General features: G+C 39.9%; 1 protein-coding gene across 9 annotated transcripts; it reads left to right on the top strand.

Annotated features, from left to right (window-relative positions):
* The first annotated feature begins 225,706 nt into the window (after window positions 1-225,706).
* Window positions 225,707-477,373, top strand: MITF (melanocyte inducing transcription factor). Of its 9 annotated transcripts, XM_056108015.1 has the most exons (11): window positions 225,707-225,940; window positions 383,170-383,419; window positions 440,876-440,935; window positions 441,011-441,103; window positions 442,304-442,387; window positions 444,665-444,760; window positions 454,637-454,754; window positions 457,382-457,456; window positions 464,599-464,674; window positions 468,098-468,245; window positions 473,814-477,373. In XM_056108015.1, exons 1-11 carry the CDS (start codon window positions 225,837-225,839, stop codon window positions 474,213-474,215), a joined length of 1,506 nt encoding a protein of 501 aa, XP_055963990.1. In that variant the 5' UTR covers window positions 225,707-225,836; the 3' UTR covers window positions 474,216-477,373. The 9 variants fall into 9 exon arrangements, with proteins under 9 accessions (XP_055963990.1, XP_055963987.1, XP_055963985.1 ...); XM_056108012.1 differs by having other exon boundaries at window positions 383,173-383,419; window positions 440,876-441,103; window positions 457,400-457,456; XM_056108010.1 differs by having other exon boundaries at window positions 383,173-383,419; window positions 440,876-441,103.
* The last annotated feature ends 99,343 nt before the right edge of the window (window positions 477,374-576,716 follow it).

The following is a 576,716-nucleotide window of genomic DNA, read 5'->3' as shown; positions in this document are numbered from 1 at the left end:
ACCAGGGCTCCGGCAGCCGAAGACCTCCAGGACCAGCCACCACCATGCCGAGACCACTCTCCGCACACATGAAGGTACTGGCAGAGGGACAAAGCCACGCGGGTTCCGGGGCCGAGACCTCCAAGCCTACTCGGATTGGAGTCGAGCATCCTCCACCCAGATCCTCCAAATTCCAGTAGGCGGGGGTCACACCCACCACCTGGCCCCCTGGCGCCGTGTAATCCCATCAGCGGCCAAGACTCAGAGACTACAAAATCCAGATCCCGGACGAGAACAGTGCAGTCTTCTGCCCCCGCGCCTGGGTGTTCCTTCCCGGGGCCCCTTGGAGGGGAGCGGGTTGAGCTTTCCTCCCCGCCCCGATCAGGGCTCCGGCAACAGAAGACATCCAGGACCAGCCGCCACCATGCCGAGACCACTCTCCGCACACATGAAGGTACTGGCAGAGGGACAAAGCCACGCGGGTTCCGGGGCCAAGATCTCCAAGCCTACTCGGATTGGAGTCGAGCATCCTCCACCCAGATCCTCCAAATTCCAGTAGGCGGGGGTCACACCCACCACCTGGCCCCCTGGCGCCGTGTAATCCCATCAGCGGCCAAGACTCAGAGACTATAAAATCCAGCTCCTGGAACCGCGCAGCCACATTTGCGGCCGTGCGACGTCTTATCAGGACATCTTTTTATGACATCTTATTATCTCATTCCTACTTTGGACAAACTTGCAGGCTATCGAATGTAGCCTCTCCACAGGGCAGAGACTGGCAAACTCCCCGTGGCATACCAAATATGCCAAATATCAGTAACAATGATGGGTCTCATTCTCCTAAAGAGCCTTGAATATAATCTCAGGGCTAGGATGAAAGAGACGTTACTGGGGCCTGCTCGAGGCAATCGACAAATAACCATCAGGAATGTGGGGAAAAAAAGTAGGTTATAATCCTGGAATTCAAAATATGTATAATTGTTCTAAAATTGATAAATGAAGCAATTATCAGGCAAAGAGCAAAGTGAAACATGCCTATTAGGTTTCTGCTAGCATTTGTTTATTGCATCTTACATAGCCACTCACTGGTGGAAGAAACATTTATGAAATTGATTCTCTCTCTACAGTAATCACCACACCACATATTTCCTTGCTCTGGCTGGTAAATCGGTGAAGAAAAGTGTGCTGTTAATGACGTGTTAGCATGACACTTTTTATATGTTACAAAATGTTGCCTGAAACAGCAAAATATTCCTCATCAAGGGGAAAGTTAAACAAAATTCTTTCACTAAGTACATATAAATTTCTTCAAGTTGATAGAAATAGTACAAATGCATTATGGAAAAATGCATCTGTGACTATATAATCACTGATGAACTTTAAAATATTCATATTGAGAAAGAAAAAGAAATAAAACTGTCAACATTTTTACTAAAGATTGAATTAGATATAAATTATCTTATAAAATTTTAAAAAATCCCTTTACACTACTATAAAAATTTTAGTGCTCTGAGGCCTGGGGTAATAGTACAGCAGGTAGGGCCTTAGTACAGCACATTGCACATGACTAACCTGGATTTGATCCCCAGAACCCCATATGGTTCCCTGAGCACTGTCAGGAGTAATTCCTGAGTGCAGAGCCAGGAGTAACTCTGGACCATTGCTGAGTGTGCACTCCCCCAAAAGAAACATTTGTAGTATTGTTAGCTCTCTAACCATCATTTTAAAAATATGCCCCCCTGCTCTATTATTTTCTAGAGTAACTTCCTGAGACAATTTATTTGTCTAAGTGTCAGTTTTCTCACCCATTGAAGGCTATCTTAATTAGATCACATTCTAAAAAATTGTTTCAAGGACTCAGATACTCTATTTAAAGCACCTAACACAATTCCTCACACTTAATACAAGTCAGCATTCAAGTAAAGATAGTTCTTATCCATAGAATTTCATAACAACTCTTCAAAATCAAAGCTTCTATATGCTTACTGAACTGAGAGTGGTTTGGGCATACTACTCAATATCTGGAGATAGGTACACAAAGAAATACAAATCCTATTGTTTCTGCATTCAAATAATTTATAGCATGTGGGGGAGAGCACATTACTAAATAAAATTAAATATCTATCAGGAAGAAAGTCTTTAATTGGTGACTTTTTCCACCCTTGAAGATGTATCCTTCTCTTTCTCTCCCCTCACATTTCTCTAAGTAGCACTGTAGCACTATCCTCCTGTTGTTCATCAATTTGCTGGAGTGGGCCCAGAAACATTGTTGTTACTGTGTTTGGCATATCGAATGCATCACGAGGAGCTTGCCAGGCTTTGCTGTGCGGGCGAGATACTTTCGGTAGCTTGCCGGACTCTCTGAGAGGGACGGAGGAATCGAACCCGGGTAGGCCACATGGAAGGCAAATGCCCTACCCACTGTGCTATCACTCCATGGAGCCATTTCTTGATGAAGAACACAGCTAGCTTTGAGAATTAATTTCTCTAAGTAAATTTCTTTAAATCGCTCTATTTTGTGTCACTGGGGAAAATGATGGTCTACATCAAAATATTCAGAAATTTAATGCCTTTTTAAAAATTATATCTTTAAATTTCTATGCTTAATTTGAATGATTTTTACTACAATGCCACTTATAAATGTAAAAGTATATATATAAGTATATCATTTTATATTTCTTGTTCTTAGATAACTGTAAAACAAACATGCATATTGAATTCAAAGTACAAAGTCAATAAAATACAAAATGAACAGCATGTAATGTATCCAAAAATGTTTGCTGAAAAAACAAACTGCTTTCAAACTCTTGGAGAGGTGCAGGGAGCAGTTGTTGAAAAATGCTTCTGTTAAAGATAGGTTCACTGTATCATTGTCATCCTGTTGTTCATTGATTTGCTTGAGTGGGCACCGGTAACATCTCCATTCATCCCAGCCCTGAGATTTTAGCAGCCTCTCCTTTACTCGTCCTTCCCAACGGTGCCATATTGGAGGCTCTTTCAGGGTCAGGGGAATGAGACCTGTTATTGTTACTGTTTTTGGCATATCGAATATGCCACAGGTAGCTTGCCAGGCTCTACCGTATAAAGATAGATTAGAGATACAAAAGAATATGAAGAGAAATAATAAGCGCAAGTTTCATTAAGAACTAAGTCAGTAGCTTGGGAACCTCAACAGATGGGTTAGCAGAGAATTTTGATGAAATGGAAAATACACATGAAAACTGAGCAATGATGATTACAACCTTAAGAAAAAATTCTTTCAGGTTAGAAGATATCTGTACTTACTTGAACCAGTTACAATGGGGACACTGATGAAAGAATCAGACAACTGGGAAAAAGCCAGGAGGGGAGAACGTGTCATTAACTTTCATTTTTTGAGATGTTTCTTCTCCCATTTTCTCCAATAATAGACCTCTATCTTTATATCCCCATGGAGGAGATTTTCAGCTAAGTTTAGTCAAACAGGTGGCTTCTTCAAGATTTTAAAACTTGAGACAAGACTGGTAATATTAAAAGAGTCTGTTACTTCCCTTTCCACTTGGAGCATTTTTTCCAAAAGAAAGAACCACAGTCTCCACTGTCAAGGCCATTATAGATCTTTTTGTTTTGTTCTTTAACATTATTTTATTTTTTTTATTTTGACTATGTCTGGCAGTGCTCAGGTCTTACTCATGGCTATGTGCTCAGGGGTCACTTCTGATGGGTTTGGGGGATCATATGGGTGCCATGGATTGAACCTGGGTTGACCATGTGCAAGGTGATTCCTTTATCCATTGTACTATCACCCTGACTCTAATTTTTAAAACACTTTTGAATAAATGGGGCTTTCTTTTTTTGCTTAATAACAATGAAATTAATCAGAATTACATTTAAGTTAAATACATTTACGAGAATGTTTAATAGAGACATCCATGTTGACAGAGAGATGTACTATACTTCCTTTACGTTTCCTAAAAAAAGCATAAGGGAGAGATGTTAATGTATGTTGACAGGTGAAAGGATTCTGTTAAAAGGACCTTAAGCTGCTTACAAAAAAACGTTGTGCTGTCCACCTAGTGTAGTGTGGTGGAATATGATGGATGATAAAAAGAGCTTAATATCTGGAAGCTTTTTATTATTTATTTTTTTATTTTACTTTGTGACCACAACCAGCAATAATCAGGGCTTACTCCTAACTCTGTTATCAGGGGTCAGAGTTTTTAAATTGAGGCATAGAATACAACTATTAATATTTGTGTGTCAGACATACAGTATTATTTCTGATACCTTGCACCAAAGTGCCAACATCCTTCTACTACTATCTTTTGCTCCCTGCTCATCCTTCCTTCCCTTCCCTTTAGCACTCTACCCACATTCCCTGTTGGCAAACTCAATTCTGTTGCCTGAGTCTTAGGGTGTTTTCATTGACTATAGTTCATTGCTTCATTTTGTTTTTATATACTCCATATATGACTAATATCGTCCAGTATTTTCCCTTCTTCTTCTTTACTTCACTTAGTATGATACCCTTCAGTTTCATCCAAACTATGAAAGGAAATGTTTCCCCTTTCTCATAGTAGTGCAGTATTCACAATTTTTTTCATTAAGAAATTAATTTGAGGGGGTTCGAGAGATCATACAGTGGGTAAGTCACTTGCATTGTAGGTGCCTGACCAGAATTCAATCTGTGGCATCCCATATGGTTCCCCAAGTGCCACCAGAAGAAATTCCTGAATCCAGAGCCAGTAATAACCCCTAAGAATTTCTTGGTATGGCCCAAAAATTAAAAAAGGAAAAGGAAAATTTATTTGCAGCATCATACTCTTAATGAAAGGGCTTCATCAATATCCACAATTTCTTTATCTATTCATTTATTATTGGTGCTTGGATTATTTCCAAATCTTGATTATTGTTAATATTACTGCAACAAACATTAGTATGTATATGTTATTTGAACTAGTGATTTTGTGTTCTTGGCATAGATGTCAAGTAATGAAATTACCAGATCATATGGTCGCATTATTTTCATTTTTTGAGACATGTATGTACTGTTTTACATAAAGTTTAAAGCAAATTACATCACTACCAAGCATAAATGAAGTTTTTACTTGTTGTTGTTGTTTTCACTACATCTCCACCAGCATTGGTTATTTTCCTGCCTTTTTTGGGATTCTCATTGGCATTTTGGTTTATATTTCCTAATAATCAATGATTATGAGTACCTTTTCAAAACCAATTGGCCATCTGTATATCTTCTTTGAAGAAGTATATATTCAACTCTTGTCTCCATTTTATTTTTATTTGATGGGGCCATTTGCATTTCTGTTGTTGAGTTTTGTGAATGATTTATATGACTTGGATATTAACCTGTCACATACATGTACAAATATTTTCATCCATTTTCTGGGGTATCTGTTTATTTTGGTCATAATTTCTTTTTCAGTGCAGAAGGCTTTTAGTTTGATATAGTCCCATTTGTTTATTTTTATTTGTACTTTCTCTACCAATGGAGTCAAATCATACAGGACAACTTTGATATCAATATTATGGTGAGTTCTGCCCATTTTTCTCAATGTTTTCCATTGATTCGGGTAGAGATTATTTTATCTTCTTAGCTTATGGTACAAAACCACTGTAGAGACATTTGACATTTATTTGGAAGTTTTTGTATTATAATAAAGAAACTTTAAGTTTTTGAAATTTTGGTTAAAAGTTCTAGCGTAGATTCCACAAGGAAAGGGAAGTTAGTTTGCATAATCAAATAAAGGAATAAATCGGGTCTGGGGTATGTTGGAGGTTAGGTAAAGAGAATATTAAGCTGAATACTATTTATATAAAAGATAAGGGCACCAGGCCTCCCAGAAGTCTCTCAATAAAGGAATTTATTGAGGTTAAGACAACTAGTCAAGGGGGACTTATTATATTACTGTTGCTGTTCTTTTTTTTTTCTAGAAGTAAGTGATTAGAAAATTCTTTTCTACAATCTTCCTGTAGAAGCTCCCATAAATGCTTGTTACTATTTTGTGCTTTCGGTGTAGTAGGTGTTTGTGCTGGGAAAGTAGGAAAGCTAAGACTAAAGAAATTCCACTAGAGGTAGATTTTACTTAGATTAAACTACTGGTTTCTTGGAAATCAACAAGAGACAATAAAATATTTTCAAACAAGAACAGGCACTAGAAAAAACTTGGTGTTTGACAATGTTATGTTTGAAAAAGCCTAGAAGAAAACCAAAAAGCATATGAAGATGGGGGTAATGTGGATTCTGGTTATGAAGGACTAAAGAAGTCAAATAATCATCTTTATAAAAAATAAAATATAAAATCAGACAGAATTATCAAAAACAATAATTTTATTGCATTATTGTTTAATAATACAAAAACATGAATACAGAAACTCCACTAAAACCTTCTGAACTTGGATGCAATAGTAAAGTCTGTGACTTTCTTATCTATGACTGATCTTACCCAACCCCAACCTGGGCAACACAGCAGTAGTCCTGTCAGACAGGACTGATCTCAAAAACTAGGAACTTAATTGCCAAAGGAGGAGTAACTTGATTTAGAGCAGAGTGGAGAATCTGTGACCAATGATAAAGGGGAAAAGCATGAAGCTATCTTAGCCCAAGGTTTCAGTACTTTGGGTAGTAAGTGACAGATCAAAAAAAAAAAACAGTAAAAATTTTAATGGTGAAATAAATAAGCAGTTGAAAGACTTATAATCGTCCCATAGGTCCTAACATTTGGGAGTCTACACACATGCAAAATGCAGAATTTAGACAGTTCAGAGGAAAGAAAATACCATGAAGATTTGAAACTTCCCATACACTGACTGCTTTCTTCAACCAATCATAGATTCTAGAAATCTTTGAGGCTGAAGGGATTTCTACCCAACCACTGACCAATCACTGGATGGTCACTAAACTAGGAAGATGCAGGCTTAAAAAAAAACAGAAAAGAAGGAAAAACTAAGCAGAGATACAAGAAGTTTGGGGTGGTGATCTGATTTTGCAGATTAAGTACAGCAAGTTTCTGAAAGCAACAGCAAATCAAATCAGAAAAAATTGGATACAAGAAACCAATGCTGAAAAAAAAGAGAATGATAGTTCATAGGCCTGATGGCTATATGTGTGATCTGTCATTGACTAAAAACAAGTGAAAAATATTTGTATATTATTGAAAACATACAGTTTATAGAAAAATGACTGTTTTATGTTCAAAAATAAGAGGAGTAGAAATTCTGGACATAGGTCAGATTGTTGTTTGTGAAATCAAATGGTACTGCCACTTGGGGAACACAGGAATGATCCAGGGGTGGTAGTAGCCAAAGGTGCAACTGGAGACATTTCCTGTTTTTCTGCTTAAGAACGGAATATTTCCAGGGTTGTGCTGAGTGATTGTTTTCGGAAAAGAGGGTGGTTGGATAAATTTGGGAACCTCTGGCCCAGATGTTGGATTCAACAGGAAAAAAAAAGTACAAAGAAGCTATACAAATATTTTCAAATAGTGGAAAGAAAACATTTAAGTAACAAAGTAAAACACATTTCTAATTATAGTTAAAAAAAAGGAAGAAAAATCTGAGTACAGTCTTGCACATAGCCAGCTGACCTGAATTCAGTCCCTGGCACTACATATTGTCCCCCAAGAACCACTAGGAGTGATCCCTGAGCACAACCAGTTGTGGTTTAAAATGTGAGGAAAAAAAGAAGGAAGAATAAAGGTGAAGGAGAAGGAGGAGAGGTAGGATGGAAGGAAGGAAGGAAGGAAGGAAGGAAGGAAGGAAGGAAGGAAGGAAGGAAGGAAGGGAGGGAGGGGGAAAGGAAGAAGAGGAGGAGGAGTAGAAGGAAGAAGAAGAAGAAGAAGAAGAAGAAGAAGAAGAAGAAGAAGAAGAAGAAGAAGAAGAAGAAGAAGAAGAAGAAGAAGTAGAAGAAGAAGAAGAAGAAGAAGAAGAAGAAGAAGAAGAAGAAGAAGAAGAAGAAGAAGAAGAGAAGAAGGAGAAGGAGAAAACAAAGAAGAAGTAGGAGGAGGAGAAACTATAAAATAGAAATAAAATTTTAAAAAATAAATTGAAAAATACATTAAAAGATTCTGATAGACTTCATAACAAAACATGAAAAAACATTGAAGAAAATTTAAAATTTCAGAGATATATGGAATAACATAGGGTTATATGTGTCATATTTATGAAGGGGTGTGTGTGAGGAAGTCTAGGAGCAGAAGAGACTAATAAAACATGACAAATAATGGGAAAACTGTAATAAATGAGTTGAAAAGTATTACTTCAATAAATTCAAAAATTTCCAAGAACTTACTAAAGTTGATAAACACAGTGATTCTGACCACAGACATATTGTTGAGTCAAAATATCTTAAAGGAAGTAAGAATAAAATGGATTTATACATATATTGAAACAAATATACATTTGTTGATTTCTTATCAGAGACCATGAAGACTAGGAGGCCTCAAAAATAAGTAAATAAAAGAAAATTACTATTATCCAAGAATAGTGCGCCACCAAACTATCTTTAACTATGAAGATAAAATAGAAACATTCAGATAAACAAAGGAAAAGTAAACTCATTGTTAGAAGCCTACCTCATACAATATAAAAATAGAACAAAATTATCTCTAAGCAGAAACTCAAATTCATGAGAAGAAAAGAAGAGTGCAAGTCATGATATCAGTAAAAACTATACAGGGAAGGAAAAATTGACTGCATGTGTGCCTTTGTCTTTTCTATTTATTTGTTGTCTTGGTTTATTTTGATTTGTGCTCAGGGCTCTCTCCTGGCTCTGGAATCAATCCTGGTGGAGAGGAGAGACCATATAGGATGATGGGATCAAACCTGGTCAACTATGTAAGTGCCTTTCCCTCTGTGTACCTCTCCAGCCTCTTGTTTTTTCTGTTTGTAATTTATTACACTATACAAAATTGAGTAAAACATTAATTATAAAATTTTATGCAAATAATTATAAGAGATTTGAAGCGACAATGAGACAAAATAAATTTTAAGCCAAGAGATATTACTAGAGGGCCAAAGAGAGCACAGGGAGTAAGGCACAGGCCTTGCACACAACCAACTTGGGCTTGGTCCCTGGCACCACATGTGGTCCACTGAACCAGGCCAAGAGTGATCCTTGAGCACTCGCAGGTGTGACCCACAAACAAACAAAGATTCTCAGAACAATAAATAAACCTCACAGGAGGAGGATGAGGGGGAGCATCTTCAATGACGCAATGTCATTAATTAAGTAAACAGAAGCCAAAAATGAACAAACGGGATTACATCAAACTGAGAAGCTTCTGCCCAGCAAAAGAAATGATGACTAGAATAAAAAGACACCCCATGGATTGGGAGAAAATATTTGCTTATCAGACACATGACAAATGATGAATATTAAGGCAGAGAAGGCACTTTCAAAACTGAACAAAGAATACCATTTTTTGCTAAGTTTTTCATTAAAATGAAGAGCTGGACATTTATTTCCATTTCCTCAAAGAAGACATATAGGGCCTGGAGAAATAGCACAGGGGAAGGGACCTTGAGACATTTGCAGAGGATTCCGGCACTCTAGTAGTAGGTGTGGTATTAGAATATCATATACCTAAAACTTTATTATTAAGACTATTGTAAATCTCGGTGCCTTAATAAAAAAAATCTTGCAGAGAAACTAAGGCCAAAAGCTTTTATTGTTAAGTTCTATAATATATTTAAAGAAAAGTACCAATCATCCAAAAATTTTTTCAGATAACAGAGATAAGGAGAATTCTTTCCAACTCATTTTAAGAAATCATATTACTCTGATAGCAAATCTAGAAAAAACATCATAAAAGGGAACTAAAGAGTGGATGTGGCAAGAAAGGGACCCTCCTTCACTGCTGGTGGGAATGCCGACTGGTTCAGCCCTTTTGGAAAACAGTATAGATAATTCTCAAAAAATTAGATATTGGAGCTCCTATTTGATCCAACAATAATACCACTCCTGGGAATATATCCCAGAGAGGCAAAAAAGTATAGTCGAAATGACATCTGCACTTGTATGTTCATTGCTGCACAATAGCCAAAATCTGGGGAAAAAAACCCGAGTGCCCGAGAACAGATGACTGGTTAAAGAAACTTTGGTACATCTACACAATGGAATACTATGCAGCAGTTAGAAAGGATACAGTCATGAAATTTGAAAACAAGTGGTTCTACATAGAAAGTATCATGCTAAGTGAAATGAGTCAGAAAGAGAGGGGCGGACATAGAAAGATTGCACTCATCTGGGGAATATAAAGTAACAGAATGGGAGATGAACGCCCAAGAATAGTTGAGATAAGTACCAGGAGGTCAGCTTCACGGCTTGGAAGCTGGCAGCACATGCCGGGAGAAAAGGCAGCTCAAATATAGAAGGGAACACTAAGTAAAGGGTGTTTGGAGGACTCGCTTGGGATGCGAGATGTGTGCTGAAAGTAGACTATAGACCAAACATGACGGACACTCAATAGCTCTAGTGCAAACTACAACACCCTAAAGGAAAGAGAGAGCAAAAGGGAATGCCCTGCCACAGAGGTGGGGTGAGGTGGGGTGGGAATGGGAGGGCAATTTGTGGTGGTGAATGGGCACTGGTTGAGGGATGGGTACTTGATCATTGTATAACTGAAATCCAAACATGAAAGTTTGTAAGTCTACAACTGTACTTCATGGTGTCTCAGTAGTGAAAAAAAAAAGAAAGAAAGAAAAGAAAAGAAAAAGAATGTGCTGGGGGACAGAAAAAGGGAACTAAAGACTAATCATTTATTTCTTATAAGCACAGACATTAAAATCCCAAAAAAAATATTAAAAATCCAAATCCAGAAACAACAATAAATATTTGCACATCAAATGATATTTATTCCAGGAAAGCAAGATTAGTTTAACTATAGTGCAATATGGAGCTTCCATTAGCTCAACTTAATCTGATTTTCTTAGCATAGAATAATTTCACCTAAGATATACATAGTTCTTGAATACGTAAGAGTCACTTCCCAAAAATACAGTCTTAAAACCCCAATTAATGGAGTAACCTGAACAACAATTAAAATTTGACCTCAGCATTCACTTGGTTAATGTTGTTTATGTCACTATTGTTGTTCAAATTGACCCTGCTCTCTAACTCTGGATTCTGCTGCTGCTCTCATCAAGATCAATAATAAAGATCAAGGTACTGACTTCAGAATCAAGAGCCATGAGGGAGCATTAGATTGACTTACACTAGTTTGTGACCCGTGCTTCCACTACAAAACAGTAAGAAGAAAGGCTGTGATCTTTGTTCTGAAGTCATTTAGGCAATAGAAATAATGTTTTGAACTTTATATGATACAAAAGAAAGGATGTTCTGTCCCCAATTCCACACATTTGTTCAGATTTCTCTGGAGACACAAACTGAGTAGAATAGGATGGAATAGGATAGATGGATAGATAGGCGATCTGGGTCTATATAAAGAATATAGAGAATGTATGTGTTATATCCTCGATCTGGTGGTGTAATTCAAAGTTTGAAGTGATTCCAAGTCAAAAGTGAAAACCAGGAGTATCAGTGTTCCATGCTAAAAGAGATTAATATCTCATCCTGGCAAAAGTCCTCCTTGCTTTTGTTCAATTTGTGGCAAAAAGAAATCGGATATTATCCACCTTTTTCTGGGAGGCCATCCTTACTCTAAATAAATTCCTGCCATTTTTCAATAACCTGGTTGAAGCTAGGAAGCACTGTGTTAAGTGAAATAACTCAGACAAATGCAAATACTACATGATTTCATTCATACGTGAAACACAAAAAATGAGCAAATAAAAACAACACAAACTCTTAGGTTATTAAATTAAAATTGTAGTTACAGGAAGGAAAGGTGCAAGTTGATTGGTAATGCTGATTGCTTGGTGGTGGACTGAAATTAGATTATTGGTGATACAATGGGATATATACAGATCTTGGAATATAATAGCATACATATAAAATCTATATATTATTACAAACCAGAATTATGGCTGAGAATACCTGCGCTAAACCAGTTCCTAACATAGAGCTTCGAGGGACGGGAAACGGGAATGCAAACAGCCACGGGAACTGCCCTTTGTCCTCCTCCCATTCAATCCAGGTATGGGCCGACCCAAGGGGCCTTTTTGGGGCCGCGGCCACTAATGCGGCCATGAATTATTCTCCCTGTCAATACCCCATAAGAACCATAAGTTAGCCTCTTAGGTGGAACCTTCACTAGGGCATCTTAATCAACAGAAACACATCAAATGAATAACTCATTACCCACATCTCAATTAATATTACACCAAAAACATAATAGTAACAGTGTGCATGAAGGTGTAAACCACACAGGTCACAATGGTAAAGCAACACAGATGCCCACCAAGCTTACTTAGTGAAGAGACTAGCTCAGATGATCCCAACAGTAATGAAGTGCTAGACAACCTCTCTGACAAGGAATTTAGAAGGGAATTACTGAGGCTGCATAGGGAGTTAAAAGAAGCAGTGGAATGCAATGCCAAGAAAATACAAGAGGATTTTAAAGTAGAAAGGGGAAAATGCAAACAAAACTACAAACAGAAATAACAGATATGAAAAACCTGGTAAGTCAATTGAAAAGCTCTATGGAAGGCCTTAGCAGCAAAGTAACAGCTGCTGAGGACAGAATCAGTGAACTCAAAGATCAAGTGCAGAGACTCCCCAGAAAAGAGTAGAAAATAAAAAAGAGACTCACAATCAGAGAACAGATGTCAAGAGAAGATAGGGATGAAGCCAACAGGAATAGCATAAGAATTACTGGAGTTCCAGAAGGACAAGAAGAAAACCCTGACGAAGAAGAAACTGTCAAAGACATCATTGCTACAACATTCCCAGAGCTGAAGAAGACATGCGACCACATTCAGGAGGCCTGAAGGGTATCAGCTAGAAGAAACCCAAATGAAAATACCCCAAGACACATCCTGATCAAAATGACAAAAAACTTAGACAGAGACAAAATTCTGAAAGCAGCAAGATCAAAGAAAGAAATTGCCTATAGAGGAGCATCCTTAAGATTCACAGCCGACCTGTCTGATGAAACCCTCAGGGCCTGAAAACAGTGGTGTGATATAGTGAAAAAACTCAGCAAAATAAGTGCCTCACCAAAAATACTTTACCCAGCTAGACAAGCATTCATATCAGAAGGAACAACACACAGTTTCACAGACAAACGACAGCTCAGGGACTTCATAGACTCAAACCATGGTTACAAGAACTAAACGGGCTACTTTAAGACAAGGCAAGCCCATAAAATGTACCAAATTTTGGCAGAAAGATGGGACAAATCCTCATAATAATAATCTCTCTCAACATCAATGGGCTAAACGCACCAATTAAAAGACACAGAGTGGCAGGATGGATTAGAAAAATTGAACCCAACATTCTGCTGCCTGCAAAAAAAAAACCACATATGAACAGTCAGAGCAAACATAGACTCAGAGTCAAAGAGTCAAAGGCTGTAAAAAATTCTACAGGCAAACAAATCCAATAAAAAAGCTGGGGTGGCCATTCTGGTATCAAACCACATTAATTTCAGGCTGAAGAAGGTCACAAGAGACAGTGAAGGTCATTTTTTATTGATCAAGGGAACTGTACAGAAGGATGAACTTACACTCCTAAATATATACGCACCTAATGAGGGAACAGCAAAGTACTTAAAGCAACTACTCATAGACTTGAAGGAAGACATTGACAGCAACACAATACCAGTGGGAGATTTCAACATTGCTTTATCACCTCTTGATAGATCAACCAGACTCAAGCTTAGCAAGGACATACTTCATCTAAGGGAAACAATGAAAGAAAGGGACTTAGTAGATATATACAGGACACTCCATCCTCAAAACGCTGAATATACATTCTTCTCAAGTGTGCATGAGACATTCTCCAAGATAGACCACATGCTGAGCCACAAAACCTCCATAAAATTATGAAGATAGAGTTTGTAACAACAATCTTCTCAGACCACGATGCACTGAAAATAGAAGTAAATCACACACACAAACAGAAAATTAAATCAAACACCTGGAAATTAAGCAACTCACTATTGAACAACGAGTGGCTTAGAAAGGAAATCAAAGAGCAAATCAAAAGATTCCTGGAAATGAACGAAAATGAGGACACGAGTTACCAAAACTTATGGGACATGGCAAAAACTGTCTGTCTGTCTGTCTGTCCTCCCGTTGTTCATCGATTTGCTCAAGCGGGCCCAGTAACGTCTCCATTGTGAAACTTCTTGTTACTGTGTTTGGCATATTAAATACTCTCGGTAGCTTGCCAGGCTCTCCGAGAGGGGCGGAGGAATCGAACCCGGCTCAGCCGGGCTGGCTGTGCACAAGGCAAACGCCCTACCACTCTGCTATCACTCCAACTGTGTTAAGAGGAAAGTTTAGAGCTCTACAAGCGTTCCTCAGGAAGGAAGGGTGAGCCCACATAAATAACCTAACCTCACAGCTCAAGAGCTTGGAGAAGGACCAACAAAAGGATCCCAACCTGGGCAGGAGGAAGGAAATAATAAAACTCAGAGCAGAAATAAACAAGACAGAAACCAAAAAAGCAATCCAAAACATCAATGAAAGCAAGACCTGGTTCTTTGAGAAAATAAACAAGATCAATAAACCTCTAGCAAGACTCACAAAGAAAGGGAGAGAGAAAACCGAAATAAACCGAATCAGAAATGAAAAGGGGGACATTACAACAGAAACTACAGAAATTCAAAGGATCCTCAGAGATTACTTTGAGAAGCTTTATGCCATCAAACACAAAAACCTTGAGGAAATGGATAAATTCCTAGATTCCTATAGCCTCCCAAGGCTGAACTAAGAAGACCTGGAATACCTGAACAGACCTACAACCATCAAGGAAATTGAAACAGTGATATAAAGTCTCCCCAAGCACAAAAGTCCTGGCCCAGATGGATTCACTAGTGAATTCTTCCAAATCATTAAAGAGGACTTACTCCCAATCCTCTTAAAGCTTTTACACAAAATTGAAGTATCAAAAACACTTCCGAACAGTTTCTATGAAGCAAATATCAACCTGACACCAAAAGTAGACAGAGATACCACAAAGAAAGAGAATTACAGACTGATGTCTTTGATGAACACAGACGCAAATATCCTCAACAAACTATTAACAAATAGAATCCAATGACTCATCTAAAAGATCATACACCATGACCAAGTAGGGTTCATCCAGGGATGTAAGGATGGTTTAACATTCGCAAGTCAATCAACATATTTCATCTTATCAATAAAAGAAATAATAAAAATATGATCATATCAATTGATGCAGAGAAAGAATTTGACAAGATCCAGCATCTGTTTATGATGAAATCTCTCAGCAAAATGGGCATGGAAGGAACTTTCCTCAAAATAGTCAAAGCCATCTACCACAAGCCCACAGCAAGTATCATTCTCAATGGGGAGAACCTAAAATCCTTCCCTTTAAGATCAGCACAAGACAAGGTTGCTCACTTTTGCCACTCCTATTCAATATAGTACTGAAAGCCCTGGCCATAGAAGTTAGGCAAGTAAAAGCTATCAAGGGCATACAGATAGGAAAGAAAGAGGTCAAGCTATCACTATTTGCAGATGATATAATACTGTACTTAGAAAACCCTAAAGACTCTATAGAAGACCTCCTAGAAACAATAGGTCAGTTTAGTAAAGTCGCAGGCAACAAAATCAACACCCAAAAGTCTATGGCTTTCTTATATACAAATAACGAAAGAGAAGAAAGAGACATTTTAAAAAATCCTGTTCACAATAGTGCCTCAGAAAATAAAGTACCTTGGAATCAGCTTAAATGGGTGAAAGAACTATACAAAGAAAGTTATAAAACACTACTTCAAGAAATAAAAAAGGACACCAGGAAGTAGAGACACATCCCCTGCTCATGGATAGGTAGGATTAACATTATCAAAATGGCAATACTGCCCAAAGCACTATACAAATTTAATGTGGTCCCTATCAGGATACCCATGACATTTTTCAAAGAAATAGACAAACAGTTCTGAAATTCATATGGAACAATAAACCCACACGAATAGCTAAATCAATCTTTGGGAAAAAGAAAATGGGCAGCATCACCTTCCCCAACTTCAAACTCTACTACAAAGCAGTGGTGATTAAAACGGCATGGTATTGGGCTAGAAATAGACATGCAGACCAATGGAAGAGTTGAATATACTGCCACAGACCCCCCAAATATATGGCCCCTTAATCTTTGACAAGGAGCAAGAAATGTGAAGTGGAACAAGGAAAGCCTCTTCAACAAGTGGTTCTGGGAAAACTGAGTAGCTACCTGCAAAAAAAATGAACGCTGACCTCTGTCTAATGCCAGGCACAAAAGTCAGATCGAAGTGGATTAAAGACTTCAATATCAGATATGAATCCATAAGGTACATAGACGAAAATGTCGGCAGAAATCTCCATGACGTTGAAGCTAAAAGTATCTTTAAGTATGAAACAGGACTGACCATGAAAGTGGAAGCTAACATAAGCAAATGGGGCTACATCAAACTAAGAAACTTCTGCATTTCAAAAGAAACAGTGACCAAAATACAGAAAGAGCCCACAGAATGGGAAATAATATTTACCCAGTACCCATCTGATGAGGGATGAATATCCCAGATATACAAGACACTAGAAGAACTATACAAGAAAAAACCTCCAACCCCATCAAAAAAATGGGGAGAAGAAATCAACAGAAGCTTCCTCAAAAAAGAAATACAAATGGCCAAAAGGCACATGAAAAAAATGCTCCATCTCGGTAGCCTTCAGGGAAATGCAAATCAAAACAACAATGAGATATCATCTCACACCACAGAGACTGACACACATTCAAAAGAACAAAAGCAAACAGTGCTGGCATGGATGTGGGGAAAAAGGGATGCTCTTTCACTGTTGGTAGGAATGCCCACTAGTCCATCCTTTTGGGAAAACAATATGGACAGTCCTTCAAAAACTAGAAATTGAGCTTCCATATGACCCCGCAATAACATTTTTGGGAATATATCCCGAGGATGCAAAATATCACAGTAGAAATGACATCTGTACATATATGTTCTTGCAGCACTGTTCACAACAGCCCAAATCTGGAAACAAACCAAATGTCCTAGAACAGAAAAAGAAACTTTGGTACATCTACACAATGGAATACTATGCAGCTAATAGGAGAGATGAAGTCATGAAATTTGCTTTTAAGTGGATAGACATGGAGAGTATCATGCTAAGTGAAATGAGTCAGAAAGAGAAGGACAGACATAGAAGACATTGCACTCATTTATGGAGTATAGAATAACATAACAGGCCGACACCCAAGGACAGTAGATACAAGGGCCAGGAGAATTGCCCCATAGCTGGAAGCCTGCCTCATGAGCAGAGGGGACAAGGAAGATGGAATAGAGAAGGGATCACTAAGAAAATGATGGCTACAGGAATCAGTCGGGATGGGAGATGTGTGCTGAAAGTAGATAATGGACCAAGCATGATGACCTTTCAGTGTCTGTATTGCAAACCATAATTCCCAAAAGTAGAGAGAGTATGGGGAATATTATCTGACATGGAGGCAGGGGGAGGGTGGGTAAGAGAGGTATATTGGGGAGATTGGTAGTGGGGAATGTGCACTGGTGGACAATGGGTGTTTGATCCTTGTGTGATTTTAATCCAAACATGAAATCTTGTAACTTTCTCACAGTGATTCAGCAAAATTAAAAAAACAAAGAAACAAACAAAAAAAAATCCAGAATTACAAAAATTTAAGTCTTCCAAGATATTCTATTTTTCACTGATTAGTTTTAATAAGGAAAACTGTTACAACTAAATATATAACAGGTATTCGTATTTTGTGTGTACTTGTTTCTGGTACAAAAGATACACTACATTAACTAACACAACATTACTTCTGTTTAAAACCATCTGGATTTCCTCAGAAGTTCTTATTAATAATTACATTTAATCTTCATTGCAAATTTATTGAATTATCTTATTGCTTTTGTCCTTTGCTTCTGGATCTTGATGAGCACCTTAACTTCATTCTCAATAGAAAAGTAATTTTTAATAGTGACTATTTGTCTTATTTTTAATTCCATATAAAGTTTTAAAATTTCCATTGAAATTCTATTTTTATTGTCTTTCCTTAGCCTATTAATCTCATTTTCATTGAATTTTATTTCAGCTTGATTTATTTATACTAGCCTTCTTGCTAGGTAGAAGACATATTTTCTTACACTTAATTAAGGACACAAATTTTCTATTCCCTCCTGTCCTGCAGCAAACCTGTCTCCAAGTTTAATTATTTGAAATCTTCAGAATAGTGATCTCTTCATAATTTTTTCTATGTTATTTATAGATTCTTGAGGGGTTTTCCCTGTTTATTTATCTAGAAGAGAGACAGAAAAGATAGTTCAGGGCACTTGCCTTGCATATGATCAACTGGGATTCTTTCTCAAGTACCCCACATTGTTCCCTGAACAACACTAGGAATGATTCATGAGCATAGAGTCAGGAATAGTCCCCAAACAACACTGGCTGTGGCCCCAAAATACTTTTTTATACATACACATAAATGGTTATCTATAAGAATGACAGTTTATTTTTTTTCCCTTTATTTTATTTTATTTTATTTTACAGTTGTAGATTTACAATTTTTTGTGCTTTGGTTTCAATTATACAATGATCAGATACCCATCCCTCCACCAGTGCCCATTTTCCACCACCATGGATAATATCCCTCCCACCCCCATCCCCCCATCCCCCCTGTCTCTGTGGCAGGGCAATCCCCTGTGTTCTCTCTCTCCTTTTGGGTGTTGTGGTCTGCAAAAGAGGCATTGAGTGGCAAACATGTTCAGTCCATAGTCTACTTTCGACATGCATCTCCCCTCCTGGGAGGATCCTCCAAACACCCTTTATTTGGTGCTCCCTTCTCTCTCTGAACTGCCCTTTCCTCTAGGATACCCGGCTGGCCTCTAAGTTATGGAGTAATCCTCCTGGTGCTGATCTCAGCTATTCTTGGGTATTAATCTCATATTTTGTTACTTTATATCCCCCAGATGAATGCAATCTTTCTATGTCTATCCCTCTCTTTCTGACTCATTTCGCTTAGCATGATACTTTCCATATTGTACCACTTGTATGTAAATTTCATGACTTCATCTTTTCTAACAGCTACATAGTACTCCATTGTGTAGATGTACCAAAGTTTCTTTAACCAGTCATCTGTTCTTGGGCATTCAGGTTTCTTCCAGTTTCTGGCTATTGTAAAGAGTGCTGCAATGAACAAACAAGTGCAGATGAATGACAGTTTATTTGATCTCTTCTTTGTTAATCAACAGGGTACTGGATTGCCAAAGAATATTTTGTTCTCCTGGTTGTGTAAGCTAGTCAATACAACCATATGCTAGTCAGTAAATTGTATATACTATCAGTGTCCTAAAGGTGAATCCTATTTAGTGCAAAGTACGTGAAAGGACTAAGACATAGCACTAGGAAATAAATTCATGTGAAAATAAGTTCAGGTATTTCACTCTAGTCTCTATTCTCACTGTCTTGCATGGATTCATCTAGTGCAGTTTTAATGACCTCATATAATTTTTTTTTAATTTTTTATTTTTTTTTATTTTTTTTATTAGTGAAAAACCATGAGGTACAGTTATAGGCTTACAAATTTTGTGCTTGGGTTTCAGTTATACAATGATCAAGTCCCCATACCTCCACCAGTGCCCGTCATCCATCCCCATGGGTCCCAGCATCCCCCCCACCCTCATCCCCCCCCCCCCGTCCCATCCTGCCTCTGTGGCAGGGTATTCCCCCTTGTTCTCTCTCTCTTCTTTTGGGTACTGTGTTTTGCAAGAGAGGCTTTGAGTGGCAATCATGTTTGGTCTATCGACTACTTTTAGCATGCTTCTCCCACCCTGGGAGGGCCCTCACAACACCCTTCATTTGGTACTCTCTTCTCTATCTGAGCTTCCTTTTCACCTAGAGCCTGTGGCTGGCCTTCCATTCATGGAGCAAAATTCCTGGTACTAATCTCAGCCATTCCTGTGTGTCACTCTCCCTTTTTGTTGCTTTATGTTCCCCAGATGAATGCAATCTTTCTATGTCTATCCCGCTCTTTCTGACTCATTTCGCTTAACATGATACTTTCCATGTAGTACCACTTGTATGTAAATTTCATAACTTCATCTTTTCTAACAGCTACATAGTACTCCATTGTGTAAATGTACCAAAGTTTCTTTAACCAGTCATCTGTTCTTGGGCACTCAGGTTTTTTCCAGATTCTGGCTATTGTAAAGAGTGCTGCAATGAACAAACAATTGCAGATGTCACTTCGACTATACCTTTTTGCCTCTCTGGGATATATTCCCAGGAGTGCTATAGCTGGGTCAAATGGCAGATCAAATTCTAATTTTTTGAGAGTCGTCCATACTGTTTTCCAAAAGGGTTGGACCAGCCGGCATTCCCACCAGCAGTGAAGGAGGGTCACTTTCTCGCCACATCCGCGCCAGCACCGGTTGCTTTTGTTCTTGTGGATGTGGGCCAGTCTCTGTGGTGTGAAATGATATCTCATTGTGGTTTTGATCTGCATCTCTCTGATGATTAGTGATGTAGAGCATTTTCTCATGTGCCTTTTTGCCATTCGAATTTCTTCTTTGCGAAAGTTTCTGTTCATTTCCTCACCCCATTTTTTGATGGGGTTGGGTGATTTCTTCTTGTGGAGTTTAACCAGTACCTTGTATATCCTTGATATCAACCCCTTGTTGGATGTGTACTTGGTGAATATCCTTTCCCATTCTGTAGGCTGTCTTTGTATTTTGGTCACTGTTTCTTTGGAGGTGCAGAAGCTTCTTAGTTTAAGATAGTCCCATTTGTCTATCTCTGTTTTCACTTGCTCGGCCAGTGGCGTGACATCTTTGAAGATACCATTAGCTTCAATATCATGGAGAGTTTTGCCGACTTTGTCTTCAATAAACATTATGGATTCTGGTCTGATGTTGAGGTCATAAATCCATTTTGATCTTACTTTTGTGCATGGTGTTAGGCAGAGATCTGAGCCCACTTTTTTGCATGTAGCCGTCCAATTTTGCCAGCACAGTTTGTTGAAGAGGCTTTCCCTGCTCCATTTCACTTTTCTTGCCCCCTTATCAAAAATTAGATCATTATATGTTTGGGAGGAAATGTCAGTATATTCAACTCTGTTCCATTGGTCTGCAGCTCTGCTTTTGTTCCAGTACCATGCTGTTTTAATTATTACTGCCTTGTAGTAGAGTTTGAAGTTAGGGAGGTTGATTCCTCCCATTTTCTTTTTCCCAAGAATTGCTTTAGCTATTCGTGGGGGCTTATTGTTCCATATAAATTTCAGGAGTGTTTGCTCCATTTCTTTGAAGAATGTCATGGGTATCCTTATAGGGATTGCATTGAATTTGTACAGTGCTTTGGGAAGTATTGCCATTTTGATGATGTTGATTCTCCCCATCCATGAACAGGGGATATTTTTCCATTTCCTCGTGTCCTCTTTTATTTCCTGAAGTAGCGTTTTGTAGTTTTCCTTGTACAGGTCCTTTACTTCCTTAGTTAAGCTGATTCCTAGATACTTGATTTTCTGGGGCACAATTGTGAATGGGATTGTTTTCTTGATGTCACTTGCTTCTCTTTCACTATTTGCGTATAGGAATGCCATGGATTTTTGGGTATTGATTTTATAGCCTGCCACTTTACTATACAAGCCTATTGTTTCTAGGAGTTTCTTGGTAGAGGTTTTAGGGTTCTCTAAGTATAGTATCATGTCATCTGCGAATAGTGAGAGCTTAATTTCTTCTTTCCCTATCTGGATGCCCTTAATATCTTTTTCTTGCCTAATCGCTATTGCAAGTACTTCCAGTACTATATTGAACAGTAGTGGAGAGAGTGGGCATCCTTGTCTCGTCCCTGACCTTAGGGGGAAGGGTCTCAGTTTTTCCCCATTGAGGATGATGTTTGCTGTAGGTTTGTGGTAGATGGCTTTAACTATATTGAGGAAAGTCCCCTCTATCCCCATTTTGGCAAGGGTTTTCATCATGAATGGGTGCTGGATCTTGTCAAAAGCTTTCTCTGCGTCTATTGACCTCATATAATTTTATTATATACGCACTAATTAGGATTGAGAGAAAGAGAGAGAGATAGAGAGAGAGAAAAAGAGAGAGAGAGAGAGAGAGAGCTTGGCTTTGGCAGGGAGCTTGGCTTTGGCAGGGAGGGAGTAAGGTTGCAAAGAGAATACTGATATGACTATCTCAAAAAGATCAACTATGGGTGGGTATATGGTTTATGAACTAATAAATCCAATCTGGTATTTTAGAGAACTCTAATAGATGAATGTTTTTCTGTTTCCTATTAGTTATTATAGTAAGTGGAAATTTTTGCAATATACTGGCTCTAGATTGACCATCAGTTCTAGTTTGGGTTACTACTCTGATTTTTTACCTCACACCATGTCTTCATATGTATTTTAACGGGAATATGTGAGAGTTAGATTCAGGGGTTGCTAATCAAATGCTATTCTAAATTGAAACCCCACGGGAAAACTGAGCTTTTATCCAAATGATGATGAATGTCAAGTTGGCAGTACCTGAAATAAGACACTCTCTTACTGTATGGAACCAAAATAAAAAAATTATATTTTCTAATTAAACAATGGAGTTCTGCTTCACTGCACTTATTATTTTCCTTTCGTTAGAGAAAAATGATTATCTATACTAGATCCAGTAGCAACGTTAAAATGAAAGAAGCCTCATTTTTATTTAGTATTTCATTACACTGCATCTCTTCTATAAATTAGAGATGATCTCAACATGAGAATTTACTGACACTACAGATATGATGAGGTTATTTTATAATAGTGTATCTTATTTCTTATCTATAAATATCTAACTTTCACTTGATTCTTGAGAGGAGACAAAATTTGACTCTCAAAACTCATATTTTAATGAGTTTATTAATAAATCCTTCAAGAAATACGGTCAGCATTTCTTAAGAAAATATATAATAAACAAATATAGATATTCCTAATTACAGAATGTCTTTCTCTCTTAAGTGTTGCACTTTTCAGAAGAGTCCAATCTGATTTGAATCCTTATGATTTTAATGAAAATAATTGTTAAAATATACATTTTGTAGTTAGGATCAAACAAATACACATCTGAGAGGCAAAACTGGCTTTTGTTGAAATTGCCTGAAAGAAGATTGGATCATACATGCTATTAACATGGGTTTATTAAAGGAGGCTTTTAAAAATGTAAAGAGCCGTCTCACAAAAGTATTTAGTGCCATTGTTAAAATAAAGCATTTATCCTTGTCAAGAAGGAATAAAGTGCATCAAGCTACTGTTTTTCAAATTATGCAACACTAATTTAGTATAGACTGCCATGGAACATTCTTCAAAATGTAAATTCTTGATTCAATATTTTTTCCAGGATCTTCCCTCTCTTGCTTTGTCTTCATTTTCCAATTCTTTGTAGGAAATTGGGGCACTCATTATTCATGGGTCGGGAGGAACTCAGCAAGTCATGGAGAAAAGATAATTTACGAAGGCAAATCACTCTCTCATCTTCAATGTGCATAAATAGTAACAGTTTATTGTCATGACACAATGATCTGTTTTCCATGCATATTTTTGGTCCTGAGAAAAATTAAGTGCAACATAATTTCCATGTAAAAAGATCAATTTATAAGCTGTTCTCATGTATACCAGTGAATTGTATTGTTTCTTTCTTTTGGAAATGAAACAAGTTCAAAGTTTTGACATGTATTTCTGATCTTTGTGAAAGAAAATTATTTCGAGTGAACACAAAATAACATATTTCAAAGCTGAGTTGCTTCTGGTCACTATATATTGGTTTGACACTATAATGTTCCTCAAAAGACATATGTATGTATACCATTGTTATATAACATGATTACATATTATGTAGAAAGTATATGCCAAACACAGTAACAATAAATCTCACAATGGAGATGTTACTGGGCCTGCTTGAGCAAATATTATATATAACTGTATATAAAACTTTCAAGGTATTATCTAAATTAAGCGATGCATAAACTTTTTTTGTCAAATACCCTTTCACCAATTCAGCTAAAAAAAAGGTTTTGTTTTTGTTTCATATTTTAATTGAAGGGCACTATGCTTGCTGCAAGCACGGGAAATATTAAGCATATAGCTTGATTTTCCCCATAGTATGTACCTAAATTATGTGATACTAAACTTTTTAAATCAAATATTATTTGCAACTTAGCTAAAATTTTTTAAGGGTTACCATGCATGCTTCAGTGTAGATTCTTAATATATAATTCAGTGAATATTTACATATCTGTTCCTGTAGGACCACTATCATGATAAAAATACACAGCACTTTTTTCCAGTCAGAAGGCGATCTGACTGGATTTGTAAGCAATAGTTTCACCTATTTTTACCATACATCACTTTTTCCTGACTCAATATATGTGTTTATATATTATAAAAATATAGAACAATTTATATTATGATCACTTTTGTCTATCTTGTCAAAAGATCTAGACATGACTGCGTCCTCCTCCAGGCCCCTTATCCCCCACTCAATTATTCTTTGACTAGATTGAACCAAGTTGCTAGTTTCATGATTTCTTTGTTTGGGGACCACAACTGGCAGTTTTCAGGGTTTACTCCTGACTTTGTGCTCAAGAATCACTCCCCAGGTGCTCAGGAGACCATATGGGATGCTGGTGGTTGAACCCGGGTCAACTGTGAGCAAAACAAACACATACTCTACCATTACTCCAGCTCCTACTTTCATAATTTTTAAAAGAAATTCAAGAATACTCTATTTAGTTTCATTTGGGGACAAGGAGGTAAAGGGAAGACAATTCTAATGGTGTTCAGGTAGCTCATCTGGTAGTGTCAAGGGCTGCTTTTCATGGGGTACTTAGAATGGCACCCCGGACTTCACGCTGCAAAGCTTATCTTTACCACTTGAGCCATATCCCCACCCCAAGAGGAGTTTAGCACTGTAGCAATATCTTCCCGTTGTTCATTGATTTGCTAGAGTGGGCCCAGTAACAAGTCTACATTGTGAGACTTGTTGTTACTGTTTTTGACCTATTGAATACGTCACAGGTAGCTTGCCAGGCTTTGCTGTGCGGGGGAGATACTCTACGTAGCCTGCCAGGCTCCCCGAGAGCAGAGGAATCAAACCTGGGCCAGCCGGGTGGGCCGCGTGCAAGGCAAATGCCTTACCCGCTGTGCTATCGCTCCAGCCCAAGAGGAGTTTAATTTTTAAAAATAAAAACGTGCCTCTTCCTCATATGGTTTTGCATTGAGATTTATCATGACTAGAAACATGTATTTATTCACTCATTTTTCTATCCATTACCACTAGATTATTAAGTACAGGAACAGTGCTCCAGGGAGATGGGAAAATAAAGAATAAAATGGATGTGGTGACCAAATTCAGGTGCTCACAGACCAGTGGGGGCACTAGATAAATATCAAGTACACACACAAGCTTGGTGATAAGTGATGGGACATTAAAGTAAAGGAAATATGAAGCAGGTTGATCAGAGACCTCAGCCAGAGAGAGCATCTGATGACACGATGTTTAGGCTGATGCCTGGACATCTATTACTTTTCCCCCCTACCTATTACTTTTTATCTTCCTGGAGAAAAAGCCAGGAAAGTAAAGAGTAATAGATGGAAAGGTAATCTAGGACAAAGGAAAAGGGTGTGTGAAGTTCAGAGGTGGAGACCAGGGGCTTGGAGAAAGAGAAAGATCAGTGTGCCCATGTGGTACTGAGAGAGGAAAGGGCTGCAATGAGATTGCGGGGTGAGAAAAGTCAATGAACAAAGGGATTCTCTGCAACTTGAGCCTACAAACTTGACACTGGTTTCGATTCTGAAGATCTTGAGATCTGATTAGATTTTTTATTATACATCAATATATTAAAGGGATCTTGGGGCTATGAAGTAAGGGTGGCTCTGCAAGGAATACCCAAGTCCCTAGTTTGAACGTTGAAATAGAAATGCAAGGCAAATGTTGAGTGACTATTGATTGCCTTCATTTAGCGTTATCTAGGAAAAAATTGGAAGGAAGTGATTTTATACTCAAGGAGAAAGTATCATAATGAGATGGGATTCAGAAATTCTGAACACCAGGTCAAATTCTAGGATACCCAAGTATGCAAGTATTTCTTATTTTGAAATAGAAACCAGAAAGGTATTTTATCATTAAAATTATATAGGACTATCACAGTCTGATCCCAATAAAAAGTAGATAGATTTCTGGTTGATTTTATGTTCTTTGAAAATTCTCTACAGAAAATTTGCCCTTTATGACGTATGTTCAGGATTAATGGCCCTACCATTTTTGCATTTAATTTTTTATCTTTTTCAAAGCATTTTTATTGAGATATTGGTATTTATAATACTGTTAACCATAGTTTTCATGGGTACATTATTTCAAAACCACCACACCAAACACCAGAAACCCCACTTCCCTTAAGTAGTGTCCCAAGGACCCCTTCCATCTCTGCCCCCTGCTCATTTCTATAGATGAAATCATCAGTTCTGATGACTTCAACCAATTAAGGAATTGTGGATCTGGGCTCACTGAAATGATGGACGTGATCATTTTCTATATTATTTTGTGTGTATGTTCAGTTTTAAAGTTTTTCCCCTATACTTTATTGAAGAAACATCATAGCATATTATTACATACATTTCATTGTTATAAATCAGGATTTACATATATACTACATTAAGTTCCCTACTAAAAGATCAATTATATTCTTCCCTACACAATTCATCCATTTTTATATGACTTAACCCCACCACTTCTGTCTTCTCTTCTGGTAACAACTGATTTGGTTTTATAATTTAACTTTGTTTTTATATTATTTAATTTGTTATTTGGTTTCTCTAAATAGCATATGGGATTGGAGCAATAGCACAGCGGGTGGGGTGTTTGCCTTGCATGCGGCCGACTTGGCTGACCCAGGTTCGATTCCTCCGCCCTCAGAGAGCCTGGCAAGCTACCAAAAGTATCTCGCCTGAACGGCAAAGCCTGGCAAGCTACCCGTCACAGATTCGATATGCCAAACACAGTAATAAATGTCACAAAGGAGAAATTACGGGACCCGCTTGAGCAAATTGATGAACAATGGGAGGACAGTAGCAGGTGAAATAGCATATATAAATGAAATTATATGTTGTTTGACTTTCTTCATTTGGACATAATTGACTAGGCATAATTTCCTCTAGGCCCATGCATTTTCTTGCAAGTGGCAAAAAATAAAGTCCTCTTTTTTTTTATAGTTGAGTATTTACAGTGCATTTATATCTCACCTCTGCCTTATCTACCAATCTATTGACTGGTACTTGCATTTTCTCAAGTTATTGGCTATTTTAAATAATGCTGCTGCTAACATGTGCACACATCTCTTTCAAATTTTGTATTTTTCAGGTAAATTCCCAGAAATGGGATAGGATCATCATAAAGAGTTTCTTCTTGTAATACTTCAAGGAATCTTCATGCTACTCTCCATAATAACTGTACCACTTTGCATTTCACTAACTGTGCACAATGGTTCTCTTTTATCTGCATCCTCTCCAACATTTGCTGGTTCTTGTCTTTTTCATAATAGTCATTGTCACAGAAAGAGGTTATAGCTCGAAACTGTTCTGATCTGTTGACCTGCTCAGCTTGATAAGTTTGCTATACTATTATTAAAGCATTGGCCTTAGATAGAAAATATTTATTTCTGTTGTAAGAGTGGTTTACAAGTCTGAGCCTAAAGAGTAGTTAGGAAGAATTCTGTCTTCTCCAGAATTCACAAGTTCAGGAATGACAGATGAAAATATTATATTTAAACATGAAGTATAATAGAAGGAAAAATTATAAAATCCAAGAGAATGTTTTCATTTTTCACTCTCAATGAAGTGATGCTTGATTTATTTCAAATTTATTTTTAAAATATTTGTTGGATTAAATGGATCTAGCTAAGAATAATTAAATCAAATAGTAGAGCTTGGAGCACTGGTTCATAATTTTTTAATCTCAAGTTTCCTTCTTACTCTAATATGAACCGAACATGATTGCCACTCAATGCCTCTTTTGTAGACCACAACACCCAAAAGGAGAGAGAGATCAAAAGGGAATGCCCTGCCACAGAGGCAGGGTAGGATGGAGGGATGGGGTTGGGAGGGATACTGGGATCCATGGTGGTGGAAAATGGGCACTGGTGGAGGAATGGGTATTTGATCACTGTATAATTGAAACCCAAGCACAAAAATTTGTAAGTCTACAACTGTACCTCATGGTGTTTCACGAATAAAAATTTTAAAAAATAATAATCCTAAAGAGTTTGTTTTAGATAATTTTTGAAAACAGCAGAGCATATTCCACTAGATATGAAAGAAATAAAATCATCACAAGTAACAAGACATCTGGAAAACTTCATGTATTCCATAAGAGAATGAGGGTAGGAAAAAAAGTATTGTTTTAGTATTATAATTAAAAAGTCTTTGACTTTTCTGATCCTTAAAATGAGTGTTGCGGACTTCTTAAGGGTTTATACATTAAAAGTTACATAATTATTGAGAGTGGCAATCTATGGAGGCAAACTTTCTTGCAAGTTTGGTTGAACCTGCTCTTTCCCTCATGACTGTCATGCACAGTTATATGGTCAGAGAGTTTTCGTGCTATTCACCAGTACAAAATAAAATTAATAAAATTTTCACATATAAAATAAAATAATTTACTTACAAATTAATATAATGCAAGCACCAATCAACAGATTAGTATAAAAAGCAGAGGTAGGATATAAATTCAGTGGAATACACTGAACTATAAAAATGAGGACTTTTCAAATATTTGCCACTTTGTAAGAACATGGATGAGCCTAGAAAAAATTATGCTCAATCCAATTAATCATATGGAGAAAGTAAGATACTATATTTGATAATAGATGTATGACTGTTATAGATTAATAAATGCTAGTATAGAGGATAATATGGACCCTAAAGACAACTTAACATTACCGCCATCCACCTGCCAGAACCATCATGGATTCTCTCTCTGAGAGTTGATCATCTTCAGCTGGAGAAACAGAAACATTAATACTGATTTCTCAAGCTTATAGCAAATTATATAGTATATCAGGCATAAATCTTTTGTATATAAGCAATAGACCTCAACTCAACTTAGCTTTAAAGAACGTGGGGAGAGGGAGAGAGAGAGAGAGAGAGAGAGAGAGAGAGAGAGAGAGAGAGAGAGAGAGAGAGAGAGAGAAGTTCCTGCCAGAGAGGCAGGTGGGGGGTGGGGAGGTGATTGGAGGGAAACTGAGAACACTGGTTCTGAGAAATATACACTGGTGGAAAGATGAGTGTTGGAACACTGTATGATTGAAGTCTAATGATGGATAGCTTTGTAAATATCTATCTCACAGTGATTCAATAATAAAAAAATAAAAGAAAATGGGCATGTTTAATGGTTCACTTATCTTAAAATGCTGAGAGGACATTTTGGCTCCAGTTAGTAGTTAGCCTAGAGTCTTTAGCATTGTAAGAGATTTAGCTTTGTGCATCAGCCTTCTCTGTGTGCTGATTTCGAATGCAGAATGACTCACCTCATTGTGCAACAGAGACTACAGAGATTGTAGGTTGCATGTCTTCAAATTATGCTCCCCAATGAAGGGAGGCTATGTCTCTTCTGATGGCATCTATGAAACAGAGACAGTTTCTTTGGCCAGTTTCTGGAATCAGAGTGCTTTATTTGCACACCTCTTTTCAAATAACTCATGATTGTCAGAGAAAAGATAAACATCCATTTGGAAGCAATAGAATTCATTCTTAGAAAGAGAAGTCCATTATACTAAATCTCATGTCTACAAATATGGATGCTAATTCCTCCAAAGAAAATTGAATCCTTTCAGTGATTCAATCCTTTCAGTGAAAGGAGAGGTAGATTCTGGAGAAAAACAATCAAATGGCCACATGAAGTATGTAAAGTCTAACAGAAAAGCTAGCCAGAAGAATCTATCTCTTATTTGTTCAAATTCCAGAAACCCTTTGGTCCTTATTTCTGGGATCACCACACTATTGGACAGCATGAAATCTTTCTGACTATGTGACTGTGTATGGTGATAGTCATGAGGGTGATATCTGGTTCAGTCAAACCTGCATGAAAGTTTGCCTTCATAGACTGTCAATCTCAATAAGCATCATTATGGGATTTGAGGGTTTTTAATTTAGAATAAGTTGAAATAGACAAAGAGAATGTGTCTAAAGGGAATTGAATACCATACTGACAAAGAACCAATAGGTTGTTGAGAGGAAGAACGTGAGTTCAGGTGCTTTTGACTGAGATTCTGACAATCAAATGCTGAAGGTGAAAATATTACAGTCCAACTTTTATAAATAAGCAGTGACTTCAGGGAAGTTTGGATGCTTAACTCAAAGGCTAGTTGTCACTGGTCTCACACAAATACTCTTGTTGAGTTTCTTTCTATAAAGTGGTATTTATTTGGGACCAAAACGTTGAGCATTTGAAAAGAAAAAATCTTTAAGTGACACTATTTTGAGCATGTTTAGTGATTTGGTGTGTGAACCAGTCAAATTCAGTGTGTGAAAGAATTAAATTATGACATGCCACAGTACTTGAATAATAGCATCAGTTATAAAAACAGCATCAAGTGTTCCTCTTATATCTCTAAATGCAAGTATGAAGAAGAGCACACAAGTCTTTTCACCTGATGAATTTTTCTTTCCGCAATCTTAGCATTTTATGGTAGTAACCCTTAACATTTTCTTCATCACAACAGCTGTTTAATAGTCCTAGATAATTTCACCTCTTAAAAACGTTAAGACCTAAAAAACAGAAAAAATGGTTTAACTCTGAAAACTTAAAAGCTCATCCAACTGATTTTTGTTGTTGTTGGGCCATACCCAGTGGTGCTCAGGGCTTACCAATGCTCTCTGTGTTCAGGGATCATTCACTCCTGGAAGGCTTGGAGGACCATATAGGTTGCTGGGATCACCCCCGGATCTGCTGCTTGCAAGGTAAACACCCTACCCACTATACTAATTCTCCAGACCCAGAGCTGATCCAATTGAAATTTTACCTTCTCTCCCCACAAGTCATGCACATGCCCCAAAGCTTAAACATTTAACTGTATCACCCCATGAAAACATTTGGACTTCCTGTAGCACATGGCTGCATTCACAACTGTGCAACATCTCAAACTCTAGAACACTGATGAATAGCACACCAGATCGGATGGGATATAATGTAGAAGGCTACCAATCTTGATTAACAAAATATAGCCACAGAAGACTTTCCCTGTAACAATATCTTAGCAGTCTCTTATATAAGAACTTAATAACTCCTTGGTGAGATACAACAATCTTCACTACCTTTCTTCTAAAGAACACAATTTTTATCATTCTTTTGCAAATAATTGATAACAAGAAATATAAAATAAATTATTGAGGGCCTGTCATAGGAGAAAGTTTAAGAGGTGGTTGGTAAAATTGGAGACAATGGTGGAGGGAAGGTGTAATGGTGATAGGACTGGTGTTGGAATATTGAATGTCTATAATAAATCATAATGAACAACTTAATAAACCACAGTAATTATATGAAGTGTAAAAGGAAAATTTTAAAAAAGAAATTCTACCTTCTCTCTGGAGTATGCCTCCTATACTTCTTTGCAATATGTACCATAGATGTTTAAACAAGAAGCTGGAAGAGAATAAATCTAGCTATCCTTTTTAATAGAAATAATTAATGATTCATTCTACTCATAATATTCTTGTCTAGAAGAATCAAATAGGCATAGTGAATGTATAAACTAAATATCCACAATGAACATGTAAAAGTTGTTATTTATTATTTATTAAAAGTATAAAAGTTGGAAAGTTAGGGGTTGGAGTGATAGCACAGTGGGTAGAGCATTTGCCTTGCACACAGCTGACTCAGGTTAAATTCCCAGAATCCCATACGGTCCCCTGAGCACCACCAGAAGTAATTCCTGAGGGCAGAGACAGGAGTGACTCCTGAGCATCGCCGGGCGTCACCCAAAAATTAAAAAAAAAAAAGTTGGAAAGTTGAAAGTTGGAAAGCTAGCGTAAAAATGTTGGAAAGGTAGGGAGAGTGAAGGGATTGTGGACTGTCTTCATAAGAAAATAATTGACTCAGTCAATTCCCACAATAGATAAAACAATTGAAGAAAGATTGAAAGCATCAGGTTTTCACCATCTGAATTTACTAATCAGCTTTTATAGGTATGAAATATTGCTTGGTGACAAAAGCAATATTGGGCTTTAGGGAGGAAGGAGTGTCAGAGATGAGGTGGAAGCATAGTATTTAAACAATACATAGCACCAATTTCACATTTACAAAGATCAAATTATTTAAAATCTCAAGATCTATTCATGAGTAGCACCATCTATGCATGAATGCTTACGACATTCATTACAATGTTTCCTTAAGTGACTTGTGTATGTATCTTTAGTTGCAGATTTTCAACTTGAAATAATCTTGAGAAAAGGTATTTACTTACTCTTCAAATTTTCACATACATACCAATTTAATTTTCATTTTCCCGTGGAAGAAGTTATCTGCCCTGCCCATAGCCTTTGGCACTGACCATTTCTGGATCTGTTAGCTGGATTTCCAAATGCCAATGCCTAACCCTCTCTGCCTGTGTTTGTTCTTGGGAACATGAGCCCATACTTTTGACATTCACAGCAGATCAGAAATACTGGAGTACTACTATACCCTTTAAATGCAATCATCAACAAATGAATATTCAGAGTTAAGGGATAGAGGCTGAGTGTGATCCCATAAACACAGGGATCATTCCTGATGTTACTTGGAGAATCATGTGCGGTATCAGATATTGAATTGGGTTTGGCCACTTGCAAGGCAAGAGCCTTAACCCTCATACTATCTTTCTAGACTCTTCTTCTACTTCTAGTATTTCCTCACATTCTAAAATATTCTATGCCTGGTTTCAGGACAGTCTTGGGAGATGTTCCAATGCTCAGAAGCATCTCTCTTTTGTAAAAGTGATTTCAATCTTGCAGGTGAGGTTACTGTTTTCTGATGTTATTTGTGGAGCTTAGTTAAGACTATGAGACAGGATCTATGTTTGCAATAGAAATTGTTTACTTCCCTATGCCCCCAAATGAACCCATACTAAAATATTGAACTTGGAGAAACTCTGTTGTCAAATCTACATATACCTGGGCTTGCAGACACTGAAAGACAGGCAGATTGGCTAGAGACTTCTTTGCATACTAAGTATTGCTGAACAGAGACCACATGCAAGTACTTATACATACCAGAAGGAAAAAGCCTGTTGCAAACTCATGTTGTTATTTATGATTCTCCTTTATATTTACTAAATCACAAACCAGTACAGTCTTGCAGCAGACATGCTTGAAGTCATAGGTCCCAATTATGCTAGCCATGAAAATGTCTTCCTCCCCCTATATAAATAAAGCCTGATGCTAAGGCCATCAGTAAAAATGATGATAGTGGATGAAATTGGATGTTTAGTGTGGAAATATATACATGGTATATGTTGCACAGTGAGATGGAATTTAGTTATCAATATACTGATAAATATTTAACAACTAGTGCTCCAAATTAAACAGCCAAACAATCATTATTTGTAGTTTGACAAATAATGAGTGACACAAATACTCCCATAATAGTAAGTTTTATTCTTTATTTTTTATGTTTTTGGCCATACCCAGCAGTGTTCTGGGCTTACTCCTGGTTCTGGACTTAATGATCACTTCTGGCAGGGCTCAGGGGAACACATGGGGTGCCAGGAATTGAACTCTGGTAAGCAGCATGCAAGACAAGCACCCTACCCACCATACTATCTCCAGCCTCCACAGCAATCAGTCAATTTAAAACTAACCTAAAGTATCAAATATGAAGTTTGGAAAAAGACTTACACAATTTTCTTTCAGAAGCTGTTACAAGTCAGCACAACATAAATGCAGTTATTTTTTTCAGCCAAATATTTAGTGAGTTTCTACTTTCTACTCTGTGTCAGATCTTGTGCTCAGTTCTAGAACTCAATAGTGACCCAAAAAACATAGATATTTTCTACTCATCTGTACCCGTGGAATCTAGTGGAGAAGATAGACATACAAATGTTCATAGAAATAAAATGGAAACTAATGCAATAGTGAGCCATGAATACAGATAAGAAGTTGTTTGTTTGGGAGTCGTAAAACTTAACTTAGTTCTCTCTGTGTTATTTTCAGTGGTTCTGTGTAGGCTGTTGATTTCAAGCCAAAAGCAAAAGCACTTTCTTGTATCTGGACATTATACTTTCTGTATGTGATAAAGTCATTGTATTAAATACCCTGTGTTTGAAATACCTGGGTAGAGCATCTTCCTGACTAGACTCTGGTTGATATAAGTGAACCTGAACTAAAATCAGAGTCTTCGTTTGAGGTTTCCCCGGAAAAGGCCTCAAGACAAATGAATATTTCAATACCAGTAGTGAAACAGAAAAGTAGGATTAAGTAGCTAATCATCTAATGAAGGCTTGTATCAAACAAGTTAACACTATGGGCATCTCAAGATTAATTCTGCCTGGGATTCTGGGATTCTGTGTTGAAAATGTCTCTCATGCTTAGTTCATCCAAGGGGAGAGTGCATTAATGGATTATATGTCCCCCAACTCTTTCTTTTGGTTTGGGTGTCACACCATAGTAATCCCAAGGCACTGCTGGGTGTAGCCCCCAACAAAAGCAAATCAAAAAGTAATAGAAGGAAAGTGGTGGAAGGTCGGAGGAACCAGTGGTGGTGAAAGTACAGTAACTATACATTAAAACCAAAAATATTAGCACTATTGCGACCATGCTAAAAATAAAAAATGACTAAGCAGCATTACATATTTAAAATATCATTCGAAACAAAATATCTTTTAAAAGTTCTAATCTGTGAACAAACTGAGAGATTACATGCAAATATTTTCTCACGTGAGCTCTTATGTGTAAGCAGTACACGTTTCATCTTCAATTTTATGATTCTATATTAGCATTACAATCACACAGAGTAGCATTGTACTGTAGCACTGGCTCCCATTGTTCATTAATTTGCTCGAGCGAGCTCAGTAGCATCTCCATTGTGAGAGTTGTTCTTACTGTGTTTGGCATATCGAATACATCGCGGTAGCTTGCCAGGCTTTGCAGTTCGGGCGATATACTTTCGGCAGCTTGCGGGCTCTCCAAGAGGGGCAGAGGAATTAAACCCAGGTTGCCCAGGGTCGGCTGTGTGCAAGGCAAACGCCCTACCTGCTCCAGCCCAACACAAAGTATATCATTAATTAAAAGACAGGTAAAGCTTTCTTGTTTCATTCTCTAAAATGAGAGCAAGCATCTGTGCAGTCTACTCTCTGCATTTATTTATTTATTCATATATTTTATTTATTTATTTTTAATTTTTATCTATTTATTTATTTTTCTAGCGATAGCACACTGGTAGGGCGTTTGTCTTGCATGCCGCCAACATGGCTGACCCGACTTCGATTCCTCCACCCCTCTCAGAGAGCCCGGCTACCGAGAGTATCCCGCCCGCACGGCAGAGCCTGGCAAGCTCCCCGTGACGTATTCGATATGCCAAACACAGTAACAACAAGTCTCATGATGGAGACATTACTGGGCCAGCTCGAGAAAATCAATGAACAACCGGAGGACAGTGACAGTGACAGTGACAGCCCTCACTAGGACTTCAGGCTCACCAGGACTGATTCCATACATGCAAGGCACTGGAGAACTTTATTTATTTTTTAGTATTGAATCACTGTGAGGTACAATTACAGATTTACAAACTTCAGTGGTTACATTTCAGTCACAGGATGGTCGAGTATCCATCCTTCCATCAGTGCCCATTTTCCACCACCAATGGTCCCAGCATTCCTCCCACCTTCCCAACTCCATCCCCCCTCCCCCCCACCCGTGTCTGTGGCAGGGAATTCCCTTTTGCTCTCTCTCTCCTTCTGGGTGTTGTGGTTTACAATGGAGGTATTAAGTGGCCAACATGTTCTGCCTATAGTCCACTTTCAGGGGGTGTCTCCCATCCTGAGTGGATCCTCCTAGCACCTTTTACTTGGTGATCCCTTCTCTAACTGAGCTGCCTTTTCCCCTAGTATGTGAGTTCAGCTTCTAAACTGTGGATTAATCCTCCAAGTACTTATCTTTAATAATAGTGGGTGTTAGTCTCCCATTCTGATACTTTATATTCCACAAATGAGTGCAAGTTCTCTATGTTGGTCCCTCTCTTTCTGACTCATTTCACTTAACATGATACTTACATGATACTTTCCATGTTGATTCATCTATATGCAAATTTTATGACTTCATCTTTTTTAACAGATGCATAGTGTTCCATTGTGTAGATATACCAGGGTTTCTTTTTCTTTTTCTTTTTTAAAAATTTTTATTAGTGAAACACCATGAGGTACAGTTGTAGACTTACAACTTTTTGTGCTTGGGTTTCAGTTATACAATGATCAAGTACCCATCCCTCCACCAGTGCCCATTCTCCACCACCAATGATCCCAGTATCCCTCCCACCACCTCATCCCCCCATCCCACCCCGCCTCTGTGGCAGGGCATTCCCTTTTGTTCTCTTTCTCCTTTTGGGTGCTGTGGTTTGCAAAAGAGGCATTAAGTGGCAATCATGTTTGGCTTATAGCCTACTTTCAGCATGCAATTCTCATTCTGGGAGGATCCTCCCAACACCATTTACTTGGTCATCCCTTCTCTATCTGAGCCTCGTTTTCCTCCAGCATGTGTGGCTGGCTTCCAAGCCATGGCGTGAAACTTGTGGTACTAATCTCGGCCATTCTTTGGTGTTAGTCTCCTATTTTGTTACTTTATATTGCCCAGATGAATGCAATCTTTCTATGTCTGTCCCTCTCTTTCTGACTCATTTTGCTTAGCATGATACTTTCCACGTAGGACCACTTGTATGTAAATTTCATGACTTCATCTTTTCTAACAGCTGCATAGTATCCCATTGTCTATATGTACCAAAGTTTCTTTAACCAGTCATCTGTTCTCGGGCACTCAGGTTTTTTTTTTCCAGATTCTGGCTATTGTAAAGAGTGCTTCAATGAACAAACAAGTGCAGATGTCACTTTGACTGTACTTTTTTTACCTCTCTAGGATATATTCCCAGGAGTGGTATTGCTGGGTCAAATGGTAGCACAATTTCTAATTTTTTGACAATCGTCCATATTGTTTTCCAAAAGGGCTGAACCAGTCGGCATTCCCACCAGCAGTGAAGGAGGGTCCCTTTCTTGCCACATCTGCGCCAACACCGGTTGCTTTTATACTTTTGGATGTGGGCCATTCTCTGTGGTGTGAGGTGATATCTCGTTGTTTTGATTTGCATCTCCCTGATGATTAGTGATAAAGCGCATTTTTTTCTTGTGCCTTCTGGTCATTCAGATTTCTTCTTTGATAAAGTTTCTGTTCATTTCATCGCTTCATTTTTTGATGGAGTTGGATGTTTTCTTTTTGTAGAGTTCAACCAGTGCCTTGTATATCCTTGATATCAACCCCTTATGAGATGGTTATTGGGTGAATATCCTTTCCCTTTCTCTTGATTGTCTTTGAATTCCATTCACTGTGTCTTTTGAAGTACAGAAGCTTCTCAGTTTGAGGTAGTCCCATCTGTTTATCTCTGTTTCCACTTGGTTGGCCAGTGGAGTGTCCTCTTTAAAGATACCTTTAGCCTCAGTGTCATGGAGGGTGTTGCCGACCAGGTTTTCAGTGTACCTGATGGACTCTAGTCTGATGTTGAAGTCTTTAATCCATTTTGATCTGACTTTTGTACATGGTGTTAGGTAGGGGTCTGAACCCATTTTTTTTTTGCATGTAGCTGTCCAGTTATGCGAGCACCATTTGTTAAAGAGGCGTTCCTTGCTCCACTTCACATTTCTTGCTCCCTTATCAAAGATTAGGTGACCCTATATTTGAGGGTGTTTATAAGGATTTTCCACCTGTTCCATTGGTCTGCAGCTCTGTTTTTGTGGAGCACTTTCTAGGTGCCTGAGCCATAATGTGGGCCTTTCCCACCAGGATCTCTAGAAGCAGATGATCCCAGAGACACAAGATGCTGACAGGGTTTTCGCTACTGTTTTAACTCATAATCTTGTGTTTGCCAGGCTCAAGCATTAAACCAAGGAGACATCTTCTGCATGCTCTCCCCATGCCTTTAAAGGAGAATGGGGGGATGGGCATAAAGTTTGGTGACAGAGGTAGAACATGGACTTCGCCTGTGTGAGTACATGTGAATCCCTGGCATCAATCAATCAAAATAAATATGCAGACATTCAAATCTAGGTGAATCATAAGATCTTGTGCTCCTACTTAGTGATTGGTCCATATGTGCTCTGTAAACAACCAATAAAAGTTCTTCCACATGACGACAGATGGGTGTTAGATGAGAGGGGCTTGTCTCTTCCTTTAAATTAGGAATTGTGGGGAGATAGATGTAGGCCTAAGGTTGTGTTTTCTGGCTTGTGTTAGGAATCATTGTCTGGAAATAAAACCCAAATACCATTAGAAGAGAAATTATAATTAAATAGGGGCAATGTCTGTAACTGATTTCCTGAATCTACATACTCCTGAGATAAAAACCTTTTACTGGACTGACAGTTACTTGAGTCAATGAAGTCTCTCTCAGTTTAAGCTAGTTTTAATTGGTATCCTGTCACTGGTAATTAGAGCCAATTTTACTGAAACCAAAGATGGAACTGGATAAATTCAGGTTGTACCATACATTATGCAGGGGGAACAGTTATTTTAAAAGAGCCCTTATTTTCATCTCAGCATTTAGAAAATTTTTTATTATCAAATATTGAATACAATAAAATGAGCCACTATTTGACTATCACGAATCACTACGACCATCCTGTTATTCATCGATTGCCTCGAGCAGGCCCCAGTAACGTCTCCTTCATCCTAGCCCTGAGATTTTTAAGAAAGTGTTATATTCAAGGCTCTTTAGGAGAATGAGACCCATCATTGTTACTGGTATTTGGCATATTGGGTACGACACGGGGAGTTTGCCAGACTCTGCCATGTAGGCAGGTTACATTCGGTAGTCTGCCAGTTTGTACAAAGTAGGAACGAGATAATAAGATGTCATAATAAGATGTCGCGCGGCCGCGAATGCCAGTTGGTGGGTTGACCCCCGCCTACTGAGATTCAGAGGATCTGGGTGGAGGATGCTCAGCCCTGATCCGAGCAGGCTTGGAGATCTCAGCCCCAGGGCCCGCTTACCTTTGTTCCTTTGCCAGTACCTTCAGGTGTGCGGAGAGTGGTCTCAGCATGGTAGTGGCTGGTCCTGGAGGTCTTCAGCTGCTGGAGCCCATTTGGGGCGGGGAGGAAAGCTCAACCAGCTCCCCTCCAAGGGGCCCTGGCGAGGACAGCCAGGCGCGGGGGCAGGAGACTGCACTGTTCTAATTAGTGAATGATGTATTTATACAGAAGCATAGGACGGTTTCTATATTTAAGGAACTTGTAGAAGTAGACAAGAAGGCTGAAGATAAGGGAAGGCATGAGGATGGGAGGGAGGGGGAGAGGAAGAGAGAGAGAAAAGAAAAAATTCTTTAGTAGGGGAAAGCAGGAGAGCTGCTTGCTAATTCCCTTTATTCTGCTCATGAGTTGGAAGGATTAACATTGTCAAAATATCAATACTCCCCAAAGCATTATACAGATTCAATGTAGTTCTTATAGGGATACCCATAACATTTTTCCAAAGAAATAAACAAAATGCTCCTGAAATTCATACGGAATAAACCTCCATGAATAGCTAAAGCAATACGTTGGAAAAGGAAGATGGGTGGCATCACCTTCCCCAACTTCAAACTGTACAACAAAGCAGTAGTAATTAAAACAGCATGGTATTGTAATAGAAACATATGTGCAGACCAATGGAATAGTTGAATATTCTGACACAGACTCTTAAATATATGATTACCTCTTTGATAAAGGAGCAAGAAATGTGAACTGAAGCAAGGAAAGCCTCTTCAGTGGTGCTGGGAAAACTAGACAGCTACATGTGAAAAAAAATGAACTCAGTTCTCTCTCTAATGCCAGGCACAAAAGTCGATCAAAATAAATTAAAGACCTGAATATTAGATCTGAATCCATAAGGTACATGGGGGAAAATGTAGGTAGCACCCTTCATGACATTGAAGCTAAAGACATCTTTAAGGATGAAAGCAAGTGGAAACAAGGATAAACAAATGAGACAATACTAAACTAAGAAGCTCTGCCCCTCAAAAGAAATAGTGACCAAAATACAGAGAGAGCCCACGGAATGGAAAAAATTATTTACCTAATATTTATCAGATAAGGGGTTGATATCCAGCATATATAAGGCACTGGTAGAACTTTACAAAAAAAAAAAAAAAAAAAACCTCCAACCCAATCAAAAAATGGGGAAAAGACATGAACAGAAACTTCCTCAAAAAAAAAAAAATACATATGGCCAAAAGGCACATAAAACATGCTCTACATTGCTAATCATTAGGGAGATACAAATCAAAACAACAATGAGATATTATCTTATACAACAGAGACTGGTACACATCAAAAAGAACAAGAACAACTAGTGCTGGGGAGAATGGAACTCATTCATTGTTGGTGGGAATGCCCTCTGATCCAGTCTTTTTGAAAAACAATATAAACATTCCTCAAAAAACTAGAGATTGAGCTTCCATACAACCTTGCAATACCACCTCTGGGAATATATTCTGGGGGTGCAAAAAAGGACAGTAAAAATGACATCTGCAATTGTATGTTTATTGCAGCACTGTTTACAATAGCCAGAATCTGGAAACAACCCGAGTGCCTAAGAACAGATGACTGGTTAAAGAAAGCATGGCCCATCTACACAATGGAATACTATGCAGCTGTTAGAAAAGATGAAGACATGAAATTTGCTTCTAAGTGGATGGACATGGAGAGTATTATGCTAAGTGAAATGAGTTAGGAAGAGAGGAACAGATATAGAATGCACTCATCTATGGAATATAAAATAACGTAGTACAAAACTAACACCCAAGAAGAGTAGAATCAAGAGCTAAGAGGATTGCTTCATGGTTGGAAGCCTTCCTCATGTGCTGGAGGAGAAGGAATTTGGGAGAGAGTAGGGACCAGTAGGTCAATGATGGTTGGAGGGATCATTCGGGATGGGAGATGTATGCTTAAAATAAACAAAAGATCAAACATGATAGTGTCTCAGTATCCATATTGAGAAGCATCATTCCCAAAAGTAGATAGAGAATTAAAAAGAAAAGTGCTTGCCATAAAGGCAATGGGTAGGGTGGCATGGGGATGGTGGGAGGGATATTGGGAACATTGGTGGTGGAAAATGTACACTGGTGGAGGAATGGGTTTTTGATCATTGTATGACTGAAACTCAGTCATGAAAGCTTTGTTACTGTATCTCATGGTGATTCAATAAAATAAATAAATAAATAAAAGTTCTAAGCCAAGAAAATAGATCAAAGGGCTAAAGCACACGACTTGCATGCATGAAGTCCTGAATTCATTTCCCAATATGACATGACTCTTCAAGTTCCATGCTGCTGGTAATGGGTTTCCCACACCCCTCAATCTACCAACACAAACTTGCAGAAGAAAAATTCCCAAGTGGCGAATGAGTACAGCTGCTCGACTCATCTCCTTCCCTAATGTTCAGCTCAGTAATCAATGAACTGAAGTAGAGGCTCTGTCAAGGGACCAGACAGCCAGAGGAGGAGCTGTGCCTGCATGCGGGGAAGCCTGGGAAGATGTCAGAGAGCATAGACATAATTGCAAATAAGATCACGCAGAAGCTACCAGGATCCTGGAACTCGAAGGAGGGAGGGAGAGAGGGAGGGAGGGATGCTGTGACTTGGAGCCTGGCCAGGTACAAAACAGAGAGGTTTTCCTGCAGAGAGCATGGAGTTTCCTCCTCCCCCCCCCCCCCCCACCCCCGAAGCAGAATTCTGGGGAAGCTAACAGGTGCTGGTAATAACAGATAACAGAAAACAGACAAGCAACCCGGAAGCCAGGACTAAAGGATGCATCATCCCACACTCCTGCTGCTGCGCTACCTGAGACCATCAGATAGTCCCTTGGGCTGCCTGCAAGACTCTTGTGCAGTAGGTAGGTTGTATCAACTGGGCCTGTGAGGGTTCCAGGGCGGGCAGCGAGATTTCCAAGCCAGGTGGCTACTGGAATCAGGCTCGGCTTTGAGGTGTGTCTTGAGAACTGAACAAGCTTTACCTCTGTCTTCCTCCTAATAGGAGCTCCTGTCAGCATCTGACCTCCCTCAGGTTACGCAATGCCTGTTCTTTTAAAAAATAATAATAATTATTATTTATTTAATTAAAGAATTAATTTACAAAGCTATTGATAGTTGAGTTTTAGGCATGTAAAATTTCAATGGGCTGGAGTGACAGCACAGTGGGTAGGGCGTTTGCCTTGCACGCAGCTGACCCGGGCGACCCAGGTTCGATTCTTCCACCCCTCTCGGAGAGCCCGGCAAGCTACTGAGAGTATCTTGCCCACATGGCAAAGTCTGGCAAGCTACCCATGACGAATTCGATATGCCAAACACAGTAACAAAGTCTCACAATGGAGACAATACTGGGCCCTCTCGAGCAAATCGATGAACAACAGGAGTACAGTGCTACAGTGCAGTGCTAATATTTCAATACTAATCCCACCACCAATGTCAACTTCCCTCCACGAGTGTTCCCATATTCCCTCCCCACCCCCGAGCCCTGTCCTATCCTGTCTGTCAACTTGACGGGCACATTACAGAGTTCCAGTGGTTGCAGCTTAGGTGGCATGTACCTAATATCATTGAATTGCACAGGCCATGTTCTATCCAGGTCAGAGGCCATCACTGGGACTGTGTTCATTGGCCATGCTTCCTGCCTCCAGGAACTCTGGGGTAGGGAGTTGAGTAATGACACCTGTAAACACTGAGAATCATTCTTACTGAATCCACCTATCATTACTACTGAGGTAGCAGCTTGACCAGAATCCAAACCAGCAGATTCTAGATTGTTCTCCTCCTGTAGACCTCTGAAAGAGTTTGCTGATATATGAGTACTAGAACCGTGGAGGGACAAGTGACAACCTGAAGTACCCTGGAGAGTACTGACTGGACCTTGCCTAGAGCTGAGGGGGTTGTGGTGTAGGCTTGCCCTCCCCGTGGCTCCCAGCTTAAATACAAAGAGCTCCTTGGGGTGTCTGAATTGTGCTATCCTCCCACAGTCTACTCTTCGTTCTTAGCTGCTTTAGTTTCTACTTGGTGTTGCTGCTAGACCTTCAATTATCTAACTAGGTGCAGGAGTATCAGTTTATAAAATAATAGACATGGGAAGAATGCTGGGTAAATGTCCTAGAATTACAAACCAGATGTAAGACCTACAGACAAACAAGGGGAAGACTCAACTCAACACACAGTAGTTAACACAGTATTTTAAAAGATGATGAAACAGAGAAATTTCCACAAATGATAGAACAAAGAAAACACCCGGAGGAAAGTTTAACTGGTGGAACTGACTAGCCACCTAAAGAAGAGTTTAAAAGAGACCAATAACATGTTAAGTACCATCAGAAAACAATAGACAAAGAGAATGATACTTATAACCAGAGCAGAGAAACTTCTTAAAGACTTCAAATAGAAATAATGGGCATGAGAATATAATCCGGTATTAAATAGTAAGCAGTTAAGAGCCATAGAGATAGTACAGGATTAAGGGGCTTGCTTTCCATAGGGCTGACATAGCTTTGGTCCCTGCCACCACATAAGGTAGCCTGAGCACTGCCAGCTGTAAGCCCTGAACAGAGTCAAGTGTGACCCAAAAACCAAAACTAAATAAGCAATTAAGCTGGGAAGTATGGCAGTAGAATATACAAACAAAATAGTAAATAGAGAAGAGAATTTTAAAATATGAAAACAGTGCAAGAACTGTAGGACTTATCAAGAAAAACAATACCTGTGTCATATTACAGAGTCCCAGGGAAAGAGAAAGAGAGAGGGACCATTCGAATTTGAAAAAGCTAATAATGCTCTAATTTCGGACAGGAGCTAAATATCCAAATCCAAATCAAGGACTCAGAGTCACAAACAAACAAGCAAGGCCCAGACTTGTCCCAAGGCATTTTATAATAAAAATTTCAAAACCTCAATATAAACATTTAGAGGAAAACAGACTATATATGAGAGCCACCATTTCCACAGAAACCACATATGATAGAAGGAACTGGTAGGAGATATTCAAAGTTATGAAGGAAATAGGCTTTCAGGACAGAAAATGTTTTGTTTAGTGTTGTTTTAATTTGGGGGGAGGTGAGGGTGGGTTAGGGTGCGGCTGTTAGTGATCAGGGGCTACTGCAAGCTCTGTACTTAGGGGTTACTTTCTGTGGTGTTTGGGGGACTGTGAGGTTCTAGGAATCAAAACTGGACCTCCTGCATGGAAAGTAGATACTCAGTTCATTGAAGTGCCTTTGCTAGCTCTGTATTTAGGGATGAAGGAAGGACAAAATTTTAACAAAGAGCAAAAATTGAACTAATTCAACACCACCAACTCAGTCTTGAAAAAAACAAAGGTTTGCAGTAGTACAGCAGGTAGGGCATTTGCCTTGCATATGACCGACCTGGTCGACCCTGGTTCGATACCTCCACCCCTCTGGGAGAGCCCGGCAGGCTGCCAAGAGTATCTCGCCCACACGGCAAAACCTGGCAAGCTACCTGTGACATATTCAACATGCCAAACACAGTAACAACAAGTCTCACAATGGAGATGTTACTGGGCCTGCTCAAGCAAATCGATGAACAATGGGAGGACAGTGGAGGAATCAAACCCTGGTCAGCCGTGTGAAAGGCAAACACCCTACCCGCTGTACTATCGCTCCAGCCCAGAAGTAGTAAGACACTAAAATAATTCAATGCAGGGAAACTGGGAGAGAGGAGAGAATAAAGCAAAGTCTCCCCGAAATGACTGTGAAATCAGTCTTTCCAATCCAAACTTCAATTTGCAGAGCAATCAATCAGAGACTGGGTCTGGGTGTTGGAAAGAGTCTTGGCTATAGTCTATCCTGAGGGACCACTGCTCTGTGGGGAACAGAATAGTGAAAGGTTTAAATAGATTGTGTTATGATGTAAATCAAGGTGCTTTGTAAACTATAGAACAGTCAGCAAATACAAAGTTTCATTAGCATTTGTAAGGATTTTTGCCCTGTTGCCTGTTTTTCTTATATTAACTTGTGCTTTCATACTGAAAATATATCTTGCTTTTGGAAAATATGTTAGAATTTTACATTATTTAAATGAGGTGTTTGTTTCAAGCACTTATTCTTGTCCAGGTGTAGAGTGTATTCTCCAGTGACACAAGAGAATATTTTGGGGTGTGTCAATGTCTACCATCAACATATCCTTTTCTTTTCTTTTCTTTTCTTTTCTTTTCTTTTCTTTTCTTTTTTCCTTTCCTTCTTTTTCAGAAATTTTTGGGCCACACCCAGCAATGCTCTGGGTTTACTCCTGTCTCTGCACTCAGGGATCACTTCTTGTGGTGCTTGGGGGACCTTAATGGGTGCTGGGGATTGAATCTGGGTCAGCCATGTGCAAGGCAAATGTTCTACTTTATGTACTATCACTTCAGCCTCATTCTTATATTCTGTTGCAGCTGCCAAGATAAATCTTGAAATATTTAAACTTTTGCAAAACTATCTCTTTGTAATAATGATAGAGGTAAACAGACTTCTATTCCAAAAGCATCTTTAACAATGAAAGTGCTGTTTTGTGGGACCACAGTGATAGTACAGTGGATAGGGTATTTGCCTTGAATGCAGGTGTCCCACCTTGATTAGGTCCCCAGCACCACATATGGTGGGGGTTGGAGGAAGCTGGCATAGAGCCAGGTGTAAGCCCTGAGCACCTTTGGGCGTGGCCTCCCAACAAAAAAAGAACAACAACTGGAGCAATAGTACAGCAGGTAGCGTGGTTGCCTTGCACACAGGCATCCCAAATGGTCCCTCGAGCACTGCCAGGAGTAATTCCTGAGTGAAGATCTGGGAAGAACCCCTGAGCATCACTAGATGTGACCAAAAAGCCAAAAATAATAACAATAATAAAGTTACCATTAAAAAAGTGCTGCTGTGTTTTCACAGGGGTGTTTGGTGAGACAAATCTACCTAAAAGCCATAAGTATATAACAACATGTAAATCCCAGGACATCCTTTAAAACAAAATCTGTGGAAGAAAAAAATTAAGAAAATAGAGAAGAAACAAAAATACAAAAGAAACTTGTTATAATGCAAGAGAAAAAAGTGTGTGAAAAATAAAATTATAAATCAAAGAAATACCTAAAAAACAAATAATAAAATTGCAATAAATACTTCTGCTTTGGGCTGGAGCGATAGCACAGCAGTAGGGTATTTGCTTTGCACATGTCTGACCCTGGTTCCATTCCTCTGTCTCTCTCGGAGAGCCCAGCAAGATACCAAGGGTATCCTTCCTGATATCCTTGTATCCTTCCTGGTATCCTTGCCAGCAGAGTCTGGCAAGCTCCCCATAGCATATTCGATATGCCAAAAAACAGTAACAAGTCTCACAATGGAGACATTACTGGTGCCCACTCCAGCATCCAGCAAATTGGTGAACAACCGAAGGACAGTGCTACAGTGCTACTCCTGCCTCAATGATTACCTTAAATGTTAATGCATTAAATTCACTAACTGAAATAAGTGGCAGAACAAGTCAATAAATAAAATCCAACTTCTTGCTACCAGCAGTTTTCAAGGTTAAAATTAAAATTTAAAATTGAATTTAATGGCTTAAAATGAAAGATTGTGAAGCGTTTCTAACAGTAAAATGATAGATGCAATACTTACAGCAGGTAACAGATTGATAATGGTTAAAATGGTAAAAATGGTAATGAGATAAAGATGGATGTTATAGAATGATTAAGGGGTTAATATAAGAAAAAGATTGGGGGAAGCAGAGTGATAGGGCAGCAGTTAGGGCTCTTGCCTTGCATGTGGCTAATCTGGGTTCAAACTCCAGCATCCCATATGGTTCCCTGAGTCCTGCTAGGTCCCTCAGCACAAAACCAAGAATAAGTCTGTGCACTACCAGGTATGGTGGCAAAACAAAAACAAACAAACAAAAGATTTGGTATTGGTAATATATATGCACCAAATGAGGAGGGGCACCAAAATATATATATTAAGCAAGAATTAATAGAAAAAGTGACACATAGTAATACAATAATGTGGAAATTTTAGCACACCATTTACAACTATGGACAGATTAATTAAACAGACTAAATAAGGAAATAACAATTTAAAGAATGAAGACCTGATGGACTTAATAGACATGTATAGAAAAGATCATCCCCTAACAGTGGGGTTTACATACTTTTCAGGTGCATGAGGAAGTTTCTTAAAAATAGGCCTGTGGAGTGTGACTACAGGCACTGGAGCAGATAAGACCCGACCTTGCAAAGCAGCCCAGAAGCAAGGCCCCACAGAAAGGAGTATCTGGACAAAATTGGCAAGAACAGCGTGTCAGCACCAGGTGTTTGTCCTTGAACCTCACTCGACCTCCTAGTCACATGCGTCCAAGACACAGACACTGTCACGTATGCTTCGCAAGCCATCCTAGACTGCTAAGAATGGCAGAATCAAGCCTTGAATGGGATTATGTGGGGCAAATAAGAGTAGGAAAGGTAAAAATAGGCCAATAATGCTAAACTTTATGTGATTGGATCTTCCTGTAAGCCAAGACTTCCTATAAAACCTGTGTGTATTTGGCAATAAAGTGAACAGTCATCAGCTGCTCCAGAGGGTGTTTCTCCATGCTCCGGTCCTTTGCCCCATGTCTGCTCGGACCTGGTGTGCAACGTGTCCAGACACCTTGGGGGAGAAACATTCCTCAACATAGACCATATGCTGGGTCATAAAACATGTATTAATAAAATTTTAGAGATTAAAATCCTAACAATTATTTTACTAGTCATAAAGCTATAATAGTATAACTCAACTACGTAAAGTAATTTAGAAAAACCTCAACTATGTGGAGTATAAAAAGTATACTTCTCAGTAATCACTGGGCCAATGAGGAAAATAGATCAGATTTGTTTTTAAATACCTGCAGACAACTCAAAGCAAAAGATAAGTAGTCAGAATCTGTGGAATGCAGCAAAGGTAGAACTAGGAGGGAATGTAATTGAAATACAGGCTTTCATTAAGAAACTGGAAAAGGTTACTGGTCAGGTAGAGAGAAAAACAAAAGGAACTTGAAACAATAACAAGTTAACCTTATAGCTAAAATAGAGAAAGAAAAACAAATGAAAACAATACTTAATAGAAGAATTGAATGGGGGTATGGTGCCGTCAGCAGGTCAATCTGTACCTCTGAGGTGAGTGCATCAGCAGCCTGATGGCAACGTCAGACTTTCAGATACCCCAAAATTGCTGCTGTGCCTTTGGCAAGACCCCCAAAACTTGGGGCAAAGTTTACCAAGAAAGTAAACTGTCAAAAGTTAGGTATGTGGAAGACACACCCACAAACCACCTCCAGCTCAGCTATATAATTGGAGGCATGGCCTCTCTGGTTCCTGATCAAACTGCTTAATGGCCATGATCCTAGAGTCTCAGAAACAAATCTCGGAACCCAAAGGCTTTTGGCAGAAATGCATCCTGTTCCTGCAGTAGGTTACTGGCACTGGGCCACTCCAGGTGGGAATAGGTTTCGTGCCTTGGCCTGTTCCCTCTGGTGGCCCGGTGACCACCATCCTCCAGAGGCCTCTGGATAGTCAGGTTTGGGCCTGCAGTGATGAGACACACAGGGCCTCACCACGTGGGGGTGGAGCCGACTCTTTCTCCCCATCCCAACGAGACCCTGAGTCGCCGCCTACAAATGGCCTCTCTGGCTCCTAATCAAGCTGATTAATAGCCATGATACCGGAGACTCAGAAACAAATCTTGAAACTCAGAGGCTTTTGGCAGAAATGCATCTGGACCGCATACAAAGTGGCAGCTGCCTCAGAGCTTATTGGAAAACCAGGTATGAGCCAGCGGTGATGGGGCAACTGCAGTCTCATGGGAAGGGGGGCAGTACCGGCTCATCCTTTACGCCCTACCGAGGTCACGAGTTGCCCCCCACCAGCGGCTCTCTGGCACGGCCATGGCTCCAGAGGCAAAAGGACTTAGTCCAGAGCCCAGCAGCTTGCAGAAGAAAAGTGAATGGACCATGTGTTAAAACTACGGCACCATGCCTCCCCAGGAGGGAAAGGGTGTTGCTCCCTTCTGCCTTTTTCCCCCCTGGCAGCAGGGTGGCCGCTGCCTCAGAGCTTATAGGAAAGCCAGGTATGAGCCGGCGGTGACGGGGCAACTGCAGTCTCAAGGGGGGCGGTACCAGCACGTTCTTCACACCCTACTGAGGTCACGAGTTACCCCCCACGAGCATCTCTCTGGCACGGTCATAACACCAGACACACAGAAACCAATCTCGTAATTATCTGGCTCTTTGCAGAAATCCAAAATCGTGGCCACGTGACATTATATGATTCTTATAACCAGCTATAGAAATCAAAGTGTTTCACAATGTCTTTTCAGCAATTCTGATTGTTTGGGGGGAAATTCTAAACAATAATGGTGCATCTTTTGTCGAAATAATGAATGTAATCAATGTAGAGAAGAGCTAAGTAGAAATCACCTGCCTCAGGCATTTGGAGGGATGGGGTGGGGGGTATACTGGGGTTCTTGGTGGTAAAAAATGAGTACTGGTGAAGGGAAAGGTGTTTGATCATTGTATGACCGAGACTTAAACTGAAAGCTTAGTAACTTTTCCCACAGTGATTCAATAAATAAATATAAAAAGAAAAAAATAAAGAATAAAAAAAAATTAAGGTGGAGTTTATGCCCAATTCAATCAGCTAATCAGTGGCTGAATAAATAGCAGTACTCCTACAAAATAAAATAAAATAAAATTTTAAAAAAATTGTTGAAAAAAGAATAATCGAAGAGAGTACAAATCAAGAGTAGAAATAAAATGAGTAGAAGTAAAAAATACAAAAGATCAGTGAATCTAAGAGGTGTTTTAAAGATAAATAAAATCCACACCTTTTTTTTCTTGCTAGGCTTATAAAAAAGAGAGAAAACACCAATGACCATAATCAAAAACAAAAGAGAAGAAATTATAGAAGCTGCCTTAGAAATACAAAGAATTGTAAAAGGCTACTGAGAGCAATCACGTACATTTAATAACTTATAAGACATGAATTATTTTTTTAGATAAATATAACCTCTAGACAAGATGAAATAGAAAACCTTGTGGGGCTGGAGACATAGTACGGGGGTTAAGGTACTTGCCTTGTACATAATTGACCTAGGTTAGATTCCAGGACAGAATGTGGCCTCCTGAGCAATACCAGGATCTCTGAACACAGAGCCAAGATCAAGCTCTGAGCACCATAAAAGAAAGAAATAGAAAACCTGAATTGACCAATCACAAGTACAGAAATTGAAACAAGGGTCAGAAAACTCCCCCAAACAAAGATCCCAGACCAGATGGCATCACCAGTGCATTATAATAAATTTAAAGGAACTTCAGCCTATTCTCTCCAGACTTTTCAAAAAAACTCAAAGAAGAAATTCTTTCAAATACATTTTAAGGCCAGCATTGCCCTGGTGCTGAAATCAGTTAAGGACACTAAAAAAGAGAAAAAGCTACAGAACAATATCCCTGGTGAATATAGATACAAAAGTTCTGAATAAAATATGAGCAAATAGAATTCAACAATGCACCAGCAGGATCATAAATCATAAACCTAGTAGGATTTATTCTACGCATGCTAGCACTTTTCAACATACACAAATTAATCAATGCAATAGACTCAACAAAAGGAAAGACAAAAACTCATTTGATAATATCAACAGATGTGGAGAAAGCATTTGACAAGTTTAAGAACCCACTTATAATCTAAAAGACTTCTCAACTAGATAGGGATTAAAGTAAGAATGTACCTTACAGGTGTGAACCCCAGGGTTCAAAATTAAAGCAAAATAATAAAAAGAAATTTAAAAGAGACAGAAGAAACATATCTTTTTGTTTGTTTGTTCTGAGTTTGGGAGCCACACCTGGCAGTTTTCAGGACTTACTCCTGGCTCTGTGCTCAGGGATCACTACTGGTGGTACTTAGGTGACCATACGCAGTGGTGGGGTCAAACAAGGGTCAGTCATGTGCATGGCAAGTTCCTATCTCCTGTACTATCTATCTGGTCCCAGGAACTTATCTTAGCCTAATATAGGCTATATACTATAAACCCACATCTGATATTCTCAATTGTGAAAACAGAAAACTTTCTCTTTAAAATTAGAAACAAGATGAAACTTTATACTATCACCAGTTCTATTTAATTTAGTTAGAAGTCTTAGCCAGAACAAATAGATAACAAGAAATAAAGAGATCCATATCATTAAAGAAGTGATATTATTATTTACAGATGGTACAATTATGTATTGTGTTTATATGGACTTATGTTTATATATGTACATATAAACACATACCTATATCTCTACTCTACTTAAAATTAGAAACAATTAAGGAGTTCAATTACAGTATCTGTTGCAAGATCAATAAACAAATGTATGGCATTTCTATATGCAAATAAATAACAATAAACTATGAAAGAATTCCATTTATAACTGCATAAAAATCAAATACCCAGGAAAGAAAAGATCTGGATAACAAACACCTAAAGTTTCTACCTAAAACTACTGAACAGGCATTATGATACAGAAAGTCATGCTATGAACATAGATGGGAAGAATAAATATAGCCCAAATGTCGATTCTATTAAATTTAATTTACATATATAGTGAGTTCCCAATAAAATTTTGTTGTATTTTTAAGGAAAGAAAACTAAACAATTCAAAAATTTATGCTGAATAATAAAAGAACTTTAATTACCATAACAGTCCTTAGTAAAAAGTGAGAGGTATCAAATCATCTGACTTCAAAGCACACTACAAACAAACACTGTCCTCCCGTTGTTCATCGATTTGCTCGAGCAGGCCCAGTATCGTCTCCATTTCGAGACTTGTTGTTAACTGTAGTGACAGTAATTTTAATGGCATTGGCATTGGAATAAAACAGACACATGAATTAATGGAATAAAGTGAAACACCCCAAAATATCCTACATATCTTACCTATATTTAATTTATGAGAAAGGTCAAACACAAATTCAAAATGTATTAAGGATCTTGATATAAATAATATCCAAAACCATAAATTACATAGAAGATAATAGACAAAACATTTCCTGATATTAGTGTTATAAATACATTTGGAAATTTGACCCAGAGATCAAAGAACTAAAAGTAAAGACAAATATTTAGAACTATATTAAACTGAACAGTTTATGGGCTGTAAACAGAAAATAAACCAAAAGATGCCTACAGAAAGAAAACAATATATAAGCACATCTTACTTCTGATAAGGGGTTAATTTGAAAGTAAAGAATTTAGACAACTTGAGAACAAACAAAAGCCTAAGCAGATGGCCCAATCAAAAAAGAGTGGAGAAGGTGCTGGACCAATGGGTTTGCCTTGCACACAGTCAGTCGGGTTCAATCTCCAGCATCCCACACAATCCCCAGAGCACCTCCAGTAGAAGTTCCTGAGTACAGAGCCTGGAGTAACAACTGAGTATCACTGAGTGTGACCCAAGAAAACAAAAAGCCAAAAATAAAAAACTAGAGATTGAATGCACACTATGCAAAGAAAGTATACAAGTGGCTATCAAGCATGTGAAAGAAAAGCTCATCATTACTGATCACTAGGGAAATGCAATAAAGAATACAATGAGATATCATCTCACTCCATCGAGGATGATTCACATCAATTGCAACAATGACAAGTTTTCAAAGGAGTATGGAGAAAAACAAGTATCTTACACTGTTTGTGGGAATGTAAATGTGACCATTTAAAAACACCGTGGAGCTTTGTTAAGAAATTAAAGATAGAATTATAGGATTCAGCAATTCCACTTTGGGGAATTTCTTCAAAGAATAAAGAAACATTTTGATATTCAAAATGTTTGTGTTAACAAAAATTTGCATTCAATGTTTACTGTACTGTTATTTAACAGTAAGTAACTAAAATATAGAAGCAACGAATTCCCATGAATAGTGAATTGGATAAAGGACATGTAATACATTTATCCAATGAAGTTCTGCTTCCCGTGTAAAGATACAAAAAAATTCCACTAACAAAATGGAAGAAACTCATGGGAATTATATAAAGCAATATAATTCATAAGGAAATGACAACAAAAACACTAATTTGATAAGCACAGCTGTGTTCCCTGCAGTGTAGCTTACAATATCCAAGGTACAAAAACAACCTGTGTCCAATTGTATACACTGTGGAATATTACACAGTTGTAAGAAAAGATTCACTTTTACAACAACATGGTTGGAACTGGAGAGGATCAGGATGAGTGAAATAAATTAGAAGGAGAAAGAAAAAAATATGTGATGAAAACATTTGCAAGTGGTTGATAAATAAGGGGAAAGTCCGAAACCAAATTTTAAGAAATCTTTACAGAGATGGGAGGACATGGAGAGATTGAACAGTGGATAGGGTGCTTGCCCTGCACACAATCGACTGGGATTCAATCTCTGGTACTACATGTAGTCCCTTGAGCACTGCCAGGATAATTGATGAGTACAGTGGTTACACTGCCAGAGCATTGCTTGTTTGGCCCAAAATCCCCTCCCCCTCCCAAGAAAATCCTTGTGGGACTGGGAAGATGGCTCACATTGCTAGAGCACATGCTTTGCATGTGGGAAGCCTGGGTTTGATCCCAGGCACTGTATGGTGCTCAGAGCCCCACAGAAGAGTAGCCCTCAAGCAACAATCCCAGAGTAGCCCCTGGGCACTACTAGGTATCAAATAGCAACAAGTGAGCAAAACCTTAAACCTAGACCACAGAACTGAGGTTGGGCAGGCAGGGGGCAGGGAGTGGTGGTGATAGTAGGTGAGGATTAAAGAGAGGAGAGGTTGTAACAGAATGCGGTAGAGGGATATTGATATTCTGGTATTGGGTGCAGCGTGATGACACATGAAGCTTTGTAAACTTTTTCCCATAAAACTTATGTCAGAAAAATTATTACATAGTTAAAATATTTTTAAATTTAGACATACAAAGACACAAACAAATGAAAAGATACTCTATGCTCGTGGGCTAGAAGAATGAACATTGTTTCAGTGACAATCCTACTTGAAAATTATGCATATATAATACAATCTCTATAAAAATTCAGACATAGTTCTTCAAGAGAACTGAGTAAATGTTTCTGAAATTTATATGAGACCACAAAAGACCGTAGTTAAAGCAAAGCAGTAGCAAAATAAGAATTGGAAACATCATGCTCCCTTACTTCCATCTGTACTTTAAAACTTTAATTATCATAACGGTGATGGTATTAGAATAAAAGTAGACAGACCAATAGGGTATAATTCATACACATTCTCAGTTATGGATAGTTAATTTATAACAAAGATCAAGCACATAATATGGATAAAGGAAATTCTTTTCAATAAATGGTACTGGAAAAATTGGATAGCTACTAGTAAAAGAATTGGGGGACCAAAGAAATAGTACAGCAAGTAGGATGTTTGCCTTGAACATAGCTGATTTGGTTCAGTATCTGGCACCACATATAGTTCCCTGAACACAGAGCCAGGAGTAAGTCCTGAACACCACCGCTGTAGTTAGAAAATGATAATAATAAATAGTCTTACACCATGCACAAAAGTGAACTCAAATGCTAAATACTTGGTTGTTAGATCTGAGAACCATGGAATACATTGAAATTGCATTAATTTTTGTTTTTGTTTTTGTTACGGCGCCATGATTTACAAAGTTTTTCATACTTGAATTTCAGACATACACAAAGTTCCACAAATCCCACTGCCAGTGCCAAGTTTCCTCCACAGATGTTCCCAGGTTGTCTCCCAACCCCAGCCTGCATCCTTGACAGGCACATTTTTAAGTTGGATTGTTGTGGTTTGAGTTTCATACTTATGGGGTTGTTGGTTTTGGTTTAGATATATATGTATACCACACCTCTATACCACCAGTGTGCCTGAGGTCCCTGACCTCTGCCCATTACTCCTCTTCACCTCTACTTCTTACTTCTGCTTTTGATTTATTTCATTCCCTGTTGGAACTGTATTTTTATGAAAGCAGCCTATGCAAATCATTCCATATTTGACTTTTGTGGTCTCTTTCTGGATTTGAATCTAATGGCAGAGAAACAAAAGCAAAAATTAAAAAAGTAAAATTACATCAAAAGGCATTTGGACAGCAAAATAAATCATCAATAAAACAAAATATAGTCTACTGAATGTATTTGTATTGTTCTACTAGCACTGTCCTCCCTGTTGTTCATCAATTTGCTGGAGCAGGCACCAGTAACATTTCTATTGTGAGACATTTTTTCACTGTTTTTGGCATATCAACTCTGCCACCAGGAGCTTGCCAGGCTCTGCCGTATGGGAGGGATACTCTCTGTAGCTTGCCAGGTTCTCCGAGAGGGACGGAGAAATCGAACCCGGGTTGGCTGCATGCAAGGCAAACACCCTACACGCTGTGCTATCGCTCCAGTCCATTGTTCTAGTAAATATTCAAAAGTGGGTAACTGGATAATGTATAATTTCTGCTGTTTTGGAGGACTTTCCACTCTACTTTCCATAATGTTTATACCAATCTACATTCTCATTAACTGAGAATGAAGTTTTTCTTCTCTCCACATGCTCTCCAACATTTGTTTCATATGTTTTGAATAATAGCTGTACTGCAGCAAGGTGATATCTTGCTTTTTTAAAAATTTCAAGTTGATAAGTTAAATTGCTACATCATTGGAAAATGTTTCTTTCTGTTGCTATTCCTTTTTCTGACTTTTCAAGTAGCAATGTCAACTCTACAGGCTTTATTTCTCTGCTGTTGTGTGTGCTCCTCCAACTAAAGAAATGCCCTATAAGATGCTTCACTGGCTATTTTACTGCCTATTTGAAAATCTGAACACATTTTGACTTTAGAAGATCTCTTTAGACACATTAAGTGATGGTCTTGATTGATCATAAAGTGAAAACCTGAAAGAAGATAGGTCCCTACCACAGAGGCCTGCTCACAATTCCCATGGACAGTGGTATAGCGCAGTGACTTATCATTAGCTTTGCATGTGTGAGGATCTAGAATTGATTCTCTGAACTACCTAAAATAATTAAGTAACTGTAAAAGCAAAACATAAAATACCCTGGAGGCTCTTATTGGCTTGGCTTAGATCATATTTGGATGCCCGAAGAGGCTCCTAAAGTCAACTGAACTGGGAACTACTGAACTGGATTCTCTCTAAGGACCATTTGGTTATAAGATTACTCTTTTATGATTTTCTCTATCCTGGTTGGATTTTAATATATTTTACATTAGAAGTATCAGGATTTGAATTATTACAGTACATTTTATTAATCACCCAGAGAGCAGGCGTATGTATATTAAATATCCAAGACATTTGGAGAAGACCAATTTCATAACTTTTAATCTTATCATTCTTATATAAAATAAAGAGCAAAACTGAAATATCTACTGAGTAATAAAAATTTTTTAACAGTAGAATTCTGTGTAGAAAATTTTAACTCACCAATTCTTCTTGCCATATGCACTTAGTTTCTAATTTCTAGCTTAAAGTGAGTAAATATATTTATCCTTTATGCCAAATCCAGTGATTGACAGGCTGTGAAGATCTTGAAGCCAGAGAAAACTCTGTGTTGACTAGTCATATCTGTCAAATATCCAAGGAAGTATTGTTGTATGTGTATCGTTTATAATTTATTATCTGTTTTTGTCTTCAGGATCTAATAAAAAATCAGGTATCTTTTAGATACATTTAAGAAAGATTACTGGAAAAGTACAAATATTTTATAAGTAAAACAGAAACAACAATTCAAATATAAGTTAAGAAGAATGAAGAATCACCTATTGAACTACGGGGCAAGAGTAACAGTACAGTGGGGAAGGTGTTTTCCTTGCACACAGTCAACCTGGGTCTGATCCTCAGCATCCCATATGGTGCCCTAAGCCCTCCATGAGTGATCCATGATTGCATAGCTAGGTGTAAGCCTTAAGCAGTGCTGGTGTGTCCCCCACACCCAAAACAACAACAACAAAAAGAAACATCTATTGCACTAACTTTGTGAATAAAAATCAATCACACACATTTCTTCATTCATTCCATAAACATCAAAAACCTACCCTGACCAAGGTTCTAGGAAAATCAAGAAATAAAATTCATTCCACGTCCCCAGAAACTGCACAGTCTAATCTCAAAAAGTCTAAAACTTTTGTTTTCAGTGTTGTGTTGTATATTATTAGTATTTAGCAATGACTGTTGACCCAATAGAATTAGTATTAGTGAATTATGTAAGTTAAAAGCACGATTTTAACACCCACAATAGGTTTCAATTGCAAGTCTGCATTCTTTTAGCTTGGGCTGTGAAGGAAATTGTATGCACACATTCAATTACCTTTGTAGGTACAAATTATCCATTGCTTTCTCTAATGAGAATATGACTTGCATTTACTTTTTGAAATGAGACCAGTGATACACTGCAGCAGATGTGTAGCTAGATGGGTTAACATCAGCTCTTAAGCTCTGATGGCTTCTATTCTGTTTTGACATGTCTCCCAGCTGCACATTACAAACAGAAGGAATACCCATAGCACTTTTCATGCTGTGTGTACAATATGTGATGGGGGATTTCTACACTGTAATTAATATTTTGGATCCTTACTCATTTATTTGGCAAAGGAAAAATAGAAGCTCATATTTGACTGCTGTGGAAGGAACTGACCAAGATAATTATTTTGGAAGGGAATACTTGCTCCCTAGACTGTCCTGTGGAGTCTTTATACATCCTCAGTTATATTTGTCACATGGCTTGTGTTATCTCACCTTTGCAGTGGTCTAGAAGAAGTCAGTGTAAAGTAGTGAACAAACACAATAAAATGCGTCTAGAATGTTCTCAAAGGAGCCAGCTGTGTTTGTATACAGAGTACTGTTTAGCAATCCTGGGGACAGGAATATAAGTAAATAGTAGAAAAGATAGCAATCCATCTCAATGACAAATCACCTTGACTCTTCAACTCTTGAATTGCAATTTCTGTTCAAATTTCCCTAATGGGCCAGAGGGCTGCTCAGTGAACTGGAGAGTGCACGCTTTACATACTGGAGACCTGGGTTAAATACCCTCCCTCCCCCACTCACTATCTAATGCCTCAAGCACCACCAGGACTAACCCTCAAGCACTGCCAGTGTGGGCCCCCATACAAAACAGAACAGAACAAAAATATTTTTATTTCCTAGTGTTCTGTGAAATATTTTTATTTCATAGTGTTCTCATGCTTAGAGAAAAGATCATAGGCTCTGTGTGATCAAGCAAACACATATATTTATATTCTAGCTCCCCATTAAGTGTGTGTGTGTGTGTGTGTACGTGTGTGCGTGTGTGTAGTATTTTTAACCTGTAGAAACCTTGTTTCTCATCTGCAAATTTGTGATACTGATACGTACCTCACAGGATTGTTGTAAAAGTTGATTGAAAAGCAGATATACTGTGACTGGCATTAAAAGCTAGTATCCGATAAATGTTTTCCACCATCCTTTTGAAACTATATCACTTTATGAAACTTTCGGTTAAGGAGCATTTTTGTTGGTTCACCAAACAACATGTAGTAACAATCCTGTTGGATCATTAAATTCTGAAGGAAGACAATGCATCTTTCCCAGTAGACTTAATTTTATAGCTTTTCTACTACATTGAATAGCAGGTCAGTTTTTTTCAGCACACATGTATGTATTATTTTTTAATATTATCAAAATATTAATTTATTTTTAACATTACAATGTAATTTTAACATTGGGTCCATGGTAATTATTTCTCTTCTTCCTTGCTACTTTCTAGTCTTTTAAGTAGACAAACACTAAAGCCAGAGTTATTTCTTTTCCCTTTTGTTGCCAAGGGTGGCTTCTTCTGCACAGTCCAGGCTACAAAGAATAATTATTTGTCATTCCTTTCACCAGCTTAGAAGGCTCATCTGTCTTTGGAAAACTGACTCCAGCTGCAGCTTACAAGTCATTGCCTGGCAAAGTGGGTGTGATTTTAGAAGCCATTAAGGACAAAGGAACATTTCATTCTTTACTTTTAGTTTGTAGACTCAGAGCCATTTTTATTCTGGCAAAAATGCAGTATTGTTGAGCTAAGCCATGTGTGTCTCTCCAGGGCCGCACTTAACCACCAACTGTCAGCTCTGGCCTGTGCTCATTCCTCAGAAGATTCCAAAAGCATGGAGAATCTGTTTCTCTTAGTCTAAGCAGAAGAGCTTTCCTCTCCTTGGCAAATCGTCAGACAAACAAGGATTGAAAGTACCTCAGTACTTATGCCTTGGTATAGCCAATGGCTGCTCTGAGAGCAGGGCTGAAAGAGGTAGTTTCTGAAGCATCAAGAGCCACTGAGGGGTTGGAGCAGTAGCACAGCAGGTAGGGCGTTTGCCTTGCACTCGGCAGACCCGGGTTCGATCCCCAGCATCCCATATGGCCCCCTGAGCAATGACAGGAGTAATTCCTGAGTGCATAAGCCAGGAGTAACCCCTGTGCATTGCTGGGTACGACCTAAAAAGCAAAAAAAGAAAAAAGAAAAAAGAAAGAAAGATAGAAAGAAAAAGAGCCACTGGGAAAGTGAGGTGATACAGACGCATCAATGGCGATTTGTTCTCAGTCTCTGTCACTTTTCAGGATGAGGTTGAACAAGGCAGAGAAAATTTTTCTTCTGAACAAATTACAAAACACGGCCCTTTAAATTTTCTGACCTAGTTCTCATAGTTCGACCAAAGAATTCTTGATTTGCAGGGCTGGAGCTATAGCACAGCGAGTAGGGCGTTTGCCTTGTACACGGCGGACCCAGCTTTGGTTCCCAGCATCCCACGTGGTCCCCCAAGCACTGCCAGGGGTAATTCCTGAGTGCAGAGCCAGAAATAACCCCTGAGTATCGCCTGGGTGTGACCCAAAAAGGCAAAAAAAAAAAATTCTTGATTTGCCCCATAAATTGTTAATTTTTGCTAAAAAGATAACAAATCTTTGGACTTTGACTACAGAGCTGCAGTGAGGGGAGGTGACTTGGGGCAGAGGAAGAGGGAAACCAAAATTGACACGACAGTGATGGAGGGTTGTGGGCAATTAGGTGGCGTTGAAAGTGCAGGAAAAAACAAAAACACAAATAATAGTATTTTATAACCATGTTGCTTAACCTACAACTTTTTTGAGGTGTCTTGGGGATAAATTCCGTACAAGTGGTCTTTGTTTCTGTGTTTTACCCCCAATGAATTGCATGATGGGTTATTTATTTCAGCTCATGGTTCAAGCCCTGGCTTAGCTCCCTTCTCTGTTATGTGACCAATATTCACCAAAAGTCTCAAGAATTTTATGTTTAGATTTAATTTTTCATTTGTTAACTGGGAATAACAGTACTAAAATAACATGTTGCTTGTCTTTCCTTAATTAATTCCTATAAATATCCAACTCTTCAGGATGAGTAGATCCCACAAAAGATTGGAAAGCGACTAATCTTGACCAGAAGCTACATATTCCTCACTGTGATGATCAGTTTGGGAATAGACAAATGAGTCAGATAAGAAACAACCAGGGTGGTGGAAAATGGGCATTGGTGGAGGGATGGGTATTTGATCATTGTATAATTGAAACCCAAGCACAAAAATTTGTAAGTCTACAACTGTACCTCATGTTGTCTCACTGATAAAAATTAAAATTAAAAAAAAAGAAACAACCAGGGTCCATTAAGGAATTTTTATGTCTAGCCGATTCAAAAATGCCCTTTCTTCCTCTGGTAGTGCAAGTGATCAGTTAGTTCCTCTGGATTTACCTGGATCTAATATTGTATGGCCATATCCCCAGAAACATTACAGTGCTAGACATATCAGAATGGTTGATCACTTTACTTGAGAGATGAGGTGTAGATTTAAACTTTCAATTAATCAAGGAATTTCTTGGACAGATTGTCTACATAGTTAGCCCAACACACAGAGAAAAACTATTGATAGGAAGAGAGAAGCAGAACATCAAATCCTGCCTTGCCATAGTTCTGTGGTGAATAACCTGGACTAGTTTACTTCTCAGTTAAATATACTTTTGCTTAAAATGGTTCATGGTAAACACTCTGTCACTTGTGAACAAGAATCTTTATTATCGTGGTAATGGACTATTATCAAGAGTGATTTATGCACAAGAAAAGCAAGACCTTAGGAGCTTCATCTAGTTCTGATTACGGCAAACAAGGCACTGACTTATTATCCTTCCTATCCTAATGCCCTCTTCCTGCCCTTCTCTTTTTTTCCCCTCCGCCATGGGGATGTCCACAGTGACACCCCCTTCTGCCTTGTCATTTCCTTTAGAAAATGGGATGTTAGCGACTATAATGCCAAAGCAGATAAATGCCTAAGTTCCCTCTCTTTCGCCACTATTCAAAGAATATGTTCATGCTCTTCAACTAAAGGATCAGACACAACAGCTACCAACTGAACCCCAACAGACTCATGAATAAATTGATACATTTATCATATAATAAATTTGCCTTAGAGTTTGGGGATGATTTATGTAGCACTGCGGTGACCACAGACCATTGAAAAAGAGTTTAGCATTTATGGAATGTTTCTGTGTATGGAGACTGTTCCAGGGCCTTTTCATATACAGTTGCCTCTTTAAAAGAAATGTGGAATTAATGAGAAGAGACTCCTGTGCAGTTGAAATGCCACCGATACCTTTGGACTTCTGCCAAATTTGATCAATAATAGCTTGTTGTCGACTGGCGCCTTATCAATGACATATGAACACAGGTTCAGCATGTTTCATGTGTTTTGTGCTGTATTCTTATTCTAAAATAACCTAGATAAAATAAAATGTGAAAAAGAAAAATCAAAAATAAGAGAAAATGCATTTACACAACAGTACTATGTTGGTTGTCACTGTTACCAAGTTTGACATTCTATTTACTATAAAGTTTACATGTAAGGGGTTCTATATAATTCAAAGCCATGCTGTTTAGGGTCAGTCATACTATATAACTTAATTGTAACTTTCTGAAATATTATTGATTCTACTGAAGCATAGCAAAGTTAAGGATTTTGATATACAGAAGAACCATGATGAAAACATAGGCAACCTGACTGCAATGAACTATAACCTATTCCTCGGCTCTCACTATCAATCAGTATTTGAGTGACCAGAGAATAAATCACTAATGAGTCATGGTAGCAATTGATTGGACCAAACCAACTACTTTGAAAACAAAATAGAATAGGAATTATTATATTGTTCTTTCATTAAACTTCACCTTGTCATTTCTACTCATATTTATCTTTGTACATACTGAGATGACTTGGAAAGTGTATTGCTCATTGTGAATCAGTGTCAAAAAGAAGTTTTAAAAACCATCATCATAAATTTTAGCTTTTCCTTATTGCCATTTTTAAATACTATTAGCTAGCTAAATATTGTTTCTGCCAAGTTTGTTCTTATCCTACTCTCTGCTTGATCTTCAGAAATTAAATAGCAGTTATCTAGCCTTGCTAGAAAACAGGTGAGGTTCTCAGAATCCTTTCAGTGTTGTCTTATATCAGATGTAGCCATTGAGCCCAACTTTCCTCCTGTAAAGCAATAGGAACTCCCGCTACTGTTAAACTCAGAGCATTTCTTTGTGCTGAATAAACACTCTGCAATGGCCCTGTTGAACCCACAATCAGAAAACAGGCAGAATAACTCCACCCCAAAAGACTACATCGGCTGAAAACATGTCGTTTTAAATTAAACTAAAGTGTCAGGTCGCCAATTTTCCTGAGTTCTCTGGTGGCTTAAATATGTTAATTACTCTTGAGAGCCCTGTAACTAAAATTTATATCAAGTTGTCCACAAGCTAAGGATTTGTTAAATTTAATGCTGCAATTGGTAGGTAGTGAAGGGGCATTTCTGGCACATAATTTTGTGTTTGTTTACTTAGGATTCACTAGTGCCAACTAAACAGAAAAGATAGGAAAGACATGAAAGGGAAAACATTTTGACATAAATAATTCTTCTCCACAGTCAATGTCTGCAGTACTTAGGATCCAAAGGGCTAGTGTTGCCCTTTTCCTCTTGTTAGACACTAAATCCTCCAGGATGAATGGTCCTGGTTGACAACTACATTTTGAGGTTCCATTTTTTTTAATTCCATTTAGACCAGTATAATGAGTACATGATAAAACTGTAGAATACTGTCAGGATTACATCTGCATATTGCGTCTTCAGGAGGAAAGCAATTAGGGAGTTAAATTAAAGTGAATTGACTTTGCATTCTATGAGAAGCTGTTTTGAGATCACATTGACTGGTATGTAATAGAATGCTGGTAATTTGGTGATGATCAGAGTAGCACTCTGCACCCCAGGCACTTAGTTTTCATAACCTAGGAGAATTGTTTCTCCAACTTTCTCTGTATCGTAACAAGGTTGTTTTCATTCAGACACACACCTCCAACAGGTTTCTTACCTTTCACAAGAGATTGCTGAAGGGACTAACAACCAACAGGATTTCCCCTGAGTCATTCCAGTCTGAGTTTATCAAGGAACGAAAAAACTGCTTTCCATGTCAGTTGTTAAGATTTCATTTTATATTCTCTGTTTGCTTTCTAGCATGGATTCACAGTATGTAGAGGGTTCAAAAATTGTGTGAAGTCAAAATTCCTGTGGGGGAGAAAAAAAATGCCTTATCCATAAGGTGCAGTATTATTCTTTCTATTGTGGAGGTGAACAGTTTTTCTCCCAGTCCTGGAACAGATGGCTAATTCTATGATTGACACCAGATGAAGTAGTTGGCTTGCACTGAGGAACCATGTTGTTTGAGAAATATATAATTTTATATGCCAAATCACACCTCAGGACAAGAAGATTCTCACTCTATAAGGAGCAAAAGGAACTCCAAACTAACTGAAGCATATCATTTTAGGCCAACTGCCTTCAATCTGCCATTGATTGCTTGTCCATTTAGTGACTTGCTCACTGTTTTTAAAATGATTTTTTCTCTTGTTCAATGGAACAATGAGACTTCATTGATACAGAAATTTGGGGTGTCTACTTCAAGGGGATTAGAAGACAAACCTCTCACGAAACAATACATGACTAAAAAACTGTCACCCCTACAACATAACTTCATAGTACAGTGTGTAGAAGGACACACAGTTATAGCAGTCATCCTCTCTTCCATCTGTGTTCTACTGCAACTTCAGTGAAACTGTCTTAATGACTGGTATACATGCACTTTTATATATTAAAAATTTTTTTTCTTTACTCAGCTTTTATTCAGTCTAGCCTTCATTCTAAGGTAGATTCTATGGTATGTTGGTAAATTGGCTCTATGAGGGTGAATCATAACCCCTTTTTTGTAGTGTTTGTTGATTTCTATAGGGTAAATATTCCTACTAGTATTAAGCTACCAACGTGAAGGCATGAGCATAAACTTGGTGCTCAGAGATTACTCTTGGCTCTCTGCTCAGGGATCACTCCTGGCAAGGCTTAGGGGACTGTATGCTGTGCCAGGGATTGTACCCAGGTGGTGGTGTGCAAGGCAAACACTGTACCCACCATACTATTTCTCTGACCTCAACATTATGTGTATTAGTCATACTCAGTAGCTTCTGCTTGTCTATTTCCTGGTGTGTAGTTAATAAAAATTAATTTCTAATCAAACACCTATTATTAAAGTTATAAAACATTCCACCCAAGGTTGAAAAGACTTTGTTTTGTACTTGCTGTTAATAACAAGTTGTACAATTGGGTTTTCCAAATCAGCCTTATCCTTAAAATTGCATGTGTGTAGTTTATCATCCTCTGTTAGAAGTGTTAACATTTCCCAAGAATTTTTACATTTATAATTATGTCAGTTGTTCCTTTCTATGCTTCTGAACGTACATTATTAAGTACCTATACATCTTTGATAATATCTAACTTGTGACTTGTTTCCTTTTGATTATATAACGACTTTATTCATTCCTCTTACTATGTTTGTATTAAGCCCTTTTTTGACATACAAAATGCTGTACCAGCTCTTTTGAAAACTTGCTTGAGTTTGTAGAGGGAATAATGTTCCCTCCTCAGTATATTGATGTTCTCATCTCTGAAACATGTGTAGGTTACTTTACATGGCAAAAGGGACATTGCAGGTATGATTCAGTAAATGATTTTAAGATGAGAAGGTTGCCTTGGATTATCACAATGGCCAATGTAACCACAGGGTTTTACGAGGGAATCAGAGAACATGTGACAACCTAGAAAGGTTGGACTGCTATAATTGCTGGAAGATGGAACATGAGCTAGAGAATGTGGCCCGACTCTAAAGGCCACAAAAAGTAAAGATACAGTTTGATTCTTCAAAGGAATTCAGTTCTGCCAACACCCCCGACCCCACCCCCTGCCCCTGTTTGCCTCTATGGCAGGTGCTTTTCTTCTCTCTCTGTCTCTGTCTCTCTCTGTCTCTGCCTCTCTCTCTCTCTCTTTCTCTCTCTCCTTTTGAGCATTGTGGTTTGCAATATTGATACTGAAAGGTTATCAAGAATATCCCTTACCTACTTTTAACTCTCAGATCTTCTCCAGCCTGATCATTCCCAGCTATTATTGTCATGCAGAGAGCTTGACACTTAACACTTCTTCTCTATTCTACCTACCCTCAGCCCCCCCCCCCACACACTTGTGGTTAGTTTCAACCATTGACCAGTCGTCCTAACCTGTTTTCTCTGGCCATGGATATTATTCTTCTAAAAAAAAAATATATATATATATATATATTACATGCCACAAACGAATGTAGTCATTCTATATCTGTCCCTTTCCTTCTGACTTATTTCACTCAGCATGATACTCTCCATGTCCATTCATTTATAGGCAAATTTCATGACTTCATTTTTCCTGATAGCTGCATAGTATTCCATTGTGCAGATGTGCCATAGTTTCTTTATCCATTCATCTGTTCTTGGGCACTCAGTTTGTTTCCAGATTCTGGCTATCAAGCACCTACTTCTTTTGTTTGTTTGTTTGTTTTTGTTTTTGTTTTCAGCCAAAGCCTGCTCTGGAGTCCATACGGAATGTCAGAGATTTGACACAAATTAGCTTCACGCAAGGCCTTACCTCCTGTACTATCATTCCAGCCCCCTTCCTGTTATTTATGCCATTAATTGGTGGTAATTTATTACCACAGCAGTGGGAAACAAGTACATGTTATTATATCCTTTTTTTCAATATTTCCTTATATCATTTAGGTATGCTCTAACAAAGACCGTATAAGTGTAGCTTACATTCAGTCTTCTTATGAGTGAAATTAAATTATCTATATTTAGTTCAAATTCTTGGAGTTTCACTATTTTTTGTAATTGTTATGATTTGTTTTTCCCATGCTTTATTTTTGCTATTGTTCAATTTTTTCTTCATTTTTGTTTTCTTTTTTTAGATGCATTTTAGGGCCAAGGAAGTAGACTAGTGTGTGACTGGTATGCTAGAGGATTGGTTGCAATCCCTGGCACTGCATAGTTCCTCAAAAAGCCTGAACAACATGCTAAGAGTTGCTTGCCACTGAGCATGTAGGTATAACCCCCAAAAAACAATAATGAAAGTTTTAAAATGTAGTTTACTTTTAAAAATAATTTTTAATGCAATGCAACATGTATTCTAAAGAGTGAAGTATAAGGCAACATATAGGGCAAAAATTAAATATTGAGCATAAAGATAATACAGTGTTAAGTCACTGCATGCAGCAGACCTGGGTTTGATTCCTAGTATCCCATATAGTCCCTTGAGCATTCCAGCAGTGATTTATGATGACGTTATTTCCATTTCTAAGGGCTACATTTGCTCGAGCCGGCCCACTAGGGAGTTCCTAGTTATTTTTACTCATACTTATTATTTTGAATTCAATATGCCAAACACAGTAACAAGTCTCATGATGGACACATTACTGGGCCGGTCCAGCAAATCTATGAACAACAGGGAGGACAGTGCTACAGTGTTTCCAGGACAGTGCTACAGTGCTTATTTTTTTGAAAGCAAGCTTTTCAAGGTCAATAAATCCATCATCAGTTGTATAAGATTTCTGCATGTTTTATGGTTTAATGCAGACTCTTTTTCCCTAGACTTGAAAACTTTCTTCAGGAAGCTCACCTAACCCAGTGGGTCTTTCAGTGTAGTCATGTAAATCTTCTGCTTTTTAATCTAATACATAGACTCACTTTTGCTTATTTTAAAAGTTAACTGAATATAGGATCCTAGGAGAACAATTATTTCTCTTAGTTCTGTGGAGAAATTCTTCATTGACTTCTAGAACTTACTGTTAAAGAGAAATTAATCATCCTAATTAGAATTCCTTCCTAGGTAACTGGACTTTTTTCGTGCTACTTTTAAGATGTTCTCTTTATTGTACTTTTCCAACATTATTAGTATTCATTTACAAGTGTTGCTAGTATAGAGACAGTTTTACTTAACTTTTTCATGATCCATTTTTAGTCTCAGGTCTCAGTTCTAAGCTTTCTTTTAAAAATATGGCCTATTTATTCTTTCTTCTGAAAAGTTTATTAGACATATATTGCTTTTTCAATCTACTCTCTGTATATCAATTTCTCATTCAAGCATTTGTGTCTTGATCTCTCTATTCTATACTTCCTGTGTAATCTTTACACTGTCTTTTAATTTACATATGTTCTCGTTGACCCTAGAGTCACAGGTTATTTTTTTTTTTATTATTTTTTTTTTTATTTATTTATTGAATCACTGTGGGAAAGGTTACAAAGCTTTCAGGTTTATGTCTCAGTCATGCAAATATCAAACACATTTCCCTTTACCAATACTTATTTTTTACCATGAAGAACCCCAATAAAGCCCCACCCCCCACCCCTCCCCGTCCCTGTGAGGCAGATGAATTCTAGTTAATACTCTATCTGCTTTGATTAGATTCATTGTTTCAATAAAAGATTCACCACTATTATTTAGAGTTTACCCCCCCCCCCCAAATCAGACATGCTGAAAAAGCATTGTGAAGTGATTTGCTTTCTACGGCTGGGTTCAAGAATTAAATGTTGGTTTTGGATTTCTGCTCTTTTACCTATTGACCCTGGAAGTATTTCTACTGAAAGTCAGATAGTTAAGAAATTGGTTTCTGTGTTCTGGAGTCCTGGCCGTGCTGGAGAGCCGCTCGCGGGGGGCAACCGGTGGCCTCGGTAGGGCGTGAAGGGCGGAGCGAAACGCCCCCCTTCCCATGAGGTTTTAGTCGCCCCCACACTCCCGGCTCATACCTGCTGTCCACAAGGCTCCCATGTGGCCGCCATCTTTCTTTCCAGAGAGGAGAGGGCGAATGGGGCAACACCCTTTCCCCTCCGGCAGACTTGATGGGCTGGATCAATGCATAGTCCGTTCACTTTTCTGCTCCAAGCTGCTGGGTTCTGCATTAAGCCCTTGTGCTTCTGGGGCTGTGGCCATGCTGGAGAGCCGCTCGTGGGGGGCAACTGGTGACCTCGGTAGGGCGTGAAGGACGGACCGGAACGCCCCCCTTCACATGAGGTTTTAGTCGCCCCCACCCTCCCGGCTCATACCTGCTGTCCACAAGGCTCCCATGTGGCCGCCATCTTTCTTTCCAGAGAGGAGAGGGCGAATGGGGCAACACCCTTTCCCCTCCGGCAGACTCGATGGGCTGGATCAATGCATAGTCCGTTCACTTTTCTGCTCCAAGCTGCTGGGTTCTGCTTTAAGTCCTTCTGCTTCTGGGGCCGTGGCCGTGCTGGAGAGCCGCTCGTGAGGGGTGACTGGTGACCTCGGTAGGGCATGAAGGACGGACCAGAACGCCCCTCTTCCCATGAGGTTTTAGTCGCCCCCACACCCCCGGCTCATACCTGCTGTCCACAAGGCTCCCATGTGGCCGCCATCTTTCTTTCCAGAGGGAGGAGGGCGGAAGGGAGCAACACCCTTTCCCCTCTGGGCAGAAATGATTGCCTGGATTAATGCATAGTCCTTTCACTTTTCTGCTCCAAGCTGCTGGGTTCTGCATTAAGCCCTTGTGCTTCTGGGGCTGTGGCCGTGCTGGAGAGCCACTCGTGGGGGGCAACTGGTGACCTCGGTAGGGCGTGAAGGACGGACCGGAACGCCCCCCTTCCCATGAGGTTTTAGTCGCCCCCACACCCCCGGCTCATACCTGCTGTCCACAAGGCTCCCATGCGGCCGCCATCCTTCTTTTCAGAGAAGAGAGGGCGAATGGGGCAACACCCTTTCCCCTCCGGCAGACTCGATGGGCTGGATCAATGCATAGTCCTTTCACTTTTCTGCTCCAAGCTGCCGGGTTCTGCATTAAGTCCTTGTGCTTCTGGGACTGTGGCCGTGCTGGGGAGCCTCTCGTGGGGGGCAACTGGTGACCTTGGTAGGGCGTGAAGGACGGACCAGAACGCCCCTCTTCCCATGAGGTTTTAGTCGCCCCCACACCCCCGGCTCATACCTGCTGTCCACAAGGCTCCCATGTGGCCGCCATCTTTCTTTCCAGAGGGAGGAGGGCGGAAGGGAGCAACACCCTTTCCCCTCTGGGCAGAAGTGATTGCCTGGATTAACGCATAGTCCTTTCACTTTTCTGCTCCAAGCTGCTGGGTTCTGCATTAAGCCCTTGTGCTTCTGGGGCTGTGGCCGTGCTGGAGAGCCGCTCGTGGGGGGCAACTGGTGACCTCGGTAGGGCGTGAAGGACGGACCGGAACGCCCCCCTTCCCATGAGGTTTTAGTCGCCCCCACACCCCCGGCTCATACCTGCTGTCCACAAGGCTCCCATGCGGCCGCCATCCTTCTTTCCAGAGAAGAGAGGGCGAATGGGGCAACACCCTTTCCCCTCTGGGCAGAAATGATGGCCTGGGTTAACTCATCGTCCGTTCACTTTTCTGCTCTAAGCTGCTGGTTTCTGCATTAAGTCCTTGTGTTTCTGGGGCTGTGGCCGTGCTGGGGAGCCTCTCGTGGGGGGCAACTGGTGACCTTGGTAGGGCGTGAAGGACGGACCAGAACGCCCCTCTTCCCATGAGGTTTTAGTCGCCCCCACACCCCCGGCTCATACCTGCTGTCCACAAGGCTCCCATGTGGCCGCCATCTTTCTTTCCAGAGGGAGGAGGGCGGAAGGGAGCAACACCCTTTCCCCTCTGGGCAGAAGTGATTGCCTGGATTAACGCATAGTCCTTTCACTTTTCTGCTCCAAGCTGCTGGGTTCTGCATTAAGCCCTTGTGCTTCTGGGGCTGTGGCCGTGCTGGAGAGCCGCTCGTGGGGGGCAACTGGTGACCTCGGTAGGGCGTGAAGGACGGACCGGAACGCCCCCCTTCCCATGAGGTTTTAGTCGCCCCCACACCCCCGGCTCATACCTGCTGTCCACATGGCTCCCATGCGGCCGCCATCCTTCTTTCCAGAGAAGAGAGGGCGAATGGGGCAACACCCTTTCCCCTCTGGGCAGAAATGATGGCCTGGGTTAACTCATCGCCCGTTCACTTTTCTGCTCTAAGCTGCTGGTTTCTGCATTAAGTCCTTGTGTTTCTGGGGCTGTGGCCATGCTCCAAACTTAACTCTGATTTTCAGGGAGAAAGATTGGGTGGTTTACTTCTCATTGATCACTTTGTATATAGAGAAAAAGTCCTCGTTCCCGCATACTCGAGCTGTGTTTGTAGAGGCTTCTGGTCACCAGGGTTCCATCTGGGGGAGGCGGGATGCGGCGCCTACTCCATCTGGAACTTGCCGGTGCTCTCGGCTCTTTTTGGAACCTGTTTTTTCTTTTTTCTTTTCCTCCGGGATCCCGCACCCTCCATGTGTTCCTTCTCTTATTCTGAACGCTTCAAAGATGGCGCTGGGGGGCGGGCTGTGGGCGTGACTTCCAGAATCAGAGGTTACCTGGGAGGTGTAGTCCGGCAGATTTGAGAAAAAGTCCTCGTTCCCGCATACTCGAGCTGTGTTTGTAGAGGCTTCTGGTCACCGGGGTTCCATCTGGGGGAGGCGGAATGCGGCGCCTACTCCATCTGGAACTTGCCGGTGCTCTCGGCTCTTTTTGGAACCTGTTTATTCTTTTTTCTTTTCCTCCGGGATCCCGCACCCTCCATGTGTTCCTTCTCTTATTCTGAACGCTTCAAAGATGGCGCTGGGGGGCGGGCTGTGGGCGTGACTTCCGGAATCAGAGGTTACCTGGGAGGTGTAGTCCGGCAGATTTGAGAAAAAGTCCTCGTTCCCGCATACTCGAGCTGTGTTTGTAGAGGCTTCTGGTCACCGGGGTTCCATCTGGGGGAGGCGGGATGCGGTGCCTACTCCATCTGGAACTTGCCGGTGCTCTCGGCTCTTTTTGGAACCTGTTTTTTCTTTTTTCTTTTCCTCCGGGATCCCGCACCCTCCATGTGTTCCTTCTCTTATTCTGAACGCTTCCGGTTATTTTTAATTTTAATTTCAATATTTTGTTTACACTATTCCATTCCTGATTCATCCCTGATTTAATTGCTTTCCAAGGTTTTTTTTCCAGATTCTATATTCTTAGATAATTCTCAATATTTATTTTAAAGCAGGTTTTGAATTTTACATCATTTATTTTAATATGGAATGAATTTTTCTCCCAGTGGTTGATTTTGTGGGATGTCATGTACTTACTCCTCCTGTGTTATGTAATTTGGGGTTTCAAGGCGAATCTCAAGAGGGAGACTTTCTCCCCTCCTCCCATTTTCTATTGTCTGTATGTAGAAATTCATACAGTTGCCTGTATGTCTTTCTTCTAACCTAGGTCATCTTTATACTGTTATCTCATGTTCCTTTATCCTTCAAAGATAAGGGATATCATGCATTGCATCTCCAACAGTATCTCAAGGCTGTTCAACTTTCTTCTACTTCTTGGACTCTCATTTTCATCTAATAAAAGACCATACCCAGTGTTTTTCCATGAAGACTTTCAGTCCAGAACAAATAGCCTAGCTGAACTTCATCTGTACTCTGACATCACACTATTACATGCCACATCATTTTAAGCATAATGTATTCATATTTTTACATTGCTATAATTTAGGTTGCATGTTTACAATATTATGAACATTCATGGTTTTGATGTACATAGTTACTACATCTCACCACCCTCCAACTGCTCAAGAACCTCCACCAATGGTCTTATGTTAGACGGGTACTTTACTGCAGAACTACATTCCAGCCCTTGTATCAGATTTTGAAGACAGTATTGCAACATACTTCAAAGCAAATTGGTGTTAGCTTTTCATTATTTCATAATATTTCTAAATGTAATAGGGTCAAATTATGGCAGTTAGTTAAATGTTGCCAATGCAATTGAAGTCCAGAGTTAAGCTCAATTTTGTCAGATAAATAAATAGCAGATTAGTTGTGGAGAAAAGCTCAGAATTCTACATCAGAGTTATTGAGCAGAACTTAACTCTAAAATTTCAGCTTCATTTAGAGAGAAGAGCAAAGTTCTATTATCCAGCCAAACTCATCAGAACTGGCAGAAACCAAAGAATTTTAAGTGCTTTTGACAAAATTCACAGAAAGACATGTTCTTTAATCTTCCCAGAAATCATGTATATGAATAATATCATAGCCATATCTGTAAATGAGACACATAAAATTCCTGCACTAAAGAAATCTGGGGTAAGAAATGTCTTCCCCCCTTTTAATCGTTTCTTTAAATAGAGCCACTAAGAACTTCTATACCATCAGGGCAAACAGTTCAGTTAACAAAATAATAAATACTGAGGTTCATTTTGCTATTTATTTACTTTATCCTGTGCTTCTTGGTGGAATTTGACAATAATAATAAGTTCACTTTTTGAAGTTTAGGGAAAACATTGCAGAAAATAAAAGCACAGAATATGGAACCTTCTACAAAATAACTTGCTTGGTCTCTTTAAAAGAAAGTCGTTCCAGAAAGTAGTGGAAGGAACTGGTATAGAATAGAAAAACAGAACAACTAAATGCAAAGTATGAACCTTGGTTCATGCTTGGAAAATGTGGCCATAAGAAGCATTGAAAGGATGTCAGGCAATTTTCATATAAACTGAGTATGAGCTATGAAATTATTGATAATCACCTTGGGTTGATAGTGGAATTGCATAGGAGAATATCCTTCTTAGGAGATAGATGTAAGCTGGAGTATTTATGGGTAAAGAGTATGCTTGCTGCTCTCAATTTGCTTTTTTTTCATCCATAACAAAATCTTTTTATTTGTTGAGTCACCGTGAGAACAGTTACAAAGCTTTCAGGTTTAAGTCTCAGTCATACAAGATCAAACACCCATCCCCTCACCAGTGCATATTTTCCACCACCAAGAACCCCAGTATTCTGCCCAACCCAGCCCTCCCTGTGCCTGTGAGGCAGATGATTTCCACTTAACTCTCTCTCTACTTTAATTACATCCATTATTTTGACAAAAGATGCACCATTATTATTTGGAATTTTACCCCAACAATCAGATCTGTTGAAAAGGCATTGTAAAATAATTTGTTTTCTATTGCTCATTATGAAGACCATATGATGTTGTATGGCCGTGATCGCAGCCTCGTGATTTTGGATTTCTGATATTTTACTGATTAAGTCTGGAGGGATTTCTGCCAATAGCTGCATAGTTCTGAGATTTGTTTGTGTGCCTCTGGGTCCATGGCCGTGCCAGAGAGCCACTCGTGGGGGGCAACTCGTGGTCTCGGCAGGGCGGGGAGGACGTGCTGGTCGCAATTTGCTTTTTAAACAGTCCAGCTTGAGATACAAAGAAAGGTAGGGAAGGAAATGAGAGAAAGGAGAGAGGAAATTTTTTCAATGAATGTTGTAACCCTTTATAATGAGCAAATAAGTCTTCATTATGTTGGGCATTTTTCCAATGTGTATGTGTGTGGCACTGGAGATGGTATCCAAGCAATACATACAAGGTAAGTGCTGTACTTATACCCCCAGTTCAATTTTTTAATGTTTGAAAATAAATAATAAGTTTAGAACAAAAAGAGCAGGAACTTTAGAGTTAAACTATCTCTGAGCTTAGCTACATTTTAGACTGATAGATTACTTGTTTTCTGAATGTTGACTTTTTTATCTGTAGAGATTTATTTATTTATTTATTTCTGTTTTTAGTTTTTATTTTTTTTTTCATTTTTATCATTTTTTATTTTATAAAGTAGTTCACAATATTTGATTACATGTAATATTCAAGCATCAATACCACCACCATTACACCTTCCCACCCCATATTTCAGGTGTTTCCATCCCAAACCCCAATCCCTGCCCCAAAGCAGAACTGAAATAATATGATTTGTATTGTTTGCTTTGAAAATCTGCTGAAAATGCTACAAAAAAGTATCCTTTGAGGAAAGAGTGTGAAGATTGTTGCATTTCACCCAGGGACCAGTAAGCCATTCTATAAGAGATCACTAACATGCTGTTAAAGGTTGAGCCTTGTGTGATTTTTATATATGTATCTTTTAATAAATAATGTATATTTTCCCTCTAAGATTGGTTGTCTCTACTTTGAGCTCTATCAAATGTGGTGCCGTAATCTTGGAGTATGGGTAGGGTGTGTGATTTAAAGTATTGTATGGCCAAATTTGAGGCCGCATAGTCCAGGAATAGATTCACTCATGGGTGATGCTCTGTCCAAGTGTGTGGAGAGCCATGATCATGGTGGTGGCTGGATATTGAAGGTTTTCGGCTTCTGGGGCTGGGTTCCTTGGGGCAAGGAGAGGTCTCACCTTCTCCCCTCTGGAGAGCACCAGGTAAAACAGCGTGGTTTGGGCTTCTGCAGCATGGTTATGGTGAGTGTCATGTTATGCTCCCTTCCAGGAGAGAAGGACATGCAACCTGGATGATGGCCAATGACAAGATTAGTTGGCACCAGCCAGAAGTCGCTTATGGGCGTGACTGCTGAGTTGCCAGAAACAGGGGGGCATGGGCATAGGATCTCCGTTCCCCATCCCATTGAACCCAGAGTTCTCAGTCACAAAGTCCCGCATACCTGTTATCTGTAGAGATTTAGACTAGATCTTATTCCCTAGAAATATTATTTGATTAAACATGTATAGCATATAGACCATATTGGCTGCATGCAAGGCAAACGCCCTACCTGCTGTGCTATAGCTCCAGCCCATAGCACAGCAGTAGGGCGTTTGCCTTGCGCACAGCCGGTCCAGTGGAGTTGGGTTTGATTCCTCTGCCCCTGTCAGAGAGCCCAGCAAGCTACCGAGAGTATCTCTCCCACATGGCAAAGCCTGGCAAGCTACCTGTGACATATTCACTATGCCAAACACAGTAACAACAAGTCTCAAAATGGAGAAGTTACTGGGCCCGCTCGAGCAAATCGATGAACAATGGGAGGACAGTGACAGTGACAGCATATAGACATGTTCATGCTAACAAAAGATAACTATTGCCAATACCTAACACTAAGTAATTAATATCTCTTATAGCTATCATCTTTCACTATTGTTTTTAGTTTGGATTTGGGCTTACACCTGGCAGTTCTCAGAGATTACTCCTGTTTTAGCACATGGAGATCACCTCTTGTGGTACCTGGGATTGAACTTGGGTCTGTCACATGCAAAGTAAGTTTATTAATACCCACTGTATTATCACTACAGTTCCAAAATAGGAAAACATTTATCACACTCTTATACGTAACATTATATAAAATGTTCTATATATTACTCTTATTGTAAAAAATGATCAAAAATAAATATGCTCTAAAATGAAAGGAAAACTATTAAATAATGTTTGTTCAAGACTAAACACCTGTGGACATAAAAGATAGTACAGGGGTAAAGAACTTAATTTTCACAGTAGCCCACACTGATTCAATCCCTAGCACCACATATGGTCGATCCCCTGAGCAATGCCAGGGACTGTGCCTATGCACAGAGCCAGGAGTAAGCCCTGAGCACTGCCACACAAAGCCAGCTCCTCTTTCCCCCCAAAATCCCCTGTATTTCACCACTTATGAACTTGTTATTTAATTTAATAAAGAAAGTCATTCCACTCTCTTTTTCTTTAAAATAGCAAAAACTAGGCAGTGTCTATGATTTATTAGAAACAATTCCATTGTATCCTGTTTACAATAGGACTTGAACATCAGACATAGGGTAGAGTATAAATCAGGATAACACTGAATCTCTAGAATGTCCCCTGATTTTCAGTATCTCTCTTAGTGATGCAATCAAAATTACAATCAAAGTTATGAATGAGAAAATAATTAGAAATATTTGAAAGTCAGCTCTTACTTTAGTCCTCTTGATATCACTGTGATAGTAGTAATAACAATCAAAATAATAATAGCAAATCCCATTGAAGACTTACTATGTGTGAAACATTTAAATAAAATTTATCATTTTGTTTGGGACATGTGTTTTTAATATGCTTTTTCTTTCCTGATGAAACTATTAATAACCTATTAATAATAATCTTCCACTTGTTCCTTTCTAATGTGCAGACCAAAAAGCATAAGTGAATATGCTTTTAAAAATATGAAGTGCTCTAGAATTGCAGTGTCATTAGCTTTCGTTGAAATATCAAGTTGGGAGGAAGAAGAGGAAAGGATGTTTTCTTTCCTGCTTCCAAGCCTTTGCTGTGGCACCCCGTGAACTCACAAGTGCTGGGAACTGTGTTTGGAAGACCAATGTATTTTTCAGGTGAAATTGAAAGGGACAGATTCCTTATTGCTTCCAGCCTTCCAGAATTTGAATTTTATTCACCTTTATTTTTTCTGGTATGTGTTCATCATTTGCAATTTTATTGAAGGATCTTTCCTGGAAAAAAAGCTCAGGGTATAAATCTAACTACCTAGAACTGGCCAGAAATGAACATTTCTAAATAACAAAAATGCTGTATTTAAATAGTGAAATGCATTTCTCTCCAATATCAAATTTTACTGCTTGTTATAGGATGTCAAATCACTGAATTGCTCTCCCAGGAAAACACATGATTTGGAGATTACACTTTTTTCAGCTTGTCAGCTTTTGGAGCATTTTAAATGCCATTTACATTCATCTCATGCCCAGACCCCAAAGGGTGAATGTAATTAAAATGCAATGAGACTGTGAGTGTCAAATAGAGAATGTTCTGCACCAGGCCCTCCTAGTATATATGTGTGTTATATGTCATCATAGAGGGAAGAATCACCGAGAATTTCACCTCTTATATGATACTGAGTTCATAAAGCAAAGACGACTTTCAAGTAAAAGTTTATTCATTCTGAAATTTACGGCATCTGTGAGGTTCTGGAGTACAATACCTTTCCCTGTTTATAATAGAGCAATCATGCTTGTCTGTAGACTTGAAATTGCTGAATTTCTTGGATTCCATAGAGAATTTGTATCTATCCCAGTTGTCACCGTGAACAGTTTGAGATTAACTGTCTGGTCATTGTAAAACAAAGAGGACAATGCAAATACCTAAGACACTTTCACAGCAACTATCTAAAAAAAATTTATTAGTTTTAAATATTATCAATCAGTAAGGGATAGTTTTTGCCTTAGACTGCAGGAAATTCATCACTAGTCCTGAATCCTAGTGTGAATCTGGGCACAGGCTAGGAACAATATTTCAGATTTAAGCCATTGAATTAATACACACTGCAAGCAGATATTCCCTTAGGAGGTATGAACTGGGAGACAAGCAGGACAAATAGGAACTCGCTAAACCTCAAGTCTGTTGGGATTTGTGCCCTCTGACCTTGTTTACTTAGGAAAACATAATAGAGTGTTTCACAGCTTTGTTAAAGTCCCAGCTGCCTGCGACAAATTGGAAAGGATTGGAAGTTCTGCTACACTCTTTGGGAAATCCAGTAATGCAGATATTAATACTTTCTAAGATTCAAAACTTAAAATGTATATATCCTTTGATTAATTCAATGTCTAAGCATACACCATGAAGAAATAATCAGAAGAGTTTTGCAAAATGTTCATCAAATTTTTTATGATCTCAGAGAAAAATAGCATAATGTCAACTTTAGGTCAACAAGTTAGGGTTAACCATTTAGACATTTTTAAAAAATGATATAAATCAATATGTAATTAATAATTTAGTATTAATTTGTGTTAACATTAATATTTATGAATTAATATTGTTGAATGAAACACATGTCACAGAACTGTAGAGTTCCACATCAGCAAAAGATATGTTTGAATGTGTTTAACTATACAGCTAACTAGCAAATCTCCATAATGTTATCAACCTTCTCTCTTGGTTTACAGAGAACAGATTTTGTTTCTATATTTATGCCTCACCGGTTTCTTGGGCAATTTATGTATCTATGGATCATTTTCATCACTGAAAGTCATTTTATTTAGAAAAATTATTCTCTGCTGAATCCACACATTTTAATTATTTGTAAGAAATAATTAAGCATTCTTTGGGTACTCATGCGTGTAGCTTGATTTCCTTCACTTTGAAAAGGATTTATTGATTTGTGAAGGAGAGGAGCCAATGAAATTTGACAGTGTCTATTAGACAGAAACATACCAGGCCTTGGAAATCACGGGGCAAAAGTGTAAGCTGCAACTATGTTTTCTCTATGTCAGACATGTCTTGATTTTTTTTTCCCCCTACAAGATGAAAGTCAATCATTGCCTAACTTGTGTGTGTCATGAAATGTTAACAATAAAGTGTTCTTCCTGCATTAACATATGCCTCAGAGACCTGGGCCCTACGAAACAGGATGAGAACTCTATTCAGGTCTCCCAAAGAGGAATCGAAAGAGCTATGCTTGGAGTATCACGCTTCACTCAAATGAGAGAAAGAATCCGTAATCCCGACCTCCATCAATGGTCAAGAATCAGGGACGCTGTCTCGTTTGCCAAGGCATCAAAAATGATGGTGGACATGCGATGAGATTTGGAGATGACTGCTGGACTAGAGGCATTACTGACTGGATTCCACGGGACGTCAAAAGACCACGTGGCCGCCCACCTACAAGATGGCCAGACTTCTTCGTCAAGACCCTGAACAATCGGTTTGAGGCTCTTCATGCTCCTAGAACAAACATATGCTATTGGGCTACACTAGCATGTGACAGGGACGAATGGAGACTTTACTGGCGCCCACTCAAGCAAACTGATGATTAACGGAAAGTCAAGTGATCAAATGACCGTAGGATTTTTGCATTTCATTTTCTTTTTTTCTTTCCTTTTTATTTATTTATTTATTTATTTATTTATTTACTATACTTTGGGCTTACTCCTGACTCTGTACTCAGGGAACACTCATGGTGAGGCTCAGAGGCTCCATGGAATGCTGATGACTAAAGTCAGATTTGCAACATGCAAGGTGAGTTCTCTACCTGTGGTACTATCGCTCTGGCCCCTGCATATTTTTTTTTTCATTCTACCTATAGTGATCACCAATAGATGGTAACGCATCGCTTTTACAGATGAGAAATTGTATCTATTTCTTCATCTGTTAAATGCACATAATTAGCATGCTTACCAACAGGTTCCTGGGCAAAGTAAGTAAGTTCATACATGTGAAGTATTTAAAAGAGGGTTTGTGGCAAGGTTGGAGTAATAGCACAGCGGGTAGAGTGTTTACCTTGCACGAGGCCGATCCAGGTTCGATTCCCAGCATCCCATATGGTCCCCTGAGCACCGCCAGGAGTAATTCCTGAGTACAGAGCCAGGAGTAACCCCTGTGCATCGCCAGGCGTGACCCAAAAAGCACAATCATTTCTCCTTTACCAATATCTTCATGATTAAGCAGCTTAAGTAGAGTCACAGCGCTCAGAGGATTTTCATCTTTCAAATCAACCGGTGAGACTCTGTAATGGCAAAGCTGTTTTCACTCTTAACTGTGAAGCTGAGGTGAGAGCCCTGTGGCAGGGCCAGTTCAGGTGAAATCATTTATTAAAAGGTTCACTTGATAATTAGAGGAGTAATACTCTTTGAGAGGTGTTAAAATCTGATCTTTTATTTTGAATCTGTACATGTAGTGCCATATAGGGGAAAGTAATTTAGCCAAAAATAATGTTTGCTTCATCTAATTGAAATGAAAGGAAGATTCTGATGTTAGGTGTTTGTAACTAAGCATTTAATAACATTTCTTCTTGGTTACAGAAAAACAATAGGACTAAGACAATAAATCATATAATTAATTCTATACTCTGGACCAACTGGCTTTCAGCTTCACCATTTAGTCTCATATTGTAGAGTATTACAGATATGAGAAAATGTTCACAGTACTAATTATAATTAAACACTAGCAGGTTATAGAACAATATATAATTTTAATTAAAACAGTCACACTGTCCTCCCATTGTTCATCAATTTCCTCAAGCAGGCCCAGTAACATCTGCATTTTGAGACTTGTTGTTACTGTGTTTGGCATATTGAGTATGTCACAGGGAGCTTGCCAGGCTCTGCCGTGCCGGCGAGATACTCTCGGTAGCTTGCCGGGCTCTCTGAGAGGGGCGGAGGAATCGAACCTGGCTCGGCCAGGCTGGCTGCGTACAAGGCAAAAGCCCTACCGCTGTGCTATGGGGTCTGGAGCGATTAAAATAGTAGGAATAAATAAAGATAGCATTTGTTAGGTGTTTTTCCTCTCATATGCACAGTGCTAAACATAGAATGTGAATTTTCTTATTTACAACCCCCCAAAATCCCCTCAAAAGTAGGAACTGCTATTGCCTTCCCCATACTATGGCCAAGAGAAATGAGGGAAGGTGTGCCCAAATCCAAGCTTCATTATGCAAACCGGTCTGGGGTGTGAGCGCAGGGGTAGAAAAGAGGAAAAAACATTTGGATATGTGCTGGGGGTTTCAAGGAGAGAAGAGAAGAAACACGAGAGGAAGAAACCCAGGGAAACCAGGATATATATATATATATATATATATATATATATATATATATATCGCGATATATATATATATATATAGCATAGTATTTTTTCCTCCATCAGTGTCCCCAGCTTCCCTCCCCCCACATCCCACCCCTCCCCCTGCTTCTATGGCAGATAATTTCCCTCATACTCTCCCTCTGCTTTTGGGCATTATGGTTTGCAATACTGAAAGACCATCGTGGTTGGAGGTATTGCTCAGGATGGGAGGTATGTGCTAAAAGCAGATAAAGGGCGAAGATATATATATATATATATATATATATATATATATATATTGTTTTATTAGTGAAACACCATGAGGTACAGTTGTAGACTTACAAGTTGTTGTGCTTGGGTTTCAGTTATACAATGATCGAGTACCCATCCCACCACCAGTGCCCATTCTCCACCCCCACCAATCCCAGTATCCATCCCACCCTGCCTCTGAGGCAGGGCACTCCCTTTTGTTCTACGAAGACATATTTTTTGAAGTGTGCACCAGTCTTCCCAGGGGCAATGGGTCTCCTGTGGCAAGCCACAATCTGCCCTTTATAACAGGAATTACAGTGAAAGGCAAGAACACTTTTCATTACAGTCTCTCCAAGTTGGCTTGGGTCATTGTTGTACAGAAATTCACATGAAACCAAGTCGGTCTACATTTCTGGAAGCCATCCCCCCAGTTCCCGCCCACCCACCCCCACTACCCCTCCCCCATACCCCCAGTCAAAGTAAAAGTAAAGTAAAGGCCCTCCCGTTGATCATCGATTTGCTCGAGCAGGCTCAATAACGTCTCCATTGGAGACTTGGTTGTTACTGTGTTGGCATATCGAATACATCACGGGGAGCTTGCCAGGCTCTGCTGTGCGGGTGAGATACTCTCGGTAGCTTGCCGGGCTCTCTGAGAGGGGCGGAGGAATCGAACTTGGGTCGGCCATGTTGGCTGCGTGCAAGGCAAACGCCCTACCGCTGTGCTATCACTCCACCCCCAGTCAAATTGGAGCAAAACTTCCAAAGACTATGCTGCAGGGCAGGCCTCCTACAGCTGATAGCAGAGATCCATCTCCCCTACTGTCTCTGGGTAACCCTCAACCACCTGTCATCAGCACAGTTGGAAGGCCCAGGGACATGGGTGGGGCCTCCAGAGGGTGACACATACAAAATTTAAATGGAAAGGTTGCTGTTGACCTAGTGTTATATGGAGCCCCATATCAGCAGTGGCGAATTTTCTATTAGCCCTTCCTTGCATCTGCCCTTCTGGGAAGGCTTTAGACCAACTCACAGTCACCACTTGTTTTCAAGTGACACACTGCAGAACATGTGACAAATGCTCAAATTCAGACATTAGTTGGTGGATTTACCCCTGCTTTGTTTGAATTGCAAAAAGTATTTTAAGGAAAGAATTAAGGTGTATATTAATCTCAAATTTCTTTCCTATTGATCTTTCAGTGATTCCAGTTACTTATAATAAAATATCTTAAAGATCTTCTAAATTATATAAACCTTTATATATATGTATGTATGTTTATATATGTTTTGGGGTCACACTCAGGAATGCTTGGGGGTTACTCCTGTTCTACACTCAGGAATCACTTCTGGCAGTGCTCAGGGATCTATAAGGGATGCTGGGGATCCAGCCAGTGTCAGCCACGTGCAAGACAAATGCCCTTCCTGCTGTACTATTGCTCCAGCCCCTAAATTATATTTTAAATAATATATATTTGCTACTTTTTTTCGGTGGCACTGATCTGACATTCATATTATGCATGCAAATTTAAGTATACAGCTACATTTTAATCCATACCCTTTAGAAATCTTACTATGTCCAGCCTATGTTTATAATTAACACACCCAAGTCTAGACTGTTAGCATGTACTCTTCTTCGTGAATAGTTTAATGCATTTCCAAGGGCATTTTAACTTTACCCATTTTTTTTCTTTAGACATCTCCATTCCACCACCCATCATCACAACTATCATTTTGAGATGAAATTCTACTGCTTATAAGATGTTACTTTATATCATTGTCAATGCTGGTCAAGAATCCACAAGTGCTATAGGCCACTGTTTAAAACAAACAAAAAAAAAAAACAGCAACAAAAAATATGACTAGGTAGCAGCTGTTTTTTCTCAGTTTGAAATTGTGAAACTCCTGTCATCATCTGTTAATATTGCATGTCTATTCCACTGGGTACCAGATAGCACATTACTCTAAAAATACACTTTCTTGTCTACTGGGCTTTTTGAATAAATTGAAAGATGATTTACTGCATCCTTTTATTTTGTGTGTCTCTAGCAACGGAAACTTGAGTATGATAACAGCTCACTCACATCAGGGAACCTTGAGTTTATTTTTCCTATAAAAATCCTTAGGATCGGGGCTGGAGAAATAGCACAGCGGGTAGGGCGTTTGCCGTGCACGCAGCCAACATGGCCAACCCGAGTTCGATTCCTCCGCCCCTCTTGGAGAGCCCTGCAAGCTACTGAGAGTGTCTCGCCCGCACGGCAAAGCCTGGCAAGCTCCCCGTGAGGTATTCGATATGCCAAACACAGTAACAAGTTTCACGATGGAGATGTTACTGGGCCAGCTCGAGAAAATTGATGAACAACGGGAAGACTGTGACTGTCGCCGACCGGGTTCAATTCCCATCATAGCATATGGTCCCCTGAGCACCGCCAGGAGTAACTCCTGAGTGCAGAGCCAGGAGTAACTTTACCCCTGTGCATCGCCAGGTGTGACCCAAAAAGCAAAAAAAAAAAAAATCCTTAGGATCACTTAATCATTTAATCACTTCCCGTTAGTCGTCAATTTGCTCGAGCGGGCGCCAGTAACGTCTCCATTTGTCCCTGTCTCGTGCTAGTGTAGCCCAATGGCATCTGTTCGCTCCGGGAACATGAAGGGCCTCAAACCGATCGTTCATGATCTTGACGAAGAAGTCTGACCATCTGGTAGGTGGGCGGCCACGCGGTCTCTTGACATCCCGTGGAATCCAATCAGTAACAGCTCTAGTCCAACGGTCGTCTTTAAATCTCATTACGTGACCAGCCCATCTGATTTTTGACACCTTGGCAAATGAGACAGCGTCCCTGATCCTTGATCGTCGACGGATGTCAGAACTCCGGATTCATTCTCTCATTTGAGTGAAACGTGATATTCCAAGCATAGCTCTTTCTATTCTTCTTTGGGAGACCTGAATGGCGTTCTCATCTTGTTTGCGTAGGGCCCAGGTCTCTGAGGCATATGTTAATGCAGGAAGAACAGTGGAATCAAAGAGATGTGCCCGGAGCCGGAGGTTCTTCATCCTCTTAGCTATTTCTTCGACGTTCTTGAAGGCGTTCCAAGCCGCTCTCTTCCTCCTGCGCAGCTCGGGTGCCAGGTCATTTGTCATGTTGACCTCTCCACCTAGGTACACATAGCTGTTGCATTCGGAGATGGTCATTCCATTGAGAGCGAATGGGGCATCAGGAACAAGGCTGTTTCTCATAAACATTGTCTTTGTAAGATTCAGCTGTAGTCCTACCTTTCCACACTCACGGTCAAAGTCGGCCAGCATGTGTGCCGCTTGGCTGATGTTTGGTGTTATTAAAACAATGTCATCAGCAAAGCGGAGGTGGTGTAGTTGCCGACCATCTATCTTCACTCCCATTCCTTCCCATTCCAGTTGTCGCATGATGTTCTCGAGGGTGGCACTGAAGAGTTTCGGTGAAATGGTATCACCCTGCCGCACCCCCCTCCTTACATCAACGATCACTTCTTTGTAGAATGGTGAGATCCTGGTAGTGAATCCACAATACAGCTCATGGAGGATCCTGATGTATTGGGCTTGAATGCCCTGATTGGCTAGGGCTTCAATGACCGCTTCCGTCTCAGCAGAATCAAAGGCCTTCTTTAAATCAATGAACGTTAAGCAGAGCGGCATCTTGAACTCCCGAGAAACCTCAATGAGCTTGGTTATGGTGTGGATATGGTCGATGGTGCTGAATCCTTTGTGGAACCCTGCTTGCTCGCATGGTTGTCCTTCATCTAGTGTTCTGCCAATCCTATTCAGGATGACTCGAGTGAACAACTATGTTGTAAAACATAGACTTGGCTCATTACTCTCCACACTAAAAATCCTTCAGGCACTCCCACAGCATGAAGTTCAAACTTCAGGCGAGCGGGACTCGCAACATCTGCTTGCTGTTTGTTTCCTCTTTCAACATTTCTCTCCCTTTTCTACTCTGTGTTCTACTCAACGAGACTCTCAGTGTTGCTCAGTCATGCCATTTTTTTTCTCACGTGTCCAAACTGGTGTTTCTGTCAGGAATGCCTGTCACCACCTTCTCCCCCCTGGTGGTCTATGAACACCTCTAGAACATTGGGCTCGAAGAACACACCTCAGTCACATCTTCCTGAAAATCTTGAACCTTACTTAATTGCACCATCTTTTCCTTAAGTTAGCATAGTTTTATAGTTCAATTGAAGGAGTTTTCACACATTATCACCCTTTATTGGCCCATGAATCTCTCAAAAGCAAAGGAAATGTTTTATTTATCTTTGTAATCCCCAAACCAGTGGTTTCATAAGTGTTGAATGAATGAATGAATGAATGAATAAATGAATGAGGAAATTAGTGTCAGATGGAGAAACAGTATCAGAAATTGAGTGACGAACAGATAATTGCTTTGCATACAGCCAACCCAGCTCAACCCCCAGCATCCCCACATGGTCCCTGAGCATGGACAGGAGTGATCCCTAAGCACAGGGCCAGGAATAAGCCCTGAGTATCTCAAGATATGACTCAAAAAAACAGAAAAAAAGAAAAAATCAGTTGGAATAGGTGTTTTTGACTAGGGGACCTCATATAAATTGTAGGAGTTCATGAAGTTCCTCTAACATTAGGAAGTGCTAAATGATGCACCATAGAGATATTACCACAGGCTGGGTGCCTGCCTTGATTGTGACCAACCCAGGTTTGATTGCAGCACCCCATATGGTTCTCTGGGCCCACCAGGAGTGGGCCTGAGCGCAGAGCCAGGAGTGAACCTTGAGTACCACTGGGCGTGGCCCCAAAACATAACAACAGAAAGAAGTGCTAAGTTGTGATTGATTTTATGTGTGTTTATTTGTACATACATTTATCTGAGTCAGCTCTCCATGGCATCCATAATATTACTAACAACATATATGATGTAATAACAATTACAAATGACTGAATCAATGTATTTGTAGAGATGATTGGCCATCCTTTCTCTGCTGCTAGACACACACACACACACACACACAAGCAACAAAGCAAAAAAGAATTGTGGGAGCATTTGAGAGAACGAGTGGACAAGAGTATCCCTAAAGAACAGGTAACAGGATTTTCTTTTTTTTTTATTTAGAAGGGAATAAGAAAAGGATGCTCAAAATATCAGGTCTGGGAAGGATTTGAACTGAAGAAGCATGCAATGTAAGCCCAGTTAGTTCATTTGCTTTCTTGTCTATTGTGACATTATCAAATGAAAGGGAATGTAGGTAAAGTAAAGTAAAGTGACAAGAAAAATAGATTCTTCTTCCTTCCCGTTGAGTCATTCCCCCTAAACAAGCTTTCTATGAAGTTCAGAGTGCTAGGAAAATTAGTTCCTTGGTTACTTATTATTTGAAATCTGTGGCTAAAATGCATCCCCACTCCTTGTGGCTTTTTCTTTTCTTTCCTTCCCTTGCATTTTAAACTCGATGAGCTATTTGCTATTTGCTTTTATGATCTGGTGTTTCTGCAGTGTCATTCGCAAATGCTAATATGTACTTCTTGATGCCCCAGGGGTTCCTGTAGCTCTATAACTATGGAGTTAATCTATAAATGTGGTCTCTGAAAGCACCTCTGAGCCTGAATCTTTGAATGAAAGACAATGGAATTGGAAGGGGTCTGTTGGCCTCATCATCATTATCTAAATGGAAGCAAATGTAGCAGATTGAAAATGTTCCTCCTTACCAGAAATGATAAAAATCAAAGTTGTGCTATTTGCATGCTTAATTGTAATGGTGCCTTGAGACCAAATTACTGAGTGGGACTGATGGGCACTTTATGAAAGGTAATTGGACCCCACATTAATTTGTCCATGTGATGGATATTAAAAGACATTGAGGCTTTCTTAACATTTGTGCACATCCGTTGGGAGAACACGGAGACACTTTAGGAAGTTATGGTGTGAGTTCAAATGTGCCGAGTTGCATCACCATCTTTCCAGTTAGTGCTGGTCAAATAGTAGCCTACTCACTGTATCATGAATAACTTCTTTTGAGCACAGATTATGTTTCAGGCAAAATGGTAAAGCTCTTTTTGTTTATCGTCTCACTTAATTCTCACATCATTATGATGTTGACTCCATTATCATTCTCATTTTGCAAATAGGGTAATTTGAGATGAATGAAGTGACTTTACTAAGTTCACGTGGTCGATGTAACAGATTTGTCTAACTCCTAAAGCAGAGTTGCTGATATTTGAAACAACTTTTCTCTATCCCCAAAGTGTTCATTTATCATCTCACTGATTGATATGCTAGTCCTAGTTACAGAGCCCAAAATAAAGGCAAACCAAATGCAGACTCCACCTTCAGAGTTCCTCCAGAATCAACTGAACATGGCAGAAATAGCTATGAAATTCTGCTTTTCTCTTACTCATGAAATGAAATATTATTGAAATATTATTCTTGCGATCTCTCTCCTCATAAATATTGCTACTATCATTACTATTGAGTCTTTATTATATGCTGCTGCTATATTTACCTTTAACAGTCTTTCAAGATGATTGTGACCATCCCCACAGCCTGATTGAAGAAGCTGCCCATCACTGCCCCTGAAGGACTATCCATGTTGCCCAGCTAACAAGTGGGGAAACAAGCATGTAAATCTAGGGATCTTCTAAAGTCCTATCTAGAATGCCACCTAAGGACTTCGGATCACTCTAGCAAACAATGTCATCTGAGGATTGTTTAGGGGCTACTATGAAATGCATGGAGATAAAACCTTAATAAAGAGTAAAATCTCCAGGTTGTTGGAATCTCCCTCTGTCCGGCATTCTGCCAGAAACTTTTTGAACCTGTACTCCTTTAAGCATTTCAGCACCCTACTTATGGGCTTATGAGCCCTGTTTCTGTTTTTCAGATGAAAAAATTGAGACTCAGGAGAATGAAGTGACTACTTAGGCTCACACTCAAATACCTATTGAATGTGTGCCTAGGTCGTCTTGGGTTCTCGTGGAAGAGTGTTCAGGGTAGCTCAAGAGGTAGTTCGGGGGCCCAGAGTTTACCTGGGGGGTTTCCGCCAACTACAAGTGGTTCTATGTGAGGGCTCCAGAATGCAGTGCTGCCCTGTGGTGGTGGGGATTACTGAAGTTCCTCTTGCAGTACTCAGGAGTCTCCAGGTGAGTTGGGGAAAACACATGGTGTCAGATGAAACTGGTGTCAGTCATACGCAAACAAGTGCTTTAACTTATATTATCTCTCTTGCCCCTAGATGTGATATTTAAGCCTAGATCTGATCAATTCTAATGGCCCATATTTCATAATACTGCCACCCAGGGCATTTCTAAGGAAATGCATGTTTTCTGATGGAGTCCAGGTAAAACTCCCTACGGAGCACCCACCCTCAGCCCCTCAAGTTGCCTGAATACATACTAGACTGCCAATCACCAATCAGAATCCCTCTTAACAAGAGCCTTTTCTCCCCAAGACTCAAGTGACACTTTGTCCCTATTTGAAAATTCCTTGTGGTTTTTCCTTCAGACTTGGTGGTGGGGATGGAGTGGGACAATGATGGGGGTGGGGGCAAGAAGCGGGAAGGGGAAGATGGAACAATAAAAAAGAAAAGGAAGATGCTTAGCAATGAGGGAATTTCAGGGAACAGTGGCAATCCACATAGATCTAAGATTCTGAGGTCTTGCTTCCTTAAATCTCCACTTATCTGCTAGTTAGTGCTTGAAGATCAGGGAAACAAGATCACTGTATCACTGTAACACTGTCATCCTGTTGTTCATCGATTGACTTGAGCGGGCACCAGTAACGTCTCCATTCGTCCCAGCCCTGAGATTTTAACAGCCTCTCCTTACTCGTCTTTCCCAGCACTGCCATATTGGAGGCTCTTTCAGGGTCAGGGGAACGAGACACATTATTGGTAAGGAAACAAGATAGTATTTTTATTTATCTTTACATTTTAAATGTTTTATCTCATTTGTATACTTATTTTCTTTTAAAAAATATTTTACTTTAGGCACCATGATAATACAGTATTATTAATGGCAGAGTTTCTTGCATAAGTAGTCCAGTACTCCCCCCCACCAGAGTATTCATTTCCCTTCACCGTTGTCCCAGTGTCCCATCCCACCATACCCCACCTATGCTAAACTTTCTATTGAAGACAGTTCTCAGCTTCTGTTACCTTTGGGCATTTATTATTTCTTTAATATGTTTCTTTATGTCTTGGATATAAAGAAAAAGATGATTCCGTATCTGTCCCTCTCCTTCTTCCTGATTTCACTCAACACAATACTCTCCACATCCCTCCATGGAGCAGAAAATTGGATGATTTCATCTTTCCTTCCTTCCTTCCTTCCTTCCTTCCTTCCTTCCTTCCTTCCTTCCTTGTGAAAGTACAGTTTTCTCAAAACCAGTTGTTCAAAAGTCTTCCTCATACAACCATCTTCACACACTTTCCTCTAAGGAAACTTTTTTTGAGCATTCTCAGCGGTTTACTCCCAACAAACAATGCAAAATAAAGTATTTTGGTTCTGCTTTGGGGCAGGGGTTGAAGTTCAGGATGGAAACATTCAAAAAATTTGAATGTTTCAAAGGTGAAGTGGTGATGGGATTGGTGTTTGAATATTAAATGCAATCAAATATTGTCAACTACTTTATAAAAATTTTTAAAAATTTATAAAAAAGGAAAGCATTTCTCCTTCTCATGGACCTGGCTCTTTTCTCATAGATTAGATGTCCATACATGTGTAGCTTGACCTCTGGACTCCCGCTAGATAATTTAAACAAACCAATCATAGTACAGTAAGCAAAACAATAACTTAAAAAATCTAAGAAGAAAAACCCAGGGTTTTAAAATCATATTAGAAATAAAAATAGATCAACTTGGATTATAATTTTGTTTAATAGCAATAGAGTGGTAAAACATAAATTATTATTTTTTGATAGAGGGTGAGACTCATGAAGGTCACAGTACTCAGACTCCCTGCATGCTACATGTGCCTGCAATTGCAGTTTAAAACAATCTGGAGTAATGAAGTATGCCTTGGTAAAGACACATACAAGCTACATTCAGTAATATTTCCATAAATCTGGATTATATATGGCCTCACTCAGGACAGATTGCATTAAGATCTACTGCAAGAGGAAAATTGTGTTATACTGACTTCATGAAGTTGAAATGATTAGCCACTCTGTGCGGAAAAAAATCAGTCTATGGGGAGAAGATATTAAAGTCATATCTCAAAGCAGCAACAAGATAAAGGCAAGACCCGACCTGTGATCGGGCAGATGGTTTTTCATTGTGCGTTTGGTGTCATGAACTATTTTTCTCCAGATCATTCAGACTTTAGTGTGTGACAATATCATGTTAATGTCAAAATTTTATATATTACTCTACTAGCCAGCATCTAAACCACCATTTGGCGACATGAAAGGTGTGGGTGAATATTCTTTTCTCTATTTAGTTGTGTAGTATTCTCTGTTAGGAAGAATCTATTTTATCCTTGAGCGAAGTATATTTTATTTGTCAGTATAAAAGCCTATAACTGTACCTCATGGTGTTTCACTAATAAAAAAAAAATGAAAAAAAAAGAAAAAAAATTGTAAGTCTACAACTGTATCTCATGGTGTTTCACTAATAAAAATTAAAAAAAAAAAAAACCCTCAAAAAACCTCCTAAAGGTACATGGTAGCACTGTCTGTAGCACTGTCATCTTGTTGTTCATCGATTTGCTCTAGTGGACACCAGTAGCATCTCCATTGTGAGACTTGTTGTTACTCTTTTTGGCATATCGAATACACCACAGGGAGCTTGCCAGGCTCTGCTGTGAGGGTGGGATACTCTCGGTAGCTTTCCGGGCTCTCCAAGAGGAACGGAGGAATCGAACCGGGTTGGCCCCGTGCAAAGCAAATGCCCTACCCGCTATGCTATCGCTCCAGCCCAAGGTAAATGGTATGTTGAATAATATATAATATTGAATATTGAAAAATATAAAAGACCGAAAATAAAACCAGGGAGACGACTCAGAGTTGGAATGCAGGTTTTGCATGTTGGAGGTCTGGGTTCGTTTCCTGGCACAACACGGTCCACCGAGCCTGAAGTAGCCTCCAGTGCTGCTAAATTGGATCCCTCGAATAAAACCAATGCAACAACAATCGGGGCCAGGGAAGTAACAGCAGGCAGGTTGCTTGTCTTCGACACAGCTGACCTGGATTTGATCCCCAGCATCCCATACGGCCCCCTGAGTACCACCAAGAGTGATTCCTGAGGTCAGAGCCAGGAGTAACCCCTGAGTATCACAAAAACAAAAACAAGAAACAACTCACACGTACACACACAAACAAGGATAGTATGTTTTAGGTATCGTTTGGTTTGTTCAGGGTTTAAATGAATTAGCTGGGCTCTATTTCCTTTCTACCTCACAGCCTGGCTCAGCTGTTTATCAGTGTGTTACTTTCTTTACCCTCTACATGAGGTGCCAGATAGAGAGAGACAGCAATTCAAATGCAGAGAAAAGATTTTCCCAACATTTCCACAAACCTACTATGATTGGCAGTATGGACCAGCTTAAATGATATGCTTGCCCTGATCACAATATATAGTGCTCACTGGCTGCCGCCTGGGTTGTAAATTTTGACAGACTAAGACTGAGAGGAAATTGAATCCCTCAAAGAAAAGTCGGGATAATTGAGGACAAAGAGATAGTCCAGGGGGCAGAGTGTTTTCCTTGCATGCTTCTGACCTGGACTCGATTCCCACTGCCCCACATGGTCCCCAAGGACTGCCAGGAATGATCCCTGAGCACAGCAATGATTGGTCCAAAAACTAAGAAGAAAAAGAAAAAATATAGGTAAATCGAGACTGTCAGTAACAAAAACAACAACAAACCAGAAGTCTGTACTAGCCTCCAGAGTTTTGACTTCAATCTCTAGTGACAAAATCCCAGAAAAATAGAGGAGTCTGGTTTAATATCTAGGTCTCTAGGCCCCAAATTAGAAGATGTAGGATACCCTTACTTGGTATAACTATTTTTCTTGGTTTTTTATGAAATTTAGAAGAGCAGCATTTTTCTCATTTGAGTCTAAATAAAATAAGTACCTGGCATAGAATCAACACTCAGTAAAAGGTAAATTAGGTTGCAGCTATTCTTAATCCCAAGGCACAGCATGAATTTGCAAATCATTACTATGATTATTAAAATAGATGAAATTTTTGTAATCATAAAAAAGCATTAAAGTTGTTTCCATTATACTCAGAGTGAAAAGAGATCTGGTTCTTTAATAAATACATTGCAATACATTGCAATAGGGGAAATACGGGGCAAACCCAAAGATCTTTTAAATTTTATACTTATTAACTAATCTTATAATGTGCATTGCATTTGGATTCTGATTCTGAAAATGATAAACAAATGATTGCATTTATTGTAGTTTATAGTCACTTAAAAGGCACTATTTTTAATAGTCATTTAAAGTATAAAATATGTAGCATCAACATTCCTATTTTTAAGTAAAATTACCTGACACCATTATAAGTTTCAGATGTGTTTTATTTAAAATAACCAGCTGCATATACTCTACGGAATGTGTCACTTCAGGTTCAATTTTATCCTTCATCATACAATGCACACCTCTTCTCCTATTTACCTAACCTCCTTCCCCCTTCACTTCTGGTAACAATGAATCAGTCTTACAGTCTGGATGCTATTCGTGTCCTTCTTTGTTCATCCATTTGTTGGTTTCTCTCTATACAATAGGAAGTACTTTCTCCATCTGACTCATTTCATCAACACAATTTCTCTGAGTCCATTTATGTTGTTGCAAATGGCAGAATTCCTTCTTTACATATAGCCGAGTAACATTCCCTTTACTCAAATACGCTACATATTCTTTGGCCACTTATATTGTTCCTAGCTCTTGACTACAGTTGTAATAAAATAAAAGTTCTTATCTCACTTAGTGTTTTTGTATTATTCGGGTAAATATCCAAGAAGTTCAATAACTGATAATAAGTAAATGTCTACTTTTAATTTTTAATTATTATTAAGGTATCTCGGAGAGCCCGGCAAGCTACCGAGAGTATTCGATATGCCAGACACAGTAACAACAAAGTCTCCAATGGAGACGTTACTGGGCCCGCTCGAGCAAATCGACGATCAACGGGAGGGCCTTTACCTTTACCTTATTAAGGTATCAATTAGTGTATGAGTACAGAAGTGAAATATGTGTTTCATATATTTTAAGGGTACAAAGGTACTATACCATGATCATTATCCCTTTGTCATAAAACAAAGTACCAGTCCCTTCCACTACCTCACATCAGCCTCTCCTTAGGTAATTTCATTTCTGATGTAATAATTTAAGGGTTTGTTTTCCCTTGAACAAAATCTATTATTTTGTTTGTTTCTTTATACAGAGTCTTTGAGAGGGGCTAATTTGGCTTTTATCTTTCTCTTTCTGATTTGGTTACTTAGAATTAATTACCTTAGTTTCATCCACATTGTAGAAAAAAAAAACTAGACTTACCTTTACTTACATCCAAGACATATTGCACTGTGTATACGTATTAATAACTTTTTAAAACTAAGACTAAAAATAGGTAGCATGATTTCCAATACTGTTAATAGTAGGGTTTCCTACATAAAATATTCCAGCACCAAATATAAAGAAACACAATAGGGGAATATCTACATGCCCAAAAACAACAGAAACCTTAACTTCTTTATCTACTCATCTATCTTAGGGCACTTGGGTTGTTTTCAGATCTTGGCTATTATAAATAGTACTACAATGAACATGGGTGTGCATGTATATCTTATAATTTTTTAGCGTTTCCTTGCTAGGGCTAGATGTCCAGGAGTACAATCTCTGCTTCATAAAGTAGTTTTATTTTTAATTTTTCTGAGAAATATATATTATTTTCATCCTTACCAATTGTCAATAAGGGTTCCTTTTACTCTATCTTTCAGGCAACTCTTGTTTCTTGTTTTTTTGGGTGCAGGTCTTTTTCACTGATGGGAGGGAATAGCTCATTGTTTTAATGTGCTTTTCGCAAATAGTCAGTGATAATGAGCATTTTTTCATGTGCTTATTGACTATCTGTATGTCTTCTTGGCAGAAGTGTCTGTTCAGCTCTTCTCCCCTGTTTTTGATGATGTCTGTAATTTTTGTTGTGAGTTTTGTGAGTGTTTTATTTATCTTGGATATTAGTCTTTTGTCAGATTTTTGGTGTGAGACTATTTTCTTCTATTCATTAGGATTTCCTTTTGTTTAATAACTTCTTTTGCAGTGCAGAAGCTATTTTGTTGGAAATAATCCCTTTTTCTCTTTTTTTTTTTCTTGCCAGTGAAGTTGAGTTACTGAAGCCAGTATTGTGGAGTGCTCTGTCTAAAATAAAGAGGTACTGGAAGGATTTATAGGAACCCAAAGACTGAACTTCCAGCCTTAATCTGTTTCCAGTAATCTTAATCCCCAGCCCCTTAATCTAATTATGGTGCAACTATGCAAAAATCAATTCAGACTATGGAGATATGGAAAAAACTTTCAAGTGGAAACTGCTCAATCAGGTAAAACAAATTGTAGCTTTGCTAAGAAAGGGGACTCAATTGCTCTTCATGCCCTTCATCCCTTCATTTACAATACCAGGGAATTAACTGGGACTTGTGGTTTTCCAAACTTTAGCAGTTTTAGATCAGAAAGTACTTTTTTTTCAAATGCACTTTTCTACAGATACATATTAGAAATGGACACTGGCAGAACTGCATGTTTTAAGAGCGTGTATTAAAAGACACTAGCAATTCCAGGGCTGGAGTGATAGCACAGCGGGTAGGGTGTTTGTCTTGCACATGGATGACCTAGGTTCAATTCCCAGCAGGCCATATGGTTCCCCAAGCACTGCCAGGACTAATCCTGAGAGCATGAGCCAGGAGCAACCCCTGTGCATTGCCGGGTGTGACCCAAACAAGCTAAAAAAAAAAAAAAGACACTAGTAATTCCTTCCCAAGAGAGGAGCAGAAGGCAGCGTCAATGGTCCCCTCTGGAACCTCCGTATCCTTTCGTATAGTCTTCAGAATCCAGAATAATATACACTGAAGAACATAAAGAGCAGGAAGAGGATGTTATTAAAAGCAATTTATGGAATGCTTACTATTATTAGGTAGGCCATTCGTATGTAACATCACTTGAGTTTGTTCATCAAAAGAACACTGGACAGGAACTTGATTTGAACTTGTACCTATGTGATGCTGGAAAACCAGCAGGACTGTACTACTATACAAGAAGGGAGACATCCACAACATTGGCAACTATCGCCCAATCTGCCTATTGTCTGTCATCTACAAGTTGTTCACTCGAGTCATCCTAAATAGGATTGGCAGAACACTAGATGAAGGACAACCATGCGAGCAAGCCGGGTTCCGTAAAGGATTCAGCACCATCGACCATATCCACACGATAACCAAGCTCAGTGAGGTTTCTCGGGAGTTCAAGATGCCGCTCTGTCTAACGTTCATTGATTTAAAGAAGGCCTTTGATTCTGTTGAGACCGAAGTGGTCATTGAAGCCCTAGCCAATCAGGGCATTCAAGCCCAATACATCAAGATCCTCCACGAGCTGTATTACAATTCACTACCAGGATCTCACCATTCTACAAAGAAGTAATCATCCATGTCAAGAGAGGGGTTCGGCAGGGTGATACCATTTCACCAAAACTCTTCAGTGCCATCCTCGAGAACATCATGTGACGACTGAAATGGGAAGGAATGGGAGTGAAGATAGATGGTCGGCAACTACACCACCTCTGCTTTGCTGATGACATTGTTCTAATAACACCAAACATCAGCCAAGTGGCACAAATGCTGGCTGACTTTGACCATGAGTGTGGAAAGATCGGACTACAGCTGAATCTTACGAAGACAATGTTTATGAGAAACAGCCTCGTTCCTGACGCCCCATTCGCTCTCAACGGAATGACCATCTCCAAATGCAACAGCTATGTGTACCTAGGTCGAGAGGTCAACATGACAAATGACCTGGCACCCGAGCTGCGCAGGAGGAAGAGAGAGGCTTGGAACGCCTTCAAGAGCATCGAAGAAATAGCTAAGAGAATGAAGAACCTCTAGCTCCGAGCACATCTCTTTGATTCCACTGTTCTTCCTGCATTAACATACGCCTCAGAGACCTGAGCCCTACGAAAACAGAATGAGAACGCTATTTGGGTCTCCCAAAGAGGAACTGAAAGAGCTATGCTTGGAATATCACGTTTCACTCAAATGAGAGAAAGAATTCGTAGTTCCGACCTCCATTGACGTACAAGAATCAGGGACGCTGTCTCGTTTACCAAGGCATCAAAAATCAGATGGGCTGGTCACGTAATGAGATTTAAAGACGACCGCTGGACTAGAGCTGTTACCTACTGGAATCCACAGGATGTCAAAAGACCGCGTGGCCGCCCACCTACCAGATGGTCAGACTTCTTCATCAAGACCATGAACGATTGGTTTGAGGCTCTTCGTGTTCCTAGAACGAACAGATGCCATTGGGCCACACTAACACACGACAGGGAGAAATGAAGACGTTACTGGCGCCCGCTCGAGCAAATAGATAATTAACGGGAAGTCAAGTGATCAAGTGACCTATGTGATAGATAAATTAAGGTCCAGATAGTCTGTGTATAATATCATCCAGTTGACATCTATGCCACAGAACCACAGAATCAAACTCAGTGCATAATAGCACACTAGTTCACAAAAATACTCTCTCCAACTTCTCTTACTTTGCCTAACTTCACAGTTTACATTTGCATTTTTTCTGGTTTAGTAACTATATTGCTTGATCCATACACAAGGATACTAATACATTTTGTAATTTGGTGTTAACTCCTTACCTCTAAGTGCTTGAACTTGTAAAATCTACTTTCAGAGAATCCTTAGATCAAAAGAACAGAAACCATTATTTCCCCCAGTTCTCCTTATTGACAGACACTCTGATTAGAGTTAAAAAAAAACCTGGAATAAACTCCAGTATCTGTTTGATAGAAACTGGGAATATCTGAGTCTCCCATGAATGTTTCCAAGTAGGTACAATAAGTTGCCTTATGCCACAGTATTCCCATTATTTCCCAAGCATCATTGCTACTTGAATGTGGATGCAGGAAAGTTGAATTGAATTCAAACAAAACATTCTCTATGTATTTAAATATATTGCAATTAAATTTTTTCTTGCCTAATGGAAGCTTCTCCAATGATTTTTTTAATTTTTTTATTGAATAATTGTGAGCTACACTTACAAAACTTTCATGTTTGAGTTTCAGTCATACAATGATTGAACACCCATCCCTCCACCAGTGTACATTTTCCACCATCAATGTCCCCAGTATCCCTAACCCCCTGTTCCTCCCCTCCCCCTGCCTCTCTGGCAAACAGTTTCTCTCTTACTCTCTCTCTACTTATGTGCATTATGGTTCGCAATACAGATAATGAGAGGCCAATGATGCTTAATTGGTGTTACAAATGGCATCTGGTTCACTATTTTGGAGAACAGTATGGTGATTTCTCAAAAAAGAAAAAAAAAATAGAACCTCCCCCTCTCCCCATCTGGAGAGAAGCGGATACTCTGGGGGAGGGCATGGTGCTAGAATGTCTGATGCATGAAACACTACCATTATCAATATTGTAAACCACAGTGCCTAAAATAAAGTTTAAACATTTTTTCAAATAGGTTACTTGTAAAACACAGACAAAACAAACATAAAAGAAAATAATAACTAGATGTAATCCCAATCCAAAAGTAATGTTCATAACATTTTGAATGTATTTTAAAATATTTCTTAAACACCTAACACTTTTTAAATGAAATACTTTGTGAACTATTTTATAGAATTTTAATACATTGAATACATTTCAACATCACTCAAAAAATGTGCATTATGTTAAACAACAACAACAAAAACTAGACCTCCCATAAGATCACATGATTCCACTTCTTGGAATCTATCCCAAGAACACAGAAACATTAATTCAAAACCAATGCTATTTGTTGTAGTGTTTCTACAGTAGCCAAGATCTGAATACAGCCCAAATGAATAATGATAGATAAGTGGATAAAATGATTGTGGTGTAATAATACATACACAATGTATTGCTACTCAGCTATAAGGAAGGATAAAATTTTTTTGCTACAACTTGAATGGAACTAGAAGATGTCTTAGAAATAAACAGATGGTGGACAAACCCCCAATGATCTCACTCAAATGTGGCATGAAAGAAACAAAGAAGCAGAATGGGATCAGTGGTGATGGTGAATAAAGTCTTATTAGTTCTTAAGTCTGACAATAGAACTGAACTCTGGATGCCAAGCTGGGGGGTGGGCATAGGGGGGTGGGGAGGATGGGTTGAGCTTGAAGGTCAGTGATGATGGGGGAATTGGTCCTTTGGTGGTGATGAAGGTGCTGTCAGTTTGTATACTAAAATTATAAACATGAATACTTTTGTAATCATGTTGCTTCTGTAACAAAAATATTAGAAATAACCAGATAGATGAGTTTACTTGGAATTAGCTGGCTGCTGATGTTGGATTAAGTCACTAGTCTCTTCTGGAATGCATAGAAGTCACCCTTCTTGCCATTGGTAGCCCCTCATGTCATCCTGGGTAAGTGATTCCCAGATGCCTGTATGTTTGGACCAGCCATGATGTTTTCCATAGATGGGGGCAGACATGAGGCTGCCGAGATTAAACACACCCATCCAGGCTGTTTATTATCACTATTATATTACAAAAGTAAGGGGAGCCTAGTATTAAAAATACAGAAATAAGTGGGGGGGCCAGAGTGCTAGTGTAGTGGGTAGGGTGTTTACGTTGCACGTGGCCAACCCAGGTTTAATTCTGGCCCCCGGAGCTGGCCTGAGTGATCCCTGAGTGCAGAGCCAGGAGAAAACCGTGAGCACTGCTGGCTATGACCCAAAGCCAACCAAACAAACACAATGAACAAACAAACAAACGAAGCAGTAACAAGTGGCAATATTTTTAGTCTTTATTATTTTTTATTTCTGGCTTTTTAGTTTTCCAATCTTTACTGGGGTACTGTAATTTACAATAGCATTAAGTCTTGCTTTGTGCCTACATCACTTTAACATCACTCCTGCCACCAGAGTCCCCATTTCCCTCCAGTTAGGTCCCAAAGGTCCCCTCCTGTTTAGCGCCCACACCACCTCCTCCTGTCAAGTAAACTCAGTCCAGTGGATCAACTCTTCCGTTCTGGCAATGAGTGTAATGCAATAAATTTTGAGTCAGGGAAAATTACATTTTGCTTTGGGGTTGTTTTATTTGTTTTGTTTTGTTTTCCTCCTCCCAATTCATTGGCAAGTAACAGAAATTCTCCTACCAATCTCTGCCTGGAAACCACTGGGTCATCTTTGTAAGGGCTCTCAGTGTGTAAAGAGCTTATTTGTGTTATGTCTAAGGAAGACAGTGAGTGGTGGCAGCTGTCGGGATATTAATCAAGACTGAGCACTCAAGGGAGCTTTTTGTCTCCTCTTCAGAGCTAGCAAGCATAAGGCTACATGCCTCTGGCTCCTGGGAAACGAGGACTCATGGCAGGAAGGAGGTGAGACTGGTTGTCACCTGCTAGTGGTACGCCTGCAGGAAGTTGGTTGGGTGTGGAGAGGAAATAGAGTGAATTGCAGGAAAGGATAAATCCTGATAATGCCCCAGGGTGGAGTTATAAGCTCCGGGCGCCCTCACACATTAACACAGACTTCTCTTGTGTTTCTGGGCGGCAGAATTAGCCAAGAGAACACAGTAAGATTCTAGATACCTCACAACTATAAATCGATACTTCATGCATCAATCACTATTGTTTGGGCGTGACTAGATGCTAAGGTGAAAGATCGGTTCAGTGGGGTGTGGACTTGTGGCAGAGACTCAGAATGCCACTTTTTGTGTATGTCTGCTAGACCTTTTGGAAGATTTCTGCTTCAAAGTTTTCTCACACATAGGCTACACCACGAGATCAGGATATTCAGGTAGCATACATAGAATCTAAATCAGAAAGCGGGGCTATTCTTTCCACGTTTTTTAAACTGCTGACTAGCAGTTGAGAGGAATAGTCAGATTACAGGTTGGAGTTGGTGGATGCCATGCCTGTGCATGAAAGACAAAATCAGTTTACAAAGCAGCATGCCGTGCAACAGAAATAAATGTGAACCACACGTCCTTATAAGTGTTTTAATAGCAATAGTAAACAAAGGAAGAAGAAACATGAAAAAATTAATAAGGTAAAGTAAAGGTAAAGTTCCCTCCCGTTGATCGTCGATTTGCTCGAGCGGGCCCAGTAACGTCTCCATTGGAGACTTCGTTGTTACTGTGTCTGGCATATCGAATACTCTCAGTAGCTTGCCGGGCTCTCCGAAAAAATTAATATTGGTAAGAAATGAATAATATGTGATTATATGTTATTGAGCCCAGAAAAAGGGTTTTTTTAAATATCATTTAACCTGATGTAACAAAAATATTCTTTTACCATGTAATAAGCATAAAAGCTGTTAATGAGATCTTTTACATCTATTTTTGTGTGGAGTCTTTGAAATGCAAACTATGTCTGATACTTAAAATGCATCTCAATTCAACTGACGGCATTTTAGGACCTCAAGAGCCACTTGTGATTTGGGGTCCTATACTGAGCAGTGAGGGTCTAGAAGTTATACATATCCAATTCTTATTTTAAAAACATTTTTCCTTTAATACCTAAGCAAAAATGTGTTCAAATTTTAAGGTTTTAAAAATAGGTTATTGAAAAACAAAATAAAAAAATAAAAAATAGTTTATAAAACAATATTAGATTATTGCTTTCATAAAAAATTATTTTCTTTTCTTTATTTATTTCCACCAATATTTTTGAAATTCTTTCTTGGGGACTGTACCTGTGATAGGATGTTTTTGCTTTTAATACGTGGATATAAAAATAGAAAAAAATTAGGAAGTTTATATGTCATAGTAAAAACAATGGTGCCCTATGAGAAATGTGATTAAAATGTTTTTACTTTTTTTTTCTTTTTGGGTCACACCTGGCGATGCTCAGGGATTACTCCTGGCTCTATACTCAGAAATGACTCCTGGCGGTGCCTGGAGGATCATATGGGATGCTGGGAATCGAACCTGGGTCAGCCGCTTGCAAGGCAAACGCTCTACCCGCTGTGCTATCACTCCAGCCCCTACTTTTACTTTTGATCATTCAATTTTCCTTTTTTTTAATAAGAAACTATGTTATGTTTATAAGATGGAGAAATACTAGATGTATTAGTTCTAACAAAGACTAAAGATATGTGTTCATTCTGCATGTACACTATTTATTTTTCCTAATACAAAACGTTTAATGTTTCTTTTAAAATCAGTGTAGCACTGTCCTGTAGCACTGTCTTCCCGTTGTTGAGCAGGCACCAGTAACATCTCCATTGTGAGAATTGTTGTTACTGCTTTTGGGATATCGAATAAGTCACGGGTAGCTTGCCAGGCTTTGCCGTGTGGGCGAGATACTCTCGGTAGCTTGCCGGGCTCTCTGAGAGGGGCAGAGGAATCGAACTCGGGTCGGCCATGTTGGCCGCTTGTAAGGCAAACGCCCTACCCGCTGTGCTATCGCTCCAGTCCAAAATATCAGTGTGTTATCAAACACAAATTTAGAAAGTATACGAAGAAACAAAAGTCATAAATACATTAATGCACATGTAATGTACATATATCTGTATTATATGTCTTTATTTTTAAATAAAATAGACTCAAATAGGGTTCGTTCTCATTTTTTCCACTTTGTTCTTTCGCAGTTGCTGGGAGTTGACACTTTCTACAAATAGAACATGAACTCAATGGCCTTATAGGTGATCGCGAACCCTGATAATAGGGGCCTCAAGGTTTTATTCCTGGACTACATAGGCAGGAATCTCAGGTTTGTCTCCTTCAGGTGTGTGAACATAGGGAACTCTACATAAGCACCTCAGCTGCTGTGTCGCTATTGCTGTGTTTTGATATGTAAGGTGGGGACAACTGAAATTCTTTAGTATGTTGTAAGCTCTGTGCAAGTATCTGATAAGTACTCATAGAATGAGATTTCGATGGAGCTGAACCTACCTTACATCAAAACCTTTTTTTGGGGGGGGGGGGTCACACTTGGTAATGCTCAGGAGTCACTCCTGGTGCTACACTCAGGAATTCTCCTGGCAGTGCTCCAGGCAACATATGGGATGGGGGGGATCGAGTCCAAGTCCGTGCAAGGCAAATGCCCTACCACTGTACTATCACTCCGGGGCCCCAAACCAACTTATTATCATAACACTATGTATCCCAAGGGCACAGAAACAGACCACATTTATTGCATGTATGAGGTCCTGGGTTCAATTCCTAAACTTCAGAAAAACTCACACTCACTTAATAGCCCAGTGTTTGGCCATTTGAGGAAGTTCAAAGAATCATTCAGCACAATTACATATTCCATCCACTTCATGGAGGTGCTTGTTTTGAACCAAATATTATTCCATGTGCCCCATCCATGCCTATCATTACAATTTCCCATTAAGTTCCATGGGATTAGTTCACGGGACAATATTAAATAAGTGAGGAGGAAAATGTTCCACTTGAGCTGGGAAATTCTTTTTTTTTTTAATTTTATTGAATCACCGTGAGAAAGTTACAAGCTTTCATTCTTGGGTTATAATCACACAATGATCAAACACCCATCCCTCCACAAGTGCACATTTCCCACCACCAATATCCCCATTATATCCCCCCTTTCCCACACTCCCCCTGTCCCCATGGCAGACATGATTCCCCATAATCTCTCTCTACTTTTGAGCATCATGGTTTGCAATACAGACACTGAGAGGTTATCATGTTTGGTCCTTTATCCACTTTCTGCACATACCTCCCATCCCGACCGATTCCTCCAGACATCTTTTTCTTAGCAATCCCTTCTCTATTCCAGCTGCCTTCTCCCCTTTCCTCATGAGGCAAGCTTCCAGCTCTGGAGCAATCTATCCGTCCCCTGTATCTAATATACTTAGGTGTCGGCCTCATGTTATGTTGTTTTATACTTCACAAATGAGTGCAGTCCTTCTATGTCTGTCCCTCTCTTTCTGACTCATTTCACTTAGCGTGATACTCTCCTTGTATATCCATTTATAAGCAACGTTCCTGACTTCATCTCTCCTGACAGCTGCATAGTATTCCCTTGTGTAGATGTACCAAAGTTTCTTTAACCAGTCATCTGTTCTAGGGCACTTGGGTTGTTTCCAGATTTTGGCTATTATGAACAGTGCTGCAATGAACATATAGGTACAGATGTCATTTCTACTGTGCTTTTTTGCATCCTCAGGATATATTCCCAGAAGTGGTATTGCTGGATCATATGGAAGCTCATCTTATTATCTATGTCCTACTCTGGAGAACCTGGCACGCTACCAAAAGTATCCTGCCCACATGGCAGAGTCTGGCAAACTCCTCGTGGCATATTCAATATGCCAAAAACCAGTAACAATGATGGGTCTCATTCTCCTGACCCTGATAGAGTCTCGAATGTGGCACTTTTCAAAATCTCAGGGCTAGGATGAAGGCGACGTCACTGGAGCCTGCTCGAGGCAATCGATGACAACAGAGATGGAAGCTCAATTCTAGTTTTTGAAGGACTCTCAATATTGTTTTCCAGAAACACTGGACTAGTGGGCATTCCCACCAACAGTGAAAGGGCTTTTCATTTCCAGCAGAAATTCCTATATATCTGCTAATATAGACTCTTTTCTCAAGAAATACAATCACCAGTGGCATTGCATCACCATTGTCATAGTGTAAAACTTTGTAGCAAGTCCTGGATTTGCTTAGGAGTGGGGAAGTGGAGTTGTGAGGCGGGGAGGAGGGGGGCTAAATGGACCATTTTTTTTTGGTACAGCCCAAATCATCTGTTTCATCCTGATGAATTCAATTATTCCTTTATGTTATTTATAGTAAGTGATATATACTAGTTGTTATTTAAAATGCGGCCTCAGTTTGGAAGTAAAGCAGTTGCTTAGCATGGGGCTAACACAAGTTTGATTCCCAGCACAGTATATGGTCCCCCAAGTACCACCAGCAGTGGCCCCCGAGCACAGAGCCGGGAGTAAACCCTGAGCACAGGTGGGTATGCCCAGCCACAAGCAAAGACAAGGAAAGAAGGAAGGAAGGAAGGAAGGAAGGAAGGAAGGAAGGAAGGAAAGAAGGAAGGAGAGAGTTAATTAGTTAGTCTGGTATTCTTATGAAACTTTTTCATTTATTCAATTAGATTTTAAAACTAAAGGATATATAACATTTTTTTTGCATTCTCCCTGGCTGTTAGTGTAGAGATCAAAGTAGGTGAAAGCGCATATGTAAAAGAAATTCTTGGACACAGTATGGTCATTCCTACTAAGCTTCGTGACCTTTAGAAAATGACTTAATCATTCCAAACATGAAACTTTCAACGAAAGAGGGGAAAGGAGATAATAAAGCCTCATGGAAAAAGTCTTGTAAAAGGGTAATTCAGACCCTATTATTCCAGTATTCCTGTGCATTAAACCTTCAATGACTCTCCCCCCTCCACCCCTCTCACCCTCCCCCCGCCACCCCCCCCCCCACCACTGTGCACTTAGAACCAAATTCAAATCCCTTGACCTTGGTCTCAGGGCTCTATCTAGCCCCTGCCTCCCACTCCATCCACATGTCCTATCACTCCCTCTCACTCAATTTTGCTGAGCCACAGGACTTGATTACAGCTGTTAATGGTCCATTTCCTGGCTTAGTGCCCTTACAGTTGCAGTTCCTCCACCAGGAATGTTCTTCCCCATATCATCAGTTTTTCTTCTCTTCGATTTAGAAGCCAAACTAAAAGCCAACACTTTTAAGAGATCCTACCTAACAACATTCTGTTGCCAAACATTTCTTTGTCCTATTCTGTTTTCTCCGCACCAAAGATCACTTCTGAATCTCATATATGGTTCATATACATATTTATCAGATGCATCTGCTCACCACAATGCAACCTTTACAAAGGATCAAATTTGGCTTATTGAACTCAGACTCCTCAGTATGCAAAATAGAAATCTCTGACATATTTGTTGAGTAAAAAGTACTCGTTTATGGCAAATAACATTTTCTAAGATGCATAAAGCTTAAGACATTATAAAACATTTATGATGTTTTATAAAGTATTTGTTATTGAAACATTTGTATCTTTACAAGTAGTGAAGATACATGGGGCTGGAGCAATAGAACAGTGGGTAGGGTGTGTTGCCTTGAGGACAGAGCCAGGAGTGACCCCTGAGAGCAGAACCAGGATTAAACCCAGAGCAACGGTGGGTGTGGCCTAATAAACAAATGAAAGAGGTAAAAATTGTAAAATGAGCCTAACTGGGCTCTAACCTAAATTGAAAAACACTAAGTTACAAATAACTTCCTCTTAACCCTAATTCTACTTTTCTCTATATTATCTTCATGCCTACAGAGAAAGGGAATGTCTAATGACAGATGAATTGTTACTTAGTTCCTGGCACGCATTAATAATGAATTGAAATTGTAATAAAATCTAATAATAATGTTATTGAAAATGCATGAAACAAAAAAGGAAATGATGAAAAACTCCTGTTAAATAAATAATTATTTTAAAAAATAATTCACATAGCTGCAAATTATTTGCAATAAATTAATTTTATAATTTAGCACTGATTTATTGAGATAAATCAAATTCATAATTTGGGATATCTAGAGAAATAATTACAAAGAACAATTTATTTTTCCAAAGGATTGAAACAATTGACTTCAGCTGCAAAGTGCACTTTTGAGGTATGAGAATATCGTCTATACATATTTTGCATACACTTGTTACATAGGTTTTAAAAACTTTTTTGCAAAGTTCTCGATGAGAAATGAGCGAAAAATATGAAACAATCTGGCAGACACTGCCATCTACTGGTAAAACTTCAAAATGCATTTTGTGCACGTTGCTCCTCTCCATGTCCTCCAAATTCCTGTAACTAAAATATCTCTAAAACATGGATCCAAATAAGAGTGGTTTGAATATTAATATAGGGAAAGTAATTTTGTTTGCTTTTTGGGTCACACCCGGCAATGCATAGGGGTTACTCCTGGCTCTGCACTCAGGAACTACGCCTGGCGGTGCTCAGGGGACCATATGGGATGCTGGGAATCGAACCTGGGTCAGCCGCATGCAAGGCAAACACCCTACCCGCTGTGCTATCTCTCCAGCCCCATAAATTTTAAGCTATCAAAACACTGGGTCTGAGGTGAGGGCACTTGTCTTGGACACGGTCGACATGGGTTCGATCCCTAGCACCACATGTGAACCACTGAGATCCTATCAGGAGTGATCCCTGAGCACAGAGCCAGGAGTATCCCCTGAGCACCACGGGGTCTGGACCCCAAACAAACAAAAACTATCAAGAGTATATCGTTTTCCTATCATACTGAAGAAATGCCCATCTCAGATCAGTTTTTAAATTTCCGTTAAAAATGAAAATGATCCTCATTATTATTTTGTCATCTTCATGGGGGCTAAATCAGCAAATGAAAGAATGCAGAGTCCCAGCCCCTCTACAATTTATTTGATGAAAGCAAATTTAGTTTAATTTTCCCGGTCAAGTGCCCATCACAGCACTCCTTTCATACTCTGTGTGGAGATGATATAAATTGACAATCTGTAATAAAAGGCTTGCCTTTACTTTGTCAAATCTGGAGCCCATGGGTAACTACTGTCATTAACATATTCTATTCTGCAGAAACTTCACACCTGGTGAGCAGTGGCTCAGCTCTTTGCTGATGTTCAGGCCATATAAAATTAAGGCAACAGACAGCGCTGTTCTGGAGCAGGCCCTGTAGCACAGGCAAAGCCAGCAGGTGCCCAGTGGCCAGCAGACTGTCCTCCCATTTAGGCTTCCACCTTTCCTGAACTAAAAGGAAAATGCACTTTCCCCACGGTTAATTGTTGTACTAATAGTTCCAATGCTCTTTCTTGGAGTTAATATTGTGCTCTCCTGATAGCAGCTGCCTTCCTAGTTTCTTCTAAATGTGTGTGTGTTGAATATGACTATTTCTTGAGAAATGACACAGTGCTCACTTTGTAGCAATCTCTGGAGGCTAAACAAATGTGTGTTTTATCTTATGACAGTGCTGAGCAATTCAGTGACCTTGCAAATTATTGATGCTTGGGGGTTTCTGGACTTGAGTTTCTTAATCAGAATTTGATAGCTTTGAGAATATATGTCCTTAATGTTTGGGCATTTGGGGTTCCATGAGCATCCCCTTGATTAGGTATATGGTGTTGAGTGTGTGTGTGTGTGTGTGTGTGAAAGTGTGAAAGAGAAAGATATATATATGTATATATATATATATATATAGAGAGAGAGAGAGAGAGAGAGAGAGGGAGGGAGAGAACTATGTTTATTCCCAAAGCATCCCTAAACTTTCATCAGATTTTCAGAATGGCCCCTAATATGCACGATCATCAAACAGTTTCTGTAATTCTGTAATTAAATGAGAATTTTTGCAGTATAAGAGATTGCTATGGGGATAGCATAAGGGGCAGTAAAAGTCACAAGCAGAGTGCCAAATGCCTGAAAATTTTAACTTTGATGAGAAACTCGGTAATAAAAACTATTACTAACTCAGGGACAGAGATACAGTACAGTAGTTAAGGCATTTGCCTTGATACAGCTGAACCAGGTTCAATTCACAGCTCCCCGTAAGTTCCCCAAGCCTTGCCAAGAATGTTTCCTTTTCCCAAGCCTTGCCAAAAATGTTCCCTGAGCAAAGAATTAGGAAGAGGCCCTGAGCACTGCTGGGTGTGGCCAAAAACAAAGCAACACATACCAGAAAGCTATTATTCAAAATGAGATCTCGGTAAATAAAATTTGGATTTACCAATTTATGTTGAAGTACTTAATGGCTGGCATTCTCCTCTATCTCTAGCACAGAGCACCCACTGTAACTGGTCTGCCAGTGCAATCTTACTGCCACCAGAACCGGGTGTATTTGGCTGAAGAAAACTGAGATGTGACATTCGCTGACATTTCTTTCTCTGTCTCTGTTTCTTTGTCTCTGTCTCTTTCTCTCTCTCTCTCTCTCTTTAAGAAATTCTAAATTTCCAGTAGAAGAAGGTGTTTCTGTGTTGAATCAAGAAATTACTATTACTATGAAAAATGTTAGAATCCAACTTTCATTATGTGATTAGTTCCCACCTAGAAAACAAATCCAGTTTAATAAAAGAAATTCCACTTCTGCTAATTTAACCAGGTTTTTCTTGATGGCCAATGGTTTCCAGGGTTCTTTTTCTCAGTGAAAATAAGTATGTTCACTGGAAAAAAAAAACACTGGCACGTGAATTTGAATTATTTGAAATTTTCCTTCGAGCGGGCCCAGTAACGTCTCCATTGGAGACTTTGTTGTTACTGTGTCTGGCATATCGAATACTCTCGGTAGCTTGCCGGGCTCTCCGAGAAATTTTCCTTCAGACATTAGCAAACTGCTCACCCCTCTATTCCTGCTTGTAAACAGGAATTGCATCCTTGGATTATGAAGGGTCATTGAAATAACCACAGTCCTTAGGAGTCACTCAATAGTTGATTACTGGTCATATGAAATAAGAAAAAGCCTCTTAGCTACTGGTACATATATTTTTCTGATATGTGATAGAAAAGCATCTTTAGGGTACAGTTTGCTTTTCTGAGAGGCAGGTGGCTCATACTGGGACTGGCAGGAGGAACTGAATTCATGTTGATGCTGCTCCAGGCAGAAGGGCCACTTCTACAGCAACTTTGACAGGAACAATAAGTGAATGAATATAAGAAAGTGCCTTCTCCAGGGCTTCCTTCTTTCTTCTCTGTTCCTCCTGACTTCTAGGCTCCTTCTGTTAAGAGAATCCAGTAGGGTGCTACCATGCAAAGACATCTGGGAAATGTGATTTGTGCATCAACAGAGAACAGACTAGAGAGAGAAGGATTTGGAGCTCAGAGTTATGACTTTGGTGATCATGTGCCTTTGGAGTAGGCATCAAAACAAATAAGAATTATTCACAGCCCTATGGAAATATGTCATTTTTAAACTAATCATAGGTATTATATTTGTTTCATAGTGTCTTTCTTACCAGACTCCAAACTCCATAAAGGAATCTATTGTCTATTCTCTTGGGTGATGATCATTGTTGTGTTGGCATTAATTATCTGACTTGAATTTCTAAGTATTTATTTTACTAGATCTACTTTATCTTGATGATGCTATCCTTTGTGTTAGAAGCAAAAGCCTCTTTCACTGTACAAAAAATGACACCTCCTTCATTCTTTAGTGCGATTATCCCAGAGGCAGGGTAGTGTGTGAAGGGGAAAGTTAACAGGAAGCCACTTTGAAATCCAAATTACCTCATTGAGCTGTCTTCATCAGACTGATTATTGTCAAATCTCCAACATCTTCATCTGTTTGTTTCTCATCAACATCACCATGGACTTTTTCAAACTGGCTTTGTTTGGGAAATTCCTTTACAGTCTGTCTTTATCTTAAGAACTCAAGAGTCATCATTCTCTCCTTAAATAAGATTAAGCACATGCTCCTTCAACAGGAATGATTTTACCCCTCATGGGACTTTGGCAATGTCTAAAAACATTTTGATTATGGTAATTAGGTGATGATATAGCATTTAATAGGCAGAGGCCAAGGAAACCACAAAATGTGCACAGGACAGTCCATAACAAAAAACTATCTCGTCCCAAATGTCAATAACATCAATCAAGACATCCCTATTTAGTTTTAAATAAATACTTTAGCCATTACCCCATGAAAGGAAGCATAAACAATTGAAAGAAAAACATTAGCTTGGAATGAAAAAAAAAGTTTAAAAGTTGATTTGAATTTTTAAGCAATTAAGTTACTGAAAACTGCAATTTCTCATCTATGAAATGGGAAGATTTTGTTTTGTTGCGTTATTATGAAGGTTACATGAGTTAATCATTGCACAACACTTGGCATAGAAAACTCCCTCATTAAATAATGGCAGGATATCAGAAGAACACTGATGCATTCATATGTATTTATGTTATGATAGACTACCCCAAAGTATTTAAACTTCTTAATTGCTTCCCTCCTCTCCCCAAAGATAGACATTTGAGAAATTACATAAAGCACATATTTCCCTGAACAAACTTTTCATTAATGGTGTTTACTATATTAAGACTTTGTTATTCTAATAAGACTAATTCTAAGGGTTTTGATTGGCAAGACCACATTTTTTCAATAGTAGCACTGTAGCACTGTCATCCCATTTGTCATTGACTTGCTCAAGTGGGTGCCAGTAACATCTCCATTCGTCCTAACCCTGAGATTTTAACAGCCTCTCCTCTCACCCTTCCCAACTCCGCCGTTTTGGAGGCTCTTTCAGGGTCAGGAGGAACAAGACCTGTTGTTGTTACTGTTTTTGGCATATCAAATATGCCACAGGTGCCTTGTCAGGCTCTACCGTGCTGGCGGGATACTCTTAGTAGCTTGCTGGGCTCTTCGAGAGGGACTTCAGTAATAATCTCATATTAAACGGAAGAGGGGTCCTATGAGACACTGCATGTGTGAGGCTGATGGGTATGACCTGGGCAGAGTCCAGCACCCCTGAGCCCATACAATGAATCACCAGCATCCACAGAGCTAAGTACCACTCTAGTTGGTTCATGTTAAAAAATAAAAATTAGAGAAGGTCAAATATAAATAGATGGGAACAACAAAACAAATATTTGAACCCGAGACTTAGCTATGCCATAGCTGGGATACACTGTCAAGGATTTTTCAAAGTTAAAAGAGTGATAAAGCAATCAGGGACTGGAGCCATAGCACAGCAGGTAGGGCCTTTGCCTTGTACGCGGCCAACCCAGGTTCGAATCCCAGCATCCCATATAGTCCCCCAGCATTGCCGGGAGTAATTCCTGAGTACAGAGCCAGGAATAACCCCTGTGCATGGCCAGGTGTGACCCCAAAAAAGGCAAAAAAAAGTGCTAAAGCAATCAGATTAGGCAGAACAAAACAAAAACACCTAAACAATTTTTAAACAATTCACTCTTAATAATAGACAAAATATCTAACAATGCCACAAGTCTCCTCTAAGAACAGAAATTTTAGAAGTGAATTTTTCTATGAAAGCAGGGCAAGTTCATTCTAGAAAAGTTAGGGTAAAAAAAAGAGTTAAAATAAAAAGAACTATGTGAGATTATTCCCTCACCAATAATTTGCTGCTCCTGTGGATAGGTGTGCAGAGTATCTTGCTGAGTGAAATTAGACAGAAGGAGAGGGGCACATGCAGAATGATTTCTCTTATATGTGAGATATAAACAAACATAGTAAGGAAACACAAATGGCCAAAGGCAACAGAACCTGAGAATTGTCTACAGAATCCAGCTTAGCATGATGGGATTGGGGGGTGTATCTTGAGGCGGGGGACACTCTGGTGGAGGATTTGGTGTTGGAAGATTGTACTTCTGAAACACTTTTATTAACAGTATTGTAAACCACAGTGCCTAAAATTTAAAAATTAAATTAAATTTTAAAATAACAAGAATGTCTGCCTTTAAATTTTATAGACTGCATACTTAAATTCTGTATTACTTTGCAGATGCAGTTGATTTTATTTTCATAAATAATTTTATTTTCATAAATAATAGCTTAGTGGTTAATGAGAATTAGAAGGTTAATAAGAAAAAAATTTAAAAATTACTAAGTTCTTGAACATGCCACTGAGAACATGAATCTATAGACCAAAGTCTTAAATACCAGCCATTCTGAAAATAATTATTACTTAAGTAAAAGTGCCATAAATTTAGGAATTCTGTGGCATATAAAATCCTAAAAAGATATATATATATATAGGGTATAAGATATAAGATCCTAAGGCTCTGGGATCTTGTTATTTGTTTTCTCACATTGCTTGAATCCGGAGTTCCGACATCCGTCAACGATCAAGAATCAGGGACACTGTCTCATTTGCCAAGGTGTCGAAAATCAGATGGGCTGGTCACGTAATGAGATTTAAAGATGACTGCTGGACTAGAGCTGTTACCGACTGGATTCCACGGGATGTCAAAAGACCGCGTGGCTGCCCACCTACTAGATGGTCAGACTTCTTCGTCAAGATCATGAATGATCGGTTTGAGGCTCTTCATGTTCCCAGAGCGAACAGATGCCATTGGGCTACACTAGCACGCGACAGGGACAAATGGAGACGTTACTAGCGCCCGCTAGAGCAAATCGACGACTAACGGGAAGTTAAGTGATTTTTTAAGTGACATTGCTTGAATAAATTTTAGACACCTCATACAAGAGTGACATGAGATATTTAAAATATAGTGTACATTATTAGAAATTTAAACTCATCACCTGACCGTATGTAACCTGCCCACATGGCAGAGTCTGGCAAACTCCCCGTGGCGTACCCAATATGCCAAATACCAGTAACAATGATGGGTCTCATTCTCCTAAAGAGCCTTGAATATAGCACTTTCTTAAAAATCTCAGTGCTAGGATGAAGGAGTCGTTACTGGGGCCTGCTCGAGGCAATCGACGAATAACAAGATGGTCGTGATTCGTCGTGATTCACCTGACTGTAAAGTTGTTTGATTTCTGTCTTCTTACTTGTATTTTCATGAATTGAAATACAAATATATTTGCAGAACAGAAAAGAGGAGAATGAAAACAAAGATCCATAATCTAATAGCCAAAAGACTCTTGATTGTTATTTTCGTTCTGGCTCCAGATGGTTACCTTGGGAGTGGAAGGGTGAAGCGAAGTAGTTAATTGCTCACTTTAAATCTCCCCCATAGAAAAGGCAGTCAACCGAAATAGACAACGGATGGCTGAGGGTGGGAGATGGCAGATCACAGGAAGCCCCCAGTCTCTCTTCCTCTCTTACTTCCTCTGCCCCATCTCTCCTTCGTTCTCTCCCTCTTCCTCTCTCTGTCCCTCTCTCTCTCTTCCTCTGTGCAGGCTGCAGGAGCAGATGCGGTTCTTGTGCTGGGATAGATGGCAGATTCAGGTAGGGCTGGCATGCCCAAACAAGGTCCTGAGCATAGTAGTCTCACCCCTGAGCACGTGGCCTTGGCCAAAGACGAGGAAAGTCAGGACAGGACAAGAGGAATTCACTGGAGCACAGTTAAGGCCGGCTGACAGGTAGAGTGCAGAAACCTTACCCATGCTCACATGTTGGTGACCGGAGACATAAGGAACAGTGGGAACAGGACTGTGTATTCACAAAATAAATAAGCGAAGGGCACAGGCTCTCTCTCCGCCACGTGCATTTGATGGCCAGGAGCTGCTTCCCCACCCCGGACTGCCGACTTGGCCACCAGCAGATGCGTAAAGGAGGGAACAGGGCCGCCAGGCTGGTTGGTGATCAGTTGCAGTTTATTCCAATCTAGTCTTCCTCTGCCTCCTTCTAGTCTCACCCACTCCCGTATTTCTGCTCTTCCCATGCTACTCTCTCTTCTCTTTGTGCTCTTGAGGCCTTAGTCTAGGCCCAACCTCTAAGCTTTGGGAGTAGCAACTACACCTCAGTCAGGTAGTACAATCAACATATGAACACCCTTCCTTCCAGGGAAGCTCCTCTAAGACAAAGATCTCCTGATAGGAGATCCATCCGCTCAAGGACATGTTTTTATCTAAGGACATACTTCTCCTTTCCTTAGTCCATAAATAATCATCTTGGATTTACTTACTTCTTAATAATATTTCTAGTTATTTTTTATGGACAACAGTAAGAAATATATTAATCTTATATGGTGGCTCTTCTGGGGACATCTCACTATAGATCCCAGACTACAGTGCTTAGGTAAGATCATTCCGAACCGTAGCAGGTTCCTTGTCCAGATGTATCTCTTTGGATCATGACAGAATTTGTCCATGACTGTGCTCTTAACTTATACTTAAGTATTGTGGTGCTTGGCCTGTCCCTCACAGGGTAGCTTGCCCTGGATTTGTCCAGTCCCTTCATTGGGACCTTGCTTTTGAAGTGCTAGGAGCTAAGGGCAACTGAGGCTTACGTCAAGTACATATGACAGATGCCCAGGAGTAAATATTGTTCGGAGTCAATTAACTCCCAGGTTACAAAAGCATAGTATTAACTGTCTTTCTCTGTCTATACAAAAAGGGCATTGCTCTGAAGCAAACTATGCAAAGGACATAGAGAAGGAGAAAAGCAGTATTTCACTTACAAATACAGAATTCAGAATCCTTAGAAGAATCTGACTTTACAAGTGACAGGGTCTGGTCTGGGATAAAGGCAATTAACCAGTTGGGAAAGCAGAGCACAGAGAAGAGATTAAGGATAAACACAGAGGAAAGGGAGTGCTTGGGAGCAGTGTGATAGGTATAACCCAATAAACCTAACCTCCTTGCAGCAATGGTAAAAGGACGAACCAATGTTATCCTACCCAGGAACAATAGGAGACTTAAGGAACAGTGGGGACAGTTCAACAGGAGACTTAAGGAACAGCGGGGACAGGAACAACAGGCACAGCCTGAGAGAGACCCAACAGCACAGTTTCAGACGAAGAAAGCATACACTGCATAGAGAATGCCTTAAGGACAAGACCAGGCCACTGTACATGGGAGGTGGGCGGCCAGTGAGGGACAGGACAAGTGATGTTGTACATGGATTACAACAAAAGAGGCCTGGATATTTTGGGAAAAAACAAGACTCCTCTGCTTGAACTTCATAATAAATTCTAACTTCTTGACCTTCTTAGTTTTGTTTGCAAATCTTTCATACAATTCTCAAGAACCCACCAGCTCAGGAAAAATCTACTCTTGCAGTAACAAAGTCCCACAGTGCCAGGGGGCCACTCCTGACTTTGTGCTGGCTCCCACTTTCAGGGTGCTTGGTCCTGCCAGATGCTGAGTGAAGGACCCCCACATGCACAGACGTGCTCCAGCCCAGAGAGAACCATGCTTTTCAGCATACGTCCCTTGTCTTCTTGTCACTAAGCGAGGTAATTCTGGTTTGTATATTTAGGACTTTATGTCATAGTTATCACATTTGGGTGTTTATATAAGATTATTTCCCCCAGATATTTGTGGACTTCAAAGTGAGTGGCTGGGAGGCTGGGTTTTACTACATCACAAATCCACAAGACCAAGGGTAGAGAATTCAGGTAATGAAGTCAGCGTACATCCCCTGTCCTGGTGTCCCTCTCTGTATCTCTGTCATTCTCTCTCTCTCTCTCTCTCTTTCTCTCTATCTCTCTCTCTCCTCTGCCCTCTCTTTCCTCTTTCCTCCTTTCTGCCTCTTTCCCTCACTTCTCTGAATGTTGTCTTCAGTCAGTGCTCTACCTCTGCGTGTCAGGAGAGAGGCAGCCAGCACTAATGTGTGTGTGTGTGTGTGTATGTAGGGGTGGGGGTAGGGTGGGGGTGGGGGTGAGGGTGAAGGTGTGCAGGCTCCTTGTCAGTTGAGGAAACTCAAATTAAAAGGAAAGTCTCACAAGTTGGTAAAGGCAAGAAGACACCCTAGCCACTCTGACTTTAACACTATGTGATCTTGAGCAAGTGACCACTTTGATATATAGTTTTCTTTTGTGTAAAAATGGGAATGACTGTTTCTCTTCTCAGGGTATACTGAGGCTTAAATGAGGTAACACAGATAAAGGGCAAAGAACTGGGCCTCCCACATATGAAATGTTTCTTACTCATGTTAGCTCTCAGAACCACCACTGCCATCATCCTTATCATAGCATCTATTCATAAAATGCAGCTGCGGAGACACTTCATTGGCCAGATATGGATCTGTGTTCAGGGTGCTGGAGTGGGCAGGCCCACCAGAGACAATTTTCACAGAAAATGAAGTTATTTCCAGGAAACTAGTGTTGCTGGGGATGGAGAGACATAAACACCCAATGTCTTCCCAGTAGTTACCCTCATTGCAGGAAATTGTAAACCCTCAATGTCTGAAGAATAAATACATCCACACACATACTGGCAGTTCGCACTTGTCATTTCACTGTGCCAAGCTCAGTTTTGAGTCACTCATAGTTAATGGTCATTTGTTTCTCTAAAGACTGGTTGTGATAAAACATTACTATTCTGAATGAGACCATCAACCATAGTTGGGAGAGGGAACCCATCTTGCCCAAAGCTGATAGCCTGAATTCTCAACAACCATTCAGTTCTTCTGCCTTTTGCTTAGCAGCATTAAAACATCGGTTGAAAGCAGGCCAGAGCAACAGTACAGTGGATAGGCTCTATCCTTGCATGTCACTGGCCCGCCTTTGATTTCTAACATCCCATATGGTTCCCCCAGCCTGCCAGGAGTGATTCCTGAGCACAGAACCAGAAGTAACATCTGAGCACCACTGGTCATGTCCCCCAAACAAGCAAGCAAACAAATAAAATCTTAGAAGAAAAACAAAAAAGAATTGGGCAATTTGTATAGGTGGCATTTGTGCTGAGTGAAAAGAAAAAAAAAAAGATTTGTTCTTCTAAGAAAGCAGTTTGCCACAGGCTCTACCTTCCAGCTAATATATGAAATTGCAAACTCATGAAATAAAGTTCTGTTTATCTCATTATGAAAAACACATATTTGCCAGTTTGAATAAAATAACTATCCTTTCCCCAAATATATATCCTCTCATTGCCACTGAGAGAGAGAGAGAGAGAGAGAGAGAGAGAGAGAGAGAGAGTTCTTAAGATTCCTCACATATTTGAGATCAACAGTCTTGAACCCAGGACCAGTGGTTAAGCAATAGCTTTTTTCTCTGACAATGGAACAACAAACAGGGCCAGGTGGTATGATGAGGTTGATTACCATCCATTGTAAATCTTGCTCAAAACACCTCTGGGTGACAATAGCAGGGAAGGGGGGGGGGGATCACTGTTGGCAGTTAAATAAAGAGAAGTTTGCTTGTTTGTCCAAACATCTCATTCTATTGGATGAAGAAGGAAACAAACACTTTAAAGAATTAAATAACAAGAATGTAGAGAGCAGTGGATTCATCCGTGCATGTGACAAATGAGAGGCTCTGCTTTATATTTTCAGAACTGAGATAGACTCAAGTCAAACATATTTATTTAATAACAGTAAAAAAGAACAGCTGTGGAAAATATTTAGAGGATGATACAGAGAGAATCACACACACAGATATAGTTACAGCAGAGACAAAAAAATTGTGCCAAGATGTCAGAAGGTTTTGTTTTTTCAAAGCCTAATAGCCCTAAAATTTAAATAACACAACCATGATTTTAATGATGCAAATAATAAATGGAATCTATAAGATTATCAAATAGCATAGATACATCATCACACCTATCACTATGAGTGACGGCTATGCACCAAGTAATATTTCAAGGCTATTCATTTATTCATTTCCCTGAATTCCCTAGAGGGACAGAGTTAGACCCAAGCAGCTTGATTTACAGCTGTATGCACAACTGCTACAACTCCCTGACATCCATCAAGATTGGAGGCAGGGCCTGGGATTGCAGAGAGAATAAAGCAGGTAGGACTTTTTTTTGCATGAGGCCAACCTGGGTTTGATCCCTGGCACCCCATATGGTCCTCTGAGCCTTCCAGGAGTGATCTGTGAGTGAGGAGCCAGGAGTAAGACCTGAGCACCAGTGTGTAGCCCAAACCACCAATAAATAAACAAGGAACTATTCCCCTACCACTTACCTATATTCCCGGCCCTGCCCTTATTGTTTGAGGACAAAAGGAGCCACAGTTGTGGCTCTTCTTCTCTTCTCACCACTCACTTTGAGCCCCATCACTGCCTAGAGTAGGATGATTGAGACCTACTCAATTTTGAGACCCAAGGAAGATCCAGAAGTCTGCTGCTTTTGAAGCAGGATCAAAGAAACCAGATGCATTGGAAGAAAAGGATAAGTTTTTTTAGTGGAAGAAACATCTCAGTAAATAGATATCAGGATCAGGATCCAGCCCTGGCTCTTCCCCCAAGGAGTTGGGATAAAATTTCCTATTCAGTGTTCCACATCTGTCAGTGGGAATAATAAGTCTTGCCTAGCCAACTGGAACAAACACCTGTAAGGAAAAAGTTGAAAGCATGTGATGAATTGTTCAACATAAGGCATCATTATTAGTACCCTTGTTCAAGCATTAGCAGACAGGTTTTACTGTGATCTCCGTGGAGGGTTGGATTCAAAGATTCCAGGGTGATGAGAGCCTTAAGTTAAGATTCTTGTATGTATACGATTCACCCAGGGAGAATGTTAAATGAAAATCAGGAACCCCATCCCAGCATTATTGAATAAGATTCTCCACATGTGTGATATTTACATTTGTCATTTTAATTTGTTCACCCAGGGAACAAATTAAAGCCCCGACCAGGGCTCCGGCAGCTGAAGACCTCTAGAACCGGCCACCACCATGCTGAGACCACTCTCCACACGCATGAAGGTACCGGCAGAGGAACAAAGGCATGCGGGCCCCAGGGCTGAGATCTCCAAGCCTGCTCAGATCGGGGCTGAGCATCCTCCACCCAGATCCTCCAAATTCCAGTAGGCAGGGGTCACACCCACCAACTGGCCCCCTGGCGCCGTGTAATCCCATCAATGACCAAGACTCAGAGACTATAAAACCCAGCTCCCGGAAGCGCGCAGCCGCATCCGTGGCCGTGCGACATCTTATTTTCTCATTCCTACTTTGCACAAACTGGCAGGCTACCGAATGTAACCTGCCCACACGGCAGAGTCTGGCAAATTCCCCGTGGTGTACCCAATATGCCAAATACCAGTAACAATGATGGGCCTCATTCTCCTAACTCTGAAAGAGCCTTGAATATGGCACTTTTTAAAAAAATCTCAGGGCTAGGACGAAGGAGACATTACTGGGGCCTGCTCGAGGCAATCGACGAATAACAGGAAGGTCGTGATCGTGATCGTGATCACCCAGGGAAATACAAGGTATGTCGCTCATATTAGAGAGCCAGGGAACCATAGAACAATAGGGGGCGCTATTCACTTGTTTAGCAATACTAAAGGCCAGGACCAGGGCTGTGTAATATCAGGTATGAGAAAGCAAGCCTCCAATGATGGCCTTTCTGATCCAAAACTATCAGAAATGACCTATGACCTTTTTTTGCTTGTAACAGAAAAAAGGTCAAATATGTTCATTCAGCATCAGCTATGCATTAGAACTCTACACATATAGTACCTTTTGATTTATTGATTTATTGATGTATTTTAGCTTTTTGGGTCACACCCAGCGATGCAAAGGGGTTACTCCTGGCTCTGCACTCAGAAATTACTCCTGGCGGAGCTCAGGGGACCATATGGGATGCTGGGAATCAAACCCGGGTTGGCCACGTGCAAGGCAAATGCCCTACTCACTGTGCTATCGCTCCAACCTCTGATTTATTTTTTATTCACGTGGAATAGACCTAAAGTTAACCATTTTTAGATCCGCAGTTCAGTGACATTTAATACTTTCACAATGTTGTATAACCACCACCTCCCTTTAATTTCATATACATATCATCTTGTTTAATTCTCACAACAGTTCAAACTTTTTTGTTATCTGTATTTTCAACCCTCAGAGAGCCAGACAAGCTATCGAGAGTATCTCGCCCGCACGGCAAAGCCTGGCAAGTCACCCTAGACGTATTTGATATACAAACACAGTAACAAGAAGTCTCACAATGGAGACGTTACTGGGCCCACTGGAGCAAATTGATGAACAACAGGCGGACAGCGGTACAGTGCTACAGTATTTTCAAGGAGAAGAAGAAAGGCTGGAGAGACTTAAGCAGCTTAGCAAGGAACAGACCATTAAAAAGGGAGGGGGTAGGGCTTAAAACTCGTATGAGCCATTCAGAGAGTTCTTTCAAGTTTGTGAGAGGAGGAATAAAATTGGGATTACCTATTTTCATGGAAAATATGGAAGCAAACGCTAGTACCTTGCAATTGGAATTTCACAACTTCAGTTTGAATTTATCAGTAAATCATAAAGCTCTATTCTAATCCCTCTTTACTTTTTCCATTTCCCAGATCCAATCAAATACCTTCCTTTATTTAAAGACATATTCTGCATGAAAGCTCAATCATAAGTTTAAATTTAACTACAGAGTAAATCAACATCTTTACCCTGATATATAATCTCAGGAAAAGAAAGTGAACTTTTCCAGACTGTAGGTAAACTGTTAAGAATAATAGCATGATAGCATGTGTCTTCTGTCCCACGACCCATAGAATTCAAGTATATTCAACCCAGCTCTGCTGATAAAAAGCCAGGCAAACACACTTGCCATAAGAGTGACCATGTAATTTATCACCCAGCTGGGACATATTCAAAAGGATACTTGTGGACTGGATACCAAAACAATAAACCACACCAGGGTGACCAAGACAAATGAGAGCATATGATCACCCTACTTGTAGACATACCTCTTACAAAGAGGTTGACAAGTCAGCACTCCTCCACAACCTTCAAAAGTAAGAAAAAAGCCAAGAATAGTGAAAACAAAATTCAAAACTGGTAAGAAAAAAACAAGCCAAGTGTAATATCCATGAAGATTTAACATTAGTCGAGCAAATCTCAATGGGGGGGGGGGGGGAGAGTGAAAAGTGAGAAAGACATGCAAAAAAATATAAACCTGGCCAAGCCAAATGAATCTCAAAAAATCTGGAACTTATAAAACAACAGGGACATAAAACTTTAGTGAGAGCGTGTACCAGAACAACAAAGTCCAACTAAAATGACCGTAAAAGAAAATGCATCTTGAAACTGGAGCAGAGTCTAACTGGAAATCAGATGACTTAGGAGAAGAAAAGCCAGCAGATGACTCATAAAAATATCTCTTGAAAAGGAAAGTTGACAGAGAAATCCCTGAATAAAAATGAATTCTGCTAGAGACTGACCCTGCAGAAAGTTTCTTGTGGCTTTATCAACTCAAGCAGCAGAGAATTGCAAAGCCCAGTAACAGCATAGCTCCTTTCATTCAGTGGGGAAAATTTAGCATATGTGAGTGAGTTGAGTGAGTGAGCGACTATGTATGTTTTGAGTAAATCCAGTATGGAACTGCTAAAGACTTATGAAGCAGCTTGCCCATTCTCGGTATCTCAAACTCCCGGATCTCAGTCAGTAGGTGGATTCCTATATCATAGAGCACTTGAGGCCTGTGTGGGCTTATAAATGCCTACCGCCTGTTTCCTGGCTGCAGGTGTTGTAAATAATGGTAGGGGTGGAGCGATAGCACAGCAGGTAGGGCATTTGTCTTACACTTGTCTGACCGGGGTTCGATTCCCGGCATCCCATATGGTCTCCCGAGCACAGCCAGGAGTAATTCCTGAGTGCATGAGCCAGGAGTAACCCCCTGTGCAATGCCAGGTGTGACCCCTCCCTCCAAAAACAAAACAAAACTATAAACTGAGGCTCTAAGCAGGGTACTTAACAAGAAAGGATGGAAGGAAAGAAAAGAAGAGCCCGTTCCCATAGGTCCACATCCACAACTCCTGAACCTCTGCTCACTGCCACACCGTACCACTTCTGATGAATTTCCAGCCTCCATACCAGACCTCTGCCATTTCAACAGGCTCACATTCGTAGCTCCTGAACTGTTCATTCCACAGCTCCTCATCAAATTTCACACTTCTCTTAGTAATACTTCTGTCACTCTTGAAAGACAGTCAGGGAATAAAAAAAGTAATTCCCAACCTAACTACTCAGAGAGTCCCAGGGGTCTTAGTACAAAAGATTTGCACACAGCACAGCAAACCCATTGGGGAACATACATAAAAGCCCACTGAATTCAATGAGTGTAAACAATAACAGAAGGGTCTCAACCAGCACCAACCAGCTCAGTAAATCTTCAGACAATGACTTAAGTGACATTATGGTGAGAATGTTGAATGAGCTCAACGCAATGATAACAGAAAAGCACAAGAAAATATGAGAGCCCAAATGGAAAAAAACTACAAGTAGAAATGAAGAATATGGTGGATATTAAAAAAAAACCCCATCTCAATAGACATCTTAAACAGCAGATTAATAGCAGCTGAGCACAAGGTCAAGGAACTCCAGGATGAGATGTAGGGTAATGCTAGAAAACAGAAGGTGGAGAAAAGTCTGAAAAGAAATGAACACCAGAGAACTAAGGGATGAGTTCAAGAGGAACAAGATAAGAATCACTGGGGTCCCTGAGAAAATGAAGGTGAATTTGATGACTAGTGAAAGAATTCAGAGGCTGGAGAGATATGGCCACATGGGGTTTTATGTCTGGCATCTTTTAGTACTACCAGGAGTAATTCCTGAGAGCAAAGACAGGAGTTACCACAGGCATCACCAGGTATGGTTCAAAGACAAACAAACAAAATCATAGACAAAATTTCCCAGAATTGAGGAATATAGCCAATCAAATACAAGAGACCCAAAGGGTCCCAGTGAAATAGACTCAAATAGGTAAACTCCAAGATACATAGTGATTAGAGTGACAATATACAAAGAGAGAGACAGAATATTGAAGCCAGAAAGATCAAAAAAGGAATTTACATACAAAGGAGAGCCTTCAAAACACTAACATATCTATCAAATCAGTCTCTATTAAATAGAGGAGAACAGGGGCAGGAGGGGGGAAATAGTATAAAAATTCGATGAAATGAACATGTCACAAGAATATTCTACCCAGCTAGATTGTTATTCAGATCTGAAGGAGTGATAGAGTTTCAGGGACAGGAAACAACTTAGGGAATTCATAGCCTTGAAACTAAACCAGTCTTGCAAGAAACATTAAAAGAGTTTCTTTTAAAAGGCAAGACGGGGGTTGGAGTGATAGCACAGTGGGTAGGGCATTTGCCTTGCAGACGGCCAGACCCGGGTTCGATCCCCAGCATCCCATATGAGCACGGCCAGGAGTAATTCCTGAGTGCAGAGCCAGGAGTAACCCTGTGTATCGCCGGGTGTGACCCCAAAAGCAAAAATTAATAAATTAATTAATTAATAAAAGGCAAGACAAAGTTCTCAGCACTTGGCATTGAGCATGACATTCAGTCATGGTATTTATGGTTTCCTTCTACTAGATAAAGAACGATTTGTTTCAGGGCCATAGAGATAGTACAGTGGGTAGGCACTTGTCTTGCATGTGGCCAACCCAGGTTAGATTCCTACCCCTACCCTCCACCCACCTCCAGAACTGCCAGGAATAATTCATGAGTGTAGAGCCAGGAGTAACCCCTGAGCAACGTCGGGGGGCATGACCGAAAAACAAAAGAAAAAGTGAAAGAAGGAAGGAAGGAAGGAAGGAAGGAAGGAAGGAAGGAAGGAAGGAAGGAAGGAAGGAAGGGGAAGGGAGGAAGGAAGGTTTCCTCTCATCCTGTTAATTTATTACTATAAGCCTATTCAGTCTCTCTTATATTTTCCTTAGCTCTCTTCACTTCCTAATTTTACACTTGTATGATTTGTGTATTCCATGTAAATCTTCAAATGTATTAGCGCAGAATTATTATATTAATTTTAAAATTGTATATGTCTTTACAAAAGGATAAGTTTTTACTTTATTAATTTATCACAGTCCTCCCAATGTTCATCGATTTGCTCGAGCGGGCCCAGTAACATCTCCATTGGAGACTTTGTTGTTACTGTGTTTTGGCATAGCGAATACATCATGGGTAGCTTGCCAGGCTCTGCCGTGCAGGCGAGATACTCTTGGTAGCTTGCCCGGCTCGCCAAGAGGGGTGGAGGAATCGAACTTGGGTCGGCCACATGGCCGCTTGTAAGGCAAACGCCCTACTGCTGTGCTATCGCTCCAGCCCATTAATTTATCATTGATTTAGAATTTTATGAACTTCCAGGAGATTAGCTCTATTCACCTATGTGTGTAGGTGTTAACACCTGTGTAATTACCAAAATAAATGGTAATTTCTGCCAAATACGAGATTAAAAAAAGAAACATAGAAAGGGAACAACAAGTGGTAAAGCCATCAGAACTGGAGATTTTATCTACAGAATTACGTGGCAAGTGGTGGGTGGAAGGGATCCTTGGGACATGGTAGAGGTAAGCAGTTTGCTCTGGAGATGGGTGGGGGTTGGGATGATGTCTCTATAAAAAGCATAATTAACTGTATAGTAAATCCTGGTACCTTAATAAAAAAAATTTTAAAGTAAGAAATGATGAAAAAAGGAAGAGAGGGATCAAGGGAGTGGGGAGGGAGGGTGGGAGTGGTCACTATTCTTAAGCACAGCAGCAAGCCTTTAAACATTGTAAGAGGACTTTGGATTGTCCCTGTGCTGAAGTATGCTACATGCAGTGTTGCATTATGTTTGGGTTTTGATTGATTTTCCTAAAATGATTGTTTTTCCTATTTTAGCTTGTGTGATGGTGGCAGGCACCAGGAACTCATCCCATAAAAACCTGCTAATTCTACATCAACTGTGGTACTTTGGGGGCCATGTTTTGGGTAGGCAGATGGTGTGATTTATCTCTCTCTTGTTTGGGGGCCACACTGGATGGTACTCAGGGCTTACTCCTGGCTCTGAACTCAGGAATCACTCCTGGTGGAGCTCAGGGGGTCGTATGGGGTGCCAGGGATCAAACCCGGGTGGCCACATTCAAGGCAAGCACCTTACCCTGCTGTACTATAACTGTCCCCACAGCTGGGAATCTCTTTACTGCTTGTGGAACAGCTGGTCCTTCCCAAAAGTCTCCATGTCAAAGCAGCAAAAGAGGAGAGCAACCACGAGGGGAAATCCATCCATCCATCCAACCATCCATCCATCCATCCATCCATCCACCCATCCATCCATCCATCGTTCTGTACCGGGGCAACTCACATACTCTCCCCCCACACTCTGTTTCAGGATCTCCTAACAGCTGGCCTCTTGGAGCCCATGGGACTGTTCCCAGGCTCTGCTCCCAGGGACTGGCGGCAGCCTGTGGCTTTCAGGACTCTCCCACAGATCTTTTGTGTCGGGGGTCAGGGCCAGTGGTGACCTCTCCCAGCCTTCCTGGGCTCCCAGAACACAGCTCTGTGGTCAGAGGCAGCATCACTTATCTAACTGCACCTCTCAATGTCTTTTCTCTTGGGCAGCCTCCCATCTTGGGAAATCCTCTTCTCTCTCTCTCTCTCTCTCTCTCTCTCTCTCTCTTTCTCTTTCTCCTTCTCTCCTGCCCCTCTCTCATTGAAACACTATAAGATAGATAGTTACAAAGCTGTTCATGATTGGATTTCAGTCATACAATGATCCAACATCCTTTCCTTCACCAGTGCACAATTTCCACCAATACCAATGTCCTCAGTTTCCCTCCCGCCAACCCCTCCTACCCCCATCCCATTGCCTGTCTCTGTGGCAGACACTTTCCTCCTCTCTCTCTCTCTTTCTCTCTCTCTTTCTCCCTTTCTCTCTCTCCATTCTTTTGGGCATTATGGTTTACAATACAGGTACTGAAAGGTTATCATGTATATCCCTTTATCTCTTTTCAGCACTCAGTTCTTGTTCAGAGTGATCATTTCCAAGTATCATTGTCATAGTGGTCTCTTCTCTGTCCTAACTGCCCTCCACTCCTTCACACTCTCTTTTATCCAGAGCACAACAAAGCCAGCTTTGTGACAAAGCTAAGGCACATACACAATTATCTGGGTTCTCACTATTTATTCATTCCCAAGGTCCCATTTTTTTTACCTCAGCCAAAGACTCATTCCTGGTCCTAAAGCATGCTGTTGGGCACAGTACCTCTTCAGGTCAAAGACTAAACTGTGCTTAGTGTGGGAGAAAAGCCTAATACTTCTACCAAAACCCCATATATGGGCAAGCAAAGACTTGGGGATTTTAAAGGCCTGCATTCAAAGCTTCATTTTTGCATTAGTAGCAGAGAGGTCTTGTGCATATATACCTTTGGCTCTCTTGGTGTTAGTTTTCCGGCCAGAGAAAAGTCACAAAGAAAGGACTGTGAAGTTCACAGTGATGGTCAGTGAATCCCCAGGGGATTTGCCTAGTTCCCAGAATGAGCTTACAACCAGAGTTACTATTGCTTCCTCTTTCTATCAGTAGAAATGGTTAGAGGCACAGACTACTTAAGTTCTTATTTGAAGTTTAATAGTATTTAGGAGTCACACGGGGCTAAGATTCATTGCTCTTGGGAGGCCTGCATGGGTGCTGGCTTCTTCACCTCCATGGACCCCACTTCTCTTCACCTGCACCTGTGGTTGATGGTCCAGTTTGCAAGTGTCCCAAAGTGCCAGGATGGCTCTGCTCTGCCTTGTGACTTTCTCCAACACCATGGAAGCAAAATCAATTCCCAGTAAGACAGACCTGCAAATTAATAGAGTGGGAGGGAGCCGAAGACCCTGAAGACCATCTCCAATAGTGAAAATCAGTAGTCAGCAGAAAAATGATTTAGTCTCCCTGCCCTGGCTCCTTCAATATTTCCCAATATGACTGTGTCCTGCTTTCCTCAAGAGTACGGGCATGGGGCTGGAGCAATCACACAGTAGACAGGGCATTTTCCTTGCACACAGCCAACCTGGATTCGATTCCCAGCATCCCATATGATCCCCCGAGCACCACCAGGAGTTACTCCTGAGTCAGAGCCAGGAGTAATTCCTGTGCATCACCAGGTGAACCAAAAAGAAAAAAAAAAGAGTACGGACAAGAGCAATAGGAAGTAGATTGCCTTGGCAGCAGCTGGCCCTGGTTTAATCCTCAGCACCACTTGTGGTCCTCTGAGCCCACCAGAAGCCATCCTTGAGTACAGAGCCAGAGTCAGGAGTACAGCTTGTTGTAGCACAAAAAAAAAAAAAAATTTTTAAAGCTTTTTAGAGTAATCTGCTTATTCTATAACTATTGGTAATTTTCTCCTTCTTTGTTTTTTAAATCCCCCTGCCTTTCCCCCTGTTTCCTAGCTTCCAAATTAACTACCTGCACTTGAAATCTTTGTCTCAGACCCTGATGTGGGGATACCCCATTGTTACTGTGTTTGGCATATAGAATATGTCATGGGTAGCTTGTCAGGCTTTGCCTTGTGGGCAAAATACTCTCGGTAGCTTGCCGGGCTCTCTGAGAGGGGCGGAGGAATCGAACTCCGGTTAGCCATGTTGGCCGCATGCAAGGCAAATGCCCTACCCGCTGTGCTATCACACTCCAGCCCGTTCAAACTCAATACATCAGAATCCTCCATAAGCTGTATTACAGATTCACCACCAGGATCTCACCACTCTACAAGGAAGTGGTCATCCATGTCAAGAGAGGGGTTTGGCAGAGTGATACCATTTCACCGAAACTCTTCAGTGCCACCCTCGAGAACATCATGCGACGACTGGAATGGGAAGGAATGGGAGTGAAGATAGTCAGTTAGCAAGTACACCACCTCCGCTTTGCTAATGACATTGTTCTAATAACACCAAACATTAACCAAGCAGCACAATGCTGGCCGACTTCGACCGTGAGTGTGGAAAGGTCGGACTGCAGCTGAATCTCACAAAGACAATGTTTATGAGAAACGAACTCATTCCTGATGTTCCATTTGCTCTCAATGGAATATCTCTGAATGCAACAGTTATGTGTACCAAAGTCGAGAAGTCAACATGACGAACGACCTGGCACCTGAGTTGCACAGGAGGAAGAGAGCAGCTTGGAATGCCTTCAAGAGTGTCAAAGAAAAAGCTAAGAGGACGAAGAACCTCTGGCTCTGGGCACATCTCTTCGACTCAACCGTTCTTTCTGCATTTACATACGTCTCAGAGACCTGGGCCCTACGAAAACAGGATGAGAACCGCTATACGGGTCTCCCAAAGAGGAATCAAAAGAGCTATGCTTGGAGTATCACATTTCACTCAAGTGAAAAAAGAAATCTGGAGTTCCAAGCTCCGTTGACAATCAAGAATCAGAGACACTGTCTAATTTGCCAAGGCGTTGAAAATCAGATGGGCTGGACACATAATGTGATTTGGAGATAACCACTGAACTAGAGCCATTAGCGACTGGATTCCATGGGATGTCAAAAGATTGCGTGGCCTACGAGATGGTCAGACTTCTTTGTCAAGATCCTGAACGAACAATTTGAGGCTCTCCATGTTCCTGGGGTGGGCAGACGCCATTGGGCTACACTAGCATGCGATAGGGACGAATGAAGACATTACTGGCACCTGCTCAAGCAAATCAGTGAGAAACGTGATGTCAAGTGATCAACTGACTCTCAGAACTGCAAAAATCTCATCCCAAGAACAGCATCACTGTGCAAATTCCTGTTTAATGAGAAAGTACTCTGTGCCAAGCAATGTGCAGATAGCACAACAAAACTTTTCTTCTAATGGCATCAGTGTATGATTTATCAATATGGGCACGAATATCTCTATTATTATTGCATAGAAGAATCTATTTTTGTGGTGTTGAAGAATAGATATATGGGGGCTGCTGTGATACCTGCTGCAGCAGGTAAGGCACTTTGCTTTGCATGCAGCCAACCTACATTCAATCCCCAGTAGTCCATCTCCCAAGCACCATCATGAGTAATTCTGAGTACAGAGCCAGGAGTAACCCCTGAGCATCACCAGGAGCAGCCCCCAAGCCTCCAAAAAACAAACAAAAAAGAATAGATATATGTTATAGGTTTTAGACTGCCTTGCCATGCCATAGTGTGAGGGCCCTCTGCTAAGATTAATTGACATCTTAATATGCAGATTTCTTAATGAGCATTTAGAAATGCAGAAGAAGGCAGTGTTAATATAAAGTGGGAACTGATGAGCTAAAAACACAATAAGCTGGAGTTCCAGATGTAATGTTATAGTTCTGATGCTCATCTACAGACGTTTGTTTCATTGTTCTGTTCTAAGAGCCAGAGGTCAAGTAGCTCTTTTTTTTTTCAGAAATCATTTATTCTAAACTCTATCAGGAAAGAGCAACATCTGGCACTTTGGAATATAGTTTCCTCACATATATTCAGAGTAAAAGGAAAAAAACTACAGTGCTTTCAAAATTCACAAGCATTTCCTGTCATGATCCAACAGAAAGCATTCATTTATTCACCCAAACATTTCAGAAATGTTGAGATTGTTTCTTTAATTCAGACACTGTTCTATCCATTTGGGATTAGATTATACACATGCTCTCATACATACAAAAAAATTCCTGTGGACACCACAGGAATCAACAGGGAAAAAAACCAGTAGATGTACACTAATATAAAAATAAGTAGATTACATAGTATATTAGGTGATGAATGCAGGGAAAGGGGAAACACTGGTTTAATGAGAAAGTATTGGAGATAGGTGGAATAAAAATAGCTACTTTATTTTACTTGTTTTGGGGTCACAGCTGTCTGTGTTTAAGACTTATTACTGGCTCTGAGCTCCAGATTCACTCTTGGTGGGCTCGGAAAACCATATGGGGTGCGAGGGATTGAACCCAGGTCACCTTGTACAAGGCAAATACCCTACCTGCTGTTCTATAGCTCCAGCCCCAAGAGTTGCTATTTTGTTTTATTATTTTTTAGCTTTTTTGGGGGGCGGGGGTCACACCCGGCGATACACAAGGGTTACTCTTGGCTCTGCACTCAGGAATTGCTCCTGGCGGTGCTCAGGGGACCATATGGGATGCTGGGAATCTAACCCGGATTGGCCACGTGCAAGGCAATTGCCCTATCCGCTGTGCAAGTTGCTATATTAAATAGAGCATCCCACACAGGGTTCTTTGAGCAGATGGCAATTGTTTCAAGGCTTGAAATTGTTTGAAGACTTAAACATTCCATGAACAAGAGTTAGGAAGCCCAGGGAAGCTTTCTGAGTTGGGTTTGACAATGCAGTTCTGACCTGTAAGGTTTATCTGGCTCCTGTCTGTGGAATTCCACAGGGAGGCAGCAAATCCTAGTGGTGAATGCAGCCTTGGGGAGTGAGACTGGATGACTATGCTTCCCAAGTGCAAAGTAGGGTCTTCACCATTGGTCTTTGGCCTGAGTGCTTGTCCCCGCATTCCTCTCCTTACTCAAGATGTCTGGATGTGACTGCACAGCTCCTCTTCTGACAACAGCACCAACAACCGTTTTTACTATATTGATATCTGACTTGATGCCATGAACTGGAGGAATTTACAGTCACATTTACAGTCTCTGAACTAGGTGGCATTCTTGTCCCCATTTCTCAGATAAGCTAACTAAGGCTCAGAATCTACTCACACTTGAAAGTGGGAACCACGATCTACCAAAAATTTATTTGGCAAATCTTTGGACTTTGAATGGAAAGAAGAAAGGAGCCTTTTCCAGATTGATTTGCAAAACCCAGTGTCAGACTGGATATGTCCATTAAGAACTAGAAACCTTGACATCAGTTTTTCCCAAATGGGGGGAGAGCCCTCATGAGACTATAGATCTGTCCAGGGAAGTGGTAGTAGGCTTGGGTATAACTAGGAGACAATTTTTAAAATATTTGAAAGAGAAGCATTTTGGGGTTGGGGCTGGGGAGAAGCTCAATCAACAGTAAGGTGGGTCTGTAAGAAGCTCAATCAACAGTAAGAAGCTCAATCAACAGTAAGCCAGGAGTGATTCCTGGCTGTGCTTAAAGCCAGACCAAACTGGAGTCAGTCGCATGCAAGGTCAATGTCTTAATGCTCTTATATTTCTTTGGCCTTTCTTCAGCTGTTTCATAGCTAAGAACTAGCACCTGTCTACTTACAACTGTCTATTTACAACTCAGCAGTTCTAAGTCCTGCAGGAGACCCTTGGTTTTTTTAACTTTAATTTTTTTGCACTAATTAACTGCACTGGCCCATGGACCAGTGGTTGAAAACCACTGGCTTAAAGAAAGTAAATATCCTGGGGGTACTGTGTAATTTTTTTTCTCTGGAAAAGGTGTAGGTCAAATAGGTTTGGGAGTCTCTGCCATACCAAATAAGTATGACAGCAGTAACAGGAACTTATTGATAGTTCCAAGCATCATGCTACATGTTTTACAAGTGTCACATCTCTTAGCACTTAACCACTGTGCTGAACCTGTTCAAATGAGGAAAAGAAGTTGCCAAAAGTGTGTTTGCTCCAGGACAGCCATTGTGGATACTATATATCAGTTATCCTCTAAAATAGAACTTTTTTCTTGCTGGGGACCCTAGACTCAGGATTGTCTCAATGCTTGTGGGTATCACCTAGGGTTTGATCTCATGACCTTGTGCTCTCCAGGCAAGTGCTTTAAAATATCAACCCATCTCCAGGCTCCATAATTTTTTGTTTTTATATTTGTTTTTTCAGCCACACTTGGTGAAGCTCAGAGCTAACTGCTGGATTTTTCCTCAGAGATCACTCCTGGAAGTAATTGAGGGAACACATGTGGTGCCTAGCATTGAACCCAGTTGACCACATGCAAGATAAGTGATCTACCCATTATACTAGCCCTTTGATCCCAAGGGCTCCATAATTTTAAGTGTCATAAATGGATCAAGAGAAATATTCAAGAAACCAAAACTATATAAAATGGGATGAAAATAAGAAAAGATCTCATTCTCTCATATCAACCAAGAAGAAAGTCTTTCGTATAGAAATCATTGCTTTGTAAAATATGTTTGCATAACTTTATATAATAAGCAAATTTATGCCATTAATTCTGATTTTGCTGTTTTATTGAGATTATGATGCATTATAACACTATGTAAATTTCAGGTGTGTGTCACTATAAATCAAGTATGTACTACACTTAAGCTCACCACTAAAAATAGAATTCCTTGTCTATGAGCAAGGCTAGTTAGCATCCAAAAGACAAGAAACACCAAGTATTAGAGTTAATGTAGAATGAAGAAAAATCTCTATACATGGTTGGTGGGAATGTCAATTTGCCAATTACTTTTTGATTTAACAATTTCAGGTTTGGTGTGATGGGTTCCTTGCTAACATCATAGCCCTCCCCCCCCCCAAAAAAAACCCCATTTTCTTTTAGTGGTTTCCCAAAAAGATTCTATTAATTTTGTGAAATTGAATAATATACATGCACTTAAATTTGGGTGGTGGGGTTGGGTCATACCTAACTGTGCTCAGGATTTACTGCTGGCTTTGTGCTCAGAGATTACTGGGGCTTGAGGGATCATATGTGCATAGGATAGAACCCCATATGTGTGAGGTAATGTAGCTGTTCTACATTTCTGGGTTGCATATTCCCATTTTTTTCTTTTTTCTTTTTTGTTCTTGGGTCACACCCAGTTGTGCTCAGTACTCAGGGATCACTCCTGGCAGTGCTTGGAGGACCATATGGGCACCAGGGGTTGAACCTGGGTTGGCCACATGCAAGGCAAGTGACCTACCTGCTGTACTATCTCTATGACCCTATTACTACTTTACTATATAAAATTCAACACATGTTAATATTTTTACACTAAAAAGAAAAAAATGTGTAAACATCTGTAATTGGTCTCTACAATTCAGCTTTTCCTTGTTTCTTAGCAGCAACTGGCCTGAGTGTGCCACATGGGAGTAAATTCATCCCCAATGCTAATTGTATTAAAAAATTCTTGCTATTTCCAGAAGTAGTAGAAGGAGCCAGAAACAATGGATTGTAGCAAATTGGACTCAGTGGCAAAAATTGCTCACAGTTGCTGTGACATTAGGTGATCTGAAGCCCAAAGAGCTGGCATGTGTCTGTGCACTTGCTGGGGTTCAGAGAATGGAAGGCTCTACTGTACAGGGTTTTACTAGCAGTGTTCTATTAGCAGTGCATATACAAATACATTGCCCTATTTTTATGCATTACTTCTTGTTTTATGGGTATAGGTATTCTGCATTTGTTAAAAGTTTTTCTGATACCGCTTCACTTTAACCAAACACATTAGTACTAACTTTACTAATGAGAAGAAATTGGAAGAGGATTTTTGCTTTTACAACAAAAGATGGAAAGCAAAAAATAGTGTTCAGCCTTTGTTTTATAGCAACCGTTCAACTACAGCACACACCCAGAGCAACAAAAGTGACTGATACCACAAGGAATGTTCCACAGAGAAAAGGGAACGCTGGTATGCTGTTGATGGGAATATAAATTTATTCAAAAGATATGAAAATACTAGCTTGAAATGATATTTGTAGTCCTTTATTCATAAAAGCTTTATTCACAATCACCAAAGCATGAAATTAATATAAATGCCCATGATTATATAAAGAAGTTGTGGCATACTCATTGGAATACTACTCTCTCATTATAAAGAATAAAATTGTACCTTTTGATACAAAATGGATAGAATTTGTGACTATGTAAAAGGAAATAAGTAATGGACTGAAAATATAAAAGATTTCACTCATATGTGGAAGACAGATAACTAAAACAACTGAACTACCTAAACACACACACACTCACACTCACACACACACACACCTCCTTGACTCACTAAAAACTATGATGCTTACCAAAGGAAAGGGTGTGTGTGTGTGTGTGTGTGTGTGTGTGTATGAGAGAGAGAGATTGAGAGAGAGAGAGAGAGAAAGAAAGAGAGTTTGGATAGTACTTAAATTTTGTTGGTTGGAGTGGTATTATACACTTAAAGCGTTTTAAAACTACACTCCTGAAATTCTTTAGCATTCCAAACCAATAGATCAATTTTTTAATAATTGCATTATTTCATGAGTTGGCTGGACCGATAGCACAGCGGTAGGGCGTTTGCCTTGCACGCAGCCAACATGGCCAACCCGAGTTCGATTCCTTCGCCCCTCTCGGAGAGCCCGGCAAGCTAACGAGAGTATCTCGTCCGCACAGCAGAGCCTGGCAAGCTCCCCGTGTCAATATTCTATATGCCAGACACAGTAACAACAAAGTCTCCAATGGAGATGTTACTGGGCCCGCTCGAGCAAATCGATGATCAACGGGAGGGCCTTTACTTTTACTTTACATGAGTTGGAAGATAGCGAGGGTTTAGGATACATATCTGGCATACACCAATCTGGGATCAATTCCCAGTACCATGATATGCTTCCTGAGCCTTACCGCATTGATCCTAGAGGCCCCTAAGTATCACTGGGGTGGCCTTGGGTGATACCTGAAACGAGACTCACAGGATCCGAGCAACTCTGCATCCTAGCACTGAACCTCCATCAGGTTGGACAAGTAGCACAGGGAATGATCCCTGGCACACTAAGCAACACTTGGAGTTTAAAAAAAAAAAGATTATTGCTCCAAGGTTCTGTGGGAACTACTTATGTTAAGTATTTCAGTGCCTTGTAGAAATTGACAAAGATGATATTGAAAGGTTTTGGCATTGCACAACCAAGGAATAATGAATTGTGAGTTGGTTATGAGGACAAGAGGAAAGGATAATGATAAAAACCCAATACAATAGCAAATGCCTAGAAGTGAAATCATCTAGAACAACAGAGAATACAAAATATGTTATTTCCATTGTGCTTTGGGACAGGGACTGGGGCTTGGGATGGAAACATCCCAAATTTGGTGGTGGGAAGGTGTAATGGTGGTGGGCTTGGTGTTTGAATATTAAATGTAATCAACTATTATAAACTACTTTATAAAATAAAAAATTAATTTAAAAAAACTAAGTTTTTTGCTATGATCCATACAACTACAATGATTGCAGAAAGTATACCTTGAACTTTGAAAGGCCTATAGATTCAGGACAACTTTTCAGGGTATTTCACATACCTGTAAAGAATTATATGATATAAAAGTATGGAAAACCAAGCAACAAGCATACTGTCAGACTTGTATCTTTTCACCTCAGACACATTTGTATACCATAAATCTTGTTTTTCAATATTAAGGTATACGGATGCAGAAGATGTAGATGCAGCCATTAGTGACTTGTCTGCCCTGGTCTTCAGATATAAGGGGATGATAACAGGCCTTATTTTTTTCACTCCAACAGCCTGGTTCTTGTACCTCCCACTGTCCTACCCTCCCACTACTCAACCAAACACATAAGCAGCACCACCTCTCGATCTTCCATTTTACCCCTGCCTTCCCAATCCTGGTTAAGTGAAACTACATTATATGGACATTATTTCTTCTTTGTATAGATTGTGTATTTATCATATTATTCATGGCTTTTTCCCCTATATATTGGTGCTATTTTAGGTTTTCTGTGTGTGTTTGATATGATTTGGTAAGTTATTTGGTGGAAAAGTGGGAGCGTGAAAGATTTTTCATATAAATTAATGGTAATTTTTTTTTTTTGCTTTTTGGGTCACACCTGGCGATGCACAGGAGTTACTCCTGGCTTTGCACTCAGGAATTACTCCTGGCGGTGCTCAGGGGACCATATGGGATGCTGAGAATCGAACCTGGGTCGGCCGCGTGCAAGGTAAATGCCCTACCCGTTGTACTATCACTCCAGCCCCTAAATTAATGGTAATTTTGTCTTTGTTTTAAGTCATTCTAACTTATAAAAGGTTTCATAGACACCACTCACCTTTCAATAATAAGGAAAACTTCTAGTGTTTTCTTGAATAGTATTATGCTTGTTAATTTTTTTTTTTTTCATTTCTTCTATTCCTTGACTTATTCTCTAATTGTTCCCTGAAGATTCAATTGTTCTGTTTCTTGATTTTGGCCAGGTTTTGGCACTTATTCTAGTCATTTAAAAATGTTTGTAATAACAATAAGCAATGAATATTTACCACAAACAAACAAACAAACACTGTCCTCCCCTTGCTCATCGATTTGCTCGAGTGGGCCCAGTAACGTATCCATTTTGAGACTTGTTTGGCATATTGAATACATCACAGGTAGCTTGCCAGACTCTGCCGTGCAGGCGAGATACTCTCAGTAGCTTGCTGGACTCTCCGAAAGGAACAGAGGAATCGAACTCGGCTTGGCTGGGCTGGCTGCACGCAAGGCAAACGCCCTTCCACTGTGCTATCACTCCAGCCCAAAATGAATATTTACCACATACTAGGAATTCTCGTAAATGCATTTTGGTATCAACATGTTAATGCTAGTGTGGACTACTGGCAGCTCACATTTAAATGAAGTTAAATTAAAATTAATTAAAATTAAAAACAAATTACAGCACAGTGTCAATGCGTTAATTGTTGTATCTGTTAAGAAAACGGATTTGCAAGGCGAATTGTATTTAATTCCCAGTAGTCTGACCCTGGTAGCTGAACCACTATATAATGCCTCGTGTTTTATTTGATTAGCATTTAGTTTTTTAATTCTTTCATTAATTATTCAGGGTAGGTGAAAATCTTGCATGCTCAGGAGTTATTCCTGAATCTGTGGTCACTCATGACTCCTGGTGGTGCTTCGGGGACCATATGCAGTGCCAGGAATTTGAAACTGGTCTGTCATGTGCAAAAGATAGTAACCACATTACTATTTCTCTAGTCCCTAGCATTTAGATTTTACTTTAATGAAATAATTAGAACTTCAAGTAATTCAAAAGTCAAGTATCACTGTTTCACTGTATCACTGTCATCCTGTTGTTCATTGATTGCCTCGAGCAGGCCCCAGTAACATCTCCTTCATCCTAACCCTGAGATTTTTAAAAGTGCCACATTTGAGGCTCTTTCAGGGTCAGCAGAATGAGACCCATCATTGTTACTGGTTTTTGACATATTAAATACGCCACGGGGAGTTTGCCAGACTCTGCCGTGTGGGCAGGATACTTTTAGTAGCCTGCCATGTTCTCCAGAGTAAGAACTAGATAATAAGAAAAGTCAAGTAGTTGTGTTAAAATACTGTAAATCCCATATCTCATTTTTTTCCACTGTAGGAACACATTCTGGCACTAAACTTCCCTTGCAGCTAAATTCAATCTTGTGACAAATTCTGGCCAATAGGATTGAGCAAGATTGCAATATGGCTGTTTCAAAAACATTCTAAAGAACCCACTAACCCTGCTTGCTTGATAAAATGTCTTCCTAGTTCCTCTCCTTCAGAGGGAGATGGCTTTGGACTGTGAATATGAGGACTGCTTCCTCAGGGTGGTGAACTAGGAGAAATTTTGTTTTCACGACAGTTCATGTAATGGAACTGTCATTTAAGAACCACGGATGACTTAATAGTCACTTGAGCAAGAAATCTGTTTTCTTGTGTTTGAGTGATAGTACATCGCATATATTTATATATTTTGCATTTATTTTGCAGAATAACGTAATCCTAAATAATACAGGTCATTTTTCCATCTTTAGAGGGAAAAATAGCAGTTGACAGGCTCATGTTCCAGTGTTCACCATGTGCAACAGTGCTTGCTGTTTCATACCATATTTTCATTAACACATGTTTACAGGATAGGGTTGAGTTTCCTTTTGCTGCTTTTTTCTGATTAATCATATTTGGCAACACATATTGACTACCATTGTGGAAGATGTGAGATTCACTCTCTTAAATTTTTCTTCTTTATCCAATTTCTCAATATGAATCTATTACAATATATTTTAATTAACATTCTCTAATTACATTGATTGTATTAAATGAACTATTCACTAAAGAAGCAAATTGTTAATTTTGCCTACATTTCTTTCTCTTTTTATGTAGTTTTCCATTTTATAAATGCATATTTTTCCTACAACTGTGGCAACTGAACCAGTGTATATGATGCCTACCGGCCAACAGTGAATGAGAATTCCTTTTTTGTAACATCACCACTAGAACTTGTTTCTGATCTTTTTGATAAGTCCTTTGTCCCGGGTGTGGGGGTGATGGCCTGTCATTTTGATTTGCCTTTCCCTGGTAATCACTGTTGATAAACACTTTTTATGTGCTTATTGGCCATTTATATGTTTTCTTGGAAAAAGTGTGTTTAGCTCTTCTCTAGGTTTTTAATGTGGTTGTTTGTCTTTTTGTTTTTGAGTTATGTGAGGGCTTTATTTGTCTTGGATAGAAAAGATAAGTCCTTTGCCAGATACATGGTGTGAGAATATTTACTCCTGGTTAGTAGGACAGCTTTATGTTGTAGTGATGTTCATTTTGCTATCGCTTGATCACTTGACATCCCGTTACTCATCAATTTGCTTGAGTGGGCTCCAGTAATGTCTCCATTTGTCCCTGTCACATGCTAGTTTAGCCCAATGGCACCTGCTTGCTCCAGGAACAGGAAAAGCCTCAAACCGATCATTCAGGATGTTGACGAAGAAGTCTGACCATCTCATAGGTGAGCGGCCTTGCAATCTTTTGATGTCCTGTGGAATCCAGTTGGTCATGGCTCTAGTCCAGTAGTCGTCTCTAAATAGCATTATGTGTCCAGCCCATCTGATTTTAGACATCTTGGCAAATGAGACAGCATCCCTGATTCTTGATTGTCGACGGAGGTTGGAACTCCTGATTCTTTCTCTCACTGAGTGAAGCATGCTACTCCAAGTATAGCTCTTTCGATTCCTCTTTGGAAGACCCAAATAGTGTTCTCATCTTGTTTTCGTAGGGTCCAGGTCTCTGAGGCATATGTTGATGCAGGAAGAACAGTGGTGTCAAAGAGATGTGCCCAGAGCTGGAGGTTGTTCATCCTCTTAGCTATTTCTTCGACACTCTTGAAGGCGTTCCAAGCAGCTCTCTTCCTCCTGCACAACTCAGGTACCAGGTCATTCATCATATTGAATTCTCAACCTAGGTACACATAACAGCAGCACTCAGAGATGTTCATTCCATTGAGAGCAAATGGAACGTTAGGAACGAGTCTGTTTCTCATAAACATTGTCTTCGTGAGATTCAGCTGCAGTACGACCTTTCCACACTCACGGTCGAAGTCAGCCAGCACTTTGCTTATTCTTTCAAAAAACTAGGGTTGGTTTAATTAGTCATTATTTTTGTTATTTCATATCTTTCACTCTAATTTTTATTATTTTATACTGTTACTGAAATTGAATTTCATTTGCTTTTTTTTCTACTTATTTAACATATGAGGCTAGGTAGGGTTTTTTGCTTGTTTGTTTGTTTGTTTCCTACATAGCGTGTGTTGCTCTGAACTTCACTACTTTTGCTATGTCCCATATGTTCCAATGCTTCCATCTTCATACTAGTTTTGCTCCAGGTGTACTTTGACTTCCTCATTGACCCAAAAGCAAGTTGCTTAACCTCCAAGTGTTTGATTTCTCCACTACCACCAACATATAACTTTTTTATGGCTGATTTCTAGCATTATTACATTGAGATGTAAAAAAAGATATTTAATGTGAGTTCACTCTCTGTTGCATTTTTCAGTTCAAATAGTTTATTATTATTTTGCTGTTGGTTTGTGGTTGATTTTTACAGAGCCAGGGATCAAACCCAGAGATTCACACATGCAAGGCAAAATACTCTACCATTGAGCTATATCCTTGACCCAAAAACTATATTCTTCAGCTCAATAATTTCCATTTGAAATTTTCTCACACTTTCTCTGTCCTTGATAAAGTTCTGTTCCCAGGATTTCCTCATTTTAGTCATTAAGGGTTTTTCCTTGATGCCTTCATCAAGGAGATTGCAGAGCCTCAGTATGTTTGGGGTTTTTCTTAAGCAATTGTCTTCATGTGAATTTTTTGTTGCTGCTTTCATAAGCCTGGAACTATGCAAGGGCTAAGGTTGAGGAACCTTTGAGCAGTCCTAGGCAGTAACTGAGTGTTCATGATCACATATTCTAGACAGTGATTATGGTTCAGAATTGTGTGGGCCAGGATAACCTCCAAGATTTATGGTTTCTAACACTCGGAAAAAACTATAGTGCCAAGTTCCAGTGGGCTTGGAATGCATCCTATGCTGAACAGTTGCAAGTGTTTTTGCAAAGGTCTGTAGTATCAATTTGAACAGTCTGGACTATAGTCAAATGTTTACAATTGTGTGTCCCCAGGGCCAACTATGAACCAAATTTGTGTAGAGCTGACAATTACTAGGAGCTTAAGCTTGCAAGCACCCAGGTGTTCTGTGCATCCAGTTTAAAGATGTTTTGGGGCAATCTGGCTTCAAGATTGTCAGTCACTAGGTACACTTTTGTACCAAGCTGCATATTTAATTTAATTGGGCCTGTATGGCAAGCACAAGTGCACAATCACAAGTGTTCAGTTGATCCTCTGGTTGTGTTGGAGGGAAAACCTAGAATACAAGGCTGGGAGTTTGTTAACTAAGTTCTAATTGACATGTCCTGCAGAGAAAAGGAGTTTAAGTGAACTTGTGATTGGAGTGGCAGTAGAGGACGATTTAGACTCTGAGCAGTACAGAGTGGTCAGGGGTTCAAGAAAGTGCATGCCCTCGCCTTTTCCAGATGAAATCCCAGAGACCATGAGCTTCAACAAGCAAGGCTCCAGTATGTGGGTATCAGGACTATTTCTCTGAACCACATGGTGGCACTGGAACCTGGCAGTTTCATCCTGGCTCCCAGTCTACCCCTGATGCTGGAAGTCACACCCTCAACCCATCCCTGGCACCATCTTGACGCAAACAGCAGTGAAGAGTCCTGGTGGGCTACAACACTGGGGAATTCTCCAGGCTTCATACCAAGCTGATATCACCAGGATGCCGCAGATGGAGCAGGTGCAGTCTCCCCACCTTCTCCAGATGGAATCCCAGCGACCATGAGCAAGGCGGGTATGTGGGTGTTAGGCTAATTTTCCAAGCCGCATTGGAATAGCTTCCTACAGAGATGTCTTTGGAACTGAACTATTTATAATTTAGAATCTAAAAAGTGTGCCGCTGCTTATGCGGCCGTGCAACCTTTCCTGATATGCAAAGTGAGCAATGGAAAATAAATGATCTAGTGTCAAGGCAGGCTTGAAATGATGGTGGGAAAATCTGAGCAAAATATAATGACCAAAAGTAGAGAGTATCTGAGCAATTGTCTGCCATAGAGGCGGGGTAAGGACCAAGATGAAGTTGGGGGTATAATGGGGATATTGGTGGAGGGATGGGTGAACAATCATTGTATAGCTGAATATCAAACATGAAAGCTTTGTAACTATATCTCACTGTGGCTCAACAAAAAAAATTTAAAAATTTTTAAAAATGATTTAAAAAAAGAAAGTGCATGCCCTGAGGTACCTGTGCACCAGGGTCAAAAAGGTCTAAGTGCAATTAAGGATGCAAGGTCGTGTCTGGCAATTCCCAGGCTGCTCTGCTCCATTGTGATCACACAGCCTGGGCACAGCTGAAGACACTGTGGGGAGTGGGCTTGTAGCAGGCTGATGCCTCAGCGGCAAAGCATGCTCATCAGAGAAGAATATGAGCACAGAGGGGAACCCTATCGCTAAATGGTTATGCTTTAGGAAGCTCGCAGAATTTGTTCTGCTGTAGGGATGTTGTGCTTTCTAGCCTTAAGATTGTGGACTGAGATGGCCAGGTCTGTTTGCTTGCTATTTTTTTTTTTGTTGTTGCTTTTATTGTTTTGTTTTTTGGAGGAGGGCACACCCAGATATGGTCAGGGCCTACTACTTGCTCTGCACTCAGGAATCACTTCTGGCAGTGCTCAGTAGACCATATGGAATGCTGGGGAATCAAACCCAGGGCGACTGAGTGCTAGGCAAGCATCTTGTCCACTATACTATCTCTTTGGCCCCTGTGATAGGGTTTAATACACACAAAATTCCAGAACTTTACCCTCCACCAAAGCATCTACTTCCATCCACCATTGTCTCAATCTCCCCCACTCTCCACCTACCAAGCTTCCTAATGCCTACCAGTAAGAAAATGGCTTTCATCTCTGGATTGGCTCAGCTATTAGTTTGGGCTGGGTAGAGCTCACTTTAGGAATTTTCCCTCGGGCTAAATTGCTAAGAAGAGAGAGTGAATATGCATCCATCAGTCAGGTTGGGAGTGGTCACCACGTGATACCTACTGGTGAGTGTGAACCTGTCTGTGTCATATTGCTCCTGACCTTTCATTTCAGTGTAGGAAGTATAGAATTGGGGTACAGAGTATTTAACATCAACTTCTTTAGTTTCTCAGGATTCCTTCCTTCTTCCTTCTGTTTTGTTTTGAATTATGCCCAGCAGCATTCAGGCTTACTCCAGGCTCTGCACTCAGGGATCACTTCTGGGGTCAAGGGACCATATGGGGTGCTGGGGATCTAACCGGGTCAACTGTGTGCAAGGAAAGTACCCTATCTGCTATTCTACCAGACTCCTCTAAGGATAAAGTTTTGCATCTTTGAAAACTTTAGAATTCCAACTTAGATCTTTGCACTGTAGTTTCTTAGTAAGGACATTTCTCTTTCTAATCCATCTTTTTTTGTCCCTTCCTCATTGGGGTTTAGATGTTGCAGTGATTGCAAGACACAGGTTTTCCTTATTCTGTTGTGTTGGCCTCCTTTGTTCTCAAATTTAGTGATTTAACTGTTTGTGGGGTGTGGTAGGATACTTTGATTTTTTTAGTTATTTTTTTTTACTGAAGCATTTAGATCTGGGGGTTGGAGAGAAACTGACCCTGGCATCCCATATGGTCTCCTGAGTACCAACTAGGAGTGATCCCTAAGTGCAAAGCCAGGAGTAATCCCTGAGCATTGCTGGGGTCCCAAAATCAAAAGCAAACAAAACAAAATGCACTGTGATTTACAAAGATATTCATAGTTGAGCTTCAGACATACAGTTTCCCAACATTAGTCCTATCCCCAGTGTCAATTTACCTCCATCAGTGTTCAGGTTCCACCCCTAGCCTGCTTCCTTGATAGGTACATTTTTTTTTTTTTTTTTTTTTATTGAATCACCTTGGGAAAGGTTACAAAGCTTTCAGGTTTAGGTCTCAGTCATGCAAATATCAAACACATTTCCCTTTACCAATACTTTTTTTTTTTTACCATGAAGAACCCCAATAAAACCCCACCCCCCACCCCTCCCAGTCCCTGTGGGGCAGATGAATTCTAGTTAACACTCTTGATAGGTACATTTTTAAGTTTTCTTGTAGTTTTCTTGTAGTCTGTATCACTTGTGACGTTGGTAGGGTGTGAAGGACGAGCTGGTACCATCCCCCTTCCCATGAGACTGCAGTTGCCCCGTCACCACCGAATCATACCTGGCCTTCCTATAAGCTCTGAGGCCGCTGCCACCTTGCTGCCGAGGGGAGGGGGGGGATGGCGGAAGGGAGCAACACCCTTTCCCTCCCAGGGAGGCATGGTACTGTCGTTTGACACATGGTCCATTCACTTTTCTGCCGCAAGCTGCTGGGCTCTAGATTAAGTCCTTTTGCCACTGGAACCATGGCTGTGCCAGAGAGCCGATCGTGGGGGGCAACTCGTGACTTCAGTAGGGTGTGTAGGACAAGCCAGTACCATCCCCCTTCCCATGGGACTGCAGTTGCCCCATCACTGCTGGCTCATACCTGGCTTTCCAATAAGCTCTGAAGAGGTGGCTATCTTGCTGTCGGGGATTGTGGGGGAGGCAGAAGGGAGCAACACGCTTTCCCTCCTGGGGAGGCATGGCACAGTAGTTTGATGCATGGTCTATTCACTTTTCTGCCGCAAGCTGCTGGGCTCTGGATTAAGTCCTTTTGCCTTGGAGCCATGACTGTGCCTGAGAGCCACTCATGGGGGGCAACTCGTGACCTCAGTAGGGTGTGAAGGATGAGCTGGTACCAGCCCCACTTCCCATGAGACTGAAGTTGCCCCATCACCGCCAGCCATACCTGGCTTTCCAATAAGCTCTGAGGTGGTGGCCACCTTGTATGCGGTCCAGATGCATTTCTGCCAAAAGCCGCGGGGTTTTGAGATTTGTTTCTGAGTCTCTGGGATCATGGCCATTAAGCAGCTTGATCAGGAGCCAGAGGCCGTTTGTAGGTGGCGACTTGGGGTCTCATTGGGATGGGGAGGAAAGGGCCGGTTCCACCCCCCTCTGGGAGGCCCCGTGTTTCTCGTCACTGCAGGCCCAAACCTGACTGTCCAGTGTTCTCTGGAGGATGGCGGTCACCGGGCTGCCAGGGGGGACAGGCCAAGGCACGAAACCTATTCCCACCTGGAGTGACCCAGCGCCAGTAACCTACTGCAGGAACAGGACGCATTTCTGCCAAAAGCCTTTGGGTTCTTAGATTTGTTTCTGAGTCTCTGGGATCATGGCCGTTAAGCAGTTCAATCAGGAACCAGAGAGGTCATGCCTTCAATTATATAGCTGAGCCAGAGGTGGTTTGTGGATGTGTCTCCCACATACCTAACTTTTGGCCGGTTACTTTATTAGTAAACTTTGCCCCAAGTTTTTGGGGTCTGACCAAAGGCACAGCAGCAATTTTGGGGTATCTGAAAGTCTGACGGTGCCATCAGGCTGCTGATGCACTCGCCTCACAGGTACAGATTGACCTGCTGGCAGTCAATACCCCCAAAGAACATGATTTTGTCATTTCTCACGGCTGCAAGAAATGTGCATATCCATTGTGTATATACACCTTCATTCTCCACTCATCTGTCATGGAATCCCTAGGTTAATTCCCCATCACAGTTTTTGTGCTAAATACTTCAATGAATAATGCGTATAAGGGTGTGCATATGTTTTTGGAATGAATTCTTCCATACCAAGAAGTGTATGGAACTGCTGGCTCTGTATGGGAGCTCTATTGTGACTTTACTGAGAAATATCCATACTGCTTTCCATAGGATTAAACAAACAACATTTTCACCAGCAGTAGAAGAGAGCTCCTTTTTCACCATATCCCCCCCAACACAAATTGTTCCCAATTTCTTGAATGTGCATTCTCATCGATGTGGGATGGTGTTTCATTGTCAGCTTGATTTGGTTTTCCCCAATAATAAGTGATAATGAGCACTCTCTCATGTGCCTATTGGTCATCTGCCTGTCTTCTTCAGAAAAGTGTCTATTCATTTTCTCTCCCCACATTTTTACTTTTTGATTTTTTGTTATTGTTGATTTCTTATGGAGTAATTTGTATATCACAGCCATTAACCCTTTATCTGATGTGTTCAGTGCAAATATTTTCTTTATGAGTTATCTTTCAAACTAAAATCATGCACATGTGATGAAAAATAATTTTGCTATTATGTGTACATATGTCAGTCTGAGATGTGACTTGAGATCCTCTATTATTGGCATTTCCTGAGAGGGAGATTTTGATTATTTGAGGGAGAATATAATAGAATCTTTAACAGTGAATCTGTCACAAGAATATAGTCACGGAGAATCTAGGGAACTATCACCAGACTATTGGAAGTAATGAGATATTGGAAATAATGAGACATTAATGAAGTAATGGCTAAATTCTTGCTCATTGAGTCAGTAGTGTCCTGTTTGCAAATAAATAATGATTTACAGAAATAAATTACCTGAAATTTACATATTATCTCTCAGCTGTTTGAAAAAAATTGCCTCTCCCTGAGGATCAGAAAAGATTTTTTTCTTAATTCTCTTAGATGACTAATATTACCATTTAGTAGTGAATAATAATTTTCTATTGGACTCCCAAAAGTTCTGAATTATACTTAATAATAATTTGCTCCAGCTTTTAAAGTAAATTTGGATATTTTATAAGTTCTATTTTATTTATTTTATTTTTTTTAGATTTTTATCAGTGAAACACCATGAGGTACAGCTGTAGATTTACAAATTTTTGTGCTTGGGTTTCAGTTATACAATGATCAAATGCCCATCCCTCCACCAGTGCCCATTCTCTATCACCAATGATCCCAGTATTCCTCCCACCCCCCCGTCCCCTCCCCATCCCACCCTGCCTCTGTGGCAGGGCATTCCCTTTTGTTCTCTCTCTCCTATTGGGTGTTGTGGTTTGCAAAAGAGGCAATGGGTGGCAATCATGTTTGATCTATAGTCTACTTTCAGCATACTTCTCCCATCCTGGGAGGATCCTCCCAACACCCTTTATTTGGTTCTCCCTTCTCTATCTGAGCTGCCTTTTCCCCTAGCATGTGTGCCTGGACTCCAAGCCATGGAGTAAACCTCCTGGTACTTATCTCTGCTATTCTTGGGTGTTAGTCTCCTATTTTGTTGCTTTATGTTCCCCAGATGAATGCAATCTTTCTATGTCTGTCCCTCTCTTTCTGACTCATTTTGCTTAACGTGATACTTTCCATGTAATACCACTTGTATATAAATTTTATGGTAAGTCCTATTTTAAACCCCCCTATGGGAATATGCTATTTATACAAGTGAAATCAGTGTTTACACAATTCCCAAGTCAATCTTATCCCATTCTATAAAATTAGTATTACAATGTTTACTTCTTGAGTATTGTGATGGCTGAGTGATGCTAAACAGTTGCTGGCTATACAGCAGGATGCTCTAGACTATATACAAATGCGTACATATGTATCATATGTATTTACAGATGGAAGTTCCAAGGCACAGAGATTAATCTGTTTAAGGGGTTAACAGCAAGGCTAAGGAATAAGTTACACAGGGTGTAATGATAGATTGGAAACTTCAACTTTTATTGTATCCCTGCAGAACCTAAGCTCTGGGAAACCAGAAGGTCGGATTGTTAGAAACTCATTGTGATAACTGGCTCCTGCTCTAAGCAACCAGAGTCAGAAAAGAGTTTGATCATGGCTAATTGATCATGGCTAATTGGTGATGCTTGGTAGTAGGAGTTTTAAGAGGGTGGAAAGAGAAAAGGAAAGATGTCTCCAGCATGAAGAGGGAACTAGAGGTCCATATGCCTTACTTACCATGTGCCATGGCACCCACACCCACTATTTACTCGTCTCCTTGGTGGGGAGTGTGGGTGGCAAAAAGGCAACCCCTTAGGAGGAACTGGCTTTATGAAGCACAGGGGAAGCTATGTCCAGATGTGACCCTGGATCCCATGCCACAGCGATGATTCTTCTCCTGTAACATGGCCTTCATCTTCAGCCATTCCATTTTTGTCGATGGGAAACTTTGTGGTAACCAACAGGGAAGAAGGAAGGTGTTTCTTCATATATTTCACAAGATCTTAAAACTTTCAAACAATTCAAGAAGAGGAACTGTCTTTCTAATACTCCGACTTTAAGGGAGTTAGCAGTTGGATTTAACATAGTTAGCAGGTTAGCAGTTGGGTTTTAAATAAGAGGGAAAATGTGAAGACAAGAGAGATAGTTCAATAGGTAAAACAAGTACCTGCTTTGCATGTTGGAGGCCTGGGTCTGATTCTGCCCTTACTTCGGCACCACCAGGAGTTGTCCCCAAGCCCTGAGCCAGGGGTTGTCCTGAACACAGCAGGGACAGAGCAAAAGACAAAAATTTAAACAAATGAACTATTTCAGATGGGGGAATAAATAATACACCATTGACTCTCAGTTTTTGAAGTGGCTTGAGAAATATATGGTGACTCAGTGGGCTGTTTTGTCTATTTTTCTTCCATTTGAATTGTTCCCTAAAAAAAGACGTTTATAAAAACATTCTTTCTTGCACATTTGATATAGTGATTGTACATTCCTACCTGTTTATTCATTGATAAACGCAAACCAAAATGGATCTTTACCTTGAATGCCTTGCATGTTTAAGTTTGAGATATATGGATACAAACTTAGCTAAATATCTGTGAAACACTGATGTTATTAAGCTTAGAGAAAAAAGAAGTATGAAATAGCGTCTCCCCTCATTTTTTAAATTGTTCTCCTTCTCCACTGAAACAGGATCCCATCAAGCATTGATCCATGATATTTAGATGGAAGAATGAAGGATGATAATGCCTCCTGAAATATCTCATGAGAATTTATTTTGTTTTTATTTCTTTGAGAGGCAGAGGTTTTGACCATACTGGCAGTGCTCAGGGCTTACTCTTGACTCTGCACACAGAGATCACTCCTGGCAGTGCCCAGGGGGACTACATGGGGTGCGAAGGATCAAATTCAGGTCAGTCATGTGCAAAGCAAGCGCCTTACCTGCTCAACTATCAAATCAACCCCCTCATTTTATAAAAATATATATATTATAAAAACATATTTATAGGAGCTTCTTTTCACAAAAATAGGAGCTTCTTTTTGCAAAAGCCCCTGAAAGTCAAGATATTTAGACATTTGATGGCCTTTCAGTACTTGTAGGGAATTTTCATTTGGCCCTTGCATTATACTCTCCTATCTGCAATCTTCTGTGAAGCAAAATGTTTTCCTTCGGTTGTGGACTAAAATGATCACAGAATGTGTCATGTGTTAGCTATGCAGTATGGTGACATATGGGGTTAATTTACTTTTTTTTATTTCTCTGCTTCCTCCCTCTCCTTATTCATTTCTTTCTCCTTTTTCCCCTCTTCCCTCCCTCCTCTTCCTTCTCTTTTCTCTTTTTCCATATCCTCTTCCTCCATATTTCTCTTTGAAAATAAATTTATATAATTGTCAGAAAGAACATGGAACTGGTATGGCCAAATTTTTCTCTACCATATATAGGTCATGTATCTGGGATGAGTAATCATGAGTAATCACACCTACAACAGTGAAGTAAACAAGTACCGCATCAGTTGGATACATTTAAAAGTGACTTAACGGCTTTAATTTTAAAATGAATATGTAAATATTTGAAAATATAGATATTAGAAATACAGATTTTGTTCTACTTAAAGTTAAATTAAAATATTTTGTGTCTATTTATTGACATAAAGAGGTGGGACAAAAGATCTACAATTGGGATTTGCTATCCTAAATTGTTGGGTTGTTTTGGCTTTTGTTGGTGTTTAAAGGAGACAAATAAATGCAAATAAATGGCACTATTTTCCCCACCTCCCTTTATTTATAATCAAATAATGAAAGTGCTAACAAGACAGAAGATCAAAGTCCAGATGTTTCAGCTTGTAAAAATAAGTTGAAGCGTGGTAGAATTTTACAAAAACTTACTGGTAATGATAATTGAAGAGCATGGGTTATCCGCAGCCAATTCTGAATTGTTTAATTATTTTGTGTAGGTCTACTTCTTTGTGCAAGAAGCCTAAGTCAGAATTAATGCCTTTCCTGGGGCCTGGAATGGAGAAAGAAAAGAGTTATCATCTGATTTAATCCTGATTCCTGCTTTTACATATTTCCTATAAGAATAGGGCATTAGCCACACTTTGTACCCAAGTGCAAGTAGGTTCAGAACCAAAATGGAAATCGAGAACCAGCATGGTGCAGCATTCTTTCTTCCAACATTCACTGAGTACTTTTAGTTTACAGGAAAACTTTCAATAGGATACAAATTAGCTCATTTAAATTTTGTAATTTTACCTCCACTACCTCCACTACTCAGCTGCTGCCACACTCCAGGATGCTTTCCAAACGCTCGGGCTGAGACTCACGTATGAGTGAAGCTCCACAGAACCAGGTAAGCAGAACTCTGTGAATTCTTGAACTCCAGGCTCAATGGGACCCGGGAACAGAGATCCTCAGCCTGCTCCCACGAATCTCCTGCGACCCAGGGATTAAACTCAGAAGCCCCACCCCTGCCCTGTCTGCTTCCACCAATCTCCGGTGACCCAGGGATTACATACAGAAGACCCACGTTACTGGTACCAGATAAATACCTCCTCAGCAGACCTCCACTACCTCCACTACCTCCACTACCCAGCCGCCACCACGCTCCAAGCCGCTTTCTGGACACATCATAAAACACTTAATACCCATCTTCCAAGATTACCGCACCATATTTGATGGGGTTCAAATGTGGTTTGAACCATGGGAACACCAACAAGTGTGATTAGAGGCCACCTGAAAAGCCTCTATCCCTCTCAGAGAGCCTCGCAAACTACCAAGAATATCCTGCGCGCACGGCAGAGCCTGGAAAGCTATCCATGGCATATTCAATATGCCAAAACCAATAAATACAATGGTTCTCATTCCCCTGACCCCGAACAATCACCAATACGGCAACGTTAAAAAAGATGAGGAAGGAGAGGCTGATAAAATCTCAAGGCCAAAATAGGCTGCCAAAATGAAGAAAGACTAAAATGACTCTCTGTACTTTCAATGCACATATGCTGGCATCGGGTGCATCAATTGAAGATCTGATAGTACAAGTGTAAAATATCAAGTACGACATCATTGGTCTGACGGAGATGAGAAAGCATCAATCACATCATGCCGTTTTCAACACTGGAGAAGATCTGTTTCTCGGAACATGTGACAAAAGAGGCGTCGGTGGTGTCAGTGTCTTTGTCAACACAAACTTGGCCATAAACATTGATTCATTCGAATGTCTAACAACCCGAATCGGATGATTACACTTGAATAAATGTGTCTCACTGCCAGCAGTTTCTATCTTCATTGTCTACGCACCAACATCCAATTATGATGAAGGAGAAATTGAGAAGTTCTACATGGAGCTGGAAAAGTTCTATAAAGAAGACCACACCTTCTACAAGATCATTGTTGGTGATTTTAATGCCAAGATAGGACCCAGAAGCTCAGCCGAAGAATTCCACATTGGTACCCATTGCCTAGAATGGAATGAACAGGGTAAGAGACTATCTGAATTCATCATGTCAACCAAGACCATCCATGGTAACTCACAGTTTTAGAAGGCTGAATCTAAACGTTGGACATGGGAGTCTCCTGGTGGATGGTTCCACAATGAAACTGACTACATCATATTCAATCAATGGTTTTGCTTGACCGATGTTGCTGTCCCAAAATTCCAAACAGGATAGGACCACGGTATCCTTCGTGCAAAATCTACTTCACAGAGCAGGGAGAAAGGAATGCAAAGTTTAAGAAGAGAACTCCCAGAACGACCACCAACTAGGAGCTGTTTGGCACTATTGCAGCAACATGGGAAGATGCCGTCATTGACAACATTCACAAGGAATACGATCAACTGGTTCAGCACCTCCATGATTGCACGAGGAACGCAGTGAGAGAGATAGTCACAAAAAGACGCCTGTCTTAGAAAACTCTTGAATTCATTTGCCAACGTGGCTTGTCACAAGCCTCAGGCAACCACAAGCGAAAGCCCGAGCTCGCAAAGCAGTGCAGAGAAGTGATAAAGGAAGACCTCAAAGAGAGAAGAGCAGCAGTGTTGGACAATGCGGCAGAAGCCAGGAAAAGCATTTACAATGCCCACCTGTCCTTTGCCAACTACAAGACCAAGATGACTGCTTTTCGATTCCCTGATGGATCTATCACATCTTCCAGAAGCACAATGGAGAAAATTATCCATGAATTCTACTGGGATCTCTTCGATAGCCACTTCTACCTGCACACATACCAAATTCCGCAGGATGGATATTTCGTTCCCAACATTCTCCCTTTTGAAATCTGACACGCCATTTCATCAATAAAGAAGCTCTTCACATGCTACCTGTCTGAATGCAAGGTTCCATCCCAATGGAAAACCAGCAGAACTGTACTACTGTACAAGAAGGGAGACATCCAGGACATTGACAACTATCACCCACTCTGCCTGTTGTCTGTTGTCTACAATCTGTTCACTGAAGTCATCCTGAATAGGATTGGCAGAACACTAGATGAAGGACAACCATGCGAGCAAGCCGGTTTCCAAAAAGGATTCAGTAGGATCGACCTTACCCACACGATAACCAAGTTCATTGAGGTTTCTCGGGAGTTCAAGATGCTGCTCTATCTAACATTCATTGATTTAAAGAAGGCCTTTGATTCTGTTGAGACTGAAGCAGTCATCGAAGTTCTAGCCAAACAGGGCATTCAAACTCAATACATCAGAATCCTCTGTGAGCTGTATTACGGATTCACTACCAGGATCTCATCATTTTACAAGGAAGTGATGATCAATGTTAAGAGAGGAGTTCGGCAGGGTGATACCATTTTATCAAAACTCTTCAGTGCCACGCTTGAGAATGACATGCTATGACTGGAATGGGAAGGAATGGGAGTGAAGATAGGCGGTTGGCAACTACACCACCTCCACTTTGCTGATGACATCATTCTAATAACACCAAACATTAGCCAAGCAGCACAACTGCTGGCCGTTTTCGAAAGTGAGTGTGGAAGGTGTGAGATTCGAGTACAGCTGAATCTCACAAAGACAATGTTTATGAGAAACGGTCTCATTCCTGATGTTCCATTCCCTCTCAATGAAATGAACATCTCCGAATGCAACAGTTATGTGTACCAGGTCGAGAAGTGAACACGACAAATGACCTGGCACCTGAGTTGCGCTGGAGGAAGAGAGTGGCTTGGAACGCCTTCAAGGGCATTGAAGAAATAGCTAAGAGGATGAAGAACCTCCGGCTCCAGGCACATCTCTTCGATTTCACTGTTCTTCCTGCATTAATATGTGCCTCAGCGGCCTGGGCCCTACGAAAACAGGATGAGAATGCTATTCAGGTCTCCCAAAGAGGAATCGAAAGAGCTATGCTTGGAGTATCACGCTTCACTCAAGTGAGAGAAAGAATCTGGAGTTCTGACCTCTGTCGATGATCAAGAATCAGGGATGCTGTCTTATAAGCCAAGACATCAAAAATCAGATGGGCTGGACACGTGATGTGATTTGGAGATGACCGCTGAACTAGAGCCATTACCCACTGGATTCCATGGAACATCAAAAGATTGCATGGTCACCCACCTACAAGATGGTCAGACTTCTTCATCCACACCCTGAACAATTGGTTTGAGGCTTTTCTTGTTCCTGGTGTGAGCAGGTGCCACTGGATTACATTAGCACGTGACAGGGTAAAGGTAAAGGTAAAGGCCCTCCCGTTGATCATCGATTTGCTCGAGCGGGCCCAGTAACCTCTCCATTGGAGACTTTGTTGTTACTGTGTTTGGCATATCGAATACATCACGGGGAGCTTGCCAGGCTCTGCCATGCGGGCGAGATACTCTCGGTAGCTTGCCAGGCTCTCCGAGAGGGGTGGAGGAATCGAACTCGGGTCGACCATGTTGGCTGCGTGCAAGGCAAACGCCCTACCTCTGTGCTATCACTCCAGCCGCGACAGGGATGAATGGAAATGTTACAGGAGCCCGCTCGAGCAAATCAGTGAGTAATGGGATGTGAAATGATCAAGTGATCAAGTGAAATTTTGCAATAGCTGAATCAAACAGATTAAAGTGCCACCTTCTTCATTGCAGCTGTGTTACTGAAACATAGAGGATTATGTACTTTGATGGAAACTGGTAGACTTGAACTTTAATCTCAATCTGGTTCAAGTGTTATTGGATTTAAACATTTCATAATATTGCTTCAAGAATATTATCTATTCTTTGAAGAAGAGAGGTTAAACATATTGTTTTGATTCAATACTGTAACTTAACTCCCCAAAAGAGAGATTGATGTTCTCATTATCATCACTTATGTGTTGTGGGACCAAGAAAGAACTGGTTACTTCCCTCTGATTCTCAGTTTGTAAAGCAAAGAATTGGATTACAGAAGAGTGCTATGTCTGTGACAATTATATAGTCCCTCTCTCTCCTCTTTTTTCTTTTCTAAACATTTTTTTCAAAAACATTGTGATTTACAAAACTGTTAATCATACACTTGTTTCAAGCAATTAGTGTTCCAACACCACCAGTGTGACAGTCTCCCCACCAATGTCTCTAGTCTCCTTCCTAGTCCCAACCTACCCCCTTAGGCACAAAAAAAAATTGCTTTATATTGCTTGTTTAAGACAACTTTAAAAAATGACAAATAGAATGATCAGATAATAAGTCACTAAGAGCCAATTTGTAATTACTATATGATTTTAAGCTATGAAAATAAGGAAGTTAAAAATGATTTAATACAATATAATAAAATTCCTATTCTCATTTACATAAGTAATTTTTCAACTCTGGTATCTAAAGTGCATTGCATTAAATTTTATTTTATACTTAAATCTCATTATAGTAATAATCATTATTTATCTGTCATTAATAAAACTTTTAAAGAAAATTATGTGCTAATATATTTTGGAGCTTACATGAAATAGGTAAGGCCTACATACATAAATTTTCCCCTACATTTTATATAAACACTGTGGTTTATAAAATTGTTCATGATTATTTGTTATAGGCATCCAATATTACAACACCAATCTCACCACCATTATCACTTTCCCTCCACCCCTATCTACAGACTTCCTTTATGCCTGCCTCCACAAGCCCACAATAACTTATTTTATATTTCTTGTTATCTATAACTTGCTAACAGAATGACCAAAAAATATTTCCTTAAAAGAAACCTAGTGTAAATTGTTGTATCTCACCATGGAGACATTAAGTTCCTGTATGAGGGATTACCAGGATGTTGTTACAGGTTAAGCATTCTGTGTTTATGTTTTGTTAACTGAGATTTGTTGCCTTCTGCATTACATTCCACACAATTGGGTGTGCTATTACAAGTTTAGCAGTGTTGTAGAGTTTGGAGATGTCATGTGGCCTTGTGCTCCAGGAAGTCCAGAATTTTAATGGGTGGTACAGCTGGAGTTAAATTTTTAACTGGGCAGTTGTTTTGGGGTGTAGATGTGACTGCCTGGGCTTCCAGAAGGACAGGGATGTGGGGGATGTAGACCATCACGCCTGCAAGATACCTAAATATTTCAATCGCATAGATGCACATTTCTGAATCTTCTGAAAGTTAATTTCTCTGTGAGGTTTGTCCAGAGATGATAGAGTCTGACCAGAGGCATGGTGGAGATTTTGGAGTGTGGGTGCGAGTGGCTACTGTGTCTCTGTTTGGGCAGGCACTGGGTTGACCTGCCTCTTCACCCTCCTGCCCAGTGCCCTGGGTGTCTCAACCATGGATGGGTGTCCAAACATTTTTTGTGTGTGTTTAGTTGATTTTTTTTTGAGATTTATTTACGAGTCTCTAGGGCAAAACCACTCCTCTTTTCATACAATAATATTAATGAAAAATTGTAGCCAAGGTTTATGAAACCTATAACATGTAGATTTGGGGAACTTTTAAAATAAAAACATATGATATAGCAAATGCAAACATTTGTATGAAAGTCAATGTATGCATAGAATGAGAAAGGGAGTTTGGGACTCAAATTGTGTTTCTGTTTTTTGGGGTTTTTTTTCATTTTTTATAATTTTATTTATTGAATCACCGTGAGAGCAGTTACAAAGCTTTTGGGTCTAAGTCTCAGTCATATAATGAAACACCCGTACCTTCACCAGTGCCCATTCTCCACCACCAAAAATCCCAGTATACCCCCATCCCACACCCTCCCCCTGCCTGCGGGGCAGATGATTTCCACATTACTCTTTCTACTTTGATCACATTCACTATTTCGACACCAGGCCCACCATTATTTGAGATTTTACCCCAACACTCAGATCTGCTGAAAAGGCAACAATAGACAATTTGTGTTCTATTGCTGGTTATGAGTAACATACGATGTCGTGTGGCTGCAGTAGGGCCATGTGGTTTTGAAATTCTGAAATTTTAACACTTAAATCTGGAGGGATTTCTGCCAAAAGCCACTGGGTTTAGAGATCTATCTGCTCCTGAGTCTCTGGGATCATGGCCGTTGAGCAGCTTGATGAGGAGCCAAAGAGGTCGTTCGTGGGCGATGACCTGGGGTCTCATTAGGGTGGAGAGGACAGGCCCGGCTCCACCTCCTCCCCCACCTTCCCGTGAGACCCAACAAGTTTCGTCACTGCGGGCCCAAGCCAGGCGGAGGGACAGCACCCATTCCCCCCTGGGGTGGTCCGGCGACAGTAACCTACTGTGGGGTCCGGACACATTTCTGACAAAAGCCGCTGGGTTTTGAGATTTGTTTCTGAGTCTCTGGGATCATGGCCGTTGAGCATGAGGAGCCAGAGAGGCCGTTCGTGGGCAATGACTTGGGGTCTCGTTAGGGTGGGGAGGACAGGCCCGGCTCCACCTCCCCCCCCCCCCCCCATCCCGTGAGACCCAACAAGTTTCGTCACTGCGGGATGACAGCCACCAAGTCACCAAGAGGGAGCAGACGGAGGGACAGCACCCATTCCCCCTGGGGTGGCCCGGTGACAGTAACCTACTGCGGGGTCCGGACACATTTCTGACAAGGGCCGCTGGGTTTCGAGATTTGTTTCTGAGTCTCTGGGATCATGGCCGTTGAGCAGCTTGATGAGGAGCCAGAGAGGCCCAGCTCCACCTCCCCCACATCCCGTGAGACCCAACAAGTTTCGTCACTGTGGGCCCAAGCCTGGCTGTCCAATGGCCTCTGGAGGATGACAGCCACCAAGTCGCCAAGAGGGAGCAGACGGAGGGACAGCACCCATTCCCCCTGGGGTGACCTGGCGACAGTAACGTACTGTGGAGTCCAGATGCATTTCTGCCAAACGCCACTGGGTTTTGAGATTTGTTTCTGAGTCTCTGGGATCATGGCCATTAAGCAGCTTGATCAGGAACCAGAGAGGCCATTCGTGGGCGATGACTTGGGGTTTCGTTGGGGTGGGGAGGACAAGCCCGGCTCCACCCTCATCCCGTGAGGCCCTGTGTGTCTCGTCACTGGGGGCCCAAATGTGACTTTCCAGTGGCCTCAGACGGATGGCGGCCTCTGGGCCGCCAAAAGGAACAGGCCAAGGCACGAAACCTATTCCCACCTGGGTTGGCCCAGCACCAGTAACCTACTGCAGAGACCAGACGCATTTCTACCTAAAGCCACTGGGTTCTGAGATTCGTTTCTGAGTCTCTGGGATCATGTCCATTAAGCAGTTCAATCAGGAACCAAAGAGGCCTTGCCTCCAATTCTATAGCTGAGCTGGAGGTGGTTTGTGGGTGTGTTTCCCACATACCTAACTTTTGGCCGTTTACTTTCTTGGTAAATTTTGCCCCAAGTTTTTGGGGTCTGGCCAAAGGCACAGCAGCAATTTTGGGGTATCTGGAAGTCTGAAGGCGCCATGAGGCTGCTGATGCACTCGCCTCACAGGTACAGATTGACCTGCTGGCGCCACCATACCCCCGATGTGTTTCTGTTTTGATTTTGAAGTAAGATGGGCTTCCCTGGATGTTTATTCATTTATTCTCTGAGATATTGTTTGGTTCTTCTACAAATATAACTAGACCTTATAGACAAATTGTCATCTAGTCAGTTTGCATATATCTTGTTCCTAGTAATTGAAAAAAGGCAATTTACTTCTGAGCTGTCACCTATATGCTACAGAGTTTGCAACAAACTCTGTGAATTAAGAAACTGCCCTTATGAAATGAACAGAAACTTTCTCAAAGAAGAAATCCGAATGACAAAAAAGCACATGAGAAAATGCTCTACATCATTAATCATCAGGGAGATGCAGATCAAAACCACAATGAGATACCATCTCACACCTCAGAAACTGGCCCACATTCAAAAGAACAAAAGCAACTGATGCTGGCGCAGATGTGGCGAGAAAGGGACACTCCTTCACTGTTGGTGGGAATGTCCACTGGTTCAGCCCTTCTGGAAAACAGTATGGACGATTCTCAAAAAATTAGAAATTGAGCTCCCATTTGACCCAGCAATACCACTCCTGGAAATATATCTCAGAGAGGCAAAAATGTATAGTCGAAGTGACATCTGCACTTGTTTGTTCATTGCAGCACTCTTTACAATAGCCAGAAACTGGAAGAAACCTGAATGCCCAAGAACAGATGACTGGTTAAAGAAACTTTCGTACATCTACACAATGGACTACTATGTAGCTATTAGAAAAGATGAAGTCATGAAATTTACATACAAGTGGTACAACATGGAAAGTATCATGCTAAGCGAAATGAGTCAGAAAGAGAGGGATATACATAGAAAGATTGCATTCATCTGGGGGATATAAAGTAACAAAATATGAGATTAATACCCAAGAATAGCTGAGATCAGCACCAGGAGGATTACTCCATAGCTTAGAGGCCAGCTGGGCATTCTAGGGGAAAGGGCAGCTCAGATAGAGAAGGGAGCACCAAAAAAAGGGTGTTTGGAGGATCCTCCCAGGAGGGGAGATGCATGCTGAGAGTAGACTTTAGACGGAACATGATTGCCACTCAATGCCTCTTTTGCAAACCACAGCACCCAAAAGGAGAGAGAGAACAAAGGGGAATGCCCTGCCACAGAGGAAGGGTGGAATGGGGAGGATGAGGTGTGGGAGGGATACTTGGATCATTGGTGATAGAGAATGGGCACTGGTGGAGGGATGGGTATTTAATCATTGTATAATCGAAACCCAAGCACAAAAAATTGTAAATCTACAACTGTACCTCATGGTGTTTCACTAATAATAAAAAAATAAAAAAATAGCAAAGTATAAAAAAGAAACTGCCCTTTTGTATTCAAAGAAGACGAAGAAGAGGAAGAAGAGGAAGAAGAAGAAAAAGAGAAGAAGAGAAGAAAAGAAGAAGAAAAGAAGAAGAAGAAGAAGAAGAAGAAGAAGAAGAAGAGGAGGAGGAAGAAGAAGAAGAGGAAGAAGAAGAAAAAGAGAAGAAGAAAAGAAGAAGAGAAGAAAAGAAGAAAAGAAGAAGAAAATGAGAAGAAGAAGAAGAAGAAGAAGAAGAAGAAGAAGAAGAAGAAGAAGAAGAAGAAGAAGAAGAAGAAGAAGAAGTACTTTGCATAGGCAAAGTTCAGCAATAGGTATCCCACATCCTATCAGTATTCCAAAAAGTTTATACTACATTAGGGCATTTGGCTGCATTCCCTCCTGTGCACCAGACAAATGGGATTTGAGAATCAGCTATTTAGAGGTTTTCTGATAACCAGATACACAGTACTTAGAGACTTAAAGTCTATAAGACGTTGCCCTAGTCCCACAATAAGCTAAGAATGAGTGTTCCCCTTCCAGAGGGGGGACGCCTCTGGTCTGATCCCACCTAAAGTGTTAACCACTTAATTTGCATTACCTCCAGACATTTTATTCTGCATACCACACACAACATTCTGTAGGCAACTACTGCAAAGTTACAACGGAATTCCTCAATGAAAATGGCAAGTCTTCAAGAGGACAAATTTAAAGACAGTAACAAAAGATGGGTGAAAAAGAGCCATCAAAACAAAAATGTAACAGACTCGGAAACTCTCAACTAAGCACAAAGATCCAAGTCCAATAGCAAGAAATCAAGCTACCAGAGCACAAGGAGTGCTTCACTAAGGAGACTGAAGACTTTAAAAGCATTTCAGGAACCAGAGAAATAGTACAGTGGCTAGGGCAGTTCCCTTGTATGCAGCCGGGCTCGATTTGGCCCCCAGCATCCCATCTGGTCCATGAGCAATGCCAGGAGTATCCCCTGAGTGCAGAGGCAGAAATAACTCTCCTGCATTGCTGGAGAAAAAGCCAAAAAGACCCAAAACCCAAGAGATGGTGGGTCCCTTTGAATAAAAGTCAGTTTAACATGGAATATATAAAAAAGTAGCCTCAATATCACAGAATAGTATCAGAAATCAAAGACAAAACCACAATAATAACTCAAATGGGAAAAGAGAAAGTAACATGAATTAGAGGCATAGAGAAATAGATCTGAGGTTTAGCATGCCTCTTTTACAGACATAGAAGTCATGATTTCAAATCCCTTTATTCAGATACACCAAGTATGAGCCTTGGAATTCTGCTGTTTGAGCCCTGCACACCTGCTGTCTATGATCTCCAGTGCTGCAAGTGATTTTTTACTGCACTGCAGTAAGTACCATAAAATGAAATGTGTTTCCCAGTGAGCACTGTGACAGAAAGAAAACAAAGAGAGAAGATGACAGGAAAAAATGAAAAAAGTTTACAAAAATACCTGAACTACATTAACAGATTAAATATCAGAAGTGCAAGAGTGCAAGAAGGAGAAGAAAGAGAGAAGGGAGCAAAGACTATATTCAATTAGAAAATAAGAATTACAATGGTAATTAATAGGCTCCATATATTAGCAGTCATACTAAATATAAATAAAATAAGCTCAGAGTAAAAAAGGATGAAGAGAGATGTTTCAAGCCAATCATGCTTGAAAATAGTTGGAACTATCATTCTCATATATGACAAAATAGACTTTCAACTAAAAAAAGTAACAGTAGATAATGATGCATATTATCTTTTGAGCAAGGATCCAATCCACCAAAAAATTTATATCCATCAAAAATACATCTGTCTGTCTATCTGTCCTCCCATTGTTCAATGATTTGCTCGAGTGGGCCAGGTAACATCTCCATTGTGAGACTTGTTACCGTTTTTGGCATATCAAATACTCCACGGGTAGCTTGCCAGGCTTTGCCATGCAGGCGAGATACTCTTGGGAACTTGCTGGGCTCTCTGAGAGGGGCAGAGGAATCGAACCTGGGTCGGCCGTGTGGAAGGCAAACACCCTATCCTCTGTACTATCCCTCCAGCCCATCCAAAATACACATATAAAATAACATATTTCTTACCCAAATTAGAGTTATCACATACACAAAACAATATACTAACAGACCTGAATGAATATACTAACAGCAATGCATTATTTGTAGGAGATCACACACAACACACCAGTACAATAGTGGATAGATCATCCAGATAAAAAATAAAGAAATATGACATTAAATGAAGAAATCAAAGAGATGAACTTAACGAGCATATACACTTATATCACACAAAAATACACATTTATTTCTCAAGCACGTGTGAATATTGTTTTTTGTTTGTTTTGAGGCCACACAAAAAATATAAATAATTAGGAGTATGCAGAATAGTAGGTAAAAGTCCTATACACAAACTATAAGGCAGTACTAAATGAAGTAGAAGACAGAAATAAAAATACATCTCATACTCATAAGGTGGAAAAACATTATTTAAATGGCAATCTTACCTAGAGTAATATACAGATTAAATGTAATCCCTATCAAAATTTTAATGGCCTATTTAATACCTGAATTGCAGACCACAACACCCTAAAGGAGCACTGTAGCACTGTAGCACTGTCTTCCCATTGTTCATCGATTTGCTCAAGCAGGCACCAGTAACATCTCCATTGTGAGACTTGTTGTTACTGTTTTTGGCATACCGAAAATGCCACAGAGAGCTTGCCAGGAAAGAGAGAGTAAGAGGTGGGGGGGGGGGGGGAGCAGGGGGAGAGATGGGGAGGGAAGGGATACTGGGAACACTGGTGATGGAGAATGGGCACTGGTGAAGGGATGGGTACTCAATCATCATATGACTGAAACGTAAGCACAAACGTTTGTAACTCTGTAACTGCACCTCATGGTGATTCATTAAAAAATTAAAAAATAAAATATAAAAAAGAATAAAATAAACTTAATTCACTTAATATTTTACAGAATGGCATTTAATAAAAATACTGGAATTTGTAATTCCCACTTTGTGAATCAAAAAATCAGGAGCACCAGTTTTTTCAGAAAAAATAATTATTTTCAAATTACCAAAAATGTTATTTTAATTTTTTTTTCTTTTTGGGTCACACCCGGCGATGCACAGGGCTTACTCCTGGCTCTGCACTCAGGAATCACCCGGGTGGTGCTCAGGGGACCATATGGGATGCTGGGAATCGAACCTGGGTTGGCAGCGTGCAAGGCAAACGCCCTACCCGCTGTGCTTTTGCTCCAGCCCCTGTTATTTTAATTTGTCATGATAGATACCTTGTGCTTTATAAGCATCTATTTCCTTTGCATCTTTCTAGGTAGATATTATATATTCTCAATCTCTTTTTCTAGTTCCCAAATAACATTTTAATTAAGTTAATATTTTTGGTTCTGTTTTATAAAAAAAAATCAAGTACAAAAGAAAAATACTGGCAGTGGACATTTGATTAATACGTTTTTCATATAAAATATAACTGATAAAAAGTTAATGGCCTTTTTAAAAGGAAATCAAATAAAAATAATTCTAATGCTTGTATGAAACTACAAAAGATTGAAGCAATCTGAGTCAAAGGAAGAAAAATGTCAGCCTCACACTCCCCAGGTTCAAATTTTATTACAAAGCAATAGTGGTTATTATAATTAAGAATTGGTTAAAATCAATGGAACAGGACAAAGAGCCCAGTCCACACATATGTGGACTCTAATCTATGCTAAAGGAGCCAAGTCCGTACAGTGAAAAAAGGCAGCCTCTTCAACAAATGGTGCTGGGAAAAATAGGCTGCCATATGTAAAAAATTAACTTGATTACTGCTGAATGGCACATCCTAAAATTAACCTAAAGTGGACTAAAGAGATCACTTGATCACTTGACATCCTGTTACTCATCGATTTGCTCGAGTGGGCGCCAGTAACATCTCCTTTCATCCCGGTCATGTGCTAGCGTAGCCCAATGGTGTCTGCTCATTCTAGGAACATGAAGAGCCTCAAACCGATCATTCAGGGTCTTGACGAAGAAGTCTGACCATCTCGTAGGTGGGCAGCCACGCAATCTTTTGACATCCTGTGGAATTCAGTAGGTAATGGCTCTAGTCCAGTGGTCATCTCTGAATTTCATTACGTGTCCAGCCCATCTGATTTTCGATGCCTTGGCTCATGAGACAGCGTCCCTAATACTTGATCATTGATGGAGGTCAGAACTCTGGATTCCTTGCCCTGCCACAGAGGCAGGGTGGGATGGAGGGGATGAGGCGGGGAGGGATATAATCCATGGTGGTGGAAAATGGACACTGGTGGAGGGATGGGTATTTGATCATTGTATAACTGAAACCCAAGCACAAAAATTTGTAAATCTACAACTGTACCTCATGCTGTTTCACTATAAAAAAAAAAGGGAACTCTGGATTCTTTCTCTTATTTGAGTGAAGCGTGATACCCCAAGCATAGCTCTTTTGTTTCTCTTTGGGAGACCCGAATAGAGAGATATGAGATCTAAAATCATAGAATTTAAAGAAAAGGAAACATTGTGATATACTCCAGAACATAAACTGCATAGATATATTTAGAGCTCAACTCAAAAAAAAAAAGCAACCTAATAATTGGGAGAAGATGATTTCACATCATATACCTGACAAAGGACTACTATCAAAATGTAGAAAGAAACACATCCAACTCTACAACAACAGCATAAACAGGCAAACCATTTTTAAAATCTGGACCAAAAAACAAAGAAACAAACAAGCAAGCAAGCAAGTATGTATAACTCTCCAAAGAAGTCATACAGATGGCCCACAAACTTAGGGAGAAAAAAAATGTTTGCCATCACTTACTGTTATAAAAATGCAAACCACATGTGACATCATAGAATGGCACATCAATCAAATGACTAGAACAAGAGTTTAGAAGCATGTGGAGAAAAAAGGCACTCTGATATACTGTAGGTAAGAATGTATATTGGGACCACCTCTATGGAAAACTGGGAGATGCATTAAAAGGTATAAATTCCCATTATGCCTAACTTTTATCCATCAATAAAAAAGGTGAAATCATGTCTCTGAGAAAAAGATAGAATTTGAAGTGATTGAGGTGATTAAAAATGGAAGGACAATTATTGGATTGTTTCACTCCTATGAGATACAAATTGGTAACCCAAACACACAGGGAAGAAACAGTAAAACTTACTCCTTGACTTGAAAACAGTAGTGATTACTAGTGGGAAAGGGGTTAGGGGCAAGAGGAATAGGCATAAGATTACTTGTTTGGTTTTGTTTTTTTTTTTTTTTTTGCTGGTGTGATAACACTGATGATAGATCTTTGGGGAGGGAGGGGGTGAATACAATTAAACTCATATAGAAGAAAAAAAGAAAAACCCCTAAAATTCCATTTAATGCAAACCAAGGTAATTAAAATAAGTGAAAAAATAAGATAAAGTGAATAACAAAATTAAAAATCACTTCATCTTCTATTGTCTTTCTAACACTGTGGAATATGTACCAATCTCTTCATTTGACAGAGAAGGGAACAGAACTCTGGAGATTCCATATAGTTAACTGTGTTAGGGCTATCACATGGGAAATTGTACTAGAATTAATTCCAGGGCCAAAGTTCTAAAATCTGTCATGTCTCCCATGTTGGTAGTGAAGGAAAACCAAGGGTTAGAGAATTGAGCTCTCAGTTCTGGAACTTGTTCTCCCAGTCTTCATTGACTTGTGGTCAAGTCATGTTCAGTCTTAGAGCTATTCTTAGAGGAGATTGACTTGTACATGAGGGCATGATAGGACCCAGAAGCTGAGTAGAAAGTAGCTTACAGGGAATACTTTTACAAATTGTAGCACTAGAAAAATGTAATGAAGCAGAGTTTACTATTTTCATTTTTAGATCTCCTGGTGTCTGTTAAGTATTCAGTGATGGGTATCAAATGAATGAGACAAGAATTCCAATTGGGTGAAGACCTAGAATTTTAGTATACATTGGAAAAGAAAAGGCACAAAGGAAGAGATAAAGTGAACTCAATAGTATCTTACTGTAGTTCACACATATCTGATAATAAGTCATGAAAGAGAAAACACTCAACACTCACACCTTTATAGATATCACACTATGTGCACCATTCACTGCAAGTGATTCTCTAGCCTAAGTATGACAAAATTACTTGAAAAAGCTTTCAATCAAATTCAAGGACTTCCTTTTAAATTGTTAATAATATCATACTACCTGATTAGTTTTTAAAATTGACCTGTCTTGGGTGTATTTGGGAGATAAAAATGAAGAACTATATTTCTTCCTTTCTCACCTTGCTAGTGTAACTTTCAGGTATAAATATAGATTGAAGTGTCGCTGTTGTTAAAATGACACACTTTTGCACATAGGCTAAGATTAGAGAGTTTCAGAAGGGAAATTCATAAGCCCAAGGTTCAGCCCAGAAGTCCCTCATTACTTATTTTCGAAAGTGGTAACAAATCAATCAGCCCACCTGAATTTACTGAGCTTCTGCTTTGAGATGTAGATGAGTCAAAGAGAAGATCAGGTAGCAGATCTTTCTGCCTTAATACATTTGTAATTTTAGTTGAAAAAGCAGAGCAATGTTACTAATGGCGTTCTCCATGTGTATGCAATAGGACTCATTAATAACATTAGGACTAATAGAGACTTAAACAATAAAACATTGGAAACGAGGAGACCCTGGCTTGATCCTTAGCACCATAGGACCCCTGTCTCAGTATTCCTGGTTGTGTTCTTAGAAAATCTCCAGTACTTCTGGGTTGGCCTGGTGGACCCTAGTACTGCAGGCCTAACCGCACCATATCCTCAGGCCAGGACATTCAGCCTAGTTGGCCAAATATCACTGGGAGTCATCCTCGGGTCCCTGAGCTCTGCTTGAAAGACCCTTTCAAACTATAAGAAAATTGGTGCTGGAGTGATAGTACAGCGGGTAGGGCATTTGCCTTGCACGTATCTGGCAGGGTTTGATCCTCAGCACCACATACGGTCTCCTGAACCCCAACAGGAGGAATCTCAAAGCCCAGAGACAGAAGTAAGGCCGATGCATAGCCCACTGTGGCCCAAACAAATAAGTTTTAGAAAAGAAAATAATAAAACACTATAACACTATACTTAACTACATATCAATGTTTTTTTCTTTTTAATTCCTTTTATTATTATTATTAGTAGTAGTAGTAGTAGTAGTATTGAATCACCGTGAGATACAATGTGTTGAAGGTGACTGAGTGGTTTAACGTTTTCAGGATTCTACAGGGGTGTCTCTGAGTCTCGCTATTTCTTCACGGTCACACAATGACTGTTCCGCATTTAGAGGGAACACAGGGTTATGTTCAACGGAAAGGGTGGTTCAGGAGAGAGTTCTCTTCAGCAACTACTCTTATTTTTTTTATGAGATAAGAGAACTTTTTCACAGAAATCCTTCAGACTAGTACTTTCTGCCAATGGTATTGGCCTATGGTAGGCCTCAAAGAGCATACTAACTGTAAGGCAGTTAAGAAAGAGAAGTCTCTGGTTTTGTTGCTGTTCATGTTTACAGACTCTGTGTTAGGAGCCAATAGAGAAGTAGCCACTGTAAGTGAGATATTTAAAAGCCAACCCAAAGAAAGAAACAATGACTGGCTGCCAAATTTGTGGCACAGGCCCACTTAACGATGTAATTTTCTGCAATGATGGAGACGTTCCTCACCTTGCTATTCAGTGTGGTGGGTCCTAAGCACCGTGACTTCTGCACACTAGAATTGTGACTGTGTTACTGAAAACTATATTTTCGTTTCCTTAAATGCAACAGGAGGCCAGTTCTTATCATGCTGAGGGACATAGGAGCAAACGACTTCTTGGAGGTCACGGGCAGGAGACATCCAGTATGAATCAGAAAATTCTGGTGACCTTCACGAAGAGTGGGGCACTCAAAACGAATTTGAAGGATCGTTGAGATTAGGAAGGGCTGTTTGTTTTTGATGTTTGGTTTTCGGGTGACAACTGGTGATGTTCGGGGGCTAATCTTGGCACTGCACTCAGAAATTACATCAGGTGGTACTTAAGGTGCCCTATGGGACGCAGGCATCAAACCCAGGTCAGCAAATATCCAACCTGCTGTCCTGAGATCTGGAAGTTTTTTTAGAAGGTGTCTTACTCTAATCAAGAAGCATAACGTAATTTTTTCTTAGGAGATGCCAACTTGATCATCTTGACAGAATTATTCCTTTTATGAAGGAGTGGCTAAAAGCATAAAAACTTCAAAAGTCATATGGCAAATATTTTTTCTTGCTAACTTGGACTATATACAACAATGCAAGTTATGTTAAGAGAAAAATTATGGAGTAGCTTAAGGACTCATTAACCTGGTAATGCTAAGGAAAATTACCTGATTACAGAAGAGAAAAGTAGGGGAATCAGATACAATAGTAATTTTTAAATAGGACAGGTTATTACACATATAAAAATGATGTTTATATGCTCATTTGGACAAGCAAAGAACATCTCCTAGTTGGAGGTGACCAATTCAAACATTCCAGCTTTCCTAAACTTTTACCCTGAAATTCTCAAGTAAAGGTCACTGTAATCTCATACCTGTAATATTTCAATAACAAGACTCTGGGCATTTGCTAGGATTCTCTAAGTCAGCAGATTGTCATAAACTAAATAGGCAGAAATATATATATATATATACGTCACAGAAGAATGAGAAATGTTTTTGTAACAGAATTGAAAGGAACTGGGAGCTGTTCAGATAGATTTCAGAGTTGATAATAACTCCTAAATTTTGAAAATAATTATTCCAGACATAAAAATATCAATGTGGTGGCAAAAGAGATACTGCAAGGTTAGAACACGTGTCCTGCATGTGGCTGATACTAGTTGTCAGTTGCACATAATGGCACCCTTCAAAAGTTCTCTCTAAGCACAGATCCAGAAGCTGCTCCTGAGAATTCTGGGTGTGATTCCACACAAACAAATAAACAAAATGGAAAATAAAAACAAGGTCAGAAGAGCGGAGAGATAGTAAGGGGTTAAGATGCTTGTATTGCACACAGCAGCCCCCAGTTTGATCTTTGACACTACGTGATTCCCTGAGCACCCCCTGGAGTAATCTTGTGCAGAGACAGATGTACCCCCAGAGAACTAAACAATAACCAATGTAAGATTGTTTTGGAGCACTTGGTGACTGCAGTGTAAACTGGACCCTTTAAGTGGGCTGTCTCATGGGGGCTTCCAGAGGTCCATAGCACCAGTAGTCACGCTCCTATGCAGTCCCCTTCCACATTGACTCCACTTGGTCATATGCTTAGTAATGAGACGTTAATACAGTGGAAGCACAGCAGTAGGGCATTTGCCTTGCACACGGCTGACCCAACTGACCCAGGTTCAATTCTCCCATCCCTCTTGGAGAGCCCAGCAAGCTACCAAGAGTATTCAATATGCCAAACACAGTAACAACAAGTCTCACAATGGAGATGTTACTGGGCCCGCTTGAGCAAATTGATGAACAACAGGAGGACAGTGACAGTGACAATACAGTGGAAAACAAAGTCTTTTTGTTTGTTTTGGGTTTTTTTTAGGCTTTTAGTGATGCTCAGAGCTGTTCCCAGCTCAGTACTTTGGGAACCATATAGTATCAGAGGTCAAACCTAGAATCCTGTATGCAAAGTATGTGTTCCAGCACTTTGGCATATCTCCCTGGCTTCCAAAAGCAATGTTTTCATGAGTGTTTGTACACTGATATTGTTTCTCTTGGAACCAGTCACCAGATTATAAGGAACTTCTTACTAGACCACTGAATAGTGAGACATCAGGGGCAAAGACTTGCAGGGTGATGAGGATCCACCTTGCCTAACTGATTCCCTTCTAAAGTCCAAGCTACATGCAGACTCAGAATGACTTCATTGAAAGAACTACCCAACAGAGCTTAGTCAATTCAAAATTTGATATATAATAAATTGTTGTGTTGGAAGTTTTGCATGCTTTTATAGACAGTAGTAGGTAATGGAAGTGATATACTAGTAAAAGGAAATTATATACTAGTAAAAATGATCAGTAGATCCTTGGTGATAAATCTTCAGCTCAGGCAAGTATCTGGGCTTTAATTTTGAAATGAATTTATGCCATTGTTATTGCAGTGATATTCTAGTTAAATTGTGTGTTGTCTTACACTTTAGACTGTGAGCTATCTTTGAAGACAGATACTTGGTTGTATGTAATTGCAAACATACTTGAAGTAAGACATATACTCAAAAGTTCTCATTGAAACTAGATGATAAGTATGTTGATAAGTAGTAGAGAGGTAATGGGCTTTGAAATAGTCAGCTGCAGCTTGAACTCTGGCTTTCATAGGTAAAGGTAAAGGTAAAGGCCCTCCCGTTGATCGTCGATTTGCTCGAGCACGCCCAGTAACGTCTCCACTGGAGACTTTGTTGTTACTGTGTCTGGCATATCAAATACTCTCAGTAGCTTGCCGGGCTCTCCCAGAGGGGCGGAGGAATTGAACTCGGGTCGGCCATGTTGGCCGCATGTAAGGCGAACGCCCTACCCGCTGTGCTATTCTAGATATATGACTTTTAACCACTTATCCTTGCTATAAAATAGAAGGAATAACAGCTAGCTCCCAGCTATTGAGATGGATGAATATGTAGCAGACATCAATAAAAAGAATTTTTTATTATTGAAGATAGATGATGTGATCATTAAAAAATGATAATAAAAAATAAAGAAAGAAAAAAGTGGGTTAAGGAAAATCTCTGAGCCTGAGGAAAACAAGTAGAGAAGAAGGAAGAAAATGATTCAGAAAAACAGGAAAGAGGAAGAACCAGGTCAACTTGAACCATAGAACTAGGATAGGGAACATATTACTAGCCAAAAAAGCACAGAGATTTTGAAGAAACAACCAAGTTGACGTTGCTTCACTTAAATGTAATTGCTAACAAAGTATTTTTATGTGTATTTAACAGAAGTGAGATATCGATCCAAGATTGTCGGCAGAGAAGTCTTTAAAGTAAAAGATTAGGTGGTCTTGGATGATTTAAATGTAATCTAACTAAAGGCAAAAGGTTAGACAATATTATGAGGTATAATACCAGCTGAGTGCCTGGTGGTTGATAGAAAAATTCACCTTCTATGGAAAAACTTTAGTATCTGGCAGAACCATTGGAAGGAAGGAATTTGTGAAGAATAAAGATATGGCAAAAGAAATCAGAGCACTATTCACGTTGGCACCCTTGGGAGAAATTAAACCTCGGAGAACAAATTCTCTCAGGTCATTCCTCTCTCCAGAGACAAACAACATAAAGCACAAAAGGACACAATTCTTTGAAACATTGCAAAATACCCAATAAACTGAAAGCAACAAAAAACAAAACCATCCATTATACAAAAATGTTTCATTCCTTTTTCTTGAAGTTGGAAAGAAATTAGGTCAAACTCCTAATTGTATCAGATTTGAGGGTAATAACTCAAGTTTATATTCATGAGTTTTGTTTCCCAGGAAACATTATTTGTAGATTATATGGCACCTTGATTTTACTTAAGGACTTTCTTCTTCCCATTCATAGACTGTATCTTTGGATAGAACTATGTCCATCACCCCTAAAGACTCCATTTCAACTGTAGAAAAATAACTATCTCGTCAAAAGACTATCACATGAACTCAATATCAGAGTTGATTCTGATGCTTAAGCACCTGAAAAAAAATATGATCCTTTTCTAGAGAATATCAGCCTGGGATGATAGAAGCCTGGAGCTACCAGATACTATCACTGAAAGATAATATAGTCAACCAGATGAAGAACAGCGCTGAAGAATGAGGAAGGGTCTATTTCCAATAACGTTACCTGCACATTTGGTGGAAAATATGCTGGGCATTTTCAACTGTATTAGCTAACAAATTGCCTTTATTACTGAAGCTGGTAAGGAGCACATGTCTTTCTTGAAGCTGAAATGTCCAAATAAAATGCTAGCAAAATGTCAATGTACAAATATACAAAGGGAGAAGAATCCAGATATATGCTATGTTTTATGTAGATTTCAAATAGCTTTGTATATTGGGCTCTAGCTACTCTATTTTATTTTTATTACAGTCCAGAAATTGAACCCAAGACCTTACACACACAAAGCAACTAATCTTCCTCGAGTTACATTTTCAGCTCTAACTACTTCATTGAAAGAACTACTTAATTTCAATATTAAGAACTCTGATGCTAAGAGAAAAGAAATAACTGTCCCGTATCAGGGAGAGAAAATACATAAACTAGATGGTATAGGAGCCGTGAAAAAAATTCCTACTGGATGGCCAAATCTAGTTCAGCATTCATTTTATAGGATCACATAAGTCAGGAATATTTAGGGGGTATGGTGCTGCCAGCAGGTCAATCTGTACCTGTGAGGTGAGTGCATCAGCAGCCTGATGGCGCCTTCAGACTTCCAGATACCCCCAAATTGCTGCTGTGCCTTTGGCCAGACCCCAAAAACTTGGGGCAAAGTTTACCAAGAAAGTAAACGGCCAAAAGTTAGGTATGTGGGAAACACACCCACAAACCACCTCTGGCTCAGCTATATAATTGGAGGTAAGGCTCTCTGGTTCCTGATTGTACTGCTTAACAGCCATGATCCCAGAGACTCAGAGACAAATCTCTGAACCCAGCAGCTTTTGGCAGAGATGCATCCAGTTCCTGCAGTGGGTTATCGGCGCCAGACCACCCCAGGGGGGAAAGGGTGTTGTCCCTCTGCCTGCTTCCCCTTGGCGGCTCAGTGGCCACCAACTTCCAGATGTCATTGGACAGTCAAATTTGGGCCCACAGTGATGAGACACGTGGGGCCTCATGGGATGGGGGTGGAGCTGGCCCTTTTCTCCCTGCCCAAACGAGACCCCCAAGTCAGTGCCCACGAATGGCCTCTGTGGCTCCTGATCAAGCTGCTTAATGGCCATGATTCCAGAGACTCAGAAACGAGTCTCAGAACCCAGCGGCTTTTGGCAGAAATGCGTCCAGTCCCTGCAATAGGTTACTGGTGCTGGGCCACCGCAGGAGGGAATAGGTTTCGTGCCTTGGCCTGTTCCTCCTGGCGTTTCAGTGACTGCCTTCCTCCAGAGGCCATTGGACACTCAGGTTTGGGCCCACAGAGATGAGATATGCAGGGACTCACGGGATGGGGTGAAGCCGGCCCTTTCCTCCCCACCCCAACAAGACCCCAAGTCGCCGCCCACAAATGGCCTCTCTGGATCCTGATCAAGATGCTTAATGGCCATGATCCCAGAGACTCAGAAATAAATCTCAGAACCCAGCGGCTTTTGGGCAGAAATGCGTCTGGACCCCGCAGTAGGTTACTGTCACTGGGCCACTTCAGTGGGGCAAGGATGCTGTCCCTCAGCCTTCTTCCCCTTCAGCTCGGTAGCCACCATCCTCCATTTTTCTTTTTTATTCTTGGTAGAGGTTTATCCATTTTTTTTACCTTTCCCGAAACAAATATTTTGGTTTTATGTATTTTCTCTATTGTTCTATTTATTTTTTAAAATTTTCTTTTTCTTAAAATAGCTATTTTCTTTTTCTATTAAGTAGGACTTCTTCCTTTCTTAAATTCTAAAAGTGAAGACTTAGATTATTAATTTGAGGAAGTTCCTCATTTAAAAACATATAAACATATACTACTATGAATTTCTCTCTAAAATGTTGGAATAATATATTGTCCTCTTTCCTTCCCTTTTATTTATGACATCTGGTCACACTCATTGCTATGCATCTGAGATTGCAATCTGCTTGTGGCACCAAGAATCCGATAGCAATGCCACCAGGATCTCATTTGGTGATAGAATTGGTGACAGGGATTGAGTCTGTGGCCTCATACTTGCAAAGTAGATGCACTACCACTGAGTCATGTTTCCAAATGACATTTCCCTCAAAACATTTTCTAAATCTTGGGCTGGGGTGATAGCACAGCGTATAGGCGTTTGCCTTGCACGCGGCCAACCTGGGTTCGATTCCCAGCACCCCATATGGTCCCTTGAGCACCGCCAGGAGTAATTCCTGAGTGCAGATCCAGGAGTAACCCCTGTGCATTGCTAGGTGTGACCCAAAAAGCAAAAATAAATAAATAAACAAAACATTTTCTAAATCTTGAAAATCACTTTCATCCAGGAATAGAAATCTCGTTCTGAGTATTCAGGAAATATACTGGCATTTTTCTGTTACTGGTTTACCGTTGGATTCCACTATGGTTGAGAATATAGTTTAAATTATTAAAAAATCTATAGTGAAAGTTAATATTAACAGAAAAATATTGTGAGTCTATTTGCATTGTCAGTCATTTTACTGTGAGGCTAAAGCCATTGTATTTGTAGGGCTGTAGCGATAGTACAGCAGGTAGGTGTTTGTTTGCATGTGGCAGATCTGGGTTCACTCTCTGGCACCACACCTGGTCCCCAGAGTACCACTGGGAATAGACCCTGAGTGCAGAGCCAGGAGAAAGTCCTGAGCACCTTAGGGTGTGTCCCCCAAAAAGGACACTTCATTTTTATAACTGTTTACTTAAAGCAGTGTTTGACTTCTTTCACTTGCCCTCAGAGAAGTTTTATTTAAGTAGATGACTTTTGGGCAGGAGTAATAGCTCAATGTACTGAGCACATTGCTAGATGTCCAGGTTATCTCTGGCACTCCAGGGTTCCCCAAGCATCACAGAGAGAGTGACCCATGTATGCTGTTAGGTGTGACCACAAACCAAAATAAAAGAAAATTGTAGGGCCAGGAGATATAACGGCAGTTAGAGTGCAGGCATGTACCAAACTGGGTTCAATTCTTAGCAACACAAGATCCCCAAAACATCTCTGGGTACAGTCCTGGAAGTTCCCAGAACCAGTGGGGTGTCCTGGTGTCCCTAGCACCTTGGGGCCCACGCAACCTTATATCTACAGGGCCTTGAACTGGACTACTGATCCAGTTGGCCAGGAACCATTGGTGTGCCCCCAAACTTTCTGAAGACTGTCTGGGAAGGCCCCCCACAAAAAGCATACAACTTTTATGTTTTAAAGCATTAAATATAGTTTCAAATTATAGAAATGGTTGAATGACTTCATGCTCATGCTTTCCAATTTTTTCAATTGCCAAATGTATTTTCCTCTAAGTACCATAATTTCTGACTTAATAGTTTCTTTCAGTTAAAAAATAAAATAAGGGGTAGAAGATGTAGAGAATGCAGTGTAGAGAACATGCCCTTTGTGTGTAAGGTACTGTAATCTGACCTCAGCACCACGTAATTCCCAGAGCAATGCCTGGTGCGATTTAAGCGTCCCCACAGTACCATGCCCAGGTGCCATAGGAAGCTCACAACATTAGTTTATAAATTAAAAACTATGTGCACCACTATCAGTGATCCCTGAGCACAGAGCCAGGGGTAGCCCTGAGCATTACCAGGTGTGGCCCCAAATCTTTAAAATTAAAAATTAGGGGCTGGAGAGATAGCGCAGCGGGTAGGGCGTTTGCCTTGCATGCGGCCGACCCGGGTTCGATTCCCGGCATCCCATATGGTCCCCCGAGCACCGCCAGGAGTAACTCCAGAGTGCAGAGCCAGGAGTAACCCCTGTGCATCGCCAGGTGTGACCCAAAAAGCAAATTAATTAATTAATTAATTAAAAATTAAAATAAAATAAAAAATGTGAATGAAGCTTTTATGAATATTACCCAGTGAAAGAAATGCAAAATACCATTTAATTCTAATTCTATGACATTCTGTGGGATAAAGGCATAATCGTGTAGGAAGTTAAAAAATCAGCAATTTCAGTGTTGAGGAGTGGTGAGATAAACAAGGAGAACACAGACAGATTTTATAGGGCAAAGAAATCACTATGTGATTAAAATGATGGATACATATCATTATACATATTATAAATTTGTCTAATCTCATAGAATACACAATACTCAGACTGAATTCTAAGATAAACTAGGACAATCATGATGTGTTGATGTAGGTTTGTTCTTATAATAAGAAATACCATTCTGTTGTGGGTGGAGTGGGGAAGGAGTTAATGCATGTGAGAGGTCAGGGCACTATGCTTCAGGTTTGCAATAAACTTTTAACTGCTCTTTAAAAAGTAATTTCCTTTTGTAAATGATAAGACATCCAAATTCAGTGTGTGTAAGTTGTGTTGGTACACAGCTATTCTCATTCATTTATAAAAGAGCAGAGTTGAGGAAGAAACATGGAGACTGTATGATCTGAAGACCTTAGAATTATTTACTCTTCTGCCCTTTATGGAAAATGCTTATAGTGGTGGAAGATATATACATGAAGAAACCTTGGGGCTGGAATGATAGTATAGCAGGTAAGGTTAGCTCTCAAGCACCCAATATGGTCTCCAGAAATTCAGAAATTACACACCCTTGCTCTCAATATTTTATTTGATATCATATAATATTTAAATATATAAAATCATATAGTTCCAATATCTACAAAGTATTGGGCTGGAGTGGTAGCACAGCGGTAGGGCGTTTGCCTTGCACACAGACAACATGGCCGACCCGAGTTCGATTCCTCCGCCCCTCTCAGAGAGCCCGGCAAGCTACCGAGAGTATCTCGCCTACAAGGCAGAGCCTGGCAAGCTACCCGTGATGTATCGATATGCCGAACACAGTAACAACAAAGTCTTCAATGGAGACGTTACTGGGCCCGCTTGAGAAAATCGATGAGCAATGGGAGGACAGTGACAGTGACAAAGTATTATTCCTGCACAGTATTCTTTGAAAGTAGTATTTCTGCTAGGGAGATAGTACAGCAGGTAAAGCATTTGCCTTACACTCAGCCTACTTTACTTTAATCCTAGCACTGCCAAGAATAAGCTCTGTGCACTGTTGTATTTTTGATCCCCTGCACTCCTTACGGTTTCTGAGCACCAGCAGGGGTTATTGTGAAGACAGAACAAGGAATAGCTGCTGAGGACTACTAGGTGTGACCCGAACCCCAGACCTTCCTCGGGGGATTAGGAAGATATTGCAAAGGGCTGGAATACATGCATTCATTCCCCAGCTCTACCTGGTTCCCCGAGCAACACTGGGAGCAACCCCCAAGCACTAAGATAAGCTCCTGGGCACCACCAGGTGTGACCCCAAAAGCAAACAGCTAATAGGATCAGCAGAATAATACCCCGCTGAGTTGGAGGTGCTTGCCCTAGAAGTGGGAAGAATTGTACAATCGAGGTAGACTGTGAAAGCTGGTTTTATTTCTCAAAGTCAATAGCCACACAGCTAGTTCAAATGGAAGAGTTTTATGCTGTCAGTTCTGCAGTCTCTGTCCTAGTTTTATATCACTCCCAGCTGGGGTGTGTTCAGCAATGACATAGGATCTCTTGGTGATGTCACCTGTTGTCTGGTGCTGTGGGCTAAGACTAGGGAGGCAGGAGGAAAAAGTGCCAATTTCTAACACAGTACAGGTGGGTTGCAGGGCCTTGGGATGCAGTCAGTAACTTCAATAAACTGTTTTCTTTGCCCGTGGCTGAAACAGGTATCTTACTTGATGACAAAAATTAGTGAGAGCAGAGTTCTGTGTGGAATGATACAGAATTTCAAAATATACTAGTCACTAGCATCAATAAGATAATAAACTTATAATAATATGAATAATTATCATAGTAAGAAGTTTATTTTAAAACATTAATAACAACTTAGATCAGCAGTCACTATCCTAATGGTGCAATCTAATTTATCTTATTCAAACTTATTCTAAGTAGAGAGAGGTTCTTTCATTTTACAAATAAAGAAACTTAGTCTCTAAGTAGTGACATTAACTATTTATATAGCCATAGAGTGCCAGTGCCAGGACTGGAGTGGGAAGTGTCTTCTCTTTTAAGAACCCATTTTCATTTTCCAAAATGTGGTACTCAAGCTAAAATAGTAAGATGTCATCCACATGATTTTAGGTTTGAAATTTGAAAGCTGTCCAATAAGGATTAAGATTAGAACCCCCACAGAATTATTTTCATATCAATACATCACTGGAGTAAAAGAAAGAAGACAAAATCCTCTTTTTCCCCCTCACCTTGTAAATAAAGACATAGACAATTCATTACAATGTGAGAGGACTAGGAACAGAAACAATAGAATACCATCATTCTAACTGAATTCGATATCTGATTATTAACTATGTCTTTCTAATTTTCTCTCCCTGACAGCACTAATTAGTTACATCTCACAAAGAAATTTATAATGTGGCAAGTTTGAAACCCTGGTAATTAGGAAACTCCTATTGCTTATCTTTTGAACATTGCAGACTGGCAGATAATTGTCAGTTCTATATTGACCAGAATTCCTGAAGCCTCTCGCTGATGAGGAAAGGTCAAGAGGAAACCACAGAAAAAAAAATTTAATTGCGGGATTTTGGGCCTTTTTCTTGAATTCTTTGACATGGCTATTCAAGTCAAATAAGATTATTTTACCAAAATCTGCTCTGGCCTTTGATGTTAAAGATTTTCTTTTGGTGGTGGTGGGTGGATTTGAGGTCACACCGTGCAATGCTCAGGGCTTCCTCCTGCCTCTGCACTTACGAATTACTGCTAGAAGTACTCAGGGGAATCACATCGAATGCTGGGGATGGAACCCAGATCTGCCACATGCAAGGCAAACGCCCTATCCTGTACTGTCACTCTGACGCATGATGTTAATAGTTTTTTTTTTTTAACTGAAGACTTCATGTTCCTGCCTGAACTTTCTAGTTTTCATCTGTGGCCTCCTGTTTTGGACATATAACAAGTTACCTCATTCAAATTGTGAAGAACAAGAAGGAATTGCACTCAATAATAATGATAGCTCATAGTAGTAAAACATGTTTCATTTGCCTCAAGTAGTTTCCATCCTTTACAATGCTTTGCTCATGAATTCTTCCAAAGTGGTTGGCAAGGCTGGTCGTAGAAAATGAGATGAGCAAACAAATAGATACACAAGAACTGCCCAAGTTTTTTTGTTTGTTAGCTTTTTTTTTTCTTTTGGGTCATATCCAGCATTGCACAGGGGTTACTCCTGGCTCATGCACTCAGGAATTACTCCTCGCAGTGCTCAGGGGACCATATGGGATGCTGGGAATCGAACCCCGGTTGGCTGCGTGCAAGGCAAACCCCCTACCTTCTGTGCTATAGCTCCAGTCCCAAACTGCCCATTTTAAGGTTCCTTCAGCAGCCCTCAATGAGCTCACAGGGTGTCCATTTATTCAGTTCATTATCTGTCCCCCACCCTGTCTCCCAACGCCTGAGCCTTTGTTTAAGTTGAAGAAACATTAAGGACAGTTAGTAAGCACTCGAAATTCAACAGGTACTTGAAGAGCAGAGGTCCAGGTATTTCACACGGCAGGCACCTTAAAGTATTCACTCCTTATTCACTCGGGGTTCACTTTTGGCAGGCTGGGGGACAGGTGGAGTGCCTTACCTGCTGTACTATCTCTCTGACTTTAAAATCCTGACAGTTTCCCATTCTATTTTTGCCTATGTTGTCCTCTACATTTAAAATACCCTAAATTGTTCTGCTCCATTCTTTCCTGGGTGCATTTTTGTTGCTTCATTATATTCTAAAAGACCTAAATCGTTTTGCCCAAAGGACTATCCAAATCTTGAAATATTTGTTGGATGAGGATATTCCACATACGCGGTTAACTTTAGACAAACTCAGGTGGTTCTTGTAACCATTCCCATTTTGCATATGAGAAAGTTAAGGACCCCTTAAATTAAATATTTCTCCCCAGGACACATTGTTAGGAAGAGCAGAGATTTGAACCTGTCATTGGCTGAGCTCACAATAATTGGTTGTAAATGTTGAAAAGATTTTAGGGTAGAGGGGCATGGAGAGAGGAGATGGTCTTTCTCTACCCTAGAGATTAGTCTCCATCTCAATATGAAATATTTATTCTTGGCTTTTATTCCTTCCTGACCCATTTTATTTTATTTTAGTCACAGTGAAATTATAAAATGGTTCATGATTGGCTTTCAGGTATACAAGTGTCAACCTCTAACCCTTCACTAGTGTCTGCTTCCCTCCACCAATGCCCTGGCACTCCTATTTGCCACCCACCCTTCTGTCAACTTCTATAAGTGACTATACACATATACACATTTTGTGCTGTGGCTTGCAGTACTGTTGCTGATAGGGTTTCATATTTAACACTTTACCTCCACCATTATGTTTCTTTATGTCCTGCATATGAGAGAGATCATTTTGTGTTGGTCTTTCTCCCTCTGATTAACTTCACTCAACATGATACTTTCCAGGTCCCTTTATGAAGCAAACAATTTCATGGCTGAGTAATATTCCACTGTGTATATATACTATAGTTTCTTTATTCTTGGACACTTGGCTTTATCCCCCTTTGGATAAGCCAATGTTCTCTCTCTCTCTCTCTCTCTCTCTCTCTCTCTCTCTCTCTCTCTCTCTCTCTCTTCTCTCTCTCTTTTTCTCTCCTCTCTCCTCCCCCCTCACAATTACTTATTTTCTAAAATAAATTGCTTTGAATAAAACTATCTTAGTTCAATAAAAACTTGGGGAGAGAGAGTTTAGGATTATACTCAAGCAGGGTGCACTCAGTAGTCACTTCCAGCAGTGCTCAGGGGGAAGTGAGGTGTCAGGGATCAAATGTGAGGCTCTCACATGCAAAGCACACATTTCAGTCTTTTAACCTCTCTTCCTACCAGCAGGGGGAAAATGTGTTTGCTTGGATTGTAACTACAGATCTCCAAAATGAAGCTATTTTTTGTTTGCAGTAGATGAACATCGTTCTTTGAGGTTAAATAAACGCCCCATGGTTGGGGGATAGCATTGATTACACAAATGTGACAAAAAATTCTTTTGTGGAGGAATTATAGTTTAATGAGTTAGAGAAAATTATAGGAAAATATGAAATTATTGCATTCAAGAAATATCATTATTTCTGTCAAATATGATTCCAAAGATTTCTATGTATTATGCCTTGATTTTAGGAAAAGAGTTTGTGTTTTTACATGTGTATGTTGTTATTTAAACAATTGTCTTCTGGAGAAAGAGCCAGGAATACCCAAAGGCAGGGTAGACCTGACTGTCAAAACAAACAAGGGGAAACCCTGGGTCACCTGAGTGCTTCCGGACTGAGCGGCTGCTGTCTGACAGTGATTCTATGAAAGGCAGCCAAAGAAACTTTGGAAAAACATCAATCTTTTAAAGTCCTCAGCAACATCATGGAAAGAAGAAAACTCCTACTACCATTCATTCACTAAAACTTTTATTTTTGTGGGTTAAAAAAAAATTTCATTGGAAAAGCTATGATTTAGAAGTCAAAGAAGACCTCCAAATTTCCTTGGCTTTTGAGACACAGGCAGTGGGTATGTGAGCTGTTTCCTGAATATGGAGCAAGACTCTGATTGCATACCCTTAAAATGTAACACCAATTTAAAATTTACCTGCGAGGTAACACAATTCTTTTACTCTGAGGTTTTTGATAAAGTCTTATAGAGCACAGCAGCCTGGACTTTGCACTCACTTTGAATTGAATAATCTGTTTTTGACGAAATGTGTAGTGAAATCATTCCATATGGAACAAGAGCAAACAAAACCTAATCTGTAATGAATATTTCCTGACTCAAAATGCCAGATATACCAAATGCGCTTATGAATTATTGCTCCCAAAAATTCCATAAAGTGCACCAAAGTGGCAAATTATTAATTAACAAAGGAAGTCCTATTGGTGTTCCACTTACTTTCAGATTCACTGTGCTATTACATGGTTATGCCTGGTGTTCTGGAAAATAAACTTGAAGAAAAAGATCAAGAGATGATCAATGGAAAAAGAGATAATATTCGAGACTCAAGGAGATTTTAGTCCATGAATGCAAATGGCTCAACATACACAAATCAATCAATAAATAAAGCAGAAGTATGGAGACCATATCATCATATCCACAATAGATATGATGATATGGTCTCCATATTTCTCCCTCCAGCACTCAGGATGCTCCCCCCCAGAAGGGAGTATAAAATGAGGCTCCCAGAACAATGCCACTGGACTCCGTGCCAGGCTGTGGGCGGGTGAGAGCCCTCCCCATCCCAAGGGACCCAGTCCCGGCAGCCCATCTCCACTACCCAACCACTGGCACGCTCCAGGCCGCTTTCCAGACACATTATAAGACACTTCCTACCCATTTTCCATATTTACTACACAACACCTGATGGGGTTCAGACAGCAGGCAACAAATCATAGAGAAAAATGTATAAATATATGCCTCTTGGAGAGCCCAGCAAACTACCGAGAGTATCCCACCCACACAGGCAGAGCCTGGCAAGCTCCCCGTGGTGTATTCAATATGCCAAGTAGAGTAACGACAACAAATCTCATTGCCGTGACCCTGAAAGAGCCTCCAATCATTGGGAAAAGATGAGTAAGAAGAGGCTGCTAAAATCTCAGGGCTGGGAGGAATAGAGATGTTACTGGCACCTGCTCAAGTAATTCGACGATCAATGGGATGACAGTGATACAGTGATTCAGTGATTTGCTCGAGCTCGAGGGATCCCAGTAACGTCTCCATTGTGAGACTTCTTGTTACTGTGTTTGGCATATTGAATACTCTTGGTAGCTTGCCAGGCTCTCCAAGAGGGGCGGAGGAATCAAACCCGGCTCGGCCGGGCTGGCTGCGCGCAAGGCAAATGCCCTACCGCTGTGCTATCACTCCAGCCCCAGATACAGTGATAGTGATATCATATCTATATATAAGGGGAAAGTATTTGACAAAATTTAATATTCATTTATGATGAAGATGCCCTATAAGATATTGGGACTGGCTCAATGCTGTGGTCAGGAGTGTATGCTTTGCAAGTGTCAGGATGGGAGACTGAGTGCCAGGACTACATGGCATCATGAGGATCACTATGCATAGCACCACTTGGTATAATCCTGGAGGCCTCTAAAATCTTCCCGGGTGTCTTAATGGGCTTGAATACTTCAGGGACTGAGCAGGTCAATATCCCCAGGCCCTAACGTTGAACTGATTGCTGACTGTTAGGAATGATGGCAGCCCACCCTAAGTACAATCTCGGAGTTCCTCCAAAAATGCTCAAATCAAGAAGGATCATTCCTAAACAAAGTAAAGATAATTTTCTAAAGGAGTCTGTAACATTGTACTCAGCAGTGGGAAATTGAGAATTTTCCCTCTAAGATAAAACACGACATAAGGTTGTCCACTATCATACTATCATTCAACATAGTATTAAATATCTTAAACAGAATAATCAGGCAAGAAAAAAGAAATAAAAGTTGAAAAAGTTACAAGCCTGACACTATTTGATGTTGACATAATCAACATAGAAATCTAGAAATTGCACTAAAAGGCTACTGAAATAATAAACCAATATATGAAGGTGGCAAGCTACAGAATCAATACACAAAGATCTAAAAATGTATTTCCATACACAGGGAAATAGTGGAGAAGAGAAAATTGTCCCATTTAATATGGTTTCAGAAATAATTATGTACTTATGAATAAACTTCTTAAAAGATATAAAAGGTATGAACATTGAAAAGTATAAGACATTGTTTTAAAAATGTTAAATCAGATGCACACATAAAAGTGGAAAGATATTCTGTGCTCAAGAATTGAAAGAAATCATACCAAAATGACTGTTCTAGGGCTGAAGAGATAGTACAGCAGGTAAGCACTTGCCTTGCGCATAGCTTAGCTGGTTAATATCTCAAATAGCTAAAGTAATTGAGGGGAAAAATATGGCAGGTATGTTTCCTAGCCTCAAACTATACTATAAAATTAGAGTAATCAAAATAGTGTGGTACAGAAACAAAAATAGACACAGGTAAATGGAATCAAATTGAAAGTTCAGAAATGAATCTGAGCAGATATGGGCACTTAATTTTTGACAGAGAAGTCAAGAAAATACAATAAAGAAAGAAAAGTCTTTTCAATAATTGGTGCTGGGGAAAGGTGTTTATCCACTTGCAAAAGACTAAGCACTATTACACTTTACCTAAAAGTTAATTTAAAATAGATTAAAGGCTATGAGGTAAGACATAAAGTCATAAAATACAGAGATGAAAGCACAGGCAAACATTACAAGATATTAGCTTTGGTGATGCCTTTGAATCCAATGATAAGGGAAACAAAAGCAAAAATAATGTTGACTCATGAAACTAAAAAGGTTTTGTAATAGTGAAATAAAATATCAGTAAAACAAAAGTCTTCCTTTAGAACAGTTAAATGTTTGTACATCATAAATTTGGCAAGGGACCAAAACACAAAATATATGTACTCATGAAACTCAACAAAAAATTTAATTGCCTCATCAAAAAATGGGGAAAAGAGCTGAACAAATACTTGTCCAATTAAGATATACAGATGGCCAATAGGAGCATGAAAATAATTCTCATCATCATTTATGATCAAGAAAACTCCAAACAAGCTGCAAAGACATTGCCTCATACCAGTGATAACAGTCTATATAAAAAATACTAGATAAAACAAATGTTAGTGAGGTCACAATATGATTGGAAACTTCTTACATTTTTGGAAGGGATATAAACTTGTCCTATTAAGAAATCAATATGAAACTTTCCCAAGCTGCAAAATTAAACTTACCAAATAAATTTTCTAGCAATTCTACATCTAGAAGCTTATCCAAATAATATAAAAATACTATTATGATAGAATACATGTACTCCTATGTTTGTTACAGTGCTATTTACACCCTTTAATAAAAAATATGGGCTGGAGCGATAGCACAGCGGGTAGGGCATTTGCCTTGCACGCCGCCAACATGGCCGACCCTTAGTTCGATTCCTCCGCCCCTCTCGGAGAGCCCGGCAAGCTACCGAGAGTATCTCGCCCGCATGGCAGAGCCTGGCAAGCTCCCTGTGATGTATTCGATATGCCAAACACAGTAACAACAAGTCTCATGATGGAGACATTACTGGGCCCGCTCGAGAAAATCGATGAACAACGGGAGGACTGTTCTGTTCTGTTCATGGATCGAAATGGAGAGTGTAATGGTAAGTGAGTGTGGCAAGTAAGAAAGAGAAAGACAAAAACTGAGTAATCTCATGTAAAGAAACAATGCAAAGGAACCAGAAAAAGAAATACCCAAACTAATCCTTGGATCCAAATTACTAAAGTTAGGTTACCAGAGAATAAGACAGTAAGGTACTAAGTGTGGAGATGATATAATAGAAGGTGGTAGAGAGATGAGGGCACTTTGGTGGTGAGCACCATGTCATGTGATGACTTTTTTTTTTTAGTTTCATTTGTTTTGAGGTCAAACCTGTTGGTGCTCAGGGCTTACTCCTGGCTCTCAGCTCAGAAATCACCCAGGTTGTACTCAGGGGACCTTACTAGGGAAAGAACTCAGGTAGGCCTCATGCAAGGCACGTACCCTATCTTCTATACTATCTCTCTGGCTCCATGTGATGACTTTCTTTTGAAAAGGTACAAAACTACTGAAGTATATACTATGAGGTATAACATTATTAGTTAAAAAGTAAATTTTCAAAAAGTTGTTTTCCGTAATTCTCTTCATGCTCTTCATTTTTATTTTGGGTGTGCTGGGGTGGGGGGGGGGGGTAGGGGAAGAAGGAGATGTAGAAAAATAACTATTTTAATAAATAAATAAAAACCATAGTCGATTTTTATTAAAAATTAAAATTGTACTTGTCCCGAAGCAAGTATGACTCAGGGGAAAAAAGAATATTGGAAGAGAAGAATTATCAAAGAACAAAGAAGAAAATTAAAATCCAAAAGTAGAAGGACAGAGTTTTTAAGGCTTTTCAGCAAAGTTCAGGACAGACTAAAATGGGGGCTGCGGTGTTAATACAGTTAGTAGGGTGTTTGCCTTGCACGTGGCTGATCCAGATTTGATTCCCAGCATCTTGTATGGTCTCTGCTAGGAGTGATCGTTGAGCTCAGAGCCAGAAGTAAGCCCTGAGCATTACCAGGTTTGGCTCAATCCCCAACCCCCACATTTGTCTCCTGACCAAAAAAAAAAAAAAAGATAAAACTGAGTTATAGCGTAAACGTGTGTGTGGTTCCAGATCCAGATTTCCCTCCAGGTCTGAGGTTCACATTCCCCCATGTGCCAGATATATTGGTTGGGAATGGCTCTTAGATGATTCCCTCTGGGGCATTTAGCATTGAGTTAAGGGCACTGTCTTGCTCAAGGTTAATCCCTTTTTGAAATTGGTCTGCATCTGTTCCTGTGCAGCAAGGGGATATGGTGTTCGAATATGGTCTGCCCAAATGAAGGGGAAACTAAAGAGAAGGATATATGAACTATAGGAGAATATGGGGTATTGCCAGAAAACGGGCCAAGAGTAAATCCTAGGAATGAACCTCTAGCAAGCTAAAATTGAGCTGGGATAAGTTTGAGAATCCAGGAAGATGACCTCCTAGAACCAAGAAAAGTAACAACAACAATAGTAATATTAAACTATTAACTTCAGCAGACAAATGTTTGGATGAAAGGAGGCATAATTTTAGTGAGCTGAATATTATTTGCATAATCATAATAGAAACATGAACAACTGATTTAGTAAAGCATAAAGCATACAATTAATTATGTTGGAATGTTGAAAGAAAGAAAAATAGTTTAGGATATGGAGATGAACTAAGTCTTTATGTAACAAGTGTTGAGGTCAATAGGTACCTTTCAAAATTGATGAATGAAAAACGAAAGTAGCACTGCACTGTAGCACTGTCCTCCCATTGTTCATCAATTTGCTCGAGCGGGCACCAGTAATGTCTCACAACAAATTGCAGACTTGTTGTTACTGTTTTTGGCATATTGAATACTTAATAGGGAGCTTGCCAGGCTTAGTCATGCGGGCGAGATATTCTCGGTAGTTTGCCAGGCTCTCTGAGAGGGGTGGAGGAATCAAACCTGGGTTGGCTATGTACAAGGCAAATGCTCTACCCACTGTGCTATCGCTGCAGCTCAATGAAAAACAAAAGTATGTGTAAAGATTTAGATGTAATAGGAGCATTAAGGAGGGACTGCTTTCTAAGAATAGAAATGAATGATGGTGTAGGGAATTATTTTCATTATAAATCAAGAAGAAGAAGAAGAAGAAGAAGAAGAAGAAGAAGAAGAAGAAGAAGAAGAAGAAGAAGAAGAAGAAGAAGAAGAAGAAGAAGAAGAAGAAGAAGAAGAAGAAGAAGAAGGAGAAGAATATTTGTGACGAAAATAAATGAAAAGAATCTGCCGCCAGTACTCATCAATACATTGGCTAGGCTCTTCACACATTACCTGTCTGAATACAAGGTTCCATCTCAATGGAAAATCAGCAGGACTGTTCTACCATACAAGAAGGGAGACATCCAAGATATTGGCAACTATCGCCCAATCTGCCTGTTGTCTGTCGTCTACAAGCTGTTCACTCGAGTCATCCTGAATAGGATTGGCAGAACACTAGATGAAGGACAACCATGTGAGCAAGCTGGGTTCCGAAAAGGATTCAGCATGATTGACCATATCCACATGATAACCAAGCTCATTGAGGTTTCTCAGGAGTTCAAGATGCCGCTCTGTCTAATGTTCATTGATTTAAAGAAGGACTTTGATCTGTTGAGACTAAAGTGTCATTGAAGCCCTAGCCAAACAGGGCATTCAAACTCAATACAATCAGGATCCTCCATGAGCTGTATTATGGATTTACTACCAGGATCTCACCATTCTACAAGGAAGTGATCATCAACGTCAAGAGAGGGGTTTGGCAGGGAGATACTACTTCACCGAAACTCTTCAGTGTCACCCTTGAGAACGTCATGCGACGACTGGAATGGGAAGGAATGGGAGTGAAGATAGAAGGTCGGCAACTACACCACCTCCGCTTCACTGATGACATTGTTCTAATAACCAAACATCAGCCAAGGGGCACAAATGCTGGCCAACTTCAACCGTGAGTTTGGAAAGGTTGTACTGCAGCTGAGTCTCACGAAGACAATGTTCATGAGAAATGAACTAGTACCTAACATTCCATTTGCTTTCAACAGAACAAACATCTTTGAATGCAGCAGTTATGTGTACCTAGGTCGAGAACTCAGCAAAACGAATGACTTGGCACCAGAATTGCACAGGAGGAAGGGAGCAGCATGGATACGAATTCTCCTGTGTATTTGTCAAGGACTCCAAAGCACCTTTTAGCCAAAATAGTTCTGTTCTGTTCAATGGCTCATACAAAGCTGTTTTAATTAGTAATTACACTAGAAGCTACAATTAGATAACTATACAACAACAAATATCATTAATATCACTTCTTAATCATTATTAATACTTCTATCTCTATACTCAGGGTGTTGAAAGCATAATTCGTCATTTCCAGGTGTCAGTGGTGGAATTGGAGCATATGTAGATTCAAAAAGTGTATGTTATAGACTTAGGCATACACACACATCAACCCCCCCGCGCTGACCCAAATGGGTAATCTCCTTTTTCAAAAGTTATTTTAGTGGTTGTGGGTATTTTGTTTGTTTGGGATTTTTTGCCACATCTGTTGATACTCAGGATGTATTCCTGCTTGTGTGTTTGGAGATACTCCTGGGGGTGCTTAGGGGACCACATGCAGTGCTAGGGATAGAACTGGGATTGGCCATGTGCAAGGCAAGAGCCTTAACTCCTGTACTATCTCTTCAGCCTCTCAACGTGGTGTTTATACAAAATAGCTTCTAAAGATTAGTTACTTCATCTTGTATTACATCAATTAAAAGACTTATTTCTAATATTAGATAACATATTTTACCCTAGTTACTGTTTTCCTCAAATTGGTGAGATAAAAGTTTTCCTAGGGTGAGGGTGTGACTCAGTTATAAAGTGCACGCCTTCATGTATGAGATCCTGGGTTTGATTCTGTCACCTCTCCTTTTCTTATCCCACCCACAACAAAAAGTTTCCTATTTTGAATCATGTCTATAGAACTACTGAAAACTAACCACTTAGATTATTGAATTTTATCATTTGATGCATTTTGAGCAATCATTAGTCATCGTTTTTGTAGCTGACCCAACCAAAGGCTAGCTAGCAATACTGATGTGATTGTCAAAACTCTAAAACTAGCCATCTTGATTTAAATTTTATAAAAACATGTTAGATCCTCTAGCCTCGCTTTCAGAATGTGGTGAGTAGTGGCTCCTACCCTTAAATCTGCCTATCTGAGTAATAAACAGCACAAGGCTGATTCTAAGTTTGTGTAACTCATGTATAACTAATTATGCTTCAATAGTCAGTGAAGCATGAATTTGTTGCCCATTGAAAGATACAGAAGCTCGGAAAGTTATTCAAGGTCACATGGTGAGTCATAAGGCCATCTCAGAACATGAACATTTGGCTTATTCTGCACTTTTGTGTCCCATCATGTTTTGTGTAGTTCAACCTCAACTACAGTCTCACCAAATCTCAACTGAGTGATCAATCAGATACTTGGCAGTGGAGCCCTCTTTGTCATCAAATTTAAAAGACTCTTTCAAAACCTTCTGCTATTGATTATTTAATAACACCATATGGCTATTTTAACTCTACCTTATGACTGTGAAAGAAATAAGGAAAGGAGTTAAGACACTCTGAGCTTTTTCTGCCCACTAGTAATGAGAGGAAAATAATTTCCCATTTTACCAATTTGTAGAGAGATATTCTTATACCAAAACAGAAAGATGGCATGGGGGCCAGAGAGATAGTACAGTACGTCGGACGCTTACCTTGCAGGTAGCTGACCCACATCTGACCCCTGGCACCACATAAAATCCCCTGAATCCTTCCAGAAGTGACCCCTGAGTAAAACTGGGTGTCTCAAAAACAAAAACAAACTAAAAGAGATGGCATGAAGAACCACTAACACTGGCATTCTGAAAAAGAAGAGGTCCCCAAATGATAAATGCTAAAGCTGTTGATTACTCAGATGCTAATTGGCCTTCCTGAACACTCTAACACTTCAAGGGTTGCACACCTATTACGTGTCGTGGCCACAGCCCTCCCATTAACACTAATGAACATCTCAGGGACCTGCTTGGCCACATTCCCATGGTATATGCCAAGCTAAGCCCATGCGCCACATTGGAAACTCAAAGTCTCTCCCTCCTCAGGGAGTTGTTTCATCATGTTTCCTTTGGAGTATATCCCTACTCTATTGTAATAAAAAACAATTGAGTTAATAACATGTTGCATTGGGGAAGATGATTCAGGATTTGTCTGAGCAGTGGTAATGTTTCTTTTGTTTATTGTTTAAGTACCAAAAATAAGAAGAAAAATTTGGCAGGAATCCAGCTCTAAGAGATCTTGTATCACTCTAACCATTAACTATAAGGAAGTTCAATATGTGCTTCTTAATTATTATTTTTTTAAATGTATAACTTCTGAAATTTCCCCCATTAGCCTTAACCATATTAATTTTACTGCTAAAAAAAGCAAAAAGAAAAACATGCAACAAATCCCACTTTCCTCATCCAGCTGCCCTAGTTAAAATGCTAAATTGATTTAAGAAAAATATATATAAATTTTAATTATTCATCTGAAGGGTGTAATTTTTATGAGAAAATCAAGAAACTTTTCAGGGGAGTTGTTGAGCCATTCCTGGTAATGCTGAGGGGTTACTTTGGCTCTGCGTTCAGGAATTACTTCTGCAGTACAGGGGGGAACCATATGGGATGCCAGAGAACGAACCCGGGTCAGCCTAAGGCAATTGCCCTAACTGCTGAACTCCCTCTCCAGTCCCTCAAGAAACTTTCTGTGGAAATCCAATCCTTATAAAATGCTTAGAATGGTATGTGGCACTTTGTAACACTCAAAATGTGTTAAGATATGATACCAATGCTAGTTTTATCACTTTATTCCATGTTTTGTGAAAAAGCATAGAAGGCACTCAAATAAATATTTGATACATTAAATAATAAGATTCATTTGACAACTTCCAGCATGCAGATAGACACACACACAGACATCACATCCTCATTCATCCACACAAAAAAACTCTCAGTTTCCATACAGACACTCTCATTCAGACACTTTCTCACCATGTCATCTCAATTCTCTTGCACATTTTGATGTGTGGTAGTAGTAATTTTATTTTGGATTGCCCCCCAAAAAACAGCCTTCTTTTTTTTGAGAACTAATTCTATGAGATTAAATAGGTGTTCCGAAATGTGTGTGTGTCTGTGTGTGTGTGTGTGTGTGTGTGTGTGTGTGTGCTCTTTCCATAAGCAAGCAGGGCTTGAGAATTCTGTAATAAAGCTAAAAAAGGTAAATCAGGTATTTTTGGATAGAATTTTCTATAGTCTTTCATGTTCAAAGTATATTCTACACAGCTTCGGTAGAGATAGAGGTATAGTGAGTTACGCTGTGGAATCATTAGGCACCTAGCACTCGTAACTACTAAGCCTTTGATCAGTAGCTGATCTGAACTGAGGTAAGGTAAAGTGTAAAATACATAATACTGTGTAAAAAAAAATCTCATTAATAGATGCTTCATACTGATTCCATTTTGAAACGGCAATAGTTTAGAGACATAGAATTCAATATATTACTAAAATTAGTTTCTCTTTTTCTTTTGAGTTTTTTTCATATATATATATATATATCGCTCCAGCCTGGAGCGATAGCACAGCTGGTAGGGCGTTCGCCTTACAAGCAGCCAACATGGCCGACCCGAGTTCGATTCCTCCGCCCCTCTCGGAGAGCCCGGCAAGCTACCGAGTGTATTCGATATGCCAGACACAGTAACAACAAAGTCTCCAATGGAGACGTTACTGGGCCCGCTCGAGCAAATCGACGATCAACGGGAGGGCCTTTACCTTTACCTTACCATATATATATATATATATATATATATACATATATATATATATATATATTTGCCATGCCCACTCGAGCAAATCAATGAACTACAGGAAGACAGTGCTACAGTGCTACAGTGCCATATTTGGCTGGGCTTAGGGCTTACTTCTGGCTCTGTGCTAGGGTGGTCACTCCTGATAGTTCTCGGGAAATATATAGGGTGCTTGGGATTGAACCCGAGCCTGCCTCATGCAAGGCAAGCACCCTGCCAGCTTTAATTTTGCTCCAGCCCCTGATTTTTGTTTTTGAGAAGATATTTGGGCTTCACTGGGTGATCCCTAGGAATTACTTAAAATTTTGTATTTTGGGGGCATTCCTGGTGGTTCTCAAGGGATCATGCAGTACCAGGCATTAAACCACAGTAGACATTGTGCAAGGCAAAACCTTAACCCCTGTACTAACTTTCAACATCTTCTTTTGATCTTTTAAAACATGACCACCAAGACATCTTAAAATCACATACACAGAATGCATTATATTCCTATTAAATCACATTGGTATGAACATTATGCAAATTTATTTTACCATGAAAGTTAATTTTTGCATTATATCAATGTTGTCTTATAGACCTTAAATTTTGAGATTATTTGTCTACCATCCACAAGAGAAGTCAATCTTTCTATAAATGTAGGAATTTTTGTTTTTGTTTGTTTTTGTTTTTGTTTTTACATTTGACTGGGAGTTCTAGTGGAACTGAGAAGGAATGTGTATCCGATAGTATTTTTCTGAGATCTTAGAATGTGCTTGGCTCTATACTAGGCAAAGAAGATAGGCCTGTGGATCTCCTGCCCTCCAAACACAGTAAAAGAAACCAGCAGCAATTTCTTGATACCTTTCAATTCTTAGAAAAACACAGACTCCTGGGCATCTCCTTAGACCCACTGATTGAGTATGTATTGCTTTTGTGTATGCTTGAGCCAGAATTTATTTCATTTAAAAAATGTTTTATTGATTAAGGTTTTGTAATTTATACTGCTGACGATAGTTTCTCATGCACATAATTCCAGCGCCGTATCCAACACTACTATACCAACTTTCCTCACTCTAGGACCCTAATATTCCTTCCATTCAGCCCCTTATTGAAAATATTGAAACATTTTTAATAAGAGATTCTTAGACATACTTATATTGGACAAGGAGCCAGAGTGATAGTACAGTGGGTAGGGCCTTTGCCTAACACGCTGCCAACCTGGGTTCAATCCCTGACATCCAATATGGTCCCTTGAGTGCTTCCTGAGTGCAAAGCCAGGAATTCACCTGAACATTGCTAGTGTGATCTAAAAAGCAAAAACAAAAATTGAGAACAAATGTGCTAGTTGGATGGATAAACATAAATTAAAGATCTTCATCTCTCAGTCTGATTGCAAACATCAGACATGGATACCAAGTATTAAAGTAAAAATAGAACTATTTGGAAGGCTTAAATAATTGAAAGCAGGCTTTAGTAGCAGGCTTGAAAAAATAGGAAGCTAGGAAATTGCAGATGTTGGTCACCAGGAACCATAGGTTAAGATACCTTCAAGTTTTTCAGTATCCAGATGTTTCCTTCAAGTTTTTCAGTATCCAGATGTTTCCTCCATCAGCACATCAAGTGTGAGAACTAAAGTATGAGACAGGTTTCATAGGCAGGTATATGTTAAGGTGAGAACAAGATTCAGCCTCCTTTGTATCTTCATGAGAACGCGTATGGAGAGGGTAATTTCACCAACTTTACAAATAATAAGAAATTATTTCTAAAAGAAAGATGAAAACACCACTCATAAATATTTGCTTTAACATGGAAGAAGGAAGAATCAAATACTGAGGAACTCACCAATATCATTTATACCCTGTAATATTTTAAAAATCTTATGAGTAGTTCACTGTTAGTGCACTTGCTCTGCATGTGTGAGGCCCTAAATTTGATCCCTGGCACTGCAAAATAAAATAAAATAAAATAAGCAAATTTGTCTCTCTTATTTCGGGTTGGGGAGATGGCTTAAAGGAATAGAACACATGGCTTTGTATATACACAGGAACCTTGGGCTCAATCCCCAGAACTGCATGGTTCCCCAAGCTGTTAGACTAATCCCTGAGCACTGCTGAGTGTGCACTCCTCAAAAAGGAGGGAAAATGGATCTGAGAGTAAGGTAGTCTCCAAAGTAGAAAATCAAGCAGAGAGGTGTTACTTGACAGGGGAAATATCAAGATATATTATTTGGAGTTCTTTTGTAAAAAGGATATTTTGTTCTTCTCTAATTATTCTATCATGTATTTATGACATGTATACATTCATATTAATTTTGTTCGTTAGGTGTGACATCTGGTACTTTTCTCAAAACTTTGGACTAGATTGACTTCATTTTACTTTTCTTTTATTTTAGCACAGTGGTAGGGCGTTTGCCTTACAAGTGGCCAACATGGCCGACCCGAGTTCGATTCCTCCGCCCCTCTCGGAGAGCACGGCAAGCTACCGAGAGTATTCGATATGCCAGACACAGTAACAACAAAGTCTCCAATGGAGACGTTACTGGGCCCGCTCGAGCAAATCGACGATCAACGGGAGGGCCTTTGCTTTATTTGAGGGCCATAGCCAGAAGTATTCAGAGTTACTTTTGGCTCTGTGCTCAGGAGTGATTCCTAAGTCATGTTTGGTGGAAGGATGTGGGCGTCCATTTGTGGTACCAGGAATTTGAACTGGGTTGGCAGCATGCAAGCCAAGTGCCTTAACCCTGTTCTATCTCTCCAGCCTAGATAAGCTTCTTGAAAGCAGGGACTTTCAAAATGGAACATTCATTATCGATAGATGCACTGGAGTAGATGTTTAAAATGCTCATTATTCTTTTGACTTAGCAATTATCTTGACTGTGAGGTTACACGACATGTAGCTTTTCCTTAAGACAGTGAAAAACAGGCAAAGTTATGATTTCCAAAGTATGCTCTGTTGTATAGTTATTTTTCTTTCCTACTCAACCACCCTGTAAATGGAATGTGGTTCAGAATATTTTTATGACTGTATAGGTATGAGCACCGCTAACCAGTCAAAGCCAATGCTGGTCTTGGTAGTGGTGTGGGGGGATCTTAGAAGACCTCTGCAGGATCAGGTTCCAAGCCCTTAGCTACTGAAGAGTTCAAGTCTATGTCAGGGATTTTCCAGAAGTGAGCCAGGGTGGCTAGGGCAGCAATTAGAGACTGTCATCAATCAGATGGTCAAGGGTAGAGACCCTGTACTGAGAGTAAATACCTAAATATTCTAACATTTTGTGCAGGCCTGTTGCTACATTCCAGCACAAACTGCCTCCAAGACAAGATTGTTATGCCTTTCTTGTAAGTAAGATCAAATCATTTTCCCAAGGCTGCTGAGTTGGAGACACGCCTAGCTTTCCCAGTACTGTTTTGCTTCCAATGCCAAGGATTTAGGATATTAAGGAAATGATTTTGAGTTTTGAAACTTAATTTCTTTTTAAGTTTTTAGCACAGCGGGTAGGGTGTTCGCCTTACACGCGGCCAACATGGCCGACCCGAGTTCGATTCCTCCGCCCCTCTCGGAGAGCCTGGCAAGCTGCCGAGAGTATTCGATATGCCAGAGACAGTAACAAAGTCTCCAATGGAGATGTTACTGGGCCCGCTCGAGCAAATCGATGATCAACGGGAGGGCCTTTACTTTACTTTTACTTTTACTTTGGGATCACACACAGTGATGCTCAAGGGTTACTCCTGGCTCTGCGCTCAGGAATTATTCCTGATGCAGCTTGAGGGATCTTATGGAACGCCAGGGAGCGAACCCGGGTTGGCTGTGTACTAGGCAAGCTCCCTACCCGTTGTGCTATCACTTCAGCCTTGAAACTTAATTCTGACACAGCTTCTACCCACTGAGAATGTCCCGTCCTTCTTTGAAATACTGCACTGTTACATTGAATTTCTAAGCCAATTTTATATTACTGGCACTTAGATAATAGTCCCCATTTACAGGACAGTTAGGGTGCGCTTTGATATACATCAAGTGCAATAGTATATTTTTCTCTTTTGCAACCTGGGACTCAATCCTACAGGGATGCTGGCTGAAAAGTTAATGTCAGTGGAGGCCTTTTGGCTTCCTCCTTCTTAATATATCTCACTGGGGCACCTAGATTTCTGCACAGTTGGGATAGGTAAATGTCTACTGGTCTCACTGGGAAGTATTTTTAATAAATTTAATAGGTAATTAATGGGTAAAAATATAATAAATTATTTGGGTGTGGACAAAAAACAAAAAAAGTAATAATAAAAATAAATAATAATAAAAAATAAAAACCAACTCTGGTGAGGGGAAATGTACTTTGGTGGAGCAATAGGACAAAGTGTAAGGCACTTGCTTTGCATGTCACGAAGCCAAGCTTGATCCTCACCATCCCATATAGTCCCCAAGTTGGCTACGAGTGGTCCCTGAGCAGAGAACCAGAAGTGGTTCCTAAGCACAAGTATAGCACCCAAAGCAAAACAAAATACCTGAGGCCAGAGATAGTGCAGTAGGTAAGCCTCTTGTTTTGCTTGTTGCCAAACTGGGCCCTCATTTGGTCCCCCAGGCACCACTAGGAGTGATTCCTGAGAACAGAACCAGGAGCAAACCCTTAGCATCACCAGGCATGGGCCAAAGAACAAAAGCAAACAAACCACCTGAAGGAGACAAACAGTGAACCTGAGGAATGTAACTACATTCTTAGGAGTGGTGTTAAGAACAGAGTTTAGGACTGGTGCTAATGACCAGCGAGGATGTGACCCTGTAAGCTGCTCAGTGTCATCCATAGGATTTCCTGAATAATTTCTTTTTGTAAATGATAAAGGCATAATTGATATATTATTTTCTCTTTGGGGATTTTGTATTCTCCAAAGATTAGAGCTATTGGAGGAGAAACACTAAATTTCCTTAGTCAAATTCAAAAAATCATGGGAAAAGGAAAAAGGGTATTTTTAAACTCATCGAACACAGCAGATCACGTGTAATGTTTTCTAGCTACAATCTAATGACTCAGCAGAGTTGGGGAGGTTTAGTTTTAGCAAGACTTGATTATCAATGTGATCAACCCTCTCTACAGGACCTGGGGAGAATGATTAGCAGGAGTTGAACTGAGAGATAAACGAGATAACTTTGCACTTGAGATTCACTCTGACCTTTAATCTTAAGAATACTTTAAGTGTCATTAAAGTTAATATTTGACATGACCTATGTTATGTTCGATGGATTATTAATTTTAGGTATTTTGTGCTGCTTTACTACTTTGTGTGTTTATGTATAATTTGTAACTGTATCTCAAAATATCAATACAGAGAAAAGTCAGAGAGAGATTTTATAAAAGCAAATTTATGTTTGTCTATTCAATGTCAAAAATAATATATTCTTGTAGCAAGTTACTGTGGGATACAGGTTTTACCACTTCCATTGCATCAAGGCAGGGAGGCAGATTTCAACAAGACAGGTTATTAACGTCCTAATAATGCTGGACACATACTAGAAAAGAGAGCTAGACTTTTTCAGCATCGGGAAACCCTAAGGGACCTCCTTCTGAGTCTAGTTTTAACTCATTCTGACACTTGTTCTTTTGTTCATGCTTTGCCTTCAGGAGTCCACCCACAGAGTATTTATTTTTTCACCAGTCTTGCAAGAGCTATCACCTTACCAGCAAATAAATCATAGACTTACTTGCTGTTGGGCTGAAAATATCCTTGGATGTCCATGAGACTGGAATTATACAGTTTGAACTCCACCGTTTGAAACATCACTTGCTGGACTTCACACATTTGTCTCTAAGGCTATTTTTTATCTGTAAAAATATTTTTCTTCCTGCCGTTTATATGTGGGATCAATCCAGCCTTATGAATTTACGAATAGCTTTAGGAAGGAGATTCTCCAATACTGACACTTCTTTCAAACATTATTGTTTTTAGGGGCTGGAGCAATAGCACAGCAGGTAAGGCCTTGCACGTGGTCGACCTGGATTTGATTCCCAGCATCCCATATGGTCCCCAGAGCACCACCAGGAGTAATTCCTGAGTACATGAGCCAGGTGTAACCCCTGCGCACCGCTGGGTATGACCCAAAAAGAAAACAAAAACCAACATTATAGTTTTTATTAAGGTAATATTGTTTACAATCATGTAAGTGTATAGATATTTTTCATAAAATTTAAAAAGCAGAACTGCCATTTGGTCTTAGCAATTCTTCTCCTTTCTATTTAAAAAACACTAAAACACAAAGTAGAAAAGATATGCACAACAATATTCATTTCAATTCTGTATATAATAGCCAAGACCTGGAAATAACCCAAGTGCTACACACATACACACACACACAGTGGATGAAAAAGTTGTAGAGTTGTAGTGTAGATACACAACTGAATGCTTCACTTTAAGAAAAGATGAACTTTTTGCTTCAGCATGGATGGAACTGGAGTAGGTCAAGCTAACTGAAGTCAGAACAAAGATAAATGCTGGATGATCTCACCTACAGCTGGTATAGAAAGAAAGAAAGTAGAGGCTTTCTCTTCAAAGCCCTATTCTTATTGCACATGCAAACCTCTTGCTTTTCTCAATGTCTCTTGGCTTATTTCTATTCTGGAGAATCTGTGTTCTCTCTGAAGTGTCTCTCTTTCTCTCACATCACATCTTCCTAAATAACTTTCAATAAAAATTATTTTTCTTTTATTTGTTTATTTATTTTTAATAATGTAGGAGTACTGCTACGTGTTCAGCCATTGATTAAGCTGATTGAATTGGGCATGAACGCATTACTTTTTTTTTTAATTGTGTCACCATGAGATAGAGTTACAAAGCTTCCATGTTTGAGATTCAGCCATACAATGATGGAACACCCATCCCTTCACCAGTGAACATTTTCCACCACCCACATCCCAGTCTTCACCCTGCCTCTATGGTGGACAATTTCCCCAATACTCTGTCTCTCTAATTTTGGACATTATGTTTTGCTCGTAATTTACCACCAACTGCCAGGGGCAGACACTAGATAATTTATTTTCCATTGCTCATTTTGAGTATCATGAGAGCTTGTATGGCCACGATTGTAAATGTAAATCTCTAGAATGTAAATGATTGGGTTCCAGAGACATCTCTGTATGGAGTTAATATATTTTGGGATTCAACTGGGAGTTTCAGGGCCAGGGCTATTGGTGTGCTAAAATAGCCCAGAGGCATATTGTGGGCTTGACAGCCAGTCTGCTGGGTGGACAGGGACCTGGAAAGGTCCAGCCCAGATCTTCTGCTGCCATGCAGCCTGGAGATTCAGTCCTGGAACCCACATACCTGGGCCTTGCTTGTGGAAGCTCTTGGTCATCAGGATTCCATCTGGAGTAGGCAGGGAGACTGCACCTGCTCCATCTGAGGTGTCCTGGTATAATTGTCCCGGTATGGGGCCTGGAGAGATCTCCGGTGCTATGGTGTCTTCTGAGACTTGTTGCTGTGTCTCTGGGTCAGGGCTATTAGTGTTCTAAGATCCACATTACAAAATTTTCAGCAGATTATATCTGAGCTTTTCTGCAGCTTTTGATCTCTTTCAAGATTATTTAGGGGTCCCTAAAGCAAAGCTGGCAGTAGAGCTTACAGGGTAGTGCTGGAGTTGGTTCGTGGGGGTGATTGCCAGTGCTTCCACATGTGTTGGGAAGTGGGGGAAGGTAGCCCACCACAACTCTGAGAGAACCTGGAGATTTCAGTCACAGAACCCACATACCAGAATTTTCAGCAGATTATATCTTGTTGAGGTCTATCCTGAGACGGTGGAATCAGGCTGGGGATATGGCAGTGATTTTGGATTGTGGAAGCAAGTGGCTACTGGGGCTTTGCTTGGTCCATCCACCAGGCCATCCTACTCCCCTCTGAGTTACCCAAGTCTGCCCATGTGCGGGTCTGAGATTAAATGTGGCTTTGGATCCTTTTTGAGATTTATCTATGCGTTTCTGAAATAAGGACAATAAATGAGCTTGTATAATATCTGAGCTGGAGGTAGTTTGTGGGTGTGGCTCTACATTTCTAACTTTTGACCATTTTATTTCTTGGTAAACTTGATCCCAAGTTGTTGGGGTCTGGCCATAGGCACAACTGCAATTTTGGAGTATCAGGAAGCCTGAAGGCACGATCAGGCTGCTGATGCACTCACCCCACAGGTACAGGTTGACCTGCTGGCATCACCATACCCCCTTATTTTGCAGAGAAAGAAAGAAAGAAAGAAAGAAAGAAAGAAAGAAAGAAAGAAAGAAAGAAAGAAGAAAGAAAGAAAGAAAGAAAGAAAGAAAGAAAGAAAGAAAGGAGGAAGTAGACAATGTTCAAAATAAGGGGGTATTTCAGAAACCCATAGATAAATCTCAAAAGTCTTTTGAGTCCTTTTATCCAACTCCCTTACACCTTGGTAACCTTAAATCTGTGGTCAGAGCAACCCATACGTTACCCCAAGCATCGCCAGGAGTAATTTCTGAGTGCAGAAACAGGAAACAGGAGTAACCCTTGAGCATTGCTGGGTATGGCCCAAAAAGCAAAAAAAAAAAACAAAAACAAAAAGACAAAAATTCAAAAATAGTGACATTTTTGCAGTCTATGATTGATTTAATAGTATGCCAAATATAGGAGCTAGAGCAATAGTACAGCAGGTAAGCACTTGCCTTGCAAGTGACCGACCTAGGTTCAATATCCAGTATTCCATATGGTTCCTTCAATATCATAAGAAACAATTTTGTAGCATGGAACCAAGAGTAACCTCAGAGTACTGGCAGGTATGGCTCAAAAGCCAAAAAAAATTTATACCAATATTCAGTTCTTATTTTTGACAACTATATTATGTCTTTGTTAATATGAGATGAAATTAGGTAAAATGGTTATGGGAAACTTCCAGTACTATTCTTGCAACCATTCTATAAATCCATAATTTTTTAAAAATTGAAGTTAGAAGAAAAAAACAAATGAAAACAAAATAAAAAGCAATATACAATGAAAAGTCCTGAATGTGAGCAGATTCCTTGCAAAGGGTATTTGATTTGACTTGTATGTGCCCCTCTCGGAGAGCCCGGCAAGCAACCGAGAGTATCTCGCCTGCACGGCAGAGCCTCCAAGCTCCCCGTGACGTATTCGATATGCCAGACACAGTAACAACAAAGTCTCCAATGGAGACGTTACTGGGCCCGCTCGAGCAAATCGATGAACAACGGGAGGGCCTTTACCTTTACCTTTTTTTGTATGTGGCGGTTGAGAGAGTTTAAGAAAGCTTCTCAGAGTAAATAAATGTGGGTTGCATGTAAAAGAAAGTGAAAAACATAGCTGCAGGACCAGGGAGATAATTCAAGTGGTAGAGCAAAGGATCTACGTTCATCTCCTTGAGTCCTATCCCCAGCATTACTTGTCTCCCTCTGATCCCCCAGTGCCACCAGACGTAGCTCTTGTCGTCTCTGGTCCAAGCATCACACTGCTGGGATGTACTGCCAGCCAAGTATTCCTGCTATGGCCCCTTTGAAAAATTTGTGTATGGCTGTAGCGTCATGAAATAGTCAAGGAACTTCTAGTAGAATTGTGCAGTTAACCAAAATGAAGTATGATTGAAGAGAAAGTAGCATGGACAATGCTAGAGAAATGATCCTGGGCTCTCTGCATGACACTGACAAAGCACTGACTTTCTCTAGGAGATTATATTCACCTGTGGTCACTGCCATAATGGAACAGAAGGGGACATGGTGACTGAAACAACAGAAATTAATTTTCTTAAATATGGGGCAGCTGTGAAGTTCAAGATCAGAATCAGGCTGTCAGAAAGTCAAGTTCTAGTGAGTCCTCTCCTCCTGATTTGCACATAGTGGCTACCTTATCATGAGAGAGAGGGAGAGAAAAAGAGAGAGAGATTAGAAGATAAATAAATGCTGGGGCTAGTACAGGGACAGTGCATTGAGGAACCCAGTGCTATACAAAATTGTGAATTTTTAAAAAGGCATATTTATTAAGAGGATTTTTAAAAGAGAGGTACAATCTTAGGTATGTCTAAAACACACTCTTAGATGTATCTGCAGGTTATTAATCCAATCAGAAGATCTCTCCTAACTCTCCTCTATTTTAAGTACCTACTAAAGTTCCTAGCTCCAAATATACAGCACTTCTGCAACTAGGACATCAACACATGAGTTTGGGTTGGAGAGATGCGCACAGACATTCATAAAGCCATCTGACGAGACAATGTTATATCCTATGGTGCTAGAGAGTACTAGCACTGTAGCACTGTCCTCCCGTTGTTCATCAATTTGCTTGAGTGGGCACCAGTAATCAATCACAATAAATTGTGAGACTTGTTATTACTGTTTTTGGCATATCAAATATGCCACGGGGAGCTTGCCAGGCTCTGCCCTTCGGGTGAAATATTATCAGTAACTTGCTGGGCTCTCCAAGAGGGACGGAGGGAATAAACCTGGTTGGCCACGTGCAAGGCAAATGCTCTACCCACTGTGCTGTCGCTCCAGCCCTTGCTTTCAATAAAATCAGCATTTTTCTGACTCAAAAATGTCCACTTTATTAACATATTCAAGTATCTCTCATAAACTTTGAGGGTCCTAAATGACATTTACATATAGGCCCACCTCTGTGGGCAAGGGTAATAGCTGCTAAATGAAGTCATCATTCCTAAGTTCCATCTCCCAGAAAGAGGGTAGCTTGGTAAACAGGAAACCCAAGCAAGGAGTGGAACGGACATTGTAAGACTGGAACATTCAAACAAAGTTTTGCTCTGAGTTCGGTGGGGGGTGGTTTGAAAAAGAGAGAATTATTGGGAACCTTGGGTATGAAAGGGTACACTGGTGATGGCTGTGGTGTTGGAATTATGTGCATAAGGAGCCACCTTTAACAATATTGTAAGTTGCAGAACTCATTTTTTTAGAAAGTTTTAAAAAATGAATTTAAGTTTTGCTAAAAGCTAAAAGGTAATGACTAGAGTGTACCATTAAACTATTCAACCTGACTTGGGGACCATTTCTCATATCCTTATGTTTTGACTAGCTCCAGTTGGCGTCTGAGTACTACCCTTGAGTGAACTCAGCCATTTCTTGAGACAGGTTTTAGTCAGTGAGCTCCGGAGAGCTAGAGAATACTAAGGTTATAAAAATGCCTTCCCTTACATCTCAGTGGCCTTAAAGAAAGGTTTCATTTTTTGTTTTGGAGACATACCAGTTAGTGCTCAAGGCTTACTCCTGACTTTGTACTTAGAGATCATTCCTGGTGGGCACATGGGGGAACAAAGTGGGATGCAGGGATCGAACTTGGTCAGCCTCCTGCAAGGCAAGCATCTTACCCATTGTCCTATAGCTTCAACCCCTTAAAATAAATGTTTATCTCTCTTATGCTTCATGTTTGTTATGGTTTGACAGGAGCCTCTGTTCCTTTTCGCACTAAGGCAAAAAGAAACACCCTCATCAATATAACTATAAGGGAAGAGCATGTCACAAATCACACTTTGGCTTTAGAATGTTTCTATCTAGATGTGACATGAGTTGCTCCCATCCACAAGTTTGGGTCAAAACAAGTCACACACAACCAAGTCCATTTTCAAAGTTGTGGAAGTTCAGTTTTCCCAAGGCCAAGAAGGTGGAAAAGGGGATGTTGGGGAGCTGCTGTGACAGTCATGATGATGAGAAGTGTATGGTGGGAGTGTCTGCCTGGATGTTCCTGAACTTTAACCTCTTCCTCTGTTTCTTTTTCTTTCTTTTCTTACTTTTAAGCCTCTTCCATTCTTTTTCTCTTTTTTTCCCTCTTTCCCTTCATAAAAACTTACTTTTAAATCACAAAAGAATGATACATTTAAATTGCAAAAAAAATATGTGAGTAGAGATAGTCCTGCAAGATAAGTGCATGTAGGACACTCACCTTGCAAGGTGTCAACCAAGGTCTGATACCCAGCACCCGATGTGGTACCCTAAGCACTGTCAGGAATGATCCTGGAGCACAAAGCCAGGAATAAGCCCTGAGCACCACATGGCCCCAAACTTTTAAAAAACTAAAACATTAAAAAATTGTAATTGTAAAATATTCAAATTTTTCTTAAATTATCCTTGGGTGGCTTGGGCAGAGAAAGAAGGAAAGGTGGGTCCTGGTATCACATGACCCTCTGCCATTTGCACCTGATGCGAACCATTACACAGTTGGTTAAGTTATCTCCCAGGGTGGGTCCTGCTCTTTGCAACATTGCTACTTTGAAAACTTCCCCCTCCCAACACAATCAAATAAAATTAACCCATTTCTCCTCTCCTGCCAGAAGTGATAGTACAGTGGGTAATGTGCTTGCCTTGCACTTGGTCGATTTGAGTTCGATCCCCAGCATCCTATAGGATCCTCCCAGCCTGCCAGGAATGATTCCTGTGTGTAGAGCCAAAAATAAACCCTAAGCTCCGCCAGGTGTGACCCAAAAGCCAGAGGACAAAAAAGCAAAAACAGGTGGGGTGGAGACATAATTTCGCATCATTTTTTATATAATGCCACAGCAAATTCTAGTGCCTATTTTTTTTTCTTTCAGTTTCTGGGGCAACACCTGGCAATGCTTAGGGATTCTCCTAGCTCCGCACTCACTCAGGAATTACTCCTGGTTGGGTGAGGAACTAGTACAGCGGTCAAGATACATCCTTTGCACATAGCAGTCAACCAAGGTTCAATCCAGGTTGATCCCTGAGCACAACCAGGAGTGATTCCTGAGTTCAGAGCCAGAAGTAACCCCTGAGCATCTCAAAAAAAAAAAAAGGAATTAATCTTGGCACTGTTCTGGGAACTACACAGGATGCCAGACAAGCACCCTACCCATTGTACTATCTATCTCTCTGGCCCCCATAGTGCCTTTTTTTAATTGCAAAAGTAGGATTATGTTCTTTTAAAGCTGGCTTTTAAGTTCAGCAATCTACTTTGTACATTTCTTGATTTGCTTTTTTGTTTTGTTTTGTTTTGTTTGATTTTTAAGTTAGGAAGGGACATCTGCAACTGAAAATGGAGACAACAGTAACTTATTGTAGGTTGAGACTCTTGCTGTTTTAAGAAATAGCATGCACTGCTAATATTATAGTATCTCTGTCCTCAAGAACTTTCACATTCTTCAGAGGAGAGATCTTTTCTACCCCTTCACTATTTAAGTACAGCTGTGAAGTGTTAGCCAGCTATCTTGACATTATTGGGCCTGTGTAGGTTTTCTTCAACAATAAATTCAAAGGGTGGGTCTACATTTCCACTGAATCTAGTCATAACCGTATTTGAATGTATTGGAGTTGGTGGAAACAACAAACATTGATTTTCATTAAAACAAGAAAAAGTTACTGGACCAATATTGAACAGCTCAGAGCCACTCAACTCCACACAAAAAGGACTTGAGCAGGCACTTTGGGGGAAGGGAAGAAAACGGGGTCCTTGGAGGGGTTTGGTAGCAGAGCTCATAGGTTTATTCTGCAGTGTTGTTACTGGATGACTCAGCTCCAACAGCCTTCTCTCCTAGGGTTTCTCTACAGGAGATTAGACTTTCAATAGAAGCTTTATGGTTTAGTTTGGGTCAGCAGTTTACTCTTCTGATCAGGGAGATTTGGGTATTGTTGATTGACAATTGTACTGCTAAATCCAGATTGTAAGTAGGGAAGCTCTCCAAATGCAAATGGAGTTGCTCTTAGGAGAGGAAAGAGGGAAGAAGGAAAGAGGAAGGCTGACTCATTTGAAAGTGGGTGTTCACTGCACTAATTTCCTCTTTCATCTCCACCCTATCTCTCTTACTTTCCGTTGTTAATGCTCCCTGTTTTCTGTTTTTCTTTTTCCTCTGTCTTCAGCCTGACAACCAATGACAGTCCTTGTTGCCCTCTTGGGATTTAAGTGTTTGTGTTTCTAATCTCTTTATTGATGCCTCTAAAAGAAAACTTTTTGAAAGAAGTTTGAACTGAGGTTCATTCACTTATATGTTGACATGTCAGAGACCTGATGATATTTTCTTTCTTTCATGTTTTTTTTCTGAATAGCTAAATTGAAAACTCTTTAATTTATTTTCAGCAGGATTTATCATAGGGAAAACTATTAATAAGCAAGATCATCAACAGGGATTGTAGGTTGGAAGCCAGCCTCAAATGCTGGGGGAGAAGGCAGTTGGGATAGAGGAGGGACTACTATGACAAAAATAGTTGAAAATGATCACTCTGGATAAGAAGTACATACTGAAAATAGATAAAGGAACAAACATGATAACCTCTCAGTATGTTTATTGCAAACATACCAAAAGAATGGGGCAGAGGAGAGGGAAAGAGAGAAGGAAAGTGCCTGTCATAGAGACAAGCTCGAGGGAGGGCCTTGGGAGGGAAACTAGGGACATTGGTGGTGGGAAATGCACACTGGTGGAGGGATGGGTGTAGGAACACTATGACTGAGACCCGACTGCGAACAGCTTTGTAACTGTATCTCATAGTGATTCAATTTTCTTTTTAAAGGATTGGTCAGATAAATCCTGTTGCCTCTACTATACTAATTATCATGCAGTGACTTAAGTCTTTCTTTTTATTTTACTTTTTTTTTTGGGGGGGGGGAATGGTCAGCATTTACATCTGCCTCTGTGCTCAGGGATCACTCTTGGCAAGAATTAGGGGACCAGATAGGGTGTCAGGATTGAACCCAGGTAATCTGTATATGCCTTACCTCTGTACTATCTCTCCTAAAAATAGAGCTCTTGGAGAATAGGAGGAACAGCATGGTCTTTCTTTCTTTCCTTCTTCCTTTCTTTCTTTCTCTCTTTCTTTCTTGAGTTTTATACATTCAATTCAATTACTTATTTATTTTTTAAATTTTTATTAGTGAATTATTGTGAGGTACAGTTACAGACTTACAAACTTCCGTGCTTGCATTTCAGTCATACAATGATCGTGTACCCATCCCTCCACCAGTGCCCATTTACCATCATCAGTGGTCCCAGCATCCCTTCCACCACTCCCACTCTGTCCCAACCCCCTACCTCTGTAGCAGGGCATTCCCTTTTGCTCTCTCCTTTTGGGTGTGTGGTTTGCAATAGAAGTATTAAGTGGCCATCATGTTCGGTCTATAGTCTACTTTCAGCACACATCTTCCATCCCGAGCATATCCTTTTAGCACCCTTTACTTGGTGATCCCTTCTGTACTGAACTAGCTTTTCCTCCAGCATGTGAGATCGGCTTCTAATCCTCTGGTACTTATCTCCACTATTCTTGGATGTTAGTCTCCTATTCTGTTACTTTATATTCCACAAATGAATGCAATCTTTCTATGTCTGTCCCTCTCTTTCTGACTCATTTCACTTAACATGATACTTTCCATGTTGATCTACCTATATGCAAATGTCATGACTTCATCTTTTCTAACAGCTGAATAGTATTCCATTGTGTAGATGTACCAAAGTTTCTTTAGCCAGTCATCTGTTCTTGAGCACTCAGGTTTTTTCCAGATTCTGGCTATTGTAAACAGTGCTGCAATGAACATACAAGTGCAGATGTCATTTGGACTATACTTTTTTGCCTCTTCAGAATATATTCCCAGAAGTGGTATTGCTGGGTCAAATGGGAGCTCAATTTCTAATTTTTTGAGAATTGTCCATACTATTTTCCAAAAGGGCTGAATCAATTGGCATTCCCACCAGCAGTGAAGGAGAGTCCCTTTCTCCCCACATCCACACCAATACCTGGGGTGCTTTTGTTCTTTGGATGTGAGCCAGTCTCTGTAGTGTGAGGTGATATCTCATTGTTGTTTTGATCTGCATCTCCCTGATGATTAGTGATGTAGTGTATTTTTTCATGTGCCTTTTGGCCATTCATATTTCTTCTTTGAGAAAGTTTCTCTTCACTTTGTTGCCCCATTTTCTGATGGGGTTTGATGTTTTCTTTTTGTAGAGTTCAACCAGTGCCTTGTAAATCCTTGATATCAACTCCATATCAGATGGGGATTGGGTGAAATATCCTTTCCCATTCTGTAGATTGCCTTTGAATTCTGGTTACTGTGTCTTTTGAGGTGCAGAAGTTTCTCAGTTTAAGGTAGTCCCATCTATTTTTCTCTGTTTCCACTTGCTTTGCCAGTGGGGTGTCCTCTTTAAAGATACCTTTAGCTTCATTGTTGTGGAGGGTTTGCTGACCATGTCTTCAATGTACCTGATGGACTCTGGTCTGATGTTGAGGTCTTCAATCCATTTTGATCTGACTTTTGTGGATGGTGTTACGTAGAGGTCTGAGCCCATTTTTTTTTTGCATGTAGTTGTGCAGTTTTGCCAGCACCATTTGTTAAAGAGGCTTTCCTTGCTCTACTTCACATTTCTTGCTCCCTTATCAAAGATTAGACGACCATATATTGGAGGGTGTGTGTAAGGATATTCCATCCTGTTCCATTTACCAGCAGTTCTGCCTTTGTTCCAGTACCACAGCATGATTTTTCTTTAGAAAAAAATGTACAAAATTTTTTCATCCATTTTGTGCATAAATAAATCCGACACGCCATTTCGTCGGTAAAGAAACAAACAGCACCCGGCCCAGACAAGGTCAGACCTGAACACCTGAAGAACCTGCCGTCAGTACTCATCAATACACTGGCTCGGCTCTTCACTCGCTACCTGTCTGAATGTAAGGTTCCATCCCAATGGAAAACCAGCAGGACCGTACTACTGTTCAAGAAGGGAGACATCCATGACATTGGCAACTATCGCCCGATCTGCCTATTGTCTGTCATCTACAAGTTGTTCACTCGAGTCATCCTAAATAGGATTGGCAGAACACTAGATGAAGGACAACCATGCGAGCAAGCCAGGTTCCGCAAAGGATTCAGCACCATCAACCATATCCACACAATAACCAAGCTCATTGAGGTTTCTCGGGAGTTCAAGATGCCGCTCTGCTTAACGTTCATTGATTTAAAGAAGGCCTTTGATTCTGTTGAGACGGAAGCGGTCATTGAAGCCCTAGCCAATCAGGGCATTCAAGCCCAATACATCAGGATCCTCCGTGAGCTCTATTGCGGATTCACTACCAGGATCTCAGCATTCTACAAAGAAGTGATCGTTGATGTCAAGAGAGGGGTGCGGCAGGGTGATACCATTTCACCGAAACTCTTCAGTGCCACCCTCGAGAACATCATGCGACGACTAGAATGGGAAGGAATGGGAGTGAAGATAGATGGTCGGCAACTACACCACCTCCACTTTGCTGATGACATTGTTTTAATAACACCAAACATCAGCCAAGCGGCACAAATGCTGGCTGACTTTGACCGTGAGTGTGGAAAGGTAGGACTACAGCTGAATCTTACGAAGACAATGTTTATGAGAAACAGCCTCGTTCCTGACACCCCATTCGCTCTCAATGGAACAATCATCTCCGAATGCAACAGCTATGTGTACCTAGGTCGAGAGGTCAACATGACAAATGACCTGGCACCCGAGCTGCGCAGGAGGAAGAGAGCGGCTTGGAACGCCTTCAAGAACGTCGAAGAAATAGCTAAGAGGACGAAGAACCTCCGGCTCCGGGCACATCTCTTTGATTCCACTGTTCTTCCTGCATTAACATATGCCTCAGAGACCTGGGCCCTACGCAAACAGGATGAGAACGCTATTCAGGTCTCCCAAAGAAGAATAGAAAGAGCTATGCTTGGAATATCACGTTTCACTCAAATGAGAGAAAGAATCCGGAGTTCTGACATCCGTCGACGATCAAGAATCAGGGACGCTGTCTCATTTGCCAAGGTGTCGAAAATCAGATGGGCTGGTCACGTAATGAGATTTAAAGACGACCGCTGGACTAGAGCTGTTACCGACTGGATTCCACGGGATGTCAAAAGACCGTGTGGCCCCCCACCTTCCAGATGGTCAGACTTCTTCGTCAAGATCATGAACAATCGGTTTGAGGCCCTTCATGTTCCTGGAGCGAATAGATGCCATTGGGCTACACTAGCACGCGACAGGGACAAATGGAGATGTTACTGGCGCCCGCTCGAGCAAATCGACGACTAACGGGAGGTTAAGTGATTAAGTGATTTGTGCATAAATATTTTAGTCATTTGAAAACACAGTAAAGGTTTACTTATAAATCCAAGAGTTGTTTATAATCATTTTATAAAATCTTGATGTAATAAAAAGCTATTTCAGATTATGTGTATATATTTTTATACTATACACTTAATATGAAAAGTTATTCAAAACTTATTATATATGAAAACAATAAGATGAAGGGCCAAATACTCAGAACATCAGCTGATTATATTGACATTCAATAGGAGTAGGAACCAGGCAGAAACATCATGATTTTGATTTTTCAAAATAATTGCATTATCAAAATACTTTAGTAAATTTGACTTCAAAGCTGTCAAATTCCATTTAGCTTCCTCTCCCATATCTGCAGAGACTTGCTTTCCAATCAAAAGATCCCACCTCAAACTCTATAGGTTCAGAATAACCTCATACACAGAAATGTTTATAAAGATAAAATCAAGACATAGTAATACAATAGTAATAAAAAAATAAGGTGCACTAAGTATCATAGGTGAATAGTTTTAAAACGTTGAGTGAAATGGGACCCACAAAGATAGTACAGGGTTCAAGTTTCTTGCCTTGCACTCTGCATTGCCTAGTTTAATCCCTGCTACTGCATAGTCCAGTGAACACTACTAGGAGTGATCCCTGAGCATTGAGCCAGGAGCAAGCCATGATCACTGCCAGGTGTGTTTCTAGAACACAAAAATAAAATAAAATCCTGAGTAAAAGATTTAAAGACTTCATATATTATAATTCCTGATGATTTATTGTTGCATAACAAGTTACTCTAAAACTTCTTGATTTAATACATATAAGTCATTTACTACCGTTCATGATTTCTGTACTAAGGTAGTTTGGAGTGACTTGTAGCAATTCTGGCTCGTTGTTGCTCAGGAGGTTTCTTTTGTGGCTGCAATCATCTGCACACTTCACTTGGGCTGCAGATTCTCTCTAAGGTGGGTTAATCATCCAGTTGGCAAACTGATGTTGGCTTCAGGTGGGAGACTGTTTAGATGGATCACTTCGCAGAGTGCTTGGGGTTCCTCTTGAGTCTCTGAGAGTTAGGGTCCTAGAGGATAAGTGAAAACTGCAGTAGACTTTTGTGGCATTACTGGAATTTGGTCACAGACAGCTCTGATAGTCTGTGGGAAGAGATCCTCAGAAGAACAGAGAAACTGGAGGCCATTTTTGAAGTTGGCTATCCTAATTTTATTATAGTGCAAAAATAGGTCAAAATAAGCCATATTGCTCACAGGGCATAGGTTTTAGACTTTAGAGAAAAAGAAGAAAACAATTACTAGAAAAGTGGTTAGTCGCTGCCAATAGTTCTTAGAGGGAAGAGGTTCTTCGAGGAAAAGGGGGGAAAGGTGAGTGAGCAAGGAAAATAATTGTAAAAGGATGATTTGCATTTTACGCACATTTCTAAGATATGGTATATTTTATACTCACAGAAAAGTGCTTTGAAAAATTTAAATTATTACAGCATTGACTTGACAAAAGAAAAGTGTTTTTTCTCATTTGTACATTAAACATAGATAAATGGATTCCTAGTGGCTACTTCAAAGCATTATCAAAAGGGGAAAAAACCCTACAGCAACAATAAATGAACAATTATATAATTCATCAACTGCTTTTTTTTAGTCAACTCTTTTTATGAGTGCCAGTTAAAGCAAAGCGTTTTATACCAATTTCATATTAAGTCATCCCCAGAATCAATTTTAGAATATCAGTTTCTCACCCCACTCTTTCAACATTTTTACAAGAAACAAATTGAGGGAAATAGAGTAACTGAGCTTCTCTTGTCCGAGTTCAAACAGACAATAAGTTTTGGAGCCAGAGTTTGCAGCCAGCCAGTTTGTCCTTCTGGTGCAAAAAAAAAAGGACAGATGATTGGTATTCCTTTGAAAACTCTATTTTTGCTTAAGTTGAACAAACTTTGGAAGCCCTTTTGCTGGATCAGGCCCCTAATCTTTCTCAGTATGGGGCTGGCATCAAGTAAGTATAAACAGATGTTTCTTAATGAGTAAAGAAATGAAGGTTTATGTACTTTGTTTATTTTACAAAAATCCTTTGTGGAAATTATCATGTTATTTAGACATAGTCTATGAGCTTTACAGTTGAGAATTTCTTCACTACCCCTTGACTACAGCCTAATGTCCACTCTTATTCATCAGTCCCTGAAGACCTCCTATTATTTATTTGCCCTGAGACCAGAGTGTTTTGCTTTTCTAATTTTTTATCTTGGACTCTTGGGCTTGCTATTTTAGCATGCTGCTAGTGAATCAAGTAAGGTCCTACACCTACTGGGATCCAAGGACAAAGAAAGACAAATGCATTTTCATCTGTAACCCAACAAACGACAAACAAGTCCTTGTCTTTTAAAACCTACCGACAGCTTTTCGTTACACAGATGGGAACATCAAATCCCTTGAGGTTTAACCCTGTAAACTTCACAACAGGAAATGTTCACGTGTTCTGGCCTATTTCAGTTTCTGATTTTAGTTTCTTTAATGAGGGCTAAATATGATTCATTCAGTTATTTTCCAGCATAATATTTCTTCAAATCACCCACCAGCAAGTATGAACATGTCCCCATCTTTGGAAGAGGCCTCATAAGTTATCAGTCATGCCATAGGGACACAGGCTAATTCTATAATGATAGGTAAATCTAGACTATGAAAGCATCTTTATAATAGAAGAGATTTTGTTCAATATTTGCTTGATGTACAAGCGAATATTGAAAAACCTCAGTAACATTTGCACTATTATTTCTGTCACTACAAAAAGGAACAAATGTCAGTTCAAAAACATTTTCTTTCATCCATTCATTTGTTCAACAGAACTTGACTGAATAGCAACCATGGGCTTTGGCCCAGTCCTTAAGAATCTCAGTCTGGGCAAGGGTAGGGGAGTGTTCTGCATTGTGGTACTGGTGGATGTGTACAGAAAGTTAAGCAGATAACTGGAAAACAGTGTGTTGTGGACATTTTACTGGAACCCTTGGGATGGGGCCCTTACTCTGGGCAGGCAGGGATGATGTACAAGCCCACAGCATTGATCAAGATTTCCTGTTAAAGTGAACAATTTAAAGGAAATTTGAAGTCTAACTATATATGTTGGACAAAAGAGGAAGGAAGAGAGGGATGCTCTAAGTAGAAACAGTCCAGTATGTCCTTCCTAGCTTTAAGCAATTTGTGGGTACTAGAACTACTAAATATAGATAACAGAGAGTGACTCAGGGGAGATGCAAGGGCTGGGCAGGTCCAGGACACAGGGTATTCAATGGTCAAGAGCCTCTCTATTCTGTAGCAATGGGAATCCTGAAAAAGTTCAAAACAGGGGAAACATGAGAAGAGATTTGTGTTCTAGAAAAAAAATTCCTCCTGGCAAAGTTCTAAATATATGTGCATTTTGGCTTGACAATATTGTTTCTGAAAAAGAATTATGGCTGAGAGCAGACTTAGCTATTAGGATAGTAGTAAATTTTTTCCCCATTTTTTAACAATGTTTAATAAATTGGGAAAGAAGATACAATATAACATAATAAAGCCAACTTATAGAAAAATTATTTTTACCCAAAATAAATAACTGAAAAATAATTGGACTGGAGAGACAGGGCAGAGGGTAGGGCATTTGCTTTGCACGTGGCCAGCCTAGGTTTGATTCCAGGCATCCCATATGGTCCCCTAGCACCACCCGAAGTAATTCCTAAGTGCAGAGCCATTGGCACAGCCAGTGTGACCCCAAAAGAAACAAACAAAAAATTAAAAATAATCAAAGATCTAAAATACAGAGATTAGAAAAAGTAAGGCAAGTAAGTTCCAATATAAAGAAAAGTATTTTATATACATATTTTTATATATAAACATAAAGTTCATGCTGTAGAGGCCAGAGAAATAGTACAGCAGGAGGTAAGGCAGTTGCCTTGCAAGTGGCTGATAGGTTTAAACTCTAATACCCATATGGTTCCCTGAGTCCCACCAGGAGTGATGACTGAGTACAGAGCCAGGAGTAAGTCCTGAGCATAACCAGGGGTGGTTAAAAAGAACCAACAACAACAAAAAAAATCAAACAGTATATTCTGTGTTCTCTCTTTTTGAATTTATCTGTATCTGTCCCTGTATAATTACACAGAGATATAAATATATTGAATGTCATACACTTGTGTAAACATCTATAGATTATGGTATTATGGGTGTTTGAAGTTTTTCTCCCTTTTATCTGCATTTTGTATCTGTCACTGTCACTGTGACTGTCCTCCCATTGTTCATCAATTTGCTCGAGCAGGCACAAGTAACATCTCCATTGTGAGACTTGTTGTTACTGTTTTTGGCATATCAAATACACCATGGGGAGCTTGCCAGGATCTACCGTGCAGGCGAGATACTCTTAGTAGCTTGCCAGGCTCTCCGAGAGGGACAGAGGAATTGAACCAGCATGCAAGGCAAATGCCCTACCCACTGTGCTATCGCTCTAGCCCGCATTTTATATATTTTTAAATAATAAATACTATTATTTCTCTAACTGGAAGATAAATCTATTTGGAATTATGTGTGTGTGTGCGTACACGAGTGTGTGTGTGTGTGTGTGTGTGTGTGTGTGTGAGTGTTTCAGGCCACACCCAGAGATTACATCAGAGATTACTCCTGGTTCTGTACTCAGAAATCCTTCTTGGCCGTCTAGGGGGATCTTATAGGATGCCAGGGATGAAACTCAGATTGGCCTTGTGCAAACTAAGCTCCCTACCCACTGTACTATCACTCTGGCCATCCTCTATTTGAAACATTTTTACATCAATGATGGTATCCTTTCTTTGGTCACTGTTAAGAAGAAGAGAGAAAAGCAGAAACAACCATGTTGTATTATATAGTTCTTCTTTTTTTTATCTCATGGAATTTTTTTTATTTGTGTTTTCCTTTCTACTCCAGTTTCTGTTACCTCAGATCCCTTGGAATAAGAATGAAAAGCCTGACCTTCCTCAGTGGCTGCTCTGAATTGGCCTTAACCACAAAGACCCCAACAGGATCAAATGACTCTTCCTCCAATGCATTGGTGCTTTGGGGTGCCTGCCCTCTGCAGTTAACTGACTTTGGGGTTCACAAAGTCCAAAAGACACTTTTTTTTTGCATCCTTTTTCCAAACTCAGCCTTGGTCTTGAACTTCTTGGCTCACCTCATCCAATTGTAACAAAAATCTTTTCAAGTTGCTTTAGCTGAATCCTGCCCTTGATATCTAATCACCATCCTCATCTCTTCTTCCTCCGTGCCTCTCCCCCTCACCTGAAAACATCTGATTCATCACCAAGACCTGCCTTCAGCAAGAATCCTGTTAGGTCAGTTTACAAACAATTACTCTGCCAGCAGTGTTTTTCTGTTCACTGACCACCTTCCATGCCCCTAATGCATTATTCAGAACCTGTGAATAATCTGTCCTACTGTCCTTTAACAAGCACTAAGGTAACTTTTGACTAAACAGCTTTATTTGGTGCTAAAGATTAAACTAGTACATGAGAGGACATTAAGGATGTCCTCCGCTACTGCTTTCTACGACTGTACTCACCTCCAGCCATGAACAGAACAACTTTTCTCTCTGTTATTGCAGGGAAGTGGTGTGCGCTGAAGGAGAGGCTAGTCTGGACCACAGTTGGCAGTTCTCAGAGGTTTCTACCAGCTCCGTGCTGGGGGTGATGCCCAGTGTCAAAGAGAACCTTGTGGTATGTGACCTCCTGCAAGCAATGAATGCACACTCAATTCTGAGTAAAGGTAAAAGGTAAAGGCCCTCCCGTTGATCGTCGATTTGCTCGAGCGGGCCCAGTAACGTCTCCATTGGAGACTTTGTTGTTACTGTGTCTGGCATATCGAATACTCTCGGTAGCTTGCCGGGCTCTCCGAGAGGGGCAGAGGAATCGAACTCGGGTTGGCCATGTTGGCCGCGTGTAAGGCGAACGCCCTACCCACTATGCTATCGCTCCTCTCTCTATTTCTTCCTTAATGGCTTTTAATAAAATTGAATCACCCACAAAACACTATTCAGTTCTTATGTTTCGTTTGTTTGTTTGTTTGTTTGTTTGAGGACCACACCCAACAGGCAGTGCTCAAGGGTTACTCCTGGCTCTGCACTAAGGAATCACTCCTGATGGACTCAGGGACCATATGGAAGGCTGGGAATCAAACTTGTGTTGGCCACATGCAAGGGAAGCCCCCTACCCACTGTACGATCTCTCTAGCACTCATTTCTATTTCTTTTTTTTTCCTGCTTTTTGGGTCACACCTGGTGATGTTGCATAGGGGTTACTCCTGGCTCATGTATTCAGGAATTACCCCTCAAGGTCCTTGGGGAACCATATGGGATGCTGGCAATCGAACCCCGGTCGGCCGCATGCAAGGCAAATGCCGTACTTGCTATTGCTCTAGCCCTTGGCCCTCATTTCTTTTTTTTTAAAATTTAATTAATTTATTTATTTTTAAATTTTATTGAATCACCGTGAGATAGCTACAAGCTTTCATGTTTGGGTTACAATCACACAATGATCAAACACCCACCCCTCCCCCAGTCCACATTCCCCACCACCAACATCCCCAGTATACCCCCCTTTCCCACCCTCCCCCTGCCTCCATGGCAGACATGATCCCCATAATCTCTCTCTTCTTTTGGGTATTATGGTTTGCAATACAGACCCTGAGAGGTTACCATGTTTGATCCTTTATCTACTCTCTGCACATATCTCTCATCCTGACGTACGGTGCAGGTGGAATATTGTTGGTAGCTTGCCAGGCTCTCTAAGAGGGATGGAGGAATCAAAACCTGAACGGCCATATAAAAGATTCCTCCAGCCATCTTTTTCTTAGTGATCCCTTCTCTATTTCAGCTGCCTTCTTTCCTTTGCTCACAAGGCAGGCTTCCAGCTATGGAGCAGTCTATCTGTCCCGTGTATCTACTATCCTCAGGTGTCGGCCTCATGTTATGTTGTTTTATACTCCACAAGCGGCCAACATGGCTGACCAGAGTTCGATTCTTCCGCCCCTCTCGGAGAGCCCGGCAAGCTACTGAGAGTATCTTACCCGCAGGACAGAGCCTGGCAAGCTCCCCGTGACGTATTCGATATTCCAAACACAGTAACAACAAGTCTCATGATGGAGACGTTACTGGGCCCACTCGAGCAAATGGATGAACAACGGGAGGACCATGACCGTGACCGTGATACTCCACAAATGAATACAGTCCTTCTATGTCTGTCCCTCTCTTTCTGATTCATTTCACTTAGCATGATACTCTCCTTGTCTATCCATTTATAAGCAAAGTTCATGACTTCATCTCTTCTGATAGCTGATAGTATTCAATTATGTAGATGTACCAAAGTTTCTTTAACCAGTAATCTGTTCTAGGGCACTTGGGTTGTTTCCAGATTTTGGCTAATGTGAACAGTGCTTCAATGAACATATAGGTACAGATGTCATTTCTACTGTGCTTTTTTGTATCCTCGGCATAGATTACCAGAAGTGGTATTGCGAGGTCATATGGAGGCTCAACTTCTAGTTTTTGAAGGACTGTCCATATTGTTTTCCAGAAAGGCTGAACTAGTGGGCATTCCCACCAACAGTGAAAGAGTGTCCTTTTTTCCCCGTATCCACACCAGCACTGGTTGCTTTTGTTCTTTTGAATGTGTGCCAGTCTCTGTGGTGTGAGATCATATCTCATTGTTGTTTTGATTTGCATGTCCCTGATGACTAGTGATGTGGAGCATTTTTCATGAGCCTCCTTTGCCCTCATTTCTTAACCTCTGTAGCACTGTAGCACTGTCCACCCGTTGTTCATCGATTTGCTTGAGCGGGCACCTGTAACGTCTCCATTCTGAGACCTGTTGTTACTGTTTTTGGCATATCGAATATGCCATGGGGAGCTTGCCAGGCTCTGCGGTGCGGGTGGGATATTGTTGGTAGCTTGCCAGGCTCTCCAAGAGGGATGGAGGAATTGAACCTTGGACCACCACATCCAAGGCAAACACCCTACCCGCTGTGTTATTGCTCTGGAAGTTACCTTCTGTAACTTTCTAATTTTTTTCCATTGTGGATATTCTGGCAAGCTACTGAGAGTATCTTGCCTACACGGCAAAGCCTGGCAAGAGACCTGTGATGTATTCGATATGTCAAACACAGTAACAACAAGTCTCACAATGGAGACGTTACTGGGCCCACTTGAGCAAATCGATGAACAACGGGAGGACAGTGCAGTGCAGTGCAGTGGCTATTCTTGAGGATCATCAGAATGGTCTCATTCATTTCTGAGTTATTTAAATCACCTCTAGATATCAGCTTGCATTTTCCTAATATCTTTAAAAATGTATTTAATTGTATTTTGTGGGGAACCTCCCCAGTAATGCTTAGGGGTCCTCGGGCCACTTTCTGTGATACTCAGATTTACTTTGTGGACCTTGTGGTTCATACTCAGACCTGGTGGAACTGAGTGCATGAAGGCCAACATAATAATGTTGGGAGGTGTTGCACTGGAGCTCAAACAGATTTAGAGCATGCACTCTAGCCCTTTGAGTTATCTCCCCAGCCTTATGTTGCCTTACGTTTTAAGTTTCAAGCTTCTTGAACTTTGCATTGGATTCTTTATTAATTTTTTTATGTAGGGAGTACTGCTATTTATTCAGCCACTGATTAGCTGATTTAATTGTGCATAAACTCCACCTTACTTTTTTTAATTTTTTATAATTTTATTTATTGAATCACCGTGAGAGCAGTTACAAAGCTTTCGGGTCTAAGTCTCGGTCATACAATGAAACAGCTGTACCTTCACCAGTGCCCATTCTCTACCCCCAACAACCCCAGTATACCCCCATCTCACACCTTCCCCCTACCTGTGAGGCAGATGATTTCCACATTACTCTCTCTCTACTTTGATCACATTCACTATTTCGACACCAGACTCACCATTATTATTATTTACCCCAACACTCAGATCTGCTGAAAAGGCAACTGCAGACAATTTGTTTTCTATTGCTGGTTATAAATAACATATGATGTCGCGTGGCTGCAGTAGTGGCCGAGTGATATTGAAATTCCGAAATTTTAACACTTAAATCTGGAGGGATTTTTGCCAAAACCTGCTGGGTTCCGAGATTTACTCCTGAGTCTCTGGGATCATGGCCGTTAAAGAGCTTGATCAGGAGCCAGAAAGGCCATTCATGGGTGATGACTTGGAGTCTCATTGGGGTGGGGAGGACAGGATCGGTTCCACTCACATCCCATGAGGCCCAAAATGTCTCGTCACTGTGGGCCCAAACCTGGCTGTCCAATGGCCTCTGGAGAATGACGGCCACCCAGCCTCCAGGGGGAAGCAGGCGGAGGGACAACACCCTTTACCCCTTGGGTGGCCCGGCAACAGTAACCTACTGCGTGGTCTGGACACATTTCTGCCAAAAGCCGCTGGGTTTCGAGATTTGTTTCTGAGTCATTGGGATCAAGGCCGTTAAGCAGCTTGATCAGGAGCCAGAGAGGCCATTCGTGGGTGATGACTTGGGGTCTCGTTGGGACGGGGAGGACAGGACCAGCTCCACCCCCATTCCGTGAGGCCCTGCGTGTCTTGTCACTGCGGGCCCAAACCTGACTGTCAAGTGGCTTCTGGAGGATGGCAGCCACCGGGCCACCAGGGGGGACAGGCCAAGGCATGAAACCTATTCCCACCTGGGTTGACCCAGCACCAGTAACCTACTGCAGAGACCGAACGCATTTCTGCCAAAAGTCGCTGGGTTTCGAGATTTGTTTCTGAGTCTCTGGGATCATGGCCATTAAGCAGTTCAATCAGGAACCAGAGAGGTCATGCCTCCAATTATATAGCTGAGCCGGAGGTGGTTTGTGGGTGTGTCTCCCACATACCTAACTTTTGGCCATATACTTTCTTGGTAAACTTTGCTCCAAGTTTTTGGGGTCTGGCCAAAGGCACAGCAGCAATTTTGGAGTATCTGGAAGTCTGAAGGTGCCATCAGGCTGCTGATGTACTCGCCTCACAGGTACAGACTGACCTGTTGGCAGCACCATACCCCCATTCTTTATTAATTAATAATCCTCTTTTTCTAGTCTCATTTTGGTACTTTTTAAAATGTATGTTTAATTTGTTGCGGTAACATTGTCTGTAATGTTTATGTTTTAGGTGTCCCATTTTTTTTTAACCTTGGAGTCACACCTGGGGATGCTCAGGGCTTACTCCTGGCTCTGCACTCAGGAGTTACTCTGGGAAACATATGAGATACTGGATGATAGGCTGGATAGGCTGCATGCTCTACCTGCTGTGCTATCGTCCAGTGCACACTGTTACCCACCCAAATAGGCCCACAAACACACACGCTAAAGGGTCCTTTCTTCCACCCTGTGGCCCATCTAGGGAAGTCTCAATTCTTTGACAGAATTTATTTTCACTGGACATAGTCTCTTCCCTTGCTTCGTTTCTTTATATATCACCATTAGTGAGCACTGTCCTCCCATGGTTCATCGATTTGCTTGACCAGCACCAGTAAAATCTCACAACAAATAGTGAGACTTGTTGTTACTGTTCTTGGTATATTGAATACGTTATGGGTAGCTTGCCAGGCTTTGCCATGCAGACGAGATACTCTCGGTAGCTTGCTGCCTCTCCGAGAATGGCGGAGGAATCCAATCTGGGTTGGCCATGTTGGCCATATGCAAGGCAAGCACCTTCCCCACTGTGCTATTGCTCCAGCCCACCATGAGATCCCCTGAAATTTTATTTCTCCTTCTGAGTTACTTCATTTACACCTTTTCTTTCCATCCAGTTGTTTTCTTTCTTGTATGTTTTCTTTCAGCCTGGCTTCATGATATCCCTTAAGACAAGAGTTTACAATTTCTGGATGCAGAGGAACTAACTGGGGAGCTTGCCAGAGAGACATATTCTTTGTTTGTTTGTTTGTTTGTTAGTTTGGATTTTGTTTTTGAGCTACATTTGGTGTTGCACAGGACTGACTCCTGGCTCTGTGCTTAGAGATCACACCTGGAGGGACCTGGGGGACCGTATGGGATGATGCTGAGAATCAATCTCATGCTGACCACATTCAGGACAAGTGCCCAACCTGCTATATGATCACACCCTCCCCGCAGCCCCCCCCCACCCCCCACTGGCCACACACACACACACACACAAGTCAGATTCTTGGGATGGAAAAATAGGGAAAGTGGTAAAGCACATAGCTAGTCATGCAGACCCTAAATTCAATTCCCAGCACCACATAGCCCTCTGAATTCAATGGGTGTAGCCAGAATGACCCCTAAAATAATAATAAAAAGGTAGGCTTTTGTCTGGGATCACTTCTAGAGGTGCTCAGGAGACATATGCGGTGCCTCAGATCCAACTCAGGTGGGTCCCGCACAAGGTAGGCCCCCTACTTGCTATACTATGGCTCGGCTCCTGAAAGGTAGATTTTGGAGAGAGGAGCAATAGTAGCAGTGGGTAAGGTATTTACCTTTCACATGACTGATGCAAGTTTGATCCTGGGCACTCTATATGAGCACTGTTAGGAGTGATCCTTGAGCACAGAGCCAGGAGTAAGCCCTGTTCTTACCAGGTGTGCCCCCTCCTCCCTCTCCCCCCAAAACAAAGGTAGGTTTTCAAGCCCCGCCCCATGAATTCTGTTGTATATATCAGAATATGCATCCAAGTTGGAAATCTGAGTTTTCACTGGCACCTTACATTCTTCTGTTAGACATGATTTCTTGTCAGCACTCTGAGAAATGTTAAACCATTTTCCTCTATTTTCTTCTGCAGTGACTCTGGGGAACTGTCTTATATAGCACTTGCTAAGACAGCAACATGCTTAGAAGACAAGGGCCCACAAGGTCCACCACACCCCTGAGGTTTAGATTACAATTAAAGGCTCTTTTATTTTCTTGCTTATTTGTTTTGTCTGTTGTTCTGGTTCTAACTCTAACCAGAGTTCGACCCACAGAAGACCAGCATCTTAACCCCTGTGCTATCTCCCCAGTCCCTTTACATTGTTCTCAAGGTTAATCTCAATTGTTTTAAATTGAAGCCTGTTCACTTTCTCCTTAGGAACTTGTCATCATTCTCTTTATGGTCCAATCCTGTGATGATTTGAATATAAGTTTTATATATATATATATATATCAACTAAAGAAAATAATTGTTAAATTATATTAGTTTTTAAAAGGGGGAAGTTTGGAAAATTTACATCTAATTAAATTTATTACTGCCTGGGGAACAGCAAAATAGTTTTAAACGTCTAAATTTAGAAAAAGAGGTTACGAAGTGGCAAATACAGAATTCCTCTTAGCAATCAAATTTAACCTTGTACTGCATGTATTCAGTTATTTTGTAGTGGGTGTTTGTGCCCGTGTACCCAGAGGCAGCATTTTGATGGCATCCCATGTCAGAGGTGCAGGCAGTGGTGGCTCAAGGACAGGATGAGCTGGAGCTGTCTCGTAATGTGGTAGAAATTTTAAAGTTGCTCCTGTTTGCACAACTTCTGTACAAGGTTCTGCGGCTCTTGTTGATGGTCTATAAGCTACTGAGCACAACTTTCAGAAAATTCTTTTCTGCTTATGTCATCGAGTCAGTTACTGCTGATTCTCTTCTCCACACATACTGCATAAACCCCTAATTCCATATCTTCCATCTATTTTCTTTTTTTGTTTTTTGTTTTGTCTTGGATCCACACCCAGCTAAGCTCAGGGCTTACTCCTGGGTCTGAGCTCAGATTTCACTCCTGGCGGGGCTCAGGAACCCATACAGGTGCCAGGATTGAACTCCAGTCAACTGCATGCAAGGAAAGCACCTTACCCGCTGTACTCTCCCTCAGCCCCCGTTTTCTCTTTGAGTAATATGCCTTTTCATCTAATTTTGTCAGAAATTTTACCCAATTGAGACAGCTTTCTCTTTGTCTCTCTTCTCTCTCTCTCTCTCTCTCTCTCTCTCTCTCTCTCTCTCTCTTTCTATCTCTCTCTAAATAAAAAACTATGGAACTTTTCAGATACACATAAAAGGAGAGAGAATGTATAGTAAACTTCCATAAACTATTACCCAGCTTCAACACTATCATTCACACTTTGCCTTTAATTTTGCACACCTTTTGGAGATAGATGGAAAAGAGGTGGAAGAATTTTGCCAGATATTTCCAGACAGTATTTCATATTATCCATAAATACTTCAAATGAATGTCCGAGTACAGAAAGAATTAAAAATGTCAGGCCAGAGAGGTAGTATAGAGGGTAAGGCACTTGCCTTGTACTCGGCTAATACAAGAATAACTTCTGAGCCTGGAGTCAGGAGTATGTACTGAGCACTTCTGGGGATCTCCACAAAACATAAGTAAATAAAATATGTAAGCACAGTACTGTGATCATACCTAAAAAACTGAACAGCAATTCTTTAACATACAGTTCAGCCCAAACTCTCCCTGTTTCTTCAGAATAAATTTCAATAACTGATTAATTTAAATAAGCCTCCAATTATGTTTACACCATGTATGTAATATGGGATTTTTAAAATTAATCTTTAAATTCAGCTATAACTCACACCTTAAATTTAAATCATATTTTGAAAAATGCCTCCCTCTCCTCCCAACAGCAGCTCCTCCTTACTGTTTATTTCATGCTATTTATTCTTTGAGAAATTTCTCAATTTCTTGTAGAATTTCTCAATTTCTGTATTTGCCTGATTAAATCTTTGAGATATTACTAGCAAGTTCTTCCTAACCCCATTTCCCCCCTTTTCTATAAATTAGTGGGTAACTAACCCCAAGAGACTTGATTGAATTCAACTTTCATCCTTGAGCCCCCCCCACCCCCTATTTTTAAATATCTAGCTTAATAACATCCCTTCCAAGAATTCTTTATTTCGCCTTCTCTGCCTTCTGTGGTTTCTTCTTCCGCAGACACTTGGAGTCTTTATTACTCCATTTGTTCCTATTTCATAAAGTGCAGAGCCCATGTTCTGATTGAGGGACCTCATGTGGCTCATCACTGCCATTCCCCCAGCCATAGCTGACACTATTAGCTGGCACAGAATATCTACTTCTGAAAATAGTTGTTGGATCTGACACCAACTCAATGGTGTGCAAATCAAATGCCAATTACCTGCTAGTTAGTATTTGCTGTCACTCACTGTGTGGTTTCTCATATTGTTACAAACCTTGATTCAGCTTCTACACTAGGAGCTTCCTGAAGGTAGGAAGGAACTCAAATGCATTCTGGAGGGCTAGATAGCTGGTACAAGGCCATGTTTACAAATCGTGTATATTCAACGCATGCCAAAATAAGGATCTTACTTGGCTTTCCTTGCTTTTTTTTTTTTAGCTCAATTAACACATGACAAATACATTTTAGAAAGAAAAATGTTGACATAAATATAGATCATATTATTAATGCCAATTATAATTTCTATTTACTGCTGCTGAGTTTTTTGGGGTTTTTTTTGCCTTTTGGGTCACACCTCGCAATGTTCAGGGGTTACTCCTGACTCTGCACTCAGGAATTCCTCCTGGCAGTGCTCAGGGGACCATATGGGTTGCTGTGAATCAAACCCTGGTTGTCTGCATGCAAGGCAAAGACCCTACCCACTGTGCTATTGTTCCAGCCCTATTGCTGTTGAGTTTTTAATAGGTCAAGTCCTCAATGAAATGTCTGATGCTATTAACTTTATTATCCTTTTTAAAAGAAGATACATCCTCTTGTGCGATTCAACTCATTAATGAAAATTGGTTATCGGGGCAACCTATTACCAGGCCAGCTTTTTGTTATGTGAGTTAATGGTATGACAATCTATGGAAAATTATATTTTTAAAGGAGTGAAGGATTTTGAAGGAGATTACTCATAGCTCTTTGGGTTGCGAGAGGCAGGAGCCTAAACCAGAATGGTTCTAGCTAAGAGAAAAATAGTTATTTGGCTTCACATATCTTGAAAGTCCAAGTATATTTGACTTCAGCCAGGGTTGGAACAAAAACAAAATAATGTTATCATATTTCTGTTTCTCCAATTTACATATTTCTCCTCTGATTTTGTTCCTTCTCATTTTTTATCAGTTTCCTATGTTACCTGGATCTAGGGTTTTTCTGTTCAGCATCACACATGTTGCACCTATGTTACCAATAAACCTGAATCTAGGGGTTTTCTATTCAGCCCTAAACCAGAATTTTCCCAAGTTGCCCTCATAGAGAAGTCCCGGGGAGCTTGTTAGGTGCTGTGTTTCTGCCTCAAAGAAGCACTGTGGTTAAAGGTATACTTACCCATTCCCACTGGGATTAAAAATGTCTCATGTAATGGAAGACAAGTTTTTCTGAACCAAGGGTGGAATGATACTGGAAGAAATGTACTAGGAGAAAGTTAGACAAGTGTGTTGTACAGGGTGACCTCTGCTCAGAGCTCTATAGCCATGGGGTGCAGTAGTGGAAGATTAGTTCAGGGTGTTACAGGCTCTTAGTTTTTGATGCCAATTTTGGAAGGTGGGTGCTGAGGCTGGGGCGAGGGGGCAGAGGATGATTTGCTCCCAGATATTTTGGGCCAGTTGGGCTAGATAGGTCAGTACTTGGGCCCAGCAATGCTCTGGGCCACTAAGGCACCCCTGGCAGTGTTGGAGGATACCAAGGCCACACTTGGCAGTATTCTGGGGTCCTGTAGACCAAACCTTTGATGTCTGATTCCTTAAGTGTACCAGGTTTGATAGAATGAATGCTATAACGGAGGTTTCACTACAGTACCAAAGACAGTATTTATAGATGACAGTCTTCACATGAAGTCCTTGATAACCACTATAGGGTGAATAGGCCAAGATTATGCATAAATTTTGTTTATATGCACACTTTTACCATCACTTTCTTCAGATTAAATAATTTCTTGTGAATCAAAAGATGAAAAGGATTTGGTTTTTACTTAATAGGGGCACCCCTTATTTTTGGACAAGAATATTTGTTGTGCAAATTGTGTAAGACGTATAACATTTAACTTTCAGTAATGCTCTTTAAATGGTTGTACTAAGAGTCAGAATGAAGATGAAATTAGGAGTCTACTTTGCCAGCTCCCCTCTCATTTTACCCTTCAAAACAGTCTTTGAAGAATCTGGACCTCACATTTTTTTAGGGGGGGCGGTGAGGTGGGCGTAACACCTGGTGATGGTCATGGCTTATTCCTGGCTCTGCAGTCAGGAATCACTCTTGGTATGTGGTACCAGAGATCAAACCCCACCAAGCACCTTACCCTCTTTACTATGGCTGAGAACATGAATCTCACATTTTGTTGTATAAGAAGCTCACTATTTCTCAGAAGTGTTCAGATACTTTGCCCTATTTTAATGGTGAGGGATGTCAAAGTGGTTAAGATTTGATGTGCCATTTTGGTAATAGTCACCCTATGTAACACTATGCACCCCCTTCACAGTCCCCAGATCTCCTTAAAATCTTCCATTCTAAAATCATCTCTTTCACTGGAGATCTGAGAAATGAAAATATTTCATCATGAGGCAAAACTTGCAAATGAGCAATTCTTGGAAGGCCAATCCATGCACCTAACCCCTTAGCATTTTCTCCTAGGATGATCATTTAGTTTATTTCTCAGAGAACAAATTCACAGAAGAAATGTTACTCTGAAAGGATTATCTTCAATCTGATAAAGGAATGACCATCAATCACAGTTTTATAGGTTACAAATCGCTTTCTCTTGTGTTTGACCTTGCACATTCTCGGAAACAATTTTGTCAATGAAGAAAATTGTGACTTCTAGGAATCAAGAGACAAATCCCAGATCACACAGGGCTGTAAAGAAGGATTTGGGATTGTCAGTCTGGATCTATTTATCTTTAAACACCACCCTTTCTCCTCCAAGGCCTCTCCATACCTCCAGGCAGAAGGGAAGGGAAGTACCTTACTGGAATTATTTAGAGGGAAGAACCTAAAGTTTAAAGGAGCCACCGTCTAGCCTAAAGCTCCTGAGGCGGGTAGGGGGTTGACACTTATATCAATTATATCCTCCAACAACTTGGCTGATGAAATGTTATGACTGTCTTGTTTGAATTTCAGCCAGCGGAGGAATTAAAAGCAGGCAGTAACCACGTTGTTTTGTAACTCTGTTCCTTTTAAAATTAACCGAACCTTTTAAGTGCTGCTTTAGAGTGAAGTGCCTAATTGGAAAAGGACCACTCATCGAGATGAATGGTGTTATAAAAGTCCAAACTTGGGTTAGAGAAAACGAATGCCCAAGAACACTTTCTACAGTACTGTTCTAATTACAAAGCGAAGGAAAAGTGCCTATATTTCGTTCCAATTCGGGAACAAGTTGATATGTGTAGCCCCGCCGGGAAGTAGGCAGACGGCGAGGAAGGATTTTTTTTTTTTTTTTTAAATTAAGGCAGGCTTTTGAAGGCTCAAACTTTCTAATGTCAAGCCCCATCGCTGTTATTTTGCTTCCAAAGGACGTGGCATGCCTTCGCAAAGGTCCGAGTCGGGAGGAGGGGTGAGAGTAAGCGAGCAGGACGGAGCCCGTTCTTATTCATATTAAAGAGCCGAGTCTGTACCCTTGAAGCGAGCGGGGAGAGAGCGGGCGGGGAGCTGCTGACATTGACAATGAATGCAAACAGGAGTAGCACTAGCTGGGTCCACCACGTTGCTGCTGCTCCCGCGTGGCCTTCTGGGAGCTGTAGTTCCTCCGAGAGCCGCTCCACGGGCGGACCGCGCGCCTCGCGCCCCGGGCGAACTACAGCTCCCAGGCTGCGCTGGGCCGCGGGCCCCTCCCGCTCGGGGGCGAGTGTAAACTCCCCGCGCCGGGGCCGGCTGCCGCGCGCGGACCGGCGGGCTGAGCTTGGCCACTCGGCGGGGGCGCACGACTGCGGGGGACCCGGACCCGACCGCGGGCCCTGTTCGCACTTCCGAGCCGTGGGAGCACGGGGCGCGGGAGCCATGCAGTCGGAGTCGGGCATCGTGCCGGATTTCGAAGTCGGGGAGGAGTTTCACGAAGAGCCCAAAACCTATTACGAACTCAAAAGTCAGCCCCTGAAGAGCAGGTGAGTGATGACAGCTGGCGGGGGGCGCGGCGGGCGCCCCGAGGGGCCCCGCGCCCCCTCCCCTGGGGCGGGGAGGGCTGTCGCGAGGGCTCGGGGGACAAGGACCCCGTGCCCTTGCCCCGGGCGGCGGGCGAAACTGACCCCCGCGGCTGGGGTGCGCGCGCGCCTGGCCCGAGCGCCCGGGGAGGACAAACGCTGGGGAGCACTTTGGGGGCGCAGCAGGCCCCCGGGAGGCGCGCCCAGGCGGGGGGGACCCGGGGCTCGGTACCAGCTGCTGAGCCCGGGTGGGGGCTGGGGAGCGACCCGGCGCGAGGTGGGGGAGGAGGCGCTCCGGGCCGGGCCGGGCCAGAGAGTTGGTCGTGCAGCCCGTTTCGGAAGATCCTAACGGGCCGGGGACTTGGACCGGGAGCGCCCGGAGTCGCCGGCACGCGAGGTTCGAGGGCAGCAATTAGCCGGTCGGTGCCCGCCGGCAGGGTCCAGCCCCTCCGGGCAGACCCGCCCCTGCCCGCCCGCAGGTGAGGCTTCCCCGCATCCCGCCCCTTCACCTTCCCCACGGCGGCTCCGGGCACTGCGGGGCCGGGAGGGGCGGCGCGGGGGGCGTGACTTCTCGGGCCGCTCGAGTCCCATTCAAACCCGGGCCCGCGCTGGACAGCCACGCGTCTCTAAATCGCCGGGCGTTTCCAGAACTCCTTTTCCTTTTAGGACAGGCGTGGGGACACCCGTGGGCCGAGCGCCCGCCTCCTGTACTGCCTTCAGTTCCCCTTCTGATCTGTCGAAGGGGTGGCCGGTCTCCCTGTACTCCACCCGGGGGCCATCCTGGACCTTTCCATTGTTTACTAAAGGGCGGGATGGGGCGGAGCCTGGGTCACTCCCCCCACACACACTCAGCTCTGAGATAAGATAGAGGGTACCTGGGAACCGGCGCAGCACGTCTGCACTGGCTCAACCTTCCTGCCTGGGTGCACGGGCCTGACCAATGCAGGAGGAGCGGGAGTAGAGAGTTGGGAGGTGAAAAGAGGGCGGGCGGTGGTGGGATCTCTGCCTCTGGGATGCCTGGGCGTGGAACTTGCTCTGGTGGCAGATAAAACCAGGGTTGTTCCTTCAGGCCGTGTCGGAATTCTGACTCAAAGTTGGGGGAAGAATCCGGGACAGCACAGCCTCCAAGAGGGCGGCCGAAGCAGCCTCTTTGCAGATGCTTAAAGTAGAGTTTGGAAGGAAACGTTCATTGCAATTGGACTCATAAAACCAGCCTTGAGTTGGTGATTTCTCATCATAATGGCTGTTTTGTGTGTGAGCATAGATTGTGTGTGTTGGGGTTGGAGGTTTGAGTAATATTGTGTAAAGGGTATTGTTGGTTCTGCTCATTGGGGCTTTATCTGCATTTGGCTGAAGGGACTAGTGTTTTAGCAAGCAGTCTCTGCTTTTGCCTCTATAAGCAAATGCTTGCATGGACAGAGAGAGAGAGAGAGAGAGAGAGAGAGAGAGAGAGAGAGAGAGAGAGAGAGAGATTGTGTGGTCGTGAAAGAAATGAATTAACTGGACTGTTTGGAACATTTTTTGATGGTAGCTGATACATAACTTTAAATGAGTTTGAGAGAGTGAAGAAAATACCATCTGGAAAAACCCAAGTGAATGCCATGAAACTCATGTTGAAGGGTTTGGGCCTGTTCTTTTTCAGAGTCGGCAAAATTTTACTTGCAAGGGTGAGCATCCTCCAGAGCTCGCTAGCACGTGAAAGGAAAAATGTGGGTATGTGGGAAGAAATGGCTTCACACGTTGAAGCTAGAAACAGGTGCGGGACAGAACCGGTATGTAGAGGAAGGCTAAATTAAAAAAGTTGTCGTAAAACTTGTCTGTGGAAAAGACACATGCTTTTGAAATAAACCAGTTAAATAAAATCTGTGAATAAATATATGGGGTTGGCACAATTCTCCTATACTGTTTTCCACAGTTGTCTACCGCATTGTCATCGACATCTGTTGTGTGACTTTAAGAGGACTACACATTGTTCAAGGCCTCCTTGTCGCTTTTTGTCTTAAGTTTTTGCCAGGGCACCTCACTTTTTGTAAGTCTTGGTCAGAACAAGTTGAAATGGTTAGGTTTTAAGATTATTTCAGATTATAACAATTTTATCTATCAGTTGTTTTCTCAGAATCATATCTTGGAGTCAAAAATATATCCAAACCCTCACCAGCACTCATCTGGGTAATGGCAGTAGTTTCTTTCTTTCTTTCTTTCTTTCTTTCTTTCTTTCTTTCTTTCTTTTTCTTTTTGGGTCACACCCGGCGATGCACAGGGGTTACTCCTGGCTCGGCACTCAGGAGTTACTCCTGGTGGTGCTCAGCGGACCATATGGGATGCTGGGAATTGAACCCTGGTCCACCGCATGCAAGGCAAATGTCCTACCCGCTATGCCTTCACTCCAGCCCCAGGCAGTAGTTTCTTGAGGGTCTCCTGCTTTTAGTGGATTTTCAATCCAGTAGCCACAGTGTTCCTATTAAAAGTGGTTCTCTACCATTGGTTGTTGGTGGTGCTGGAGTGGGTGGTAATGAGCGGTGGTGGTGAGTCTCCAGGAGTTGTTTGTCACTGGCTAAAGACATTTTTGGTTGTCGTACTGGAAGAAGATGGTTCCTGGCTTATAGTAAAGGCCAATGACGCTTCTCAGTATTCTGCCATGTCCAGGACAACCTCCTGACTGAAGAGAAGAGCAAGCTGGTCCCAAATTGTTAATGGCACCAAGATTGAGAAATCTGTTGTTAAAATGTGTCATATCATTGCTGTTTTCAAAGGCGATCCCTTAATGGCTCCTAGTTTCGATAGTAAAACTCAAGATCCTTAAGATGGTGCAAGGCTGCCTTGTCTATGATCAGGTTCCCTGCCAATCCTCAGTTAATCTCTCTTAGTTCCTTCTGCTGCTGCCGGGCCTTTGCTTCACTGTTGAGTAACACTCTAGACTCACCCATGTCAGGGCCTCTGTCCCTTGTACTTGCAGCTTGCTATGCTTCTGTGCTTAGTGGCGGAGTGAGGTGCTTGCCCCCCCAGCTCCACGCCTTCCTTAACACGTCCCTTCTCTGGAAGTAAGTCTACCCCCACTGCACAGTTTACAGTTGCTTTCACTCCAGCCTCATCTTCTCTGCCCTATTCTATTTCCCCCCACGATAGTCTACTGCATAATTTTCCAAAATGTTATATATATTATATGTCACTGTCACTGTCCTCGCATTGCTCATCAATTTGCTTGAGCGGGACCAGTAGCATTGTGAGACTTGTTTTTACTGTGTTTGGCATATCGAATCCGTCACGGGGAGCTTACCAAGCTTTCCCGTGTGGGCGAGACACTTTCAGTAGCGTGCCGAGGTCTCCAAGGGGAGCGGAGGAATCAAAGGTGGAGGAATCAAACTCGGGTCAGCCGGCTTGGTTGGGTGCAAGGCAAACGCCCTACCCGCTGTGCTATCACTCCAGCCCATATATTATACATGTTTCACTTTTCTCTCACTCTAGACTAGAACGTCCTAGTGAACAGGACTTTCTGTCTCTCCCTTGTTTTACTTTTGTGTCCTCGGAGTCCTAGAATAGTTTCTCAACTATAAGTACTACTGAAATTTTGAGCTGGATGATTGTTGTCGGGGCAGTCCTGGGCATTGTAGAATATTCAGTAGTAGCCCTAGCTTGACCTACCTGAAGCGTCCTTCCAGCGGTGACAGCCCAGAATGTCCCCAGACCCTTCCAAATGTCCTCTATTTCAGAATAGTGCCTGGCATGATTAGGACTTGTTTGATATGTTACTTCCTTTGCTAGTTACTTATCCTTTCCCAGGTTAAGTAACCAGGCATTTGGTTTTCTTTGTGGGGGTCGATGAACTGGGGTTTTATGAACTTCGTTTTGGTTATAACTGTTGGGCAAAGCTACGATATAGGAAGACATGTTCTAAGAAAAAATGACAATGAAGGACTTTTTGCAGTTTGGTGCCCCCAATATGCTTTTTGGAACCTTTCTGTTTTGGAGGCAGAGGGGATGGCACACCTGGCCATGCTTAGGGCTTGCTCCTTGCCAAGGTTCATGCCTGGCTGAGCTCAGGGCTAGTGGGGATTTAACTCGGGTTGACTGCGTGCAAGACAAGCTCCCTGGCCTCTGTACAATCCTTGAAACCTTTCTTTTTATTCTTGAGGATGAGCTCTGAATGGTGAGTGTTGAGTAAAAGTGCTATGCTAAGGGTAAATCAAGATTCCCAGGACAAAGCCATAGCAGGGAAACAAATGTGCAACTGGCGAATGAGTTCCCAAGAGTGGAGGAATTGTCTGGAGGCCTTTGGGGCCTGAGATAAATCAAACGTTTTAAAGCACAGTGGCATTGCTCAGGTTCCTAATCCTTTGGTATGGTTTATTTAGTGCCAGATTATGTGGGTTTGTTTTTACTAATGCCCTTCTCTTGAACTTCAGTATTGGCTGAATCTAATTCCAGCTTCTTCTCTTCATAGATTTTCAGTAATGCTTTAGACAACTGTTATTTAACTTCTTGCAAGTTAGAAACGGGAATAGAAGAATTAGGTTCATAATAGCAAGGCAGGATGTATCAGTGGTTCCCAAAAGCTGCTCTTAGTTTTTGCAGGTTTGTGATGAAATGAGAAGACAGAGGCCATTGGGTCAGATACATTCGTGCACATGTATTTTGTTTAAGACCACTGCCATTTCTTGGGTTTATTTGGAGATTTCCCCCTCCTGTCTTCATAGTGAAAACGTCTTTTTAAAGCTAGAAAGATAGTATATCTGTTTGGACGCTTGCATGTGGCCAACCTGGGTTCAACCAGATGTGGCCCCCAAACAAAACAAAATAAAAAAGTTTTCTTTCTTTTTAAGATACTCATCCAAACTTGGCAACACATAAGTGCCTCTTTTTATTGTTGTTTATGAAAGTTATCTTGGTTTTTCTGGCTTGGCCACTCTCTGGAGGACTGCGGACATGGAGGCAGTTGTTCCACCTTCCCTTTTTATTCCTAATTAATATGGTGACTTTTGAGCAGGCAGGGTGACCTCTGACTTCCCATTCCTCACCTGACAAATGGAAGTCCGCTCCTTAGTTATTATGTTAATGACATCAGCCCTGACTTTGACAGAAAAACATCAGTACAATGTCTGGTGCATAGTAAGTGCACAGTAAATGTTAGCAGATGTTCTTATTGGAATTTTTTTACTGCTTACTTTTGACATTCTGGAAGGTGTTTGCTAACTCTGGCTTTCTTCTCAAATGTTGTGGCAATGTTCTTCTACAATAAAATTATCCCAGTTTTAGGAAATTTCCTTTTTGCTTTCCTCCTAATGAGTTGTTCAGGGTCCAGAAAATTTTTTATGTATATGTGTGTGTGTGTGTGTGTGTGTATGTGTGTGTATACACACACCATGTGAATCACCATGAGATACACAGTCGCAAAGCTGTTTATGATCAGGTTTCAAGTCATACAGTGCTCTAACTGGGCCCTCCACCAGTGTACATTTCTTAACCGCTAATGCCCCTAGTTTCCTCCCCCCTGCCCCCCCCCCCCCCCCCGCCTATTTCTGTGGAAGTCACTTTTCTTCTTTCTCTCTGTTCAGATAATTTTTGACTTAGGATTTAAAAAAAAATAACAATTTCTTATATTGAATTACAGAAAAGTACTTGTGACATGCATAATTCATATCCAACACATATCTGTTGAGCACTAATGAGTGCTTGCCGTGCAGCACTCTGAGAGTATTTCGCCTGCACGGCAGAGCCTGACAAGCTCCCCATGATGTATTCGATATGCCAAAAACAGTAACAACAAGTCTCACAATTTGTTGTGAGACGTTACTGATGTCCATTTGAGCAAATCAATGAACAACGATAGGACAGTGCTACAGTGCTACTAATGTGTGCAGATTAATACCAGTAACATTTATTGATCATGTATTGTGGACCAACCCCCGTTCCATATGTTTTCAACTTATGATTTAACTTAGTTTTTGCAAAACCTGCAGTCATGATAATAATAAAAACAATAATAATTAACTATAACTTAAAAAACAGATTTCACTACATAGTACTTAACTACATGCTAGGAATTTTGTAGATTGTGTGTGTGTGTGTGTGTGTGTGTGTGTGTGTACTTACTTAGATTTTACTTTAACCTTGGGATACCTATTTCTATCTATGTATCTATCTATCTGTGTGTTTTATTTTAAAGACAAAGAAACCGAGGCATAGCAAGTATCAGGGCCTGTATTTAAACAGGCCTTCTCCGGGTCATGTATGTACTCTGTGGTCATGCATGCACACATACTGATGTCTGGGGTAGTGATGGTCAAATATAAGAAGGTTGCTCCTTTGGGGATATAGTACTTTTGGTAGGACATTTAAATTGCATGTGACCGGCCCAGGTTCAGTCCTTGGCATCCTATATCCCTGAGCACAGAGCCAGGAGTAGCCCCTAAGTACTGCCAGTGGCCCAAAATAAACAAAACAAAACAAAACAAAAGGCTATTCCTGTGTAGAGTCTAGGAGTGAAGTATCCTCTACCATCTAAGTTTGTGAAACTATGCTCCGTGATGTTTACACAGTGTTGAATTCACGTAAGATAAATTTCTTAGGGCATATCCCATCATTGAGTTGACACATGGCTCTAAGAATTGTATGGACTTTTAAAAATTTTTAATTTTTTTTAAAATTCTGGTCACATTGGGTAGTGCTTAGGGGCTCCTTCCTGCTTGGTACTTAGGGGTTGTACCTGGAGGGGCTTTGGTGACCATGCAGTGGTGGGGATCAAATCCCTGCTTCCCACATGTGGTCTATACACACTAGTCCTTTAAGCTGTCTACAAGCCTAAGAAGTATGTGATTGTCCCATAGTCTATGGTGTTAGGTGAATAGCACTGGGCATGACTGTGGGACAATCAAAGATGCAAGATGCTGCCCACTTTTCACCCCCCAGAGGTGAGGATAAGACCTTGCGGGTCCAGTCACCCATGCAGGTCAGAGTGTGATCACTGTTAGGAGATGGGTGTCAGTCAGGGGAATTTAATGAGGGGCAGAGGGGACATTTTTTGTGAGTGAATAGGAGTGTTGGAGTGGGCCTTGAAGGTCAGGCTACACTCAGACATATTTCTGTACAACATTGCATAGAGCAGTAGTCCCCTTGGAAGGCATACTCCTAAAATCAACTCTTGGTTGCCTTATAACACTTTAAGTCAGACGCCTCCATCTTCCTCATGGTCTGTTGGGGGCCTGAGCTGGTGGCAGGGGACCAAGTGCACGTGGACTTGTTGGGAGGGAGCTGTGCTTGCACCCAGTGCCACCGCTCTGTCCGCTTGGGACACCAACCACCTAGTGTCTCAGTTCTTTACTGGAGCTGTCCTCTGCAAGTGGTTGGCTCAGAACTGGGATAAAAGATGTGAAAGGGCTTTGCAGAGTGCCTAGCGCATTTCAGTAACAAATATCAATCCTCTCATCCTTTCCATTAATAACGGCCTTCCTCATCACAATAACAGGCATAGAATCATGCATCTGAAGCAACACAGACAAGAATGTGGCACCTTAACTTGGCAGATGTTCACACTATATTATTCAAATAAGGTTTGTGGTGTGATTAGGTGGAAAACTTGATTAAAGTGGGATTCAAGTGTTGGTTTAGTGTGCTATTGGAGATTTCCTTTTCCTGAGTGCCGCTATTTATAGAATTTATTTAAGTGTATGTGTGTGTGTGTATGTTTTTAATTCCCTTTGAGTTCTGCAATGCAGTTTGCACAGGCTGATGTTTATATCTGCTCCAGTTGTGCAAGAAGTGGAAAATATCCTTTTTTTAGAACAGGTCACATGTGCTTACTGTCAGGAATAGGACCTCAGTGTAAAAAAATGTATCTTGGGACAAATCAAAGTTACTAAATTTCTCCCTCCAACTGCTTTGTTTCAGAACTGGCAGTATTTTGATAAATAATAGGGGGAAAAATCCTGGACTATATTTATTTTTTTGGTCACTTTTCAAGGACAGTAAGCTAGAATTTCATTTGTTGTTTTGTGTGTGTTTTGAGCATAAATGTACTTTGCTTGGCGTTTCCTTTAAAAGGATAGTCTAATTGAAGTAAATGAAAAAAATATGTTTGACTCAATTCTAGATATGTATTATTTGGAGGAAATAATCAAGAAGGTGTGTCAGAGGTGCCCTCACAAGGCATTTGGTATTGTGAAGTTTCCGGGAATGCTTTACTGAGCTAAATGAATATTGTATACTCTAGGCCAAGTCTCATCCTCACTGGGGCAAATGAGGGTTGAGAGCATCATGACCTGCAGGCAGGTCTAGGATGGTTGTTGAAGTTCCCACACACCTTGTGTGCAGGCAGAGATGCCTGGTCATTCTCCTGAAATTCATGGAAACAGAAGGTATGTGGGAATTTCAACAGCCATACTAGACCTGCCTGCAGGTCGCACTGCTCTCAGCATATATATATATATATATATATATATATATATATATATATATATATCATTGTCCTCCCATTGTTCATCGATTTGCTCGAGCGGGCCCAGTAATGTCTCCATCATGAGACTTGTTGTTATTGTGTTTGGCATATTGAATACATCATGGACAGCTTTCCAGACTCTGCCATGTGGGCGAGATACTCTTGGTAGCTTGCCGGGCTCTCCAGGAGGGGTGGAGGAATCGAACTTGGGTCGGCCATGTTGGCTGCTTGTAAGGCAAATGCCCTACCACTGTGCTATCATTGCTCCAGCCTCAGTGCTATATATATATATATATATATATATATATATATATATATATATATATATCACGATTTGGGTCATGCCTGGCAGTGCTCAGACCTGCTCTTGACTCTGTGTTCAGGGCTCACTCCTGGCAGTGCTTGGGGAAATGTATGTGGTGCTAGGGATGGTGCTAGGGTTGATCACATGCAAGACAAGTTCCTCAACCCCTGTACTCTTTCTCTGGCCCTAGGGTGCTTTCGGTCTTTGCTTAAAAGTTACTATTGTTAAAGGGAATGTGTTTGCAGTGGTGTTGACATTCAAAGCCTTGGTGTACACAGTTTTTTCACCTTATCATTATCCAAGGACCCAAAAGGGATATCTTCCCCTGCCCCCCATCTTGGCTACTCAACCCCTCCACGTTCCTTTGTCACTTCTAGTCTACCCAGGTTGTTTTTAAAACTGGCTTCTTTATTTCTTTGCTTCCTCCAGTAGTCTGTCACGCTTGCCTTGAAGGAAGATATGTTTTTTGGGGTGTTCATGGGAACCTTTGTTCCAAGATTCACAGCAATGAACTTCTGCAATGACCAACACTTCTGTGACTTCTTGTGCTCTGGGCATAAGATAGCAGCTCATTGGCTGCCTTTCTACCTGGGCAGGACTTTTTTTTTTTACTTTTTAAAAATTTTATTGGATCACCGTGAGAAAGTTACAAGCTTTCATGTTTGGGTTACAATCACACAATGATCAAACATCCATCCCTCCACCAGTGCACATTTCCCACCACCAATCTCCCCATTATATCCCCCCTTTCCCACACTCCCCTGTCCCCATGGCAGACATGATTCCCCATAATCTCTCTCTACTTTTGAGCATCATGGTTTGCAATACAGACACTGAGAGGTTATCATGTTTGGTCCTTTATCCATTTTCTGCACACATCTCCCATCCCGACCAATTCCTCCAGCCATCTTTTTCTTAGCGGTCCCTTCTCTATTCCAGCTGCCTTCTCCCCTTTGCTCCTGAGGCAGGCTTCCATCTATGGAGCAGTCTATCTGTCCCGTTACTATCCTTAGGTGTCAGCCTCATATTATGTTGTTTTATACTCCACAAATGAGTGCAGTCCTTCTGTGTCTGTCCCTCTCTTTCTGACTCATTTCACTTAGCATGATACTATCCCTGTCTATCCATTTATAAGCAAAGTTCCTGACTTCATCTCTCCTGACAGCTGCATAGTATTCCATTGTGTAGATGTTTCTTTAACCAGTTTTTTTTTTTTTTTGCTTTTTTGGGTCACACCCAGCGATGCTCAAGGGGTTACTCCTGGCTTATGCACTCAGGAATCACTCCTGGCGGTGCTCGGGGGACCATATGGGATGCTGGGAATTGAACCTGGGTTGGCCACGCCCTACCCGCTGTGCTATTGCTCCAGCCCTAACCAGTTTCTTTAACCAGTCATCTGTTCTAGGGCACTTGGGTAGTTTCTAGATTTTGGCAATTGTGAACAGTGCTGCAATAAACATATAGATACAGATTTCATCTCTACTGTGCTTTTTTGCATTATCGGAATATATACCCAGAAATGGTATTGTGGGGTCATATGGAAGCTCAATTTCTAGTTTTTGAAGAACCTGGACAGGAAATTATACCAGCACAAGGTGAAAGGGAGGAGCCCTGGAGCAGTGGTAGGACTAGCACCCAGAGAGCAGTACATGGGCCTCAGTCAGGTGCACTAGATTGTTCTCAGGATGCTTCTACATCACCCCTCCAGTACTCTAAACTGAGACAGTATAACTTTGGGCTCAGAAGAACCATGGTTTATGTGCTTTTTTTGCCCTGTTTTCCTTCTCTTCCTCCTTTCCCTCCTCACAACAGTTATTTATTAAGTGCTGCAGTGTGTCAGACTCTGCTGACCATAGGGAATCAACTGTAGAACCAGAAAGGCAGGGTTCCTGCTAGCAAGGTGTTTCTCATGGGGGTGAGGACACAGTTAATAATGAACTAGACTAACAAACAAGGTAAGTTTTGGTGAAGTGAAAACAAACTAGACTGTGACAGGGCAAAAAGGAAACTCTATTGGATTGGATCCTTAGGGATAGCTTCTTGTGGAAAGTGATTTTGAGGCAGTATCTGAAACTGACGTGAGGGTGCAAATCTTTGCACAATTACTCACTATTTATGCCCCTTTGAACCAGTTAATCACCTCTCTGAACCCCTCATTTCCCTCTGTCAAATGGGGCAGTAGCTACCTTGCAAGGATGCTGTGAGGAAAAAAATTGAATGCATGAGAAACAGTTACTAATGTTAAGCTTGGCAAAGATGACTTTAAGGTAATACATGAAGAGCGGATAAAGAAATACAGATGCTGTTCTTTTCCTAGAAGTGTTTTTCACTTGGTCTGCATATTTTCCTGGTGTTGAGTGAGTCAGAGATTTATGTTTGTCTCTATGTAAACCAAACTCATGATTAAAAGTGGAGGAGTCTTGTCATTTTTATTATCCTTTCTTTTCTTCAGGATCATCTTTCTGGAGTTGTCTCCTTGTTCTTCTCATTATTGTTGTCTCAAGATCATTCAGGTCTCACCATGATTTTGCTCTGTTTAACCTTAACCTACCTATGTATCTTTTGCCTGGGCTTTGAATTACTTTGTGGTATATAGGAGATGCTCAACTAATTTAGGATTAGAATGTAAAGCCTGAGATTGATTTAGCCAAGTAAGCACGTGCATCACGAACAGCCCATGTACAACTCCTGACTCCCAGTCTTAGCTCATGCTTCCTGTCTCCGCTGAAAATGTCAGTGTTGGTACAGAAATGAAAAAGAAGAAGCCTCTCCTCCCACTCACCCCTCAAGCTTTCATCATCGTAGACATCCACAGGCAATGGCGTGTTTTTAATTCACCCACTTGGCGAAAAAATCTTCAAAGCATTTGAGTTTCAGTGGCTGTGTTCTTTGATTCAAGTGCCCATAGAGTAGTTGTATTCAAAAGGAAAACTCTTGCGTTGTGTGGGAGCAAATCTTTTAAATCTAAATGCAGTGAGTTACAAGCCTATGGAGGGCACTGGCTGATGCCTGTCTTTCTATAAGAAAATTGTGGGATATTGAGCAATTTCAAGAAGGCATCTGTGGCTTTCGCTCTCCACACACGGACACCCCCGCAGCCCCCCGAAGTGGGATCATTTTGCTGAATCATTTACATGCATTTATCTGTCTTCTCATGTGATCTTGTGGGGATGTGCGTTCCTCCCCACTGGTGGGAACATACATATTTTGTATGTTGCAGAACAAGTTTTCTTTCTGGACAACTTAACTTGCTTTGGGAGAAAGAAGATTAGGCAGAGAAGATCCTCCAAACCTGATGGTGGATGTTGTATCCACTGATTCTGAAATTACAGACAGGAAAATCCAATTTACTACAGTAACTTTAGGGTAAAATAATAATCATCCCTAAGAGGCACAATTTTCAAAATACGCATTTTATACTTTTGCACCTTGGTGAAAGTAAAAGCACTTAAATGTTCTAAAGACGATTTTCCTTTTTGCTAAGAACCTAGCACCATCCTAATAAAATCTACCAGAAAACCTCAATGAAGTGTGACCACATTGTTCATCTTGCTTGGGTGTCTCAAACAGGTGGAGATAGTACTATAATATTGAGAATAGATTCACAGAGTGTCAGTGGTCAAGTCGTACCAATCCTTTCTCCACCAGAAAGACCAGGCTTTTGTCCCCGCTTTATTCTTTTAGCCTTTAAAGTTTTCAGCAAAAATAGAAAGGTATTATTTCAGGGTCAGCTTTGCTCTGTTGTATAACTGAGCCTGCATAACTGCACACTTAATTTTAGAACATTGGCACCTCAGCCAATAGAACCCTTTGCAACTGATTTATGATGCTTTTGTCCAAGGGTAACTACAATCATACATTCAAATACATACATTATTCACCACTTTTGGGTCATTTACTTTCAAGGGAAGCTGATGACACCAAGTATGTATCTTAAAAATTCTCTTTATTTTTAAAGGAAGAACTTACAGTAGTTTATGTAAAATGGTCTCTGAAATAACAAGCAGCTGCCATGGTTTCTGGTGACATTTCAAATTGAAGTTGGCCTGTTTGCTGCAAGGGAGTGTGCTTGGAAAGTCAGTTGCAAGGGATTGGCTACTGGTGATGTGTTGGGTGATCAGTATATAGACTTTTTGGAAGCACACCTTGCATCATTTCAGCACGCTTCTGTGTCTGCTGGTGTTTAAAGTATTTAAGCACTAGTAATGTTTTTATCTAGGCAAATGCTTGATGTGTAAATGCTAAATGATGGACTCTTGGAATGCAATTTTCATGATCCTGATTACATATGGAAGCTTCCAGTCTTTGTTGATTCAGAAATGAATGAGCTTTGATGGCCCTTCCTTGGTCATGGCCACAGAGTTACTGAAATGTAAGGCTTTGTGGCAAGTGGCAGAATAGCAAGGACAATTAATTGGTTTGTTTTTGGAGTCTGTGATAGTATGTGCCACTCTGCTGGCCTACTCTATCCCTTACTCACTCTTGGATTTGTATACCTAACATCATTTCTCAACGGACAGCCCACATATCCTCTTTCATATTTGCTGTAGTAGATAGTTTTATTTTGCCTCCTCTTATTTCTCTTCCAAATTCTTGTGACAGCTCCTTCCCTCATGCTCAGCCCCTGTGGTTTAGTTTCATGACCCCGGAAGTGGAGAATTTGACACAGCCAGGCACTTTTCTTTACCACAAGGATTGGTTCTAGGGAATTGCACACTGACTAATGAAATTGAATGCCAGGATTTTGTTTGGGTGCTAACAGAAAGAGATTATGTTGTTTTTCTCCATTGATCAAGAACTTGAGAAAATGTGAGCTTGAAAATCAAACCACACTTCAGAGTCAGAGAGAAAGTTTTTATATTAGGTTTATGGTAGCACTGTAGCAAAGCAACAGACTCTAGTTAGATATGCAGTAGTTTCTGGTTGGCTGATAGCTTTCTTCCACATGCCACATCAAGAATTCAGGCTCTTCTTCTGGTGAGCCCATTACCTGAGACACTGGAGTCTTTTGTGTCTTGTAGTAGAAGGGAAAAGAAGAAAAGTCTTATCTAAAGTTCAAAAGTGACAGGCATCACCTTTGTGCACACTCTGTTGGCAAGAACTGGTCTCACGTCTATATCTGGATTGGGTAGGAGCTGGGAAATAAGAGACCCCAGCTGGGCAGTGACACCTCTGTCCTAGGAAAGGGAACACATTTTTGGCAGGTTGCTAGTTATTGCCATGATCTTAGTGTTTTCACCTCTGGCTCATTCCTTGGTGGTGGTAGTTGGCCTATTCTTGGACATTTTCTTTAGGTAGGCCAAAATTTCTTTTTCTTCATGGACATATTGACTTGCATTTTCTGTCATCACCATGGGGCCTGCTCTGGCTCTTATCACACAATTTCTCTCATGTTTATGTGATACTTTCCATCTCAAGTTTATTGAGTAAAATCACCACCTCCCAGCAAATCCACCACTCTCATCTGCTTGGTGCAGTAGTTTTCATTAGCTCAACCCAGACCAGCAACTTCAGTGTCACTTAGAATTAGAAGTTTACTAGACATGCATAGTCTCAGACCTTACCCCAGACTTTCTGAATCAGAAATCATGGTGGAGGGTCCCAATAGTCTTTTTAAACAAGCTGCCCAGGAAATGCTGATGTACTTGCAAGTTTAAGGACCATTACCCTAATGCTTTTTTTTTTACCGTAAATCTGTATTTACATATTGAAATGTTTTATGATGGAGTTAAAGATTCCCCACATCTGAAAAAGAATTGGTGAAAAATAGGGTACTGCTTATTATGGCTAAACCAGAAATGATCAGTGATAATAATACTCAGTAGCTGATGGGGAAAAAAGTCATAAAGGAAATTTCCCTCTTGAAAATTTGCAGTCGGATCTGTACTAGTGAAACCAGGTAGGATTCTTGTTTGACTAAATATGATCTTTGAGTGTTATGGAGTTGGCCTCAGTTTCTTACTTAGTCTCAATCTCAAAGAAGAGTTACTCAGCCTAGACTCAAAAAAGTGCAAAACTTGAAGTATACTGCAGTCTCTTGATGGAAAGATTTGGTTGAGAAACAGTGTGATGGTGATTTTGAGCATGCCCACATGACCAAATTGTTTTCCACAAAACTTCTGCTGAGTAAAATTTGAAATACGACTGTCAGCCTGTTTTCCCCTCTTAATTAATTCCAGGCAGTTTGTAGAGTATGGAGCTTCCAAAACAGAGGGGCGGGGATGACTGTGCCCAGTCTGTTTTGTCACACATACGGGTGTCCTGACATAACAGTCTTTCCTCTCATGCTGAATTTCTCCAGGCCATTCATTTTTTTTTTTTTTTTTTGAGGAGAGGAATAGACTGTGAGAGGGAAGGGCAAGCCCGCATTGTGTTAGACAAACAAAATCTTTGGAAATTCTCCAAATGCTGTGTTTACGGGAAAATTCAACTTATCCCTATTTAACCCACTTAGATCCAAGCATCTTGAGTCTAAAAGCATCTCTTTTGCTATATACTGACCTTCTCCACAGGAAAAGCCCTGACTTGTCCTTATTGTACACTAGTTAAAGGCTCTAAGTAGTCAATTGCCTCAGTGCTGGGTTTAGCCTTGGGAGCAAACAGAATTTAAAATGGCCAATTTGACCACCTCGAGCTTTTTGAATTTTTGAGCAAATTACTCTTGTAGCCTGTATTTCAACATAGAGTTAAGGGGGACTCAATGGATAGTAATAGAGTAGCAATAGGGTGATTGCGTGTATTAAAAGAAATATATGAGCAAAGCACTGAGTCCCAAGTCTGCTCTTAGCTTTGCGTAACTAGATTTTCTCTGTTCATACAGCCTCAGCAAGGTTTTTGACTAAAGAGGAATTTTAAAGCCTAGATCCTTAATAAAGAGGAACTATCTCAACAGTAGTCATCGGCAGGAAAAGGGGAGATTCATGAAGAAGAGGGAGAGACGAGAGGAGGAGAAAGCAGGGACTCAGCAATCCTTAAGTTGGATAATCAGCATCAGATCTTAGAGAGTTGATGCAGGTCAAATAGTGGTGAACTGTGGGATGTCTAACAGGGAGGTATTTAAAGATGGCAAGTGCTATTTACAGGCAAGGCGTTACTTCTGTTGCCAGAACAATCTTTGTCTTTATCAACGTGTTTCCTTTCATCATAATTATAGACTATAGCTAGGTAGAAGAATAGTCAGATACACTAATTGGGGTTTCCCAACACCACAGTGCTCCATGTAAATGCCATTGATGTCTCCGCCCTGGTGTCTCTCACTCCTAACTGTCATGGTCAACTGCTTAGTGTGAGTTCTTTCCTACTTTGCCTTCTTACCTTTGGCATCACCATCTTTTAAATACAGGTGTCTTAATTTTATGTGAGCCATAATGCCCTGTGTTCTTTATCCCCAAAGCCTTTGTATCTCATTCTTCCAGGACTACCCCCTCCCTGCTCTATTTAGAGATGAAAGCCTAAATTGTAAACATTTTAAATTAATAGCAATTAGGTTTTTCTTTTCTTTTCCCTTAGCTTTATTGAGGAAAATAAATTCTTGAGAGTAAGAATTGTTTGTATGAGGTATAATTTGACATTTTGGCTGCACGGCACATGAATACAATGTGCTGTGATCACTTTAATCAGACAGACTGCTTTTCTTAATCCTAACAATTCCCCTGCCCCACCCCCCCCCCCCAAGCCTTGTTCCTCTACAGGCCACTAGACAGCAGAAAGGGGAATTAGCCTGATTGGTAACCATGTTTCTCACTGGCAGAGTTTGTTACACAGTGCACATAACTGGAAGTTTTCATCAGTTACAGTTTAGACATATTGCTTGTGTCTAACAAGGACATCTCCTCCATTGAATTACCTTAACAATTCCCTGTCCTAAGGAGAGCGCCACCTGAAGGCTGCTCCTACTGCTACACAATTACTGTCTTCTGTGATGATACACTGTTCTCTCTGCAGTGTTCACCTGCTGTTACTTGAGTTTTTTTCCATTAGGATTTAAGAGATGAGATGGTTGTTCTGCACAGGTGCTGCTGAAGTTCCCATTGCTTTGTCACTGTCAAATATGTGACATTTATTTGTGTGTGTGTATCGCACACAAACTGTGCGATACACACACATTGACTGCATGCCCACCTTCCCTGCTGCCCTACCTACCCGGCCAGGTTCTTCATGACTTAACCCCTAGTTATAGGTCAGTTCTCAAATCCCTGAGGTATATGAGGTATATATGAGGTATCAGTTTTTAGGTCGTACTAGCAGTTGGCCTTCTCCTCGCATTCTGCTACATCATTACCCCCAACTGTCAGCTGTCTGTGCAGAGGAATGGAAATGAATTTGATCAGCAGCCAGTGGGAGACACCTCCCAGACTCCATCCATACCATTCACATCATATATATAGGATTCTCTGACTTTTTGCCGTCTGTCTCTGATGCGTGTTGAAACATGACTCTTTTAAAATAGCTCCTGTCTTGAGTTTTATTAAGAAACAGAAACTGGCAATTTTTCCTTTTTCTACATGATTGATATAAGTGTATGTACACACACACACGCGCGCGCACACACACACACACACACACACACACACTGCCGTATAATGAGCACAGAGTCAGGTGCTTTAGGACGAGGCCAATGTGCTTGGAGAATTAATGAGCACAGGCAAGAATGGAGCCTGAGTAGAGGGACAGCACTGGACCCATCTGATGGCCCCCGAGCTCTGCATTTTCTCCAGAAAGCAGGGTGAGTCAGCTGTGTAGGCTGCAGTAAAGAGTTAGTACACCCCAAACTTGGGGAAGAGTCAGTCATCAGAGATGAAAAGACCGTTGAGGGAGTTTTGGGAGTAGAATTTATTTCATGAACATCGAAGTAGGAGGGCAATTACCCCCCACCCCCTTATTTTCAACTAGTCATATGCCTCCACTCCTCCTTGGGTATAATGTCTTTGCTTTATCAGGTAAAATGATACTTAAGGAATATTTCATATCAGCAAATTAGTAAATAAAATATCCAGTGAGCCCAAAGTGTAGTTTGGAGATAATGGTAAACAAATGGGGTCCAACCTTAGTCCCGGTTGATTTTGGCTAATGGTGGCTGTGAAGGGTTGAGAGGTGGAAGGTTTGATGAAGGCAAGTTCCTTGGGGCAGAGAAGCGCTTCGGGGGGAGAAGTTTCATTCCCCTTGGTGGCCCTGTGATAAAAGTATTGGATATGCAGCTCTTAGCTGTCACTTTGATGGGAACCTTTCCCTTAAAAAGAATGTGTATTTTAATAAAATCAAGCATCTTCTGCTTTTTAATAGGCCAAGGAGTAATACTTAGGTACACTGTCTGTTAAAAAGAGGCCCCAGGGGAATAGAATTTTTTTTTTTTTTTGGTTCACTGAGCATACGCAGAATCTGGTAAAGTGAGTTTCCTATAAATAGTTGTTGAATGAAGAGTGGCCAAAGTGGATGAGATGGTTGAGGTGTTTCTGGGGTATCGGCGGGATCCATCCTTAAGCATGACTGCCAAAGTCAGGAAAATGTGTGAGAAATTATCTTGATTTTTTTCTTGATTTATTCTGGGTCCTTAAGTTTTTCTGTCCTTCAGTGCTCTTATCCAGAATATGGGGTGATAATACTTTCTTGTTTGAATAGCTGTGAAAATTATAGACAATAATGTGTAAAATGCATGGCATGTGTTGATGCTCATTGTGTTAGGAAGGAATGGTCATTTGTCACTACTGTGTGTTTGTTACTGCTACAAGAAATGAAACCAAAACTTGATTCTCACTATTTGCAGCAATTTTATTCCAGAAAGTCACCATGAACAATGAATCAGTGAATATTGCACTGTTGCTGCTAGAGGAAATACAGCCTTAACTTCCTTTGAATCTGATCAAAGTGTATTTGCCAACTGACTAATTTCATGACTTTGTCTTATGTATGTGTACATCTGTTTGAAGACATTTTTACATATTATCGATTCATTAATAGTGAACTCACAACTGATAGCTCTGTAAGTTGTGTCTGAACAAGACTTGTCAAATACCTGTGTTCTTTCTGTAAGGTATATAGCACAGCTTTCTTGTGCTTGGTCATAACAAGAGCACTTTAGCACTATACCTGGAGTTGACCTTCAACAGTCAGGTTAGCAGTAGAAAACAAACATGGAATATGTGTGATACTAAATAATCCTTGGAAGAATACTTACTTGAGAACTGAGGAAAGAAGGGGGGGGTGGAGTGAGGGGGGAGGAAGGGAGGGAGGGAGGAAAGGGGGAGGGGAGGGGAGAGAGGAGAGATATTTTCATCATACTGATCCTCAGGAGGGAGTGTACTAGTTTGGTAACTGAAACTTTCTGGCTTCTGCTCGTGTCTGCAAATGACTGCAAAAAAAAAAAAAAAAAAAACGAAAACAAAAAACCTGCAAATATTGATCTTGGGATTACACATAATTTTAACAAGTGGATAAATTTGCAAGTAGAGGGCCTTGGGTATTGAGATTGAGTTTTTTTTTTTTTCATTTGTGTTCACAAGCAGTGTCTGAACTAAAGTGCATTCATGGGAAACATTTAAAACACTGCTTCAGCAGTGTTGTGTGTTGTGAAGTCATTTAATAAAACTTTAAGAGAACCTGATATTCCAATTCTATGAATTTGTCAATGAAAATCACTCCATCACATTTTGATTCCTTAGGAAGATGTAGAGTGACAGTGGGGACTGCCAGGGAGCAGAGCACAGAGTGTGGTGAACATTATTGCAACATCTAGCAGGAACGGGATGGCTTACAAATCCTGAAGGAGGGCCAGAGAGGTGTGCAGTGGGTAAGGCTCTGACCTCGCATGCAGTCAACCCTGGGTTGATCCCCTGCACCACCCAGCATCACCAGGAATGATCTCTGAGTACAGAGCTAGGAGTAAGCCCTGAGCACTGCGGAGAGTGGCCCCAGAATAAAAAAAATAAAAAAGAAATTCTGGAGTAGGCAGTTTGTTAATATTTTTTTTTTTTTTGGTCATACCCAGTGGTGCTCAGGGGCTGTTCCTGGCTCTGTACTTAGGAATGAGCCTTAGCAATGCTTGGGGACCATATGCTGTGCTGGGGGTGAGATCTGGGGTTTGCTGCATCTTTACTTTCTATACTACCTCTCCCTTGCCATGGAGGAGGCAGTTTTTTGTTGTTGTTGTGTTTTGGGGGCATACCAGGTGATGCTCAGGGGTTACTCCTGGCTCCCATTCAGGAATTATTCCTGGTGGTGCTTGGGGACCATATGGGATGCTGGGAATAAAACCAGGTTTGGCTGAGGTAAATGCCCTACTCATTGTACTGTCTTTCTGACCCAGGAGTAGGCAATTTTGAGGGAAGCAGACTTTATTTACTTAGGGCCCGGTGGGTAAAGGTGATGACTAAGACTTTTTAGTGTATTGAAAATTCACATATTATAATTATCAGCATAGTCATTATTGCAAACATTAATTGAGTTCTTGCTAGGAGTGCTTGGAATTCTTCTAGGAAGGAGAGAAGAAAGAATTGTTTTGAGTTGGCCCAGTAGATGCATAATACACAGATCTTACAGTTAATAACAATAAAGAAAACAAACACCAATAGCAGTATTAATAATAGCAGCACATCTGTCATATTTAAAGCCTTGCTACATATTGTGCCTTATGTTTGTGCTTTAGTTGCTTGTATACTTAGGAAATCAACTCACTGAGGTTAAAGTAACAAAACTTGCATCTTTTTCTTCCTTGAGTATTTATTTATCAATGTTACTTCCATATATATCATAACAGTGACTTGTTGGTTTGGTGAGCTTAAGTGCATGTTTGTATGGTTATGTGTGTGTCTTTGGATGAAGAATATCTGTGTAATTTTTTCATATTCTGTGTTAGAAATTCAAAATGCTGAAATAGCAGGATTGAATAATTCAGATTTAAGTGAATTACAGAAATCAAGGCATGTCCTGGTAGGTCAGGTAAAATTTGCGTTAATTGCTTCAGATGCTTTATATAATTCAATTCTAAAACAAGGTAGTTATCATTTCCATTTTATAGATGGACAAACTGAGGTTTGGTCATGGTAAGCCATCTTCTTACCATGGTTACTCACAGGTGGAACCAAGGCTGAGGAGAAGACTGTCTAACTCAGAGCTCATTCTTTCCATTTTGTGGCAGTGGTTCTAGTGTATGCTGGGGTAAAGACGAACAGGATAGGAAGTGATCAGGGTGACCGCTCATGCTGATTTGACATAGAAATAGGATTAGGCTTCTGATGAAGTAAAGACAAGAAACCCTGGGTGTGGTTGAATATCTGAATCCAAGATAAATAAAACTATCTGTTGAAGGTGCTCACAGCACACTTTTGTTGCATAGACCTTTGTTTCCAAAGCTGTTTCGGAAGGAGGAAAGGAGATTGACTTGAAAGGTTCCAGGAGAAGTAGCAAAAGATTAGATGGTGGATACTTAATCATTCACAAGGGTGTGGTATTCAAAATGTAGATTTTCTTCATTCCTCATTAAGGATCTTCTTCAAATGTTTCAAGTTGATAATATCAAGAAGTTTTTTTTATATATACTCATCCTTGTAGTATGCTCCTTATATCTTGATTAAAAAAAAATTCTCTCTCCCCTTTAACCTGACTTGTTAATTGCTTTTCCTGTGTGTCTTCATAAAGTTGTAGCTGGTCTATTCCATTCTAGACTGTTTATCTTTGAATGCCAAAGGTCTTGAAACATCATAATGTTGTGTAATGAACATAACTTCTGCCTTGACATGTGGGTGTTAAGAGTATTAGTCACTGCAAAGTATTGAGTTAAATATTTTCAATAAAAGGATATAATGATCTAATAGAGAGGGAAGAAGTTATAAAAATACTGGTTGATGGCTTTAATGGTGAACCATATACTTTAGTGGGTTCCATCAGCAATCTGTTGAATGTCACAGAATCAGTGTTGGCATATTCTTACTCTTTAAAGGCAGGAGAGAAAGACGGAAAGAAAAACATTTAATTCTCATAAACACCAAGAAAAACATAGACTCTACAAGTTTCCAGTGCTTTTGCTTCCAATTTACTTAGTAGTATGTCTTAAAGTACTGTGAGAAATATTTGTGATTTCCATATTGTCTGTAGGTACCCAGGGACAGCATTATGTCTGAAAGCCCAGAATTTGTGTCAGTCTCTTTTTGGCTGGACCATCGGGCATCCTTTGCAACATTGCCAAGAAGCAGAAACTTCCTGAGCAAATGAGGTAGATCTTTACCTGTGGAGCTGATTTTCTGAAGGGTTTTGGTCAGCATTAGTCATTGTGAAACTATGTGCTTGCTGCCCTGTTTATCTCCACAGACATCTCCCTATGGCAGGAGAATGAATCCTCATCTCTGCATGTCTCTGGGCACTGAAAGATGTTAGAGGTACATTAGCTGGCTTGTTATTGGGGAGCATGTAGTTGATACTGGTCTTCTGGGAATATAATCTATATCTGTTTGGTAATAATTCGAATAGCTTGATATGCCGTCTTATGTCCTGGGCTTGAAAATTGGAGGTACTGTATGCTAACTCCTCTTTACCTTGTCTGCGGTCTTTATTTGTTCTGGTAAACAACTTCGGAACTAAACACTTTTTTTTCCCTCTAGAGAAGTTACAAACAAGGACATTGCTTTCATGTTGGAATGGGGTGGGGTGGGTATGTCTGGGGGCACTGAAACTCTGACTGCTGTCAATGATTTCTTGACAGATTAGATATTTTCAAAGGATGTCCAGGTCAAAATATATCACTTATGAGGAAATTTTGCTTTTCTAATATGACAGCTTGTACAAATTGCTAATTATTTTCATGACCAAGCCAGGGAACTTAAGACTTTGGGATTAGAGAATGTATAGAGGGGAGGATTTTTTTTTTAACCAGAATTTTTTTGTATTTGTGATATTTTGGGAAGGATTATTGATATTGAGTCCTTCTGTACTGGATTTTGAATTTATTTGCTGTCATTATTAACTGAGTTTGTAGATAAGAAGTTAGTTTTGAATGGGAGCCCAGTAACCTGTTGATGTAAAGTCTATTTTACCTTTTATGATTCCATCATTAGCACCTCCCTTCTTCCTGGCTGAATTCCCTGTCATTTTAAGTAGGCAGCAATTACTGGTTTGCTAAAGAAGCTTGCTCCTGCTGCCAAGGATCCTATTAATTATCGCTCTATCTCTAATTTAGCCTTCCTCCTGTTGAGAGAAGGTGCGTGTAAGCGTGGCAGAACGGCTGCCGTCGCATCTTTGCTATAATCTCCTCTCTGAGACGGTTCAGTGGATTCAATGTTCAGCCAAAGGGTCGAGGTGGCCCTGGTGAGTGTTTTCAACTCTCTTTCTTAGGTTGTTTTGTTAAGTATGGTGTGGTTTTTCTTCTGCCTTTAACTCTGACCTGAGCCAATGCTAATGGTTGGCATTTGCATTGGGGACTGAGACCTATTCCTGAGCCATTTCTGAAGTCAAATGGGACACCTTGGAAAGATTACAGTGAATTTTGTCGCAAGCCTTTTTTCCCACCCGGTAGAAGGAGACCATGGAATGGCCTCCCTGCTTGTCTTCCAGCAGGTAATGCAAATGATAACCCAAATAACTCAGCTTCTAAGTTCTTGAATAGTAGATGTTTTTTTTTTGAAAAAAAAAAAGGATGATCTTTATATAATATTGAATCTGTTTCTTGTTCATAAGTGGTATGATTACTTTCTGTTTGTTTTCTGAATTGTTGAGTTTCATTTATTTCTGAGAACATTTCCCCCTACTCGCCCACCCCAAAGTTCCACTGGATCATTTGATTAGGTTTAGAGTGCTTATGCTTCCTTTTTCACTTTTTATGTTATTTTTGGCAATGTTGGTGTTTGAAGCTGTTGAAGTGATTCACTGCAAAGTGAAATAATTTTCCACATTTTCAAATGAGTTTTCCAGTCGCCCCCAAATCTCTTTTCCCCTTCTCATGATTCTGAACTCGTAGTTCTGTCATTCTGGCTAGATCAAATATAAATGCTGATGTCACTGAATTTCTTAAATTACAGCTGGTGGGGATTAACAGAAATTGTAAGAGAATACCACTTCCTCATTTTGCTGTTTTTTGACTAATTATTGGCCTTTCAAGTCCTGAGGGAGGATGGGTATTTGGAAGTAAGTTCTGTGTCTTGAAGTTAAAACTGCCTTGAAAAATTTTTCTTTTTTACTAGTCTTGTTATTCTCCAAAAATAATTTGGAATCTAGGATGTTATTCTCCTGTGCCCTGTAGTAGCCCCAGACAGCCTTTCCCCACTCATGGTTTGTGGGTTGTTGCCTATCCTGGGTGAAGGGTTTTGAACACTTCCCTTAAGTTAGTTTCCTTATATAGAATATTTTTACTCAACAATCTTTCACCAACTCCAGACTGGTTTTAGGTGAAGGGTTGTGATTCATTTATTACTCCCTATTTATTTTCTCAGAGCCTCTGCTCTTTAAGGAATGGGTAGCTCTGTCTCCATTGTTTTCTTATTTAGGATTGGAGTGTTCTTTGTGACAGGTCTGATTGCTTGGCACTCTTGAATAATCTTTTATTTTTTCTTTTTGTCTTTCTGGCTCTTCACTCCTATTTTAGTAGTTAGAATCTGAGGCCCAGACTTTCATGTCGCTGTGTTAGTGGTGTGAGTGATGGCTGCATAAATCTGGCCATGCATTTCTGGGTGGGTGTCTGGGAGCACCTGGAAGTGTGCATAGACGGTAGCTGAGCACTGCACAGCATGATATTGATCGAATTGCAGCCCCATGGAAGCAGAAATAGAAAGGGTTCAGCATTTGCACTTTCCTCTAGTAGTGGTTTTGCTTATTATGTGTCTTTGAAAAAGACAGCCGTATGAAAACTGCTGACTTACTGTTTTCCCTGGAATGGAAGCCATTTGGATTATTTCAGTGAGTTTTAGCTAAGATTTGTTTATTCACAGTATTAGTTTTGTTTTCTTGTATTCTGTTTAGAATAAGACCAGAATGTGTCTTTTTTACTTTATGAAAATGAGTGCTACTCGGTGCCTGGGGATTTTTCAAATCAGTATGAATTAAAAATCTTGTATATTGATGCCAGAGTAAAAATGGAAACTCTTTAGTGAAAATTATTGATATATAAGCATTTTCATTTTGGGTCAGTTATAGCACTGTAGCACTGTCCTCCTGTTGTTCATCAGTTTGCTCAAGCGGGCCCAGTAATGTCTCCATTGTGAGATTTGTTGTTACTGTTTGGCATATCAAATACATTGCGGGTAGCTTGCCAGGCTTTGCTGTGCGGGTAGCTTGCCGGGCTCTCTGAGAGGGGGGAGGAATCGAACCCGGCTCAGCTGGGCCAGCTGCGCACCGCTGTGCTATCTCTCCAGCCAGTTACTTTGAAAAAAATCTTTTTGGGTAAATTATTGAAAATTTCACAGTCCCTTTTTCAGGTTAATTTCCCCACAAATAAATTTCCAAATATGAAGAGAAAAAGCGATTAAGCAAAAGTAGTCTACCAGAGTCAGATATAATACACTACTTGATGTGAGACAGTGGTGACTGGTTCTTCTCTATAGTCTTTGATGATAGATTGGATTTGGTTTAACTTTTAGTGGTAAGATGTGTTAGGAGTTTAATATATATATATATATATATATATATATATGCTATAGCACAGCAGGTAGGGCATTTGCCTTGCATGCGGCTGACCGCACCGAAGCCAGGTTCAATTTCTCTGCCCCTCTCAGAGAGCCTGGCAAGCTACCCGTGGCGTATTCGATATGCCAAACACAATTGTCACAATGGAGACATTACTGGGCCCACTCAGGCAAATCAATGAACAATGGGAGGACAGTGATATATATATATATATATACACACACACACATATATTATATTATTAAACATTGGTCTGAGTTGCTGAGTGTAAGTTATAGTTTTTCAGCTTCTAGAAAATGTGTGCTATAGGATTTGTCTATATTTAGTTAACAGGTTTCTTTATCATTGGGGTGTAAGTTGTTTGAATTAAGATTTTGTAGCAGTAGAAATATCTGAAAACTATTTAGGGGTCACTTGAAATTTTTGGTGAAATACAAGTTTTAAAAACTTTGAAAAAATAGATGGGGCCGGAGTGATAGCACAGTGAGTAGGGCGTTTGCTTTGCACGTGACCAACCCGGGTTTGATCCCCGGCATCCCATATGGTCCCCTGAGCATTGCCTGGAGTAATTCCTGAGTGCAAAGCCAGAAGTAAGGAAAATAAAATAAAATAAAATTTGAAAAATAAAAAAGAATATAAAGGGGAATATCTATGAATACTTTGAATAGAATATAAAGGGGGATAATTATGAATACTTTGAATTGAACTTTTGAAAGTTTTAGCACAGCGGGTAGGGCGTTCGCCTTACACGCGGCCAACACGGCCGACCCGAGTTCGATTCCTCCGCCCCTCTCGGAGAGCCCGGCAAGCTACCGAGAGTATTCGATATGCCAGACACAGTAACAACAAAGTCTCCAATGGAGACGTTACTGGGCCCGCTCGAGCAAATCGACGATCAACGGGAGGGCCTTTACCTTTACCTTTACCTAGGAAATATTAATAAACATAAGAAAAAAGGGGTTTAATGCCCTAGGGGAGGTGGCAGTTGGAAAGATTATGAGGTTGTAAGAGGAACTAGAAATTAAACATCAGATAAATTCTTACATTCCATTAGGTTGATGGCTGTGAATATTTTTTTTTATAATCATTCAATTCTAATACATAGAACTTTTGTGGGATCTAGTAGTTAATAAATGTTGATGAACAAACAAATGAATGATAATAGGGTCAGAGTGTCATTCAGCAATTCTGTGATCCTGAGCTAACCACTAAGTCCTGGTGTCTGTGTGGTACCCACTCCTCTGTCTCCAAGCTGTATCATTGTGGATGCTCCTAATGACCACGTTGCTCTCTTCTGAACCCAGGAAGAGTCACGTGCCCTTTTGAAGTCTGGGCAGCAAGTTTCCTGAATTCACTGTGTAACCCTGAATTCTAAGGGTGAAACTTAGTTGCTGTCGCAGAAGTACCATCTTCCTGAGATCTCTTACTATCTTCCCTACATTTAGTATCATTTTGTTTTTGAACCCCAACCCCAGTGATAAGTAGGCAACATTTTTGTGAAGTTCCTCGGCAGGTGTTCACTTACTAATATAAAGGACAATAAGCATGCTCTGTTCTATTTTCTTCTACTCGTTTTTTTCTGGTGAACTTACTAGATTTGATAGAACTTAATAAATGAGTACAGACAATCAGTATTCTTTCAGGGAAGTAAGAGATCAAGAAATGGTTTGATAAGGAATTTTTTTCATTTTCACTCTCCATGGGAAATTTATCTTTCTAGTGGGCGATGACTACTTTACTTACTGCATTTGTATACGAATGCTCCAGGTGAAATGGTCTGCCTACCAGTAATGGGTTCTCCCTTTTATAACGTATAGCAGTAGGAATATGATGTTAGGTCTGTAATTAGGAACAAAAGATGGACGAGTCAGTTTTTCTGCAGAGAAAAGGGAAGATGTCTTATAGATGCACAATGTTTGAGTTTATTGTTTAAAGATGACTACTAGGCCAACGAGAGACTGTCATTGCAGTTAGACAGGAGGCTGTGAGGCTGTGATGGTAATGGTGCAGTGGACAGTATAAGCTTTTGTTTGTGTTTATTTTTGGTTGACCCCCGAAGTGCTCAAGGGCTTCTCACCAGCATATCACTCACAGATCTCCAATAGTGGTTTGGGGACCATGGGACTGCTCACATGTGAAGTATACACACTAACTTTTGGGGCTCTCTATTATTAGCCCGGAGAGTCTAAGCTTTTGAGTATAGATGGGGCGTTAGTGAGCAGGGCCAGCTATCAGCAGAAGAGCTTTTCTGGCAGCCAAGTGGAGAATGGGTTGGAGGGTTGCCAGGTCTAGTGTCTCGGAAACCAGTTAGAATGGTTCCAGCTCAAATATTCTTTAGAAGAAATGGTAGTACACATGCACTGTTTAGCTCCGAAGAGAGGTTGTGGTTGCAGGTGGGTAAAAACATTGGTCACAGATTTCAAAGCCAAAGGAAGCAAAAATAAGACTGTACTCTGATGTCTGGGCTGGAGCGATAGCACAGCGGTAGGGCGTTTGCCTTGCACGCAGCCAACATGGCTCACCCGAGTTCGATTCCTCCGCCCCACTTGGAGAGCCCGGCAAGCTACTGAGAGGATCTCGCCCGCACAGCAGAGCCTGGCAAGCCACCCGTGATGTATTCGATATGCCAGACACAGTAACAACAAAGTCTCCAATGGAGACGTTACTGGGCCCGCTCGAGCAAATCGATGATCAACAGGAGGGCCTTTACTTTACTTTACTTACTCTGATGTCTGGGGAAATAGTGATTGCTCATTCATTTATTTGTCACATAGGTGGGTACCTGCTCTGTATTATGCACCTGAAAAAACAGTGGTGAAGAAAGTTGACAAGGCCCCTTTTCTCAGGAAGTCTGTACTTTAGTGGGAGATAGTCAACTAAACAGGTGTGGATTACTGTGTATTCTTTTGTAAGGTACAGGAGCAAAATTCTAAGTGGCCCATTCACTGACCCTATTCTTTTTATGTAGCCAATTCAGAGCTGACTGTGCTTTCTGTTCCCTATAGAACAGTTTGAAGATCAAATTAGAAAAGCATTAATTTTTTTACATGTACATTGTATTGTTTATGCACACACATAGACACACAGATACAATTAAGACTGCTGTCTTCTGAGCATCACTGGTATATATATATATATATGTATATATATACACATATATATATACTAGTGATGTATGTATGTATATATATATATACATATATGTGTAAATATATACATACACATACATACACACACACACACCTTATACGTGATGGCAACTTCAGGAGTAACCCCTGAGCATCACCAGGTGTGGTCCAGCCCCCCAGCCCCCCTCCCCCGACTGCCTAAGCCCCCCTTCTCCACTAAAAACCCAAAACTAAAATTAGACATTAAAATTTTGGAACACTGAACATATTGCTATCCATTTGTCCTGAATTTGGACATTGCCCGCCCCCCCTTCTCCAGCCCCTGCCCCCAGGAGGTGTCTGCTGAGAGGTGTCTCAGTGTCCAGGATAAAAGGGTGGCTTGTACTGTCTCTCTTTTTGTAGTTCTATATCTCACAGTGACTCAATAAAATAATAATGATGATAATAATAATAATACAACAAAGAAGAATGGCTTACAGAATTTGTTCTATTTCAGTAAACTTTAATCATTTTCAAAAAAATAAAAAGGTTGGGGCTGGAGCAATAGCACAGTGGGATAAGGTGTTTGCCTTGCACGCGTCTGACCTGAGTTCGATTCCCAGCATCCCATATGGTACCCTGAGCACCGACAGGAGTAATTCCTGAGTGCAGAGCCAGAAATAACCCCTGTGCACTGCTGGGTGTGACCCAAAAAGCAAAAAAAAAAAAAACCCAAAAAACAAAAAACAAGCAAAATAAAAAACCCCCAACCACCCCCCCCCCCCCAAATAAATAAAAATAAAAAGGTTGCTGTCTTCATTCCAGAGGTGGACACTTATCTGGAATAAGGATGTGAGAATTCCTATAGGATGCTCCAGATTAAGTGCTAGGCATTTTCTGAACTCCGTGGTTTTACATGGTGTAATCCTGGTTGATTAGTTCCAGATCCTAGAAGCAAAATCATGGCTTTTGTGTCCCTTCCATGCATAATTGGATCTGCTGACCTTGGTGATTATTTCAGTTCTTTTTTTTTTGCCAGGGTTTGGTATTCATGTGCAGGAACAGGTATTTGCTTCAGTGCAACAAGACTGTTCGACATCGATAAGTGGATTATTTTAAAGAGATGTTTTGGTGTATGACAGGTGAAATAAATGGCAGTAGCACATTCTTATTCCAAATACAAATCTCCATGTGAGCTTCTAGGGAGTCAAAGTTCAGTTGCTTCACTTTGTTAAAACTGCTTGGCTTTTGTCTCTGCTGCCTACTCTGTGACACTGGGCAATGTGTCTTTTGTATCTTGCTTTCCTTATCAGAATAATGATATAATAATAATAATAATAAGTACTTTCCACCTCAAAAAGATATGGTAAGAATTAAATGAGATAATGCATATAAAAGGTTTGGCATGGTACCTGACACGTAGAACTCAGTATACCTTATTTAGGTATATGTTGAATAAGGTATACTACCAATATAATATTCAGCTTTTAAGTTAATGCTGTAGGATATTGATGATTTAATGTATTCTTTCTGAAAGTTAAGGCACTTATGAAAATATTAATTGCTGTGTGTATTTCTTTTCTCTCTCTTTTTTTCCAAAATTGAATATTTTAATAATATAGCTTCCATTTAGGGTAGAGTCATTAGATGAAATAGTAGAAGTTTACTTAAATTTATATTGCAGATAAATAAAATTTGTTTCAAGTAGGAATATTTACCAAATTACATACACTAAAAATTATTCTTTGTTTATCTGTGTCCATATTTAGCTAGATATCCTAAATTTTTATTTGTTAACTCTGTGAACTTAAGGGGTAGAATTTACCCCTTAACTCTCTTATCATTACTCTACTCAGTTATGGATACTCATGCAAACAAAATGATTGACACCTTGTAAGGTGTCAATATTTACCCAACATCTTCTCATAAAAATTAGAAATTTTAGGAATGTTTCTCAGTATCTATAGTAACTTTATTTTCTAAATCATTTTGTCTGTGTAAGGAATGACGTTTTACCCGAGTAGATAGTCTGAAGTTGCTTGAAAACTCTAAAATGGTTTAGTGTTGCTTCTTCCCAAAGGTAACTATTAATAATGACACACTGTGGGTAGGTATGCATTCCAGAGAATCCTGAAAACCTCATCATCTTTGAAGGAAATTACCTCATTATTCTGAGAGTCACCTACCTAGGGAAGGTCATTCCCTCTGACTGGCCTGGTTTTCCAAGTAGGTAAATAAACACATTGAGTGGTTATGTTAATGACTTTGAGTCACTTCATTGGACTTGCAATTTAAGTTATTTATTTTTTCGGAGGAGTCTATTTCTGGCACATTGTTCAGTGGTCTCTGCTAGTGATATATGGAGAACATATGGTGCTGGATATTGAACTTTACATATAAAGCATGAACACTATTTTTTGAGATATCTCCCAATTTCCTAAGTTCACTTTAAGTATTTAGATAGAAATTATTTGACTAGTTGGAGTCTTTGAGAAGATTAAATATTGAGGTCCTTTCAATATAACCAGTATTTTCTTACTATTTACAGGTTCTAAAACAACAACATAGGGGTAGGAAGAAATTTAAAGTAAAGTTTGGTTTTCAAATACTGCAGTATTGAATGGAGCATTAAGGCAAGACATTATAATGACAGACACAAATAAATAAGTTTAGGGTCTAGGTTAAATAAAGCCACATAGGATGGGATCAGCTTTGAAGAACAAATGAAGAGGGAATGCTGAATATTAGGAATAGCTTCCTGGAGGATTGCAATTGAGAGAAATCTTTAAATTGAATATGAGAATGATTTCATTTGGAAAATGAAGCGTTTTTGGTGCAGGTTTAATGTTCACAAAGGCCTAGGAGTGGCCACATTTAAAATGAATATGTTATTTAGACATATCAAAAATACACTAAGCCCCAAAGTGACAGATCTCATGTGTGACTGACTGTGGTCTTGAATTTCCAGATCAGAAAGTTGATTTAATGTAGGTGGAGCTGGATTTGTTCCATTTGGTCTCCTAAATATTTATTATGCACCTGCTGTTGCTATGTGTGAGGAAGCCAGATGGATTTGGGCAAAGTTTAGAGACTCTTTTAGTTGGTCATTTTAAACATTAAAGTCACTTCATTTAAATTCCATCCCCCACTCCCAACACATACACACACACATATCCTAAAACGAACATTTCAATGATTCTAATTTAAATGAGAGAAAATCCTTCTGGATTTTATGACAGACTTCTTGTGAGACACTTGACTTTGTTTGCTGAAATGACTTTGGAGACTAGCTTAACTCATATCCTGTTGGGATGACACTTGTTTATTACACTTCACCCAAGGCAGTCAGAGTTAATAGCTTTAATGATTTTGAATAGTCTCCAATGATTCTCCAGCAGTGTGCCATCAGCAAAATGGGGAGGTTTCTTGAGATACATACCTGCTTCAGTTGAGACAAGAGCTGTGTCCATCTTAGACATAGCCATAGAAATTTGCAGTTGCAGAAAGTAAGAGTAAGCCATGAAGTACATATGAAAATATTTTTGACATGTCTTTTCTAGTACTTGTTACTGTTATTATTTTTAATGACTGTTGTGAAATTAATGCCTGATAAAAAATGGCTCTAGCATTTGGAATTTGTGATCATCTGAATTCTTTAGCAAATGAATGAGAATATGATGGAGGCTTAATACTAGTAAAGTGACAATGTGATGACCGTTGACTTGAGTAGCAGCTCAGTGCATGAGAGAGATGGCTAAGACTGGGTGTAGCCATCTCATCTTCCAGTGTATATCTGTATTAGTTTGTATGGCTATCAAGTTCTAAATCAGATTAGAAATTACCAAGGCATTTGTGACCCATAATATTTCAATTTTATACATTAGTATTACTGTGTGTCTTTTGATTATTTTTTATCCAGATTATTACGCAGGTAATTATTTTAAAGGTTTTTCCTCTTTTAGGTACTGTGAGGTAAGATCTTGCAGGGATGTAAACCTTTATTGATATATATATATATTTATATATATATAAAACATATATGAACCACACACATATATGTGATTATGTGAAAGCATAAACTACTTATGTTTGTTTGAGTCTGTCTGAATATTTTTTTTTTCTTGATGGTTGCGCCAAATATTATGTAGTTTTAATATCTACCATTTGTTCCTATTGCTTTCTTTTGGCTACTCTTAGTTTTTCCATATGGATATAAATTAAGTTATAATGAAGGCTTCATGTTTCATATTTAGAATGATGCACAGAGCTTCAGCTGTGCCAGCCGTTCAGGCTTAATGTGAATTTTGGTTCATGTCAGAAGCTTTGCATTTTTTGTTTTTTGACCACAGCACAGCCAGTAATGCTAGGGGTTACTCCTGGCTCTGCACTCAGTAATTACTCCTGGTAGTGCTTGGGGGACCATATGGGATATTGGGATTGAACTCAGTTCGACCACATGCAAGGCAAGCACCCTACCTATTGTGCTATCACTCTGACCCCATATGCCAGAAAGTTTTTGAAATCTTATCTCTTTTGTGGGGGACTGTAGGGGGAAGAGGTGGATATCCAGTCTAAGTAATTATTCCCTTTTATTCATAAACTGAAGGTCACAGAAATGGTTTCTGCATCAGTACACCTAGGAGGTCTTAAATTGTTTGTTTGCTCTTTAATTCAGAGTCTTGCAGCAGCCGCGAAGGAGATTACCTTGAGTCTTGATGCCACCCTGTTCCTCAGTTTGCAGACGTTTGCACAGCAGTTCAGTGAATGCCAATTTTAGAGTGGGCACATAGTGATGATAGATGACACCCAGACCGCACGCTGCTTCCCAAGGGCTGCCAGTCACTATCAGACACTTCACAGCTCTTGGATTCTCTGGATTTGGGCCATGTTTGAACTCCTTCCATCAGCCATATAACCTGTTGATTAAAAAAAAAAAATGTACCGAGTTTTTACATGGTGCCAGGAACTCATCTACATATGAGGAATCCAGTAATGATCTAAATGATGGAAGATCCTATACTAGAGCTCTATGGGTGTGGGTGTGAATTTTACTGCAACAATTCTGTAAGTAAGTGAATACAGGTGGTGCTAACCTTGACGAAGAAGATAAAGCATGGATGGGTTTAAGATGGTTTAGTTTAAATTAGTAGGACCAGGAAGGCCTTACAGAGAAAGTAATGTGTGATGGAAAACTTGGGGAGGGGGGAAGGGGGATGAGGGAGTGGGTCCTGGGTGGAAAGCTCAGCTTTCATGACTGTAATGAGATATGCTGATCCAAGGGAGGAGTACTGGGCATGGCAAGAAACAAAGGAAGAATGAAATCTGAGTGGAGGCAGACCCTACAGGGGTTTCTTCGCCTTTTATGAAGTAAAAATGGGGAAACTAGTGTAAGTTTCCAGCTAGGGAAGAGTCCTGATCTGATTAATTTAGGTGAAGGGAAATACAGTGGTCTAAGAATTTAAAGACCCTTTCAGTCAGTATTTCTCAGCTTCTTGCTACTGTGACCCTCTCTGCCCAGGTTTTCTATTTTTGTCCCCCACCCCCATCCTTGTGCTGTGGCCCCCCATTTACACAGCTGCCATCTGTGGCCCGCATGAAGTATCCTGGAGATCTACAGGCCCTGGTTGAAAAACCCTGCTGTAGTCATGATTTTACATCTAGTAGGGATGGAGTAGTTCCGCATTCTGAACTTCTTCATTTTTATTTTCTTCTAATCATTCAGAGTTGGTGAACTAGACAGGTTTTCATTATTTTCCACGTGTCAGTCCTGCTCTTCCACTCTGAGACCTACTTCTGCCTTCCTTCTCCCAAGTGCAGTTGGGTATTTCATATTTGTGGCTGATTTAACTTCTCTTCAAGTATGTGAGACTGACCCTTTCATGTGTGCGAGTTACCTATGTTGAAATGTTTTTCACGTCACGTTGAAAATCTTAGAGTCTTTCAGTTTTACTATTGGCATGAAAGGCTGCTTGCAGGCAGATTGGTGTGGGTGAGTACTGATGATAAGCTTTGTTACTTCCTTTTTTAATACTATTTTTGAATACATAAAATTGAGCATCTGATTGAGCTACCAGTTGGTATAGAGGATAAGTAAGAGATCCTGCTCGGCTGTCAAGGATTTAGCAGGAGACAGACCTTGTTAAGAAAGTGTCACCCAAAGCGTGCTTGTGGCAGAAAAAGTGGGTGGCAAACCATGGGCAGTCTGAGGCTCGGGGCAGTCCCAGGCCGACTAACAAACACACTTTGTCACCAATAGTCTGAATGTGTTTCCCCCAACCAGTTGAATGTTGGATTGAGTGCTGTGCAGAGTGGGAGGTATTGGAAGCCCCAGTACCTCCTTTCCTTCTATAGCTCTGAGCAATTTGGCTCTGTCCAGGACTCACATCATGCTCTTCACTGCATTAGACCCTGCAGTTTCAGGACTACCTTTCATGTCTGAGAATGCCTTTTGGCATCTCAATCCTATTTCTTCCATCAGAATCTTTCTTTTGCTTCCCACAGTGTTTTCATGCCCCAGATAGACAGAGGGATGGTTTGTCCATATCTATCCCTGGAGAGTGGTGCAGTCCTAGCTGTGCCTTTTCTTCAAATCTCTGGTGGAAACTCTGTCAGGTGTCAAGGTGGAGACCTGGTCGTTTTCTCCATGGAGACACTGTTCTATCAGCTGCTCTCATCTTGGGCATCGCAGAGTTACTGTCATAGGTTTCCCAGGTTGGGGGTTCCCAAGAGGTAGTGGGGTTGTTTCTGGTTCAGTCTGATCTTCAGTTGAGCCCTTGCATATATGTTGGGGAGTTGGGTGCGGGAACTTGCTTCCAGGCGGGGAGGGGTGGGGACTTGCGTGGTCACTGGTCCAACTCTCTCAGAAAAGAGCAGCTCAGCCTTTTGCATGGAAGTTGTTCCTGTGTTAAAGCAGAGAAGGTAAATAAGCCAGTCAATGAGTGATCTGAAAACTTAAGGGTAAAGTCAGACCCAGGTAGGTGAAGGGACAAACAGAGTTAGTGGTGGCACTGGTGCCAGAGCCAGGAGCTCCTGACTTCCCTGTCACACTGCTCCCTTGGAGCTCTTTCCTCCCTCGGTTTTTGCACTTGCTACCACCATCCTGAGCACTTTCCTGTCTTTTGCTTACTGCCTCTGCACTTTTCAGTCTCAATTTCAAGTTTGCTTCCTGATTAACCTCCTTCTCTACTTGTTTCAAAGAACTTGCTGTACTTTTCTGTTATGGTTTTTAAAAATATTTTCCTTTATTCTTTCATAATTATTCGATTGTCGCCTCTGTGTTCAGTCTGTCTTATCTTCCTACTCCAGGATACTAGGAAGCACAAATGTTTCGTTCACCAAGATATGCTCAGAGGTTAGCCAGGGTCTGACACAGATAGGCTCTGTATAAATATTTGTTAGCTAAATGAATATAAGTGATCAAAAGCAGACTCTTGACTTTCTCTTGTGTATTCATGTTAAATGTCTGATTATTCCTGCGAAGGGCAGCAACTGTATTGACTTTGTATATTATTGAAGATATAATTTTTGTCTCTAGCATAACTGTGACCTTGTGGAATTTTATTACAGTTATCTCTAAAAATCCAACTCAGTTCCACAGATAAATCAGCATTTTTAAAAATTGTTGTTGATTTGATAAATTGGGCTGTGGTTTATCAATTTATTTTGAGTATCTCACCCACACGGCAAAGCCTGGCAAGCTACCCGTGATGTATTTTATATGCCAAATACAGTAACAAGTCTCACAATGGAAACGTTACTGGGCCCGCTTGAGAAAATCGCTGAACAACAGGACAGTGACAGTGATAGTGACAGTTGTATATTTATTCATGATTCTTTTTTTTTAAAAGTGAGGTTTAATACTGTTTAGATCCCCTTCATTTCCACATATTAAAAATGAATAATGAAAATATTGCTTTTTCTTAAGTGGATTGATAGTACTTCTTGGAGAGGAGGGAATTTTTTAAGTGGCTATGATTAGAATACGTTTCATTTGATTTATAAAAACAGAGAGCAACTCCATTGGACTTTTCTTCATTTCTAAAAGTAAACTACTCTGAGTGTTCATATCACCAAGATGGTTTTTCCCAAGTCAGGTCGGCATGTTTGAATTTATAGAGAAAGCGTGCATTGTTCTGCTGTGCTGGTGTGGTTCAGCAGGCTCCTAGAAGATTAGCTCAGTGGTATCTATGGATGGTCACACCCTACATTGCTCATTGAACTGTTTTAAAGAGGTGGAAAATCTGATCCATACTCTCTCCTAGATGCTTGGGAGAAAAACTGGGGAGGTGGGGAGTGAAACCCCAAAGCTGTTACTTTATGATTTCCAATGTGCTCTGGGACTGTAAGACACTGGGCAACTGAATTAACTTCTCTGGGCATTAAAGACCTCCCTTTGTAATGTGGTGATAAAAATGCCATCTTTCTCAGTTCCTCAGGATTTCAGAGACAGTGTATGAAAGGTGTCACAGTTACAGGCAAATTATACATGACAGTATGATGGACAGGGTGGTGGTTGCGGGCACAGCCTCCTGAAGTGCTGTCTGGGCTTGATTTGTGGATCTTGTTTATTTTCATGGTCACCTTGACCAAAAGATTTCTATGTTTTTCTTCATATGTAAAATGGAGATAGTGATAATATCTGTGACTTAGGGATTTTATGAAACATACCTGAGTATTTGTCATATCTGCATGGCAGCTTCTGATACACAACAAGTGTGCTCTTATCTGGACACAATTTTGTAGTATGGGGATGATTCTAGTTGTAAAGCCAAGCTGTCTGAAAAATCAACGAGATAATGACCATGTAAAGTGCTTTGCATAGGTTTTGAGTATATGAAACATACTCAATAGTCATAGCTATAGTGGCGACTTTTTCTTGTAATTGTTACTGTTGTTGTAGTTTTTTTTTGTTATTGTTGTTTGTTTGTTTTTGTTTTTGGGTCACTCCTAGCTCTCTGCTTAGAAATTACTCCTTACAGTGCTTGTAGGACCACATTCGATGCCGGGTATCAAATCTGGGTTGGGCGTGTACAAGGCAAGTGCATTCCCTGCTGTACTATCTCTCCAGCCCCATGTAGCCATTATTTTTAATTCTATCACTGAAGTATTTTTGGCTTAAAGAGAATTTATTGTCTAAAATGGGTTCCACAGTCTCTATATGGATTAATATATGAACACTAATCTTGCTCTATTGTTATTGTATTAATGTAAATAGAACTAATTCAACAAATTGAAATTAGTTAGTGAAAGTCTTATTTATTTACAATCTTAGGTCACAGATGTTCAAAATTGATCAGTGTCAGTGTTAGGTGAATGGTTTTATATACAGGGAAATTGCCTCATAGGAAATATCAGGAACAAAAAATTCCCAAAATAAAGTACATAATAAAAGCTATCACATGAACTATGCTTAGGTTAAGTCTTTATTCATATCTCAACTGGGATTGTGTTTGCAGTGTTTTGACATTGTTTAAATTTCTGATGTTACATCTCACTTGAGTGATAACCATAACTACACATCACCGGAAATGGATAAGCACTGATTCCAGTGTTGGGAACACTTTCCACTTTAGTCATCTGGGTCACCGTGTCCACATAGCCACATTTAATTCTTTGTGTTTTCTTTCAATATGTTAAGTTTAATTTCCCTCCTTGTTTTCCTTCACAGAAGGTAGGAAAAGACAAGCAGCAATATAACTATTATGTTATTCATGGTATTTTGAGAAGCTGGACTTGGACTGACATTGGGCCCCACACCATATTTGATGGGGTTCAGACAGTAGGCAACAAATCAGAGAGGAACACATACACACGCACACACACACACACACACACACACACACACACACACACACATACACACACATACACATATCTTGGAGAGCCCGGCAAGCTACCGAGAATATCCCACCCAATGACAGAGCCTGGCAAGCTGCCTGTGGTATATTTGATATGCCCAAAATGGTAACAATAATGGGTCTCATTCCCCTCACCCTGAAAGAGCCTCTAATTGTTGGGAAAAACCAGTAAGGAGAGGCTGCTAAAATCTCAGTGCTGGGACGAATGGAGACGTTACTGGTGCCTGCTTGGGCAAATTGAACAACGGGACAACAGTGATACAATGATACAGTGGAAGAGCGAAGGATGGAAGGAAGGATAAAAGGATGACTTTCAGATTTCTCACATGGGCAGGTAGAGCACAATGGTGCAATTTACACAGATGAGGCTTTTGGGAGTAGGCAAGGTCTGGAAGGGTGTATGTTAGAAGTTAGCTTTTCTAGGTATGTGATATGTAGGAGGGAGAACAATTACCACCTGGGAGAGGCTTTAGAGAAGGCATTATTTCTGGGTAGTTTGTGTTTCAGGTTTGTATTTTCATACATAAACTCAATGGCCTGTTAACAGTTACCTACACAAATTGGGATTCATTTATCTTCAGGGATTCTTTGACCTATTGATTTTCTTTTACGGGATCTCTGGTGTTAGGACCATGAACACAGTGAGTTGTGCTTTTGGCTTTTTCTTCATGTTTTTTCTTTTTTACCTTGTAAGATGGCTACTGCAGATGATATATCTTCTTTAAGAAGAGGGGAAAGAAGTAAAAACTCTCAGGAAAAGAGGCTTTCTTGGAAACCTATAGATGTCAGTGTGTCTCAGGTCAGAACTGTGTCTAGTGGTAATTCTTTGCTGTTCTGAGTAAATTGTGCTAGTTCTTTTAGTCGGAAACTAAAAGAAACTTTTATCCAGAAACTAAAAGAAACTTACAGAAGAGACAACTTCTGTAAGCAACTCCTTGCCTACTTTGCCTCAGCCAGACTTCATTTAAGGGCTGGAAAAGTATGAAATAATTTGAAGACATAGAGGAGTTGAATCACATGAAACAAACATTTCAATGGACACATTTCCTATTGAGTCTGCAGTGAGCATCAAGCTAAAGTTTCTCATTAACATATAAATTATGAATTGATTTCAACTTTGCCTAATTTTATTTTTTGAATACATGTAACTCTGTTGGCTGGGTGCAAGGCAGACGCCCTACCCGCTGTGCTATCGCTCCAGCAACCCTGAGCGATAGCACAGCGGTAGGGCGTTCGCCTTACAAGCGGCCAACATGGCCGACCCGAGTTCGATTCCTCCTCCCCTCTCGGAGAGCCCGGCAAGCTACCGAGAGTATTCGATATGCCAGACACAGTAACAACAAAGTCTCCAATGGAGACGTTACTGGGTCCACTCGAGCAAATCGACCATCAACGGGAGGGCCTTTACCTTTACCTTACCTATGTAACTCTGAATTGTGTTAAATTATATTACACATAACTTTCTTTGCTTCTTTCTCTCTTTCTTTCTTTCTTTCTTTCTTTCTTTCTTTCTTTCTTTCTTTCTTTCTTTCTTTCTTTGACTTCAGCCAGCTGCGCTCAGGACTTACTCCTCTCTCTGCTCAGAAATCAATGCTGGCATTGTCTAGTTCATCTGTGATTCTGGGGATCCAAATGGGTCAGCCACATGCAAGGCAAGCAACTTACCCCCTCGACTGTCTATCTGCCCAGCACTATATCTTTTTTTTTTGTTATCTGATTAAAATTCTCAACCTCTAAATGACATTTTCTCCAAATTTATTTTCAATCTTTCCTGATCCCTAAATTCTTCATAGACCTTTTTGGGGTTTAGAACAAAAGTGGAAAATTCCATTTGGTATTCACTTACTGATATGCAAGTAAAAGCAAGGAATGTATAATGGAAAATGTCATACCCTTTACTATGACTTTTGTGTCAGTGAGGGATATGTAATCACTCTGTTTTTAAAACTAGAAAGGGAAAATGTTCGTTCACTCTTTATGAAGGTAACACTATTTAGTATATTCTGATTTGCAAATATTTGTCCTCTAACTTCAGCACAGTCTCACCACTTATATATGCAGAAGTCAGTGACTGTTTTGCTAACAGTGGTTCTGAACATAAATAGTGTCTTGTCCCTGAGGAGCATATAAGAGAAGAGCAGGAAATTTGGAAACAAGCATTCCTCAAGCCTACCATTGTGCTATGGGACCTTGGGAACTTTGTTTGACCTCTGTAAACTGATTTATTCTTTGAAATTGGAATAACTATAGGAACTGGTCTACAGTTCATACAACTGTCACTGTTACTGTCTTCCCATTGTTCATCAATTTGCTCGAGCGGTCCCAGTAACGTCTCCATCGTGACAACTGTTACTGTGTTTGGCATATCGAATACATCACGGGTAGCTAGCCAGGCTTTGCCGTGCGGGCGAGATACTCTTGGTAGCTTGCCAGGCTCTCTGAGAGGAATGGAGGAATCAAACGTGGGTCGGCCATGTTGGCCACTTGCAAAGCAAATGCCCTACCCACTGTGCTATCGCTCCAGCCCACAGTTTGTACCATATGCATATATCAAGTATATTTGAATCAAAGGTGCCTGGAGCACACTGACCATGCATGTAGAATATTGTGACCGTGAGGATAAGTGTGGGATAGCACAGTGGGTAGGGCGTTTGCCTTGCACGTGACCTACCCGGGTTCGATTCCTCTGTCCCTCTCGAAGAGCTCGGCAAGCTACCAAGAGTATCCCGCCCACGTGGCAGAGCCTGGCGAGCTCCCTATGGCGTATTAGATATGCCAAAAACAGTAACAAGTTTTGGAGAGGTTACTGGTGCCTGCTCGAGCAAATCAATGAACAATGGGAGGACAGTGCTATTTATGGGATTAAGGGAATTTGTAGTGGAAGACTTTAATAAGACCTTTAGGGGCTGGGGAGTTAATATAGGCATTAAGGTGCTTGCCTGGCTTGTGGTAGACCTTAGTTTGATCCTTGGCACTGCATGATCTCCTGAACAACCACCAGAAGCAACTCCTGAGCACAGAACTTGGAGTAGATCATAAGTATGTCTAGGTATAGCTCAGTAACCCCCAACACTCTCTAGTCCCCCCCCCAAAAAAACAACATAACTTTGAGGAAGATCAGTATGAATTCCATTTTGCAGAATAGGAAGAATTTACAGGTTGCTGGAGGATAACTCCTGACTGAGCGAAGGGTGCACAGTTTGTTTAAAGATTTGAGTTTATTGTTCTCAATAAGGACAGAATGAGGAGAGCCGTGAAAGTGTCCTAAGAGGTGAGGGTTGAAGAAGTACTTCAGTGGGTAGGGCACTTGCCTTGCATGAGGCTGACCTGGATTTGGTCTCTGGCACCCATCAGGTTTCCTGCCAGGAGTGTTCTCACAGTGTTCTCAGTGAGCCAGGAATAAGTCCTCTGCATAGCCCAGGGATATCCCCCAAACATAACAAAACAAAAAGAAAAAAAAGTTTCCTAAGGCTGTTGGACTTTACTGTATAGGGTCACAAGGGCAAGCCAAAATTATGCAAGAATTTCATAGACACTTAATTTTGACAGGACTACAGTTAATGGTTTAAAGTCCCACATATTTTTTGAAACTAAACCTTTTCTTTTGAGGTCTTTAAGACTCGCGTGTGGTTGCAAGAAATAATACTGAGTGATCCTATGTACTTGGCTGGCTTATAATATCACATCCAGGAAATCAACTGAAGACTTTTGAGGGGAGTCTATGATATGCTTGATGCTGGGTTTTAAGTGGGTCATTCTAGGAGGAGCAGTTTGGAATGAATTGGAGGCACAGCATGGAGCTCGAGAGTCTTTGGAGGCCCTTGTAATTAAGAGAAGGCATGAAGGTAGTGGGGATAGGGTTGGAAGGGAGGGATGTTTGATGTTGTCAAACAGAATTTGGCAATCGTGGGGTACTAAGAGCAGTGGATACTTTGTGCTCAGCAAGCTGATGTATCATGCTCAGCTGTCCCATGAGGAGTTATTAAAAAGGGATTGTCTTCTGCTGAGCACTGTGGACTTCAAAGTGATCTAAGAGAGAGTGGTCAGTGTGACAAAAATGAGGTGGACAGATAAAACTGAATCTTATTCAAGAAACTGAGCTTTATCCAGAGAGAATGGGTGATACTCTGCTGCCACTGGCAGTTACCATGTGGAAATCTGTGTTGAGTGTGGCTGATATGCTGACTCTGCAGAAGCAACAATTTTAGATTTTTATGTGAGTTGTTCCCATTTTCAAATGTTTATTTAATAAAACCAGTTCCTAATGTCTATTTACTGCACGTCATCTATAGCACTTGCATCAGGAAATTTTAAGAGTTTAATCAAGTTACGTACTGTTGTATAGCACAGTGCCCCACACTTAATGGTTGAAGCAATAATTTCACAGTTCTGAGGTCTGACTGGGTTTGCCTGGGCGGTTCTACTACATAGAATTCTTAATATATTTGTGGCAAGATGATGGTAAGGGCCAGAAAAATCTGGAAGTCAGAGCTGGACCCTTAGACATCAGGAACGTTCTCTTGTGTCATTTATGGCTGTCTTATAGCAGTTAGGTGGATTTCTTATATGCTGACCTTGAGCAGTTTTTTTCAACCTTTTTCCAACTCTGGCCCCCTTATGACCTTGTTTTCTTCTTTGGCCTACTGTTCTATCAGTTGACCTCCTAAACTTGTGCCATGGATTGACATTTATGCAGTTTTCACCAGTGACCCAATTGGAATATCCTGGGGGCTCATGGGGTACCATCTGGCCTCCAGTTGAGGAACACTGGCCTCATGTCTTTGAAGGTGCCTGCTCTCAGAGGGAGTAAGTAAAACTACCAATTTCTTACAGACAGGTGCAGAATTGCTAAAACATCATTCTTGTTATTTTTTGGTTAGTTAATAGAAGTCATAAGCCAGCCTAAACTCATTGTGGAGGAAGGCTGACAAGATATTGGTGACATTAAGACAGGGAAGGGCTGGAGATATAGTACAGCAAGTAGGGTACATGCCTTGCATTCTGGGTTTTATCCTTGGTGTCCCATATAGTCTCTCAAACACCACCAGGAGTGATTCCTGAGTGCAAAGCCAGAAGTAACCCCTGAGCATCTTTGAGTGTTGCCTCCAAACAAACAAACATTAAAAGATATTCTAGACTCTGCTCCTTATTAGTACTCACAACTCTGAAATTTTTGGAAAAGTGTATAATACTGTTTTTTTTTTTATGGCAACTATGATTCAGGAGAACTTTAGTTTTTAATAGAATAACTTTATTTGGAAGCATGAATAATTTGAAGTTATTTAGTTTCTATTCTTTAAACACACACACACACACACACATTCACACATTGGTTTTGGTTGAGTGTGCATTTCAACCTTGTGACCAGGTCGTTAGTGTCAGATCCCTGAGCTTGCATCTTTTCAGAAAAGAATCTCTCAAAGTCTGCTAAGAATCCTGTCTTTAGATTCTGAAGTGTCTCTGAAACATTCAGTTATGGCACTTTGTTATTTCTAAGACTAAGAACCACATGTCACCTATGAGCTCCAGTACAAGATGGAAAAAATGGAATCCCTTACATAAAAATTAAGAATTTCAGGACAGTGTAGGGAAGCATTAAGCCATGTTTAGGCCTTATTCAGCTACATAATTACATGCCCATCAAGTCGACCTGCTTAGAGCCTTGAAAATTTTCCCAAGTGTTGGGGTAAAGTGCATTTTTTCAGTAGCAGATCACTGTATCTATTCAAATTCTTAATTAATTTTGGGAAATTTTAATTGGAAAGTTTTAAAAGGACTACTTAAATAATCAGAAATGGAGGAAGTGTGTACTTGAAAAGTTTTCTGTTCCCTAGCAGGCACTATATATTTTGGCCACAGTAGTTCTTAAATCAGATGTTATGGTGAGTTTTCCACTACTCAGCCTTTCTGAATTACAGTGGCACCAATGGAGTAGAGACTACATTGTTTGTTGAGTGTTGGACAGATTGTACCCTTGTTTGTTTACTTCCTTTCCGCTGAGTTCTAAAGCTCAGTTTCTGAAGCTTACAGAATAGTTTGCCTATTTAATTGCTGTGCACTTAGGTCCATTTGGAATAGATGCTAGTACCATGCATTATGCTAGGGATTTTTAGCTCAACATCCTGTCTGATGTTTGGTGAACTCCAGTCAGCGATGGTACAACTTTAGGGGTTTCTGTTTGTGTGCTAGGGCTGCGGTAAGAAAGTAACATTGAGTGGCTGAATACAGGTTACTGTGTATGTAGTTTTTTGCTTCTGGGGGTAAAAAGTCTGAGTTTAGTTAGCAGGCAGTATTCTTTTTGAAAGTTTTGGGGATGGATTTGTTCTCAACCTTTCTCTTGTATTCTGACAGTTTTTTAAATGTGAGCAGCATAACTAACTTCAAGTCTTAACCTGGCTTCACCTTTTCTCCTTTTTAATTTTAATTAATTAATTATTTTTAGCCACACTCAGTGGTGCTCAGAGATTACTCCTGGTGGGCTCTGGGGACCATATGGGGTGCCAGGGATTGAACCCAGGTTGGTCACACGCAAGGCAAGCATCCTACTTACTGTACTATTGCTTCAGCTCTAATTCTCCTTGAGTATGTGTCTGTGACCAGGTTTTTCCCTATGTACAAGGATAGCAGTTGTGTTGGGTTGGGGACCCACTCAATTTCCTTATGATTTTATTGTAATGCGGTAGCACAGCGGTAGGGCATTCGCCTTACAAGCAGCCAACATGGCCGACCTGAGTTCGATTCTTCGCCCCTCTCGGAGAGCCCGGCAAGCTACCGAGAGTATCTCGCCCGCACGGCAGAGCCTGGCAAGCTCCCCGTGACGTATTCGATATGCCAGACACAGTAACAACAAAGTCTCCAGTGGAGACGTTACTGGGCCCGCTCGAGCAAATCGATGATCAACGGGAGGGCCTTTTTTTTTACTTTTTTTATTGTAATGAATTTTTTACACAACTTATTTCCAAATACAGTTATCTTTGAAGGTGTTATGGTTTAGGATTTTAACATGAACCTGGAGACACCAATTCAGCCCGTAACAGGGGCATGTTTATATCATATTCTGGGAATGGGAGCACTGTGAAGCTCAGTGCTGTACACAGGATCCCTGTCCTATAAGAATATGAGCTATGTCTAATAATATAGAGGTGTTTATGGAGTCGAGTCTTTAGAATACATGAGCCACTTAATTTTTCTATTTTATTATTTTTTGCATTAAATTTTTTTAAAATTCACCCTACGGTACAAAAATTTCATGTTCGACCTTCAACCATATGGTGACCAAACACCCATCCCTTCACCAGTGCACATTTTCCATCACCAAAACCCCCAGCACCCCATCCCCCGCCACTCCACACCTACTCCTGTGTGGCAATTTGCAGAATATTCTTTCCCTACTTTAGTTACCTTTGATATTTTGAGACCAGTCCTACCAGCCCTCATACATGCCAAAAATGCAATTGCTATACAATGTGTTTTGTATTGCCTGTTATGGATATAATATAATATGCAAGAGCGGCTGTGCGCTCTAGGAATTTTAAGATTTTGATAATTAGGGTCTGAAGAAATCGCTGCCCCAAGTTGTTCGGGTCCAAGATTCGTTTCTGTGTCTCTGGATCATGGCCATGTGGGAATTAAAATAGATGGTGGGAGGATGTGGCATCAACTCCACGTCCCGTTGGGGTGGGGGAAGGAAGGCCCATTCCTCCCCTGTCCGAGAGACTTGACATCACCACAAACATGAGCCACTTTAAATTGTTTGGGCCTCTGACTTGTAGCATCATAAGCTCTGCTTTTTTTTTTTTTATCATACCTATTAATCAGTGGATGCCAGGGTCAAATTACCCTTACACTCACACACCTGACCCTTATAATAGAATAGTAATAGCTAACATTTATTGACTGTCTATTATGTGCTAAAAACTCTGCATGCTTTATCTAATTTTATCTTCACAACAACTCTACTAGGTAGTTACTGTTATTTTTCCATTTAACAGATGTGGAGACTAAGATTAAATGTGGTTGTGTGACTTGCTCATGGTCACATAGTTAATTAAGAGAGAAAAGCCATGGTTTGAATCCAATTCTGTCTGATTTCCAAATCCAAGCAATGTTTTCATAGGGTATGTGCCATATTTTTAGAAGAATGCTTGCATAGGGCAATTCACCATTCAAAGCCTGATTTATTTTGAACCTATTCTTTTATTCTAGACCATTCCTTGTTTAAACATTTTCCATCTATATTTATTTCTCTCAGGATATTCAACCATTTTCAAAGCAACAACCAGATCTTCCAGAGTTTTATTGCACTCTACTTTGAAAATCTAGGAGTATTCAAACTGCATTAATTGAAATTACACATTAAAGATGGTGAGTGATGTTTGAGCTGTGTGCTCTGTAGATCTTTACGAGAATACAAAATGAACCATTTTCCTCAACACAAGTGCGGAACAAGCCCAAAACCTTAAACAGAAAATTTTGTATTAGCAATAATTAGACTTTTCATCTCATTTACACAGCTTTTAGTGACATGTGCTGTATGGTGAAAGGTGAGAGAATGATTGCCTGGATAAACATCTTTTTGCTATGTTCTCTTGTTCCTAGATAACAGCTAGAATTCTTTTTTCATGAATGGGCAGGGCAGTTCAGCTAAACCCCTGCATGTGAATAGTTGTGTTCTTTTCCAGGTGTGAGAACAGTGGTAGGTTAGGAAGTAGAGGCCTGGTTAACCTCTGAGGGATTGGTGAGAAGTTTGGAGACTATGTGGCTGGCCTTCCTTTTGTTTTGCTTATCTAGACAGTATTAAATTGCAAACAATATGTAGAATCGTCTTTCTGAAAATTCTATTTGCTCGAGTAAAGTAAAGGCCCTCCCGTTGATCATCGATTTGCTCGAGCGGGCCCAGTAACGTCTCCATTGGAGACTTTGTTGTTACTGTGTCTGGCATATCGAATACTCTCGGTAGCTTGCCGGGCTCTCCGAGAGGGGCGGAGGAATCGAACTCGGATCGGCCATGTTGGCTGCGTGCAAGGCAAATGCTCTACCCGCTGTGCTATCGAAAATTCTATTTAGTCTCAACATAAATACTTTGTTGTTACTGTCGATTTGCTCGAGCGGGCCCAGTAACGTCTCCATTGGAGACTTTGTTGTTACTGTGTCTGGCATATCGAATACTCTCGGTAGCTTGCCGGGCTCTCCAAGAGGGGCGGAGGAATCGAACTCGGGTTGGCCATGTTGACCGCTTGTAAGGCGAATGCCCTACCGCTATGTAAGATTCTTTGAGTGCTGCATACTTAGTCAAATATGTAAATATACACACATATGACATATAGACATTTATACACTTGCAAGTATGCATGCACACATATACATTCACAGAACTTTTATCAAAATGCCAAGCCATTATATTGCTTTCAGTATCACAAATACTGATTGAGGGACTTTATACTCAGTTGAGGAATTTTTCCAGTGGTCAGGGATACTTTATTTACTTGTTTATAAGGTTCTGACGAAGAAAGTTTAGCTCTTTTGCGGGGGGGAGGTTGGGGTGGAGGTTGGACAGCAGCTACCAGTGTTTCAGGGGTTTCTCTAGGTGGTATTTGGGGAACCTTAAGCAGTGCTGAGAATTGAGAATTCAACCTGGGCCAGTTGCATGCAAGTCAGGAGTCTTAGGCCCTGTACAATCTCTCTGGCCCCCAATAAAGGATGTTTTAAATGATCTAAACTCTGGACTTTTTTTTTTTAAGGCTAAAAACATTGCTTTACAGAGTATAGTTTGTCACCTGTATCAGATTATCTAGAAGTATTTTAGAACTATGGATTGCTGGGGGCATGATTCAGTAGTTGGGACTCATGTGAAGCAAGGGAGCTGAGTGTGAATGTTGACGCTGCTTGACCACCTGGAGGCCCTGAGCCCTGCTCCGGTCACCCTGTTGGTTCTGTGGCATTGAACTTGTCACTGAGAGTGACCTATGAATGCTACTTGGGAGGTTCTCTCAACCCCAGAATGAACTCTGGGGTCACTCGGACTCCAGCCTCACTGATTCCAGGGTCATGGGAAGCTGCATTTCACTTAGCTCCTCCACAGTTTTTGGAACCAAGGTTTGAATAAATCAGTTTGAGGCTTAAGATTCTATTTGATTTTTTTTGGGGGGGTGTGTATTTTTTCTAGCCTGTCTCTTTTCTTTTTCCTTTGGCCTCAGATAAAGAAAAACAAATTTAAGGGGGTTTTGTGATGACATTTTTTAATTGTTTTTGAAAGACTTGTCTTAATTTTGTTAATGTCAAAATTCCATCTTTTCCTTTGTGTCTGTATAAATGGAGCCTTTGGGAAGAGGGTTGTTAACCCACTCTTCTGCATAGGGTTCTCTGGGAAAGAACAACATGCTGTTTGTTCTTTTCTTAGGATGAACTGTGGCTTTCTTTGCTAGTGGGGGCTGTAGTCAACACATTTCAGCAATGGAAAACTTTTCCTTTCTATAATTAAAAAATTTAGTGCAGACATCTTAAAAAATTAGGGAATTGTAGTCTACTTTTTGGGAGAGATACAAAGGAATGAGATATATTTCAGAATTTTATAGAATGTCAAAATCAGTGGTAATGGCTTAGTAATTTAATAATCCTGGTGTTTAGAGTAAAAGATTTTTAGGTCACTAAATGTAGGAGATACTTAAAATGAGAGGTTCAGATGGTTTTTTTTTTCTTTTTTGATCACACCTGGCAATGCACAGGGTTTACTCCTGGCTTTACACTCAGGAATATCCCCTGGCAGTGCTTCAGGGACCATATGGGATGCTGGGAATCAAACCCAGGCGGCCATGTGCAAGGCAAATGCCCTACCCACTGTGCTATCGCTCCAGCCTCTAGATAGATTTTTAAAAAAAATTAAAAAAAATTTTATTTTAAAAATGTATGCATTTAATAATGATTTTTATTTAATTTTGGGGGCACACCCTGTGCTGCTCGGTGTTTCCTCATGGCAGTGTTTAGGGGGCTATATACAGTACCAGGAATTAAATCAGGGTTGGCTGCATGCAAGGCAAATGCCTTATTCGTTGTAATAGCTCTTCGTCCCCTAAAACATAAGTTTTTAACTAAAATATTTTTGAAAGGTGAATTCCTTCTGGCCTCTCCCATATTAGAGTAATTCCTTTGTGAAGAAGCTGAACTAGCAAACACCCTAACTGTTGTGCAGTATTTCTCCGGCCCCTTGAATGAAAACTTCTACAGGTAGAGTGCACGAGTGCCCGTATTTTTATGATGTGACTCAGCAATGAGAGTGTCTGGCTTGTAGGGACGAAAATTCAGTCCCTGGTCCCACCGCCTCTTGTTGAGTGTGGTCCCCCAAGCCATCTGCCCTACGTTGCGACCACGTGTGCACATGCACCTCTACCAAATGTTCCATCTCCTGTGAGTACCAGAGTCTAGTGGAGTAGCCCTGGAAAGCACTGCTAGTAAGTATACGAGCCCCACTGCCAGGTTTGTGAGAGCAGCACTCCAAGCGTGAACCCCTGGACAAAGAGGAAGGAGTAGGAGAACCCCATTTTAAGTGTTGTGAACTCAGGAGCTATTGTGGTTTTTCTGAAGTATCAGATCCAAGTTACGTTTCCCACTGGTGATCCCCAGGCCAATCTCAAAGGTCTTTTATCCCTGGTTGGAAAGATTAACCAGGATTATGGACCCCAGCACCTAACTGTCTGGCTTCTATTTGTTTGGGCTGGTGAAGACAAGAACCTGTTATGTTTGTCAGTTGAATTCTCTCCCCCACTACAAATCTATTATCTTCCTGCTGTGTCTCTTCTACGAAAGCTTTGTTCTGGCAGGGCACCTTTGGCCGCAGTGCTGGGCTGATGGACATGTCCAGTAGGGTTCAGTTTATCCTGTGAGGGGTTAGGACGTTTCTCTAGAAGACTGAGACCTTCAGGACAGGCTGAGTGGAGCAGTGAGTCATAGCGTGCCAGGGCACTTGTGTCCTGAAATAACAGCAGCAGCAACAACAATTTAATAGCTGTAGCTAGACTAGCATTTATTGATGCTTTCAATATGCCAGACACTCTGCTAAGTGCCATCTATGCATTATCTCATTTAAACTGGCAACAGTCCCATGAGCTAACTACCATCTCCATTTTGCAGATAATCATCTCAGTCACATGGTGAGTAAGAGGTGTATGTGGAACTTGGGGCAGCTGATCTCTTCAATTCATTGAACACGAGCACTGTGCTTTCTTTGACATTACTGCTGGTTCCCTACCATATCGTAGTCCGTTTTAGCTTGGCCCCAGTTACCTGAAGACTTTATTTTTTGTGGGGCTCTGTGGGGAAAGTTTGGGGCCATATACTGGTTTTCATTCTGTATGGAGCAAGTGTCTTTCCTCCTCTCTGGTCCTCTGAATACTCTTTTTGGAATTTTTATGAGTTTAGGTTTTGAGCAAGAGGGAACTGCAAGAAAGTTGCACCTTGGAAGACTGAGCATGGCAGTGAGTCTGAGCCCAAGTCCATCAACTGAATGGTCAAGGGGGAAAGGAATCTTGGAAGGCAATGGGTTGGGAGTGTTGCATAATAGAAAAGGCATAGACGGGCAGACTAAAGCAGGGTGACATCTTTGTTCTTAGAGAAGGAGGATACTAAATATAATTGAAGAGCTAGAGTTCAGAGGCTAGTTCGGTAACGCTTAATACTGTTAGAAGATTTATGACAAACTTAAAGGGAAGCTAGAGTGATTGTACAGTGGGTAGGTGCTTGTCTTGCTCATTGCCCACCTGAATTCTATACTTGACACCCCATAAGGCAGGCGCCCAGAGCCCTGAGCATTGCTGGTTGCGGCCTCAAAACCAAAACCAAAACAACAGAAAGGTTCTTTTGGAGAACTGTAACAATAAAAGTGCCCACAGTACCTAACGCTTGTTGAGCACTTTATAAACATGTACGTATACCAGTACTGTAGATGTTGTTTTAACCCAGTTTCACAGACAATGGATGATCATCCTGCTGCTGTGTAACAGACAGGTGTTCTAACCAGTCAGTTCCAAATAATGGACTTCTATTTGCTGTTGCCTCTTTTGGTGGTACCTACCAAATAAATGTGTACTCTGTGTGTGTGTGTGTGTGTGTGTGTGTGTGTGTGTGTGTGTGCGCGCGCGCGCGCGTGCACACTCCAGGTCATCCATACTCCAAAGTATCCTGGAGTTTTTACATGTGTTTTTGTTTACTTGTAGCTTAAGTGTTTTTGTAACTTAAGTGTCATAATATTCATCAGCATATTAAAGATTTTGAAATGTCCTGCAGTGAACAAACATGTTTATCTTTGATCAGTGTTTCTTTGAGTTACTTGGCCACAGAATTCTTTGGTGTTCTTTAGAGGAGGAGAAAAAATTATGAGGAAATATCTGCCAGTGTGCACTTGGGGAGAGCACAAACACGAGCATACGTTCCCCCTCACCCCCTGACTTCTCTCATACAGGTTTGAGACTTGATTTATTTTTAAAACAGATCTGGGACTTGGGGAGAGTCAGGCTCCAGTTGGCAACTGGTGACCTTCACCAGGACTTCACCTTGCTGCCCCCGGGGGCATGCATACTGGCTTTGTCTACTTTATGGGAATGTTGACAGTAAATGACAGGAATCCTTTCTTGGACTGCTTAGAAGAAAGAAGCTATTGAAGTACAAGGTCTTTGAAATGTCATATCAAATATCCAGTTCCTTCATGTTTTGGTTAGTATATACATCTCCAAGCATGGCAGATTAAACAGCCTTCCTTCGCTTACTAAGGGTAAGAAAGCAAATATGCCTGGGGAATGTTGACTTCTCCCAGAAACCAATCCTTTTTTTCCCATTGGTAAGAGGATGGGTCCTTGGGAAAGCCAAGTGATATGAGGAGTTGAATCTAGGGATTTTCGCATGCAAAGGTCTGTTCTCTACCACTTGAGTCACAGTTCCAGTTCAAATCTTTAGGTTCTTCTAGGTAGCATTGAGATGATTAGTGATAGTCACTTGAGTAACGCTGTATAAGCTAAACAAGTTAGAAGTTAAGCAAATCTTATTTACCATTTATTTTTAATTTTATTTTACTTTTATTAGGTTTTCCCAGCTGTGCCTGGGGGTCTAGGGGTCTCTGTGCAACTCAATCCAACAGTGCAAACAGTGCGGGCCTGTTGGTTCAGTGTTACTTGTGTCTGTTACTGCTGGGGGTCACAAGCATGGTCCTTGTGGGCTCTCATAACAACACCTGGCAGTGCTCAGGATCATGCCATTCAGAGGCTTAAACCTGGCCCCAAACTTTAATTTTTTTCCCTTTGTGATAGCACAGTGGGTACGGTATTTGCCTTGCACGCCGCTGACCTGTGTTCAATTCCTCTGCCCCTTTCAGAGAGCCCGGCAAGCTACTGAGAGAATCTCGTCCTCACTGCAAAGCCTGGCAAGCTACCCGTCATGTATTGTATATGCCAAAAACAGTAGCAACAAGTCTCACAATTTGTTGTGAGATGTTACTGGTGTCCGCTCAAGTAAATTGATGAACAACAGGAGGACAGTGCAGTGTGTTGATCTCAGTATGAAAAATTGTTTATTTTACTTGCGTTTCCAAGGTACTTGATATTATGTTTTATTTCATAAAAATTATAGCACTGTTTAAAAAGAATTAACATTGAGAGTTAAATAAGTATCAAGACAGTGGTAACAACAGATGTGATTGAGTGCCAGCTCTGTGCCAACTAAGTGTAGTGTTAAGAACTTTGCATTGTTCTGTTTATTAGAGCAACCCTGGAAAAGAGGCACTGTCATTACCTCCATTTTAGGGATGGGAAAAAGACTGAATAATGTATGCACAATATATCATACATAGGAAATGGTGGAGCCGAAACACAGATCACTGTGATTTTTTACTTAATGTCCTTAACCACTGTTTCTTTCACCACAAGGCAAGGATACTTCTCATTCGCTCCATTTGTGAAGTTAGGCATTCTTGGGAAGCTGCATTATTTATGTCATTAGGTAATCTGAAATTAATGGGTCTATGTAAGAGTAGAGGTTAAGCCACTTGCCTTGCACATGGTTTACCCTGGTTTCAATCCTCAGTATTGCATGTGATTCCCGAAGCACTTCCAGGAGTGATCCTTAAGTACAGAGTGAGGAGCAAGCCTGGGCATTGCTGGGTGTGTCATAAAACCAAAATTCTGAAAAGGACCTTGATTGGATGACTCATATATATCATACACATATATGAATCTATATCTAAATATAAATTACTGTGAAATATAAATTTTTTCATGATTGGGTTCCAGGAATAAAGTGTTCCAACACCAATCCCTTCACCAGTAGGACTCATACTTCTTGGTTTCAAAATATAATAGTAATCCAAATAATGTGGTACTGAAACAAAAAGACTAATGAAGAGTAGTACATACAACTGAGAAATAAACCTTCATATATATGATTATATGATTATCCATGACTTCCACTCGGATCGCTTCGATAGCCACGTCTACCTGCGCACATACCAAATTCTGCAGGATGGATATGTCATTCCCAACGTTCTCCATTCTGAAATCCGACACGCCATTTCGTCGGTAAAGAAGTGAGTAGCACCCGGCTCAGACAAGGTCAAACCCGAACACCTGAAGAACCTGCCATCAGTAATCATCAATACACTAGCTCGGCTCTTCACACACTTCCTGTCTGAATGCAGAGTTCTGTCCCAGTAGAAAACCAGCAGGGCTGAACTACTGTACAAGAAAGGAGACACCCACGACATTGGCAACTATCGCCCGAACTGCCTGTTGTCTGTCGTCTACAAGTTGTTCACTCGAGTCATCCTGAAAAGGATTGGCAGAACACTAGATGAAGGACAACCATGCGAGCAAGACAGGTTCCGCAAAGGATTCAGCATGATCGACCATATCCATACAATAACCAAGTTCATTGAAGTTTCTCGGGAGTTCAAGATGCCGCTCTGTCTAACATTCACTGATTTAAAGATGGCCCTTGATTCTGTTGAGACTGAAGAAGTCTTCGAAGCCCTAGCCACACAGGGTGTTCAAACTCACTACATCAGGATCCTCCATGAGCTGTATTACGGATTCACTACCAGTATCTTATCATTCTACAAGGAAGTGATCATCCATGTCAAGAAAGGGGTTTGGCAGGGTGATACCATTTCACCAAAACTCTTCAGTGCCACTCTCGAGAATGTCAGGTGATGACTGGAATGGGAAGGAATGGGAGTGAAGATAGACATGCTTCGCTGAGGACATTGTTCTAATAACACCAAACATTAGCCAAGCAGCACAAATGCTGGCCGACTTTGACCGTGAGTGTGAAAGGTCGGACTGCAGGTGAATCTCATGAAGACAGTGTTTATGAGAAACAGTCTCGTTCCTAATGTTCCATTTGCTCTCAACGGAATGACCATCTCCGAATGCAACAGTTATGTGTACCTAGGTCGAGAAGTCAACATGACGAATGACCTGGCACCTGAGTTGCGCAGGAGGAAGAGAGCGGCTTGGAATGCTTTCGAGAGCATCGAAGGAATAGCTACTATGACAAAGAACCTCTGGCTCTGGGCACATCTCTTCAATTCCACTGTTCTTCCTGCATTAACATACGCCTTAGAGACCTGGGCCCTACAAAAACAGGATGAGAATGCTATTCGGAATCGAAAGAGTTGTAGAGTTGTGGTCGGAGTATCATGTTTCACTCAAATGAGAGAAAGAATCCAGAGTTCTGACCCCTGTAGACGATCAAGAATCAGGGACCCTGTCTCATTCGCAAAGGCATTGAAAATCAGATGGGCTGGACATGTGACAAGATTTGGAGATGACTGCTGGACTAGAGCTGTTACTGACTGGATTCCACGGAATGTCAAAAGATCATGTGGCCACCTACCTACGAGATGATCAGACTTCTTCGTCAAGACCCTGAACGATTGGTTTGAGGCTCTTCGTGTTCCTGGAGGGAGCAGACGCCATTGGACTACATTAGCATGCGACAGGGAAGAATGGAGACGTTACTGGCGCCCGTTCAAGCAAATCGATGAATAACAGGATGTCAAGTGATCAAGTGTTCAAGTGATATATGATGAGATGATCTTTGACAAAGCTTCTAAGGTCAGAAAATGATAGAAACAGTGTCCTCAACCATTATTATTGGGAAACCTGGATATCCATATGCAGAAGAGTAAAGATGGACTCTTAGACCATACGCAAATATTAACTCAAAAACAGCTTCAGGTCTTGACATTAAGCACATGATCTTCAAGGCTTTTTTTGGGTTAGTGTGGTGGGGAAGTGATTCTGGGAATTGAACGCAGGGCTGCACACTTGCAATGCATGTGCTTTATCATGGAGCTCTGCCACTGAGCCATATTCCTGTCCCCAAAGCCCCCAAACTATAAAGCTCTGAAAGGTAAACAAAAAAAGATACATGCTTTTGGCTTTGATAGTGATTTCTTAGATTTGACAATCAGAATTCGCCACAGTGGAAAAAGAGAAAATGAAGACTATCAAATTTAGAGACCTTTGTTCATCAAAGGACCTAACATAGTGAGAGACAATCTACGTAATGATAGAAAATATTTCAAAATCATCTCAGTAAGAGGTGGTATATATCCAGGATATATAACTCAGCAGCAACAACAAAAAACTCAAATAACAATTAGTCAACAAAGTACTTGATTAGACACTTCTAAAGATGACATGAAAATCAGTATATGGGAAGATGCTCTATATCACTGAGTATGGGAGAAATGTAGGTGAAAAATGCAGGTGAAATGTGAGTTATTACCTTGCATTTATTAGTATGACTGTTGTGAAAAACCAGCAAATAATGTATTTGTGAGGCTTTAGAGATTGGAAAACTTGTGTACTGGCAAGCTACCTGTGATGTATTTGATATGCCAAACACAGTAACAAGACTCACGATGTTACTAGGCCCGCTTGAACAAATCTAAAAGAACGGGAAGACAGTGACAGTGTACTATTAGGAGATTTTTAAATGGTGCAGATGCTATGGAAAATTACATGAGATATCTGTGTAGTAGTATGCATAGGAACATAAAGGAGAATGATGGTTGCCAAGGACTGTGAGTGGGGGAAGAAAGGAATTGTTTAATGCATTAAAAGTTTCAGTTTTTCAAGATAAAAAGTTTTGGAGACTAGTGTTTAGCAGTGTGAATTTTCTTTCCTAACATCACTGAACTTTGTATGATGGCTAAATCTTTTGCTCTGTTGTTTTGTTAAATTTTAATAAAAGTATTAGAAAAATTGCTTTGCCTCCTGACACTAGTTTATCTACTTGAGTTGTTTTACCTGAAGTTACAAGTACCAAGCCTACAGACATATTTGGATGGAATCAAATTCTATACTGATTAGCATTTAAAAAAATTAGAGAAATTCACACAAAGATTCTTCTTGTAACTCTTGGAAAGCTGGAAGATCCAGAAATCTTGAGTCCATATCCTGTAGTCAACAGACAACAGATGGCTGGGAGCTGAGAATAGCCGACCTCCTTTTGATGGCTATTCAGACTGTATTTTTCTCATTCCTTGATTCCTTATACCAGAACCAAGGCCTTCTGTGTTTGCATGTGTGTGTTTGTATGTATACATACACACTAATTTCCTGTCCATAATATTTGTAGGTTGCATTTTTCAAACTACTTAGTTTCAGAAGCATCCCATGGCACTACACTGTAAATCCACAGCTGGTCGTACACTAATTACTTAGGGTCTCTAACCTCAAGTAGTCTCTTCTGTTTTAGGATCTAGATGGTGATCTCTGTCTCTCTATAGGAGCAAGTAGAGCCTGGGTGCAGTTTTCCTTTTGCTCTTTTGCTTGCAGCAAATGGTGTCCTACAAGTCATGATCTAAATTTAGATGTGTTAAATTTCAAATGTGAAAGTTTTTGATGAGTCGAAAGCCAGTTTGCTAATCAAGGAAATGCTCTGATTGGTGCCAGTCTTGACAGACTCCAAGGGATTGTGAAATCCTCCCCACAACTGTGATTCAGCTCTGAGACCATAACATAGCAGAGCACCTAAAAAAGGGTTCTGTCTTTATGGCATGGGTGGTGGTGGTAGGTGGAGGTGGTCTCTGAATATACTTAGAAAAAAAATGCTGGATTAATAGTATACCATTAGATCAGTTTTGCAAGCAAAAACAAATTCTATTTTGAATCTTCATGTGTAAGCTCTTTGGAAGGAAACCAAGGCCTCTGCCTTTTGATGGAAAGTTAAGGAGGATAGTTACTTATGCAAAATTTATTATTTCTTGGCTTGAAATGTCTGGCCTATGTCTTAATCTTGTGTTGCTTAATCTGTATCATTATGTTTTCAGCACAGGGCTAGTGTTGTTCCTAAGTAGGGGTGAAATCCTGGAAGAGCAGCAGTTGTACCTTGTTCTTGGCAAAATTTACATGGCCATTGTAAATTTTGTGACAGTAAATTTATTTATTTAAATATATATAAATAAATTTATTTATTTAAAATGGTGCCATGTAATCCCATCGATGGCCAAGACCCAGAGACTATAAAACCCAGATCCCATTCGCAGCCACGCGACATCTTATTATTATCTTAAATCATAAATCAGAAATAAGTTTCTTGAGGCTAAATTTAAGATGTTAATTGGGCAGGACCCTTCAGGAGTCTCCAACGATAAAATTCATTTCTTGTCCCCTTCCTTCCTTCCTTCCTTCCTTCCTTCCTTCCTTCCTTCCTTCCTTCCTTCCGTCCTTCCTTTCTTTGTTTATGGTCTTTAGGTAAAACCTAGCAATGCTCAGGCTTGCTCCTGGCTCTGCACTCAGAAATCACTCCTGGCGATGCTCAGGGGACCACATAGAATGCCTGGATTGAACCTGGGTTGGCAGGAGGCAAGGCAAATTCCCTACCCTCTAAGCAGCTGTACCTTTAACAAAGCTGGACTTTGCCTGACACTCTTGTATACAGGAAAGTGTGTGTATGAGATATTCTTAGAAATGCCTTTATGTTTCATGCTGGGTCTAATTCATCTGTGCAGTACGCCTTGGGAAATGTGGTTTTTCACTTTTTATAATAGTAATAGAGGAGGTTGAGTTTTCAGTACTGTGGAGTAGTTGGTATACAGCAAACTTTTGGCAATGAGATGCAGTAATTAAGCTTTGTGCCCTGAGTTAATTCTCAGTGGGATGTCCAGTGTGTTGTGTCCTTGTCTGTGTTTGCCAGAAGTGTGATCGTCATCTGCTATTGGTATTCCTCCTGTTTTTGCAGAGTATGTCCATTGTTCACATCACTATCTGGTGCAGAGTTGGGTTTTTGGTTGTTATTGTTGTTGTTGTCTTTTTGATCCATACCTGTCAGTGCTCAGGGGTTACTTCTAGCTCTGCACTCAGGAATTACTCCTAGTGGTGTTGGAGGAACAATATGGGATGCCAGGAATTGAACCTGGTCAGCTGCATGCAAGGTAAATGCCCTACCCACTATACTGTTGATCTGAACCATGGTGCAGAGTTTCTGAAGATGAAAAATGAGGAACAAGAAAGAAAACATGCCAGCTGAACCATGTGAGTTGCTAGTTGAAAGGACCTCAGAGAGAACAAAGTTACAGATGTTTGGATTTAATTTTTCAAATTTTCTTTCACTGCTCAATCCATTAAACTGGTCAACAGCAGCACTCACTGGCAAAAACAGGAACAACAGATGCAAGTTTTCCTGTCAGCTATAGACAGTGATGCTCTTTCTCTCGCTTTTCTTTTTTTCCCTCATTCTAATTTGCTAAGGATCTCTTGAAGTCTTTGCCTTTAACTGGCTCTTCAGTAATGGGGATCTTAACATCTGCAACATTCTCATTTGAGGCCAGGCAGTTTTTTATTGTCAAGTCTTGTGTGCTGTAGTGTAATTAACAATACAGTAGCCCTGGTTTTTACCCACTTGAATCTGGTAGCATATCAATCCCCTCCAAGTGTGGCGACCCCAAAATATCTCTAGATACTGCCATATGGTTTGGGAGGGGAAAAATCATGGTGGTTGAAAATTTCAGGTCATTACTTTAAAATATCTAGTTTATGGGCTAGAAGGATAGTACTGTGTTTAGGCATCTGTGAGTTTCATTCATGCTAGTGCATGTGGCAGTAGCTTATGCTTTATGATGCTTTGTAGTAGCCCCTGTATGAACAAAGCACAATTTATTTCATACTTCTCTTTATGGTGGGCATTTGGGTTGTTTCCCGTTGGGGGTTGGGGACAAAACAATTCTTATCCTTCTTGTACATGACTTTTACTGGGCAGTGCACTCTTATTTATTTATTTATTTGGTTAAATTCCAGGAATGAAATGATTGACTTGTCTTTTGTTAGATTTATTTTTAATTATTTGGAGGTTTTTATGTTTGTATATTTGTGTGGGGGACACGAGAGTGCTCAGGGGTTACTCTTACTCCTGACTCTGCACTCAGGAATTAATCTTGGTGGTGCTCTAGGGACCATACGGGATGCCAGGGATTGAACATGGTTGGCTGTTTGCAGAATGAACACCATACCATCATACCTGCTGTGCTATCGCTCCAGCCTCATTTTTGATGTTTTTGCATTTGTAATATTTTACAATGTTTTATCTTCTCTAAAGTATTAAAAAATCAATTTTAAGAAAACCTTATATGGAACACTTCTAATGAAAAAACCATAGAACTTTATCTAATCACCTTACATATATTACACAAAGATCATCTTTGTTTTTCGGAAAATAATAAATTTTCCAACCTTATTTAAAAAATCATTCTGTGCTTAACTTTTAGTTGTATGTACAGATCCATTAACATATTAAATCAATCTTAACGTATTTCAAATGAAAATTGTAAATATACAGTCCAGATTTTAAGAATATTTTGTTTTTCATTATTATGCATATGAATACCATATTTAGTTATATAAATAGAGGTCTCTTACATTATTAAGCTTAAAGTCCACATTCTAAAACAATTTTGGTATTCTTTTGTTATTTTGAAGATGGTTTAGCTTATTTATTTATTTATTTTGAGGAATATAACAATTATACCTCCAGGTGGAAGAGGGAATATGATGAGACAGGAGTTTTTTTTCTCAATGCCTTTAGTGCTTGTGACAACATCTGAAATTAGTTTTCCAGGTAGTAAAAACTGTAATGCCATTGGGATGCAGTTTGGTCAGTGAAGCCATCAAGAAACCATCCTTGGGAAAAGTTGTGAAACAGAACCAGGATAGATAGACTGGTTACTTAGTTTACAGCTGTTGACTTGACAACCAGCTAAATGTTTCAAAATACTTAGCTAAACACACAAACTAGTGATGCTTAGGGGTTTGCTGTTAAAGCAGAAACAAGACCAAGTTTAGTTGTTAATGGTTGCTCAAAATCTCCCCATTTGAATAGGAGATTTATATGATAGGATATTGAGGGATCTAATACAAGCAAATGTATTAGCAGAGAACTGCTCTGCTTAAAAATTACATTTTAATAGTATTGCCACTATATGGCAAATTGCCATTATATGGCAATTTACACTGTATTGTAATTCAAATGGTCTGTCACTGTCACTGTCCTCCCATTGTTCATCAATTTTGCTTGAGCTGGCCCAGTAACATTGTGAGACTTGTTACTGTGTTTGGGTCTAATTATTTGGTGTGTGTGTGTGTGTGTGTGTGTGTGTGTGTGTGTGTGTGTGTGTTTGGAACACACTTAGTGGTGCTCAGGGGATCATGTGGTGCCAGGGATCAAATCTGGGCCTCTTGCAAAGCATGCACTCAAGCTGTTAACTAGCTCTGTAGCCATAATTACTTTTATTTGTCCAAAAGTAGAGCTACATGTAAGTACTATTTTTACATGTAAATGAACAAAGTTGAATTTTTTATGACTGAAAATTTATTATAGAATGTATTCACACTAAAGTTCATCCATTAAGTATTTTGGGGAGTGAATAGATTATGGGAAAAAAATAGGATTCTTTTGGCCAGTTGAATGGGAAGGGTTTTCTTTTTCGGTAGACTCAGTGGAAGAAATAAAATTGTGTTGCAGCATTGTATTTTCGAAGTAGGGATGGGTTTGATGGTGTTGTTAAATTAGGAATGTGGGGAGCCTTTTTAACTATATTGTTTTCTGAATTCTCATACTCTGATATTGTCCTTTTCAGTTCAAAGCAATATATTCAGTCCTGATTTTGACATACTGACACTTTTTATTTAATGAAAAGATAATTTCTCCATAGATGTCTTGGTTGTGAAAGTTACTTCTTCTGCCCATTTTTTTTTATATAATTTATTTATTTATTGAATCACTGTGGGAAAAGTTACAGAGCTTTCGGGTTTAGGTCTCAGTCATGTAGATACCAAACACATTTCCCTTTACCAATACTCATTTTTAACTCCGAACCCCAATAGGCCCCCACCTCCCACCCCTCCCAATTCTTTGTGAGGCAGATGAGTTCTAGTTAATACTCTATCTACTTTGACTAGATAGATTATTTCGATAGAAGATGCACAATTATTGTTTAGAGTTTACGACCCCCCCTCCCCCATCAGACATGCTGAAACAGCGTTGTGGAATGATTCGCTTTCTACAACTTGGTTTAAGAATAAAATGATGTCGCGCGGCCGCTATCGCGGCCGCGCGGTTTTAAATTTCTGCTATTTTACTTATTGACCCTGGAAGAATTTCTATTAAAAGTTAGCTAGTTAAGAGATTGGTTTCTGTGCCCTGGAGTCGTGACCGTGCCGGAGAGCCGCTCGTGGGGGGCAGCTGGCGACCTCGGTGGGGCGTGGGGGACGGCCCACAAAGCCCCCCTTCCCATGAGGTCCCCGCCGTTCCCCCGAGCCCGGCTCAAACCCGCTTTCCACAAGGCTCCCGTGCGGCCGCCATCTTTCTTTCCAGAGAGGAGCGGGCGGGCCGGTCAACGCCCTTCCCCCTCCAGGCAGGCTTGGTGGGGCGGATCAACACAAGTCCATTTGCTTTTCTGCTCCAAGCGGCTGGTTCTCTGTGCTAAGTCCTTGTGCCTCCGGGGCCGTGGCCGTGCCGGAGAGCCGCTCGTGGGGGGCAGCTGGCGACCTCGGTGGGGCGTGGGGGACGGCCCACAAAGCCCCCCTTCCCATGAGGTCCCCGCCGCTCCCCCGAGCCCGGCTCAAACCCGCTTTCCACAAGGCTCCCGTGCGGCCGCCATCTTTCTTTCCAGAGAGGAGCGGGCGCCATTTTGATGAAAATACTTGATATTTTTCTTTTGTAACTGAGGCTATCTACAGGAGCTGTCAGTGGTGTGTGGACAGATGCGGAGATACAGATCTGGGACTCCGAATGCTGTGAGTCAGAGATTATAATAAAAATATGCATGTTGATTTTTGAAGCAACATACAGTTTAGATTTTAAACAGAGACATTGATCTGATAAAAAGGGACAGTAGTGCCTCATAATTTTAAATACCTATCATTCAAATAGAAATGGAAAGAATCCTCTGGATTTTTATTGATTGTGCTGGATGCAGACCCAAATTCTAGGACTTGCTGAGAGGGAGCATTTATGTCTTTTGTATATCTGCAACTGACTTGCCATTGTCTCAACTCCTCTATATAAAATAGGGATGGTGCTACCCACATGACACTGTTCTTGGGAGGATTAAAAACCTGGTTTTCAAACATAATAATATAGTTTCTGGCTTCACAGTTGATATTTTCGTTCTTTTTATGATAAGGGAAGCAGATTATATTAGCAGTAGACAGGAAGACAGTCTTTATTCCGATCCTATTGTACTAATGTCTCCATTGTGAGACTTCTTGTTAACTGTTTTTGACATATCAAATATGCCACGGTAGCTTGCCAGGCTCTGCTGTGCAGGTAGGAGACTCTCGGTAGCTTGCCAGGCTCTCCAAGAGGGATGAGGAATCAAACCCGGGTCGGCTGTGTGCAAGGCAAATGGCCTACCCGTTGTGCTATTGCTCCAGCCTATCTCAACTGAGTAGTCTATTTTATTTTATTTGGGGGGGGGTGGGTGGTCACTTCTGGTGGTTCTCAGGCTTATTCCTGGCTCTGTGCTCAGGTATCACTCTTGTTGATGCTGGGTGGACTGTATGTGGTCCCAGGGATCAAACATAGGCCGACCATCTTCATGTCAAGTGTCCTACCTACAGTAATAACTCTGGCCCCAGGACCAAGTAATTTAAATAATTTAACTGTTTCTGTCTCATTTTCAGTGATTGAAAAATGGAGATTCTGGTGCTTACTATTCAAAGTTGCAAGGGGAAGAAAAAAAAATACAGTTGAAGCACATAGCTAGCATGGGTCCTAGAATGTAATAACTATTCGGCAAGTGGCAACTGCTGCTATTCTTTTTCTTGTTATTATTACCATTTTTATGCTCACTTAACTCCATGGCTATGTCTCAAAACATAGTTATTTTCTGCTGCACGTGTTGTCCAGTTATTATCTGTCCCTGGATTATTCTAACCCTTTTGCCCATGCTGATTTAAAGATGGTGGTATTTGCGCTTTGCCAACCTTCCACTCTCCTTCATTGCTTCCCCACAACGCTTTCTGTGCATAAGCCACTATGACTTCCTGCATTTCTTCAAGAACATTTGCGCTACTTTCCTACAAAGGGTCTGGCCATGTTCAGGAAAAATCTGCTGTTGCTTGTGGAAGGGTTCTGGCCTCTCTCTCCCTTCTCTTTCCGTCTGTTAGCTTCTCTGCTCATCCACTTCCTAACACCCTCAGAGATCCCTGTGCTGCAGCAAACTTTGTTTTGTATTTAATTAACTCACTTGTAATTTCTTTGAATGTGTGTGATGATTTGATAATTTTTCCCCCCACCTCAAATGGTAGGTTTATTCTGGCAGAGCAGAGTTAATGTCAGATCTGCTCTCTCTTTGTTCACTTTTCGCCTTTACTATACACTCATTCATTGAGGGGGAGAGGAAGTGAATACATGGAAAGAAAATAAATGGGAATGAATAAATGATAAAGATTGTAGAGGAAAACATCTGGGCAACAATTGAGGAAATAGAGGGGAATGAGGGGAGCATGCAGAGAAGGCTGGCGAGCTAATGGTTTGGCATTCCTGGAGGCGGACTGGGGTATTCATTCAGGGAGGACTGTGCAAATAAAGAAATTCAGAGAGGAAGGAAGAAACATAACAGGAAATAGTCATGGTGTATTGGAAAGAGGAAATAACTGAGAAGTGACAGAAAATTGTACATTTATTTCTTCCTATAATCCTTATTTCTCTGGTTTAATAGATTTGTCACTTTCAGGGCATGGAGGTAGAGAGGGGCCTGATTTACATCTCTTTTTCCAACCTGGAGTGCCATGTTATTATTCAGACAAAATTCTGTTTCTAAAATAAATGATACAATTTTGACTTTATTTTGGTTTCTCTTCTAGCATAAGCTCTGCTAGAATGTTCTTTAATCTTCTTGGAAATCATTGACATCACCCTCATTTCTTCCCAGTGTCCCTTTTGCACTTAACTTCCCTTCTAATCCCCTTTCTCTGTACCCTCCGAGATCTCTGGGGTTAACTTTAACTTTGCCTTCTACTTCACTCAGTCCTTTCACTTTGTAGGACTCCCCCCCCCCCCATTTTTTATAATTTTATTTATTGAATCACCACGAGAGCAGTTACAAAGCTTTCGGGTTTAAGTCTCGGTCATACAATGAAACACCCGTACCTTCAATAGTGCCCATTCTCCACCACCAAACACCCCAGTATACATCCATCCCACACCCTCCCCCTACCTGTGGGGCAGATGATTTCCACATTACTCTCTCTGTAACTTTGATCACATTCAATATTTTGACAACAGACCCACCATTATTACTTGGGATTTTGCCCCAACACTCAGATCTGCTGAAAAGGCAATAGTAGACAATTTGTTTTCTATTTCTGGTTAAGAATAAAATATGATGTCGCGTGGCTGCAGTAGTGGCCGTGTGATTTTGAAATTCTGAAATTTTAACACTTAAATCTGGAGGGATTTATGCCCAAACCTGCTGGGTTCTGAGATTCGTTCCTGAGTCTCTGGGATGGTGGCCGTTCAGTAGCTTGGTCAGGAGCCAGAAAGGCCATTCATGGGCAGCAACTCAGGGTCTCATTGGGGTGGGGAGGAAAGCGCCCGCTCCACCCCCATCCTGTGAGGCCCCATGTGTCTCGTCTCTGAGGGCCCAAACCTGACTGTCCAGTGGCCTCTGGAGGATGGCAGCCACCGAGCTGCCTAGGGGAACCAGGTGGAGGGACAACACCGTTTCCCCCCTGGTATGGCCCGGTGACAGTAACCTTGTGCAGGGTCCGGAAGCATTTCTGCCAAAAGCTGCTGGGTTTTGGGATTTGTTTCTGAGTCTCTGGGATCATGGCTGTTAAGCAGTTCAATCAGGAACCAGAGAGGCCACGCCCCCAATTATATAGCTGAGCCAGAGGTGGTTTGTGGGTGTGTTTCCCACATACCTAACTTTTGGCTGTTTGCTTTCTTGGTAAACTTTGCCCCAAGTTTTTGGGGCCTGGCCAATGGCACAGCAGCAATTTTGGGGTATCTGGAAGTCTGAAGGTGCTATCAGGCTGCTGATGCATTCACCTCACAGGTACAGATTGACCTGCTGGCGGCACCGAACCCCCAATGTACGATTATTTACTGAATTCTTTGTCCCACCCCACACTGCAGGTTCTGACAGCTGTGATAATGCAAATGTGGATTACCACTATTTTCTTTTACTTTCAGTTCTTTTACCACACTTGAGAAAGGGTGTTGTGGTTGTCTGCTTGGACGGATTTTAATGGTCTGAGAAAGGCATTCTTCATTGTTTGAGCAGCAACACTGACTTCTCATTAACCTTGTTCACATTGCTGAAAAAGAGCAGGAAGGTTTTCCTGGGAAGAAGCCTCTGCTGAGGGAACTGCTGGGTGGTTGTGGGGAGTGGAACAAAACTGTGCATCTGTGTGAGCTTTATGTTTTCTCTTTTTAATCTCAACTTTTCTTTTAGCATCATTTGAAGTGGTAGGATAAGTCACATAACATCCACAGTTTTATATGTCAGCAGTTTTCTGTATATTCACTATCTTATGCCACCATCACCATGGTCTACTTTTAGAACTTTTCCATTGCCCCTAAACAAGCTGTTCCAAACTTCCCTTTCCAGCTGTTCTCTGGCAGCCATTCATTGTCTTTCTGTATACATTTGTTTCCTGACACTTCATGTAAAATAGCATTATAAAATAGAACCTCTCATGTTGTACTTTTTTACTTGACATGGTTTCATGCTTTAGTTCCATTGTCATGTGTTTCAGTACTTCGTTCTTTTTTTTAATGACTGAGTAATACTCATTGTGGATACACCACATTTTGTCTATTCATTTTTCAGTTGAAGGATATTTGGTTGTTTCTACCTCCTGGTTAATATGAGTAATGCTGCTATAAATATTCTTGTACTTTGTGTGTGTGTGTGTGTGTGTGTGTGTGTGTGAAAATATATTTAGTTCAGGTATATACCTAGGGGTGGAATTATTGGGTCATGTGGTAACTGTAGCCTTTTGAGGAACTGCTTGACTATTTTGCATAGCAGCTGCACCATTTCATAAGCCCACCAGCAATGTACTAGAGTTCCAGTTCCTAGTTTCTCTTCATTCTTGCCTATGCTTGTTATTTTCATTTTTAAAAAGTTGTGATAATTTTAGTGTGTGCAACATGATCGTCATGTAACTTTTAAAAAGTTGGTTTCTGCTAGACCTTGAATAATTCTTTTCTGTCTTCAAAAATACTATTATTATCATTTTTATCAGTACTGAATTTTGTATTGACCCTTTTCTAGAAGTGAATCTCGAGTAATAGTCGAAATATTAGTTTGTGATTTGTAAATAGCGTCCTTAAAGAAAGTAGCTAAACTGGAAAATGGCGGTTGTTGTCTACTAATAGGATTAATTCTACCAGACTGAGTTTCAAACATTATCCTGTAAAAATGATATAAAGCTATCGTAGTAGGGGAAAAATATGAAAAGAAACTTGGATATAAAAATTTTGTTTAATGTTTAATTTTCCCCCCTTTAATTTAAAAAATGTTAAATGCTTATTATTCACATGCTATTGTCAGGATGATGTTTTATTTGTAGACAAATCTCATAAAATTCTTTAAATTCTGTCAGAAAGCTCAATTAACATTAGCTAACCCATTTATTGTTCTGTTGTTTCAAGTGGATCGAATACTGTGGCTAAGGGCCTAGCATTAAGAAGTTTAAGCAATTATAGGCTTCCTTTCCTTCTGTTCAGTAGATGTAGTTTAGTGTTTTAAAAAAAAAGTTATTCAAATTCAGTTGTTTTAAACTTCTAAAATTCTGCATATGGCCTTATCATAACTCTAGACAATGTCAAATATATGACAATATGTATTTATTATTTTATGTAATATCACTCTCATTACCCATAAACAATATGCAACTTATAAGTAACTTATAATGTAGCACTGTAGGACTGTAACACTATTCTCTCATTGTTCATCAGTTTGCTCGAGTGGGCACCAGTAATGTCACCATTGTGAGACTTGTTACTGTTTTTGGCATATTGGATACACCATGGGGAGCTTGCCAGGCTCTGCCTTGTGGGTAGGATACTCTCAGAAGCTTACTGGGCTATCTGAGAGGGATGGAGAAATCAAACTCAGATCAGCTGTGTGCATGGCAAACGCCCTACCCTCTGTGCTATTGCTCCAGCCCAACTTATAATGTAATAATGTGTAATGTATAATCGTGTATAATGTATAATGTAATGTATATTATAAAGCTGTGTGGGGAAATTGAACTTGGAGTTGAATGCAGAAAATATTAATGCCAGTAGATCTCGTGGGTACGAAGGATTTATAGGATATACTAGGAGGCAGTCCGTGATTATAAGGATATAAGGGGCAACTATTACTTTGAGGTTTAACATGGGTGTTTTATGACATAATTTTGAGATTTCAGGAAATAGGTAAAGAAAATGAAATCTATTATAGAAAATTGGGAAAGTATTGGAAGGAGGCATGTTTGTTGAGGGTCTATGGGGTGACAAATTATTTGAGAGATTGTAAAGTCTGGTCAGTGAGCTCTGTGGCTTTAATTTGAATCCTTACTCTGACAATTCCTTTTTCTGTGATTATGGTGAAAATGAGGACAGCATAATCCATATGGTTGTGGAATTGTGAGGATCAGAGGGAATCAATTTTATGCTCAGTGCATAACAGGAACTCAATAAATATTAGAATTACTGTTGTTGGTATTGTTTATAATCATTGTTATTTTAATAACTGCTTATAAGCATTGTTTGGGGAAAAGGAAAAAAATAGAATCTTAGTCAAGAGATGGTTTTTGTTTTGATGTTTTTCTGCTTGAAGGTGCTCATGGCATACTTCTGACTTTGCATGCCTGGCAGTAATCTGGGAAACCATATGGGATGCTGGGGGTCGAACCTGGATTGGCCGGGTTCAAGGCAAGCGCCCTACCTGCTATACTATTACTCTGGCCCCAAGAGATGAGATAATTCTGACCCCCAGGAGACTTCAGCACATATTGTGAAGGGTATTTTCACACTGGGAGTCAGGTTGCTCCTGGCATCTAGGGAGTAGAGTACAGTGATGTTATTGAACAGCCTGCAGTGCCCAGGGTAGCCCACCAGCACAGAATTATCCAGCGTCAAATGTCAGTTGAGCTAATGTTGAAAAACCCCAGCCTATAGTCACAGATCTTTTAGATAAGAGGAATAGGACTTGAAACAACTTTTCTGAATTATGTTTTTATATTGTCTGCTCAAAAACATTCCATTTCCTCGTAAGAATACAAAGTGTGAAATAAATTTTTGACATTTCTTTTTGTACAAAAATATGTTTTTTGTCAAGGAAAAAAAATTTTTGACAAAGCCATAAGACTCAGCTGGGGCTCAAAAACAGTTCGATAAGAAAAGCTGAGTCCAGAGAAACTTAGATGTTGTGGAAGGGAACTACCATCCAGTGATTCTTTCATTATGAATTCATGAATTGGTTTGATAATCATTTATGTATTCATGGATTCATTTATTGATTCATTCCCCAATTAATGAACTCTTGCTCTGTGCTAGTTGATGATCTGTAGTCTCAGGAAACTTTTATTCTGCCAGTCAAACTTATCTATCAGAAATAAAAGAGAATAAATTTGAAATATAACAGTAAAAAAACCCATAATTCAATTGATAACAATCTGTTTATGAAGGGAAACTGAAACTGTCATATTGATCTTTGTACGTTCACTGAGTAGTCAAATGTTTGTATGAATGGACATCATTTGTTGATGAACTGGGTTAGAGCTGGATGCTATATACTTTGCAAAGGAATCTGTCTTCAGTTTGTCTTTCCAGAAATACTTATACAACTTTCAGCAAAAATGAACACTTTTTTCATTCTATTAACCAGGAATTTTTTTTTTTCAGAAACAAGAGCTGTATTGGTCTGTGTCTCATGGGACTTTTGAAATTCAGATTAATACTTAGGACAGAAAGACTGTTTCTTGGACATTAACTGAACCCTATGATTTCCTTTTAATTATTATTTTAGTTACAGATAGTTTGCTGGGTTTTGTGGGAAGTGTCATAAAATACCTTATATTCCTGAAAAAAACAACCAAACCAAAAAATACCCAAAATAAAAAAGATGGGGCTGGAGACTTTTATTTATTTGTTTTTTGATGGCAGAGTTTTGGGTCATATCTGACTGTGCTCAGGCCTTACTCCTGAGTCTGTGCTCAGGGTTCACTCTTGGCTGTGCTTGGGGAACATTATGTTTTACTTGCACAGTAAAGCATAAGAATAATGTTTTTTTTTTTTTGCTTTTTATTTTTTCAATTAACCACAAATTTTCCCACAGTGAGGAAGAGGTACATGGTTTCCTGGAGACTGGGAAGTCCCCTTTATAGAAGGGAGCATTCATCATGAATGAGCTAGATTCTGTGTGTGTGTGTGTTAGTGTCTGTGAGTGTGCGTGTGCGTGTGTGCGTGTGTGCATGTGTGCGTGTGCGTGTGCGTGTGTGCGTGTGTGTGTGTGTGTGTGTGTGTGTGTGCATGCCTCGGTATGCATGCATCCTTAATAGAAGAAAGGCTGGGATGGAATATACCCTATTGTACAAAAGGAGGAACTTGATCCCATGAAGCACAATTTGGTTGGTCACTTCTCTGTAGTTCAGCTGTTTAAACAGGTTAAATGTTTATGTGCTCTTAGCTGTTTAATTCTGTCACTTGGGACAGTCAACTCTGCAGTCTTTCTGGTTATCAGAATATATACCCTTTTGTTATGACTGTCATATTTTGTGTCTTAATCATTTTCTTGCCAGTTTGATTTATATCTCTTCCTTTCCTTTCTACTTACCCTCTCTAGCCCCCACCAAAAATTCATCTCTTTGAATCCTCTCTCTGTGTTTATATTTAAGGCATCTTTTTACTGACCTCTTGCTCCTTTTTCTCATTCTTTAACTTTCACCTCTGTTAGTTTGTTTCTTCTATTTCCAACAGATAAGAGGTTTTTTTTTAAATGGTGGTTAAATTGCCTTAAAATATATACTGTTTGCATTTTTATTATTATATTGTTCTTACATCTAAAGCATTTGTGATATTATTGTGTCATTTTTATTTTTTAAGTTTTGTACATAAGTGCAGTTAAAGAGTTGATAGTATGGGGGGTCAGAGAGGTGGTACAATCAGATAAGGTGCTTGCCTTGCATGTTGACAACCTGGGTTCGGTCCCTGGCACCCTATAGGGTCCCCTGAGCCCCACCAGGAGCTTAGGGTGGGAGTGATTCTTGAGTGCAGAGCCAGGCGTAAGCCCTGAACACAGCTAGCTGTGTTAAAAAAAAAAAGTTGATAGTGCATAATGCTGTATATTTTGTGGTGTATAAGGGCAAGATTTCTTTCTTTGAATAACATAGAATGTCTCTTTCCTTTTTTCTAATTTTTTTTTGTTTTCATGTTTTTTTAAGGGGGAGTTGGGGTGTTCTGAGTGCAAGGCAGATATGGGTTGTTATATCTACTAAGGACTATCACAGTGCAGTCCCAGATTCATGTGGAACCTTGTCCTTTGGATGTGAAAAGCTCTGAAACAGCTTTGTTCTGTTTATTAGGAAAGTGAAATTGCATTAGGGTAAAAGTAGAATTCATACTTTTGTAGTACTCATGTGCTGCTACTAATTTCAAATAAAGTGTGTTGTTTTCCGCATGTATTGTAAAAAGAGATGTTAGACCAATTATTTGCTTGCATTTCATGCTTATTCTTTCTAAACTAATGAAAAACGAATCCTTCAATATAACATATTTTGGTCCCAACCATTTTTTCCAGTCTTTTTGTTTTTGTTGTTTGGGGCCACACCTGACAGTACTCAGGGTTTACTATCCTTGCACTTGGGCTTCACTCCAAGCAGGCTTGGGAGACCCCCTGAGATGCTGAGGGTGGAACCCAGGTTGGCCCATATTGGCTGCTTGCAAGACAAGTGCCCTACCTGATGTATGTTGCTTTGGCCCCATGTCCCAACTTTTTATAAGCTTGTAATTTTCTTTTGACTTCTTAGCTAACCAGTTAAAATTTAAAAAGCAGTTTGTCTTTTTATTTATTTTTGTATGCATCTTAACTACTTCTCCATGTCTTCCTCATTCATGATTGTTTTTTCGTCAGATGGAAAATAGAATTTCTTGGTAATGATTTATCTTCCAACCATTCATTATTTTAACTAAAATGTTAATGGAAATTTGATGTTTCAAAGATACTCTCAGATAAAGATAGGCGGCTATATTCAGTCTCTTTAGATCTGATTTCTAAAAAAATTTTAGCTACCATGATTTGCAAAACTGTCCAGGGTAGCGGGTTCATGCGTAGAACATTCTAGAATCACATCCTTCACCACAGTGTCTGCTTCCTGCCACCATTGTTTCAGGTCTCCCACCGCCATCCCTTCTCTCCTTGTCATGTCAGTCTTGTTTTGTTTAAAGGCTGGTTTCTCTCAGTCTTGGGTGGGGACAAGAAAAATAAAGCAACCCTTGACCAGCTCATAGTCTATTAAGTCGCAGCTACCTGCTGGTTTTCTTTGTGAGTAAGACTGACTGTAATATGCAGCAAAACTTTTAGTGCATTCATTCTCTCTTGATAAGTGATACCAGGTGTATTTTCAGAAGAAAAACATGTAGAAAAATTTTAATTCAGTTTATTTAATGTAAACAAATTATGTAAAAATTGGCCTTTTAAAGTAAGTGTTGGGCCCAGGAAAATTAATTGCAATACTAAATAACTTCCTGCTTCCATTTATTTCATTTGATTGTGCTTATTTTTTTGGACCACATCGACAGTGCTCAAGGGCTGTTCCAGGCTCCATGCTCAGGATTGACATAGGCAGTGTTTGGGGGACCATATGTCATGCAGGGGATTTGAACCAGGGTCGTGACTGTTGCAGCTGCATACAAGGGTATACTTGTTTTATGTCCTCTGTTTCTCCTTTCCCAACTTACTGTTTTTACCTGGAGATATTACTCTTGGGACTCTAGGAGTGGCATGGTATAGCAACACTGCAAGTATAAAACAGTAATATTAGTACTACTTTGAAGACTTAATCACTTAATCACTTAATCCCCGTTATTCATCGATTTATTCGAGCGGGTGCCAGTAACGTCTCCATTCATCCCGGTTACGTGCTAGCGTAGCCCAATGGTATCTGTTCGTTTTAGGAACATGTAGAGCCTCAAACCGATCATTTAGGGTCTTGACGAAGAAGTCTGACCATCTTATAGGTGGGCGTCCACGTGATCTTTTGATGTCTCGTGGAATCCAATCAGTAATGGCTCTAGTCCAGCGGTTGTCTGTAAACCTCATTACATGTCCAGCCCATCTGATTTTTGATGTCTTGGCAAATGAGACAGCATCCCTGATTCTTGAGCGTTGACGAAGATCAGAACTCCGGATTCTATCTCTCATTTGAGTGAATCGTGATATTCCAAGCATAGTTCTTTCGATTCCTCTTTGAGAGACCCAAATAGTGTTCTCATCCTGTTTTCGTAGAGTCCAGGTCTCTGAGGCATATGTTAATGCAGGAAGAATAGTGGAATCAAAGAGATGTGCTCGTAGCTGGAGGTTCTTTGTCCTTTTAGTTATTTCTTCAATGCTCTTGAAGGCATTCCAAGCCGCTCTCTTCCTCCTGCGTAACTCAGGTGCCAGGTCATTCATCATGTTGATTTCTCGACCTAAGTATATATAACTGTTGCATTCGGAGATGGTGGTTCCGTTGAGAGCGAATGGAGCGTCAGGAACAAGGCTGTTTCTCATAAACATTGTCTTCGTAAGATTCAGCTGTAGTCCGACCTTTCCACACTCACGGTCAAAGTCCGCAAGCATTTGTGCCGCTTGGCTGATGTTTGGTGTTATTAGAACGATGTCATCAGCAAAGCGGAGGTGGTGTAGTTGCCGACCATCTATCGTCACTCCCATGTTTTCCCATTCTAGTCGTCGCATGATGTTCTCGAGGGTGGCACTGGTATCACCCTGCCGAACCCCTCTCTTGATATGGATGATTACTTCTTTGTAGAATGGTGAGATCTTGGTAGTGAATCCGCAATAGAGCTCACGAAGGATCCTGATGTATTGAGTTTGTACGCCCTGATTGGCTAGGGCTTCCATGACCGCTTCCGTCTCAACAGAATCAAAGGCCTTCTTTAAATCAATGAACGTTAGACAGAGCGGCATCTTGAACTCCTGAGATACCTCAATGAGCTTGGTTATTGTGTGGATATGGTCAATGGTACTGAATCCTTTTCGGAATCCAGCTTGTTCACATGGTTGTCCTTCATCTAGTGTTCTGCTAATCCTATTCAGGATGACTCCCGAGTGAATAGTTTGTAGATGACAGACAATAGGCAGATTGGGCGATAGTTGCCAATGTCGTGGATGTCTCCTTTCTTGTATAGTAGTACAGTCTTGCTGGTTTTCCATTGGGATGAACTTTGAAGACAAGCAAACAAAACAATTGAGAGGTTAATTTTAGCATTAAGTTGACAATAAAAAGAACCTTAACTGAGGACCCAGAGCCCATTTATAATTTTAAATTAGGGATTTTTTCCTTAGAAAAAAGTTTATTTAGTCTTACACAAACTAATGTGTGTGTGTGTGTGTGTGTGTGTAACAGTATGGGTTTATTTATGAGCATTTGATGGTGGGCTTTTAACCTATATAGAAAGAACTCAGGCTGTTTTCTCTGAAGCTTTTGAATAAAAAACAGACTTCTTTATTTATTTTTGGTTTTGGGACCACATCTGGCTTTACACTCAGGAATTACTCCTGCCTGACTCAGGGGTTGTGGGGATTGAGCTTGGGTTGTCTATATGTGAAGCAAGCACTTTATCTACTGTACTATGGCTCTGGCCCCAAATTTATATTTTTAAGATGGAGTTCTTATACATAAAACTCTGAGAGCCTATGGACTTGTAATCAAAACCACAAATTATTGTTAGGATTAGTTCCATGTGTAATTAAGACAGGAATAAAATGCAAGCCAGTAAATGAGTAATGCAAGGAAATTCTGATGCATAGCTTCCTTTTGAAGAGGGCTTTATACTGTTCATCTCTGTCTAGTTCTCTGTTCAAGATACTTATCTGATCTCCTTAGATTATTCAGAAGTTTCGACCAAAAGGAAAACAGCTAATGTGGTTTGTCTTTTCTTGGGGGAAGCCCTGCAGAAAAGTTTGTCTGTCTGGGTCAGGTTCTCTCTTGAATGATTTTCCTAGTATGTTGGTTGGTTGTCTTATTGCTAGGCTTCTTTTTTTATTTAAAGTTCCTGTGGAACATCATATAGAATGATGAAAGGGATAACATAGCACTCAGACCTGAGGAATGCTTGGATATTATTTTCCTGCCTTTGGCAGTTTGTGTATCTTACTTTTTCAGTCTGATTAATGGGGACTTGAGAGCTATAGTTAGGAGATAATTTATTTGTATTATTATTGCTTTGATGGAATTAATGATCACATATTGGCTAATGCCCAAAGCAGATATATTAGCTGTGTTTTATTTCTTATTTCCCTTTGCAAAGGCAGTTGTTCAACAAAGGCCTTTTATATTGACTAAGGCTAATTAACAAATGGAAATGTGATTTAATTTCTTGTATACCTATGTTTAAATTTGCGGAGCCTTGCTTGACTATGGTCACATATCCACACATACACACACATATGCAACATCTTTGTTTAGTAAGTGCGGTAATTAGGACAGCAATTTTACTGAACTTTCATAGTGGATAAACCATTTTGATAACCTGTTTGAGCCAATGTGTTCGTTTTGCATTCTTTGATGTATTGAACTTATCAAAATAGTTAATTTTCCAGTTAAAATTTTGGAGTGATATTGACCAAATGGTGCTTCCATGGAATTGATTTAAAAATTCTGAATTTAGTAACTGAGCTTAGTTGTTCAAAATTCTAGCGACTACTAAGAGTTGGCTCTTTGGACTAGAGAGATGGCTTAAGAGGTGATGGTGCTTGCCTTGCCAGATGACTGACCCTGGTTCTATCCCTAGCACTGCATATGGTCCCTTGGGCGCTACCAGAAGTGATCCCTGAGCAGAGCCAGAGCAGTAAGTCCTGAGTACAGCTGAGTGTGGCTATCAAAAGAGTTGGCCATATAATTGATATTTTTCTCTCTCTCTTTTGGATTATACCCAGCATTGCCCAGGAGTTACTCCTGTTCTGTGCTCAAGGGTCATTCCTTGTGGTGTTCAGGGATCAAACCCAAAACCCACACCTCCTGTCTGCTAAGTGTGTGTTGTCCATTGAGTTATCTCTTTGACTCCTGGTTCTCTCTGTTTGAGTTTGTAATGTTGAAACATTTCTTGGTAATCTCTTTTGTCTTGATATGAAAACATGTCAGTTACTGGGAATTCATTGATAAGCTGAACTGAGTATAACTAGGGAAGTTTAAGTTCACTTGGTTACCTCTTACAGTCAAAGGCAACATTCTTGTTAATTGCTGTTGGGGAAACAGGTATAGAAACTGGCACCTTTTAGGGAAGGTCTTTCTACTTGAAACAGACATTATTTTTGTCTTCATGAAGTTTGAAGTCAGAGGAGGAGTGAAATTGATCAGGTGGCCATGTTATTAAAACCAATTTATAGCTAGTAAAAATTCTAGCATCACTTAATAAGAACATTTCACTTGGTCATGGGGGTTAAGGAATTAGTACTTTCCTAAAGAGGTTAATTTTAAGCTTGATCTGGAAGAAGAGTAGGTGTGGAGTAAGGGGACAGTGTTTCAGAAAGAAAAAAACATGTGCTGAAAACATTGAAATAGGAAGGGAATATCTTTCAGGAAACTATGAAAAGACAGACATAGGTCTCAGTTCGGGGTATAGTGTGAGGGGAGGTGGAGAGCAGAGCCCACATCACACAGGATCTTCACTGCCCAGGAAGGATTTGGATCTTTGTCCTAATCACAATGGACACCATTATTGAATTTTAAGGAGATCAGTGATATGTAGCTGATGATTCTATGATCAGATTTGCTTCTGAAAAAGATCATTTGGGTGGAGCAGGGAGGGGTTGGGTGAAAGTACATCTTGGGACTATAGTATATGGCTCAGTAGCTCTTGTGTCCAAAATATTGTAGCCCAACTGCTGTTTGTACTTTAACTGGGATTGTAGTTAACAGTAAAGTTGGAGCAAATAGATTTGGTAGGTATTTGGTGAAAAACAAATAAAAAAATTAAAAAAGATTGCTATGGGATATGAAGTATATATATAAACTTCATATTGACTCACCTATAATAACATGTAATTCTGTTGTTATTAATAGATTGACTATTTTACAATCTAATCAACCTACATTGTAAAATAAAATTGGGAACACTGAGCAGAAACCACAGAACAGATAGAGTTAGCTTCCATGACTTCTGAGATAGTGTCTCAATGATAGTTTCCAAGCAGTTAGAAATTAGAAAATATTTGAACCATTTGCCATCAGCAAAGTACCATATACTGGCCGATGGGAAAATAATATTAGAAATGAGTTGGTATAGAGTAGGGTAATAATTTTTAAATTCTTAGGCAAGAGTTAGACTAGTATGATCCCAACTTATATTGCTGTGTCATTGATTTCTTATTTTGATCGCTCCTCAATTAGTCTGTAGAGCAGTATGACTAAGCTATCATTAGAATGCCAGAATAATAATTTTCTAAATAATACCTTTGTGCTTTGAAGGGGCTAAGGTAAGGATTTCAAGATGCTTCATCTATGATGATCAGGGTGTATCTTAGACATTGGGTCCAACTGGTTTATCACATGGTTCTTTTATAAGGCTGTTGTGCTGATATTAAAATGTGATGTAATAGAGCCTATGAATTAAAAATCATGACCCACAGGTCATGTGAGTGTTTATAAGTGGTGAGCTAAGGATATATTTCTTTGTAGAACATAATTTTGTGGTCAGAAGACTTTTGCTTTTGCATATGGCATAGAATCAGACTTACTGGTATTGAAGTAGATACCAAATGATGAACTGTAATTATAGTTTTGCTTCTGTCATAGACTCTGGATTCTTGTTGCTTTGCTCGGACTTTATTGCCAATATGAAGTGCACACTTTTAGCAACAGTTGAATGGGGCCTATCTCTGCAACCATCTTGCTGTTGATATAGTTTCAGAACATTTAAAGTAATTGACATGAATGAAATAGTTTGAAATTTAATTGGAATTAAATAGCACAGCGGTAGGGCGTTTGTCTTGCACGCAGCCAACATGACGGACCCGAGTTCGATTCCTCCGCCCCTCTCGGAGAGCCCAGCAAGCTACCGAGAGTATCTCACCCTCACGGCAGAGCCTGGCAAGCCACCCGTGATGTATTCGATATGCCAGACACAGTAACAATAAAGTCTCCAATGGAGACGCTACTGGGCCCGCTCGAGCAAATTGATGAACAACGGGAGGGCCTTTACCTTTACCTTTAAATTTCAATTTTATGGCATTCTGAAATTCTTAAGATGGGATCTTGAGCATTTTTCAGAACTGCTGTTTCCATTAAATAGGCATAGGCTTTAATAAAATAGATCTTGAAGGGATGGGTGTTGGAACATTGTGTGTCTGAAACCTAATCATGAACAACTTTGTAACTGTGTATCTCATGGTGATTCAATTTTAAAAAAAAAGAGAGAAGAAAAGAAAGTTTGAAAAACAAAACCAATTTCAAAACCAGTTTTTTTTTCATATTTTTCTTCCCTCTTTAATCTTAACATTATGAAGTGTTTTCCTGGCACTAGGTATGATCCCCCGAGTACCATCAAGAGTGAGATTGAGCAGAGCCAGCAGTCAGCCCTGAGCTGACCATCAGGTGTGGCCCATCCTTCCCACCCCTCTAAAACAATTATGAATTTCTATATTAGTTATACATAGATCATCATTTCCATTAGCAATCATTTTTTTTTATTGACTGGATTTGAAGAAAGATCTTGTTAAAAAATTTTATTTAAAACTGCTCTTTCTTTGCCTTTTAGTTTGTTTAATCTAGCTCATCTATCTTTGGTCCTTCATCCTGAGCCTGCCTTTCATCGAGGTAGAAGGTGGCATGGACTAGAAGAATTGGATGCTAATTTTCAAAAGCTTAACATATAATTTGGTGTCTTGTTGCAGGGTTTGATACTGAGTAGCCAGTACAGATGTTCAGAGATAATTCAGGTGGCTTTGACTGTTTCTTGCCAACTCATTATTTTACTAAGCCCTGAGTCATATTTTAGATTACATGTGGTTAATTTTTTCCATTCAGTTCTTAAAACCTTTTATACCAAATTGGATATGTGGCTTAAGTTTAAAGCATGTGTGCTGTAAGTGAGGTTCCTAGATGAATGTTTGGGCTTGGGCATTCCAAGCAATTACTGGATGGCAGTGTACTCGACTTTTGAAATTAATGTAGCTTGTATTAAAATATTTAAGCATGCCAAACACTCTGTTTTGTTAAGCCCTATTAAAATGTTTAATTTCATCGTTTGTATAATAAATGAGGCATATAAGTGGCTTCATGTCTGAGTCCTGGTTTGTATGTCTTCATTAGTGACAAGGAAATAATAATGCCTACCTTCAAGGGCCCCGCTGATACATGCATTCTTCTTCTTTTTTTTTTCAATCAAGTATTTATGAAGCCCTTGAATGCATAAGGTGTGGTACTGTCACACTGTACAAACAACTTCCGTTGTTCATCGATTTGCTTGAGCGGGCCCAGTAACGTCTCCATTGTGAGACTTGTTGTTACTGTGTTTGGCATATCGAACACGTCACGAGTAGCTTGCCAGGCTTTGCCGTGTGGGCGAGATACTCTTGGTAGCTTGCCGGGCTCTTCGAGAGGGGTGGAGGAATCAAACTCAGGTTGGCCGGGTTGGCCGAATGCAAGGCAAATACCCTACCTGCTGTGCTATCGCTCCAGTCCAAGGTGTGTTACTAGACATTGGAATACAACTGAGGACCAACTTGAGTCCTTGCCCTCTTGGTGCTTATAGTCTACTTGATACTTATGAAGCACACTGTGGATCATCAGTAAAACTCTGTCACTATCCAAAATTATCTACAGCCGGTAGTTTAAAATGTTTTATTCAATTATTTGAGAATTCAGTAATTGAAACATCAGAGTTAAGATCTTAAAACAGCTATTGTCGGGGGCTGGAGTGATAGTACAACAGGTAAGTTATTTGCCTTGATGTTTCCGACCTGCTTTTGATTGCCTGCATCGCAGGAGTGATTCCTGAGTGTAGAGCCAGGAGCAACAACCTCTGAGCATAGCTGGGTGTGGCCCAAAAACTAAAAAAAGAAAAAAAAAGAAGCCTCCATTCTCAACTCTGAGTGCACATTAGAGTGATCTGGAAACTTCATTTAGAAATTCTGATGAAACTGGTCCAGTGCGATTTACAGGCACTGGCATTCTTTTTTTTTTTTTTTTTTAATGCTCTTAAGTTAATTCTTATGGGCAAATGCATTGACACTACTTAAATAATAGGAATAATGTATGATTATTTGCATCTTATAGTTTTGCTATTTAGCAAATGGTTTTGCTATTTATCAAGTTGCTATTTATACATCAATATACATAGCTTGATTTAGAGTGAGTTATGAATGTGAGCTCTGTATTGAGCAAGTTGGATGGTAGGTTTTATTTAAATAAAATGAATTCAGAGAACCAGGATATGTATGTATGTAGATTATTGGTGTAAGTGCCATAGTGTCTTTATGTCACCTTACCTATGTCACTATGCTATGTAGGCTTTATATTTCTTTTTGCAAAATGAGGGTGTTTAAATACAGTGGGTGTTCATGCCAGGACTAGCAATAGTTAGACAATAATGTGATGATTTACGTGACTTTCTTTGAATTATCCGTTACCAGGATGGCTTCTAGGTCCGTTATCTTGTTCCCTCCTTTCCCATCAGATCAGTGGTGGACATCTATGGCTAGTCAAAATGTAGTAAATTCCTTGGGGGAATTTGAGTAAAGATATAAATAGTATGATCCATGAAGCATAGAGACTGAGAAGAGGTGCAGAGCCCCTGGGTATGCATAAATGGAGGCTGTCTGTGCAGGAGCTGAACCAGAATGGTAGTGCCAAGTGAAACACAGTTTCATGGGAATGGCGCTCTGTGGTCTGTGAAAGGGATGTTGAGGAGTGTGTTGCCTTTGACCTCTTCCTGGGTCCTGTCTCAAGGCCACAATTCCTGTCCTTGTGCAGCTATTGTGCTGTTTGCAGTTTCCTTCTCATTTCTCCTTCCTTAAGTTCCCTTCATTAGGGTTCTTGTCAAATACTTTGAGTTGCTTAGTCAAAAAGTTTTGAGTAACAAAAGGAGCCAATAGAAAGGTTAAGGAGAATAAGAGATGAGGATAAAGAAACCAAACCAACTAAAGTGACTCATATGATCCAATTCTTCCTCTTCACTGAATCCATGAAAGAAAAGTCATAACTTTTCTTAGTTATTTATAAAGGAGAAAATAGAAGGATAAGGAGAATAAGTAAAATAGTGCTACGTCGGAGAAAGAATGAGTATAGTAACTTATAGCCTTAGCTCTGTCCCAAAATAGCTTAGTGACCTTATCCAAGGTGCTTGACACTACCAGGTTCATCTAAAATGGGAATGGTGCAATCTCATAGGGATGGTGCAGTGAAAAATTAGATTACAGTTTTAAAGGTAAAGGTGCCTATTAGTGATGGGATTGCCTTGCTAATAGAAATTTGAGAATGTGAGTTTTGAGATGTTTCTTCACAGTGACAGAGAATAAGGAAAGAGGTGAGTTAAAAAAAATATAGCTGAGAGGCTAGAGCCCCTTAGTGGGTACAATGGATAGGGCATTTGCCTTGTGCATGGCCAGCATGGATTTGATCCTTGGCATCCCAAGGATCCAGGTCACCTGAGTCCTGCCAGGTATAATCCCTGAGTGCAGAGCCAGATCCAGGAGTAAGCCGTGAGCCATAGCTGGGTATGTCCCTGAACACACACACACACACATACACACACACACACACACACACACACACACACTCCTGAATAAACAAATTTTTAAATACTGATTTGACTGTGAATGGAATACTTGTCTACCTCTGTCAACTTTCCTTTTTTATTTCATTTATTATTTTTGCTTTTTGGGTCACACCCAGCAATGCACAGGGATTACTCCTGGCTCTGCACTCAGGAATTACTCCTGGCAGTGCTGGGGGGACCATACAGGATGCCAGGATCGAACCCAGGTCAGCTGCATGTAAGGCAAACACCCTGGCCGTTGTACTATCACTCTGGCCCAACTTTCCATTTTTTAACTTACCTTTCCTCCCTCCCGTTATTATTTCATTTCCAGAATTTCTAATTGTTTGTGGCTTGTATTGCTCAGAGTTTTCTGATGTCTCTTTAGATATTATTTCATGAAGTTTTGTGGGAAATATGGTAGCAAAATTCTGTGCGCTTTAAATTAGGAATGAAGTTATGACTTTTACTGGTTAAGTGAGGAGGAAGAATTGGATCACATATGTGCCACTTTAGTTGGTTGGCTTCTTTATCCTCATTTGGCACATCCTAAAATTATTTTGTAGTCTCCTCGATGGGTTGGGCTGATGAAGGAAAAGCTTTAGGATTGAATTAGTAAGTGTTTAAGACTGAGAAAAATTTGCCCTGTAGTGAAATGGATAGCATTTGGATGCCATTGAGCCCAATTTAGATAATAGTTTTTATCCTTCTACATGGGTCTTTTTTTAAAGTTAGTCACCATGAAATTACAAAGTTATTTATGATTGGTTATCAGGCATTCAGTGGTTCAATACCAATCCCTTCACCAGTGCCCACCTCCCTTTACCAATGTCCCCCTACTCCCACCTACTCATTGAACCTTAGCTGAGTAATCAGGAAGGTTCAATGGTAGAAGCAGACTGACAGCAGGAGCACCTGTCAGTTTGCTTCTACCAAAAAAACTTACTTTAAAAAATTTAATTTTTAAAAAATAAGTATTTGCACTGTGGTGAACAGTACTGTTCCTGACACAGTTGCATGCACCTTTCAGCACCTCTTCCTCCTTCTGGTTCAATGCTTTCCTTCAACATAGATGTTGCTCCCTCAGGCAGGAGGCATGCTTCCTACTAAGAATGAGTTCTCATGTGCTTTGGTGGTTTTTTTGTTTTGTTTTTTTTTTTTTGTCTTCGGGTATTTGTTATTCCACCATATCCTGCATATGAGAGAGATCATTCTCTACATGACTCTTGAAGATTATGTTTCACTGATTGTCAGATAACTATGGTAAATTAAAAGAGAGATTAGATGATCACTAAGTACAATGTGTACAGAAAAACCTTTGTTATAGTTCACTTTTTTTTATGTATTTACACCAAGTAGAGTAATTCTCCCTCTTGGAAGTGCTCTTAAATTCCCCTTACATTCCTCTTATATTTGGGCATCGAAAACAGTTCTAGTCTCAGAAACACTTTTCAACTCAATTTATATGAGAACCAAAAGTATAAGTTTTGATGGACTTTGCTATTTGTTGATAGGTTTTATGCTATTTTCTTTACAATCAAAAAAATTTTTTTTTCTGTTCTAATGGGAGTAGAATATCAACAAAACCTGTTCATGCATTTGACATTGGATAACAGTTTTCTTGAATTATTGTCAACCTTTTTGGAGTTACACAGCTCCCAAATATTTGAGATTTTTTTAAAAAAAAGGTATGAAGTTTATTATTTCTGTCAAGTATGAAAGAGTATTCACAACTCACTAATAAACTGACAGCACTTTATAGAGTTGAATCCAGAGGTAAGTCAGTAGTTCTCAAGTGCATTTCATTTGTGTATGTTTGGGGGCGAGGAGTTGGCAATATAAAGGGCTCTGGAGGCTCATCCTGGTGATTCTTAGCTGAGTAATCAGAAGGTTCAATGGGAGGCTCTAAGGATGCAGTGCTGCTCAGGCCCTGTGATACCAGAAACCACATTGGTCACCCTGGTGGTTCTGGAGACCTCCAGGGTACATCTGGTGGTGTTTGGGGACCATGTAGTGCTGGGGATTGAACTGGGCTAGTAAGCACTTTACTATCTTCCTAGTTCTATATATAGAAATAAATGTTTTTATTTTGTGTTATTAAAATAAGGAAAACACTTAAGAATCATAGACAAAATTATCAGTAGGGCATTAAAAGAAGATTGTTCATCTTTAAGATTTTTTTTGTTTAAATTTGGAGACTGTAGAAACATAATCTTCCCTGGAAGATATCAGATGATTTTCAGTATTTTGATTGATTATTTGCTTGAGCGGGCACCAGTAATGTCTCCATTGTGAGACTTGTAGCATATCGAATCCGCCACGGGGAGCTTGCCAGGCTCTGTCGTGCAGGTGGGATTCTCTCAGTAGCTTGCCTGGCTCTCTGAGAGGGACAGAGGAATCAAACCTGGGTCAGCCACTGTGCAAGGCAAACAATGCCCTACCCGCTGTGCTATTGTTCCAGCAATACTTAATCTTATTAAGTATATTAAATAAAATAAATGATGATCTAAGATTTGACTGTTGTTACAAAGTTTAACAAGAGGGCTGAAAAAAATAATAGAGTGAGTAGCATGTTTGCCTTGCATGCAGCCAACCTGGGTGGGATCCCCGGCACCCCATATGGTCCCCCAAGCCTGCCTAGAGTCATCCCTGAGCATATAGTCTGTTAACCTTGAGCACCATCAGGTGTGGCTAAAAAATAAAACCCCAAAAATAAAAATAAAAAGTTTATCAATCTTTTGTGATTATTTCTAAGTATAGGACACAGTTCTTGGAATTCTCTTGACATTTGGGCTGGAGCGATAGCACAGCAGGTAGGGCGTTTGCCTTGCACGAGGCCAACCCGGGTTTGATTCCTCCATCCCTCTCAGAGAGCCTGGCAAGCTACCAAGAGAATCCCACCTGCACAGCAGAGGCTGGCATGCTCCCCGTGGAGTATTTGATATGCTAAAAACAGTAACAAGTCTCACAATGGAGATGTTACTGGTGCCTGCTGGAACAAATGGATGAACAATTGGAGGACAGTGCTACAGTACTTCAAGTGATCGATTATTTATTTCATCTGACCTTCTGTCAATAGGATAAATGGTGGAAACCATAGGAACAGAGAAAAACTATATACCCTTGATTATGTCATTATGTGATTGGGCTTTTTCTTAATTTCTCTTTCAAAGAATCAGTTCTCTATATGACACTTCACTATAGTCTGACTTCCACCCCCCCCCCCCCCCCCTTTGGTTTTGCACCACACCAGCTATGAAGTGTGCTCAGCACTTACTTCTTACCCTAAATTGAGGGCTCACTCCTGGTGGTTCCCTGGGGGACTTATATGGTGCTGGAATTAAATCCAGGTTGGGTTTGGATTTGCAAGGCAAATACCTTACTCGCTGTACTATCTATTGCTCTGACCCTCTGATGATTTGCTTTTGTGGTAGATTATAGAAGAGGATGAATAAGTATAGTATACATTATTCACTCATTCACTCTTGCAATAAATCCCAGAAGTATTTTTTCCCTCCCCCCCTTCTTTTTATCATTGTTGATGCTGTTGTGATGATCAGGGATTGTATCACTATTTTAGTTGGGGTGCATGCCAGGAGTTGATATCAAGTTGCCGTGCTTGCACATTGAGCTCTGTTGCTCACTGGGGTTTGCTCTCTTTCAGTTGTGTGCTTGAACACATGTACCACAGGTTGCATTTCCTGGCTATCATGCTTACTCATCTTATCTGTTGTGTTTCTTGTTGGGATATCACCTATTTTTGTGATGCTTGTACACAGGTGGCTATGATGCATCTGGAAATAGCTTGCAGTGCCAAGGATCACAGACAGTAGAGCTGTCATAAGCTCCAGTAACAGAGCTTTAATGATTGCACTTAGAGCACATAGTGATTTGAACTCATGGCCATCTGCTTGCCAGGCGGGTGTTCTAGATCATAGACTGTTCTTCTGAGCCCCTTATTGTGTTTTTAATACTTTTTTTTTTCTGGGTGGGTGAAGTTGTACCCTGTGGTTATCAGGGATCAATTCAGACTGAGAGGACCATTTGCAGTGACAGGGATCTAACCTGGATTGGTTGCATTAAAGGCAAGTTATCATAATCCCTATACTGTATCTCTGCACCCTCACCCCCAGCCCATACTATATAAATACATATATATGTGTGTACATATATATATATATATATATATGCATGTATTTTATGTGTCACCTTAACTACCAGAAAACTTACTCTCAACTCTGAAATTTTGGTATCTCGGCATACCAAAGAGATGTGCCAGTTGTTAATCAGTTGGTGCATCTAGAAACAAGGTGTGGACTTGTAGGTGTACTTTCCCAGGGGAGTTATATCGAGATTCACTTCATTCTCCCAGCAAAGGAACATTTTAAAGTGTTGCCAACACTTCCGCTGGCCTTGGTGTCTGGAGTTTGTAGAGTCAGGGTAGGGTGTTAGTTACTTGTGTAACTGAATTTAGTAACTTCAGACTCCTGACTCCCCTCTCCCTCTCTCCTAGACCTAAAATGGATTCACCCTAAATCACATTGATAGGAGAAACTTTTATGGTAAACAAACGCAACGTCAGGCATGCAAAAATAGATGTTCATCACTTCAGACTTAAAAAACAACCACTCTCCTTTAAAAAAATGATTGAGATTTTGTGATTTACGATGCTATTAATAGCGATTTCTCATGTATAAAATTCTAGCACTGCACCCATCACTAGCATATCCATCTCCCTCTCCCAAGTACCACAACAGCCCCTCTCATTCAACCTGCTACCTCCACCAACTCAGTTGTGTAGGTTAGTTCTTTCATTATGCTGTCTTTGGACCATTGTTGTTACCTTGTTGTGTATCTTTAAGTCCCACATATGAGAGATTATTCTCTGTCTGTTCCTTTCCTTTTGACTAACTTCACTTAGCATCATGCCCTCTAGTTCCATCCATCAAGTGGCTCTGAATTACTTGATTTTGTTCTTTCTTAAGAGTGCGTAGTATTCTACTGTTTATATATATCACAACTCCTTGATCCATTCATCCATATTAGGGTGGGTATTTGAGTTGTTTCCCTGTCTTGGCTATTGTACTGTGGTGATGAACATAGATATGCATATATCCTTTTGCATTAATGTTTTTGTGTTTGGTGGATGGATTTCAAGAAGTGGTATTGCTGGGTAATATGGTAGTTCTGTTTCTGTTTTTTGCATAGATCTCCATATGCTCTTGAGGCTGATAACATTCCCACCAACAGTTGATAAGAGTTCCTTTATCACCACAATTCCACCAACACTGGCTGTTTCTAGACTTTTTGATATGGTTCATTCTATTTTTGCGCACGCGCGTGTGTGTGTGTGTGTGTGTGTGTGTGTGTGTGTGTGTGTGTGTATGTGGGGGTGGGTGATCATCATACCTGATGATACTGTGGGGTTACTGCTGGCTCTCCCCTCAGGAATTACTTTTGGTATTGCTCGGGCTACCATATGGTATGCTGGGGATCGAACCCTGGTCCGGTGCATGCAAGGCAGGCCCCCTTACCTGCTGCGCTCTTTCTTTTTTGGCTTTTCGGGTCACACTTGGCAATGCTCAGGGGTTACTTCTGGCTTTGCACTCAGGAATCACTACTGGCAGTGCTCAGGGGGACCATATGAGATGCTGGGAATCGAATCCGGGTCGACCACATGCAAGGCACACACCCTACCTGCTGTGCTATCACTCCAGCCCCCTGCTGCACTCTCTTTCCAGGTCCTTGATATATGCTGTTCACACAGACGCGAGATTATATCTGTGTTATTTTGGTTTGCATTTCCTCAATCATGAGAGATTATGAACTTTTTTTACATGCTTGTTGGCCATCCATATGTCTTCTTTGGGGTAGTGTCTGTTCAGCTTCTTGCCCCACTTGTCCACAACCACTCGTATCAAGTAGAGTATTCTGATGCTCAGAAGTTATTTTCTAGGAACCAAAGAAAGCCAATTCTGAAGACTTTCCTCTTTCTTTCGAAAAGAACAAACAACAATATCCCCATTGCCCTGTTGAGTTAACCCTTCCCTGCCCACATTTAATAATTTATTGACCAGTAGTCATTGTCAGTGCTGCACTGTTGTGTCTCTGTATTTTGTTCTCTGTATGTTGTGTGTGTTTGTGGTGCTGGAGATTGAACCTGGAGCCACTGATTCACATTTCTGGCTTTTTTTTAAGGGGCCTTCAAATGGAGCTCAGGGGCGATTCTCTACCAACCTGGCCTAGAGTTTAATGGAGGGGCCAAAGATGCATGTGGTGCTTCTGCCATGCAAGTCATGCACTTTGACTCCTGTGCTATTTCTCCAGCACCTTTCGAGAAATGTCACATTTTATATTGGCCAGTGGTTTATTCACTTGGGGATTAACTTGGTTCTTTTGTGCTTGTTTTTAAACTTTCTAAGGGTGGGTGTAGAATTTTCCCAATGTGGTCTTTCTAGAATCTACTGTGAGCTTCAGTTGTTTAATGAAGTTTTTTCATTCTTGTGGGCTGGAACTTGATTTGTCCAGCATCTTCTGAGCTCCTTATGGCTCAGTTAATCACCTTATGATTTCCCAGCAGATGTTCTTTTCTTTGTAGTCACTCTTCGGTAGTTGTTTTTGTCTAGATTTGTAAAATCTTATCCTATCATATTGCTATTTTAGTTAAAGATACCTAAGAAGATTCCTAGATTTTTTATCTAGAAACATTTCCTTCCTTTCTGGTACTCTGATTTACAAATTCAAATCACCAAATTCCTCCCTTCCCCTCCTCAGTTCTAATTTTTCTTTATAGCCTATCGAATCTGCTCTGTTATACTCAGCCTCTCCATCCTCCTTGCCCCTGTCCTCACCTCCCTCACACTTGTCCAGTAGTAGCACCTGGGAGAAATGAAGTTCAAAAGTTCAAAATATGGAATTGCTTAAGCTAGGAGAATATTATTGCTGTGGTTGCATGTCTGCTTCTAGAAGCCTAGAAGCTGGTAATATCTTCCAGGGGGCATTGTTCCATTATAACAGATGGTCTGATGCATGACTGTGCCAGAATGAAGTCCAAGCATGATCTTGTTCAAGAAGCTAAAACACCTTCTACAGTATCTTCTTCTCCCAGTGTTCGCCATGTCACTGTATCTCGAGCTATTTTAGTTGGGGAGTGAACTCAAAGAAACCTGTGATAAGTCTTTAACATTTTGTGATCCAGCATGGTAGCTAGCACTATATATGTGTGATATTTGAGCACTTGAAATGTGGCTGTACAAATTGAGGTTTGCTGTAATTGTAAAATGCCTGCCAGAGTTCATAAATTTATTGTAAAAACAGTGTAAAATATCTTGTTAACAATTTTTAATGTTGATTATTGGTGAAATAATATTCTGGGTACTTTGTGTTAAATGATATTACCTACTTTGGCTTTTAAAAACATGACAACCAAAAGTTTTTAATTTGTCTCTGTTGCCCACTTCATATTTCTATTGAGCAATGCTATCTTAGGGAAAAATCTTTGTTAGTAATATACGTGGAGGTTTTGTTCCAACTTACACTTTAACATGATTATTCTGAAGTATGTGAAATTGGGTATGAATTAAAACCTTGGAATTTCTGTTAGTTTATCTGTAACTTGTCGCTTTTAAACAAAATTGGTGTCTTCTAAAAGTAGCAAGGAAAGCAAAAGTCGAATGTATATGTTTTAGTTGTTAAAGAAATTTCTAGAAACTCAGGAGCTTTGCAGAACTAAAAAATTCATTCTCTTTGTTTTATTTTTAAGCTCTATTTTAAGTTTCTGCCAGAGCGGAAATTTTCTGTTCCTTTTGGGTTCTGATGGCCTGGTAAAACTTCTTTGTAAACCCAGGGGATGTGATGGAATTGGCACAGGAGAAAATTAATTTGGTTGGGATCCATGAGTGGAATGGAGGTAATGTGCAGAGTCCATTGTCATCAATCATTGCGAAGTTTCGCTGCGACACCAGCCTGCCCAGCTCTGTGCACTTTGGGCAGCAGCGTGCCAAGACAGCTTCCTGGAGAACCCTGTTCTTGTGTAATAAGAGTGAATTGTAAACACAGAAGTGGACCATCTGTATAATTATAGGCCTCGCATGCTTAAGTTCAGTATAGTTGCTTGACATTGATTCTCATCTGTGTATTTTTCTGGGAAAATGTTATATGCAGTTTTCCACAGTTTTTTTCTTTTAACCTAGTTGTACAATATTTTCCAATCCCATATTTCCCCAGTAATTTCAGTTCAAAACTCATAGCAATGAGGCACTGTCTTGTCAAAGGTGAATCCAAAACAGGAACTTTTGAATTTTGTCACATGATGTTCAATGTTACAGTGTAAGGGAGTTCACTTTTTCCCCTTAAATTGTCAGATTTTCACTGCTTGACTTCTTTACTGTTGTTAAAGTCCGGAATTCAGAAGTGTAGGTCGGATATTCGCCGTGGCAAATGCATTCAGGAGCATACCATTAAATGGTTTATAAATAGTATCTCTCCTGACAATGCTGGAATTTTCTCAGCTTCTGGAGACATTGAAGTCTTTGTTTTGTGGGTCGCTGCCCTCTCCCCCACCCCCTAAGCTTGAGTCATAAAGCCTGGAAAACTAATGAGGTTGCTGAAACTTAAAATCTAATTGGTAGGGGCAACAATGAGAGATGGCAGAAACCAGAATCTGGGACTCAAGATGACCTCTGTCTGTTGCTCTTCTGTGGCTGTTCTGTAACTCACTCCCTGGGTCTTCTCATTGTTTCCGACCCTCGAATTAGTATTTCTCTTGAAATAGGATCAGACTAGGCTTAGATAAGCCATCAAAATTAATATTAGATTCTGAATTCTCTATTTAAAGAGTCATCAGAACCAATAGCAGATTCTGTACTCTCCATGTTAGATTCTGACTCCTCCAAATTGATTTATGAAAACAAACCTACAAGCCAGATTTTGTTGACTGTAAGCTTGTATGTATGTGTGCATTTTATAAATACTTTGCTCTTCTGTCCTCTTTGTGTATGGCAGTTTATCCTAAAGGTTAGCAAACTACAGTCTGCATCCAGACTGCCACCTGTTTATGTATGTACATGGAACCTTCATAGGATCTCCACCCTTAATAGCTGTTTTCAACCACTTCAAGTTAAAGCGAATAATCACTGCAATAGAGACATGTGTGGCTCACCTAGCGAAAGTACTGACTGTCCGGACCTTCACCCAAAAAAGTTTGCTGGCTATTTGGTATGCAATGCTTGGTCTTAGTTATCCAACTTAATAGAAGATCCCTTTCTTGGATTTTGTTAATTCACTAAACAAATATTTCTGGGATCCCAGGGATTTTTTTTTTCTAAAGAGACACTTCTGTCTCCACAAAGCTAACCTTCTTGCTTGGGAGAAAACAGTGGCTACACCTGAACATAGCAAACACAAAAAGGAAATGAAAAATTAAGCCAGAGAAGACAAAGCACAACTGAGTTAAGATAAAGGATAGTGGAGAAAGCTGTGTATGTCATCCTTGGCTCTTTTTCCCTTGGTCTGTGCTGTAGAATGGTGATTGTATTTCCCATAATTTTAAATTCATACCCTCCATATTAATTGTCCAATTACTTTCCTATTTTTGTTTTATTTTCTAAATATAGTCTTTTTCCTTCTCTCTTCCCTGCTCTTGTTCTTCTTGCCTTTCCCCACTCTTCTCTCTTCCTCTTCCCTTTCTCCCTGTGCATCCTCTGTCTTTCCTAAATTTTTTTATTCTAACCATACTTACTGAGTTCTGTAGAGTCAGAGTTCCCAGAGTATATCGATTTTTTAAATTTTTGTTAATGTAGGAGTACTGCCATTTATTCAGTCATTGATTAAGCTGATTGAATTGGGCATGAACTCCTCGAGTGTATTGATTTAGTCCATTTCCTCAGTCAACTTTTCAGTTTCTTTATGCTTAAGGTTTGTTGTGTAGCATAGAATTTGTTGTTAATTTTAGGGTTTTTGAAAATTTCCTTTGGGAAATGGGCATTGTGATTATTTTGTTTCTTTTTGCATTCAGGTCGGTTCCCAGGTCTGATATTCTTTTAAAAAGCTGACGTTTTGCAATCTGTACCAAAATGAGTTGTTGACAAATGTTTGTTTCTTTTATTGGGGTTCTTTGTGTTGTTGGAATCCTTTGTGACAGGACCTGGTTTTTACCTCGCTCCCCTGAGCTCACTGGGTAGCTGCATGTGATTTCTTTTTCCTTTAAAAAATATGTCATTGTGGCCAGAGAAATTGTACAGTGGGTAAGGTATTTGCCTTACATATGACACCAGTACTTGATACCTGGCACTATGTTATGATCCTCAGAGCCCAGCTAGGAGTGATCTCCAAGAACGTAGCCAGAAGTAAGCCCTGAGCACAGCTGAGTGGGGTTTAAAAAAAAAAATCCTAGTTCTGTTCTTATTTGGGCTAACGGGAATTAGAGTTGGGACAAAAGGCCATGACTGGCATATTTTGAACTTATACAGACCCAAAATGATCCTATGACGAAGCAGTCACCATGTTTATGTTAAAGGCTTAAGCAAAGGTCAGAATATGAGCAGCATTATTTATGGCCCAGTGAGATATTTGATATTCGAACTCTGTCATCGTTTGGCAGAAGATTGACATTATCAATGTCTGTGCCAGGCTAAGGGCTGTCTAAAATAGGATTCCTTACAAATTCAGAATATACTGCAAAGAAGGCAAGTTAGGTGCATCCCAGGAAACATCCAGAACTTTGATTCCGAAGCTGTTCCATTAGCTGTGCTGTTATTGAATGTAGTTTCTCCCCTCTTAATCACTTCCATAAACTCACAGTGAGATGTTAGTGTCTGTGATGTACATGCAGAATGTTGGACGATTAGAACTTTCTAGAGTTGCTTGCTGTAGTGTCTCTGTTAGTTATCCATTGATTACTGCTCCTTTCCAAATTCTCTGGCTACTCTGAACAAGGATTTTTCTCTGTCTGATGGTGTGATGTTAAACTTTGTCAGGAGATGGTGCTGGAGAGACATCTCGGGAGGAAGTTTTCCTTCTGGATAGGGTTTGTGCTCACCTGGCTTCAACTGCATCCACAGCTTCTCCAGGGCTTCTCCTGGAGCTCAGGAGGCATCTGCAGTGCTTGGGTTTTGCATTGCATTCACTTCTCCATCATCTAAGACCTGTAGTGTGGGCACTTCTCCAGGGCGAGGATGTCGGCAGGACAGCAACTTCCTCTGGCACCTCTGCCTGGACAGTTTTGGAGCAGAGTGCCTCTGGTGAGGTGTGGCCTAGCTCTGGCATCTTTCTTTGGTGCCAGCCTAGAGGATGAGTTCCAGTGAGTTCCACAGGTGCAGCAGCGTGAAGTCCCCTGCCATGCAGTGAACTCAAGGATCTGCAGCTCTGTGGAGAAAGTGCCCATGGAGACCCGAAACTTAGTGCTGGTGGGAGTGCTTATAGTCTGTGTAGGATTGTTTTCCTACACAGTCGCCTATTACAGTTAATAAAAGGTAAAGGTAAAGGCCCTCCCGTTGATCGTCGATTTGCTCGAGCGGGCCCAGTAACGTCTCCATTGGAGACTTTGCTGTTACTGTGTCTGGCATATCGAATACTCTCGGTAGCTTGCCGGGCTCTCCGAGAGGGGCGGAGGACTCGAACTCGGGTCGGCCATGTTGGCCGCGTGTAAGGCGAACGCCCTACCGCTGTGCTATCGCTCCAGCCTTAATGATTTCTCAAATTGAACTTTCCCAATTCAGGCTGCTCTGTGGTCTCTCTTGATTGCATCCTGTCAAACCCAAGGTCCAGTCAGAGAAACTGGGGTCTCCGCTTGCATTGCAGGAGGCAGGTAGGTAAGACAGTGGAATGAATTTTTCTACAAAGGAGATTGAATTAAAAGTGTCTGTGCTGTTTCAGGCTTGTTTGCAGTTATTGTGACTGAATGAACAAGTCTTTAGAAAAGCTGGACTTTGGTGGTTGTTTACCTGTTTGGAGTAAAGGAGGAGGTTAGTGGTTCTGATGAGTCAAGAGTTAAAAAATCTACAAAAGTTTTTTTTTTTCTTTTTCTGACGCATAGACCATTCTTGCTTTGTGTGGGAATTTTCACAACACAAGGACAAAGCTGCTGATGGATCCAGTGCTGAGAGGTAATTCAGTTTCTAAAGATTGTCTGCAGCACTGAAGTATCTATATTGATAATCAAAAGTTGATTAAATGTACATGTCAAGCTATTTCCTTTCTGCCTGGTGTATCATGTGATAGGGTTGCAATCAGTTGCTCTTTTGTTCCTGTTTTCTGTGTGAAGGCTGCAGCAATGTGATATGGGCAAATACAGGACTCTGGGGGGTGGGGGGGATGTAGGGGGAAGAAGAACAGAATGAGTCTTGAAGATATTCTGGCCTTATTTATTGCATTCGGGGATGGGGAAACTGACCACAGAGGAGGCTAAATACCTTGACACCAAGAATATGCACCGAATTAGAGAAAACAGTTCACCAAAATAATACGCCAAAGCAGTATACCAAAAGAGACTTTTTTATTGTTTCTCTGACTTGAATCTATAAAGTTTTAAATCAAGCGAGTTCTTTTCCTATCGTTAGCCTTGAAGTTTATAAGGCTTGAGAAAATATACTCTATTTTATTAAAGAATCCTTGAATCTAAATACATTGAAAGGGCAAAACAGAAAATGCTGTGAGTTGATGCATCTTTTTAATTAAAAAAAATACTAACGGAAGAATATCGTATATGGAGAGTATGCCCTTCCTTCATGCCACACCGCTACCTGTCTCTTATAATCCAGGTATGAGCCAGGTATTAAAGAGGTTCTTTTTTTTTAATCAGATTTCATTCTTTGTGTGTGTGTGTGTGTGTATGTGTGTGTTTGTGTGTGTGTGTGTGTGTGTGTGTGTGTGTGTACGTGGGGGCAGGGGGCCACTGGGATTGTGGCTACACTCATGCTCGGTGGGTGCTCCTGTCTCAGTGTTCAGAGGTCACTCTTGGTGGTGCACAAGAGCCGTGTGTAGTGTTAGGGAGCAAAGTGGAGGTTGCTGTGTGCAAGGCAAGTGCCTTAACACCTGGACTTTCTGGTCCCTCAGACTTCATTATTTCTTTGCCATATAACTTTACTGTTATATTTTGATTTGCATTTTTTTCTTATTTTGACTTAGTTATTTCATGTTGTTTTTTCTTTGCTTTGAAAAATTTGTAACATCCTTGAAATAAAGGGCTTTTTATGTGTAGCAGTATTTTTAAAGTGCTGTTTGCTTTTGAAAACATATTCTTTACCACTTCTGACCTATCACACTTTTGGAAATACTAAAGTAGATATAGGCTCAAATCATTTGGACTCACTGTATAGGAATAGAAATGGACAATTGCGCAAAGTAGCCCCCACGAGTTGGCATTTGGCTGGTGGCCTTCCATATTGCAATTGTCTTAGTTCACACCTTCCTTAGTTTCTCCTTGCCTCTGAGTGCTAATATTGCTTTTCATGAACCTCACACCAGTGTAATCCTTACTGCTAGATTGATGCCTTTTACCAGAACTGCACTGCCAGTTGATTCCTAGAAAACTCAGCTTTACAATGAAACACTCAGCAAACACTGTCATACAAGCTTCTCTCTTAGGATGGAATCTTCAGCGAGAGAACACCATTGTGTTCAGTTAGCAGGGGCACTTTTGCCATATTAACAAAAGACTACAAATCTTCAATGAGTTATGGACATCTCGGAGTGGCAGAGACTCTGTTCTGTCTCTTTCCTTTAGAAACTAAGATCAGAGAACAACATCCATTTGGGATGCATTTGTCTTGAACAGAATGAATAGGGAAATGGGAGAACCACATACTGGGTCTTAGAACTTCTATAGGAAAGTGGCACATGTCACTTGTACTCACATTTAATTGGCACAACCTGTGACTTACAAGCCTTGTATCAGTGGAAGGGAAGGAGGGCCCATGTTTTTATTCCATCAGTAGATGTATAATTCCCTGTATTTTTTTTTGGTCAGTTTTATTCACCCTTCCTTCCTTCCTTCCTTCCTTCCTTCCTTCCTTCCTTCCTTCCTTCCTTCCTTCCTCCCTCCCTCCCTCCCTCCCTCCCTCCCTCTCCCTCCTTCCTATTTTCCCAATATTTTACTTTCTGAACCCCTACTTGGGCAGTGCATATAAAAGACTTATAAAAGACTTAAGAGTACAAGTCAGTGATCCCAGCACCTCAATGGTTTCCTGTTTCTCACAGAATTATGCTTGAGCGTCAGTGATGGCGATTCCTCTAAGAAAAGGAGAAATCAACAGTTTTACTTTGTATTCAGGAAATACTAACTGCTTCTGCTAGATGATTTGACAGAGACTCTGAATTCTGGTATTTTTTTGGGGGGGGATAGGGTCATACTTGCACACTTGGTGATGTTTGCAGGATACTTTCAGGTGCTCAGGGAATGACAAGGTACTGGATATCAAACTCAGTAACCTCTCATGTAAAGATTGTGCAGTTATGCTTCTGCCCTCCGAGCTAGCCAATTGTAAATATTACTTTTTAATTGTATTTATAGTAGACTTTTTCTGGTGGCAAGACTCATGCTTCAGTGCTCTGTGAGTTTTGAAGGCTTGAGTTCTGCTCCTAGAAAAATTCATTATAAATACAATCAAGAGTACTTTATTTTTATTTACAATTGGCCCAAAGCTAGGATTATTTGCATGGTTGCCAGCTAGTAAGTAAATCAGTCAGTATTGACTCCACATTCAGCCTCAAGCATGCTTACCTCTGGAATGCAAGTTTAGTTGGACTTTGAGGAAAATCATTAACTCATCCTGACTTAAAGAAGCTTTGTGAATGACTGGAGATTTCAGGATTATGTTTATATAGTTTCAAAGGTTTTATTTTAAGATGAAGGATGATTTAAGAAGATTAGCTAGCATCCTTCATTAATCTGGAGCTATTTTAATGAAAAAATAAAAGGACAACCTGTTTTGTTCTTAGCAGAGTCTTATGTCAGTCTTATTTGTAAATTAAATTTTATCATACTTAGATTTGTGTTTTATAGAATAATTTTCAAATGAATAATGTTTATCAATCTAGAATAGATAGATTAAATATGTACTAGTTTAGTAGCATTTTAAATAACCTTATCATCTAGTTTACACAACATGTATTTCAAAATAGAAATAATATAAATCCATTACATTTTTAAGTGGTTTACTATAAAATAAATCACTATTGTATTTGGGCAAATAAAGTGAGTCATAGGGATTTCACTGTGTAGTCTGATATTGCAAAATAATCTGGTCCTATCATTAACTTCTTAAAATTTTTTTTGTTTAGTCACCATGATTTACAAAGTTATTCATAGCTGAGTTTCCAATATGTAGTGTTCTAACACCAATTACAACACCAGTGTTGACTTCCCTCCACCAATGACTTTACCTTCTTTTATGACTTATTTTTTATTAAAATTATTATCCATAGTTCCCTCCCCATCCAGCTATTTCATAAAAGTTGGGATTTTTGTTTTTAAAAAGATCTTTAAGAGAAAATTAAGCATCCAATTTACAGTAGTATTACTGTTTTAGGAGAAGTAGGGGAAGTTGTCATTTTGTTTTCTGCTCTATCTTTAGCACATTGTAATATGTGACATGCCATTGACGTTCAATAATATGACCGGTGAGTTTAGGCCACATCCAACTCTACTCAGTGGTTACTCCTGGCTCTGCATTCAGGGATCATTGCTGGCAGGCTCATGGGACCACATGGCTGCAAGGATTTAACTCTAGTTGGATGCATGCAAGGCAAGTACCCTGCCAAGTTGTACCATCTCTCCAGCCCCACACACTCATGTATGTTTGATGGATACTTGTGTGGATAAATGAGTGGGTGAAATGATACAGAAATTGATGTTCCATTTTAGAACTTACAACGTGGAACTTAAGTTTGACCAACTTAACTGAGATTCCTCAAGTTGCTGTGTGTATAACATGAAACCTTTGGTTATGGTTTCCTCAATCTCAGTACTAATGTTTTCATGAATTGGCTTTCAATGTATCTCTTTATTTTAAAAATCTCTGTGAAGGGGCTGGAGTAATAGCACAGTGGGTAGGGTGTTTGCCTTGCATACGGCCGACCTGGGTTTGATTCCCAGCATCCCATATGGTCCCCCGAGTACCGTCAGGAATAATTTCTGAGTGCATGAGCCAGGAATAACCACTGTGCATTGCCGGGTATGAACCCCCCCCCCCCCCAAAGAAAAAGAAAAATCTCTGTGAAGCAGTCTGGAACATAATACAGTGGGTAGGGCTCTTACTTCACATGCTGCCGACATGGGTTTGATCCCCGGAACCCCATAAGATTTCCTGAGCCCCACCAGGATTGATACCTGAGCACGGAGCCAGGGGTCAGCCCTGGGCACTCCCAGATGTGGCCCCAAAACAAAATAAATTTCTGTGAAGCATTTTTAGTTTTTCTTAATGAGTTTAATTTTTTTATTTTTTATTTTTATTTTATTTTTTTATTTATTTATTTTATTAGTGAAATACCATGAGGTACAGTTATAGATTTATAAATTTTTGTGCTTGGGTTTCAGTTATACAATGATCAAGTACCCATCCTTTCTTAATGAGTTTTGCTGCTTGCTTAATCTTACTTTACCTTAGACACTCAAAGAATTTATAAATGAGATCTTAGGCATATTATTTGACCTTTTTATCCCTATACTTTTCATCTGTAAAATTGGAATAATGATATAAAATCTTGAGAGTGGCTCTGAGTGTGAAATGAGATACTATTGAATCACCGTGAGAGCAGTTACAAAGCTTTCGGGTCTAAGTCTCGGTCATACAATGAAACACCCATACCTTCACCAGTGCCCATTCTCCACTACCAAAAACTCCAGTATGCCCCCATCCCACACCCTCCCCCTACCTGTGGGGCAGATGATTTCCATATTACCCTCTCTCTACTTTTAATGAGATACTATTTTAAAAGCGCATAGCATAGTAGCTGATGTAAACACTGATTGCAGTACTGCTGGTGACAATGTAAGAATCTTGTGCACAGCATAGTGTGTGCACTTTAGTTTTATGGAGTCAATTATAGTTACTACAATTATTATGATCCACCCTCCACACATTATTCCCACCGCTAATGATAATGTCCTCGACAGTCTGTCAGAGAGCCTGGCATTAGTAGAAAATTCTACAGAAGATTATGAGACTTCTTCCTTCCCTTCTTTTTCCTTCCTCTTCCTTTTCTGTGATGGAAACCAATGTGGTACTTGTTGTCCCCAGCATTTTTGCTCTCTTTTTTGTGATGTTCTATTTGAATCGATAGCAACAAGTAACTTGTATGAGTCCTTGAGATGTGTTTCCACATATGTGTTTCACAACAAGCACATTTTCTGGCACAGCTTTTATTTTTTCTGGAGAACATTTCAAAGAGTTGCTTGTAAATCTGTGAATGCCTGGGTTGTTTGCTTTTTGTTTTCTTTTCCCCACTGATGAGTTAGGAAAACTCCACAGATACGAATCTCATAATTGACCTCTCAGAAATTTTGATCAAGTATATCTATGGAGAAATTTTTGTGCAGGATGTGAAATGTGAGCTTTAAAAAGGTTCACCTAGAGAATGTTTGCATGTTTGGTGGAGTGAGTGTGGCAAATCTTGCTTAGAAGGAAAAGTCTATTGTGTGAGTTGTCAGGAGCCAGAAATACATTGGTGGCAGTGGCAGTGAGTGGAAAACATTGAAGCTGTGTGGAATACTGGATGTGTGTGTCAGTCTTTGTGTGTGTCCATCTTTCCTACGCACTTGCTGGTCTCCTGAATCACTTGTCCCCTTTTATACTTCTGCCAGTGATGTTTTGAGTGCGTTAGGAAGCTCCCCATTCTTGCCAACACTTAGTAACTATTACTGTATAACAAGTCATTCTAAAACATGATTGAAAAAGACAACTCTTGTTTTAATGTCTGGATGAGGCATCATTAGGAGAGCCTCATAGATTATAGTAGTGATAGACCTTCTAAAGGAAGAATCCTTTGGTGGTTGATATAAAGGCATCATTGCGTTTGTCTTCACCCTGATGGATTGGACCTCATAGGATGAGTCACAAGGTTGAAGGCGTGGCACTGGTGCTGCCATGAATGTTTATTGAGCTTCTATATTGTGCTGGGTCTTCTGCAAGCTGCTCGCTACTCTTACATGAGAATCTTTTTCACACTCTCATTCTTTCAGAGTTAACTGCCTAGCAAGGTTTTTCTTTAAATAGCTCTATATTTAAAAACTTCGTCATTTATTCCTATCTTATGGGTCAGTTCATCACCTTTGTGGCTATTTATACGGTGTGCATAGTTTTGCTTACTTACACTGCCTGTCTATGTATTTTCCTGCATTCCCCAGACCTCGACAGTTGACAACGAGGATCCCGATGTCTTATATATTACTGTTTACCGATTAGAATTTCCAGATATGTCAAAAATTCACAGACTTGCCATTCTGAACAAAATGGATATTATTTTACCTGATGCGGGATTTCAAAAGTTGTATCTCAGATGCTTAAAAACCATATCCCTAAAATGGCTGTTTATCAAATGTGATACCTATTTCTATTGGAATATTAGTAGCATAACTTTAATTTTATTCAAATATATATTTAAACTTTCCTGTCATGAACTTTTGTTAATAGCGCATTTGTAAGAATTATCTGACCTGAAGTGACACAAGCTATTAATAGTCTTTATTATCCCACTTAGTTGAATATTCATATGTTTTCCAGAAGAAACATTAATACACTTGATTGCAAGCTGTTATTCCAGTTTCTCTGGGGATTATTTTACTGTGTATGTACATTGTGATTTTTTGTAAAATCTGAATATTCTGATGTCTATGGCCCATCAGTGCCCAGGAGGTTTTATTCAAGGAAACTATTATGAATCTCATTTGTTTTAGCTTATTGTACTTCCTTTATTATCTGCATAATTTTATCAATGTGTGATAGCACAGCAGGTAGGGCATTTGCCTTGCATGGAGCCGACATGGCTGACCTGAGTTCGATTCCTCCGCCCCTCTCAGAGAGCCCGGCAACCTACCAAGAGTATCTCGCCCACACGGCAAAGCCTGGCAAGCTACCCATGAGGTATTCGATATGCCAAACACTGTAACAAGTCTCACAATGTTACTGGGCCCGCTCGAGCAAATCGATGAACAACAGAAGGACAGTGACAGTGACAGTGACTATTGTCTGTCAAGAATATGTAAGGTTCAGGAATACAACTATATAACTTCAAAGTAAGTGTGTATGTGTGTGTGTGTGTGTGTGTGTGTGTGTGTGTGTGTGTGTGTCGGTGCCACATTAGACCTACCACAAAGTTCTGGTACCCTTCACTACTACACCTCCTTTATTTTTTTTGAAGTATGTTTTGAATTGTGCATGTGTGTTTAGTAAAACATGCATAATAGTTGTATAGAAATGTCTAGAATGATACACTGAAAACTGTTAACAAGGATACTTAGAAGACGTTAAATAAGAATACAGGTGATTGTATAATCAAACCCAAGCACAAAAAATTGTAAATCTACAACTGTACCTCATGGTGTTTCACTAATAAAAAAAATTAATTAAAAAAATAATGAACAGTAACAAAAATCTGATGAAGTTGGGGAATATTTGTGATGGTCGTATTGTAGAACCCCTAAAGCTAAGTTTATGATGTATATTTGTGATTATTTCACCACTTTTAAGATGATAATGAAATAATGTTTTCAATTAATTAAAAGGTGTGTGGAAGACGTGGAAAAAAAAAGAATACAGGTGATTTATGTGGCATGTTCTTCAGTGTCCTAATTATTATTGCAATAACATTGTTGCCTTCTTCAGTAAAGAGAGGAAAGCAAATTGGCTAGAGGTTTTATTTTATTTAGGAAAACAGTAGTGGTATTATTTTTAGATGATAGTTTGTTAAACATTGGTTTAGCATTCTCCTTTTTATTTATTTTTTTGAAGTAAAATAGTTGTATTTAGAGATGTTACTGGTGCCCGCTCGAGGAAATTGATGAACAACGGGGAGGACGGTGCTATAGTGAGGGAGAAAGAAAGAGAAAAACGAAAAGCCTCAGCTTCTAAGGGAAGCCTATTTTATTTTTGAGGTACCTCTCAAGCTTGGCTAGCTTTGGCAGTTCTTTTTTCTTTTTCTTTTTGGCAAGGGGTCATGCATACCCAGTGATCCTCAGGGGTTACTCCTGCCTCTGCCGGCTAGAATTACTCCCGGCTGTGCTCAGGGAATCATGAGCTGCATGCAAAGCAGTCTTCTTATCTACTGCCCCATCTCTCTAGCCCCTTTCCTGGTGATTCCTGTTTCACCAGACTTATTTTATTGGGGATTCACTGCTAGGGCCTGAGCTATGTTGCTGCTGTGACCTTGCTGGGCCCAGGACCACCAGGGCCACCTGGTTGGGCAGCACCTACTACCACCCCCAGTGCTAGGGATCCAACTGGGATTCCACACGTGCAAAATATGCACCCCATCCTCGGTGCTATCTCCGGCCTGGCTCAGCATTATTGACTGCTGACAAAGGCCCAGGCAAAGTTTTACACACCCCAGGTGGCCTAATGGCTTTTGAACAATGTGTGCACTCTCTAGTGGCAGGGTATTGGCATCAGCAGAAAACACTCACCTCCTCTCTCTCTCTCTCTCTCTCTCTCTCTCTCTCTCTCTCTCTCTCTCTCTCTGTCTGTCTCTCTCAAAAAAAATTAAAACAGTCTGAAATGTGATGAGTAAATGAAACTACTGTCATTAGTGATGGGTTTGGCATATTTTACGAAGTCTGAATGATTACTCATCCACTGTACATTTGCAGAAGTTCTTTAACGAAAGCCAGATGCAAATGTAGTGCAGGGGTTAGTAGGTGGATGGGAGGATTAAGCCCAGCGAGCTTTTGGAGCATTGTTTTGCCACTCTTTCTGGCTTGTTGACAGGCTGCTCTGTTTTGGATTCAGCCTATAGGATGGCTTCCCAGGGTAAGTCTGATTTTGCTTCTCTTCCTTTAAGATGTAAGTGGTAAAGGAGATTTGACAGCCTGATTTTTGTATTAATTCTGTACGTGCATAGTGCCTGCATTTGTTCTTTAAGCATGGATCTTATTTCAGTGGGTTTTTTTTCTGTTCAAGCTACTGATTTTTTATAGCCCTGCTCACCTTCCTTTAATTTTAAAAGTTGAATGACCAAGTGCTGAAAGGATTTGTGGGGTGGGGGTGGGGGGATTGCAAAGGTCATATGTAAGTTCAGCAGCTGGTATGTGCAGAGCAACGTGATTGAGCCATAGCCCTTTGTGACCTTTTCTTTTTAAAGAGGATGTTTCCAATAAATTAGTGTAGCACACTTTATGTGCTTGTTTATGACCTAAAAAATGGTTTAGATTTTGCTGAGTGGCCATTACTGATGCTTTATGACATGTAGTAATGGTTTCAACTGCACATTTTTTTGTGTGTGTGTTGTTGGTCTAAAGCAATATCATCTATCAATCAATGAGAAAGTTACTTGTTTTATTTTAAAGGGACTCAGAAGAACATTTTACATTACAATGTATAAATCCATGGGTGCAGAAAATGTTGATTCTCAAGGTCAGAAAAAGTGAGGATTCCCCAAGTTCTTACAAATGAGCATTGTAGTCATTCCTGACGAATTTATGAAAACGCTGCTTTCCCACTGGGTGCTAAATGCCTCTTTTCATGAGCTATATAGTATGGGGTAGAAAAATCATGTGATTAAAAAAACTTTAACCCTAGCTGCTCTTAGCAGGGGAGATTTCATTTTGTTTCTGCTCCCACCACCCCACCATTTCCCATTGTCTAGAACAACTGAGGACGTGTGTGTGTGTATCTGTGTGTGTGTGTGTGTGTGTGTGTGTGTGTGTGTACGTGTACTGTAGTACACACTGATAAAGGTAACTCTCTCCAGAGGAGCCTTGGTGTATAGGTTTTTAAGACCTCCTGTGGGCTATGGGTTGGATGAACTGCTCTTCCCTCTCCTCTTTCCCCTCCAGTCTCAGGCTGAAGGAGGGCACTGTGGTGTGAGGGCTGGGGCATGTTGGTGGTTTTTTTTTTCCTGAGTGTCAGTGAATCTTGTTGTGGGCTCACAAGAGAATTTACTGTAAGAAGTAAGATTACCATTCATTAAAGTTCAGTGCCCACAAAGGAGAAAATTGACTTATCCTAAATGCAGCCCTATCAAGAAAGGTGTGTGTGTGTGTGTGTGTGTGTGTGTGTGTGTGTGTGTGTGTGTGTGGTGTATTTCAGTTGAGTTTCTTAAAAAAATGAAAACATTCCATGTTAAAAATCAAAGCCTGCATATATCACCTAAGAAATATTTATACTTCTCTGAATCTCAAGCTGTGTGAAATTGAAGGGTAATGCAGCTCTGTCTTTTTGGACTAACAGTATAAACTATCAGTTTGGCAGAGGGTTGCCAAATTTTCTGTAGCCAACCGGGTCAGTAACTTTTTCTTGCTGATACAAGCGAGGAAGTAGAATGAGATAAAATGTTAGATTGCAAAGATCTGTCTTCTTATGCCAGGTGAATTCAGACAGTGAGGTTAGAGCTTGCTTCTAATCCTCTTTGCAAGGATGTGTATCCTATTCTTTGAACTGTGCTGTGGTGAGATAATTCTTGGGTTCACTTTGACTCCTCAAACATAACCTTTCTGGAGTGTAAAACTAGGTGAACCACTGTGGAGTTTCAGCAAAGTAATTGTCTGAATGAGCTGGATTCCTTACTTTATCATGTTACGTTCTCAGGTAATAGGATCGTGACAGAACTTTGACCCAGGCTTAACTAGCGCCCAGAAATTATTAAAGTAGTAAGACACTTGTTTTTCAGAGACAGACAGTAAAATGTGGTGGAGATTGGCACTTCATGCTGCCTAAAGATGTGATCTTTTCCATCACTGCCCATCCTGCTTTGGTTTGGAAGCTGAATAATGACTTAGCAAAATATTTTCTTTAAGAGAACGAAATATGTATTTTCAGTGATTTCAAACATATTATTATATGTCTCCTTTGATTTTTGTCCCCTTTTTTTATTTCATTGTTTCTCCATATCTCATCAAACGTTGGAGAGAGGGTGGAAGCTGACACAGCTTCTAGTGCCTGCTTGCTGATTGATTGATCTAGTTAGAGCAATTTTGCATTGACCAAAACCAGAATAAGACATATCACATTCTTAGAAGAGAAAATTAAGAGCTAAATATATGTTATGCGAGGAGATATGTATATATATTTATAGATATATTATATATGAGGGATGTATCTGTATGTGTATATATGTGTGTATGTATAACACACACCTAATTGAGTCCAGTATTCTATCTGTTTCTTCCAGTAGTTTACTAAACTCTTAAATCCATTTTCACACAAAAAACAAATCTTAAAATAACTGTAGGGAGAAATAAAGAGGGAAATTAGAAGGCAGTCTTCCTGACACTTTAATGTGTGTATTTACTACCTAGAAATATTCAAATACGGCTTTGTTGTGTGAAGTTAATTTCAGTGGTACAATATTTGAAAAGCTGACAGATAAGGGCAGAATGCAATTCTTGAAGCTGTAATTTATGGTAGACTAATAATACAAGTCCATTTTCTTTTCCAAATGTGCTATTTATATAATTTATATTTTTAACAAATCTTAGAGTTGGAATGAAAATAGTAATTAATCTTGAGGGCAAGAAATGTTGCAACTGTGCCAAATTTGGAAACTTTCAGAAATGCTCTTGGTGGTTTAGCACAGCCTATTGTGAGTATTCTAAGTTGTTATGTCACCGAGTATAATGCTGACCTGATAGTGTGTGCTCAGTTAATGTTAAAAGATTGAGTCAATTTGGTATACTCCATCCCCTTCCCCCCCCTCTTTTTTAAAAGTAAGCACATTTGATTTAGAAGTACAGTTCAATTTAAAAGCCAAGTTTGGGTAAATAGGTCAGGCAAAATAGTGCAGATAGCAGATATAGTTGTCTTACAAGTACAAAGAAAAAAGACAAATATACCAAAGGGTGTCTGCTAAGATGATGAAGGGCTTTTGTTATTTATGCTTTTTAAAAAGATTCCTTTAATCATCATTAGGGCACAGGTAAATTTTGGGGGTATAGTTCTTTTATGGAACATACTAGATGTCACACAATTTTATTTATTTATTTTGTTTTTTTTGGGTCACACCCAGTGGTGCTTAGGTGTTACTCCTGGCTGTGCACTCAGGAAATACTCCTGATGGTGCTTGGAGAACCATATGGGATGCCAGGGATTGAACCCAGTTGGCTGTGTGCAAGGCAAATGCCCTACCCACTGTACTATTGCTCTGGCCCCCCAACACAAATATTTGTTAACTGCCAAGTTAATTTATAATGGACCTGGCCTGTAGGATAACACTGTTTTGTCCTTCCTCAGGAAGCTTAGGTTTATTGGGTCACTTCCATCCCAGTGCTCCCGAGTCATCCCCACTTTTTTTGTTTATTTGTAACTACTTCTCTGTGCTCTCCTCCCCAAACAGTTAATCAGCTTATTCCCCTAATCAGATTCTGTTAATTTGTAAGGTCAGATCTTTCTAGGACATTGAACTTGTATTATAAGTTAATATTGCCTTTCTCCTTTCCTTATGTTTTTTGAATAGTTTACTTTAAGACAATGTCCTTTTGTATAGACACAAGAAGACAATCTTATCCTTTTGTAACTTGGATTTAATTGGCTTTGAATATTATTTATTCTCGGGTGTCTGCTCTCAACTTAAGCCTCAGTTTCCCTCACTTCCTAACGCCTCCAAAAGCAGGGTCCCAACGAGGGACTGGATGTAGCCAGGGCAAGTAGTAAGCTACCCTGGCATCAAGATGGGCCTGGCCAAAGCACCACATTTCTTAACTATAAGTTAAAAGCTTGATCATGACAAATGCTTTCATGATCCAAAAGTAATGATGAAATTAGGACCCTGCTAGGGATAGGAAAGACTAATCTGGCCTGAGCAATGTAGTCTGAGATTGGGATGACCTCAGGAGAGCAATTCTATAAGCTTAATGCATCTCTTACTGTGTCCATACAAAATCATTAATATTATGAATGCTTATATGTTTGTTGGACAAGGAGAGGAGAAACATACCCATAGGATTCCACCCTTGGGTGTGTGGTCCTCCTGAAAAGAGAATCTGTCCTAGAAGCAGCATCCCCTGAGGGGAAGAACTTTAACCCTATTGATTGTGACCACACCAATGTGTAAGCCCCGCTCCTCATGGTTTGGGGATTTAACTAGTCTGTAAGAGTTGGCTGGGAGAGAAGATTGAGATTGAGATCCAGAGGAAAAGAGGGGTTCCATATCAGGGACTGGGAGAGAGGCAGAGGAGAGACAGGAAAAGAATGGAATAAATGGCATCTGATCAATCCACCGGTTTGGCCCTTGCTTCCTCCACTGTCTGCCCCAGGACCCCGGCTGCCCCCGCCCCCAGTCGGGGTGGCCTGGGCCCACCCAGAAGCTGGGCAGCAAGGGGAAGAGTCATCGGGGCCACCCCTGGCCGCCCTCAGAGCTTTTTACAGCGGCCTACATCAAAGAGGGTAGAAATGATATCCTCTGAAGTTGGGCATTATGGTAACTTATAGTAATACTTACATTTTAATGAATTTCATTATTCAAATAACTTTTGATGAAGAATTCAATCTAATTATTTCAGTTACTACAACAATGTATGCATTTCTTGAAAATGATTAGGGCGTATAAAATCATGCCTACTCAGAGGATCTCTAGTGAAAACAGAATTATGGGCACAGTGCTATAAAATTTCATCAATGATTGAAAAGGAACAGGGAGAAACTGGTAAATAACCAAACAACCCTAAGGACAATATACAGGTTTACATTTTTTTGGGTGATTAAACAATGTATAAATATAATAATTTGATACGTTGTCTTCACACAAAACTAAGGGTTTGCTTGTGGAAGTGGGTGTGGGGATTGTAGCTTGCAGATTATGGTGGGGCGCTGGATAGGAGGCTTATCAAAAGTTGCATGAGAAGTGGCTGTCCCAGATGGCGATGGTGTGTAGCAGGCACTCTTGGTCAGTTTAGGTCATCTGGTGGAGTTTGAAGGGTTGGTGTGCATTCTTTGTGCTACTATGTGGCTTTATTGATTGGGATGCAGCTTTCTATGTTCCTCTGGTAATCTTCGAAACAAAATTCTGCATAAAACAGTACATTTTTGGCTTATTTTGGGATGATGCTTGGGACTTACTCCTGGCTCTGTACTCAGGGATCACTCCCACTGGTGTGTGAGGAACCATTTGGGGTGCCCGAGATGCAACCTGGGTCAGCCATCTGCAAGGCAAATGTACTATCATATGTACTATCATTGGCCACTGTGCTATCTCCTTAATCCCTTAAGGCAATCAAAATTAGTGAATTCTGTTCAGAGATTTTTCTAATGTCCTAGTCAGATTTGAACAATTTGTATTTTCAAGTATTATGAAGAACTAAGTGAAATGTACCCTGGGAAAGATGGAAGAAATAAAATGACAGAAGTTCTAGAAATGTCTAGTTAAGTTTAGAATCCAAAGCTCCCTTCATCAACCTCAGGGACTTTCTGGAGCATTTGCTTCATAGCTTAGAACTTGATTAGAACTTGATTGTCCTCCTATTGTGATAAAGAACAGAACAGAAGGATGTTCCTTTTGTGGAGATAGTTGATCTACCTTTCATCTACCTTGGTTGGTGGATGGAGACATGCCAGGTTCCTCGGCATCACAGCATTCAGACTCAGTGCCAGCTGGACTGGCCATGAAGCAAATTTATTGGTTCCATAGAATATGCCAATTACTGCTAGGGAATGTATCCGTGACTCAAGTTCTACTTGATATTTATCAGATGCTCCCCAAATCCAGTATTTTATGAATTGCAGTCTGAAGGATGGATATTGACTCATTTCTCAGAATACTCTGAAACAGTTATGGAGGAAGGGAATGTTATTTAAAAAAATCATTTTCCCTGGTTTACTACTTCGCTTTGGTTTTCCAAGTATCTTTGAAGAAAGATATAAGAATTTCCATATTTATCAACCATTGTAGGAAAAATGGCTAAGATAAGTCTGGTGTAAAATCTATGCCTGTTGAACAGAAATATTTATTCCCGAGAATTAGCTTGCCCTTCTCCCACCTCTGCCTCCCAAAGTTATGTTCTTAACCCTTTGTTGACAGTTATGATAAGATAGTATGGTGGATCTTGATTGCATGGATGCCTGCCTGTCTTGTGCATGTTTTATTGTTCTCTTTGGGTCTTTAGGAAGACTCTTTGGAGAAGTGTTTCTTTAGCTTCAATACCACAAATGACTGTGCTTCTACACGACTTTGGGTTTTTATTTTATGGATATTGTTAGTCATGTAACTGATCATGTCTTCTTCCTCTTTCTGGTCACAGACTTGTTTCCTTTAACCCACATACATTTTTTCTTTTCTGAATTAACCCTCTCACTATCCACCATAACCCAAAAAGGGACTAGTTTACCAGTATTGGAAAATTAAATATTTTGTACAAGTTTGTTTGAATTTCTAGTATCTATGAAAAAGATTTGGCAACACTGGTTTGTCTGTTTTCATGGCAACCGCAGCATTCACAAATGCAATGCTGTTTTCTTTAAGATAAACGGGCACTCTTCAGTTTGCTTTATTCCTTCACTTTACCTGCCTGACCTGTAGACACTGGTCTCGGCCCTTGGCATAGAAAACCATTTACAACTCCCTTCCAAAAGAACTGGCAGCCTCTTTTTTTTTTTTTTTAATTTTATTGAATCACCGTGAGATAGTTACAAGCTTTTATGTTTGGGTTACAACCACACAATGATCAAACACCCATCCCTCTACCAGAGCACATTCCCCACCACCAGTATCCCCGGTATATCCCCCTTTCCCACTCTACCCCTGCCTCCATGGCAGACATGTAAAGTAAAGTAAAGTAAAGTAAAGGCCCTCCCGTTGATTGTCGATTTGCTCGAGCGGGCCCAGTAACGTCTCCATTGGAGACTTTGTTGTTACTGTGTTGTTCGCCTTACACGCGGCCAACATGGCCGACCCGAGTTCGATTCCTCCGCCCCTCTCGGAGAGCCCGGCAAGCTACCGAGAGTATTCGATATGCCAGACACAGTAACAACAAAGTCTCCAATGGAGACGTTACTGGGCCCGCTCGAGCATGGCAGACATGATTCCCCATAATCTCTCTCTATTTTTGAGCATTATGATTTGCAATACAAACACTGAGAGGTTATCATGTTTTTTCCTTTATCTACTTTCTGCACACATCTCCCATCCCAACCAATTCCTCCAGCCATCTTTTTCTTAGTGATCCCTTCTCTATTACATCTGCCTTCTCCCCTTTGCTCATGAGGCAGGCTTCTAGCTATGGAGCAATCTATCTGTCCTGTATATCTCCTATCCTTAGGTGTCAGCCTCATGTTATGTTGTTTATACTCCACGAATGAGTGTAGTCCTTCTATGTCAGTCTCTGTCTTTCTGACTCATTTCACTTAGCATGATACTTTCCATGTCTTTCCATTTATAAGCAAAGTTTCTGACTTCATCTCTCCTGACAGCTGCATAGTATTCCATTGTGTAGATGTTTCTCTAACAAGTTTCTTTAACCAGTCATCTGTTCTAGGGCACTTGGGTTGTTTCCAGATTTTGACTATTGTGAACAGTGCTGCAATGAACATATAGGTACAGATGTCATCTCTACTGTGCTTTTTTTGCATCCTCGGGATATATTCACAGAAGTGGTATTGTGGGGGTCATATGGAAGCTCAACTTCTAGTTTTTGAAGGACTGTCCATGGATTAAAACATGCAGACTCTTTTTTTTTCCCCTTTATTTTATTTTATTTTTTTTTAAAGTTGTAGATTTACAATTTTTTGTGCTTTGGTTTCAATCATACAATGATCAGATACCCATCCCTCCACCAGTGCCCATCTTCCACCACCATGGATAATATCCCTCCCACCCCCATCCCCCATCCCCCCTGTCTCTGTGGCAGGGCAATCCCCTGTGTTCTCTCTCTCCTTTTGGGTGTTGTGGTCTGCAAAAGAGGCATTGAGTGGCAAACATGTTCAGTACATAGTCTACTTTCGACATGCATCTCCCCTCCTGGGAGGATCCTCCAAACACCCTTTATTTGGTGCTCCCTTCTCTATCTGAGCTGCCCTTTCCTCTAGAATGCCCGGCTGGCCACTAAGCTATGGAGTAATCCTCCTCGTGCTGATCTCAGCTATTCTTGGGTATTAATCTCATACTTTGTTACTTTATATCCCCCAGATGAATGCAATCTTTCTATGTCTATCCCTCTCTTTCTGACTCATTTCGCTTAGCATGATACTTTCCATATTGTACCTCTTGTATGTAAAGTTCATGACTTCATCTTTTCTAAGAGCTACATAGTACTCCATTGTGTAGATGTACCAGAGTTTCTTTAACCAGTCATCTGTTCTTGGGCATTCAGGTTTCTTCCAGTTTCTGGCTATTGTAAAGAGTGCTGCAATGAACAAACAAGTGCAGATGTCACTTCGACTATACATTTTTACCTCTCTGGGATATATTCCCAGGAGTGGTATTGCTGGGTCAAATGGGATCTCAATTTCTAATTTTTTGAGAATCGTCCATACTGTTTTCCAGAAGGGCTGAACCAGTGGACATTCCCACCAACAGTGAAGGAGTGTTCCTTTCTCGCCACATCCACGCCAGCATCGGTTGCTTTTGTTCTTTTGAATGTGGGCCAGTCTCTGAGGTGTGAGATGGTATCTCATTGTGGTTTTGATCTGCATCTCCCTGATGATTAATGATGTAGAGCATTTTCTCATGTGCTTTTTTGCCATTCGGATTTCTTCTTTGAGAAAGTTTCTGTTCATTTCATTGCCCCATTTTTGGATGGGGTTGGAAAAACATGCAGACTCTTATTTGCATTTTGAATATGAATCTTAGGGGTCATTTTATTTTTTCCCCTTTGAATTCTTTTTCTTCATCCTATTTTCCTTGCTCATGCACGTTAGTTTTCTGTTGTTTCATCTTGTGTGCGTTTACGTAAGCTAATTTTAAGTCCTGTAAGGAAGAAACCAGGGGTATAAAAATGAAAGTAGGAGAATGAGGTTTCACCTTCTTGGATAATTTTATTTTTTGCCTGGAAAGGACTTAGCTCTTTCTCTGACCTATTTTAGAGTCTGCTTGATTCTAGTACCACTCAGAATTCTGCAGTTCATTTTTCCGTGTGTGTGTGTGTGTGTGTGTGTGTGTGTGTGTGTGGTGATTCTTTATAGAAACTTATGTATGGAGAATCTTGTTTTTTACCTATGATTGATTGGTTTTCTCTGATGCATTCAGAACTGAAAAGCTTATTAATCAGAATAGTTATTTATTCCGCTTCTAGCAGGAGAATTAAGCTTTTATGAGCTCCTCGGAAATTATTTGCTAATAGCAAAGATCCTGAGAGAGAGCCTTCAGCCCATGCATAGTGCCCTGCCATGGCTTCTGAAGAATGACTGGAGAAGGCCTTTATGACTGCTGGGCGGGGCACCTGCCTATCTGATCAGCCCCTCTGCTGCTGGATGATAATGTTGACTGCTGGTATTAAAAACAACTCTGAATTGGTGAAAATGTGAAACTACCTTTTGCAAACCACAACACCCAATAGGAGAGAGGGAACAAAAGGGAATACCCTGCCACAGAGGCAGGGTGGGATGGGGAGGTGGGGGGGTGGGAGGGATACTGGCACCCGTGGTGGTGGAAGATGGGCACTGGTGGAGGGATGGGTATTTGGTCATTGTATAATTGAAATCCAAGCACAAAAATTTGTAAGTCTGCAACTCTACCTCATGGTGTTTCACAAATAAAAATTTAAAAAAAATGTGAAACCACCCATTTTCACATAGAGTTCAGGATTTTTGTATCCCAGGAGAAATCCAGTGGCCCAACACTCGAACCGGAATGGGTTGGTGTCTTGTTCACCACACTCTTCCCACCTTTTCTGGCTTTTGTGCTGTGGATGGAACACCTCTTGTATCCCTTTCCTCTCTCTAGAATCCATTATTGATGCCATTTTGGTGATCCATCTCTGCTATTTGCTGCTTGAGCACATGCCACACATTGACAGGCAGGGAATTGCCCCCCTCACCGCCCCCTTCCCCAGTATCCCTCTTCCCCAATCACAGGGTTGTAAACTTCCTTGAGAGGGTGTGTGTAGGTAGAGAAAAGACTGGGCTCATTCATCTAACAAACATTTAGTTTATACTCTTGGCCAGGCATTGTTCCTGTGTTGTGAATAGAACAGTGAATAAAATTGGCTGAAATATTTACATTCTGGTTGGGGTTGTAAGTTCTATGAAGAATAATAAAACCAGGAGTTCTTTTTGTTTTATTTGAGGCAAGGTTGAGTTTGCTTCTGAGGTTCCTTTTGAATGTGACTCTGAATTAACTCAGGAGTGAGTCTTGCAGCTGTTAGGGGAGGAGAGCTGTGGGCTGAGGGGATGGAGGTGAGGGGGAAGTACTGAAGAGAGAACTTGCTGGGATTTGCTGTCAGATGTAACTTTGCTCTGACCTGTCCTGCTTTCCCCTTCCCTTCATCTCCCTCACCACCCTCCCTTCTTTCCCCTCCTCACCCCTCCCCTCTTTGCTATTGTTGGTGATAAACAGTCTTGGCTGTGGTGTTCACACATCTTATTTGTGGTGCTATCACCAAGTGTGGTTGAGATGCTTGTACATGTGGCCACAGTACTTACACACTTGAGTTTAGTGCTGGCCAGGAATTGCAAGCTTTGGTTAGAAACTCACACACATTCTGCATGCAGTACTCATTGGAGGTTACTGTGTTGCTCATGCAAGAGCTCTCTGGGGGTTGAGCTCCTTGGCTGTGGGTGCACATTCATTCATCTTTTACTAGTATTCACTGAGGGTCATGTCCTTGGAGTTGTGCTGTTCACACACCTGGCTGGCTTATAGCCTGTAGTGTGGGTATCACAGATAACAGAGCGGCCAGCATCCTGCTTGGTGTGTAGATAGGACTTTTATTTCAGCGATGCTGCTCCTAATTGTGTCAATTAGGTCAGTTGTTTTTGCACTCTAGACCATGTCTGTGAACTCGTCTCTAAAGAAAGATATGCCTTTCTCACCCCCTTCTACCCATGGTTAAGTCTGGTCTTTGGCTCCTGGCAAATATTTTGTAAATATTTGTGCAATTTAAAACATTTAAATGATTTTAAAAACATAGAAAGCATCTGAAAAATCAGATCTTAATAAATATCGGTTACCTTCTAGATATGGAGCAATAGCACATTGGGTAGGGTGATTGCCTTGCATGCGGCCGACCCGGGTTCAATTCCTCTGCCTCTCTCGGAGAGCCCTGCAAGCTACTGAGAGTATCCCGCCCACATGGCAGTGCCTGGCAAGCTCCCTGTGGCGTATTCAATATGCCAAAAACAGTAACAACAAATGGGAGGACAGTGCTACAGTGCTACAGTGCTGCCTTCTAGACGGACACTGGGAGCCAGATGTAGGGCAAGGACCCTGTCTTAAGCCATTGTCCCATTTCCTAGCATAGTACCTGTGGGCCAGAGCTAACTAAATTTTTGTTAGAGTGAATAATATCAAAGAAAGCATTTTCATAAAATAGGACTGGTGTCACACTGGAATTATATATTCTGCATGCTTCCCAGTAAAGATAGACTTTCCAGGTTATAAAAAAAAAACATTGAAATGGTGTCAAGGCCAGGCATAGTGTTAATGTTTTATTTGCTTTGTCTTCTTGATCTATCATCCTCATTCATAGATGGTAGAATGGAAGCTTAGAGCTAGTAGGTGATCAAACCAGGTAGTTTGAGTCTAAGGGTTTTGTTCTGAATGCCTAGAATGTATGCCTGCAGGAATGAATGACTCAAGTAGAGAAACAGAAAGTATGAAAATAATTCATTTAGACTAAATGGACTGTGTTACTGACATTAGATAGAAGTTTCTTTCACATATGGCAAGTTTTAGCTCACTTTTCTGTTTTCCTGTGCATACCTCAAAGACTGTTTTGATCCTATTTTTTTGAGAATTGGAGGTTTATCAGGTTTTTTTGAAAGCCATTAGGAAACTCCTTTCTAACACAAATCCTTGCTTTGATTCTGGTGAGACGTGAACCTTTTCTAATTGCCACATTCACGTACTTCACAGCCTGTGAGCTCTTTCCATCACGTTCATGTTTAATGATGTGCTAGCAACATTATCCTCTTATCAGTCTTGATTTGTTCCTCTGTCCCAAATTCATACACAAGTTCTTCTACTTTTTGTTTTAGGTTTGAGTTTTCTGCCACTTATTTTCACTTTTGATGGAATGAGCTCACTTACTACTAAGGCTTTTTCAGGGGAACAACTATGAAACTGAAAGGAAGTTGGGTGAATTTGTAATAGTTTTTTGGGTTCACGGGACATTAATGAAATGGCTTTGTTTTTACCTGCATGCTTTTAAAGAAAAGGGGATTGTGATTTTTATAGATGGTGTTGGGTTAGGTGGCAGAAAGAAGCAGCTATCTTGGCCAGATTTCTGGGGAAGATGAGCATGGATGTGTTTCTTATGACTGTATTTTTCCAGAGCTGACTGGCAAATGTTTTCTGGCCTTGGAATATTTTTAAGAGCAAGGGTTTTATGAATGTCCTGTCTATTACCATGGCTGAGGAATCAAAACAAAATATTGTCTACACATTTCCTTGAGCATTCATAGATGAATTTCTACATATTATTTTTATATTAGTCTGAGGCCACAAAAATAATAGCAAATATAATTACCACTAAAAGCACAGTGATAAAGAAGGGTGAGGTAGACTATTTTATACCATTTTTACCATTTTGCTTAATAATAACATGCTAAAAGTAGTGAAAAATGAACTAAGATGCAGAAAGGCTTTGGAATAAATTTGTTTTCCATATTCTGTTGTGAATATAATAATACAGAGAATAGTAAGTAACATCTGAATAGTTCTTAATAATATGCTCTAAACTCAAGGGAAGAGAGGACACTAATGTTAAAAAACAAGCCCCTCCCCCCAAAAATCAACAAATATTCTGATCATTGTCATGATTAATTTCTGTTTTCCCACCTCTCTAGAGTTTGCTTGCATAATATTTCATGTGATTGACTAGAATAAATGGTAGTGTGTGAATTTACCAGGAGTTTACAAGGAAAGTATTTTTGGAGGTAACTTTTTATACTGGACTTGATTTGGAAGAGATGCAGTAATAGGCTGTCGTGTGTCTAAGAATGTAGCAGGTTGGCACAAACATGATTCTGGGAGTTCAGCACTGTTACATTGAAGTTCCTTTTGTGAGACTGTGTTAGCACTGGTTATGATGATGGTGCTGGTGGTCTCATGATAAGTTTGATAGTACTGCTCACACAGTATTGAATCCTCACACCATTTTAGGTTTTGTGCTACCACAAACATGCATGCGTTATTTTAGGATCTCCTGACATGAGATTGGGCTCTTCTGATTTCCATTTTAAAGATGAGGAAACTGAAGCTGTGAAGGTTTAATAATCCCGCCTTGGTTTCAAAGGTAAAGAAGGAGAAACTTGGATTTGAACCCAATTCCTTTTTGATCTAGAGCCTGGGCTCACATTCTTCTCACACCCTTTCTAGAATGAAGAAGTTCTTCTCTGGAGTATTTCAGTGACTTGCTTCCTTTTCTTTCTTCTTGAGATATGATTCTTCTAGTACCGGTTTTCTGAAGCATGTATTTCTAACCCCCCACCCGCCCCTTGAGGCTCTTTTCTTTCTCAGTCTTTAGGCCTTTGGTGCCCAGGGCTTCCTTATTTGAGTTCTCATAATAGTTTGTTCCTGTATTCATCAAACCCCTTTGCAGATAATAGTCAATTACAAGTATTCCAGAGATTCCTAATCTGTGCCAATATACATACAATGGAGTTTTGTGTATTTGTACCTTTACAATTTTTTTCAAAGCATATTTCACATTGCTTTGAAATATTTTTAAGCATATTTCAAAGCAAAGAAAATATTTGCTGCAAAAAGGTTAAAATTGTATTCATTTAATTTATTTTAGGGGGATTTTGTGTCATACCCAATGATGCTCAGGGGTTATTCCTGGCTCTGCCTTTAGAAACTACTCCTGATGTTTCTCAGAGGACCATATGGGGCCCTGGGGATCGAACGTGGGTTGACTGCAGGCAATTGAGATGTATGTTCAAGGGAGAACATGGGGTCACAGAGTAAGGTTAAAATTTTGTACTTAATTTTTAATTAGTAGGATTATTTTTCTCAATTTCTGGGCAAAGTCAAGGGAAGAAGATGTCTTAGTTATTTCTTAAAATATATATGTAATAATTTTCTTCTTTTTTAAGTATTTGAACAAGCATATATGACTATTATAGAGCTTTGGGTGGTATAATCTCTAAATTAAGGACATTGGTGGCTAGGCCCAGGGATGTGGTTCAGTGATTGAACCTGTACATCAGACACATGTGCCCTTGTGCTTGATACCTGTTATAAAAGATAAAAGAACAAAATTCTAGAAACAAGAAAGCAGAGGGGTCCAGATCAGACCATCTTGAATTGAATTCTTTCTCTGCAAATCATTCAGCAAGTCTTAAGTACAGGTCTCAACAGTCTTGCCTTTTACTCATCAGTATAAGGACATCACAAGAGTGGGGCTTAGAAGGTTGCTACAAGGATCAAAACAAGGTATTGCATGTAAAATGTTTGGTATAGGCATGCTCATAGTTTTCCTAGTGACTGGAGATATCAATACCCTCACGACAAAGAGAGTTTGCTTATTCCTTTGAGTTTCCACGACTTAGAGCAAGCATGCCTTCTCCAGCCTGGGTGGCAAGTGCAGCTCAGATATTCTGTGAAGCATCGTTTTTGGACCGTTCCTTTCCATGTGGCCTCAGCCTTGGCCACAAGGCTCAGGCTTAGAGAGACACCCTGAAGTGCCAGCTAGTGGAAATTTGTGAGGTGGGTGCTCTGCCCCTGAGGAATTGGGCATATGCCTTTTGTGCTTAAATCAACAGAAAAAAAAGTGCAGCCATCACCACCCCTGCACGTACTCATTGAAGTTGCCCTGCTCCTGGCATGCTCAGGGGTCCTTGAGTTCTGGGCCTGTCACTTCTGTCTCCTCTGTGCATCACAGGTGAGCCCAGGAGGTCACATGAAAGGCAGAGGCAGCAGCGCAGAACAGACACCGCCCTGATAAAGGGCTGGACATAGATCCAGACATGCTCGCTATTTATAATAGGGCAGCCAGAGGGTCACATTGGCAAGAAAAAGCCTTTAGAAAAGTACTTTAGTTGGATACTTCTGAACTCTGGCCCATTAATATGCACTAAATATAGAAGAGTTAGCTGTAAGTCTCTTTATAGAAAATATTGTGAGCTGGATTTCATTGACATAGCAGAAAAATGGTCTACTATTTTTCCCATAGTCAATCTCTTCCCCCCCAGTCTCCCTGATCCCCAATGCATACTGTTTCATTTTCTTACCAGTGCAACTGACCTTGGGTAAGTCATTTGAAAACACACCTTAATTAAATCTTAAAAATGTACAGCAGCCTTGTTCATAATCACTAGAAAGCGGAAGCAGTCTGAATGTCCTTCACAAGTAAAAGGATAAAGAAGCCTTGCTTCATCCGTTCAGCAGCATTATATTTGGCGTGAAAAGGAGCCATTGATACCTGTAGCAACTTGGATGGATATCAAGCATAGTCCCGTAAGGAAAGGGGCCAGACTCAAAAACCCATGCATGTTTCATATGACTCAATTTAAATGACATTGTGGAAAAGATGAAACTACAGAAACAAATAGCTAGGTTTCTGGGGGATGAAAGGAGAGTTTTTGAGAGGCTGGAGAGGCAGTGCAGTTATTTTGCCTTGCATACAATTCAACCCCAGGTTGACCCCTTGTGCCACCAGAAGTGATCCCTAAGTCCCTGAGCACTACTGTATGTGGCCCAGACACAAATAGAAAGAATTTTGGGCAACCAAGGAATTTTTTTGAAATGGTGGAACTGTTTTGTATCATATTATATTGTTTACGTGAATGTGTACATCTCAGAACAGTGCAGAAAAGAAGTGAGTTTGTGTATATAAAAGTAAAATATAAAAAAAATAGTGATCCCCAACACACTGCCAAATGTGGCCACTATTTAAATAATGCAACAGCAGCTACTCAACACTTGCAGCGAGAAATACACTGACTTTGGAAGGGGTAAAACGTATTTCAGTCCCAGAAATATTTATGATTAGCTACATGTAATGCTTTCTGAGAAGTCATGAGTAACTTGTTCTGTGATCACTGGTTAAACAATCAACTTTGGAGACTATGCACAAAATTTTGTTAAGAATAAGTTTGTAATTATAGGAGTTTAGATAGAGAATCAAGCATTTAGGGAGTTGTGGATAATTTTCATTTTTTTTCCTTTTTATAAATTTATTTATTGAATCACTGAGAGCAGTTACAAAGCTTTCGGGTCTAAGTCTCTGTCATACAGTGATGAAACACCCGTCCCTTCACCAGTGCCCATTTTCCACCAACAAAAACCCCAGTATAACCACCATCCCACACCCTCCCCCTACCTGTGGGACAGATGACTTCCACTTTACTCTCTCTCTACTTTGATTACATTCAATATTTCAACTCCAGACCCACCATTATTATTTTGATTTTACCCCAACACTGGGCTGGAGCAATAGCACAGCGGGGAGGGCGTTTGCCTTGCACGCAGCCAACATGGTCGACCCGAGTTTGATTTCTCCGCCCCTCTTGGAGAGCCTGGTCAGCTACCAAGAGTATCTCGCCCACACGGCAGAACCTGGCAAGCTCCCCATGATGTATTCGATATGCCAAACACAGTAACAAGAAGTCTCATGATGGAGAGGTTACTGGGCCCACTCGAGCAAATCGATGAACAACGGGAGGACTGTGACCTGTGACCGTGACCCCAACACTCAGATCTGCCGAAAAGGCAACTGTAGGCAATTTGTTTTCTATTGGCTGGTTATGAATAACAGAATTTTGGAATTCCGAAGTTTTAACAATTAAATCTGGAGGAATTTCTGCCAAAACCTGCTGGGTTCCAAGATTTGTTCCTGAGTCTCTTGGATCATGGCTGTTAAGCAGCTTGATCAGGAGCCAGAGAGGCTATTAATGGGCGCCGACCTGGGTTCTCATTGGAGGGGGGAGGAAAGGGTCTGCTCCACCCCCATCTTGTGAGGCCCCATGTGTCTTGTCACTGCGGGCCCAAACTTGACTGTCTAATGGCCTCTGGAAGATGGTGGCCACCAAGCTACCAAGGGAGAGCAGGCATAGGGACAGCACCCTTTTCCCCCTGGGGTGGTCCGGCACCAGTAATCTACTGCAGGGACTGGATGCATTTCTGCCAAAAGCGGCTGGTTTCTGAGGTTTATTTCTTAGTCTCTTGGATCATGGCCATTAAGCAGCTTGATCTGGACCAGAGAGGACATTTGTAGGTGGTGACTAGGGCTCTCATTGGGGCAGGGAGGAAAGGGCCACTCTATCCCCATTCCATGAAGCCCCGCGTGTCTCATCACTGCAGGCCCAAACCTGACTGTCCAATGGCCTTTAGAGGATGGCAGCTACTGAGCCACCAAGAGGGAGCAGGTGGAGGGACAGCACCCTTTCCACCTTGGGTGGCCCAGCGCCGGTAAACAACTGCGGGAATTGGACCCATTTCTGCCCAAAGCTGCTGGGTTCTGAGATTTGTTTCTGAGTCTCTGGGATCATGACCGTTAAGCAGTTTGATCAGGAATCAGAGAGGCCTTGCCCCCAGAGGTGAGCCAGAGGTGGTTTGTGTGTATGTCTCCCACATACCTAACTTTTGGCTGTTTTCTTTCTTGGTAAAGTTTGCCCCAAGTTTTTGGGTTCTGTCCAAAGGCACAACAGCAATTTTGGGGTATCTAGAAGTCTGAGGGCATCATTGGCTGCTGATGCACTCACCTCACAGGTACAGGGTGATCTGCTGGCAGCACCATACCCCAAGGTTGTGGATAATTTTCCTTAAGAAAGTAGGGAAGGGGGCAGGAGAGATAGTAGAGGAAAGGTAAGACATTTGTCTTACATATGGCTGATTCTGTGTTGATTCCCAGTACTACTTACAAACTGTAAACAATACCAGGAGTGATCTCTGGGTGCAGAACCAGGAGTAAGCCTTGGGCACATCTGGGTGTTCTCTTCCCCATTCCCCTGACCAAGAAGGAAAAAAAATGGCCACAAAAGTTTGCAAAGAAATAATCTTAAATAATGGTTAACTTAAAACACCTTTTAATAAACTTTTCATCAAAGTATAATATTCATATCACTTAATCACTTAACTTCCTGTTAGTCATCAATTTGCTCAAGCGGGCGCCAGTAACGTCTCCATTTGTCCCTGTCACATGCTAGTGTAGCCCAATGGCATCTGTTCGCTCTGGGAATATGAAGAGCCTCAAACTGATCGTTTATGATCTTCACGAAGAAGTCTGACCATCTGGTAGGTGGGCGGCCACGCGGTCTTTTGACATCCCGTGGAATCCAGTCAGTAACAGCTCTAGTCCAGCGGTCATCTTTAAATCTCATTACGTGACCAGCCCATCTGATTTTTGACACCTTGGCAAATGAGACAGCGTCCCTGATTCTTGATCGTCAACGGATGTCGGAACTCCGGATTCTTTCTCTCATTTGAGTGAAACGTGATATTCCAAGCATAGCTCTTTCTATTCTTCTTTGGGAGACCTGAATAGCATTCTCATCATGTTTGCGTAGGGCCCAGGTCTCTGAGGCATATGTTAATGCAGGAAGAACAGTGGAATCAAAGAGATGTGCCCAGAGCCGGAGGTTCTTCGTCCTCTTAGTTATTTCTTCAACATTCTTGAAGGCGTTCCAAGCCGCTGTCTTCCTCCTGCACAGCTCGGGTGCCAGGTCATTTGTCATGTTGACTTCTCGACCTAGGTACACATAGCTGTTGCATTCGGAGATGGTCGTTCCGTTGAGAGCGAATGGGGCATCAGGAACGAGGCTGTTTCTCATAAACATTGTCTTCGTAAGATTCAGCTGTAGTCCTACCTTTCCACACTCACGGTCAAAGTCTGCCAGCATTTGTGCCACTTGGCTGATGTTTGGTGTTATTAAAACAATGTCATCAGCAAAGCGGAGGTGGTGTAATTGCCGACTATCTATCTTCATTCCCATTCCTTCCCATTCCAGTCATCGCATGATGTTCTCGAGGGTGGCACTGAAGACTTTCGGTGAAATGGTATCACACTGCCGAACCCCTCTCTTGACATGGATGATTACTTCTTTGTAGAATGGTGAGATCCTGGTAGTGAATCCGCAATACAGCTCATGGAGGATCTTGATGTATTGGGCTTGAATGCCCTGATTGGCTAGGGCTTCAATGACCACTTCTGTCTCAACAGAATCAAAGGCCTACTTTAAATCAATGAATGTTAAACAGAGCGGCATCTTGAACTCCCGAGAAACCGCAATGAGTTTGGTTATCGTGTGGATATGGTCGATGGTGCTGAATCCTTTGCGGAACCCGGCTTGCTCGCATGGTTGTCCTTCATCTAGTGTTCTGCCAATCCTATTTAGGATGACTCGAGTGAACAACTTGTAGATGACAGACAATAGGCAGATCGGGCGATAGTTGCCAATGTCATGGATGTCTCCCTTCTTGAACAGTAGTACAGTCCTGCTGGTTTTCCATTGGGACGGAACCTTGCATTCAGACAGGTAGCGAGTGAAGAGCCGAGCCAGTGTATTGATGAGTACTGACGGCAGGTTCTTCAGGTGTTCAGGTCTGACCTTGTCTGGGTCGGGTGCTGTTTGTTTCTTTACCGACGAAATGGCGTGTCGGATTTCGGAAGGGAGAACGTTGGGAACGACATATCCATCCTGTGGAATTTGGTATGTCGGCAAGTGGACATGACTATCGAAGAGATTTGAGTAGAAGTCATGGATAATCTTCTCCACTGCCGTTCTGGAGGATGTGATGGATCCATCAGACATCGGAGGGCAGTCATCTTGGTCTTGTTGTTGGTGAAGGACAGGCGGGTGTAACGAATACTTTTCTCAGCTTCTTCCGCATCTACCAGTACGTCTGCTCTTCTCTCTTTGAGGTCTTCCTTGATCGCATCTCTGCACTGCTTTTCGAGCTCGGACGTTAGCTTGCGGTTGCCTGAGGCATGCGCCAAACCACGCTGGCGAATTAGCTCAAGAGTTTTCGAAGACAGGCGATTTTTTGTGGCTATCTCTCTCTTGTCGTTCCTCGCACATTCATGGAGGTGCTGAACCAGTTGATCGTATTCCTCGACAATGTTGTCAACAATGGCATCTTCCCATGTTGCCGCAATAGTGCCAAAGAGTTCCCAGTTGGTGGTCGTTCTGGGAGTTCTCTTTTTGAACTTTGCAGCCCTTTCTCCCCGCTCTGTGAAGTAGAATTTTGCACGAAGGAGACGGTGGTCCGATCCCGTTCGAAATTTTGGGACAACAGCGACATCGGTCAGGCAAAACCGTTGATTGAATATGATGTGGTCTATTTCGTTGTGGAATCGTCCACCGGGAGACTCCCATGTCCAACGTTTAGATTCTGTCTTCTGGAACTTTGAGTTACCATGGATGGTCTTGGTCGACATGATGAACTCAGACAGTCTCTCACCCTGTTCGTTCCATTCTAGGCCATGGGTCCCGATGTGAAGTTCTTCAGCTGATCTTCTCGGTCCTATCTTGGCATTAAAATCACCCACGATGATCTTGTAGAAGGTGTGGTCTTCTTTATAGAACTTCTCCAGCTCCATGTAGAACTTCTCGATTTCTCTTTCATCATAATAAGATGTTGGTGTGTAGACAACGAAGATAGAAACTGCAGGCAGTGAGCCACATCTATTCAGATGTAAACGTCCGATTCGGGTTGTTAGGCATTCGAATGAATCAATGCTCATGGCCAAGTTTGTGTTGACAAGGACACCAACGCCTCCGACACCTCTTTTATCGCATGTTCTGAGGAACATTTCTTCTCCAGTGTTGAAAACGGCATGGTGAGATTCGTGCCTTCTTGTCTCTGTCAGACCAATGATGTCGTACTTGATCATTCGCGCTTGTACCATCAGGTCCTCGATGGATGTATCTGATGCTAGCGTACGTACATTGAAAGTACAGACGATCATTTTTGTCTTCCTTCGTTGTGGCAGCCTACTTTGGCCTTGAGATTTTGTCAGCTTCTCCTTTCTCATCCTTCTCAGTGCTGCCATGTTGGTGAAGCCTTCAGGGTCAGGTGAATGAGACCAGTTGTAGTTACTGGTTTTGGCATATCGAATACACAACGGATAGCTTGCCAGGCTCTTCCGTGCGGGCGGAATACTCTCGGTAGTTTGCTAGTCTTTCCGAGAGGGATAGAGGCTTTTGGGGCGACCTCTAATCACCCTTGTAGGTGTTATCATATTTGAACCCTATCAAATATGGTATGACAATTCCGGAAGATGGGTATTTAGTGTCTTATGATGTGTCCGGAAAGTGTCCTGGAGTGTGTCGACGGCTGGGTAGTGGAGGTAGTGTCGATTCATATAGAAAAATATACATATTTCATGTGTCTTTCTTTATGAATTTTCATGATAAATCAATACTGCATGGAAATCTATTAGCAAAAATCTATGAGATAGATTTTGTTGACACCTTGTACCAATATTCTTCTAAGTATAATAAGTACATTGACTTCTAACATCATAGATGAATCATGCCTGGATGTTATTTAACTTTACATAAATGGGATTATAGAACATCTTCTGTCTGAAAAGTACTTGAATTTTTTCAGACATTTTGAAAAAATGTTGAAAAAAATTAAAAATGTTGTTAATTGCATGTTACTCTTCACTCATGTGTTATTCTAACATATGACTACATTTATATTTTTCCATTCTTGATGGATAGTTGAATTGCCTACACTTTGGCATTATAATGAACAAATTCATTATAATTTGACATTCTGATTAATATAATGATATTAATGTTTTGAACATTATTACTCTATGATTTATGTAAATATCCATACATATTTGATTTGTACCGAGAAATGAAATTAATGGATGATATAGTATGAATATATTCAGCTTGGTGTATATTGCAAATCATTTTCCAAAGTCTTTGTGCCAATTTATAATCTCAGGATTAATCTTAATCTAGTTGCTTAATTTCATAATGGTGTTCATTTTAATTCACTTAATGAATGTGTCTCCTGCCCCCGTGCCTGGCTGTCCTCACCAGGGCCCCTTGGAGCGGGGAGGGTTGAGTTTTTCTCCTCCCTCCCCCACCCCGAGCAGAGCCCCAGCAGCTGAGGACCTCCAGAGCCAGCCACGGCCATGCTGGGACCACTCTCCACACTTCCGGACGGGCCTCATGCATGAAAGAATGGGCAGAGGAACCCAAGCATGTGGGTCCCGGCGCTGAGGTTTCCAAGCCTACTCGGATTGGGACTGGGCCTTCTCCACCCTGACCCCCCATCTTCCAGTAGGTAGGCATCACACCCACCAGCTGCCGCCAGTGCCGGGTTGGTCCCATCAACGGCCAAGATGCAGAGACTATAAAATCCAGCTCCTGGAAGCGCGCGGTCGCATTTGCGGCTGCGCAACATCTTATTATCTTATTTTTCCTTTGGAGAACCTGGCAGGCTACCAAAAGTATCCTGCCAGCAGGGCAAAGTCTGGCAAATTTCCCGTGTCATACTCAATATGCCAAATACCAGTAACAATGATGGGTCTCATTCTCCTAATCCTGAAAGAGCATTGAAATGGCTCTTTTAAAATCTCAGGGCTAGGAAGAAGGAGACGTTACTGGTGCCTGCTTGAGGAAATCAACGAACAACAGGATGATCGTGATCGTGAATGAGTGTGTTAGATTTTTTGATACAAAAATATGGTGACTATAGTAGAGTACTTCAGACAAGAGGAGCAAGCAAGGAAGAATGCACGATTAGGGTTAAAGGATTAGTACTCTCTTAGTCTTAGTTAGAATAGTTCTAATAGTTAAGTCTAAAATAATTAAGTTTACTTGGTAGATAATCTAAGATATTGAAATTTGTTCATTGTCCGTTACTGTACCATTAACTATATTAAAAGTAGTTGCATGAAATCAGTAAAATTATGCTTTCATTAACAAATTTCTAGTAATAGGTATAGGATGAGTTGAAGGAAATGGCGACAACTTAGCAAGGATTGATTTGAAAACTGTATGATGGAAGGAAGAATGATGTGGAGGGAGAGAAGATGCATTTTAGTTGTAGGTCAGATGTGGTTAATGATTGAGAGTGAAAGGTTAAAGGGAAAGAGGTATAAGGGTTACATCCACCTGAGGTTCCTTAAACCATTAGGTAAAATATTTACTATTATCCTTCTATAAAAGAATGACTTAGACTTTGCTATTTCTATTTGATCGAATTCCTATATTTTTTAATTGGTTAAATTGGAAAGTAATTCACATAGAAAAAGATTAAATAAGGTTAAATTGGAGAGTAATTCACATAGAAAAAAATGCCTAAAACCAACTATTTAGTAAAAGCCTATTAAATAAATAACCACATAACTTCTGTGTGGGACCATATAGGATGCTTGAGAACAAACTCGAGAATGGCCATATGCAAGGCAAGTGTCCTACTTACTGTACTATCTTACCAGTCTCTGCAGAGTATCACTTCTGTAACTTTGCTCCTGCTTCCCTATACCCTATCCCAGCCATGGTTCGGTGACTTCAAAACAACTGTTTTTTGTCAGAATTCTGGTCCCTGACCCTTGACATCAAACTTTTCCTTTGCTGTGTGTTGTCACCAGTTTCACTCTGTTTTGTTAGAAACTACTCAACCTGTAAGTTTCCCTGCCTGAATTCCCTTCCTACTCAAGAGCAGACTTTATTTGCCTGATGAAGTATGATCATACTCATTATATTTGTAAATTGCTTCCGTTTCCCCCAAAGAAACGAGCTTAAAAAAAAACCCTAATTATGGAAATTATTTAAAAGTCTTCCAGATTCATGTTAACAGTGGGTTGTCTAAGATGAACATGTGTTATGTGTGTGCATGTGTGTTTGTGTGTGTGTTGTGTGTGTGTTTTGTTTGCCTTTGGGCTATAACTGGCAGTACTAAGGATTTAGTCCTGACCGTGAGCTCAGGAATCACTTCCGGCAGATCTTAAGGGATCACATGTAGTGCTGAGAATCAAACCTGGTTAGCAGCACATATGCTGCCCGAGCCCATTTGCTGCTTGTGCCCATGTGGCTGAGCACATGTGGTACCCAAGCACATGTATTGCCTGCATCTCCCCTCTTGAGATGTGTACTTTCATATCTGATGCTGGAATGTGTGCAGGGGCTCTCTGCCCTTGGAGAAGCCTGCATTTTTCCTTGAGCACATTACTCTCTCTCTCACTGTCTCTCTCCTGTCTCTCTCTCTCTCTCACTCTTTCCCTCCCCTCCACATGTTCAAAACCCTCCAAATAAAATCTGTTCTACAAAAACAAAACAAAAAATCTAAGTTAGCTCATTCAAGGCAAGTATCCTACCCACTATATTATCACTTTGGCCCCAAGATGCACATATTTTAAGCATGTTTCATAGAATTATTATTAGCTTTATATTAATTTTCTATTGAGTTATGGAAAATATACAGAATGGAAAATTTTATTTCCTCCCAATTAAGAAATTTAAATGAAAATGTACATAAGTAGTCTACAGTATCTACCGTAACTGTGTGTGAATTTAGTTTTTTCAATGCAACACAAAGCCTGTGCATGAATCCTAAAATATTATAAAGTTGGCTCCATCTAGTGTATGAAAGTATTATGCAACTAAGAAGAAAATCTGTACTAGGAATATCTTTTGATATGTTATTAGAAATTTTGGGGACAGAAAACAAACCAAAACTATCTTTGTGCTGAGGAGATAGCATAGACAGAAGGAACATCCTGCTGGATAGGAAAGGTGATAATAGATTAAGACCAGGGCATCAAGCACGCCTGTCAGTTTGTTCTAACAGCCTTGCTGTTTTTATTTTTCTAGATGGAGGTCTTGTTTACAGCACTTTGGTGTCACATCCATTGTGATATTTTCAGTACAACTTGGCAAGTCCCTCCTTTTTCCTGTATGGAGTCATATCTGAGAATCATGCTCATTTTCCTCAGTTAGGGAGTGATTAAACTCAGCCACCTACTATAATTTCAGAACCCTGTGTGATTTTCTCCACCAGACTGAATTTCTTTGTAACTGTTAAACTCTCACTGCAGTAGAGTGGACCACTATTTCTGGGTCATATTCAATCTTGTTTCTGCAGGAGGTAACTGGCACATTCTTTATTTTTGATGTCCGATATTGCTATTTTCATTACTTTTACCCCATATACTATCTAGGGACCTAAAAAGCTGAAAATATGTCCTAAAGGAATTGTTCTAAAATATGACAATATTTAGAACCTGAAAAATTAATATAATGAAATTGAAAGAAAATTGTTGAATTCTTTCTTTGTGCATTGTCTATAAAGGCACTGAGATGAAGCCTAAGCTTCTTTTTCACAAAGGCCAAGTGTCGAGACATTAAAAACATATTAGCATCAAACAGAGACTTTTCCTGGGTTGAATGAAACGTGAAAGAACCTTTCTCACTATTTAATTCATAATTATTTAATGTGGAGTCTGGATGTCTCCATTTAACATCATCTCCCTTTGGAAAACTTGCTCAAGAGTTGCCATCTTTGCCAAAGGAATTTTATCATTTTTACCCCAAGTTTCATGATCTTTGTTCCCCTAGAAGGCTTTTTGATTAAATATTTTCTTTTCTGGTCATTTCCATCTTTTTTGGTTAATCAGAATAGATTATACTTGGTATTCTTTTTTATCTCCTTGTAATTTTTCATTTTTTAATCTGACTTTCATTTGATAGTATTATATCACTTGAGGACAAATATTGCATATTTCTTTTTTGTTTCCTTTTAGTGGAAGTCATTATTTACTGTGGTCTAACTGTTCAGAGAAATTGGCTTTATTTTGGTTTTTCTTTGTTTACTTATTAAAAGGTAGATTATGACCAGAAGAAAGCACCTTGACCAATTAATAAATTATTCAGCTACCTTATTGACAAGTACTGGGTTCCTTCTCTGGGTCTGGATTTGTGCTTGACTAAGAAAAGAAGGGATGAAATAAGAAGACCTGGTTTATAGTGTCATGGAATTCAGAATCTAGTGTGGGGTTTGGGGCCAGAGGGCTAAAGAGATCATTTTAGTGCACAATTCTATTTTAGAATGTTTGCTTTTTAAAAATTTTTTTGAATAGATCACATAAATTTAGAAGGGAACCATATAGAAGAGTGAGGTATTTAAAACTCTGAGAATTATGGCTCATCTTGACTTTGAACAAGTAATTAATGTTTTTTAATCCCTCCATTTATTTAAATAAAAAGATGAAACATGAGTTATGATGTGCACATATGAAGTATAGTTATGTGGTTGTGAATTTTTGTCTCCTGCTGCCTTATTTTGATGTCTGTATTGAGAGAGAGAGAGAGAGAGAGAGAGAGAGTGTGTGTGTGTGTGTGTGTGTGTGTGTGTGTGTGTGTGTGTGTGTGTGTGTTGGGGATGGGAACACTCCCAGCAATGCTTACACCAGGCTTACTCAGGGGTCATTCCTTGAGGGACTTGCAGGACCATATGGGATGCTCAAGGTAGAACCTGAGTCCACCATATGAAAGACAAGTGCCCTATGTCTTATCTTGAACTATCTTTCCAGGCTCTGTCAACTTAAAAACAATGAGATAAACTCATAATCTTACTATTTTTTCAAAACTCCAAATTACTTGCCTAGGAAATGAAAATATATTGGCCATTAACCTAATATTAAAAACCAGACTCATTTAGTAATAGGGGTAGTAGCACTATGGATTGAAAAGTTTTCAAACCCACGTAATTTCCAAATTCCCTATTAAAATTAAGAATGATTAATCATTCTGAGTAACCCTAAAACATTTGTCTATTAAGAATTAGATATATATCACTGATATATGTTAAGCATATTACACCATTTTTGTGGCACAGTGTGTGCCAATAAATATTTGGTAAATGAGTGATTGTATTTTAATAGAGAATACTTTTTCCATCTACCTTTTATTCATGATTTTGTAAATATATCTTAAAAGTAATGTGATGTATTTCAGCTGAATAGCACCTGCCTCAACATGAGAATTCCTGCCTTTAGTCCCTAACAACACACTCAGAATAATAGTGAGCCAATATTAATTTATACTAGGATCTAGGTAAGTTTGAATGGGAATGGTTCTTATTCTGTGTCATTGCCTTGCCTATCACCAGCCTACAATGTTTGGCATAATTAATACTTAATAAATGTCATAGAAAGAAGTATGTGGCTTTGTTATATGCTTTTTGAAAGAGAACACCTGACAATTCTTTTAGTCAAATATATATTTTTCTTTATGTCACTTTATGGTAGTATTACCTGAAATCACAAGGTGTTAATTAAGATATTGGCTATTTTAATATTTTGCTATCAACATAAATATATACTTGATTCTAAGCAAGACTCCCTACAGTGTAAATTAGAACACTAATGTGCATTAAGTTTATTATGATTGATTGGATTTAATCAACAGACAGGAAGGATTTCTGTGGAAATACTATTTTTCTCATTTTAAATCCTGTTTATGCAGCATAACTGAACTGGGATATCATTAGTATAAGAGTGGATATTGAGAGGTTTTAGAGTTTGAGAAATTTGACTATTAACACAAATTCAACAGATGGGACACAGAGAGAATTGAGTTTTTAGATTTTTTAAATTTAAATACATGATTTCCTGCTTAACTTCTGGGTATGTTTGTGTAGTGGAAAGATAACTTAAAACCATAATTGGCACATTGAGTCATAGCAGAAGGTATTCTGGTCTAGAACTTTCTGTATTTGTAACTAAAGCAACCACTAAAAAGACATGGTGTTGTCCATTATCAGAAAAATTACAGGTAGTACCAGCATCAGGTTTTTGTTAGGAATATATTTCCACCAAATTTCTAGACTTTTCCTGAACTTATTTTATATCTGTAGAAGTTTTTCTTATTTGAACTTTGAATGAATCTTCAGTGTTGCCTCCAAATATCAAGTTTTATTGCTCTAAAACTCATACTTCCTTGAGGCTTTGCAGCTAACTTTGATTGTGCACAGTATTCGGAAATAAAGTTCTTTCTTGCAAAACACTGCTTGAGTGCAATTTTTAGTCAGTAACTGAACTAAGTACTTTTCACAGTTTATCTATTAGACAGGCTTTAAATAGGTATCACTAGTATCCTCATTTTATGGATAAGATCTTGATATTCAGAAGTTAAATGACTTATTCATGGTAAAGGTAAGATAAAGTTGCAATATGAACTATGTGTGTCTACAGTGCACCTAATATATTCTTTCTGTAATTGGAAAAAAGAGCTGTGAGGTTGGAGAGAGGACAGCAGGGAAGGTGTTTACCTTACATGCAGCCAACCCAGGTTTGATCCATATGATTCCCTGAGCCATTAGGAATGATCCCTGAGCACAGAGCCAGGAGTAAGCTCTGAGCACCACCAGTGTGGCCCATACACCAAAAATTAAAAGAAAAGAAGTGCTGTTGTATTCATAAGAGACATCAGGGATTTTTTTGTGTGTGTGTTTGTGTGTGTGTGTGTGTGTGTGTGTTTCATTTATAAAGCAGAAAGCTTCCTAATGATTTGCTTCCCACATTTGAAACCACCCTGTGGGTCCTTATAACTTTCAAAATTGAAGATATGTTCTTTGATTTGTTGATTTCCATATCACATTCCACAAGGTGGAATTATTCATTTACTTTCCACAAGAAAAAGTCTACAGACTACTTGGTTTTTAGAAAACAGAAATTAACTTATGTGAATTGTCTAGAAAATCTAGCACTCTCCCACCTTTTTTTCCTCACTCTTTCCCTCACCTTCCCTCTCTTTCTCTCTCTGTACACTTTTCCCAGAACATCCCTGGACCATAAAGGATGTAAGTGATTCTTGGACCATAAAGGATGTAGTCATTCAAAGAATCACCGACACTAGTACCTCATTCATAGATGGCAGCTTGTGGAAGGGCATATTCACCTTTCTTAGCAGTCAGGAACACAGATATTGTCATATATGGATGTCATATCTAATAACAAAATATTTTGTAGCTTTAAAAAATCTTAATTTTTTTCATCAAGTTAGGAATTAGCCACTAAATTGAGAGGAAATCATAGTATTAGAGACGTGATGTGGAAGAATTTGCTCGAGCGGGCCCAGTAACGTCTCTATTGGAGACTTTGTTGTTACTGTGTTTGGCATATCGAATACGTCACGGGGAGCTTGCCAGGCTCTGCCGTGCGGGCGAGATACTCTCGGTAGCTGGCCGGGCCTCCGAGAGGGGCGGAGGAATCGAACTCGGGTCGGCCATGTTGGCTGTGTGCAAGGCAAACGCCCTACCGCTGTGCTATCGTAGAGTGGAAGAATTTATGTATTGTAAAATTTATAGTGACTTTAGACCTTCCCAAATGGCAATAGTCTTTCTTTTTCTATTTAGTTACCTATATAAGGAAAGTCAATTGCATTTTTTAAATTAAATTTCAAATCTAAAAGATTAAAAAGGCAGTATAATTTCACCAATTTTCCTCTCTTTGTTGTCTCACCTACTTGAGGTGTATTATAGATTGTGACCTGCTTACTGCAAATACTGAATTGCCTTTTATAGAGAACAAGCAGTCTCTGCATCACCTATACCATAGTAATAGGCATTTCTTTTACAATGACTCCTAAGAGAATAGCAGATTTTATTTTACTATTATAACACTTTGATTTACCAAATTGCTCATATTATTGTTTCAGGTAGTGTTCCAACATCAGTTCCACTACCAGTGTGACCTTCTCTCTACCATTGTCCTCAGGTTCTCATCCACCACCTGAGTCTGCCCCCTTAATAAACACAAAAATTTTACTTCGTATATTTGTTTCAACACAAAGGCAAGTGGAATTGTCAAAACTCTCAATAAGAGTCAATTTGAGATAATTATATCTTCACAATAATGTTGCTGAAGTCATTGAGGATTTACTGGCCTGGTTGGTACTAGTTTAGCCTTCTACGTTACTGTTTTCATTCATTGAGCATGGTGGTCTTTTATGCAGCTTTTCCCATCAGATTTTCTGTGATCATACTGGGCTGATGGTGTTATGAAATTTGCAGGTGTCACATGGCTGCATGTGTGGTTGCATGGTCCAGGAGCTATGGAGCTGGAATGATTAGATGACTTGACAGTTTGGTCAGGACCTGTTGTGGAGCTAGGCCATTTCTATTTCCAAGGGTTTGGGTGTAGCTTTGAGCTGCTGTGCCTTCAGCTAGAAAGGGGAATCTGCCCACCCCCATTCCGAAAAGGCCCAGAGTTGTTAGCCCAGACTGGTCTGCATGGAAGATTCCAAGACATCGTATTCTTTTGGAGATTAGTTGTTGAGCTGCGCCATTTCTCTGCTGGCAAGATTGAAATAGCAGAGATTTGAAAGCAGGGTATTTATTGTCTTGATGATTATTTTAATTGAGAGGTCCATACTCATATTTCAGCTTTTTCTTTCTTCACTTATTGATAAAAATAGTCATTTGAGGCTTCTTAGACTACATTTTTTAATCCTAAGATTTTGTGAAATGGATTAAAAATGTAAATTTTTATCTTTGATGTTTGTGTAAGCATCTGAAGAGTTTTTCAGTCATGTCTATGTGAGTCTAGATCTGGTTTGCCTGGGCCATAATGGTCTTTCCCTCTCCTTTACAGCCTTACAGGGTTGCATTGTGTGTCAGGCACATTAAGGCATCTTTGAGAAGCTGTGTAAATGTCTTTGTTATAGAGAGATCTGCTCTTTGTAGGAAAAATGGGCATATAATGGAAGAGAAACATTGAGTGGTCGTGAACAGTTATTTCTGCAGATTAGAAATCATCAAAAATTTTCCTCCAGTCATGCTTTGAGGGTTTTAGATTAGAATTGCTGGATCAGAATTTTATAACTCTATTACAGTATTGTGTTTATAAAAGTAAAGTCTGTTTAGCAATGATGTGGTTCCAAACAAAGAGTGACCAACTCTGAGGCCTAGAGAGAAAGTTAAAGAGCTGCAGTACGGCTCTGCATGTGGGAACTCTGTCTCCATCTCCAGCATCATCTGCTCCTCTGATCACCATTTAGTGACCTCAAAGAACAGAGACAGAAGTAACCTCCGAACATCATTGATGCTCCCAAATCATGCACCACCACAAACCAAACCTAAACAAAAGAAATACATCGCCAGCAACAACCACAAAACCTAGAATATCAGCACCACACTGTTGACCTCAATCCTAATTAATTAAATTTTACTCTCAAATTATACCATGTAGCTCCTTCTTTAATTAATCATACTTTTCATTGTAGTTCTCATTTATTTATTTTTTCCCCTAAACTTCTACTTATCCACTTATCAATCCAGTTGTCCAGCAAACAGATATTTATTAAGCAAGTTGCAGAGAAGAAAATAAATATGAAGAACGCCAAATTGAAATAAGTGTTATGAAGGAAAGAAAGTAACATTCACCAAGGGCAAGAAGACAGAAAGGAGTATTGCTGCTTCACACTGGATGGTCCAGAAGACCTCTCTGAGAGGAACAGGCGAAATCTACAGGACCTCATCAGAAATAGAAAGATGGAAAGCCATGTGAAGGAGTCATTGATTAGACACTGTCTTTCCTTCCCACTTATTAGGCATGTGCACCTAACTTTTGAATTTCTCTTCAGAGTATCCAAAAAGCAGTGAGTGTTCTTTTCATCTTAATTTTCACCCTTCCCAAAGCACTGAGATTAATCTCTCTTACATCAATAAATACTTGCATCACAGGGCCTTTGGTTGCTCTTGACTTTCTTAGAATATGAGCATAATGGCATGTGGAGAAAAGAGGTGATGTGTATGTTATTCCTAAAAGTTCTTTTTCAGTTATTTTTATAATCACTTATTATTGCTCTTAATTATCTCATACAGAGACTTCCCTTGAATGCTTAATTCCACCAGGTATTTTAAAGAATTAAACTGTACAGGTAGAGATATTTTTCTTTTATTTTCCTTTTTTTCCTTTTTTATAATTTTATTTATTGAATCACCGTGAAAGCAGTTACAAAGCTTTCGGGTTTAAGTCTCGGTCATACAATGAAACACCAGTCCCTTCACCAGTGCCTATTTTCCACCACCAAAAACCCCAGTATACCGCCTGTCTCACACCCCCCCCCCCCCCTACCTGTGGGGCGGATGATTTCCACATTACTCTCTCTACTTTGATTTCATTCAATATATCAACACCAGACCCACCATTATTATTTGGGATTTTACCCCAACATTAGAATCTGCCAAAAAGGCAACCATAGACAATTTGTTTTCTATTGCTGGTTATGAATAACATATGATGTCACGTGGCCACAATAGTGGCCGTGCGATTTTGGAATTCTGAAATTTTAACAACTAAATCTGGAGGGATTTCTGCCAAAACCTGCTGGGTTCCGAGATTTGTTCCTGAGTCTGTTGGATCAAGGCCATTAAGAAGCTTGATCAGGGGCCAGAGAGGCTGTTCGTGGGTGGCGTCTCAGGGTCTCATTGGGGATGGGGAGAAAAGGGCCAGCTGCACCCCCATCCTGTGAAACCCTGCGTGTCTAGTCACTGCAGGCCCAATCTTGACCGTCCAATGGCCTCTGGAGCATGGCGGCCACCAAGCGGCCAGGAGGAACAGGTGAAAGGCATGAAACCTATTCCCACCTAGGGTGGCCCGGCACTGGTAACCTACTGCAGGGAACGGATGCATTTCTGTCAAAAGCCACTGGGTTCCGAGATTTGTTTCTGAGTCTCTGGGATCATGGCCATTAAGCAGCTTGATAAGGAGCCAGGGAAACCATTCGTGGGTGGTGACTCGGGGTCTCACTGGGGTGGGGAGGAAAGCGCCGGCTCCACCCCCCTCCCATGAGGCCCCGCATGTCTCATCACTGTGGCCCAAACATGACTGTCCAATGGCTTCTGGAGGATGGCGGCCACCGAACCGCCAAGGGGGAGCAGGTGCACCCTTTTCCTTCTGGGGTGGTCCAGCAACAGTAACCTACTGTGGGGTCTGGAAACATTTCAGCCAAAAGCCTCTGAGTTTCGAGATTTGTTTATGAGGCCATTATGCAGTTTGATCAGGAACCAGAGAGATCTTGCCTCCAATTTTATAGCTGAGTCAGAAGTGGTTTGTGGGTGTGTCTCCCACATACCTAACTTTTGGCCATTTATTTTCTTGGTAATCTATGCCCCAAGTTTTTGAGGTCTGGCAAGGAAGCAATTTTTGGGTATCTGGAAGTCTGAAGGCACCATCAGGCTGCTGATGCACTCGCCTCACAGGTACAGAATGACCTGCTAGCAGCACCATACCCCCAACATATTTTTAGTTTAACATATAGAAGGAGAGAGAGCTTGTTTGGAGGTTCTAGCCAGGGAGCGCAGCTACTTGTATACCCTCAACCAAAGACTGGTCCGTCTCTATTTGGGGAAGGCTGTCCTCTTTGACTGAGCGGGCAGCTTCGGGAGGGATGCCAAGAGAGAGATAGCCACACACACACACACACACACACACACACACACACACACAGCCTGTCTTAGAAAACTCTTGCGCTTATTCACCATCGTGGTTTGGCTCATGGCTCAGGCAACCGTGAGCGAACATCTGAGCTCACAAAGGAGTGCAGAGATGCGATCAAGGAAGACCTCAAAGAGAGAAGAGCAGCAGTGCTAGTAGATGCAGCAGAAGTCGGGAAAACCATTCGTAATGCCCGCCTGTACTTTGCCAACTACAAGACCAAGATGACTGTCCTCTGATGTCCTGATGATCTATCACATCTTCCAGAAGGGCAATGGAGAAAATTATCCATGAATTCTGCTCAGATCTCTTTGATAGCCACGTCCACTTGCTCACATACCAAATTCTGCAGGGTGGATATGTTGTTCCCAGTGTTCTCCCTTTGGAAATCTGACATGCCATTTTGTTGGTAAAGAAACGAATAGCACCTGGCCCAGACAAGGTCAGACCTGAAAACATCTGAAGAATGTGCCATCAGTACTCATCAATACGCTGGCTTGGCTCTTCACACACTACCTGTCTGAATGCAAGGTTCCATCCCAATGGAAAACCAGCAGGACTGTCCTACTGTACAAGAAGGGAGATATCCATGACATTGGCAACTATGGCCCGATCTGCCTATTGTCTGTCATCTACAAGCTGTTCACATGAATCATCCTAAATAGGATTGGCAGAACACTAGATGAAGGACAACCATGCGAGCAAGCCAGGTTCCAAAAAGGATTCAGCAAGATCAACCATATCCACACGATAACCAAACTCTTTGAGGTTTCTCGGGAGTTCAAGATGCCACTCTGTCTAACGTTTATTGACTTAAAGAAGACCTTTGATTCTGTTGAGACTGAAGCGGTCATCGAAGCCCTAGCCAATCAAGGCATTCATACTCAATACATCAGGATCCTACTTGAGCTGTATTATGGATTCACTACCAGGATCTCACCATTCTAGAAAGAAGTGATCATCCATGTCAAGAGAGGGGTTCGGCAGGGTGATACCATTTCACCGAAAGTCTTCAGTGCCACCCTCAAGAACATCATGTGAGGACTGGAATGGGAAGGAATGGGAGTGAAGATCCAGTGCAACTACACCACCTCCGCTTTGCTGATGACATCATTCTAATAATACCAAACATTAACCAAGCAGAACAAATGCTGGCCGACTTTGATCCTGAGTGTGGAAAGGCCGGACTCTAGCCGAATCTCACAAAGACAATGTTTATGAGAAACAGTTTGGTTCCTGACGTACCATTTGCTCTCAATGGAACAACATCTCCGTATGCAACAGTTATGTGTACCTAGGTCGAGAAGTCAACATGACAAATGACCTGGCACCCGAGCTGCGCAGGAGGAAGAGAGCGGCTTGGAACGCCTTCAAGAGCGTTGAAGAAATAGCTAAGAGGATGAAGAACCTCTGGCTCTGGGTACATCTCTTTGATTCCACTGTTCTTCCTGCATTAACATACACTGCAGAGACCTGGGCCCTAGGAAAATAGGATGAGTATTTAGTACTCAAATAAGATAAAATTCCAACTATGATAAAACATTTGTTCTGCTTTCCTTCAGCTGAGTTTTGGACAGGATAATAGTTCCTCTCTCTTATCTCTTTTCTAACATGTTCAACATAGTGATTGAATTTTTCCTCCCAAGAAGATTCCAAGACCTAAATTTAGTACCCAGAGAAAACTTACTGTCACTCAGATAATTGATAGTTTTAAGTTCTGTTTTAATTAAGACCATTTTTGGAAAGGTAGCCAAGAATTCCAATGGCCCAGTTCATCTGTTTAAATTTGGGGTAAGAGCTAATAGTTACGATGTGGAATTATATATGCAGTAGGATACAAGTAATTCTTTCTATAGTTAATGTCTCATTAAAAAACTTTTTCTCATTATCTTTACTGCTAGTAATTAGTTTGTGTTAAAATTTAATGTATGTGTAAATTTGTGAATATATGTGTCCATATATATTTAGTTATACTATGAGTGCCTCTATACAAAAATAGCATGCATTTGTATATACACTGTAAGTACAAACTTGGGTAGTATGAATGTGCATGAGTGAGTGGCTTACATGTCATAGATTATTTTAAATATATTTATTAAATTTTAACCATGGACAGGGCTAGAGCGATAGCACAGTGGGTAAGATGTTTGCCTTGCACTCAGCTGACCAAGGTTCGATTCCTCCATCCCTCTTGGAGAGCCCGGCAAGCTACCGAGAATATCCCGCCCACATGGCAGAGTTTGGCAAGCTCCCCGTGGCGTATTCAATATGCCAAAAACAGTAACAAGTCTCACGATGGTGACGTTACTGGTACCTGCTTAAACAAATCTATAAACAATGGGACAACAGTGCTACAGTGTCACAGTGCTAACCATGGGCTATTTTTTCTAGTACTTTCTATGGATACAGTGGTAAATCAAGCATATATGCTTTCTACATCTTGGAAGACATTGATTGAATTAATGTGGTGACCACTTGAGATGTGGGATTTTAGTATTAGGAGATGTATGTAATATTTCATGAATTTTGAATATGTGGAAGATATGCACATTTAAGTTAAGGTTTATCAATTTTCATCCATTTTCTGTGTCTGAGAAGGTTTTTTGAGAAAGTGGATCAATTTTAGATCTTTGTTTTTTTATTTTGTTTGTTTGTGGGCGGGGGGGGGGACTATATCTGGTGATGGTCAGGGGTTGCTCCTGGCTCTGCACTCAGGAATTTTTCCTGGAGGGCTCAGGGGGCCATATGGGATGCTAGGGATTGAACTTGGGTCAGCTGAGTGCAAGGCAAATGCCCTACCCACTGTACTGTGCTCCCACTCCTATTCCAGATCTTTCTACAGTAACACAAATAATTTGAACACGTGTTTCTTGAAAGTAATTTTTCTTAGCACATTCATAAATGACTGATGGCAACTGGGGTGGTCGATTATTTGATGGTAGATTATTTGGGATAAAAATTCAGGTCTTGTTGGGTTCGAGAGGAGGGAGATGGTACTTGCATGAAGCCAACCTGAGTTTAGTTTAATTCCCTGGCACAAGTATCACTCTTAGTATGGAGTGATCACTGAGTGTAGAGCCCGGGGTAAGCACTGCTGGGTATGGCCCCAAATCAAACAGATAAACCAGGTACTGTCATGGACTGAATATGCTAGGGAGCATTATGTACTGTGCTAGAGTGGTTGGGATTGATATCAGTAGTTTCATGGTACATATTTGAAAGCCCTAGGGGACACAAATTTTGGGGTGCATAAGCAAATAATAAAATAAGATTTCAGTTCTACATCTTACTCACATACCTTGAAACTAATGCAGCTTCAAATAGGACCAGGATGGGAGTGAATCTGGATTGGCCTTTAAAATAACTAAGACCTTCGGGCTGGAGCAATAGTACAGAAGGTAAGGAATTTGCCTTGCACATTGTTGACCTGGGTTCAGTCCTGGGCACACCATATGTTGTTTAATCCCATTAGGAGTGATCCCTGAATGCAGAGACAGGAATAAGCCCTGAGCACTACCAGGTATGCCCTCCCCCCAATAATTAAGTCTTTAAAGATATGATACTACTCTATCTAATCTGTTTTTCTAACTCTCCCACTTCTCTCCTCCCTCTGTTTTCTGTCAGTCACTGTGAATGCAGAAGAGATCAGTGATAGATCATACTTATAAAAGCTGATTTTTAAAATGTGCTTATTAAAGACTGCAAAACACATCCATTTCTAAATTTAACCTATGGGATAATCTCTTATCATTTCCCCTTTGACAGTGAAGAAACTAGAACACAGAAAGTTTAATAAAAGCATGCAAGATCACAAAATGTTTAAGTGGTGCTCTTCAACCTGGATTAGTTGATTCCAGAGATCGTGTTCTTATGTCTACTGTGTTAAAGGCAGGAGGAGAGTGGTGGGTAGATTAGTAAGGGACCTAGTGTAGCATCTTAGTCATCTGTTTACTCCAGTTCCATACAATGCCTGGTACTTGGTGACGGTTGTTAATTACAGCAGGCTTGCATCAGAGACCTGAAATTCCCGTCTCATCTCCGTTCCTTTCATTTACTGGTTATATCAATAACTCCCTTTCTTCATTTCTTTTCATGCTACTCCTTTTCCCTCAGTGCTTTTCTTCTGTTAGTAAAGTATCATCACCTCCTACCAGGATTATTGCAGTAGCCCCTCCCTGAGAAGGTTTCCGAAAACTCTAATAGGCTTCAACCTGTTACTTTCCTGTTTACCCTCTCTCAATGGTTTATATACATTCCTTGACAAATGAGTGACCCTTTGCTGGCCTATCACGTTCTTTGCTGTCTTGCTCTGGTCAATACTTTGTTCTCACAGGTGCTGTACTTTCTCCTTATTCTCTTTCCTTTAGTCATAATGGACCTTCCTGCTCACGTCTCACCTCATGGTTCTAGCATCTCTTATTTCTACAGTTAGGAAGACTCTTCCTTCCATATCCCTTGTACTTCTTAGGAGTTATACCCCACGCAGCTCTCAGCTGGAAGTGCTCTTTCTAATAGAAGCCTTTTCTTACCCCACCCCCATACACACACACACACACACACACACACACACACACACACACCACCCCTTTTGGTAATCCCAGACCCCAGAGCTGTCAGGATCATGTTGGCATATTTGATGGCATCAGGGACTAAGCTTATGGACTCTCGCTTGACCTGGCATCTTTAAGCCACTGAACTTTCTTCTGGACTTCTGGAAGACGCTTACTTTTCTAGCTTCCTGCAGCACTTACTAGGGGTTTCATTATATATCACCGTGATTGTGTAATATGAATCTTACTCTCAAAGTTTACACAGTGCCTGGGATACGGTAGGTTTTCCATAAATGTTTATGAAACGAAAGAGTGAATGAAAGAACAAAGGAACAAAAACACAACAGCCAGAAATAGCTTGTCTGAGGCTCCTGACTGGATATCTTCTATTTTTAGATAGAAATTGAAATGAAAGGTAATTTTGTTACACCATGAAAAGTGAGTTTGACTATGACTTACAGAGATTTCATTATTTTCCAGCCATTTACTTTAGTGATAACCTCTTAGGCACAAAAAGGTGAAGTCACTTTCCTGGGAGACTCTCCTGACATCTATACAATGTCAGATGTCTTTGTCTTGAACTTTGAATTATGTGGAAGAGAAATAGATATATACTTATATTTAACTACTACATAAACTCTTTGGAGTGCTGAGTTTGTAGGTATTCTATCAGTATTCGATAATATTGATGTCATGTTGGAATTTTAGATGTCTTTTCGAAACATGTTCTTTTTCCCCCTCTTGTAAGTCTGTGTTTAGAATTTAATTGGTTAACAGTCTGAGATTACACAGATGTATTGCTTAAGATGTGTTTGTCCTAAAAGATGGTACTCAGAATCAGAAGCAGTTCGTGTTTGACTTTCATCAAGATTGGGCAAGGGCAGCCCTCCTTATATTCTTGGGGTTGGAGTGTAAGGAACTCTAGCTGTGTAAATCTCTAAATCTCAGCAGTAGTGTGGTCAGTTATCAGACTCCACTTCCAAAGATGCTAGTCATGGATCCAAAACAGCTAAAGCAGCTAGAGTTGTGTGGTGGACTGATGCTGCCTGCAGCCTCCCAAACCCAGGGGAGGCTTTAGCCATCCTGCAAGCCTCCTAGATCCTGTGGCTCTATTAAGTGTTAAACTTTCATTGGTATGTGAAATGATCTCTCCTTTCAAGTCTTCAAGTAGCAGGAAATCCCTGCAAGCCTCAACCAGTCCCTGTGCTTGGGGAGGTGAAATAAGCATCCTGAGGTGCTCACCTGGGTTACGTTTCTGACTTTCCTTGAGTCCTCTCTTAGACCCCTTTGCAGTGTGAGGCAGCATTTTTATCCTGCAGGTACAGTAGGTACTGGATTAAACAGGTCTGCTGTTGTGGACTGACACCAGGCACCGTTCTGGCATGAGCTGTGTTTGGATTGGAGTTTCCAGGGCCTTATCAGGAGCCACCCCTAGTGACACAGCCAGTGCCAGAACTAACTTTGACTTTCACTCTTCGCCAAGGGCTTGCAGAACACCTTAAAGAAAAAAAGATGGAGGCGCTTAGAGTTCAGATGTTCATGCCTTGCTCCTTTGAAAGCTTATATCTGTAAGTGAAGTTTTATTTTGGAAATAATCCTGGGATCACTTAAGAGGAGCGATTTTATTTTTAAAGGGGAAAGAGGACAGAGACTGGGAGGGGTTTATTGGTAGTTAAAAATACTGAAACTGCTACTTTGTGGTTGTGGCTTTAGTCAGTTTCAGCTGTAACCTCTGGTAGGTGGATGGGAAAAGGATAACATCTAATTTGGGGGGGAAATGGAAATGCTAGCCCATTAACTTTGTCTTGTCCTTTAAAATCGAGTGTTGAGTGAATAATGCCAAAACATGACTGTTTGAAAAATCCGAGAGCAGAGCTTGATTTATGACTACAAGGTAGACTGCAGCCCGGCTTCGTTGTGATTAAAACAGGGTGAATAGAACTGGTGTGCTTAGTAGTAGTATTTGCTCAAACTATTCCATTGCAAAGGCTTTAGATTTTTTATTTCTTTCCCCTTTCGCACCCCTCCCCCCCTTTCTGGAATAGTGGCAGTTGCTTTATTAGACATCACATTTGCATTACTGTACAGTGATATTTTTCTCCCTTTGAGAGGAAAAAAGAAGGTCCAGAGAGCAGAAGTGTCTGCCTGGCGTCTAAATAAAAACAAGTTTGAAATGGTTGTTTCAAATAAATTCTGAAATGGAGAAAATTAATAATGAATGCCAGCTCCCCCTCCCCACCCCCTTAAACATTTACTTTCAACCATAGGTGATAAGCCTGGAAAACAATACTAAAAGCTGTGTCCCTCAGTGAATAGCCATTCAAGCAAATCAACTTATGCCAAAGCCACCTCTGGAGCTTAATAATTATTTACTGAACGTTCCTGGGTCATGAGAGAGGTTCTGATTAAGTCAGAAAAGCATTATGTTCAGCAGCTTGTGAAGGTGTGTTTAAAGACAGCAAGAATAATGGAAAAATACTAAATGTAGCAGAACTATTTTTAGAATGTGATTCTTAAAAAAATTGAAATGCTCAGAAATTTAAGTTTGGTTCAAGTACATGAGGGCCAATCAATGCATCTGCAGAAGATCAGACAGTGACTTTTAAAATGCCTTCTAATTTTTGATGCTGTTTTTTGAGTTTGCTTTAGTAGATTATCATTAAGTCAGTTTGAATTCCTCATCTCTCTAAAACAGCAGAGCATTTTATGAAAAGCATATGTAATCATGTATTTAGAATGCCATTATTCTAGAAATATTATAAATTTATTCTTTGTAAATCAGATCATAGAGATATGATTGATACAGTAATATTTAAGGATAGAAGGGATATGGTTGAGTGATATTAGAGAGAATGGACTCAGGATGTGCAGAAGAAAATTCTCTCAAACATCCTTCCCTTCCCTAATGCCTTTTTCTTACTAGCTTGCTTGTCTTGAATCCAATGCAAAGTGCTCACCTATCCCCTATAGTTAAGAAAATATAAAAGGGGAAGGTTTTTCGGGCTTCCCAGGCATACTGCTTAAGAAACCTCTGCTCCTCTGCTCCTCAAATGCAGGCATTTCATCTCAGTTGCTGTGCCTTCATTCTTTACTGTTAGAGAACAAGAACTGGAGCAGCTATAACCTGGTGAACCTGGTGACTACTCTATGTGATTCGGGGCCTGTAAATCTGTACCATACTATTACCTTACAGTATCTGTGATATACTGTAAATCTGTACCTTACTAGTTTTCAAAGATGATTAATATCAAGCAAGTTAATGGATTTCATAAAGGAGTTAAATGTGTCATTCTAAGAAAAATAAAAACAATAGTGATTTTATCCTTGAATATATTTCTGGATTAATTCTTAATTTCAACTACTTTGCTTAACGATTTTTTAAAAAATTTTTCTGGCTAAAATTCCATTGAAGCATGCTCCCCTCATGTGGCCTTAGAATGAAATTCAAAGCAAACATCTCTGACAAAACTTGTTCAATGAGCTGTTTCCCATTAACTTCTTTGTGCCTGTTCTTTTGTAGAAAGCACACACTGCTACTTAATTGTTCCTTTTGTGTTTTCCCTCTAAGAAAGCAAAGCTACATCACAGCAGAGGCAGCATTCTAAGAGTTTTGGTTTTTTAAATACTAACTTAAGTTTTCATAGTTTTGATCTATGAAAGATGCTCAGAGGATACCATTTCAGGAATTCAAACTCAGTATAAAAGAGTTAATTGTCTTTTGCCTGTCTATGTGTGTGCTGACCACCAACCTAAATATCTAAGTTGTTTTAAAACATTTCATTCCCATAATTGCTTTGTGACAGAGGTACTTTTCTTCACCTCCACTTTTGCTGAAGGGAAATTTGAGGATTGATCAGGTGAAAAGTTCTGTTCAAATCATAGAGCTGAGAAAGGACAGAGACAGATTACAGTATAGGCTTCAGAGCTCTCTTTTGTTTCATTATGTGGATTTCCATTTAAATTCCTTAATTAAAAAAACAGTGTTTATTACTCTGCCCTCCTTTTTAGTGGGGGGAGGTGTAGGGTGGGAGCGAGGCAGGGGGATTACTCTCAAGTGTTACTCAGAAGACCCAGGGAACCTTCCTGATAATTCTTAGCCAACTGTCCTGTGGTTCAACATCAGGACCCAAAAATGCAGAGCTGCTTGGGTCATGGGATGATGGTGATTAAGTGGTTACTACGTGGTGTTCAGGTGGCTTTTGGGACACCTGTTATGCTCAGAGGACCATAGGATTCCAGGGCATGCCCCTTACCCTGTTCTCTCTCACCACTCCCTTCTCTGCCTTTTCTGGGATGGATTTCTCCAATGCACAGATTTCAAATTATCCAAACTATAGTTCCTTGAACTTTTGAGAGACTACAATTAATCCAATGCCTGTATTTGTCTCTCAAATGTATTTTAGGTATTGAAATAAAATGTTCAATTCACTATTGACTATAAATCAACTATTGAGGGGAGGAGAAAATTCTATTAAATATACACACATTGATTATGAGCCACTTTCCTGACTTTGAAGGTCTTAAACTGTACAGGGAAGTTTGTCTTTGAGTTAAGAGTATTTCAGTTAATTAATATTATATCTTTTAACCCAAAGAAATAAGAGTAGGTAGTTCTCAGAGTTCCTTGGAAAAAAGTGCTTACTGGCATTAGATAAATGATTTAAGCTTATGGCTTGAGTAAAGATCTTCCAACACCAAGGTTATAGTACTATCTGATTAGTTAAAGGGGTTTATTTGTAATGTTTAGACTCCAACTTTATCCATCAAAAAGACATATGTTTCAGGCTGGAGAGATAGTACAGTGGGTAGGGCATTTGCCTTGCATGCGGCCAACCCGGGTTCGATTCCTAGCATCCCATACGGTCCCTTGAGCACCGCCAGGAGTAACTCCTGAGTAGAGAGCCAGGAGTAACCCCTGTGCATTGCCAGGTGTGACCCCCCCCAAAAAAGAAAAAGACATATGTTTTATCTTAACTATGTGACACATCTTCCAAGTGCTGAGAAAGCTACATGTGAATGAAACATTTAAAACTCCTAGTTCCATGGAAATGGCTCTTCTAGGTCTTGAAAGATGCGTGTAGCTCCATTCTAAATCTCTTCATCATCTTCATGGTTCCTAATGATTGCTGGAGCTCCAGCCATTACATCCAAATTCCAGGAGTCATGATGGCAGAAGGTGGAAGGAAGGGTACCACTTTGAGGAGAAAGCCTTGAAGTATCACATGGAATTTCTACTTAAATTTTATGAAAAACTTTAGGCATAAAGCCAATCTGTAAATCTGGGAAATACTATAGGTGGCAGCACGTCAGCCAAAGTAGGAGAACATAGTTGAACAGAGACAGAATTTGTTTGTATGACACACTTGGGGACGCGGGCAGTGGTTAGAATGGGATATAAGTCAGGGACACGCTCGATTGTATGCTTGGGGCTTACTCCTGACGCTGAGCTCAGGAATCACTTTCTGCAGTGCTCAGGGAGCCACTTGTGGTGCCAAGGATTAACCCCAGGTCTTACTTGATGTACAGTCTATCTTTCTGGCTTTGTATTGCCTATATCAGGGCAAAACTGATTCTTTGGAAGAATAACTGCTACCTTTTAAATGTCACAAATCCAGCTTTGGTATACCAAACTAGCCTAAGTAAAATGAAGATGAATTGATTCTTTTAAATCAATATTCCGCATTCAGGATTATTGAGACTTTAGGAATGACTTTGATATGGCAGCTCAGTGCCATTCAAGCATAGTTTCTTCTTGGTTCTTCTTTTTCTCAGTCGCCCTCTTCTCTGAATTCATATTGCTGCTTCATCTAGTTTTACTTTCTGTTCATGTACTCCCAGGACATCCCAAATTTGCACCAACGCAAACCTTACTATAAAGAAAGTTCCCCCACAATAGTTCTTGTCAAAGACGGAGGTGACTTTTACTTGACTGCTTTGGAACCCACGTCCATTTGATGAATATACTGAGTCGGGTGTGTGTTTTTTTCTGGAGTTATCAGCACCACTATAACTTTATGAATCAAAAGAGAGGAGGTTTGTTCTTTGAGGGTGGAATCAGGATAAATAATCCCAAAGAAATGAAACAGGATATTGGGCAGGCATAAGTAACATGTCAGTCATTGCTGCTGTTTGTAAGGTTTCTTCCTAATCCAAGAAAATTATGCCTGTATCCACTGCCTCAATACAATAATTGTACTTTTGCCCCATTAACACGCATTGTTGCAAATTTTGTATCTTTTTGAATACGTCCTAAACATGTAGTGATTGCTAAGTGATGAGAACCATAGGTTTCTCTTTCTTGCTAATACTGTCTAGACAGTAGAAAGAGCATGCCCTTTGATGGGGACAGTTACTTGGATTGGCAGATAGAAGGGGTTGTCTTTAAAAAGAACCTTTCAGTTATTTTTACATTTTAAACTTATTTCTATCACGAGATTCTTATATTTGGGATATAAATATTCTTTTAAAATATATTCTTTATGGGTTTACTCATTATACTCAATCAATTATATACATCTCATTGTGATAGATTTTTCTTTTCATCTTTTTTTTTGGCTTTTTGGGACCAAAAAAAAAAAGACCACCATGTGATGCTCATAGGTTACTCCTGGCTCTGCATTCAGGGATTACAACTGTCAGTGCTCGGAGGACCATATGGGATGCTGGGGATCCAATCTGTGTCTACTGTGTGCAAGGCAAAAGCCTCTACACATTGTACTATTGCTCTGATCCTGTGATGGATTTTTACCTAGCTCTTTAAAATAAGGTAGCTCGGTGCTACAAATGGTATTCCACATATGAACAGTGTAAGCAGGAATTCTGTAGTATTGGAAAGAAACTTTATGAGGGATTTTTAAAAAGCTTGAATATGGAGGGCAGTTCTGCTTTATCTGAATTATATTCCTTTGATGATCTTATTCTCAGAGGTAATTTCTGTAGAGAGAATTTGAGTATTCAGAGTATGGCAACCTGAGCTGGAGAAATAGTTCAGTGGGTAAGACTCTTGCCTTGCATGCTTCTGACCTGGCAGCTCCCTGGCACTGCATATGATCCCCCCGAACCTTCTAGAGATTATCCCTGAGCACTGGGCCAGGATTAAGCCCTGAGTTTCTCTAGGTATGCCATCCAAACAAATGAACAAAACCAAGAAAGTATGCTCACCTGTAAGTGGCATCTGTGGGAATGGTCATAAAGAGAGGAAATGGTACCCATAATGTTGGTTACAAATACTTTTGTAAGACATTGGCATTCTCCTTAGTTGGAGTATCCAGAAGTGGAAAAAACCTTTGGGAGGACTAAAAATAATAAAGAGAGTAGCACAGGGGTAGGACACTTGCCTTGCATGCAGCTGACCAGGGTTCAATCCTCAGAACCCCATCTGGTCCCTCAAACGTAGCCAGTGATTCCTGAGTGCAGAGTCATGCGTAACCTCTGAGCATTTCTGGGGATGTCCCTCCCCTGCCAGTAAATAAATTTCAAGGAACAAAACCAGATGATGAAAATTGGCTGAATAATATCACTTACATATCACAGAGGACTCTGCCTGTACCATATGGTATCATTTGTGTGGACTCTTTGGAAGAATACTGTTATATTAGGAACCCTGCTAAGGCTTTTTTGATTTTGATCTAACCAATTATTGAGAATAGTTTTACTGGAACCTGCGAAAGATCCAGTTTACAGAATAGTAATAGATAATAATAGTAATAACAGTAAAGTTTTCAGATTTTCACTTATATGTAGTGGTCATTATTTTTAAAAATGTTTTCCAGTGTTTTCAAATAACCAATATTTTTGGTGCGTAAGGGGCTCTCATGCAGTACTCGAAAGGCACGGAGAACCCGCGTGGCAACCCTAGCCAGCTAATCAGCTGCATGCAAGGCAAGTGCCCTACCCTGTTTTGAACTCTGTTCCAATTTATTGGATCATGCTCCAATTTTTCTGCCAGTGTTCTTACAACTATTAGAAAATTTGACCCTCATCAGAATGCTAAGAAAGAGATGCTTTATTATTAATATTATTATTATTATTTTAAAATGTTCTATTTAGACACCATGATTTACATTACGGTTAATAAAGCTTCATGCATATAATATTCCATTGCCACACGCACCATCAGAATGTTAGTGTCCTTCCACCAGTGTCTTATGCGCCCTCCTCCCACTCCCCTTTGGCAAACTCAGTTGTGTAGGCCGACCTCTCAGGGTCCATTGCCATTGACCAGTTGTTATTCCCATGCTAAGAGAAGCAGATAAACACTGCAAAACAGTAGATCATAAGAGATGATTATCTTCGTCACTGTCACAGGTTAGTAAGTGGCCGAGTTGTATTCTAAGGACTAGAAGAGAAGAAATTCAGAGGAAAGTTAATGGTGCCGTCAGGCTACAGATGATGTTCAAGTTCTTGCATTAAGATGTTCTTAGTCAGAAAGAGAGGGATAGACATAGAAAGATTGGATTCATCTGGGGAACATAAAGTAACAAAATAGGAGACTAACACCCAAGAGTGGATGAGATTAGTACCAGGAGTTTTGCTCCATGGCTTGGAGGCCAGCCACACACTCTAGGGAAAGGGGAGCTCAGATAGAGAAAGGGAGCACCAAATAAAGGGTATTGGGAGGATCCTCCCAGGATGGGAGAAGCATGCTGAAAGTAGACTATAGACCAAACATGGTTGCCTCTCAATGCCTCTTTTGCAAACCACAACACCCAAAAGCAGAGAGAGAACAAAAGGGAATCCCACAGAGGGAGGGTGGGATTGGGGGATGGGGGGTGGGAGGGATACTGGGACCCGTGGTGGTGGAAAATAGGCACTGGTGGAGGGATGGGTGTAAATCTACAACTGTACCTCATGGTATTTCACTAACAAAAATTTTAAAAAAAAGTAAGTGATGGAGAATGGGCACTGGTGGAGGGATAGGTACTGGATCATTGTATAACTGAAACCCAAGCACAAAAATTTGTAAGTCTACAACTGTACCTCATGGTGTTTCACTAATAAAAATTAAAAAAAAAGAATGCAGGAACATTAATTGAAAAATACATTTTCACACCTTTGTTCATTGCAGTACTATGTATTGCACCTTAGTGTCAGACACCTAGTGTCTGACAGATGAGTGGATAAATTTTGGATTATATACATAATGCAACATGATTATGTAAGAAAACAGGAAATCATTCATTTTTCAGAAATTTGGATGAACTGGAAAGTGTCATGATATGAAAACATGTCAAAGGGAAAGAAAAGCACCCCATAGTTCTGTGTTATGTGGAATGTAAAGAAACAAAGTAATAGAAAATGACTAATAAAAGAAATCCCGGAAATCACCCTCAAAAAAAATTAAAAAAAAGATGATCTTGATGCAGAAATCAGACACTTTGATTCTTCAGGCCTAGTGAAGGTTGGTGTCATCATCAGAGGTGAGACATGGTCTGACAGATATCCTTTGGGCAGCAGATATTGTAGTTAAAGGAATTTCTTAAGTATTTCTGTGGTGGTGAAGGCAGTAAAAGAAATTGTTTGAATTTAGGAATATGTTGGATGATTCAGAGCAACTGCCCATGTAACTATACCACCAGAGAGAGGGAAGACTTTGAAGGTTAAAAATATAAATTCAGTCATGTAAGTAAGAACTCAAGTCACATTTAGTGCCTATATCTTATCCATATTCAAGCTGCTGCTTTGATTTAGCAAACATTAGTTCACTCAGTCATTGAAGTATATGTGGGAGGTTTGGAGAGGCTCAGAGAAGTGAATAGCTTGTTAAAGATAACACCATTCAGTGGGGAGTGAGCTAGAACCTGAGTCCAATTGGTTTGTCCTCCTGAGTTGCTGTGAGTGATTTCCCTTTCTCAGGGGAGTTACTCCTCTGGCTTCACTGATTCTGATTACATTTCAGTAAAGCCATTTGCATTTCCTTCAGTTGTCTTTCAAAGAGTGATTATATTTTTTTGCTTGGGAGGGAATCTAGGGCTTCAAGACAGGAGCTGTTCTGCTGAGCTACATTTGACCTCAGCCTCCAAGAATGGTTATTTATGGTGAGATATGCACTTTACTCAGTGGAATTAAGTAAAAAAAAATCATTTCTCTAATTTACTTTATTTTAAGGTATCTTAGAAAAATTAAGTGACCACGAATTTTAACTGTTTGAGATTAAAAAAAAAACAACAGGTATTTCCCACACCTGGCTCAGAGGAACCACTCAAGATCCAGTTGTTGAATAAATGACCTTTACATAATCTGATTAAAAGGAATCAAACTCATGCAATTAGGATTATCTAATGCAGATTGAGTGTCTTGGGCCCTAGATGATTGACTTAAAATGAAGTACTTTTTACTTAATTGACTTGAAATGAATTGACTTAAAATGAAGTACTTTGGGCAACTCTTCTTGTTTTCATTAGTAGCTTCAGTTCTAGATCCTCATTATTTGTACTAAAAGAGGATGATAGAGTTTGGAGTTAATTTAGCCATGCTAATAATTATGTCACATATTCTGCTTAGTTCTTTGAGGAATTTTTAAAAAATTTCTTTAATGAATCAAGATTATAAGCTTAATGTAGCATATAGAAATTTGAAAATAATAGTTTTTTATTATCATACAAAAATCACTGAAATGTTCTCACATAGACATCAATTCTGAGTTTATGCTCATTTATCCTGCTAATTTTGATGTCTCAGTAGCTTTCTTGTTTTTGAAAAGTGACAATTTTTGATGCAATTATTACTCAGAGGAAAATATATTTAAAAGATGAAGAAATCTGAGAACCTGGGAGACATCTGTGTTAATACAGAAATATTCTGGAGGAAATATATGAAATGCATTGACTACTTCCTCTGCATTGGGTCGGGGGGAAGGAGATAGGGAGAGAGGAAAATTTATTAAGAAAATGACAGTTATCTGAGCCCTGCTAAGATTTTCTTTAGTGAGATTTCAATTGATTTATACTAATCAACCACATAAATGTGCAATTTTTTCCTGATAGACTAGTTCAGTAAATGCTTTAAATGATATTGTTGTCAACTCTAAAATCTGAAAATGTAGTGTGCTTGATAGCCAGTCATTTTAAGACGGTGTCTTAAGAATACTTTACTGTTAATTGAAAGGATTTTTCCTCTAGTATCACAGCCATTGGCTTGTCTTGAACAGCTAATTAGTGCGATTATTCCACAGCTGCATTTGCTACATACAAAGGTTCACTCCTGTTTTTATCAAAAGGATCATTGTTCCTGGGAATGTTTTAACCTGACAGGCTTTGAGTAACAAGAGCAATTATTTATGTATTTACTTATGGTCTCTGCTCCCCACATTCCTCTTCCTTAGGAAAGAAAACTTGAACTTTTGAATCAAAAATGGGAAAATACATTTTCTTCTGATGATCTTTCAGTACAAAAGTCTCCTATAGAGACGTTACTGGGCCTGCTCGAGCAAATCGATGAACAACAGGAGGACAGTGACAGTGACAGTGGCTCTTTGAGTAGACCCATACCTGGTATATAGATAAATATAAATAGGTTTTAATTGTGTGGATGAGTGCATGATAATAAAATCACAAGCACTTGATCACTCAAGTCATTTCTTCTTGCTCTCTCTCTCTCTCTCTCTCTCTCTCTCTCTCTCTCTCTCTCTCTCCTCCTCCCTCTCTCTCTCTCAGTTCTTTTTTTCTTCTTTATGTCTTTGAGGGAAAGGTGGCATACCAGGGGTGCTCAGGACTTACTCCTAGTTTTGTATTCAGTGATTACTCTTGGCAGTACTCTAGAACAAATATGGTGCCAGGGATTGAATCGAGGTTGGCTACATGTTTAGCAGTGCCTTAATCCCCTGTAAAATTTGTCTGACTTTTCATGTTCTTAAAATAGCGGCATATATTATTCCATGCTCTATTTGTAGTATAGTGGACAGTGGGTGAAAGTAGCACTGTAGCACTGTCCTCCCGTTGTTCATCAAAGTTGTTCAGCAATTTGCTTGAGCGGGCCCAGTAACGTCTCCTTTGTGAGACTTGTTATTACTGTGTTTGGAATAACGAATAGGTCACGGGTAGCTTGCCAGGCTTTGTCATGCGGGTGAGATACCCTCGGTAGCTTGCTGGGCTCTCCGAGAGGGGCGGCGGAGGAATCGAACTTGGGTCGGCCTTGTCAGCCACGTGCAAGGCAAACGCCCTACCTGCTGTACTATGAAAGGAACAGAAATTTAAAAATTTATGAGCATTTTGGCAACCTTGATTATCCTTATATGTTTTCTGCTAGTCGTAGGTGTGTATTTGCATATACTTTTAATTTCACCATTTTTTTTTTTTTTTTTTAGTTTTTGGTGCTTAGGTCATATCTGCTAGTGTGTGGAGATTACTCCTGAATGTGCTCAGTATCCTCCTGGCAGTTCTGAGGGGATGATATGATGTGCTGGGAATGGAAACCCAATTGGTTGTGTGCAGCGCAAGTGCCTTATGCACTGAATCATCACTCTGGTCCCTACATTTATTTTAAATTAGACTATATTGAGCTTTAGGTTCCTACCTTGATACTTATTCTTATAACATGCATTTTGACTTTAAACTGTAGTGCAATTAAAAAAAGAAGCAAAAAGTGTTTATTCAAAATGGATTATAGATCTTGGTGTTTGACTCAGGACCACAAAATGTATCAAAATAAACATTGGTAGAATTCTCCATGATATAGACTGCAGATTCACTAGTTCTCTACTTGGTTGGCAAAGAAATTAAAAGTAAAAAATAAACAAATGAGATGACATCAGTCTGGAAAGCTTATTCACTGAGAAAGAAGCAAGAATTAAATAAAAATACCTAAGCTGGAATGATAACACAGCAGGAAGGGTGGGTGCTTTGCATGCGGCTGACTCAGGGTCCATCCCCAGCATCTCATATTGTACCATGAGCCTGTCAGGAATCATGCCTGAGCACAGAGCTAGGAGTAAGTCCTGAGCACTATGGGGTGTCCCTTAAATTCAAAAAGAAAAACGTAAAAAATGCCTCACTGAATAGAAGACAATACTCACATATTTTCTGCCCTTTGTCTGATAAAGGATCAATATTCAGGATATTTAAGGAATTCACAAAACTCAGCAATCAAAATCCCAAGACCCCATATAAAAATGGGGAGAAAAGCTGAAGAGACTCTATGAAAGAAGACATAGAGATGATGGCCAGCAGGCATATGAAACAGTGTTCGTCATTTCTGATCAGCAGGGGAATGCAAATCAGAATGACACTGAGGTATCACTTCACATCAGTGAGAATGGGCTTTGTCAAAAATTCCAGAAATAGCCCTTTCTGGCAGGAATGTGAGTGCAAAAGAAACCCTGATTCACTGTTGATGGAATTCTTAACCAGTTTAGCCTATGGAAAACCATATGGAGATACCAAAAAATTGAAAACACAACTGCCATATGATCCAGTGATTTTACTCTTCATAATTTATCCCAAGAATACAGAAACATTTATGTGAAAATATATATACACACCTGTGTTCCTGGCAGTGCTAGTATAGTAGCTACATTCTGGAAGCAACACAATTGTCCCAACAGTGTGTGCATGGATAAGGAAATTGTGTTATATATAAGCAGTGGACTACTATAGAGCTATAAGAAGAGTTGAAATTTTGCCTTTTGTTGCACGCAGATGGAACCAGTTAGTGTCAAGATAAATGAGTGTCAGAGGAATAAGAAAAAAATGATAGCATTGGAGAGATAATATGTAGTATATGATGCTTGCTTCGTACACAGCTGACCCAGGTTCAGCATCCAGATATGGTTGCCCAAGTACTATGAAGCACAGAGCACAGATCTAAGAGTAAACCCTGAGCACAGCCAGGTGTGGCCTAAGTTCCCATCCCTCCTCCAAAAGTCTTAAGAGAAATGCTGTAGAATATCATTTATATGGATTATAGAGAAACAAAACTGGTACTTTTCCAAATGAAAACAAAAATACTTGAACTCTGACAATAGAACCAAGTTTATAAAGCTGAAGAGGGTGTGGGTTATGGAGGTCGAGTTTTTTAATACTTTGGTGATATATGCTTCCCAGCTTAATTTTAACACTGTTTTAAGCCATGTTACCTCAATAAAACTTAAATTAACATTTAAAAATAGTATATAATAAAACTCCTATATCATAGTTTACATCTTTAAATTTATTGTGTGCATAAACCTTTTAAATGACTTTCCCATCCCAGTTTATTGAGATATAATTCCCATGCTGTAAATTAGATCATAGCAGTTGGCCAGTAATTCAAACATGTTAAAATTTACTTAATAAATCTCTTATTAGAAGGCTAATTAAATGGTTCAGAATATTTCACAATTTATAAATAACTGTAATTTCAGTGTTTTCCATTTTGAATTATTTCCTTAGGATTATTGCCTTAGAATGAAATTTATAAATCAAGTTATATGGGAAATTATATAGATTTTGATATTGTAGTATTTATTTTCTTAAAGAACTGTAATAACAAACTAGCAATGACTTAGTAACATTTTCATACTTTATCTTATGTTTATCATTTTAAAACTTGAATCATACTTTGAATATTGTTTGATACTTGAACTTTCTAAGTTTGTTACATAGCTTCTATTCATGATACTATATATCTAAGCCATTTTTTTTAATGGCAGAAAACACACCATGTTATATTATAAGGAGCAATCAGAGTTTGCAATTTCCTATGGTGAGGAGTGAGTAAAACATGAATATACTTTTAATTATGTGGTTTTCTAGAAGTGTGTGAAATTGAAACACAACCTTTCTTTCCACTTTGACATGTTATGTTACCAGCACAATTAGAAAGTTCTCATCTTTAAGGCATTTATAAGGATGATTAATGATCTAAAGTTTTATTTTACTTTTTTAGGAAATCGATGCACTAGTGGGTTTGACACTCAAGGAAGTAAACCAAAATGACATAAGAATAACTTTAAAAAAATTTTTTTTAGCGTGTTACTCTTTTTTTTCTCCTGGGTACAAAGCCTCATACATTTCCCTAGCAGAGAAGTTATAGAAAAATATATTGCTAGAGGTTTTAAAAAATGTGAATTTCTAGAAGTCACCACTAATAACAACCATCATTAAACTACAATACTAGTAATAAGCTTATGCCTTATGTGCATGGACCTGTTTTGATTCCTGGTGCCACCCAAAATAAATAAATAAATGAAGGAAAGAAAGAAATCAGAGCAGAAAATTCACACTGAGCACACCATATTGTGCTCTTTGTACCAGGGGTTCCATTTGTGTGGTTTGGTTTATTTAATCCTCACAAAAATCCCTAAGAGCTAGGGCTTTAAGTACAAATAATACAATTAATATGGAAAAACCTCCACTGTTATTACCACAGTTACACCTTTTCTCCCTCTGGATATAGTTAAAACACACTGTCACTGTTATTGTTATCAGTAATTCGACAAGGTAAGGGGTTGAAAATGCTAGGAAAATTATAAGGGATTTATCTTAGTGTACAACTAATATTTAAGCATTTCACATAACTTTGGGTAGAGTAAATACCCACATCATTAGAAGCTGACCTTGTGGGATTCAGAGAACACATGTAGGAGAGGGCATACCAAGATCAATCAGTAGGGGAAAAAAGATGGTACAAATAAAGACAGGAAAATTGGGTTGTCCAACCTGCTTGTTCTGCCCCCATTCCCAAAGACTAAGGTCTAGTACAGTGTTAACATTCTGGCCCATGCTTCTGTCATGAATGTTTTTCACTTCTCGTATCTAAGAATAATTTCCCTAGGTCAAAGTTCATCTTTTCTTTAGGTTATTTCATGTTAGAAAATATTTCAGACATCCTCAAAGAGTTTAGGTAGCATGTAGGAGCAGGTATTTAGTTCAGTTATAAAAAAGCAAATCAAGCAATTTATTTTTAAATGTGGAAATTTGGGTGCCATTAAGACTCTGCTTCTCAGCACTTCATATGGTGGCGCTATATTTGGTGGTGATGAGTAGTATGTGGTATAAAATGTCAAAAAAAAATTAAGCCGCGTGATAAAAATGCTCAGATGCAATCAAGCTGACTTAATTTAATTCAACGACTAATGATTTAAATCCTGTCACCTCTTGATTTTCAATTATGTGGAGTACTATTCTGTGACTTGATTATATTCGCACAGATTATATTTGCTCATTTCTTAGCTGGGTGCAATTTAGGATACCCTGAAATGCAAACGAAAGGTCTCATTAGGAAACTAAATGTTGTATTTCTTGGTTTTCCCACAGCAGTTCCGAGGAGCATCCTGGGGCCTCCAAGCCTCCGATAAGCTCCTCCAGTATGACATCACGCATCTTGCTACGCCAGCAACTCATGCGTGAGCAGATGCAGGAGCAGGAGCGCAGGGAGCAGCAGCAGAAGCTGCAGGCAGCCCAGTTCATGCAACAGAGAGTGCCCGTGAGTCAGACACCAGCTATAAACGTCAGCGTGCCCACCACCCTTCCCTCTGCTACCCAGGTGCCCATGGAAGTCCTTAAGGTATGTAAGAGTAGCACTGTTCTGGCTCGGGCCAGGCCTACTTCAACATTTCCCATTTTCTAAGTGATTTATTTCTCTGAAAATGTTCTTTGTTATATTGAGCCATTTGAACCACATTTGTTAATGCCAGTTTCATTGATGACTTTATATTGGAAGAAGGGTGGAAACAAACTAAAAGTTTAATAGTAACTCACCAAATGGGGAAAAGTGTTGAGGCTCATATAAAGGTGCAAGTAGAAATAGATGTTTGTTGTGATGATATCTTTCCTTCTTTCTTTGAGAAGTTTCAAAATGTCTTATTTCTCTAAAATGAGCCTTTGATAATAACTTTTATATATATGTATTTTTTCCTAAATACATTCCATTGTCACTTGTTAGTTTATTCTTCATTTGGCAAATAGTTTGGCTATAGATGTGTACTCTTTCAGAAAGTCTTTCTTGATATAAAATTGTAGAAAACTCGGTTTGCTTTAGTTACCAGACTGTATAATCCTTTAACTGGAGTGAACTCTGTTTTGGATTTCTTATTGCTTGCTAGAGTGAAAACTTCAGAAGCCTGTTGGTATCATTCTATTATGGACATATAGCTTCCTAATTACTAAAAAAAAAATTCTAACAAGTCTTAGAACGGAATTCCATCTCACATTTGTGCCCTCCACATTCAGTGGGAAATACTTCTTTAAGATAAACAACACAACTCTTGAGAATGATTGATACAAGAAAGTTAAAAGGAAAGTAAAGGAACTAACTTAATTAAAAAAAAAAACTGACTTAACTAATTGATTCATTCTGAAGAGTTGTCCCAAGTGTTACTGTTCATTAAACAATGTGAATTTTGCACTCCAGTGATTCATTGTTAGTCTTTGCATTCATTTTTGTCTTAGAAAATACACCTCCCACTAAAGTTTACCATTAAAGTGAATAGAAGAGATGATGTGTTATAATTGAGAAGCAATATATTTTCTTTATCAGAAAAAAAGAGTCAAATTAAAAGCCAGCTTATTTTTATTTGCTGACTCTTTTAGCAGAATAGTGATTAAATAATGAAACTTTGTCATAGCAAAATTAACTGAAAACCTGCTAGGTCAAAAACAATTGAGACAGTCTAGCAAAAAATTTTACTCTACATGACTGGAATTCTGGATATTTCCCCAATTAATGACATTTTATTCTCAGCCTGGTTGCCCCTCCCCTCAGCCCCCCTCCTCCTCCACACGCACACTTCCCTCCCTCCCAGGTAACAGCAAACCCAACTCTTTCCATAAAAATGCATTTTACACTAAATCTTTCTGTTCTGACTAAAAATGGACAGTCACTCAGTATTTATACATTCAATATTTAAGTTTGGTGTTCACAAGAATCACAGTTGTTTTGTGATTCTGTGAACTTGAGATGATGTGAACTATACAGATTAAATCCTTATGAAAGAAATGTGGAAAAACACTTCATTAACCCATACTAGCGTATTTTCTCAGTCTGTAGAACACAGTTTAGAAGAGATGACGTGGATTTGTGCTATCAGTGGTTTATGTTCATTTTGAAGGTAAAAGTTGATTTGGTATTAAAGTACATTAATTGACATTAATATAGTCATTAAGGCAGTTTATAAGATATTGCCCAAAATACAGATATTTAATAATCGTTTTCTAGAGCTGGAGAGATAGTACAGCAGGCACTTGCCTTGCATGTGGCCAACCTAGGTTCGATCCTTGGTACCCCATATGATCTTCTGAGCACCACCAGAGTGTGCTCTAAACACAGAGCCAGGAGTTAAGTTCTGAACACCAAGAAATATGCCCAAATCACCCCCACCATGCCATTTTTGCATCATTTAAAAATATTTTGAAGCACTATTTTTTAAAGTATGTGACTTCTAAAATGAAACAAATTGGGGTCACAGAGAGAGCTCAACAGGTGGAGCACATGTTTTCCATGCAGGAGGCCTGGGTTTGATCCCAGGTACCACTTGGCTCTCTGAGCATCTCCAGGAGATACCCTGGGCCCTCAAGCAATGAGTTTGGCGTGATTCCAAAACAAACAAAAGACAAAAATTAAAAATCTAAGTAGTTTGAATTATATACCTACATTCCTCACCTGTCACTATATTCTGCCAAGACTGGCTGGAGCCTGCAACCTTTAATTCAGGTATGTCAGGAAAATGTTCAACAGTAAGATACAAATAGTTAGAATTGAATCTATAATGGAATACTTGGTGAATTTATAGTTAATGCTGAATATACTTTGTTGCTAACTTGTGCATTTTGATATGCTTCATCTATATCAATAAAGTAGTTAAGTGTATCATATAAATCAAAAGAAAGTTGGTGGCATAACATTGTCAACCATTGATAGCTACATAGACAGATTTTAGTACCATCAAGTGAAAGAAAAATGAAAATATATGACTTTATGAAAGATTGGTACTTTAGTTACCAGGGAGGTAGCTCAATGGCTAGAGCACACACTTTGCATGCAGATCCTGGGGTTTGATCCCCAAGCACCCCAAACCAGGAGTGACCCCTGAGCACTAAGCCAGGGCAGTCCCCAGCACCTATGGATGTGGCCCAAGTCCCTCCTAGAAAAACAAGATTGACATTCTAAGAAATCTCAATGACATTTTAAAAGAGAATATTAAGAAATTTCTGATTTCTACAGATATGTAAAAGATTTAGTACTTCATGAGTTTTATATATGAAACTGCACTATTTTTTTGCAGTTTTAAAATCAGAAGCATAAATTTTTTAAGTAAATGGTTAATAGCAAAAAACTTTCTTTATTTTATCTTGGGCCTTTGTTTATGAATATATATTCAAGGAATGAAATATACTCATTTCAGTCTAAGTATTTTGTATACTGCAACATACAGATATATTCGTTGAGTATTGTACAATGTGGATTATATTAAGTTAATGTTTTCTCTTGCTATAGACTAAGAAAAGTCTTGATTTGATTTTTAAATATTTAAGGCACTAAACAGAACCTTTCAATGGAGGTAAATTTTTGGTCAGATTTGCTAGCAGAATCTTGGGTAAAGCTCCCTCTCCTGCTGGTTACAAGAACTTGATAGATCACCCATATAGACTCGGTTTAGGAGCATTTCCTATCAGTGGTTTGTACAGTTTTGAACAGGCAAATCAGTTTTTTCTGGCTCATCTCTTTTCTTGCCAGAGTCATATTGATAAGAAGTTTTAAATAAAGTTTTTAAAATGTTTTAAAATGTTGACAGCTTCTGGTAGAATTGGGAATTATATGGAACTTATATTTAAGGTTTGAAATTTGCATTATCATTTCTTACATTGTCATTGTTTGGACTGTAAATTCATGAATCTTTGCAAGATTGACCTCTAATTTGTTGCTCTATATTGATTTTAGTAATTCAACTTATTTAATTTTATTTAAATGATTTATTGTTGTTGGGCTGGAGCGATAGCACAGTGGTAGGGTGTTTTCCTTGCTCTGGCCGACCTGAGTTCAATCCCTCCGCCCCTCTCAGAGAGCACGGCAAGCTACCGAAAGTATCTCACCCGCATCGCAAAGCCTTACAGGCTACCCGTGACGTACTCGATATGCCAAACACAGTAATAACAATGGAGACAATGGAGTCTCACAATGGAGACATTACTGGGCCTGCTCTAGTAAATTGATGAACAACGGGAGGACAATGCTATAGTGGTGATTTTTATGTTGTGTGAAATGGAATACATATAGTTTTATTTGAGAATTAGAAATATCCTTTTTTTTCGGTTTTTTTTTTTTAAAGAACAACCCTGTATTAGCCATATCCTCTGTATATTTAAGTATTAGAAATCTCCTCTGGATTTCTTAAGAACAACTCTGCTTAATCTGATATTGTAATAGGAATGCTTCTTTATCATGTATCAACCAGTACTTGAGAGTGTATAGTGTATTTTTCGCATCCTGTATTGCATGAATAAAAGCAAAGTTATTAGGAAGAGTTCATGGAAATAGTTTTTTTTCTATAGGTATGCTCTGCTGACATGCAAATAATAGACTTGAAACTTGATGTAGATTCTCCTCTTAAAAGTGGAGGAGCCTGGGGCTGGAGCATTAGTAAAGCAGGTTTGTTGCTTGTCTTACATGTGACTCACCTGATTTTGATCCCCAGCATTCCATATAGTCCCCCAAGTCCCACCAGGAGTAACCCCTGAGCTTGCCTGATGTTGCCCCAAACAAATAAACAAACAAACAGCACAGCGGTAGGGCGTTTGCCTTGCGCGCAGCCAACATGGCCAACCCAAGTTCGATTCCTCCGCCCCCCTCGGAGAGCCTGGCAAGCTACCGAGAGTATCTCGCCCGCACAGCAGAGCCTGGCAAGCTCCCCGTGACGTATTCGATATGCCAAACACAGTAACAACAAAGTCTCCAATGGAGACATTACTGGGCCCGCTCGAGCAAATCGACGATCAACTGGAGGGCCTTTACCTTACCTTAGACTGATCAGAAACACCTGGTTGCTTTGATCTTGGATGATAAGTTCACCAGAATTTCTCCCTGATACCTCCCTCTCTCTGTCTCCCTGTCTCCCTGTCTCTCTGTCTCTCTGTCTCTCTCTCTGTCTCTCTCTCTCTCCCTCTCCTTTCTTTCACCTTGTAATTTGAAAAAAAATTAATGGGAAGGTTGTCTCTCTAGAAAAGATTGTACATTAAATTTTCCTGTTCTGCATAGAAAGAACTAATGTGAATTAAAAAAAAAAGCTTTGTAATTTCAGGATATTTTAAGTTATTTTGACAGAATTAATTTTTTTTTAATATGGAGGGGAGAGATAGAACAGATAGAGCAGGAGGGAAAGGGGAGAGAGACAGACTGACTCAGGCAACCAAGGCATTGGACAGATTGCTCCAGAATTAGAAGGAAGCTGCTTTTTCATCATATACAGAAGTGCATTTTGCCAGGCTTTAGCTTGTAAATGAAATTTACTTTGCCCTTTATTTGGTAGTTATCCCAAATGTAGCATCCCCTTTGATTCTTGGTTCTGTTTCTTGTCACCCTTTTCTGCAGCTATCGTTTGGTTGATAACACTAGTGAGGGAAAGAGTAATAACTGAAATGCTGGCATTTAGTTAGTTATGAGTTCTAACTGGACTTCTAATGGTGTGATTTTTCTGTTGGGGTACAAAAGTGTGTATGGCGTTACAGGTAAGTTATTGGACCATGGGTTAGCAGTAGGAATCCACACACTCCACTCTGCATTGAGATTCTGTTCCTGATTCATTTAGGCAGGAATCCAGAACATATTTGCATAATGGTGGCAACCAACGAAGGCAGGAATGGATGCAGCATGGTTCCGATGTGTTGTCTTGTGCTCCTTAGGGAATCTGTCCCTACTCAAAAGGACAACCGACAACTGCTACTGTGGGCCATCACATATTCACATTTTGATTCACATCATATATTGATTCCCCTAGTCAGTTTGACTTCCTCAAACGTCCTGTGAAGGTAGATTTGAGATCGTTTGCAAACTTTGCTCTCTTTTATCTTTGAATCAAACTTGATATCTACAAGACCACATCCTCTTTTAGGGGTGCAAAGGGACTTGGTTTCCGGGCTCTAATAACCCAACTCTTCATTCTCCCAGGGACTTCATTCCCTATGGGTTTTTTTTAAATTTATTTTTACTGTTAAGTAGTTTTTTTCTCTTTAAAACTTGTGTGTGTATGTGTTTAATTACAGACCATACTTATTAACTTTGGGCAGATTGAAACAATGAGAAGAAAAACCGAACATAGACTCCCATTTTCTCTCCAATCCACTATTTCCTGCTATCAAACTCCTTTGAGTGAGCTGCTGTCAACAGCTTAGCATACAGCATTTCTGACTTGGGCTTTTCAGAACTCTATTGCCTTTTGTGAGACCAAGATCTGAAGAAATACTTTAGGCAGTTTTGATTCAGCAGACTTAAACCCTATGCTTATCCATTATCACATTTGCAAGTAGAATGAAAGAAATTAAATTTTTCCCTTTGGATTGTGTCTGATTTGCAGACTATTGCTTTCTTAGGCAGAATGGGCACTTTGTTTTATGTCTTTCAAGGTGGTTAGATCATTCCAGTCTTACAAGTGTTCCAGCTTCTGTGGGCACTTAGTAGCCTCCCATTGGCTCCCCCTGCTGCTTTTTGCTTCGGGTAAGAAAGTCATAATGTTAGCTACAAGAGGGTGTTCTACAGAGTGTTCACATTTAAGTTAACATAGGCCACAGAGGGCGAGAATTTCAGTATTACTTATTGATAAACATTAGATGCTCTCTACCTCTTATGCTTTTAGTGACTGGCAATGAAACGCTGATTGAAGAAAATCATCTTTGCTTAGATTTTAAGGTCTGGTCCACTTGAAAGGGCAGCTTTATGGGGAGCAAGCCCTTAAAATGAAACATTCAACCTTGACACTCTTAGGACCCACCTAGCTGGAATGACTGCCAACCTCAGCATTTGGGGGGCCAGTAGTGGGAGAGAAGGAAATATCTGAAATAGCGGAAAAGGCGGCCAATCCCGAGCTGCCCCTGCGGAAAAGTTCTTAACCACCCCGAGGCCCACCAATCAGGGAATAGTTCAGTTGACAGTTGGGGCTCCGGGTCTATAAGGGGCTCTGAGGCTTGCTAGTTCTCTGGGGAGACGGTCCTGGTAGATCAGTATCTGGACTTTGTGCTTGATGTGAAATAAGGCTCTGCTGAACTTTCACATTTGTGTTGCACTTGTTCCTTAGACACAGACCCTAACAGATACAGCTAGGCCTATGCATTAGTTCCACTTTGGGAGGAATCATGGAAACATCAATTCTAATTCTATGTTCACTGCTTAATTTTGGCACAAAATGGGGCTGCTCCCTTTGCAACAGAGGACATTTCTCAGTAGACTCTGGTTTTATTTCCTCAGATTGTGGAGAGGGTCAGTGGTGCTTTGGAAGATGGCACTTTGGGAGGAGAGCTCTCTCTCTCTCAGTACAAGGATCTCTCTCATCTTTTTAACGAACTCCTTGGCATCACCACAGGCATCCTGTGCGTTTTCAGGAGGGAGGCACCTGCTCAGTTTCTTGTTTTCTGCTGTTGAAGGAATCCCATGCACAGATCCCTTGAATTCCTTGTGTCTTGTAATCCCATACTGCTGGAGTTGCCATCACTTTTGAATAGATTACTAAGGTCTAGAGCATAGAGGACATTTAGAAAAATCCAACTCCAAGCAATGAATTATTTTTAGACCTTTAGAGGGGTGATGGTCTGTCCACCGCCCCCCCACTCCAGGTAAAAATCAGTAGAGGTTAAGAAAGTCTTAGATGTTATAATAACCAACATCATATTTAAAGTGTATATACCTATTAAAATTTCATGGTGGGGGGACAGAGAAGTAGGATGGCAGGTAAGATGCTTGCCTTGTAGACCACCTACCTGGGTTCAGTCCCCAGCACCCTCTGTGGTACCGTAGTGATCCCAGAGCACAGAACCAGAAGCAATCCCTGAGCACTGCCAGATGTGGCCCGAAAACAAACCAAAAAGAGTTGCATGGGAAGGGGAAAGGGGAGAGGCAATTAAGGAAAAACATCCTTAAAGACTCTTCAGAGGTGATGATGGAAAGAATGATTGAGAAATATTCCTTTGGAGTACTCACCCTTTCCCAATTCTTCTCTCTGTGTTGTGTTTAGAGAACACTCAGCTAGGCTCCTTGAGATGCCTCCTGCGGTCCAGATAGTCTATGTCTCCTTAGGAGATCAGTGGGCACAGTTCACCGGTATCAGCACAAGCACTTATTATTAGCATCCCTGTTTCAGAGATGTGGAAACTGAGGCAGAGGGGTCAAGTGGTACAGTGAGAACTTGAACCTGCTCCTTTGGATTCCATGGCCCAGAAACACTCACCACTGATGGTAGGAATCTTCTAAAGTGAATGGTAGTGAGAGACTCTAGGAGAAAAAGGGAATGATGTTCATTCTCTCAATTGTCTTGCTCACTTACAGCCTTATAGTATTTTTTATAAAACTTTAAAACTTTCATAGGCATTTCAAATGTACATATGTCACCTGAAACAACTTGGAAGAGGAAATGCAATGACCTTATGAACATTAATTGTTGCATCTCCATGGGGTAGGGTAGAATAAGCCACATCTTATAGGATACAAAGCGAAGCATTTTTTGGGGGGGGGTGGGGGTTGGGTATGTCACTGTGTCCTGGATACACAATTAGGCTTCACGTCCTACCCTATGTATTTACAGCTGCATACTCTGCTGACTTTCATGTAATCTGTAGAAATCAAGGGACAGACTCTAAGCAGAGGGTATGTTAGAGCTTAGTGGAAAGTGAAAAAGAAGCTACAGTGGAATCTCACTTCTCTGAAGGACTCACAGTCTTGAAGTAATGGGAATTAGGGCACATCCATGCTAAATAATTAAAAGTCTCTTATGAGTCTCCGTGATATTCTAGGTGAAAGAAATGTATGTGTGCTTATGGTATAGAAAAACTGCTTGGTCACATTGACTGCAGTGTTAATTTCTGATTTTGTTGTAGTGGAGCGATAGCACAGCGGGTAGGGCGTTCGCCTTACAAGCGGCCAACATGGCCGACCCGAGTTCAATTCCTCCGCCCCTCTCGGAGAGCCCGGCAAGCTACCGAGAGTATTCGATATGCCAGACACAGTAACAACAAAGTCTCCAATGGAGACGTTACTGGGCCCGCTCGAGCAAATCGACGATCAACGGGAGGGCCTTTACCTTTACCTTTACCATTATAAGAAACACTGTATTTGAAATCTCTAAAAACCACATACCGAACTCTTAATTCCAGATCACTTAGATTCTAAAAATACCAGTTGCTCAGGAGCTGGAGAGCTAATGCAGAAGTTAGGGTGCATGTGAGGGTACTACATGACCTCCAGAAACCACTGGATGTAGTTCAGGAAGTACCTCACCATGGCAAGGGGGGACCCTGGTGGTCTTGAGCAGCTCTGCATCCTAGTACTGAACTATGGGGGCTAAACATCTTGGGCAAGAGCCCCCGCACAACGCTTGTGAACTCCCACCTCTCCCAAAACAGTTCTTGGCTAAACCCTTACTATCACAATTCATATGTTTGTGTTCCTTTATTTTCCAATAATACATTTGCATTTTCTGAAATTACTTTTGTATCACACACATCTTTTAACATGGATTTTTCTCATGAATTTAGAGTTGTATTTTGTAGTGCTTCTTCCCTTGCCTCTCTGAAGCTGTATTATAATTTTTGCTCATTTTAGCACTGCAAACTACAATTTCAGTCCTGGCTGTTTTTGGTTGCTTTTAAGTAATAAGGTCAGCTGTCATAATCGTATTTTTTTTTTTTAGCTTTTTGGGTCACACCCAGCGATGCTCAGGGGTTACTCCTGGCTCTGCACTCAGGAATCACTCCTGGCAGTGCTCAGGGGACCATGTGGGATGCTGGGAATCAAACCCAGTTTGGCCACCTGCAAGGCAAATGCCCCACCTGCTGTGCTATTGTCCAGCCCCATAAATGTTATTTTTATTGAAAGGATTGCAAGTCTTTTTGACAAATGTTACCTACTTAATCTCAACAGTTAGACTAGGATTTAAATTTGAAAGACTACCAATGCACAGCCTTCTGTAGGTATGTACTGAAGCATAGAGATAGTGGATATGTGTAAACAAAATTTGATTTTAACTTTGCCCTCCTAAAATAAGTGGGTGGGATTTGTTTTAAAGTATGTTAATTAGCACAGTGGCTAAGCTTAAGGTTTCAGAGGCAGACAGTAATGGAATATAGACTTGCCTGAATATGTCCCTTTGCATTGATTTTTTTGAGTATCAGCCTGAACTTTAAGGGAAATTTAACTCTTGACAGTAATATAGCAGACTTTCAGGCATTGTTGATGAAGTTAGGTGGTTTTGTATATTTTAATTTGTAACTTTGCAAGAATAGAGAAATCAAAATGGAGCATATGAAGCAGATCAAATAAGAGGTTGTTAAAGTAGAGAATGATCCTAGAAGAGTAAGTGAATTTTTGTTTGTTTTGTTAGTTTTTGAACCACACCTGCCAAAGCTCAGGATGTACTCATGGCTCTGGGTCAAAGATAACTTCTGGAGGGCTCAGGGAACCATATGAGGTGCCGTGGACCAAATCAGGTTCAGCCAGTGCAAGGCAAGCACCTTAATTGCTATACTATCTTTATGACCACCCCCCCCCCAATAGTAAATGTTTTAATCACTTACAAAATAGAGAATGTCCTCGAAAACAGAGATCAATCTGAACTGTTTCTGTTAATAGTCTCTGGAATGGGTTTTGGGATTGGAGACAATGATAATAAAAGACTCTCTCTCTCTCTCTCTCTCTCTCTCTCTCTCTCTCTCTGTTTTTATCTTTTTCCTTCTTTGGTTTTGGGGTCACACCCAGTTATGCTCCTCAGAACTTACTCCTGACTGCACTCAGGGATCTGGCGGGGCTTGGTTGACTATGTGGGATGTCAGAGATTGAACCCAGGTTGACTGTGTGCAAAGCAAGTACCTTCTCACAATACTATTGCTCCAGCTACTCTTTATCTTTAATTATCTATCAATTGATCATATTGATCAATTGATAGATAACCAAGCTTTTTGGTTATCTTTAATATGTTTTATTGTATTAACCAAATCCCCTTCACTTGCAACTTTTGGAGCAAAACTTTTTTTTTTTTAGGTACGTTTATTAGACTTCTGCACATTATGTAATTCTAATGGTCTTTTTTTTTTCTAGGGAAGATAACAGAGTGTAAGGTTCCTGAAAATTAAAAATGAGTAAAAGGATTTCAATCACCAGGTTGTGAATAATTTTTAAAAGTGGTTAAGCGGCCCAACATGAAAAAGCAAAATTCAGATTTCCATTACCCTAGCACCAGGCATAGCTTTGTCATAATCTCCCCTGTTGGCCTTGAGTTTTTGTATAATTAAAATTTAGGGGCTAGAAATTTTGTTCAGACTTAATTAGAAGCGACAAACCAGAGACATTCCTGCTGGTTAGGAGAGGCTTAAGAAATTCTTATTGGCTAAATTACAAATATGTAACATTTTTTTTTTCTGAACACTGCATGATGGTTCAGACTGCCTAAAGGTGACAAGATTAGTTCTGTTTTTCTAGTGAAGTAGTAAAAATTAGATTAATAAGTACCCGGCAAAGAACCTTTTCTTCTTTTTGAAAGAAATCTTACCTTGAGTACTTCTGGCTGTGGAGATCGGTGCCTTAATTAGCCACATGTTCTTTTTACCTCCTGGGAAATAAGTATGGGATAAAATTGGGGATCAAGATGTAGACGCACGTTGACTTAGCACACACCGCTAAGTAATTCATCAAGGAATGTTGGTAATTAGTCCTGCCTCTTTCAACTCTTGGCTTATTTCATAAAACCAGTTGATTTAAAATAATGCCTGCTGATTTATTACCAACGTGTTTCAAGACTGGGACTTGGCTCTTAAACAAAAGCAATATTGTGCAGTGATGGAAATGTGCCCTCTTGTTTTTGTGTTTTTACGAATTCTGAAGGGCCATCTATATTCCCCTATTAACTTTGTTGCATTTTCTTTTACTCCATTCAGCGTTTTCCTGGGCTTGCTTTTGTGCCTTATTGAGGAAAAAAGGGGGAACAAACGAGGGGCAAAGAAAAACCCAGACTCTTGAAGATTTTGGATGTGAGGTGCTTGTCATAGTGCATCAACTCATTGTGATCTGATGGAATTTATTTTGATTCTATTTGTCTGGCAGTGGAGGCTGCAGTTTTAGCTTTTTGGTCCTCCTGCATCGTTAAGTGTTTGGTGATGTTTATGACAGCAAGGTTAATCTTCAGAGATTGAATTTATGAGAAGTACAAAGCCTATGACTTTGACTAGTAGCCTCGGTTTCCAAACACCGCTGTAAATTATTATTTGTGTGCCAAATTCCCATTAAGGCCAAACTGATGTGCTTCATCATCCTTTGAAATGTGACCCTAATAAGCATCCCTCTTAAAACTCTAGAGTTAACCTCTTGGTCCACTCTATAACTGGATGATCTTGGGCAAATTTTCTATTCTCTCTGGGCTGTATGCTCTTGTCTGTGAACTGGAGGTAATAGTGTCTGGCCTAGAGATTTTTGTGTTAGATGAAATCTTTCATCTAAAGTAGTTCTGTAGAATGTGAGCCACTTGTGTAAATGTTTAATTTTTGAGTTACATCAAAAACAAACGGGTAAAGTCAGTTTTAATAATATATCTCATTTAGCCCAGTATATCAAAACTATTGTCACATTGGTATGTAAAAAATTACAGCTATTAAGACATTTTACATTTTCTTTTCATATTCAGATTTTACACCATGTCTTACGAATTAGCTGTGTTCTTTATATCTATGGTCATGTCTTCTCAATTTATATGCCAATTGGCATCATAATTATTTATGTTTTATAATGTTTATAATTTAAAAAGTAGATTCATATATGTTAATTGCTATAAATATATGTACTCTATTTATACAAAAGTATGTCTTTGGATTTAAGGGGCTGGAGAGATAGTACAACAAGCAGAGCGCTTGCCTTGCATGCTGCTAAACCTGGGTTGATCCCTGGCACTGCCTATTGTCTCCTGAGTATTACCAGGAGTGATCTCTGAACACAGCTAAGAGTAAGCCCTGAGCACCGCTGGTGTGGTCTGAAAACATAAATTTAAAATAAAGTAGATTTTAAAATTTGCCATTCATTTCTGCAATCATACTAACATGTTCAGTGCTCTCTCAGTACCCCCATAATGACCTCTTGTCTGTGTTAGGTAGCACAGGCGTAAAGCATTTTTCACAGTGCTGGGTAGATGGGGAGAGCTCATTAAATGATTCTGCTTTGCTGTTGATAATGTATTAATATAATTCCTAATCATTAATCACCTACACATAATAATTATTATCTCCAAGAAACTGTCTTCATGTATCAGTATTATATCAGCCCAATGTTATTGTTATCTCCTGCTGAAGGAAACAAATATAGGGACAGAGGACATGGTTCAGCAGCAAGACATTTGCCCTGTGCGTACGAAGTCCTATGTTCAACCCCAGGCACTTGCAAAGGAGGAGTGAGAGAGTGGGAGAGAGGGAGATGTGTGATGGAGGGGAGAGGATGTAGGGGAGGGGGAGGGGGAGGGGGAGGGAGAGGGGGAGGGAGAGACCTGGGAGACCTGTGGAGGTGGGGTTCAAATCAGGGTTGGTTGTGTGGAAGGCAAGTGCCTTATCTGCTGTACTATCTCTCTGGCCCAAAACCTATATTTTCTTAAGTAAAAAGTGATTTTCTTTCTCACAGTTCTTCAGAGCTCAATTAGCTGGCTTTTTTCAGGCATAGTTGATATTTCCTTTCAAAGATCTTTTCAGGAGAGCTCGGTGAAGAGTCATATTGGTAAAATGGCATTTGGACCCTTCTCTGCCAACAGACTTCCATTCAGGCCCAAGTGTGGTGACAGCTCTTGACTTGTTAGTCACACATCTTACTCATAGTCTCAATCCAATTTCCTTTCAAACCTACATATCACACTTACATAGCACTTGTCCAGCGTGTTAAAGATGCCTGAAACTTTGGAGATATATCAGCACTTCATGAATGTTCTTGGGGGCAAAAAGGACATTGAAGGCAAAATAGATTAGATAGTTGAGCTAGTTAGTCCTATATTATTCTTTTAAATGTATTTTTAACAGTAACTAAATTAGCATACAAGGTAGTGATAATTCAGGGTCTTTTGGGGTGGGGGATTGTGGAATTTAAACATGATTTTTTTTTATCACTTAAAGTTGCTAACGCAATTCTTTTCCAAGTTAACTTGCAGTATATTTTTAGGAATTTTCAGTCCAGCTGAAAATTTAATAAAACAAATTTATCCTCCTTATTTGCCAGTTTACCAGGCACTTAGGTCTTCTGGTTTAATACCAGTCTTTGATGAAACCAGAAATAATAGACCCAGAATGAAAACTTTTTGTTTATATTAGGTATTGTGTCATTCCTAATGCAATAAATATATGGAAATTAATATTCTCCAAACTATTTTGAATTTGGAAGTTGATTTTATTTTCGGGGTTATCAACCTGGCATGAGCTTTGTGCAAGGAAGTACCCTGGCCCCAGTACTGTCTTCTGGCCCCTGGACATTGAACTCTTATTCAATTTCAATTAAGAATACTTTTGCTGGTGAAGGTTCCTGAGTGACTTACGTAAGTAGAGAGGAGAGAAGAGCCAGCCTTGAGAAGGAAATCCACTGCTTTCCCAAGAACCTCCATTGACAACAATACCAAAAATGTCAAATTATTAAATATATATCATGATTTCCAGAGAGAAAAGTCATAATAATGTCAGATTTTATGACTTTGTTTGGAAAAACATTCGCATTTATTTTAAGATAATTTGATAGCACAGTGGTAGGGCGTTCGCCTTGCACGCAGCCAACATGGCCGACCCGAGTTCGATTCCTCCGCCCCTCTCGGAGAGCCTGGCAAGCTACCGAGAGTATTCGATATGCCAGACACAGTAACAACAAAGTCTCCAATGGAGACGTTACTGGGCCCGCTCGAGCAAATCGACGATCAACGGGAGGGCCTTTACCTTTACCTTAATAAACTTTAAGCTTTTGTAAGTTTTTCAATTTTCCTAGTAACATTGCAGTTTACATTAAAATGATATACTGAAAGAATTTCAATTTATTAGCTAACACTGTTTTGATAGATTTCTTAATGTTATTGCCTATAATAAGATTATAGGCTGTTGTGCCATTTTATTGAGTTGTAGCACAACTGATATTTCATAGGCAAGGGAGAAAAATCGGGACAGAACATTTAATTTTAATATAAAATCCTCAGTTTGGCACAAAACTCTATAAGGTATGTAAAACTTGATTTAAAACGGTATTTCTTGGAAAGTATTCTGTAGGTTCGTGGTTCTCTTTGTCTGAAGCCCTTCTTTACCTGGGAGCTCTTTAGAACCTCAAATTTCCTGAGTCCGGCAGAAGCTTACAAATGTGGGTTTGGGCAGCATTGTGGAAGGCAGTGTTTGAGAATCCCTGATGGAGAAACCTAGAAGTTAATTTATAAGAAGCCTAAAAACAATTGAGAAACCCTAGTTCAAATAAAGGCAGCCAAGTTTCTTTACTGTAGGGTTTCTTAGACCAACAGTAAATATCTAAAGAGTTATGGCAAATCTCCAGTAGCTGGTACAATAGGTGGGTACTTTGAGAAGAGAGGCAGAAGGAGGACAAGCAAAGGAAATGTTGCTTTCGTGTAAAATTGACCCGTGGAAGTTGCAAAACATCCAGTAGCTCTTGAGAGTCTTTTGTACATGGGGTACATTCCATTACACGCACATACTTATGCAACAATGATAAAAATAGACTAATCTGACCAAATCGGAAAAGTGAGTTGCAAATAAAAAACAAGTAAGTAAAGTAAGTAAAGGCCCTCCCGTTGTTCGTCGATTTGCTCGAGCGGGCCCAGGAACGTCTCCATTGGAGACTTTGTTGTCACTGTGTCTGGCATATCGAATACGTCCCAGGGAGCTTGCCAGGCCCTGCCGTGCGGGCGAGATTCTCTCGGTAGCTTGCCGGGCTCTCCGAAAGGGGCAGAGGAATCGAACTCGGGTCGGCCATGTTGGCTGCGTGCAAGGCAGACGCCCTACCGCTGTGCTATCGCTCCAGCCCATATTATATAATAAACAGGTATTATATACTAAACAGGTATTATATGCTAAACAGAATACTATTCTGTAATTAAGAAGAGCAATTATGGCTTTGGAACAAAAGCAAATGGACTGTGAAGTTTTGATGCTAAGTCAAATAAGTAAAAAAATTGCCAAATGGTTTTACTCATACATAGGCTATGAATAAACAAAATAAATGAACTGAAATAGAAACAAGACTGACTGTGTGACTCTAAAAATTATGTTGGTTCACAAATCACAATCACAAATCATCCTGTTATTCGTCGACTGCCTCAAGCAGGCCCCAGTAGCATCTCCTTCATCCTAGCCCTGAGATTATATTCAAGGCTCTTTAGGAGAATGAGACCCATCATTATTACTGGTATTTGGCATATTGGGTACATCACGGGGAGCTTGCCAGGCTCTGCCGTGCGGGCGAGATACTCTGGGTAGCTTGCCGGGCTCTCCGAGAGGGGCGGAGGAATCGAACTCGGGTCGGCCATGTTGGCTGCGTGCAAGGCAAACGCCCTACCGCTGTGCTATCGCTCCAGTCCAAAAAACCAAGAAATTCTATAATTAATTGTTTGCTGTAGAGCAGGGGTTGGTTGTTACTTTAAATAATCATTGGGTTTTGGAGTGCTGATGGGCCAGTGAATCAATTTGTCCACAAACATACATACCTCAGTTAGACATATTCCATCCTTTTCAACCTTAGGTTTGGGGGTCACAGCAGGAGATGCTCAGAGGTTGTTTCTTGCCTCTGAGCTCAGGCTCATTCCTGGTGGGGCTCAAGGGACCATATGTAATGCTACAGATGGAACCTGATTTGCATGCAAGGCAGGTGCCCTACCTGCTGTATTATCTTTCCAGCCCAGTATTCCACTTTTTCAAAAAAGAAAATTGTGGAATCTGCTATGTATGACAAGCAAGCTATAAAATAATTCCAAAATCACAGGCTTCAATTACTTCTTTGGGTTTTTGGTTATTTTTTTAAATTAAAAAATATGAAAAGCTTAATTCTAATAAAATCGGGCCTTGGAATTATTTGACTTTAAAAAGGTTAAAAGCTACTTCTTTGGAGGGATTTTTTTTTTCTCCTATTGTTTAGCAAGTGTTATTTACATTCCACTTTTGGAAGCTTACTCTCTTTTTTCAGATTGAATTTTGTTAAATGGTAACACAAAGTGGCCTTTGAGAGTCTGAGGGACCAGAACTGCTATAATTTCCCAAGCAGCAGACCCTTGATGGTCAGTCTTTGACATCAAAGGTCTTTGCTGATGCGCCCACAGTCTTGGCTTTGCTTTTTTTTTTTTTTTAACTTTGGGGCATTGACATAAACCTAAAGTGTTTTTCTTTCTTTCTTCTTTATCATGGTTTTCTGCCCACAGGCAGCATAGCCCAGCCTGCTACAAAGGGGCCAGCATGTCCTCTGGTTAGAAAACAAAGTCCTTTTTCTTGGGAAGCTTCCCAGGAAAGATGAATTCTCTGTGATGCTGGAGTCCTTACTCATTACCTGTACACACAGCAAGCCAACCAGAACCTAGTATTTTTTTAAAGAGATCTGGCTTGTGTAAGGAGCCATCTGTTCCTTGGACCAGAAGATACCGATTACCTTGTACCTCTCTCCTCAAGCCTTTAATCATGTAGTAAGAGGCAATAATCATACATAGCACTAACACCCACTGAGTCATAGCCTAGTTTCCTAGACCTCCTTTGCTATCTTGTTAAGCTTCTTATATTTCAGTTAGAATTTAGTAATTGTGCTGCTCTCTGCGGCTACTGTACTGTTTAAGGGAATGGTCCGTGAAGTTAGATGGGCAGTGTCCACATCTTTTCTGAACCTCAGTTTTGTTGTCTGCATAACAGGATGGTTAATATGTATAGCTATTAAGGTTGCCAAAGAAATAAGTGATTGGATGTTTGTAGAAGTTAGCCTGGCTCAGTACTCATGCTTATCATTGTCAGCAGTATGTCAACCAAGAACACATAGCAAAAGTGATTGGGCCACAAAATGCATTCTTCAAAGATGAATGAAAGTCTAATTCTTGGCAAAAGATAGAAAAAGTTCATTCTAAAAAATATATTTTGCAGAAAATTTTCTATAGCAGTGTGTCAGATGTATAAAGATCTCTTTAAGTACTATTAAGCTAAATTTTAGCAGCAAGGTATTATTCTTCAGAATTGCCTGAGTATGTGTGTTTCCTTTACAGTGACTTTTTTGGGGGGGGAAAGAAGGGGGTATAATAGGATACTTGAGTACAATTTTAACATTTGCCCGAAATGTATCCACTACTTAAAATTCTTAGAAACTATCAGACCTGGGAGATAGTATAGTGGCTAGGGCATAGGGCATAGGTTTATATATATGTTCAATACCTGGCATAACTTGTTAGCCCAAGCTCTGCCAGGTGTGGTACTGAGGGCTCCCAAGCATTGTTGGGGTTCTGTGGCTACCCCTGGCACTGCAGGGCCTGAGCAGCACCACTAGTGCTTGTATTACGTGGCCCAGTTGGCCTAGAATAGCGAGTGGGAGCCCCCAGATTTCCTGACTACCCACCAAAAGAAATTATTTTGATGATTGATGACCATAATAGGCAATTATCAACTTCTGACTCAGAATATTTGTGGAAAGAGATACAAAAATTAGGGTTCATTTCAAGAAAATTAATAGTTACCGTGTTTTCAAAAAATATATTTAATCACAGTGTCGTATCCACAACCTCCTGGATCCACATCATAGAGCCGGTCTACTAATGGAATCATCTGTGTTCATAAAGGTTTCCTTGCTAGTCAAATTACATAAAGCATTTTGTCTAGTAGAGGAAGAAACAAACAGAAGTGATTCATATTCTCTCTTATCCTAACTGATGAAAAGATTCTTAATTTCAGCTTATTTGTCTAGTAGACAAAATGCTTTTTTTCAGATTCTTATGCTCTTGGTGTTCTGACTTTAAGTGATTTGCTCCTTTATTTTTCTTGTTAAAATCCTTCTATAGCCCTTCAATATCTTTTATTTATTTTTGTTTGGGCCACACCCAGTGGTGCTCAGGGGTTTCTCCTGGCTCTGCATTCAGGAATTACTCCTGGCAAGCGCAGGGGACCATATGAGATGTCCGGGATCAAATTCTGGTTTGCCTTGTACAAGGCAATCCCTCTATCCAATGTACTCTCCAGTCCCCTCCCATATCTTTTAATTTGCAATGTAATCTTAATTTTTTCACATTTATTTTTCACTCTTTAGAAACATGTCCTTCGCCCCTCTTGGAGAGCCTGGCAAGCTACTGAGAGTATCTCGCCTGCACGGCAAAGCCTGGAAAGCTACCCGTGACATATTCAATATGCCAAACACAGTAACAGTTGTCACAATGGAGATGTTACCTGGCCCACTCGAGCAAATCGATGAACAACGGGAGGGCAGTGACAGTGATAGAAACTTGTCACCTTCAGTATTCTATCATCAGTCACTCCTAACTACTCACTGACCCTTATTTTGCTGTTAAGCCATTTATCTTATTTCTGTGAAATGTCTTGCAGTAAGACCAAAGGCCGTTTCAGACAACTGGTCTTGCAGTGTTTTCTACAGTCCTGAAATCAAAAGCACATACATAGTATTCATGATCCTGAATGGGCCTCAGGGAGCTTGCTTTGCAGGGTCTTGTTCTTGTTCTTCTCCCCGACAAAGCTCATTGTTACTCTGACATGTGTTTTGTTATTATAATAATTATATTAGAACGGACTATCATTCATCTCTTGAGACTTTTCGAAGGCCATTTAAGCAGAAACTAAGCTTAGACTTAATAGGAATAGTTGGTAAGGGCATTGACAAAACTACCATGAATTTATTTACAGAAATGTCTTAAATTCTCTATTAAATATTTAATGGCAAGCCAGCTATTAAATAAGGCTCTTATAAATGCATTTCTGATATAGCTTGTGTTCACTGACTAGTTTATATTCTCTTGCAAAAAATAAGTTGAAGAATGTTTTGATCAAGAGGGCAGGAGAATATGATTCATTTCTGTTTGTTCCTTGTCAATTTCCACATTAGTTCTTCCGTTGTTCATCGATTTGCCCGAGCGGGCCCAGTAACGTCTCCATTCTGAGACTTCTTGTTACTGTGTTTGGCATATTCCACATTAGTACTGATTCTAATTTTCTAAGAGCAGATGCTGACTTCTTTTCTCTTTAAGGCTTTCCCTTTTCAGTTGTCTGTTAATGTTTCTTCTTATTCCCTGTAGAAAATATCTTGATAGTGTTAATCTTCCCTGCCTTGCTTCTTCCTCCCTCCTTCCCTCACTCCCTTTCCTGTTTTCCTCCCTTTAATGCACAGATCAGAAATTACACACCTTGATCTTGAATCTCAACTCTGCATTAGATAGTCCTTGGCAGGTAATTTAATATGTAGATCGAAATCATTATTTGCTTAGCTATAAAATGGGCATAGTATCAGTACAGCCTGTTGTATCAGTAGAGTCTGTTGTCCTGTGGTGGTTCATTAACACAAATACTGTCAATGTTACTGGTAAATAAAGGGTCCATGATAATAGCCTGGAATTTCTTTGGATTTATGTTGTGCATTGTGGAAATATGTGAAACATTAGGGATGGTCATTATCGTACTTAAGAAAAGACCTTGGCCATAGATGAAGACCTTAGCTAAAACAAACCCAACTCCCTATGAAGCATCTTCCCCTCCTGAAGGCTTAGTGGAATTTGGGTTTCACAAAGATGCAGATTTGTACATGCTCACATCTTTGGCAAAGTGTTTGTATAGGAAATGAGTCAAAACGCTATTTCTCTTTGTATTGACATAATACACTCATAAGGAAGGCTCTGTTCACGATCAGATCTAATTTTTTTTTTTAAGAAAGGAGCTATATTAATAGGACTTATATATCCCCGACTTACCTCTTGCAGGGAGTAAATAAGTTTCTCAGGGTTTAAACTGTGAAGCTGGTTGCAAATTCTGGTAGAAATTTAACCAGCGTGTGTTGAGTTAGGGTTTACCGATTGTTGTTATTCATGGTCTGCTTACAAAGTGCCATAGGTTTTGAGGGTTTTATCCTATCCCTTTTTCCTATACGCACTGTTATTCAGTGTATGATTTTGCAGAACGTGACTTTTTCAAGACCGAGTAAATGGAGTTAGAGCAGAAACACCTGAATCAACTTGAGAGTTGGAGAAATTTAATGAATTAATGTATGTAAAGTACACAGCATGGTTCCTGAAGTGGCTGTCTTTGAGCAGAGTTTTGAAGGGCATGTAAAGCCTTCTAACATGGAAAGGTTTGCTTCTTGAGGAAAAGGGTACACAGAAGGACTGTCATTCAGGTTCTGAAGGTGAGTAAGTTTTTCTGGAACAGTTAATGCTGATTAGGACTTTGAGATCAAGACTTACTGCCTGTGGAGTAGGAGAAGTGAGCATAGTTGGAGGAAAGTAATGAGTCAGCAGTATATATTCTGGATATTCCTGGGATGCAGTGAAAGGCATAATGGGACAGTATGGAACTGAGAGGGTTAGAAGTGAAGCTAGATAGGGTGCCAGAAGCAGGTTACATAGGGCCTTTATGTGAAGCCTCAAAACTTGACTTGGTTTTAGTAGGTGTTGGGTGTCTACAGATGGCCTGTGTTTTCATTCATTTCCATGTGTTTATTTGTCTATTTTTATTTTAGTTTATTTTAACTGAAGAAGGATGTGCAGGTAGAGCCCTCTGGGAATGGATGAGTTGTGGGATGAATTTTAAAGGAATATGACTGGAGGTAGAGGAATAATAGGTAATAAAGAAATATGAGCTCCAGACGTCTTAAGACATATTAGATATAAAACCAAGAGCAGAAAGTTTACAACGATACACATTTTATATTGTAAAAACTGAACATAGCAAGGATTGGGAAATTGATTCATTCCAGGGTTGACAATGTGCACAAACCATTGGCAGCAATGTCTGCTGCCCATCTTTGTAAAATTTTTTTTTTAAATACCATCTTGCTTATTCCTCTTCATATGGATCAGTAGTTGCTTTTACATTGCAGTGGCAGGGTTGATTATCACAGCCCAGAGCTTGTGGCTCCTCCACTTTCTGGATCTTTCCAGGAGGTGGTTTTTGACTGTAAGTCTACAGCTAAAAGTAGTGACTTGGGATTCTAGTTTTTGGAGTTGAGATCATCTCTCTCTTATTCACCTTTGATCTTGAACATTTTACATCATGACTAATACATAGTATGCTTTCTTAAATAATCTGTTGAATTAATAAATAATTGAAAATGAATGAATGAAATACTGAATAAACTAGCAAAGTCAGATCTACTTAATTTGTAGCCTGTGCTGTTCACAGATCTTTTCATCTTACTTATAAGGTGTCTAGCCAGTTAATATATAAAATAAATATTTATTGTGTGTCAACAATGTACAAGGCGATGTTCTTGGTTTGAGGATTTTTGTATGCCCTTGTTCATTGCATTAAAGGTTGAGATGATGAATGAATGTGCAGTTACTATATGGTCAGATATGAGGTATATGATGGGCGCTGGTAATGGGAGGATTTTTTTAAATTTATTTTTTTAGAGCATTACAAAGCCATTTATGATTGAGTTTCGGTCATACAGGATTCCAGCACCCATCTCTCTACCAGTGCACATTTCCCAGCACCAGTGCCCCAGGTTTTCTCCCATCACCCCTCATCCCCCAACCCATCCTCTCTCTGTCTCTCTGTCTCTCTCTGTCTCTCTCTGTCTCTCTCTGTCTCTCTCTCTCTCTTCCCTCTCTCTCCTTTTTTTGGGCATTGTGGTTTTACAATATTGATACTGAAAGGTTATCAAGAATATTCCTTACCTACTTTTAACCCTCAGATCTTGTTCAGGTGATCATTCCCAGCTATTATTGTCATAGCAGTCTCTTCTCTATTTTACCTATCCTCAGCCCCACACACACTTGTGAATGGTCACAACCTTTGACACCCAGTCCTCCTAACCTCTGTTTATCCTGGACATGGATATTATTCTACATATATATAGAAAGACTGCATTCATTTGTGATGGGAGGATTTGAGGAAAGAGGAGAGGCTTTCTATATTTACCTGTCCTCTAACCTGAAGAGTGTTTTTCATTTTGGCAAAGGAATATGGGAAGAATATTATTAATTATTATTATTTTAATTTTAGGGCCACACCCATTGGTGCTCAGGGCTTACTAATGGCTCTTGACTCAAGAATCAATTCTAATGGGGCTTCGGGGACCATATGTGATGCTGAGGACTGAGCCTGGGTCAGCCACATGCTAAGCAAGCACCCTAGCAACTGTACAATTATTACAACCTGGGAAGAGTATTCCAAATTGAGGGAACTGTGTGTACAAACATCTATGGCAGAAAAGAAAGAAGAGGAAGAGAAGGCTGACTGCTGGAGGTGAGAGTAGAGAGATATGCAGGAGTCTTGTGATCAAGTTAGGGAAATCATAACTTAATAGGGAAATCACAAGTTCAGCTTCTAGAACCAAGTCTGAACTTGAACTATAACTTTGGTTCTTAGTATAGTAAGCTTATTAACCCTGGGTGAGTATGAGGTCACAGAAAAATCTTGTGAAAGAAATTGTGGGTCTTGGAAATAATTGGAGCACATCTATTGGAACATATCAATAGAGACAAGGAAAAGATGATAAAACTTGGGGACTGTGGTATGGTGAAACTGTTATGAGGTAGAGGAATGACTTATCAGTTGTAGACTTGGTATGTATGTCCAGAGTATTAAATCCACTGGATTGCTCCATTGGTAGACCATTATAACCTTTGGAAGAATAGATTTGGAAGCATGGTGGGATGAGGTGAGCTTCCAGTTTGTTGAATGAATGAACAAGAGGCAATGGAAACAAGTATATATTGATTCATTTGTTCCATAGTTATTGAAAAAAATGACAGTCCTTTTTCTACTGGGGCTTACTATAAATGGGGCATATCAACACTGTCCCCAGTACCACCCATATAATTTTTAAAAGGAAGTGTTAAAAAGAGATAAAATATTGAGAAAGGTTCTGAGGGAATATATAGAAAAGGAAGGAGGAAGTTTGGCAGGGAAGAACTCTAAGTGATATCAGAATTTATGCTTACTCTGTGAAGTCTGTTGTGAGAGAGTATTTTAGATGGAAAGAAATGCTTGTAGCCAGGTCCCTGTGGTGCCAAAACACTTAGAAAACAGCAAGTAAAATCCAGGTGGCCATGTGTAGAGAGAACAAATGTGAGAATTTTTCTTTTCAAGACATAGAGATGAGCACAAGCCAGTACACCAAGGACCTTATGGACCATTTTAGGAATTCTTATATTTTTTCTTATGAACAGTGTGAGGCCGTAGGAAGTTAATGGTTACTACGTTAGTAACCAGACCAGAGTTTTAGAAATAGTAATCTACAATTTGGTACAGAACCAGTTATGCTTTCAGATGGGGGCAGATGTTCCTGAGAAGGATACTTGAGGGAGTTTCATTCCCTCCTGAGAGTCTATAGCACTGTCCTCGTGCTGTTCATCCATTTGCTCAAGCGGACACCAGTAACGTCTCCATTGTGAGACTTGTTGTTACTGTTTTGGGGCATATCGAATACGCCATGGGGAGCTTGTCAGGCTCTGCCATGGGGGCAGAATACTCTCAGTAGCTTGCCGGGCTCTCCAAGAGGTACGGAGGAATCGAACCCTGGTTGGCGGCATGCAAGGCAAACACCCTACCTGCTGTGCTATCGCTCCAGCCCATCATGAGAGTAAATATATTAAAATTCTTCAGAGAAGTAGTGACTCATATACAACCTACATCTGCCATATACAATAACAACACAAAAGTTTCTCTTTACTTGGAGCAGATTCTTTTAGGAATATAAATGCCCTCATTGATTATAGAAAATATTATTTTGGGAGACCTGAATTTCTGGATATATCATCTCAGGCTGAAGGAAGAAACTGCAGATCATTTCTTACAGGAAAAAAATGTGTATGTATCTTGGGGCAGGGGCGGGAGGAGGGTGGGGGTGGAAGGAAGGAAATTCGAAAGGGGACCAGGTGGGCAAGGGATCTACTGGGCTCTCTCACATGTACATTAGTCCTTATAGCTATCTCTGACAGAAATAATTTTAAGGGCCACTGGCACCAGGCCTGCATTCCCTCTGGGTAGTGTCTGCCTCGGGTCACCACTGCAGAGCAGACAAGTGTTTTCACAGACCTTGCCCTTTAAGAGCCATTTCTGCAGTGGGGCTGAGGGTGGTTAGGCAGCTCTCTCTTCCCTCTGCCCGTCTCAGGGGGTTAGTAACCCATTCCTCAGCTTCCAGTTAAAGCAAACCTCACCCAGCCCTTTGCACCCGGTTTATTTTTGCTTCAGTAATTACTTGGCTCAACAGAATTAAAAATTTTGTGATACTTTCCTGTCTTGTTCTTGCCTACATGTTTCTTTTTCTAACCTCCTCCCTCTTCTTCCAAGAGTGCCTCCTTAATTAGTTTTGCATAAAACGTGTGGTACAATTACCTGGGTTTCTTCTCATCTTTCCTGGCGCCCTTTAACTAAACACCTCCCACATCTTTGTTCCGTCTTCATCCTGATTGACTCATGAGGTGACACTGGCTGACACTCAGCAAACTAGTGACCTTCTTTTTGAGCTGGACTTGACAAAAGCAGATAGAAAAGGGTAAAAGGGGATGAATGAAAGCAGCAACCAGCCCCTTCTTAAGGATGGCGGAAGCAGCTTAGGTGACTATTTTAAGAGGAAATTATGTTTTTGAATATTTGTGGAATATTCACTGAGATAACTTGTTCAAGAACAGAAGTATCATAATTAAGATATAAAAATAATGGGGCAGTGCTCATTAAGATAGATGGCTAAATTATAAAATGTGTTAGAGATATCCTTGTAAAAGTACTGAATTTATTCCCTATAGCAAAGCTGGAAGAATTTACCTGAAAAAAGTAATACTTTGAGAAAAAGAGTGGGCCTAAAATATATTAAGTACCAAAAGTCCCCCGTTTTCTTAACATCTCCCCAGAAAAGTTCTTTCAATTAAAAAAAAATCCAGAAAACTTGTGAGGCCGGAATGAGATATGTGTGAAGTACATCGAGCTCTTTGTATGAAAGTTGCTACAGTACAACTTTTTATACTTCTGCAATTTGGGTTTTGATTGTAATTTCAGGCAGTATATTCCTAGTTCTGGGAGAGAAAAGGAATTGCACTTGGAACAAATCAGCAGTGATGAATTGATATGGGTTTAAAGAATTCTATGTGTATATTTTAGTAAGAGTTTTCCTCTGTTAAAATTAATTTTTAGCTTTACTTAGTCTTTGTATTAATAATAATGCAAGTGATATATAGCTCTTTTTATATAATTTTTTAACCATTTTTATTTTATTGTTTTGTGGGGTTAATACAGTCTTCTTCTTTTGAAAAAAAATCCCATGTTATTAACCATTCATTGACCTGGCTTTACTGTTGTGCTTCCCCTTCATCCCTCTCAATCCTTTAATTCCAATTTCTGTAAATTATATCGTTCAGAGAGCACTTAGAATGAATGGTGTGTGAGCCCCGGAGATTAACTATTGCTGAGTTACTTTTTTCCTGGCAGCTAATCACCTATTTGAGATAGGACAACGTTCCTATCCTATGAATAGTTCCACTCTGTTCATATGTTATAACCCAGTGAGGAAACCAAATTAATATTACAGTAACTCCTGAAAACTGTTATTTAACACGTCACTGCTGCCCGAGCCCGGCAAGCTACCGAGAGTATTCGATATGCCAGACACAGTAACAACAAAGTCTCCAATGGAGACGTTACTGGGCCTGCTCGAGCAAATCGACGATCAACGGGAGGGCCTTTACCTTTACCTTTACTGCTGCCCGATTGAGTGATGTCTAGGAAAACGGGCAACACTCAGTGCTTCTGAGAATGTGGTGCATGCTGTGTGTAGCCTCCCATCCATCTCACATTACAAGCTAATGTGGCACCAACAATGAGTCTGTCCCACTATGAATCATCCTTACAAGTGCAAGAGTTAAAGAGTTGTATGTTGAGGGAAGTGGGCCCTTGGCCCAGTCTGTAAAGGCAGGGACAAGAGGCAGGAGTGTGCTTAGCTTTGGTTTTTTTTGTTGTGGGGTTTTGCTTTTTTTCTTGTTTTGGCGACACAACCAGGTAGTACCCAGGCTTGGGCTTTCTTCTGACTTTGTGCTCAGAGACCACTCCTGGCATGCTCCAGGTGTGTGGGGGTGCATGTCGGGTCCCTGGAATCTAACCCAGGTCAGTCACATGTAAGGCAGCCACTCTGCCCACCATTCTATTGCTCCAGCCCCAAGTGTGCATTGTTTTATAACAGCTTTATATTGGGAATTGAGTTGTGGCTCCAGCCCAAGTGGCAAAAGAGACTGGATCTTTCTTCTACATTTTTGTCCCCTCATGTTTTTAGTGAAAATAAAAATGGAGAGTTTGCTATCACTGGAATGAAATTACCCCCCGCCCTTTTTTTTAAAAAAAAATTGAAGTCATGTCTACTAAGATAGAAATACATTTATGTGTTGTGGTGGTTTCTTAGTTTTTCCAGCTATGTATCATATCTGCTTCCATTCCATTATTTGAAAGTTTTCTATCTTGAATGCCCTTAATGCTTCTAGCTCAGTTGTAACTTCATGAAAACAAGAATCTCACCTGCTTAGTACACTTCTGGTGCCTCAGTACCTAGAAAAGACCCGAAACTAACTGCAGACTTAGTCAGTGTTTATTGAATATAACTGCATTCATCTTTTTTACTCCTTAATTTTTAGGTTTGAGTGACCTAGCTACCCAAAATTTATGTGGCTGGTTTATATTTTTCTCCGATTAAAGGGTTAAACAGTTAGCTTCTTGGTTATTCTGGTATAAAATAGAACCCTTTGAAACCCAGCCTGAGGCTTTTTTTGTTTTTAAATATGTGACGCTAGTTTGATCTTCTGACAGAAATACTACTTTTAATTACTGTGTAGTCTTTAGTTACACCCATAACCTTTGGAACATGGAGATGATAACACATTTAATTCTTTGTCCTCAGAGATCTTTTTCTTTGATTTTGTTATTAGCAGTGTAAGACATTTAGTTAGAAGTATCTCTGAAACACACACATATATATGTATGTATGTTTCAGATATATACATATGTTTCAGACATATATAAGGTAAAAACAAAAGAGTATGTATTTGAATTTTAAATGAAATTACTATTTTATCTTTGTTTCACAAAAGTAGAGAAAAATTAAAATAATACAAGAATGGTATTTTCTATCCTATTTCAGTTATTTATTTTTTATTTTGTTTATAGTGTGTAAACTGTGGTCTTCAAAGAGTTTAAAAACTAGGTTTACTAAAACTTAAAGGATTTTACTTTCAATTATTATGAAACCTTTGAGATGGAAATTCCATGTGTATTGGTTTCTCAGTTTTTCCCTATGATACGGCTCTAGTTTGTAGTTGACATTAATGATTTCCAAACTAGCTTCCTGGGATACAGTAGTGAGCTTGGGGGGAAAAGAAGGCGAAGTTAAGCCCTGACTTAGTCCTTGCAATTTTTTTTATTTTATAAGCTCCCTTCTAATTTGTAGGAATATGCCTAATTGTGCTTAGGGATCGCCCCTGGAGATTTTCAGGGTGGTGGTAGGGGGCAAATATGCAATCTGGGGATTGAATCCAGGTTGCTCCGCGCAAGGCAAGCGCGTTATTCGCTGTGCTCCTTCCAGCCTTCTTATTTGGGATGAGAAGCAATGTCAGGTCTTGAATACTTCTTTTGGGACTTGTGAATTGACCTGTTGTCTGTACTGTATTCTGTGACCTGAGACCTACTTCTGACTCTGACAAACTCTTGGAACATTGAGGGGGCTAAGACCATCTTCTGTAAAAGCAACTTATTTTGTTCATTATGCCAAGCCCTTGTTACTGAGTGAGGGCTTCTTTTCTCGGGTTTTTGGTTTGTTTTCTCAACGATGGTCAGCAGAGGGGTGTTGTTGAGTTGCTGATGAGACTCAGTGGTCCTTGCCATTATCCGATTGAAGGGTTATTGCTGAGTTACTTTTCTGAAGCTGGTATTTAGGAATTCCACCTCATGCAGAAGTCATGGCTGCTCACTCTGTATTGGTGTTCGAGGTGGGTTAGCAACATATGAGCAAAAGGCACTAAAATTAGGTCACCTGAGTTCTGATTCAGCCTCTCCCTTTCTTACTAGATAAAGGTGTTGGAAGCAGAGTTTCCTCTTGAGATCCTCTCTTTTCTCATTGATGTTAGCTTGTTGAAAGGTTGTTTGAGAAAATACCCATCCCTGCAAAACAAGTAAGCTCTCAGCAGATGTTCATGGCTGCTATTATTATTTCTGTTGCTAAAGATTTCAAATACAAACTCTAAAGACCACTTCCTGTATTAGGCTTAAACAGTGTTGCTTGTAATTGTTCGTTAATTGTCATCTCCTTTTGTTCTCTAGAATTTTGTTCACTCACCCACTTTACCAAAACCACACTGAGTACTGTGTGCCAAACATTGTGCTAAGCACTGGAGATGCCATGGTGAACAAAGGAGGCAAAGCATAAATGATAATTTAAACATAAGATAGTTCAATAACTTTTAATGAATCCCATCATATAACCATACTGAAGAATCAGCAAGGAATTGAGATATGTTGCTATTTTTTTAATTCTGTTTTCCCCTATTAGGCATTGACAGTTTGGAAAACAGAAGCAGAAATGTCCAGAATTTGCTCATTATGTTTGTTTTACATTTCGTTTTGGGGGAGAACACATATGGTGGTGCTCAGAGCTTACATGTGGCTCTCTACTTAGGGGTCAGTTCTGATGGTGCTCAGGGGATCGTATGTAGTTCTGGGGGTGGAACCAGGATCAACTGTTTGCAAGACAAGCACCTTAAGCCCCGTGCTGTGCTGTCTCTGGGCCCAAGCATTTGCTCATGTGTTCTACTGGTCTGCCCATCTGTCTCTATCTATCCCTGTCCAAATCCTGACCAATTAGTGTGGTGCAGTTCTGACTTCTATGTGCAATACTCCTTGAGTTTCCCTCTTCTCCCCTCCACTTTTATCCTCTTCTCTCCAGCTGTGTACTTCATAGAATTTCGCTTATATTTCCCATAATAGCACATGTCAATTTATCCTTCCTACAGCCATTAGTTCTTTTCACTTTTGTAAACTGTAAGTAACATGACAGAGGACAACAAGGCATCCACATCTTTGCATGCCCTTTGGCTGTTAGGACATTTCCTAGTATATATTAAGTAGTCAGTGTGATGCAGAGTTAATTGAAAGGAAGAAATTTCAGTCTACAGTGATGTTTTCCTTTTTTCTTTTTTTTTTTTTTTTTTTGGTAAAATGGGGATAAATAAGAATACCAGACAGTATATATAGGTGAAGTTAGCACTGCACATTTATAATATAGTTTAAAGAAATGCTAGTTATTGTTATTTTTAAGCACTGTATTGAAGTATAATTAGCATAATATAAACTCCACATGTGGTGAAAATATATAATTTCATAAATGCTGCCATATTATGCACCTGTGAAATAATCACCACAATCAAGGTAATGAATATAACCTTCACCTGCCCCCAGAAATTTCCCTCTGTCTCTTTTTTTTATTCTTCCTTCCACCTGCTCAACTTTCCCCACTTATCCTGAAGTAACCACTGATTTACTTTCTGCCATTATAGATTCATTATATTTCTAGAGTTTAATAGATGTGGATTCAATAAATACTTTCTTGTTGGTGAAAGTCTAATTTCTTTTACTTGACCCTAATTTTGAGATTCAGCAATGTAGAATATATGTATAGCTTATTCTTTCATTTCTAATATTCCTTTACATGGATATTCCACAGATTATTTGTCCATTTATCTGTTGGACATTTGGAATTGCTAATTATCGTATAATATCACAAATAAAGCTGCTATGCACATTTGTATACAGATCTTTCTATGAATGCATTTTTCCCTCCTAGGGAGCATTTAGCACTGATCTAACTGTCTTTCTTCAGTGAAGTGTCTGTTCAGTAATTTCCTTCCTTAAAAAATTTGTTCTATTGTATTTTCAGAGTTCTGGATTAGAGGTCCTCTATTAAATAGATAAATTCTTTGCAAATATCTGATCCCTCCCAATGTGTGGTTTGTGTTTTCATTCTAATAATGTTTGCTAAAGAGATTTCAAATTTTGACAGTTAAATTTATGAATGTTACCTTATTAATCATGTTTTGTTTACATATCCAAGGTCTCTTTGCCTAATACAGAAGATTAATTTGCCTAATCATGAAGATTTCCATATATATATGTACATATATATATATATTTCAGAAATTCTAATGATTCAGGTTTTGATCATTTTGAGTTAATCTTTATATTATTAGATGATCGAAAGTTAAATATATTTGCACATATATGCCCAATATAATTTGTTGAAAGGCTATCCTTTATTGCATTGCTTTTGTATCTTTGTCAAAAGTCGGTTTGTCATATATGCAAATTTCTATATCTTTACTTCCTCTTCTGTTCTAATGTCAGCCATTTTGATAATGATTTAAAACTCTGGATTACAAAAGTGCTTTAGTTAAATCTTGAAGTCAGGTGGGATATGGCCTCAAATTTGTTCCTCTGTTATTAATATTTGGAAAGAATTTAATGGCTGATAGTTGCATATAAGATGTTAGTATTTAAAGAGATAAAGCTGAAACTTTGCTTTGATATATACCATGGTTGTTATATACCATAGTTTAATATATACTATGGTTGATATGTACCATGATTCAACTATGTAGATATCTTTCCTTTAAGATAATTTGTCTGAGATATTTCAGAATTTTCTTAAATAGCATGAATTGAACTTGATATAAGTCCATAAGTCCATATTGATTTTTTTCTGTTTTGTTTTACATGGTTTTTATAGTTATTTAACATATGGGAAGTAAATTCAAAGTGCTTGTCACATGAGGGTTAAGTCCTGGTATATCTTGTAGTATGCTGTGGGATTTGTCCAGAACTATAGCTCAGTTTTTACTTGCTAATTTTATAAGAAGCCTTAGTCAAGAATGTCTAAAACAGAAATGGGAAACTTTTAAGAGTATGAGTACTCCCTCTTACCTTTCTCTGGCCACATGTACACTATAGAAGCTAAGCAGTTTGCATAAATTGTCACTTTTTCTACTTACGTCCTCAGTGTGAGGTAGGGGCTATTAAGGCCTATATTGCTTGGGAAAGTTTAAACGACATGTCAGAGGACATACAATTGAAGTGATGGAGCTTGAATTGTGGTCTTCTTCCTGTCGCCCCCACCTTGTGTTCCTTTTCCTAACCACTATAGAATAATCCTCCTAGTGCAAAAGAACAGGAGGCATTTAAAACTTGAAATATAATTTACGTGGATCATTCATCTCTGTAATTTTTACTGTGTCTAAAACTACCATAAATATGATCTCTTTTAGAATATTTTATAAAAAAAAAAAGACAGTATTTTGGAAGTCAGGTGAATCAAACTGTTGACTGAAGATTATTCTTTGGCTGGAGCAATAGCACAGAAGGGCATTTGCCTTGCACCCGGCCGGGCCATCCGACCCGGGTTTGATTCCTCCGTCCCTCTCGGAGAGCCGGACAAGCTACTGAGAGTATCTCACCCGCACGGCAAAACCTGGCAAGCTACCTGTGACAAATTCCATATGCCAAACACAGTAACAAGAAGTCTCACAATGGAGAAGTTACTGGGCCCGCTTGAGCAAAATCAGTGAACAAGGGGAGGACAGTGCTTCAGTGTGGTTTTTGTTTTGAAAAACTGCTGAAAATGCTACAAAAAAGTTTCCTTAGAGAAAAGAGTGTGAAGATTGTTGTATTTCACCCAGGAGACATTAAGCCCTTCTATAAGAGATCACTAACATATTGTTAATGGTTCAGCCTTGTGTGCATATATATATATATATATATATATAACACATATATATGTATATGCATATATGTCTGTATGTGTATATATGTGTATATATACATATATGTATATATGTTCGAGCTACTGAGAGTATCTCGCTGCCCGCAAGGCAAAGCCTGGCAATATACCCTTGACATATTTGATATGCCAAACACAGTAACAAGTCTCACAATGTTACTGGGCCCGCTCAAGCAAATCGATGAACAACGGGAGGACAGACAGTGTATATATGTATAGATGTGTGTGTGTGTGTGTGTGTGTGTGTGTGTGTGTGTGTGTGTATTTCCCTCTAAGATTGGTTGCCTCCTACTTTGAATCCCGTCAGATGTGGTGCTGTACTCTTGGAGAATGGGTGGTGTGTGGTCATGCCGTCCAGACAGAAATAGGTTCACTCGTGGGTGAGGCTCAGCCCAAGCATGTGGAGAGCGGCAGTGAGCATGGCAGCGGGTGAGTTCTGGAGGTTTTTGGCTGCCGGGGCTGGCTGCCTTGGGGAGGGAAGGGGTCTCACCTGCCCCCTTTCGGGTACCCCAAATGAAACAGCCTAGTGCGGGGTCCACTGGCATGTACCATGCAGTCTTAAGGGTGTTGAGGAGAAAATGTGAAACCCAGAACAAGGTTCCTTCTTTCATGACAACTTTATTCTCGGGAGAGAGATATGTAAGAGGTATTCAGATGAGTTTTGCCCAGAGGTTAAATGTAGTTTCCTCTTCTGGTCTTAGTCTTTATTTTGATAACAAAACCTGTAACTGAAATTAATTTTGATTTCAGACAAGAGACCTAACCCTCCTGGTCCTGGTAGTTGTGACTGCTCTGTTGAGTTTGGGCAAACATCCTGCTTTACTTTAACTTAGAATATTAGCGCTCCTTTTTCGTACTGAATTTTCTTTAATCTCATCTCTTACAACAGTTTTCCTACTCATCTCTCCATGTTTTTAAATATTTGAGAGCAAAATCCAAAAACTGGTTCCTAACTTCTGAGCATAAATAGTTCTGTAGGAACATGAGAAAAACTGTATTTCTCCTATGCTCAAGGTGAGTTTCCTGAACTCCCAAGAAAGAGAAGAAAACAGTAATGTTATAAATGACTTTTGAAAGGACTTTATATATATAATATATATTATACATATACATTATACATTATATTATACATATATACACATATAATATGTACATAATTATACATAAAATATACATAATTATACATATATATGTACACACATATATATATGCACATACATATATGTAAAATCTCAACAAATAAAGGAATGCCTTCTCTCTACGTCCAATGTAATTGAATAGTGAAAATAATTTTCATTCTCTACCTTGTCTGGTGAAATTTGAAGGCCTTCTGCATGGAAAGCGTATGCACTCAACCCATTGAGCTATCCCCTTGGTCCAGTTGCTCAAGTGAGCACTAGTAATGACTCCATTGTGAGACTTGTTACTGTTTTTGGCATATCGAATACTCCACGGGGAGATTGCCAAGCTCTGCCGTGCAGGCGAGATACTCTCGGTAGCTTGCCTGGCTCTCTGAGAGGGGTGGAGGAATCGAACCTGGGTCAGCCATGTGCAAGGCAAACGCCCTACCTGCTGTGCTATTGCTCCAGTCCCTCCTTGGTCCATAAAAGGCAAAATTATTTCACACCATGAAACATTCCTATTTTTAGCATGAGTTTTTAAATTGACTAATATTTTCCTTTTGTGTCTTTTTTTCCTTTACAAATTGCAAATCACTGGGTGATTTTTAAATGTTTTTATTTTTTGACAATAAAAAAGATGCACATTAACAAAAGTAATTATACTTTAAAACATTAAAGTATCATCATATATAAAAATAAAATAATAGCAAGCCTTTTGTTTATCACTTTGAAATCAGTGCTTCTTTGTTTACGGTCATTCTGTCTCTGTGAGGATGTGAAGAAATAAATACTTGTGCATTGCTGAAAATATTTAAATTTGCACAATTTTCTAGAAGAAAATATAGCAAAGTGGATTAAAAGTGTCAGAGTTCTGTTTATTTTTTTTATGTGATAATTCTGCTTAGGATTTATTTTTCCTTCAGAGACAGAAGGAAGAGATAATATTAGAGTACTAGTTCCTTCATAAAGATAGAAAGTATTTCTAGTACAGCTAGCCCATTTGTACTATCACTACTGCTTTTAAGTTGAGATTATTCATGTGGTAAAATTTGGTTACAAATGTCTTTAAAAAATGTCTTTGACTCTTCTAATAGAATATGGGCAATTTCCTTTACCACATACTATATCCTCTTGTTTTTATACTTCGGAGAGATAGTATAAATCTTGGGATGTTGATTCAGATCGTCTGACTTTTGGTATAAAAAGCAAGTCACATTGGTACAATAGTGTTTTCTAGGTATAAAAGGAGTTTAATCTTATATTAAAATTTGAATATTATGATGATTATGCTAATAATAAATTATATGTAAACTCTTTTGCATAGAGCTAACTTTACAATGTTAAGAAGGAAGATTTTATTTACTAAAAGTTTTAACATAGATTAGTTTTCTAAGAAGGGCTTAGGATCTTTCAAGTAATTGTAAAAACAGTTTATGCTTTCCTTTTCCCCCTTTTATATTTATGTTTTACATTGGAAAATTGAAAACACAAGCAAATAAGAAAATTAAAAGGCATGTAATTAAACAGAAACAAAATTAAAAGTCAGGCAGTAAACAGAAGAATACTAATAATAACAACCATAGGAATTGTACCTGTTATATATAAAGAACTCTTAAAAATCAATAGGAAATGGATCTGATTTGTTAGAGAATTCTGTATTAAAACAACAGATAATATTTAATAGAGGATCATATTGGCATAAATTAGAAAACCTGATATAAATGTGTTTGGACAGGGCAGAGAAAGCAGAATTGTCATATATTAGTAGCAGACTTATAGATTGTACAAACACCCTGGGAACAATTTTTCAACATTCAATAAACTTGTCACTGTGGCTGGAGTGATAGCACAGCAGTAGGGCGTTTGCCTTGCACGCAGCCAACATGGCTGACCCAAGTTTGATTCCTCCGCCCCTCTCGGAGAGCCCCGCAAGCTACCGAGAGTATCTCGCCCGCATGGCAGAGCCTGGCAAGCTCCCCGTGACGTATTCGATATGCCAAACACAGTAACAACAAAGTCTCCAATGGAGACGTTACTGGGCCCGCTCGAGCAGTGCACAATCTACTGTATAATAATTTCATTCAAGGTCGATGCCATTTAGAAACCCTAAAGGACACACACACAGGGATGCAGTATTATTTAGGAACACAACAAATTTAAACCAACCTCAATACTCACAAAAAAGGGAATGGATTACATGGAACATAATAAAAGTAAAATAAATGAACTAGATATGTATGTATCAGTGTAAACAGATCACAGCATAGTGACAAAAAATCAGCAAAGATGGACATGTGTACAACATGTATGATTAAAAAAAGAAATCATGAATAATAACAACTGTTTTATGGGTACGTTGTTGTAAATGCATATAGAGAGAGACTGTAAGGATACAGGCAAAGTGCCACTTTTTATTATGAATTCACTTGTCTTTATTGTTTTCAGATTTTTTAATGATCTTGTTCATCAAATACCATCCTGCTGTTTGAATGTCATTTCTGTCTAAATATATGAAAGAAGCATGACATGTTGCATTTCATGTTCTTTGCCATTATTTTTCTTTAGAGGGTGAAACTTTCCTTAAGAGCTCTTAAATGCTCTGCATTTGCAATGTACAGTTTTTCTGCTGTTGCAAAGTAGCACTGACTTAATGGAGCAGTGACAATAGTGCATAGTTGAGATGGCATGAAGGTGACTCAGATTTCAGCCCTTGAGATACTTGATCATCATGCATAGTGATAGAGTCTATCTCATTTATGACAACACAGTCGAGTTTTTGGATATAAATAATAGCATAGCTCATTGGTCAGAAGAGTAGAACTGGACAATTCCACGTGTGTCATCAGCATGTAAAATAGGCCAGTGATTTTTATGTCATCCTAACTAACATGTTAAAACCAAAAGCTCTTGAATTGTTTGGTGGTGGTGCCTACTCACCCTTTCCATACTTAGGATGATTTCAAGTTGTAACTGGCTTTCATGAATACAGTATAGGTTTGATCTGAACTTAAAAAAAAAAAAACTTTGACACAAAGGGTGGATTTAAGTAAGAAGATGAATTCTCTCTCTCTCTTTTTGACTTAAATTAACAAGATGCTTATGATGGGTGAAATTAGTCTTTCTCATTTGTTTCTGTTGTGGTTGTGGTTGTCTTCACTCCTTTAGTAGATAGAAGCAACACTGTTTACATTTATTAGTACTTGCCAGTTGAATGAAACAATTTTGATTCTTGTTTTGTTTTACTTTGGGGGCTACACCGGCAGTGTTCAGGGCTAACTACTCCTGTCTCTGTGCTCACAGCTCATTTCTGTTGATGCACAGGGGACAGTATGGTGTGCTAGGGATTGACCCTGCTAGAGGTTGACAGCATGCAAAGAAAATGCCCTACCTGCTATTCTTCCCCAGTCCCATGGAACAATTTTGCTTTCAAAGAACAATTTTGTATTTCAGAACAGGATATTTAACTTGAGTCATCTAGTAGTAAAACCTCTCCAGTAGGTGAACTTGACTATTTTGTTCTAATAGTCTTTCTTTCTTTCTTTCTTTCTTTCTTTCTTTCTTTCTTTCTTTCTTTCTTTCTTTCTTTCTTTCTTTCTCTCTTACTTTCCCTCCTTCCCTCCCTCCCTCCCTCCCTCCCTCCCTCCCTCCCTCCCTCCCTTCCTTCCTCCCTCTCTTCCTTCCTTCCCTCCTTCCTTTCTTCCTTTCTTCCTTTCTGCATCACACCCTTTGATGCTCAGGGGTTACTCCTAGCTCTTCACTAAGGAATTGCTTCTGGTGGTGCTCAGGGAACCATATGGGATGCCACAGATTGAACTCAGGTCAGCCACGTGCAAGGCAAATGCCCTATCCACTGTACTATCACCATTACCCCTAAATGGTTACTTTTTTTGACTCGGGTATATTCATCCTTTTTTTAAAAAAATTATTTTATTTTATTTTTTAATTTTTATTAGTGAAACACCATGAGGTACAGTTGTAGACTTACAAATTTTTGTGCTTGGGTTTCAGTTATACAATGATCGAGTACCCATCCCTCCACCAGTGCCCATTCTCTACCACCACTGATCCCAGTATCCCTCCCACCCCCCATCCCCCGTTCCACCCTGCCTCTGTGGCAGAGCATTCCCTTTTGTTCTCACAGCATCCTTTTGGGTGCTGTGGTTTGCAAAAGAGGCATTGAGTGGCAATCATGTTCCATCTGTAGTCTACTTTCAGCATGCATCTTTCATCCTGGAAGGATCCTCCCAACACCTTTATTTGGTGCTCCCTTCTCTATCTGAGCTGCCTTTTCCCCCTGCTTGTGCGGCTGGCCTCAGTGGCTTGTTTTATTTTTTTTAATGAGTCACCATGAGATACAGTTACAGGCTTATAAACTTCCGTGATTAATTTTTGGTCATACAGTGATCGAATACCCACCCCTCCACCAGTGCCCATTCTCTACCACCAGTGTTCCCAGTATCCCGCCCGCCACCGCCATTCCTTCTCACCCCCTACCACTGTGGCAGGCACATTCCCTCTTACTCTCTCTCTCCCTTTGGGTGTTCTGGTTTGCAGTACAGGTACTAAGAGGCCCTCATGTTTGGCCCATAGTCTACTTTCAGCACATATCTCCCATCCTGAGCGAGTCCTCCAACCATCATTTACTTAGTGGTCCCTTCTCTAGCTCAGCTGCCCTTTCTCCCATCACATAAGACTGGCTTCCAAGCCGTGGAGCAATCCTCCCCAAACTCAACAAAATGACAGTGAACACAAGAATCTGAACCCCCATATTCATCAATGTTTGAGATGGCAGCAGTGACACTCACCAGCCCCACCAGAGCATGATGCAGATGCTATTGTTGTGGATGAGTTAGTCTGAGAGAAGGGTTGATTGCCAACGGCTGGATATTTCGATTTGCTCAGAGTGTTAGATTGGCTGGTTGTTAAAAGTAGCAGATTTTGAAAAGGAACAGTGAGTCCGACGTTCTCTCTGAAGATTTAACTGGTAAAAGTCAGGAGCACTTCAAGGTAGTTTATAGAAACCCAGTGTTTGAAGAGCTATTTGTTAAATACCTTCCCTGTGTAATGCATTGTACTAAGCGTGGGAGGAAATATAAAACCTAGTTTAGTAAGTTCTTATGGAATGTAAATATCTTGAAGTTAGCTGCTGCCTCATATAACAGCGCTTCTGTTCTGTGGCTTAGTCACTGAAATATGTGGTTATAAACAAGGATGTTAAATATAATCTCTTTTTTTACTCCAAAGCCAGAGATACCACCTGCTATCACATATTATTTATTGAATTATAAGATATAGTTCAGAGAGAAATGTTAGAAGCTTGTTTTAGTTGTTTCTAACAGGAAGAAATTAAGAGATGCCATTCACTGAGGTTTCTTCATAACACAGAACTCTATGAAACTAGAGCCTGTATTCCTTTAAACATAAAAAAAATTTTATCAGATATAATAAAGGTGCTATCGGAGAGCCCGGCAAGCTACCGAGAGTATTGGATATGCCAGACACAGTAACAACAAAAGTCTCCAATGGAGGCGTTACTGGGCCCGCTCGAGCAAATTGACGATCAACGGGAGGGCCTTTACCTTTACCTTTACCTATAATAAAGGTGAATCGTACCATTGAGTTATTGTTTATATAAAAATGTATCACATAAAAACCAGTGAATCACAATTATCTTTATGTATAAAAGTAAGCAAATAGTGTGTTTATAGAAGCATATGCATACCTATTCAAATATGTACATATTTCTTTGCTACATACTTATAACAAAAGGGTGCATGTCCCAGCTTTAGCCACTATTAATGTACATATGTGTGTACATATATATATGTATATATATATATATATTCCAGTAGCAACAGTAACTGTTTTAACTTAAAAAAAATATTTATTTATTTATTTATTTATTTGCTTTTTGGGTCACACCAGGCAATGACAGGGGTTACTCCTGGCTCTGTACTCAGAAATTATCCCTGGCAGTGCTCAGGGGACCATATGGGATGCTGGGAATCAAATCCGGCTTGGTCACGTGCAAGGCAAACTACCCACTGTGCTATTCCTCCAGCCCCCCCAAAATACATCTATTTACAGGATATTAGGTCGCTTGCAGTTGCTCAGTTCCTAGGAGAATGAGCTTGGAGCTATACAGTCAGGAGTTCAAACACCAAAGTCTGGCAAGAGAACCATCAGTGAAGCTCACTGTTGCATCTGCTGTACCAAGAACTCAGTCCTCCTCCTCCCCTGCCATGCCTGACATCTAACCTGAGTGCAGTACAAGTACATTTAATTGGTGGTTCCTAAGTCTTGTGTTCACTCTTGATCTTTAAGGAAGTTGGGGGGCGGGGGGAAGTACATTGTTCCACTATGGTATTAGAAGGCTGACTCTGGAGAAAAAAATAATTGGCAAATTGTTGTTGTATCAATAAGTAAAAGTAAGTAAAGGCCCTCCCGTTGATCATCGATTTGCTCGAGCGGGCCCAGTAACGTCTCCATTGGAGACTTTGTTGTTACTGTGTCTGGCATATCGAATACTCTCGGTAGCTTGCCGGGCTCTCCGAGAGGATATGTGTTCTAAGATGGAAACTTTTGTTTTTTTTTTGCTTTTTGGGTCACACCTGGCGATGCACAGGGGTTACTCCTGGCTCTGCACTCAGGAGTTACTCCTGGCAGTGCTCAGGGGACCATATGGGATGCTGGGAGTCGAACCCAGGTCGGCTGCACCCAGGTCGGCCGCGTGCAAGGCAAACGCCCTACCCGCTGTGCTATCTCTCCAGCTCAATGTTACCAGAAAATTTAGAATGCATAAAAGATAAATATGTTTTCTTATTCTGTTTAGCTGATATAAAATCATTTTTTATCATTTCTCCTTATTGTAATTTAGTTATTAGTGTTCACAAATTTTTCTTCGCATTTTGGGAGACATCCAAACATGTGTTTGTAACATGTGTTTCAAGGGTGCATTAACCATTGATCAGTGAAAAGATAAATACTGTCAGGAATTGCCTTTCAGTGTGTGATTGAGATGTTTCCCTTCCTTTTACTCATTACTGCTCTCTAAATTGTATATAACCGTACCCATCTTCTAAAAAAGTAAGTAATGTACTAGTCAAAGATGATAGTGAGTTCAGTAAAATACACTTAAAATTGGGGTTGCATTTATTTTTATAGTGATAATTGGGGTAGGGGTGTTTAAGGCTTTTGCCATATATTGTAGCAGGGCATCAATGAAATGTAAAATTATAATATATATGGAATAGTTCGGAAATCCACTAGGGCTAAGATATTTTACTGTAGAACACATCAAGTTAAACTATTTAACTTTTCTGCCCTTTGTTTTGTTTTATTTGTTTTCCTTTTGGGGGGTAAGGGGAGGGTCATACCTGGCGGTTCACAGGGATTACTCCTGGCTCATGCACTCAGGAATTCCTCCTGACGGAGCTCAGGGGACCATATGGGATGCTGGGAATCGATCCCAGGTCAGCCGTATGCAAGGCAAACACTGTACCCGCTGTGCCATTGCTTCAGTCCCTGTCTTTGGTTTTCTTATCTGTAAAGCCAGATAGTAATAGCCTTTACTGTTTCTGTGAGTGTCGGCTCATAGGCCTTAACAGTATGTTTTATCTATAAGAGATGCTCCATAGAACAGTAGAAGTTAGTTTTCCTCCATAGTCTTCCTTCCCTCAACAGAGATGGTAAAATTGTATTTGAACTCATTTTCATATCCTCTAATGATTATATTTAAAAAATTGCTTTGAGCACATCCTGCAATACTCAAGGATCACTTCTGGCTTTATTCTCAGGGATCACTCTGGTGGTGCACGCAGGACAATATGAGGTGTCAGGGATCAGCTACATGCAAGGCAAATGCCTTAACCCTTGTGCTATCTCTCCAGTCCCCAATGACCATTTTGTTGTTGTTATTGTTGTTGAGCCATACCCAGTGATGCTGTGGGATTATTCCTGGCTCTGTGCTCAGAAATCACTCCTGCATGTGCTTGGGAGACCCCATGGGATGCTGGGGATTGAAACCAGGTTGGCTGTGTACAAGGCAAGTGCCCCACTGGTTGTACTGTCACTCAGAAGCCCCAATGACCATGCTTTCCCCCAGTGACCATTTTTAGTAGTCCAATCAAATAGTTAAGTCAATAATTTGTTTTCTGGGTCTTGGCATAGTTGTCTTCTTCGCATCATTTGTCATTCAGCTGGAATGTCTCTACCACAGAGTCACTTCCTCCCATCTCAGAGCTTTCCTTGTATTATTCTACTTTGTGTTTCTTGTGTCAATGTTTGAAATTCTTTGTTGATTTTTATTCATTTTTTTTTTATTTCTGACTTCATACACACACACACACACACACATACACACACACCTTTCCTAGGGTTTTTATGGGACTAGGGGCTCTGTGTTTGCTGCTGTTCTCTTCCCAGTGACTCTGTATATGCTGATTGTGTGAAAGCCAGAATTGTTTAGTTGGGCAATTCCAGTGTGCTTTCCTGGAAAGCTCTCCCTAAAGCTCCCGCAGTGCCAGACTAAACCTCTTCTGTGATTGTTGGGATGGTTCATTCCAATCTGGAATTTCCTCATTGCACCATCTATAAAGCATATTTTAAGGCTTGTCTGAAGAGCTGGGGAGGTTGTACCACAGACCAACTAAATGAAGAGGTCCTGGTTTGATGGTTTCATCTCCCCAGCACAGTGCGGTACTTCCCCCCAGCATGGACCTAGGAAGATCCCACAGTGGCTGATAGAGCTCCCAAATCAAAATCAAAAGAAAATAGAATTGCCTGAGATAATGCATTTCCTCAGAAATCAGGAGGACCCTCAGTCTCGTGATTCAGACCCTGAAGTCTGTGTTTTTGTGAGGGAGCTGTTTTTTCCTTTCTTCTCCCCCTCTCCCCTCCTCTCATACCCACCCCCCCCCCCCCCCCTCAAGTGGACTTGACCTTCATACCATCAGCATTCAGCTCTCCCTGGGGACTGACCTTTCACATAAGCCCAGGGCAATGTTTCATCTCTGGCAGACTTAACCACTGCCAGTTTTCTTAAAGAGTGGCCGTCTTTATGAAAGGGACTTGCCTGTCTTCCACAATGGTCTCTAATACCCCATAAACTGCAAACGCTGGGGGCATTTGGTGGGAAAGGATGTAGGAAAAGACATCTACAGTTCTGAAGCCTTGTTAAACCAGGGCACATGGAAATAATACAGCACGAGGAAAATTGCACTGGTGATTGCCATTGATGCGGTTAGAGGATGCCCTAACAGTGGGCTGGTATAAGAGCATCACTGAACCACATAATCACAGCCCTTAGTGAAATTATAAAAATATGTCAAATATTTTACAAACTTAAATTGTCAAGGCTTAAATTTTAGGCTTAATTATTTTTTCTTTTTGTGTCACACCCAGCAGTATACAGGGGTTACCTCCTGGCTTTGCACTCAGGAATTACTCCTGGCAGTGCTCGGGGGACCATATGGGATGCTGGGAATCAAACCCAGGTCAGCCGTGTGCAAGGCAAACACCCTACCCATTTGTACTGTCGCTGCAGCCCTTAGGCTAAAATTTTTAAATAACTAGCACAGCCTTCTATTGTTATCAGATGTTGAAAAAAATTGAAATGAGGTAAATTTCATATCCTTATTATATAACAATTTCCACTTTCCTGATTCTGTGGGGCTTCACTCATGCGTGAGTCTTGGCCTGAGTGTCCAGAAAGCATCCTGTAGTGTGGTGGCAGCTGGGTAGTGAAGGTAGTGGAGGTAATGGAGGTCTGCCGGGCTGCTGGGAGCAGGCAGAGGATCTCTGTTCCTGGGTTTGTTGAGCCTGGAGTCCAAGGTCACAGAGTTCTGCTTCTCTGGTTCTGTGGGACTTCACTCGTGCATGAGTCTCGGCCTGAGTGTCCAGAAAGTGTCCTGGAGTGTCGCAGCAGTTGGATACTGGAGGTAGTGGAGGTAATGGAGGTCTGCTGGGATGCTGGGAGCAGACTGAGGATCTCTGTTCCTGGGTCCTTTGAGCCTGGAGTCCGAGGTCACAGAGTCCAGCCAAGGAGCTCCCAGGAGGCCTGCGTGACGCTGATGAGTTACTATATCATCCTCTGTTTTTGCTATGGAACACAGATCCTCTGCGTGCTCCTAGCAGCCCTGCAGACCTCCATTACCTCCACTACCTCCACTACCCAGCCTCCACCATGCTCCAGGACGCTTTCTGGACACTCAGGCTGAGACTCACACACAAGTGAAGCCCCACAAAACCAGGGAAGCGGAACTCTGTGACCTTAGACTCCAGGCTCAATGGACCAAGGAACAGAGAAACATCATAAATCACTTAGTACAGGATTGCCACACCATATTTGATGGGGTTTAAATATGGTTTGAACCATGGGAACACCTACAAGGACAATTAGAGGCCACCCTAAAAGTCTCTATCCCTCTCAGAGAGCCTGGTAAGCTACAGAGAGTGTCCCACCCACACGCCATAGCCTGGCAAGCTATCCGTGGTGTATTTGATATTCCAAAACCAGTAAATACAATGGGTCTCATTCCCCAGACCCTGAAAGAGCCACCAATACGGCAGCGTTAAGAAGGATGAGGAAGAGAGGCTGATAAAATTTCAGAGCCGAACCAGGTTGCCAAAACGAAGAAGGACAAAAATGACTATCTGTACTTTCAATGCACATATGCTGGCATTGGATGCATCCATAGAAGAACTGATGGTGGTGCAAGTGAGAAAGATCAAGTATAACTTGAGCGAGATGAGAAGGCATCAACCACATCACACCATTTTTGACACTGGAGAACTGTTCCTCAGAACATGTGACAAAAGAAGTGTCGGTGGTGTCAATGTCCTTTTCAACATAAACTTGGCCATAATCATTGATTCATTCGAATTCCTAACAACCCAAATTGGACGATTACACTTGAATAGATGTGACTCACTGCTGGTAGTTTCTATCTTCATTGTCTACGCACCAACATCCAATTATGATGAAGGAGAAATCGAGAAGTTCTACATGGAGCTGGAGAAGTTCTATAAAGAAGACCACACCTTCTACAAGATCATTGTTGGTGATTTTAATGCCAAGGTAGGACCGAGAAGCTCAGTGAAGAACTCCACATCGGTACACATGGCCTAGAATGGAACGCACAGGGTGAGAGACTGTCTGAGTTCATCATGTTGACCAAGACCATCCATGGCAACTCACAGTTACAGAAGGCCAAATGTAAACACTGGACTTGGGAGTCTCCCAATGGACAGTTCCACAATGAAATTGACCACATCATATTCAATCGATGGTCTTGCCTGACTGATATTGCTATTGTCCCAAAATTCCAAATGGGATCGGACCACTGTATCCTTCCTGCAAAATTCTACTTCACAAAGCAGGGGAAATGGGCTGCAAAGTTTAAGAAGAGAACTCCCAGAATGACCACCAACTGGGAGCTGTTTGGCACTATTGATGCAACATAGGAAGATGCCATCATTGACAACATTAATGAGGAATCCAATCATGGATTGAATTCCAATGGAGGTTCAGCACCTCCATGATTGTGAGAAGAATGCCGAGAGAGAGATAGCCACAAAAAGATGCCTGTCTTCAAAAACTCTCAAGCTCATTTGCCAACGTGGCTTTGCACAAGCCTCAAGCGAACGTCTGAGCTCTCAAAGCAGTGCAGAGAAGTGATCAAGGAAGACCTTAAAGAGAGAAGAGCAGCAGTGCTGGCAGATGTGGCAAGCTGGGAAAAGCATTTGCAACACCCGCCTGTTCTTCACCAACTACAAGACCAAGATGACTGCCCTCTTACGTCCTGATAGATCTATCACATCTTCCAGAAGGGTAATGGAGAAGATCTTCCATGACTTCTGCTCAGATATCTTCGATAGCCATGTCCACCTGCCCACATATCAAATTCCAAAGGATGGATATGTCGTTCCCAATATTCTCCCTTCTGAAATCCGACATGCCATTTCATCGGTAAAGAACTGAACATCACCTGGCCCAGACAAGGTCAGACCCGAACACCTAAAGAACCTGCCATCAGTACTCATCAATACACTGACTCAGCTCTTCACACACTACCTGTCTGAATGCAAGGTTCCGTGCCAATGGAAAACCAGCAGGACTGTACTACTGTACAAGAAGGGAGACAACCACGGCATTGGCAACTATCGCCCAATCTGCCTGTTGTCTTTTGTCTACAAGCTGTTCACTTGAGTCATCCTGAATAGGATTGGCAGAACACTAGATGAAGGACAACCATGTGAGCAAGCCAGGTTCCGCAAAAGGATTCAGCATGATCGACCATATCTACATAATAACCAAGCTCATTGAGGTTTCTTGGGAGTTCAAGATGCTGCTCTGTCTAACGTTCATTGATTTAAAGAAGGCTTTTGATTCTGTTGAGACTGAAGCGGTCATCAAAGCCCTAGCCAAACAGGGCATTCAAACTCAATACATCAGGATCCTCTGTGAGCTATATTGCAGATTCACTACTAGGATCTCACCATTCTACAAGGAAGTGATCATCCATGTCAAGAGAGGGGTTCAGCAGGGTGATAGCATTTCACCAAAACTCTTCAGTGCCACCCTTGAGAATGTCATGCAGTGACTGGAGTGGGAAGGAATGGGAGTGAAGATAGATGGTCGGCAACTACACCACCTTAGCTTCGCTGATGACATCATTTTGATAACACCAAACATCAGCCACGTGGCACAAATGCTGGCCAACTTCAACCATGAGTGTGGGAAGGTCAGACTCCAGCTGAATCTCACGAAGACATTGCTTATGAGAAACAGTCTCGTTCCTGATGCTCCATTTGCTGTCAACGGAACGAACATCTCTGAATGTAACAGTTATGTGTACCTGGGTCAAGAAGTCAACATGACGAATGACCTGGCACCTGAGTTGTGCAGAAGGAAGAGAGCGGCTTGGAATGCCTTCAAGAGTGTCAAAGAAATAGCTATGAGGACAAAGAACCTCCAGCTCTGGGCACATCACTTTGATCCCATTATTCTTCCTGCACTAACGTATGCCTCAGAGACCTGGACCCTATGGAAACAGGATGAGAACGTTATTCGGGTCTCCCAAAGAGGAATCGAAAGAGCTATGCTTGGAGTATCATGCTTCACTCAAATGAGAGAAAGAATCCAGTGTTCCGACCTCATCAACAATAAGAATCAGGGACGCTGTCTTGCTTGCCAAGCCATCGAAAATCAGATGGGTTGGACACGTAATGAGATTTGGAGACGACCGCTGAACTAGAGCTATTACCGACTGGATTCCACGGGAAGTTAAAAGATCACATGGCCCCCACCTATGAGATGTTCAGACTTCTTTTGTCAAGACCCTGAACAGTCAGTTTGAGGCTGTTCGTGTTCCTAGAATGAACAGATGCCATTGGGCTACACTAGCACGCGACAGGGATGAATGGAGATGTTACTGGCGCCTGCTCAAGCAAATCGTTGAGTAACAGAATGCCAAGTGATCAAGTGATAACAACTTAAAGGTCTTATTCATTGGTTTCAAAATTTCCAATAGCTTTGCATGAATATATTTGTATTCAGGTTCACTAATTTTTGTGGAATTCATGGAATTTTTTAAAATAAATTAGTGTTAGCACCATATTCATTATAGAAAATATGCAAAAGGACCCCTAAGAAGACAGTCACCTATAATTTCATCACTCATGGATGGTCATTATTAAGATCTATACAGAATAATTTGTCATTAGTCCTTTTTATATGATCAATATTCTTATATTTTTTTCTAATGCATATTTTTAGATTTTATGCACATGTAGAACAATACTTTGTCAATTAATTATTTTACTTAAAGTTGTGGTTTCTCTTTGAAGAAGAGAGGTGGGATTGGCCCACACCCAGAGGTTCTCAGGAATTACTTCTGATTCTATGCTCAAGGATCATTTCTGGTGTTGGGACCATACATGGTATTAAGGATCAATTCCAGATCAGTTGTATACAAAGCACACACCTTAACCTCAGTACTATTATCTCAAGCCCCTGGAACAACATTTTGAAACCAAATTAACATTACAGTTCTAGTGTTAATAATCTGCTTTGTAGTATCACTTACTATATAGACTTCCCTCTCATTAATTAGTTTTGTAAAATGTGAATATTTTCATTATATCCATTGTATGCGATTGTTCTTACCTAAATGGAATGTTGCCTCCAAAAGGACACTTGGAATATCTAGAGATATTTTGGGGGATGATACAAATGTTGGCGGTGTGCTTCTGTCATTTAGGGAGTCAAAGTCAAGAATGCCGTAAAAGTGTTGCAAGAAAAAAAGAAACAGTGCCCAGAGTTTTTCCAAAAAATGAAGTGTTTAACCCCAGGTAAATAGTGCTAACATTGGGGTCCCCAAATTAATCTGGCTCCCTCAAAATTAATATTTTAATTTATAGTTTATCCTTATATTGGATTCCATTTTTTAAAACTCAATTTTTTTATTATAAATTAATGGTTTGCAAGCTTTCTGTAAAAGATAAGATAGCAAATATTTGGGGAGCTTGTGGGCATACATTCTGCTACTTAGCTGTGATCTAATACTGTTGTCATTTGAAAGCAGCCCCAAAGTTTAGGTAAATGAGCGGGCATGGTTGTGTCCCCCTAAGCTGTTATTTATAGAAACAGGTATTGGACCCTAGAGACATTTTCTTCATTTTTCTGGACTTTTGAATTAGATACAGTGAGGGACTGCCACATCCTCATTTCCTTTGGATTTCTGGAGATATGTGCATCTTTCCTTCTATGATTTGACCTCTCCTGATAGTGCTATTGAGTATGCATTTGGCCATGTGTCTGTAGTACAGATCTCTAAGTTGGGATGTTCTTGTTCATGAGTCCACTTCTATCACTCGGGGCTGTGTATGTAGAAAGAGAAAAGTAAGCTGTAAGTTCAATGAACTCTGAACTCTAACCTACTTAAGAGGAAGAGGAAAGCAGTAAAAGAGAAGTGAAGGACTGAGCAGAAATGATGAAAGAGGCAAAAGGCAAACCTGGTGAGCTAGGTAAATTAAAAGCTGAGTGAAGAAAGCATTTTCCAAATGAGGACTAGCACACTTGGTGGACATGCTTAACCCCCACTATGCCTGACCTCAACTTGAACTCCTTACCTAAGTCTCACCTGTTCTCTGAATGGCCTGTGTAAAATGAAGACAGTTGCCTGGCATATAGTCTATACTCAAGTAATATTTTTTGAATGACTGATGAATTTGTAACCCTTGATGGGAATGGAAGTCCAGGTGAGAACTTGTTAAAGCCGCAACTGTGAGAACAAGGCATGGCATGGCCCACAGACCAGCAGAGTTAGCATCCTCTGGGAGCTTATTAGAAATGCAGGATCTTAGGGCCTACCCCTATCCTATGGAATCACAGTCTGCATTAACTAGATCCCAGGTGACTCATAGACACATTAAGGTTTGCTCTCCTTTATTTAATTCTCTGTGTATGGGGCAGGAGGGTGAAGAGAAATACTCTTCTGATTGCAGTGACTCAGAGTAAAGATTGAAACTGTCAAACTCTGTTCTCTTCTATGGTTGCTTCTGTATTCACTCATCGTGATTTTTTTTTTAATGCAAAGGACTCTGGATTATTATATATATTATATATACATATATATGCATATGTACTTATATATAACTTTTTCAGATGATTTTTTGGTTTCATTTTGACCTGTGCTAGGAATGAATATAAAATTCACAACATCTGGAGCATGGTAGATGATTTTGAGTGAATAATTGATGATTATTCTGTTTTCCATATTAAAAAAAAAAAAGAAAAAACCCTGCTGTTTAATACGATGTTTCTGTGTGTAATGCCCAATGTGATCCCCAGATGATAGATCTGTAAGACATGTTTATTTTTTAATTTTTAATTACATTTATTGTGTCTTGGGCTGGAGCGATAGCACAGCGGTAGGGCATTTGCCTTCGTGCAGCCAGCCCGGCTGAGCCGGGTTCGATTCCTTCGTCCCTCTTGGAGAGCCCGGCAAGCTACCAAGAGTATCTTGCCTGCACGGCAAAGCCTGTCAAGCTAACCGTGACGTATTCAGTATGCCAAACACAGTAACAACTCTCCTCCCATTGTTCATCGATTTGCTCGAGCGGGCCCAGTAATGTCTCCATTGTGAGACTTCTGTTACTGTGTTTGGCATATCGAATACGTCAAGGGTAGCTTGCCAGACTCTCGGTAGCTTGCTGGGCTCTCCGAGAGGGGCGGAGGAATTGAACCTGCCTAGGCCGGGCCAGCTGCGTGCAAGGCAAATGCCCTACCACTGTGCTACTGGTTATCATGTTCGCCTCACAGTAGCAACAAGCCTCAAAAAAATGGAGATGTTACTGGAAACGCTCGAGCAAATCGATGAACAACAGGAGGACAGTGCTTGCTTGTTTGTTTGTTTGTTATTGTGTCTTATAGTTTATCCCTTAAGAATTTTATTCTGAAAGTGACATCTTTATTCTGCATTTATAAATACTTTGCAGGCAGATGGCCACTACTCTTAAATCTTTCATATTTCTATTTGGATCAGGTAAAAATTTGATGCACTCTTTATAGTCATGATCTTCAGCTTACTTTAATCTGAGAGAAAAATTATATGTATATTTTAGACATTTTCTTACAATATTACCTTTTGTTTCTGCGGTTGCTAAATATTGTTTATCCTTAAAGCAAAATATACCTACCCTGCAGTTTATAATAAGCACTGTTTTTTAGGTCATTACCTAAGGATAAAAAGCCTGCTAGAAATATTTGGTAGGCTGGTTAAGTTTATTCTAATATCCGAATAATAGACAAGTAGATTTATTAGCTTTTCTTTTTATATATATTTACAAACTCATTTCTTTGAACTCAGAAAATTATACAAATCAATATGTCAGGAAGTGGTATAACAGAGCAAGAAAATTGTGATATAAGCTTGTATGTATTTTGTGTGTACATACAGGGTACATGAGTGCATCTCTGAATTTTAAAGAGTTTCTCATTCTTCTCCTCTTTCTCCTCCTCCTCTTTTGCTGTACCAGGGAATGGAACCCAGGGCTTCACATGTGTTAAGCCATGGGTTTTGTCTCTGGGCTACATACCTAGAACTTAGCTTTTCTTCTTTACTCAATTAAAACCTCAGATCAAAATTGATCATCACTGTAGGATATTCTGCTTTTGGTCAAGGGGAGAAGAAAGATGAAAGCCTGAGTTTTCCTTTGGGGTCATAGCTGGAGTTACTCCTGGCTCATGCACTCAGGAATTACTCCTGGCGGTCATAGCCGGAGTTACTCCTGGCTCATGCACTCAGGAATTACTCCTGGCGGTGCTTGCGGAACCATATGGGATGCTGGGAATCGAACCTGGGTCGGCCGCATGCAAGGCAAATGCCCTACCCGCTGTGCTATTGCTCTAGCCCTGGGTTTGTTTATAAACTCTAGTCATTCTTTCAGCATCTCAAAGTTTGTTTCTTTAGCTTTTAAACGGGGATGCTCAAGCACACCCTTGTTTCTGTGGCTGCTTATTATTTAGGCTTCTTTTTTTTTTCCAGAATGGCAGTTAGAAATTACATACACATGTATTATTTGTCTTTTGAAACATCACCTTATTCTTCCAGTCTTCCTAAAACTTCAGTTTAATGAATATTTGTGAGAAGCAGGGCTTATCATTTTCTTTGAGAAGTCAGGTAGATATTTTAGACTTAGGAGACTATGGTAACTTCATTTTTAGCTACTCATTTCTGCCATTGCTGCAGGAAAGCCACTGTGAATAATATGTGGTCTAATGGACATGGCTGTGTTCTAAAAGAACTGTATAAATGGACACTAAAATGTAGATTCATAGAGGTCTTATGTGAAGTATTATTCTTTTTTCAGTTTTGCCTGCTGTATGAGAACACAGTGCAATTTACTTTACAGGTCATGTAGAAACAACTGGCTTGGTAGGGCCGCAGACACATCCTGTTACAGAGAAAAGCATGTGGATCTAGTGACCTTTGTCACTTCTAGCCTTCCTTTATTTAAATATTCCTTTTTTCACTTTTGGTTTTTATCCGAATTTGCTTTTTCTCATAGTTTAAGTTTCATACCTTGTTATCATCGTTTTTGTAAGAATGCTTTTGTACACTGTACAGAAAACAAGATGGAGTGACTGAGAGCACGTATTCCAAGTGTGTGTTACTCCTGGCAGTGCTCGGGGACAATATTGGGATGCTGGCGATTGAACCTGGTTAGCCGCATGCAAGGCAAGCGCCATACCCACTGTATTATCGTTTAAGCTTCAGCCTTTTAATTTTTATACTCGGAGATCATTAGCATACCTTATTTGTATATCTACATTATATACATTGAAAAAGTTTTAATAGAGTATGCTACATTCTAGCTTTATTTTCTGCTTCCAATATTTAGCAAAACCTGACTTCTCAGAATTCATTGCTTGTATATTTGGTTTAAATGTCAGAGCACAGGGCTAGAGATACTACAGGTTTTTAGCTGCTTGCTTGCTTGCATGCAGTTGCCACTTGTTTGACACCCAGCACCATAAATTGATCCCCCCCAAGCACTGCCAGGAGTGATTACTGAGCACAGAGTGAACAATAGGCTTTGAGCATAAAAGTGTGACCCCAAAACCCAAAAAAATTAAAAAAGAGAAAAATAGAAAACAAAAAGATTTTTAAAATATAAAATTTGTATTTTGGTCACTGTTTCTTTTGAGGTGCAGAAGCTTCTTAGTTTAAGATAGTCCCATTTGTCTCTGTTTTCACTTGCTTGGCCAGTGGCGTGACATCTTTGAAGATACCATTAACTTCAATATCATGGAAGGTTTTGCCAACTTTGTCTTCAATAAACTTTATGGATTCCGGTCTGATGTTGAGGTCATAAATCCATTTTGATCTTACTCTTGTGCATGGCGTTAGGCAGAGATCTGAGCCCAGTTTTTTGCATGTAGCCGTCCAGTTTTGCCAACACAATTTATTAAAGAGGCTTTCCCTGCTCCATTTCACTTTTCTTGCCCCCTTATCAAAGATTAGATGATCATATGCTTGGGAGGAGATGTCAGTATATTCAACTCTGTTCCATTGGTCTGCACCTCTGCCTTTGTTCCAGTACCATGCTGTTTTGATTATTGCTGATTTGTAGTAGAGCTTGAAGTTAGGCAGGTTGATTCCTCCCATTTTCTTTTTCCCAAGAATTGCTTTAGCTATTCGTGGAGGAATTTTGCTCCATGACTTGGATGCCAGCCACACATGCTAGGGGAAAAGGAAGCTCAGATAGAGAAGAGAGCACAAAATAAAGGGTATTGGGAGGATCCTCCCAGGGTGGGAGAAGCATGCTGAAAGTAGACTATAGACCAAACATGATTGCCACTCAATGCCTCTCTTGCAAAACACAGGACCCAAAAGAAGAGAGAGAGAACAAGGGGGAATGCCCTGCCACAGAGGCAGGGTGGGATGGGGGGATGGGGGGTGGGAGGGATGCTGGGACCCGTGGTGGTGGAGGATGGGCACTGGTAGAGGGATGGGTACTTGATCATTGTATAACTGAAACCCAAGCACAAAAATTTGTAAGTCTATAACTGTACCTCATTGTGTTTCACTAATAAAAAAATTTTAAAAAATTTTTAAAAATTTGCCAGAAAATCATGTGTGTATCTAATGTATTTTCATTCACTTGTTTGATTGACTACTGAAAGTTAATGAAAAGGAAGTCACCAAAAATCTGAACTGAGATAAGCTTGAGACTCAAAAGTCCTGTGTATAAGGATTGAGAGTCTCATAATTAAACTGTGTGGAAGTCCAGGCAGTTTTGGTGTCTTCCTTCAGTGCCTTGCAGATGCGGAGGCAAGACTCAAAAGTTGGGATAAATTCTACCAACATGCAACGGTGAGTGATAGGGTTTGGTGGTATGGTGATAATGCCAAAATATTTACTGGTTCCAGATCAGTGGTTCTCAAAACATGACCAGGAAGTGCCCCTAAGGTCTTAAAGCCTCTCAGAATTGTTCTATAAGATCAAAGTGCTTTCATGATAGCAGGTGTTTGTTTGTTTTTCTTTGTGTGTGTGTGTGTGTGTGTGTGTGTACACGTGTGCATGTGCGTGCATGTGTGTACACCTTAGGTGTATTCAGAAGAGTTTTACAAAGGTTATATGACATACTAAAATATTATTAATTCTCAAGGTCATAAAATATGTTCTAGAATAATCATGTGTTTATAACTTTTCTCTTTGGCGGGCCAGAGAAAGTGTGCAGGAGGTCAGACAATTGCCTTGCATGTGGCTGATCCCAGTTTGGTTCTCTGCACTATGTGTGGTCCTGTGAGCACTGCCAGGAGTGACCCCTGAATGCGGAACCAGGAATAAACCTTATGCATCACAGGATGTGGCCCTAAAACAAAAGAAACAAATTTAAAAATAAAAATTTTCTGATTTAGTTCCTAAATGGCAATACAGGTGGATGGAACTCACTTAAACACAGTCAATTTGAAGAATTTGAGAGGTTCCTGGGACAAAAAGACAAACAAAATCATTCAGCCTCTTAGGGGAGTGATACTGTCTAATGCTGCTGACAATCTCTGCTTTTGGATAAACCCTACTGAGACAAGAAGAGGTGGAGGACTGGGAAAACTAATGACTTGTAGAAGGCCACCCAACTAGAAGTTGCAAAGCAGAATCACAGATTCAAATCCAACTTTCAAATTCTTACCTATTCTCTTGATAGTGCTGTTATTAGGCCTGCCATCTATCAGAGAAATGCCAGGAAATTAGAAGCTCTAACTAGACTGGATTCCTATTGCCATGTAACCACCATCTGTAGCATGTCACCTGGTACTTTTATATGCAACCTCTCATCTGGTGTCTCACTGACCTCTCCACCTGCATTTAATCCAAAAGCCCATGTTACTAATTTGTGTCGTCTGTTTCAGGTGTTGGGATCGGAAATCGCTTAAAATGGTGTTATTCTGTTGAAATACATAGGGTTTGTAATCAAGTTACTGTCCACTTGAAAACAAAATAGATACTTCTTGTAAAAGAGCATAACCTATGTCACACGCATCTCTTCTGTGTCATGTAGATCTCTTCTTATGTGCATATAGTAAAGCCCTCACTCACAATGCCAACTAGGGAGCAAATGGCCTTTTTTTCATATTAAAGCATAACATTCTGATTCATTAAAGAATAAGATCTGCCAGTGAATTAACATTTATTTTTAAATGTGAAGTCCTTTCTTTTTTAAGTGTAATAGTGAAAATAAGCACATTACACTCGTTGCCCTCATTTTATGTTTATTTTAGTAATGTCTATTGTCCTCATCATTATCGTGTCTGGACCCTTTATGAAACTTAAAATGCCTCTGTGAACTTCTGTGTACATGTTAGATCAGTCATTTGAAACAATTTTGAAATTGTCATCCTAAAGGACTTTGGTACCCTGAACTTTTGGAAAGACACAGTTAAACGTTTTTATGCTTAAAATATCTTTGTATTTCAGCAGTATTAAGCATTTTTTAAAAATAATATTTAGACCAGTATTTGCTTGCCTTTTTTCTTCTTTCACCTCACACCAGACATAAGTTTCATAGAACTTGCAATCATACCTATATATTTATAATTGTATAAATCTATGTCTTGTTCAGTGGTTAGCATATAATAACAGTAAATAATGGCATGGAATGATACATAAATACATAAGCTATGTATATGATTACATGAACTATATATGTAGATGATATATATGTACTATATATGTAGATGATAATTTGAAGATTAAGTTGGAGGTATATTTATTATTCACAGAAATATTTGTATAGTTCTGTGTGTGTGTGTGTGTGTTGTGTATATTTTCCTCTTAGGATAACTTCCTTCCTTGATCATGTGAGGTCAGTTAAAAATTACAAATATATATGTAAATAATATATATAGAGAGAAAAAGGTGGGGGGCAGAGAGAGAGAGAGAGAGAGAGAGAGAGATTGCTAAGAATAAGATGCACACTGAGACCAGGATAAGAGATGTGGCAGTTTAATTTGAAAATTCAGGACAGAGCCCTCCATATTAGTAGATAGTTTTCTTGCTGCCGGAAGTGGCAGAGTTATTTGGCCATTAGAAAAGTCTCGTGTAATAGGAGATTTCAGGCGATGTCTTCTCAAAAGGAAGCATCTATCTCTTAACCTATTGCTAAAAGAGAAATACCATTGTCTGTTAATATTACTGGAACTAAAGATGAATGGTGAATTGGCCTTGATCTGACAGTGAGTTTGACTTTGATAGCTCATCACTTAAAAAGGTTCTTTTATATTTATGAAAAAAAGCATGACGTCAAACTGGGGTGGGTGTTGGTGGTGGAATTGATATCAATATTTAAGACCAAACCCAGGGTTTAAAAAAAGTCCTTGTGTGAACTTCTTTTTTTACATGCATAACTAATTAGCTTAGGTTATTATTAGCAAGGCTGCTGTTATAAAGTTTCCGGTGGTGTCTCGGGATACCTTGTTTATAGTGCCTTCTCTATGCCAGCCTGTCTTTGAATCAGAATTACAGAAAGTACAGGGAGTGAATAGTCTACCGTTTGCCATTGGACTGGGGCTACCTAAAACGTTGTTATGCTGGAAATGCTAGAATATAATCACTATCAGGTGAGCTTTATTCTTATTCATACTCGGTCTCTGAAATATAATGCAATAAATTGAGTAATTCACCTTTTCATATTATTGTAACAGGCATACATTTTATTATGTACAAGTCTGTTTTAATGCTGTTTGATACTATATGAAGTAATTCAATGTAGATTTAAACAAATTACGTATTTTTAGAATTTTCATTTTCCTAGTATGTAGCTGTTCTTTCTTCAGTAGCTCTCATTTATAGCCCATAAAGATTAAATTGTATTTATTAAGGGAAAAATGGTCTTTTATTTTATTGAAGTAACATTGTGCTATAAATTATATGTTTTAGGTATGCATCATTTAAAACCAATGTGTATATAATACAAAAATTCAATAACACTGATTTGTAAAAGCAAAGCATTTCCCGTTCTGTCTTAATGTTTGTAAGAAAGGAAAAATGTAATGATTATTGAATGTTTTGCCTTTAAAAACACATACATATAAGTGTTGATGTTAAAAAGAAACTGCTTAATGTGCTTTTATGTTGGGTTCAGGATCTTAATTAAAATGTTGAATAATCATGTCCAAATGAAAGTAGGAGGAATTAATCCACAATGAATTGATTTCGTTATCACGATGTTTCTGTTTATTTTCTACAACCGTTTTACGGTTGGGTTTTAAGGAATTTTAAATTTTTTTTTAACAATGAGCGCGTCAATTTGCAAACAAAAGTGAAATAAATTGAATTATGCTCCTTTTCTAGATTTTGGTTTGATCTTAATAAGCCTGTTAGGTGTGTTAGAAAAATTTTGCCCTGTGAATAATTTCATGTTTTAAATTATTAGCCATAGAAGGACTCAAGTGTTTTTAGATGTACCAATGTTTAGTAGGAAAAAAAAATAAAACAGTGTAAAGTATCACCCTAAATTCTAAGATTTAGACTTGAAGATTCAGTAATACCAAAGTCAATTATATTAGCCTAGTGCCTAGTATATGCCAGGGACTTAATAACTTATTCTGTTTCATGGACTGAGGAGTCTCATGTTTGTGCCTATAAAAAGAGATATCCCAAAATCATAAATTAACAGAGCTGTCTTCTCTTCCCTCTGTGGCTATGTTCAGGTGCAGACCCACCTTGAAAACCCTACCAAGTACCACATACAGCAAGCCCAAAGGCAGCAGGTAAAGCAGTACCTTTCTACCACTTTAGCAAATAAACATGCCAACCAAGTCCTGAGCTTGCCATGTCCAAACCAGCCTGGCGATCATGTCATGCCACCAGTGCCCGGGAGCAGCGCACCCAACAGCCCCATGGCTATGCTCACACTTAACTCCAACTGTGAAAAAGAGGTAATTCACGTCCCCTCCCTGCTCCTGCTCTCTTACACTACGCGACTGTCTGTTGGATATCATTCCCACACTTGACTGTGGACTCCTGTCTGTGCGCGTGGTTATGTTCAGTACCTTTGCCCCAGACCCCCAGCCTCTTCGGGCCGACTCTGGGTTATTGGGTGATGGCACGTAATGAAGACCGGGTCGACTCTAAGTGGGCTTTGGAGGCGAGAACCCTCCCTCTCCCAACCTGTTTCCGCTTTGTTAGCTCGAGTGTGCGCTTCTCTTTGATGCCTTTCCATTTCCGAAGCAGTGAAAATGCAGAGAGAGAAGGGAAGGTGGAGATAGCAAAAATAGAAAAGGTGTGGGACAGGCGGTTTAGAAGTTCCGCTTATTGTGAATGTCTAGAATATTATTTTTATTTCTCCCTGGATCGGGGGTTGGGGGAAGCACAAATGTGCATGGAGTGATTTGAATAATGTAACCCAAGAGCTTTGTAAAGAAGCAACAGTTCAATTAATTGCAGGATTAATTCAGTTTATTTTTTTTGGGGGGGGGGAGGAGTCACACTTGACGATGCACAGGGGTTATTCCTGGCTCTGCACACAGGAATTACTCCTGGAGGTGCTCAGGGGACCATATGGGATGCTGGGAATCGAACCCAGGTTGGCTGCGTGCAAGGCAAATCTGCTACCCACCGTGCTATTGCTCCAGCCCCTGAATTCAATTTCTTAATAAAATTACTGCTGCTTTTTCAGTCTTGATTTTATAAAGGCTGGATTGGAGATCAAGCATACTAAATTGTTGCATCGAATTTGAAGCATAAAATCCTGCGAAGAGAGTTGCAAATTTATGCCTGTTATTTCCAAACTATGAGTTGTGTTCCCTTTCACTGGGGTTTTACTGTACTCTGAAATATTCATGTGATTTCAGAGCTAAATTTTTTTAAGTCTGGTCAATTTTCATTTCAAGGGATCTCAGTCTTGGCTCCTGTGGCCAAACTAACCATCTTATTTTCCTCTGTATTTTTCATGGGTCAAACTAATCTGATGGAAGTTCTTCCTTCATTATCTCATTGCTCAGTCAGATTCCTCTTTGTTTAAAATCGTAGTTCATCTTGTTGCTGCGCCATCAGCCTCGCGTGAGCATGTCATTCACTGAAAAGTATTCTTCATTGGATATCCAGGCCATGAGTTGATTTTGCTTATATTTTTGCAGGGATTTTATAAGTTTGAAGAGCAAAACCGGGTGGAAAGCGAATGCCCCAGTATGAACACGCATTCACGCGCATCCTGCATGCAGGTACTGAATGACTCGGCTGCCCAAGGATGTGACACTTTGTAATGAGACTATTTATGGCTCATCTCACCTACTTGATGACTTAAGATCTCTATCCCCAACCCCCATCCCTTGACTTTTTGGTTTTGTTTTGTTTTCTCATAGGGGAAGCAAAGAACAGGGCCATTTTATTCATGGTGTTTCATGATTTAGCAATTATTAGGGAAATTAAGCTGAAAAAAGAATTTTCCCCCTGAGTTGCTTGAAGTCATTAAAAAGTATGTAAAATTTAAAAATCTTAATAAATAAACTGTAAAATGCTGGGCTTTATTTAAATACCATTATCAGTGTACATTATATACATTTGTATGGTCAAAACTTTGATCGACTCTAGTATAACCAGGAAGAGAGAGAGAGAGAGAGAGAGAGAGAGAGTGTGTGTGTGTGTGTGTGTGTGTGTGTGTGTGTGAGAGAGAGAGAGAGAGAGAGAGAGAGAGAGAGAGATTGTTTTGTAACAAGAAATCTCATGGAACATATGTTAAGGAACTTATTCACTTAATTGACTATTTTTCTCAAATAACTAAAGGTTCATTTATGGTATATTTAATGGATATATATCATGTTATGTCCATTTATTAATATATGTACATTTTATAGTGACATATAAAGGAAAGAAAAGTAACAAGGAATATAGCCATTTAGCTTCCTATATTTACCATTATCAATTGCATAACTTTTTCATACAGAAAAAAATTTTTTCTTTAATTTTCTTTAATTCACACACTGGGAATGTAGTATAGTGAGTAAGGCACTTGCCTTGCACCTGGCTGGGCTGACCTGGATTCAGTCCCTGGCACCTATATTGTTCCCCAAGACTGTCAGGAGGGATCCCTAAGCACACGGGTTCAAGTTAGTCCTTTAGTAGCCAGGAGTGGCCAAAAACAAAAACCAGAAATGAATAACAATAAATTCACGGATTTTATTTCTGTACAAGTAAAGATTTAGAAAATATTCAGATATTCCCTGGCCCATCTATCTGTTAACAACTCAAGTAGAAAATTATTTCAAAATGAAGCAAATAAAACTAATACCCAGAAATGGAACTTAATACACAGTGCACTGATAGTTATTCAAAACTAACCTCCTAATGTTCTTCTCACTCAGTCTTTGATTCTGTTTCCCTGGCACAGTGAGCACTTTCTATTATTTATCCTGCAATGTCAAATCATCCAAAAAAACAACGCATATTATTCATCCCCATTTACAAACACAGTGAGACTCAAAGAAAGTAGGAGAATGAGGATTCCAGTTGCCCTGTGATGTTGGTGCTTGTTCTCCTTAATTGGAAGTGACAAAAAGGCACAGAGGGCATCCTTCTGAGTTCTGAGATTTCATTATGTACTTATGAAGCACTATTAACATCCAAGCATGTGTGTACACACACACACACACACACACACACACACACACCAGTTCAAATACATAAGGTGTTTACCAAGAAATGTTTTCACAGGCTTGTCTTTGCAACTGCTGCAATGCACATGTAATCACAGTTGTTTATAGTCATAACTGATGTTTTGGTACTTCAGGAATAAAATTGATCTAGAGGGAATGTCAGTGCCACGACTGTAATGATAACCTCGTCTTGGTGTATTCCTTGGGGAGCACTGAGCACACTGGCAGCTGTACAAGGAGAAACTTATTTTACAAGTCACTGTGAGATCACTGCAGGACAAGCAAGGGGTCTGAGAGGCACAGTTCCCTGAGTTCTTGGGAGCAGAGAGCCCCATTACCATGTGTGTTTTCCTCCTTCGAGGGGAGTTGGTTGATTGTCTTGAGAGAAAAAAGCAAAAGACAGCTCTGACTCAGGATACGGTTTCTTGCTTTTGGCAGGCAGGTTAGCAGAGCAGTTGAAAGCATGTGTTCATATTGTGGCTTTTACCCTTTTTCAGTGCGTGAATTTGCACAAATGTCTGCTTATTGATCTTACTGAAAAATTGTCATAATATTACCTCCACTGATAGGGTCATTTCCAGATAATAGGTTGGCCCTTGCACAGCCCTGATACCAGTGCCTGGCTCTTAATAATTACCAAGACCTGGTTTCAGACAGTATCCTTAGCATCGATTGGGTTTATTGCTCTTCAAAAAAAGTTCCTATTTTGGGAGGAAGAGGACAGTGACTTCCTAAAATCTAACTAAATATTATTACTATTTTAGGTAAGAAAAGATCATGGATCTCATCTGGGTTGCTTAGGTTTTGCTTATACCTGTCTCTCTTCCATTTCCCTCTTTCCTACAGATGGATGATGTAATTGATGACATCATTAGTTTAGAATCGAGTTATAATGAAGAAATCCTGGGCTTGATGGATCCTGCCTTGCAAATGGCAAATACGGTATAGATCACTTTATTTCTTTTTTTAAAATAGCAAAAGTCTCGTTATCTTTTCAGTGTTTTTGCCTTTTTTCTGGACTTTTGGTTTCTTTGCCAAGTATTCTAAGTAAATTTTTAACAATAAGGGAATTATTTCAGGACTTTCACATGAGAAAATAAAATTCCTCATTTATTTCTTGGGAACCATTCCCTTTCATGTCCACTTCCAGCAGGAGACTAGACAGTTCCCAGTGACATCTAATGCCAATTCAGTTCACTGCCTCTAAGAAAGTAACCGTGGAATGCTGTGATATTCTTGTTGGTTTAAAAAGTTAATGCTGTTTTTAACTGAAGTACCATGCTATATACATAAGTGATTGCAAGTCATTCAGGTTTTATCTCTCACTAGGAAAATGTATTCCAATTTTAATTTAAAATCTCGTGTTCACATTTGCTCTTATATATGCTATTTGGTTCTCTCTATGATTTAGAGCATTATTTTGTTTCACTTCTTACATGTGTGTTAGGCTACTATATTGCCAAAGTCTTATTGCAGATGTTATTTTGCCTTTGCAGCTGTTCTGTGAATAAAGCTGTGAGTCAAGTTGGGATGGTGTTGTTGCCCTTACTTTTAGGGTTGAGAAAGGTTAGCTTAACCTGCCCAAGATGGTTGAACTTAGATATGTTACAATCAGGACTTCTCAATATATTTGGAATGCCTGATCCTATTCTCTTTTTTTTTTTTAAGAAAAGAGAGATGCCAGCATGAGACTAGCCTAGTCTTTAGCAACTAGCACTTCAAACAGTAGCTTCCATAGTGGGGACTGGGTGTTAAGTAGCATTGTTATCTAACTGGTTTCTGGTTTGCAAGATGAAAAACTTCTGAAGCTCTGGGTGACATCAGTGTGACGCTGCTCACCTGTACACATAAATGGATACAATGACAAGTTTTTACAATTTTCACCAAAATAAAACATTTTCTCTTCACACTAATGTCGAGTAGTAAGTTCCCTCATCTAGGGAACATAATCGCATTTAACTTTTTTATTACCAAAAGTCCTTAGCAAACTAAATTTTCACAGCACTTTCCTTTCTTTTCTATCTTGGTTTAATTCTTTAAGATCAATTACCTGAAGTCGTAAAAAGTGAGGACTCACTTAAAACTTCTAAGTTCTTCAAGGATTTTCAGGTTTTATTAATTTCCTTCCCTCTTAAACTCACATTTTGATTTTAAAAAAACTAATTATTCAATCATTTTGATAAATGTTTCATTTCATTTGCAAAATCACCCCTAGTGTCTTTGAGTCCTTAGTTGGCTTCTGGTGGAACCTTTCTACTTCCAACTTTGGACATCCCATGGGGCAAACTGTACTTGTCAGCAATCAAAATCCTAGGATGACATGAACAAATCACTAAGAGCTTCGCACAAGGGAATTTGTAAATATACCCAAAGACCTGGGTTTAGTTATACTGTTTTCACTGCCCTCGTTGCTTAATTAGCAATGGACCAGTTGACCCAAAAAAAACGTCATGATGAGCTTGGTCATTTTCTTGTTGGTTCAGATGGGTACCTGGGCAAATTCAAGAGGACATAATAATTTGTACTGTCTTTAAAATTCATTGTGTTTTGGGGCTAGAGAGATAGTATAGTGGGTAAAGCCCTTACCTTGCATGTGGCTGACCTGGATTCAATCCCTGGCAACCTATATGGTCCTCTGCATGCTAGGAATCATTCCTGAGTGCAGAACCAGGAGTAATCCCTGAGCACAGCCAAGTATAGCCCTAAAACAAAAAACAAAAAGAAAATCATTGTTTTTAATGGTGAAGACCTATGAAGTTGTGTGTTGAACTTAATACTCGGTGTCTTAACCTCCTTTTGTATATTCTCTGTATTATATACACACACACACATACACACACTGCTCAACATTTAGCTATTTGAATGCCATGAAGGAATTGAACCAATACAAAAGAAGCAGAAAATCACAATGGTTAGGAGTTGGAGATTGGGACCAAACATGTGTTCTAATTCTAAATTTTTTGCTATTTTACCTAGAATATTACTTAGCTTCTTTTCTTCTTTTTCCCATCCATAATATAGAACTAATATTTTGGCTTACATCACATGGTCATCTTAGAAAATATGTGTTATGTAGCATTAGAAATATAAGTCATACACAATAATATCTACATTTTTAAATAAAATTTATTATATATCAAAGAATTTTGACATTTTATTCAGGGCCTACATTGAGAATCTGAAGTAGGTCAAGCTGTATATAAAAATAACATACTTAACAATCTATGTCATTTTCCTCATGGATCTCTTTATAAATTTGAGATAGAGGGCTCTGTTGGTATATAGAGAATTTATCCTAATACAGGCTGACTGAAGTTCCTTCTCATGACTACCTTTGCTTCTCTCCTTTAGACAGAATATCTCCCACGTGTTCTCATACTGCATTAAAATAGATTTTAATTTTAATTTTAAGTACTCATTTCTGATCACTCCTACAAAACTGATTTATTAAGCTCCTAACAATGTGCTCTGGGTGAAACTTTTGCATGCAGTATAGTAAAACGAAATTTCTATTCTCCTAAGAGCTTACTAGTCTGGAAAGGGGAGACCATCTCAACGCTGAATGAAAAAGCAGAGTTCACAAGCTGTCTGAGGCTGGCTCAGAGTAATTCCCAGATAGGAATGATCCTCTGGGTAGTGTTGAATTAATTCCTCACTGAGAACCAGAACCTGCAGAACTCCGAAGGACTTATGAGGGCAGGAACCTGGTATCAGATTCTCTCTCATTTTAGCATTTTGCTATTTCGGGGATGGGGGATAGTCAGCCCTAGAGATTTGGGGCACGGACTCTGATCCTGGCATCTGAGTTAAATAATTCTCTTAGTGAGTTATCAGACCTCTTTGCTTCATTTCTCCTGACGCCAAATAGGGATGATAACAGCATAGAACACAGTAAAACTCACGTGAAAATTTTGAGTCAAGATACAAAAAGCATTTAGTACAACATCCTGGTCCTTCTATGGCCTCGTTAAGTTTTGATTCTATTACTGAGGATAAATTTGGGTTTGGATTTTGAAAAATTAATCTGCTACAGCTTACCAGCAGCTTGATTTTTTTTCCCACAGTAAAGTTCAAAGTTAATGTTCTTCATATTGAACTTTTTTCCCCCTTATGATTCTTTGAAATGCTTTATTTCAAGTTAATTACTCAAAAAAAAGTGAAAGGAACACTTAGAGAGGGAACTATCCTAAGGGAATTGGAGTCTAGAAATAACTATTCTGAGAACACAAGGGCCCTCTTGTACCATCACAAACAAAGCATAAAAGTCCCAGTTTACTTGTGCTAACAGTACCCAATTGATATTCAGAGAAGGGCCCCATCCCTCTAGGAAAAAAACTGATAATATTTTATAATTATCATTTACTTGGAAAAATATTCATTTTGTTGGAGCCAAAGTTTGGAGCACATCTGTTTTCTCATTATTTGTCCCAATTAGTCTGTGAATTTCATCCATCTATTCACAGCTTGTGCACGGTGGTGCAAGAGAGTCTCTACCATTAGGTGAAGGCTGGGTAGAAACAGAGGAGAGTGGCCGAAGAAAGATATTAGGGGTCAGACACTTGCCTTATATGCAGCTGATTCTGATTCTATTCCCTGCACTGTATTTGCTCCCCTGAGCACAAAGCATGAATAATGTGAGCACAGAGCCAGGAGAAAGCCTTAAGTATAGCCAGGTGTGATTCAAGCCCCTTCCCAGTTCTGTTTTTTTTTTTTTTTAAGGAGATAGAAATCATGTTTTTGTTAACAGAAGATGCCTCTTCTGCCTTACCTAGCTACATATTACTTTGACCTAATTATGGAGTTAACTGTGTTTTATGGGGGAGGTTTTTGAACCCAGAAAAGTAACCATAAGGTCCTATCTTAAAATATACATGGCTAGGAGACTATTTTTAGTTAAAAGCCATATTATTTTAACTAATCATACTTTTTAATTGCTTCAAGAACTTACAGCCATTAGTATTAGAACAAAAGCTACTGTGTAGAACATAGTCTCCCAGACTAGGCATTATTAGACTGGGAGATGGATAAATCTTGATTGGAACAGTCATTGAAGGATGTCCAGCAGCATCTCTGGCCTCTTATGGCATGCCCTGAGCACCCTTCTCCCTTCTCTCCCTCACCCCCCAGCTACACATACTAACTATAATAACCAGATATATATAGACATTGACAGATGTCCTCCTGAGGGCTCTGTCCTCCTCAATAAAGATTTGGGCGAATGAGTAGTCCCTTCAGACCTGCAACTCATAGTCCCTTAAAAATTGTCTAATTGTTGACGGGATACTCAGCAGTTAAAAAGGTAGCAATTGCTTCTGCTGATCGATAAAGATTAGCTTGACAGTCCAGTAAAGTGCTTTATTATTATTTTTGTTTTCTGCAGTGCCAAATGGGCTGGAGCGATAGCACAGTGGTAGGGCGTTTGCCTTGCATGCAGCCAGCCCGGCCGAGCCGGGTTCGATTCCTCCACCCCTCTCAGACAGCCCGGCAAGCTACTGAGAGTATCTCACCCACACGGCAGAGCCTGGCAAGCTCCCCGTGACGTATTCGATATGCCAGACACAGTAACAACAAAGTCTCCAATGGAGACGTTACTGGGCCCGCTCGAGCAAATCGATGAACAAGGGGAGGAGAGTGTTTGTTTTGTTTTGTTTGCAGTACCAAGCACTGAACCTAGGGCTCACACAGTTGAGGCATATGCTGTACTGCCAGGCTCCTACCCCACCCTCCAATGCTGTCTTTTCTAGAAGATTACATTACTGAGCCTCTCAGCTTATCGGTTACTTAAATGGCAGGCACGGTTTCATCTATTTTATCATATTTAATGCTTCCAAAACTCTGAGATGAGTGATGCAATTGCCACTGTCTGAAGGGGCCACCACGTCCCAGAGGTTCATATCACACGGCAGGTTAGCATCAGCAGGATCTTAATCTGAGTCTGACTTTCAGGTACATGCTATACTTGCTGCACTGATAAGTGTGACATTCTATGTGGCTCTGAACAGCTGAGTTTTCACTTGTAAAGACTTGGATCATCCTCCGTGCTCAGTTCACGTTAAGGTTCTGAGTTCAGTTTCTTTTTAAAAATTTTTTTTAATTAAATTAATTTATTTTTGGTTTGGGGGCCACTCCCAGTGATTCTTGGGGTCACTCCTGGATATGTGTTCAGGAATTACTCCTGGTGGTGCTTGGAGTAGGGGTGAGAACCATATGGGATGCCTGGGATAGAACCCTGGTTTGCTGCGTACAGACCAAGCACCCTGCCCGATGTACTATCTCTCCAGCCCAGAATTCAGTACTTACTGGAACTCGAACTGGAGTAGAAAATTAGTTTCTAACTAGCTAATAGCAGCAAGTTGACAATGGCTACACCACATGCCAATACTTATGAACCTTCTACCAAAAATTTCTCTGTTCAAGCATTGCAAAAACTGTGACCTTCCTTACCATAAAATTGCCTTTCTGGTCCTCTGCCTTGTCCAGAGTAGGCACCCACAAAATGCTATTTTCCCCAAACGAGGATTTTGGCAGGCTCCCGGCTGCCCACTCCTAATCAGCAAGTATTGAAAACGCTGAAGCAGAAAATCTTTTCAAGGACTAGATAGAGGCTTATAAACTGCTTCTTCAATTGGAAGCGATGATGTCTGACCTCAGTAGAATGCCTGATAAGCCATCTTTTTACAGATTTTAATTCCTCTCCCTTCCAGCCCTGCTCTGCTGTCAATCCTTGCTACTGATCTTAGTTATTTATTAACTCCTCTCCATCCATTTCTCCAGTCTTGCTTGTCTGTCCATTTGTCTTCCCAGTCTCTCGCCTTCTACTCTCTCTCTCTCTCTATCTATCTATCTATCTATCTCTCTCTCTCCTCTTCTTTCTCTCCTTATTTCCAGCCTATCCTTGGTATCTTTGGCTCTATCTCATGTATGGTTTTTCAATTCTTCCATTGTCTATATTCCTCTGCCTCTCTCTCTCTCTCTCTCTCTCTGAATTGTCTTGCATGCAGCCAACATTGCCGACCTGAGTTCGATTTTTCTGCCCTCTCAGAGAGCCTGGCAAGCTACCGAGAGTATCTCACCTGCATGGCAAAGCCTGGCAAGCTACCCGTGAGGTATTCAATATGCCAAACACAGTTAACAAGTCTCACAGTGTTACTGGGCCCGCTCGAGCGAATCGATGAACAACGGGAGGACAGTGACAGTGACACAGACCACTTATTTTTAGAGTATGCTGAGAAAATACACTGTGGTCCAGGAAAGGTTAATACTCAGGTTATCTATGCAGTTTAGAGTTACAGGGGCTTTAGATGAAGCTTAGCAATGAAGCACTTGCATGTACATGGGAGGTCCTGAATTTGATACTTGCCACTGTAAAAATTAACATCAAAGAAATAAAATAAAATGGTTTTGGTGTACATATATTGCTCATTTGCATTTCATTTCTTTCCTTCCTTCTTTCTTTCTTTCTTTCTTTCTTTCTTTCTTTCTTTCTTGTCTTTTTCTCTCTCTTCCTTCTGTTCTTCCTTTCTTTCATTCTTTCCTTTTTTCTGCTTTCTGCTTTCTTCTTCTTTCCTCCTCTTCCTCTTTCTTTTTTCTTCTTCTTATTTCATTGTCCTTGAGGAGGAGGCTGGGTATGGGGTTTTGGGAGAGTGGGGCTCCCAGGCTATCCTGGTGATACTAAGCCAGCAGTATGGACCTGCTACTTCTGTCGTGGGCCTAGAAATGCAATGCTGCTTGGGTCTGTCAGTGTTTGGGGATCACCAGAACTATACCTGGTGATATACAAGAGGCTGCCCAGTGCTTATAATCAACCTCAGAATCTCACACCTGCAAATGATAAGCTTGACTACTCCAGCCTCAGAAAATACTCTTAAAAAACATAATTGAATCACCATGAAATACACAGTTTCAGTCATACAGTGTTCCAACATCAGTCCCTTCACCAATGTATGTTTCCCATCACCATTCTCCCTCCCAACCCACTGACCCCAGCCTGCCTCTATGGCAGGTGCTTTTCTTCTCTCTGTCTCTGTCTCTGTGTCTCTGTGTCTCTGTCTTTGTCTGTCTGTCTGTCTCTCGCTCTTTTCTTTTGGCATTATGATCTGCACTACAGGTAATAAGAAGTTATGATGTTTGTCCCTTTACCTACTTTCAGTACGCAGTTCTTGTCCAGAGTGATCATTTCCAACTAGCATTGTCCTAGTGGTCCCTTTTCTTTCCTAATGCTCTCCCCACACACCACCACCACTACTTGTGGCAAGCTTCCAGCCGGTGACCAGTCTTCCTCGCCCTTGTTTCTGCTGTCCTTGATTATTGGTCTCAAATTATGATTTTTTTTAATGTCCCACAAATGAGTCCAATCATTCTATATCTGTCCTTCTCCTTCTGACTCATTTTACTCAGCATGATACTCTCCTTCTCCATCCATTTAAAAGCACATTCCGTGACTTCATTTTTCCTGGCGGTTGCATAGTATTCCATTGTGTAAATGCACTATAATTTCTTTGTCTAGTCCTCTGTTCTTGGGCATTCAGCTTGTTTCCAGATTCTGGCTATTATGAATAGTGCTGCAATGAACACAGAAGAAGCAGATGGAAATTCAGCTGCATTTTGGGGGCCTCCAGAATATTTTTCCAGGAATGGTATTTCTGGGTCATATGGAAGTTCAATTTCTTTTTTTTTTTTTTTTTTTTTTTGAGGAATGACCATATTTCTTTCCAAAAAGGTTGAACCAATTGGCATTCCCACTAGCAATGAATGACAGTCCCTTTTCCCCCACATCTGCACCAGCACTGGTTGTTTTTGTTCTTTTTGATGTATGCCAGTCTCAGAGGTTCCTTTTTTAAAAACTAGCCTACTTGCCCATTATTTATTCTCTGGCAGATTGTCACAACACAGTAACATGTTTTATATACAGGGCACACACACAAGCACACACATATACATACACACAAAATATATGATTTGTATTTCTAGAACTTGGTGAATAGTTCTTTCTTGGGCTATTGCATTAATATTTAAATTTACATTTTTGATTTTTTAAAAAAAGAAATGTCTTGTAGTTCATCCCAAATCTGAAACTTCAGAAACATAAGAGCTAAAAGTATAGAATTTGGATATTTATTTATCAAACATCCTGGCAGATTTACAAGTTTCCACTTTCTGACTCTCTTCCGGTCGTGAGCCCTGCTTGTTTTACTGTGCTATGCTGAAAAGAATAAACTGAACATACACAGAGCAAGACTTATTCTGTAAAGATTATTTATTTCATAAAAATACTCAGTGAAGGCCATAGAGATAATACAAGGCACAAGGCACGTCCCTCGCATGTGGCCAACTTCAGCTTGACCCCTGGCTCTGAGCAAGGTCCCCCAAGCACCGCCAGGAGGGATTCTTGAATACAAAGCAGGGAGTAAGGCCTAAGTACTGCTGCTGGGTGTGGCCCCAAAATTTAAAAAAAATTAAAAAATAATTTACAAAAGCAACAACAGTGAAATGGTTGCATATAATCAAAGTCACTTTGTATCAGTTTCTTAGCAAAAGAAGGCCTTGAAATGTGTTTCAAAGGCATTTTAAATGATCACATTTTCTGGTATGCATATGTCTAATAGGGAATATAGTTTGCATCCTATGTTCAGGATTTAAGTATGGCCTGAGAAAAGCAGTAAGAGGCAGAATGGAAGAGGTAATGTGTAGCCTGAGAACCTCTGTTCTCCTTGTCTTTCAACTCCCGCTCATCGCAGAGTGTCTTATCAACTTGTTGGGAAATAGAGCCCTCTCCTTAGCTACAGTCTTAGTTTCTAGTGTGTTCGTTTAAAAGTTGTGTTAGGAAGAAATGGCTGATAACTACCAAAGGAAGGACACATTTGATTCTATCTTTATTTCGTTCATATTTTCAACATTTTATTAATACTTCAAAGGCTATCCAGTCTGAAACTAAGAGAATATGGTAAAAAGGTAACTGACACAAAAATATGGTTGGGTAATAATAGCTCTAGGAATTGTTTGAATTCAGTTGGGAATGGAAAGTTTCTGTGATGGAAATAGTGAGAAATTTCCCTGTAGTTAGTATTTAAACATTTCCTTCCTGAAAAGGAATTGAAATGAACTAGCAGGGAAATGAATAAATGACATACGTAAGTTAGTGTTAAGAAACCACTGTTTGCCTACGCTGGAATATCTAAGACATAACTAGAGAAAAACAATCTTAAACTAGCTTAGAAAGGATTTTTTTAAAAATATATATATATAAAAAAAAATATATTTTTTTAAAGTCAGTGAGCTCCCTCTTGTGGCTTTGTGAAAAATTTCAGCTTCAAGGAAAATTGCTTTTGCTTTTAAGAACAAGGATACTTCTGATTAAAAAAAAGAGAGAGAGAGAGAGAAAATTTGGAGAAGAGATAGAAAGTAGGAAATTGATTGATCAAACAATTTATTTTGGTGAATAGTAACCACTTTGGGCCCTATTTTATAAAGATAGCCAATATTTTCTTGTAGAAAATCTTTTACATAAAGATATACTAGATAAAGCATTTTCCATATTAGTCATTGCCTCCATGGTAAAAAGTAAGCCCGTGAACTAAATTGTATAACCACTTAGTATATGTGTAAAATATGGGTTCTCTTTTCTTTTTAAGGGAACTAATTACAAAAATGCATTTGTGAGTGAAGATGAAGGTGAATAGCTTATCTTAATTTCAAAAAATAACAACTTGTTGTACAAACCATTTCCTTTAAATTAAACCTGGACGATGTCATTATCTTTTATCTTAATAACTTAAGAGTAATGCAAGGACACATTTCTCCCACTGTTTCTCTTTGCAGTTACCTGTGTCTGGAAATTTGATTGATCTTTATGGAAACCAAAGCCTGCCCCCTCCCGGTATTACCATCAGCAACTCGTGTCCAGCAAACCTTCCCAACATCAAAAGGGAGCTAACAGGTAACTGTTGAGCAAATATGACCTATACTGCGGATGTGCTGTTGATTGTTTGAGAAGCAAAGTGACCTCCTGACTACTTCCAAATTCCAGAACTTTTTTTTACTTTTTTTTTTTTCACGTTGATGCAATCAATGGCTAAAATACTGAGTGTTTTTTTTTTTTTTTAAAGAAATCAGTTTTAGGGGCTGGAGCGATATGATAGCACAGCAGGTAGTGCGTTTGCTTTGCACGCGGCCAACGTGGGTTCAATTCCCAGCATCCCATATGGTCCCCTGAGCACCGCCAGGAGTAATTCCGAAGTGCAGAGTCAGGAGTAACCCCTAAGCATCGCCGGGTGTGACCCAAAAAGCAAAAACAAAAAAAAAAATCAGTTTTACCACAGACTGTTTAAAACAGGAATGAAATACCTATAGCATATTCCTTTTCTTTTTTTTTTTTTTTTGAAAAAACTTTTATTCACTGAGGTTCTGTGATCTACATTATAGTTGATGACGGTTTCCTGTGTGCTATTTTTAGAATTTATATTTGCAGGTTCCACCTTGCAGTTTATTAGGATAACCATTTGCTCTTTACCTCCATCATCCCGTGACTCACATCATGTCTGTCTGGGGCTGTTGTTCTTTTTGGCATGGGCAAAGCTGTCAGCACTTCCAGTTGTAAAGTATCACCCCTGAATCTGGTGTTGATACAACTTGCCAAACCCGTAGAGCGTTTCAGTTTCAGAACCCTGATATCTGAAATTTTCTTTGTCACACACTCTAGCCCATAGTTGGGATAGAGCAAGAGTGTATTTCTCACATCTTCGTATCTGTCTTGTTATTTTTGCTATATTACATGGACAGAAAAATTGTTGAGTAAAAAAAAAATGAGTATTGTATGCTCTTGAGGCAACTGTGAAATTACCTATTTTGCCATTTTGTTTGATGCCTTAGGAAAGATTTGGACCATGAAAGCACAATAAAATTATATTAAAACTGTAAGGACAGCTTACGATCCCCACCTCATCCCCCTTTGTATTGGGTCTTGAATGATTGGGCCAACAGAACGTGGAATATGGATTTGATGCAGAGAATTCCTGTTCTGATCAAGGGTGACAAACACACTTCTTCAAGAATTCGTGACAGGATAAAATACTGTATTTTAAATTTTGAATTAAAAATTAATTAAACCACAGAAAGCCAACAAATGGGGAAGGAAATTTGTGCTGTAAGTTTAAGAAAATGTGGCCAAATAAAACCTATATTTTAAAACTGAGAAATGATTAATTTAGAGTAAGAATAATATTTTTTCATGAGTAGCTCTGTCGTCCCATTGTTCATCGATTTGCTCAAGCGGGCTCAGTAACGTCTCCATTGTGAGACTTGTTATTGCTGTGTTTGGCATATTGAATATGTCACGGGTAGCTTGCCAGGCTTTGCCGTGTAGGCGAGATACTCTCAGTAGCTTGCTAGGCTCTCCAAGAGGGGCAGAGGAATTGAACCCGGCTCTGCCGGGTCGGCTGCACGCAAGGCAAACGCCCTACCGCTGTGCTGTTGCTCCAGCCCTTTATATAAGTACAGTTTAAAATTATATTTATGATTGTATCCTCAAAAATCAGACAACTGCTCATATGTACAGCTAAAATCAAAGCACAAACCTTGTACGCATAAGGACTTGTATTTGATTACCAGCACCAAAGAATAACTAAAACTTGCCTTTTAAAAAAAGACAATAAAACTAAGATATTGTTAAACAAAAGAATGTGTAAGTAAAAGTTGCCTATCATTTGACAAAAAAGGGGGGAAATGTAGATATATAGATAGATATGAGCATAGTCTGTATATGCACGCTTAAAAAATTATTTCAGTTTAATAAATAATTGTTCCTAAAGGTCATTAGAAATAATTTTATTCTAACAGGTTCTAATGGAACCTTGTTCCTTGTGTAAAGTTGACTTCATTTCCATGACTCAATTAGAGATCCAATTTAGGAACCTCCCTGACTAGTTTCCTCCCCTCCCCCCCCCACCCACTACCCCCCTCAGTTTTATTTTATTAAAGTACTGTGATTTACAAAGCTGTTCATGGTGAGCTTTAGAGGTATAATGTTCCATCACAGACCCCCCACCAGAATCAATTTTCCTCCACCAGTAGTTCCCCGATTCCCTCTCCCACCCTCCACCCCCACCCCGAGCCACCTCAACAGGCACCTTTTTATATTTGCTTTTTAAAGTTGGGATTTCATATCAGTGTATTAAAAACTCTCCAAGACAGATGGAAGAGTTGCATTACCCTAAAAGAAAATTTGACTCCTGATTATAAACTATTAGCGGCAAATGTCTGTAGTTTTCCAGGTACTAATTTCTTTCATAATTTGTCTGTATTTTTGTGGTATGTTTGAATGTTTGAATTTTTGCTATTTTGTGGGGAGGGGTAGTTTTATGAGAGATGAGTTTTTGCAGTCTAATATAGATTTCTTTAGAAAAATCTGTGAGGTTTCTAAAAGTCATAATTTTTTTAAAAAAATCAATTCATACTTAATGGAGTCAATGAATCATTCTTATGCCTAGAAAAGTGAAATGTTTGTAGTTTACATTGCTGTGTGCCTTGAACAGTTCCACTTTCTAATTGCTTCATTCACGTGCACAGCGTGTATTTTCCCCACAGAGTCTGAAGCGAGAGCATTGGCTAAAGAAAGGCAAAAAAAGGACAATCACAACTTGAGTAAGTTAATTTATGTTAACGATATTGTTGAAATTATTGTTTCCGCTTATATCGGTATGTTGGAAAAAAGTTAATTTTTCTAGTTGAAAAAGGTACATTTAGTGGGTGAAAATATGCATTTCACAAAAATCATGCCTTTTATTTTCTCAGAACTAATTGTAATTTTTTAATATATATTTGTTTTCATGTCCTGAAAAGTACTTATTTTCCTTGTTCATAGTGATATATATGTATGTGTATATATATATATATATATACATATATATGTATAATTTTTTTTTTTTTGGTGTGTGTGTGAAAGTTGATTCCCAACTACCCAATTATAAGTTTTGCTCACACTGGAGTTTATTTACAAAAGGGGATTATGGCTTATCTCCTTTTCCAGTGAGATTTGGAAGAGAAAAAAAGAAGAAACCTACTGGAGGGGCCGTAATACGTGGTAGAACAGTTTTCCTCATTTCTGATCTTACCTGTGCCTTTAAAAACTAAATATTATTTTAATACTATTTTATACATACCTATTTATTCAAGCTCTTTCCTGTGAAGACTTAAATCATTTTATTTCATAAACAAGAGAGATGACAGGGTAATTAATATGCAAAGGATTAAGCTGAAAAGTAGAAGATAGTTCCCGTGTATATGACTTTCTAGTCCTGTAGTTGACTGTCATCTTTTTTTCTAAGTTGTTTTTTAAGTATAAGAGTTCGGTATAACTGCTTGACCTTATAAGGATAATAAAATAAGGCCAGCGTTCTCTTCTTATCCTCAGGTAGCCTCCCCTTACCCCTTTGCCATATGCTATATGAATCTTCTCAGCTTCTTTCTCTCTGTATTTAAGAATACAGACAAGCACCACTCAGAGAAAAGCTTTGTTTTGTGTTTGTTGTCCGTGTTCCAGGGCTGCTTGTTTTGTAACTCAATACCACACTCGGAAGATCTTTTGCCACGATGAATCTAGACATTCACTTTTTTTTTTTTAATTTTTATTAGTGAGACACCATGAGGTACAGTTGTAGACTTACAAATTTTTGTGCTTGGGTTTCAATTATACAATGATCGAATACCCATCCCTCCACCAGTGCCCATTTTTCACCACCACGGGTCCCAGTATCCCTCCCACCCCCCATCCTCCCCATCCCACCCTGCCTCTGTGGCAGCGCATTCCCCTTTGTTCTCTCTCTCCTTTTCAGTGTTGTGGTTTGCAAAAGAGGCATTGAGTGGCAATCATTTACTTTTAAGGAAAACTGCTTCACGTATTTCACAGAGGATTATCTGCTGCTAGGTGTTGAGATTGCTTGGAGTTTTCTCCAGTTTTAAGCATGCTCGTAGCAAAGATGTGCGTGAATGTTTCTCTGTGGACAGCAGTTTCTCTGGGTTAAATCATGAGAAATGAGCTTACTAGGTCCGGGAGGATGAGTCTTCCCTTTAGCCAGTTACTGCTCTTCCTGATTCCCATTTAGGCCTGTGACACTTTTAACCTTTTAGCCAAAAGTTACGTACTTGCTTTTCTGAGTCCTCTAGTTTCTAAGTTATTTTTACCCTAAGATACATTTCTTCTTTTAAAATACTGGGGCTGGAGTGATAGCACAGCAGGCAGGGCGTTTGCCTTGCACACACCAGGTTCGATTCCCAACATCCCATATGGTCCCCTGTGCACCGCCAGGGATAATTCCTGAGTGCAGAGCCAAGAGTGACCCCTGTGCATCGCCGGGTGTGACCCAAAAAGCCAAAAAAATATATAAAATACTTTATAGAGTTTGGATAGTTAGTATAGCAAATAAGGCACTTGCTTTGTATGCAGCTGATCTGAGTTCAGTTTGTGGTACCCCATACTCTGAGCACCCCCACCACAACCAGTAGTGGTCTCTTGAGTGCATAGTTAGGCGTAAGCCTGAGCACTGCTGGTGTGTACCCCCACCAAGACAAAGCAAAATAAATAAGATCAATTATCTAAATAATTTAGTCCTTATCAAAAATTTACTTAACTAAAATGTGGTAAAGTGACACCACTGGGTTGTCAATAAAGTGTAAGTACAGCAAGCTAAAACTCTGGGTGATAAAACGATATTTAAAATCTCCTCTAATTATTGGAAATTAACCATTGCATAGCTCTTATTCCTCTAGGACTTTACCTTGCAAGAGTAAATTCCTGAATGTGCAAAAGAATACTTTTATGGACTCATGCGTGGCTATTTATTGAATGATATAGATGTGAAATGGAAGGTAGATTTCCCATTAGTATAAACTTATATTTTGGTCAGGGCCAGCAAACAGAATAGATGAGCAAGCATTGATGTTTGCGGGGTCAGAGTGATAGTACAGTGATAGATGGTTGCATGCAACCAGCCCTGATTTAATCTTCAGCACTGTGAGTGGTCCCTGAGCACAGAGCCAGGACAAAGCCACAAGCACATCTCAGTATGACCCCCAAACAAAAGAAAACAAAAAAAGGGTATATATATGTGTGTGTGTGTGTGTGTGTGTACGCACACATATATATGTATATATACATCTAGTTACTGTAAAAAGGATACTTCACGCATGCATGTTGACAAAAAATTCATAACATCACGGGTGCACATCACAGTCCTCCCGTTGTTCATCAATTTGCTCGAGCGGGCCCAGTAACGTCTCCATCGTGAGACTTGTTGTTACTGTGTTTGGCATATCGAATACATCACAGGTAGCTTGCCAGGCTCTGCCGCGTGGGCGAGATACTCTCGGTAATTTGCCGGGCTCTCTGAGAGAGGCGGAGGAATCGAACTTGGGTCAGCCATGTTAGCTGCGTGCAAGGCAAACGCCCTACCGCTGTGCTATTGTTCCAGCCCAGATTCATAACAATCATTAAAAAAAGTAGTTGGAATATTTATCATGTGTAGGTCAATTATAGAAGTACTTGTAAGTTATGGTGCATCCATCTGCAGGCTACTCTGTGTTCTGAGGAAGAATGGGATCAGTATTCCTCCTGACTTAAACAGACGTCTGCAGTATATCTGAGAGAAGAATCAGCGGCAGAATTAGATGTGTAGTATTCCATTATGTAAGAATAGCAGACTGTGTGGGCTTTGCTGTGTGTGTTTTCGTGTTTCTATAAATACGCGTATTGGGGAGACCTACGAGTCAGCCATGGCATTTTCCTCAGGCATATTGGTATTTAGAATTGGTGTCTCCTTTTTTCTTTACAAACTTTTTTAGAATTTTTGACAGAGTTTGCAGGTGAATCACATTTGTAACATTAATGATCATGTACATAAGGAGAAAGGCACTAAAGTAAAAGTAGAATGTGGTAACTAAATCTACAGAGAAGGGAAGATGCTGTTTTTGTTTGTTTTGTTTTGGGGCCACACCAGTTGGGCTTAGGTCTTCTTGTGTGGGTGCTCCAGAGATCATATGGGGTGCCTGGGATTGAACTTGGGTCAGCCAGGTGCAAGGCAAGCACCCTACCCACTGTATTATCTCTCCAGCCCCATGTGGTCTTATGTGACAAAGGATAGATGCAGAATGATTTTTTAAAATTTGAATCTACTTCTTATGCTTTGCTTAATATATAGTTAATGGGTTGGAGAGAGAATTCAAGGGCAAGGAGCCTGTGCTGCATGCAGCTGGCCCTGGTGTGATCACCCAGCTCTGCAGTACGGTTCCTGAAAACTGTCAATAGTGAGCAGCCCTGAGCACAGACCCAGGGATAGCCCTTGAGCGCAGCCAGGTGTGACCCAACCTCCACCAAAACTTACATTCTTATGATAGCTGGCTACGTGCCAAAGCACATACGGTGCTTGGAATGCAAGAGTTATGGACAATAATTTGGCTGTGGATGGTCCTGTGAGGAGTCAAGGGCAGACAAGGGGATAAATGTGAGGCTGGTCTCAGGCATTCTGTCAACGTAGGGTAGTGAAGGGAAGGCTCGTAAGTGAATCTGAGTCTCTGCTTAGGGAGCAGAGGACAGAGTTATTAGGGCATATGGTGGAAGAGTGTCCAGGCAGAGCGAAACAGCAAGTTACAAGTTGGGGAATATGTCTTGGTTGGGGGCATAGCAAGAATATACTGCAGGTAAAAGAGAGGAACATAGACAAGTCAAAATAGAAGGTGTGCATGAGATGCGGAGCAGGAAGAAGAACTAGAGGAAGGGAGTCTTCTGGGCCCTCGTAAGACACATCAAGAACTTGTTCTAGGTGAGATAAAAAGGAGGAGTGGGAGGGAAACAGGGGCTAAGGCACATGCCTTGCGGGTGATGGCATTGCATGGCCCCTCCGAATGCTGCCAGGTGCATCTCTGGATGCCCCCTTGCCCCTCCCTGTGCAATGCTTGGGTGTTCTGGGTAATCACTGGCACCGAGGAGAAGCATTATATCCTTGGGCCCTTGCACTGAACTGTCAGCCTGGTTGACTGAGAACAGAAGGGACCAGCCTCCTGACCTCTGCTCAGCAGTGCCCTCCCCATCTCCGACCATGGAAGTAGAGATCTGGGGTTTGAGCTAAGGATTGACATGGTCTGGCTTAGGTTTTAGCAGGATCCCTCTGGCTTTTATATTCTAGAGACCAAATGTGATAGAGAATGGAGGAGCCTAGAGAAGCAGGGATCTGGAGGATTGCTGTCGTCTAGGCAGAAAATGCCGGAAGCTTCCATTGGGTAGTAAGTGAGGTTGGAAGTGACAGATTCTGTATTTACTTTGTAGAGCCATGAGAGGTAGACACAATGAAATGTGGGATGGTGAGAGGTGCAGAATTAATTCTTAGGCTATGGGTCATGTCACTGGGAAAGTGTGAGAGTAAGTGAGGTGGGAGCTGATTTGGGTAGGAAAGATGAGAACAATTGTTTGGACTTCAGGGGCCTAGCTTAGGCCATTTGGAGATAACTTGTAGTCAGTGAGATGAGTGAATCTCGACACAGAGATTTCTAGACTGGAAACAAGAGTAAAAGCATCATTGATCTTACATTGATACTCTTACACTTAATCAGAATCCTGAGGTATAAAAGAGATCACCAGGAAATAAATGTCAGGAGAGTCCCAAGAACTGTGTCCTATACTTAGAAATAATCACAAAGGCTTGATAAACTTTTTATTTATGTATGTATTTATTTTATTTTGTAGCCACACATGACAGTGCTCAAGGTCTACAGACTATATACTCAGGATGACTCTTGGCAGTCTTGGGGGGTCATTGGGGGTGCCGGGGATCCCACCCGGGGTGGCTGCATACAAGGCAAATATCCTACTCACTGTACTACTGCTTCGGCCCCCTTGTTAAAATTTGTAACAATAGTCAAATCTTAGATCATCATTTATCTTATTTAATATACTTAAAGATTGTTTGAATTTTTGTGATTATCATGTGTTTAGAACAAAACAGGAATTTATGTCTTTGGAAGAGATTAATTACAATATGCAAAATCCAAAAATTTCTTTCAGACCCATGAATGTCTTACTATTCCTATTTTATTGAAATCTAATAATAATGCACTTTCTTTATTAAGTGAATTTTATACAATTACTTATCTAAGCGCATAGAATATTTGTGGGTCAGATGTAAATTTATTTTAGTTATAATATATTTGAAATAAATATTAATTTTAGCCTACTTGCTTAGCTCTTACATTGTTTGACTGTTTAGATAATATGGAAGCATTTATTAATGCAGATGCTTTATTATTTCACCATCCCTTATGATGACAATTTAGTTGAATAGACTACTGAATTAGTAAACAGGAATGCTTTTAGGTGATGGAAGCTACTCTAAACTCCTAGGGTTATACTCTCCCATAACATAGTCACTTACCATATCTGCTTATTGACCACTTGATATGTGGCTAGTACAAATTGTGATGGATCATAAATACATATTAAGAGATTTTTAATGCATAGTATAAAGAAAAGCATACTGAATACCAAATTTGTGTTTTATTCTGATTGCATATGGAGATGACAATATTTTGAATATATTTGGTTATTAAAGTATTAAAATTAATGTTACTCTCAAAGTTTTTTTACAAGGCTACTAGAAAACAAAAATTATAGATACAACTTACATTTCATTTCTGTTTGGCCATGTTGAGGCATAGCATGGACTTTTTAATGGCCTATGAGCTTTTTAATGGCCTATGGGCTGGAACGATAGCACAGCGGTAGGGCGTTTGCCTTGCATGCAGCCGACATGGCTGACCAGAGTTCGATTCCTCTGCCCCTCCCGGAGAGCCCGGCAAGCTACCGGGAGTATCTCGCCCGCACGGCAGAGCCTGGCAAGCTCCCCATGATGTATTCGATATGCCAGACACAGTAACAACAAAGTCTCCAATGGAGACGTTACTGGGCCAGCTCGAGCAAATCGACAAACAACGGGAGGGCCTTTACCTTTAGGCTGGAGTGATAGCACAGTGGTAGGGCATTTGCCTTGCGCACAGCCAGCTCGGCCGAGCTGGGTTCGATTCCTCCGCCCCTCTCGAAGAGCCTGGCAAGCTACCGAGAGTATTCAATATGCCAAACACAGTAACAAGAAGTCTCACAATGGAGACGTTACTGGACCCACTTGAGCAAATCGATGAACAACGGGAGGACAGACAGACAGATGAGCTCAAAATCTTTTTTATAATGCTAAGTGATTAAAAATAAAAAGTTTGGCAATGTTTATCACTAACTACATTGCAAAAATATTTATTTAATTAAATAATTATATTTTTAATATTTTCAAAATCCATTCTATTCCCTTATATTAGTCCATACATAATATCTTCAGTATTGCCTTTTAGCTTGCAAAGTTAAAAGAACTTCACCCTCTAGAAAGGTCACTGCTCTCTGCTCTGGAAGACCAAGGTTAAGTTCTAGTTCTTTCCTTTTTATTCCTTACTATCCTTACCAGATTCCTAATAACTCCAAGGTAGTGTTGTCATTTGTAACTGAGGATAGTAACTTCACTTTCAGTATTATTATGTGGACATATGAGAAATTGTGTATCTTGAGGACTTTTAAATGTCAAAGTTCTTTTGAAATAAGTTCATTTTCAAAAGTGCCTTTACCTCAGTACCAAATTGAGGTTTACTTTGTCCAGTCCTGATGAAATTAAATGCGAATGTGTCTTTAATGAGATTTGCTAAATGGGTCCGTGGCACTTCTACTCATAGCCCTTTCCTGTGCTCTTTCCTTGAAGTTGAACGGAGAAGAAGATTTAATATAAATGACCGAATTAAAGAACTAGGTACTTTGATTCCCAAGTCAAATGATCCGTGAGTACAATTGCATGTTAATCTGCATCATATATTTTTTGTGCCTTTAAGTTTTTTCATGTTGAAAAAAAGTGCAGAGTTATAAAAACTAGAGTAAAGAAATCCTCCCTCCCTCCCTCCCCCCCCTCAGGTTCCACTCCTATATACTTTTATACTTTCTATACCTTTCTTTTAGTTTTATCAAACTAAATTTTTGAAAAGAAAAACTGAATTTACAAAAAAAGTGTTGCATACAAGATATTTAGCTTTGTTTGTAAAAAGGTGTCTGTCTTAAATAATGAGACTCCTCAGATATAAATGAAAAGATATTTAATTATTTTAGCAGTTCATGCAATAAAGAGCTATCAATAGCATTAAGGTATGATTTGTTGGCTCTTTTTGTTTAACATTGACAGATTAAGAGTGGATACTGGAGACCTCAGGTTTAATAATATCCAATAGACCGAGGTCAATTATTTTTTGAAAATTTGCATGCCTTTTCTGTTTTACTAATCCAGGAGGTTAAGAGTAGTTTATAAACCTCTTACAAGTACAGATCAGCTCATTTATATTTCAGCTTTCAGATTCTCTCCTGTTCCTTATTTCAGAGATAATAGTTGTAAAGATAATTTTCTTGCCAGCCACGTCAGCAAATAGGACAACAAATACACAATTTTTATCCATTAGAAATTGGCCCATTTGAAGTAAGGGGCTAGCGGATATATACGTTTTAATGACTCCCACCGGCATTCTATGAAATTAGCCTTTGAATATGACCTTTTGGCTACCTAATAAAATGTAAAGATGAAATCAAGCATTATTCATGCAAGGCTTATTAAATTTGCTATTCACATTATTGTCAGGGAATTTGTGGCAAAATAAAATAAAACCATTCCCCATTGTGAGGTGGTTTTGATGAATGTTCAAGCACAATTTCCATCTTCAACGTTTTGCTTTCCCCAGGTTTCAAGGAAAGCCGTTTCAGAACTCAAACTATTCAGATTCTCAGTTCTGCAGCTCAGATTTATTCTACTACTAAGGGGCTGTGACCTTCATTTCCCATAGTCAGTCTTGCATGATAGTTGAAATTGAATTCCCGTTTTCCTGTTCTTTATCAGCTTCCACTTTTTAGCATATTCTTTTAAACTGTAGCATGTGAATCTCTTTAGTAACATATTATGAAATTATGGGGCTGCAGAGAAAGCCTCTATTTGCATATCTTCTTTCTCCATTGTATTAGAATACTTATGTGTTTATAATCTGAACTGATAATTATCTTTAATTGTAGGAATTGTTTTAAGATAAAATAGACCAATTCTATTGGGGGCGGGGGGGGGGGGGGTCCCACACCTGGGTTTTGAAATGGCCTTTGAGGCCGCTCTGAAGACAACATATTGTTGATTAGGGTCTTGGCCCTTGACCTCTTCTCTACCCCACATGAAACCCTTTTACTGGGGGTCTGTATACACTGTGTGAAGAGAAAAGAGCATCCCTCTTATCATACACACACACACACACACACACACACAGACACACACACACACACACACACACACACACACACACACCAAAATGGCATCCCTGATTGATTAATTGGGTCTCACAAGGAAGCACAATCCAAGATAATAGGCTGAAATCAGCACACCTTAAAAATATATAAATAAAATGAAGGAGCTGCTTTTTCATATTTTAGTGCTGGTTTCTCACCTTGCTGTCTGGTTAAGGCATACTTCATTGTACTTCTCCCTGACTGCCAAAGTTTCTGTTACTTTGGTCTCTGCAAGTTGCTCTGTGTTCACTTTGAGTGTCCCAGGACACTTCCCTGGGTTGCCATCTTTGGTGCTTGGACCCCAGGGACCACCCTCAGGGAATTCTCCAGGGGCTGTGACTCTGCCTCTCATGGGAGAGCTTCTGTTTTGTTCGTCAACTAACCCATATGAGGATCAATTACTTGGTGGCTTGTTTTAATGGCCCTTTGTCACACATCCCACCTGACACTTCGATAAGCTTTTAGCAGCTGTAAATTATGAAGTGGTATTTGTTTTCTTCTTTTTCCTTGATTGTGATCATCGATGAACAACAGGAGGACAGTGCTACAGTGATCATCCAAAGTTTTATCTTTGAATGATCCAGATGATTTAAAGCCCTGTAGAAATGTTAAATAATATAATGTCATTTTTAGCTATTTTTCTGGAGTACTCTCAGTATTTTCACTCATTTTTACCTACAGTTTAATGGCAGCCTTAATTTTATCCTTGATGAGTACATTCAGCTACAGTGGTTGACAAAAGTCACTAAGCTTGGTCTACCTGGGTTTGAATTCTAAAACTGTTCCTTAGGGAACACATGACTTAGAGGAGAAGACTCAAAACCTTGTGCTTCATTTTCCTCATCTATTACAGAGAGAAATGGGGTCTGAATATTCCCTCCTAGTTTAGTTGCTCTGAGGACTCAATCACATAATAGGAACAATGGTATTGTGGTTTAAAACAGTGTTTCTAAACTTTTTTCCATGGCTATAGCTTCCTATTTATGAGATTTTGTCTGTTCCCCCCTCCTTGAATATATTGGGGGTTCATATGGCCCCCAGTTTAGAAATAAGATACAGACTCTGAAGCAAGATTATCTAGGCTTCCTGAATTTACCAGTTTCTTGCTGTGTGACCTTGAATGGGTTACTTATCTCCTCTGTGTCTTGGTTTCCTTATTTGCAAAGTGGGGGTAATATCAGTGACTACACATCAAGGTTGTTATAATTAAATAAACCACAAAATACTTTTCAGAGATCCTGGCACCTGGGAAGTGCCATTTAAAGCTAACTGTTCAGTCCTTTCCATGCCGTCTGCTCTATTGAGTTGCATGCTAAATATCATGTACATATGATTTCAATAATTTATATACATGTGACCACTAAACAAGTTTGGTATCACCATTTTATACATGAGGGAATGGACACACAGAGAAGGTTAGGTAATTTTCCTATGAAAATGCACGGTAAAAATTCAGTGATGTCATATTCATTCCATATTTAATCAAATATGGGGTTTGGTAGACTTTTTTTTAAACCCATGGCTTAATTTTGTCTCCCTGGGTGTATTAACTTTAATAGTCCTAGAATAGTGTTTAAAAATACTTTATAATCAACAAACCTATTAAGCCCAGATTCTCCCTTACAGTAACTCTGTGACCGAGGGCAAGTCAGCTAATCTGTTTCAACACTTCAACAACATCCCTCCCTTTCAAAGTGCTTGTCTGGGTGAAGAAAGATAAGTGTAAGAAGTGGGTGGGCAGAGCTCAACACATGGCAGCATTCATTCAGCTAATGATAGCTATTATCAACTTATAATTGTTACCATATCCTTAGAAATTGAATGCTCTGAATATTCTGAATTTTCATTGAGCCTCAAATCCTATAAAAGTCCATTTCCTTCCATTTTCTTTACAGAGACATGCGCTGGAACAAGGGAACCATTTTAAAAGCATCTGTTGACTATATCAGAAAGCTGCAGCGAGAACAGCAACGTGCAAAAGAACTTGAAAACCGGCAGAAGAAGTTGGAGCATGCCAACCGGCATTTGTTGCTCAGAATCCAGGTATACAACACTCATTGTACAGCGTTGACTCCACATTATTGACTGTCCAGTGGGAGAAGAAAGGTGATAGTGAGCCTGGAGGGAGTTGCTGCGATCCATGACCCTACTGAGACATACTCATTATTCACTTTTTCTGAATTTGCCCACTCTGGCTACAAATATATTTGCAATTGTCAAATCAGTGTTTTATGGCCTCGTTGTTGTCATTTGCAGTCAGGTGCAGAACACTCAACAGGCTAGAATTGTCCATAGACTGGTCTCCAGCTAGGACTGGATCAGGCAAAGCTCTTCATTCTCCTTTCTGCACATTCTAGTAAGCAAGTGCCCTTTTGTCAGCTATTCGGTATCAGTTTTGTTTTTCATATCTTTGTATGTTTTTATTGGTGACTTCTCCAGATGACCTTTAAGCCTAGAGCTGAAGGACTCTTAAGTTGTATTTCTAAGCAACATTGAGGGCTGCAGGGTCCCTTATGCAGTCGAGCTTGTCCAGGCATGAGAGAGTGCTGTGGCATGAGTCAGCTACACATCATATCAGGTATCCTTCAACAGAAGCACACAGAAATAAGGCTGCATGTGGATTAGCTGGTGAAAGATCACCAGAAACATGTAGGAACCGAGTCCTATATTTCCTTTAGGAAGAGTGGTTCTGTTTTCACTAACTCAGGATTCACAGTGATTTGTCGGTCACAATATTCTTGGTCCATTTGTGCAGCAATAAAACAAGTAGCAGAGGCTGGTTTAGACAACAAGAACTTGTTTTCCACACTTCTGGAAGCTGGGGAGTATCAGACTAAGACACTGGCAGATTTGTGTGTGATAAGAACTTTTTCATTCACAGACAGATTTCCTTTTGCTGTGTACTTATGTGCTGAGGATGCAAGGAAAATCTCTGGGCACATTTTGGGATGCATGGGTGGAAGGGTGTTTGAGCCACAACCAGCCTGCTCAGGAGTTACTCCTGGCTCTGCCCTCAGGAATCATTCCTGTGAGCTCAAGGATCATATGGGACTCCTGAAATGGAACCCAGGTCACCCACATGCTAGGCAATCGCCTTACCTGCTGTATTCTTTCTGGTTCCTCTGTGGTTACTTTTTAATAAGGACTCTAATTCCATCCATGAGTGCTTGACTCTCAGGATCTAACCTCCTAAAGCCCATCTCCAAAGAACATGACTTTGGTGTCATGGAAGAATAACGTGACTTTGGTGTCAGTGTATGAATCTGGGGGAAAGAGCCCCAATATTCAGTGCATAGCAATAACTACCCTGTCTAATGGGAATTCACTGTAATTGTTGAATACGAAGGTGCCGTAGAATTTGAGGGCAGGTGTGGTGCTGAGCATTACCAAAACTCACATAGGGAACCTTTTCCTGGTGCTCCCCCCAGGATCTCATCACCAACATGTAAAATCTAGAAACCATTACAAATAGAGAAATCATGTCTTTATGTATCTTTCATGGGGAGAAATGTACTTTTACTATGAGGAATTCATCCTCCATTCCATTTAGTGAGGGTACATACGAGCATAAACATGAGATAGGAGTTCTCTTTTTAGCATCAGCTCCTGGTACTTCTCTTAGGCACTTTGCCTTCGTACCAAGTTTGCAAGGACATGACTTCCTCCTCAGCTCTTTGGAGAAAGTTTGTGAGAAGAATTTTCATTTACTTACTGACTCTGGAGGCAGCCCACCAATAAATGCAAGTGACAATACACATTCTTCTTGAGTATATAGACCCACTTTTACCAAATGGTGCTCTTTTCGAACAGAATAATACTGTAGTAATCTTGGTCTCTGGTCTTTCTAATGACCCAACTTGGTTTTCTTTTTTCCCTTGCTGCATCTCTGATTTCACCACAGGGTCTTTGGTTGTGGGGCCAGGAGGTGAGGGCATTTTCTTGAGTGCCTGTCAGCATTTCCATAGTGAAACAGAGGCAATATAGCACTGTAGCACTGTCCTGTTGTTCAGTGACTTGCTCGAGCAGGCACCAGTAACATCTTCATTGTGAGACTTGTTGTTACTGTTTTTGGCATATCGGATACGCCATGGGGAGCTAGGCTCTGCCACGTGGGTGAGATACTCTTGGTAGCTTGCCGGGCTCTCCAAGAGGAACAGAGGAATCGAACCTGGGTCGGCTGAGTGCAAGGCAAATGCCCTACCTGCTGTGCATTTTCAAATGAATATATCATTTGAAAATCCTTTCCTTCTTCCCTCCTCCATCCTTTTTTAGGCCTGTGTTTCATATCCTGTATCTTTATTAGCAGTCTCTGTGTCATTTGTCTCGAGCTCCATAGACCCACATATATTTATGAGTCCTGGAACTGATGTGTTTTTGCCTCTGACAAATATTAAAATATAGAAATGGCTGTTATATAACCATTTAGAAGAGAATCTAGGTTTTGCTTTATTTTAAGGGCCAAACATATCTGTTTGTGTAGAATATGAAAATTGTGAAGTCTGTGAATTGGAAATTCCATGATGATGATGTCTTGGTTTTCTTCCAGTGACAGAGGGAGACAGCCTTTAGAACTTTTTTCGGTTTTGTCTTTGCACCACACCTGCTGATGCTCCAGGGTTACTCCTGCCTCTGGCCTCAAGAATTATTTCTGGCTGAGCTTGGGGAACCGTATGGGATGCCAGGATCATATCCAGGTTGGCAGCGTGCAAAGCAAGCACTCTACCTGCTGTACTATTGCTCCAGCCCAGCAGCCTTTAGAACTTTTGAATATCATGAAAAAGATTATTAATTAGGAAAACGGCAATACAGTGAGCCCGTGTTCTCTAGATGAGATTCATCACATTGATGATGAAGCTAAGCAATGTTTTCATCAGCAGGTAAACATTGTAAGTGCAATAGCAAAGAATTAAAGTAAGGTATTTTCCTCTCTTAATCCAACTTAATTTTCAGTTGTTTTTGAAGACAGATTTGTGTCTGCTGTTCTTATTAGCAGGTAGGAGTAGATTTATAAGGGAGAGCGTTCTCCGTTTGGGCCCGTGGGCTTCCTTTCATTTTCACTCTGAAGTGATGCATGCAGAAATTTTCACAGAAGAAAGAGCATGAAACCTTAATATCATTGGAACTGCCATTTTATTAAATAGCTTAGGGCTCTAAACGATGCCTGGAGAGACTGGTGTTCCTGGAGGTGTGGAAAGCAACACGCTCGGGCCTGGGCGACATCTCCCGCTTTCATCTCTTACTTGAATTGCATCCAGAGAAAGACCTTCTAAGGTAGCCTTCGCCAGAGATGAATTTGGTGTTTCAGGAGCATATGTTTCGAGGCTGGTGGGCAAAGGTTGAGAGGTACAGCCTGCTGGAGAGTGTTTTTTTTTCCTCTCAGGAGAGATAAGGCAACTTGCCCCAACTTTGTATTCTGCTCTCTCCCATTTGTTAGAGCTCAAGTATAAGAAGCATTTGTCCTTGTTAGAAGCAGAATTGGGGCATCAGTTGATTTTCATGTAGGAGGATCCTGGGATACTCGGGACACAGAAACACAAGAGGAGCTGGTTTGAAGGGGCATTTTGAAGTTGGGTACTGAGAGTCTCTGACATGCAAGAAGGGGATTAGGAAGCTAATAAATATCTCAGATGCAGGTAGCATAAACAACAGAAATGAATTTTCTTGCAATTATGGCAGCTAGAAATCCAAGACCAAGGTTGGGAAGGGTTGGGCATTTTCCCAGGTCCTTTCTACAGAAGTAGTCAGTGGTTGCTTCCCCACTGTTTTCCTCACAGAGGAAAGAAACCTGTTGTTTCTGTGTCTGAAGCTTCTCTTATTTTGGATATCCTATTGGGTCTACCCTAATGCAGCCCCACTGGATATTGCGTTAGGGTCTACCCTAATCTATTTAATTGAATAACCTCTTTAAAGACACTATCTCCAAGTACAGTCACATTCGGAAGTACTAAGGTTAGGATGCTAATATGTGTATTGGAGGAACACACACATACACACACTCACTCTACTGTCTTTAATGGGGCGGATATAAAAAAAGTGTAGGAAAAGATTATTCTTCTTAGAGATAGAAGGTTACTTGTGGGTGGAGAGAAAACAAGACTGCTTTCTTTTGCCATTGTTCGACAGGTTAAGCATTGCTTCTCAAATTTAAGGTACCTGAGAGAACCTTCAGAACCTTGCCGTTACTAACCAGACTTTCTTAGGTCACAGTGCTTTGTGTCTTAGTAAAAAAAATTTTTTACCATATCTCTACACCAAAATCGAAAACAAAACAAAAAAATTGAAACAACAAAAACCCATACTATTTCAATTAGCTCCTGACTACTTAGTCTCCATATAAATTGCATGACAAATGTATTTCTGTTTTACATTAAATAACACATTACTTTTAAATGAGATGTGTCGTGCTGCACAAGTTCCCAAGCCTTTGAATCATCAGCCACTGCCACCCACATCTCCCATCTCCCAGTGATCTTCAGGCAGTTCTTTTTTTTCTCCTCTCTCTTTTTAGATCACAGCAAACACTAAAAAAATGCAGCGTTGCAATGTTATGATGTGATAGAAAAGAATTATGGCAGAATCTAATGCTGATGTAGTGGAATGTTTGCGTTTGACTGTTCCTGCAGGAGTACACCATTTCCATGGCAATTTTGGGTAGGGTACATGTGTCATGGATCAAACCCAGGGCCTCATAGCTCCAGCATGGAGCTACATTCCTGGCTCCTTGACACTTAAAAATGACCCCAGAGCTTCATGATTCTGTTGCAACATTCTGCACTATCTCAGCCTAGTCCAGAGACCATGAAACTATGTTATTATTTACTGAATAGTTTGCCTTCATGTGTTTAACTCATGCTCCCTGTGAACAGTAAGAGAACATCTTTATATTTAATGCATGAAAGTCTAACACCTAATGCCCTATCCCAGGCTTCTCACACTATGCTGAATTACAGTTATTTATTTATTTATGTTGCTCCCCAGCAGTGATCAGGTCCTCAGGGGTCACTCCCCCTGACACAGCCCAACAGTATCTGGCCTAACAATGTTCAGACTCCACCAGAGGTACACCTCACAGTACTGCAGTGACCATGTGACAGCAGGGGTTGAAAATAGGACCTCAGGCATGCACTCCAAAACCTTTGAATTATTTCTCCAGCCTCTGAATTAAGTCTTTTATAAGTAAATATTTATTTAAAAAATAGCAAAAAAATATACTTTTAATCATATGCTTCTTAAAAGTAACCACATATAGTTGCTATTGTTACCTATTTTATGTGCCTAAAAGAAATGTAGAACAGAACTTGAGAGAAGTTTTAGGCTCATAGCAAACTGAGTAGAAAGCTTTCAGATTTTGCATACGCTTCCGGTCCCCTCCCACTCTTCACAGTTCCCCTTTATCAGTCCCCATCACTGGAAGGAGGCAGTTGTGAAAATTGAAGAGTTTACTGTGATATGCCATAATCACCCAGAGACCTCACCCTTATCAGGGCTCACTCATGGTATAATACTCATCTGCATCTGGGCAACCGTCACTGCATCAAATGCAGAATAGATTCACTGCCCCAGCTTCTCTGGGCTCCAGATTCAAGTGTCTGGTTTGTACTTTCATTTTAGGAACTTGAAATGCAGGCTCGAGCACATGGACTTTCCCTCATTCCCTCCACTGGTCTCTGCTCTCCGGATCTGGTGAATCGACTCATCAAGCAAGAACCAGCCTTGGAGAACTGCAACCAAGACCTTCTTCAGCACCACGCAGACCTAACTTGTACCACCACACTAGATCTCACCGACGGCACCATCTCCTTCCACAACAACCTGGGAACGGGGACCGAGAACAGCCAAGTCTATAGTGTCCCCCCCAAAATGGGATCCAAACTGGAAGACATCCTCATGGATGATACCCTTTCCCCCGTCGGAGTAACGGATCCCCTTCTGTCGTCCGTGTCTCCAGGAGCCTCCAAAACCAGCAGCCGCAGGAGCAGTATGAGCATGGAAGATGCAGAGCACGCCTGTTAGCCAGCTGCCCTGCGCTACCCTCACAGACTGCTTCCTTTCTTGATTAGTAGATTTAATAATTTACCTGAAGGGTTTTTTTTTCCATGATAATTTTCCTTTAATATGAATTTTTTTCATGCTTTATCAATAGCCCAAGATATATTTTATTTTTAGAATTTTGTGAAACAAGACTTGTATATTCTATTTTACAACTACAAATGCCTCCAAAGTATTGTACAATGAGTGTACAGTATCTGTGAACTGAATTCACCCTGGACTTTAGCTTTCTGAGCAAGAGGATTTTTTTGCATCAGAGCAATTTCTGTCCATTTTTATTCAGGGGAAACTTGGTTTGAGATTTTTATGCCTGTGACTTCCTTGAAAATTAAATGTAAAATTTAATTGAAAGAATGTAAGGTGGCAGAGAGAGAGAGAGAGAGAGAGAGAGAGAGAGAGAGAGAGAGGAAAGAGAGAGAGAGGGAGAAGAAAAGAAATTCTTGCAATTTTATTCCTTCCTGTTTTATAAATGTATTCACTCGTTGGTACTGCCTTAAAGATACAGTACCTAGCATCATTTAGTCTTTGTACTACAAACTATTTAAAGAAATACTATATTCAGTCAAAGAAAAAATATACTACAACCATTTCTTTGAGGATAGTATGATTAGAGAACATAACTTATCCCTTACTTAGGTACAATGGAAATGGAAAGGAGACAGACCAAGGCTCAGAAATGTGGGATCTACCCTGGCTTTTTTTACTATGTGCTCTGTTACAGTTTTCCTTTTCAATGCGATACAGTTTTTCAGAAGATATATTTTATTTAGAAATGGAAATTAATGTCTCAAAGTAAAGTATTGAAGAGTAATGAAAGTTTGACATTTTTATTTTTTTTCTCTTTTGATAAGAAAACTAAACTGGGCACATTTCTAATTGGCTTTAGTTTTTTTATTTTTAAATCATTTCATTGTTCATTTGATTTGTACAGATTCCTTATTATCATCATTCTTTTCAATATGTTTGTATTAATTTGTAAGCAAATGCATCGTAAAATGACAAGTTTTCAATATTTTTACAATTCACTGGTAGTTTTCTGCATCCTTTATACACACATGAAAGAAAACTTTTATGCAAGGTTTATGTTTGAAGAGAGCTTTGCGAATATTTTGTATATTACAATCTCACTCAGAACTGTTTTCCACACATTTAAGGTGTAGTATTAATAGGTTAAAACCAGCTTTTTAGAGATAAACTTACCTATTTATTTTTAGTGATATAAAAATAGCAATATTCTTGGAGACTGATACCTGTAGTGCTAATACACCCAGTATGGTCCTAAAAATTGGGCTTTATTTCAGCAAACTTGCTGAGTGTTTTTTAAAAGAGAGGAATACTGTATTGGCAAATTACTGTTACTTGATAACAATGTTTAACAAGCAGCAATGTTGTAAAGTTAGTTTCAGTGCATTATCTACTTGTGTAGTCCTATGCAATAACAGTAGTGTTACATGTATCCTATCAGTCCTAGATGTTTTATACAGATGACATATGGTGTTAAGAGGCAGGCTGCTGAATGGAATTTCTCAGTAGCAGCCTACAGTTGAATAGCTAGTGGCATAATGCATATCCATTCAGAATGAAGTGCCTTAAATATAGCAGTAGTCTTTTTTGGACTAGCACTGACTGAACCGTAATATAGGAGAAGGTTTCAAGATGGTATCTATAGTTAAAAAGAACGTATAGCATGGTGCCTATGTAGACAATATAAGAGCTTCCAATTTTCCCTCAGATATTTTTAATATTAAATATATTTTAGTGACAGTGCCAACTTCTTTCATCAGAGAACCTTATTCCAGAGGGTTTTTTAAAAAAAAAATAAAAAAGATAGAAAATGAATTTAAATATCAAATGTGAATTGGTGATGGGTGTTGGAGGGTTCAGATAGAAGGAGTGATTGTAAGATGTGCTTGAATGGATGGCTTATACAAAATCGTTCCATTGGAGATTGGACAGTGAGAATCCTTGAAACCATTGATGATGCTATCGTTTTTATAGCTTTATTACTTAAGGGGGTAGGGAAAATTTGTTCCCATTCTTTCAACTCCCTTAATTGTATAGCCCTTTTCCTAGAATAGTGATGCAAATATGCATGAACAGCTAATTGTACCATAGTATTCATTGATACAATCATAGCATTGTCTATTTTTCTCTTCATATTTATATGGGGGGAAGGGGTGTTGAGTGCAAATGTCGAAGATTGCGCTGGTATGATGCGAGTTTTCCTTAGCTGATTTTGATTGGGTCTTAAAATAAAGCAAGGTTTACTCATCCAGTGACCTAGAGACTATGGCCCTGGTTGAGTAACTTAATAGAAAGCATTGTTGAAAGAAATGGCATCTTGTACCACTGCCCTGGCCCGCAACTCCTGAGCTCACCATTATCTGTGTTCATTCCCTTTCTTAAGAGACAATTTCTGGGAGTGACAGATGAATCGGCCAGGAGAATGCTGAAACCTGTGGAGTGGTTTTATTTATTTCTTTTTTGCCAAACAGAGTGTGGATTCATCTTAGGACCTTGTTCAGCCAAGAGGCAGTGATTTGGGCTTGTCATTTAGAACAGTAAGAGAATGATCCATACCACTCCCCAGCCCCTGGGTGCAGAATTTTGACTCGGGGTTGGGCCTTTATTTGGAGTGACCAAAATGCCAAACTTGTCCACCTGCCTTTAGATAAGGCAATGGAAATACCAAACCTTCTGACTTTGCCAAAAAAAAAAATACAACCAACCTGGTCATACATAGGATAACAAAGTTTCTTCTGGTTGTTTTTAAATACTAAAGCAATAAGAACAAATTAAGTACATCGGAAATTAAAAAGACATGAAATAAAGCACAAAGGAATGTACTTACTAATATTTTTAAATGCACTGGGGGAAAGTTGATGTTAATAACAGTATATATATATATATAAAATCCCTACTTCTTGAAAAAAATGACAAATTACTGTCTCTTGCGGACGCTTGGTACTGTAATGTTAATAATAGTCATTTGCTGTTGGATGCAGCAATAATTTCTGTATGGTCCATAGCACTGTATATTATGGATCAATATTAATGTATCCAATGAAATAATTGAACTGTTGTTCTTGATAGCCTCATTAAAACATTTGGTTTTTCACATAGTGGTGGCCAGTTGTGTTTAGTTAATGCCAATTTTGAGTATTGTTTGCCTTATCAAAAATAGTAGCACATATTTTCCTCTGATTTAATGAATAACAAATTGTATGAAGAAATTTTAAGTGCCAATTAAGTACTTTTTTTTGTTTTAAATGCCACTCTAAGATGTTACTTTTGGTTTAAACCATTTTTATTAATTTATAAGTTACACTTGAGTTAGCTATTGCTATACACCTTTTTTTTCACCTCCAAATTTTAGGAGATTTTAAACTTCCAAACATCAAAAATTCATTTTAGATACAGGAGTTTCATTTTTAATTGTTTTCAGAGAGAGCTTTACAAAAAGAAATTGTTAGAGACACCTTTGCATATTTAAGGAAAAAATTGAATTTTTAAAATACAAATGTACAATAATGAAAGCTTACTATACCTCAGTTGCCAACTCCTGACTATTGCGTTGTGTTTTTTTTTTAAATACTATACTTAAGAATCATTTGATAAATGTTGGATTTGACTTGGAAAGTGTCAGACAAAACATGTCTTTATTCCCTAGCTAGACCTTAAACTTATGCCCTCTTAACAAAATATTCTGGTTTAACCTCTAGAGAAATGAACAAGAAAGATCCTACAATGCTTTTGATCTGGTTGTCAGCTTTTTCTGGTTTGATATTTTTCTTAAATTGTAATATACAGTAATTGAGCCATTTCTTTTCCAGAGTGATTTGAATGATTTATATTTCCCATAGAAATGTGATTGTATGCTGTCTTTCTGTATAAAATAATTTTGGGGGCAAAACTGACAACAGGTAAGTTGAAAATTCGGGCTCTTCATCTCAGGAATTCTGCAGTAAGAGTTTAACCCAAGTTTCTAACCTGTTGTTTGCCTAGTAGCCGTCATCTCACAATTTCTAAGAATCCTTCATCTCTCATCTCTAGTTATTTCCACCCTTTACCACTCCTGCAATCAACCCCACGTAATTATGTGTTACAGCATTGCTTCCTGAATACCAGAATACCAGATACTTGTTTGCCTAAACCTTGTGTGACTTCATTTGACACACACACACACACACACACACACACACACACAGATTCATATTTCTTACTGTTTTTATTAAGTGTATTCAGTTTTTCTAAGTTTATGAGATGAAATCATTTGAGCTCTGCTAAACTTCCTGAATTTGAATCTCAGTAGCCCATTTAGCCCACTGTGTGGATTTCAGTAGGTTACATAGCCTTTCTGTGCTTACAATTTCTTTTGCTCATTGGAGGTAACAAAACTAGTTACCACATAGTCATCTTGTGAGGGCCATTCAAATATACTTGAATTTTTGTTGGTAGCACCTAACAATATTCTATTAATGGTAGCTATCATTATATTGTCAGCATACTCACCTTTGTTATTAAAGTAGAAAATTTTCTCCTGACCACTAAAATCATCTTGTATCAGCACTGAGAATGCTGATTATAGCATACAGTGGCTAACATTTGTGTGATTTGAAAAGGTGACAGAAATCCATGTCTACCAATTTGAGAATAGGACTTTTCTGTCTCTAGGACCAAGGATGAATAGAGAATATTAATAAATTCAATTAATCACATTTGAAAAATACCTTCAACGTAAATGTCCTAAAATTTAAATTGTATAAACTTTTACATCCTGTATGCCTCTGCTGCAGGAATGTTACCCTTTATTTTATTTTCAGAAAATATGCTTGCTAAAGCTAAAACACTATTATTATATTCCTAAACAATTGCACCTTTTAATCTTTTATGATATACACTGATGTGATATATCTAGAGTAGTGTCTCAACCCTATCCTATATCTCTTTACTTCCTGTATCAATATTTAAATGTTTTTCAGGTTTTTATTTTTAATTATACTTACATTTGATGACTTCTTTGGAACACCATCTGAGGAGCTAATCTTCATGATCCAGCCAACATAACTGAACCTTTAAACCACCCTGTTTTTATTTTTTGTGTTCGTATGCCAAGATTTATGCATAGCCAAGTAGCATGATGAGTCTCATTTAAGAAGAATGTTGTAAAGTTAAATTTTCATTATATTTAGAGAGAGATAGTGATGATCTTATAATTCTTAACTGCCATCTCTGGGGCTCAGTAGCAGTACCTTCATGTCCTTACCCATACTAATAAAAATTACTAATATGCACATGTGCAGAATAGAAATGTAGATGCTTCCAGTCACTTCTAGTTTTCGCCAAGAGGCATGTAACACAAGGAAGGGAGGGTTGAGGGAGTGAGAAAGGAGGAAGGAAGGAAAGAAGGAAGGAAGGAAGGGAGGGAGGGAGGGAGGGAAGGAGGCAGGGAGGGAGGACAGACATTTACTGTATTTAAAAAGCCTAGGCCCTTGTTTATACATGCAATTTAGAAATAGCTTCTCTTGTTTGTGTTCAGTATTTATAGGTCTTTTGAGTCTATTACCAATACCAGATACACTGGAAAGTAATATGACTATACCCACATCCAAATCTCAGCAACATGTCTAAATGGTAAAGGCAGTTTGCTTTTGAAAAATTTGCATTTTAAATTTCTAATTATGGAGTCAGTTGAAGTTATATCCAAATGGGTGCAATTGTCACTCAAAGTTCCTTACATATTATTCAGACAGCAAAATCTGTGTAGATAGAAACCACTAAACTAGTGTTTCCCAAACTTTGTTTTATGGAGCTGGTTTCACAAGCTGTTCCATAACTTACTTTGGGGAATTGGGGTTTTAGAGGTAGGGGTAGGAAGTGAAATGCTGTAGTTAAATGTAAAAAAGTAACTTTGGAAATGCTGTGATGGAGAAAGTTATAAAGGTATCTCTACTGCAAAACTTCCCACTTTGTAAATATGCAAATATGCATTGAGAGGTTTCAGAACTGAGAATAAATAGTAAGATGTTCCCAGTCTAATTTGACCACTGATGGGTAGAAGTGGGGATAAGGGGTGCAAAGAGAAACTGAGAGAAACTGTGTGTGTGTGTGTGTATGTGTGTGTGTATAAATAGAAACTGTGTGTAGATAAACTGTCTCTCTGTGTGTGTGTGTGTGTGTGTGTGTGTGTGTGTGTGTGTGTGTGTGTGTGAGAGAGAGAGAGAGGGAGAAAGAGAGGGAGGGAAAGAGAGCTGCCAGTTAATTGTTCCAAAAAACATAGTTTTGGAAATTTGGAGATGTTACAGAAAGAGTTAATAATTTCATTTTTTTCTTAAGGTAAGTGTGCTTAAATTTATTATTCTATAGATAGAAATTATTGCATTAAGAAGCTATTCCTGATTAAATAAACCACCTTAGGCTTTTTATTTTCAATTAAAATGTAATATTCTAGTGAAGGCAATATTGACATGAAAGATAATAGTGTTTTTATTTTTCAGGACTGTAGCGATAGTACAGTGGGTAGGGAGTTTACTTTGCACACTGCTGACCCGGGTTCAATTCCCAGCAACTCACATGATCCCTCTCATGGTCCCTGAGCACTGCCAGGAGTGATTCCTGAATGCACAGCCAGGAATAACCCCTGTGCATCGCTGGTGTGCAAAGCAAAACAAAAAACAAAAAAACTAGTGTTTTTATTTTTCGTAAAAATATATTTTCTTGTTAGGCTTACATCAACTGTAACTTTTCTATGAGTGTTCAAGAGAAAATCTTATGTTATTTATCTTACCACTTGGAATATTTTTTAACACGAGGAGATCTTTGATACAGAGCAATTGGTTTGATAAGTTCTGCTTACTGATTTTTGGTGGAAGGAAGTTAGGAGAAATTGTGTAGTATTTGCATAGAAATAGTCTGGTTAGTGATATCTATTTTAATGCAAGCAATTCTTCCATTAAAACTAGTTTATAACCAGATAACCAGATTATAACTCAAAGGTTTAATTACTTATTGATAATAGATCAACTTAGAAAAGCTACTTTTATTATTAAGGACCTAGAGTATGGTATGCGCTTTACTCTGATGACATAATTTAGGTTTGGGGGGTTGGAGTTTGGGACATACCCAGAAGTATTCTGGACTAACTCCTGGCTCTGCTCAGGAACTGGAGCACAGAGAAGTATGGTACCAGGGATCAGACTGGGGTCAGCTGCATGCAAGGCGAGTGTCTTAACACACGGTACAATCTTTTTGCTTTACTCCAACTATTAGAATTAAAACACGCTTTACTAAGAAAAGTGGAGAAAAAACATATTCTATTCCTTATGAGTGAATCTTTCATTCAGTATCTTTTTAAAATACATAGTTTTCAGACCCCACTATATACTTCTAAAAATAAATACTCCACTGAGTAGTTTCACTTCAGGGTGATAGATTTAGTAACACATTGGTAGGTTTGGGTCCACAAAGTACAAATGCTATATTTAACTTTATGCATGCAGAATTCAGAGCTCACATTCAAAGGATTGAAAGCATTTGATATGACTAACTGTCATTTTCTTGAATCTGCCCCACTTTCTGCAGGTGAATCAGCTCCATAAGGAACCCTCTGGCAATTTCAAAGTCCAGTTGAAAGCCAGCACTTTTTTCCTAGTTGCTATGGCAAAGTTCCTGAATTAGTTCTGTTCAGGTTGACTTGAATGTCATCAGTATGGCCAGACGATGGAACAGAACAATTGACTGGATTTGGGGTCCTAAGGTACATTTTATTAGAGTCACTCAGTAGCACATAAAAAAGGGGACCTTGGAAGAAAGGGAGGTGGGATTCACCCAGATTTTTACGTGATGCTGTTTCTGCAGTGGGGAAGAAAGTGTTCTAGTAGGTGAAACAGTCCAAAACCATCACTGTAGATTGCAAGATATTTGGGCAAGTTACATTTTTCCAGTCTGTTGTCCCTCCTGGATCCATCAATTTGGCATTTTTCTTCGACTTGAGTATAGGATGGTGGAAAGGGAAGGAGAGAAGATGTTAAATCCCAATAGCTGTTTCTCCCTCACTTATGGCTAAATTGTGCCATTCAGTTGCATGCTATGTAGAGATTCTAAGACTCAAGCTTTGCAATGAGATGTTCAGAGAACTCAAACATGTGCAACTTGGAATGGAGACTTTAGACCCTGAAACAGCCACTGCATAAGCCACTAGCTCACTCACTCTCGGCCTCAGCATTGTTCTCCTTGGTCAGCTTCCTCCTCAGGTGCCCTGTGAGAGGCTGCAGTGGCCAAGGGACCCACACACTGACAGTTTTATCAGCGAGAGTCTACTTCTTGCTTTTCAAACAGTTAACCCCTTACTTAGGTTTTCATTTGCACTTCAATTCAGACAAGCGGGCACTGATCACCTTAGAAAGGAAGCTCTTTTTGTATTTTTACAAAAGTTTTGGTGTCCACACTCAACAGTGCTCACGGGCTATTCCCGGCTCTGTGCTCAGCAGTTAACCATGTGGCATTCATGGTACCATAGGTGGTATACCTAGGATTGATTCATAGTTGGCTATATGCAAGGCAGGCAGGCACCTTATCTGCTGAGGTTTTTCCAGCCCCTGTATTTTTTTCTTTACACACTATCACATTTCCTTCAAAGGTCATATTTTTTCTGCTACCTTCCATCCTTTTCTCTCCCCTTTCTTAAACCAATTTGAGTTAGTTTCATTTGTGTATAAAATCTTATACATAGACAAAGATTAGAAAACTTTGTCCCAGTATTATCAATAAGAATATAGGTTTATTTATTTTTTGTTTGTTTGTTTTGTTTGCACCAGGCTGTGCTCAGGAGTTACTCCTGGCTCTGCACTCAGAAATTACTCCTGGCAGTGCTCTGTAGATTCCTGGGATTGAATTCGGGTCAGCCACATGCAAGGCAAGCACCCTGCCCTCTGTACCATCTGTCCAGCCCCGAATGCAGACCTATTTTTTAAAAATAACTCATTAAAAGTGAACTGAATGAAAAACAAAAGCAAAATATTAGGGTAAAAGTTTCTGTGTTTTAGGGCTATAGACATACCTGTTTATAAATATGTCATTGTGTCTTATTTACATGACTTCAGGAGATGAATCAAGCCCCATGTGCATGAAATTACAACTACTCTAAATTGTGAAGATTTTTATCTTCACCACTTTAGGTGATAGCCTTTCTGAGGTGTATTGTTCTCCGCTCCTTGAGATAGAATATCATGAATATAATTTTGCCTCTGCTTGATGGCTCAGGGTCATTTGTAATGTTGTTACTTTGTTGAGCTGATATACACAGTGCCCTTGGGCTTACAGAGATTGAAAGGAAGTGGTCCCTATAGCCACAGCCCCAACAGGCAGTTCACTTGTCTTCTTTCCTCCTCGACCTTTCAGATTTACTGCTACAGCCCTGCTGGATGTTCTAGCAAATGCTACTCTGTTATGTATTAACAGTAAATAGTAGTTAGGTCTTATAACAAGGAAAATTGTCCTGTGTGAAGGTCTCGGCATTCTCTTTTCTGTTTACTGCTTAGAAGTCCAGTGGTGGGATTTGAGCCGTTCCCCCCACTCTTGTTTTTCAACTGGACTTTGGCTAACAAGCCAAGATTTGTGGCCCAGCTGAAGAACTACAGTATGAATACAAACATACCATGGGATTCTGCTGGGCTATGCCTCTTAGAAGCCATTCTCTATGCTTGGAGCAATTCGGTCAATCTAGCTTGGTCTGTGATGTTCAAACTTGTCTGCAAAGACCAAATAATAAATACTGTTGACTTTGGCAGCCAAGAGGTTCTGTATGGCAAGAGAAAAGAAAAACACATTGAAGTTTGAAATATACTGATTCTAATTGAGAACAATTTTTGTTCACTTTGTGTGTGGGAGTAGAGGGTGCCATAAAATTTTGTTAAGTTGAGATTTGAAATTGGTATTCCCCTTGATTGCCTCTCAATGCCTCTTTTGCAAACCACAGCGCCCCAAAAGGAGAGGGAGAGAGAGAACAAAAGGGAATGCCCTGCCACAGAGGCAGGGTGGGATGGGGGAATGGGGGGTGAGAGGGATACTGGGATCCGTGGTGGTGGAAAATGGGCACTGGTTTAGGAATGGGTACTTAATCATTGTATGATTGAAACCCAAGCACAAAAATTTGTAAGTCTACAACTGTACCTCTTGGTTTGCCAGTAATAAAAATTTAAAAAAGAAAAAAAGAAATTAGTGATCCCTAGCATCAAATTGGAAGTTTGCAAGTATTCACCTTTAAAAGTCTTTCTTGGAAGGCCAGAGTGATACTACAGTGTGTAGGACTTTGCACTCAGCTGGCCCAGGTTTGATCCCTGGTACCACACATGATCCCCTGGGCCATTCCAGGGTAAGACTTGAACATAACCAGGCTGTGGTCCAAACACAAGGAAGGAAGGAAGGAAGGAAGGAAGGAAGGAAGGAAGGAAGGAAGGGAGGGAGGGAGGGAGGGAGGGAGGGAGGGAGGGAGGGAGGGAGGGAGGGAGGGAGGGAGGGAGGGCCTTTGATTAAGTTCAGTGACTGAGATCCTTACAAGAGTAACATCTTGAGTCCGATCCCTGATCAGGCATCTCAGCTGTCTATAACCCTTAGTAATACAAATGCTTTCTGGCTGCACCACTGCCAGGTGTGTCAGTGAACAACTGAAGGGTGTGACCCCAGCCCCACAACTGAAAAGATGTGCATCACTGCTAGGAAATATTGACTTAAGCCAGCTCGTGTGGCACCCCCAATGAACAACCCCAGCCAAGTGTGCAGACTTCACATCTTATATCTAAGCACCACCCCAAAGTGAGAGTGTGACCCCCTGCTCATGGCAGTAACATCAGAGGGAGAGGATGGGGGAGGCATCTTTTAGCTAATTACCCGTTCAGAATGTGATAGCAGAGAATATCTTTTTTTTTGTATTTGTATTTATTTTTCATTAAATTAAGGTCATACATTTACAGTGGTATGAAGATTTATGGTCTTGATGTACACAGCTAGTTCACCAGAGAACTAATTGGCAAGAGAGAAATGCACTTTTTTTTCCCACATTACTTTTTAATTTTATTGTATCACTGTGAGCATAGAATTGCAAAGCTTTTACGTTTGAGATTCAGCCATACAATGATGAAACACCCATCCCTCCACCAGTGCACACTTTCCACCACCAATGTCCCAAGTATCACCCCCCCCCCCACTCACATACATACACATCGCAGTCCTCACCCTACCTCTGTGGCAGACATCTTCCCCAATATTCTCTCTCTAATCTGGGGCATTAATTTTGCTTAAATTTTCCCACCATCATTCAAGCCTACCTGCCAGGGGCAGACACTAGATAATATATTTTCCATAGCGCATTTCAAATATCACAAGAGCTCACGTGGGCACAATTGTAAATGTAAATTTCTAGATTGTAAATGTTGGGTTCCGGAGACATCTTTGTATGGCACTAGTCCATTTTGGGATTCAGTTGGGAGCCTCTGGGCCAGGGCTGTTGGTGAGCTAAAATGGCGTCCAGAGGCAAATTGTGGGCATGACAGCCAGTCTTCTGGGCAGCTGGTGACCCGGAGAGGGACAGCCCAGGTTCTCTGCCACCATACGGCCTAGAGATTTAGTCCTAAACCCGCATAGCTGGGCCTTGCTTTGAAAGCTCTTGGTCACCGGGATTCTATCAGGAGTGGGTGGGGAGACTACACCTGCTCCATCTGGGATGCTGCAGTGATAATGGCTCGGTATGGGACCCGGAGGGATCTCTGGAGCTGTGATGTCATCTGGGACTTGCTGCTGTGTCTCTGGGCCAGGGCTGTTGGTGCACTAAGATCCACATTACAAAATTTTCAGCAGATTGTATCTTGGTGAGGTCCATCCTGAGACAGTGGAGTCAGGCTTAGGGTATGGCGGCAATATTGGATTGTGGAAGCAAGTGGCTGCTGGGGACTCTGCTTGGGCACGAATAGGCCAACCTGCCACCTCCAATTTACTCTGGACTGTTCAGCCATGTATGGGTCTAAGCTTAACTGCAGCTTTTGATCTCTTTCGAGATTTATTTAGGGGTCTCTGAGGCAAGTCAATAGTAGAGTTTACAGGGTGGTGCTGGAGTTGGTTCATGAAGACTGTCATTTCTTCCATGTGTATTGGGAAGTGAGGGGAGGTAGCCCTGAGTGAACTTGTATAGCTAAACAGGAGGTGGTTTGTGGGTGTGACTCCCACATATATAACTTTTGGCTGTTTAATTTCTTGGTAAACTTGTTCCCAAGTTCTTGGGCTCTGGCCAAAGGCATAACGGCAATTTTGGATATCAGGAAACCTGAAGGCAACATCAGGCTGTTGATGCACTCGCCCTGCAGGTACAGGTTGACCTGTTGGTGGCACCATACCCCTGAAATGCGCTTTCTTTACTGAGCAGAGCTACCTCCAGCCCCATGGTGAAATATCAAGGTGCATATCCTGGGACTGTATTTTGCAAACTTGTGTTGTTACAGCTCAGCTATGCTCACAGAGACACTGTTTTGACAATGAATGTAATAGGTATTTTCTCTTTTTTCTACACCTCTTCCATGTCCATTTCCAAATTTTCACTTATTTCTACCAGTTATGTTATTTGAAAAATATACATCAATGAGTTCCCATGCTTCTTAAACAAAAGCAAATTAAATTCCATGTTATAGCTTGGATGAAAATAGTTGAATTAGAACTTAAAAGCTCTCTGAGAATTTTGTATGCTTCCAAAACAAAGTTTAGCAGATGTAGTTGCTCTTTTGTGATAGGATAGTAGCAAGTGATTTAGTTAGTGAAACAGATTTTATCTATTCACTGGGATTATTATAAAAGATGTAACACAGCCTTGAATACTTCTTTCTTTTGTTGTCAACTGAACTTTTTCTCTAACCAAATCTAGTTTGAGATGAGTTTCTGAAGGTAGAATTTTAGACACATTGTACAAACTTGAAAAAGAGATGAAAAACAATAGAAATAGTACAAATGCTTTTGTTTGAGCTGTGATTCACTGTAGATAAAGAGTTTTCAGACTGTTATTCCCATTTTAAAAGGAGGGGTACTTGACCATTTCTTGAGCCAAAATTTACAGTTTCTGAGTATGTTTGCTCATTTGAAAATGTTGGTAAAATGCTTAGAGGGCTGGTCTGAAATTAATGAGAGAAAAATGTGTAAAGCATTTATTTCCAAAGTTGGCAACATTTCATGGCTATTATTTCTTTCCCCCTGTATTCCTACCACAATGTTTTCTTGCGAATAATAATTGATTCCTACATTAAAAACTATTTTTAACCAAAATATCGTACTGGCTTTCAGCTTGAATTTCATTTGGTTAGAGGCAGTGTTTGAAAAGGTTCAAAATATCAGATCTTTATTTTTCTTGTCATGTTTCAGAGTTTCTTGAAGGAAATGATCAGTAGCATTGTTTTTCTTTCATCAGAAATGACAGATGGTTTGCAGATATTTTCTACAGGATCCACTTAAGTTCTGGGCCATAACAGGCAACTGTAATGTGGTCAAAGTCATAGTTGCTGGAGACAAACAATTTTTAATTTGTGCTTTCCACGGAGGACCTAGTAACTTTGGAGCAATATCTATCCTCTCATGACTTCCCTCCACCTGCAGACTATCTGTCAATAGTTTTCCTTATCTGAGTTAGCTATGAAGCTGTACCAATAACTTATCACAGGCCCTGTCCCCATCATAGAGAGAGTAATGTTAGCTCTTCCTATGCCAAGGAATCTGACTTTGCTTCCTGGGGCTCATCTTCCAGTCAGCAGTGGTCAGCTATTTTTCCAAATTTTTTCTTCTTTCTGTTCCTAGACTCCTCATCTATTCCACGATAAAGAAGCTTCATATCAGGAGTAAAATAAAGAACATTCTATGATGTTCACTTAATCTCTGGGGTCAGGAATTTTCAGAGGGCAGAACTGGGTGGGCACTAATTCTCTGCTCCAGGAGTAGGACCTGAACTGGGGCGACTCCCCTGGGCTACTTCCCTCACTAGGCCTGGGGCCCAGATCGTAAGGGTCAACATTCAGCCTTGGCAAGGTGGCATCTGACCAGCAAAGTGCCTATTCAGTGGAATATGATTACTGGTTTTGGAGAGGGAGAAACTGAGCAGCTTTCAAAAAGTCAGGTTTGAAGCTGAATAACATGGTTTGAATAATATGGTTATTTGTGATCTGGTCTCAAGTCAGACAGTTCCGTTTCTCCACTGAGCCAAGTAATCACAAGTCTTTTGAGGTCTTTAAAAAAAAAATGCCTGGGGGTATGTTGCCACCAGCAGGTCAATCTGTATCTGTGAGGTGAGTGCATCAGCAGCCTGATGACACTGTCAGACTTTCAGATACCCCAAAATTGCTGTTGTGCCTTTGGCCAGACCCAAAAAACTTGGGGCAAAGTTTACCAAGAAAGTAAACGGCCAAAGTAAGAAAGTAAACGGTAAGGTATGTGGGAAATACACCTACAATCCATCTCGGACTCAACTATATAATTGGAGGCATGACCTCTCTGATTACTGATTGAACTACTTAATGGCCATGATCCCAGACACTCAGAAACAAATCTCAAAACCCAGTGGCTTTTGGCAGAAATGCGTCCAGTCCCTTTAGTAGGTTACTGGTGCTGGGCCAACCCAGGTGGGAATAGATTTCGTGTCTTGGCCTGTTCCCCCTGGTGGCCTGGTGGCCACCATCCTCCAGAGGCCACTGGATAGTCAGGTTTGGGCCTGCAGTGACAAGACACGCAGTGCTTCACGGATGGGGGTGGAGACAGTCCTGTCCTCCCCAACCCAACGAGACCACAAATTCATCACCTATGAATGGCCTCTCTGGCTCCTGATCAAGCTGCTTAATGGCCATGATCCCAGAGACTCAGAAATAAATCTCAAAACCCAGTGGCTTTTGGCAGAAATGTGTCTGGATCCCACAGTGGGTTACTGTCTCCTGGCCACCCCAGTGGGGAAAGGGTGTTGTCACTCCGCTTGCTCCCCCTAGGCGGCACGGTGGCCGTTATCCTCTAGAGGCAATTGGACCCGCAGTAACAAAACTTGTTGGGCTTCATGGGATGGGGTTGGAGCCAGTCCTGTCCTCCCCGTCCCAACGAGACCCCAAGTGAGGCCCACGAATGGCCTCACTGGCTCCTGATCAAGCTACTTAGCGGCCATGATCCCAGAGACTCAGAAACAAATCTCGAAACCCAGCAGCTTTTGGCAGAAATGCGTCCAGACCACTCAGTAGTTTACTGTCGCCGGGCCACCCCAGGGGGGAAAGGGTGTTTTCCCTCTGCCTGCTTCCCCCTGGTGGCTCAGTGACCATCATCCTCCAGAGTCCATTGGACAGTCAGGTTTGGGCCCACAGTGATGAGACATTTTAGGCCTCATGGGATGGGGGTGGAGCCGTTCCTGTCCTGTCTACCCCAATGAGACCCCAAGTCATCGCCCACAAATGGCCTCTTGGGCTCCTGATCAAGTTGCTTAACAGCCATGATCCTAGAGACTCGGGAGCAAATCTCGAAACCCAGGAGATTTGGGCAGAAATCCCTCCAGATTTAAGTGTTAAAATTTTGGAATCTCAAAATCGTGCGGCCATTACTGCAGCCATGCGACTCATATGTTATTCATAACCAGCAATAGAGAGCAAATTGTCTACTGTTGCCTTTTCAGCAGATCTGAGTGTTGGAGTAAAATCTCAAATAATAATGGTAGGTCTGGTGTCAAAATATTGAATGTGCTCAAAGTAGAGAGAGATTAATGTGGAAATCATCTGCCCCACAGGCAGGGGGAGGGGGAGGGATGGGGGTATACTGGAGTTGTTGGGGGTGGAGAATGGGCACTGGTGAAGGTGCGGGTGTTTCATTGTATGACCGAGATTTAGACCCGAAAGCTTTGTAACTGCTCTCACAGTGATTTAATAAATAAAATTATAAAAAATGAAAAAAAAAATGCCCACAATAGTACTTGCTACACAGTTTTTGAGTTACTGGTCCTGTTTCCTGGGCCCGAATCCTGAAGTATTTACCTTCCCTTGCTCCTTCCACAGCTCAGACAGCGTCCCACACTCCTTCCCACTCCCCAGGCCTGTCTCTCACCTACCTTCTTTGCTGTAGTTCCATCTACCTATAAAAACTCATCCAGGTTTTTTTTTTTAATACATATTACAACTACCTCCTTGGTGTATCCACAACTTCCTGAAGTGCATGTGGACTCAGAGTATGGAATTCTTTGAAGAGCAGAAAACAAGAGCTCTAAAATATGGAACTTTAAAAAAATTCAAAAATTTGATGGCCAGAGAGATAGTACAGTGGGTACAGTATTTACCTTACAACCAACCTAGGTTCAGTCCTCAGCACTCCATATGCCCCTCACCCCCCACCCCCCCACCCCGGCACAGTCAGGAGTAATTCCTGAGAGCAGAGTCAGGCATTTGCCTGGAACATTGCCAGGTGATGCAAACTTTAAGTTAAAAATTTTAAAAAAAGATTTTAGAAAAATGGGAATTAAAAATCTCCATTAACAGATGCTACACTGGTTCTCTGGTTAGGGGAGAAGGGCTTAGAAATGTGTAATGGGACCCGTGGTATCGTTTGCTCCTGAGAGATGGTCACTGGGCCCTATAACAAAGACAAGACTTGAGGAGAGCAAAATGATAGACTGTGAGAGAAAATATAAGACTCTCCCAAAGTACGTTTATGTAGAGACAGCAATACTCTAAGCAGCAGTGATGACTGTGGCCTGGGGAGGGAGCTCAGGAGTCAGGGGTGTGTGCCGTGCAATCTTTGCCCTGAGTTTGGTGCCTGGCACTGTATAGTGACTCGAGCACTGCTGAGCGTGTCCTTGTGGCCCCTGGAACCACTAGGTCTGAGCCAGTACCAGATTACGAGTCTTGAGCATTGAACTGTCCCACTTGGTTGGATCAGTGTTCACTGAGAGTGTCCCAGGACTTCTGATGGGAGGCTACAAAAATATGAGTACCGGATTAACTAGGTAAGACGAACCTCAGTGTAAATCACCCGCCAGAAAAAGCTGAAGTTCAAGAAGGAAACATGCAGTTATGGAAGGTCTTGCCAAGGACATTGATTATGAGGAGTCATCACGTAGGCTTCTCACTGACAACCAGAAGATGAGATGTTCAGGGACCACTTTGCCTTCTTATTGCTTTCTGAGGCTGAGACAAAATTCCATGAGGAAAGGAAGAGAACCCCCTAATCACAGATTAACCTTTCACCTCATTAGGAGGTGAGAGACTCAAATTCGAAACTGTGGTTTTAGAGAAATACAAGTTTTTTTTTTACACACCTAAAGGTGAATATTTACATTCATGTATATTTAATGTTTTGTATTGAGAGAGGTTTCCAGGGGGAGGTAGACACTTACCATAGACAATTCTATGGCATTGGTTGCTGGTAAGATTTCTGATTTCTCAGAATTTGTCTCAAAATGGTATTATATTTCTACCAGAGGCCTAGAGAGTTGTCAAGCAAGTGAAAGGTGTTGTGAATGAAATATATCATCATTCATTTAAACTTTACCACACATATTCTATATAACAAACATCATGTTAGGTATTGAAGTTACAGAGGTAAAAAGAGCAGCATTTTCTTGAAAAAAAGGAAGATCTTGTTCTGACAGCTTTAGAACAGACATGATTTCTTGTTCTCTTAAACTAGGTTTTACATTCATAGCTAGACACATATAAATGTATGGGGAATCTGGCCAGTTTAGAAAAAGTATATTCTTAGAGCTTTTTCGTTCAAACAACCCATGTTTGGATCTCCATGGTAATTCCTCTTCTGTGGTCTGGTCAACAGACTCAAGAGAAAGACTTGAAGTACATGCCACACTCATATTCTTGCACACACATACACACATACACATCATCTTTGTAATAAGTAGTAGGGTGTGTTTTCATTGTATGATATATTTAGACAGGAACCACTTAAAGCAAACTTGTTCACATGAAATCTGAAGAAATAAATAGTATTACCAAATTTTTCTTTGTTGGATCTAAGTGAATGATACTCGTTAAGAAAATGCACTGGATGTAATGTCACCTTAATTACAGTATGGGAAGGCTTAATGAAGGCAGATTCCTCTTTCTACTGTTAGACTTTAATGCCACTAGGCTCTTATGTTTATTCCAATGAATTAAATTCTGGCACCCACAAAAATCATGTAACAAATGCATAACTAATGTGACATTCACACAAAACATCACATTAGTTCCATATGATTGGTTCTATTCCAGTGAACACTAAACCAAATCATGTTACTGTAATGTGGGTTGTGATTTAATATCCTAATTTGTATTGTCTGAATCTAACACATTATTTACACTACTCATGAAAGTTTCTCAGACATATTACATGCTCATTTCATTTGGATAGGCTGCCCCCTTCCACCCCCATCACCAGAGATCATCCCTAAATTATATGTCAAATAACATTTTTCTATTTCATATTTTCAACCATCTTTTAGTTCAAAATTGCTGGGTGGCAAAGAGTTGCCTCTTTCAGTAATGCAAAAATTCATGTAATGTAACATATTTTGAACACTGGAGAATTGAGAATTTGTAAAGTTCTAATTTTCTAATTCAACTGCAAATAACTTTAATCACTGTATAATGTTAATTATAATTATTTATAGAACAAGGGCATTCGGTGAGCAGAAGTCAGTCTATTTTGAAACGTCCTTTCTATGTGGAGCTATCTTCCTCCAGTTTATATGACCAGTATACTTATATCTTTAAGACCTCCAGTCACTTATTACCTCCTTCTCCAAAGCAGAACTTGGACCACTATGTTTAAAAAGATCTTTCTTTGTCATCTACTCCCTATCATTTTACCCTATGTAGCATTGTCAACTCTGTCTAGTTTTTCTCCATTTTTTTTCTTTATAATTGAGTTACTGCCTAATTTTTAAGTACGCAAATGTGGACCTAGAACGAAGATATAGATTCTAGTTTCCTTTGCAGGCATGATTTAAATTCTATTAGGATAAAGACTATTTTATCTTTCAGGATTGACCTCAAGGCATAGCTCTCTTCTCACTTTTGTCTTTCTTGTAATGCTAGAGCTCTGGTAGTTATCTTGAACCCTGAGTAGATATCCTGATGAGACAGTTTTTAAAAACTCCTGTCCTTGATGAGTTAATGAAGCTGCCCTGCCCATTCTGCAAGAAATACATGTTTTAAGCCACAATCAATATTTAAAATATGTAGCAAGTTCTCTCGCCTGTGAATCTGAACCAACCAAAGAGAACAGGGAACTAATCAATCAGAATGGATGCCAGTGTAAAAATATTACTGTAGCTGTCCCAAAGCATACCTGCTGAATAACACTCCATGGTTAAAGACAAGAGATTTTTAATTGTGTTACTTGCTGTAAACCTAATCTTAAATTATGTGATCTATTTCTTTTATTACCCTTGTATATGCTGTGATTATCTTTTCATTGTTTCATTCATTTATTATCTTTTCCTTCCCTGAAAATCTAATCTCTATGAGGGCAGAGAATGCCCCTGGGGTTTGATGCTAGAACGTGGCTCTGTTGAATGTTGTAAGAATGAATGAACTAATTCTTTAATTTTCTTATTCTGCACTATAATATTTTGGGAATTGCTGATCTGGGGGAGTGAAAAGAATTCTATTTGGAGGACTAGGGTTGGCAGAAGAATTGACAAAAGTGTTTTTTTTTCCCTCAACACACACAAAAAAACCTGGATGAAATTAGTGGTAGATAAAAATTCATTCCCAGCTTCTAACAAGGAATCACAAACAATGGAGGACATATAAATAGAGCAGCAGCTTTATTAATAATACTTTCTTGCTCCATTTGTGATCTTTTGATGACAACCCTACCACAGGCACTCTTTATCAGGCACTAAAGCAATTTAGATGCTGTCACATGCCTTTCTTGATATATACGTATTAGACATAAAGCAGTTTTCTGTTCTTTAGCATATTTTAGTATATAATTAAAACTCTGACTGTCTGCTACTAAGCAACGGAGCATGGCAGAGAGGTTGATCACATCCTATCACAAAGATAGAAAGAGGAAAAATAATAAAAATAATCATACACATTCCTGTAATCAGCCTTCAGATCTTAATTATGTTTTAACTCCTTTCTATGCCAAAGGCAGTGCCTATTGGAATTTAACAAACACTCACTTTTCTGCCTAAGTCCAAACTAGTTTTTTTCATTGGATCATAGTCTTTTTAAGGAATCCTTAGTATTTAAGGAGGCACTTAAGGTCACAGACTTGATAGAAAATTGCAAAAGGAGTCAGAGGCATAGGTTTGATTCAACGCCAAGCTGGTTCAGAGTATGCAGAGATGCACCCAAGAGTCTGGGGCATGGAGGCTGGGATGAGGATACTTGCAAAGGAAGAGCATCGGAAGGTAGGGAAGCACTGATAGTTGAACAAGTGAGTATATACCTCAAACAGCTGTGTCTAACTGTTTTTTACCTGTCTCAGAGTGTGGCTTGTGGTGTGTTTATTATTTATTTTGTCCATTTTCAAAGATGCCTTTTTATCAAAGTCTCGCCTTGTATACCAGTGGTATTTCTTTAAAATTATTGAGACTGCTCCAGTTTTAAAGAATATATTTAGAAAAAATAATTTATGTTTCTTTCTCACCTTTATTCTTCCTTAATCCCCCAAAAGATTTCCAAATACAAACCTAATTTACTCATTTATTTTTCTACTTAATCAGTGATTGCTGATCCCTTACTTGGTACCAAGCATAAATATATATTCTAGTGTGGTTGGGGTGAACTAAACTAAAACCTCTGCCCATGGAGAGTTTCTGTCCTACAGATGAAAGCAATAAGTAGAAAGAAAGAAAGAAAGAAAGAAAGAAAGAAAGAAAGAAAGAAAGAAAGAGGGAAGGAAGGAAGAAAGGAAGGAAGGAAGGAAGGAAGGAAGGAGAAAGAAAGAGAGAAAGAAAGAAATGAAAGGAAAGGAAGGAAGGAAGGAAGGAAGGAAGGAAGGAAGGAAGGAAGGATGGGGGAGGTAGGGGGAGGGTAGAAGGAAGGAAGGAAGGAAGGAAGGAAGGAAGGATGGATAGGGGGAGGTAGGGGGGAGGGTAGAAGGAAGGAAGGAAGGAAGGAAGGAAGGAAGGAAGGAAGGAAGGAAGGAAGGAAGGATGGATAGGGGGAGGTAGGGGGGAGGGTAGAAGGAAGGAAGGAAGGAAGGAAGGAAGGAAGGAAGGAAGGAAGGAAGGAAGGAAGGAAGAAATCACCGTACCATAGGAATAAATGATCATATGATTTTTCTTTTTTTATTGAATCATCATCACTTTCATAGTTATAAAGTTATTCATTATTGAGTTTCAGGTGGACAATGTTCCAGCCTCTTCATCATGCAACCAGTTCCCCTCCCACTCCCAGTTTGCCTCTATAACAGGTACTGCCTTCCCACATTGTCCTAGTGTTCTCTTCTCTAACATATCCCCATCCGCTTCACCCAGTGGAAGGCTTCCTACTGAAAATCAGTTCCCCTGCTCTTCAATTTTTCTTCCTTTGGGACTTTGTTTTTCCCCTATGAAGTTCCTTTATATCCCACATATGAGAGAGATCATCCTGTGTCTGTTCCTTTTCCTCCAACTAACTTCATTCAGGGACCACCAAGTATGGGGTGCTTGGAGGGCCCACTCAGGATGGGAGATGTGTGCTGAAAGTAGACTATAGACTAAATATGATGACCACTCAGTACCTCTATTGAAAACCACAACACCCATAAGGAAAGAAAGAGAAAAGGGAATGCCCTGCCACAGAGGCGAGGTGGGGTAGTGGGAGGAATACTGGGATCATTGGAGGTAGAGAATGGGCACTGGTGAAAGGATGGGTACTCAGTCACTGTATGACTGAAATGTAAACAGAAAACCTTGTAAGTCTGTAACTGTAGCTCACAGTGATTCACTAAAAAAAAGAATGCTGTTTAATTAAAAAAAAAAACTTCATTCAACATGATGCTCCCTAGATCCATCTAAGTAGCAGAAAATTGCATGACTTTATCTGTCCTGACAGCTGAGTAGCATTCCATTGGACCATAGCTTCTTTTTTTAAAAAATTTTTAAAATTAATTTGTTTTATTAGTGAAACACCATGAAGTATAGTTGTTGACCTTACAAGTTTTTGTGCTTGGGTTTCAATTGTACAATGATCAAGTACCCATCCCTCCACCAGTGCCCATTCGCTGCCTCCAATGATCCCAGTAACCCTCCCACTCCTCCCATCCCCCCATCCCATCCCGCCTCTGTGTTAGGGCATTCCCTTTTGTTCTCTCTCTCCTTTTGGTTGCTGAGGTTTGCAAAAGAGGCATTGAGTGGCAATCATGTTCCATCTATAGTCTACTTTCAGCATCATCTCACATCCCGAGCAGATCCTCCAAACATCCTTTACTTGGTGTTCCCTTCTCTCTCTGAGCTGCCTTTTCCCCCATCATGTGCTGCTGGCTTCCAAGCCATGGAGCAGACCTCCTTGTACTTACCTCAACTATTCTTGAGTGTTTATCTCCCATTCTGTTACTCTGTATTCTCCAGATAAGTGCAGTCTTTTAAAGTCTGTCCCTTCAGCAGGTTTGAGCCAGGGGTGGGGGCGGCAGGGACCTCGTGGGAAGGGGGGCGTTCTGGGCCGTCCTTCACGCCCGACCGAGGTCACCAGCTGCCCCCCACGAGCGGCTCTCCGGCACGGCCACGACTCCAGAGCACAAAAACCAATCTCTTAACTATCTAACTTTTAATAGAAATACTTCCAGGGTTAATAAGTAAAATAGCAGAAATACAAAACCGCGTGACATCATTTTATTCTTAAACCCAGCTGTAGAAAGCAAATCATTTCACAGCACTGTTTCAGCATGTCTGATTTTGGGGGGGGTCATAAACTCTAAACAATAATGGTGCATCTTCTATCGAAACAATGTATCTAGTCAAAGTAGATAGAGTATTAACTAGAACTCATCTGCCTCACAGGAATTGGGAGGGGTGGGAGGTGGGGTTCTATTGGGGTTCGCGGTTAAAAATAAGTATTGGTAAAGGGAAATGTGTTTGATATTTACATGACTGAGACTTAAACTGAAAGCTCTGTAACTTTTCCCACAGTGATTCAATAAAGAAATAAATTATAAAAAAAAATAAAGCCTGTCCCTCTCTTTCTAGCTCATTTCACTTAGCATGATACTTTCCATGTAGAGCCACTTGTATGTAAATGTCATGACTTCATCTTTTCTAACAGCTGCATAGTATTCCGTTGTGTAGACATACCAAAGTTTCTATAACCAGTCATCTGTTCTCAGGCATTTAGGTTTTTTCTAAATTTTGCCTAATGTGAACAGTGCAGTAATGAACATACAAGTGCAGATATCATTTTGACTGTACTTTTTTGCCTCTCCAGGATATATTCCCACGAGTGGTATTGCTGGATCAAATGGGAGCTCAATTTCTAATTTTTTGAGAATTGTCCATATTGTTTTCCAAAAAGGCTGAACCAGTCGTCATTCCTACCAGAGTGAAGGAGAGTCCCTTTCTCGCCACATCTGCGCCAACACCAATTGCTTTTGTTCTTTTGGATGTGGGCCAGTCTCTGTGGTGTGAGATGATATCTCATTGAGATGATATCTCATTGTTGTTTTGATCTGCATCTCCCTGATGATTAGTGATGTAGAGAATTTCCTCATGTGCCTTTTAGCAATTTGGATTTCTTCTTTGAGAAAGTTTTTGTTCATTTTGTTATCCCATTTTTTGATGGGGTTGAATGTTTTTTTCTTGTGGAGTTTAACCAGTGCTTTGGATATCCTTGATATCAACCCCTTATCAGATGGGTATTGGGTGAATATCCTTTCCCATTCTGTAGACTGTCTTTGTATTTTGGTCACTTTTCTTTTGAAGAGCAGAAGCTTCTTAGTTTAAGATAGTCCCATTTGTCTATCTCTGTTTCCACTTGCTTGGCCAGTGGCATGTCATCTTTGAAAGACACCATTAGCTTCAATGTCGTGGAGGATTTTGCCAACCTTGTCTTCAATGTACCTTATGGATTTCAGTCTGATGTTGAGGTCTTTAATCCATTTTGACCTTACTTTTGTACATGGTATAAGGTAGAGATCTGAGCCATTTTTTTGCATGTAGCTGTTCATTTTTGTGAGCACAATTTGTTAAAGAGGCTTTCCTTGCCCTACTTCACATTTCTTGCTCCCTTATCAAAGAATAGCTGATCATATATTGGGGGGGGGTCAGTATATTCAACCCTGTTACATTGGTCTGCAGCTCTGCCTTTGTTCCAGTACCATGCTGTTTTAATTATTACTGCTTTGTAGTTAGGCAAGAAAAAGATATTAAGGGTATTCAGGTAGGAAAGGAAGAAATCAAACTCTAACTATTCCCAGACAATATGATACTAAGAGAATCCTAAAACCTATAACAAGAAACCCCTAGAAACAATAGACTTGTAAAGTTTCATGCTATAAAATAAATACCCAAAAGATCATGGCTTTTCTATACACAAATAATGAGAGAGAAGAAAGTGACATGGAAAAAACAATCCTATTCACAATCATACCTCAGAAAATCAAGTACCTAGGAATCAGCTTAACTAAGGACATAAAAGTCCCATACAAAGAAAACTACAAAATGCTACTTCAGGAACTAAAAGAGGACACGAGGAAATGGAAAGATATCCCCTGCCCATGGATCGGGAGAATTGACATTGTCAAAATGGCAATATTCCCGAAAGCATTGTACAAATTCAATGCACTTCCTATAATGATACACATGACATTTTTCAAAAAAAATGGAGCAAACACTCCTGAAATTCATATGGCCCAATAAGCCCCTACAAATACCTAAAGCAATTCTTGGGGAAAAGAAAATGGGAGGAAGCAACCTCCCCAACCTCAAACTCTGCTATGTAATCTTAAACAAGTTATTTAATTATTTACTTGCTCGTCTCAATTTTCGTATCTGAAAAATGGGACTACTATTGTATAGCATTTTAAAGTGAGAATATCTATTTGATATATTTGTTGCTTTCAGTATAGTGCTTGACTATTGTAAATTGGTAAAGAAACAGACTTAGAGATAAAGGTATTCAGAGGTAGAGAGATGTGTGCTTAGACATTTATCCCAGTCCATTCAACTGATGGGGAAAAAATTCAGAATTTCAACCCATATCCCTTTGTTGTAACAGTGTGTTCCCTTTTCACAATTCTGCTTTATTCCTTAGGAAAATCTCCTTTTTTTCCATCTTGGAGGATCAGTTGGTTTGTTTCTTTGTTTTTTAATCTTTAGTCTAAGCCTAATATTATAAAAGTGCCTTTCTCATAGCTTGTTGTGAGAATTAACCATGCAGTATTTGATATTTGAAAGTAGTTTTTTGGAGAGTAAAAGGAGTTCACAAGCAGTTCTTAGGCCAAGTGCCCTAGTAGTTCAATGTGAGAGCCTAAGGATGGAGTATCAGGAGTGCTCTGTGGTGCCAAGGATTACCTAGCCCACTCATGGACCTCCAGGGCTGCACTCAGAAGTGCTCAGGGTACCATGTGATGCTAAGGATGGAATTGGGATCAGCAGTATGGAAGGCTTGCACCTTAAACCTGTGTTATCTCTCCAGCACCTTGAAAGAGTTTTAAAATTTGGAAAGCATCATAGGAAATGAAAAATTTCTATTGGTATTGATTTGTACTTTTACAGTCAATGTCTTCCCTTGCCTACAATACATTCTGTTTGCATAATTATTGAATATTGTTTTCTGTATAATCATTCCTGCATATGAGAGTGCCTCTTGACCAACCTGGGAATCTCTTAGTTGCCTTCTTGTAGTTCTTTGTTCGTTTACCTATCTTTTGGAAAGTATCTCTTCAATTTTTAAAAATTTTATTTTATTGAATCACCATGAGATATTTGAAAGTAGTTTTTTGGAGAGTAAAAGGAGTTCACAAGTAGTGAACAAGCTTTCATATTTGGGTTACAATCACACAATGATCAAACATCCATCCCTCCACCAGTGTACATTCCACACCACCAATTTCCCCAGTATGCCCCCTCTACCCTGCTTTCCCACCCTCCCCCTGCCTCCATGACAGACAATATATCCCATACTCTCTCTCTACTTTTGGGCATTATGGTTTGCAATACAGACACTGAGAGATTATCATGTTTGGTCCTTACCTACTTTCAGCACACATCTCCCATCCTGACCGGTTCCTCAAGCCATCGTTTTCTTAGTGATTCCTTCTCTATTCCAGATGGCTTCTCCCTTTTGCATATGACTCTGAATACCACTACTGGGAATATATCCAAGGATGCAAAAAAGCACAGTAGAAATGACATCTGCACCTGTATGTTCATTGCAGCACTGTTCACAATAGGCAAAATCTGAAAACAACCCAAGTGCCCTAGAACAGATGACTGGTTACAGAAACTTTGGTACATCTCCACAATGGAATACTATGCAGCTGTTAGGATAGATGAAGTCATAAAATTTGCTTATAAATGGATAGGCACGAAGAGTATCATGCTAAGTGAAATGAGTCAGAAAGAGAGGAACATACATAGAAGGACTGCACTCATTTGTGGAGTATAAAACAACATAACAGGAGGCTGACACCGAAGGATAGTAGATACATGGGAAAGTATCTCTTCTGTCAGGTCTGCTCTAAATGCATTATAAGACAGAAGATAGAACTTGAGAGCAACCAGATTTTTGTATTTTTGGACATTGGGATGGGCAAGCTGTGTGTAGAAGACTGGGCCACACCCTGGGGCTTTCAGAAGACTGGGCCACACCCTGGGGCTTTCAGGGGCTTCTCCTTGCACTTTGCTCAGTAGTGAACCTTGGTGGTCCCTGGGGGACCATATGTGCTGCTAACAATTTGATCTGGGGTTGAAGGGATGCAAGTCAAGTGCCTTAACCCCATACTATCTCTCAAACCCTAGTTTTTAATTCTTGGGAGTTTTGTAAATTTGTTGTTTTTTAGAAGAATGAGACCCGTTGTCAATCATGTGGATATGAAGATCAGTCAACCATATCCACACAATAACCAAGCTCATGGAGGTTTCTCAGGAGTTCAAGATGCCACTCTGTGTAGCATTCATTGATTTAAAGAAGGCCTTTCAGCATGCATCTCTCAAAGGCCTTCTTTAAATCAATGAACGTTAGACAGATAGACCAAGTATGAAGACCACTCAGTGCCTCTTTTGCAGACCACAGCACCCAAAAGGAGAGAGAGAACAGGGGAGAATGCCCTGCCACAGGGGTGGAGTGTGATGGGGGTGGGGAGATGGGAGGGATGCTGGGAGTATTGGAGGTGGGGAATGGGCACCAGTGGAGGGATGGGTGCTTGATCATTGTATAGCCGAAACCCAAGCACAAAAATTTGTAAGTCTACAACTGTAACTCATGGTGTTTCAGTAATAAAAATTAAAATAAAGAAAGAAAGAGAAAGAAAGAAAGAAAGAAAAGAAAGAAAGAAAAAAAAAGAAGGCCTTTGATTCTGTTGAGACTGAAGCGGTCATCGAAGCCCTAGCCAAACAGGGTGTTCAAACTCAATAATCAGGATCCTCTGTGAGCTGTATTGCGGATTCACTACCAGGATCTCACCATTCTATAGGGAGGTGATCATTGACGTCAAGAGAGGGGTTCAGCAGGGTGATATCATTTCACCTAAACTCTTCAGTGCCACCCTCAAGAACATCATGCAATGACTAAAATGGGAAGGAATGGAAGTGAAGATAGATGTTCGGCAACTACACCACCTCCACTTCACTAATGACATTGTTCTAATAACACCAAACATCAGCCAAGCAGCACAAATGCTGGCCGACTTTGACCACGAGTGTGGAAAAGTTGAACTACAGCTGAGCCTCACGAAGAAGATGTTTATGAGAAACAGTCTCATTCCTGATGTTCCATTCACTTTCAACGGAAAGAACATCTTCGAATGCAACTGTTATGTATACCTAGGTCGAGAAGTCAACATGACAAATGACCTGCACCTGAGTTGCGCAGAAGGAAGAGAGTGGCTTGGAATGCCTTCAAGAGCGTTGAAGAAATAGCTAAGAGGACATAGAACCTCTGGCTCTGGACACATCTCTTCGATTCCACTGTTCTTCCTGCATTAACATATGCCTCAGAGACTTGTCCCTACGAAAACAGGATGAGAAGGCTATTTGGGTCTCCCAAAGAGGAATCGAAAGAGCTATGCTTGGAGTACCATGTTTCACTCAAATGAGAGAAAGAATCTGGAGTTCTGACCTCTGTTGACTATCAAGAATCAGGGATGCTGTCTCATTTGCCAAGGCATCGAAAATCAGATGGACTGGACATGTAATGAGATTTGGAGATGACCGCTGGACTAGAGCCATTACTGACTGGATTCCACGGGACATCAAAAGATCGTGTGGTCACCCACCTATGAGATGGTCAGACTTCTTTGTGAAGACCTGAATGATTGGTTCGAGGCTGTTCATGTTCCTAGAATGAGCAGTTGCCATTGGGCTACACTATCACGTGACAGGGATGAATGGAGACATTGCTGGTGCCTGCTCGAGCAAATCAATGAGTAACGGGATGTCAAGTGATCAAGTTTTTAGAAGAAGGCGTAAATGAACTGTTCACTAAAGAAATGTACAGGGATAAAGTCTGAACAAGTGAGCCAAATTTAAAGAAGGCTTTATTCAAATGAAAGGGGCATGTTGGCCCAGATACTATAGCCAGCTTGCATGACTTTCTTTTGGGGAAAGTGTATAGAAGAGTAATGATTGCTGACTAACAAGGTCATGCAGAGACATCAAAAAGAGCGAGAGTAAGGCCAGATAGATAATATAGCAGGCAAAGCACTTGCCTTTTACGTGACTGACTCAGGTTTTATCCCTGGTACTCCGTTTGTTCCCCCAGCCCACCAGGAGTGAATCTGAGCATAAGTTAGGAATAAAGCCCCGAAGAATGGGTGTGGTACCCTCCACCCCCAAAAAAGAAAGAAAGAAAAATAGATCTAGAGTTAGGGAAAGCTGAAAGAATGTATCTAAAACAATTAGCTCTGTTCGAAAAAAAAAAACAAACCTAAAAGAATATTTATGTGCCAGAATTTCCCCAGTTTCCCCATATAAATTCCTGTTGGGGATGTGGTGGGTACAGAAAGGAATTCTTAGAACTTCAACCTAGCCCACTGTATTGTTTATCCTCGTGCATGGTAGGAAAGGGTGATATACCTGGTGGGACTCAGGGTTCCTCTTATATTTTTATAAATTTTTGACACAATTTAAAATATAAAGGCCGTGTGCTTTCTTGTCTGTTTCTCTTTTCCCATGAATTATTCTCTTTCTTCATATACACCAACTAACTGCTATCTGCTTGGATATCTTTATGTTTGAGGACCTTTCATTGACTGCTCCAGGAAAAAAGAACATGCATATAGGAGACTGAGCTAACTAAATGGAGAAGAATGTAATTGGTCACCATGAAACAAGTGGTGGGGTTGATGTCAGCTCTATATCCTTTTGCTTGTCTGCTATCATGACCACATATTCATCTTGCCAGACTTGTTATCAATAGAGCAGTTGTAGGTTGGGAAAGCTTTCCAGCATTTCTCTACTTCTCTGGAATTTTACTTTCCACATAGTGTATCCAGTTCTTATTATCCCTGTCTTTGACTTCACTTTACATATAGTTAAACATCAGCCACGTTGTTATCACCATTTTTTTCATTTTTTATAATTTTATTTGTGGAATCACTGTGAGAGCAGTTATAAAGCTTTCGGGTCTAAGTCTCGGTCATACAGTGGAACACCCGTACCTTCACCAATGCCCATTCTCCACCCCCAACAACCCCAGTATACCCCCATACCACACCCTCCCCCTACCTGTGGGGCAGATGATCTCCACATTACTCTCTCTCTACTTTGATCATATTCAATATTTTGACACCAGACCCACCATTATTATTTGAGATTTTACCCCAACACACAGATATGCTGAAAAGGCAACAGTAGACAATTTGTTTTCTATTGCTGGTTATGATTAACATATGATGAGAACATATTGATATATGATGAGCTGCAGTAGTGGCTGTGCGATTTTGAAATTCCAAAATTTTAACACTTAAATCTGGAGGTATTTCTGCCAAAACCTACTGGGTTCCGAGATTTGCTCCTGAGTCTCTGGGACCATGGCCATTAAGCATCTTGATCAGAAGGCAGAAAGGCCGTTCGTGGGCGATGACTTGGGGTCTCGTTGGGGTGGGGAGGAAAGGACTGCTCCACCCCCATCCTGTGAGGCCCAAAATGTCTCGGCACTGTGGGCCCAAACCTGACTGTCCAATGGACTCTGGAGGATGACGACCACTGAGCCACCAGGGGGATGCAGGCAGAGGGAAAACACCCTTTCTCCCCTGGGGTGGCCCGCCGACAGTAACCTACTGCGGGGTCTGGATGCATTTCTGCCAAAAGCCGCTGGGTTTTGAGATTTGTTTCTGAGTCTCTGGGATCATGGCCGTTAAGCAGCTTGATCAGGAGCCAGAGAGGCTATTTTTTGGGCGATGACTTGGGGTTTCGTTGACAAGGAGGACAGGACCGGCTCTACCCCCATCCCATAAGCCCCTGCGTGTCTCGTCACTGTGGGCCCAAACCTGACTGTCCAGTGGCCTCTTGAGGATGGCAGCCATCAGCCCGCCACGGGGAACAGGCCAAGGCATGAAACCTATTCCCACCTGGGTTGGCCCAGCACTGGTAACCTGCTGCAGGAACCGGATGCATTTCTGCCAAAAGGCACTGGGTTTTGAGATTTGTTTCTGAGTCTTTGTGATCATGACCATTAAGCAGTTCAATCAGGAACCAGAGAGGCCATGCCTCCAATTGTATAGTTGAGCCGGAGGTGGATTGTAGGTGTATTTCCCACATACCTAACTTTTGGCCGTTTACTTTCTTGGTAAACTTTGTCCCAAGTTTTTGGGGTCTGGCCAAATGCACAGCAACAATTTTGGGGTATTTGAAAGTCTGAAGGCACCGTCAGGCTGCTGATGCACTCGCCTCACAGGTACAGATTGACCTGCTGGCTGCACCATACGCCCATGTTATCACTATTTATTAAGGAAATTCTAAAATGTAGCAATGTACAATTATAAAGCATTTGTTAACCTTTTTTTTGAGCAGATCTGCTCAGAATCTTACAACCCAAAGATTCTATTATATAGCCAATCATGAGCACATCCAGATCACCGTGTGTAAAGCTAAGGTAAAAGTGGAATAGGTTATATGTTTATGTTGTTTATGTGTTCTATGGACCAGCTCTGCAATTATCTTGTTCATAAAGGAATAATAGAATCTGTGCTTTCTAGGGTGTCTGAACCAAGAGTGGATCATGATATATACAAGATTTGAACATTTTCTTCAAGACCAGCTCTGAATGGGTAAATAAAACTGGTTCCTTGGAACAAAAAAATTAAGAAGTATTCTTATGTAGGCATCTAGAAGTTTTAACTACTCTCTTCCTAACGTCCTTTGCTGTTAAAGTTATGCTTCAAGCTGGCTACCACTCAGGAAAGCATTATAATTGTAGGCACTAACTTAGCCAAAAGGCCATGTTTTTGCTGTAGGGTAAACTTGTTAAAATTGGGAATTTAGCCAAGGTCATCCATCTAAGAACATTGTGAAAGCATCTTACGGTTGTTCATCTAGCTACGGTCTAATTAATTTTCAAATGGACAAAGTACTTTCTGGGGCCATGTAACAAGCATTTTCATTCATTTAACTGAAGCTGGATTTGGCTTGGAGCAGGGTCACGAGGAATTCTAATAGCTTCTTCTCTTCTTTGTGTGTCCACTAGAGAGCTTGCATTGATGTCAACAAAGCAAGATTTGTGCTTCAGCAATCTGAGTAGAATCAGTTTCCAAGGAGCCAAGTTCTTTGACTTCCCCTGGAAGGAAAGGGTATGGAATTGAGCATATGGGAAAGCTCTCTAGGCCCTTTTACATTATTGGATTTAGCTATGCTCACATAATGAAATTGTTGAGATTGTTTAAACCTTCTGCAGGGACTTCTGTTAGCAGAGAAGAAACTTGTACTAAAGCCATAAGAAGATCATATTATAACTATAATGGAATCTTTTATCTTTTGCCTGATTTTCTGTGCAGGGACTGACATTTTTTTCTGGGCACAAAGCCAAAGGCCAATTTAATTTCTTAAAATTCTCCATGGTCACTAATACCGCCCCCCCCCATGGTGGTTTTATAAATTAATAAATAAAGACAAAGTCAACCAAATGATTGTGAATCCTTGTAGTTAACGTCTAAATAATGTTGGGAAGCTTTTTAAAAACTTGCCTTTGAAGCACTTATTTTTTAAAAACATACTCTTGAATCTTTAGGGAAATAGTTCACGGATACCACTCAATTTTCAGCAAAATTCTAAATTGTTCATCTTTGCCCAAGAACATATCTATGATTAAGACTTGAATTTAAAAGTCAAAGTACTTATATAGATGAATTCTCACAAAAATTGAAATTATCACTTTATTTGTGATGTACTTTGTGACCTTTTATTTTGAATTTACTTATTTATTTGAATTCATTTAAATTTTATTATATTTTACAAGATAGTTTGCCCCCATTTATTTTTTGGAGAGAGAGATAGGAGGCCCAGTTGTCAGCCAAGTTCTTATAAGAAACTTTGATAGTTTGACAATAATAATTAAAAAATTTAAGGGCTGGAGCGATAGCACAGCAGTAGGGCATTTGCCTTGCACGCAGCCAGCCGGGCTGAGCCAGGTTTGATCCCTCTGCCCCTCTCAGAGAGCCCGGCAAGCTATTGAGATTATCTAGCCTGCACTGCAAAGCCTGACAAGCTACCCGTGACGTGTTCAATATGCCAGACACAGTAACAACAAATCTCAAAATGGAGATGTTACTGAGCCTGCTCGGCAAATTGATGAACAAGGGGAGAACAGTGCTACAGTGCTAAGGTAACAGATTTAATACCACATGTTCCAGAAATAACTGAGCACCAAAAAATCCTCCACTTCTAACACTCATTTGAAGAATATGCTCAAGTTTTTTGTTTGTCCTTTCGCAGCCAAGCTAAGAGCCACTAAATGCAGTTGGAAAAAGTCATCTGAGCATCTGAAACTTCTGTCGTAATAGACAACCAAACAATCAGTGGTTATTCTAGCATTTTGTTTTTGACTCTATGAAACCTACTGTCCTCTCTAATACCACGCTGAAAAGAAAGTGCAGTCGATAGATTCCCCTACAAGTTTGTCCATTGTTTTGGCTAATTTTGTTTTAGACTTAGTTTTATCTTTGGGAGATGTATTGCCTAACAGAGAACCTTGATGATAGGAGACTCAAATATTTACTCATTTGATAAATATTTAAAGGTAAAGGCCCTCCCGCTGATCGTCGATTTGCTCGAGCGGGCCCAGTAACGTCTCCATTGGAGACTTTGTTGTTACTGTGTCTGGCATATCGAATACTCTCGGTAGCTTGCCGGGCTCTCCGAGAGGGGCGGAGGAATCGAACTCAGGTCGGCCATGTTGGCCGCTTGTAAGGCGAATACCCTACCGTTGTGCTATCGCTCCAGCCCTTAATTTTTTAAATTATTATTGTCAAACAAAATATTTACTCCCTACTATGTACCAAGCACTCTTCCCAGCATTGAGATCTAAAGGTGTGATTTTTCTCTCTAGACACCCAGTAAGGGAAATTCAAAGAATCCATTCATAATAATAACTTATCATTGACAGCACTTACTGAGATATAAACCTGCATTTTATCATTTAGAGAGAAGTGGTTTCTCTCATAAGTGTAACTGAAAACAAGTCGCTCAACATAATAACATAAACTACCTGTGATAAAGTAGCGTGATTGTTGCCATCACATCTTAGCATCTGTGATCATAGAATACTGCATTTTCAAAGGAAAAAATGAATTAATTGGCTTTCTCACAAGGAATTTTTTTCTGGTGCAGTAAACTGTCTTTTGTAGAAGATAGGATTATAACATAATTGTACTGTGACTTACATTGACCATATTCCTCTTTTGCACATGATTTTAATGCATTTTCAAGGTTAAGTAAAAAAGAGATATGCTTATGAACTAACAAAAACAATGGAAAGCAAGACTTTGTGCCAAATACAAACATATTTCTGTTTAGCAAATACTAGTAGTATATACAACATTCCCATTTCTCTTTTCACATAACAGAATGTTCTATGCTTTCTGTATTAGTTAACAAATTCAAGTCTGTTTATTTTGTTTTAAATTCCACTGTATCCATAAATTACAGCATTACACAATAACACCAGAAGGACAATATCACCATTGTTTGCTTTTACAATCAAATCATTTTGGCCCACAAAATTCTGTTCTATTGTCAACTTGCTGTCATCAAAGCATTGTAGATTTCCTCTTTCTGGGGCTTCCTGCTAATATCATTCAAATTATTTAGACACTCTGCAATAACAAAAACAAAGATGTATAAAGAGCTGGAGTTCCAGCGTTGACACCACATAATACTTGCTGATTTCTTTCTCCACTCAGTATTGCTGAGGCCCCAGAATGACTAAGTTGCTTTGAGGTGCAGGGGGTTTTCTCCTTTGAAGCTGGTTTGTTCCAAGGGACAAAGAAGCTTTTTCTGCTTGACTCTTTCAGGGTACCCACAAATGAGATGGTTTGGGGTGGGGGGAGGAGCAAGGTTATTTGTTAATAGTAACTCCCACACTTTTTGGAGTAAAAAATTGTAAATCCTCAGAAAATGTATATTGTTGTAATTATCAACTCTTTTCATCTTTCTACTTGTGGAAGAATTGTTATACTTAATTTAAAATTATATTTAGAATTATTATATTTAATTTAAAAATAATAAATGAAAGAAAAGTCTGTCTCTTTCTCTGGGTCCTCCCTTCCTCTTCACCTAAAATCCCCCTTTCTCTTCCCTAGAATTATCTTCTTTTATTCACTTTGCAACAATATGGTTTGAGCTTCTTTTGGAAATGGACCCATTCACCAGACATCCAGGGGGCTGAAGTAACTGAAATAGTTATTATCCTCATGTATGTGGAGGACAGTTTGGAACTACTAATATTAAGTTGTTTATAATGTTTTTGCGGGCTGGACCGATAGCACAGTGGGTAAGGTCGACATGTGGCTGACCCGGGTTTGATTCCTCCATCCCTCTTGGAGAGCCCGGCAAGCTACTGAGAGTATCTTGCCCACATTGCAGAGCCTGGCAAGCTCCCCGTGGCGTATTCAATATGTCAAAAACAGTAACAACAAGTCTCACAATGGAGACATTACTGGTGCCCACATGAGCAAATCGATGAACAATGGGAGGATAATGCGACAGTGCACTTTATGTGTGCATATACCTTTCATATGTGTACAGGTAACACATGTTTCCCAATTTTAAAAAGCACAAGTGATAATTCCACATGCATATATTTTATATTTGTTTTATTCACTTAACAATACATGGAGGACAGCACAGATTTTTATTTGGGGCAGTCACTTTTTTATTTTCTGTACTTATCCAGATTGTAAACCAAATCCCTTGTTCTCTGCTAGACAGGAGCTAAATATGTGACTTAAGTGCTTGTTATCTCTCATGATCCTGATCTCTCTTTGTCTTGCTCTCATATGAATAACAGCCAGAGTTCATCAGGATTGAACCTACATGTGAAGACATGATCAATTCATGAACACAACGATGGAACCATTGTGTTCCATGCACGGTAGACAATGCACGGTCCTCCCGTTGTTCATCGATTTTCTCGAGTGGGCCCAGTAACGTCTCCATCGTGAGACTTTGTTGTTACTGTGTTTGGCATATTGAATACATCACGGGTAGCTTGCCAGGCTCTGCCGAGTGGGCGAGATATTCTCAGTAGCTTGCCGGGTTCTCCGAGAGGGGTGGAGGAATCGAACTCAGGTCGGCCATGTTCGCCGCTTGTAAGGCAAACGCTCTACCACTGTGCTGTGTATATTACCATAGTTTCTTCATAGTACCCGATAACGACTGACCTGGATTTACCAATTCATTTTCTTCTCCCTAAGCTGCTGGTTCTCTAGGTCACCTCACCGTGCTTCAATTGTTCTCGGTTTTGCTCAAGTATTCTACCTTAAAGGTATTCCTTTAGATCAAATATCACAGCTTATTTAACCAGTCCCTTATTAGCAAACACTTAAATTATTTTAGGCATTCTATAAATAAATATTTCAGAATATACTTCTATGCACAATATGTAATTTCTTTTTGGAGTTGCACCCAGTGATTCTCAGGGGTTCCTCCTGGCTCTGTACTCAGGAGTTACTCCTGGTAGTGCTCAGGGGACCATATGGGATGCTGGGGATTGAACGTAGGCCGGATGAATGCAAGGCAAACACCCTATCTGCTGTACCTCTGGCACCTGTTTGTCTATCTTTGGACAGACATGAATATGTTTCGAAGATATACTTCATTAGTGAAACTGCAGGATCAAAAACAATGTACATTCTTAATAGCATTAAACAGTTTTCAGGCTCTTAAATGAGAACAATCGTGATGTTGTGATTGTTGGTTAAAATATAAAGTGATTGGCTCAAGAGGTTGGATACGTGCTTTGTGTGTGGAAGGTCCAGGTTGGATCGTCAGCACTACGTGATTTCCTGAGCACTCTGGAACCAACCCCTGAGTTTCATCAGTTATGGCTCATAATGCAAACAAAATAAAAATGAATATGAAAAAGATATTTAATGATACATTATTTGTAATAACTCCTATGGTCGCTAAGTGAAGTTTTTAGTTATGGGCCTGTCAGGGCTTTTTAATTTTATTTTATTTTTATTATAGACACCATGATTAACCATACTGTTAAGAAGTTTCATGTATACAAGGTTCCAGCACCACGCATTCCACCAGAGCGTCCACTTCCTTCCACCATTGTTCCAATGTCTCCCCTTATTCTACTTCCCCACCCCCTGCTGTTGTAGCTCAGTGCTGTAGGCCAGCTTTCAGGTTCTGTTGCTGTTAGAAATTATTTTTTTCTTACTATGTCTCATTATAAGCCTACACATGAGAGAGATCATTTTGCATCTGCCTCTTTACTAGCTATTCTCACTCAGCATAATAATCTCTTGACCCATCCGTGTGGCAACAAATTGTGTGATTTTATCTTTTGTTATAGCTGAGTAGTATTTCACTATGTATATTACCAAAGTTTCTTTATCCAATCATCTGTTCTTGGACACTTCAGTTGTTTCCAAATTTGGGCTATTTTGAATAGTACTACAGTGAACACAGGATCACGTATGTCTTTTCTAAATAGAGTTTTTGGGCCATTGGGATAGATGCCATGAGGTGAAACTGCTAGATCATATGGAAACTCAATTCTTAGGTTTTTTTTTTAAGAGTATCCATATTGTTTCCCAAAATGGTTTAACTTCTTGACATTACCATTAGCAGTGAATGAGGGTTCATGCTTTTAGAAAAATACATTTAACTAAATTAGAAAGCCGTGAATGACTGAAAACAGAGAAAAGAAAATTACTAAATCACTTATAATTTTGTCACCAAAAATCTGGAATTTACTCATTATTTGTTAGAAAACTTAAGAGAATTGTCACCCATAAGCAGTTCCATCATAAATAGAAGTTCATCGATTTGCTTGAGCGGGCCCAGTAGCGTCTCCATCATGAAACTTGTTGTTACTATGTTTGGCATGTTGAATATACGTCCCGGGTAGCTTGTCAGGCTTTGCCATGCGGGTGAGATATTCTCGGTAGCTTGCTGGGCTCTCTGAGAGGGACAGAAGAATCAAACCCGGCTCAGCCAGGCCAGCTGCACTCAAGACAAACGCCCTACCACTGTGCTAAATCATTAATATATTTATTAAATTTAAAATATACAAGATTTTCTACTTTTTTAAAGTTTCTAGTTTAGTTGATAGTGATCAAAAGAACATATGCTTTTTACTTTTTAAGATGGGCTTGAACTTGCTATATGTTAACTATGATTGATTATGGTTATCTATATATTTTTCTTTATAAATATGAAGGGGGACCATATTCTTTATACTTGCTTTATAAAATGGGCTTCCTAATTGTACTATTTAATTTTATCATTCTCATTGAATCTGTTAGTAACAAAGATAGGTATATTACCATTTTCTACCATAATAATGATTCTAATTGTCACTGTCACTGTCCTCCCGTTGTTCATCGATTTTCTCGAGTGGGCCCAGTAATGTCTTTATTGTGAGACTTTGTTGTTACTGTGTTTGGCATATCGAATACGTCATGGGCAGCTTGCCAAGCTTTGCCCTGCGGGCGAGATACTCTCGGTAGCTTGCTGGGCTCTCCGAGAGGGGCGGAGGAGTCGAACTCGGGTCGGCCATGTTGGCTGCGTGCAAGGCAAACGCCCTACCCACTGTGCTATCGCTCCAGTCCTAATGATTCTAATATTTCTTGAAATTTTGTAATTTTTGCTTCATATATTTGAGACTTAGTTGCCAGGTAGTGTAAATTTAAAATTTCAATTTCATGGTTACTTTAATATTTACTATCTAGTTTTAATCATATATTTTACTTAAATCTGTTTTGTGTTATTTTAAAGTATTATTTTTGTTTTATATATTTATTCCTTTTAAAATATTTTACTCTTTGATCATTATATTTTTTCCTTTTAAAAAACTCGTCAGTGTTTTGTATTGTTTTGTTTTAATGAAGTAGTCCCTACCGGGCTGGAGCGATAGCACAATGGGTAGGGTGTTTGCCTTGCACGCAGCCAACATGGCCAACCCGAGTTCGATTCCTCCGCCCTTCTCAGAGAGCTTGGCAAGCTACCGAGAGTATCTCGCCCGCACAGCAAAGCCTGGCAAGCTGCCCGTGACGTATTGGATATGCCAAACACAGTAACAACAAAGTCTCCAATGGAGACATTACTGGGCCCGCTCAAGAAAATCAATGAACAACGGGAGGACAGTGACAGTGATAGTCCTTACCATTTAAATGGAACATTTGGTACATTTGTGTTTAATATAATTATTGATATATTAAAGAATGATTTCTATCTGTCCTACCTGTTCTTTTTTCTCCATTTTAAAATATTATTTTGTGATAATTAAATTTAGTTCTTAAATATCCTGTGTTTTTCTTTAGGATTTTTAAAGTCTTACTCAGAGTCTTTTGTTATTTTTGTTATCTGTATAATTATAATATCTATCCTGGGTTATCAACATTAAGTGTTAGTGGACCTTAATGCTAGATGATTTAAGACTATTTACCCTCTTCAGATTAATAGGACAGTGTCCACTTTAACTTTCTATGTTGCAGTATCCAACAAGACATTAGTGTTGTTTTGTATGGTTAACATTCATTCAATATATCCATGTATTTACCATTGTTGTTGCTCTTCATTCTTTTATGCTTCTCAGTTCTTTCTTCTGTTTAAACAACCCTCTTTAACATATTCTTTGGTGAGCATTGACTGATGGCAAGTTCTTTTAGACTTTGAGAATGAAAATGTCTTTATTTTGTCTTCATTGGGAATTATTCTTTATAATTTGCCAGTTTGACAGGTGATAATGGTATCATATTGCTTTAATTTGCATATATTTTATATATTTACTACAACTTTTCTTTCTTCTTTTAGATACTTAATTTTCTAAACTATTCAGAACATTTTTTTTCAGGAACTGAGGAAAGGCTAAATTATTCATAGTGAGGTTAAAGTACAATATATGTTTATGGAAAGTTATCTGCTTATTTTGCATGTTCAATATGCACACATAAAGGCACAGCACATGACTGAGAGCCAACATAACTAATTAGTTTTTTAAATGGCCAAGCACATTATTAATGTTACCAAGATTTTAAAGGGCCACTTTACTGTCATTTTATGACAGTCACTCAGATGTTGTGTGACAGGTCAAAAGGGTGAGTTGATCTCTTAAAAAATAGATATCCTAAGGATCTCATTAACAAAGAGAGCAAGGGAATGGGTGGTTATCCAATAACAACTACCCCTGGGATTTTGAATAAAGAACTGGAATTACCAAGGATAAAGATGAGGGAAAGAGGCAGTGGAAGACAAGAAGCCGGACATTGGCAGAGGGCCTTGAGTGCACTGGGACTAGTGGTCGAGTAGTTATGTAAATCATACACATAAACATAAACTCTATTGTAACTGTGTTATCCCAACTATAATTGGAAAACAAAGATGTTCTAGGGGGCAGGGAGATAACTCAAGTGCTAGAGCTTATGTCTTATACTTGCAAGGCCATAAATTCAATCCCTGGCACAGCATGGCTCCCCAAATATTGCTGGGCATAGCTCTGGTGACCCTAAGAACTGCTGAGTATGACTTTTAGGGCCCCTGAATACTCCTGGGTCCAGCAGGCCATCAGACCTGCACGATCATGCTGAGTATCACTCAGCACAATCTCTGTACCTGGCTCCAGTAGGTATAACACCTATTGGGAGTGGGGTGGGGTGGGGTGGGGTGGGGGTGCCAGATGGGACTCTGAGAACAATGGTGGTGGAAAATGTTCATTGGTGGGGGGTTGGGTGCTCGAGCATTGTGTGACTGAAATGTAATCATGCAAGTTTGTAACTGTATCTCACAATGATCCAATAAAACTTCTTAAAGAAAAAAGGTTCTAGAAACAAATGAAGATATAAAAATTCTACATAAATTTAAATATCAGCTTCTTTTTATTGTGTTTATGTAAGAATGACAGTCTCTCTGGAAGACAGCGACTTTCCAAGTTAAAGGTTTGCTTAAAGATATATCAAATAAGCAGAACTTTTTAAAGTTGGAAGAGATGCAAGTTCATGCCATTTTATGTCACCCAATATATTTAACCTAAGAAAATGTCAAAACTAACCACAAATTAGAGGAATTTCTAAATTTTTGGTTAGCAAATTAAAATGTTTAAGAAACATCACTGTCACTATCATTGTCCTCCCGTTGTTCATCGGTTTGCTTGAGCAGGCCCAGTAACGTCTCCACTGTGACACTTGTTATGGTGTTTGGCATATCGAATAGGTCACAGGTAGCTTGCCAGACTTTACCATGAGGGCGAGATACTCTCAGTAGCTTGCCGGGCTCTCTGAAAGGGGCGGAGGAATCGAATCTAGATTGGCCAGGTTGGCCGCGTGCAAGGCAAATGCTCTACCCTGCTGTGCTATCTATCGCTCCAGCCCTTAAGAAACATACAAAATACAATGTGATGAAAGGTTACAGTTTTCTCAACAAATGTAAGTGTTTTAATGTTAAATTTCAGCGTTGTTCCTTTTTTGTCATTTTAAGCTTGGAAATCCTTACTCTTCCCTCACTCAGGCTGGACTCCAGATGTGTTCTCCTTTTCCAGGTGAAAAGCTTCCTTCCTTCCTTCCTTCCTTCCTTCCTTCCTTCCTTCCTTCCTGCCTGCCTGCCTGCCTGCCTGCCTGCCTGCCTGCTTGCCTTACTCTAGCATGTGGAGGGAATTTCCTCCTTCTCTGCAATTCTACGCGCTTGCTTTGGCTGAAAACAGTCTGCTTTGTGCTATAATAGCCACATATGCCTTCCCCCCATGTAATGTTCCATTGCTTTGCTTTACTCACACCTCTACCCACAACACCAGTGATTTGTCTGTACAATAGATATACCTCAATGGACAAGTCCTGAAGATAGTTCCTGATGGTACTGAGAAGGGTCACAATTAGCAAGGATGGCTTCCTGGTTGTGGCATTTGGGTGTCTTGTGCAGTTTGTAACAATTAGGGGCACTTGTTTGGAGAGTGACAAGATTAAAAATTATGTCTCTGTATCAGTTTTTCTTTTTTAATTTGAGAATACTTATTATTAATGCATTGTGATTTACAACGTTATTTATAATAGAGTTTAAGGCATACAATGTTCCAACACCAATCTCACAAATAGTGTGAACTTCTCCCACCAATATCCCCAGATTCTCCCCCATTCCCAAGCCTGCCTTGTTCACAGGCACATTTTAAAGTTTGTTTATTGTAGTTTGGATCATATGTTTTCAGGGTTGTTGGACCTGTAGACTACACATTTAGATGTAACAAACCTCTATCTTACTAATGTGCCCGAAGCCCCCAATCCCTGCCCCTTTTACCCCCGTCTGCCTCTTCTTATCCCCCTCCCCCCTGGATGTATTTCCTCCCCTGTTTTATAATTTCTATAATCGAGAGTATAAGGTAATATAGGGATCTCCTGTTTTGATACTTGCATTCCCTTGTCCTGTTATTCTGTATACCACAAACAAGTGAGATCACCCAGCATTTGAAACAAATACAATTTAATAGTACTTCGCAAGTGCTAATTTCAGAAAATAAATTAATTCAAAGTTATCAGAATTTTATTGTCTGCCCTAGTATTTTTCTGATTACATACAAGACAAAATGTGTGTGCATATTATTTTGTCATCTATATTTAAGACTCTTTGTGACTATAACCTAGGCCTAATGACCCCTACAGCCCAACCCCCATTGGTCCTGTGATAATGTATTGTCATTTCTCATTTTACTGATAATTATATCCGAGTCTAGATATCTGTTCCACATTTTTTGGCAGTGGCAGAGCCAGCATTGATGTAAGAATTATAACAAATCTTTAATGAATTCTGTGACACTTTGGAGATTTTTCTCTTTCCTTCAGCATTTCCAAAGAGTACTTTCTTCTGATGTTTTGAAGGGAAGAAAGGGTCTTAGATCTATAAAAACCCTATCATTAAAACATTTTTATTTTATACATTTATAAAGTTGTGCTCATCCCTTCTGTAATTATCTAAGGCAATTTGGGGGCTGGGATAATATCACCTTAGCGAAAGATGGAGATAGAGTTATATATAGAATAACTCTGACCTATAGTCTTGCACAATCTTTGCATTAGGATTTCTAGTAGAGCTTTTCTGAATGATTCTTCTGTTCCATGTAGGGTAGACTGAGCTGGGAGGTGTTATTTGTCCAACTTTGAATCTCTTTGTTCTGAGCTTTATTCGTGTTTGGCCTTTGGTTCTCCAAATAAAGTGTGGAAAATCAGGGCTGGGAATGTTTGAATGTTTCATTTCCCACCATATTCCAAAAAGCAAGTCATGGGGCAGGGCCAGATTCAGAAGATGGAGTACAAAATGTACTTCTTGATGGTTGGAGTGACATGAAGTACAGGGAAGGAAGGGATACACGGAAAGTCGTATGTGGATACTATTCACCGCTCTCCTTTAGCAAGTATATTTGCATTTCTTTTCTGAAGACCAGAACACATTGCTTCTTTCAAACTTATATTTATATAAAGTATAAATTAGAACATGAGTCACGCATATGCTTACCCACTTGGTTCTTTCCTTATTGACTAAAAATAGAACAGACTTGTTTTAAACAGGCTGCAGTAATGCAAAGTATGTAGGCCACCCCTATAGAAACTTGTTTTACAAAATCAAGAATTCATGTAACGTTTCAGTTTTTCATTTGCTTTGGTCCTTCTGGTATTAGCTAATAAAAGAATTATAGTTTTAATAACTAGTTAACATAGCTGATTTTTATCAACTTTAATAAATAATCAAACATGCCTGAAAGGAAAAACATCAAACAAATGACTTAAAGCCCCAAAACCTTGCCTGCACTAATCATGTAACTCTGTTAAATGACTAAGATAAAAACAGATTAATGTCATTAGGCAAAAAAAGAACATGCATCAGTTATAGAATATATGTCTTATCTCTTATCGGTTTGTTTAATAAAACCTCAAAATACTAAATGAGTAGCTTTCTCTTACACAGGCATGCAATGCTTTTGGTTCTCGTTCCCAATAGTCCTACAAAGGCAACCGAGACCCACAGTAAATGGAGAAGCAGGCGATGGGGCCTACCTTTCCCTCCCGGTGATCTTTGCTTTTTTTCTGTGAAGCTGGATAATGACAAAAACTGAGACTCACTGAGATAAAAGAAGCCATCACAGTATCCAGGGTATAAGATGGAAATGGGATTCAAACTCAGGCCTTAAAATTTAACGAAGTGCATACGAGCTCCTACTTTCATGCTGTTTCTCACAGGGAATAAATGAATTATGAGGGTTGAATGATAGTACATAGGGTACGATGCTTCCCTTACAAGTGTCGACCTGGGTTTGATCCCTTGTATCCCATGTGGTCCCCAGAATCCAGCCAGGAGTGACTCCTGAACACAGAGCCAGGAACAAGCCCCGAGCACAGCTGGGTGTGAGCCCCCAACACTTTTTTTAAATAAACTCTGAGAAGTACCTCCAGAGTCAGCCTGCAGTTCTGTCTACTGTATTGTCAAATTCATGTCAGCACAGGAGTGAATGCACGCTGTTCTCCTGGCATTCTCATGTCTTATGGTTTCTGTTATGATCCCAAACAACTTTTTAATAACTTTTCTATGACTTTATCACATATCATTTTTTCATAAATAATTGGTTCCTGTGAAATCAATACAGTATTTAGCACTGTAATTTGCACTTTGGAGTGTCACCTGTTCATAACTTTGTATTTTTTTGTTATTTATATATTTTGGTAGTGTGGTTCATACTCTTCAGACTGATATTTATAAACGCATAACAAAATAAAATTGCAGTTTAAATTACTGCCCAATTTAATTACTGGGCCCGCTCGAGCAAATTTAATTTAGGTCGTGAAAAACAAGGACAAACAAGTCCAGAGAGAGGATAAATCTCTTGGTTTAAACAACTAGATCAGGAGCTAGCAAACCAGGTTCCAGAAGCCAAATCTGGCCCTTTGCCTATATTTGTAGTTTACTGGAGCCTTATTACCTCTATCTGTGTATATTTTACGTTCTTTCCAAGAAGAAATGTGAAAAAAAATTGTAAGTCTACAACTGCACCTCATGGTGTTTCACTAATAACAATTTTTTAAAAATTAAAAAAATAAATAAAGTTAATTTAAAACAATGGAATGTGGAAGTTGTAAAAATGCTCAAACTCAAGAAAATAAATACTCCATTTTCCATCAAAAAATATGAAAAACATTTTTTCATTTCTTATGCAGAGTAACACATTCCTTATCTTTTTCTCTAAACTTTATTCCAGATCTCCTTTGAAGATTTAAAGTCTTATCCAAGGCTTTGTAGTTATCTATTATTTGAATCAGACCAAAAGTACTCTTAAATTTAGCCACCTTTGCCTCAACCTCATGATGTAAGTGTAGAGAGTTTACTTTTATTTTTTTAAACTAATCATTCAGAATTTTGTAACTTGTCTGAAATCACAACAAAAACCTACTGGGCCCGTGAATGCCAAATTTGAAATTTAAGCAGAAATTTGAGGAAGAGAAGGAATCTCAGCATTGTATTTCAGGCTGAAATGAATGGAGATTTAGAGACTTTATTATAGGAATAGTCAACTGGTTAAATATTGTCTGAAAGCAAAACTGAATGTTTTAGTTACCTTTCTCTAGTAGCACAGAAAACAAATACTGGGAAAATTTAATAATCCCACTCAAACATGATCTGTGAGGAATCCAAGAAAGCAAGTTACACAAGGTAAATCACTCTCGCAAATCATTGAAAGCACAACGCTCTTAGACCTAAACAAAGAAATAATTGCTATGCATATGACATTTTGAAATATAATTATTAAGGACAGACCTGTGGAAATGAATTCCAGAAGTAGCAGATAATTCTTATAGGTGGCAGTCACAAATGACGTGTTTTGAGTTACAAAACAAGCAAGGTGCTTCTAAGTAATAGGAAACTCAATTCATTATGCTAGTGGACCCATTTGAGCTTGCACTCCAGGACTGGACTCAGAACAAAGGTCCGAGGTTACAATTTGTAAAGTACTTGTTGGGAGGAATAGGGCCATCTGCAGGCAACTGGTGGGTGAATACATAAACAAAACATTTCAAACATGCTATTTGCAGAGCACAGTCATTACCACTTCAAGGATACTTATACATGTTAGGCATATTTTTTTTGGTCAGAAGACCAGGAAATTATCTCAAGGTCAATCTACAGGCACCTCGTAGTTTGGATGGCACTACAGTTTGGTTTTGGCAGCTCTTATTTCTAGTAAAATACTGGTTTTGCAAGAAAAAAGGGGCAACAAGCAAAGGAACTCAGGCAGCCTCAGCCTCATTGAAAAATGCAAGGAAGCATTTTTTCTTGCAGAGAATAAAGCCCTGTTGCTTCATTTTAGATGTCTGAAATGTATGAAAATATATATTGTATTATTTGAAGGCACAAGTTTGTGGTAATTTGTTATAGCAGCAAGAGGCAATTAATACAACAGAACTACATGGTCCACCTTACCCTACACAGAAGAGACTTGATATGCTTTAGAAAAATCACAGGAAATATATTAGGCTAAGTTTTTTTTCAATTTTTTGTTAGTGAATTACCATGAGGTACAGTTGCAGACTTAAAAACTTTGTGCTTGTGTTTCAGTCATATAATGATTGAGTACCCACCCTTCCACCAGTGCCCATTTTCCACCACCAATGGTCCCAGCATTCCTCCCACCCTGTCCCCTCCACCTCACCCCACCTCCATGGCAGGGTGTTCCCTTTTGCTCTCTCTTTCCTTTTCGATGTTGTGGTTTGCAGTAGAGGTATTAAGTGGCCATCATGTTTGGTCTATAGTCTACTTTCAGCCCACATCTCCCATCCCGAGCAGGCCTCCTAGCCCTCTTTACTTGGTGTTCCCTTCTCTATCTGAGCTTCTTTTCTCCCCAGCATGTGAGGTCGGCTTCTAAGCTGTGGAGTAATTCTGGTACTTATTTCTACTGTTCTTGGGTGTTAGTCTCACATTCTATTATATATCACAAATGAGTGCAATCTTTCTATGTCTGTCCCTCTCTTTCTGATTCATTTCACTTAGCATGTATCCATCTATATGCAAATTTCATGACTTCATCTTTTCTAACAGCTGCATAGTATTCCATCGTGTAGATATACCAAAGTTTCTGTAACCAGTCATCTGTTCTCGGGCACTCAGGATTTTTTTCCCAGATTCTGGCTATTGTAAACAGTGCTGCAATGAACATACAAATGCAGATGTCATTTCTACTATACTTTTTTGCATCTCCAGGATATATTCTCAGAAGTGGTATTGCTGAGTCAAATGGGAGCTCAAATTCTAATTTTTTGAGAAGTGTCCATACTGTTTTCCAAAAGGGTTGAACCAGTCGGCATTCCCACCAGCAGTGAAGGAGAGTTCCTTTCTCCCCACATCTGCTAGGCCACAGGTTTTTTTTTAAATTTTTTTTTATTAGTGAAACACCATGAGGTACAGTTGTAGATTTACATTTTTTTGTGCTTGGGTTTGATTATACAATGATCAGATACCCATCCCTCCACCAGTGCCCATTTTCCACCACCATGGATAATATCCCCCCCACCCCCATCTCCCCATCCCCCCCTGCCTCTGTGGCAGGGCAATCCCCTGTGTTCTCTCTCTCCTTTTGGGTGTTGTGTAGGCCACAGGTTTTAAGGTGTAATTTTTAATGTGACAAGTAAAGACGGGGCTTTGATTCCACATAGTTTTCTACTTCATACCTTTGATTTTTCAAAGGACAGTGATGGTTTCTTTGTTATTCTAAAATATGATATCTCATGTGAATGGAATGGCCTAATAATCCTGGAACTATTGTCTCTTGGAAGGAAGTACTGTTGTTCCTGTTTATTATTTTAAGAGACAATAAACAATAATACATTGGCTAAATTTTCAGACTTGTGAGCAAAACCATGCAATTTAGAAAAATACTAGCTCTATGTTATTTGGAGAATTTAATATCCTTGAATTACCCCATTCCTTAGTAAAGGTTAATAGGAGCTGACAAAGGAGTTACTTATATAAAATATTTGAATAGTTTTAGGCTCTGTTAGATGTGTATACTGGTGCTATTTCTTAAATTGCATAGGTTTTGATTCTGACTTTGGGGTTGTAATCTTCCACATTTACTTTAAACCTGAGTGACTCTCAGTTATTTACTCTCTATAGATATAGATAATAGCTACCATTTCAAAGATTGTTACAAGATCTATGTTCACACATAAGAAGCATGTGGCACACTACAAACTTAGTAAACTTCTGTCATCTTGCTATGAAAAGTTGCAGAAAATAGGACTCTGGGAAACGAAGTCCAGAATGTAATTGTACATCTTTCATTTAGCCTTTCCAAGTCCTACCTGAAGGATAATAATATTGAAAGATTAATAAAGGCACAATTACATTCTTGTTCCATAGCCATTTAAATCAAACATGGGCTCTCAGCAATCATCTGAGGAGTGAGAAGAAACTATAAAAGCATGATACATCTTCCTGGCAAGTCAACTTTACTCAAAGGTAAATAATTCAAGATAGTTTTCTTTTTAAACAAATATGGATGTATTATGAAGGAGAAGAATGCAAATTTGCATGAATTTTTAAGACTAGGAGTGGATTACCCAGACATGTTCTTAGTATAGCTTTCGAAAGACAACTCAAACTAGCTTTGGCAGAAAAAATGTCTTCTGTAATTTTAAAATTTGGAGCTCTGAACTTCACAGATATGCTTGAATCCAAAGGTTCTAATATTGCCATCAGGAATCTTTACTTCTCCATCTTCCAAATCTGTTTCCCTTTGTGTTGACTTTACTTGATCTCCTAAAAATGCAGGTCTTTATTCTAGCATCTCCCATTCCCAAAAGGGAGAGATAATCTCTGTCTCATCTCGTGACACAGTGTTTAATCTAGGTGACCTAGGGAATTTAATTGACTAAGTGATTTGCCATTCAGTGGGGCTACTGTCTTGCTACTTGACATAACCCTAATAGGTAAAAGTGCCAAAAGGAAAACAAAATATATTTAGATAACTGAAGAAGAGGAGGGGTTTTCAAGCCAATTTAATCTTTGTTCACTGCAATGAGCTTCAGAGAAACTGTTTTCCTGAGGCTGCCTGATTCATTAAGATATACATTGATTTTATTCATTGACATATTTACTAGGGTCAAGGCAAAGTGTAAAACTTTCTGCAGCCACACATTTTAGCCAAATGCAGATGCAATGTGAGTTCTTTATGGGGTGAGGGTTGAAATAAAAACATAAAAGAGGTCCTGCTTTATGATTTTGGTGGGATCTGAATTGAGAGTATTTTTGAAGGATGTGTTCATGGTAAGAGCTGATCTCACTGAGCTTCCTCCTATTTCAAATGTAACTTTTGAACTTAATATTTTAAGGGTCTACACTGGAGTTGAGAAAACAGATTTTTCATAAAGTTAAGTGTGTGACTTTTGCATAACTTGAAACTCTCTCTAGCTCTCATAGACAGGCTTTGATTAAAGATCCAGAACTCCATATCTCATATATCATACCAATATCATTTAGAATGACTGGGTTTCTAAATTCCTCCCTTAATTATATAGTATGGACTTGGGTCACCAAATATAAACTAGAACAAAAAGGATCAAATTAAGATTCAAAACCATTTTGTGACTTCTCCAATTATTTATCCAAGCACATAGGAGATGGTTAGTCCCATAAAACTCTCTGTGGAAAAAAATGCTTTAAATGCTCAAGGAATTGAAAAATGTATGTCTTTTCTTAACACATTAAAGGCTCTGAGAAGTCTTGCAATAAGGATCCTTGTTTGCCTTTATTTGACACGGCTCTTTGCATACTGATTGACAGCTTGAATAGCAAGTTTAAAATATGGAAACCTCCCTGTGAAAAATTGCTGCCTCAAGTCCAGGAACCAGAAACACAGGAAACTATTGCTTGACTCCTCAAGTCTAGGCAAAGAGTATCCAAAGACTTTAAGGGTAGCATTCAGAAGCAAACTGTGTATATCACTGAGAGACAACTGGTGTTTCTGCGTGTACAAGGCACCAATCATGAGTCTGTGATTAGATAAATTCTTGGGTGTATGTTGGAGAAAGGGACCCTGCATAATAAAGTCTAAAGGTATCTTTATAATTCTTTTAGTGCTTTTCCTGTCCCCTCAACTCTTTATTCCAATGAAAAGATGAAGATTAAAATGAGAAAAATTCAACAGGTGCAAAGTGATTTAACAGATCTCTAAATAAAAGAGTATGATATTAACAGCACAGGGGACCTGAGTTAAAATGATCTAAATGTTTTATATTTGTTCAGATATCCTTGTACTAACCTCACTGCTCCAGATTGGTGATTATGTCCTGCTCTCCAAGTTTATCTGTTTAACCCCCCAATGCAATGTTATTAGGAGTTGAGGCCTTGTGGAAGATGCATAGGTCATGAAAGCAGAAGTGTCAGGAATGGGATTAGTGCTTTTAGAAAAGACCCCAGAGGGTTCTTATAATTCCTGCTACCTGGTGAGCACACAAGATGGCGATCTCTAAACTAGTATGTTGGCCCCCAACAGACACAGAATCTTGTGGTATCTACATCTTAGGATTTTCCAGCCTCCAGAACGATGAGAAATAAATTTCTCATTTATAGTTATTTTCACTGTATCAACCTGAATGCCCACCAACTCTTGAAACTATAACATCTATGTCAATGCTAAATGTCAGTTCTTAGGCCTGGCTGCAGGCAGGTTTGCCAAGGAGGTGGTATTTATTATAGATTTCTGCCCTTACCTGCTAAAGTGTGGAACCCAGAGATTTCAAACTGCTTATATTTCTACTTCTTCATAGAGCATTTTTCCTCTCCTTCAAATTATCTGATCGAACCCACTTGGGTCTAATTTCTGTCCTAATAGCTAATGGGAATACTGTTAATAATAAAAAACAAATAATAATAAGAATAAGAATAAGAATAATAGCAGTAGCAACTACTGTAGCTTGAGCACTCTTCAAAAATTATGAGCATAATGCCATCTAAACCTTTTATGAGCATCATTTCATATGAGTCATGTTATCACCAACAACCCTATGAATTATTATATAAACATTATTACATAAACACATTGTTATTTGCCAATGAGTGATTGGGATTAATATTTTTAAACAAGTTTTTCAGTTCTATGGAGTAAGTGGATGATGGTACTGAGGTTTCAGAATTGTTGATGAAGAGTAAAATGTCTTATCAGACCATTTATAGTGTTTGTATTTTAGCATAGTATGGGGGTTATGGAGACTTTGGAGCTCTGGAAGAGCTCCAAGAGGGAATTTTATTTTTTATGAGAAATGGCTTTAAAGATTTTTCTTTTTGTTACATCATCTATTTATGAAAAGAACTATGTGTGTATGTATGTGTGAGAGAGAGAGCGAGAGAGAGAGAGGTCACCAAATACATTTTCTGCTATTACTATCATAAATTTTGTTTTCAATTAAGCATATACATATCAGATTTCCTTTCACTTCCATACTTTTCAAGAATCCTTCCTTCCAGTCTTGTTAATAACCTTTTTCTGATTTTACAGATGATTTACCCAAGATGGTGATCTCTAAACTAGTATGTTGGCCCCCAAAAGACACAGAATCTTGTGGTATCTACATTTTAGGATTTTCCAGCCTCCAGAACGATGAGAAATAAATTTCTCATTTATAGTTATTTTCACTGTATCAACCTGAATGGAGACTTTAAATTAAAAATTAAAAATTAAATTCTTTTAATTTTTTAAAAAGCAGTAGTTTAGAAACATGGGAAAATTCACCATTGATAAAACATCTCTGACAAAAAAGAGAAGTGGCAAAATGCAAAATTGAACAGCCAAGAAAGATATAACTTGCTTAATGCCTAATAAATATCTACTACATCTGATATAAGTTTTTACTTTTTGAAAACCCTCTTTTCTTTTCTGTAACATTTTCTTTAAAGATCCAAATCATTTTCGGTGCAGTGTCTCAAAAACATTCTCAGATTGTAAAGATATTAATAGGAGAAATATCAGCTAAAATAAGGTTTGCTGTAGTTTGTTTTTAAGCAACTGGAGTCGTTGGCCTGCAGCCTGTTTTAATGAATAAGCTTTCTAAATGCATTTCTACAAATCGACTTTTTGAAATAAAAATCTTAGTTTTCAAAACTTGCTTGGAGTTAGGGTTTATTGCTTTGGATAGATAAAGTCTGGAGGCCATTTCAATTTTAAGGATTTATTGTTGGGTTGAAGAGTTAGCCAACTGAGTTCCGCATATGCTTTGCATAAAGGAGCGTGGGGTTTGATGCCCAGTACCCTTTGATAACACCAGGAGTGAAGCCTGAGCAAGGAACTTGGAATTGTTTCTATCATTCTCAAAAGAAAATGTATCAAAATAATTAACAAAATACTGTAACAATATTATTGTCAAAGACACCTGTGAAATCTTCATCATGGTTTTAAAAGAAGTAGTCCTTAGCAACGAGGTCTAAACTTTCTTGCAGTATAACAGCATCTCTTGTGACTTACTAAGAAATAGAGCCGGAGCTGGCTACAAGTACTAGATTAACAAGAAGGTTCTTTGTTTATAGCTTCCTACATTTTTTCCCCTCTAGTAGTAATCTTTTATTGTTTTGGCATATCGAATACGCTACGGGGAGCTTGCCAGGCTCTGCTGTGCGGGCAGGACACTCTTGGTAGCTTGCTGGGCTCTCTGAGAGGAACAGAGGAATCAAACCCAGGTCGGCTGCGTGCAAGGCAAATGCCCTCTCACAATAGAGACATTACTGGTGCCTGCTCCAGCAAATCGATGAACAATGGGAGGACAGTTCTATGGTACAGTGCTACAGTAATCTTTTGTGCCTGATTTGAAACTTAGAGATTTATTCTGTTTGATTAAATGGAGATTTCTTCTGTTTGGTGTCCTAGAAATTCAGGAGACCCACTGGCCCCTGAATACACATAGTTTGATTTCATTAAGGAATTGTGTTAGTGTGGAAGTTACTCGTTTTTTTTTGTTTTTAGTGAAGCAAGATTTTTTTTTTTTGGCTTTTTGGGTCACACCTGGAGATGCCCAGGGGTTACTCCTGGCTCTGCATTCAGGAATTACTCCTGGCGGTGCTCGGGGTTTGCTGGGAATAGAACCCGGGTTGGCTGCGTGCAAGGCAAACACCCTACCCACTGTGCTATTGCTCCAACCCCTAGTTTTTTATTTAAACTTACTTATAATGATGTGAAGGGAAAAAGCAAGAGAGAAAGTCCATGTTCAAGAGAGAACATGATCTTGTCCAGAGTGGAAAAAGTAAAGACACACAGAAAAGCAAGTGAAATATGTGTTTAAGGGACACACTGGGTTGAAGCGCAAGCCAGATTATTCTTTCTAACAGTTCCTATCTATTTTTGGGGGGGTAGGGTGGGGGTTGAATGATTATTTTTTTCAGGTCCTTTGGTTTTTTAGTTAGGACTATGTGGCTAATTTCATTTTTTTATTTAAAATCTGTGTAGTATTCTGACTTGTGTAAATTTCTACGACAATTTTAATTGACCACATGAAGTCAGGTATCTTTGGTGAAGTGAGGTATCTTATCACTTTATTTTATCTTCCCAGGTTATTTCTCAAAAATATTATTAAAGAAATCAGAGATTCTGACTGAAATTGCTACAAAACTAATGAGCATATAATACTCTAAGTTTAATTTGGCTTAACTATCTCTTCTTAAAACAAAATGGAAACTGCCATAATTTTTAAGTGGAATAGGCTTTGTAATATTAAAATAGATTTTAAATTTTTAATTGATTTTTCAATTCTGGTGAGAGAGAAAATATTGTATTGATGTGTTTCTTGAGAAAGAAAGTTTCCTTGATTTTTTTCTTGATTGTCTTGAGCAATGAAAATGGTTAGAGAAACTGAATCCAAATTCTTTCTCTCTTAGTGAATCTTATTTCCTTTATTTTTCCAACATCTAGCTGTGCTCAGAATTTCAATATCTCAGCAATTTCATAATTTCACTCCTGAAGTTGGCTGTTTAGTATTTGGAGAAGGAAGTTGGTAGGTGTAGTGTTGGAAGATATAAGCAAGGCAATATTATTTTTTTTTTTAGATAACTTTATTTTTTTTCTTTTTTTATTAGTGAAACACCATGAGAAGGCAATATTATTAACAGTATTTTCAATCACGGTGCCTCAATAAAAATGGAGGTGGGACATCATCATTTCAATAGAAACTACTAAATAATTTCTCCGCTTAACATTTGGGCTCTTAAAATATTTCCCATCCAAGTTTCCCTTTATTTCTCCTACCTACACCTTTTCTATGACACAGATATTTGTTATAATTTCCATTATTGAAATTCACATCTGGGAACACCATGTCCATAGTACCTAAACTGATCTGAAGCCCTCACTTTGCTGCATCCTCTCTTCCTTCTTCTAACTTGGAATTATCACTTGTTCCTTTTTTGTTTATTGTCACAAATTGATCTGCATGTGTCTGTCATTTGAAGCAGGAATTGTCCCCCATTTCTAGCTTTCACCAGATAAATATCTATCTTTACTCACACTGAAGACTCTTTTGAGAATGCTCATACTTTGTCCTCCTGCTGTCTCAATCTGATCTTCTCTTCTAGGCTTGGTTAAAACTCTTCTTGTCTTTTCTCCCAACCATCAACACCTTATCATCTGGCTTAGATTTTGCTCAATCATGAAAAGGTCCAAATGCTATTATCCTGCACACATCTTGTTTTCTCAACCATACTGGCACTTATATGACTCAAAGAATACTGTTTCACATCTTTTATGTAACCTGCAGGGACTGACACATGACCAGGCACATCCTACCTGCTTAATATAAAATGAATCTCTGACTATTGGAACCAAAGTAGACTTTATTCTCTCATTTACTAAGATATTTAATAATTTGTTCTCATTATTTTTACAAAATTGTTTCTTCTGTTTGCCTTAAATTAAAAATTAAGCAGTCAGGGAACAAGGACATAGTTAAAAGACCTGGAACACGTGTCTTGGTCTAGAATCTCCAAATTCAATCCCTCACACCTAATGCCACTCCGAAGTACCTCCAGGTGTTGTCCTGGTTGTACCCTGGTGACTTCCATACATTGTTAGGATGGTGCTCATGGCCCCTGAGACCACTGGGTTCAAGTCCTGCATTGTCAGGTCTTAGAACTGAACTGCCAAATCCACAGAGCTGGGTATGTCCCCAAGCCCACAAGCACTGCTGGTGAGCACTTGCCCACTTCCCCGCCACACACCAAATTAGACAGATATTTTCTTCATGGTTATAATAGAAACTAGTGGATATTGAACTAGTATTTCAAGGATAATAGTAAAATTAGCTGATACTTAGTAATCAGGTGATACTCCACTGAGTGAGAAGGATGGACAACGTAAGAGGTGTCTGTGGCACAGAGCTATAGGTAGCGAATATTCTGATGCCAGAGGGTACTCACAGAGATCTGTTAACTTGCAGCCAAGTTTTGCTTTTCCCTTTATATGTTGTTTTCAAGGTCTTTGAGAGATATATTCAAGGAAGAGTGACCAAGATGTTCTTTTATTGACGGGGGTTTTAAAGACAAAGTTCGGGGCTGGAGCGATAGCACAGCGGGTAGGGTGTTTGCCTTGCACACGGCCGACCTGAGTTCGATTCCCAGCATCCCATATGGTCCCCCGAGTGCCGCCAGGAGTAATTCCTGAGTGCAGAGCCAGGAATAACTCCTGTGCATTGCCGGGTGTGACCCAAAAAGCAAAAAAAAAAAAAAAAAAAAAAAAAGACAAAGCTCAATGCAAAACTCTGTCGTTTAGGCAAATCCCAATGGAAGGTGGCAGATTTTCAAAGATGAGAGTCCATGCAGTATCCTCTGTTTCACTTTGCTCTTGTAAAGTTTGAACCTTAATGTTGATGGAATGTAAAAAAAAATATGGTCCTGTCCTCCCGTTGTTCATCGATTTGCTCGAGTGGGTCCAGTAACATCTCCATTGGAGACTTTGTTGTTACTGTGTTTGGCATATCGAATACGTCACGGGCAGCTTGCCAGGCTCTGCTGTGCGGGCGAGATACTCTCGGTAGCTTGCCGGGCTCACCGAGAGGGGCGGAGATATTGAACCTGGCTTGGCCTGGCTGGCTGCACGCAAGGCAAACGCCCTACCGCTGTGCTATCGTAGGAAAATAAATGAGAGACTCAGAAAATTTGGGAATATTTGTTCAGTCAACTGTGGGAAAAGGTAAAGAGAGTGGCCTAAAGTCTGTTATGGCCAGGAGATTTTCTGTTTCCTATTGAGGAGCTTGAGAAGGGGTGGGGAAGAAGCCTTTGTCTTACTACAGAGTCCACCATGAGTGCAGATCCACTTGAATAGAAGGATATAATTATAATAGAAATTATGTTATAAAACAAATCAGCTAGTCCCTATGATAAGTATTTTGTGGGTACATTAACATTTTGGGGCACACTTGCTTAAAAATGTCTGTTGGAAAAAGTCTCTTGGATCAGTTACAATAATACAAAGTATTAATTTCATTAATACAAAATGTCTCATTTTTATGTTTAATTAACTAACAACCACCTTAAATCAGATATCCTGTTCTCAGAAAGTACTTAGGAACAGGAAACAGAGAGGAGGATAAACTAGCATAATACAAATTACAAGCAATGAAAGTTTGGTAATTCATAAAAGTGAAAAAGAGAACATAATTTTTGAAAATTATTCAATGACACAATGATATGATCATTAATTGAATACCTTATTTTGCTAAGGTTCTCTGTTTCATGAAAGAAAATAATGTCATTAGAAAATGATATCAATGCTGTTCCTAAGGCTTTGGATATGTTCTTTTATAACTTCTCAGAATAGGATTTTGATTTCAGATGACTGCCAGCTAGTTCCGTGTAAAATAATTTCAAGCTCAACCATGTATTATTTTTTTATCCACTGCCTTTTCATTCTTTCCGACCTTCTGCCTCTCTGTTTCTCCATCTCTCCAATTTATTTGAATTTCTTTTCCAACTGACTTTCCTCTATGGTTTTTTCCTATCAAAATCAAGATTTCCTGGTGGTTTACTAAATCTGTAACAAATAACATAGGATATTGCCTTGCTGGCATCTCAAAGATGAGAGGCTGCAGGAGTATTGAAAACATATCAAGTCCCCAGTCACCACAGACAAGTAGTCTAGACTAGGGTTTTTCCCTCCCTCCACAACATCCTGTGGGAGGAAAACAGTTTGCTTGGTTAGGCCAGACAATATGACAGTGGGATGGTGTCTTGTAGGCTAAGAGATGCTGAGATCTGTTTCTTTTGAGGTTCATGTTTATGGTCTTAGAGTAAAAGGAGTTTTATGAATCAATTACACTAAGATTTTGAACTTATGAGTATGTCAACACAGTTGATATATACTAATCATACTTAATTGTGGGGTCATGCAATTATTCTTTTAATCCATTTTATCTTTATCCATTTTATCCTCTTGATCTTTTTGTTTTATTTTAACATAAGATATTTATTCATTCCAGTTAAGGAAGCAGAATTGGTTGATGGGATAAGGTAGAAAGTTTAATTGAGCCATCCCTTCAGCACTGGTTACTAGAGGCAATATGCCTCTAAAGTGGAAAAATAGGGACAGATGCCAAAAATATACCAAGAACCTTGTAAAATAAGCTTTCAGAACCCATTTTAATGAAGGATACTGTCACCCTGCAAATTACTCTAGCATGCATGAATCACACTATTAAGGCATTTATTCACCATAATTTTTTTGAGGTTGAATGTTCATAATGATTTATTTAAGTAGGTAGCTAAAAATATGTGTGTCTTGTTTAGGCAAAGTAATAGAGAAGATAGCATTCGGAACTTTGAAGAATGGAGATGAGAATTGAGCTACCAAGAGGGGGAAAAAAGCATCATCAGCCATGTAGAAAGCTAGAATTTGATATAGACTTATTAATTGCAACTCAATTTTTGTTCTAATAACCTTGAAGATGTCAGACATTAATTTTCCCTCTTTTCTTTAGAGAATCTACTAAAAAATTTAAGGGAATAAGAGGTGAACTAAATTAGAGTTTTCCTGAAATCTGTGGTTGTGAAATTCATCATCAAGCTTGTGCTATGTTATCCCTCAATCCCACTAATTTTAGAAACCTCCTTTTTTGTCGTGAAAAATCAATCTAATATCTTGAATAATTGTTATTTTAAATAAGAGTATTAATAAAATTGTTAAGAGATGTGAGGGTTTTGAGAAACTACAAATACTAGTTTATTTCAAAATACTATCAAGGTGGAGCTATAAATGTATTTTCTTACACCAAATCTATTTTTATACCCATTTGTCCTTAGGTTTTGCCATCTTTGGAGTCATACATCATCAGAGTAAGGTGTTCTTTTAATGTATTGCACTAATACATTGTATGAAGGACAGCACTGATGATAAATTTCTTAAATGATGATGCTGTCTGAGGTTAACGACTTTAAGAGCAAATGCAAGGTAATGCAGTGATTTCTTTTCCAGTCCCAGCAGACTATGGAAGACAACTCGGAACTAATTTTCACTTGGGAATAATATTGAATCGTCTGTGTATTTCAATGCCTTTGCAACAGACACTTTGGCAGTATTAGGGCAAATGTAAATGACTGCATTTTAGTTAAAACCTGTTTAATGCTTTCCCTCATGGGAGTTAATTTCTTTTCTTTTTTTAGTTTTAGACATCCTCACCTGAAATTGTGTCTCTCTTTGTGGTGTCATGTGCTTCTTTGACTATTTAGTATTTGTTTTAAATTCATTAATTTGAGAAGGAGATAGGTTTCTAAGACATGTTAACATAATCACAGTCAGAGGAATAAATTAGCTGGCAAGACTTGTGGCTAAGAGATGCTTGTTCTGGCAAAAGTTTTGTGGGTGGAGGGTAGATTCTTGTGTGTGTCACAGAAATGTGTCACATCCAGGCCCAGAAAAGGCCTAGATTTTGATTTTTTGGGGGAAAACACCCTAAATTTGGGAGGCAAGGTGAACCATTTAATGGAGTATTATAGTAGAAGCAATTTCTTTGGTCAGAGAGTGGTATAATTCTCTTGGGCTAAAGACAGCAGAAGCTGTGACCAAATAATTTCTTAATACTTGAGGATGAAGCTTCTGCAGATATTATCATTCCCAGTACTTGTTCATATTAAATATAAAATGTGGCTAATGTTTTTGCAAGAAAAAATAAGTCAAAATATCCATGCAATGTATTTTCTTTTTATTGATGGTGATAGTAACAATCATTGAATTCTGTTGGACGTTGCTAGTCACAGCTCAGAGAGCTTTCTTGCTTTTGCTCATTGCATAACAGAGGCACAACTCTTTTGATAAATGAGCAATTTAGGCTAATGGAATCACTTCCCCAAAGTGACAGTAGGTCTGGCATTTTGGCAGTCTCACTCTTAAGATGTTGAGCTAAACTGTTTTGCTATATGTGGATCCAACTATTTTTTAATTCATCTTTGTCTCCTTTCATAGGCCTGTGTGTTGCAGGGAGCATCAACTGATAGTCAGGATTTGAAAAGAAGTAATTTTATAGCTCTGTTCATTGACTTTTACCAGATGTTAATGTATTGAACTCATATTTCTTTCCAGTCAAGCACAAGTATAATAAGAGCCAATTCTTTCTCTAACTGAATCTGAATTCTGAGGATTTTCTTGTGCCATTACTCTTAGCCTTTAAACAGTGGATGATATTGGTGTTGCATTGTTTCTTATGCTTATGTTTCGTTACAGTTCTCTGCTCTTTATTAGAGAAAAAGACTCAGAGAGAAATGAACCTATGCTTCCCATTTATCCCAAAGGCAACATGATATTTCTAATTATGCCTTAATATATTGATGAAAATGGTTATTTATTGAGTTGTTATAGTGAATGTTAGCTTCTTTAATAGAAATATTTGATTGAAATACCTGATCTTTATTACAACTTATTTGTGGATTACATTATATATTCATTTTTTCATTTTCATTTCATCATCCTGTTATTCCTCGATTGCCTCGAGCAGGCCCCAGTAACGTCTCTTTCATCCTAGCCCTGAGGTTATATTCAAGGCTCTTTAGGAGAATGAGACCCATCATTGTTACTGGTATTTGGCAAATTTGGTACGCCACGGGGAGTTTGCCAGACTCTGCCCTGTGGGCAGGCTATATTCGATAGCCTGCAAGTTTGTCCAAAGTAGGAATGAGATAATAAGATGTCATAAAAAATAAATGTTTTTTATGACATTGTATATTATTCTTTCCTAATTAAAAGTAGTTATTTATTGGTTAATTACCTGATAGAATTTTGCTTCTAGAATTATTTATTTTAATTTATGTTTATTCCAGTTTTCTCAAATGTATGAAGGTATACAATTTTATTTATTTTTTCCCTTTTTTTATTGAATCACTGTGAGATAGTTACAAAGCTTTCATGTTTGAGTTTCAGTCAAACAATGATCGAACATCCATCCCTCCACCAGTGTACATTTACCACCACCAATGTCCCCAGTATCCCTCCCACCTCCCCTGCCCCATTACACTCCTTCCCCTGACTCCATAGCAGACAATTTTCCTCTTACTCTCTCTCTACTTTGGGGCATTATGGTTTGCAATACAGATGCTAAGAGGCCATCATATTTTGTCATTAATATAAGCAGTTATAAATAAATACTTTCAGTACGCATTTCCCATTCTGAGCAATTCCTCCAACCATCATTGACTTAGTGCTCCCTTCTCTGTTCCAGCTGCCTTCTCCCCCAGCTCATGAGACAGGCTTCCAACCATGGAGCAATCTTCCTGACCCTTTTCTCTGCTATCCTTGGGTGTTAGTCTCATATTATATTATTTTACATTCCACAAATGTTTGCAGTCATTCTACGTCTGTCCCTCTGTTTCTGACTCCTTTCACTTAGCACGATATTCTCCATATCCATCAACTTATAAGCAAATTTCATGACTTCATCTTTCCTAACAGCTGCATAGTATTCCACTGTGTATATGTACCAAGGTTTCTTTAACTGGTCATCTGTTCTCAGGTACTCGGGTTGTTTCCAGATTTTGGCTTTTGTGAACAGTGCTGCCATGAACATATAGGTGCTGATATCATTTTTACTATGCTTTTTTTTTGCACCCCGAGTATACATTCCTAGAAGTGGTATTACTGGGTCATATGGAAGCTCAATTTCTAGTTTTTGAAGGAATGTCCATATTGTTTTCCAGAAAGGCTGGATCAGTCGGCATTCCCACCAACAATGAAAGAGAGTTCCTTTCTCCCCACATGTGTGCCAGTACCGGTTGTTCTTGTTCTTTTTGATGTGTGCCAGTCTCTGGTGTGATATAACTCATTGTTTTGAATTACATCTCCCTGATGATTAGTGATGTAGAACATTTTCTTATGGCCTTTTGGCCATTTGTATATATTTTTTTGAGGAAGTTTATGCTCATTTCTTCTCCCCATTTTTTGATGGGCTGGAGGTTTTCTTCTTGCACAGTTCTACTAATGTCTGGAAGTATACAACTTTGGGGTGGAGCAATAGCACAGTGGGTAGGGCGTTTGCCTTGCACATGGCCGGCATGGCCGAGCCTGGTTTGATTCCTCCACCCTTCTCGGAGAGCCTGGCAAGCTACCGAGAGTATAGGGCCCACACGGCAAAGGCTGGCAAGCTACCCATGACGTATTCAATATCCCAAAACACAGTAACAACAAGTCTCACAATGCAGACGTTACTGGGCCCGCTTATAGTGACAGTGACAGTGATACAACTTTAATTTTTGTTTTAATAGAGATACTATGTTGGAATATGCATTGTATATAAATGATATTAAGTAGGGAAGTGGGATAATAATAGTTTCTTTTTAGTTTTGTCATTAATATAAGCAGTTATAAATAAAAATAATGAAATAATTACCATTTATGAGTGCTTAGTTGTAGATACAATGTCAAGTATTTTGCAATACTTTCCCTCTTGTAATACCAATTTGTGTGCTAATCAGATTTTCTTTTCAAAGCTTAAAAGACTTGGAAAATGGAAACTGACCTGTGGCTTTCTTTCATTATTTATCAATTTTCCTTAAGATAGAAGAGTACTATAGGCCACCTATAGTACTTTAAAAAGACTATATTAAATAACCATCTGATCAGTGATTAACTTGCTTCCCTTCCTATAAAGATAACCAGAGGGGTTAAGAATGTATTTTAAATCTTGTGTTTCACTATAACTTGTATGGAGCTGGAGGATATTATATTAAATGAAATAAAGTCAAGGGAAGAAAGAAAAATACCAGATGATTTCACTCAGCTATAGTACATACAAAAGCAAAACATGAGCACAAAAAGAAAAGGAAGGCAAGCTTTTCCGTTTGAATTCCAAAACTGAGGTTATCAAAAAGTGAATGCAGGGTGGAGGTGGGAATGAAGAAGTGAACTGACTCAGAAGTAACATGAGGATGGTGGTGGAGAGACTTGGCCATTTGGTGCTGGTGGAGTGCAGTAAGTCTGCACCTTAAACATTAACACCATTATAACCATGCTATTTAAAAATTATTGTAGGTTAATAAAAAAGAAGGGATTAATAAATGTATCTTGGAGGTCAGCGATAGGATGTTTGTAGAGCGATAGGATGTTTGCCCTGCACCCAGCCAACCTGGGTTTGATCCCCAGTATCACATATTGTCTCCTGAGCACCGCCAAGAATAATTGCTGGGTGCAGACCCAGGAGTATCCCTTGAGCATTCACACATGTGGGATCCAAAAAAGTGAAAAAAAAAAAGTATCTCACCACAGACCACACCCCTCTCTCCAAAAATATAGCTAAAAACATTTTAAGAATATAGCTACATTGGTTGATTCTTAAATACATGCTACACATTTATAAAGTGATTCTATATTATTTTCTTACTCCTTACAGTAATACCAAAATGATTATAAATAAACTCATGTTACAAATAAGGAAACTCGAGCTCAGGATATTTTACATAGGTTCTGAAGGTGTAAAAACATGTGTCTGTCTAATACCAAAACTCAGGTTGCTATTACTCAAAAAAAAAAAAAAAAGAAACAGCCTTTTAAATATGTTTCAGAAATTTTAGTTATGAATATTGACATATCTTGTGATTTTTGTTGTTTTGCATTTTTTAGTGATAGCACCGCTGTAAGGCATTTGCCTTGTGCACAGCCAGCCTGGCCGAGCCACGTTCGATTACTCCACCCCTCTTGGAGAGCCCGGCAAGCTACCGAGAGTATCTCGGCCACATGGCAAGGCCTGGCAAGCTACCTGTAATGTATTCAATATGCCAAACACAGTAACAAGTCTCAAAATGGAGACGTTACTGGGCTCACTTGAGCAAATCGATGAACAACGGGAAGACTGTTTGTTTTTTTTTACGGTATTTAATATACATGAAACATTTTTATAACTTAAAACACTGAAATATTTAGTCATTGATGCATCGAATACACAAATTTTAAAATATTTTATTATTTTTATTAAGAGTTAATGCAAAGAATGATATAAATCAATGGTCTTCAACCACCAGTCACAGACAGGTATTGTTTCTTAGGTGTAGAAGGGTTGGAAACAACAGGTTTACTACTTGATTTTAACTGCTGGCCTCTGGAGCAGTGTGTGGGACTGATGCTGGGCTACATAGTGAAAAGATTGAAGAACGCTGATATAAAATGATTTCTTTTTGTTCCTGCTTTTACCTCTGCCACCCATACTTGGTCTCATGATATCCCCTTCACCAAACAAATCACAAAGCACAATGAACACTATGTATTTGTTACTTATTTTTCTCCACCTTCTAACTAGGCTTTATTGACACATAATTTATATATTATATTGTATAAATTTAAGGCATGCAACAACATGATTTAACACGCATATATTGTGAAGTGATTAAGACTGAAAAATTATATAATTCTTCCATTACCTTACATAATTACCATTTGTATGTGTATGTGCACATGTGAGGTGAGTACATTTGCAATCACATCTTTGTTTTCCCAGTATGGACTATAATGAATAATTCTGCAGTGAAGACAAAGTCACGGTATCTTATAGATTTGAGTCAAATCTAAAAAATTCAGAGAATTATAGGTAATTTTTTTCTTAACATTGAACTTGGTGAAAACATCCTAAACAAGAGGCACCTATAACAAAATAAAACATAAAATAAATTCATCAAAATTAAAACCAGCAGGACTGTACTAGTGTACAAGAAGGGAGACATCCATGACATTGGTAACTATTGCCCCATTTGCCTATTGTCTGTCATCTACAAGCTGTTCACTTGAGTCATCCTGAATAGGATTGGCAGAACACTAGATGAAGGACAACCATGCGAGCAAGATGGGTTCCGCAAAGGATTCAGCACCATTGACCATATCCACACGATAACCAAGCTCATTGAGGTTTCTCGGGAGTTCAAGATGCCGCTCTGTCTAACATTCATTGATTTAAAGAAGGCCTTTGATTCTGTTGAGACTGAAGTGGTCATTGAAGTCCTAGCCAATCAGGGCATTCAAGCTCAATACATCAAGATCCTCCGTGAGCTGTATTGCAGATTCACTACCAGGATCTCACCATTCTACAAAGAAGTAATCACTGATGTGAAGAGAGGGGTTCAGCAGGGTGATACCATTTCACCGAAACGCTTCAGTGCCACCCTCGAGAACATCATGCGACGACTGGAATGGGAAGGAATGGGAGTGAAGGTAGATGGTTGGCAACTACACCACCTCCACTTTGCTGATGACATTGTTCTAATAACACCAAACATTAAGTCAAACGGCACAAATGCTGGCTGACTTCAACCATGAGTGTGGAAAGGTCGGACTACAGCTGAATCTTACAAAGACACTGTTTATGAGAAATAGCCTCGTTCCTGACGCTCCATTCACTCTCAACGGAATGACCATCTCCAAATGCAACAGTTATGTGTACCTAGGTCGAGAAGTCAACATGATGAATGACCTGGCACCTGAGTTATGCAGGAGGAAGAGAGCAGCTTGGAACGCCTTCAAGAGCATCGAAGAAATAGCTAAGAGGACGAAGAACCTCCAGCTCCGGGCACATCTCTTTGATTCCACTGTTCTTCTTGCATTAACATACGCCTCAGAGACCTGGGCCCTATGCAAACAGGATGAGAACGCTATTTGGGTCTCCTGAAGAGGAATAGAAAGAGCTATGCTTGGAGTATCACATTTCACTCAAATGAGAGAAAGAATCCGGAGTTCCGACCTCCATCGACGATCAAGAATCAGGGACGCTCTCTCATTTGCCAAGGCATCAAAAATCAGATGGGCTGGACACGTAATGAGATTTGGAGATGATCATTGGACTAGAGCCATTACGGACTGGATTCCACGGGACGTCAAAAGACCGCGTGGCTGCCCACCTACCAGATGGTCAGACTTCTTCATCAAGATCCTGAATGATCGGTTTGAGGCTCTTTGTGGTCCTAGAATGAACAGACGCCATTGGGCTACACTAGCACGTGACAAGGATAAATGGAGAAGTTATGGGCGCCCGCTCTAGCAAATCAACGATTAACGGGAAGTCAAGTGATCAAGTGATCAAGTGATCATAAAAATTAAAAATGTGGGAGTCGGAGAGTACAAGGGTTAAGTTGTGTGTGTGTGTGTGTGTGTTTGTTGCATAAGCCAACCCTGATATGATCCCCACTACTATGTGGTCCCTGAAGTGTACTGCTGTCAAGTACTTGGAAATCCCCAAGCACCAGCAGGGAGATGCAGCTAATCCCAGGCATAGTGAAACCTAAGTGGCAACACATTCTTTGGCCTTGACATTGCATTTGCCCACCATATTGGCCAGAAATTTCTGGGAGACAGAATTACACATGCCCATGACATTTTTTTAAAGAAATAGGTCAACACTCCTGAAAATAATATGGAATAATAAACCCCCCTGAAGTACCAAATCAACTCTCAAGAAAAAGAAGGTGGGAGGAATTGTTTTCCCCAACTTCACACTGTACTACAAGGGAGTAGTAATTAAAACAGCATAGAACTGGAGGAAGGCAATATCTCAGATAAATCGAATAGAATTGAAAATCCAAAGACATATCTTCAAATATGTGGTCGGTTAAACTTTGATAAAGAATAAAAAAATATGGGATAAGCCTTATGCATGCGAATGAATCTCTTGAAAACTCAGATATGCAGGTTTTGTGGACCAAAATCTCCAGGCTCTCACAGAGTTGGGAATGGGCAACCACCAACTTCTCTCCTCTCCCCAACCACCCCAACTACCACCACATCTCGCTGTTCTTCCAGGAGCCTGCCAGTCATGCTCATAAACTGCCTCTGGCACCATATAAGCTCATCCATGATCCAGAGACTCACAAATAAACCTTGGAGTAGAGCAATTAGCTGCATAGGTGCCTACAGAGCCCAAAGTCACCACCCAGTTAAAAATTTGCTCCAATGATCCCAGAGGCACATAAACCAATCTTGGAAACCAGTGGCTTCTGGCAGAAATGCTTCTGGACTGTGAATTCAGCTATGGCCCCGAAATGCCCCCTGCAGGGAAAGAGTGTTGTTCCTTCCACCTTCTTTCCTTTCCCAACAAGACCCCGAGCTGCTGCCCACAAATGACTCCTCCGGCTCCTGAATGGCCATTATCCCAGAAGCACACAAACCAATCTCGGAACTCAATGACTTCTGGCAGGAATGCTTCTGGACATTATGCTATGGTCCCGTGCTGTCCGGGGAGGGGTAGGGGAAGGGCATTGTCTCTTTTGCCTTCTTCCCCTCAGCAGCATGGTGACCGCCATCTTTCAGATACTACTGGACTCAGAGGTATGCGCCTGCAGTGACGAGACATGTGGAACCTCACAGGATGGGGGCTGGAACTTGTCCTTCTCCCCACCCCAATGAGACCCCGAGTTGTCTCTCACAAATGGCTCCTCTGGCTCCTGAATGGCCATGATCCCAGAGGCACACAAAAAAATCTCAGAACCCAGCGGCTTCAGGCAGAAATCTCTCCATATTTAATCACTAACATATCAGAATCCATAATTGTGCAGCTGCTGTTGTGGCCACGCGACATCATATGCTCTTCATTATCAGCAATAGAAAACAAATTATATAATGATGGCTTCTCAGCGGGTCTGAATATTGGGGAGAAATTCCAAATAATAATGGTAGGTATTCTGTCAAAAAAATGAATGTAATCAATGTAGAGAGAGAGTAAAGTGGAAATTATCTGCCACACTGGCAGGAGGGGTGAAATGGGGGTATACTGGGGGTTTTGGTGGTGGAAAATGTGCACCAGTGAAGGGATGGGTGTTTGATCATTGTATGACCGAGACTTAAACCTGAAAGCTTTGTAACTGTTCTCATGGTGTATCAATAAAGAAAAAAATTGACTCCAGTTGTGTCACCTTATTTAAAATTCCTGAAGCATGTGACTGCATTTGTGGCCACACAACATCTCATACTCTATGCTACTGATGTATGAAGAGTAGAATTTAGGAGCCTAAGGATGCAAAGAGCCTACCTTGTGAGGTCAGGCCTGGTAAGGCCCTCCTGGCACCAAGACACCCAAAGAAGGCTTCTAAGAGAAGCTTCAGCAGAAACGAAAGGCCAGGAAAGGAGTTTCAAAGAAGATAAAAAATCACTCCCAACTCTATCCTTTTGGCAACCACCTTAGCAACAGACTCTTACCTAGCTAGAAGCCCTACATGGGGCTCCTTGGGAGAAGTCCTATAAAAGCTACGTTGAACAAAGGAAGGGGGCACATATGCTGCCCAAGCCCATTTGCTGCTTGTGTCCATGTGGTTTAGCACATGTGGTGCCTGAGCACATGTGGCAGCCCACATGTCCCCACTTGGGATGTGTACTGAAGCTCTCTTTCCACCTTTTGAGAAGCCCGCATTCTCCCTTGAGTGCATTACTCACTCTCCCACTGTCTCTCCTTCCCCTTCCTAAAATGCTCCAAATAAAGTCTTTTTGTACTTTACTGCTTCTATACTCCCAAGATTCTTTTTTGCAAGACAGGACAAAGTACCCAGAAACCCTGGGTAAGATCTAGGACTGACTTTACAGACTTTATCAATCCTAGCCTTCCTAGCCAGTTCCGAGGTGGCAGAGGTGGATCAGGAGAAAATGATTGTCTTTTTCCTCTCTGCCTAACATAAGCCACCTGTTGGGGCCCACCGACTTAATTGGAAAGTTGAAACCAACAGAGCATCAGAATTTTATTTATTATAACCTAGTGGTATTCATACCAGGTATGCAAGTATGATTCAACATGTTGAAATCAATTCATATCATACCAACAGATGATCAATATGCATTTGAGAAGATGAAATATTCAAATTAGTTGTAGGGGCCATCAAAGTAGAACAGGAGTTAGGTGCTTGCCTTACATGTGGCTGACTCCAGTTCAATCCTGGCACCAATATGATCCCTTGAGTACTGCCATAAATAGTGCCTGAGCACAGGACCAAAGTATTCCTGAGCATTCCAGGTGTGGTTCTTCCTGAAAATAAATGAATAAAAATCATTAGTCATAAAAATAATAAGGAGTATAAAGAATATATAACAATACAATAAGGCTATGTATGACAACCCCATAACTAAATTCATACTCAGTCATGAACACCAAAAAAATCATGGATCTCAAAATGATTGTACTAAATGAATATGATTATAGAATTGTTTCACTTATCTATGGAATGTGAATAATGACTACTAAATCAAAGTACAAAAAGCAAGTAAATTATTGACTATTTCTGGTGAAAGCTATGGTATGAGAAGAAAATGGGAAAAATGATAAAAAGGGGTCTCTTTAGTGGTTGAATGGTAATAGAACTTTGATGGTGAGAGTGATGGGTCTCATACACATAGAGGGGTGTTTTGCTAAAATTCCCTAATGTAAACAATCTTAAATCACTAAGGATAAATTTGAAACATGTATCTCTCAAATAAACATGCATCTACTCAGAGTATGCAACTGGGATGGGCAACTTTATAAGACAGAAAGCAGAATAAAGGTCATTAGGTCCTAGGGGAGAAGAGAATGGGTAGTTATTGTCTACTGAGCACAAAGTGTGTGCTTTTTTATTGACAATGTAAAATAGAATAGAAAACATATTTGGAAAACATTTATCTGAAAAGGAATTCATGTTTAGAATACATATTTGTATATAATATGCAAAAACTTCTATAACCTTAGAAACTAATGTTCAATTTCAGATATTAGCGAAGGACTTATGTAGGTATTTATCCATAGAAAATATGGATGACCAACCAGCACAAATGAACAGGTTTTCATCATCAATCAGTAGGAAAATGAAAATTAGAATTACTAAGAGATACCCCTATCTGTCCATGTAGAGCAATATTATTTTTTAAAAAAAACAGAAAAGTGGCGATTATTGCCAATGAAGGAGGAAATTGGAATCTTTTTGCATTCCTGTTGAGAGTATAAAATGGTGTAACAGCTGTGGAAAACATTTTGGCAGTTTTTCATAAAGTTAAACATAGAATTACCAAATGATCCTACAGTTATACTACTAGATATATACCTAAAGGAACTGAAAGCAAGAATTCAAGTTTTTATACACCAATGTGCATAACAATGCTGCATTCCATCAGTCAAAGGTGGAAGCAGTCCAAATGTTCTTGAACAGATAATTGGATAAACAAAATTTGGTATATGCATTCAGTGGAATACTATTCAACCATAAAAAGAAATGCAGTTCTGATACATGCCATAACATAGATGAACCTTTGAAACACTATGCTAAGCATCATAGCTTAAGGTAAAAAAGGTAAAGGCCCTCCCGTTGATCGTTGATTTGCTCGAGCGGGCCTAGTAACGTCTCCATTGGAGACTTTGTTGTTACTGTGTCTGGTATATCCAAATACTCTCAATGGAGACTTTGTTGTTACTGTGTCTGGCATATCCAAATACTCTCGGTAGCTTGCCGGGCTCTCCGAGAGGGGCGGAGGAATCGAACTCGGGTCGGCCATGTTGGCCGCTTGTAAGGCGAACGCCCTACCCGCTGTGCTATCGCTCCGGCATCATAGCTTAATAGTAAGTTATACAGAAAAGGGCAAATAGTGTGTGATTCAAGTCCACTCAGAGTATGCAACTGGGATGGGCAACTTTATAAGACAGAAAGCAGAATAAAGGTCATTAGGTCCTAGAGGAGAAGAGAATGGGTAGTTATTGTCTACTGAGCACAAAGTGTGTGCTTTTTTCATTGACAATGTAAAAGCCCCGCAAGTGGATAGTGGTTATGACTGTAAAATATTGTCAACACCTCGAATCTAATGAATATGAGCTTGAAATGGTTAAAGGTTGTATTTTATGTGAAGGACGTAAGATGCTTCTGGGCAAAACAAAATAAAACAAAACAAAAACATTAGGTAAGAAACTGAAGTGTAAAGCTAAGTATAGTCATTGGTTTAAATTGTAGTGACTATCAACTTTAACAGATGGTAAACATCTTTGAAGGGAAAACAAATTCCTATTTTAGGTGTATGAATAATTAGTGGGATATCAGCTAACTTTGCTAAATGTAACCTAATTGACTTTGTTTGGGAGAGTTGATCACACGATATTAAAACACTGTGTGGACTTTGAGAGTTTGAAATGGCAGAATGGCTCTGTGTGCTTAATAATAATGCAGTTACTAGCACAGGATCAGTGCATGGTATTTGTTCAACAAATAGTTGTTGAATGGCATGCCTGACTTTACCAAAAGCCAACGATGCATAATCATTTTACTTTAAAGATTATTTATGAGTTCTGTATTGCACATTTTGTGTCCAATGCACATTTTCCCCTGCCATAAGTTTTATAAAATGGAAAAATAATTCAAACTGGCACGCTCAATCATAAGGCACTGGAATTCTATTTTAAATTTATAGGAATTTGGGAACATGATTCTTTTAGGGATGAAAGCTGCCTTGAATTAGGATGAGACTGTTATTGTGATCAGCCAATTAACATTTCTAGGCTGCCCCTCTGAACAACCACCCATATTTGTATTGAATTTATGTCAAGGTATATCAAGCAAACGCAAGGAGAAGGGCACAGAAAAAATTCTTTCAAATTAATTTGAATAAGCCAGGAATAGAAAAAAGCATAGGCACTTGCCTAAATTATTTTATTAAGTAACTTTTTATTGATTGAGTTTATAAACAACAAAAGTTTTAAAATATAATAAAGATGTATTGAATAGTATACATAAATTTTTTTTCAACCTAGAGGATTCACTCTGCCACTTTTTACTTAAAACTTTTAAGACCTGGAATAAGCAACTTCACTGTAGCACTTTGAATTGACTCCAATGTATTTGCCCAGATTTAACAGCTGGGGCTATAAATTTTAAACTTTATACATACTAATGAGTTGGTATCTTATTTTTATATTTATGTTAAAATATTTGGAATTAGAAATGTAGTACCATGGAGTGGCTTAGGAAAATTTTTATGGATTAATTTAACAAATATTTGAGGAATTCCAGTAGGATCTTTCTGGGTTCTCAGTAGATGGGGAGGAGAAAGACAGAGAGGAGGAGAGGGAGGGAGGGAGGGAGAGAGAGAGAGAGAGAGAGAGAGAGAGAGAGAGAGAGAGAGAGAGAGAGAGAGAGAGTGATGGGGTGAGAAAGACATACAGAGACAGACTCAGAGAGAATTCTAGTGAGTGCTGGGATAGGGCTAAGCACAGAGGGCTCTGGGAAACTTCCTGTTTGGTGAGGTATTGGTGGAACACTGCAAAGAGGTGTGGGCGTGGGAGAGGGGTGTGTGTGTACCATTTTCTCCTGTCTTACCCACCTCTGGCACAGGGGACCCTGAGCTCTGAGATTTTAGCTTTGTGCCCCAGGGCTTTATCTAAATCAATGGGACCAGGAAGTTTTGTGCAGGACTGCTGAAGTAGTTACTCCCTGCAGAACCAATCTCCTGCTGATGAGAGGGAGTGGGACCCAGTGGAAGTGGATAGCCAAATGATACAGAATTCTATTGGGTGTGGTTTTCAGAGGTCCTGACATTGCGAATGGCAGCAATCTTGAACTGCATTTTTGTTTTCTTGTCCTCATTTCCCCCTCAGTCTCTCTCCACTCCTTCTTCCCAGGATCACTTTCCAAATAAAGCAAGTATACTCAAATTCCTGATTCACATCCTGGTTCTAGAGGAACCCAGATGGAGAAAGAACGTGCGTTTGGGTTGAGAGCTTGTGAGGCTGTTAGTGGGGCTGTGCATGCGAGCTTACTGACAGTATGTGAGGGCTGAGGGGTAAATTATCTCCTGGGCAGCAGGAGCAACTGGTTTGAAGTCCCCAAAGACCTGAAGAATTTCTTGGAGGTATCAAAAATAAGAGGTCAGGATGGGAAGGTCAGCAAGAACTAGGTGGTGGTATTATGATGGAGATTTATTATATGTATCTTAGGTTTTATAATTTATTTATAGCATGTGCTTTAAAGAGATGATTTTGTTTATAGGTGAAAAGTTTTAAAAGATTCCCACCTGTCTGCACTTATGATGGATCTTTCTGTTCCAAGCTAAGAAAAAGCTGCTTACCTGGAACCATACTGACAAGGTGCCATCATGTGTATGCGCCCCCACATTGCTTGATCATGAAGCAAAGTCATGATGAGTTTGCTGTAATATTCAATAAAAACAGGCTCTTGGACCTAAAGCTTCAGGCGCTGGCCTAGGTTCAACCAACTGGTCTGACTAACCCACGTAATAAAGACCTCCTTGTTATCCTGCCATAAATTGTCTCAGTAAGCTTGATTAAATGAACACTCATTACCACAGTGGCATCTGGGAAGAGGACATAAGCTGGACAGGTGTCTTGGGATCAATCATTAAAAAGCCTTATCAGAGGGTGTATGGTGCTGCCAGCAGGTCAGTCTGTACCTGTGAGGCGAGTGCATCAGTAGCCTGATGGCACCATCAGACTTTCAGATACCCCAAAATTGCTCTGTGCCTTTGGCCAGACCCCAAAAATTTGGGGCAAAGTTTACCAAGAACGTAAATGGCCAAAAGTTAAATATGTGGGAAACACACCCACAAACCACCTCCGGCTCAGCTATATAATTGGAGGCATGGCCTCTCTGGTTCCTGATCGAACTGCTTAACTGCCATGATCCCAGAGACTCAGAAACGAATCTCGGAACCCAAAGGCTTTTGGCAGAAATGTGTCCTGTTCCTGCAGTAGGTTACTGGCGCTGGACCACTCCAGGTGGGAATAGGTTTCGTGTCTTGCCCTGTTCCCCTTGGCGGCCTGGTGACCACCATCCTCCAGAGGCCACTGGACAGTCAGGTTTGGGCCTGCAGTGACGAGACACGCAGGGCCTCACCAGATGGGGGTGGAACTGGCCCTTTCCTCCCCATTCCAGGGAGACCCCAAGTCGCCGCCTACAAATGGCTTTTCTGGCTCCTGATCAAGCTAATTAATGGCCATGATTCCAGAGACTCAGAAACAAATCTCGAAACCCAGAGGTTTTTGGCAGAAATGCATCTGGACCGCATACATGGTGGCCGCCGCTTCAGAGCTTATTGAAAAGCCAGGTATGAGCTGGTGGTGACAGGGCAACCGCAGTCATGTGTATCCCGTGTGTATCCCCACCCCCAACAACAAGAACAACATAAAAATGTTCCGCTTGGATAATTCAAATTTTGAATCAGTTATGGGCCTTTTGATTGGGGTAAGGGCTGGGGGAAGTTTCATGTGATGATTAACCTCATGTGTTAACTAGGAGAACATTTTCGGTTGAGATTAATGCTTGAATTTGAATTCCGAGAAAAGTACCTTGCCCTCCATCATGTGAGTGGATATTGTCCAATAATTTGAGGACCAACCAACAACAGATGTTCTCAGTAAGAGGAAACTCTTACCAGGACTGATTTGGGATTCCAATAATGCAATATTGGCTCTCCTGAGTCTTCACTTAGCAGCCAGCAGATTGAAAATGTCCTTACAGCTCCGCAGGGTTTCCAGTCTGTCCGCTCACATTGCTGATTTAGACTTGCTAGCCTGCACAGAGTGCAAGTCAAACCCACATTGTATTTTTTTTGTTCTATTCACTGTGTTAGTTTCATTTCTCTGGAGAACTGTGATATTACAATTCCTGGAAATCTCTGCTTGGGTTATGGTGACTCCTCTCTGCAAGGGCTAGATTTCTTGTCAAGGTCTCGGGTACAAGCGATTTACAGCAGTACACTCAGCAGCTAGTGGCATGTATACCGGGGAAAGATGTTGCATAGAGCACTACTTGTAAACCATTTGTATGGATTGCTCAGAAAAATGATGCAGGAATAAGTAGTGATGAATTAAATGTCTTCAATTACCAGCTACTGCAGAGCCTGGCAAGCTAGCCATGGTGTATTCGATATATCAAAAACAGTAACAATAATGGGTCTCATTCCCCTGAACCTGAAAGAGCCTCCAATATGGCAACGTTGGGAAAGACGAGTAAGGAGAGGCTGCTAAAATCTCAGGGCTGGGACGAATGGAGATGTTACTAGCACCAGCTTGATTAAATCAATGAACAACGGGATGACAGTGATACAGTGACACAGTGAATTACCAGCTAAGCTTATGACCCTTCACAAACCCATTTCTAGTACTCAGTCAGTACTTACGAAGCTCCTTCTAGCACTGATTAGTTGTGTGGCTGTACAGAATGGTGATTTGTTTTTTTTTTTTTAAAATTTCCCTGCCCTTCCTCCATTTGCTGTTATTGCTGCCATTGCAGTTGCTGGGGATCACACACTCACTTGGTTGTGATGCTTGTGCATTGCTCACTGGAAATCCACATACTGTAGCTGCAGAGCTTGCTGCCCCGAATCTGTGGTGTGCGTGCCCAACAGCATAGACAGCAGAGCTATGGGCCTGTGGTCCACACATATGTGCAATATCACGGACTGAATTTGAGGCTTCATGCTACAAATCGGGTACTTTTGCCTCTCAACTAATCCTTAGTTTAGTATTTTTGCGCTTTTAAAATAAGTAAGGACCTTGTCCATTGTTGCTGCAGGCCAGGACGGAGGAGACCCAGGGCTTTTTTTAAAGATGCTTAGCATGGTAGCATGGTGCTTAGCCCAGAGGTGCTCAGAGGCCACCAGTACCACACCTGGTGGTGCTTGGCAGGGCGTGAAGTACTGGGGTTTGATCTTAGGGTCTGGCACATGCTAGTCATATGCTCCCCAGCTTGAGCTAGCTTCTCAGTCCCTAATTTTTGCACTTTGACGTCAGAGATCCGTGTCCAAATTCCAACTCCTAACTTAGCTGCTGAATGACCTTTGCACATTAACTTCATTTCCGATCAGGTTAATTTCACATTGGTGTGAAAAAAAATGTTATAATAACCATCCCACAGGTGTGCTATGAAGATGAAAATGATGCCAATGAACGGAACACAAACCAAGGTGCCTGGTGAATAGTGGACACTTCTCTGCCAGGTTGTGGGTTAAGCAAGTTAAAGTTGTTAATAGGTCTCAACAATACTAAAAATACACATTATTCAACTTGTTCCCCCATGTGAAAACTCAGGTGCTATAGGAGTAAACTACTTGCCCAAAGTCACTGGAGTGGGAAGCAAAGAAGCTGCCCTTTTCACAGGGGAAAATCAGCCTTGGAAGCCCTGGAGTGTGTTCAGCTTCTGATAAATAGTGTTCTTGAAGCTTTGTGATTTGGATGTCCATCTAGAAGCATGAGCTCCTGTTCATTGTCTGAGGTGTTCAGATGTCAGGCGGATGCAGCAGGCAGGCCAGTGAGGGATCTCCAGCTACTGGCTCCAGGTCCTGAGCTCAATGTGTCCAGCAGGTGTCTTGCTAGTCCCACCACCTGCCGATCATCTCTTGCTATGTGAAAGCTTAAAGAAGTAGGGAATTGAGGACTAAATGACACTTCCAGTCGTCATTTTGGTCTGTCATAATCAGAATGCAAATCGACGTCTCTGGGGTTGGAAAGGTCATAAATGGAAAAAAAGGGGGGAAAAAACCCCACTGTCCCTCTGAGTTTCCACAGATTTCAATGATTTGGTCCAAATCCAGGAATTGTCTTGAGACAATAAAAAGACTGCTGAATGGTAACTAAGGAGAATTGCTAAAGTCTTGGCCAGATACTCTGATAGTACCAGAGGCATTTAATTTTCATGGGCATGCAGTAAATTTAAAGGCAAATTATAAAAGAAAGACTCAGTTTTGGTAAGGCTCCAATTTATGTGCTTTCAGACTTCTTCTAACTAGACTGTGGGGGCAGCTAGTTAAGCAAGTTTAGATTTAAAAAATTTGCCAAAGTTGCCTGTAACGAAAGTTTCCAGTATTTTGTTCTGTTTTCAAAGACGACTCATAGTATGCTCCTAGGCCTCATATTATCCACAGGTTTGCAAAGTGGGACGTAACTGCTGCTGAAATATTTTAAAAGCTCTCTTTTACAGGCAAGTGTTCTCATTAGAGACCAAGTCACTTTGTTGAATGAATGCATTCAGGGCAATCAGTATGTTTCAGTGTTAACATTTAATTATTGCTTTAGTTTCTCAATTTATCTTTCAGGGGCAAGTGAGGCCTGTCAGGGAGGTGGATTTTAGGGTGATGAGGATTTCTAAGTCTGAATTTCTTCATCTGTAACCTATGGATGTTAATGATTTCATGGTAATGTTTGGTGGGTTAAGTTCAATATTGACTATGAAGTCCTTATTGAAGGTACTGGCATATTTTAAGTACTGACATAATCATTAACAAAAAATTCCTCTATTATAGATGAATAAAAATCATTTGTAATCTATGAGGTTGAGAAATAGAGCAATCTTCGGGTTTTGATCTGGACAATATTTGGACTCTAGTGTCTGAATTGAATGGCTTTGAGTGAAGTTGCCTTTGGAAGGAGAGAATATGAAATCTCCTTGTACTCAGAATTCCAGCTAACACCAAGAAGGCCAAGGAAGAGTTTTTCATTATACCTTGACAATTGGTAGTATACATCTCTCATTTGAGGGTTCAGAGGGGTAGTTTAGGAAAGAAGATTAATTTCTTTTGATCCCGAAGGCTAATTTGGGAATGCCAATCTGGGATTTGGTATGTCATCAGAAAAATATGTGTAATTTAAATTTCTAAAATAAGTTCTTTGGCCATGACCTCAAGTGTGGAGGTTTGTGTATCAGTTTCAGGTAATTTTTCCCCCAGCACTACCTAGTAAACAACCCTTCATACAAGAGTACTGTTTTCCCAGGAATGGTGAATTTGTCAAGAAAGTAACAAATTTCCACAGACTTTTGTTGTAGAGATAGAATTCAAGCTTGTTTTATTTATTTATTTTTGGACTTAAATCTTCTGAGATTACTGGTGAGAAAATACTGTGGTCTTGTCAGGAATTCTATGCATGACAACTCAGTATTCCTACCTTCTTTTTAATCTTTCCTCCACCTGCATCCACCATCTCTCACCAGACAGAATAGGTGAAGAGGTTGAGTTGTAGATCTCATTTCTCCTGTTTTGCTGCTTGTGAAGTCTGCCAACAGAATCCACCTTGACAAAGTCAAGGACTGTGCGTTTAATGTTGAACTGAGTGAATAAATTATGCATGAAATTGTGCCGGAGTCTCTAGTGTGCAGAATTGCTCCTTTTGATATGAAAGGTTAATTCAGAAAGGAGTCCAAAATAGCTGGAAATTGTGGGGATAAGTGGATAGTATTCACTGTTGTGAGCTGTTATTACTAGAAATTGCATTCCCTCTCTGGCTTCCCCAGAGATTTCGCTTTGCCAGTGAATATAAACTATACTCAATAGAATAGCATTTAGGAGTAACAAGAGTGTATGTCCACACACAATAAAATATTCTAATGGCGTTTTAAAAAGAAGTTGTACTTTTTCATGTATATCATGCACCCCAAGGAAGAATTTCTATTGCATTTAGGTCAAGAGCAAGGCATATCATGCATAATGAGTTTTGAGCATGTATGTATTGTAGGGGCTGCTCCAGGCTTCCCTTTCAGAGCCTGGCCTGGTCATGCCACTGATTAGCTATGCAAGCCTGCTTCCCGGTAAAGCCAACCCATTCTGGTTTAAAGAAGGAACCACCCGAAATGATTTTATCATGACATCTTAAACATCCAGCTTTAATCTTCAATCAATTTATGATGCTCTTCAACCTGTTTCACTAACATGTCTTTTACACACACACACACACACACACACACACACACACCCTTATATCATTTTTATGTGAGTTCATTACTGCCAGTAGGAAAATGTAGTTGTCTGGAAAGCTAAATTTTACTTAAAAGACACATACACATATTTTTGGAGCTTGTTAGAGACTCATTTTTATGTGTTTCCATCACAAGGGAACAGAATTGTGCCACCAGGCTGTGGAAGTTGTTTATTTTTGTCATTCTTATAACGACCTAAAAATCATCTTCTTAATCTCCACTGGGGGCCAGTAGATTTTTCTCTAATTATAAAATCATATCATTTCTGACCTGGGGTATCTTTCCATTTTAATTCCTGGCTGTGCTTGTAAATTGTTAGACTACATTATCCTGTGGGAACACTGAAAGAAGGAAGTGCTTCATTCTTTTGTGTTGGTTGTAATAATTAGATATTCAATCAGCATCTTCAAATGTATTTTGGATCAACCAAAAATACATTTTGTACCCTTCTTGTTGCCAGAATGAAGCCCCAACCTCAGACATCCAGCAGCACACATTTTGCCCCTCACTCACAGAAAATGCATATTTGATGTTAATCTTTTTTTGTTCTGTTTTATTTATCTATATATTTCACATTAGAGATGATGCTTGTAAAATTCTGAATTGATGATGGGGAAATAGTTGTTAAAAACCAATAGAAGTGAAGAAACTTGATATAGTTATTTATTGTGTATTTGTTTTCTGTTTTAACTGTTTATGTGGGGGAAAGATGTAAAAATCTTGACATACTTCTACCAATTTTGGTAGAAATTCTGGCAGATTCTGGGTTAAAATAAAGTAGTTGCTCAAACATTAAGGTGCCTATAGGTTGCCTTTTTTTTAATCAGTGCTTTTTTTTTGTTACTTTATGGCATTACTCAGGAGCATTTAAAATGACTAATCCTCATTCTGCTCATTAATGCCAAGAGTATTACGTTTCTTTATTCTGCTGTCTGTGATTCATTAGTCTGAGTTCTGGACAGCAAATTGGCAATGATCTTTTGTCACTGGAAATTGTTCCTTGTTAGTGGTGAGACAAGGCTGTGTTTGAGGGGTTGCACCTTGGTTTTTTTTTTTAAATGCGAACCTCGATGCCCTAGGAAGCTAACATTAAGCATTAAATTGTAAGGAGGTATGGAATTCTGCCTAATGTTCTGATAACTTGATTGTAGTAGTGTCTACTCCTGTGATTTGATTTATTTAAAAATATTTTAGGTCAAACAAACATGCCTTTGTGATGTAGATTCAAATGCCTTTGACAGATTAAACTGAAAAATCACTGAATAGACAACTTTGTACAACTAAATACAGAGAATGAAGATTGTGAATGTGTCAATTAGTATCTGATTAAATTTTATACAATTCTGCAAGTTAAACCAAGTTTTATGTATGAAATTTATAAGATTATGTAATGCATAGTTCAATGCATGCATGTATAAATGAAACAAATACTGGAAGTTCTTGAAACAGATGTTCAATCTGACGTTTACATTTGTTTATATACAAATATTGAATTATTTTACATATAAGAATATTTAAAATATTTAATGCAGCTTTAAATATATTTTATAAAAGTGTAGCTAAACTATTTACATATGTTTAATATAATTTAAAATATAACATCTAAACATATTAATTAAAATTATGGTGAGAACATGTTCATCTTTATTCCAGACACTTTTGCAGGCAAAGAATCACCCATAGAAACAATTTAGAAGCAAATGGAGAATCTCTTCAACAAGTAATTAATAGCTTAAAAGCATGTTTGAAATATCTAGTTAAGCAAGAGAATCAATCTCTTTTAAAAGCTTCCTATTCACTAGAGGCTCATTCAATAGAGCACACCTGCTCACCAGCCGTCCGAAGTCCTGACACCATCAACATTTTCTTTATCCACTTGCCTTTTTCTTGAGGTAGGGGAAAGTAGATACACTTTTTCTTAGAAATGGGTATGCCTTCCCTGCCCCTACCTCCCTAAGCCCCAATCTAAAACCATGCAGCACTTATTTTTCACTATGAAGTGATTGATAAATACTTACAATTTGGAATTTAAAAATTGCATGTATTAAATGTCCACGGAATGAATATTTCTTGTTAGAATATAAACACAAATACTTCCCCTCATTCTGAGTTGTAAGCACAAATATGGTTTGCCACACATACATGTTATCTTGGGGAAAATCAAAGGTCTTTATTAGCTCTCCCTTAAACCTTACAAATTATTCTTTTAACTATAAAAGAGCCTTTCTTTTAGTAAGTTTCTTGACAAAAGATAACTTCTCAAACACACATGCAAGTTATCTAGAAATAAGAGAAAAATGTAGCTCTTTTTGAGAAGTGATTTATCTTTTTAAGCATCACTTGGGGATAAGAGACAAAGTAATTTTTTTCAGATGCAAGTAATTTTTAGGAAAATATTATGAAAGGACTTTACCACTAGTATTTTGTTGTGTTGTGTTAGCATCCATTTCATGGGAAAAATGTTTTATATTAACAAGATCCTCCATTGCAAGAAAGTTGATTTTTTTTTTTTTGGGAATAACTCCAGCTTTTTTCCCTTTTCTCTCCCAGTGGATAAAATCATCTAAGTGGGAAACAGCCCCCCCCCCTTTTTTTGAAAGAACAAATTTACAGGTGAATATAACCAATAAAAATATTTGAAGTTAAAACATGAAAATAAAATTATTGATGCATATCTTTTGAAAGTTCTGCTGACTGGTTCTGAGGAATGATCATTTACCCTAACTGAGGGAGTTCCTTTTAATCCATTAATATTATGTATTGATTTTGGAAGATTTGCAATGTGATACGTGCAAAGGTATTTTTGCAGCTGGTATCAAGTGTTTCCAATACTAATATTTATTTTATTATTCACTGCATACTTGTACTTTCCAATTTGGGGGTCTAGAAATTTTTATTTACCCTTAAAATATCAGTTTCCCTAATATTTGGAAAGCCGAGAGTGCTATTTCTATTTTGGTGGTAATGCATATTAGTTTCCTATTTCTATTGCAACAAATTACCACACATAATAATAATTATTTTATCTTACCTTAACAGGTAAGTTAAAATCACCAGGATAGAATCAAGGAGTTGTGCTCTCTTCTGGAGTCTCTAACTTATTCATTTACCACCTTGCCTTTTCAAGCTTTTAGAGACTGCCCATATTCATTGGCTCTTGACTTCTTCTCTCTTTATTATTAGCTATATTGCACTCCTGTGGGCTGGAATGATAGCACAGCAGGTAGGGCAATTTGCCTTGCATGCAGCTGACCCTGGTTCTATTCCTCCGCCCCTCTCGGAGGGCCCGGCAAACTACCGAGAGTATCTTGCCTGCACAGCAAAGCCTGGCAAACTACCCATGACATATTGATGTGCCAAAAACAGCAACAACAAGACTCACAATTTGTTGTGAGATGTTACTGGACCCGTTCCAGCAAATCGATGAACAACTGGGAGGACAGTGCAGTGCAGTGCAGAGCTGACAGTGCACTCCTGTAAACGTTTCCAGCCACGTCTTCCTGTGTCTTTTCATCTCAACTGAAAAGGTTTCTGGTGACAAGGGCGGATCACTAAATTGGGGTTACATAGCTCATTTAAACTACCCTCTCAACCTTTAATCCCAAGGTCTTTATCATCTGCAAAATCTCTTAGTATGTTTGGAGTCTTTGAACATAGATGTGTTGGGGGGGAATATTATTCTGTAATATAAACAGAAAGATATAAAAAGTGAACAGAAAAGCTGTTACTGCCATTTATTTGCTGCCTCCTTTATGCTTTTTATAAAGGTGACCATGCATATTGCATAGGAGGCAATCAATAAGTTATTGTTGAGTGAATGAATGAATCAAGATTTGATTCTTGCCTTTATTCATCAGCTGTCATTATTTGGAGCATTTAGCAGTAGTGGAAAGTCAATTTAAGGTTGGCTACTAACAGGACTTTGCTGGTATTTATAAGCAAATCCGGGGCCTAGTGTAACATTTTTCTAGAGGCCTGAGGGTACAGTCATTTAAAACTAAATGTCAGATGTTGGAATAAAGCCACTACTCACACTCCTGGGTCAAAGTTCAAGCCTGTATTACTGTTCCCTGAAGAAAACAGACAGAAGAAGATACAGAACTTTGAGTGTTCCTTAAACCATGTGCACTAGACAGAGAAGAGAAATAACAAAGCTCTGTTCATACAGGACTCCAGAGTAATGTGGAGTTGTGGATCCTAAAATATATAAGGTTCTTCTTGGTCACAGTCAACAGTTAAGAAGACTCATGGAACTATGGTATTTCACTGGCATGAACCTCACATGTCTGAGGATAAAGAGAGTATGCAAAGGCCTGTATTCTTACTTTCAAAGCATTTATTCATTTTTTCATATTTCCCCAAATTTCTCTAAAGAATAGATATTGTACTTGCCATAATGCTTTTAATATAACGAAAGAGATTAGTCGTTAATTATAAACAAATTAAGGTTTATAACTGGTACCAAGACTTTCCAGCTCTCTGTGCAAATGATTGGATTGCTGTGAATCTTTGCTTCTTCATTTGTAGTTATGGTTAATAGGACCTACCTTACAAGGACCTACCTTGAAAAGCTATTGTGAAGATTATATAATATAACATTTTTTTAGCATCTTAGAATTTAAGAATATTATTTTGTGATTTAAAAACTACTGTCCAGGGACTGGAGCAATAGCACAGTGGTAGGGTGTTTGCACATGGCCAACCAAGGTTCGATTCCCAGCATCTCATATGTTCCCCCAACCACTGCCAGGAGCAATTCCTAAGTGCAAAGCTAGGAGTAACCCCTGAGCATCGCCAGATGTGACCTCAAAAGCAAAAAGACACTGTCCAAAAAAACAAGGTGGGGGAACTCTCATTCTCATTCTCCGTTGGTCCATTGGTTAGAATCTTGTCAAGCCTTTGGGGAAAACAGTATGGAGATTTCTCAAAAGAGTAAAATAAGAACTTCCATTTGACTCAATGATTCTACTTCTTGACATCTTACCCCCAAACACAAAAACATTCATTCAAAAAGACATATGCACACCTATGTTTGTTCGAAAGCTTAATAAAATTTCTAGGATATAAAAACAAATCAAACATTCAAACACTGATGAATAGATAAAGAACTTGTGGCATATAAGCAGAATGGGAATACTATGCAATTGTAAGTAAAGATGAAATTTGGACCAGAGAGATAGAACAGTGGGCAAGACACTTGCTTGTGACCCATACAGGTTTGATCCCCAACATCAGATCTCGTTCCCCAAGCACTGTGTGTGAGTAGTGATCCCCAAGCATGGCCTGATGACTCCCAACATCTATCTTCCCCCCAAAAATGAAAGGAAAATAAAAGACAAAACCATGCAGTTTACTGTATCTTGGATGGAGCTGGAGGATATCATATTAAGTGAAACAAATCAGAGGAAGAAGGGTAAATACCAGATTATTTCACTCATCTATGAAAATTAAGAAACAAGAAAAAGAGTAAACAAAATTGGCTAATGAAAAACGTTTGGACTTGGATTACATAACTGAAATTACCCAATAGGTAAAGATGTAGATTAGAAGTAACATAAGGAGATTGGTGGCTGTTGGTCACTTTGGTGGTGATGAGGTATATATATCAAAATTGTACACATCAATATTATTGCAAACATTTGACTTACATTATAAAAATTAAATACAAGACTAAAAAAGAAAAAATAAAGCTGTACATGGATGAAAATAAAAATGAATTAAAATTCTCTTTTAATGGCAAAGTTATGCCCTTTATAGCTAGAATACTGAATACTATTTACACTTGTAAAGTGTTAATATGTCCTAATATTTGCTTTGTGACTCCTAATGTTTAACTTTACAAAATTCAATCATTGATAAAATTATTGCTTCTATACCTACAACTATGACTTTTATTGCTGCCACTACTATACATAATTTTTACTAAGTTCTTGGTCTATGTTAATCAACAATATCTGTTTATACAATATTATATTTTACTTACATCATAGCACTTAAGTGTGAATTAGATATGGTTACAGAACCTATTTATAGCAAAGGAAATGTGAGCAAGAGCTTAGGCTGTACCAAGTGAATGTCCAGTTATCAGTCTAACCCAGGTAGTCTGACTCCAGTGTCCACTGTTCTTTGGAAAGAAGCAGTGTTGAGAAAATTACCTCAATCTCAGGGTTGAAATGAGGGAAATTTTATAATGGAGGATAATGAGGAAAGACAAGAACACAAGACTAGGGTTTTACTTTGCTATTCTAAGACTTAAAGAGATACAACTCATTTGCACAGATATTAAATCTTCGAACTTAGTAATTAATTTGGGGACAGAGTGTAGGTCACACCTGGAAGGGTTCAAAGCTTACTTCTGTCTCTGTTGTGCTCAGGAATCGCTCCTGATGATACTCAAGGGAACATATAAGGTGCCAGGGATTGAACCCGTGTTAGTCATTGTGCAAGCCAAAAATTCTACCCACTGTACTGTCCCTGTGGTCTGTACATTATCAACCTTGTTGTGGTAATTGTGGTCATTATCATTCATCATCAACTTCTTAGAAATTTAGAAATATACGCCACAGCATGGCAGATAACAAAGAGACACTTTAGACACTTTTAACTCATTTTGTTAAAGCTGTTGGTTTGGGGGCCATACCTGGCTGTATTCAGGGGGTTAATCCTTGCTCATTGCTGGGATCATTTCCTGCAGTGCCAGTGATCAAATCTTGGCCTCTCTCATGCAAAGCATGTGCTCCAGCCCTTTGAGCCATCTCTTTGCTCATTGTTGCTCAATTATTAAGAAGCAGCACATATTGGTCTTAATTTTTAAAGCTGGAAAATTTTAAGACATTTTACAAGTCCCCATGATCTCACACAAATATATATTACTGGAATTGATGTGTGGAAAGAGCAGTTTGTTTTTATCCCATTTGGAAATGTGCAATGACATAATGTAACCCTTAAAGATAACAGAAGCCAGCTGCTCCATTCATATTTAAATATGAGTCACCTTCCAGGGAGACTTGCAAGCTTCTATATGCCAAGCTGGAGAAGTAAAAATTGCTAGCAAGGCGGGAAAGAATAAATTTACACTTGGAAAGAGGTATTATTGGCTCCAGGCTCCATGTAGCCAATTCCCTCCTAAAGCATAGAATAGCGCCGCTAGTGGCCAGAGAAAAGAACTGCAGTGCCATGCTGTCAGTGGTTGTATTACTGACACGTGGAATCCTCAACATATTCGGGGAATACTTTCTAATCAACTGAAAATGTTTCATGTAAATGGGACATCATATGTCCAGGAACACACACACAAATCGGCTATAATAATTTTTAAAATAAAAACACAATTTATTTCTAAATTTCATCTCAAGTCTTGAGATGAGGTGGATCAATAAAACCAGAATGTTTTAGTTCAGCAGATAAGGTGTGTCAGAAGACAAAGACCTAATTATTGACAATAAAGACACACACAAAAATAGCCTAAAATTTCAGCTGTGCCTGCCTTTGTGAATGTTTGCTGAGAAACCATCAGAAAGAAGAAACCACTTTAAAAGGACATTTTAAAAATTAATGATATATGTTAATTGAATTGACACATAAACCATTTGAATGAGATTATAAGGTTAGCTTGAAGGGAATGATAGTCACCAAATTAGGGTTCCCCTTATGACTGGTTCAGATTTGCTGTGGCTACGTCTTTGTGAACTCCAATCTGATCTAGTGACAACTAGCTGGTTGGTTCTATTAAAACCTAGAAGTCATTTTCACTTAGGTAGTATTGGACAGATGCAGGTATATATTCTATTGTACAGAATAACACGTCATTGAAAACAGTCAGGCTCAGCAGGAATGGCAGTGGCATTACTTTTAGGAATAGAATTAGATTGTTAGAATACGAGAAAGTGTGTTTAAAAGTGAGCCTGAATTTCATGCTTTCATCAATTTTTTTAGAGGAAAACTTGGTCATATGAAATCTACTATATATATATAGTTTAATATATACCAATTTGCATGCTCAGGGATTACTCTGACTTTGTATTCAAGTTTCACTCCTATTGGAGCTCAGAAAGCACCATATGTGGGTGGGAAAGTGCCCTAATTGTTGTACTACCTCTCTGATCTCCTATAGATTTAATTATGATCCTATTTAGTTGATAGGCATAACAGTGTTTTTATTTTATTACTTTTAATGTGTTTTTCTGAAGGCTAAAAAATGTGAAATTGTTTTCCAAGTTGACCTCTTTCCACTTAGACTAAATTAAGAACTTTATTTGGGTGGCATTCTCATGTCTGATTTCTTAGCATGAAAAAACATTAATTCAAAAGGACATAGGCACAACATTATTCATTGTAATACAATAGCTAAGATATGAAATTTACCAAGATGTATAATGACAAATAACTGAAACATGTGTTATATAAACACAGTGGAATATTACACAGCTGTATGGAGTGATGAAATCATACAAATCTGCGGCAACATGGATTGAACTAGAAGATATCGTGTTAAATAAAGTAAGTCAGAAGTAAGAAATACATGTTGATCTCACTTATATATAGTATATGGAGTAACTGGCAATGGACTTCAGTGTTTTAAAGAGAGAGAAGCCTGAACTCACCTGTAGGAGAAAGAAAGAAATCAAAGGGGGAAGAGGAGATAGATGGGAAGCATCAGGGGCAGGGGTCAGAGTTTAAGGTATGTTGGTGGTGTGAAGGAGGAATATAGCTAAATATCCAAACCACAGTGTCAGGAGCACTTAAACATGAGAGTCAAACTTTAACAACCAAACTGAAAAATATGGCAAGCTTAGAGTAGGGTGGGAGGGAACCTGGGTACAATGGTGGAGGGAAGTTGAAATTACTGGTGGAATTGGTGTTGGAACATCAAATGTCTAAAACTTGACTATGAATAGCTTTGTAAATCCTATTGTTTTAATAAAATGAAAATTTAAAAAATTCCAAATGTACAAGCTGTTTTCTTTCTTTTGGGGGAGACCTCTCAAGGGGTCAGGGGGCCTTGCAACCCCTCCCAGCGATTCACTACTATTATGCCAGCAGTCACTGTGAGGGCCTGAGGATGTGGATTGGCTTTGACTCTAACTGCAAGTGACCACCAGGGTTACCCTAGTAGTGCGTGGGGTGCAGTAGGTGATGGTGTGGAGCCAGAGGCAGCAGGGTAGGGCCATGTGAGATCAGGGATCAAACCAACAATAGCTCTAATACTCATACTGTTTCTATAGCCCCTATTTTCTTAACGCTGTAGCTACTTATTGATCACTGTATCACTGTATCACTGTCATCCTGTTGTTCATCGATTTCCTCGAGCAGGCACCAGCAACGTCTCCTTCGTCCTAGCCCTGAGATTTTAGAAAGTGCCACACCTGAGGCTCTTTCAGGGTCAGGAGAATGAGACCCCTCATTGTTACTGGTTTTTGGCATATTAAATATGCCACGGGTAGTTTGCCAGACTCTGCCGTGTGGGTAGAATACTTTTGGTAGCCTGCCAGGTTCTCCAGAATAAGAACTAGATAATAAGATGTCGGGAACTGGGTTTTATAGTCTCTGGGTCTTGGCCGTTGATGAGATTACACGGCGCTGAGGGAAGTTAGTGGGTATAATGCCTACATACTGGAAGATGTGGGATCTGGGTGGAGAAGGCCCAGTTCCAATCCGAGCAGGCTTGGAGATCTACACCCCGGGTCCCGCACACCTGGGTTCCTCTGCTGGTTCTTTCATGTGTGAGGCTCATCCGAACATGTGGAGAGTGACTGTACAAGACTATAAAACCCAGCTCCTGGGAGAGAACAGTGTAGAGTCTCCTGCCTCCACGCCTGGCTATCCTCACGAGGGCCCCATGAAGGAGGGTGGGTTGAGTTTCCCTCCCTACCCCAAGCAGAGCTCCGGCAGCTGAAGACCTCCTGTTCCTGCCACAGCCATGCTTAAAACTACTTATTGATAAGAAAGATTAAAAAATGAGTTACAGGAGTTTGTATTTCTCCTTTTCCAGAGGACTTAAAATGCCTGGGCAAGGGAAGCTGGGAGGTAAGGCACACACTCACGTTAAATCCCTATCCTTTAGAGCGGGTTTCCAGGGCAGCTAGGTGAGTACACGGGTGACTGTGCTCCATCCACTGTACCAGCTGTGACCATCTCTCAGGGCACTTGTCCTGCCCAACATTCAAATGGTGCCACTGTCCAGGAAGACGGAACTACCATTGCAGTCCAGAGTTAAGAGGGGCTGGAGCAATAGTACAACAGGTAGGACATTTGCCTTGCATGTGGCCGACCTGGGTTTGATCCCCAGAATCCCATATTGCACTCAGTTATTCCTGAGTGCACAAATGAAACTTAACACTTCATTTCCAGGAGTAATTCCTGAGTGCAGAGCCAGGAGTAACCCCTGAGCATCACTAGGTGTGGTAAGTAACCTCTCCAGATGGTGAACCCCGGCCAATGCCTTGAACATCCCAAGAAATTAAGGCTTCTCTTTCAGAGCCATAACCAAGACAAGTGTGGGGGACAGAGCCATGGACAGAGGGGACGGATAATAGGATGGCAGGCAGGGGTGAGAACATGGTGGACAGGGGCAATGGAATGAAGGGCAGGGCACTTGCCATGAGCATGGCCAGTGGATGGGAGCCCCAGCAGCCCATATGGTCCTCAGAGCCCGACCAGGATTTCTGAGTGTTGCTGGGTGAGACCTTTAATCCAAAAACTAACAAAGAATACAAGAGTTTCTACCTTAAGAATGTCACTACCGTAGCTTTTCTCTTACGTCTTCTCAATAGCCAGTTTACCATAAGTAAAACTCCAGTGCCTTATTAAGATAGTTATTACAAGGAATACATTTAAAAAGAGAATCCCTTAAATTGGTTTCATAAGCTACTAAACCTTCTATTTTCTGGTTAACCCACTAGCTTGATGATGCAGTTATAGATACATTTGGGAGAGTCAATAAGAGTGCCGTATTCATTGACACTTCCTCTATTTAATATATATGTATATACACATATATAATATATAACATTATGATTTCAGTGTTAAGTTTCATTTGTGCACTACACACTTGTAATAATAGTATGAGACATTGGTTAAATTTGGAATTCTGAGAGCATTATTTCACCTAGCATAATTCAATGAAGCTATTCTAATGTATTATAACAACTATTCTAATATATTTTAGAATAGTATACTGGCATTAGTGTTGTATGTGAGGCAATTTACACATATAGGAATGTATGTTATGATTCAACTCAACAGGTCTTGATACTATTAACATCTTGAGTTGAATAATTCTTTGTTGGAAAATACTGTCTTGTGCTTATAAATGCTTAGCAGTCTCCTTGAACTTTACTCAATAGATGCCAATAGCACTTCCTAGTCTTCCTTCCGCCTCAAGTGTTATATATCCCCCAAATTGTCAACCTATGGGGAGCAAAATTGCTAGTCCCCATTGGAAAAGCAATGTATTAGATTGCTAGTGAGAATATGTAGCATTTTAATTGGTGATATTGTGCAGTGTTCATGATTATTTACCTTGTCCTAATTTATATGCTCATCTACCACCTGTTTTCAAATTTGTTTGATATTACTTCTCTCATACTAAAGACTTACACTAGTACTTGCTTTCGCAAATGCATAAATGCAAAGGCTTTCTCCCCTTTTATGATATAAGTTTAAAAGTAAAACTAGCATCATTGTCTTACAGACGCCATTCTAGAGTTAGTGGCAACCCGAGCAGTAAAGAATCCTTTTCAAGTTCTATCTCTGGGGCTAAAAACACAGTTTCTATATGTATCTAATCATTCCTGCTTTAACTATATATACAAGTGAGGGTTGTTTTAGGTGGGATGTTTTGAGTGGGGGAGTGTTGACTCATATCCAGTGGTGCTCAGGGGTACTCTTGGCTCTGTGCTGAGGGGCCATTCATAGAAGTGTTCAGGGAACCATGTGTGGGACTGTGGATTGAATTGAGGCCAGACACATGCAAGTACCTGAACCCTTGTACTATTTCTCCAGACCTGTTTTAGATTTTCTCCAGACCTGTTTTAGATTTTATCAGCTGATGTTTTTTGAGGGTTTTGTTATTATTCTATTAATACTGAAGTATTTTTTAGTTTAAAGTAATAGTAATAACTTTAGAAATTCTTTCTTTTAAACTTAGGAAATGTTTAATAAGTTGCTCTACATTCAGCTCACGGAGAAAACTTGGATATACGTGTTTAATACTTATAAAACATAAGAAATAATATTTTGTCATAAATAAATCAAATCCCTCAGAATCAGAGTAGACAATGCTATGTTTCTTGCAGTGCTTGCACTTATAGAGTACTTTGCAATTTGCAATTACCTTTACCCATGTATCATTCTTTTGGAGCCTTCCAATTTGTGAAGTAAATGGATATCTACTTTACAGGTATTAACATTGAGGTTTAGATCAAGGTCACTCAAGTTTGCATGGTAGATATTGCACTGAGCGCTCCCCTTTTGACTTCTGAATTACATTAATCACTTCTCTGGGTTAATAATCTTTTCTATGTGTGGCTACAGACACAGCTTATCTCAGAGGCTAGTATGTGTATTCTTGTGGTCTTATAGACTTCACTGGGGAATTGAAATTAACAGAAAAGAGAATAGAAAGGCAGCAAGGCATCTCCCATTAATGATGTGAACAACAGCGAGGTTTCAGGTAGATGATTACTTTCCTTGAATTTCTACACAGAGCCTTACATAATCTTGAAATTTTTAACATAAAGAAACTGAAAGTATCAGTATTGGTTAATGTTGGTTATTTCTTTAGTTTTGTCTAATTTTATTTAAGAGCCATAATTTACAAAGCTATTGAAAAATGAATCTTAGGCATAAAATATTTTAACACCAATCTCACCACTAGTGTCGACTTCCCTCCACCCTTGCTCCTATCCTCCCTTCTAGTCCTGCCTCCCTCACCATCCCTGCCTACCACCATGACAAGTACATTTCTAAGTTTGGTATTTGTAGTTTATATCTCATCTTTTCAGTGTTGTTGAGTCTGTGCTTCGAATATATTGCTATACTACTCTCTTTTGTGGGTTATTTTCTATTAAATCATTTATATGTTCAGTTTTTCTGTCCTGGATGTTTATTAATTTTGAGAAATTTATATAAAATTAATTCACCTACTTCCAAGGGTAGCAGACCTATCCAGATTTGCCATTATATTAAATTCCTATGGTCTCTCTTTTTTTATTGGTGCATTTTCTCAGGTGCATTAACATAATGGGAATCAAGCATGTGCATCGACTGGTGCATGTACCCATATGCTGAGAATTTAATTTCTCAGTCAAGGTGTGCCTTGGATAACGTACAGTAGTTACTATTGCTTATTAATATCTGAGTGTGCAAGATATACTGAGAAGTAAATATTTAATATTTCAAATTTATTTATTTATTTAGTTTTTATATACTATGTGCACAGCAAGCAAAACATACAACTTCTCTTCCTCCTGACTTAAAATTCAGCTATTTTAATTTTGAGTGGCATTTGGTTGTCAAACATCCCATTTCCTTACTTTGAATACTGAGTAGTATAGCATACCTGAAAAGTAGTCAACATAGGTGAGTGTTATGAAATCTTGTTTCAGATTTTAATTTTAGTTTCAATTTTAAGAGTATTAATACATCAGCCCAGTGACTACACTTTTAATTTAACCTTCTGGGCTTGCATGCTCACATTTCAAAACTGACAAATGAACGGGGGAGGGGAGGGAAGGAGGGAAGGCTTTATGTAGTGTTGGACTTGGCATAACTCCTTTAAAAGCAAGATTACCCATCATTGGATCTTGGAATGTGAGGCAAAGAAGAGAGTCCAGAACATAATTTGGTACTCCAAATAATTCTTGAACTAATCAAAGCAATCTGTGTCTCATAACTCCTCCATTCCCCCTCTTGGCTCCTTTGTCTGTTGACTTTGCATACTCTTTTGTTCTGCCCTTGATTTGACCTTCAGATTTGCCCATTTGTCTTCAGTGTTGTGACTTTCTGCTCTATTTGTGACTTTTTCAAATCTGTAGGGCTAATCTAAGACATGATCTCTACTTATGACATCATTAACTTCAAAAGATAAAGAATGGATTCTGATCACCCATGATTACTCATACTGCAGATTTAGATGAGAAAGTCAATTGTGTATAAGAATAGGCTGGTAATATCTATGTGTGGAATAGGTGGTGGGCAGGACAATGTGAGAAGTAAACGTTATGATGAGCTGGAAAGAACTTGACCTCAAAAAAGAGGATATAGTTACTTCATTCCTTATATAAAAGAGCTTTTTAGGAATGAGTATCCAGAATTATCAGATATTTTTGTTATAAATGAAGAATCTCTGATTCCAAAAGTGATAAATTCTGATTTCAAAAAACACTATTGCCATTTTATCAGGAGCTTTCAAAATCATCTAGCTATTGATGATCACTGTATCACTGTCTTCCTGTTGTTCATTGATTTCCTCGAGCAGGCACCAGTAGTGTCTCCTTAGTCCTTTCTAAATCCTGAGATTTTAGAAAGTGCCACATTCGAAGCTCTTTCAGGGTCAGGGGAATGAAACTCATCGTTGTTACTGGTTTTTGGCATATTGAATACGCCATGGGTAGTTTGCCGAACTCTGCTGTGCGGGCAGGATACTTACAGTAGCCTGCCAAGTTCTTCAGAGTAAGAACTAGATAATAAGATATCGTACGGCCGCAAATGCCATGCTGAGATCACTCTACACACGTTTGGATGAACCTCATGCATGAAGGAACCAGCAAAGGAATCCAGGCATGTGAGACCTGGGGCTGACATCCCCAAGCCTGCTCGAATCGGGACTGGGCCTCCTCCACCCAGATCCCCATCATCGAGTAGGTGGGCATTACACCCACCAACTGCCCTTGGCACCATGTAATTTCATCAACGGCTAAGACCCAGAGACTATAAAACCTAGCTCCCTGAAGAGAACAATGCAGAGTCTCCTGGCCCCGTGTTGGGTTATCCTCACTGGGGCCTTTTGGAGGGGGGCGGGTTGAGTTTCCCTCCCTGCCCAGAGCAGAGCCCCAGCAGCCGAACCAGCCATAGCTATTGATGATATTGAAAATTAATGACTTTTGATACAAATTGGTACTATATTTATATTTTAAATGTCTTTGTAGTTTAGAAATATTCACTAAACTATATATAAATGAATGATGCAATATTTAACAATTATTTAATAAAAATGCAAGGGTTGGGGGCTGGAGCGATAGCACAGCGGGTAGGGTGTTTGCCTTGCATGCAGTCAACATGACCGACACAGGTTTGATTCCCAGCACCCCATATGGTCCCCTGAGCACCGCCAGGAACAATTCCTGAGTGCATGAGCCAGGAGTAACCCCTGAGCGTCGCCGGGTGTGACCCAAAAAGCAAAAAAAAAAAAAAAATGCAAGGGTTAAGAAGAAGTATATATAAGTGAAAAAAGGGATCTGAATAGGAAATAATAATGGTCATGATTGAAGCTGGGTGATAGATACATATTAAATTTTTATACATTTTTAACTTCTTTAATAAAGAATTTTTTAAAAGTTCCATAGACTAACTTTGAATTCAGACTACTGGAATAGTCCCTGACCCATGAATATTCTATATATGTTCTATTTTGTTTTCAATTTGCATCATATTTAGTCCTAGGACTTTTGAAAGTGATAAATGTACCTTTTTAATGCAATGTGTGCTGTCTCTCACTCATATTTTTTTTTGTTGCAGTTGTTTTGGGGCCTTACCTGATAGTGGGGCTGGAGCAATAGCACAGCAGTAGGGCGTTTGCCTTGCACGCAGCCAGCCTGGTCGAGCAGGGTTTGATTCCTCTGCCCCTCTCGGAGAGCCCAGCAAGCTACCGAGACTATCTCGCCTGCATGGCAAAGCCTGGCAAGCGACCCGTGATGTATTCAATATGTCAAACACAGTAACAAGTCTGTTACTACTCCAACAGTAACGATGGAGACGTTACTGGGCCCGCTTGAGCAAATCTATGAACAACGAGAGGACAGTAACAGTGACAGTGACCTGATAGTGATTAGGACTTACTCCCGGCTCTGCACTCAAGGATCCATCCTAGTGGTTCTCAGGGCTCCATATGGGATTCCGGGAATAGAACATAAGTTGGTCATGTCCAAGGCAAGTGTCCTATACATATACTGTCACTCCAGTCCCTCACTCATAATTCTTAAACTTTTATGAGCAAGTGCATGTTGATCCTGTGTCCTCCTTCACTGACTTTGCCTTAGATAAAACTGATAAGTTTATCAAAATTATTTCAGAAGCTTTTCATTGAACTTACCTCTTGTGACCCATTGTCTTCTAAAGCACGAGGAATTTTGCACAGGTTTTAAGTATGTCATGTGTTGGAAAAGGAGAGTTTAATTTCCTTTTTAATTTTGCCACCTTCCTTACCTATTTTTATTATTTCTTTTGTTTTTAGTCAGGATCTGAATCTGCACATTTATCCTTCTTCTTTGAACTGTGAGCAATGATGCTTTTGCTGCCGGTTCCCGGTCAATACTGAGAGCACAGGCAGTCTTTCTTTTACTCAGAAACACTATTGAGCTGCTTCCTTGGGCAATTTTGTCATCATATTTCTTCTTAGTACTTACACTGCTCTGCTTCTTACAAAATAAGGTATTCTTACTTTCATGAAATACGAGTACTATTTCTATGTTCTGTTTCTTACTCTCAAGATTTGGTGTCTACTGATCCTGAGCCTCAAACATTAATTTTTATTTCTTTCCTTTTCTTTTCCTTCTTAGCAAACATCAAAATGACAGATGAGGGGATCCTTGGAATTCCTTTTGCTTTTTTAACAAAATCAAATTTTATAGCTGTGATCTGGTGTCTTATCCAACCTTCCCTGACAAGATTTCTTTGCTCCTTTAATCAGCCAACATTTATTTCACATTACTATGTGTCAGCCACTGTTCTAGACTGTGAGGAGTTGGTTGCGATCAAAACTCCCTGCCTTAATTTAATGAGAATGCTGAATAAAATCTGGATTTCAACAGTAAAAAGAATAATTTAGTAGCTTCTTGAAATCTGTATCTGTTCATTGTCAAAGTGTTTTTGTTGTTGTTGTTGTTGTTGCTCATTATCAATGATGCTACTTTTCATATATCCTATTTTTTTGGAGATGCAGGCCATACCCATCAATGCTCAAGGCTTACTCCTGGCTCTGTGTTCAGGGTACACTTCTGAAGATGCTTAGGAATCATGTACCGTGCTGGAGATTAAACACAGGTTGGTTGAATGCAAGGCAGGTGCCTTATCTGCTGTGTATCTCTCTGGCTCTAATTTTCCCTTTTGAAAAATATATTTATTTAGAGAGAAAGCTTTATTTTTACTATCTATTTTTAAGAGTTATTTGATATTTTGTTATGATCTCCTCATTAAATATATTAATGGAACTATATTGCATACTTTAAAAAGCAAATTAATAAAATAAAGTAAGGTAATATTCAAGTTTATAGTGTGTCCACAAATATGTGTATGTTTCACATCTAACACTCTTATTAGGTGTTAAGATATAATGTTGTTTAAATTAACAAAAGCTGCTCATTCATGTCACAAGATAAGCGGCTCTAATCATATAGTGTTCCCCCTGTGAGCATTAGTCAGCCAGTGCTCAGCCCTTATCGGTTGATATACTATTCCTGTGGTAAAAGACCATATTTTAGTGCCAAAGTTAGCTTGTGCTATGTTGAATAAAACCCTTATCCATATAAACAAAGTGGGTTTAAAATATAATGGTGGTTAGTCAACAAATCAGCTATGAAAATAGCTATATTCAGGGAAAACATTTATCTATAAGAAATATCTAATCTTTGTTCCCAAAGAGGCATATGGAAATTTATGCATGTGATAGCCAAAGAGACTTGTGCAATGCAAGGGAAAATGCCTTCTTAATACTTCTACTAAATTATATCAGAACTCTTCCTATTAATTTGTCACAAAGTGACCCTGCTCAATTTTAGTCAAACAAGAGTGCAGAATACATTTTATAGATGATTTTTTTAATTGGAGAGAAAAATGATGACAATGACTTTCTTAAATGTGTCCTTCTCTTCTATCTTCATTTCCTCTTGTTGAATATTTTTCTTTTTTAGGTTATCTGATACTTGAGGAGTGAAATATTTTTAATGTATTTAAAAAGAATGTTTCTAGATACATTAAAAAATTGGATAACTCTCACAGGACTTTAACGTAACAGTGAAAATATGGCATCTGCAAGCATAATTCAACAAAGAATTGTCTTTGCCTTGTTTGAGGACATTTAGATTTGAAATAACAGCAATAGAGTCTTTTGAAAATAACAGAACATGAACAGAAAATTATTTCCCTTGGAAAAAGTATAGCTAATTTTTTCTTTGGCTGATTTGCTACTAAAATCACACATTCATATAAATGCCAAGCTATACATATGCATATACATATGTATATGGATGAGCACATGTGTGTGAGTATGTGTGTGTGTAAAATTCTTCTCCACAATCATGCTATAAATTGGGGAATTTGTCTTTTTAAATTTACATTCATTCAGATACAGGTCAGGAAGTAATGCATAATGTTGATGTTGCTAACATATTTCATCCAAGATTTTAATTAATTAAGTTTTACAATCCCCCATGCAGTGGGCAAATACTGTCATTATCTGTGTTTTATTGATGAAAAATTTGAGAGTAAAATCTTGCTCAAGGTCAAACAAAATCCAGGTTCTCAGAGCCAAAGTGAAGGGGAAATTTGAGACACATATTTGATATTTCAGGGGAGGATAAGTATTTGTTGAGTGAAAGAAATATACACATTAGAAAAGGGGCTTTGGATCTGAATTAGTCAAAGCTCATTCTTTTCCTTTTGAGAAGAATGCCATTTAAAATGTGAATTTAGTTGAACTTCATTCAGCCTCCACAGAGAGAGTTGATGAAGAAGAGACAGACATACACAAAGGGAGGCAATCCAGGCTTGCTCTGTACAGAGAAAGCAAGAGAAATGGTTGCAAGCAGCCTTCATCTCATGGTTTGATATGTGCAAAAGGGTCAAGCTTTCAGAGTTTAGGGTAAGAACTGAACTCTGTAGCATAAGCTCTCGTGGTGTGTGTGTGTGTGTGTGTGTGTGTGTGTGTGTGTGTGTGTGTGTTGCCAGATATCAAACCCAGGGCCTCACACAAGCAAGGCAAGTGCTTTACTGCTGAACTACATCTCTGGCCCCAAATAAGTTAATGTTTATTTATTGATTGGACCACCCAGTTGGTGCTTAGGGCACCATAAGATGCCAGAATGTGAACCCAGGGCTCCCATATGCAAAGCTTGCGCCCCAGCCCTATGGATCATCTTCCTGATCCTGATTGGCCCAATTTTATACCTTTTTTTGGGTCTTAGTTTAGGTGCAATAAATGTTTTCACTAACTCAGAACAGATTTGGATATTCCAGACATAATTACCAAGCATAAAAAAAAAGGTCTCCTAAGAATTTAAAGAAATTTCATGAAGGTGTTGGGAAAATTGCAGATTTATTTACATATGCCCCGAGTCCACTTCTGGCCTCAGTTCATAAAAACTCAGTGCTGCTTTTGTGGCTTCAGGACAGAGAAATAAGTATTTTTAAATAGGTAAAGGTAAAGATAAAGGCCCTCCCGTTGATCGTGGATTTGCTCGAGCGGGCCCAGTAACGTCTCCATTGGAGACTTTGTTGTTACTGTGTCTGGCATATCGAATACGCTCAGTAGCTTGCTGGGCTCTCTGAGAGGGGCGGAGGAATCGAACTCGGGTCGGCCATGTTGGCTGCGTGTAAGGCGAACGCCCTACCCGCTGTGCTAAATATTAGATAATTTATATCTGATCATTTAAATTTCTAATAATCAGAACAGAAAAATAAGTGTTCCTAAAAACTATTTTTGTCCAGAATTCTTGTCTCACTTCACTGTTAGATTAATTGAGGATCTGCATTAAGCATTTTTTCCTTCCCAGACACTATATGCCATGTTGCCTTTATTTTCATTTCACATAAAAAAGGGAAAATAATTGAGTAAGAGCACATAACAATTATAAGGTAGATTATAGATTTGAGTCTTGTCTATAGAGCTTTAAACCCTAAATCCAGAGGATCTATCATTTGTGCTACACAGAAAGATATTAATGAAATGTTTTTATAGATTGAGGAAACCAGGTTTACTGACCTGCTTAAGTTCAAAGGTCTCTAAGTTTCGCTAACCAAAAACTCATTCCACAAGATCACAAACTTATGTAATGATAAAACTTAGTGCTGGCTGGAAAGGTTTTATTTGTAAAGGTACATGCTTATTGGGAAAATAAATACTAATTGAGCTTGAATCAATAGAAATTTAATTGTAAAATACAGAAAGAGAACATTAGCTGAGCATTTTAGCTAGAAATCGTACATTAAAAATTTGTTTTTCAAGATTGAATTTAGTAATCGAGGGCATGCCCATTATTTTGGTGAATGATAGAATCATGTACTCATTTCTCCTAGAGATATTTGAAATTCTGAACTGTATATTTAACATTGACAGTGATGATAAAAATACCTTGTAGCACTGTAGCACTGTCCTCCGGTTGTTCATCGATTTGCTCGAGCGGGCACCAGTAATGTCTCACAACAAATTGTGAGACTTGTTGTTACTGTGTTTTGCATATCGAATATGTCACAGGCAGCTTGCCAGGCTTTGCCGTGCTTGATAATAAAAAAAATATGTGGCTTTCTTGGAGTCACCTTTTTTCTTTCCCTTCTTGTCCTTCTACTGATGTTGCCATGTGATAACCCAGGTTGCATACCCATTTTGTGTGGTGCCAGCACATTTCGCAGTAATGCCTGCCTGGAATCACACATCAGATTACAGTGCTTACGCTCAGCTGTAGTGCTTGCTGGGATTCATACACTCCTTTAGTTTCAGTGCTTGTGCATGTGCTTGCTGGGGATCCCAATTTTGGCTGGAGTATTTGAATATCTGTTTTCAGTTGTGTACTTTTTGAGCATCTCACCCTTTAGCCAAAGCTCTTAACACACACCTGGCTATGGAACAGCCAAAAATCACTTGTGGTGCTCAAGATCCCAGGCAGCAGAGCTTTCAGGCACAAACAGCACAACTACCAGGATCGTCTTCAGCATTTTTGGTGGTACCAAGGGTCCAACTCTCAGCTTCACATTTGCAAGGCAGATGCCATAATCATTGAGCCATCTTCTGAATCTCTTGAAGTTACTGAGTTTCACTGGCAATGAAGATCTGCCATATGGAAAATTCTTAACAGGACACTGCTAAGTGCCGTATGGAGTTATGGGGGAAGAAAGACCACTGTCAGTTGGCATCTGTCAAGAATGTCTTCATGGAGGTCTTTGACCTTCAGCTATCTGAAAGGAATAAGAGAATTGTAATTGCTGAGAATGAGATGGTGGTGAAATCACTATCATTAAAAGGCTAGGAGTTGGGTTATTTCTTTGACAATGAAACACAAAGTTTGTGCCCTCTTGTATTATACAGCCTAATGGAGAAACCAATATTAAACAGGCAATTATTATAAAGTCTGAGCTCTGAGAGGCCAGGATAAATGAATTTGCCCTCGCATAAAAATCCTGGAGAAGAAAGAAAACTTCTGGGAATTTTCCTTTTTTAAAATTTTTTTATTAGAGAAACATGCTTACTCTGGTTAGGGAATTAATACACAGTTAATACACAGTTACATTTAATCAATGCCCAATCTTCTTCTGTCATGATGACTATTTCTGAGCAAACTTTCTTTCTCCCTGTTGTTGAATATCATGAGAGTTCAAGTTAATTTGAAGTATAGCCATAGGTAGATTTTTTTAAAGTCCAATTGTTTCTATCACCTTGTATTTGCTACTACTGGCACCTAGTGTGTAGAATATGGCTAAACATACCACAAGGCACAGAACATAGCCCCCGGAAGAATAATTATTAGTTTGCTTCAAATATAAATATGTATGCTGTGGAAAAATCGTAGATATATGGAAATAGGTAAGATTTGAGAAATGGGCAGTTTACATTAAAAATAGCTAAGAATATATTAAATATATTGATGAAAATTTTTGTCAGAAAGAAAGAAATGAGGGTTTAGGAATCCTCTTATTGAGAAGTATCGTGGAAAAAGAAGGTCAAGTTGTTTGTTCTTATTTTAATAAGCACTAGGAAGATTTATTTCAAGTTTCTGGGTTGGAGTGAAAGAGAGTGGACAAATAGAACCATGTTTGAAAAGATAAATATAGTGACATATAGCATGAGGGAAGCAGGGAGCAAATGGAGGTGAGGAATGACTTCCATACTCTAGAATGGACATCACGAGAACTTAAAGCAGAGATGATGACAACAGACAGAGGGAAAAATAAAAGTCTATGACAAGGTGGTGCTGGGATATGACTTCAGGATGAGGTTTATAGGTGGTTTGGGAAGGCCAAGTGGATCATTCCAAGGGGACTGTGGTGATAGTGGCACTGGCATTAATGAGAGATATATACTGTAGGAGATGGACTTTGGGGGGAAATTAATGAATTTGGGATTAGGCAGTTTATGGTTGAGATGTTTACAGGACATCATACAATTTGGACTATGTAACAGGTGAATGCAACTATGAATCAGGAGCCGAGAGGCATGACCCAATCTGGGAACCAAGCTACCATTTTTATTCAAAGCCAGAGGTTTCAAACTGGCAACTCACATGTTCCATCTGGACTACAGATGTGTTTTGTTTGGCCCTCACTGTGTTTTAAAATTCCTAACAACATACACATTGAGAAACTGCCTATAGAAATCCATCTTTCTAGCTAGTATTGGAACACCAAAACTCCAAGAAGCTCCGAGTTTTATTTATTTATTTATTTATTTATTTATTTATTTATTTGGTGGAAACAGACTGGGCTGAGACACCCCTGCTTCTGTCTACCATCCCTTATTAGAATTCACCTGCTTGGTTTACCTTGGCCATTTATTTTTTCTACTTTGATCTGAGTTTGCAGCCCACCTGTTTTATGTTTTGATGGCATCTATTTAAATTTATTCGATGGAATCTTCCTGGAGACTGGATTCCTCAAGGTGGAATTACTGAAATCTCAATCATGCCTTATTTCTTTTTTATTAACTCCCATCTCTACTTTCTGAATTCCTTTCTTTTAACGTGGAGATGCAGTTTCCCCCTAACTTGCAAAATCTTTATTAGATCCTACCATCTCTCCGAATTGTTTTTTACTCTGTCATTTTGCAGAAAGAATACATTACTGCTTTCCCCCACACCCTTGTCTTTCTTTCCTTTTGATTTTGGGCTACACACAGCAATGCTCAGTGGATTCTCCTGGATCTGCACTCAGGAATTATGCCTGGTGGTTCACAGGGGACCATATGGGATGCTGGGAATCGAACTTCAGTTTATCCGAGTTTGATAACGCATGTGCGCCACGTGTTGTACTATCTCTCCAGCCTGAGTTAATGCTTTGGAAGTTATTAATTTGGACTTAAATTCTTTTGAATGTCCACATTTTTGTTTCTTCAGTCTTCCCCATTCACTGAAATCTTCCAAAAATTATTCTTCAGCCTACTAGCCTTTTCCTTTTTCTCTCTTACCTGTTACTTTCACAGTCTATATCTTTAATAGTGTTTTTATTTTTGGTGCTCAGATACCCTTATGGTACATCTCCACCTTACTCAGGTAGCTTTATAAAGTCCCACTTCTTAGGGATGCATCTTCTTCACCATTCTATGGAAGAAGTTCCTTCTCTGCGCAGTATTCCATACCCTGCTTAATTTCTTCCTCTACACCTAACAGTACCTGACATTGTAAGGAGTGAACAACATGAGTTTTATGGGTCAAAACCAGTCAAAGAAAGTCATTTTATATAGTTTGATTTAATATAATGATTTTTAATTGTATGCTCCCCTTAAAATGCAACGTCTTTAAGAATGCAATCTCAATTTTTCTCACTAATTTGTCCTCAGTTCCTAGAACTGTACAAAGAGTACATGCTCAATACATAGCTGTCAAGTATAAAGTATTTCTGTTTCTTTTTGGAGCAGTTTTCCCACTAACTATAACCTATTTGATATGCCAATATTCTTACACCATTTAAATTTTCTTCTTATCTTGTATCTCCTCTCTGCTTCATTTCCTGGGTTCTCATCTAACCCCTTCCTAATGGTACAATGCACCAAAATGTTGAGATTTGGATAACTTTTACTTTCTCATTTCTCTCTGCTTTATAATGTTAATTACTTACATATTTCTTCAAATTTTGTAGGAATGACTGACGGTACCTCCAGTCTTGACTTCAGTCCAAAGGGAGTTATTATGATTAGCTTCAATTGTGTACTGGACGTTTTGTCTTAGAAAGCTCACGATGTATGAAGCACATTATTTGTATGCTCCGCATGTCCCTTTATTCTTCACAGTTTAAGTTCATCTCCTGATATACCTATTTTCACCCAGTGCCCCAGTCTCACCTACAAAAAACTTCACTTCTGAAATCTG

Source organism: Sorex fumeus, unplaced genomic scaffold (assembly GCF_029834395.1).
Source record: "Sorex fumeus unplaced genomic scaffold, SorFum_2.1 ptg000191l, whole genome shotgun sequence".
Lineage (NCBI taxonomy): Eukaryota > Metazoa > Chordata > Mammalia > Eulipotyphla > Soricidae > Sorex > Sorex fumeus.
Note: the sequence above shows the minus strand (reverse complement) of the source record. Positions and strands in the feature narration are given on the sequence as shown.

Coding starts and splice junctions, on each gene's coding strand:
- MITF (XM_056108009.1), top strand. CDS start 225,837: ATGCAGTCGGAGTCGGGCATCGTGCCGGATTTCGAAGTCGGGGAGGAG. Junction 441,104..442,303: donor ACTCCAACTGTGAAAAAGAG/GTAATTCACGTC, acceptor ATATTTTTGCAG/GGATTTTATAAGTTTGAAGA. Junction 444,761..454,636: donor CCTTGCAAATGGCAAATACG/GTATAGATCACT, acceptor TTCTCTTTGCAG/TTACCTGTGTCTGGAAATTT.